Source organism: Mustela lutreola, chromosome 5 (genome assembly GCF_030435805.1).
Source record: "Mustela lutreola isolate mMusLut2 chromosome 5, mMusLut2.pri, whole genome shotgun sequence".
In the NCBI taxonomy this organism is placed as follows: Eukaryota; Metazoa; Chordata; class Mammalia; order Carnivora; family Mustelidae; genus Mustela; species Mustela lutreola.
This window is the reverse complement of record NC_081294.1, coordinates 88,177,281-88,659,705: the sequence shown is the minus strand read 5'-3', so window position 1 is coordinate 88,659,705 and position 482,425 is coordinate 88,177,281. Positions and strand designations below refer to the sequence as shown.

Genomic DNA, 482,425 nt, shown 5'->3' with positions numbered 1-482,425 from the left:
GGCCTTCTTCTGTTGAGAGATAAGTAGGGGGTTTCTTTGGCTTACCCAACATTTGACCATGCTGTATTTAAACCTTTGATTTAACCCTATCAATATGCATTTTATTTAACCCACTTTAAAAAAAATTCATGTATATATATTTATATGTTTGTATTTATAATAAATTTCGGTATAATTAACATACCCTGTTAGATTAATTTCAGGTGTACAACATAGTGATTCAACAGCTCTTCATTACTCAGTGCTCATCATAAGTGTAATTTTTTAAAATTTAAAATCACTTAGCATATAGTATATTATTAGTTTCAGATATAGAGTTTGGTGATTGATCATTTGAATATAATACCCAGTTCTCATTACTCAAATGCTTCCTTAATGCCCATCGGCCTGTTACTCTATCCCCTCACTCTCTTCCTCTCAATCAAACCTCACTTTGTTTCCTGTAGATAGGATTCTCCTATGGCTTGTCTCCCTCTCTTTTTCCATCTTATTTTTCCTTCCCTTCCCTATGTTCATCTGTTTTGTTTCTTAAATTCCCCACATGAGTGAAATCATGATATTTGTCTTTCTCTGGTTAGGTTTCTTCCTAATTTGTTTTTATAATTGTAAATGAGATGGATTCCTTGATTTCTCATGCTGCTGCTTCATTAGTGGTATATAGAAATGCAACATATTTCTGTACCTTGATTTTTGTATCCTCTGACTTTACTAGAATGCATTAATCAGTTCTAGCAGTTTTTTAGTGGGATTTTGGGTTATCTATATAGAATATCATGTCATGCGGAAATAGTGAAAGTTTTACTTCTTTGCCAATTTGAATGGCTTTTATTTCTTTTTGTTGTCTGACTGCTGTGGCTAAGACTTCCAGTTATTATGTAGAATAAAAATGGTCAGAGTGTATATCCCTATCTTGTTCCTGAACAGGAAAAGTTCTGTTTTTCCCCATTGAAGATGATAATACCTGAGGATTTTTCATAGATGGCCTTATTATGTTGAGGTATGTTCCCTGTAAATCTAGTTTGTTGAGAGCTTTTACCATGAATGATGTACTTTTTCAGATGGTATTTCTGCATCTATTGAAATGATGATATGGTTCTTATCTTTTATTAATGTGATATATCACATTTATTGATTTGCAAATATTGAACCACCCTTGCAACTGGGAATAAATCCCACTTGTTTGTAGGGAATAATTTTTTTAATGTCTTGTTGAATTTGGTTTGCTTGTATTTAGTTGAAAACTTCTACGTCTATATTCATCAGATATATTGGTCTGTAGTTCTTTTTTTTAGTGATGTCTTCACCTGGTTTTGGTATGAGGGTAATGTGGCCTCCTACAATGAATTTGGAAGTTTTCCTTTCTTTTTTTTTAATAGTTTGAGAAGAATGGGTATTAATTCTTTTTTATTACATATGTGTGTGTGTGTCTGTATTATATATATATATCTATATATATATATTTTTTAAAGATTTATTTATTTTAGAGAGAGAGTATGAGCAGGAGGGGCAGAGGGAGAAGGAGTGAGAATCCCTAGCAGACTCAGCGCTGAACATGGAGTCCAATGTGGGGCTTGATCTCATGACCTTAAGACCCTAACCTGAGCCAAAATCAAGCATTGGACACTCCACCATCTGCTCCACCCAGGTACCCCATTAACTCTGCTTTATATGTTTGGTAGAATTTAGCTGTGAAGCCATCTTGTCCTGGACTTTTGTTTGTTGGGTGTTTTTGATTACGGATTCAGTTTTCCTGCTAGTTATTGGTCTGTTCAAGTTTTCTACTACTTATTTTAGTTTTGGTAGTGTATATGTTTCTAGGAATTTATCCATTTCTTCTAGGTTGTCCGATTTGTTGGCATATAGTTTTTCATAATATTCTCATAATTTGTTTTTCGCCGGTGTTATTTCTCTGTCATTTGTGATTTTGCTTTCTCTTTTCTTGGTAACTCTGGCTATAGATAAATCAATTTTATTAATTTTTCAAAGAATCAGCTCCCAGTTTCATTGATCTGTTCTTTCATTTTCTTTTCTTTTTTATTTTATTATTATTATTTTTTTTTGTTTCTATATCATTTATTTTTGCTCTAGTCTTTATTCCTTTTTTCTGCTGGCTTTAGGCTTCATCTTTAGGTCTTCTTCCTAGCTCCTTTAGGGGTCCAGTTAGGTTTTAGAGATTTTCTTGAATTTTGAGATAGGCCTGTATTGCTATATATGTCAGTCTTATGACTGCTTTTGCTGTATCCCAAATGTTTTAGACTATTGTGTTTTCGTTTTCATTTGTTGCCACCATTTTTTTTCTTTTCTTTTCTTTTTCTTATTTCTTTGATTTTCTGGTTGACCCACACATTCCTTAGAGACATGTTTTAACCTCTATGTATTTGTTGTCTTACCAGAGTTTTTCTTATGGTTAACTTCTAGTTTTGTAGCATTGTGGTCTGAAAAGCATAGTATGACTACAGTCCTGTTGTATTTGTTGAGGCCTGTTTTGTGGTCTAATATGTGTCTTATTTGGGAGAATGTTTCATGTGCACTTGAAAAGAATATGTGTTCTGCTGTTTTAGCATGGAATGTTGGAAGTATATCTGTTAAAGTCCAAGCAGTCCAGTATGTCATTCAAACCCATTGTTTCTTTGTTCATTTTCTGTTTAGATGATCTTTCCATTGATGTAAGTGGAGTGTTAAGTGCCCTACTATTACTGTATTATTATCATTTAGTTCCTGTATGTTCATTGTTTTATATATTTGGGTACTTCGATGTTGGGTGCTAAATATTTATAATTGTTACATCTTCTTGTAAGATTGTCCTCTTTATTATTACAGAGTGCCTTTTATTTGTTGCTTTGTTTTAAAGTCTCGTCTGTCCAATACAAGTTTTGCTAGTCTAGCTTTCTGTTGACATCTATTTGCATGATAAATGTTTCTCCATCCCTTCACTTGTAACCTGTAGTTGTCTTTAGGTCTAAAATGGTCCCTTGTAGGCAGCATTTGGATGGGTCTTGTTTTTTAATCCATTTTGACACTTTGTCTTTTGATTGGACTGTTTAATTCATTTACATTCAGAGTAACTATTGATAGATATGTTTATTGCCGTTTCATTACTTGTTTTGTCAATGTTTCTGGAGATTTTTGCTGATCCTTTCTTTTTCACATTTTGCTGATTTTCTTTATTGATATGTATTCTTCCTCTTTATTCTTGGCACGTTTATTATTAATGGTTTTTGACATCTGGTCACTCTTAGGTCATTTCTTCTGCAAATAGTCTATGTTAAGTGTCTTTCAAGTTTCAACCCATTCTTCCCTCTTCTCTTCACATTTTTGGTAGGTATTTTTTGTGCATGAGCTTCTTGAGTGATTTTTATGGAACTCTTAATTTTTACTGCTTCTGTGTTTTCTACCCTCATATTGTCATTTTTGGTCTTTCCTTTGCACTCAAAGAGTCCCCTTTAATATTTTTTGCAATGCTGCTTTAGTGGTCACAAAGTTCTTTAGTTTTTGTTTGTCTGAGAAACTCTTGCTCTCTCCTTCTATTCTGAATGTTAACTTGCTGAATAGAGTATTCTTGGCTGCAGATTTTTTCCATTCAGCACTTAGAGTATATCATGGCACTCCCTTCTGGCTTGCCAAGTTTCTGTTGAAAAATCTCCAGCTAGTCTTATGGGTCTTCCCTTATAAATTCATGACTTATTTTTGTCTTGCTGCTTTTAGGGTTTTTTCTTTATCACTGCATTTTGCAAATTTGATTACAATATGTCTTGGTATTGACCTGTTTTTGTTCATTTTGATTAGAGTTCTCTATGCCTTCTGGATCTGGATGTCTATTTCCTTCCCCAGATTAGGGAAGTTTTCAGCTTTTTTTTCTTTAAATAAATTTTCTTCCCACTTTTCTCTCTCTTCTTTTTCTGGGACTCCTATGATATGAAAGTTACTACATTTTTTGGAGTCACTGAGTTCCCTGTCTATTCTCATGTTCCATAATTCCTCTTTTTCTCTTCTATTCAAATTCATTATCTTTGTCTTCTAGGCCACTAAGTCATTCTTCTGTTTCCTCTGTTTCTTTCAGCCTGTATATTGCATTAAGGCTATAAACTTCTTGTTTATTGTGTTCTTAATCTCTCATTCTTTAACTTGTTTATGTCTGTGACAGGGGTCTCCCTGATGTCTTCTTTTCTCAAGCCCGGTGAATATCCTTATGATTGTTGCATGAAATTCTCCACCAGGCCTATTACTTCTATCTGTTTGGCTTAGATTTCTGGCCATGGCCTTATTTTGTTCTTTCATTTGGGATAAATTCCTTTGCCTTGGTATTTTGTCTAAGTCTCTGCCTTCTCTGTGTTAGAAAAGCCAGTTATGTTTCCTGTTTCTGTTTTCCTGTTTCTCCATAATTGCATCATGAAGAAAAGGTCATGTAGTGCCCAGAGCCTGGCACTTCAGGGAGTGTTTCTGGTTTGTGCTGTGTGTACTCTGCTGTTATGTTTTGGTTGCTCTATCCCTCAGACCAGTCACCTGCAGAGGCTCTCCTTGCCAACTGTGGGCAGTGTTTGGTCCTTGGCCTGAATGTAGCTAATTTTAACTAGATGTGTTCTGATCTGCTTGTGAACTAAGGCCCTGCAGAACTCTCTGGTAGGCAGAGGTGGTGTGAGCAGTGGGTTTTGCTGTTTTTCTGGCGGGAGGGACCCAACCTGCTGAGACTGAGGCAAACTGAGAAGGACAGTCCTGCCGGAACACAGCAGGTGGGGCTTGGTGTAAGCAAGTTAGGCAGCCAGTGCCTGTTCTCTGCTGCTTCTTGCAGGTGGCTTTGTGTTTATGCGTAAAGGTGAGGGAGGGAAATGGACCTGCCAGCTCCTTTGTTCCCAAAGAGGTAACTCCATGAAGGCTGCCTCTCATGAAAGGGCTCCAAGAAGAGTGAATAACCTCCCCACTGTGTGCCCCAGGTCATCTTCAGAGAGTTGTTTCTGCTCTATCCCTCGGTTATTGGCCTACCTTCTGTTCAGGAACAGCACAGCACCCTCAAGGCTCTATCCCAGCCAAGCCCACTGACCTTTAAAACTCCAGGCTTTAAGCCCTGCTGGTTGCAAGAACTCACAAAATTCCACTGTTCTTATTTCCTAAGCTAGGAGATCTGGGCTATTCCATGCAAAGGGTGCCATTGCAAGTTGTCTGGACCTAGAATATGCCAGAGGGCTTTGTGTTGTGTCACCTTGGTGAGATGTCTGGAGCTATAGCAAGCACTAACATGTGGTGTTTCAATGGGCATTGCACTGAGATTGCCTTGATGGAACACTTGGGCTGGTGTGGCCTAGAGGTCCAGGCAGGGCTCACTGAGGTCACAAGTCATCTGGTCTCCAGACCCTGCTCTTGTGTGCATTGTCTAGGTGGAAGAGGAATATAAATAGTGGTGCTCACCAGGCCCCCCAATCCAGAATGTTCTAGTAGCTCTCCCACCATTTGGCAACTTTCTAGTTTGGGATCTTTGATATCCTAGTTGCTCTTGTAAACACAGGTTTTTTTTCCCATGTCTCAGGGCAGTTGGATCTGCTCACGTCCCTCAGTGCTATTTTTCCTCACTGCAGTTCACAGCATTGGGGGTGGGTGTTCCTTGGTTACTGTGTCTTGCTGTTCTATATGTGGTCTTTCTTTTGTTGGGAAGAAGCTATTAAGTAAGTCTTCAGTTTGCCTTCAGGAGGAATTGCTTTATATATAGATGTAGATTTGGTGTGTCCTTGGAGGGTATGATTTCATGTTCTTCCTCCATAGTCATCTTGAACTAGAAGTCCCTGTAGTATATTTTTAATTTCAGTTAATGTATTCTTCAGCTGACTCAATCATTTATATTTATATATATATATTTGTATATATAAATCTTATCTCTTTGTTGATGTTCTCCGTGAGTTCATGAGTTCATGGTCTCTTCTCTAGAATCTTGTAGGTATTTTATTATCATTACTTTAAACTCCTTATCAGGTAAATTGCTTATTTCCATTTCCTTCGGTTTTTCTTTTTCTGGGGTTTTGTCTTATTTCTTCATTTGGATCATATTCCTCCATCTAGTTTTATCTGATTCCTGTGTATGTTACTATGTATTAGGCTGGTCATCTGGCCTTGAAAGTAGTGGCTTCTGTAGAAGGTACCCAGTAGTGCAGTCCCTCCCCAACTCTATTGCCAGAAACAGCTGCTCCAGATGTGTTCCCTGTGTGGGCTGTGTATATCTTCCTGTTGTGGTGAGGCCTTAGTGTTACAGGTGCTCCTGTGGATGGTGCCAATCCTCAGCCTCGCTATATGCACTGACTGGCTTTGAGTGTTGTGGAGGGCACTAATGGACATACTGACTGAGGCCTGGCTGCAACCACTGCTAACAGGTAGGGCCAGCTTACCCTGTTCCCTAGGATGGAGTCACTCTGGAGAGGCACTTGTCACAGTCAGGATTGCTAGCTGGTATGGCAGGGCAGGAGTCAGTCTAGAGGGGTGCTGGTTCCTACTGAGGCTGCCTACAATGTGGGAGCTGCTCTGAGGGTACACTTTTTGAAGCTGGTGCGTTTGAGGGGTCAGGTCCCTCAGGAACACCTGGGTAGGGCAGGCAGTGCTACAAAGGTAGATGAAGAGTATCAGAAATGGTTCCACAAGTGTTGGGCTAGCGAAGCTGAAGGTATTTTAGAAAATGGTGCCTACTGGCACCTCTCTTCCCAGGGAGGGCTCCTGCAGATACCTGTCTCTCTGGCATGTGTCTTAAAATTAGTAAATATCCTTCTCGTATATGTCAGGGACTTCCCAAACTCCTGCTTCTGTGCTGGGTCTTCTGCAAAGTGCTCTAGCATGCTGGCCCTTTGAGAGCAGAGTCTTGGTTTCCTGAAGCCCTCCACCTCTCTCTGAGGGAAGCCCTGCCAGTTTCCCAAACTCCCAAAGTTAAATCCTGTGGATTTTCAAGGACAGACATTATGAAGGCTCATCTTTCCAGTATAAGTCTTCACGGTCAGGTATAGGTTTATCCCCTGGTCCTCAAGGCATGCCTCCATGTCTGTGATATTCTTCCCCTTTGTGGGTCACTACTGAACCAGTGGTTTTCCCTCTTACCTTTCTTTGTATAGACTTCTCTGTCTGCTTTTTTTATGGAAGGTCTGCCAGTCACGGGTTATTTTCACAGTGAGTTGTATTGCATATAGTTGTTGACTAGGTGTGTTCATGGGAGGAAGTGAGCCCAGGATCCTCCCAATCTACCATCTTCCTCTCTCTGGTAATCTAATGGATTTTTTGGTATCTCTAAAACCCATAAGGGGGAGCTGAGATGGCAAATTCAATAAGGTTTTCTGAAATGGCTTTTGGTTTTTGCTACAACGTTATATAAGGTGTCCATATGAAAGGGCCCCCCTTAACTACAGCATTTACCATGAATAACTAGTGGGCCTAGTGGGTGAATATCCTGATTATTGTAAAACGTGTCCCACATGGCTTGTATGTGAAACATGTCTGCTCTTTCCTCTAGGGTCTTCATTTTGGCATTTGTGGGTTGGAGGTGGACAATCCTGCTTCTCAGGGTAAACAGACCTTAACTGTAATTCTTATTCAGTGCACCAAGTGGGTTGTCCCCTCAGGGGTAACTTCCTCTGTGGGTAGATCACATCTGTGATTGTTCTGAAATGACCTGAGACTTGTTTAAACCCCAACATACTCTGCCATTCTGCAACATTCAAAGCCATAGACCTACCCCTTAAATTAGACAGGCTCATCATCCATTTCAGTAAAAGTTCTTCAGGAACTAATACCAGTGTGTAAGAGGAAATAATGCTTTTATACAATACCCTCTGGTTTCAGTGATTTCTTGGTTTTGTCCTTTCTATTGACTACATTCTTGATAACCAGAAGTCTTATAGGTTGTCCTTACACAATTTTTCGCTTGTGATCTGGCTTTGAGGCTATTGGCTGAAGGTCAGGCTGATTGAAATCTGAGTTTGACAGAGTATCAGTGTCCAAGTCAGCATTCTTTTTTACTTGCAAATTAGCTATTAGAATTCTGTTACTGTATTATTATACAATAATCAATGGGCTACACATTTTGTCTTTTTCTTATTTGCATTTCCTTATACATTGAGCGAACCAGTTCCCTGGAGTTGAATCCAATTCTGAATTCCACTGGTAACTTTTATCTTTAGTAACTTATTACATCCCAATTGCTGCTCTATACCATGGGTAATCATGTGACCACCCAGGAATCAAAAGTTCATCATTCTTCACTCTTTTAGAGATCCTTTTTTTTAAAAATTATTCTTTATTTTTTTATTTTTTCAGCATAACAGTATTCATTATTTTTGCACCACACCCAGTGCTCCATGCAATCGGTGCCCTCTCCAATACCCACCACCTGGATCCCCCAACCTCCCACCCTCCACCCCTTCAAAACCCTCAGATTGTTTTTCAGAGTCCATAGTTTCTCATGGTTCACCTCCCCTTCCAATTTCCCTCAACTCCCTTCTCCTCTCCATCTCCCCTTGTCCTCCATGCTATTTGTTATGCTCCACAAATAAGTGAAACCAGTCCCATCTATGTTGCTACAAAAGTTGGGTATTCATCCTTTCTGATGGAGGCATAATACTCCATAGTGCATATGGACCACATCTTCCTTATCCATTCGTCCGTTGAAGGGCATCTTGGTTCTTTCTACAGTTTGGCGACCGTGGCCATTGCTGCTATAAACATTGGGGTACAGATGGCCCTTCTTTTCACTACATCTGTATCTTTGGGGTAAATACCCAGTAGTGCAATGGCAGGGTCATAGGGAAACTCTATGTTTAATTTCTTAAGGAATCTCCACACTGTTCTCCAAAGTGGCTGCACCAACTTGCATTCCCACCAACAGTGTAAGAGGGTTCCCCTTTCTCCACATCCTCTCCAACACATGCTGTTTCCTATCTTGCTAATTTTGACCATTCTAACTGGTGTAAGGTGGTATCTCAATGTGGTTTTAATTTGAATCTCCCTGATGGCTAGTGATGATGAACATTTTTTCATGTGTCTGATAGCCATTTGTATGTCTTCATTGGAGAAGTGTCTGTTCATATCTTCTGCCCATTTTTTTATATGATTGTCTGTTTTGTAGAGATCCTTTCTTTACTTAAACCACGTTTACATGAGCAAGCTCTTTTTGCAAAGTTCCACTTCACTGACAATAGCAGTAATACAGGAAAAATTCAGCCTTTTCCTTTCTCTGTATGAAAAACCCAATTCTTGGGGCGCCTGGGTGGCTCAGTGGGTTAAGCCACTGCCTTCAGCTCAGGTCATGATCTCGGGGTCCTGGGATCAAGTCCCGCATGGGGCTCTCTGCTCAGCAGGGGGCCTGCTTCCCTTCCTCTCTCTCTGCCTGCCTCTCTGCCTGCTTGTGATCTCTCTCTGTCAAATAAATAAATAAAATCTTAAAAAAAAAAAAAGAAAAACCCAATTCTTCTCTATTATGACTTTATTCCCTGTCAGTCCCCTTAACATCTTTTTTTTTTCTTTTTAAGATTTTATTTATTCATTTGAGAGAGAGAGAACAAGCACGGGGGAGAGGCAGAGGGAGAACGAGAGGCAGACTCCCTCCTGAGCAGGAAGTCTGATGTGGAACTCTATGCCAGGACCTGAGACTGTGACCTTAGCTGAAGGCACATGCTTAACCATTTGAGCTACCCAGGCTCCCCTAAGTCTCCTTAATATCTTGGGCAAAACTCTTCACTCTGACATGTTTGATCACTAAATGTGTAGAGGTTTTTATGATGCCAGCTATGTATCCTATAATTGAACTTAATTCTAACACTGTCTTCCTGAATAGGATCAGATCCTACAGGTTACAGGCTCAATCCTACCTACTCTTGACTTCAGACACCTGTTTCAAGATCAGGTTTTCACATAGGCTTTTGACCAACCAGCTTTAGATGAGATATTCCAACAATCTCTTCCTCAGTTTTGATTAATTTGCTACAGCAGCTCACAGAACTCAGATAAATGTTTTATTTATTTTACTCATTTGTTGTAAAAGGGGTATAGTTTAGCGTCCAGATGGAAGAGATGGATAGAGTGATGCATGTGGGAAAAACACAGAGCTTCCATACCCTCCCAATTCAATATTCTGTATGATAAACCCAATTTCTCTATTATGACTTTATTCCCTGTCAGTCCCCTTAACATCTTTTCTTTTTTTTAAGATTTTAAGATTTTTTAAGAATTTTTTTTTAAGATTTTTTTTTAAAAGATTTTACACCTTTTACACCAGCACCTCTACAAGTTCACCAACTTGGAAGCTTTCTCAATCCCATACCTCTGGGATATTATGGAGCCTTCCCCATTTAGGAATGATCATATATTCACTCCATTTCCAGCCCTGATTCTCTCTCTCTTTCTGTAAGATGAAGTGTAAAACTGAAAATTCTAGCTCCTTATGATGTTTTGGTCTTTCTGATCACCAGCCTCCATCTAGGAGCCAACTCAGAGTTACGTTAAAAGAACAAAATATCCTCCTAATGCTTTTATCACTTAGGGAATTAAAAGCATTTTAGGAACTCTGTGTCAGGTACCAAGGTGAGATATATCTGTATCTAGATATACACAGTATATATTATATTACACAGTATATGTCCAAAAGTGGAATTGCTGGAGCATTTGGTAGTTCTTTTTTAGATTTAGTTTAATTTATTTATTGGAGAGAGCACGCAAGCACATGAATGAATAGGGGGGAGGGGCAGAGGGAGAGAGAGAAGCAGACTCCCTGCTGATCAGGGAGTCTGACATGGGACTCAGTCCCAGTACCCTGGTACCATGACCTGAGCCAAAGGCAGACAACTGAGTGACTTATCCACCCAGGCACTCCTTTTTAAAAAGTTTTGAAAAACCTCCATACTGTGTTCTTAGTAGTTAGATCAATTCACATTCTCATCAGCAGTGTGTGAAGGTTCCATTTTCACCATATCCTTGCCAGTATCTATTGTCTCTCTTCTTCTTGATAATAGACATTGTTACAGATGTAAGGTGTATCTCATTGTTTTGGTTTGCATTTCCCTGATGATCAGCATCTTTTCATGTGCTTGTTGGCTATTTTAAAGTGTTCTTTGGGAAAAGGTCTATTTAGTTCCTCCCCCTTTTTTTTCAGAGAGAGAGAGAGAGGGAAGCAGTCTCCCCGCTGAGCAGAGAGCCCGATGCAGGACTCAATCCCAGGACCCTGAGATCATGACCTGAACCGAAGGCAGTGGCTTAACCCACTGAGCCACCCAGGCGCCCCTAGTTCCTCCCATTTTTAAAGTGGATTTTTAGTTGTGATATTTAGTTGTATAATATTTTAGATATTACTCACTTATACAATATATGGTATGTCACAGTGTTCTCCCATTCTGTAGGTTCTCTGCATTTTCTTTCCTTTTTGGTGTGGATGCTTTTGCATTTGTAGCCCCATTTGTTGAATTTTGCTTTTGCAGTTAATATTTTTGGCATCGGGTCAAAAAAAGTAATTGCTAGGACCAGTATCAAGGAAGTTTTTCCCGGTTTTCTCTTGATGTTTTATACTACCTGATCTTATATTTAAGTCTTTGATCCATTTTGAGTTATTTTTTTGTGAGTGGTGGGAAATAGTGGTTCAATTTCATTGTTTTGCATATGTTTCTCCACTTTTCCCAGCCCCATTTTTAAACAGACCATCCTTTGTCCATTGGGTGGTGTTGGCTTCCTTGCACAACACTAATCATATATGCCAGAAAGCAGTTCTGGGTCTTCTATTCTGTTACATTTCTGTTTTTGTGACAGTACTGTTCTGTTGCTATTACTATGATTTTGTAGTATGATTTAAAATCAGAAAAGGTGATACTTAAAACTTTGCTTCCCCCCCTACCATCCACCCAGGAATGTTTTGCCTATTCAGCTCTTATGTGGTTCCACACAAATTTTAAGATCGTTTCTTCTCTTCCCTGTGAAGAATGCCTTTAGTATTTTAATGGGGACTGCATTGAATCTGTAAATGGTTTTGGGAAGTAGGGATATTTTAACAATATCAATTCTTCTGTTCTATGAACATGAGATGTGTTTTTGTTTGTGTCTTCATAGATTACTTTCAGGAAAGTCTTGCAGTTTTTTGATATAGATTTTTCACATTCTTGGTTAAATTTATTCTTCAGTATTTTGATGCTACCATAAGTTAGTTTTAATTCTTTTTCAAGTATTTCATCATTTTCAAGGGATGCAAGTGATTTTTGTATGTTAATTTTGCATCCTGGAATTTCACTGACATTGTTGATTAGTTCAACAGATTTGATTGACTCTGGGAGTTTCTGTATACCAAATCATATACTCAGCAAAAAGCAAGAATTATAGTTGTACCTTTTAAATTTTAATAGTCTTATCTAATTGCTCCTAGCTTGAAATTTCAGTACTCTCTTAAATAGGGGTAGTAATAGTGGGAATCCTTGTCTTGTTTTCAAGACAAGTCTTGTTTTCAATTTTTCTCCACTGAGTGTAACATTAGTTTTGGGTTTGTCACATATAGCCTTTATTATAGTTCCTGCTATACTCAGTTTGTTGAAAAAAAATTTTTTTTTAAATCTTGAATGGATGTTGAATTGTATTGAAGTATTGAATTTCATCAAATGCTTTTTCTGCATGTATTGAGATCATTGATTTTTAGCCTTCTTTTAGTTTATATGTGTATCATGTTGATTGTTTTGTGCATATTGCATTATCTTTGTATTTCTGAAATAAATCCCACTTGATCCTAGTGTATAATTTTTGTACTCTACTTTTTAATTTGGTTTGCTAATTTTTTTTTAAGATTTTATTTATTTATTTGACAGACAGAAATCACAAGTAGGCAGAGAGGCAGGCAGAAAGAGAGAGGAGGAAGCAGTCTCCCTGCCGAGCAGAGAGCCTGATGCCAGGGCCTGGGATCATGACCTGAGCCGGAGGTAGAGGCTTTAACCCACTGAGCCAGCCAGGCACTTCCTAATGTATTTTTTAAAACCAAAATTTTTTCATCAATTGTCTGTCTGAATGATCTAGCCATTGATACAATGGGTGGGGTGTTAAAGTCCTCTCTTACTACCACATTCTTCCTTTGTTTTTACTTGCTTTATGTATTTAGGTGCCCCTGTGTTGGGTGTTTATATATATTTACAAATGCTACATACTCTTGGTGGATTGGTTCCTTTACCATTATATGATGACCTACTTTGTTCCTTGTTATAGTTTTTGTTTTAAAGTCTATTTTAGATGATATAAATATTGCTATGCTAGTGTCTTTTTGTGTTTTGTTTTGTTTCATTTTGTTTTTGCCTCCATTTATAGGGAACAGTTTTTTGCATTCCTCATCTTTCAGTCTCTGTGTCTTTAGATCTGAAGTCAGTCTCGCATTTATGTTGGTCATTTTTATCCATGCAGCTACCCTATGTCTTTCGATTGGAGCACTTAGTCCACTTAGGTATAAAGTAATCATCAATATGTACTTAGTTCTAGTTTGCTGACTTCTTTCTTTCTAGTTCTTTTTCATTTGTTTCCTTTCCCCTTTTTCTTTCATTCTTTTTCCTTGTGACTAGGGAATCTCGTTTAGTATTAGGTTTATTTTTCTTTTTCCTTTATTTTTTTGGTATCTATTATAAGTTTTTGGTTTATGTTTACCTTAAGGATCATACATAACATTCTGTGTGTGTAACAGTCTATTTTAAGTTGATTGTTGCTTAAGTTCAAGCACATTTTGAAGGCACTACATATTTATCCTCCTGCCCTTTTATGTTTTTGATAATCCATTTTACATTCTATTTTGTGTATTATTGACTAATTATTGTAGGTTTATGTGATTTTACTACTTTTGTCTTATTAGCTACATAATGGTTTATCTAGTACTTTTATCATACCTTTACCAGTAAGATTTTCTTGTTTCCAATTATGGCCTTTTATTTTCTGTGAGAAGTTTCTTTAATATTTCTTGTAATGCCGGCTTCCTGGTGATGAACACTTTCTACATTTGCTTGTCTGGGAAACTCATTATTTCTCCTTCAGTGCTGAGTGATAATCTTGCAAGTGGAGCATTCCTGGTTGCACTTTTTTTCCATAGCACATTTTGAATATATCATGCCATTCTCCTCTGGCATAGGAAGTTTCTGCTGAAAAATTAGTTGACAGTCCTAACAGGGTTCTTCTGTACATAACTAGTTCTTTATCTTTTGATGCTTTTAAGATTTTCTTTTAATCTTTAACTGTTCACCCATTGATTATAATGTATCTTGGTGTGGGTTCCATTTTACTTGTGACTCTCCTTGATCCTTGGAATTAAGTGTATGTTTCCTTTACCAGATTAAGAAAGTTGTTGGCCATTATTTCCTTTAATGGGTTTTCTTTCTTTTTCTCTCTTTCCCTTTTCTTGAACCTGTATAATGTGACTGCTATTATGCTTAATGTTATCCCAAAGGTTTCTCACATCGTACTCATTTTTCTTGATTCTTACTGCTTTTGTTATTCTGGTTGGGTAACTCCACTATCCTGCATCCTGGTCACTGATCCATCCTTCAGCAGCATCTAATTTGCTCTTGTTTCCTTCTAGTGTATTTTTTATTTCAGTTATTATTCTCTTCAGCATTGTTTTTTTTTTTTTTTTCTTTTTTCTAGATCTTTGGAGTTCTCACTGTGTTCATCGCTTTTTCTACTGAGGTCTCCCAAAGAACATCTTTATGAACGTCATTTAAAGTTTTTATGTGATGGATTGCTTATTTCTATTTCATTTTCTTCTTTTTCTGAGGTTTTATCTTGTCTTCATTTGCAAGGTGTTCCACTGTCTCCTCACATTTTTGTAATTACCTGTTTTTTTTTTTTTTCTTCTTTCTGTGTATTGGGAATATTATGCACATCTCCTAGTCTTGAAGGGGTAACTTTATGCACATCTCCTAGTCTTGAAGGGGTAACTTTATGAGGTGTCCTCTTGGTCCCAAAAGTACAAAGCTCACTGATAAACCAGTGAATTTTGGTCAACCCGTGCCACAAGAGTAGGCTCTGTGTGGGCTCTTGGAGCATTTTGCAACCCATCTTCTGGATGGGTTGTCCATATGCAACTGGTACAGTGTGAGGGTTTATAGGGTCTACTCTGGCATGGCTGGCTGTGTGGCCTGGATGTGACTGTTGCAGACACTTTAGTGTGAAGCTGGTACTGGTACTGGCAGCACTGGTACTGGCAAAGGCCACCACCTTGGTGTGGCAAAGTGGAAGGTCACTTGGGAGGGGCACCAGCTGTGTTAATAGGTTTAGAGGGGAGAGTTGTCAGAGAAATGCCAAGGTGGGGGTGAGCAGTGCTAGCACAGTAGATGGGAGAGTGTCAGAAATAGCTTCTGCCAGCACCAGGCTAGCTTGGGAGAATGAAATTGATAAAAAGAAACTGTTCATCAGCACTTTTGCCACTGTAGAGTGTTCCCAAGAGATCCTTGCCCCTCAGCATATACCCTAAAACAAATCAGCGAGTCTTATTCATTTGTTAATCCAGGCACTTTTCAAATTGCTGTCACTGTGCTGGGACTTAGATGAGAGTGTTGGTTTCCTAATACTCTCTGGCTAAACTGGACATAAGTCCTGCTGATTTTCAAAGCCAGATATGGGTGTTCATCTTCCTGGTACCAGTCCTCTGGGCTGGGGAGCCTGGTACAAGTCCTCTGGGAGTGAGGAGCCTGTACTCCTTGTTCCTCAGGGAGGGGCTCTATGGGAATATCCCTCCTGCTTGAGGGTGTGGATCCTGACTAGACCGTGTGCCCGCTCCTCCTACCCCTCTTGATGTGGCTTTTTAAAAAAATCCTTTGTTGTAGTAAAATTTCTTCAGCTAATCTTCAGTTAGTTTTCAGCAGTAGTTGTTTTATATGTAGTTAGAGATTTGTTTTGTCCTTGGGTAGAAGTGAGCTCAGGGTTTTCCTACTCTGCAATCTTAATCCCCCCAAGAAGAATGTATATTATACTGTTTATGGAAGAAATGTTCTGTATATATCTGTTAAGCCCATTCATTCTAAAGTGTGGGTTTATTTCCAGTATGTCTTTGATAATTTTCTGTCTCAATGATCCATCTATTGCTAATAGTGGGACACTGAAATCTCCTACTCTTACCATATTGTTGTTTCTTTTTTCCTTAAATCTAGTAGTATTTGCTTAATACATTTTTGGTGCTTTGGTGTTGGGAGCATACATATTTATAATAGTTACATCTTCTTGATGTATTGACCACTGTTTTTTAACATAATAAGCTTTGTCTCTTGTTACCATTTTTGGCTTGAAGTCTATTTGGTTTAAGTTAAGCTATACCCACTTTATTTTGGTTTCTCTGTGCCTGGGTATCTTCCACCACTTCATTTTGAGTCTCTGAGTGTCTTTAGGGGCAAAATGAAATCTCCTTTATGCACCATATAGTTGGGTCTCATTCTTTACCACTCCATGCTTTTTGATTACTGAATTGAAACGACTTGGACTTAGGGAGATGGTGGATGTGAAAGGACTTGCTCTTGCCATTTTATCATTGGTTTTCTGCATATTTTGTGTTTCCGTTGTTTCTTCTGGTTCTGTCTACATTTGTAACTTGATGATTTTTCCATGGTAATTGGCTTAGTCTCCTCTTTTTCAAGTTTTAGGTCTCTTCTAAATTTTGCTTTGCGGTTACCTTGAGGTTTATGTACAACATCTCTTTACTCCTACACTTTTATATTTTTGGTGTCACATTTTACTTCTTTCTATGTTATGAATTGGTTACAGAATTGTTGTAGCTACAATTTTAGTGCTTTTTCCCTTAAATGTTTAATTATAGCATAATGATTAAATGCTCTCTTCTAAAATAGAGTTACAGTTTTTTTATTCTGGCTATTTTTCACCTTAAAGCTTTTTTGTGCCTTTTTTTTTTTTTTAAATATTGAAAAGCTGATTTTAGTTGGTTTTGTTTGTTTGTTTGTTTGTCAGCCAGCTCTAGAGTGGGTAAACTCCCTTAGCTTTTTGTGTTTGGGAAAAGCCTTTATCTCACCATCTTTTTTTTTTTTTTTTTTAAGATTTTATTCATTTATTTGACAGAGATCGCTAAGTAGGCAGAGAGAGGGGAGGAAGCAGGCTTCCTGCTGAGCAGAGAGCCAAATGTGGGGCTCGATCCCAGAACCCTGGGATCATGACCTAAGCCGAAGGCAGAGGCTTTAACCCACTGAGCCACCCAGGCGCCCCTTATTTCACCATCTTATCCAAAGGATAATTTTACTGTATGGAGTACGTTTGGTTAGCAGTTTTTCTTTCAACACTTTGGAAATGTCATGCCACTCTATCTGGCCTGAACAATTTCTTCTGAGAAAATGCTGACACCCTAATGGGGTTTCTTTTGTAGGTCACTGCCTCTTTTTACTTGTCTTTATAATTCTTTATTGTAGATTTTGACCATTTCATTATAATGTATCTTGGAAAAGGTCTTCTTGAGGTGATTAGGTATTCTATTAGCTTCTTAAGTCTATTTTCTCCCTCAAACTTGTGAAGTTTTTACACATTATTGATTTAAGTAAACTCTCTGTCCAATTTCCCCACTCTTCCCCTTCTGGTTTATCATTATTCTTGTTGTTTTTCAAATGGAATCTGTTAACTCTCATAGGGTTTCTTGACTTTCAAGAACAAAACCTTAGTTCTCTCTCCTCTGACCTGAGTAACTTCTAAGTTCTTATCTTCCAGATTTCATATTCTCTCTTCCCTCTGATCTTCTATATTTCTAGTGCTTTCTAAAGTATTCCTCATATTCTTCAACTCACTGATTTCTTCAGCTCTAGAATTTCTGTTAGGTACTTTCTTTAGAATTTTAATCTCTTTAGTAAAGAATTTGTTTTGTTCATTAACTTTATTCCTGAGTTCTTTAAGTAGCCTTCTTGAATTGTCTTGTAGCTTGTTAAATTTCTTCGTAACAGCTATACTGAAATCTGTATCAATTAGATTACAGTATTCCATATCTTTCAGTTCACTTGCTGGAGGATTGTTGTTTTCTTTTTGCAGTACCATTTTACCATAATTTTTCAGAGTACTTGTTGAATGTGTCTGTGCTGCCACACTGGAAGAAGGTAACACCTTTTTTAGATAAGATTTTGTTTACTTGGTTCTAAGAGTTGTCCAGCTTGACAATTAGACGTCTTTCTTCCATTTTCCAGAAGGTGGCGATATAACACAAGTTTTTGTTTCTCTTACTGGTACTGATTCATTGTTAAAGTTGAGAGCGTTAAAAAAAAAATTGGAAACAGAATTGGAGAAGTTGTGGGACTTTCAATGTGCCTATGGCCCAGTGGGGGGATTCTTGAATGGGGAAGTTCCAGTCTATGGACCTCTTGCTAAAACCCTGGGACCAGGGGTCCCTGGATGCCTCCGTTGGTTAGGTACCAGCTTAGGTCATGATCTCAGGGTCCCTAGGATTGAGCCTTGGGTTAGGCCTCCCCTAGGCCTCCCCCCTCCCCCAACTCATGCACAAATACTCTCTCTCTGTCAAATAAGTAAATAAAAACTTAAAAACAAAACAAAACAAAAAACCACCCTTGGGCCAGTTAAAAAAAAACTGTTTTCCCTGTTCTTGCCTGCCTTCTCCTTATTTTCCCTCCTCCATCTCATTAAGGTCTTTCCTGAGACATGTGAGTGTTCCTAAGGAGTAACAGGACTCTGGAGCTGCAGTCCGTGTCACCTTTAAGAATTTTGCTTCCTGGGGCGCCTGGGTGGCTCAGTGGGTTGGGCCGCTGCCTTCAGCTCAGGTCGTGATCTCAGGGTGCTGGGATCGAGTCCTGCATCGGGCTCTCTGCTCAGCAGGGGGCCTGCTTCCCTTCCTCTCTCTGTGATCTCTTCCCTTCCTCTCTCCTACTGTGATCTCTCTCTGTCAAATAAATAAATAAAATCTTAAAAAAAAAAAAAAGAATTTTGCTTCCTACTTTTTCACCTCCTCTGCTAAAGGCATAACTAGTACCACTGCCATCTGTGCCACAACCACCCAAGGTCAAGTCTCTTGCTATAACTTATTTTACTTAATGTAATGTCCTCAAGGTCTGTCCATGTTGTTGCAAATGGCAATGGCTGGGTTTGCTTTTTTTAAATGGCTGAATAATTTTCCTTCACACACATACCACATCTTTTTTTCCATCCATCCATTGGTGAGCACTTAAGAGTTTTTTGATTTCTTGGCTATTTTAAATAACGCTGCAGTAAATGTGAGTGTGCACATATCTTTTCAAATTAGTGTTTTGTTGTCTTTGGATAAATATCCAGAAGTGAAATTGCTGGATTATATGGTAGTAGTTCTAATTTTGGGGGGAGGCCCCATACTGTTTTCCACAGTACCTTCACCGATTTATATTCCCACCAACAGTGCACAAGGGTTCCCTTTTCTCCATATCCTCCCCAACATTTATTATTTTTTATCTTTTTAATAGTCTTTCTCACACTTGTGAGGTGATATCTCATTGTGGTTTGTGTTTACATTTTTTTTTTAAATTAGTAATGCTGAACATGTTTCTTCATACGCCCATTGGTTATCTGTATGTCTTCTTTGGCAAAAGTCTACTTGGATTCTCTGCCCATTATTTAATGAGAATTTTTTTAGGGTAGGATCCTGAGTTGAACGAGTTTTTTAATGTATTTTGCAGAGTAACCTCTTCTCAAATACATGATTTGCACATATTTTCTCCCATTCAGTAGGTTGCCTTTCTATTTTATTGGTTTCCTTTAGTGTTTAGAATTTTTTTATTTTAATGTAATCCTGTGTTTGTTTTTGCTTTTGGGGTCAGATTACAGAAATCCTCACCACACCAACGTCAAGAGGGCCTATTTTCTTCTAGGAATTTTATCGGTTCAGATCTTATGTTCATTTCTTTAATCAATTCTGAATTTTGGTGTAATTTTTTTTTTTGCTTTTTTTTTTTTTAAGATTTTATTTATTTGTCAGAGAGAGAGGGAAAGAGAGCGAGCACAGGCAGACAGAATGGCAGGCAGAGGCAGAGGGAGAAGCAGGCTTCCTGCTGAGCAAGGAGCCCGATGTGGGACTCGATCCCAGGATGCTGGGATCATGACCTGAGCCGAAGGCAGCTGCTTAACCAACTGAGCCACCCAGGCGTCCCTGGCTTGTTTTTAGTTTAAATTTTATCACTGGATTAAAGATCCCACCATAAAACGTGTTGCCAACAGCCACATCCCAAGTGTCTAAGTAGAGAATGTTTTGGCTGCTATTTCAACCCCACTCTTTGACTTCTGTCACCTCAAAATGTCATTGTTAGCAAAAGGTCTTTGTTTCCCACAATAAAAACAAATCTTAGGACCTTTAAGGTCCTATTTAACAAAATTTCAAATGTGCAAAATTCCACTGAAATAAATACATTTTTCTCATTTATCATTCCCACCTAGCATTTGTGTTTTTAGTTAATTTTTAGGGATATAATTCCTAAAATTAGGGCAATCAATAGTAAATTTCCTGTTTCTACTTTAATGCTTTAACTCTCCTCCAACCTAAATTATGTAATTGTGGAGGATAAAATAGTTTGACATGTGACTCAGAGCATGGGAGAAACAGTATCAGCACATACAGTTCCATTCTTTTAGTATGTGGCTGTCCTATTTTCCCAGCACTGTTTATTGGGGAGTCCTTTTGCATTGTATATTCTTGGTTCTTCTGTCATAAATTGAAAATTTGCATAGGGCTTATTTCAGAATTTTAAAATCTGTTCCTATGATCTGTATGTTTGTTTTTATGTCAATGCCATATTATTTTGATCACTATAGTGTTATATTATAGTTTGAAATAAGGAAGTGTTATCTTTTTTGAGATTCGTTGTTTTCTAGTTTTCAGGATACAGGTCTTTCACCTCCTTAGTCACACTTATTCTTAGGTATTCTTTTTTTATTAACATATAATGTGTTACTTGTTTGAGGGGTACAGGTTCATGATTCATCTGTCTTATACAATTCACAGCACTCACCATAGCACATACCCTCACCAATGTCCATCACTAAGCTGCCACATCCCTCGCATCCCCCCTTCCCTCCAGGCAACCCTCAGTTTGTTTCCTGAGATTAAAAGTCTGTTATGTTTGTCTCCCGCTCTGGTGTCCTCTTGTTTCATTTTGCCCTCCCTTCCCCTATGAAAACTATGGAAAAAACTTAGATGTCTACCAACAGATGAATGGATATCTCACCTCTTCTTTATCCATTCATCTGTTGGTGGACCTCTTGTTCCTTTCCATAGTTTGGCTATTGCGGACATTGCTGCTATAAACACTTGGGTGCACATGCCCCTTCGGATTACTACATTTGTATCTTTAGGGTAAATATCCAGTAGTACAATTGCTTGGTCAAAGGATAGCTCTGTTTTCAACTTTTTGAGGAACTTCCATGCTGTTTTCCAAGGTGGCTGCACCAGCTTGCATTCCTACCAACAGTGTAGGAGGGTCCCTTTTTCTCTGCATTCTTGTCAACACCTGTTGTTTCCTGACTGGTTAATTTTAGCCATTCTCACTGGTGTAAGGTGGTATCTCACTGTGGTTTTGATTTGTGCTTCCCTGATGCCCAGTGATGTGGAGCACTTTTTCATGTGTCTGTTGGCCATTTGGAGGTGGTCTTTGCTGAAATGTCTGCTCATGTCTTCTGTGCATTTCTTAATTGGATTATTTATTCTTTGGGTGTCGAGTTTAAGTTATTCATAGATTTGGGATACTAACCCTTTATCTGATATATCATTTACGGATATCTTCTCCCATTCTGTCAGCTGTGTTTGGTTTTGTTGACTATTTCCTTTGCTGTGCAAAAGCTTTTGATCTTGATGAAGTTCCAATAGCTCATTTTTGCCCTTGCTTCCCTTGCCTTTGGCGATGTGTCTAGGAAGAATTTGCTGCAGTTGAGGTCAAAGAGATTGCTGCCTGTGTTCTCCTCAAGTATTTTGATGGATTCCTATCTCACATTTAGTCTTTCATCCATTTTGAGTCTCCTTTTGTGTGTGGTATAAGGAAATAGTCCAGTTTCATTCTTCTGCATGTGGCTGTCCAATTTTCCCTACACCATTTGTTGAAGAAACTCTGTTTTTTCCATTGGATATTCTTTCTTGCTTTGTTGTTGATTAGTTGACCATAGAGTTGAGGGTCTATTTCTGGCCTCTCTATTCTGTTCCATTGATCTGTGTATCTGTTTTGTACCATACTGTCTTAATGATTACAGCTTTGTAATAGAGCTTGAAGTCTGGAATTGTGATGCTGCCAGCTTTGGTTTTCCTTGTCAACGTTCCTCTGGCTACTTGGGGTCTTTTCTGGTTCCATATGAATTTTAGGATTATTTGTTCCATTTCTTTGAAAAAAGTGGATGGTATTTTGATAGAGATCGCATTAAATGTGTACATTTTTTTAGGTAGCATAGACATTTTCACAATCTTTATTCTTCCAATCCATGAGCATGGAATGTTTTCCCATTTCTTTGTGTCTTCCTCAATTTCTTTCATGAGTACTTTTTAAAGTTTTTAGTTTTTTTCATGAGTACAGATTCTTTGCCTCCTTGGTTAGACTTATTCCTAGGTATCTTATGGTTTGGGGTGCAATTTTAAAGGGGACTGACTCCTTAATATCTCTTTCTTCTGTTTTATTGTTGGTGTATAGGAATGCAACTGATTTCTGTGCATTGATTTTATATCCTGACACTTTACTGAATTCTGTAAGAGTTTTAGCAGTATTGGAGTGGAATCTTTTGGGTTTTCTACATAAAGTATCACTATCTACAAAGAGTAAGAGTTTGTAAGAGAAGTAAGACTTCTTTGCTGATTCAGATGCCTTTAATTACTTTTTGTTGTCTGATTGCTGAGGCTAGGACTTCTAGTACTATGTTGAATAGCAGTGGTGACAGCCATGCTGTGTTCCTGACCTTAGGGGGAAAAGCTCTCAGTTTTTATTTGCTGTGGGTTTTTCATAGATGGCTTTGATGATATTGATGTATGTACCCTGTATCCCTACACTGTGAAGAGTTTTGATCAAGAGATGATGCTGGGGGTGCCTGGGTGGCTCAGTGGGTTAAGTCGCTGCCTTCGGCTCAGGTCATGATCTCAGGGTTTTGGGATCGAGTCCCGAATCGAGCTCTCTGCTCAGCAGGGAGCCTGCTTCCCTATCTCTCTCTCTGGCTGCCTCTCCATCTACTTGTGATTTCTTTCTGTCAAATTAATAAATAAAATCTTAAAAAAAAAGAGATGATGCTGTACTTTGTCAAATGCTTTTTCTGTGTCTATTGAGAGTATCATATGATTTTTGTTCTTTCTTTTATTCCTGTTTTGTATCACATGGATTGATTTGCTGATGTTGAAGCAGCCTTGCATCCCTGGAATAATTCCTACTTGGTCATAGTGAATAATTCTTTTAATGTACTTTGGGAGCCTATTGATAGTATTTTGGTGAAAATTTTTGCATCCATGTTCATCAGGGATATTGGTTTGTAATTCTCCTTTTTTTTTTTTTTTAAAGATTTTATTTACTTATTTGTCAGAGAGAGAGCAAGCGAGAGAGCGAGCACAGACAGAGTGGAAGGCAGAGTCAGAGGAAGAAGCAGGCTCCCTGTGGAGCAAGGAGCCCGATGTGGGACTCGATCCCAGGACGCCGGGATCATGACCTGAGCCGAAGGCAGCCGCCCAACCAACTGAGCCACCCAGGCATCCCTGTAATTCTCCTTTTTGATGGGGTCTTTGGTGTTGGGATTGAGGTAATGCTGGCCTCAAAAATGACTTTGGAAGTTTTCTTCCCATTACTATTTTTTGAAACAGTTTCAAGAGAATAGGTATTAATTCTTCTTTAAATGTTTGGTAGAATTCCCCTGGGAAGCCATCTGGCCCTGGGCTCTTGTTTGTTGGGAGATTTTTGACAACTGCTTCAATAGCCTTACTGGTTATGGGTCTGTTCAGGTTTTCTATTTCTTCCTGGTTCAGTTTTGGTAGTTTGTACATCTCTAAGAATGCATAAATTTGTTCCAGATTGTCTAATTTGCTGCTATATAGTTGCTCATAATATGTTCTTATAATTATTTGTATTTCTTTGATGTTGGTTATGATCTCTCCTCTTTCATTCATGATTTTATTAATTTGGGTCCTTCCTCTTTTCTTTTTGATAAGTCTGGGCAGGCATTTATCAATCTTATTATTTCTTTCAAAGAACCAGCTCCTGGTTTCTTTGATCTGTTCTACTCTTTTGGTTTCTATTTCATTGATTTCTGCTCCAATCTTTATGATTTCTCTTCTGCTGAGTTAGGGCTTTATTTGTTCTTATTTTCCCAGTTCTTTTAGGTATAAGTTTAGGTTGTGTTTTTGAGATCTTTCTTGTTTCTTGAGAAAGTCTTGTATCACTATATACTTTCCTCTCAGCACAGCCTTTGCTGTGTCCCGCAGATTTTGAGCAGTTGTGTTTTCATTTTCATTTGTTTCCATGCATTTTTCAATTCTTCTTTAATTTCCTGGTTGACCCATTCATTCTTTAGTAGGATGCTCTTTAGCCTCCACGTATTTGAGTTCTTTCCAATTTTCCTCTTGTGATTGAGTTTTAGCTTCAGAGCATTGTGATCTGAAAATATGCATGGAATGATCCCAGTCTTTTAGTACTGACCGAGACCTGATCTGTGACCCAGGATATGATCTGTTCTGGAGAATGTTCCATGTGCACTAGAGAAGAACGTATATTCTGTTTCTTTGGGATGGAATGTTCTGAATATATCTGTGATGTCCATCTGGTCCAATGTGTCCTTAAAGCCTTTATTTCCTTGTTGATCTTTTGCTTGGATGATCTGTCCATTTCAGTGAGGGGGTGTTAAAGTCCCCTACTATTATTGTATTATTGTTGATGTGGTTCTTTGATTTTGTTAACTGATTTATATAATTGGCTGCTCCCATGTTAGGGGCATAGATATTTAAATTGTTAGATCTACTTGTTGGACAGACCCTTTGAGTATGATATAGTGTCCTTCCTCATCTCTTATTATATTCTTTGGCTTAAAATCTGATTTATCTGATATAAGGATTGCCACCCCAGCTTTCATTTGATGTCCATTAGCATGTAAATCTGGAGATGTCTTTGGGTCTAAAATGAGTTTCTTGCAGACAGCATATCAATGGGTCTTGTTTTTTTAATCCATTCTGATACCCTGTGTCTTTTGATTGGGACATTTAGCCCATTTACATTCAGGTTAACTATTGAAAGATAAGAATTTAGTGCCATTGTATTGCCTATAAGGTTACTGTTACTATATATTATCTCTGTTCCTTTTTGGTCTTTGTTACTTTTAGGCTCTCTCTTTGCTTAGAGGACCCCTTTCAATAGTTCCTGTAGGTCTGGTTTGGTGTTTGCAAATTCTTTTAGTTTTTGTTTTTCCTGGAAGGTTTTTTTTTCTATTTTCAATGATAACCTAGCTGGATATAGTATTCTTGACTGTGTATTTTTCTCATTTAATGCTCTGAATATATCATGTGAGTCACTTTTGGCCTGCCAGGTCTCTGTGGATAGGTCTGCTGTCAATCTAATGTTTTTACCATTGTCTGTTACAGATTTCTTGTCCTGAGCTTCTTTCAGAATTTTCTTTTTGTCTCTAAGACTTATAAATTTTATTATTAGATGATGAGGTATTGAACTATTTTTATTGATTTTGAGGGGAGTTCTCTGTGCCTCCTGTATTTTGATGCTTGTTTCCTTCCCCAAATTAGGAAAGTTCTCCGCTATAATTTGTTCCAATATACCTTCTGCCCCTCTCTTTCTTCTTTCTCTGGGATCCCAATTATTCTAATATTGTTTTGTCTTATTCTATCACTTATCTCTATAATTCTCCCCTCATGATCCAGTAGTTGTTTATCTCTTTCTTCAGCATCTTCGTTCTCCATCATTTGGTCTTCTATATCACTAATTCTCTCTTGTGCTTCATTTATCCTAGCAGTAAGAACCTCGATTTTTTATTGTACCTCATTAATAACTTTTTTTTATTTAAATGTGGTTAGATTTTATTTATTTTATTTCTCCAGAAAGGAATTCTCTATTATCTTCCATGCTTTTTTCAAGCCCAACTAGTATCCTTATAGTCATCATTCTGAACTCCAATTCTGACATCTTACTAATATCTCTATTAGTTAGATCCCTAGCAGTCAGTACTGTTTCTTGTTCTTTTTTGGGGCATGAGTTTTTCTGCCTTTCATTTTTTTCAGAGAAGAATAGATGAATGAGAGAACAAAATGCTTAAAGAATAACAATGATCCCAGAAAAGTATACACTAAACCAACCAGTTGAGACCCAAAAGCAGGGCAGGGGGGTGCAGGAGGGGAGAAAGGAAAAAAAAAAAAGAATAAATATGATCAGGCTGGTTAATAGAACAGAGCCGCATACTTGATTTTGAGTGTATTTTGGTCTGTTAGAAGAAACTGCTTCCCAAAATTTTATAAAAAGAAAAACATATATATAGAAAGATAAGGATGGAATATGACTGGAAAGATGAAAATTAAAAAGGAATTGATAAGTTGGTTGAAAAAAAAGGAGAGTATGATCAGGTGGGTGACTAGAACAAAGCCATGCTCTAGATTTATGGTATAGTTTGGTCTGTTAGAAGAAACTGTATCCCAAAATTTTAAAGAAGGAAAAACTTATGTGTATACAAAAGGTATTGATAAAATAAATAGGTTAAACTAGGAAACTAGGATAGGTTAAACTAGGAAAGAGGAATAATGCAAAAAATAGAATAATAAAAAATAAAAATCTAAAAATAACTTTGATAGACTAAATCATGGGGGGAAAGCCATGAATTCTATGTGCTGTATTCCCCTAGCACTGGAGTTCTGCAGGTCTCACTGATCTATGAACTTGGTCTTGGCTGGATGTTCTTGATGATCTTCTAGGGGAGGGGCCTGTTGCAGTGATTCTCAAATGTCTTTGCCCAAGGCAGAATTGTACCACCCTTGCCAGGGGCCAAGCCAAGTTATCTGCTTCAGTTTGCTCTCACGAACTTTTGCTCTCTTTAAGCTTTCTATACAGCTTTGGAAGAGGGGAATGAAAATTGTGGCCTCCCAATCTCTGACCTAGAGTTGCTGAGAGCTCAGGGCCCCACTGCTCAGTGTGTCTTCAGAGGAGAGTAGTCAATCCCTCCTGTCTCCCTGGTCTCCAGCGTTGCTCCCTGCTCACCTAGCCTGTGACTGTGTTTTTCTGTCTTGGCACACGACCCTGTTTGTAGTATCCAAACCCAGCAGATTCCTGCAGCATGCTCCTGTGCCACACCCTCCAGGAGAGGAAGGAGAGCGTCTCTCTGGTTCTGCCTCTTGTGCTGTCCTTGGTCAAAGAGTAGTGGCCTTTCTGTGCCTCAGATCATGATTTAAGGTAACCCTGAGCTGAGAATCCCCTCCTCAGCTCCATTTCTGCAGCCAGCTTCTCACTCTGATACTTGGGAGCTCTGCCACATTCAGACACCCCTGGTCTCTTTGTGTCCCCTGAGGAACCTGACCCAGCAAGGATTCCACCCTCTGCTTAGCCTCTGGAGCGCTGTCTCTCCATGGAGCAGACTTCTAAAAGTTCTGATTTTGTGCTCCACTGCTCTACCGCTTGCCAGGATCTGCCCTCCACACCATGGTCTCTTCCTGTGTATCACCTCAGATTCACTTCTCAGCACGACTTACCTTGCAGAAAGTAATTTCTTTTTTGTTCCTAGAATTGCTGCTCTTCTCTTTGATCTCCTATTGAGTTTGTAGGTGTTCAGAATGGTTTGATAACTATCTTAGCTGAATTCCTGGGACCTGATGAAATTTAGGTCTCCTACTCTTCCGCCATCTTGCTCCTTCCCCCTTAGGTATTTTATTCTTTTTGATGCAGTGGTAAATGAGACCATTTTGGTAATCTCTTTTTGAAAGTTGTCACTGGTTAGGAACACAATGGATTTTTTGTATACTGATAGTTGTATCCTGCAACATAACTGAATTTGTTATCAGACCTAACAGGTTTCTTTTTTTTGTTTTGTTTTTGTTTTTTGAGAATCCTTATGGTGTCCTATATATAGTATCCTGTCACCTGCAAATTGTGACAGTTTTACTTCTTCCTTCCAATTAGGATATCTGGGGTTTTTTGTTTTGTTTTGTTTTTTGTTTTTTGTTTATTTTTTGTTTTGTTTTGTTTTTGCCTGAATGCTCTGGCTAGGACCTGCTCTGTGTCAGTTAGATGGTTCAGAGTAGTCATCATTCTCTTATTCCTGATGTTAGAGTAAACTTCTTTTGTATCTATGTTTATCAAGAATATTGGTCCATAACTTGTGTGTGTGGATGTGGTGTCTCTGGTTGTGGTATTAATGTTACACTGGCCACATAATATGAGTTTGGAAGGGTTTTTGAGTTTATTTTGGGGGCAAAGAGTTGGAGAAGAATTGGTATTAATTATTCTTTAAGTATTTGTAGAGTTCACCAGAGAGGCGATATGTTCATGAACTTTGGTTTGTTGGAGGTTTTTGATTAGTGATTCAATCTGCTTACTAGTAATCTGTCTGTTCATATTTTCTATTTCTTTATGAGTCACAGTTGATAGGTTGTATATTTTAAGGAATTTATCCATTTCTTGCAGCTTGTCCAATTTTAGGGCTTAGAGTTTTTCATATTAACCTTTTAGATCCCTTATATTTTTTTGTGATATCAGTTGTAATGTCTCCTCTTTCATTTCTGATTTTATTTGAGACCCCCCTTTTTTTATTGACAAGTTTACCTAAATGGTTGTCAGTTTTATATTTTCAAAGAACTAGTTCTTAATTTCATCAATCTTTTCTGTTGTCTCTACAGTCTGTATTTCATTTATTTCCTCTCAGAGCATTGTTGTTTCCTTCCTTTTACCTTTGGACCTCATTGGTCCTTCTTTGTCTAGTTTCTTGAGGAGTAAAGTTGTTTATTTGAGATTTTTTAACACTCTCATTGCAGGCATTTATTTATTTATTTATTTGACAGAGAGAGAGAGAGAGAGACAGACAGACAGAGAGGGAGGGAACACAAGCAGGGAGAGTGGGAGAGGAAGAAGCAGGCGCCTCACCGAGCAGGCAGCCCGATGCGGGCTGGATCCCTGCACCCTGGGATCTTGACCCGAGCCGAAGGCAGATGCTTAATGATTGAGCCACCCAGGCACCCTGAAGGCATTTTTGACTATAAACTTCCTCCTACACCTTCTTTAGCTGCTACCTGAAAGTTTTGGTTTGTTCTATTTCCATTAGACTCACTCTATTTTTTATAAAAGGTTTTATTTATTTATTTGAGAGAGAGAGAGTGTGTGTGTGTGTGAGAGAGAGAGAGAGAGTGCACAAGCCAGGAAGAGGCAGAGGGAGAGGGAGAAAAGCAGGCTCCCTGGGAGCCTGATGCTGGGCTCCATCCTAGGACCCTGGGATCATGAGCTGAGCCAAAGGCAGACACTGAATTGACTGAGCCATTCAGGTGCCCTAGACTCACTCTATTTTTAAATTTCTCTTTTGATGTCTCTTTTGACTCATTATTTGTTCAGTAGCATGTTGTTTAATTTCCACATATTTGTGATTTGCCAGTTTCCTTTTGGGATTAATTGCTAATTTCACCCCACTGTGGTTGGAAAAGATGGTTGGTATGATTTCTGTCTTCTTAAATTTATTAAGAGTTATTTGGTGGGGGCACCTGGGTGGCTCAGTGGGTTAAGCCTCTGCCTTCGGCTCGGGTCATGATCCCAGGGTCCTGGGATCGAGCCCTGCATCAGGTTCTCTGCTTGGCTGGGAGTCTGCTTCCTCCTCTCTCTCTGCCTGCCTCTCTGCCTACTTGTGATCTCTGTCAAATAAATAAATAAAATCTTAAAAAAAAGAAAGAGTTATTTTGTGGCCTAACATGATCTATCCTAGAGAATGTTCCATATGCATTTGAAAGGAACAAATAATCCTTTGTTCTGTGTATATGTATTTGGGTCACCTGGTCTAATGTGTCACTTATAGCTCATGTTTCTTAACTGATTTTCTAACTGGGATGATCTATCCGTTGGTGCAAGTGGGGTATTAGGGGGCACCTACCATTGCTTTGTGGTCTCTGTCTCCCTTTAGGTCTGTAAATGTTTGCGTTATGTGTTTAGATGCTTTTCTGTTATGTGATGAGTATTAACAAATGTTATATTCTCTTGTTGAATTGACCCCTTTATCCTTGTGTAATACATTTCTTTGTCTTTTATTTCAGCCTTTGTTTTAAAGTTTATTTTGCATGATAGGAATACAGCTAACTAACTTTCCTTTGGTTTCTATTTGAATGGAGTATATTTTTCCCTTCCTTCACTTTCAGTCTGTGGGTTTCTTTACATTTCAGGTGGGTCTCTTAAGGGCAGCATATAGATTGGTCTTGGATTTTTTTTTTTAAATTCCATGCAGCCTTTATATGTCTTTAAAATGTTTCCATTGAAGTATAGCTGATATATAATGTTAAATTAACCTCAGGTGTACAACATGGTGATTCATACCTCTATATGTTATGCTATGCTCTCATCACAAGTGTAGCTACCATCTCTCACCACAGAAACTATTACAGTATCATTGACAATATTTCCTATGCTGTAAATTTCATCCCGATAATTTAATCATTCCATAACTGGAAGCTTGTACCTCCCACTTACCTTTACCCATTTTTCCGCTTCCCCCCTACACTTTGGCAACCATGAATTCTATTTATTTATGTGTTTGTTTCTGCTTTTGTAGTTTTCCTTTTTAGATTCCAAATATAAGTGAAATCACACGGTATTTGTCTTTATCTGTTTCACTTCTTTTTCTTAGCATAAGAACATCTAAATCCATCCATATTGTTGAAAATGGCAAGATCTCATTTTTTATATGGTTGAATAGTGTGTGTGTGTGTGTGTGTGTGTGTGTGTGTGTGTGTGTGTATTTACATTTTCTTGACCCATTTATGTCTCTGTGGACATTTGGGTTGCTTCTATGTCTTGGCTATTGTAAATAATGCTGCAATGAACATAGAGTTGCATATATTATTTTTAATTACTCTTTTCATTTTCTTTGAGTAAATACTAAGTAGAATTAGGGGATTGTATAGCATTTCTATTTTCAATTTATTGAGGAATCTCCATATTGTTGTGCACAGGGCCTGTACCCATTAGTATCCCCACTAACAGTGCATGAGGGTTCCTTTTTCTCTGCATCCACACTAACACTTTTTATTTTTTTAAAAGATTTTATTTATTTATTTGACAGACAGAAATCACAAGTAGGCAAAGAGGCAGACCGAGAGAGGAGGAAGCAGGCTCCCCGCAGAGCAGAGAGCTCGATGCGGGGCTCCATCCTAGGACTCTGAGATCATGACCTGAGCTGAAGGCAGAGGCTTAACCCACTGAGCCACCCAGGTGCCCCCACCAAATAACTCTTAATAAATTTAAGAAGACAGAAATCATACCAACCATCTTTTCCAACCACAGTGGGGTGAAATTAACACTAGCTATTCTGGCTTGTGTTAGGTGATATCTCATTGTGGTTTTGATTTGCATTTCCCTCTTGATGAGTGAAGTTGAGCAGCTTTTTGTTGTATGACTTTTGGGGGAAAATGTCTATTCAGGTTTTCTGCCATTTAAAAAATCGGATTACTTGTATTTTTGTGTTGAGTTGTAGTCCTTTGTAGACTTTGATTATTCACCCTTTATCAGATATGTCATTGGCAAGTATCTTCTCTTATTCAGTAAACATACCCTTTTGTTCTCTTGGTGGTTTACAGCGAAGTACTGTGCAGAAGCTGTTTGTTTTGGTGTAGTCCCAATAATTTATTTTTTATTTTGCATCCCATGCCTGAGGAGACATATCCATAAATAAGTTGATAAGGTTGATAAAAGGTTATTGCCTATGTTCTCTTCTAGGAGGTAGTGTTTCAGGTCTAACATGTTGGGTTTAAATCAATTTAAATCAAATTTGAGTTTATGTTTGTATATGGTTTAAGATATTTGTCTAATTTCATTTCTTTGTATGTGGCTGTCCAATTTTCCTGGCACCATTTATTGAAGATACAGTCTTTTTCTCCCTCTTGTATATCCTTGCCTCATTTTTCATAGGAGAGCTGATCATAGGAGCTTGGGTTTATTTCTGGGCTGTCTGTTCTGTTCCACTGTATGTCTGTTTTTTGTACTAGTACCATACTGTTCTACTTATTATAGCTTTGTAATATAGTTTGAAACCTCCCATTTTGGCACATCCAGCTTCATTTTTTTTTTTCCCCCCTCAAGATAGTTTTGGCTATTCAGGATCTCTTGTGATTCCATACAAATTTTAAAGTTATCTGTTATGGTTCAAGGGAAAATCCTATTTGTGTTTTAATAGGAATACCTCTGAATCTGTGGGTTGCTTTGAGTAGTATGGGCAATCAAACAATACTGCTAGTTGTAATCTATGAGCATGATATGTCTTTCCATTTGTGTTGTCTTCTGTTTTCTCCAAGAGCATTTTGTTGTTGTTGTTCTGTTTAGTTTTAGTTTTTGGAGTATGGGTCTTTTACCTCTTTGGCATTAAGAGTTTTTTTAGGGATGGAAGTTGAAGTTTGTCAAATGTTTTTTAGATGTCTTTTGAGACAGTAGGATTTTTTAATCCTTTAGTTTCTTTCTTTCTTTCTTTCTTTCTTTCTTTCTTTCTTTCTTTCTTTCTTAAAAAGATTCTTATTTATTTGACAGATCACAAGTAGGCAGAAAGGCAGGCAGAGAGAGAGAGAGAGGAGGAGGAGGCAGGCTCCCGGATGAGCAGAGAACCCAATGCGGGGCTCGATCCCAGGACCCTGGGATCATGACCTGAGCCGAAGGCAGAGGCTTTAACCCACTGAGCCACCCAGGCACCCAATCCTTTAGTTTCTTAATGAGGTATTTCACAATGATTGGTTTGTGAACATTGAAATATAGTTGCATTACAGAATGAATCCCACTTGATCTTGGTTGGGGAATGATCTTTTAAATGTAATGCTGAATGCAGTTTGCTGATAATTTCTTAAGAATTTTGGCATCTGTGTTTGTTAGGTATTTTGGGCTGTAGGGTTTTTTGTTTTTTTGTTTTTTGTTTTTTTAATTGTAGAGTCTTTGGTTTTGGTATTAGGATAATTCAGGACATGTAGAATGTATGTGGTGCTTTCCTTCCTCTTATATTTTGGAATAGTTTGAGAAGGATGTTTTAAGTCGTCTTTACATGTTCGATAAAAATCGCATGTAAAGTCATCTGCTCCGGGGTTTTGGTATGTTGAGAGGTTTTTTTTTTTCTTGTTTTGTTTTGTTTTATTCAGTTTCTTTACTAGTATTTGGTCTGGTAAGATGTTTTATTTCTCCTGATTGAGTTTTGGAAGGTTGTATGTATCTAGGAATTTATCCATTTCTTTCTAGGTTGTCCTATTTGTTGGCATACATTTTTTCATTGCAGTCTCGTACAATCCTTTGTTTCCTGTGGTGGTAGTTATTTCTTTTCTGATAATATTTATTTGGGTTTTTCTTCCTTCCTTCCCTCCCCCCATCTTTTCTTCCCTTCCTTCCTTCGGTGAATATGGCTAAAGGTTTATCAATTTTTTCACAGAACCAGCTCTTGATTTCATTGATCTTATCTATTGATTTTTTTAGTCTCTAATCATTTATTTCAGAAATTTATTATTGCCTTCTTCCTGCTAGCTTTGGGCTTGGTTTGTTCTTAGTTCTTTTAGTTCTTTAGTGTAGAAGAATTTGATATTTTTCTTCTTTCTTGAGATAGCCCTGTAGTACTTTAAATTTCCCTCTTAGACCTGTTTTTGCTGCATCCCAAAGATTTTGGACTTGTTGGGTTTTCATTTTCATTTGACTCCATGTGTTTATTGCCTCTTTGACTTCTTTATTAACCTATTGGTTATTCAGTGCACATGGTTTAGTCATTTTTTCCCCCATTTTTTCCCCCTTACAGTTGATTTTATTTTCATACAGGTGTGGTCTAAAAACATGTTTGATAGGATTTTAACCTCCTTAAATTTATTGAGACTTGTTACATGGCATAACATAGGAGTTCTAGACAGTGTTCATATGCACTTGAAAATAATGTGTATTCTTTTGTTCTTGGTTAAAGTGTTTTGTAGTCATCTAAATCTGTCTGGTCTAATGTGTTATTCAAAGTCACTGTTGCCTTATTGGTTCTCTGCCTCAGTGACCTATCTATTGATATAGATTGGGTATTAAAGACCTGTACTAGCATTGTATACTGTCAGTCTCTTCCATTATTTCTGTTATCATTGCTTTAGGTATTTGGGTGCTTCAGTGTTGAGAGCATAGATAACATTATTTTATCCTTTTGTTGGATTGATGTCTTTATCATTTTTAAAAGCTTTTTTGTCTTTTGTTTTAAATCCATTTTTTCTGATATATTGTTAGCTTTTTCCCTCCCTTTCTTTTATTTGAAGGAAGTATCTTTTTCCATTCCTCCACTTTGTTTGTATGTGTCATTATGTCTGAAGTCAGTCTCTTGTAGGTAGTGTATACATGGTCTTATTTTTTTTCTTTTTAAATTCATTCTGTCAGTTTGACTTTTGATTGGAGCATTTAGATTATATACATTTAAAGTAATTGTGATAGGCATCTAGTTATTGCCATTTTGTTAATTTTCTTCTGGTGGTTTGGGTAGTTCTCTGTTCCTTACTCTTTCCTTGTGGCTAATGATTTTGCTTGGTTTCATGCTGGATTTTTTCATTTTTAATTTTTGTGTATCCCTTACAGGCTTTTCATTTACAGTTAACATGAGTTATATATAACATTCTGTCTTTATAGCTGTCTATGTTAGGTTGATAGTAGCTTAAGTTTGAACACATTCTTATAAAAACTTAATTTTTACTCCCCATAACTAATTTTTTAGATAAATTTTATTTTAGTAGTTTTAGGGTTTTTTTTTCTTAACCTTCATGTTAGTTCTATAAGTGATTCCTCTACTACATTTACTATGTGTTTGCTTTTACTCATGAATTTTTTTCCTTTCATTACTTTCTTATGTATAATTATGACCTTTGCTTTTCCACTTAAATAGATTGCTTTATTTCTTTTAGGTCAGTTTAGTGCTGATAATCACCTTTAATGGTTTCTGGGAAGCTTTATATCTCTTTAAATTCTGAATGATAATCTTGCCAGATAGAGTACTCTTGGTTGTAGGTTTCTTCCTTTCATCACTTTGAATATAACCAGTCACTCACTTCTAGCCTGCAAAGTTTCTGCTGAAAATCAGCAGATAGCTTTACAGATACCCCATTTTAAAAAAAATTGTTTAAATTCCAGTTAATTCATATAGACTCTGTAATATTATTTTCAGGTGTTCAATATAGTGATTCATCACTGGGTGATACATCACCCAGTTTTCATCGTAACAAGTGCACTCTTTTTTGTTTTCTTTTTCTTTTTTTTTTTTTTTTTTAAAGATTTTATTTATTTATTTGACAGAGAAATCACAAGTAGATGGAGAGGCAGGCAGAGAGAGAGAGAGAGGGAAGCAGGCTCCCTGCCGAGCAGAGAGCCTGATGTGGGACTCGATCCCAGGACCCTGAGATCATGACCTGAGCCGAAGGCAGTGGCTTAACCCACTGAGCCACCCAGGCACCCTGTCTTCTTTTTTTTAAAGGAAGAAAGAGGGTGAGGGAGGGACAGAGGGAGAGGAAAAAAAAATAGAATTTTAGGCAGGCTATATGCCCAGAGCAGAGCCCAGCTTGGTGCTCTATCCCACAACCCTGAGATCATGACCTCAGCTGAAAACCAGTCAGATCTTTAACCAAATGAGCCACAAGAAGTGCAGTCCTTTCTATCACCTATTTAATCTATCTCCCTATCCACCTACTTTCTGGTAACCACCAGTTTGTTTTCTACAGTAAAGATTGTGTTCCTTGGTTTTCCTTTCTACTTTTCTCCCCTTCACTCATTTGTTTTGTTTCTTAAATTCCACATATGATTGAAATCCTATTGTATTTGTCTTTCTCTGGCTGATTTATTTTACTTAGCAAAATACTCTCTAGCTCATTCAGGTCAGTGCAAATGGCAAAATTTCTCTCTCACTCTCTCTTGGTGTTTTTTTTTTTTTTTTGTCAAATAATAATCATATATATCACATCTTCCTTATCCATTCAGCAGGCAATGGACACTTTTACTATTTTGATAATTTGGCTATTGTCTATAGTGCTGCTATAAACATCGGGGTGCATGTATTTTTTTGAATTAGTATTTTTGTATTCGTTGGATAAATACCTAGTATTGTACTTGCTGGATCACAGGGTAGCTCTATTTTTAAATTTCTGAGGGATAGCCATATTGTTTTCCGTACTGTTTGCCTTCTCCATTTATTTTTAATCATTGACATTTTAATTATGTGCTCTGGTGTGGACATTCTTAGGTTCATCTTGATTGGAATTCTCTGTGCTTCCTATACATAAATATTTGTTTCCTTCCCCAGGTAACATTTTCAGCTATTCTATCTTCAGATAATGTTTCTATATTTTTCTGTCTTCTCCTTCCTGTCTTCTCCTTCTGTATTTTTCTGTCTTCTCCTTCCTATATTGTTTGCCTGTTTGATGTTGTCCAAGATCTCCCTTAACCTGTCCACATTTTTGCAGTTCTATTTTCTTTTTGCTGTTTCACTTGAATGCTTTCCATTACACTGTCTTCCAGATTGCTGATCTGTCCTTCTGCATCTGCTACTCTACTGTTGACTGCCTGCAGTATACTTTTCATTTTAGGTATCGTATTATTCAAGTCTGATTGGTTCTTTTTTATATTTTCTCTGTTAAAGTTCTCATCCTGAGTTCATTCATTTCTCTCTTCAGTCAGGTTAACTTCTTTATGACCATTACTTTGAACTCTTTATCAGGTAGATTGGTTATTTCCATTTCCTTTCATTTTTTTTCTGAGGTTTAGTCTTATTTTTTTTTTGTTGGGATATGTTCCTGCCTACTCATTTTACTCAACATTCTGTGTTTGTTTCTGTGGATAAGGGGAACAACTAGTTACTTTCCCAAACCTGAAGGAATGGCCTTGTGTATGATTCTCCATGGAGACTCTGTGTGTCTTATAATTTTGGCTTACTGTCTGGTGCTGTGGCGGGTGGAGAGGGGTTCGTGGCTGTTCATACGTGGGATGGCTGAAGATGGAGTGGGTGTGGGTCAGGGTGACCCTGGGACTCTGCAAGGAATGTGCCCTGGCAGGAATGCTGATGCTGAAGTGGGTGCCAGCTGGGGTGACTTGGGGCACACTGCATACAGTTGGTCTGGTAAATGACTGGAGCTGATGCAGGCACAGGCCAGGGATTTTCAGGTCACTGTGTTGGGGAGGGGGGGCATCCTGATGTGGTAGGTGGACCTGAAGCAATTGCCAGCCAGGCTTTCCCAGCTGTTTTGTGTGGGGAGGGGGGGCTGGGAAATTGAGGTGATGTGATCCTGGGGTATTCTGGGGTCATTTGCACTTGTGTCACCTTTCCCAGATGGCTGGAGTTATAGTGAGTCCTGACCAGTATTGTCTCACATACAGTGCACTAGGTCCACCTTGGTTGGATGGCATATCCTGGTGTGCACTAGGGTCCTGGGGCTTACATAAGTGGTAAGCTGGGTGGGGAACTCAGACTCTGCTCCTGTTCATGCTATCAAGTTGGAGTGGGGAATGTAATTGTGACATTCACCTGTCCCTCTGACCCAGAGAAAGTTTCAGTGGGTCCCTCACGGGATTTTTTGGAGTTTTGAGGCTGGATCCTTTTTATTCTTATTGCTCTTTTAAACTGCAGTTTTTCTTCCCTGTGCCCCACATCATCTGGAGCTGGTGTGTAATAGAGCTCAGGCCTTGCAGAGGTTGCAGGCCAGCTAGGATGCCTGTACCCTGTTCCTATTTCCATGAACAACGTAGAGGACAACATGAACCATGGTTACTCACCAGTCCCTCCCCTAAGGGGAGCTGCAGCAACTCCCCCATTGTTCAGCAGAGTTCTAAGCCTGGTTCCTGTGTACTTTGGTTGCCCTTCTTAACTGTGACTTTTTTTCCTTGCCCCAAAGCAGATGAATATCCTTATGGTCCCTCAGTGATATCTCTCCCCTCTATAATTGCAGCATCAGGGTTAGGGATTTTGTTCACTACCATGTGTTTGTCTCTCTTGCCATTCTCTGTCTGGTCTCTGTCTTTAGTTGTACAGAAGCTCTTTGGTCAGCCCTCAGTTCGTTAGGAGGAATTGCTTCACTTCCTGCACCAGATAGGTGCAGATTTGGTATATCCACGGAAGAGGTTAGTTCAGGTCTTCCTATGTCACCATCATGGACCAGAATTCTACCATAGGTCTTTTAATTGAGGAATTGAGTCCATTCATTTTAAAGTAATTACTACTGATTAGTATGTTCTTACTGCTATTTGACTAACTGCTGGTTATAGTTCATCTATTGTTATCTTCTTTCTAGCTCTCTATTGTAATTTGATGGTTTTCTGTAGTGATGTGCTTAGATTCCTTTATTTTTTTGTGTGGTTACTGTAGGTTTTCGCTTCATGATTACCATGAAGCTTTAATAAAGTGACCTATATTTATAATTGTCTATTTTAAGCCATAACTTAAGTTTGAATGCACAGAATGTTTGCCATTGTTAATCTTACCTTCCATATTTACTTTTTATGCCACATTTTACATTTTTTAAATGTTGTATATCTCTTACTTATTCTTATACAGTTACTTTTTGTTTTATAGTCTCCATGCTAACCTTATAAATGATTAATCTACCAACTTTATAAAATTTGAGTATTTTAATTTTACCACATACTTATATTTACCAGTAGGATTTACACTTTAATATGTTCTCCTGTTATTAATTAGCACTCTTTATTTTCAGCTTGAGGAAATGTCTTTAATGTTTCTTGTAGGTTTAGTGGTAGTCTACTTCAGATTTTGTTTGGAAAACTCTCTCCTTCCTTCCATTCTGAATGATAACTGCAGTGTAGAGTTTATATTGTTTGGCTTCAGCACATTGGATATATCATGCCTTGCTCTTGTGGTCCTAAGAGTTATTGCTAAAAAATCTGCTGCTTATACATAAGAATTGGCTTTTTCTCTTTGCGCTTTTTTTTTTTTTTTTAAGATTTTATTTTATTTATTTATCAGAGAGAGAGGGCGAGAGAGCAAGCACAGGCAGACAGAATGGCAGACAGAGGCAGAGGGAGAAGCAGGCTCCCCGTGGAGCAAGGAGCCCGATGCGGGATTCGATCCCAGGCCGCCGGGATCATGACCTGAGCCAAAGGCAGCTGCTCAACCAACTGAGCCACCCAGGCGTCCCAACTCTTTGCGCTTTTAAGATGCTCCTCTTGTCTTTAACTTTGGTTATTTTAATTATATGTCTTGCTGTGGTTCTCTTTGGGTTTGTTTTATTTGGAACTCTTGGGGATTTTGGATTTGGATGTCTGTTTTCTTCTTGAGGTTAGGTGAATTTTTACTTCTTATTTGTTCAAATACGCTTCCTGTCCCTTCCTTCTTCTAGGATCCCCATAATGGAAAAAAACCATATATATATGGTTACAGCCCTGTGGGACCCACAGGGTTCCATAAGGGTCCCACAGGGCAATATCAGGGAGATTGCAGTGAGGTAGAGTAGTAGAGGGGAGTGTGCCAAGATGGTGCCCACTGGCTTAAGTCCCCAGAGAAGACCCAGAAGGCCTCTTGATGTGTGCTAAATTAGATGCCTGCCCTTTTTTCAGAGGATGATGTTCCTATATAGTGTAGGTTTAGTGTATCTGTGAGATAAGGCGAGTTCCAGACCTTGCATTATCTCTTTCTTGCACAAGAGCCCATACTTTCTCTTTTAGTTAATGACACTAACACCTAATAAGCTGAGCCAGAAACCACAGCATCACCCTTGATTTCTAGTTGTCACCCCATTAGAACCTTACTGGTTACCGTTACCTACCTACCTTTTAAACAGAACAGTCATGTTTTCCCCACTCTTCCACCGTATGAAGCCATATTTAATTGAGGCATGTAAGTGTAGATAATTATAATGCCTTTCTAGAACTTGTTCTGTTTGCACTATTGTCTCCTAGTAGTCCATTTCGCATATTGCCATTTGAAGGATTCTTCACAACTCAAATCTGATGGAACTAATTTCTTGTTTCGAGACTTTTTCATAGCTGGAGGATGAAGTCCAGACTTGGAAAGCATTTCAGGCAGGTGTCAATGATCTCAGCCTTGGGCTCATTCTCCTTTTCTTCCACCCCGTGATCACCTCTGTGAATGGCTTTGGTGTATGTGTACACTATGCTTTGAGATACCTCCCTCATTTGCATTTGCTGCTCCCTCTGTTAGGGACAATCTTCCCCTCTGCCCCTACTAACTCCTGTATATTTTAGCTCAGGACTCATTTCATTGAGTAGGCCTTCTAAGAACATTCCAGTTTCCTTGCCTCCATTCTGGATTAAATGTCCCCCTTTTGTGCTTTCACTGCATACCTTCTATTGGCACTTAACAAATTGTTCTCTAATTGTTACCTAAGATATCATTTTGAAACATTAATTCAGATTTTTTTCCCAATACCTGCCTTCCGTTTGTTGTCTTCACCCTTTGAGGGGAAGAAAGGTAATCAGTAAAATTGTTTTAAGGGATAGACAAAACATGAAAAAATGGAGAATACAGTTTTTAGTTGAAACTGTCTGAAGCTTAGAATTCATAAGCAAGAAAGTCCAGTGTTAAAGGACTGTGGACATAAATAGATCAGGAAGAAAAGTTGGGAAGCTAAGTCTACCTCTCCACTAGACTAATGAGTCTTTGGATATCGTGGTTGTGGGGTGAAGTAAGATATCCAAAGAGTGACTGTTGTAAAGGAAGTATCCAACGACCAGAGCCTATTATGAGACCTTTTCTTTAGAATATGTTTTTTCTGAGTCCTATAGGAAGCCTATCACCTTCCAAGAGTAACAGGTATATTCTTCTCATGCCTACCTTGTTGATGCCATTGACAAAGAGTCACACAGAAGCTTCATTTTTTAAATTTATTCAAACTCAGCAGTTATTACTAAGGTAGTAAGGTGAAAGTAGAGGGAATTTCTGCTAAAACCTTTGGAACTGGTTTGTCCCCATTAACCTCATAATCACCAGGAAGCATGTATAATCCTCTTGAGATCTTACAGTGGCAAGAATTTTACCTCTTTATCTTGGGAGCAGAGGACTATTATCTAAAAAATGTATTTCAAACATTTTAAGGAAGATGGTTTTTGATGAGACCTCTTAAAATGATTTTTTTTAAAAAAGAGATTCTGTTTATTTTAGAGAATGTGCATCAGTAGGGGGTGGGGAGGAGCGGAGGGAGAAGGAGAGAATCTCAGGCAGACTCCACACTGACACAGAGCCCAACAGAGGCTCAGTCTTATGATGCTGAGATCACGAGCTGAGCCAAAACCAAGAGTCGGATGTTCAACTGACTGAGCCACACAGGGGCCCCCAAATGAAACAGATTCCTAATGTTCAGTTGTTAGATGCACATATTAGGGAATATTACATTAATTAATTGTTGGTAATTCATATTAACTTATAAATTTCCTTTTATTACAACTATATGAGTTCACGGAGGGTCAAAGAATACATCTTACATATGAATGTTGACAATAACTGGAAACCTTTGGATTTTGTTTTGTTTTATTTTGTTTTCCTTGATTTGTATGCTGTCAGTTTTGTGTACCCAGGTAGGTAAGATTCCTATCACTGAGTTTGGTTTAGGAAGGTATTTTGACCCATGTGGACCCATGTGAGTATTCCTGTGTCTTCACTTGGCTTCTACTTACCCAAGAGTCTGGAAATGGCCCCGGGAACACATTTAGAAGAAAATATCCAGAAAGAGAGTTAATAGCACAATTAGATCACTAAGAGATCTTGAATTACTAGATCTACTGTGCTGCAAATAGATTGATGGCAGGATGCTTCAGCATGCCCCAAGGTCCAAGACCAAGATGCTGTACAGCATCTGAAGCATTACTATACCATGCGCCACACATTAAACAGACCCACTATTTACACATCCCATACACATGGTGTTCCTAGACTGTGCTAGTAGGATACCCGTATGATCACTGGACCCTGAACTCCAGATGCAGGGTAAATAGTGACCATGTAGAAAAGGTGACTTGAATACGCTGATAGCTACTCTTGGTTCTACAACCAAGAGTTTTAGGACTCTGGAATGTAGTCATTCATGTACTAAACAGTACTTACCTTCAAAGATTACATATATTAGAATTAACTCCAATGCCTAAATCCAAATCCACATTAGAAAACCATAGGCTAAAATAAAAATGTGTTGGCATTCTTCAGTTCAAGCTCATCATTGTCCCTAGGATTACAGGAGAGGAAGGTAATGAGAAATGGAAACAGGCATCCTAGGACCATAACAACAATTGAAAGGAAATGGAAAAATTCATCAGACTAAGGCTGAGAAATTCATGAATATAGTCGTCTCTTAGATATTTATTGTAATCTCCAAAAAATAAAACCAGAGTAAAGCCAAAGAACAAAAACCACTTTCTATATAGAATTCACATATAAACTTAATACCTAATAGAGCACATACTGTTTTTACACAATTAATTTCAATAAAGAAAACTTCACAATGTGAATACTTCGTAGCTTTAAACCCAGACAAGAGCTCCTGTGGAAACATAAAGAGTCACAATATTTGCTGTGCAGCTGTTAGTTTTCAACTACATGTCACAATCACTATATGAAAACACTAAGCTGTTACTCAAGAGTTTCTAAAGAAGAGCTCCCCTGTATAGTCACTGAGGAGCCAGAAAGTGCCTGGTTACAAAGGCAGGTCTTCACCTGTGCATTTCCCAAGACCCTTGATGGGAAACATGGAACTCCAGGAAAATCTCTGGGCATACATCTTTCTGGTTGGCATTGGATTACGCAATGTTTCGTGGTTTGGTGCATGGGCAAGATGTCTAAATCAGCTGTTCTAATGTGACTTTAAAGCCAGTTGTGTTCTGTTGTGCAGTCTGGGGCTGCTCAACAGAGGACTGTGTCAGTGTTGCAGCTTGTCTTCTTCATGAGGACAAAAGCCCGAGAGAGGTGTTGATAGGGCCAGCTGGGCTCTCTACCGAAAAACAAGGATCTTGAGCTGCCCCCACCGTCACCTTTTCATTCACAGGGAACATAAGGTTACCTTTCCCATTTATTGTCTGGCAAAATCTCATTATCAAATTTTTGCTGGGATCACATTCTTGAATGTTCCAGTTGTTGGAGGTCCCTCATTTTCTATGCTCCTATGTCCGTGCGTAATTTAGCATTTACATAATATCGTGGTATTTCCTCCCCGCCCCCGCTCATTCTTCAGTTTATTAGGGGTAGGAACCACAGCTCTTCCCTGTTTGATTCCCACAGCACTGAGCTCTTGGTATTCAGTAATGGTGATGACTGACTAAACATTTAAACACACTCTTAAATTATTATTCTAATGTTGGCCACATGCTTACGTTTATCTTTTTTTTTTTTTAATTTGGCACAAAGTCATCCATAATCTCCCTGCTTCTCCCACATTCACATGACTTTTTCAGTCAGTTTGAGAACTGAGTACAAATTTCATGCTATCATCTTTAAAATAGGGCCACACATTACTGATGGTAGCCCAAAGCCATTTAATATGATTGGCACAGCCTCACCTGTCAGTTTCAGGCCACTGCTGTAGAAAGAGTGGAAGGCTTCTTATGATGTACAGATGGCCAAAGTTATCTAAAACCAAGTGAACAAGTCATAACCTTTCTTCCTAATGGTATCATGATTTACTCTGCTAACTAAATGAAAAGGCAAAGCACAGTATTAAAATGAGTGCTTTACTTTTAAAGTTAAAATGGCAGATAGGAATTTAAGGTAGGTGACCCACTTCAAATTTCATATAAATAAACACTTAAAGAGTTTTTAGTAATCCAGCACCCAGGCCTATTTTTTTTTTTTTTTAAATTTTGCATCTCACTTAAGTCCTAGGCCACCAATTACAAGATTAACCAAGGGGGTTTGAGGATGAGTTTAGGAGTTTCTGTCGAAATACCAAAGCAACTTAAGAATTTTGACTTTTGTTTCTCCTATATCACCAGTGTGGACAATTGAGAATTGAAAGTGAATATAATATTAACTACAACTTAAAAAGACATCAATATTTTAGAATCCCCAGGGTTGACAATGTTCACTTTGCAAACAAAATACAAGGCTGAACAACAAAATAAACACACAAATGCAAGAAGAAAAATTCTTAGAACACGTAATCAGCATTTCTGAGAAGAATAAATAAGACTTTACCTTATGTGCATATTTTTTCTTAGGTATCTAAATTAGCTTCTTTTAAGAGATTTCTGGATTTAAGAAAGGAATGCCTATATAAAATAAATGAACATCCATTCTGTCTTAAAAATAAAATCCACAATTCTAAAGCGCAAAATTGACATATATTTGCAGATACTAAGTGTTTGGTTTTATAGGAAAAAAATTACTTTGAAATAGGCACGGAGGAGTTTCACATGACACCAATAAGGTATATTTACTGTATAAATTGCACCACTAGACAAATACAGCTACAAGAAAAAATTTGAATAAGTTACACAGCCATCAAAGCATCTCACACATTCATTATAATTCACTCTTTCACGCTAGTTTATATACACTGAGTAAGTCATTAAATATTGCACTTATTGGCCCATGAACCCTCAATTATGAGGTGTTGAAAAATAGAAAACAAGTCTATTTTTATAACATATTTTCATGCAACATTTAAGACATTTCAGTTCCACAAACACCATTAAATAGTTGTACATTTGGACAGTCCAACGGTATCACATCACGTCTGACATCAACAATATATTAACAGGAATTACAGGAAGTTTTCATTTAGCATACATCCTAGGGCTGATGAAACAATGCAGGGAAAACCATCCTACTGACACAGCAAACAATTCCCAGTTTCACTTGTATGAGGAGCATGGAACCACTAGACAGGTGTATGTCACGCTCACATCCCTGAAAGGCTGGGTGCCTGTGTGGCTCATATTCCATTTGTGCCCTTAAGAACAGCATTCGTGAACCTAAGCAATCCCTACCCCAAACGTGAATATGGAAATATGGCCAATAATAATAATAATAATAATAATAACAACCCACAGCCAACTCTCAGTTGTCCACTACGAAGGAAAGTACGAGCACAAGTGAATGAAAATACACAGGTAAACCACCAACCTCACTTCAGCAGATACTGACTGGTGGAAACTCCACCAATAATGGTACTGATGGCAGGTAAATGGTGAAATTTTGAGTCTCATCTCCTGTTCTTAGTCCTGTCGTTCAGTGAGAGGAAACTGCTTTAAAAACTGTAATGAAAAATAGTATCAGGAAGTGGAAAAGAGAACCACAACTGGAAAGTTCAGTTTGTCTCCCAGCTAGGTGTTCTGAGAGAGGTTTTGAACTCTTTTTTTTTTGTCTAGAACATTAGCAAAATGCATTTTTCTCTATTTTTGACGAAAATTATATGTGCAAACATACAAATCAGTGTAAAGTATCTATTTTGTAGATCTTTTTAAACAAAATGTTTTAGTTACAGTTGGCACACAGCAAAAGCTCCTTTTTCCCTGGTGCTGAGAAAGCACCATATATGAAAATTTCCCTTTATAAAAAGATGTGTGTGTGTGTGTGTGTGTGTGTGTGTAGAGGGACAACACCATGTAGGTGGCCCAAGTGTAAATATTTAAATCTACCAAAAGGAATTATTTGTTTGCTGGAGTGTCAAGCATTTCTGTAAAGGTGTTCCAGACAAACTACATTTATTCATGAAATAGCAATAGCAATAGGTACATATATTTTAGATAAATTCCCTGGACCTTGTTGCTGCCCTCTTAGGGGATACTGTATTTCCTGTATTTCTATAATCTGGAGCCCTGTAGGTACATTATAGGGAGAACAGGTTTTGTTTTGTTTCTTGCATCATAAACTTTGTCTTTGATCCAATTTATTCCAATTCCTTCCCGAATAATAAACATGTTTATGTCTTTAAGGGGCTTTGGTCAAAAAATGACTTTTAATACAAAGCAATCCAGAAAGCTGATCCTACTGGTTCAGCTCAGTGGAAGGACTTCCCCAACTTACTAGGAAACCATGCAAGTGTAGGTAGTCGACACAAATGGGCAAAATGAAACTGTGTCGTGGAGGTGGCATCTTCTGGTGGGGGCTGGGGTGATGAAAAAGGCCACGAGGGTCAAGCGGCTCACATGCTACCCTGACCTGGCACACTGGGTGAGCATACACACAGAGTAACAGAAGGTTTGAGTTACCAGTCATGCAATGTCCCTAAGTTACAGAGAGAGGAACCTTCAGACAAAAGAAAGGCCACCTCCTAAGTATTCCTCACCAACACCACCTGGTTGAGCATTCCAACAGTAGATGCAAATGTTTAACACTTTTTGGTCTGGAAAGGGTTTTAGTCCTGACTACACGGTCAAATTTAGCTCACAGTTTTTCACCTGCAGCGGTTACCTCAGCCTTGAGAGAGCTTGGTAGAGTCTGGAGACATTTTAAATACAGTCTGACAAATGCTACCTGGTCAGCCTCAGGAGGCAGAGAACATCCTCCTTGTGCACTAAGATACACAGCAACCCGAGCCCATCATGATGAGCCTCTGGGAACACACTACCACACTTGGAAACTCAGGTCGCTTTATGGAAGTTCAGTTGATAATGGAATATTTTACTTTAAAAAATACATGAAAGTCTGCGTTCAGCATAGACATAGAATTAGTTTGAATTGGTCCCTGGAAAAGGAGTCATGTGCTCAACAAAAGGACTGGAACTCATCTGGATAAGAGTGAAGTAGGTGCAGTGTCCATACTCACTATGTATTTGGGTAGATGGGGGTTTTGGAGTAGTTTGGTTATAATTTTTAGAATTTATGCTTCACATTTATCATAACCATGCGGCAGTTTTCTGCTATGACTGAAGGCATCACTAAAGGCATCATCGCTCACCTGAGAGATAACAATCTTAGCACTCAGTTACCAGGCAGCAAAGGGATACTGACTTGAAGTGAACCTCAGCGGGAACTCTTAGAATCTACTGACAGGTTCACCAAGGCAGTAGAAGTTGTTCTGGAAGGGGAGAGGGAGGAGGAGAGGGAGGCAGCAATGAACTGAGCTACCGTTCAGAAGCAATTGTTCTTGGGTTCCTGAACCATGGGATGTGGCACTTAAACTGCCATCTTAGGACTTCAGAAAGGTCATGCACCTTTTACATCCATTCACATTCCCCAACACCAAATGCCCATCCACTCTGATGGTCGCTGAATACATGCAGAATTTTCCAGTCTAGGTTTTCAATTGCATGAAGAATGGAAAGGAAGGTACCAACACCAAAGCTCTTGGAAGTATTTGCTCAACAATCAGGCTTTGTCTCTAAAAAACTGCAGGGGTGAGGGTGGTGAGAAGGTGGGCAGCAGAGAAATTCATTCTTGAAAAATAATTGAATCATACAATAGAAGATGGGTGTTAAAGAGTGTACACATTTACACAAGCATGTACTTTAAGGTATCTTCATCTTTAAAATACAAATATAGTTGGCCGTTATTTAGGCTGTAGTGGGGGTTGGAGACAATGTAGGAGGTTAAGTGTGTATATGTGTGTGTGTTGGTGCAAAAAGGCTACAAAAACCTTGCAGTTACATAGCTACAAGTTTTAATAGTTTGATGACAAGAAAACCACACTGTGGCTTTACCTCTTACAACAAAAATTTAACTTTAAAACTAAAATCTCTTCATGAAATGAGGAATAGAGAGTTTTCTCTTCCCACAAGCTTTATAGCAGGACTGTAGGTGTGCATTTACCTGAGCTCTGTGACAATCCATTCTGGAAACTTCTCAGTGAAATTCACACCAGCATGGGAGCTTTGGAACAGAGAATGAACTAGGAAGTTTCATCCACTTCCAATGAGGGCTGGAAAACGGAAAGTATCCAAAGTTCTTTGGCTTTGACACTTGCCCTCATGCTTCCCTGACTGGAATTAAAGTAGTTCAGCATAGGCATGCCTGACACCTACATGTGACATAGGCTTCTGACTTCGTTTTTTGGTTGTAGAGCCAATTAATGTCATTAATGTCATTTGCAATGATGTCTTCAGGGAAGGGGTTTACACAAAAGTAAAACACACCTCTTGACCTTCCACTCTTCTCACCTTGATTTTGCTTGCCCCTATACAATACTCCATAGAGGAAGAGGCTTGTAAGAGCCCTCTGAACATCATACTTAAGTCCTTGACATCTGCATTATACATGGGAATGGGACTCAGAGGCCAGGAAACTTTTCTTGGCCTCACTGTTTCATACGAAATTAAACAAGTGAGTTTTAACAACTTTGACCTTGATCCTGCCCACATGTTGAGCTGGTTACAGAAATACTGTTTTTTCATGCAAATAGGCTTCTGTTGCAAACTGGTCTGCTTTGTTTGCCACCCTTGCTTTGTCCTGCCCTTCACTGAAAGTTCTGCGATTTTTGAAGTTCATTGGTCTATTAAAATGTAAAACATACTCAGGCCTGCCTTGCAGGATGCCAAAGTGGAGACTAATTACAAATGCATGGGTTTTAAGCTCAAGGTGAGAAATGACCTGGGTTTGTTGAAAACATCTCGCATGTACTCTTCTGTAAGTTTCATCTAACTTAGTAATAATGTATACAACCTAGTTCCTTGACTTGGAGATGGTTATTATCCCACAACACACTTACCTACCAGTAACCTTGCTCCAGAGACTTATACCCAAAACTTTCCCAGGAACTGTGTCTAGTTATGGAAAGAGGAAAAAAATTCTTGAACATAACCACCAATGCAGGGCAACAAGAAAAATCACCCTAATGAAACTGTCCTTCTAAATCCACCAGTCTGTGCCTGCTGCCTTCCTCAAGTCTAGTACACTGCACTGTTAAGGATGCCAGTTTCCTTCGGCAGCTCAATTAGAACAGCTGGTGAGATTTGGGGGCTTGTTATTCTCAGATGGTCTTAGAAAATCTGGGAGAAAAAAATGAGGGTATTTGAATGGTTTTCTCCCCCTGTCCCCACTCAATTGCTTCTGGTGTCCTAAAGTGTTGGTTCAACTTTTCTTAACTCTAAAGAGTGTTCTCTCAGTAAGGTAAGCACCTGTAAAACTTACAGAATGCAGATGGAGATGCTTTATAATTGGGAACAATGGGATTGAAAAAGACTACAGATAAAAATTCTTTTCTTCAACTTTAGAGCCATTGGGATTTTTAAAAATTAATCTATTGAGTAAAAGAAGTAAGGTGAGGGGTGAACAGAAGGCACTGGTTGTGGAAGCAAGCGTCTATCCCACAGGAAGAGGGGCTCTAACAAACTTCAAATTCATCTCTATTCCATGCTTGAGTGATGGTTCCAGAAAGCCGGTGGGGATGGTGTGTGTATAGTGGGAGGCAGTTACTAAGGAATGGGGAAAGTCAGTCCTTTGAGAAGTCTGCAGCCATTCCTACTCTTCTTGGCTTAAAGCCTTCTTACGTAATGCCTTGAGCTGATGCCTATCATTCTGTCTGTCTGTCCTCAAATATTCCAAACATTGGGCAGAAATAGTGGCACCAAGAGCCCTGCATTAGGGCCACTGTTTATGTACATAACTAAATTAAGAAGGTGGATTAAACTGGAACTAGATTTAATCTCTAAGAAAATTTGCAAGAGTTTCAAATACAGTATTCCTATTTCTTTATAGTCAGTGGTCTCCTTAGTTATTAGTAAGACTGAAAACCAGACACATTTCCTGAACAGTTAAACTGATGGGACCCATGATGGGCTCCTGAGATCTCCTCTTACCCGCACCCACCCACCCCCAGCCCCATATAAGCAATTCCTTGGTTATCATCCTTACAAGTGAATCACAAATTTGAACCCGAGGCACGAAATTCAGTGGTAGTGAAATTACAGTCTGAGGTCCCAGCAGTAGCTTAATTTTGAGAAGAAATCTGAAACAAAAAGAGCCTACAAAGACGAGTAACAAATTACATGCAAATATCAGATGTTTATAGATGGATAGTCCTTACAAATTTGAGATCACATATTTGCCACATATTAACACGGGAAATCTTCCACGAATTGAATGCGTATGAGCCATTGACATCAAAGATTTCCCTCAAGTAATTACTAGGCAGTAGAAATGAAGGTTAATCGACCATTTATAAACGCTGTTGGTTGGTGATGGGCCCCCTCCAGCTGCCTGTGTGTATGTTGTGGGGGGGGACATTAACAGCCACAGTTGGGCTGTGGCGGAGGAGGGCTTTCCTTGAGTCTTGTGTTCTGCTTGGCGGCAGTGATGGCCGGATCCGTCTCCAAACTCTCGGACATTTTGTCGCAGATGATATCCACAAGACGCTCAAATGTCTGCTTGACATTAATGTTATCCTTGGCACTTGTTTCAAAAAATTCAAACCCTAGAAGAAACAGGGAGAAAGACAGCTTGGTGATTTTACACTTCTGCTGAAAGTAAATGGGACTTGATGATGGTTTTTCCCTGGGGGCTGGTGCAGACAGAAGATGTGGACCCAAGATGCGATTTGAGCAAATGCTGTCTTCTTGCTACCAAGTCTTTTGTTCACAGATAGAGTGACATTTGATTTTTCCCTGTCAATTTATTTATGAATTGAATGAACCACCACCACTACATCTCTTCACAAAAACTTATTAGTAAAATCCTCCACCCTGAGTCTGTTTCTGCTCTCCTTTCCTCCAGCTCTGAGCCACCGGGAAGCTTCTTGCAATTTTTTTTAAGATATGTAATTGGGCATATTTTCCTTATCCCTTCTCAGATTCGTCATAATTGTCCATGGGCATGTTTTCATTAACTTGAGGCTTAGAAGAATTCATCTGTATGTTCTGCTGCAAAAGGGACTACGGACTGCCTCACCACACTCCCTGGTGACTCCTCCTGAGCCTGAGGCTCCACAGATCCATGGTGAGCTTTTGGGAATGTTTCCATACTGAACTGGACACAAGGTGGCACTAAAGAGTCTGTGGGTTAACCTTAAATGCGCTTCAACCTCTGGAAAATTGTGTGTCCTGTTAGGTGAACAGCTCTCTGTGGCTTTGGTGCATATTTTTCTGGGGCTTCTATTCTCTATTCTATGCTCTATCAGCAGCAGTGTTTTTACTGGCATCTGGAAAAAGACACCTGATATATATCAAAGGCTCTGCCAGAATTGTAAGAAGGTACCGAAGAGGTGGTCCCAGTTGCACACTTCTCCCCATCCCTGTACCTGGGCAGAAGCAGAACTCAAGCTGCTGTTCTGGATACAGTCTTATCACTATTGTTTGCCTTCACATTCCACGGGCTCAGCTTGCCAGTTAGTTGCCATGACAACCTCCCAGTCCATTCAGGGGACTTTGATTTAGGATCTGCTGGTCAGGACACAAAAACGCTTTCCTAATCCATTCTGAATTTTACGCCCTATAAATCCTTCTGGTTACATCTGGCCCTATCTCAGAGGAGCCACATGGATTCAGAATGATTAAATCATGTGATTTCATCTCAGCTCTTGGGACCCAAGGGGGGAAAAAAAATAGACTCATATTTTACATTCATGTCTAAACCCTCTGATAACCCAAAAATACTTTGTTGGTCATCCTCAGTATTATTTAAAATTAGTAGTTCTCTGGAGTTAAAATTTCTAATTTAGTTATGACAGATGAGTGGTTAGAGTGGTTAGCTAGTGTGTATTCTATTTTTCCCTTGTGTTTTAACAATTGTAGGGTTGGAGTTAAAGGAGCATGAGTGGGACTATAAAATTTCACTGGATAATTCAGAACCCCCTTTGGCTTGTAGTTTGCTTTCATTATAGCTCTGAAAAACTCTGGATTTCTTAGCAGAAAACACAAATATAATTCTCTTTCCTAATGTTTTTACAGTCTATAGAGCTCTGTCATTTGTCTTACAACAATTTGATCCAGATTTTGGAGAACTCAGCTGTGGATCTAAACAATATCCTTATTGCAAAAATGTTAAAACTACTTTTCCCAGTGCTAAGTGAAGGATTCTTTAAGTCCCAAGATACTAAAACCCTACTGCATTAGTTAAGACCCTGAATAAGACTTGAGAGAAAACATCTGCTAACTGGGCACAAAAGTTTCATGTCCAGATTCAATTCTCTCATCTCTTCTGCTACCACTTAGTTTTCTTCCTAGTGCTATTGGAGAAGGCACTGAACTTGAAGGTATCATAAAAGATTTGGCCATCGTGATGAAACGGTAACCCAGGTAAGCTTTTGTCAGATGGGATTCCTTAAACCTGGGCTTTCGGACACACTTTGCTGCTGGTGTACAGCTTCAGGTCAGTAAAATGATCTCTATCCCAAGGGCCAGAGTGCTCTCAGGGGCTTATAAGAGTTTCGAATAGAAGAGGGTGCCACGGTATGGAAGCAAGATGGATTATCAGTTGGAAGATAGGAAATCTAAGTCTACTACCAAGTCATGTTTTTAGTGTCCCGTTATTTATGACATGTGCCTTACTTCGTTTACAGAGAGAGCTATCACAAGGCTCAAATGAGAAAATGTGTGTACAGGTTCCCAGCCAACCAGATGCTCCTCTGATAATACTAGTAATAGTAAACACACACACAGTTGAATGGTTAGCATTTAACAGGTACTCTTCAAAGCCCTTAATATACTGTAACTCATTTTATCCAGGAGGTGGTGCTAGTACTGAAAAAATTCACTGGTTAGACAATGGAGGCACAAGATTGTCAAGTAGTTTAGTTCAAATATCTTTTTTGCTCAGCTGGCTTTGGGCTACTAAACTGGCTACTCCCTTGCTCCTCCATATACCTACAGAAGTAAGCAGTTATTGGATTCCAGCTGAATTTTAAGTTCTACGCTAATTAAAACTGCACTATATATCATAAACTTTTAACATTTAAGTAATTAGGAAACAATTAAATAGATTTAATAATGACTGAGAAAAATGCCTTTTCTTAATGATATCAAGGTGGCCATCAGGCCAGCTGCACTGGCAGATTGCCTCACCAAAGTGAATTTTTGGATTTCCCCAGTGTATCTAAGTCTTAAAAAAAAAAAAAAAAAAAAAAAAAAAAAGCACATAACTGAATTAAGAAACACTGTATTGCTTAAAATTGTTAACCACCTGAACTTACAGTGAGTATTAATCTTTTTGCGACGTTGATGGATGCTGAGAAGTGGGGTGGCTGACAGTTTCTTAAGACAACAGTGAGGTCTGCATTATCAGTGGACTCTTCCGTTCTAGAACAATTTCTCTACAGCATGAGATGCTGTTTGAAAGCATTTTACCTGTAGCACTTTTTTGCACAATTGGAGTCCATGCTCTCAAGCCCTTTCACAGCTTTGTAAACACAGTTGGTTGAAATGACAATGGGCTTACAATATAACAACCTTAACAGTATCCTCAGTAGGAACAAATTTCACTTCAAACCCTTTTTTTGCTCATCCCAAAGAAGCAACTCCTCTTCAAGTTTGACCATGAGATTGCAAAATTTAGTCATATCTTGAGGTTCCTCTTCTAATCGTTGTTCTTTTACTATTATACAAATCTCCATGGTTACTTCCTCCACTTTAGTCCTGAGCCCAGAGTCCTCCATGAGGAGTGTAATAAACTTCTTGCAAACTCCTCTTAAGGTTGATACTCTGTTCTGATCTCTTCCCCTGAATCACCAATGTTTTTAGTGGTATCTAAAATGCTGTATTCTTTTCAGAATGTTGTCAATTCTGTGCCCAGATCCATTGGATGAATCACTATCTATGGAAAGTGTAACCTTCCAATGTAGAAGGCTTGAAAGTATCAGTGACTCCTTGATGGTGAGGAGACATGAAAACAACATTCATTTTGTGGCACATCTTCAACATAGTTCTTGGATGATTAGGTACATTGTCATGAGCAAAACTATACATAAGCAATAATGTCCTGAAAGGAAATTTTTTTTCTGAGCAGTAGCTCTCAACAGGGGCTTAAAATACTCCCTACACCATTTTGTGAGCAGATCTGCCATCATCGAGGTGGTGCTGTTCCTGGAGCATAGGCAAACTATACATAGTATAAATTTTAAGGCCCCTTAGACTTTTGAAATGGTAAATAAGCACTTTTCCATTATGGAGATGGCTTCTTCCCTTAAAGCCAGAAGCTAGCTGAAGTTGGTTTTTGACTTTTGCTTCTGCAGCTTCATTCTCAATTGTGCTTTGGCCTAATGGAATGTTGTGGCTGGTTTGATCTTCCCTCCAGACCACTATAAGTTTTTCCCTATCAGCAATAAGCTGTTTGAATTTTCTTATCATCCGTGTATTCACTGGAGTAGCACTTTTAACTTCTGTCAAGATTTTGCATTCACAACTTGACTGTTTCATGCAAGAAGCCTATCTTTTGGCGTGTATCAACATAGGAAAGAAGACCTATTGCATGACTTCATTTGAGAGAAGGCCCCAAATGAGCTAGTTATTTACATAGAAGATCATGTTCACAGACAACTGTAACAAATACAATGAAAAAGTTTTAATGTTACACCAAGATCTGAGGAGATCAAATAGTTTTGGAAAAATGGTGCTCATAGACATGCTTGATACAGCATTGTAATAAAAGTAGCTTTGCCTCCATCTCTACACTGTATTATAGATATAAAAGTTTCTGGAAATGATTATTGTACCATCTAGTTGTTTGGATTCAGGGCAGATCTAGGTTTACAGTGCCGTAAGTGATCCACTATCCAGCTGACTCATAATCAAGTCTTCGTGAAGCCACTCACACCCTACACCTCATGGATGTATAAAGCCCATGGCCTAAATCATAACAACAGATTCTAACACCTCACCCTTTATTATTCTTTGTTGGATTTTCAGGGCCATCCCCTCTCAGTATTTTAATTTCAACTACAGCAAGGTGACCTTATTCTTAGAAATCTTGAACCAGTTTATTTTTACTAACATGTAAGACCATTTTTAATTCACTAGGTAGGATAGTGTGGTTCTGGAGTTTAAGTAAGTAGCCCAAGGTTACACAGCAAGCAGACCATGAAGGCTCACAGAAATCTGATAAATAGGTTACTGATTTAGCTTCCAGGCTTCGACACCTGTCCCTTAAACTTCATCAGCCAGTATTCATAATGAATTCACATCCTCTGTCATTTTTCTTTCTTCCCTCATCAAAACCTTTCTAATTCCCAACTTGGATGAGTCTTGTGCTATACTCCAGTACATATCTGGTTCATGTCTTTTCATGCCTGATTTCAAATGATTGTTCCTGCCCTTTCCAAAGGTTATTATAGGCACCACTGGACTTCACGTGTGACCTTATGCTTCAGTTCCACTTGACAATGAGGGACTCCACAGAAACAGGGAAATATTTTGTATGGAAAAATGGGCCGAAGAAGGGAAAAAAGCCAAAATCAAACCGTGTTCTCCCTACTGTATATATTGTTAACGGGGGCAGTAGAGCATGGTGATGCAAATCAGATTACACTCGAGTGCCCAAGAGTTGTAATCCTACAGCCTGACATTATGACATTGGACGGTTACTTGTATCTGCATTACCTGAATGGGTTATGTACTTCTATACTCCACCCCAGACATACTAAACTGGAATCACAAGCAGGGGCAGGGCCTAAATATGCATTTCAGAGCTCCTTGGAAGGTTCTTTATGCACATGAAGGGTTAAGGTTCAATATTCTCTGTACACCCATGTTTGTAGCCTCATCATTCATGAGATAGAATACAATGCAAATAGCCATTGACTGATGAGTAGATTAACAAAATGTGGTATAGAATTGGTAAAATGCATTACTCAGGTATAAAAGGAAACTGATACATCTGCCAAATGGACAAACCTCGATATTATCTCCTAGGATATAAGCCAGTCCCAAAAAGATAAATACTGTATGATTTCACTTGTGAAGTACATAGAATAGTCAGATACAGAAAGTGGAATGGTGGGAGCCAGAGGCTGTCAGGGAGGGAAAAAGAGATAACAGTTTCCATTTTGCAAAATTAAAGGAATTCTTGAGACCAGTTGCATAGCAAAGTGAATGTACTTGTTCACCTATATGCTTAAACATGGTAAACATCATGTGTATCTCTTTAACCCAAATTAAAAATTTTCCATATTGATAAATGCCTACATGAAGAAACAAAAACTCTCTACTTACTTACTCCTCAGGGAACAAGAAAAAGAAAAACTGAAGACCAGTGTGAGCAGCAATAAATGGAGTAGAGACTAAAAGCTGTTGATTTGAAGACAGAAAACAAAACTGACATGTAGCTAAACTCACCAAGACAAAAAGAAATAGAGCAAATACTGGAAACATAAAACCTACAAAACTAGAATGGTGAAGACGTAAGAACAAACCAATTAGTAGTACGGAGAATGTATCAGTAATCAAAACTTCCCCAAAAAAGAATGCCCCAAAGGCGAGGGCTTCACTGGTGGATTCTATCAAATTTTATTTTATTTTTTTAAAAGATTTTATTTATTTGACAGAGATCACAAGTAGGCAGAGAAAGAGAGGAGGAAGCAGGCTCCCTGTGGCGCAGAGAGAGAGCCCGATGTGCGGCTTGATCCCAGGACCCTGGAATCATGACCTGAGCTGAAGGCAGAGGCTTTAACCCACTGAGCCACCCAGGTGGCCATGGATTCTATCAAATTTTAAAGACAAATTCATGTCAGTCCTTCTTTAAACTCTTCCAAAAAATTCAAGAGGAGGAAATACTTCCAAGCTAACTTTGAGGCCAGCATTACTCTGCTATCACAATGAGGACACCAGAAGAAAAGAAAATTGCAGGCCCATATCCTCAACGAACATAAATCCCAAACCCCTCAAGACAATGTCAGCAAACCAAGTTACAATGCATAAAAAGAATTCTACTACAAAATCAAGTGCTTTATTCCAAGGAGGCAAGAATGGTTCACCATCCATTAATCAGTGTGCTACACCACACGAACAAAAAGCGTACAATTATTCTGTGAAGATGCAAATGCAGCACTGGACAAAATTCAGTATCCATTTATGATAAAACCTCTCGAGGTAGGTATTGAGGGAATGTACTTTAGCATCATAAAGGCCATATGTGACAAATCCACAAGTAAGTTCACACTCAGCAGTGAAAAGCTGAAAGCTTTGCCTCTAAAATCAGGAACAAAGATGTTTTCTCCCACCACTTTTATTCAACATAGTATTAGAAGTCTTTGCCAGACTAAAAAGGCAAGAAAAAGAAAAGGCATCCATAGATGAAAAGAAAAAACAAAACTATTTGCAGAAGACAATGTACAACATGTAGAAAATCCTAAAGACTCCATCAAAAACCTCTTAGGACTAATCAGTGAATTCAGTAAAGTTGCATGATAATCTGTTGAATTTTTATACACAAATAACAAAATAGAGCAATTCAGGAAACACGGACAACAGAATAAAATACCTAAGCATAACCAAGGAGGTGAAAACTATAAAACATTGTCTTCATCGATGTGTTTGAACAATAAATGAGAAGATACTTTTTGGTCACGTAATTGGAAAAATATTCTTAATATGTCCAACCTTCTCAAAGAAATATATAAATTCAATGCAATCTCTACTAAAATCCTAATGCCACTTTTAACAGAAAAGTAACCAAGAGTCCTCATATTTACATGGACCTACAAAAGACCCTGAATACACAAAGCAAAATCTTGGGAAGAACAAAGCTTGAGGCATCATGCTACTTGATTTCAAACCATATTACAAAGCTATGGTCATCAAAACAGTATGGTACCAGAATAAAAACAGGCAACTTGGTCAATGGAACAGGAGAGCTCAGAAATAAATCCACACATATATAATCAATTGTATATTCTTGGCTCATTTGTCATCAGTGGGAAGGGATTTCTCTGCAATAAATGGTGCGGGGAAAATTGGCCAACTTGCTATGAATGATTACAACTGGCTCACTAAATTGCATCATATACAAAAATAAACTCAAAATGGGTTAAAGACCTGACTGTAAGATCTGAAACCATAAAACTTCCAGAAGAAAACATAGGTGATCAATTCCTCGATGTCCGTCTTGGTGATTTTTTTTTTTTTAATCTGATGTCAAAAGCAAAGGCAACTAAAAATAAACCAGAGAGACTATTTCAAACTAAAACAACCTCTGCATAGTAAAAGAAATCACCAACAAAATTACACAATGCCCTACCAAATGGGAGAAAATATGCCCAAATCATAGATTTGACAAGGGGTTAATATATAAACTGTATCAAGAACTCCTACAATTCAATAGCAAAAAAGGAAACAATCGGAAGAGAATCTGAATAGACCATTTTCTGAAGAAAACAAATAAATGGTAAACATTAATATAAAGGGGATCAGCATCCGTAGTCATTAGAAAAATGCAAATAAAACCCACAATAATATCACTTCTCACTTCGCATAACAGCTAGTATCAAAAAAGTTTTGGTGAGGGAGTCCAGAAAAGGGAATGCTTATGCACCATTGGTGTAAACTGGTGCAGTCACTATGGAAAACAGTATGGATGTTCCTCAAAAATTTAAAGATACAGCAATTGTATTTCTACTTTCTAAGAAAAATGAAAACTCTAATGGACCCCCATGTTTAGTGCAACCTTATTTGTAATAGTTAAGTGCCTATGTATAAATAAATGGAAAAGGAAAATGTGTATTGTGGAAGGAAAAGGAAATGTGGAATGTTATTCAACAATATGAATCTTTGCCATTTGTGCCAACACCTGGATAGACTTCAAGGGCATTATGCTACATGAATTAAATCTGATGGAGAAAGACAAATACCATGATTTCACTTGTATGTAGAATCTAAAACAACCACCGAAAAACTCTCAAATACAAAGAACAGATTGATGGTTGCAAGACACACAGGGGACCAGTGGATTGGAGAGGAGTGAAGGGGGCTCAAAAGATCGCATTATAAAATTAAGAAGTGAAGGGATCACTATCTTCAAACACCACTGATGGGAATGGAAAATGACCCAGCTCTTTAGAAAACAATGTATTCTTATATAGCAGTGGCTACTCTATGTTCTGAAATGCCATTTGTTTTCAAAAGATGTTCTGGGAAATTGAGTCTCTCTCTCCACCCCTAGGAAAATCATAAATGGCACCTGGGACACTTGGACCATCTTCAACTTCACTTTGAAAAAAAAGTAAGAATTGCTATTGTTTCTATAAAGGGGAAGCAGTTCCTAAAATCATACTTTTCATTTAATTATTTAAGAAGTCTATAATTTGGGTTTAGGTTTCTTTTCTCAAAGTCCTAAATAAGACCTTTCACTTCCAGATTTTAATTGCAACTCTGTGGAACTGGATGAACCAGAGTGGCAAAAAAGGTCATTCTGCTGCCAGCTGGGTGAAATTTGGGCCCAGAGTCCAGATTGCTGTGTAACAGGATTAGCTGGTGGTTAGCTTTCCAGAAAGAGTTCAGGAAGAGCCATCAATAAGGATTTGGATATACTGCCTCAAGAAGGGCCCCAGAAAGCCTTCTAAAGCTGGACAAAAGAAGAACTCAGCCAAAGGTTCATGATGCTACAGTAAGTATTCAAATATTCTAGTCTTTGAGTCCTGTCATTAGCCAGGCCTGACCAGATGGTACCTTTCTTCTGCTTTATCAGGATTCTAAATCTATGCAAGGGTTTGTATGATCTTGACAAATCACAGTGGGTGTAGAGAAGGTTTTGTCTTTGGCCTTTCCCACTCCAGACATGAGTTTAACATTCTCCATAGGTGGGAGAAGTTTAGCTTCAGCAGTACAAAGGACAATAAATGCAAAGGACAGCAGTACAATGACAGTAGCCTGTGCTATGACTGATCCTTTTGTGTGAAGGAAGTCTACCTCATAGACTCCCTCTGGTGCCATCCCTTCCTAGATGTATACCACCGCCACACAGACATTCAAATCATCCCTGTGCACTCCCTCTCTACTGTAGAGACTTGATCCAAGGTCCTTGCAAATATCCTCTTGAGATTGCTATGTATTCTGTTTGGCCCCCAAACTGGTAAACATTTAACTTTTTTTTTTTTTGTTTAAAAAAATTTTTAAATTTTTATTTGAGAGAGAGACAGTAAGAGACAGTATGAGTAAGGAGAAGGTCAGAGAAAGAAACAGACTCCCCATGGAGCTGGGAGCCCGATGCGGGACTCAATCCTTGGACTCCGGGATCATGACCTGAGCCGAAGGCAGTCGTCCAATCAACTGAGCCACTCAGGCATCCCAACCTTTAACATTTTGACCTAACCTTTAAAATAGTGATGTCACTCTAGAAATAACAAAGATGACAACATAGATCATTCTGAACTTTGCTCCCCTTGCATAAGGAGAACAACTAACAAACAATTACAAATGGAACAGATGCCTTTGGAGAATTCTAAAAGAAAGGGAAGAGGTTGAACAACCTCCTGCACCACAGAGATGAAGAAAGTCTGCATTAGAGAGCTAAGAGGAGCGGCTTCACATTATGGTCACAGGACTGCACTGTCCCTCACTCAGGCTGATGCAGTACCATGCTCGAGGTCTCCTTGAACCTACAGTCTTTTGAGTGGAGAAAGAGAGGCCAGCATAAACATGGTAATTGCTTCTGGGAAGCCTCTGCTCCTGTCTTGCTCCACAGGAATTTTTGGAAAATAAGCATGGCTCAGTCACTGGGACTTTTACTGTGACAGAGAAGGGAAGAGGAACTTCAATAACCGACACCCACATCTTCTTAGACTGAGTTTCCACCTTAAGCATGCAAGTAGCAGTCCCCACCAGGAGCTTTGCTCATCTACATATGGTAGCATAGTCTGGCCAAGACACAAAGCAACCTGGGGGTCTGCCTGATCTAGGTTATCAAAGAGCTTTGAGGGTCTTGCAACTTGGCCTGCCCCATCTAAGCAGGGGAGCTTAGAAAGCTCAGAAGCTGCTTTGCCCCATTATGCTTAAGCAAAGAGTAAAATAGGCAGAGGTAATCCTGTGCTGAGTAAAGCTGGAGGCCCTCTCTGGCTTGGAAATAGGGGGCACAGGTCAGATTGAGTTAAGATCCCAATGTGAAGCCTAGGGGGCTTTAGAGCCAGTTCTCATAATGGGCCTTCTATTCCTATGCATTGTAACCTTCAGTTCACCTGACCGAGAAATGTAACCAGAGCACAAGAAAACTGCACAGACCATCCAACAGGTGTGCCTATGGTGGACCATGAATAGAGAGCACAGCCCATGGCTTTCCCTCTGAGCAGAGCAAATGAGTGGCAACCTCTGGCCAAAGAATTCAGTGCACAATCTTGCCTGATTCAGACTTCCAAACAATATACTGTGCAGCCAAGTAGGCCCACCCTGCCAAGGCAGAGAAACTAATTCATTGTGCTATCTACCCTGAATATATAGTACTCAGTCCTGTCTTGCAAGCCTGATCAAAGAACCCATGTCAATGTGTAGTTCATCATACAGCTTCACAGGAGCGGGGAACCAAGGCAGCAGTCCTATCTAACTTTACTTAGAAGCGCACATCCTGACCTCAGAGCTGGGGCAGTGAACTTGCCCCCAAAGAGACCCTAATAGCAAGCCCCATCAATCCAGGGTTATTATAAGCATACAAGTCCAAAACCACAACTGATTTGACTGGTGAAGAATGGTCTCTGTGAAAGTGAACCTGCACTCTCTGGAAAAAGAAACTGCTTACTCAGATTCACAGGTGAAAAGTTCCAATAATCAATCCTAAAGAAATGGAGATCTATGAACTGTCATACAAAGAATTCAGAATAGTTGTCTTAGAGAAGTTTTTGAACAGGAAAAAAAAAAAGCACACACATACATACAAGTAAAACTGAACAACCCAACAATGCATTAACAGAATACATTGAAAGATATAAAAACACTTACAAAATCCACAGAAATCTTAAAGTTGAAAAACACTGTGACCACATGTAAGGATTCAACAAAGAACTTCGAAAGCATAATCATGCTGAATTAAAATTCAAGAAGACAACACATTTGAAATTACCAAGTCAGAGGAATAAAAGGAAAAAAGAATACCTACAGGACTTAATTGACACAATCAAAAGAAATAGTATCTGCATTATAAGAATTCCAGGAGAAGAAAAAGAGAAAGGGACAGATAATATAAGAAATGGGCATCCAGATCCAGGAGGCCCAAAGAACCCCAAATAGATTAAGCCTGCTAGGGCTTCACTGAGACAACTCTTCATTACTACAACTGCAGGAGAAAAGAGAGAAGTTACAGACAAGGGAAGAAAAATTATTATTTCTCAACAGAAACTTTTCAGACTAAGAGGGAAGAGGATGATATATTTAAAATACTCAAGGGAAAAAAATTATCAACCAAGAATTCTATATCCAGCAAAGGTATCCCTCACTAATGGCTAAAGACATGGCTGAAGAAACAAAAACAAATTTAATCAACACTAAACCTGTCTTAAATTCCAAAAGGAGTTTTCTGAGTGGTAAAGGATGCTAATTAACATCATAAAAACATCATAAAGTAGCTTAAAACTCACTGGTAGTGGCAAATACACAGTTAGATTCTATAATATGATAATGGTGGTGCGTAATTTACTTACAACTCCCATTGCAAAGTTAAAAAATAAATGTAAAACTAAGTACAACCACAGTAATCTCCTGGTTAAACAATATTAAAATATGTAAATTGTAACATTAATAACCGAAGTTGTGAGGGGGAGGACAAGCAATATAAGTTTAGGAATGCTATTGACATTATTTCCAGATTATAGTATCTTAAAACTATAATACTTAATGTAAGCTTTATGTTAATCACAAGGAAAGAAACCTGTATTAATTATACAAAGGAATATAGTAAAGAAGCCCAGGTATACTAATACTGAAACATAGCAGGATAACAAAGAATACTGATCTATACCACAGCCAGAAACCACCAAAAAAAAAAAAAAAATGGCCATAGCAAGTCTATTTATCATTAACTAATTCAAATTTAAATGGCTTAGATTTTTTAAAAGACATAAAATGGCTAAATGGATAAAAATCCAAACTCAAGAACACACTGCTTCTAAGAGACTCACTTTAGTCTTTTTTTTTTTTAAAGATTTATTTATTTATTTGACAGACAGAGATCACAAGTAGGCAGAGAGGCAGACAGAGAGAGAGGAGGAAGCAGGCTCCCTGCTGAGCAGAGAGCCCGATGTGGGGCTCGATCCTAGGACCCTGGGATCATGACCTGAGCCGAAAGCAGAGGCTTTAACCCACTGAGCCACCCAGGCACCCCAACTCACTTTAGTCTTAAAGGCACACATAGAGAGTGAAGGGATGGAAAAAGTTATTTCAAGCAAATGGTAACCAAAAAAAGTAGGCTGGGGTATCTATACCTCATCAGAAATTAAACTTAAAAGGGTAAAAAAGACAAGGAAGATGTATAAACATTCTACTTACTATAAGAGCATCATTCCATCAAGAAGGGATAACTGTCTTAAATATTTATGCACCCACCATCAGAGCATCTAAATACATAGAGCAAAACAGAGCTACATGAAGAAATAAATAGCACTATAAGAGTAGTTGGGGGTGGGGCGCCTGGGTGGCTCAGTGGGTTAAGTCGCTGCCTTTGGCTCAGGTCATGATCTCAGGGTCCTGGGATCGAGTCCCGCATCGGGCTCTCTGCTCAGCAGGGAGCCTGCTTCCCTCTCTCTCTCTCTCTCTCTACCTGCCTCTCCATCTACTTGTGATCTCTCTCTGTCAAATAAATAAATAAAATCTTAAAAAAAAAAAAAAGAATTGTTGGGGGCTTTAATACTCTAGTCTCAACAATGGATAGTTCCTCCAGAAAATTTATGAGAATGCAGCAAACTGGAGTGATCCAGCACGGCTCAGTTGTGTAAGTATCTTACTCTTGATTTTGGCTCATAGTCATGAGATGGGGCCCTGCACTGGGCTCCTCACTCAAGAAGGAGTCTGCTTGAGACTCTCCCTCTCCCTCTGTCCTTTTCCCCTTAAAATAAATACATCTTAAAAAAAATAAATAAAGGGGCACCTGGGTGGCTCAGTGGGTTAAGCCGCTGCCTTTGGCTCGGGTCATGATCTCAGGGTCCTGGGATCGAGTCCCACATCAGGCTCTCTGCTCAGCCGGGAGCCTGCTTCCTTCTCTCTCTCTCTACCTGCCTCTCTGCCTGCTTGTGATCTCTCTCTGTCAAATAAATAAATAAAATCTTAAAAAAAAAAAAAAAAAAAAGAGCCCAGCAGACTGGAATACTACAGAGCATATAGACCTTAACAGCAGATCACTCTTCATAAACACACATGGTGTATTTTCTAATACAGACCAAATGTTAAGCCATAAAATGAATTTTAGCCAATTCAGTTAGGTTAAAATAATAATAAATATCTTCTATGACCTCAGTGATATGAAATTAGAAATCAGTGACAAAAACTAGAAAAATAGAAAAATTATAAATACATGGAAATTGCACAACCCTCTCCTAGAACACCAAAAGATCCAAGAAAAAATTAAAGGGGAATTAACAAGGAATACACTAGACCCAGTCATAAAAGGAAGTGGACTGCAATAAATGCATACATTAAGATACAAGGAAGCTCCCAAATGAAGCTAAGCCCAAGATGAGCAATAAAGATTAGAAGAGAACTAAATGAAATAGAGAACAGGAAAATAATAAAACAAATTAAGAAAATTAAAAGTCTCTTCTTTGACAAGAAGGTAACTGACAACTCTTTAGCTAAACTAATGAAGGAAAAGTAGAGGACCCAGACCCAAAACATTCTAAACTACATGAAGACATGACAGCTGCTACCATAGTAATACAAAGAATGTTAAGAGTCTACTGTGAACAACTCTATACCAAGAAACTAGATCACCTAGAAGAAAGAGAAAAATTGTTTGGAACATACAAACTACTGTGACTAAATCAGGACAAAACAAAAATCTGAACATGCCAGTTACTAGAAAGGAAATTGGATATTTTTGATTACTGATTCAGATGAAAAATTCAAGACTGGATGGCTTCATTGGTGAATTTTACCAAACATTTAAAGAAGAATTAAGAGCAGTCCTCCTCAAACTCCAAAAAATTGAGAAAGAGGTAACACCCACAAACTCATTTCATGAGGCCAGCGTTACCTTGATATCAAAGCCAAAGAAGGACCCTACAAGAAAAGGAAGCTACAGGTCAATATCCTTCTAGTATATACATGCAAAATACTCAATAAAATAGTAGCAAATGAATTTAACAGGACATTAAAAGAATCATTAACCATGATCAAGTGGGATTTCTCTCTGGAATGGGAGAATGGTTTAACTTATGCAAATAATTCAATATGATATGTCATAATAATAGAATGAAAGAAAAAGAATCCTCTCAATGGATGCAAAAAAAAAATCTGATGAAATTCAATACACTTTCATGGTAACAACTTAAATAAGGTACAGGAAGGAATGTATCTCAACATAATAAAGGCCACAAATGACAAAGCCCACAGCTACCATCATCCCCAGTGGTAAAAAGATTGGAAGTTTTTCCTTTAAGATCTGGAACAAGATGACAGGGCCCACTCTCATAATCTTACTCAACAGAGTCCTGCAAGTTCTAACCATAGCAATCACACAAGAAGAAAATCCTAAGCCTCTGTCAAAATCTGTTAGGTCTAAACAACAGACTCAGTAAAGTTAACATAGAAAAATTAGTAGTGTTTCCATATAAATAATCTGAATAAATAAAATTAATAATATCACCCCAAACAATAAAATACTTAAGAATAAATTTAATAGTTGAAAGAGCTCTAAGACACTGATGAAACAAACTGAAGAAAACACAAATGTATAAGTATCTACATTCATAATTGTAAAAAAACTGCTGAAATGTCAATAATACCAAAAGCCATCTATACTCTGAGAACAAAAGGGTTACAGATGGGAGGTGGGTGGTGGGATGGGGTAACAAGGTAATGGGTATTAAGGAGAGCATGTGTGATAATGAGCACTGGGTATTATATGCAACTGAATCACTGAACAGTACATCAAAACCTAATGCTGTACTATACGTTGGCTAATTGAACATAATAAAAAAATTAGGTAAGGACAATCACCTCTTTTTTATTGTACCAGTCAGGCTCAGTTTTCAAAAATGTAAATCCAAATGTGAAGATCTAAATACTTTCATATATATATATATGAAAGAATACACACACACACACACATATCTATATCTATCTATCTACCTATCTATCTATCTATAAAAGCCATCTATAGATTCAGTGCAATCCTCATGATCCCAATGGCCTTTTTTACAGAAGTAGAAAAAATGATCCTAAAGTTTATATGGAACCACACCATCCTGAATAGCCAAATGAAACCTGAGAATAAAGAACAAAGCAGGAAGTATCACTCTCACTGATTTCAAGCTATACTATAAACTATTGTCATCCAAATAGTATGATCTTGGCATAAAAACTGTCACAGAGACCCATGGAACAGAAAGAACTGAGAAGCTATCTAAAACCCAAGTATATAGTCAACTAATACCTTACAAGGGAGCCAATACTCTAAAGAGGAAAGACAGTCTCTCCAAAAGATGCAGCTAGCAAACTTTCATGTCTACATGAAAACCAGTGAAAGTAGACCTATATCCTACACCACTCACAAAAATTTGAAATGGATGAATGACTTAAATCTAAGATCTGAAATCATAAAGCTCCTTGATATGGGTCCTTGCAATAACTTTTTGGATAGGACATCTCCAGCAGAAGTAACCTATTCAAAAATAAACAAGACATCAAACTATAAAGTTTCTGCACAGCTCAGAATTAACAAAAAGAAAATACAACCTATGGAACAGGAAAAATGCTTACGAAGAAGACATTTGTCTGAGGAAGATAGATGAGTGGCCAATTGGTACAGGAAAAGATACTCAACATTATCAATCACGAGGGAAATGCAGGTGAATTCCACAATGAGATATCACCTTACACTTGTTAGAATAGGGATATAAAAAAGAAGAGAAGTAACAAATGCTGGTTAGAATGTGGAGAAAAGGGAACTCTTGTACATTGTTACTGGTGGTAAGAATGCAAATTAGTGCAGTCATATGGAAAACAGTATGGAAGTTCCTCCAAGAATTAAAAACAGAATTCCCATATGATCCAGCCATTTAAGTTCTGAATCTTTTATTTGAAGAAAACAAAAACACTAACTTGAAAAAAAAATGTGTAGTTCCATATTCATTGTAGCATTATTTACAATAGCCAACATGTTGAAACAACCCAATTATCTATCTGTGGATCATTGATAAAAATGTTGTGAGATATATGTGTGTGTGTGTGTGTGTGTGTGTGTATTAGAGCATGCATATATATATATATATGTATGTTTATATAGATGCACATAAACATAATGGAATTATCCAACCATAAAAAATGAAGAAATCCTGCCATTTGAGACAACATTGATGGACTTTGAGGACATGATGCTAAGTGAAAAAAAAAATCAGAGAAAAATTGTGTATGATCTCACTTACGGAATTTGAACAAAAATAAACTCATTGAAAAAGTGATCAGGTTTGTGTTTATTAGAAGTGGGTTGGGGGGCTTAAGGAAGAATTGGATCGAAGTGTTCAAAACACTTATAAACTATAAGATAAGTACTCGGGATGTAATGCTTAACATGATGACTACAGTTAACTATGATAACATATCCTACAACTCTTATGAGAGTATAGCCAAAGAGTTCTCATCACAAGGATGATGTATGACATAGTAGATGTTAACTAAACGTTTTGTGGTAGTCACTTCATATATGTAACTCAAATGCTGTACACTTTTTATTTTTTTAAAGATTTTATTTGTCAGAGAGAGGGAGAGAGCACAAGCAGAGGGAGGGACAGGCAGAGGGAGAAGCAGGCTCCTGGCTGAGCAAGAAGCCTGACGGGGGACTTGATTCCAGGACCCTGGGATCATGACCTGAGAAGAAGGCAGACACTTAACCAACTGAGCCACTCAGGAATCCCTAAATACTGTACACTTTAACATGGTTTTGCATATCAATTAATGTCTCAAAACTGGAAAATTATTTCTAATTTTTGGCTTATCTTTAACCATTGTAAGCATAAAGAGTGATAATGGCATTATAGTGGCGTAAGTCTTTCCTTTTTGCCCTGCCCCCCACCATGATTTACAACTAACTGGATGTCCATGACCAGAAAAAAGCTCACCAGGACCCTGGAAGATCCATCTGTCTGTACACATGAAAGTGGGTGGAGTACATCTCAAGGGAGCCTAGAGAGCTAGGGGAGGAGAAGTGCTCCCCTAGATACTTTTTTGGCTGAAGAGGTATAGGGAGAAGGCACCGAGTGGGAGTATGTCCAGCTGTGCCTGCTCTAACTAAGGAAACCTACTGTTCTCTCTCAGGAGGGCCTACAGTGACTGGTAGGCAGGCAAAGGAAAACAAAGACAGAATGGAAGGAAAGCTTTTCCTAGTGTTTTCCCTAGGATTCTGGCACGAGGTCTACCCACAGACCTCTAGGAATACCCATCCAATCTGCTAACAACCCTACCCTTTGTTTCATTTCTCTAACAGCTTTATTTATTTCATTTTTTGGGGCATGCAGTCCCAACCTTAGCAGCCAGTCAGTTCTGGCCAGAGAAATTCAACCTGTGTGATAGTGCCACTGGAAAACATAAAAAAACAAAGGTGATAGTTTGTGAAGTAAAGTGCTGCTGCTGTTTTCAAAGTGGTAAACGCCTTATGTAGTTAGGCAGAAATAAGGTATCACAAAATGACAATTTTCCAGCATCCCACACTGAAGATATGAACTATTGAGGTATAACTGATAAATACTTAAAATTAGCTATTATGAAATAATTCAACTACAAGAAAACTCAAAAAGAGCCACAGGATGATCTCATGAATAAGATTATGGAAAAGAAGGGGGTACTTTACCAAAGAAATTCAAAGTCTACAAGCAATCTAACAGAAAAGGTGGAGCTGAAGAACCGGATAAAGGAACTGAAGAAAGCATTAGAAAGGGTTGGAAAGAGAGTAGACCAGATGGAGAATAAGAGCTCAATAAATGAAACAAGATGGGATTGGGAGGGAGACAAACCATAAGTGACTCTTAATCTCACAAAACAAACTGAGGGTTGCCGGGGGGAGGGGGTTGGGGAGAAGGGGGTGGGATTATGGACATTGGGGAGGGTATGTGATTTGGTGAGTGCTGTGAAGTGTGTAAACCTGGTGATTCACAGACCTGGGGATAAAAATATATGTATATAAAAAATATATGTGTATAAAAAATAAAAAAAAATAAAAAAAAAAAAAAAAAAAAAGACTATACATCAAGAGTAATAGAATGAGACGTGTTAAAATAAAGGCTCTACATGTTTTATCTTTGAAAAAAAAAAAAAAAAAAGAGCTCAAAAACAGGAATTAGAAATGACTCAGGGGAAAGAGGAAAGAGACTTGAGATTTAAAAAAGGAATAAACACTGTGACAACTTTGAGACTCCATCAGAAATGCCAACTTAATGGCAAGGATATACAGAAAGAGGAACCTTCTTAGATTGTTGGTGGGAATATAACCTGGTGCAGCCACTCTGGAGCACTGTATGGAGGGTCCTCAAGAAGTTAAAAATAGAGCTACCCTATGACCCAGCAACTGCACTACTAGGTATTTACCCAAAGGATGCAAACATAGTGATTTGAAGGGGTACATGCTCCCCAATGGTTATAGCAGCAATGTCCACAATAGCCAAACTATGGAAAGGGCCCAGATGTCCATTAACAGATGAATGGATAAAGAAGATGTGGTGTGTATATATATATAATGGAATATTCCTCAGCCAGCCAAAAATGAAACCTTGCCATTTGCCATGACATTAATGGAACTAGAGTGTATTATGCTAAGCAAAATCAGTCAGAAAAAGTCAAATACCATACAATTTCACTCACATGTGGAACCAAAGAAACAAAACAGATGAACATAGGGGAAGAGAAGGAAAAATGAGATAAAAACACAGAGGAAAACCATAAGAGACTTAAGTATAGGGAACAAATGGAGGGCTGCTGGAGTAGAGGTGTGTTGGGGGTTGGGGTGACTGGATGATGGTCACTAAGAGCACTTGATGTAAGGAGCACTGGGTGTTCTATGTAACTGATGATCACTAAACTCTACCATGAAACTAATAATATACTGTAGGTTAACTAACTTGAATTTAAATTAAAGAAAAGGGCAATTTAATATTAATAGGTATACCAGAAGCAGAAGAGAGGGAGAAGAGGGCGGAGACTTTTATAAAGAAGTTCCCAAACTTGGGGAAGGAACTGGGTAAGAAGCCAATATAACACTTCAGTATCTCAAGACAAAAATATCTTCTCCATAACACAATATATTAAAACTATCAAGTCAGTTATAAAGAATTTTAAAGGCAGCCAGGGAAAGAAAGCAATCTACAAAGGGACCCTTATTAAGCTAACAACAGATTTCACAGCAGAAACTCTACAGGCCAGGACACAGTCGAATGACATATTCAAACCATTGAAAGATAAAAATTGCCAGCTAACAGTACTCTATCTAGCAAAGCTATCTTTCAGATTAAAGGAGAAATAAATGCTTCCACCTACAAATGGAAGCTGAGGGAGTTCAACACCATTAGAACTGTCTTATAAGAAATATTTAAAGAAGCTCTTCAAGCTGAAACACACACAAAAACTATGCAAAGCTCTGATTAAGTATAAGTGGTCAGAATTAGAAAACTTTTAGGAAAGTGTACTATGTAACTACAGGATAAATGTTAAAAGAATAGAACATTAATAATACCTATAGCTATTATAACTTGATAACAAACTAAGTATTAAAAGGGATAATTTGTGACATCAAATATATAGAGGGGAAGATTAAAAGGATTGAACCTTTATAGGTACAAGAATATAAGCTGTTCTCAGCAGAAAAGGAGTATTTAATCTATGATATGTTACATGTGAACCTCCATAACCACACATGAATATCTGCCCAATATGTCTGCTCTAGCAGACACACAAACATAATAAAAAGGGAAACTGAATAAATAACTATGGAAAACTGCCAAGTTACTCAAGGTATACAAGAACAAGAAGAAAAAATATGGAAAAATAACAAGGCAGAAGATATAATGTCAACAGTAACTCTTGACACATCAGTCATTACTCTGAATGTAAAGGGATTTAACTCACCAATCAAAAGGCACAAGGTGACAAGATGGAGAGAAAATAAGACCCAAATTATGCTGCAGGAGACTCATTTCAGCTCTAAAGAGACTCTTAGACTAAATGGAAATGATGGAAATTGATATTCTAAGTAAACAGAAACTAAAAAAAAAAAAAAAAAAAAAAAGGCAGACATAGGCACATTTCACATCAGACTAAATAAACTTGAACCCAAAATGAAACAAAGGAGGTCATTATATAATTATGGGGTCATTACATCAAGAAGATATAACAATCATAAATATGTATGCTCCCAACACCTGAGCACCAAAAATGTATTAACCAAATATTAACAGGTCTTAAGGGGAAACATATAGCAATACAATAATACTAGGGGATTTTAATACCCCACTATCAGCAATGGATAGATCACTTAGAAAATCAACATGAAAATATTGGAAGTGAACCACATATTACAACAAATAGACTTAATAGACACAAAATATCTCATCCAAAAAAAGAATACATAGATGATTCTTAGGCCACCAAACAATTCTGAGTAAATTTAAGACTGAAATCATAACTACTATCTTTTCTGATGACAATTAGCATGAAGAAATCAGCAGAGTGATAAGAGCTATATATGTATATGCAAACTAACACACTTTAAAAAAAGGGCATGGGTCAAAGAAGAAAACAAAAGGGAATTCTCTTCCAATGAAAATGAAAGTAACATCAAATCTTATGAGATGCCACCAAGGCAGATCTGAGGGGAAAGTTTATATCAATAAACACAGATTAAGAAATGGGGGTGGGGTGCCTGGGTGGCTCAGTGGGTTAAGCCTCTGCCTTCGGCTTAGGTCAAGATCTCAGAGTCCTGGGATAGAGCCCTGCATGGGGCTCTCTGCTCAGCAGGGAGCCTGCTTCCCCCTCTCTCTTTGCCTGCCTCTGCCTACTTATGATCTCTGTCAAATTAAAAAAAAAATTTTCCAATATACAAGGTAGCTTTACACCACAAGGAACTAGAAAAACTTACAAATTGATGCCAAATTTAGCAGAAGGAAGGAAATGATAAATATCATTATGGGAAAAAAAAATCAGAGACCAGGAAAACAATAGAAAGGATCAATAAAACTAAGAACAGTTTCTTCACAAAATGTAACTGACAAACTTTGAGCTAGGCTAAGAAAAAAGATGACTCAAAATCTGAAATAAAAGCCATTACAGCTAATACTAGAGAAATGTGAAGAGTTTCAAGAGACTATAAAAAAAAAATTATATGCCAACATATTACATAACCAAGAAAAAATAAATATATTTCTAAAAACACACAACCTATAAAGACTGAATCAGGAAGAAATAGAAAGTCTGAACTAATAGTAAGTACAAAATTATATCATTAATTAAAAACTTTTGAACACAGACAACTCCAGGACTAAATGGCTTCACTGGAGAATTCCACCAAATGTTTCAAGAAGAATTAACAGCAATCCTTCTCAAACTCTTCCAAAATAATTGTGGAGGGGTCACTTCCAAACTCTTTCATTAAGGCCAACACTGAAGCCAACCAAAACTAGATAAAGATACCTGAAGAAAACTATATCCTGATCAACACCACTAATGAATTCAGTTAATATTTTTTGAGAATTTTTGCAAGTATATTCAAGAGTAAGTTAGAAGAATTAGACCCCAGGACCAAGTGGGATTATCCCTGAGATGCAAAAATGATTCGACATATGCAAATCAATGAATGTAGTGCATCACAATTAAATGAAAGATAAAAATCCCCAAATAATCTAGTAGATGTGGAAAAAAGTTTGACAGAATACAACATCCTTTCATGACAGAAACAACAACAACAACAACAACAAACCCACATTGGGTTAAGAAGCCATCTACCTCAATAATAATAAAGGTCATATATGACAAACCCATAAGTAACATTATACTGCAAGGAGAAAAACCGGAGCATTTCCTCTAAAATAAGAAACAAGACAACGATGCCCACTTTGACCATTCCTACTAAATATAATACTGGAAGGAAGAAGGTGTCCAATATGAGAGCATAGGAACACCCAGAAGTCACCTCCTCTCACAGACTCAGAATCCATACCTACTTATAGAGCAATTCTGCCTAAAACTCTAAAAGGTGATTGAGTAGCTTCTGCAAAGTGAAGAATAGAGGAACCACATACAAAATGGCATGAGAGACAGAGACATGGTGATGACAGGAACTCTACTGCTGATGCTAGGAACAGCAGCAAGGAGGGATATCACTGAGAGGCCTGCATGTAGATTTGTAACTTGGGGCTCAGCCAAGAAAAAAACATGGTTTAAAGAGCAACTAACATTAAGCAAATTAAACCCTTTACTAACCTTAGAGCATCCACCAAATGGTGGACCAATTGCTGGAATGCTCTCTGGGTCAGAGGTGGTGTCTGTGTTCCCCCTTCAACTTGACAGCCGAAAAGGAGGCAGGGTCCAGTTACCCTAGGCAACCTGCCATCTCAGTGAGCTCTGGATCCCTCCCCACACTGTCTTGCTATCCCCCTCAAAACACTTTCCCACACCCACAACAATGGCTCTAGATCATAGCAAGGCAGAATCAGAAGCCCATAGATGCTTTAGCTCCAGTCATCCCACCAGGGTGGTCCCAGCATGCATCCACTCCATCTGTCTATCCAGGCCTTCCTGTTGGAAAGCACCTGGTGTATGTCCATTTCACCCCCTGCTGTCCCACAAGAGTGGCCCAGGTACATACCGCCGGAGGAACCCAACCCAATGCGGCCGGGCGCATAGTCTACACAGGGAACATTCCTACACAAGGGTACTCCTTCAAGATTGGGAAAGGTAGCAGTTTCCTCTAATATACAGAAAGTCACACAAAATGAGGAGAAAAGTAAATATATTCAATGAAAAAGCAAGGTAAAATTTTAGAAGAAGAACTAAATGAAACAAAGATGTGATAAAGTACAGCACAGGAAATATAGCCATTAATATTGTAATAATTTTGTCTGGTGACAAATGATTACTAGACTTAAGGTGGTGAGCATTGAGTCCTGTATGGAATTGTCTAATCAGTGTACTTTATGCCTAAAATTAATAATAGTGTATGTCAACTATACTCACAAAAACAACAATAAAATATATAGTACTGGAAGTTCTAGCTAGAGCACTTACTCAAGACAAAGAAATAAAAGGCATCCAAATGGGAAAGAAAGACAAAATTGCTGTTTCCTGATGATAGGATCTTCTATATTGAGAATGCCAGAATCCATCAAAAATATAAATTAAAATATGGCATGTTACAAAATCAACAAATTAGTTGCTGTTTTTTTTTTTAACACTAATTATAAAGTATCTGAAAAAGAAATAAAGCTATCCCATGCACAATAGCATCAAAACAAGTAAATTACTTAGGAATAAATTTAAGCAAGGAAGTGACATATCTATACATTAAAAATGACAAGTTTGCTGAAAGAAATTCAAGACATAAATGGAAAGGCACCTTGTGCTCATGGTTCAGAAGAATGAATACTGTTAAAATGGTCATAATTCTCAAAGTCACCTACAGATTCGATGTAATCCCCATAAGATAACAGATATACTTCATAGAAGTAAAAAAAAAAAAAAAAAAAGTTCTAAGACTTGTGTGGAATAACAAAAGACCTCAAATAGTTAAAGCAATCCTGAGGAAAAAGAACAAAGCTGGAGGGAGCATGCTTCCAGTATATATTTTGAAATATATTACAAAGACAGGATTAAAAGCAGTATGTAATAGGAACAAGAATAGACAAACAGACCAAAAGGACAGAACAGAGAGCCTAGAATTAAACTCCTATCCCATGTCACTCACTAAAATTAACTCAAAACAGATTAAGGGCATATAAACCTAACACCTAGAAGAATACGCCAAAACCACACACACATGCACACATAGACACACACCAAAAAAAAAACCACAAACAAAAAAACCCAAGAGCAAAAAATTAACAAATCAGATTACCTCAAACTGAAAAGTTTTTGCAGAGCAAAATGGTTACCAAAATGAAAAGACAACCTGAAGAATAGGAGAATACTTTTATAAAACATAAATCAAATAAAGGGTTAATTTCTATAATTTGTAAGGAACTAATGAGGCTTAATAACAAAAAGACAATCTGATTTTAAAATGGCTAGAAAAGGGTGCCTGGGTGGCTGTCAGTTGGGCGTCTGCCTTCAGGGTCTTGGGATCAAGTCCTCTATTGGGCTCACTGCTCATTGGGGACTCTGCTTCTCTCTCTGCTGCTCCCCCCGATTGTGTGCTTTCTCTCTCTCAAATAAATAAAATCTTTGGGGAAAAAAAGACCAGAAAAATTATTTTTCCAAAGAGGACAGCAAAATGGTCAAAAGGCATATGAAAACATGCTCATTACTAATCCCTGAGGAAATGCAAAAATCACAGTAAGATATCCTTTCTTACCGGGTACAATGGCAGCTTTATACAACGTAGATGGAAATATAAACTGGTCCATCCAGCTTGGAAAACAACACGGAAGTTCCTCAAAATATTAAAAATACAACTACCATACAATCCAGCACTTTCACTTCTGGGTATATACCCAAAGGAAATGGAAACAAGATTTTGACTAGATATGTACACTTGCATGGTTATTACAGTATTATTCACAGTAATCAAAATATGTAAACAAATGCCCATAAACAGATGAATGGATCTAAAGATGAGGTATATAAACCATGGAATATTGTATAGCTATGACAAAGATAATACTCTATTATAATTATGTAATGTGATGAATATTGCTACAACTGCAATCATATCAAAACACATAAACATATCAAAGTAACACATTGTACACCCTGAATTTATACAATGTTACATTTCAAATTTATTCAATTGAAATAAAATTTACATGAAAAAACTAAGAAACAATTATAATACTGAGGGGCTTTGTGGCAGCATATCTTGGGTAGCTGCAACGGCCCACCTCAGATAGGCATTCTCTCCAGCTCCACCTGCTCTGTAACTTCTCTCTCTCTGACACGAAATGCATGTTTTAGTCATTCTTTTCTTTAAAATCTGAGTATACTCAATCCTCAATGTTACATGACTTTCAGGTCTACAGCATAGTGATTCAACAATTAAGTTATGTTTACCACAGATGTAACTACCATCTGTCACTGTACAACACTATTCCAGCACCATTAACTATCTGTCCTATGCTGTGTCTTGTATTCCTGTGACTTATTTATTCCAAAAATGGAAGCATCTATCTCTGCCTCCCTTGCATCTGTTTTGCTCATTCCTCAACCTCCTCCCTTTTGGCAACTATCAGTTTGTTCTCTGTATTTATAAGTCTGATCATGCATTTTATTTATTCATCTATCTTTTATATTCCATATATAAATTAAATCATATGGTATCTGTTGTTCTAATTTCACTTAGCATAATACCCTCCAGGTCCATCCATGTTGTCACAAATGGCAAGATCTCATTCTTTTTGATGGCTAAGTAATACTCCATTGTGTGTTTATACATATGTATATATCCATAATATACCATTGGCTGTGTATGCATATACATACATACCAAAGCTTTTTTTAATCCATTCCTTTATCAATAGACACTTGGGTTACTTCAGGATCTTAGTTTTTGTAAATAAAGCTGCAATAAACATAGGGGCACATATATCTTTTCAAATTTGTGTTTTAGCTTTCTCGGGGTAAATATCCAGTAGTGGAATTATTATCATAGGGTATTTCCATTTTTAATTTTTTTGAGGAAACTCTATACTGTTTTCGATGTACCGTCACCAATTCACATTCCTATCAACAGTGTAGGAAGTTTCCTTCTTCTCCACTTGAACTCCTACTTCCTGATACCCACATCTCTGTTCACAGTGAAAAAGAGACATAGAGAAGGCCTTCTTGACCCAAGAAAAAGCAGAATGTAGGCCTTGACTTTTGTTAAACAATTGTGTTTGAATCTCTCACGTGGCAGCTTTACTCATTTAATTATTTATATCATATGCCTGTCCTTTATACATTTTTAAGTTTATGAACTTCAAGATTTGGCTGGGTTCTCACTCATCTCTAAGGTCTTGCTTGAATGACTGGCTGAACTGGACAATCACTGCTCCTTACCAATTCTAATTATACCAGGTATTTGGGACTTATTAGATACGGTTTTCTATAAGGTATAAAATTTGCCTCACATACCAGTCACCATTGTAGCCATTTTGAAGTGTACAATTTAGTGGCTTTTAGTACCTTCACAATGTTGTGCAACTAGCACCAATTATTCTGGAACACTCATTACCAAAAGAAACTGTATCCATTAAGTAGTCATTTCCCTTTCCCTGGCTCCCTCCACTTCATATTAGGGGCATTTTGCTCCCCAATTAGTTGTACATCCCATCAGGTCTGCTCTGTATCCCACATAGCATTTAACACAATGTCAGGCAGGAGCAGGTGTCCAGCAGATGTTGGCTAATTAAAGGATTGATTGCTGTTAATTGGCTGAGAGAAGGGGTAGAATGGGAATGGAAAAATGAAAGTGAATCAATTTTTTCTTTTTTTTTTTTTAATAGTTAGGAAGTGACTGAACATGTGAGCAATTTTCTCAGCCAAATTATTGCTGGGGAGTATGTGTGTTTTGGGGGGTGATTAGGAAGCACAGACTTCGACATTGTATCATTTTGTTTCTGTCCTGTAGAAATATTATGCCACAAAACAATTTAAAGCACCTCTATTTAACTGTGAGGAAAAACACATTTCTGGAGAAGAAATGCAGGGTTGTTCAACTCCAAAACCTCAGGCTGAGAAGTGAAGGTTTTAGTGAAGAGATAAGGATCACTTACAATCACGTGTACTGGGCAGACTGTTTAGATGCTAATAGGTGCTAGGTGCTTAAGAAGTTTGTTTGGGGGGCATCTGGGTGGCTCAGATGGTTAAGCCTCTGCCTTCAGCATTGGTCAGATCTTCAGGTCCTGGGATTGAGCCCCAGGGCAAACTCCCAGTTTAGCAGGAAGTCTGCTTCTCCCTCTCCCTTAGCCTCTTCCCCTGCTCATTCATGCTCTCGCTCTTTCTCTGTATCTTTGTTTCAGATGACTAAATAAAATCTTTAAAAAAACACTTTTGTTTTCTTTTTTTTTATTATGTTAGTCACCATACAATGCATCATTAATTTTTAATGTAGTGTTCCATGATTCATTGTTGTTGTTGTTGTTTTAAGATTTTATTTATTTATTTGACAGATAGAGATCACAAGTAGGCAGAGAGGCAGGCAGAGAGAGAGGGGAAGAAGCAGGCTCCCCGCTGAGCAGAGAGCCCCACGTGGGTAGGGCTCGATCCCAGGAGCCTGGGGCTATGACCTGAGCCAAAGGCAGAGGCTTTAACCCACTGAGCCACCCAGGTGCCCCAACTGTTTGTTTTCTTAAATAAGTTTAATATCCCCTTTCTACCTTAACATTTTAATAGGCTTTCAATGATAAAGGAGTCAAGTTCCAGATAATTTTATGAATTGTCAACAAAATTTTCACAAAAATTATTTTAAAAATTGTCATTAACTTCCTATATATAGGATTTCAATTTACAATAACATTTTTATGCATTGTCAATTAAGGGGTTATTTTCACTATGAGGGATGCATATGAAAGAGAGCAAATAATCATTTAGCAGGGCCCAAGCTAATTAGATTTCCTTGTGCTATCCAAGGTTGTAGAATCTTCATTATAACTTATTGTATACTACGTACAGCTACTGTACTAGGCATTTTGCACTTATTTCCTAATCCTGTGACAAGCCCCATGAGGTACTTTTACACTTTTGCAACTAAAAAACAAAGTTGACTTGGTCTTTCGTTGGTGAAACAGAACAGGAACTGAAGTCTGATTGTAAACAAACCTACATTCTTAACCTCTTTACAAGCCTAATGCTCACCTTCATACATTCTGGCATTTCCCCACCCCATTACAGAATGATAGTTGTCAACTTCATAAAAATGTTCTTGGGGATTCTTACCTGCTCTGAGTAATATGTTTTAATGTTTCCCAATTCTCAAAGTCAGGAAATACTCCTCAAATTTTAAATCTAGCTCTTTTGTATGGTAAAGCAGCCCAGGTGTCATGTCCAGAGAAGATACAAAAAGCTTTATACAAATTATTTTCCACATAGTGGAAAACCCAACCACATACTGATGGGTTCTGAAAGGTATAATTAAGTCACCTTTTAATAAATCTATCTGGAAAAGGATCCATGTCTCCAATAGCCAGCAGCTGGCTTGTTCATTGAGTCCTCAAAGTAAAGAGGAGATGATGAATCCTTGATCTTTAAACTATTTTCTTAGAAAGGCCATTTCTTTGTCAAATAAAGCCAATCCAGTTTAATGTCAGTTAATTAAAACTTAAAGCAAAAGAGACAGCATAAAAGTATTGTATCTAGACTTACTATGGAAAACTTCTATTTTGAGGACTCTCCTGGATAAAATATCATGGTTTATTCTGTACATGTATGGGAAAGAGGTTCCTACAGGCACCAATGCATCCTTGGAATCTGGCATGGATACAAGATAAAGTCACCCACTCAGAATGAAGTTATTAGGAAGGAACCACAAGGAGCATGAGATTAATCACCTGCTCAGATAGTTCATTTCAAGGTAGGACTCTGGTGAGAACATGTCATTTCCCAAAATTCTTTAAGGGACTAGGGTGTCTTTCCAAATTTTTAACATGGAGAGCTGGATCTCTTTCTTAGCTGTGGGCTAATGAATGATAAAATTTCCAAGATGCAACCATCAAAAGAGAATGGAATTGGTCTACATGGAGTCAGGAAAAAGACAAGTCTGGGATGGAGAGTACTTACTGTCCAAGGTGATCAAAGGAGATGGGAGACTGCCTCTATCAAACAGTGTGGGGATTCAGGTTTGCCTGCCTGCTCATCGCCACGGGGGTAAAGGAGCATTGTTTCTCACTGGTATCCCTTTAATGTCACAGGCCTGCCACATAATAAGCACTCAACAGAATAAGGAATAATGAATGAACATTGTGGACACCCTTTTCTTTGATCTAGGGCCACTGAGAAGATGTATGACACTGAATGCCTTTCCTAAGGGTATTTTTACTATTGGTAGAAGGATGCGCTGATTACCTGACAGGAATATTATCAACTACATGACATTTACATTTCTCAGTACAAATAATAAAAGGCATTTTTTAAAAAAGATTTTATTTATTTATTTGATAGAGATCACAAGTAGGCAAAGAGGCAGGCAGAGAGAGAGTAGGAAGCAGGCTCCCCGCTGAGCAGAGAGCCCAATGTGGGGCTCGATCCCAGGACCCTGGGATCATGACCTGAGCGGAAGGCAGAGGCTTACCCCACTGGGCCACCCACGTGCCCCATAAAAGGCATTTTTAATTAGAAATCAGTCCCTTATGAGTTTGGTTAGAGTGATGTGTTCCACTATTAATCCCAACTCTGATCATTTTGGCCTGAGAAAAAGGAAAGAACATTGGCAAGTGTGCAAGGCTGATGAATAGACCTGATCTTCTGCTAACCTTACCCCTGAACTGGGTGTTTCACAATTCAGCATGAAAAAACAATCCTTCTTAGTTTTAGCTCTTTTAACTCTCAAAACTTAAATTCTATCCAGATGCTGCAGTTTGTATTTCTTATACCTGACTTTAATTTTATTCTTAAATAACATGAATAATAGCAATTTCTGTTTTTTAAAAACAAAATAAAAAACAAAACCAGTTTACATAGATCTCTGTTACATGGAACTGTGTGTATTTTTAAACATTTCACATAATAGGTTTGCAAGTTCATGTGAATGGGTAGAGTCCGGCTTGAAGGATTCTAAGAAAAGGAGAAGAGTCCCGGTTCTGAGCTGAATTCAGGTAAGAAAAATGACAAATGGGCCATTTTGTTAGATGGGACCTGAGACATGCAAACTCAAGCCTGGTTAGAGGGAAAGTTTTGATCTGCAAATGGTAGAAAGCAGTGGGAGTTTGGAGGCTGTTAATCAAGAACATGTCTGGCATTCGGGCAACCCTTGAAGGATCTAGATTCATGGGTAATGGGAATATCCCAGAGATCAAATAAATGTTGGCAGAGATCTGTAGGAGTATGGAGTATAAGAAAGATCACCTAAGTGAATGGGGTTGACTAAAGAGAGCAATAAGTAAAAAGGGAATTGCCAAAGTCTAGAGGATTCATGAACTGAGGAATGTGAGAAGGTGAAGTAGAGAGGAAGTCTAGAAGAGAATCAGCATGCAGAACCCCAATGTCAGTGAGAAACAGGGTGTTTTACTCAAAGCTGTTTCATGGGTGGCCCATCATGAGTTGGAAGAAAATCAAATTGATTGTTCAACCTGAGTCATTTTGAAATTGAAAGTTATTAAGGTATTATTAATCCTTACACTGGGAAACAAACATGAATTGAGCTTCATTTATAAGGAACAAGTGTCTACTTGCTGGGGAGTATATTGCACCTGCCAGCAGAGAGAGTGGATGTCCACAGATAATTCAGTAACAGGAAGTCAAAAGTTACTAAGACTGGGAGAGCTCCAATGAGACAAGGACCAGTAGAGGCAGGTGTCCCTTCCTGTACCACCCCATGAGTAAGACCACACCTAAACCAATCCAAACCCATTAAAACATCCCTGTTGGTTTATTTTATACCTCTTGGGCACATTTAGCTAAAAAGAATGTGAGCCAGCAGAAATAAGAGTCAGATGGCAGAGCTCCTCTGCAGAGAGCTTTGAGCAGACCAGTACTTAGAGCCTTTAAATAGCATTGTTGGGGCTCCCTACTGAATCTAAAAGTTGGCAGTTCCTATTATTTCATAAACACTACACTTAAGATTTAAATTAATCTTTAAAGCTGCTGAAGAAAAGAATCAAAACTGTTTGGAACAGGCGGTCTGCGTTTTAAAAACAGACTTCAGGGCAAGGCTCTCCTCATTATAGTTTCTGTCTCCTTCAACCTGGCTTAATTACAGTATTATTTTCATAGTGACAAGGGGTGAGGATTATAAAATTGAAGGAAAAATGCATCATTATTTATTAAGGTGGGGTGGCTGGGGCAACATTGCAGGTCTGAACCAAAAAAGAAAGCTTTAAAATGTCCAAGGTGGGAGATCTACCAGCAGGACTGCTCATACTTCTCTGGCATGGGTGCCCCAGATAATAAGTGGCTCTAAGCAAGCTATGTAGACACTCTTAGGTCAGAATGAAACCCAGGAATTGAAATCAGCTATAATGGGGGTGCCTGGGTGGCTCAGTGGGTTAAGCCTCTGCCTTCGGTTCTGCTCACGATCTCAGGGTCCTGGGATGGAGCCCCACATCAGGCTTTCTGCTCAGCAGGGAGCCTACTTCCTGCCGCACCCCCCACCCCGCCAAATAAGTAAATAAAATCTTTAAAAAAGGAAAGAAAAGGAGAAATCAGCTATAGTGAACAATTCTGATATAGCCAGGATAGCCAAATCTTAGATTTGCTTTACTTTTTCATAGCAGTTTCTTATGTTATACAAAAATGCATTTAATGGAGAAAATTCTTAACCTCCTCCCCTGTTTAATTTCATAGAAAATGGTGGCCATTTGTACTTGACCAGTAATTTCTTGTTATCTTTAAAAGTATGCATTTCAGGATTCCAGTGCAAGACTTATTCTTTTGGATTGCTTACTAGACTTTTCCCATTCACCCTTTTGTTGGTTCTCCACCAAGTATCTCTATTCTCTCTGCCTCCTTCCAGGTTTCTCCCCTTCTGCAGGTTAACATGCTGATTGATTTTACTCCCACATTCTCCCTACATGAGGACTTCAACTCATTATTCAAGCCCAACAGTTAAGATCATCTTTGACTTTTCTATATCCTCAGACTCCAGGATCCAGACATTCTCTAAGTGCTATTATTTCTATTGCCTAAATATTAAAAAATCTCTCTTTGCTTTTGTATCCCCACTTTTACTGCTCAGTTTAGATCTGTCCTTCTTAACCTTCAACACGATCAGGTAATACATACAAAGGATCTAAATCAGGAATTCTCTGCTGTATATTAAAATCATCTTGAATATCTAAATATCTAAGATACATTTGCACTCCAGCTTCAGACATTTTGACTTAAGGGACCACTGTGTGCATGTGCATGTGCTTCCTGTTTTCCTTCAACAATCCACCCTCTAGCCAACAATCCATCCTCAATCCAAACATTTTATTTATTTATTTATTTATTTATTTATTTATTTTTTAGATTTGTTTATTTATTTGACAGAGAGAGCGATCACAAGTAGGCAGAGAGGCAGTCAGAGAGAGAGGAGGAAATAGGCTCCCTGCTGAGCAGAGAGCCCAATGTGGGCCTCGATCCCAGGACCCTGGGATCATGACCTAAGCTGAAGGCAGAGGCTTTAACCCACTGAGCCACCCAGGCGCCCCAAACATTTTAAATAGTACATTTCTTCCAGTTAAAAACATGTTCAGAAAGACTGATGTCAGCAACATGACATCAGCATTGTGAACCATTTTTTTCTCTCCCTTCTTATTTACTATGAATTTGACCATTCTCAACTAAATAAAAGTGTCTCTGACATTACACCAGGACACCCAGGATATTTCTACCCACTCATACATCAGAGAGTAGATGGATGGGACCTTGAAGGGGGCTGAGAATCCAAAGAATTTGGTGAATTTGGCCCACTCCCTCTTGCCACAATGGGGGTGGGGAAGGAGTGAAACTGCAGAGCATAAAGCAGGACACACATTCATTGGAGGTGAAGAATCTGTAGAAGGCCAGCTGGGATTCTTTAAGAAGATAAACGAAATCACAAGCCTTTAGCTCGACTAAGAAAAAAAGAAGACTCGTAACTTGAGAAATAAAAAATGAGACATTACAACTGATAACTACAGAACTACAAAACATTGTAAGAGACCATTATGAATAATTATATGACAACAAATTACATAACCCAGAAGAAATGGATCAATTTCTAGAAACAAAACCTACCAAGACTAAACTAGGAATAGAAAATCTGAACAGACTAGTAATGTAGTAAGGAGAGTAACTGATATCCCTAATGAATATAAATGTGGAATATCTCCAAAAAATAACAGCAAACTGAATTCAGAACACATAAAATTGATTATAAGCTGTGACCAAGTGGGATTTATCCTTGGGAAGCAAGATGGTTCAACTTATGCAAATTAACAAATTTAATAGATAACAATAAGATGAGAGAAAAATGATATGACCATTTCAATAGATGCAGAAAAAGCATTTGATAAAATACAGCATTCTTTCATATAAAAACATTGGCATCTTTGGTATACAAAGAACATAACATAATAAAGACCATATATGACAAATCCACAGCTTATACTCAGTGGAGGAAAAGTGAAAGCTTTCCTCTAAGATCAAATACAGACAAGGATGCCTACTCTCACCACTCTTAGTATAGTTCTTGAAGTGCTACCTAGAGCAATCAGGCAACACAGAAAATTTTAACTTGTAATTTTAACTTATAAAATTATAATTTATAAATTATAAGACCTATAAGACAAAACTATAAGACATAAAATATAAGAAGTAAAGGTGATGCCATTTGCAGAGAATAGGATTCTATTTATAAAAAAATCTCAAAGACTCACCCAAAAAACTGTTTGAAATAACAATTTCAGTAAAGTTGGAGGATACAAAAATCAACAAACAAGATCATTTGTAGTTTTTTTTTTTTTTAAAGATCTTACTTATCTATTTGACAGAGAGAGATCACAAGTAGATAGAGAGGCAGGCAGAGGGGGGGGGGGGAAGCAGGCTCCCCGCCGAGCAGAGAGCCCAACGCTGGACTCGATCCCAGGACCCCGAGACCATGACCTGAGCCAAAGGCAGCAGCTTTAATCCACTGAGCCACCCAGGTGCCCCCGATCATTTGTAGTTTTATACACTAATGATGAAACATCTGAAAAATATATAAAATCATCCTATTCACAATAGTGTGAAAAACAATAAAATTCTTAATAAAATTAACCCAGAAAGTGGAAGGTCTGTAGAATAAAAATGTAAAGAGGTTGCTAAAAGTAATAAAAACATATACAAACAAACAGAAAGACATCCTGTGTTGATAGATCAACAAAATTTATATTGTTAAAATGGCCATAATATCCAAAGCTATCTATAAACCCAATGCAATTCCCATCAAAATAACAGAAGCATTTTTCACAGAAAAAAAATCTAAAATTTGTATTAAACTACAAAAGACCATGAACAGCTATAGCTATTCTGAGGAAAAAAGAACAAAGCTTGGAGTTACCACACGTCTAGATTTCAAACTACACTATAAAGCTACAGTAATAAAAACAGTATGGTACTGACACAAAAAGAGACACACAGACCAGTAGGACAGAATAAAGAGTCAAGAATAAATTCCTGGTTACATGATCAGTTAATATTCAACAAGGTAGCTAAGAACACTCAGTGGAAAAGGGATAGTCTCTTCAACAGATTTGTACCTCTGTCTTAGATCACTCATAAAAATTAACTCAAAATAATCAAAAGCCTAAACACTATACTCCTACTCCTAAACTCTTAAAAGAAATCATAAGGAAGAAACGTTTCAACATTAGGTTAGGCAAGGATTTTTTGAATAGGACAAGCAAAGTACAATCAACAAAACCAAGATTCAATAAATGGGACTATATCAAACTTAAAAGCTTTTGCACAGCAGGAGAAACAGTTTGAAAAGGCACCCTACAGAAAGGGAGAAATATTTTGCAAACCATCTATCAGATAAAGAGCTAATATCTAAAATATATAAAGAACCCGAACACCTCACAATAAAAAAAATCTGCCTAAGAAATGGGCAAAAGGGGACACCTGGGTGGTTCAGTATGGTTAAGCAGCTGCCTTCGGCTCAGGTCATGATCCCAGCGTCCTGGGATCGAGTCCCACATCGGGCTCCTTGCTCGTCAGGGAGCCTGCTTCTCCCTCTGCCTCTGCCTGCCATTCTGTCTGCCTGTGCTCGCTCTCTCTCTCTGATAAATAAATTTAAAAAAAAAAAAAAGAAATGGGCAAAAGAACTATATGGACATTTATCCAAAGAAGTCATTCAAATGGCCAGAAGGTATATGAAAAGATCTCAACATCTGTTACAATGGCTATATTTAAGAAGACATGAGATAACAAGGGCTGGCAATGATGTGGGAAAAAGAAAATCCTTACATACTGTTGGTGGGAATGTAAACTGGTCCCACCACTATGAAAAATATAAAGTTTCCTCAAAAATAATAGATCTGCCATATGATCCAGCAATTCCACTTCTGGGTATATACTCAAAGGAAATGAAAATAGAATTTTGAAGAAATATATGCACTTCCATGTTTAGTACAGCCTGATAAACAACTGCCAAGATATGGAAACAAACTAAGTGCCCATCAATGGATGAAAGGATATGGAAATTGTGGTACATACACATAATGGATATTATTTAGCCATGAGAAAATAGGTTATCCTGCCTTTTACAACAACGTGGATGGCTGCTGTGCATATTAACCCAGGTCCGAGAATTCAGACAAATTTAAGTGCTGTATGCTAGTACTTAGATGTGGAAATCTAAAAGCTAAACTTGTAAAAACACAGTAAAATGGTGGTTACCAGGGGATGGGGGTCAGGGAACAGGAAAGATGTTGAAGGATACATTCTTAAAACAGGGAATAAATGAGCCCCAGAAATCTAATGCACAGCACAGTAAATATAGATAATACTGTACTACAATCATCAAACTTGATAAGATACTAGAATTTCATTATTCTGACTATTAAAAAGACTACGTAAGGTGATAGAGGTATTAATTATTGTTACAATGGCATTCATATTCTAATATATGAAATTAACTTTAAATTTACACAATGTTGTATGTCAAATATATTTCAATAAAAAACAAAAAAGCAGAACAAAAATAAGATTTGACACTACTCTAACATACAAATATTTGTAAATTATAATATACTATTGGAGTAACACATTATAAAATCCAACAACTAAAAAAATGTTTGAGTATTTCTATACAAATAAATGTAAGTGTTAACATTTTCTTTCTGCACCCCAGCTGAACTTAAATACCTTATATTTATGAATACTGCCAGGGTAAATGGTCTAAAATAAAATGTGATCTTGTCCCCCTACTGTTAAAAGCATAGCACTGGTTCTGCCGCACTTATGAGATAAAGCCCAGTTCTTCAGTGCTACAAACAAGACTCTTCGTGATGTGCCAGCTTTCCCAGCCTTAGATCTCTCCAGATCTCTTTCTTCTGCCTAGAAGGATAATCATCTGTTTGTCCACCTAATGAATCCTATTTATGCTTTAGAACTTGGTTCAAACACCATCTCCTCAATGTCAGCATTACCCAGAGTCTTCAGAGAGGGGATATTTATCTTATAAGCGCTTCTAACACTGAGTCCACATCTCTATTATGGCAGTATATATGGTCTTTAAAAAAGCCTTTAAGTGTCCCTCACTGGACTAGAATCTACTTGGGGGGTAGGTGGTGGCAGGAAGTTGGTCATACTGTTGCTTTGCTCACAGGGCGTGGCCAGCAGTTAGTGATCAATAATCCTGAATGACTGAGCGAATTAATAAAATACTGTAATAAATTCCTAAATTACTCAGAAAAGCATTTATCTCCAGGCCATCAAAGAAATAAATTCTTAAGGTGACCACGTTGCAGTTTGCGATGAGAATCTATGGCACATTTTTTTTTTTAATTTTTAATTTTTTATAAACATATATTTTTATCCTCAGGGGTAAAGGTCTGTGAATCACCAGGTTTACACACTTCACAGCACTCACCAAAGCACATATATGGCACATTTATTTTAACTCAGTGACTCGTTATACTTCAATTCCTAGCAGACTTTGCTCAATTCTCACTGGACCCACTAATTATATACTGTTCTATAACCTCATACTACTCTTATGACCACCAAAAGCCTTCTTAAAAATGCTTTAACTACCGGCCACAAGGGACAAGACAAGGGTAGTGCATAAGGTGGTCAGAAGGAAGTCAACTTTGGGGACCAGGTCCCTGAGGCAGAGCAGCATGGTTCCCAACTGTGAAAAGCATCACATTGCACAATTTCCTTCTGCTAGCTCTTTAGTAATCTGCCTCTTGGTTTTCTGTTTTTTTTGTTGTTGTTGTTTTATTTTGTTTTTTCCTGTACATCAGTGGTTCTCAGTCATGACTATGTGCTAGAATAACCCGAGACTTAAAAGAAATACAGCTGGGTTTTTGTTCAAGAAGATGACATAGAATATTGAACTCACTTCCCACAGACACAATTAATTTGCAGCTACATATGGAAGAATCTAAAATGGCTGAGCAACTCCTACCCATTGAGTGAACAAGAGAATGGTCATGTCAAAGTGGGTAGGAAAGGCTGGAACAGATCTTGCTATAAACTTCATTCTTGGCTTAACCATCTACAGTGAGTACGGAACTCAAAACCCAAAGCTTCTGGTTGAGGGTCAAAGGGTTTAAACCCACATAATGTATTCAGATTTTATGATTTGCACCTTAAAGTCAAGTCTCCCAAAATATCTATCTTTGCAAATGAATAGGGCTTGTATCTATGACACTCACAACATTGTAGTAAACTGAGAAAACGCTCTTAAAGGGCTTGTACACAGACTTAATCCCCAGGTCCTAATGCAGAGACAGCGAGTTGAAAGACACCCAGACTTTATATAGAAGTGGCTCATCTGTTACAATCGAAGGATCAGCCAGAGAGGTTCTCATCTAATTTAACACACATCTATGGGCTTTTTCCAAAGAAGACATGTGGATGGCCAACAGACACATGAAAAGATGCACATCCCTCATCATCAGGGAAATGCAAATCAAAACCACACTGAGATATCCTTTTACAGCCATCACAATAGCATCAACAAAGACAAGAAAGAGTAAGTATGGACTAGGATGGGGAGAAAAGGGTACTCTAGTGCACTGTTGGTAGAAATGTAAATTGGTGGGGCCCCTATAGAATTTCTGACTATTTATCCAAAGAAAACAAAAGCACTAATTTGTGAAGATATATGCACCCTCATGTTTACTGCTTTATTTATAGTAGCCAAGATATGAAAGCAGCCTAAACATTCACTGATAGATGAATGGATACGGAAGAAGTGGTATAAATACACCGTAAAATATTACCCAGCCATAAAAAAATGAAATCTTGCCATTTACGATAATATGGCTGGACTTAGAGGTTATTATGCTAAGTGAAGTAAATCAGAGAAAGACATGATTTAACTTTTATGTGGAACATAAAAAATAAGCAACAGCAACAACAGCAAAATAGAAACAGACTTGTAAGCAGAGTGAACAAACTGGTGGCTGTCAGAGAAGGGGGCATGGGGAGAGATGAAACAGGTTAAGGGGATTAAACAGTACAAAATTCCAGTTATAAAATAAATTAGTGATTGAATGAAAAGTACAGCATAAGGAATATAATAAATAATATTCTAATAACTTCATATGATGACAGACATCATCAGGAGGTTGGTCATACTGTTGCTTTGCTCACAAGGCCTGGCCAATAGGTGGTGTTCAGTAATAGTGAATGATTGGTAAAAAATGAAAATGGTCAGATTTTGGTGAGCATTTTGTAGTGTATGTAATAGCGGAATCACTATGTTGTATACCTGAAGGTTACTAAAGGCCAGGAATGATGGGTGGACAAAATGGTGAAGGGGGACAAAATACACAAATTTTCAGTAATACTATAAATCAATTATGGAAATATAACACATAGCATAATGACTTTAGTTACTGATACTGTATTTTTATTTAAAAGTTGTTTTTTTAGTTTTTTAAAAAACAGTTTATTTTTTAAAAGTTCTCATCACAAGAAACAATTTTGCTGTGTATGTTAACAGAGGTTAATGAAAATTTTTGTGGTGATTATGCTGCCATATATACAAATATTGAATCATTAAGTTATATTCCTGAAATTAATATATGTAAATTATTACTGCAATGTAATATATATATTTTTTTTAACGCTTTGGGTGCCATTTCTCAAGATTCCAATTAATTGACCTGGATATGGCTTGAGCATTCAGATTTTTTCAGAATATCTACTCTAGATCCAATCTTCCTTCTAGATTTATTTCCTTCTCCTTGCTTTGGTCTTGCTTTATTTGAATTTTCTGAGAAAAAGGAAGACCCCATCAGTGTTCTGAGGCCTATCTGTGACTTCTGAATTAATTCATCTGTTATTCCTGGTCTCAGAGCAGTTGTGGCTCTCTCAGTGCGACAATAACACACCCTATAATACAAATTTTTCATTATTTGGAAGAGAACCTATGTGGTTTTGATTACAGATTCTGTAATCTGTAATCTGTAATCGCTGTTTTATTAAAATTTATTTCAGAGAGAGAAAAGGAGAGGGTGGGGCAAAGGGAAACTGAAGCAATCCACACTGAGCATGGAACCCTGCAAGCTCTATCTCATGACCTTGAGACCATGACCTGAATTGGACCTTTCACTGACTGCACCACCCAGGAATCCCTATAAACTGGTGTTCTAAAGGTAAGAAATTGCTGTATGGCTTACTGCTGTCTCAGTGTCTGTTTTAGGGCTCAAAGAGTAAAGCATTAAGAATTTCCAGAGGTTATAAAGCACAAAATCGCCAAAGAATTTTCCAGTTTTAATAAATGAATAAACTAATGTTGGAAGAGACTCCAGAAAGATGGACATTTGTTGAAAGCAGAAATTATGTATTTGGGTGAGACTGTATTTAAGAAAATTTATCCTTAACAGGGTTGCAATCACTTTACGGCATCATCACTGGAAGACTGGCATTCAAGAAAAGAGTTTAAATAGACTTACTATTATACAGGACTCAATTCCCTCCCAAACTATAAAACAGAAAACCAAATTCATTTAAGACTTATTCTGCACCTCAAGGTACAAAAGTAAACCTCAAGGTACTAAGGATACAATGACTCGTGAGTGAGCTTAGAGGTCGGGAAAGGTATGATGCTACAATTATAATTATCTTCAATAAAAAACATATGAAGACAGTCTGGCTGCTTAGGGTCAGACCAGGTGGATCCAAAAGTTCATGGTTCCCATGACAACATGATTTCTTATTATAGTGACTGCCTTGCTTTCTCTTCCCTGGGTTGGCAGGGAAAGACAAGGGTGGTTGCCCTTAAAAGACTCATACGAGCAGAGCAGATTAGAGAATCCCAGATTCAGAATTCTCAATTTATGCAACACTGGGTTTGTGCAGACTTAGTAGGAATCCAAAGCATTGCCTCTACAATCCAAGGAGGTAGACTCCCCTGGATGAGACTCCCCTGATGGTCCATTCACCTCAGTTAACTCGTCTCTACCAGTGATAACAAGGCATCTGGGGCGGTATGGTCAATGTGCCTAGATTCTTATCCTTGACTCAACAGAAATGTTCACAGGTAGTCCAGACTCTTTCAGCCATGGTAGATCTACCTTCCTTGATTTATTTATATCTTTTAGGAAATAATTATATATCCTGCTTACATCCAGTCAGTTCCTTTAGTATAGTATCTGTGATGTGAATGAGTATCCTTTTCCATTTATTAGTCTTTAATTTACTTCTTTCTACTTCAACATATTATTCCCTTCAAGGGACTGGTTAAGCCAGTCTTTATCAATCAGTATGCCTCAGAGTATAGACAGAATGTGTTTTGTCAGTCTTCATATTCCTAAAAACAGAAGCACTGTCTACTCCTACAACTCCGTGCCCTTCTTCCACTCTTCAAATTGTACTTGTTTTGATGTTTTCCAGCTGTTTGATTTATATATTAATGATATTTGATTATGTTTTTGATATACAGACCACATGTTAAGCTTCACAACAGAGAAGATACATATTTTATGACTCCCAGATGTTACTGTAGGTGTTTAATAAGTATTTGTCAGATGGATAATCAAAACAAAATAAGTCATTACAATGGCAAAATGAGAGACAAATTTTACAGACTGGAAAACTGGGCAAGTGTTAACATATTTTAGAGTTGTCAGAAATCTTCATGGGGTCTCTGTGCTGGACAAGGGGGAAAGATGGGTCTGGAATTTAGTAATACATGCATATAATATGAGAGCTGTTTGAAGAGTAAAAGGGAATAAGTATTATTTGATTTAGGAAGAAATGTTAATACAAATTAGAAACATTTCAAAACTGAATCCTTACAGATTATTCATAAAAAATAATCCTTCCCAATTTTTTCTATCTGTAGTCTTTGTTTCTCTGACTACATTTTTGGCAAACCAGAAATTCTGTACTTTCTGCCCTTTCAGAACTTACAAAAATAGTTCAAATCTCCTTTCATCTATAATTCCAAGTGCTACATACCCCTTCCCCTCCATAAATTTACTTGTTCTTATTTCTACTTGAGTGACAACTATTTTAGGAAAACTTTAATTATTCCCATTTTTTTTCATTTAGTATTAAACAGTTTTACCTATAAAGCTTAAGTTATAATATTATACATATATTTAGATTATTACCATAGGATAAATTTGTTCCTTAGATAAAATACAAATCTAAAACATTCTTATATATTGTTACATGCATCAGGTACATGCATCTGTAATGAATGTTAAAAACTTGCATTGAAAGAATAATATCAGCTATAGGACAATCTTCAGCTCCAAGGGTAATTCTCTACCTTCTCCAAATACTTGCCACCATCTAAGCCAGCATACTAAAACTAGTGTTGTGTAAAAGTCAGAGAGTGTTTCTTAAAAATGGATATTCCTGGGCTTCAACTTCAGAAACTCGAAAGCAACAGGACTGTGTTGAGGTGATGAATGTGCACTTGAGCAAGAACCTCAGCTGATTTAGCTGCAGATGATTAAAGAACCACTTTACAACAGACACACGGACTAGGCACAGCTATTGGGGGGAGGGGGGCAGAGGAGCCTGCAGCTCCAGGGAGAGGGCGAGACTAGAACAAGATTTGCCGCCACTGTTAGTGGGAATGCAAACTGGTCCAGCCACTGTGGAAAAAGTGTGGAGGTCCCTCAAAAAGTTAAATTGGAACCACCTTACCAACCACTAATTGCACTACTGAGTGTTTACCCCCCAAAAATACAAAAACACCAAATCAAAGGGATATATGCACCCTTACATTTATAGTAGTATTTACAATAGCCGAATTATAGAGGTATCCAAGTGTCCACTGACAGATGAATGGGTAAAGATGATGTGGTGTGTTATTGGAATATTATTCCAATAATATTCCAGAGGAATATTACTCAGCCATAAAGAGAATGAAATCTTGTCATTAGCAATGACATGGATGGAGCTACACAGTATAAATGCTAAGTGAAATAAGTCTATCAGAGAATGATAAATACTGTATGACTTCGCTCATATGGGGAATTTAAGAATGAAACAAAGGAGCAAAGGAAAAGAGAGATAAGCCAAGAAACAGTTGTAACTATAGAAAACAGACTAATAGTTACCAGAGAGAAGGAGGGGAGTGGGTGGAGGAAGGATGATACAAGTTATGGGGATTAAAGAATGCACTTGCCATGGGGAGCCTGGGTGATGTATGGAAGTGTTGAATGACACCTAAAACTAATATAACACTGTAGGTTAATATACTGGAACTAGAACTGAAAAAATGATTTGGTTGTCATGGTCTGTGGCAGCACTTCTAAGCATGAAAGTGAATGGGAGAGAATGAAGAGTGGTGGGCTCACGAAAGAATGCCAAAGTGCAAGAAGCAGAAAGAGGAGGGATTTTCCAAGCAAAGAGAAGTTATGGCTGGAGAAGGAGGAGGAGAACAGAGGGCATCATAGGGTAGAAGCCAAAAGGCCAAATTTTACAGGCAGGGCCCTTACCACGGGCCAAATAGAACAGAAAATAAGGTAAGGGAAATTCTCACTGTCTGTCTATCTGTCTAGTCTATCTCAGCTGCTACATTTGTTCCTAGACAGTAGGGGATGGTATTACCAGCAGCTGACATATTGTGAACGCTTAGTAAATGCTTGGTGAACTAAAGAGGACCGACCAACAATGGCGACTGCCAAACAGGCATTTTTAAAGAGCTCACCTACAACTCAGTTCCTTCCAGTGCCCTCACTAGGATTTGCAATTGTAACCAGACTGACAGAAGAGTTATTTTCAGCCATTTACTAAAATGTGGAAATGATGTTTAGAAATAGTGCCCAATCTCTGTGTGTATGTAAGGGAATTCTGGACAATGGAGTTTTGTTAGTAATATAAAAAAAATAAAGCAAAGACCTTTAAAATATTTACATTGAGGTTGTAAGAGTGGGTTATTTCCATACGAATGATCTCTCATGATCATTTGTAGAAGTGTGTGCAGTCATGAGAAGAACAAACCACATTAAGTGAAGTAAATGACTCTCTAAGATTGCACAAGTGTTGGTTGCTATGACAACTGCTGGGTTATATTAAATAGAGAACAGAAAAAAAAAAATCAATTAGAAACCACTGGGAGAACTTGCACAGGAGCATCAGACAGTTCTGCTTCACAATTTCAAGAACTTTCTACAGCCGGCATTGCATGAACAGGGTTCCTGTTGATGTAGACACAGGCTTAGTTCTAAGAAAGCTCACCCTCTTGAAGCATTCCCATCATTCTAGTGTTTCCTTCCATAATCTACTCTTCTGAACATCTAAGTAATTTATCAAAGTAGTGAAGAATTTATGCGGTTATCTGGCTCTTCTCTACTGGTGACACTTAACAGTGTTTGCCTTCAATCCATTTTTGTTTAAAGCAAAGTTTTCAGGTTTATATAGAGAGAGACAATTTCGATCTGTGGAGCAGTTCCCCCACCATCCCCAGTGTGGCACATGTTTGACTAGTGAAGAAAATATAGGGAAACTAGAGATGGTTTCAGGAAGCCACCATGCCAACTCACTCCTAGGTTTCTTTTCTCTTTGGGGAGATCTACTATTTTCCAATCCTAACTTTCTGACGTGCTAAGAGAAATAAGGAGAGTTTGCCAAGTTTTTCAGAATTTTCAATGAAAATGTTGTTAAGGTAATAAAATGGGAAAACCCCTATGAACGAAATGCTGAAGGTTCAAGAGCAACCACAGAGAGACCAGACATGAGCTATGTGACTTTCTCATGGGAAGCTCCACAAACATTTGTGGAAGGGTTCTTGTGGTCATCAGGTGGCCCTTAGTCTAATGAGTGCACTGATCTCATGAAGAAGTGTTTAAGCTCTCAGAATGGACCGTGCATAGTTCCTTTAGGAGGTTACCACATGACAGAGTAACCGAAAGGGGACCCACTGAGAGGGTCTCTGCTCTCCCATATGCGCTGCCCAGTACCAGCAGATTGATCTCAAACAAGCCCTTCATAGCAGCACTTTTCAAAGTGTAGGTTGAGACCCATAACTAAGTCCTAAAATCAACAGTGGGTCAGACCATTATTAAAAGACAGAGGGAGAAAGAGAATCAAATAGAAAAATACAAGAATGAATCTCATCCAGTAAGGGTAAATATACTTTGTGAAACTTCTGTTTCTTTCTCTCTCTGTACATATGTATGCACTGGATTGCTGAACTGAACATATTTCTTACTGCAGGTACTAGCCAAAAAGGCTGAAGAGCCAGACTCTGCCCTGCTAAGAATACCTTGATGTTCTCTGTTGTGTAAGTTGGAGGGAAACGGGGAGGGGGAGGGAAGGAAGGGGAGCAGGAATAAAAAGAAAAGAATTCCACCTCTTTTGCTCCAGAGTTTCAATTATTCCTCAGATGTGCTCTCTACTTCAGTAATATTACACTCAGTTCCAACTTCTGTACCCACTCTCCTCTCACTGTCCTTGGTCCATTGTGCCCTTTATTCATCAAGCTTTCTCTCCTCTTTGTGGTTTTCAAATTCTCTTCTTCTTTAGGGTCCATTCAGGCCTTATCTTGGCGTTTAACCCATATGATCTCTATGTCCTCTCATCACTCACCTCTTCCCAGCTGTTCTGCTTAATTCCATACCATTTCTCTCCAGGTGTCCTGTCTTCTTTGAGCTTTACCTGCTTCCTGTCCCACTCTGCTCCCACACCTCCTGGTACCTCTCTTCCAGTCTGCCTCCTTCCCCCTGTTGCTTTTCTCTTGGCATCTACCTCCTAACTATCCTGTTTTTGTTGTCTGGCTGTTTCTGCCTTTTTCCGTGGATCTCTAGGTTTCCCACTTGACTAAAAGCAACTTGAGCCCAGGAACAGTGAATCATACATTTTTGTACACCCCATGATATCTGGCATAGTACAGGGCATATCAGAGGTGCTCAGTGTAAATGCCTTGAACTAATAAATCAATCATGATTCCCTCCTGTGCACGAAACTCTACCCTACTCACTCAAGTATTTTTCTCTCAAGATACAATGTTTTGTGTTTAAAAGGGCTTTGTGACTTCTGAAGCTCTCTAATACCTATTTCTAATCTCAGTTTTATCTACAAAAGCTTGGTAAAGAAGGAATGGGTCATGATACTTATTTTTGAGAGATGAGGAGAATGAGTCTCAAAAACATTTTTAACAGCAGCAAGCCTTGTCAGTGATGTCCCCAGAAGCAGAATCTATAATGTGACCTATTATTCTGTGCTACTAAACTCTTCTGGTAGAAACCTGACAACAACAATCACACAGGATAATAAAATGCTCAGTCAATGCAAAATGTATATGGAAAAAAACAATGCAATGACGAAATAGCAGGCAGGGCTTAGCCTGTGTTTCTCATGAAATGAAAATTTGAATACCTTGTACTAGATTAACATTTTGGTTATTATGCTTGAATTCTCATAGTGCCGCAAAAAGTGGGACGAAATCCACTTACTACTTACCGAGGATATGCTGGCTTCTACTATAAGGTTGAAAGTCCTTCTATTAAGCCCATCATAGCAATTAGCTGTGACTCTGTGCACTGTAACAAATAATGACCAAGCTCTGTTTTGTTAGCTTATCACTTACCAAGCTGTTCTCCTAAATGTTGGCCTCTCTCTGTTGAAATGACCCGCTCATCTTCCATGTCACATTTGTTCCCAACCAGGATAACCTGGGCATTATCCCAAGAGTATGTTTTGATTTGAGTTGACCTAAAAGACAAACAGGCAAGAAACCATCAGCAGAGAACAAACATAAAGCGAAGGAGGAGGACTATGTCCCACAGATGATGGCAATAGCAAAAAATGAAGCCCAAATGCCTGACATTTAGAATTAATTAGTTCAGTGCAATTTCACCCTTCAGATACTCAGGATATTTGTATTAAGAATTCTTTTTTATTGGGTGATATTAATATGACTACTGGTTTTTCCTTTCTCCCTTTTACCTACACCTTATGTAGTACCTTTATAGCTGGAGTGACCCAATGATCCTTGTTTATTCATGACATTTCCAGTTTTTGCAATAAAAATCCAATGTTCCTAGAAACTCCTCAGTTTTAGGAAACCCAGTTGTTCACCTTAGAGCCCACCACACACACACACACACACACAGAAAAGCATGATTTTCCCTTGTTATAATAACAACTTAAAGAGCTAGGACAATCGGGGCCTAGGAGAGATGGGGATAATGTTAATTTTCAAGAATGAATCATAAGGAGAAGAGGAGGAAGATGGTGGAGGAAAGGGAGACCTAAACTTTGCCTGATCTCAGAAATTCAGCTGGATAGTTATCAAACAATTCTAAATACCTACAAACTGAACAAGAGATCAAAGAAAAGAATAGCAGCAATAATATGAACAGAAAATCGACTGCTTTCTGGAAGTGAATCTGAGACGGTATACGGGAAGATGTACTGTGGGTGGGGGAGGGGACGGCTCCCAGCAAGTGGTAGAGCAGCAGAGCATGCAGTCAGAACTTTTAGAAGTCGTCTCCACTGAGACACATCACTCCAGTGGCTAAGCAGGGGGTGGAGAACTCACTGGGACAGTGTGGTCTTCTCAGGACACTCAGGGGTCACAGAACCAGGGATGCCTGAGTGTAGCAGAGCTCCCAGGTATCAGAGTGGGGAAGCCGGCTGCAGAGATGGAGCTGAGGAGGGGACTTTCAGATTGAGGTTACCTTAAACCATGATCTGAGGCACAGTCAGCCAATGCTCTTAAGCAGGGACCCCACAAGTTGCAGAAATGGGGAGACACTCTCCCTTCCTCCACTGGGAGGAGCAGCACGGAAGTGTGCTGCAGGCATCTGCTGGGTTTGGAGACTCCAAATGGGGCCGTGTGCCAGAGACAGAAACACTTGGTCACAGGCCAGGTGAGCATGGAGTGAGGCTGGAGACCAGGGAGATGGGAGTGATCGACTGCTTTTCTCTGAGGGTGTGCTGAGGAGTGAGGCCCCCGGCTCTCGCCTCCTCCAGGCAGAGATTGGGAGGCTGCCATTTTCATTCCAGTCCTCCAAAGCTCTATGGAAAGTGTTCAGGGAACAAAAGCTACCAAGAGTGAACCTGAGCAGATTACTTAGCTGGGCCCCTGGCAAGGGTGGTGCAATTCTGCCTTGGGCAAAAACATTTGAGAATCACTACAACAGGCCCCTCCCCAGAAGATAAGCAAGAACATCCAGGCAAGACCAAGTTCACCAATCAATAAGAACTGCAAAACTCCAGCACTGGGGGAATACAACACATGGAATTCATGGCTTTTTCCAAGATTCTTTAGTCTTTGAAAGTTAAATTTTTAAAATTTTCTTTTTTTCTTTTAATTTTTCCCCTTTCCTGTTTTATTTTTTTTGAAGTTTTTTTTTTTTTAATTTATTTATTTGACAAAAAGTGAGAGAGGAAACAAAAGCAGGGGGAGTGGTAGAGGGAAAAGCTGGCTCCCTATGGAGCAGGGAGCCCAGTACCAGGCTCAATCCCAAGACCCTGGGATCATGACCTGAGCCAAAGGCAGATGCTTAAATGACTGAGCCACCCAGGCAACGCAACCTCTTTCCTATTTTAACCAACATCTTATCCTATCAATACCTTTATAAAAATCTTTCTTAACTTTCATTTTTATAGTCATAATCTATCCCTTCATTGTATTTAATCTTATTTTTAGTATACATATAAGTTTTTCTTCCAACAAAATTTTGGTATACGGTTTCTTCTAATGACCAAAATATACTCTAAATTTAGTGTATGGCTTTCTTCTAGTCTCCTGCTGGCCTGATCACATTCTCACCTTTTTTTTTTTTTTTTAAATTTTTTAAATTTTTTCTTTCTTTTCTCAACCAACTTACTATCATTTTAAATTTTTTTTTAGATTTTCATCTTTACAGTCATATTTCATCCCTTCAGTTTACCATTTTATATATAGGTATACATGTAATAAATATATATATACATATATAAATAATATATGTTATTTACATATACAAATATTTAAAATTTAATATAAATATATAAAAATAAAAATAAATATATATATTTACCATTTTATATACATATATATACAGTTTTTTTTCCCCCGTCTTTAAATTTGGGGAGACAGTTTCTTCTAACAGACAAAAACACACCCCAAATCAAGTGTGCGGCTCTGTTCTTTTCACCATCCTGATCATATATTTATATATATTTTCCTTCCCCCCACCCAGTTTCAATTCTCTTCTGATTTATTTACTGTATATTTTTCTGGGGTTGTTGTTCTGTTTTTAGCATTGTGAGCTCTCATTCATCTGTTCTTCTCTGGACAAAATTATAAGGTGGAAAAACTCACCTCAAAAAAAAAAAAAAAAAAAAAAAAAACAAGAGGCAGTACTGATTGCTAGGGACCTGAGCAATACAGACATTAATTAGATATTGAAACTAGAGTCCAAAATAATGATTATGAAAATGTTATCTGGCCTTGAAAAAAGCATAGAAGATACTCAGGAATCCCTTCCTGGAGAAATAAAAGAACTAAAATCTAACCAAGTTAAAATAAAAAAAGCTATTAATGAGGTGCAATAAAAAGTGGAGGCTTTTAATGCTAGGATAAAGGAGGGAGAAAAGAGAATTAGTGATAAAGAAGACCAAATGATGGAGAATAAGAAAGCTGAGATAAAGAGAGATATAACAACTACTGGATCATGAGGGGAGAATTGGAGAGATAAGTGATACCATAAGACAAAACAATATTAGAATAATTGGGAATCCCAGAGGAAGAAGAAAGAGAGAAGCAGATGGTATATTGGAACAAATTATGGTGGAGAACTTCCCTAATTTGAGGAAGGAAACAGGCATCAAAATCCAGGAGGCACAGAGAACCCCCTCCCAGATCAATAAAAATAGATCAATACTTCATCACCTAATACTAAAAGTTACAAGTCTCAGAGATAAAGAGAATATCCTGAAAGCAGGTGGGGACAAGAAGTCTGTAACATACAATGGTAGAAATATTAGATTGGCAGCAGACCTATCCACAGCGACCTGGCAGGCCAGAAAGGACTCGTATGATATATTCAGAGAAATAAATGAGAAAAATATGCAGCCAAGAATACTATATCCAGCTAAGCAGTCATTGAAAATAGAAGGAGAGAGAAAAAGCTTCCAGGATAAACAAAAATTAAAAGAATTTCAAAACACCAAACCAGCCCTATAGGAAATACTGAAAGGGGTCCTCTAAGCAAAGAGAGAGCCTAAAAGTAGTAGACCAGAAAGGAACAGAGACCATATACAGTAACAGTCACCTTACAGGCAATACAATAGCACTAAATTCCTATCCTTCAATAGTTACCCTGGATGTAAATGGGTTAAATGGCCCAATCAAGAGACAAAGGGTATCAGAATGGATAAAAAAACAAGACCCATCGATATGCTGTCTGCAAGAAACTCATTTTAGACTCAAAGACACCTCTAGATTGAAAATGAGGGGGTGGAAAACAATTTACATGCTAAGGATGTCAAACAAAAGTTGAATAAATCCTTATATCAGAGAAATTAATTTTTAAGAAATTAATGGCATCCAAATAGGCAAAGAAGAAATTAAACTATCACTATTTGAAGATGATATGATACTTTCTGTGGAAAACCCAAAAGTTTCCACTCCAAACTGCTAGAACTTGTACAGGAATTCAGTAAAGTGTCAGGATATAAAATCAATGCACAGAAACCAGTTGCATTTCTATACACCAACAAGACAGAAGAAAGAGAAATTAAGGAGTCGATCCCATTTACAATTGCACCCAAAACCATATACCACCTAGAAATAAATCTAACCATAGAGGCAAAGAATCTGTACTCAGAAAACTATAAAGTACTCATGAAAGAAACTGATGAAGATACAAAGAAATGGAAAAATGTTCCATGCTCATGGATTGGAAGAACAAAGATTGTGAAAATGTCTATGCTGTCTAAAGTAATCTACACGTTTAATACAATCCTTGTCAAAATACCATCAATCTTTTTCAAAGAAGTGGAACAAATAATCCTAAAATTTATATGGAATCAGAAAAGACCTAGAATAGTCAGAGGAATGTTGAAAAAGAAAACCAAAGTTGGTGGCATCACAATTCCAGACTTCAAGTTCTATTATAAAGCTTTCATCATCAAGACAGTATGGTACCGGCACAAATACAGACACATAGTTCAACGGAACAGAAGAGGGAGCTCAGAAATAAACCCTCAACTCTACAGTCAACCAATCTTTGACATAGCAGGAAAGAATGTCCAATGGAGAAAAGACAGTCCCTTCAACAAATGGCGTTGGGAAAATTGGACAACCACATGCTGAAAAATGAAACTGGACCATTTCCTTACACTACACACAAAAATAAGACTCAAAATGGATGAAAGACCTCAATGTGAGAAAGGAATCTATCAAAATCCTTGAGGAGAACACAGGCAGCAACCTCTGGGACCTCAGCCACAGCAACTTTTTCCTAGAAACATTGCCAAAGGCAAGAGAAGCAAGGGCAAAAATGAACTACTGAGACTTCATCAAGATCAAAACCTTTTGCACAGTAAACAGTCAACAAAACCAAAAGACAACTAACAGAATGGGAGAAGATATTTGCAAATGACATATCAGATAAAGGGGTAGTATCCAAAATCTATAAAGAACTTACTAAAGCCAACACCCAAAGAACAAATAATCCAATCAAGAAATGCGCAGAAGACATGAACAGACATTTCTGCAAAGACCTCCAGATGGCCAACAGACACATGAAAAATTGCTCTACATCACTTGGCATCAGGGAAATACCTGAGATACCAGGTATTTCCTGGTATCTATTTACTGGAGATACCACCTCACACGAGTCAGAATGGCTAAAATTAACATGTCAGGAAATGACAGATGATGCAAAGATGTGGAGAAAGGGGAACCCTCCTACACTGTTGGTGGGAATGCAAGGTGGTGCAACTGCTCTGGAAAACAGCATGGAAGTTTCTCAAAAAGTTGAAAATAGAGCTACCGTACGACCCAGCAATTGCACTACTGGGTATTTACCCTAAAGATTCAAATGTAGTGATCTAAAGGGGCATGTGCACCTGAAGGTTTATAGCAGCAATGTCCACGATAGCCAAACTATGGAAAGAATCTAGAGGTCCATCAACAGATGAACAGATAAAGAAGAGGTGGCATATATATACAATGGAAAACTATGCAGCCATCAAAAGAAATGAAATCTTGTCATTTGCAATGAAGTGAATGGAACTAGAGGGTATTATGCTGAGCGAAATAAGTCAATCAGAGAAAGACAATTATTGTATGATTTCCCTGATATGAGGAATTTGAGAGGCAGAGTTGGGGGTTTGGAGGGTAGGGAAGGAAAAGATGAAACAAGATATGATCGGGAGGAAGACAAACCGTAAGAGACTCTCAATCTCACAAAACAAACTGAGGGTTGCTGGGGGGTGGGAGGGTATGGAGAGGGTGGCTAGGTTATGGACATTGGGGAGGGTATGTGCTAAGGTGAGTGCTGTGAAGTGTGTAAACCTGATGATTCACAGACCTGTACCCCTGGGTCAAATAATACATTATATGTTAATAAAAAAAAAAATAGCTGGAGAAATATACTCTATGACCTCTGTGAACATCTCAGATACATGGTATATTTTTTCAGAAAAATCCAGAGACACAACCTTTCTAATTCTGATACCAAAGTTGATAATATATTTCTCTAGCAACAGGCAAGTCAGCATGTATCATAAATTAGAAAATAAAAGCAAACACTGAAAACAGTATTTTTCTCTCACCTTATGTGTGTGATCTATGAGAAATGATACATTCATAGTGAATTAAGGTGTAAAATGCATGCTACACACGAATACACCTTAAATTTCAAGTGCTGGCATAGTTTTACAAAGAATTTCCAAAGGTTCTTTCAAAGGAACTCAAATCTAATTGGATTTCCTTAGGTAATTTTTAAATTATCTCCCTGCTCCTAAGAGGTCTTATTAACCAAGGCCTATTAACCAAGGACTATTCCTAAAAAGGCTCTAGGTATAGAGTCCTCATGTTAACAGACAAAGCTACCCTGGCACACAGCTAGAAATGAAATCACCAGAAAAATGTTGGGGGTAGTCATAGGAGAGTGTCATTGTGTAAGGAGGAGGTTGAGGCTACAGTATCAAGGACATGGTCTTCTGAGCTTACAGAGGACAACTATTTGCTTGAAGCAATTGAGCACTCCTTGGACCTAGGCAAACTCACCCTCTGCAACCCTATTTATATAAACTTAACTAGGATACACCTTTGTAGAGATGAAGAAGGAACAACTTGGTGAGCTTATTTGTATTCTTGAGCCAAGTTGATGGAATGCTTGCTTCTATTATTATTCAACATGTACAAGTATGTCATTTCTGATCTATTTTTTTTAAGATTTTATTTATTTATTTGACAGAGAGAAATCACAAGTAGATGGAGAGGCAGGCAGAGAGAGAGAGAGAGAGAGAGAGAGAGAGAAGCAGGCTCCCTGCCGAGCAGAGAGCCCGATGCAGGACTCGATCCCATGACCAGGAGATCACGACCTGAGCGAAGGTAGCGGCTTAACCCACTGAGCCACCCAGGAGCCCCCTGATCTATATTTTTAAAGAATTATTTATTTGCGGGGAGAGGGACAGAGAGAGAGAGAATTTCAAGCAGACTCCCTGGTGAGCGTGGAGTACGATTTAGGGCTTGATCCCATGACTCCAAACCAGGACCTGAGCAGAAGCTAAGAGTCAGACGCTCAAGCAACTGTGCCACCCAGGTGCCCTTAATTTCTGATTTAATAACCCATGGGGTTTTAGGCTACTGTGATGAGTTGCACGTTTATGCATATGCAGTATTCCTGATTCCCTAACAATTTGTAAAAATATATAAATATATAGCCATGATTATATCAAAGACATTCCCCTTCCATTTGTTTTAAAGAAATATTTTAATGTAACCTCCTCAATCTCTTAAATTGCCAAGGAAAAGTTTAATTTTTATAATTACTAGGGAATTATTAAAAACCCTTACCTTAAAAGATTAAATAGCTAATGGAGACCATTTTCTTTTTTCTGTTGATTAAAATTATGGTCTGGGGCATTTGTGATGAGGTGAACAGAAGATTAATTTGCCATCAAATTTGGTTAATCTCATTTTTGAAATCAGGGGTGCAATGGCTTGATTTGACTACTACAGACTTGCCAATGATGTCTACCACCAACAAAGTAGCTTTAGGCAAAGTCCAACCACCAGCCAGATCATGCTGGTGAATTTATGAATTACTACGTATCATAGAGTCCAAAATGCTATGAATTAGGAGATGAAAATTATTTTATGAATGGCCAAGAACAAAAATAAGCAGCAATGAAACTGACACAATACTTTCACATTAGTCCTACTAACAATCAGTCTTGTCAGCTTCTTATTGTTTTGAAATTTCTTTCATGTACTGTGAAGGGTTCAGGAATTTTTTCCTGAACATCATTCTATGACTATCTCAGTAATAAAAGTTAGCATACCCAACTGCTTGTGGGTATCTTTTCTTCTTAAGTCTTGTAGGCTGCAAGAAAATATGAAATGATGGTTATTAGTCCAAAAGAAGCATTCACGTTAAATTTATAATCCTTCCTGCTACTCAAATGGCCTAGAATTTTGCTTATATCATCTGGATATAATATGAATTAAGGTCAGAAAAAAGTTGGGTTGTTAATCCAATTCTCTTCTCCTCCAACTCAGAATCTTAGCAATTTATTCAACCAGTTAAAAAGAAAGCTCTAATACTAATCATGGGGAAGTCATTCTGCATTCTGTAGAGGTATCCTCATCTATAAAATGAGGCTACTACATTTTGTACAGACTCTCCAGGTTGTTGCAGGACAAAGGTGGTTTTACATGGGGTGGGGTCATACTCTATGTTCAAAGTTATAAACAAAATTTTACAAACACAATACATTATTAGTCTCAGATTAGGCAATCAGCTATTCCTCTTCCCAAGTCTGACTCAACTCATTCTTTTTAATTCCTATATTCTAAATAATAATTGGAAGTTTTTTCATTAAAGAATATCAAATTTTGTCTCCAGTTCCTCTATTGAGGTTGATGTCCTACACAGGCAAATTTCTAACTGGAATAGAACAGCCTACTCTGTTACGTCTGTCAGGAATAGGACACATGTTCATTAAAGTAATCCTTAATATGGAATTTTTACCTATTTAACTTTTTGGTCATTTGTTGTATTTTGTAAAATATTTTTTAAATTTGGGAAACGGGGACACCTCATTCGGGGCTGTCTTATCTCTTTGCTGGTTAGAGACATATTTAAAGAAAATGGCTGTCACCAAATAATATACATGTGAAAAGATTATTTCTCAATCACTGCTAGAGATCCTTTGGGATTTACAGTTAATCTCCACAGGATTAATGGAATCAGAAGCAATATGTTGGTCACCATGGTTACTCTACAAATGGCAATTAATTCAGATCTTACCAGTATCAAATCATGGTTATTAAAAAAATCTGTTATTAGCTAAAACCAAAACCAAAAAATACAACCCACATTTGTATTTTTATCTTCTCTATAAACACATAGAGAGAAGGTTTTTGTTTTCTGTTTTTGTTTTATATTATGATGAAGAAGATGAATTTTTCATGTTTTACGTGTATATGACTGAACTCTGCAGAGAATCATTTGATTGGAGAGCTATAAACAAAACAATCGAATTTCCGTACCATTGCTCCTTCTTCCCTGTTTTGGGTATATAAGTAATTTCCCATTATTTCAACCTTCTCTCACAAAGACTGGACTTTAGCTAGACACAGCATTCTGGAAAACAGTATATAAAACTGTATCAGTGACCTCAAAAAGCAATGATCTCCTAGAGTCTGATTTGGGCTGTATGTGGGGAGATTGGGGTGTCAGAGAGGATAAGACTTGCTATTTTTTCTCACTCAGTAAAGCTTGAACAGATCTTAACAGCTGTCCCATTCTTAATTCTGGAAGCTCCTATGCCTCCACTGGCATCCATTTCCCTTATTCTCGTCAAAGTTTAGGAGTCACATAGATCTACAGCTTCTCAGCCAACTTCCAATTTATAAGGAAATTTCCCGCCTGCTCCTGCTCATCACATAGGAATGCCTTTCTGTTACTTTCTCACTAATTTAATCATGTATTTATTCAATTTTTCCCAACCCTTAGAGGGTTTTAAAAATTATTCCAGAGCAGAACAATTAGATCGCAACCTCTAGGGACTTCATCAAAGGAATTAACAAAATCTCTCCAGGGGACTGGTATGTGGAACAGAGGCTCAATATTACTGGGATAACTCTCCCTAGACCTTTCCTTTTTAGGTTTTAAATAATCTATTTCAAAGAAAGAAAGAAAGAAAGAAAGAAAGAAAGTTAGTTAGTTCTCTTATTTTCTATCTAACACCCAAAGTATTTGCAAGTGTTTTACAAAGATACATAGGAAATACATTTTAAAACAAAAGAGTAATGGTAAGGAAAGAGAAACAGGGACATAATAAAATGTAATGATTTATATATGCTATAGAGGCTAATAGGTGGTCTCAAAGCTAGTAAAGTAAGAAACTACAATCCACCTACAGGGGGAAAAGGTGGTAACTTAGTTAGGTAATACAACAACCCACTATAGGATTTCTACCAAAATGTTACAAGTGATTATCTGGAGTAGTGATATTTCTGGTAATTTTTATTGTTACAGCTTTTTGTGTCATTAGTATCTTTAATGGGAAGCCAGTAATTTTAACAAAGAAGGTAAGTCTCTATCTTATAAAATAGATCACATAACGGGGAGCATTTATATGAGGCTACTTTTTCAAAGTCTCCCTTTTTTTAAAAAAAAATCCTTTATTAAATGAGTTATATACCTAGGAAAAAGCTTTTTCCTAGAAAGCTTTTTTCTAGGTACATAACTCATTACCCTACTAGCTTTGGATGGGCCAAGTGAGTCGCCTTAGCCAGTGGAATGTGAGAAGATGGGAGATGACTCACTGGTGAGCAAAAGCCAGCAGAGGCATTGTGAAGTTCTGTTAGTCTTCTCCTATTTTTTAAATAGTTTATTTATTTATTTATTTGAGAGAGAGACAGAGAAAGAGAGCATGAAGGGGTGAGGGTTGGAGGGAAGCAGACTCCTCACTGAGCAGAGAGCCCGATGCGGGACTCAATCCCGGGACCTCAGGATCATGACCTGAGCTGAAGGCAGTTACTTAACCAACTGAGCCCCTGAGGAGCCCCAGTCCTCTTGTATACTTGCCCTTCATCATGGACAGAGCCATCCCAGAATGGGGCTGCTCTCTCAGCTGGTCCTGGAAATGGCAAGCTGGGAGCCCAGCTGAGTTCTGCAGAGACCCACAAACCCCAACCAAACCTAGATGAGCTATGTTTGACCTAACACTCTTACTGTGGCGTGGCTTACCATTTTCATCTGGTTCCTTTCTATCTTGCTTTCTCCCAGTTCTTGCATGCCCTTATTAATTTCTTTAAATTTCCCATATATACTATTCTTTCCAATGAAAAGGAGCTATTACTATGGGGCTTGAGGTTTTTTAAGGCCTAAAACGAATAAAAATTTGAGATCCTAATTTCACACGTGCAAAATATAAATACAGAATTAAGTACAGGCCACATGTAGCAGATGGCGCTACATGGCCATGTAGCTATGGACTACATGCCCATAGTGCGCTACTTGTGTGCTTGCTAGCTGAATTCCCACAGCCAAAATCTACAGCTCTTTGCTTTAAAGTCTTCTCCAAAGCAATGCAAGGACACTGTGCCCATCATTGAAGATCAAAGGTAACAGGGCAATAGTACATCCCTGAAGTGGACCTCTGCCAGGAACTGGAATTAGTTGCCCTACTGATTCCCCAGGCTCCCTTCTTCCTAATGTTGTTGTCTCACCGATTCCCAGAACTCTCCGGCAGGATAAAGCTCTACTTGCCAGCTGTGGTAGAAACACACATTTTACTGGCTTCTTTCCCTTTTCTGGCTTGCTTCTCCACTCCCTGTGTCTGTTTCTTGCATTTCTGGGATAAACTACGTGCATATAAATTCTTGTCTCAGAGCCCAGTATTAGAAGAACCCCTACAAAGACACTGTGAAGAGGCTTGTCCAAGTAAAGGGCACCAAGCTTACTAGGCATTGTTTGGGGCTGGTACTACTCATTCAAAAGCTCTGTTGTTAAATATTAATGGCTCTTGGGGGTTGGTGGTTAAACCGTACCTTGACATCAACCATGGTGGCGTATTTACAGCATGGAAATTAGCAAATGCTTTAACTCGGGTTTTTCTTCCCCTGACCCCTTTTAAAATATCTCATTTACTGGTATACCAGGAAGCTTAAGCTTCACTAATTTTGCGAGAAACCCACATGTAGCATCACAGGTGCCCCCTGCCTAAATCACACTTATTGCCTCTGTGTCAATCTGTCATTTTCTTTCCTCCAGACTCAGTATACACATTTCTCTGGACTAGGTGTCCATTAAATGGGGCCACATACATCCTGTACTTCACTATGATCTTCACCGTGGTCTATATCCTGCCCCAGACTATAGGTCCTAGGAGGGCAGGGACCCCAACTGCTTTGTTCAATATTATATCTCCTGGCTTCAAGATAATGTCTGGTACTTAGAACATTCTCAAGCAACTTTGAATTGGTGACCAAATAAATGAACAAGTAACAGGTTGAAAATGGCAAAAATGCCTAAGGAGTTAACTCAGAATAGAAGCAAACATTTAAGAAGGCACAGGAGGAGAATCACCATTATATGTAGTACCTATGTCCTGCTGTACCCCTTTTGGGACTCAGGTGTGTTCCTGGTAGAGTTTAACAAGGTCTTTTATATCCTGACAGTGTCCATGGCAGGGGAAAGCAAGAGGTGGTCCCTCCACAGCCTGCAAAGGCCATCTGTGTGACGGGCTATTCATCCCAGCCTGGAGGGCTCACATTTGCCTTTTTGCCCCAACCTCAAGGAGTAACATGGTGGGAGAATTGCTTTAGAGAGCTGTACTCCAACTCCTTTATTTTGGAGATGAAAAAGAGGAGACTCAAGATATGGCCTGACTTGATGGAAATAATCAATTACCTAGTGGCTAATGTGGTTTTACACTTCCAGGTTCCCCAGGCGTGCTTTTCTTTGAACATGCTACTGCTTCCACAGGGAAGAGAAGTAACTACATTTTACTTAAGACATGATAAGAAATTCATATGTTAATGATCTTTTAAAAAAATATGTCTCCTGGGGAAAGCAAAAATGCCCCAAATCTTCATGTGTTAGGCTGCCAGTGGGAATGAGCAGAAATGGATGTTCTGAAGGATCTCTGCACGTCCCTCTCTGCAGTAAGTCTGTTTGTTGCAGAGAGCCAATACTGAGCATATATTTGAAAAGCTCAAGAAGCAGTTGTCTTGATCAAAATGGTCCTGGAACTACCTTGGATTCTGAGTCCTTCATCTAAATCTAACCTTGGGCCGATCCCCATCATTCCTCTATTATTTATGACCCCAGTTTTATTTTTCAAAATCGCAAATTCTAATTTTTTAACCTTTATGTGAGGTAGTAACCACTGGACAGCTCTTTTCTTCTATACAAGAAAGAAAAACACCTAAGTGGAGCAAGCATTTCCCTCTGCATAACAAAGAGACCGCCCCCTTCACTTGGTCCTCTGCTCACAAAACGCCTGGAGGTTATTCTTCCACAGGATGCAAGGCCAAAGTCCTGTTAACAGCAGTATCCTTTCCTTAGATTAGACAAGACTTAGTTCCCCTGGGGGAATTCAGGGTCTTTTACAAGGTGGCTTGCCTCTTAATGTTAAGCAATCCCACTTGCTGAAGGGAAAGCTGAACTGAGAATCCAGTATCTGCTCTGCTCTGCCCTCCCTCAGTTACCAGAACCCTCTACTTTCCCTTGGAGGACAAACTGGATACACATTCAGACAAAGAGTAATCGCTGAGGTTTGCAAGACATTGAGATAGAACCAGGATCGGGGAGCTGGGGAAGCCTTCCTTCTCCTCTAGGAAAAGTCGAGTTTCTAAAGAGGAGGAGTGGAACCTTACAAGTCTGTGGGACTTCTGAAGTGGGAGCTGCAAGAAAAGAGTAAGTGGGTATGAAGATGAGCTAAAAAAAGGAGACAGAGAGATGTCCATGTAGCCCCTTTGAGACAAACACTATGAAGCCTCCTTTTTAGGCAGGGAGAATGAGAAAACTGGATATAGTTATATGCTCTCTTCCTTCCTCTAACACTAGCCTACTCTTTTGAGATCCTGGTCACAGAAGAACTTAGACTTCAAAGTGTGCAGAAAAGATGACTGGAGGTCCTGCCTAGTACATCTTTCCCAGTCATCCCTGCTTTTCATGGTCTTGGGGCTGTTGTACAGCTCTGTAGATAAAAACAGGTAGTAATACAAATGAATTCTTGCTGGGAGGGAAAAGAAATGCAAATAAACTATGTCTGGATCATAACTGATTATTGTTCCATGGATATTAACCTATTCGGCAATGATTGGTACATTAGCTTCAGCATTCCTGATGGCCTCAACGTGTGTCCACTGAACACTCTCTCTTAAGCCCATGCCAACATCTTACGGGTTCCATTATTCATTGCAGAGTTAAATAAAATTTTGATGTGTGTTTATTTTATATTTGGTTAACAGCTGGGATTTTACCTCATTTTTTCAAAGAGCTTAGCCCTAACAACATAGCAAGTGAGGCAAGGGAGGCCCGTGTTTGGAATGAGTAGGCAGTATGAAATTGAGACAGAGAAGTGAGCACTATGACCACAGCAGATACCCCAGCTTCCTGATGGGTTATAAGATTTAATGAGCAAAGAATTAGCACGAGTAGAGACCCAGAGAAGGGCAACACTCAGAAGCACTCCCAGCCACGAGGATCAGATTGAATGCCATGGACGGCTCCTGGAGTTAGCCAGGAACACCCTCCCAGAGAGAGTTGACCCTGGCCTGTGCTGACCTACATATGGAGCACTGTCAATCAGGTGGTCAACAGCGTAGTGTCCTAACAAATGTGATAACGTCAGATGTAACCAAAAACTGTAATAATCAATGCTAATATAGCAGTAGCTTTATTTTTTAAACCCTAATTTTATGCTAGGCAATGTACTAAGTGCTTTACATTTATTATTATCTCATTTAATGAGATAACTTAATTTATATAAGATAGAGTATAATTATAGCTCATAATTGGATAATAATGTCTCATTCCTATGAGACTATAATGTAGATACTATCATTTCCCCCATTTCACAGATGAAGAAATTAAATCGGAGACTTACTGAGGTAAGTTACCAGAAACACTCAGACACTGTATTATGTCAGTAGAATGCAAACTGTTCCATGAGTGGGAACACAAAATCCTGGGTTCTCATTTTTTAAAAAAAATTTTATGCACATACAATGTATTATTAGCTCCAGAGGTACAGGTCTGAGAATCATCAGGCTTACATACTTCACAGCGCTCACCATAGCACATAGCCTTCCCAATCTGGGTTCTCATTGTACTAGAACTATTCTCTTGGCTTCCTTGAATCTCTGCTGCTACTTAAGAGAGGAAAACAAATTCTTTTTTTTTTTTTTTAAGATTTAAAAAATTTATTTACTTGACAGACAGAGATCGCAAGTAGGCAGAGAGGCAGGCAGAGAGAGAGGGGGAAGCAGACTCTCTGCTGAGCAGAGAGCCCGATGCGGGGCTCGATCCCAGAACCCTGGGATCATGACCTGACTCGAAGGCAGAGGCTTTAACCCATTGAGCCACCCAGGTGCCCTAAGAGGAAAACAAATTCTACCAGATTTTCATAAAGATCAATGAGAAAAATGCTCAGAGAATTTTGAAAGCCAGAGTGTTATAAGAATAGAATATGTTATTACTGGCAAATTGAGGTCATTAATTATCCACATAGCACTGGTGTTTTTTTAACCATTTTATTTTAATCAAGATAAGTGTACTCTTCAGTCCCCACCCCCTTCTTCCCCCATCCCTTCCACTGTCATGGCGTTGATGTATTATCTCAAAATTTTGAGATTATTCTTTAAACATCCTCATTGTGATTTTCTTTGCTGTTTTGTAGGCTCTAATTAGAAAAGGTTAAGGTGGGAGAGAAACCAAAACCAAAACAAGATACTATCCAGTTTTATTTTAAAGCAACAAATGTAGTGTCAGCCATCATGTGAGGAGCTGGGAACATAGCAGTAAAGGAGATGGGCTCTCTGCTCTCAGGGAGCTAGGGTTTGGCTCTATACTATGATCTAGCACATATGTTCAAATCAAGTGGTGTTTATTTAACAACTACTGTGCACAAGACACTGGTGTCTATACCTCAGAGTGATGCTTTTCACACTTTGGCAAGCACCAGCATCACCTGGAAGTTTTGCTCTAACAGATTCCTCCACTCTACCCCAGATATTCTGATTTGGGAGGTCTCCGATAAGGCCTGATATTCTGTATTTCCAGCAAGCACCTGCCTGAGGCTGATGCTGGGTTTAGACCATATTTTGAGTAGCACCATATACGAGGGGATAGAAATAAATGGGACTCAGACCCTGTCCTCAGGCTGCTACACTCACTAGAGAGAGTGGCTTGAAAAGAATGTTAAAATGGAAAGGTAAGTGAGGGCCTATGACGTTGGAAGCTACCGATCAGTGTCCTCGCAGCGCAGGGGATGGAATGGAGGGGACTGGGGAGCAAAGGCTGGACCTCTGAGAAGCACAGGAGGTGGGGGGTATGCTGGACATGGAGCAGTGCTTTGTGCCTTCCTAAGGGTGAAACACTGGGGTGGGGGTTCAGTTTGTACAACTCTTTCCTCTCATTTTATGATCTTGGGCTGTGTCCTGGGTCATCTCTCTAACCTCCCTCTTTTCTTTTTTTCTGAACATACAGTCATATCCAGGTTTTCCAATAAGTTCTTCTTTTTTTTTGCTCGTTGTCAGAAAGGATAAATGGAAAGAAGCTCTACAAAGCTTTCTCTCAATAATCCTTCTCATGACTACTTGGTGTTGGGCCCAGGCAGTAACTTAAAACATAATGATTCATCTTGAAGGTAGGACTTAAGCTCCACGTCAGAGAAACACAGACTGAAGGAGAGGATCATCAGTGCTAGAATGGGGTTGGGGTTTCCAGGCTGAAGAACTGAAGGTGATGGGCAGCAGGGGCCAAGGAGCTATGTGAGGGCCCCACACCTGGAAATGCTGGTGGTGGGACACTAGGGCAGGGGAGACAGGGTGGTCTCAGAATCTGCTCTTGAGGTTCCCATCAGCGGTTCCCCGTTGTGAGGTTAGCTCAGCCTGCCTTCCTATATGATCTGAAAAAAATGTTGGGGCTTTAGGAAAGCAGCCATTCCGAAGAGTTTTGTAGCTTGCTGGGGAGGAAAGTGGAAAGGAAAGAAAATGCTAAGCAGGGAGACAAGGAAAAATTATAATCAGGGTCAAGTCATGGACTTGACTAGGGGCTGCTGTCCCTTCCCTAGATCTTGGGTTCTGCACGACAGATCTGCAGAAACCAGGAACTGTCTGCTCTCTGTCAACATCTCTTCCCCTTCCAAACTCTCCTTCTCAATGTGTTTGAAGCATTGCTCTGTTAATTTCCATAAAAATCATCCAGCTTCAGTGCACGCACGTGCACATGCATGTACACCACACCCCTTTAAGACAACAGTTTTTCCAAATGAACGAGAGCAAAGAGGTTTCTTCACTGGAGAGAACTCTGGCCTCAGGAAACTAAAAAAGATGCGAAGGCTATGCTCCACAGCTGCTGCTCGCCCCTGTTGCAAAGGATAGTTGCTTGCCAGTCTTTCAGAACTCATGTCAAACACCAGGTCTAAGGGGTCCAGCTGCCCACTGTGCACGTGAACCAGAGCACTCGTGCAGACACACACTGTCAGGCAGTGGAGAGGTGGTTCACTGAACCCGCACTTAGCTCTGCTACATAGAGTTAGTCCTGGTCTCCTCATGCTTACGATCAGAATGAACCATATTTATCCTACATCCCTTGCAGGCAGATGAGCCCATAGTGCCAGCATTTTGGTGGAAGTAAATTCAAGAAGTCCACCACTCAAATAACTGAGCGAAACAAGCTACAAATGACTTGTACAGCAACACATCGTTGAAAAGAAGAGCCATCTCCTGTGTATATTAACACCCATTCTTCAAGTATACACTGCCCTTCTATTTCCTGCTGCTGCAAACTGCCTCCGATCATGGTGCTTGAGAAGATCTTACTAACCAGTAATCATCACATCTCAGACTGGAAGAACAAAACAACACCTTAGCTCTCAGGAGATACATAAGCACAAAGCACTCAGAGGATGACTGTACCAACAGAAATGCTTCTGTTTCGTGACCAGTACTTTCCAAACAGGTCAGTCATTTGCCCATTTGTTACCCTATATTTTTCTTGCAGTTTCCATACTGTTCTCTGTAGGGCAGGAGGCTGCCCCTTGCACTGCCTGTTTCCTAGACTGCCTTGCCAGCTGGTTTCCACTGGGGTCGGCATCGGGAGACTGGAGAGGGAAGAGGGGAGAAGCTAGGGGTTTCTCCTTCTCCTCTGCTTCTGGTGGCTTCTCTAAAAGGGGCAGCAGTTTTCTTGTTCCAGCTGTTGGTAGGTGGCTGCCCTAGCTCCCAGCCTTTAGTAAGGTCACCTGAAACCCGAGAGGATCATCTGTGGTTGTCTCATTGCCTCGGGTTATATAGGATTAGAGTGTCTCAGTGGAACAAGCTATCCCAGGTCTACTTTCTCGACTGGATCCTCACTGACACACGATGTCAATGCTTAAACAGTTATTCATTCAGGAAACAAAACCAGATGCTATTATGTAGCTCAAAAGTATAGGCTGTTTTAGCTACTCAGCTATGCAGAGGCTTCAACTGCCACATACAATTTGGAATGGATAAACAGTAAATAATAAACTCAATGCACGTAGAGGTTCTCCCATCCTAATCTGTCAACTCTATGAAGATAAAATTTGGTTAAATGGATGTATTTTGTCAGCTGTGCGAATGCTGAAGGCTATATACTAGGTTTAGTTACAAAGCAGTGGGCACTATTTAATAAATGAAAAGGAAGAGGGAAATACTATGATCTTTGAGTAAATGTAGAAAAATATAGGCTATGCTAGGCAAAAGCAATTTAGTCAAAATTCTAAAACCCTAGTGTTTACTGAGCTATTTGAAATAACCATAGGTAGCTTCAGGCAAAACAAATAATTGTAAAATGACAAAACATGATACATTTCTTGAGATTTTGACATCCTGGTGCAGAGAAGGAAGCTGAAGAATAAATGTTCTTGCTTGACTCAAAAGGAGAGAACCAAAATCCCAGAGATGAAATTAAAGACAGAAAAATTGGATCTTTGTCTCAAGAAATGAAGCAACACTTTGATCAGACTATTGAAGTATTTTTCCCTGCTCTCTTCATCATTTTAGGTTGATCTGGTAAGAAAACCCATAAGGCAAATCTTACGGTCACAGGCAGTTAAATTAGGTAGCCCAAAGTTCTTTTATATTCTTAATTGCTTTGACTTGTAACAATTTATAAGGTGAATGATGGAATTACTTTGAATTACTGCTATTTTATTTGTATTTGATTCACACTTAAACCTATTACAAAAAGCTTTTTCAAGGATTTGTTTTCTGATACATGGTGGACAGTCTATTTGTCCACTGAGGCATGCTTTTATTCCAACTATTAGATGTTTAAAAAAATGTCTAACCTTAGCCACAAAGGGGATTATCACTTTCGTTAGTCTTAGAAACATAATGAATTCTCCTGCTTTCTGGACTAGCATGTCAGCAATCCGGTTCTGAAAAATTCTTAATTGCAGAGCAAACATCTGCAACACCAAGTATTCTTATTTGGCGGTCATGGGTTTCCTCTATCCACCATGCATTTACTTCACTCTGACAAGATAATGTCACTCGTTTCTCCAGCAAAAGGCATTCTAGAGTAAAGAATGAGGGCAATAGTCCAGCCAAATTAAAGGATGTGATATGCCCAGGGGATGCTAATGCTCACGGTACCTGGCACACCGTGTACAGATGGAAGATAATATTAAATTCTGCAGAGTAGAATCAGTTCCTTTGGGTTTGCAATATTTAATTTTAACCAAAAATTGTTTCTTCTCAGATAAGATTAAAAGGACAGTCCTTGAGAACTATGGCTCTCCCGGAAAAGGCAGTTTTGACTTCCATACCATTGCGGAATTTGTCCCTGAAGTCTCCTTGGAGGCAAACTTTGGATGGAAGAAGAGTTTCTATTAAGAAAGCTCTTTTTCAATAATGAAACAAGATGGAATTGGGAGGGAGACAAACCATAAGTGACTCTTAATCTCACAAAACAAACTGAGGGTTGTTGGTGGGGAGGGAGGTTGGGAGAAGGGGGTGGGATTATGGACTTTGGGGAGGGTATGTGCTTTGGTGAGTGCTGTGAAGTGTGTAAACCTGGTGATTCACAGACCTGTACCCCGGGGATAAAAATATATGTTTATAAAAAAAAATCTTTTTCCTAGGGTGAAAAAAGATAGTAGAAAAACACATTTGGGGCGCCTGGGTGGCTCAGTTGGGTAAAGCCTCTGCCTTTGGCTTGGGTCATGATCCCAGGGTCCTGGGATCAAGCCTCACATTGGGCTCTCTGCTTAGCAGGGAGCCTGCTTCCTCCTCTCTCTCTGCCTGCCTCTCTGCCTACTTGTGCTGTCTGTCAAATAAATAAAATCTTAATAAAAAAAAAAGAAACACACATTTAAAAATGATAGGTTCTGGTCCCAGAGGGAGACATGGGAAGACCACGAACTCCCCTCTTCCATGGACACACCAGACCTACACCTTTTTATAGAGTAAATCCTCCTGAAGAAGAGCCAATTGCTGACTGAACAGCTTCTGAATCACAAAAGATAGAGCCCACGAAGAGAACACCATGAAACACAGAGGCACTACAAGGAAGGGAATTCTCATGCCTGAAGCTGCCAGCTGCAGTGGGAAGGGACAGTACTGAGAGACCTGGTGGGGATTCGTCTGTCCCAGGGCACAGAAAAATAGTCATGCTTTTAGAGAGGAACTAGAATATAGAGAAACCAGCCAAATGGCTCAGGAGCTGCTCATGCTGTCTGGGTTAGAGCTAGTCACTGCCATTGTTTATGCTCCTCCTTCACTATAATAATGCAACAGGAGCAGGATACAGAGGCTGTGTTGGGCCTATCTCCTCAGCAAGCACCAAGATCACTAGCCCAAACCAGCCCCAGCTGTCCTGGACCACAGAAAAAAGCTGAAGTTTAAAATTGCTGTTAGACCAAAAAAGAACCAAGGTCACTAGCCCAAACCAGCCCCAGATGTCCTGGACCACAGAAAAAAGCTGCAGTTTAAAAGAGCTGTTAGACCAAAAAAGAACCAGCCCTAGAACCCACCCAAAGTGAGGGAACAGCTGGGACTCTGCATCAGAGGGGCCGGTGAATAGCTGGGTTTTACATTGTTCCCTCCACCTTAATAGCATGGGTGGGAGCATGGGTGTGGGTGTTGTATCCCTCCTGCCACCTCAGCAAGGCCTGGGCCTTAGCCCACACCAACCCCAGGCACCCCACGAAGTGCCAAAGTGCTGCGCCCATCGGCAAAGCCCAGGTCAGTGTTCACTAAGCTCCAACCAATCTGCCAAGGTGCCACAGGTGGAAAGCACCTAGAACACTGCAGGGAGACAACACTTTAGCTTTAGATGGCTTGCTAACATACTCTGAATAAAGAACCTTCTGGTTCATGCTGGCTTTGGATCTCGGAACCCTGCCAAGGTACTTCCTATGTGGAGGGTCCCAAACCCTTGGCCTGTGCCTCAGTTTCAGCCAGTCCACCAGGGCATCCCTTGTCCGTGGTGGGACACATGATTTCCTAGCCCATACCCCATCTTACTTCTAGTCATCCCACCATGGTGTTCTCTGCACAGAGTGTTCGAGGACATACTGGCTTACACTGGCTTGCACCAGCCTCATCACCCTGCCAGAATACCCTCCGTGCTGAGGACCCCACAACAGCTTCAGCTGCTCTGCCAGGGAGCCCTCTGTGTGGAGAACCCAGAGACCATTCAAGACTGTACCCAGTTCAGCTCCAGGTGTCTTGCCAGAGCACTCTGTTTGTGGAGTACCCTGGGACACCCACGATCCATACCCCACTTCAGCAACAGGAGCCTTGCTAGGGTGCCCCCTGTGTGAAAGAGTGGCTCCAGCCACTCTTCCAAGGCAAATTCTATATGCAGAGCTCAATGACCTCTCAGTTTACACTCTCTTCAGCCTCTCTGCAGAAAGCCTAGGGACTGCCCTGGTCCATATACACTTCAGCTGTAGTTACCCAACTGGGGCACCTCTGTTTGAGAGCCCCAGGACCTTCTGGCTTGCACCCACTTTAATTTCAGCTGTCCTGCCATCTCTCCAAGTGGAGATTCCCAGGGCTACTCTGGCCCAGCTCATGCCCAATTCAACTCCAGCCATCCCATCATGGCACCCTCAGCATGGAGTGCTCCAAGGCCCCTAACTCACCCCAGACACAGCTCCAGCCATCTAGCCGATGTCACCCAGAGTCTACACAGGGCATGACCATACACAAAACCAGTCCTCCAAATTTAGGACAAGGAGCTATTCTATCTAACTCACAGAAACAAAGACAATCAAGCAAAATGAGGAGATAGGAAAATGCTCCAAAGAAAAGAATAAGACAAAAACTCAGAAAAAGGACTAAATGAAACAGATATAAGCATTACCTAACAGAGACTTTCAAGTAGTGATAATAAAGATGCTCATGAGACTGTTCCTTCAGAATTCAAGATTTCACCAAAGAGATATGAAATACAAGAAAGAACCAAACAGAGTTGAAGAATACAGTAACTGAAAAGGAAATATACCAGAAGGAATCAGTAGATTAGTGGATGCAGAAGAAAGGATCAGTGATCTGGAAGACAAGGCAATGGAAAGCACCCAGACTCGACACCAAAAAGAAAAAGGAGTTTTAAAAATGAGGACAGGTGAGGGGTGCCCTGGGTGGCTCAGAGGGTTAAGCCTCTGCCTTTGGCTCAGGTCATGATCTCAGCGTCCTGGGATCGAACCCCACATCAGGCTCTTCTCTCTCTTCCTGCCTCTCTGCCTACTTGTGATCTCTTCCACTCTGTCAAATAAATAAATAAAATCTTTAAAAAAAAATGAGGATAGGTGAAGGGATCTTGTGGAAGCAGCAAGCAAACACTCTCATTATAGGAGTCCCAGAAGAAGATAGCAGCAGAGAACTTTTTTGAACAAAAAATAGCTTATGACTTCCCAAACTGGGGGAAGCAGACATCCAGGTTCAGGAAGTACAGAAATCTCCAAAAAAGGAAAATCCAAGAAGGTCCACACCATGAAACATGAAAAAATATATTATATTTAAAAGGAGCCTGGCTGGCTGAGTTGGTGGACCATGTGACTCTTGATCTTCGAGTTGTGAGTTCCAGCCCCATGATGGGTATAGAAATTACTTAAAAATTTAAAACAAAACAAAACAAAGTAAAAGATTAAAGATATAGAAAAAACTTTAAAAGCAGCATAAGGGAAGCAAATAGTAACATAAAAGGAAATCCCTGTAATGCTATCAGCTGGTTGTTCAGCAGAAACACTACAGGCCAGAAAGGAGAGATAGGATATATACAAAATGCTGAGAGGAAACAAACAACAGTGTAGAGCCAAGAATACCCTGCAAGGTTATCATTCAGAACTGAAAGAGGGATAAAATGTTTTCTAAACAAACATTAAAGGAGTTCATTGCTGCTAAACTAGCTTTAGAAGAAACATTAAAAGGAATTCTTTAGTTGGAATAGAAAGGTACATAATTACAAGAAAAATATGAAAAAAAAAACATGTAAAAGATGACAACATACACACAAAATGTAGAGATAGGAGTTAAAACCATTGTTCTTTCAGAATGTGTTCAAACTTAAGTGACCAACAACTGAATAAGGACTGCCAAGTATTTATGATGCTATGTATAAACCTTTTAATAACCACAAACCAAAACCTCCAATAGACAAAAAACAAAGAGCAATAAAGCCAAGCATAATACTACAAAAAGTCTTTAATCACAAGAAGAGAAAAAGAACAGAGAACTACAAAAACAACCAGAAAACAATGAACAAAATGGCATGAAGTACATATATATCAGTAATTATTTCACATGTAAATGGTCTAAGTGCTCCACAAATGACAGACTAGATTAAAAAAACAACAACCATCTATATGCTACTTACAAGAGACTCACCTCAGATTAAAGACCTAAACTGAAAGTTAAAGAATGGAAAAAGATTTTCCATGCATATAGCAGTGGAAAAAAAGCTGGGCTACCAATACTTTCATCAGACAAAATAGACTTTAAAACAAAGACTGTTAACAAGAGACAAAAAGGGGCATCACATATGATAAAGGAGTCAATCCAACAAGAAGCTATAAAGTTGTAAATATCTATACCCAAGAGAGAACCACCTAAATACATAAAACAAATATTAAAAGACAAAAAAGGAAAAGTTGACAGTAATATAATAATAGTAGGGGACTTTAACATATCATGTACATCAATGGACAGATCAGATCACCCAGGCAGAAAACGAGTAAGAAAACAGTGTCTTGAATGACATATTAAACCCAAAATGACTGAATACACATTCTTTTCAAGTATACATGCGACATTCTCTTGAATACATCATATTTAGGCCCCAAGGTAAGTCTCAAATTTAAAAAGATTGATATCATATCACACAGTGATATTAAACTAGAAGTTAATCTCAAGGGAAAAAAACTAGAAAAAAAACTAATATATGGTACAACATGCTACTAACAGCTGATGGGTCAACGAAGAAAAATGAAAGTGAAAACACAACATTCCATAATCTTTGCTATGCAGTGAAAGCAGTTCTAAAAGGGAAATCTATAGCAACACAGGTCTCTGTGAAAAAATAAGAAAAAATCTCCAATAAGCAATCTAATTTTGTACCTAAAGAAATTTAAGAAAGAAGAAGACATCCAAAGGACAGAAGAGAAAAAATAGTAAAGATCAGAGCAGAAATAAAGGAAATGGAGGGAAAAAAAAAAGTCAAGGGTTTGTTTTTTGAAAAGGTAAGCAAAATTGATAAACTTTTAGTCAGATTCAAAATCAGAAACAAAGGAAGAGAAATAACAACTGGTACTAGAGAAATATAAAGAACTCTAAGAGAACATTATGAAAAAATTTATGTGAACAAAATAGACAATCTAGAAGAAATGGATAAATTCTTAGATAAACATAATCCTCTGAAACTGAATGGGGAAGAAATAGAAAATCTGAAGAGACCAATTACTAGTAATGAAATTGAATTGGTAATCAAAAAAATCCCAACAAACAAGAAGTTCAGGATCAGATGGATGTGCAGGCAAATTCTACCAAAGATTTAAAGAAGAGATAACCCCTTTTGTTACTCCAACTATTCCAAAAAGGAAAAGAGGATAGAGAACTTCCTAGCACATTCCATTAGGCCAGCATTACCCTGATACTAAAAGCAGACAAAAACACTATGAAAAAAGAAAACTATATACCGATATCCATGATGAAATACATGTGAAAATCCTCAAGAAATATTAGCAAACTACATTCAATGATACATTAAAAGAAATACCCATCATGCTTAAGTAGAATTTATTCTGGGTAAGGAAGCACGGTTCAATATTTGCAAGCCAATCTACATAATACACCCCATCAACAAAACAATAAAAATTGTTAATCTCAATAAATGCAGAAAACAATTGATAAATTTAACATCTGCTCATGATAAAAACTCACAACAAAGTGGACTTAGAGGGAACATGGTTCAAATTAATAAAGGCCATATATGAGAAACTCACACCCAACATTATATTCAATGGGGAAAAACTGAAAGGTTTTCTTCTAAGATAAAGAAGAAGACCATGATACCAGCCTCACCACTTTTATTCAAAACTATACTGGAAATTCTAACTACAATAATCAGATAAGAAGAAATAAGAGGTATCCAGATTGGTAAAGAAGAAGTACAACTATCACTATTTGCAGACGACATGATACTATGCATAGAAAACTGTAAAGACTTTGCCAAAAACTTATCAGAATAAGTTAGGTCAGTAAATTGCAGGATAGAAAATTAATATGCAGACATCAACCATGTTTCTATATACTAACAAAGAGTAGCAGAAAGAGAAACGAAGAAAACAATTCCATTTACAATTACACCAAAAATCAAATACCTAGGAGTAAATTTAACCACAGAGGTCAAAAACCTGTATTCTGAGAAGGTTAAAGTTGATAAAAGAAGTTGAAGATGACAGAAATGCAAAGCAATTCCATGCTTACGGATTTAAAGAATTTTTTAAATATGTCCACATTATCAAAGCAATCTACAAATTCACTGCAATCCCAACCATAATACCAACATTTTTCACAGACCTAGAGCAAATAATCCTAAAAATTGTATGCAACCACAAAGACCACAAATTGCAAAAGCAATCTTGAGAAAGACAAATAAAGCAGGAGGTATTATCACAATCCCAGATATCAGATTATGTTACCACACTGTATTTAATCAAAACAGTATGGTACTGGCAGAAAAAGAGACACATAGATCAACAGAACATAACAGAGAGCTCAGAAATAAACCTATACTTATATGGTCAATTCATCTATGATAAAGGAGGAAAGAATATACAATGAGGAAAAGACTGTCTTTAACAAATGGTGTTCAGAAAACTGGACAGCTACACACAAAAGAATAAAACTTGTCCACTTTCTTATGCTATACACCAGAAGAAACTTAAAATGGACTAAAGAAGTAAATGTGAGACATGAAATCATAGAAGTCCTAGAAGCAAACATAGGCAGCAATTTCTTTAACATTGGACTAGGCAATATTTTTTTCACTATCTATCCTCAGGCAAATGAAACAGAAGCAAAAAAAAAAAAAAAAAAGTATTGGCACTATACCATAATAAAAAGCTTGCACAATGAAGGAAATCATAAAAAAAACAAAAACAAAAACAAACAAACAAACAAAAACCCAAGCAACTTACTGAGTGGGAGAAGATATCCACAAATGATATAACTCATCAAGGTTTAATATCCCAAACAGGTAAAGAACTTAAGAAACTCAAATTTAAAAAGGGCAGAAGACCTGAAAAGACATTTCCCAAAGACATAGAGATGGCCAACAGATAGATGAAAAGATGCTCAATATCCATCATTATCAGAGAGATACAAATCAAAAGCACAATGGGGTATCCACTTTGTACCTCTCAGAATAGCTAGAATCAAAAAGATAAGAAATAAGGGTTGGCAAGGTTGTGGAGATAAAGGAATCCTTGTGCACTGTTGGTGGGAATGTAAATTGGTATAGCCATTGTGGAAAATAGTACATGTGTTCCCCCTAAAATTCAAAATAGAAATACCATATGATCCAGTAATTCCACTACTGGGTAACTACCCACGAAAACCAAAAATGCTTATTCAAAAAAATATATGCATCCCCATGTTTACTGCAACACTATTTACAATAGCTAAGATACGAAGTGACTCAAGTGGCCATCTGTAGATGAAGGAACAAGGAAGATGTGGCATATATATACAATTGAGTATTGCTCAGCCATGTAGAAAGATGAGATCTTCCCATTTGCAACAACATGGTTGGACCTAAAAGAGGTCTTTGATTTATAACAAATAAGTCAGACAGAGAAAGACAACTATATGACTTCACTTATAAATGGAATCTAAAAGCAAAACAATGAGTAAACAAATGAGCAAAAAGCACAGACCCATAAACACAAAGAACAAACTAACTGTTGCTGGAGAGGGGATGGGCAAAATGGGTGAACAGGAATGGGAAACAGTCTTCTAGTTAAGAAATTAGTAAGTCATGGGGGTAGAATGTACAGCATAGGGAATATGGTCAGTGGTATTGTAATAGCATTGTATGGTGACAGACGGTAACTACAGTTGGGGTGAGCATAGCCTAACAGAGACATCTTGAATCACTATATTGCAACCCAAAGCTAATGTACCACTATGCATCCACTATATGTAAAAAAAAAAAAAAAAAAAAAAAATATATATATATATATATATATATATATATATACACACACACACACACACACACACACACACCCCTATGATCCATGATCCTTGAATCTTATCATTTTCCAAGGTGGGTGATGGTTACAAATAAGCAATGTAAGAATTCCAGACAATTTAGTAAATTCCCAAAATTCACATTTGCCTCAAACTAAATGTGAAACTTGAAAATGAGTGCTAGTTTGTATCTATGAGCTCTCTTAACGGGAGACAGATCACCAGTACTTAGAAAGGTCCTGCGCTTCCCAACTGCGGTGACTATCCAAATGACACCATTTTGGCCTGACACGTGGCCTTAAAAAGCATGATTTTTCAGAGAAAGTCAAAAGTAGAAATTAACTAGTGGATTCATGTTCCTATTCGCCAGAAAAATTTGAGCCTACAAATCCAAACAGTAATGTCCAAAACAAACAAACAAACAAACAAAATACAACAAACCAAACTGGCTACTCTGACTGCCTAGCACTTACTCTGTTTTATCATCCTGAAGAGAAAGATAGAAGATGACATCACTAGGCTATTCTGGTTGGGTGGAAGATGCCACTACTCAAATCTTGCAAAGTCTTCATTGCATCTCCAATTCCTCCTCTCCATTGGTGACTTTTCACCCCACCCCCAACCTGCCATGGATACTGGCATGGCATGAGGTAGTTGATTTCCACCCATGAATCCACTGTGATGAATGCCTTGGTTTATTTGAGTGGTTATAGGACCAGTACCCATTGTGGCCATGCTCTCCTGTTTGAAAAGCAAAAGCAATTGGTTTCTTCCAATGGTTCTAATAGTGGTTGTTGACTGGAGGTGATTTGGTCTCCTAGGTGATTTGGCATTATCTGGAGACATTTTTGATTGTCATGGCTTTGGGAAGGAGGTGCTATCAGCATCTACTGAATAAGGACCAGAGGTGCTACTAAATAATCTTCAGTGTACATAATATCAGCCCCCCCTTCCCCAACAAAGAATTCCCTAGCCCAGACTGTCAATAGTACCATGGCTGAGGGGCTCTGTTTTAACATACCAAGGGATTTACTTTCTTAAATAATCATTTATCCAAGGAGCTTGAGCTTTACCTTGGTATAAAGCTTTACCTTGGTATAAAGCATCTAATTAGTTCAAATAAACTCAAAAAAACTACTTGGGTTGCTTTCAAGAAGCACAAAACAACAACAAACCCTAAATACTTTTAGCTATTGCTTTACTTACAAAGTGAAAAAACATTGAAAATGCCATAGACAACAGACATTTTTTGGTTTTTAAGTAGAATTCTTATTAAGGGAGTGGTATTTTTCAGATTCAGTAACAGCATGCGGCCATTTTCGTAGGGGGCCACAAGGTCTAGGACTAGGTGGAAAAGATTTAAACTTTCCAATTTCCTTTCTATGGTGTACCAGAAGTTTCAATATCCTTTCATCACTAATGATGATCCAATTTTTACTTAGTCCCTTTTTCCTCCTCATAACCTAAAACTGAAGAATTGGCTGCTTGAATTCTTCCTTCTTAGGGTAATTACGATAGTTAGCATTTACTGAGCACTTACTATGTGGTAAGAGCTTATTAAAGGATTTTTCACGTTTCATCTCATTTAATACTCAAAACAATGCTGTGACATAGGACTCATGTTATCCCCACTTCACAGCTGAGTAAAATGAGGCAGAGGAAGTTTAATAATCTCACCTAGAAATGCACAGCTAGTCAGGGGAGGGGTAGGAGTATAAGCCAAGGGGATTCAGCTCAAGAGCCAACATCTTTCATGTCTATGCTGTTTAGTCTAGAAGATCAGATATTCCCTCTCTTTCCTTTTTTTTTTTTTTAAAGATTTTATTTATTTGACAGACAGAGAGATCACAAGCAGGCAGAGAGTCAGGCAGAGAGAGGGGGAAGTAGGCTCCCCGCTGAGCAGAGAGCCAGATGGGCTTGATCCCAGGACCCTGAGATCATGACCTGAGCTGAAGGCAGAGGCTCAACCCACTGAGCCACCAGGTGCCCCTTCCCTCTCTTTCCTAATACATTTTCCCTCCTTCCCTTACAATAATTCTGCTGGATGGGAATCCATCTATGGTCACGTTTCTTAAAGTGACAGGAAAAAATAACAATGCAGTCCAACAACATTTTTAATAGAAATTCAAAGACTTGTATTGAAAAAACCAGGACCCTGGTCACGTTTGGACCTCATATTTATAAACACAGTCTCTTCATACCTTCTGGCCACCATCCTTTCCACACTCTGTCATGATGGTGGAGGTTGTCTTTGTTCAGGGTGGTGGACTCTGCACTGCTCCCCATCTGCCATCCTTGCCTTTGCCTACCCAGGCTGAGCACTGACATTACCTTTCCAGGATTATCTCTTGCTATTCCTCTGCTCTCGAGTTATTCACTTTCTTAAACAAGCCCAACCTTGCATTGGGGTAACCTTTCCTAGGTTCTGTGCCTAGAATACCATCTCTTTCTTTGCATATGCCAAATCTGTCTGTCTTTGAACTCCAAGATCAAGTTCCAACTTCAAGCAATATTTCCTTTTTTCTTGGTTCTTACAGCACTGGCTAGCTCCAGTGTTCATTTGGCTCCTAATTCTATGGGATATTATTTTGTAGTGTTATAAAAGCATTATACAGGAGGATTTCTGTTCTGAGTTACGGAGTTGCATTCTAGAAAAAATATAAGGAGTGTCTTAGACTTCCTTGTGTTCTCCCAAGTATTTAACAGTAGCCTGCAAGGATTTAGCAAATGACTGAATAGGGGAAGGGAGGGAGAGCTGAATGGGAAGTCATCAGAGAGGGAGACAAACCATTAGAGACTCTCCACTATAAGAAACAAACTGAGGGTTGCTGGAGGGAAGGGAGAGGGAAGGGTGGGGGCAATTGGGTGATGGACACTAAGGAAGGCACATGACGTGATGAACCCTGGGTGTTATATGCAACTGATAAATTACTGAACTCTACATCTGAAACTAATGATGTACTAAATGTTGGCTAGTTAAATTAAAAAAAAAAAAAAAGAATAAATGACAAAATAAATGAGTAGAGCTTGGTGAAAACATCCTCTACCACCGCAATCTCTACTTTCACAAGAGGCGGGGAATACCCCCTGTAGGGAATGGATGCTGTGGTGAAAAGCTGGGGAATGACCAATCAAACACATTCTCTTAAGGCCTCTGTCAGCACCCAAACAGGATACAAATATTTTAATTTCAACCCTTTTGCTAAAGAAGTCACAGTTTATCTATTGTAGGTGTCCTTCTCAGTACAAGGGAATGTTATTTTGAGAACTCGCTTAAGAATTCAGACTCTGAACAAACACTGTGAAGCAAACACATACTCACGCACACCCACCACTGTGTACAGCTCATTTTTTTTTCCTCCTGCTGCCATTTAGGCCAAACCAGCTTTAATTAACATTCTTCCCTAAATTACTCTTTATCACTAATAAGGTGCTAAAGATCTGTTAGCAACGGTGGCTGAGTAACACGAAAGTCTCTTTGCGGGTAAGAGGGTACCTGGGAAGTCAGGGGATTTCTGTGCAGCCTTGTGTCTCATTCCTAAACCTTCCCTAGTTGGGAATTTGCCTGAGAAGGAAAAAATGCAGATGGAGCATGAGCAGTTCCTGTGGATTCTAGAAGATCAGAAGCCCGGGGGAGGTAAGAGGAGAGTAAAGCACCCAAGAAAAAGGAAAATTCTAATTGAAAACCCTGATTAAAGTCGTCATGGCTCCTGGCACTTGAATCCAGAGGAAGACAAGAAAAATGACTGGCCAATTGCTTTTTGCCAGCTGTCCTGGAAACAAAAGGAAAAAAAAAGAAAACCACATTGGTCATATGAAGATATGTCACCAGTAATTTCTTTCAAAGAAATCTACTGTAAGATAACTGAGAAAGAACAATTAACTGAAGAGCCCCACAGTTGATAAGAATTTTGTATTTTTTTCCAAACCCAGAGAATAGGCTGAATTCCTTTAACGCTCACAGTTGTGGGCACTTTATTTTTCTGGTCCCTTAAGCTATTTTTTATTGAGCATTTATGCTTTCCAACCTCACTGGACAATGAGTCACCTCACCGGAGACCATGTAGCAGATAGGGCACTAATAAAGTTCCGGATCGTTTGTGGAAGGCAAACTGGTGCTGAGAAAACCGGCTGGCAGACATCATCAGAGTCTGCTCGGAGTTTTACAGACTGGGATTTGCTTTTTTTTCCTTAATTTTATTTATTTGACAGTGAGAGATAGAAAGAGGGAGAGTGAGAGCACAAGCAGGGGGAGCAGCAGGCAGAGGGAGAAGCAGGCTTCCCGCTGAGCCACCGAGGTGCTCCAGAGGTTTTTGTTTTTGTTTTTGTTTTTAAGATTTTATTTATTTATTTGACAGAGAGACACAGCAAGAGAGGGAACACAAGCAGGGGGAGTGGGAGAGAGTGAAGCAGGCCTCCCAAGGAGCAGGGAGCCCAATGTCGGGCTCAATCCCAGGACTCCAGGATTATGACCTGAGCCGAAGGCTGATGCTTAATGATTGAGCCACCCAGGCACCCCCTCCTCCCAGAGTTGGCTTTTAATAAAATTAATTTACTCCTGATAATGAACAGCAACAGTTTATCTGGTAAGTCTTGTACACCTCAGTGGCTGCTCGCTGATATGGATACCAAAAGCCACATTTTACTTTTGACAGTCTCTGATAGAAAAATGAAAAGGCAATTATAATCTCATCAGAAAACCCCCAAACATAAACCTTTTGCCTAATGCAGTGAACTTCTTTCACATTAACCGTATTTCCCCAAAATGGAGCTCTCCTGCCTAATGCTTCTAGCATAATCGAAGAGGTTGGAGAAGACAAAGGCGCTGCCACCTAGAAGTTGGCCCACTCTGACCAGAGTTAATACAAGAACACTTGATTACAGAGTTGACACTTCAGTGTTGTTTAGCCAACACGTTATTGTGACAGCCCTTTATTAAATGGACAGAAAAGTCTATTTGATTTTTTCTGGGAGAGCTCAATTGCGTATTATCATGATCCTCTTAAAACCAGACCTTGGTTATAGAGACTCCCTTAATTGTGAGAATGGCAAGTCTGGCAGTAGATGGCTACTGGCTGCTTCCCAATCAGTTTTCCTCTCCCCAAGACAGGGCCACGAGCTAGAGACACCATTTCCCAGCCTCCTCACAACCAGACATGGCTAACCACCCATGATGGTTCATTTTCTGTGGTAAATTGGGCCGAAGAAAGCCCAGATAGCAGTTAATTATTACTTCTGGGCATTTCCAAAAGAGATTCACATTTGAACTGGTACACTGAGTAAGGCAGATGGTCCTCCCCAGTTGAGGGCCTTCATAGAACCGAAGGATGGAGAAAGGTTGAGTTTCTTTGTCTGCCTTGGAGGGTGACTAGGAACACAGATTTTCTCCTGCCTTGGCACACCTGATTCTCAAGCCTGCAGACCAGGGTGAAGCCCTATATTACCGATTCTATAGGTTTCACCCTCTCTAACTCTACCACTGGCTATCCTTGGTCTCCCACTTGCAGAGAGCACAACATAGGACTTCTCAGTCTCCATCATCATCTCCATCATCTCCATCATCCATACAAGATTCCTTGTAATCAATCTCTCTAGATGTATCTGTATAGTATACATATCCTAGTTGTTCTGTTTCTCTGGAGAACATTATTACAGTGACTAAGCTCTGATCAATAGAATGAGAGAATGGGTAAGGACAGCTTCTGCTTGTTCCTTGGAAGACAAGTATTTGCCCTGGACCATCTCACATGTCCCATCTTGTAGTAATCTGGCTCAGGCTTAGACCTGGCTTCCACCATGCAGAGCAGGTTAATGACCCAGTGAAGACCTTGGCAAACATGGCTGTCCTTCCAGCTTAGTCTGGTCAGGTTATTAAAGGAGACTGAAAGTGGCATCTTACCTATTTTAGATTTGTATCTTAGGGTCTTTTTGTTATAGCAGCTTAGCCTTTAGATGACCTAACAGCCAATTTTTGTTTCAACTTGTGTAAATTCCATGCATCCACCTACGGTGGTATCCCTCTTTTAAAAAGACTCTGAGTCCTTTGTGCAGTTTCTAAGACCAGTGCAGAGAGCTGGAAAATACTTTTCAAGTCCTATTTTTCAGCAGCTGATGGAATCAAGTCATTCATTTTAAGAGCTGCAATTTCTGAGATGTACTAGTCCAGTTATATGCTTTCCTACATCAGCAGCCATGGGCATTAGGTATAAGCTAACATTTCTTTCTGTGAACTTGGCATGTGAAGTTTCTGCATGATTTTCTTATCCTTTGGGAGTGAGCACACAAAACTATTGTGCTATACATGAATTCTCTCTTATACACAAACACTAAAGAAACCCATCTGAGTGTTTTTTTGTTTTCCCTTTGAAATTGGAATTAATGTGTGCTAGTCCATTAGTAAGGAATATGGGTTCTGTTACAAATGGGGGGAAAAAACTATCATTCTAAATGTAGTTTCTAGATTTATGAAGATGACAATTAAAAATCGTAAACATTTAAGGTATATGATTTGAGGTTTGATATACACTTGACACTTGAACCACGAGTTTGAACTGCACAGGTCCGCTTAGACACAGGTTCTTTCTTTCTCCTTCCTTCCTAAACACACTGGAGTACTACAAATGTATTTTCTGTTCCTTAGGATTTTCTTACTAATATTTTCTCTTCTTTAGTTTACTTTATTCTAAGAATACAGTATATACTACAACATATAAAATGTGTTAATTGACTGTTTCTGGTATGGTTTCCAGCCAAAAGCAGGCTACTGATAAATTTGGGGGGGGGACTCAAAAGTTATATGTAGATTTTCACCTGTGTGGTAAATTTGGTGCCCTTAACTCTGGCATCATTCAAGGGTCAGCTATATATTTACCTTGTGTAATATTCATCACAAACAAGCTATTAAGTCCATCATCTCCTACACTTACCTTTTGCATTTTCTTTTTCTTACTAAGCACTTAGGATCTTCCCTCATAGCAAATTTCAGTTACACAATGTTAACTATAGTCACATTTTTGTACAGGCGTACCTCATTTTATTGTTTCAGTTTATTGTGCTTCAGAGGTACTGCATTTTCACAAACTGAAGGTCTATAGCAACTGTGCGTTGACCAAGTCTATCAGCGCCATTTTACTAACAACATTTGTTCACTTCAAGTCTGTTTCACGTGTTGGTAATTCTCATAATATTTCAAACTTTTTCATTATTATATTTTTATAGTGATCTGTGATCAGTGATCTTTGATGTTATTATTGTAATTGTTTTGAGACATCAGGAATCACACCCATATAAGACAGCTAATTTAATAGGAAAACGTTGTGTATGTTCTGAATGGTCCGTAGACCAGAGGTTCCCCCTGTCTCTCTTCTTCTCCTCAGGCCTCCCTATTCCCTGAGACACAACATTGAAATCTGGCCAATTAATAACCTTATAATGGCCTGTGAGTATTCAGGTGAAAGGAAGAGTCACATGTCTCTCACTTTAGGGGATAAGTTAGAAATGATTAGTTAGTAAGGAAACAATGTCAAAAGCTAAGAGAGGCCTAACATCATGCTGAACAGTTAGCCAAGTTATGACCATGAAGGAAAAGTTTCTGAGGGCAATTAAAAGTGCTACCCCAGTCAGCATTTGGTGTGAAGAAAGCATAAGTGTCTCACTGCTGAGATGAGGAAAGTTTTAGTGGCTTGGGTAGAAGATCAAACCAGCCATGACTTTCCCTTAAGCCAAAGCCTACTCCACATTGAAGCCCTAACTCTCCTCAACTCTGTGATGGCTGAAAGAGGTGAGGAAGCTGCAGAAGAAAAGTTGGATTGGATGGTTCAAGGAAGAAAGCGGTCTCCATGACAAAAGCACAAGGTGAAGCAGCAAGTGCCAATGAAATAGCTGTGACGAGTAAGCTGGAAGATACGGTTGAGATAATTCATGAAGGTAGCTATACGAAACAAGAGATTTTCAACATAGACAAAATAGCCTTATATTGGAAGGTGCCATCTAGGGCCTTCATAGCTATACAGAAATCAATGCTTGGTTTCAAAGGACAGGCTGACTCTCTTGTTAGGGACTACTGCAGCTGGTGACTTCCAGTTGAAGCCAACGCTCATTTACTATGGTGAAGTTTTTTTTTTTTTTTTTTTAAAGATTTATTTGACAGAGACACAGTGAAAGAGGGAACACAAGCAGGGGGAGTGGCAGCGGGAGAAGCAGGCCTTCTGCTGAGCAGGGAGCCCGATGCGGGGCTTGATCACAGAACCCTGGGATCATGACCTGAGCCAAAGGCAGACGCCCAACCACTGAGCCACCCAGATGCCCCACCATGCTGAAGATCTTAAGGTCCTTAAGAATCATGCTACATCTATTCTGCCTGTGCTTTACATGTGGAACAAAGCTTGGATGATGGCACGTATGTTTACAATATGGTTTACTGAATATTTTAAGCCCATTATTAAGGTTTACTCAGAAAGACAGATCTCTTTCAAAATAGTGTTGCTCATTGACAATGCATCCAGTCACCCAAGAGCTCTGATGGAGATGTACAACAAGATTAGTATTTTCACGGCTAACACAGCATCCATTCTGCAGCCTATGGGTCAAGGAGAAATTACGATTTCCAAATTCTTATTTAAGAAATATATTTTGTAAGGTTACAGTTGCCATAGATAGTGGTTTCTCTGATGAATTTGGGCAAAGTAAGTTAAAAACCTCGGGAAAGAATCCACCATTCTAGATATCACTAAGTATATTTGTGATACATAAGAAAAAGTCAAAATATCAACATTAACAGGAGTTTGAAAGAAGTTGCTCCTGGCACTCATGGAGGACTTTGAAGTGTTTAGGATGTCAGTGAAAGAAGTAAGTAGAGAAATGATACAAAATGTAAGAGAATTATAATTAGAAGTGGAGCCTGAATTTGTGCCTGGATTGCTGCAATTTCATGATAAAACTTGAAAGGATGAGTTCTTTGTTATGAATGAGCAAAGAAAGTGGTTTCTTGACATGGAATCTACTCCTGGTGAAGATGCTCTGAAGAATGTTGAATGACAACAAAGGATTCAGAATATTACATCAACTTAGTTGACAAAGCCATGGCAGGGTTTGAGAGGACTGACTTCAACTTCAAAAGCTCCACTGTGGGTAAAATGCTGTCAAACAGCAGCACATGCTACAATCAAGAGCCCATCAATGCAGCAAACTTTACTGTTGCCTTAAGAAATGGCAACAGTCACCCCAACCTTCAGCATCCACAACCCTGATGAGACAACAGCCATCAATATAACAAGGCGAGCTCCACAGGCAAGAAGACTTCGAACTTGCTGAAAGCTCAGATGATGGTCAACATTTTAAAGAAATATTTAATTAAGGTATGTACCTTGTTTGTTTGTTTTTAGACAATGCTACTGTATGCATCATGAACCACAGTGTGGCCAAAGCATAACTATTTTATGCACTGGGAAAATCGGACCCATTTAATTACAATTTTCTCCCTATTGAGATGATTTGGAATTGAAACCGCAATATCTCATTTTATTTCCAGAACCACATCTTGTTTATTTGAAACTTCTCCAACATCTTCCCATTTCCCCCCTACCCAGTAACCACTAGTCTACTTTATGTTTCTAGGAGTTTGACTATTTTAGATTCTACATATAGATGAGATCATGAAGTAATTGGCTTTCTGCATCTAGCTTAACTCCCTTAGCAGAATGTTCTTCAAGGTTCATCCATGTTATAGCAGGATTTCCTTCTTTTTTAAGGTCAAATAATATTTTAGGATGTGTGAGTGACATAGATCTCTATCACATTGTTTTTATACTTTCATCCATGGATGCATATTTAGGTTGTTTCCATGTATTTTGGCTATTCTGAGTAATGCTGTAATGAGCATGGGAGTGTAGATAGCTCTTTATGATACTGATTTCCTTTGGATATAGAACAAGGGGGGGTATTGCTGAAGCATAATACAGCTTTAAAAAAAAAATTAAAAGGAAGCCCACACTCTGCCACAATGGCCATACCAATTTATATTCCCCACCAACAGTACATAAATGTACATGTTTTCTTTCATCTTCCTGATAATTGACCTTCTAACAGGTGTGAGGACATATCCCACTGTTTTGATTGGCATTTCTATTATGATTAATGAATTTGAGTACCTTTGCATTTTATGATTAATGAATTTGAGTACCTTTGCATTTACCTTGAGGTTATTTGTGTATCTTTTGAGAAATGTTTATTCATATCTTCTGCCCATTTTTAATTTTTATTTTATTTATTTTTTTAAATATTTTATTTATTTATTTGACAGATAGAGATCACAGATAGGCAGAGAGAGAGAGAGGAGGAAGCAGGCTTCCTGCTGAGCAGAGAGCCTGATGTGGGGCTCGATCCCAGGACCCTGGGACCATGACCTGAGCCGAACGCAGAGGCTTTAGCCCACTGAGCCACCCAGGCGCCCCTCCTTTGCCCATTTTTTAAATGGGCATACTGTAAAGTGATTTTTGGGTGTGGATAAAAGTTAGATTGATTTATTATAATCAAGTGCAGGAGTTTTTTTTATTTGTTTTCTACTTTTAAATACAACATGTTTTTTCATGCCTTCAGTTTAAAAAAATCTCCTAAATTCCTATTTCTCTTAGTTATATAATTCCAAGGCTTCATAGAAAAAAAGTCTAATATACCTCTCAAAATGTAAATTTTCACCCATTACCTATTATGGTTTGAACGTTGGGTTTTGGAGAGTTAAGAGAATGTGGTTCTGTATTTTCTTTCCTGTAGGGTTGTATCAGTAGCATTTGCTAAGGGGAAGAAACTAAAAAAGCTGAGTGCTTGGACGCCATTCAGCTTTTCAGGACTGACTGTAGCAGATTCTCCCCAGCCACTATTTGGTAACTCCCAGCAAAGGCACCTTGGTTTTACAAGTTGTTACATTACCACATTGAAAGAGTCAACTTTGGGCACAGCAACCTAAGTCCCATGGTCATCTGGTCTTACTACATCTCCAAACAGTTGATCTCTGGCCAGAAAACTGAAGAGCCCATTTCTAAGACTGAGATATTAATCTCATTTATTTTTATTATTTTTAAAAAGAAAACTATGTCCAACATGGGCCTTGAACTCATGACCTTGAGATCAAGAGGTACATGCTCTACTGGCTAAGTAGAGGGTCTAGACAAGAACCCAAATATTTCTTCCAAATTCCATAATTTTCATAATTATCCGTGATCATAAGATGATGCCATGGTGTGGCCCAGTGGGAAAAACAAAAACCAAAATGAACAAACAAACAAAAAACTTCAGATGAAAAAGATCAGAATTTTAGAATTCTAGTATCCTTTCAGGAATCCAATCTTTAGTGATTAGCTGGATTTGAATTTTAACCTGGTCTCAAGGTTCTCAGACACTCACATGCTCCTGCTTCACACTCAAAGTACACCGGAACGGAATCCCTTGCTGTATCCTACACTATCCTGTAACATGTCACCAGTTTCACAGATGACACAGTGACCAAGTTCTGCATACTGCTCCAATTCCTCATCCCAAACAGTCATCATGTCATTTAATGATGGTCTTGTCCAGATTTGTGCAGCTAATCCTTGGAACTCTCAGCAAGACTTCTGGTTGTACCAAATCTTGTTTCAAGACCGGGCTTGTGTCTTACTTTGCTACAAACCCTCTATAGTCCAAGGGAGAGAGAAACCCTAAGAGTAGGGAAAGCGCTCCCTGCCTACTTGTGATCTCTCTGTCAAATAAATAAATAAAATCTTAAAAAAAAAAAAATAAGGAAGAGCCAACATCTTCCCTTCTTTAAAAGAAAAAGAGTAGGGAAGGCGCTGTTCGTAAGACATACAGACCAATTCCTAATGGGGGCGCCACAGACCCAGCCCTCTGCCAGAGTCTTTTGCAGCCTTGTCGATAATCCCTTGTCTGTCTAGACCCTCAGGGATGTACGCAGGGCAAATGCATTTATGCTGCTAAATACACTGACGGTGAGAAACAGAACAATCATTCCAGGTGGATAGGAAGTCACTCTGAATTCCTGTGGTAAAGCCATATTTTCACTAGGAATGACTGGACAGAGTGTGCATCATTATTTTCTATTTGGTTATAGAAGAGAATAAAAAGGATTTATCAATGCTCTCTCAGAACTAAACTAGGACTAAGAATTCGGTCTCCCACCTTTTCTACTTTCTCCTTTTCCTAAAACTTAGTAAAGAATTCCATTCAGAAAAAAATATGGCAAGTCCCCTGCAAAATGTGATTCCCCTGTCCTTACCCCTCCACGTGTGGCAGCTGGAGCAGGGCACAAAGCTGCACCCTGATGCATTCTCCATGGCAAGCATTCAAGGGCAGTTCTTTCATTAGACAAAGACGCAGCAGGGATTTACTTAAACATTAAAAAACACCCACCTTCGGGGTAGAGAAAATAAGCATTTCCTAGTAGGAGGGAAGGACCCGCCTATAGAATTAATAGCTTAAAACCTCCTATTATATTTTACCCCACTCTATAAAGAACAAAATTGCTAATGACACCACTAACCTACTGTGAACTTTTCTCTCCCATCCGCGCAGAGCACTTGCCAAAAAAAGATCTGGCTCCTGTCAGCAATTCACAAAATCCAAATACTGAATGTAAGGTTAAAAGCAGAGGATGTCTAGGTCAGGCAGACGTGGGGCCGCTGTCCACAAAGCACCACCAAGTGGCCTTTGTATCTCTGGTCACACTGACTGAAGACATCCAGGGAGGATTTGCTCAGAGGTCCTAAGAATGTGTTATAATACAGCGACTTAAGATGGTGAGAGAGAATTCAAGCTTCCATACACTGTTTACTGAGAGTCTGAACCTATTTATCTAAATTTAGGGACATGGAAGAGGCATTACCGAAGCCAGATACTTTCAAATTCAATTGAATACATTATTACATGATTAATCACTTCACACACACTGGGCAGATCACTGTTCTCATAAATAGTTGATAGACTCGAAGAAAGGGGGCCAAAGGGTTTGAATAAATACCCTTTCCTGTGCCCTTTTGTTCAGGTGTTAGCATTGCAAAATTCGACCATAGTATCTCTGATCATGTTGGCTTTTATTAAAGCTTTTTTTCAAAGTTGTCTCCTATTGTTAGCAAGGACTGTGTCATCAGTTGATGCAAAGTCAGGATTAATTTGGATCCTGGCATTCCATGAGATTTGTATTGGGCCTTAATAACTGATACAGAATGAATTCAAAGCCACTGTCTGTAATATTCAAAGGAGAAGGAAATGTGTTCCTCCGTAACAGGGGGCTGGGGGAAAAGGGCAGCCTATAGTAAAGGGAACCTAAGTCCTCATCTCTCAGGGAGGGACCCTTATCTGTTTTGGTCATAAGGACCTTAGGGAGATAAAGAACATTTTTTTTTCAAGACCAGTTCACAGCGACTGTGTCCATACTGCCTATACCAGGGTCAAAATATATTGAAGGGATTAGTAGAGTTAGAAAAGACCTAGCTTTGAATGTTAATTCTAGCACACACTAGCTGGGGGACCTTAACTTCTGTTTCCACTTTTGAAAACATGGGGTCAATAATATATTGGGTTTTTTCCCTCCCTTTAAAAAAATGCTATGAGCCTACAGACCATTAAAAAAATGCTAGGAGCCTACAGACAATTAGCAGTTGACAAACATCACCCAGTGTCCATCAGTAAATCAATGTATAAAGAAAATGGGTACATATATACAACGAAATATTATGCAGCCCCCCCCAAAAAAGAATAAAAGAAATCTTGCCATTTGCAACAACCTGGATGGATGAGAGAATGTAATGCTAAGTGAAGTCAGTCAGAGAAAGACAAATTCCATACATAAGTGGAATTTAAGAAATAAAACCAATCAACAAAGAAAAAAGAGACAAACCAAGAATCAGACCCTCAGGTATAGAGAACAAGCTGATGGTTACCAGAGGGGAGAGGAGAATGGGTGAAACAGGTGATGGAAAGAAGAGTGCACGTATCATAATAAGCACTGAGTAACATGTAGAATTGTTGAATCACTATTTGTACAACCGAAACTATGTTAGCTATATTGTAATTTAAAAAATAAAAAGTTGTAATGCATCTAATTTTCACCTAAGTTCATCAATTGCTGACATTTTGCCAGATTTGCTGTATCTATTTAACATTTTGTGGTTGTTGAGCTTTGTGAAAGTGAAGTTACAGACTTGGTGACATTTAAATATTTCACAGATTTCTAAGACGAGAAGACAGCCTCTTCCATATGCACAGATCCACTAAAACCACCAAGAAATTGGGCCCCAAACTATATAACTACCTAGTATATAGACCATTTCAAAATTCCCACATGGTCCCAGTAATATCTGCACCTGATTTTTTCCTCTTTTATCTAGGATCCAAATGATCACACAGTAAAATCAGTTGTCATCTTTACCATCTGTTTTAGTTTAGATTACTTTCCCTAATAGTTTTGTCTCTCCTACCTTGGACATTTTTCAAGAGACCAGGCCATTTGTGGCTAGTTGTAGAATGTCTCTAACTCTGACTTGGTGTGCTTCCTCATGACTAGATTCAGGTTAAACATTTCCATGAGACCACCACATGGACGGTGTTGTCTAATAGGCACCACATTCCCCCACAAGCATGTAAGGTCAGTTGCTTCTTTCCTGGTGATGTCAGCTTTGTTCACTTCACTGATGTATGGTCAGCCAGATTTTTCTATTGTGAAGCTAATTTTTATCCTTTTGTCATTAGTAACCAACCCGTGGCATGATGCTTTGAGACTATGTGGATATTCTGTCCTCTATGCACTTCACCCACTACATTTAAAGCACCCATTGACGATACTTGCTTGAATCAGTTACTACATTCATGGTCAAATAATTCTGAGTTTCCAATTCCATTTTTCCTTTCCCTTTATTAGTTGACATTCTTCCATAAAGAAGGTACTCTTTTGAGTATCATTAGAAATTATTGCTTTTTTAAATTCAGTGTGTCATCCATTAAGAGGTGTGAGGATTAGAACAAAGGTATCTAAACCTCTGGATACACAACTGGACCTTGGTGGGCATTTGACAAGTGATATGTATTATTTATAATTACTATATTCCTTGGTCAAAAGCTAATGCCAATTTAACATCCTAGTAGAGTACAGATTAGTCGCCAAATCTCATCTTGTCCATGGGAGAAAAATGACAGGGCTACCTGACCAAGACATTTCCATGAGTCCTCTAGGACTGTGGCTAAAAGATTTTCCTCTTCTTATCAATCTAGATGGTTCCTGCAGATGGGCTAAATGATTGACAGTTGCTCGTGGTCCAGTCACACCAATGCTTCCATCTAAAGACTCATCACATGGATACTTTTTTCTGTTCCTAACAGGCCAAGCAATCTCCATCAACCTGACTATGCTCTACCTCTATGAAGGGAGAGGGAGGCTCTCCACCTTTCAAATGAATGACAGCTCCAGGTTGCCATTATCTAAAGAAGCAGTGTTGGTGAAGAATGGGGCTGAGAATTAGAAGCAACAGCAGTTTAGTGAACTACTCTCTCCTTTTCTTATTCTAGACAGACCCAGACCCTCGGTGCCAAACTCACTCATTGGAAGTAAGTAAGGGTCTTTGACGGAAGCACATTAAGTCTCTCAGTGAGTTAAAGGATATTTATGTATCTTAGAGACAGGGTTTGGGTCCAAAAATTGTTACATCTTTCCAAGTGCATAACCACTAGTGCTCCTGAGTTTTGGGGAAATGAAGAGTCATGTTTAACTTTGTTCCTGAACTTGATATTCATTAATGGGATAATAAGCTAAATAAAAACTGCTTCTCTTAACCTTACATATGCAGTTTTATTTGGAAAGGTAAGGATGTGTGTGCCTATGTGATTGGTTAGGGTTGAGAGGTAGAAAGCACTTTATTGAAAAACTCCTGAGGATCTCCTCTTTGCCCATCCATCGCACAGGGAGGCCACCCCTTGCGACTCCTATCATCTGGGCTTCCTCTTCCTATGACTTCCAACTGGGTCTGGCAATGGGTGGGGAGGTTCAGGACGAGGAGCTCTGATGGCAGGAAGAGGAAGAGACCACTCCTACCCCACTTCTCTGGCAGTAGCTGGGTCCCTCCAAACTACAACATTCACAGGGTTCCCTTCCACGGCTCCTTCTCTCACAGGAGGGTGGCTCCTCATCTCTTGTGCCTTCAGGTCTATCCTGCAGGGACAGTCTCCACATGCCTTGCCCACACCCTTGGAAATGATCTCTTCACCAAAGTCTTTTTCTTTGAACCATGTGGATTAGATTCTGTTTCCTGGCAGGACTATGCTACAGTTGCTATCCCCCAGGTCCTGTACTAAATGACTATTCACTGTCCCCATTTAAGCAGCCCAGGCAGTAGGTTTACAACCACCATGTTTTAGCTGGACAAAGGGGGCACTCACAGAAATTCCATGACATGTGGAACCTCATACCTTTACCAGGATCCAAGCCTAAGGCAGCCTTTCTCCAATACTACAGTGTTTCTATACCCTGCTTTAGCTCCTCAAGGAACTTATGCTATGTGGAGCAAACACAGAAGACAGCTTTGGAGTTCCTGGAACAGGTTAGATTTGTATCTGTCTCCTTTCCAACACTTTACTTTAAATTCCCATTATAAATTGGTCACCTACTGAGCATACCCATTACAAAAGTGAACCTGACTGGTAGAGATGCTTAACCAAGAGGATTAATTTTACTGAAAGTAGTAATTTACAGTTCTTCTAAGGATTATAAAGAGAAGGCAGCCATACGTCTGGTAGATGGAAATGATGCACCTTTCAGCTGACCCACTGTTTGCGCTCGTTCTAAGATTCCTCGCACCATATCCATTGACTGACTCTTCCTTCCTGCTCTTGTTTCTGTCTCCTGCCCACACTTCCACCCCAACTCCATTCTTTCTACCACTACTGTGGAGCTTTTCTTCTTGTCCTAAAGCTGCCTCACTTTCAGATGGGCATACCGTCCCATCACAGTAGTCCCATCACAGTAACCGTCCCATCAGCAAGGGATGTAAGATCCAATCAGAGCAGAAAAGCCACACCTGTTGCCTCCTCCTGAGCCTTCTTTCTCAACACACCCTTCCTTCATTTCCACAAGGCTCTTTGGGGTCTTTATTCTAAATGATATTCAAAGCACATTTTCAGTTTTCTCTCTCCCTTTTCCCCCCCTTTTTAAAGATTTTATTCATTTATTTGACAGACAGATCACAAGCAGTCATAGAGGCAGCAAGAGAGGTCGGGGTGGGGAAGCAGGCTCCCCGCTGAGCAGAGAGCCCAACTCGGGGCTTGATCCCCGGACTCTGGGATCATAACCCAAGCTGAAGGCAGAGGCTTTAACCCACTGAGCCACCCAGGCGCCCCTCAGTACTCTAAGTTCAGAAATGATAGTTTAAAAAATTTCTGGGTGAAAAATACCCAGCAAACCAGGGTTGGGCGTAGCTTCCTCTCACCTCAGTTCTAAGGGGACAAAACCCAGGTAATATGAATAATACAGGATTGGGGAGTTCCTTTGTGTTCCTAATCTGAACCATCCCCCAGAGTAGGGCACCCACACTGCAAGCCTTTCCTGAGTGTGTTCAGGCTAACACAAATGCTTGTTAAAATACAGATTGCTGGGATACCTGGGTGGCTCAACTGGGTGAGTATCTGCCTTTGGCTCAGGTCATGATCCGGGGGTCGTGGGATCTAGTCACTGGGGAGCCTGCTCCTCTCCCTCTCTCTATGTGCTCTCTCTCTCTAGTTCTTACTCTCAAATACATAAATAAAATCTTAAAAAAAATAAAGATTCCTGGGCTCTCAAGACTACCAAAGGAGGAATCTCTAAAGAGAAATAAAAATTTTCAGCAGCTTCTTAGGGATTACATATGCCAAGTACACGAACTACCGGCATTAGGGATACAGACCTAGGCTTTTCAACCTGCACATCTGGATTTTAATTTCAGTTCTCCAGTTTATCACCTAAATAATTTTAGAAAATATTGAACTTTTTGGAACCTCCCTTCCCTCATCTGAGGAGAACACCACTTTCCTATGGATATTAAAAAGTTAAAGCATTATTTAGTCCTTTGTCTAGAAAACATTAACATTCAGAGGGTCATTTTAATCAGTAATTAAAACTGGTGTTCTTCTATGAAAAATTTGAATTGTTAATATTCACATTGTATCTTTACTAAATATCCAATGCCAGTTAGACAACACAACAATGATTTTTGAAAGCATAACCAATGAGACAAACTGAACTATAGGAAGTCGGTTTACTACTAGAGAAGCCAATAGCAGTGTACTATACTGCTTTTTTTCTGTCTCCAACAATCTTAGCAACTAGATAAACCAAATAGTAAGTTATCTATGCTTCCCAGAAGCTTCTATATTTATTTTGACTGCTTCTCTTTCTTTGCAATTGTAAATTTTGTCGGGGTGGGGGATGTAAAAAAAAAAGGGGGGGAGGGATTATTTAAATAGAAAGAACAATTTTATTCTTTTCTGAGGGAGATTCTTGTAATATATTGTCTATAAGGATATGAAAAGCACTGATTTTCACTGCATTTGATGGCACAGAACAAGCTTTAGTGATATGCTGGAACAACAGAAGGTCATACATTTTAAAATACACCCTGCTGAGAAACTTGCAGCTGATTTATGACCTTTCAAACCTACGACTTTGCATTCTGCTTGCACAATACTGAAAATCCGGGCTTTCTGGAAAAAGAAAAGAGAGAATTTTTTTTCCCTCCCTTTTAAGAATTATCTCCAATTCTATATTGGGATGATCTCCAAGATGAAATAAGAACATAAAAACGATGACAGAACAGAAATGTAAGACCAGGACCACAGTCATTCAATACCATGAGGATAGAATTAGAAAAATACAGATGGTCACCAGTAAATGATTCCTCTGGCTGAATGACCATTAGGAACACATAGGATGCTTTGTTAATTTTAGATTTCTGGGTCTCATCCCAGAGATTTTGGTTCAGATTATCTAGAGATTGGACTTTTAAGTGCTCCCCACATTGGAGAATAATTTAGGTCAGCTATAGCATTTGCTATGTATGCGTATGTATGTAGGGGAGACAGAGAAGACATATGCTCTCAAAACAAACATCACTAATAGTTTTTATTCAGCCTGAAGGATCACTCATTACTCCACAACTTTAAATTTTTATTTTCCTATTCAATAAAAAGTTCTTGAACAGCTAAAATAATTTGTCTGCCCCCACTAAATTCAAGTTAAAATTACATTTTGGTATTTGCCAAGTTCTGTAAAAGGTACATTACAGGCATTTAAAAAGTAATTTGAAAGCCAGATTTAAAAAAATACATTCCTGAAAAATGTCCCTTTCACGGTAAGAGAATTAACCATTTTTCAAAAATTAGAGAGAGAGAGAGAGAGAGAGAGAGAGAAAGAGACAGAAGAGACAGAGACAGGAGACACACTGGTGGTGAGGGAAGAGACAATGAAGGTGGGCTGTGTGAGGCTGCTGGGAGTTTGCGCATGTGCTTGGGAGTGATGTATGCATGGGCACATACATACCTATTCTCCTATTCTACATTCTGTTGGACCCAGCAAATGAGGACAAAGAGGCAGTCTATCTTTTTCATAGCAATTCCTACTGCAGGCAGCCCAAGAGAACCAAGACTTTCCTACAACTTAATTTGCAAATAAATCCTTTTTGGTATTGCACATGTAGGACTCAGATCAAAATACTACCAGTTGTGAATGCTCATTTTTATCTGACACCATAATTTAGGAAAGCCCTCAAGGTCCATGAACATGCTTGCCTTTCTGTGTCCTTCTCTCCACACTGATGCAAATGTTTTCCTTTTTAGGCCGTGGCTCTCCCGTAGTGGTGGAACAGATCTCTCTCCAATGCAAGCAATAAAACTGTGCATTTGGTAGAGCTCTTTGAAAAAAACGGAATGTTTTCTTTTTATTGTCACAAAACTACATCAATGATACAGTACTCTTTCCCCCAAACATGGTCTCAAATTCTCAGCAATGACTTTGAGTTTTCATACTAAGTATAGATGTGCTTTTTAGCTTCCAATAAGTCTTTTCTTGCTCGCCTTTAATACAAGTCTGTTCTCCACAGAGGCGAATCTGGAGAATTACTTCAACAGCTGGCCCCAGACACAGGTGGATTCCCTTATGTGTTTTCAGGTTCAGAATGTGAGTTTCTGCAGTCTGTCTTAATTGGCCCACAAAGGATAGAACTTATTTATATTTTTAACAGTGAAACAGTAACAAATCAAACACCTTGTAGTTGACAAGTGTCGATTTTAGTTTAGACAAATTTAGTTTAGACAAACTACTTTGCACAATTTCAAACCCATCTTTAAAAAAAGAGAAAAAAGGAAGGTTTTTTCCTCTTTAACACGAAATAAATTTTTAGAAATACAATTGATATTTCCTGTACAATTCAATAGCTATCACAATGATTTCACTTGGAGATATTTCACTTATTGATTTGCAACAGCTTTACAGTTTATGTTAAGTTCAGTAGAAGACATTATATTGAGTTTCTCTTTTTTTTTCCCCCTATTCGTTTCACAACCTCCTTATGAATGGATATGTGAGACAGGGATTGATAAGCCATAAATCTACTCTGGTATCAGATCCACTAGGTACATGGCTGCTTCCTTCCACTTCCTCTCCCCCCAAAATCAGGGTTTCTATGGTTCACAGTTTAGCTTCTGGGTCTGATTTCCACGCTCCTGCTACAGCCCCTCGACTTAGTGTTGCTTGCTCTTTGTACTTTGTTCCCATTGCCCTTTCCTAGAATTTCTTGCTTTCTTCTCTGCCAGATGCTCCGTTTTGACCACCACTGTAGAACTGAGACTATGCTTTGACCTCTGCTTGGAGCACCTGTCTCCCACATGAGGAAGAATCTTTGCCCCTTATGGTTAGAGGGCTGTTGTCAGCTATTTGGAAGCTGTTCCTTCTCATCCTTTCCTTAGGTCTTGGCCTTATTCCAGATATAGAAGTCACAAGGCTTAAAAGTTAACAGTTAACAGAATTCTGCTTATCATGTTAAATTCTAATAAGCTCTGGTGGCAAAGTGAATGAACATAAAGTGAAAGTGAGTCATATTAAGATGGATTTTTTTTTTTTTTTTTTTTTGAGGAATACCTCATTTCCTCATGGGTATTTCCTTTAAGAATGCACAATACCATTTCCTACTTTGATAGTCCTTGCTATTTACAAAGCTATTTCATTTATATTAGTCCATTTGATTTTTACAATCTCATTATCAGACATTGTTATACCATCCAGTATGTTCTCCATTTCAGAGGAGGTCCTACCTAAAATTCGTCGAACTCCTATGACAGGAAGAGAAAATTTCTCCCATAACAAACTGCTTCTAAGTATGACTGCAAGTCTTGTTTTCTATTATAGCAAGATAGGTCTGGCTCTTGGTGAAGAGAAATTGAGTGAATATTCATTTCATTCTGATTGGTTGGAAAAAGATACAAAGGAACTCACAGGACAGAGCAGAGTTATGGTGTCTCCATGCTGGTGAATTTTAAAGGGGTAGCTCCCAAAACGTGATGGTTTTCTGAGTCCCTGAATGAAAGGAGCCTTGGCTTCGGTGAAAAAAGGAAAATTTTTGGACATTTGGAGTTTGAGATGCCTGTGCAGTACAAGGTCATCCAAGAATTAGTTATATTAGTAGCTCTAGACTTTAGAAAAAGTCTAAAAGAAAATGTCTATTTGTTAAATATCAGAATCACTTATGAAGCTTTTAAAACCCGTGATGCCCAGGGTTCATCACAAATCAACTAAATTGGAATCTCCAGCAATGAAAACGAGGCATTAGCATTTTTAGACCTCCCCAAGTTAGTCCAACATTGAGAAACAATACTCCAGTGTGTCTGGCTAGTATTTCAATATATTTTCAACTATGGGGAAATTCAGGCAACAAAACACTTGGAGATTGAACTGTTGACTTAGGTATGGTTCCAGTTTCACCAAGAAAATCCTTGTATTTTGTCCCTTTATTATGGACTTCTCTAGATCAGTAGATCAGAGTTCAAATCCTGCCTGCTCCACTTGCTAGACCGTGGACCTAGGCTGTGGCACTTCCTTGTGCCTTTTCTTAGATGTGAAAATGAGGTTAGCACTAACTGGAAGAAAACTATAGGTAGTCAACAATGTCATTCAAGTAAGGCTCCAAAGAGAAGAGCAAATACTTCGTAGCAGTTCCATATAGAGGAAATAGTAACAGCTGAGATAAGCTATGTAGTTCGCGTAGAGGAACAGGAGCCAGTTTCTGTTGTTCTGCTGCTAGTGATCTTAAGCGCAACGGGTTTGAGGTCTGCAGCCATCCCAGTGGATATTCACACTGTATCTCAAGCTTCTGCAACTCACTGTCAAGGTTTTGTAATATGTTCACCTTGGTTAACGGTGTGAGGAGGACGGATTTTAAATGAGGCAGCCGGTAGGTATGGCCGGGCCACAGTGATAAGGCATACCCAAACACACAGCCGTTTTCTGTCTCCTCCACCAATCCCCAGGGGTCTGGCTTAGCATCTAAATTTCATTTTCCTTCTTGCCACTTGTCTCTTTTCAATGCATTTCCTTCTCTCATGCCTTCAGATACTCTTTTCCCTAGGCTGCTCTGGTTCATGCCTCACCCCCTTCGATGCATGAGTCCCTGGTCCTTAGTAAAGATTCCTCAAGCTACCCTCTAATTTTCATCTCCTTCCTCTTCCCTTCGCTATGGTGGTATCATCTGGTTTTTGAGATATTTCACAAAACCTTGACAGGCATTAAGCCATAGAAACCACTTAGGGAAATGGGAATTGGATTCATTTACATGCCATTACCCCAAATCCAAACGTTGCTCATTTGTGATAATACCAAAATGCAAACATCTATCTAATCTCCTGGCACATTTCAATACAAGTATGATTATACACAGATTGGTATCATTTATTGAGAACAGAATACAGGAGGAAGCATCCCTCCTTTGCCTACCACACCATTCATTCCTCTGAGCCTTATTAATGCCTTTGGAATGCAGATGTCATCGACAGAGTGCCTAAAGCTTTCATCCCATCTGCCTTCACATCTAGTACAGCAGAGTCCAGCAACATTCACAAACAAAATTACATATACAGCATGCATTTCTTCCGGAGATCATCCGACAGACAAGCAAAATTAGAACCGATTTTCTTTCCCCTCGTTCCCATCAGAAAGGTCAGAATACTTGAACTCAGCACGTTCTCACAGAGGGAGCACGGGGCGAGGGGAGCACGCAGGACTTACCTGGAGCGGGGGAGGGGGTGAGGTGAGGGCTGGGCTGCAGGGTTTCCGGCCTGCAACTCATGCATTACGCACAAAGCCATCTTTGGCTGATTTTCAAGACAGAGGCAGGGGTGATGCAGACAGACACTGTGAACGCCTTATATGGAAAGAAGCCAGCCTGGAGCAGCATGCGGAGCAGGCGGAATTAAACGTGCAGATTAAATGAACAGCTTGCTTTATGTACATCAGTTAAGTTCAAAGCTTTCTGGCCTACTGCTAACAGCAGGCTTGACAGTGAAATCAACAGGGATGGGAGCGCCAAGGGGGCTGCGAGAAGGCAGGCGGGAGCCACTCTCAGGGCGGAGTCTCTCCTCCCCTTCTTCATCTCCATTGCCTTACTCCCCCTCACGGGACAACTCGTCTATAGCACCTGTACTTGGGACCTTGAGGTTCCATCCCCATTGGGCCTCAAGTCTCCGATCCATGGCATTAGAGAGGAGGGCCAGCACCCTTTAAAAGGGGCGTGGATAACCAGAACTTACTAACACAGGTTCTAACACTCTAACCTGCAGAACAAGGGAGTAAGTCCTGCAGGCCCAGGCACAGAGCTCAGCACAGACCCTAGATGACAATGTCCTCACGTACGCCACATGACACACAATGGTCCTGTACCATCAGAATTACTAATATGGCAGTTACAATCCACAAGGTCTAACAGTGGTTCCAGTATCAGCCCAGTGAGGTTGGCAGGTATACCCCTGGAGGTCTAGATGGAGGGGCTACTAGGCTCTCCCCTAGCTGCCAGCCCCCGCTCTCCACCACACTTGGCTTCTTGAGAGAGCAGGGCTGCTCCTGGGATTGCCACATTATTGAAGGGTGCTGGCTCACTCAGTCACAGTACACAGTACCGACCGACTCCACTCTCCCTGCTCCCAAGTCACCCCTGTCCTCACAACAAAGGCTTTATTTATAGCATTTCTAAAGAGGCAGGCAGGAAGGCCTGGGAGTTGCTTCTTGGTAGAGAGGATGCAGGGGCACTAGTAGTACAAGAAACCAGTAGTACCTGTGAGTCTTTCTTTACGGTTGAGGCTGGAAGAATGGCCCCGGAAACTCCTCTCTAGGCTTTTCTCCACCCACCACCACATGAGAGTGTGAAAGGACAAAAGTAGTCGTCCACAAGGCCCCTTCTCTCTGTCCCAGAGTTTCAGAGGAATGGGGGAGCAACTCAAGTCAGGAACAGGACCCACATTCCTATCTGTCCTCACCTGCTAGAAACCATTCTTCCCTACCACAGAACTCTTCTCTCTCGAGGGACCCCATCAGCACCCTAAACTTGTCCTTGCTTAGTCAAATCCAAATCCCAAGCTTCAAGGAGGAAGGAAGCACTTTTCTGTCCCCTTCTTAGTTCAAAGGGACATATATCAAAATGAAACACTGGACTCTGCCTTCAGGCCTCTGTTTGCAGTTGGTATCAACTGGAAGATGGTGGCTTTTTTATTTTTTATTTTTTATTTTTTTTTGACTTTTTTATTTTTTAAAGATCTTATTTACTAGACAAAGAGAGACATCATGAACAGGAAGGAGGGGCAGAAAGAGAAGCAAACTTCCTGCTGAACAGGGAGCCCAATGTGAGGCTCAATCCTAGGCCCCTGGGATCATGACCTCAGCTGAAGGCAGAGGTTTAACCCACTGAGCCACCCAGGTGCCCCAAAGATGACGATTTCTAGACAGAGACAAGCCCAATGTCAGGACGACCACAACTAAGGGTTCTGAAGACACTACCTACTCTTTCTTCGGCGGGAGGGAGGGGTACATTCAAGAATGGAAGGCAAGAGGACCACGTGGTTTCAGGCTTTCACGGCAGAGCTCTCCTAAGACTGCTCCTGTCCATGCACAGACCCTGGCCCCAGAGCCAGAGGACAGAGCAAGAAACCCCATGTGTAACTGAAGATGAGTGGCTCTTTCGTTTTTAAACACTGAACAAGGCACTCAACAGCATTCTAAACAAGGAACCCCTTGGTCAGCTAAGGAACTTGAACTCTCTGCAACACTTCATTTAAAAAGAACCAACCAAACAAACAAAAACATAAAACATTCTTCTAGAAAATACAGATAAACATGAAGACAAAACCATTCCCTACAATTCTACTCCCCAATTAATCACCATTAACTTATTTATAAACTTCTCAAGGGACTTTTTCTGTACTGTGCCGGAGTCTGGGCTCCTTCTAATAAAACTGGATTTTATAACCTCAGTTGTCCACTACCAAGACCTGTAACTTTAATTTGTACATATTACAAATTACAATTCCCACAGAGGGTATTTCTTGGCTGTAGTAACTGGGGGGAATCCCGACTTGTAAGGCTCGGGAAGATGCCAGAGCCAGCCTTGCTGCCGGACAAGAGGGAAGTGTTTTTACCTCTGAGCTCCTAGGAGGTCCCAGAGGCAGGTAGGGGGTCCTTCACGGGCACACGGAGCTCAGGCCTACACACCATGCAGGCTGCACGAGCAGCTGGCAAGACTGGTCACTCGCTTCACCTTGGAGGGCCTAGAAGGAGTTGAGTATCAGGACCTTTCCGTCCTGAAAGGACTCAGCGAAATTTCCGGCCCTTGCTGCCTTAGCTTTTCCCCGGACCTCTTGCCGCTTGGGTTTCCTCATCTCCTTTCAGCTTTGCCTCTAAAATCCTCATAAAGTCTCCATACTTCTCCACCTCTTATCCGTGCCAGGCAGACGTGACAGCAGCAAGGATCCTTATTGGTTACGGAGGAAGGAGAGGGAAATAAAACAGAAGACTAACACTGAATGCTTCTCCCACACAAGGAAATGGTTCCTATTTTGAAAAACGGACTCCTGGGGGAGCCTGGGAGATGCAGCTCCTGTGTGGGACACACAGTCCCATGAAGCTTGTAGGTGCGCCTGCTGTCCTGCTAAGACTCTACCTACGAACAGGGGAAAGGCTGACTGGCCAGCTCACTTCTTCCTATGCATCTCTGACCGCTGAACTCCAGAAACGCAGAGTGCATGGTGTGGGGTGGGGTGGAGAGAGACGCTCAAAACCACAGGGAGAGCTGAGGTTCGGGCCTTGGAGAAAGAGGATTGAGAGTGATCTACTGACTTCCTGAAAAATGGAACGGTGTTAAATGCCCACCCAAGCTGCAGACTGCTATCATACTTGTATTATTTTCCTATCATTGCCTCCCCAAATTCCAGCAAGGCTTAAAGAACACAAGCTTATTTCCTTACTGTTCAGTAGGTCAGAAGTCTGTCTCAAGTCCCGTGCGCGTAAGATCAACATGCTGGGCCCAGTCCTGAGTTATCTTCTGGAGGCTTGGGGGAGAGTCTGTTTTTCTGCCATTTCCACCAGTGTTTAGAATCCAGTTTCTGGCTCATGGCTGCCCTCACGCTTTGAGGCCAGCAAGGGGTGGTTTCCTCTCTGACAGAGTCCCAATACTGACGTCTGCCTCCTTCTTCCACCTTTTAAGGGCTCTTGTGATTGATTATATGGGGTCCAGTTGGGTAATCAAGAGTCACCTTCCTGTTTTGAAGTCAGCTGATAAGGGATCTTAATTCCATCTCCAACCTTTGCCACGGAGCCTAACAGATTCACAGATTCCAGGGATTAGGATGTAGACAAGTTGAAACTGGGGACTGTATTCTGCCTATCACATCGTCAGTATGCATACCTGAGCTTCTACCCATGGTAGCCACCTTTACAGCCCTTCCTGTTTCCCATAATAACAAACCCTTCAATGACTTCCACTACTCTTCAAAAGAGAGAAGGTTATTTTCAGTGATCCTTCTCACCCTTTGATGTTCTATATCCTACTACTCAAAGTATGATCTGTGGACCAGAGGCATCAGCAACACCTGGGAGCTTGTTAAAATACAAATGCCCTAGCATCTTGCCAGCCCCACAGAACCCAAATCCACGCTTGGACAAGATCTCCAGGTGACTGCTATATACTGTTTTCGAACATTCCAAATTCCAGAAGCCTGAGTATTCTTGAAGAAGTAATATGCAAAATACCACCAACCAAGCCCCTTCCACCTCCCCCAAACAGGGCAAGTTTTTACCAAAAGAACAACTAAGGCTTAGAGAGGTTAAACAATTGGACAAAATCATTTAGTGTGGGGTTCCCAAACTTCCCTAATACAATTAGAATCCCCCTGGGGACCTGGAGGAGTTTTTAGAAATCCTCCAGGCCGGGCTGCATCCCAAACCAAGGAACTCAACTGCTTCTAAAACTCCCTAGATGTCTGGAGTGTGCAGCCAGGTTAGAAAACTGGGGTTTAGACGACTTTCAATGGTGAAGAGAGACTAAATTATGAGTTTTCAGAAAACCCATCTGTCCCAGTTTGGCCTGGACTCTTCTGGTTTTAAAAGTGAAAGTCTCACATTTCAAGAACTCCTTAGTCCTAGGCAAACTGGGGAAAGGTGGTCATCCCTGTTTTCAGATACAAAATCCAGACCTCTCCAGGTGCCACAGAAAAAGAGTCTAGTTTTTCACCACTACATTTTCTTTTGGTTTCTTATGGGATGCACGATGGACATGGATTAGCCATTGTTGGGGGTGGGGTACTCCCAGAATGTGTGAGTGAGAAGGGTAACCCCATGCTCTCCTTTAGACCTGAGATACATTCTTAGGTGTGTTCATCTGTATCCCCCAGAGCTTAGGAAAGCACACTAACTGTCCTTAAAACCCATTAGTTCTCTTCAAGCATGACAATGAATAGATGGGGAAGAAGGGCAAAAGTGGGTGATCTCTTTTTCCTCCCACTCACCCTTATATTTTTTTTAAATGTCCTCCCCCCATTTCTAACATTCCTTACCTGAGGAACATATTTAGAATCTCAGGTCGTAAGAGGAAGGCATGTATTAGTTGCTTGTAACATTTTTTTCTTTAATGGAAAGCAGCCATACAAGTAAAAGCAGCCATATAAGTAAATAAGTGAAAGTATAAACAATTACATATGGTATTCCTCACAATTGAGGTGGATGAGCCTTTCTATCCATTTATTTTTAAGAAATGTTTTCAAACAAGAGTGGAGAGGTTTGACCTTCACTCAGTCCAGCTGGCTGGACAAAAGTCCATCTCCAGACCCAGCATATCCCTCAGCTTGGGAATGGAAACCAGACACACCTCAGGTAGTGAATAAAAGTACCTTCTCTTACCTTCACCCACAGACTCCCCACAATTGTCAGGTCTCCTAGTGGACTTTTATTTAAAGTGACACACACAAAAAAACCCGCTCTGATTACCAAGAAGGGGTTGAACTCATTCAAAATTTAAGTCAGAAACAGTAACTTCTCAAGGTTCCTGCTTCGCTCTGGACACCTAAAGGAAACTCTTATTAGAGGATCAAGAGGAAGGAGAGAAGAGAGAATGTTGCTGTGTTTAATCCCCCCTTTGACTCCAGGCTGTGCCTGGCCACATGCCCAGACATACCTACAGGATCGCCATGGACTTAATAATGCATTTGCTTTAAAGGGATTTCATCTAAAGCAAATGCCATGTGGAAAACACTTTGCCCCTTTACTCCTTAGTGCTTTGGGAAAGAACTACTTGAAAAGTAATTTTTTCTTTTTCCTTTTTGGATTCTCACATCAGCTTCAGGAGAAACACAAATTACTTATCTGGAATATATCCTAATAAAAAGATTATGCTTCTTGCAAGAAACTACAGATTTATTTTTGTTGTACCAGGCACTGGAGAAAATCTTTTTGCTCTAAATGGTTTCTACATGTTGTGTTCATTCTTGCACTTCAGCTACTCATAATTCTTAATGATTGAAGCATCAATTTGAATTTTATCACCATCAAAATAATGTACTTTTTACTCTGTGGAGCTTAGGTGAAGATTTTTTTTTTTAATCCATTCATCTGAAAAAAGTTCTCTTGAGCATATCATATAACAATTTCTTAGAAATTGTATCTCTGTTATAGATAGGATTTGGGGGCTGTTTATGCTTTATAAACATATATGCATGTGTTAGGCACTTAATAAATTCATTTCCAACAAACACAAGATGGAATAATTGTAGGAATATATATTCTGACAATGCCATCACTATCTGGATGACAAAAAACACCTGATGCCAGAAGGAATCACTCTGAATATGTAGTGTTACAGAAATCAAGAGGGATTATGTGGTAGTCTACCAGGAAAGCACTGGAGCAATGGAAATAAATATGATAGGACATAACACAATTGAAGGCTATTACAAAGAAAAAACCTTCACCTTTTAAATTTGAACGGCAAACATGGTCCCAGAGCCTGGCTCTGGAGGAATCATTTTGATCCTTCTATCCTTTGTTCAGGTGCTGAAGGCTATGAGTGTTTTCTGGGTATAAAGCTGATATTCCTAGCAAAGTGCTCACTGATTCATACCACAGCGTGATTTATATTCTAGAGGTACTTTCAGCATGCTCAGATACAACGCACTTGACAAATGCAAAGTTTTAAAAATTGTTATTGTTGGGGCACCAGGGTGGTTCAGTTGGTTAAGCGTCTGTCTTGAGCTCAGGTCATGATCTGGAGGTCCTGGGATCAAGCCCCCCACGGGGCTCTCTGCTCAGTGGGGAGCCTGCTTCTTCTCCCTTTCCTTCTGTCTGCTGCTCCCCTTGCTTGTGCTCTCTCCCTCTGACAAATAAAAAATTAAATCTTTAAAAAACTGTTATTGTTGAGATGATTTAGGAGTGGAGGCAGTGGGGGGGGGCTGTTTGTTTTCCCCTGTGAGCTGATGTTTAACCCAGTAGTGCCCCAGGCCACACGTGGCACGGTACTGGTCTCCCATTCATTCATCCACTCTTTCATTGATTCTTTCACCAAAGTTTTGTTGACATTACCTTTCTTAATCATGGGGTTAGGGGGTGAAAGAAGACTCAGTCTTCCTCCCATAGGGTGCTTTCAGGTCAACAGGGTTTCACACAGAAAGTAGACATTCCTAAGTGCCACAAAATTGAAAAAGGAGAATCCAGGAGCAATTAGCCAGAAGTGAGAGTGACGGAGAGGATCCATGGAGAAGGTAACATCTGACCTTGGCTTTGAAAAAGGAGTAAACAGAGACACACAGAGGCCAGCCTCAGGGACTGAAGTGGTGGGTGGGAGGGTGCTTTCTGCTTTAGCTTATCTTGGAGACTACGCCCAGTGGCCAGGCTGGAGGCAGAGAAGAGATAAGGCTTCAGATTGCATGCAGATTATAGAAGGTTCCACAGGTAAATGATTTAAACCTAATTCTTAGATTCAGGGAGTCACTGAAAGATTATGAGAAGGGTGGTGACAAGGACAAAAGAGTGGCTGAAGCTTGATCTAGCGAACTGTTCCATTCCCTGCTTTGTCCGCTCAACATTAAGTTTCAACGTCTCAAAAGTGTATACATTCTGTAGTATGTTAACATCTCTCCCGCCCATGTAAAATAACGCTAGTTAAGAACCCTGCTTGGGAGAACTGAGAAAATAGTTTCTAAATCATATTCAGATGACAGACCCCGGCTGAGAAAGGAGGTGATAGGAAAGGACACTCTTTACAAGTCCAAGTGAAAGAAATAAACGAAGTTGATGCCAAAGGGGGAAAGAGGCCTTGATTTTAATCAGATAATATCTACCTAGTAGAGACCATTCTCCTGGCCAGAAGGACGTAGGTTAACAGGAAATTCTGGAGGGCCACACTGTGCCCCTGAATGTCATACTGATGAACACCTGTAGGTACTCTTGGCTGCGGGTTTGAAATTTCTTTGTTTGATATCTTTATTTTCAGAAGGTTTTCTCCTTCATAGGAGAAAAGGTGGTTTTAGTTACCACTCAAAGATAGGGCTGGAGTGTAAGTCAGAAAAAAGCCACATTTGGAATCCCAGAGAGAAATGAAGATCTGAATGGCGTTAATAGCCAGGACACAGGTAAAGACTATGAGGTTGGTCATTAATAACAAAATAGTAGATATATCACGTTAGTCACATTTCTTTGCAATGGCCTGCCCATTTTCAGCCCAGTCATGAAACAACAAGCAACTCTGTCTTTCAAAAGAGGTTTTTCAAAGCTCTACCTAAGGTCCCCAGAGATCCTAGAACACCGATTATACCAGGCAGCCTGGCCTCCAAAATAATCTGGAACAGATTCTGGCTCACTCTGGCTAGGAGGACTGGGAGTTGTGGCTTCCCACGGCCACTGTCTGCATGCTGCTGAATATATTAGAGGGACGCTAATTTCAGTAAAAATCAATGGACAAGCACTCAGTTCATAAAGGTAAGAGTCTGAGCGAGTACATTAGCAAAGAACAAAATCTACTTACTAAGGACCCTAGTTACTAGGGGCCCAGACTGAAATAGTTTGGAGACAGAGATTACATGTAAGTTATAAAAGAGGGACGCCTGGGTGGCTCAGTTGGTTAAGCAGCTGCCTTCGGCTCGGGTCATGATCCCAGTGTCCTGGGATCGAGTCCCACATCAGGCTCCTCTCCCTCTGTCTCTGCCTGCCATTCTGTCTGCCTGTGCTCGCTCTCTCCCCCCCTCTCTCTGATAAATAAATAAAAATCTTAAAAAAAAAAAAAAGTTACAAAAGAAAGATTCAGACCACACTGCATTATTTTCTTAGACAAGAGGACTTGGAAAGATATTGGTAACCAACCAAGGACTACTCTTAATGATGTGTTATACTTAAATACATAAGCTGTTAAGCCTCAGTCCCTCATATCAGTGAGTACAAATGTGTTATTTTTTCAGAACTCTTCCAAATGTCAATACTTTGATCCTGAGGAAACCATATTTGGAAGCCCCATCCAAATTAATCATTTCAGAAATCCATTCCCCCCCTCTAGGAGAGGGGCCTGTCTCTTACCTCCAGCTCTGCAGTCCCCTCTACGTGGAGTCCACAGACCTTACCATCATTTTGCTATGTGACCACTGTTGCTTTGCAGCCCCCATTTGCTGTCAATAGCATACCCATGACATTGACCTTCTCTGTTTCTCTGCCCTTGTATGCTCTCCAGAAAAGTCCAGTAGGAAATACCTTTCTGAGGTTCATGATCACTTATCCGATAGAAGGTTTTTACAGCAGGGTGTTGGAATCCCTGTGTTACAGCCCTTTCTTTTATCCTTCAGTATCTTCCCTCCTCTCAGCAAAGTGCCACCAGACAAGTCTCTCTATCTGATTCCAACTCGGGGTTAGGTTCAAGTTATATTCCACATGGCTAGTTGGTATTTATGACCTTAAGAGAAGTGGCTAAGCACCTGGTTAAGGTTTCCCCAACATTTCACACCCTTAAATTCTCCCAAACACCCTATGATAATCAGGAAGCTGGAAGGCATGGCATGAATCACCATCTACTAGTGATTCAGTTCTGGCTCCTCTAAGATACCCCTTTGTTCATCATATACCTATCTTTCCAACTATCATCCATGGATGTGTTTATAGTTGCTCACTTCAAAAAAATCCTGAGTTAAATAGCTCCTTCCAGGTTTTGTTATGTAAATACTTAGAGCTGATGGTCGAGACAGTCAAGGTCAAGAGTGATAACCTGGATAAGGTCAGCTTGTCTTTGTGACTCTGCTTTGCTAGCACTGGACTGCACTCTCCTTTATGAGACTGATATTGTGAATGTTCAGCCCTGCACTGACTGTAATGGAAAACAGAAAGAACAGAAAGAGGTTGTACCATAATGCTTTAGCAGGGGCCGGGCAAAGGTGGCTTAATAAAGGGCTGTTAATGGAATGCACGAGCCTTCAAACATGGCCCCAACTTCTCTATCCTGCCTGACACAGAAGATGATGGTCTAATTAACTTATTAGCAAGAGAAGATAGGAGTTGCAGTAGGTTTGGGAGTGAGGGTGATTCACTCAGTATTTGACATGCTGAGTTAGGGATTCTCGTGGGTGATCTGAGTGGAACTGCCCAGAGTTCATCAGACTTAGGGAACTTGGAAGAGAAGTCCAAACTCGGGACTTACGTTTGAGAGTTGTTCACACTGGCATGATAGATAGAGGCCATGGGTATAAATAATTTCAGTTTACTACTTTGATATTCAGGCTGGGTATGAGAAGCAGGCAAGTGGGCAGGCAAGTTAGTACTCTTGACATGTCTCACTTCATAATGACCTATTTGTAACTGTTCATGATAAGTAGGACAAGAAAAGCAAGTGAGTCTAGAATGACAGAGCAATGTCAAAGCCCATTCTAGCCTTTATTTGGACTTCAAACTCAGGTAGCAGTCGCTTAATTGAGATTCACAGCTTTGCCCTGCCTGTATTTCCTTTCTTTACTGGAAATGCATCTAAGTTAGTGGAAGTGGAAGTGATAACCAGCTCCTGGGTAACCGACAAATGCCTGTTCTTCTATAGTGACTCATTAGTGATTCTAAGATTCACAATTTGTAAAACTGATTAGACCAAGAGGGTAAAATCCTGGAAAGCCCTACATCTTGTTGAGCTGCAGCCAAGAACACATTGCAAGATTCTATACAATCTTCAGAAAAAATAATTTGCTAACTTGGCTAGTGAGGGATGCTGCTTTTAATATTTTTGCCTCCTAAATCCTATGTGATTCACATAGCTATTAGTTCCTAGAGCATATATAATAAAACTCTAAGGTGCAGAAAAATGATAGGCTGGGTTTTTCCAAATATATAGAGTAGTAGTTGGAATTACAGTATGATCACAAACATTCATTTCTTCATCAAGTATCAAGTAAGCACCGACAGTATGGCAGCTGTGAACAAGGTTCAGGGCTTACAGATCTGGTAAACAGAATTATATAAAGAACACAGTCCTTCTCCCTCAAAAATTCCCAGTATTATGGGAGATGGCAACACATAGAAACAGTTATAATTAAATGTGCCAAAATTCTACAGTGTTATACGAAGTGCTGCAGACAGACAAATTAATTTTGACTGGAGGATTTGGGAAGGCTTCTAAGTGTTATTTGAGATGGGTCTTGAGACTCCGAGCAAATGGTGAAGGCAGGGCTGGGCACTGTGGAACGAGAGAGTACTCCTCACATACACACAGAGCCTTGGCAGTTAATTTAAGAAAGTAAGGAATTTTGGTGCAGGGCATGGAGTGAGTTGCAGAAGGGATTGAAGAAGAGGGCTGAAAAGGTAGGTGAGAGCCAACTTGGGCAAGACGGGCCCTCACACTGAGGCAGGCAGTAGTAAGCCAGCGAAGAGCAGATGCATCAAAGAGATCAGTGAAATGTGATGAAGGTTAAAAGGTAGGAAAGAGAAGGAGATGTGAGACTTTTGAAATCGGAGAACAAATCAACATATGGAATGGAGGGTGTTCTCAGGTTTCTATCTTGTAAGAACGGTATGGCTGAGAATCCTGGCAAGGTACAGTATTCTTATTTTTCCTCCTCTTCTTGGGCACACAGCTAAGTTCCATTTCCCGGAACTTTCGTGGTGAGTTGCGGTCATGTATCTGAGGTTGGTCCAATGGCATGTACACAGAAGGGATATACAGAGCACTTCAACACCTATGCCTTCTCTCCCTTCTCTGTCCGCAGTAAACTTCCGGCTAAGCTGTTGAAGAAGCCATATATCATGGCATGGAACTTTGGCTGTAACAAGTCCCGGGAGCTGAATTTCCCCAGCACCCTGTCCTTGCAGGACTGCAGTGGACTGCGACCTCCAATAGACCGAGAACAAGCAGACAAGTTTTGTTGTGGTAAACCATTAGAATTTCATGGTTTCTCCCTTTTAGCAGTTTGTGTTACTACCTTTAGTAATATGAAGGACAGAAAGGAGTGGTGTGAACAAGATAGGAAATGGAAAGAAAGTAATGGGTTTAGTTTCAACAATGTTGAAGTTGAGCTAAGTGCCGAGGCACCCAAGTGTTCAAGAAGTCACTAGGAAAATGGGTTTGAAACTTAACAAAGAAGCTAAAGCTAGCTTTCCTACATTTGGAAGTCACTGGCATACTGCTGTTCTTGGAAGTCAGAAGTACAGAGGATCACTCTCCATGCATACAGGTTGAGATGAGAACACAAAGGCAGAACTCTGGGGGCAACACCAGAAGAAGGAGAGGACACGTCACCAAAAGAGTTTGAGAGAAGCATGGTGGGGAAAGAAAGCGAGAGAAATTTTTGAGTTGTTTTAGTTACTTGTGGTATGACCCATTAGTTATTTTTTTAAAAAGATTATTCATTTATTCATCAGAGAGAGCATAAGTGGGAGGATCGGCAGGCAGAAAGAAGAGGGTAGAAGCGGGCTCCCCACCGGGCAAGGAGTCTGAACAGGACTCAATCCCGGATCCTGGGATCAGGACCAGAGCCAAAAACAGAAGCTTAATGGAGTGAGCCGCCAGGCAACCTGGTTTGTTTTTGTTTTGTTCTTTAAATATAATGTAATAGGTGCATTTCCCAAACACGCAGTGAGATGGACACTTCTCAACCTGTGAATTACAAAATGGAGGTGGAGAAAAGTTACATGGCATCCTTAAGCTTCCGTAGCTCAAAAGCTAGTGAGTGGGGACTTGAATCTACACCCATCTATTCCCGAAAAGTACAACAGACCTACATGGTGGCTGAGGGAGGGAGTTGCTGCGGAAAGAACCAGGAGAGAATCTGCTACGTCTCATGGCAGGTGGGGTGAGCGGAACAGAAATGGGATGCAGCCATGGCCAGGGAGCAATGAGCAGAAGTGGGGTGGTGTGTGCCAGATGTGATGTTGTCGGGCAGGCAAGGGGGTGCCGGGGACTCAAAGAGAAAATGAGATTTGAATAAGGGAAGTGCCCCAAACCCTCACTGCACATCGGCGGTTTAGGCTGGTGACTGGGAAAACCATGACTAATACTCAGAGTTGGCACTTACTTAGCACCTACGGGGTGCAGGCCTGGGTGCTGTGTCACAACTCGGAACCATTCCCCTCAGATGTGAAAGCTGTGCCCTGCTGCTGCATAGGATGTACACACAGGTTTTGTTTGGCACCCTGAGGTGCTTTTAAATATTTAAGTTAGTAACCAACATTTAAAAATGGGAACACTTGACATAAAACTTTAGACTTCAAGATTCTTTTTAAAAATTAGAAGGTTTGGGGGTGTCTGGGTGCACAGTTGGTTAAGCATCTGACTCTTGGCTTCAGCTCAGGTCCTAATCTTGGGGCCGTGAGAAAGAGTCCTGCCTCAGGCTCCGAGCTCTATGTGGAGTCTCCTTGAGGTTCTATACCTCCCTCCTTCTCATCCTCCCACTTATAATCTGCCTCCCACCCCGATAAATATATAAATATTTTAAAAATGGGAAGGTCTGGCAGCTCTGAGCCACCTTTCCACACGGCACCCATTGCATGGAGTGATAAGTCTGCCACCTCAGAGGGGTCATTTCATTTCTGGCCACATTCACTTTTCCATAACCTGTCAGACCCTGTAGGATTTCAGTTTGCAAACAGTGCTCTAAGGAAACAGGAGAGGGAAACTGAGGCCTCAGTGGCTGTCATGATGCGGCTGAACAGGCCTCGTGGGAGCTTGTTCCTCAACATGGCTTTTAATAGGTCAAGACAAAGGTGGGCTTACTTCAGCCCTGAAGTTTCTTAAGGAGCCAGGCACTTAACAGAAGCTCTGGAGTTTGGCATTTGGTATTTAGGTCATGGGAGATGCTAGCCAAGAGTATTTTCAGAAGAGCGGTGGGGGCATTAAACAGATGGGACTGAATTAAGACCGAGAGAGCTGCAATCATGAGTGAAGCTTCCCTTTTGACAAATGTGGTGGCAAATGGAAGGCCACGGTGGTGGTCCTGCCTCTCCCCCCAGGGGCTGCAGTCACTGTCCAGCCATGCTTCCTGCTCCTTCCTCTGCCGCCTTAACTCACAACACAGTAGCTAGTGGGAGCCTCTGAATTCTGAAATATGTCAAATTGTGTTATTCCTCTGCTCAAAACCCTTCCATGACCTTCCCAATTCAGCAGGAGTCAAACCCAAAGTCCTGCTTTACAGTGTCCTGCAAGGCCCCCCAGGACCCAGTCCCCCTGGCTTCGTACCCCGCTGCAGCCCCCTCTGCACTCTGTTCCAGGCACGGTCTTCTCTGTGCCTCCTCAATTTGCACTAAGAACACTCCCGCCCTGCCACAGGACGGACCTTCACCCTGGCCATGCCCTTTGCTTCAGAGACACGTTTCCCTCCAGACGTTGGCTCAGGGTCACCCATTCCTGACTGCTCTTTTTTTTTTTTTTTTTTTTTTTAAAGATTTTATTTATTCATGTGACAGACAGAAATCACAAGTAGATAGAAAGGCAGATAGAGAGACAGGCAGGGAAGCAAGGCTCCCCGCTGAGCAGACAGCCCAATGGGGGCTCCATCCCAGGACCCTGAGATCATAACCTAAGCCAAAGGCAGAGGCTCAACCCATTGAGCCACCCAGGCACCCCCTGACTGCTCCTTTTAAAGAAGCACCTGCAGTCCCTCTCTAATACTCTGTCCCCTTTTCTGATTCTTTTGTCCTAAGGCATTAGGAGACATCTATCTTTAATTTAATTTTTCTTCTCATTGGAATATTATCTGTCTCCCCTCCACTACAGGGCAGAAGGTTTTGTTTTATTCCCACTATTATGTCTCCCACACTGAGGGTGGTACCTCACCTGTTACTATTGTCCCGCTGGTACTGGCTGGATTGGGCTGAGACAGAGAGCCAGAGACTTAAGAATGCATGTTGGTGGGGCACCTAGGTTGCTCAGTGGGTTAAAGCCTCTGCCTTCGGCATGGGTCATGATCCCAGGGTCCTGGGATGGAGCCCCGAATCGGGCTCTCTGCTCAGCAGGGAGCCTGCTTCCCCCTTTCTCTCTGCCTGCCTGTCTGCCTAATTGTGCTCTCTGTCTGTCAAATAAATAAATAAAATCTTTAAAAAAAAATGTAAAATAGCTTGTGGTCAGTTCAAAACTTAAAAAAAAAAAAAAAGAATGCATGTTGGCTGAAGTGCCCAGCATGGAAAAAGGCACATAAGGTAGGATGTAATTGGTAGAGCCTGACCCTGAGAGACAGGGGAGGTAGATCAAATCAAGAGCCTTGCTAGAGGGGCTGGCTTTGAAAAGGCGGAAAGAGAATTCTCCTTCAAAGGTCAGCGTGAAGGAAGCAAGGGTAGGTCCAGATACCATGTTAGGAAGGAAGAGAAACTGATTAAGAAGTCACTAATGAATTAGTTATTCATTTGCCGATTTACTGCTCCCCTACCTCGTTTGGGGAGTTATGCCAGGGACAGGGTGCAGCGGTAACTTCCTCTTGGGTAGAAGCAAGGTCAGCAGCTGAGAATGAAAAGAGGGGTGAGCTATGGGAAGCTTGTGGGAAGAGCAAAGGTTTGGGAACAGCTGTTTGGGGCGCCATAAGTGGAAGGTAGTTAGGACACGTGAAAGGACTGCCGAGTAGTACAGAGGGCCCAGCTGAGACTGTCCCAGAGCCAGTTGGCACAGGTATTTGATTTTTTCCAGTAACATTTGCAGCCTGGGAGCAGAATCCGAGAAAAGCAGATGGTTGGAATAAATTGTCCTGGGGATTGTTGGGGGTGAATGTTGGGGGAGGAGCAGGGAGTGAGAGCAAATCGAGGGATCGGCCGGTAAACCTCACCAGCCACCGCCTCTTTAGTTACCCTGGTGTGGCTCACCTGATTTGGAAGAATGATGCTGACTGACAGCTGCACCTCCTTCCCCCCAGGAATCAGTCCTGGCCTTAACCAAGTGTACCCAGTATGAACTGCTCCACAAACTTTGAATAATGGAAATGTTGAAATGTACTCTTTGGGGCCTCATGAATTATCCAGAAGGGGTACCCATCTGACTTCCACAGAATGATGCTTTCAGAGCTGATCCTCAGTACACAGCAAACATTTGTGGCCCATTCTGGGGTGAATCCTTGTTATGAGCTCTGGAACAGGCAGCTGCAGTCCTTTGAGGAAGGACGACCCTCATCCGATTTCAGTTTCATTTAGGAGAATCCCTTTAGTGGGTTCCCAAAGACATGCCTCTACTAATGGGGGAGTCTCTCTCACACATTTTCCTTTATACAAATCCCCATTTGCCATAACTTTTGGATACTAATTAGGAATGGTATGTACTCTCTTCCGAGCCAAACGTACAGCTGATTAGTCCCTTGGTCTTAGGCTCACCTTGCCTTCACCTCTCCACTTTGATTGCTTGACAATATGCTGTTAAACCTGAGCCAAGCTAGCTCATTCCACTCTTGGCCTGTCCTTCTTAGGACTTTATCAGAAATATTTACAACTACTCCCCCAAACACATAGTATGAGTCTGTTACTCTCTTGGGAGAATCTCTTATGTAAAATTCCAAGTCTGGATTGATCAAATGACGCATGCAATCATTAAATGCCTGCTTTTGTTGGCCACCTCTCATTTCTGCCTGGAACTTGACACTCTTACCCTTGGGTTCATGGTCCTGTGAAGGCATCATTACTTTTCTTTGTCAATGAAAAACATTTTACTTCTGCACTCTGTCTTTTTATAGCTTTCTATACAATTCAACTATGATCCTCTTATGTTATATGTAACATTTGAACAATTTCAGATTTTTTGTTCTGTGAATTTCGGAAATCAGAAGAATATGAAGATCACTGTATTGGAAATGAGCCATCTGGAATAGTTAGAAACCAATAGCTAGACACCAATGCAACGAGTCAACGATAAAACTAAAAGACAAAAAACACAAGCTTGCCCTCTTGTCTACTTTGTTCTCATGACAAGGAAAGGACTTATTGCTAGGGAAAGAAGGTTCTTCTGGGACTTGGCTAGAGCTGTCCACACCTGCCCCCAGTGGTTGGAGAGATCCACTGTATCACTGTCATATGTGAGCCCCTTCCTGTGATCCAATAAATGGACTATCTCCAGTGTTGATCCTTTGCTCTTCAGTTCTATTGGAGAAGTCGAGTTAGATAATGTTAACCTGTCAGATGTTTTACCTTGATCTCCAACCACTGTTCTCCATGTGACTCTATTTTACATTCTATAATCAAGTTCACATTCTTTTTTTTTTTTTTAAGATTAAAAAAAATTTATTTATTTGACAGAGATCACAAGTAGGCAGAGAGGCAGGCAGAGAGAGAGGGGGAAGCAGGCTTTCTGCTGAGCAGAGAGCCTGATGCGAGGCTCGGTCCCAGGACCCTGAGATCATGACCGGAGCTGAAGGCAGAGGCCCTAACCCATTGAGTCACCCAGGTGCCCCTCAAGTTCACATTCTTGAAGCACTACTTTGACCCTGTTAGTCCTTTGCTTAAAACCTTTCACTAGTTCCCTACTGTCAACCAAAGAGTGAATTCCCCTGATCCTGCCCCTCAAGGCTGCACTTAACAGGCCTCTGCTAGCATCCTGCTAATGTTCTATTACCTGGTGTGTTTGATGTGGCCACACCTCTGGGGAGGGAGGAGACCATATAAGGGTGTGATCCCCAGGGGGGCGCTGTGTATCCCGATACCACTGCAAGGATTGTGCTCTACTCCAGCACTATTCCATTATTGCTCGGTCCCATTTCCACATTAAAGTTTGAGTTTCAAACCTTGTCTTTCCTCCGAGTGTTAACAAATGCGACTGCAGTGCTTGGCCTTGAGATACTGACCCTTCCATGAACATCTTTCAGTAAGACGAATCTCAGGGAAAAAAACCAAAAAGATGTTTCCACTTCCCCTACAGTCACAGATAATCAGTTACTACTTTGGTTCATAAAAAAGAATCCTGAACTTGAGAACTTTCTCAAGAGTATTAATGTCAGTCACTGGTCCATTGTGAAGACTTGTGTAACCATCACCATCCTTTTCTGATCTTTGTTACTTGAAAACATGTCCTTGCAAGGGTTATTTGGTGGGGAAAAAGAGTTACTGAGGACAGCTGGCCCTCTAGAAATCCTCACTGTCTCTACAGAATTCTAATCTTGAGCTTCTAAAACTCTGAGTACCCAATTGTTTCCGCTGAAGATGAATTTGCAGTGAGATAATATTTAAAAGCATAAATACTTGTAAGCAACCAAGAGGAGCTTTTTGAGCTTTTTGCTTCTTCTTACATGGACTAAGGCATAACAAGCCCCTCTTTCTGATGGATTCTTTCATCAAATGGAGAGTTTGGAGATTTTTTTTGGTCTCACTTAAAGCATTAGTATTTAGTTAAATATTTATTTCTCCCTTGACAAGTTGGAATCTCTTTTAAAGAAGAACCGATTACATATGTATATCTATATTTATATAAATTATTAAATATATATGCATATTTCATCTTCATTACTCTTCCAACATCTAGCATCATCCTTTTTTTCCCAACAAGTAATTGCTGAGTAATTCTTTTTAGTAGCTTACTCATGATTTCAGTCCTTATGAAGACATATGCATGCTGCCTAATTGATCTCGTCAGGGCAGGAGCACTTGGCACCAAAGTTGGGAGTTTGGCCCCTGTAAGGTGAGATCATAGAACAGTGAAACATTTTCATGGTTCTGTGGGCCAGATTACATGTGCAGTGGAACATTTTTACTCTTCTATAAAATGCTTTGAGCACTCATTAAATAATTTTGCATCATTCTTCTTTAATTAAACAATGTAGATTTATTAATTATTCTGTGACATGTATACTTTGGTGTATCAATGTATTTGTTTCGACTGATTCCAATTTACTCTTAAACAATCTAGTTTTAGCTCTAACTGCTACTTATGAATTTTATATAAATACTAAGGAAGTATAAAATGAAAAAAAGGAGGTACAAAATGACAGATGTAAGGTAAAAAAGAATTATTATGATTAATGATGGTTAATATTAGTTATGGACCACATTTGAGCCAGACGGTGAGTAGGGTGAAATTTGTGGTATCTTTTAAAATGTTACTCCTTCTTGCTGAAGATCTGATGAGATCCGTGCTCTTTAAAGAAGGCAAACTATAGCAAAAATGCCAATTATTAAAGACGTTTCCTTATAATAGTTTCAAGGAATGTTACCTTTTAGAAACCCTCAAAAATAAGAAACATCTGAGGGAAAGAAGTAGGCCATTTCCAAGAAAACCTGAACTGGATTCAGCCTCGCCTCAAAGCCCTGAAGAACTGTATTTCCTCTTTGTGTTCTGCCAGTCGTGCAGAACGAACACTCTTCCAAGCTGTTCCACTGATTATGCAGCTTCCTTGCCAATATTATTTCTGGGTTATAGACAGTGACTTCTTTCCACTCTGGTTGTGAAAATGATTTGAATAGTCCATTAGCTGGAAAGAATACCTCACAGCCTGCTGTACTGCACACATCTTATCAATGAGTCATCCATAAGGTAAGAGAGGGGGTGGTTCATTAATTAAACATCCTACTCACCTCAGGGCAGAACATATTAATAATTACCATCTTTATGCTTCAATAATATTATTCTGTGTTGAAGTGAATAATTAAATTACATAGAAACAACTAGCAAAGATAATTATCATTATCATTATGAAATGGAGAGCAGCACCACTGTCCATACATTATGCTTTTCTAAATAGATGTGCCTAAATTTATTTTCACGGAATGCGATTTTAAGGTAGAAGACCATTTTGCATGGGTTCAGCTAGTTTTTCATTAACATCCTTCAGAGCTTCATATTTTATCAGAAATAATCTGATCAAAAGACTGCATATTGTTAATATTCCTTAGTGGAGAATATTAAATGTAAATTCATAACTTGAAGACTCTTGCAGATGGTTAGATTTCTTTTAAAGAAACACACATAAACCATCTCACTTCTTGGCAGAAGGTATATATGAGGATGCGGCCGAAGAGGTGCTTGGTAAAAGCGGAAAGAAATAAAAAGCCCAAATCTAATAAAATTATGCACTGAAAGATCAACTCAGAATTTCAGGAACTTCCTCAAATCAAGTCAAACTCTGAAAAAGCTGTTTTCCTTTTTTTGTTAAAGATCTGGTTGTCCAGACTCTCTTTAGATTTTCAAGCAGATGTAGTTCCCTTATATGGTCTAGTCTCCAGGGAAGAGAAGAGCAGGCATTCAGCACCCCTTCCCTAGTCTACTCCAGCCAGGAAGTACAGGGTGCATGTTCCTTAACACTTGAATGCTGATGACTCTGCTTTACCGCTGGATCCCCGACCTCCTTCCTGAATCAGGCACTGGTATCTAACAGCCAATCATGGTCTCTGCTCAGATGTCCAACAGAACTTGCAAATATGTGCTACCCAAGACGCACCTGCTGCATCCCCCCTCACCCCGATCCCCACTGCCCACCAACACCGACACTGTCTTCCCTACCAGTTCTTGCTGCCATTAGCTATGCGGGAGCACAGGACCCAAAGCGGGGTGGGGTGGGGCGTGGCATCTGTGGTTCTTCTGGTTCTCTCCTGTCATCATCAAGCCCTGCCTGGCTTCCTTTCTGAGCACTTTCCAAGCCACTCTCCAGGGCTGCTGCTCCGCTCACGTGAACATCACATCTGGCACAGACTGTGCTCTCAGCCTGTTCACGGGTCCCTGCATTTCCTATCCTGGGTTCCCTTGCCATCATCTCTACACAGCCGCAGAAGTGATCTTCCCCAAATGCAAGTTAAGACACTCCCTCGGCTTGCTATCACACACTGAGAAGCCATGGCCCAAGGTGCCCTCCGGGCCAGTTCTTGCAACCTCTGACCCTCCCACACTTGCTCTCTATGCTCCAGCCACACTGGCCTTGCCACATGCTCTGCAACTCAGCAGGCCCCCACCCCTTCACCCCCCCAACCCCCACCACAGTGCTGACACATGCTGGTCATTCACCGCCGCTCCACTGCCACTCCTCAGACATTGGATTTAAAAGTCCTCGGCCATGTCCCCTAACTCAGCTTTGTTTTTTCATAACACACATAACCCCCTAAAACTGTGTTATTTCTTTGCTTTTTTTTTTTTTTTTGTATTGTTATTTATTTGTCATCTACCTGCCCAGCTAGACCTGTCCGCAGCTGGCACACTGTAGGCACTCCACAGTTCTTAGTGAAATGAATGACTAGCTGATTGACCCTCCTGTATAGAAACATAGAGAATGCATTTATGCAATCAGGTCCAGACAAAGCAGCCTGGAAACTTTTCTCAGTGGTATCTTTGTAATTAGTGCAGAAAAAGTAGTGCTGGACTCAACAGCCTTCCTATTTTGTTCTGAGGACGTAGGTGACAGCAAGGGCCACCTGCTCTGACTGCAGTTCTGTACTGACTGTACTATGGACTTCAAAGTCAGCATATTCATGTCAGGGCTCTCCCTCCATGCTGCCCTCCCCCTCCTGCCCAATGCCTTGCCCCCTCCACTCCCACGACACCCTCTTCTTGCTGCTCGCTTGGAGGCCTTGCACTAACTCTGTGCTCAAGTCTTCTGTCCCAGAGGCTGGCTCCTTCTTACCACTCAGAGCTCACCTTCAATGTCAGCTCCTCAAAGAATCCAACCGTTATCACTGAATCTAAAGCAGCTTCTCAGTCACACTAACTGTCATGATAATGGACTTTTCATCAAACCCCTATCACTAGTTTATTTTCTCTCCTTACCAAGAGGCTCTTAAGTTTCAATGTCTCTCTTGTTCCCTACTGTATCCCCAGGCCTTGGAACAATGCCTGGCATACAGCAGGCGATTAATCAATATTTGGTGAGCATGAATATGACCTTTGTCTAGCTTGGTGCCTTGAATCCACTGAATACATAAGCAGCACTCGTTGAAATATTAGCAGAATTCTGATCTCCACACCTCTAAGTTTCCTATGGACTTGTAAAATGATGTTAGTCTTATTTTGCGAAAAGGAAAGTTTCTCTTTTAACCCAAGTGTCTCTAGAGACTTTTTTTTGCAGTCGTGCTGCAGAATAATTTCTCCTGTTTGAAATGAGCAAGAACTGTGTTTTATTTATCTGTTTGCAGCACATAGCTGAGTGTCTGACACGTAGCAGGTGCTCAGTAAATATTTATTGAAGAAATGAATGAATGAAACAAATGTCTAGAATAAAGCTAAGGATCTGCTGGCTGGGTGCCTGCCAAAAGTATATAATGGAGCGAAGCTAGACTGCCTGGCAGCATGTTAGCCCACCTTTCAGAGCTGAGAATTCCCCAGTGAATTATCTTGGCCCAGTCTCGGAGGTTTGGCTGGCTGTATGCCTCCAGTTCACTAGAGAGCCGCATACCCTCTTTACAAAAGATGGCCTATTCTGAGGTCTGTGAAGACTCCACAGATAACTCTGCTTTCTCCTCAGTGAGCAGCACCAGGAGACTCCAGCCTTCCCTGAGAGCCAGAGCACACGCACCGGCCCCTTGACCCCTTGGAGGGTGGTGATTTCTAGGGCAGAGCTAGGAGAGCCCATCCTAGGTTCCCCACTCCTGGGCTGTATGGATTTGGAGGGCCTGCATTCACGCTTCGGATTCAGAGACATGGTCCTCCTTGGTCTGAAGCCTATTCCCTACCTCTTCCTCAGACCCCGTAGTACCTAGACCCCTCACCTGGATGTTTGGAATCAGCTCCTGCCCATGTCTCCCATGACCTTTGGTCCATTGGCTTGTGCATCCTGACCTCTGTTGCTGTGTCTTCCCTAACAGCTACACCGTGCCCCATCTGCTTTGAGCCTCTGACGACACCTTTAGCTGAACTATGTCTACTTCCTGGATTCTGAACCCCACTAGAAACATCCGATTTACACTGCACATTCATGACAATATACTCCTTCTCCCAGAAATGTCGGAACTCCTGAACATTCCACCTTCTCAGCTGTCATTTGCTGCCCTGGATGGAGCGTTAATCACCTCATATTTCCATCTGGTGCTACATGGCAGCTTTGTCTCTGGGCTCTTGCCTTGGACCTACAGTTTTATTTCTAGACTTTATTTCAGTTTTATCTCTTGATAACATGTTCCTCAATAAATGGCTGAAGAGATTAAATGTTAGATAAGGTGCTCAAATAGTGAAAGAGCTTATGGCCCTTAAAAGGATGATGAAAGCCTATATTAGAACGGAAGCAACTTCACAATACATTTTTGAATAAAAAGATACGGCTGCAAAACAGTATGTCTAGTATCAAATTATGTATCTGGATGTAAAGAGAAGTATAAAGTTTGGTTAAGGAATATGGATGGTAGTGAGTTCACAAATACCTGGGCTTTTTTATTTGTATGTGATGCATTACTGACATTTTCTAAAATGAGTGAGTGCTATCTTTGCAAAGGGGCCACACATTTAAAAAGAGGAAAGAAAGATAAGCCTTAGGGTAGGGACCTCTTATTTGATCATTTCTTCTCAGGTCTGTAGGAAAGGAAGTCAGAAGAAAATGTTAGCTGAGGGAGAGTTTAATAGGTCTGGGCCTCCAAAGGCATGCGGGCCTCAGAGCCTGTCCCCAGCTCAGGAGCAGAAGGGGCTGGCTGTAAATCCAGCCCATTGCAGGTAAAAGTTAGAAGTATGTTTACTATTAATCCTATTTTTCCAAATAGTGCATGATTCTTACTCTTTAAATCAGATTCTCTCTTCTTCGTCCTTCTTCTCCTTCGTTTTCCAAAAACTTTCCTTCTTTTTAGTTGGTTTTGTTGGCAGTTTTAAAGAAAATTAATTGAATTTGAAAATACAATACATGAAAAATATTTTTTTCCGAAAAGTAAGTACTTGAAAATAATAATTATGATGTGAATGGCAAATGGAATTACTTTTTAATTTTATTTTTATGTTCAGTTAGAAAAATGGAATTATTAAGGCCAATATTCTAAACACTTCCTTGTGTTAGGTTAAATATCATAACACATAAAAGAAAGTAGTATTATTGGAAGGAGAACTGGTTGATACAACCATTCCATGGAAGTATTTTACCTTGAAAGCCTCCAAAATGATAGTCCCAGATGGAAGACATTTATTTACTCCAGAGATGGTGGAAAGATAGTACAGATGTACCAGAATATTGGTTGCAGGTTTTCTTAAAACCAGGGGAGTAGTCTGATAGGATGAAACCAGTACTAGCAGCAGGGACAAACTAAGTTGTATATTCATTTAAAGACTGGAAGTTTATGCCCCTTTAGCTTTGAGGATTCCTAATACAAGTGACTAACACGGAAATATAAAGAATTTTCTAGATATAATTTTAAAAATTGGTTTAACTGAAAATGGCTCTCTGCTAGGCCTGGGGAGATAGCAATGAACAATTAAGACTCTGGGAAGAGAAAAGGCCCCTGAGCTGGCAGTGATGTCTCTCAGTGAGTGAGAACTAGCACTCCAGAGAAAACAAGTCCTGGTGTAACCCCCGCAGGGTCATCTCCTACAGGGAAGGCCAGGGATTACACAGGGGACCCTGCCAGGCTCCTTCCTCCCAGCCCAAGGCTCCCCCCACACAGAGCAGCTGTTTTCTAAACACCATGGTCCAGCTGAGCAAATCATCCTGCATTACAACCTCCAGGCCTGGATACTGACCATGTGTGATGGAAGTTAGGGTCAGAATCATCTGAAGGGTGTGAGTCCTTTTAAACTCATATGGAGAGGAGATTCCTAGTCCTTGGGTTGAAAGAGTACTGAAAGACAATTGTCCTCCTCTCTAATGTTCGACACTTTTTTCTGTATCCTTAAAGAGAAGAACTATCGGTTGAGCTCTACAAAGGCATCCTGAAGTCTGATATAGGCCCCCCAAACCTGGTTTATTTTAAAGTTGCCCCATAGTTTCTTTTCTTACTTTTGAAGGAAATAATTAAGAATAAAACCTTATCCAATTAAAGGGACATGACCCCATTTGGGGCAACCATAGAGAGGCTTCTCAAGGATGATCTAGAATAAGAGCTGAACTGGGTGCTGACCCTGATGTTCCTAGCTCGCCATTCATTGCTCTTCCACTGTGCCACCCTGTCCCTACATGGGAATTCCTGTCACTCCCAGGCAGCCTATTAGGGTGCCATCAGCCATTTCCCCCTGCTTCTCCTCTGCTGGTTAAAGGAAAACCAAATGGCTTTCTTCCCTAAATCCCTTGTTCTCTTCTTTTCTAAGTTGTAGGGAAGGCACAATTTTATTAAATGTCTATCATGCAAACCAGGGAGGTGGCAAGTTCCTCTTTGGTGGGAGTGGAAACAGAGTGATGAGCTCCCAGAACGTGTGAGAAGCTTGGTCATCTGGGCCTTTGTGACAACCTGCAAATTCTTATAACATTGTTGGATGATATCACCAGCAGGGCAGAAAGACTGCTTGGACAGAACCTAATGTACTTATCTAGCATAGGAAGACAGGTTTCTGGGTGGAATGTGCTTAAGTTTTCCACCATTTCAGCTCCTATGGGGCAGGGGTAGAGGGAGGCGGGAGGTGTTCCAATGAAGATGTAACTTTTGGAGATCTTTCTTCCAAAGACTCATATTGCTGAAAAGAGGTTTAGCAAACATCTAGTGCCATTTCTTGGTTTATCAATGAGCAAAATGAAGTATAATCTCTCTGACTTGCTTAAGGTTACTCTAAAATTTGGGGGCAGAGCTGGGACTTGATGCTTAGATGGCTTTAAATGGATTAGCAGATCGAAAGACATGAATATAGGTACTTTATAGTTGCAATATTTTATAACATGGGTTACCTGGGTTTATAATTTTGTCTTTCTCCTTGTTACCCACTGCTCCCCTTTACTCAAGATGCTCCATAGATGAAGTTAATCCCAACTTACTTAAAATAGCAACCTTTTACCAGCTAAAATGATATGTTCTTTAGAAGCAATTACTAAATCTAAAGACAAAAAATGAGGTAATCAGTAAATTTAATTTTTAAATGTTATCCCAGTTTCCCATCGCAATGGAAAATCGGATGTAGATACTCATAATTTTAATGTACTTAGAACTTCAAATAAAAATAATTCAATAAAACACTAGTTTAATAGATGTATAAATCGACCTAAAATGTAATAAATGCTGACAGGTTCTAGTCATTAGAGATATATATTCTATATATTCATAATATGTTATATCCGTAGCTCAACAGTAGAGAAGCAATAAAAGTAAGATATCAACAGTAGAGAAGCAATAAAAGTAAGATTTATTACTTTGATATGTAAAAAACCTTTTGTGTTTCTATAGATAACTATGCATCATTTACAGCTTACCCTTTCGGGTTATCAGGTTCTAGCTGTACTCATTGTCTTTGAGCTACTTTATAACTCTTTATAAATTATAGGTAACTGATAAATATTTTGATTCTGTCCTACCTGGGAGTGAGTTAATTGACTTCTTCCTACTTTTGGAAAAAGCAGTTTTGTCCCATTTGCAACTCGTCTCAACATGGCTTTACTGCATATAAATATGTAGTTTTGACTTTGTCTTTGAAACCATTATAACATGTGCCTGGTTCTGTCATACCATATCAATAAAATAGATTTTTCAACATGTGTTCATTTTCTAGCTGTATAAGAGAAATGACATTTTTTCTGAAAATTATCTTTGAACAGATACTAGGGAAGAAATATTTATATTGTGATTTCCTCAGAATGTTAGTTATTAGTGGGGAAAATCCACCTATAGGGTAAATACTTATGAAAAGGGGAAATAAAATATTTACCATTAAATAAGGTAGGTGGGTATGTTGTTCCTGAACTAAATTTCAGGAAGGTAAGAAAATCCTATAAAATATGGATATAGGATATATAGAAATAGAACTGTAATAACAGTTTCAAGGAAGTAACAACCAGCATTTAGTTCTCTGCTATCAAATATGGTAAACTTCAGCCACATATGACTATTGAGAATTCACTTTGTGGCTACTCCAAATTGAGGGGTGCTATTCATATAAAATGGACACCAGATTGGAAAAGAGATAGTATAAAAACATGGAAAATACCCCATTAACAATATTTTATGTTGGTTACATGGTGAAATAGTAATTTTTTAAAAAAGATTTTATTTATTTATTTGACAGAGATCACAAGTAGGCAGAGACAGGCAGAGGGGTGGTGGGGGGGGGAGCAGGAGGAACCCTGCTGAGCAGAGAGCCCTATGCAGGGCTGATCCCAGGACTGAGATAATGACCTGAGCCAAAGGCAGAGGCTTAACCCACTGAGCCACCCAGGTGCTCCCGAAATAGTAATATTTTAGATGAATTTGGTTAAAAAGTATTTTCTAAAATTAATTTTACCCATTTCCTTTTGCAGCTTAAATGTGGATACAAGGGAATTACAAGTTACATCTGTGGCTAACATTATCTTTCTCTTAAATGATGTTGTTACAGAAAATTAAACAAAAAGATAGTATTAAACTAAATGTTATTGGCATATTCTTGGGTTTTGGTACCTATGCTGAAGAAAAACAAAGCAAGAAAGATCACAGACTGAAGGGCAGTTAACTGGGAATTCACACATAGTTAATATGCTTTCTCTATAAATGTTCCCATAATACTTGGCTGCCATCACATACAGATTACAGTATAAAGGCAAAAAAGATAAAGAAACAGCTGCATTAAACAACTTAAAGATCAATAAGCATGCATTGTTGCTGTCCCTTTTGCCCTTGGTGGAAAGTATTGTCAGCTCTGTGTGTGTGTGTGTGTGTGTGTGTGTAAGTTCAAGGTTTCCACAAGGCAATGAAAAGAGCCAAGCTTTCAAAAAGAAGAAAGAGGTAGAAGCGTGGCTAAGCTTTCTATAGATATGATTGGTTACCTTGGAAACAGTTTAAATTCTTATATCAAGAAGATCCTGGGGCGCCTGGGTGGCTCAGTGGGTTAAGCCGCTGCCTTCGGCTCAGGTCATGATCTCAGGGTCCTGGGATCGAGTCCCACATCGGGCTCTCTGCTCAGCAGGGAGCCTGCTTCCCTCTCTCTCTCTCTGCCTGCCTCTCAGTGTACTTGTGATTTCTCTCTGTCAAATAAATAAATAAAAATCTTTAAAAAAAAAAATAAAAAAAAAAAAAGAAGATCCTGAAGTTAGCTTATTTTTTTTTAGAGCAAGTAATATATGGATTTAATGTGTTTATCTCTCCAAAATGAAGTTTAAAATATACATAGGTATTGCAAATGCATACATTAATTAATGCATAATTTTCACTTATGCTGAAAAAGTAAATTATGTAACTATCAGGTTAAAAGTCACTAATGTGAGAGATAAATTGAATGTTTTCAGGAGTAAGGAATAACAAAAGTACTAAGTACCCTCCACTCCCAGCCCTAGTCCCTTTGTCACGTCCTAAGAAATAGATTCTTGCTCTGTGTGTATGTTTGTGTATGTGTGTATGTTTATGAAAAAGAGAGACAGAGGCAGAACGAGAGAGAGAGAGAGATAAAAGGGGGGTGGCTGTGGATTCTGAGAAACAAACTGAGGGTTTTGGAGGGGAGGGGGGTAAGGGTTGGGTGAGGCTGGTGGTGGTTATTAAGGAGGGCATGTATTGCATGGAGCACTAGGTGTGGTACATAAACAATTAATTTTGGAACATACACACACAAAATTAAATTTAATTAAAAAAAACCTAATGATGTATGGTGGCTAACATACCACAGTTAAATAAATAAATAAATGAATGAATGAATGAATGAATGAATAAATAAATAACACAACATAAAAAATTTGACATTGTCATCAGTTTTCTCAAAGAGTATTTTTTTTTAAAGATTTTATTTATTTATTTCACAGAGAGAGATCACAAGTAGATGGAGAGGCAGGCAGAGAGAGAGAGAGGGAAGCAGGCTCCCTGCTGAGTAGAGAACCCGATGCTTGACTCGATCCCAGGACCCTGAGTTCATGACCTGAGCCGAAGGCAGCGGCCTAACCCACTGAGCCACCCAGGCACGCGGGTCTTTCAGTTTTTTGACACTCAAACTGCTTTCTTTTGAAAGCTTATTTGGCTTTAACCCTTACTGATTTTCTGTGCCTCAGTTGCTAACCAGTTTAATTGCAAATGTGTTATGTAATATTTGAATGTTTCCCCAGTGTCATGCTCAATGGCTTCATTAAACTTGTCTTTTGACAAAAATAAAAAAGAAAGAAAGAAAGAAAGAAAGAAAAAGGGGGTGATAAGAGATGGGATCATATAATTTACATTGCTATATAAACTACATTTTTAAAAAAGATTTTATTTATTTGACAGAGAGAGAGCAAGCACAAGCAGGGTGAGCAGCAGGCAGAGGGAGATGGAGAAGCCGGCTCCTTGCTGAGCAGGGAGCCTGTAATGGGGCTCGATCCCGGAACCCAGGGATCATGACCTGAGATGAAGTTTGCTGCCTAACCGACTGAGCCACTCAGGCACCCCTATAAACTACATTTTTAATGCATGAATATTGTCTTTGGAAAGTTAAGATGTGTAAGCAATACTCATATCTATCTAACTGGGGGTCTTTTCACTGACAACCTCTACTGTCTATAGTGCCAATTATTTGAATTGCTGAACTGATGTTTTTGACATGTACCCATGGCCATGTCTCCATTAACTAGGCTGGGAGATCCCTGAGGGCAGAAATCGAATTTATTTAAGGGCGCCAAGCATCTAGCACACAGATATGTCCACAGTGGGCTCTCAAAAATACTTTCTCAAAAATAGATATTTCTTGTTTTTATCAGTGAATACTTGCTGATTATATAAGATATCCTACCTTAGTCCTAAACACTAGATAACGTAATAGACAAATTGCTTGGTTATTAATAACTGCTCACATCCTAGCAGGCAGGATATTCTGTTAAGTCTAGGTTTTGGGTGATCCCATTCTTGAGAACCATAATGCTCAAAGCAGTCTTAAAGAACATCCTTAGAGTGAATCACCACAATAAGTGCTTTACATACTTTGATTCATTGAATCCTCAGAACAACTCTGTACAATGAGGAATCAGGTGCACCCAAAGTATTAGGCAGCGACACTGGAAACTGAACCCAGGCTCTAACTTCAGAACTCACACTCTCAATCATTTTTGATTGAATTAAACCAGAAGTTTATATTCCAAAACTTCCATGACTTTTCCATATGGTCATGGTAGACAAAAAGGAACTGGTTAAACTTTTCAAACAAATAAGCACCAAAATCCTAGTGACAATAAATTCATTGCACATTTGTCTTTTCCATTATGCTCCCATTCACTGGCTCCCACTCATTCCACTTGAGAGAATGACCATGTGGCTAAGTGGAAGGGTCTCAGAGAAGGACCGAACAGGGCTGAGAGTTAAGCTAGGATAAAGTCTCTTATCTAGGTCAGAGAGACAGAAGAGTAAGGAAGGAGCACTTGAAGGATTCCCTTTCCTGCCTCTGCTAGTTCCCCACTGGTAGTGACATTTCTAATAACAAAGAGGAGACCAGCATGCATTGCTACTCTGGCCTAATTTTCATCTTCTAAATTTGCCATCGTGTACTTTATGCTCTTATGAGGTAAATGACTCATCACTAATTAATCAGTGCCATGATGCTAAATTTTGACCAGAAGACTGAACCAAAGCCAAGTCAACTTGGCCTTCAGTTAATTGGAAAAATTAAATGAGTGAGAGAAGCCAGTTCTTCCAGGTGTAAATAATCTGCTCTATTTAAAGGCATCAGCAAAAAATATTTTAATACCAACAGACTCTAATAAAACTGTCCAGCTCTCCTCTTTAGCATTTAATTAAGTTCTGTATGGACGTAAGATTGATAGTAAAGAAGGTAAGATCCTATACACTAAGTATGATGAAGAATTTGTGTTGAATTTTATCAAGGTTCTCTTGTCTTCTGAGGACAAAATATCCCTTATGGTTAGACCCACTTGCTTTTTGCAAAATTGCTCCTACTGGGTGTCAACTGTGTGCCACACACTGGGGGGGTCGTGGGGAACTGCCCACTTCCTTTGTGACTTTGCACATGCTGTTTCTGCCACCTGGATGCTGGGAACAGCTCAGAGTCTCTGGCTAACGAGTACCATTCTTGAAGTTTCTGCTTCACTTCCTCTTGAAAGCCTTTTCTATACACTTGCCTCACCTCCACCAAGTCTGGGTTAGAATCCCCTTGTCTGACCTCCCTCAGTGCCTTCGTACTTACTACTGGGCTTACCTTGTCACAGTGCCAGCCTATGTGGTTGTTTCCTTCATTTAAATCTATACCCCAATGAGAGGCGGCATAGTCTGTCTTGTCCACCATCGTTTTCCATGTCCTAACTTAGCCTGCTTTCTTTTTAAATATTGTTGATTGTTTGGGGGAGTTGGTATTTAGTGCAATCTGTTGTGGTGTGGCTGTTTTATCATTTGTGTCCTGATGTAGAAGTTACTGGCATGTATGTACTCATTAATTTATAAAGATCCAATCTAAAGGCTGGACCCATGTTATTGGCAACAGCAGGGGGTTGATCTGTTCCTACTTGGGAAGCTGTTGTAAACAAGCTGAAAGATCATAGAAAAGTACCCCGCCCCTCCCCCCCAATTTTTTTTTTTTTCACTGAACACCTGCCCAGAGAAGCACCACTTGAACATTCACGAGATATCATGATGAAACCGTCTTCCTAGATTTTTTTTAATAATGGCTGGCTGTTATGTTACCCTGGTAATCATCCTCTGGCTTAGCTCCTGTTTTATTCTTTCTCTTACAGCACTTTTTGAAACCCGAGATTCTTGTGACAACTTACTTATCTAAACCTTGTTTCTTGACTTCTTCCCCTGTGTGAATGTAAACTCCTTGAGGGCAGTGACCCAGGCTGTACCCTCAGTTCCTAGGAAAGTTCTCAATATATAGGTGTTCGACAAAAACGTTCTTCTACATTATAGCTGTCCTCAGACCTTTGATCATAAATGCAGAAATGATGGGTCTGCATCCTAGAGGGGAAAGGATAGGTTGTATTTCTATTTTGCTCAAAGTTGTATCTCCAGAATGGATTATGGTGCCTGGCATACTACAGGCACTTAATAAGTATTCACTGAATAAATGAATGAATAAACCATTCAATTAAAATTTTATTTCAAGTTATAAACCAACATTGACATTCACCAGCCCATGCTAATGATAATCAGGTAAGTAAATAATAAATGGAAGAGCTTTGCTTGAAGTGGAATGCCATGGGCTGCTGGCAGATGGGAAGGGAGAGGTGAAACTGGAAAATCATAATTTTGTAGGCATTTTATTAAAAATTGGATCAGGCAAGAGTCACCAATGGATGTGAAATCTAGAGGGAAATCTTGATGAGGAACTAGCTATTAGCAGGCTTTAAAGTGTCTCCCCACAGACCACATATTATATTATAGGGGAGAAAATTAAACAGTAATTACCTAGTAGAGAAATCCGAAAACACTTGACTGGATGATTAAAGTTAACATCATCAATGAAGGACAGATGGACCTTGTGTGCCTCCAGATACAATACCCCAAGGACACAGTATCACCTAGGCAATATTCCCATTGAGAAGGGATAACCTGATGGGGACTTCAAAGAACCCCAGTGAGAAAGTTTCTATCTTAAAAGATGCGGGGGGTGGGGGAAGATGATATTCTGTACTTACAAAATGTCAATGTTGGAAAAGACCAAAAAAAAGGCCATAAAATATTCCCCCATCAAAAGAGGCTAAAGAGACATGCCAATGCCTGACCCTAGGCTGGGTCCTGCCCAAGAGGGGAGCAATGCTATAAAGCACATTATCACATTGACTGATAAAACTGAAATACGAAAGGCAGATTAGAGGAGTCTATTATCATTAAACATACTGAAATTTTTAGCACCACCTGTGCTAGATAAGGGAATATCCACATTTCTAGGAATGTGCTCTAAAGTCTGGGGTAAAGAGGTGTGACGTATGTGACTTACCAATGATTCTTTCAGAAAAAAAAATTACATATATTTATATGTATATCTATAAGGAGAGAAAGAGCCAGAGAGAAATAGTGCCTGCAAATCACAAAGCCCACTGTGTAAAATCTTAACAAATGAGTAATTCTGGGTAAAGGATATATGGGTATTCTTTGTACTGTTTTTCTATTTGCAACTTATCTGTAAGACCGAATTATTTCCAAATATAAAGCAAAAAAAGAAAGGGGGGCTAGAAATATGTCAAAATGTATCAGTAATCAGGGTGCCTGGGTGGCTCAGTGGGTTAAGCCTCTGTCATTGGCTCAGGTCATGAGCTCAGGGTCCTGGAATCCAGCCCTGCATTGGGCTCTCTGCTCAGCAGGGAGTCTGCTTCCTCCTTTCTCTCTGCCTGCCTTTCTGCCTGCTTGTGATCTCTGTCTGTCAAATAAATAAATAAAATCTTTAAAAAATATATCAGTAATCACAATAAATAAAAAAATCACATCATTAAATACTACTTGCTTGAATATTAATACTTCGTCCATTTCGGGACGCCAGAGGCTTTTAGCTTATGCATTCTGCAAGCTAAAATCTGGTTTAAATTCAAAAGTGAAAGTCGAATACTGTCAGTGACTATGAGGAAGTGTGTAAATTATTGCCGAGGACTCAGGAGTCCCCACACTTAGTGGTTCTTTGAGCTCCAAAATGCTGCTCAGTGAGGATTTTTGGAATGAGAGACCTCTGCCTGGACAACAGCATCCCCAAGGAGCAGCAGGTTCCTTCCAGCAGCCAGACCCTGCTTAAGAATTCCCCTTGCCAGAGCTGCCATCATCCCCATGCCACCAATGACCCCTGCCCCATCCTGCCAGCTCCCCCTCCTGATGTCAGGTCCTGTCCACCTGAATTCTCTTAAACTTGCTCACAGAGATAGAGCCAACAATATTTAGACCCACAGTGATAAGCAGCAACTTACAGTTTCTAAAGGTACCCCAAACACAAACACCATTTCACAATTCACTACACACAGTATACAGAGTACCTTCTGCCCTGAGGAACAGCAATCTATGTCAGATGAAAACAAATAGTCAGATTAAAGGGAAATGTTAATTGGAAATAGCCAATTAAGCTTGTATTACGACAGATTAGTTCAGGCTTACAACCACATTAAATCAGGACATCAAAAGGCATTGCCCTAGAATGAGAAGTCAGAAAACAGCAGTTTCTTCTGGAAACGGTCTACCTGGGCCCTTCTGTTACTCTCCTCAGGAACACAGCCCTCTTTGTCATAGCCCTGTGTGGCTGCCATTCTTCGGGGGTTGGTGGGTAAGTGATCAGAGAATGATTTCCAGTTGATAATGTGTTAGCTGTCAGCTCCAACTGCATGTCTTAAATTCAGCATATTAAAGCCAGTCTGATTTTTTTTTTTTTTTCACCTTCTTTTGGTTTCCTTGTCTATGTTGCTCAGAATTTCACTTGGGCTGACATAAAAAGTTTTATTGATTTGTGCAGGAACCAGAAAAAAAAAAAAGGCCAAGAAAACTCGCAAGCTTTCTGGATGATGCTGGGTGACCCAGGAAGGAGAGGGTCACAGGCAGTACTCAGTGTAACAAATACTAGCTAGGACAACGCATTGGGACATTTCCTTTCTGGTTTTTGTACTTCAGTGTCCTGCCTTTCAGGAAGGAACACACAGTTAATATATTGAATGTGAAATGAACATTTCTGGTTCCTCTTTGCTACTATCACTCTTCATGGCTAGTCCAGCTGTATGAATGTTTGTTCTGTTTATTCTTGGCCTGTGGTAATTACCACTGTCAGGTGTGTTGGGGAGTGTACGTTGCCTCTCTCCCCCAAAGGCAAAGATTACCTCTCCTTACTGTCTTCCCTACCAAGCTGGCTCTGAGCTTTACACATATTCATGCTGAGGGTAATGTCGACCCTGACCTCTTTTCATCTGGTTAAGCATTTTTCTCACATCTAATACGGGTAATGTAACTGAGGTGTAAAAGTTTGAACTAGAAATCACAGTAAGGCCTAAACCTCAGCCCCATAATAAAGAGCTTGCCCTCTGACAATGTTATCTGGATCACAATGGTTAAACTGCTTTGCTTACATAAATTATTTGTGAGTTTCACACAGGACCTTTGTTAACAACACGGACCGTGTAATGACCGTGTTTGAAAGTGGGAGGTTCAACGAAGGAGAAATAGAGTATATTACACTAGTTCACTCCACGTAACACAGAGACGAGGAATAACCCTGTGAGTGCCAGAATTTAAAACTTTTGTGATAGAAAGCATTTGAAAAATATCTCGTATACTTTGCTCCTGTCTTGGAACTGAAGAATCTACCTGTCCCACCTCTACCTATTCCCACCCCACAACTTCCAGCCCTCTGTTACCCCTTCCCAAGTTGAAATCCATCATCTGACAAATCTTGCTCTACTGCCATTGATAAGATATTCTTCTTCCCCTGTCCTCAACAGAGAAAATAAAACCTTTCAATGCTGAAATATTTAAAGGGCTATGGTTTGGTCATGTAGACAGTTGAAGGTTCTGCCCTGGATCTGAGGGGTCTACCCCTCCCTCCCTGTCCGGTCACAGCTGTCCATCAGCCCCATGATGCCCATTTCACCAACACTACACAATTGCTTCTCTGCCTCTCCTTTTGTTCTAGTTCTTCAATTCTTGCTTCTTACCACATCTCCCATGTTTCTCGCTTTTGTGCCTTTTCTGGTCAGGGTCAATCAACAAGGGTGCTCCTTTCCCTGCAAGGCTTCCTTCCCCTTTTCTTTCTGGGCAGACGAGATACTGAACCAACTTCTCTTTGTTTGGCCTCAGCTCTCCTTAACGCTGACTTTTCCAGATGCCCAGGAGTCCCTTTTTGTCCTAAAATCCTTTTGGAGGGGTAGCTGTGGTACAAATTACTAGATCTGAACAATTTCAGGGAAACTGGAGGTTCTGGAAAACTGGATTCTGGCTATTTGAGAGTTTACTCTCTAAATCGATGGGAATTTACTAGGCATTTCTTCTTCTTCTTTGAAGATTTTATTTATTGATTTGACTGAGAGAGGCAGCAAGAGATGGAGCACAAGCAGAGGGAGCAGCAGGCAGAGGGAGAAGCAGGCTCTCCACTGAGTGGGGAACCCAATGTGGGGGTGGGGGGGGGGCTCTATCCCTGGACCCTGGAATTATGACCTCAGCTGAAGGCAGACACTTAATGACTGAGCCACCCAGGCACCCTTTAAATTTTTTTTTTTTTTTTTTTTTTTTTAAGAAATGACTGCTTCTTAAAAATCTATGGTTCAGGAATCAGAAAAAGGCAAGTGAGATCTTTTATTATTATTATTTTTTAATCCTTGTTTCTTTTAGGTAAGAAGTTAGTTCTGTAGTTCAGTTAAAAGATGCCTCCACATAGAGAAAGATCAAAATGATAATCTCTACTGGTTTCCTTCACACATTTCAAAATAAATGCAGGCTCCAGACAGGACACCCACCTTAGCAGATAATTATTTTCATTCTGCAGGAGAACATCAAGCTTCAAATAACTAATTGATTCAATGAATATTTATGAACCCTGGAGGATGTTTAAATAGGCTCAAAACATCCTATTAACTACTTTTTCAACAGGAATGTAATTTTTTTTTTTTTAATGATTCCTTTTCACTCTAAGGTCCAGGTGAACACTGACCCTACCTGGAATCCTAAAATGATGGCTTGCTGCCATAAAGCATGGAGGCTAATTCCTTACATGTGCTTAAATCATCAACAACTATTTTCAGATTGAGAGTGAATTTCCATAATATAATATTTTGGCAAGCTGGTATATGATTATATTATTCAAGTAACATGCTGTATTTTAAACTGATAAGTGAATATGCATTATAGGTAGTAGTTAGAGAGTAACAAAACTGAGAAAAGCAGAATAAAGAGCTTTCAGAGCTCTATAATTTCCCCTAAAGCTGTAATACCTCTGTCTTGTTTGCTCCTTCACATCACAGCTGGAGAAAGTCCATCAGGAATCAGTTCCCATTTGGAGTCAAGCAAAAGGGATGCCTATTGAGAATTCTCATTGACTAGGAATGCTGCTATATTACAAAACCTTAAAGATGAACAGTTTAAAATGAACATATGCTAATGTTCTACTCTGGATATATGTCATTCCCTTTGCAAACATCTTTTTTTGCCATAGAGTCAATGAGTTTTCTGCACTGTGATACTTGACCTATTCTATCTGAAGCAACCATAAAGATGTCACACACACACACACACACACACACACACTGAATGGTATGTAGCCATAAAATCAAAATCAAAAACAACAACACAATGAGATCTTGCCATTTGTGACAATATGGATGGACCTGGAGGGTATTATGCTAAGTGAAATAAGTCAGACTGGGAAAGATAAATACCATATGATTTCACTCATAGGTAGATTCTAATAAATAACCAACCAACCAACCAAACAAACAAAGAAAAAACAGAGTCAGACTTATAAGTACAGAGAACAAACTGATGATTGCCAGAACTTTTCTTTTCAAGGGTATTCCTTTGGGACACAGTCCTGTTGGGAGTTTCCATGGTTGGCTGAATTCCTAAATCCCTTAGAGCTTATTAGGGGCTGATATCTTGGTCTTTGTCCAGCACCGAGATACAGCCTCTTATTAAGTTATAGCAGTAGTAATTTGTGAACCAAGCTGTTACTTCTGGTATTTCTTCTGGAAGGGGTCTTGCTTAGCTGACAGATTTGTACCTTCATATTTAGAGTTCAGGTAATTAAAAGTTACTAAGTAAGTTCAAGAAGTGATTCCAGTATGAATTTCACTTACATGCCATAGTCTGAATTTCCTTTTTTTTAAATTTCTGGAATAATTTTATTACTAATTTGAGAAAAGTGTAGAGTTCTAAATACATTTAACATCTGCCTGAGTCAGATGGTAATCACAATAAGCACACCGAGTCTGAAAGCTGATTTCCATATATACTTTCACATTTTTTGCACTTGATCTTGCTACTTTATTCTGATATATAGCTGAAAAGACAATGTTTGAGAGGCTTCAGGTTAAGGAAAATCAGTAAGAACAATTCTGACCTGACTTACATTTAAATCGGCAATTCAGAGCCTTATTTAAACTTACTGAAATGGCATGTTTACTTCCATGTTCTGGAAAACAATTAAGGATTTCATAAACACAAGGTCATGTGAGTTCTGTAAACTTATCATTTACAAACAATCACTGATTCTAGGAGGTCTGTCTCCTTCTCCCCAGCATATCACCATGCACGGCTTCTGTCCAAACCTCTCACTTTAACATATCTGCGTTCTGCCTCCCGACCTAGTCTCCAAAGCCCTGACTTAGATCAATGATTATTGCTTCAATGAGCTGCTTTGTTGGCTGTGACTCATGCTTGAGACCACTTCAGTCAGTCAACAAATTTGACTGAGTGCCCACTACGGGTCTTCTGGCGCTACTCTACCACTGGAGATCGGGCCAGGAGCAAACAGGCCCTCCTCAGGTCTGCCTTGGGCTTGCCCTTTCAACTAGGATCTGGACCTTTTGGCAGAACTGCAAATACGGCAATGGTCAAGACCTATCTATGATGGCACAACTTTTTAGTTTTATAAAGACAGTACCTCTTTCAAAGCTCACCTAGTTTTAAATCTTGTTTCTAGATGAAGGTGTGGATTACAATGAGCTCCATAAAGTAAAATGGGAACGTTTGGCAATGTGATTAAAATGAATCCATTGGCTGAGGAAAAAATTTCCATATGTATTAATAGAAACCAGTTAATTGCTTCGGAGAGTCAGAGACCTAATTTCTTCTTCTTTCTCAAAGCCCTTTTAACCTAAGAGTTTCAATGTTCTCTAATAAATATTTCCTAGAATTTCTCTCTATGACAAACAGCTGCTGAATGCAAGTCTTTGTCAGCTGATCCTTGAATAGAGTTCCTGGCATACAAAGAAATGAGCCAAGGCCAGGTAGTGATTCATTTCAACACATAGAGCATGCCTCCATTTTCCAAGGCCTTAATCTGAGTTACAAACAATAACAAGATCTCTTTCCTTGAAACACTTATAATAGCAAGAAATAGAAAGCATCAACTATACAGCTTATTATTTCCTTTTTTTCTCCCTACACCTCTCAATTCCTTCTCTTTCATTTTATCAGTTTCTAAACTTCTGGGCTTTGGAAATTGGTCCCTGGCCAGAGGGAACACTGTATAAAGCTGAGAGCAGGGAGAGGGGAGACTGACATCAAGAAACTCACCTATCACATATAAGAATATATTATAAAGCACTAGGGGTTAAAATTGCATGGTACCGGTTAAAAATACAAGACTAGAATGATAATACAGAACAGAAGTCCTTGGAATGGAGCCACTCCTATGAGCTTAATAAATTACCATACTGTGTAAAAAAAATAATGGTCAAATAGGTAATGATTAACAGACATAAATTAATAAGGGATGAAATAATCTATTAGTTATCATAGAAACCATAAATTCCAGGTGGACAATAGAATTTGATGTAAAAAAAATTTTCAAGCTTAAAAGAATTATAAATGAGATCGTGGGGACTGAGGCAAAGGAAAAAATTATTAATGGTAAAATTAATAATTGAAAACTTTGTTCAGCAAAAGTTTCCAAATAAACAATACATTGTTACTCCTGATGAATATGACCAGCTTTAATATGACAAAGTAATATCATTTTATAAAAAGTAATATCCTCTCTTCATTGTATAAATGTTTAAAAGGTACAAACAGTGACTCATCCTTTGGCAGACCTCACCTTCAACCTCCAAGACCTAAATCAAGGTCACCTTCTCTGTGATACTTCTACTCCAAGTAGAGACAACATGTTCCACTGGCTCCTAGAGACTCCATAAGGCAGTAACACTTTTTATTCCATTTCATTGTAATTTACCCTTCTTATGTTTGTTTCTTTTGATAATTTCATCAGCTAATTATCTTTTTACTCTGAAGGCCTTGCAAGATGCACGCTCTACATAATGAGTGCTAATGTTTCCTAAGTGAAAAGAAAATTTACATAGAACCAATCACTTTGAAATTGTATAAGAATCATCATTTCTCTGTACTGGGATTTTTCTAAGCACTATGAAGGAAAGATGGGGAAGGACAAACTATAAGAAATAATAGTTTGAACAACTGCTTCTAGCGAGGATAGAAAAGGAAAAAAAATAGTGTGAATAGGTGCTAAACAAATTCTACCAGTAAATTGTATTAGTTAGGAGTGAAGCTATTTTCTGAAGCAAATAAGCCTATGGCTCAAACACAATATAAGTTTATGCCTTGTACACATCATGTCCAAAATGAATGTGGCTAAATGAGGGGTTGGGGACGATTTCTTTCTAGAACTGATTTCTAGAAACCCAGGCTCCTTCCATTTCCTGGTTGTACCATCTTTACCCTATGGCATCCAAGATTCTGCATCTAGCCCTTTAAAAGAGGAAAATAGGGGGTTGCCTGGGTGGCTCAATCAGTTAAGTGCCTTCAGCTCAGGTCATGATCCCAAGGTTCTGGGATCCAGCCTCCCATCTGGCTCCCTGCCTGCGCAGTGGGAAGTCTGCTTCTCCCTCTCCCATTTCCTCTGCTTCTGTTCCCACTCTCACTGTCTCTCTCTCCCTCTGTCAAGTGAATAAATAAAATCCTTAAAAGTTAAAAAAAAAAAAAGAGGAAAATAGGGATGAAGAAAACAAATTCACTTCTTCTTTTTTTTTTTTTTTTTCACTTCTTTTTTTTTTTTAAGAACAAAGGGAGCTGGAACTCTTTTTTTTTTTTTTTTTTAAAGATTTTATTTATTTGTTTGACAGAGAGAGATCACAAGTAGGCAGAAAGGCAGGCAGAGGGAAAGGCGGAAGCAGGCTCCCTGCTGAGCAGAGAGCCCGATTCGGGGCTCGATCCCAGGACCCTGGGATCATGACCTGACCTGAGCCTAAAGCAGAGGCTTTAACCCACTGAGCCACCCAGGCGCCCCTGGAATTCTTTGTAAATAGATATCTACACACACACACACACACACACACACACACACACACATACACAGGTCTTATAGATCTTTGAGAAATGCAAGGTTGGGGCTACAAGCAAGCCAACAGAGGTATGATTATTCCCCACATTAAAATGTTGAGTGGCTGTCCCTGTCTCAGTTCAATCAGATTCTACTTTAGAGTACCAGTTCCATACCTTTTGAAATAATTACCCTTCATACTATGAACCAGGCACTACCAAACAATGGCAACACTAATAAAATGTGGCAGGGTTCATATTACCTCAAGGGAATTACCAGTTTAGGAGAGAGGAAAGACACAAAAGCAGGTAATTATAATGTCAAGGATAAACTCAATGACAAAATATGCATAGATTAAAGTGCCTAAAAGGATTAATTATCCCTCTTATTCTTAGTGTTTTCCCAGTATTCTCTGGGAATGGACAGATAAATTCACCTGAGATTCCTTCCAGATCATGTGGACTAGCCTACATGCCTATTAAAGAATTTCCTAATCTCTGTTATATTAATAAGTGTGAGAGTGGGATGGGGTAAAGTTCTCTGCTTTTCTCACATGTGTTCTGTTGTTCTACCCTGTCATTCGCTGATACGGTGTCATATGACGGACACAGGCAGTCGCAGTAAAAGCTCTTTTTTGTTGTCGTCAAAGATGACTCGAACTGTAGTATTTAAATCTCTGAAAGAATGAGTTCATTTAACAGAAAGGAGGGTTGGACAGAGATAACATCAAATCTCATTTGGAGCCCTTTAAGCCCTAGGGATTTTTTTTTTAAGGTCTTGACAGTAATGCTTGCCATAATTTAAAATAAATATTTAGTGAGTATTTACAAAGTGAATTACTCGGAGCTGAATATTGTTAGATCTAAAGACATTTACTTTATGTAGTCCCAAACTAAAGATTTTCCTAATTCTATTGATAGCAAAAGGGAATTTACACACGATGACACACACATATATATTTATTATATATTAGATGTTATTCGTAATAACAACACAGAATTAGGATGGGTGGGTGCTGTAACATTCATACCAATGAGCCCACATTATGCTGTTTTCCTTATGAAAGTTTCCCACCCCAGCCTTCAGATGCTCACATGCTTTTGCCAGAAATAATAAATATTTTGACTAGATAATAGCATGCTTTTGGTTACCAGCTGTGACCTCCAGAAAAATGAGAGAGGCAGATGGCAGGAAGCAGTGAGGCATTAGAATGTGAGTATTTTAAAATATTTTTTACTGTACTCAGGTTGTCTATATGTTTCTAAAGAATAGGGTATCCAGTTAGATTTGTTCAGATAGACAGTAAATAATTTCTGAGCATAAATATGTCCCAAATACAGCATGGGAGGGAATACTTACACTAAAAATGTGATCATTATTTATCTGTAATTCAAATTTGCCTGGACGGTTTAGACTTTTCTTTGCTACCTTGGGCAACCCTACTGAAAGTTTCAGTCCAGATCTTTTAAATGTCAGCGTAATATGTGTCTATTGTTGCCTCACAATCTTGTTCAAAACAAATTTGATCAGAAACCATGTTAGAAAAAAATGGAGAGTTTCAATTGTAGGTGCTGGATCAAAGACAGCTGTACCTCCTCACAGTAGGGTTTAATTCCTGAGAGGAGGGAGAGCCCTTGATATTTCTGTCAGAATAATGGCGGATGTCAAGTCCACTGCTTTAGTTTTCCCTTCTGCCCTCCCCTTGCAAGCTTTTGTATGCATTGCCGAAAGGAGGAATTAACTGCCAAGCTCAAGGAGCCAGCCAAGCCGTTTTCTTTTTCCTTCCTTCCTTTTTTTTTTTTTTTTTTTAAGATTTTATTTATTTATTTGACAGACAGAGATCACAAGTAGGCAGAGAGGCAGGCAGAGGGGGAAGCAGGCTCCCTGCTGAGCAGATAGCCCAATGCCATGCGGGGCTAGATCCCAGGACCCTGGGATCTTAACCGGAGCCAAAGGCAGAGGCTTTAACCCACTGAGACACCCAGGCACCCCACCAAGCCATTTTCTAACCTAGAAACAAGAACCCGTGAAATAATTAACAAGGCTAATTATTTAAACATAAATATCTTTATATAGAGGCACCTGGGTGGCTCAGTTGGTTGAGCATCTGGTTCTTGGTTTTCAGCTCAGGTTGGGATCTCAAGTTCCTAGGACTGAACCCTGCTTCAGGCTTGGTGCTCATCAGGGAGTCTCCCTGCCCCTCTCCTTCCCCTTTTGTCCTTCCCCCAAATCGTGTGCTCCTGCTCTCTCAAATAAATAAATAAATAAATAAGTCTTCAAATAAATAAATAAATAATCTTTGTATATGCAGAGTGTTGCAGATTTGGATTCTTTTCAGAAATGCAAGCACACTGAATTTGCAAACCAACTTTGTGAAACCTTCTATTTGAGACTCCAGTGACAACAAAGACTCACAGGGAAGGTGATAAAGATGCTGATTTGGCAGATGAGTGCAGACTCTCACCAGCAAGCCCAGTAGAAGGGTCTGGAAACCTGAACTCTGGGCTGAGAGTGACAAAGATGTCTGACCTTCCTGCCAAGGGACCCAGGCAGATTTAAACCCTCAAATCTGTAAGTAGATTAGAAATTAAAGGTTAGGAAGGAAACATAATTTGTGGACTAAGTCAGCTGGACTCCCTATTAATGAAGCAGTATCTATTTCTGCTTTAACCTCCTAGGTATTATTCTGCAAAGCTTAAAAAATCAAAGCAAGCCCTCCTGCCCCCTAAAAAAGATATACTGAGATTTTTGACTTCAGAAAAATTGTGTGAATTCCCTCTGCAGCTGCAGAAGTGGCATGAAACAAATATTGCTTTCCATTCTTGCTATTAACCCCGTACTATATGGATGACTTAATTATTATGCAAGACGGTACTGAATCACAATGATGTGTAGTGGCTGCTAATGAGAAGTCATAAATCAAAGTCCTTAATGTTAAGCTCAGGCTACAAGATGTAGTTCTTTTGAAATATCATAAGGATGGCTACGTGTACGTGCATATATGTGCAATCACTAGCTCTCAGAGATTCGGCTGCTTCCTGATACCCAGTTAAAATATTCAGCATGTAACCCAGCCTTTCTGTCCTTTGTCATTTCTTTGTTTCCTGTCAGTGCCACATAGAGCAGAGCTCTTTGCAAAGGTGATGAGAAAGGGTGGGCAGGAAGTGCCTGAAAATGCCACAGAATGATTCTGGCTCCATGAGTTTCTTCCCTGACAGACCCATTACAGGAAGCATAGTGACTTGCCTAGAATGAGAGGCTGTTTTTTGTTGGTTTGTATCTCCAGCTTCAGACAGTAAGAAAAAGACCCTCATTGTTATATTTATCATAAATCCTTTAAAAACTGGAGGTCAACTTGGGAAGCTAAAGCTGTCCTTCTTAAGTACAATGTTCCCAGCTACCCTAGGAAATCAATGATGGACTTACATATTCTGTAAACTATTTTAATCTGATTAGACCCTGGAAAAAATCAAAGCAATCAGCTAACAAGATTTGTTTAGATAGGGAGCAAACCCTAGAGAAGGGGGAGTTATGCGGGCAAAGGCTGGGCATGGTCATGGGTATTTATTTTCCTATCCACTCATTCATTCATCATCAACTGTGTATTGATTGTCTACTAAGCATAAGGTTCTCTGAGAGATCCTCGGCTCATAGAAGGATAAATCTGGTTCATACTCAAAGGTCAAGAACTTTATAGCATAGTAGAGTATATGAACAGGTAAATAATGATAATACAAGGCAAGAGGAAGTGAGTTCTTTTTTTTTTTTTTTTTTTTTTTTAAGAGGAAGTGAGTTCTTACATGATCTAGAAAAGGCAGTGTAGGAAAAGCCCCTGGGAAGTAAGTGACACTGATGGGGAGGGCTGGAGGAAGGAATGATCACTAACATTTAATGCATACTTGCCTCCTGGCTGGCTTTAGTTAGGACATTCTCTGCATAATCGAGAAGGAGGATTAGGTGAGGTGAGTTTTGGAAGAAGAGGAGAACACTACAAATACAATGGGGATAGGAGCCCATCATTCTGATGGAACAGTAGAGGTAGCAAGGAGCACTGCATATCTGAGTAATGGCCTGTGGTTTGGAATGGCTGGAGTGGGAGTGAAGACAGGTGCATGAGGTCATCACACCCCATCTATTTTTCAAACAGTAGACCTGGTAGAACAGGGCCTTTGACTATCAGAGGGTAGCTAGCAGAAACGCCCTGGTCACATGGGAGGCACAGAGGGAGCAAGGGCTAAGAGACTGGCCAAAGAGGAAATTCCAGGAAAAAGGCTGCTTCCATTATAGTGGCCCGGTGACCAGGGAACTGCATGTCTTATTTCCCCTAAGAGACTCCAAAATTTGTGAGGGTGGGGTGTAATTCATTTAGAAGTTTTCGAAGTGACTGCCATGCAAAAACCCCCAAATGCAAACAAAAACCAAGCAAACAAAAAACAATCCTTCTTGGTTAGCTGGAATCTCATATACTATACTCAGCATACTGTGTGCTTCATATCCAACTTTATATATATATATATATATATATATATATATATATATATGGTTTGGATAACCACACGTGTGACCATACCCCCGTTCTGTCTAGTTAGAAGGCTCTAAAAGTTCAGAGTCTGGCCTCACCTCTTCTCTGTGTGAGCATCTCATCAAAGAGAATGAAGAAACCATGAAAAGGCACAATATGCACTTGTCACCTCCTCCCAAATCAGCACCCAGGTGGTGTTGCTGCTGCTCGTGAGAATCCTGATCCAGACTGAGTTCACCGGAAATGCCCCATAGGGCTGCTACATCGTGCAAGTCCTACATGTTTGAGGTGGTGTTTACCTCAGACCTGCAGAAGCCCTTTCCATACCAGTCCTTTGGCCATTAATAAAACAGTAGTGAATCCTGGGGACTTTCACAGCAATTGCACAGATGATAAATCTTTGATAGGAAGTACTTACTACTCGTCACTGCATCTCTTTACCCCTCCCTGGGGAAATTCCGTGCTTCAACACATGGGTTCAAGCTTACATTTCTCACACTGGGAGAGAGTGTAGAAGGAGCCCCCGCCTCAGAATGTGGCTATTGGTTGGCTGGAGGTCCTGAGCTTGCTGACGGGACCAGGACTTTTGATCTGAATCCCCCAGGTTTGAATGATTGATCCACAACTAGACTCAATGCTGTGTTTCTACCAGAACTACAGAATTTTTGAGAAAGAAAGAAAGAAAAAAAAGCTGGCAAGCAATGTAGCCTGAAGGTCCAGTCCAAAGTAGAGGGATGTGGGATACAGCCATCATTTTTCATGAATTGCTTGTAGAGGTAGGGGCATAAAAAATCATTCTAAAAATTCTAAAGATACAAATAAAAGGTTAAGAAGCTATGTAAGATATATTTATGTATTTCCCCAGAATGTTATTATTAATACAAGGGTGTCCAATTCCAATAATATGTGACAACAGTTGCCTTGGGTAAAGCCCTCTCTCATCTTTCAATGAAACTTCATGTTACAATCAATTGGGGAATTTTTAAAAAATCCTGATGCTGAGGTAACAATAGCAGAAATTCTGATTGAGTTATTGCATGGGACAATATGCCTTGAAAAGATGTCCAAGTGATTCTAGTGTGCAATCTGGATCAGGAACTACAATCTAATACAGACCGAGGGCAAGAGAAAGTTCTTCAGTGTCTACAACACACCAGTGTCCCCTCTACTCCTCACAGGCAATTTTAAAGCAAGGAATCCTTTACCTCCTTTAAATATAGCTAAGGGAGTTTGAGGAATGGTAAGCACTGTGAAAGTTCCCCAGTTACACAGTATTTTGGTTTGTTGGATTTGTCTAACTTGGAGGCAAGAGGCTTCCATGAAGGGTCTGCGAAGCCTTCCAGGCTCTCCTCACCAACCCGAGTCCTCAGCTTGGTGCCTCTGTGCCCTTCTCAAAACAGAGATTTAACCAATAATTCCATCCCCTTCTTTTGGGCTTTCTTATTTCCTCCCCAGATCCCTGTCTGTTAGTTTTAAATGGAAGGAATTTAAAAAAAAAAAAAAAAAAGGCAAATTTTCCTCCTGGCTTAAGGAAATTTCTACTAAAATAAGCTGTTTTATCAAGTCACATAAATTAAGTCCTTTTTGGTCTTATTCAAAATATATGATAAGGTCATAGGATATAAAATTCTGTGCTCCAGCAATTCAGAAAGGACTCATCTCCAGAATACAAACTCTGAAGGCAAAGATTTGCATAAATTACCATATTAATATACATATTCAAAGTTCACAGTTTATCAAAACCAGAAAGAAAATAACCTCATATAGCAGAGCATCCACTTCTTCCCATTCCTTAAGTGTTTGATATGTAATTAGGAAGTGCTAGGTTGGGGAGTGGGCACAGCTAGCTGTTACTGTACTTAACTCCTTGAATGTCAGGGTAACAAATCTATCAAAAATGTCATGTTTACAGAGGAACTCAGCAAAGGTGTGAGGCTGAGGGAAGGGATTTGATAAGAAATGGGGTTAGGGATGAGGTAGGAGGTAAAAATGATTGTTGTTCCACTATTTGCTCAGAAAAAGAATGTTCCGACATTCTGATACAGGCATTGTGAAGAGGGCTATTTCCACAGGACCCTGTCATGTTGGCCTTCTCACTAGGAATTGCTTCAGTTGAAATGAAACTGATGTGAATAGCAAAATTTGAAGAGCCAATGAGGGAACAGAAAAAAAGGATGCCAAAGGGAAAGTGAGATGCAAGTCAGAGTAGTGGAAGACCCGGGAAGGCCATGTGGTATTGGCATAGCTGGTGTGTCCATGTTAGTCAGCCTTGCATGCTCCTTGGCAGGCTTGCTCAGTGCAGTTTTCCACAAAGTGGTCTTCCACAGGAGTGCAGAAAATTTAAGTATAATTCTTTCCTGAACTGTCAGCCACTTTAGTGACTTCTCAAACCTAACAGTGGTCATGGGAAACCCTGAATGTGTATTCAGCTAGTCAGAAGAGCCCTGGGGACCCCCAAACTGAAGTGAGGCCAATGTTACAGGGCACTATGCCCTTAATCTTGAGTTTGTCCAACTCTAGGTAGGCAGAATCAGGCTGACTACTCAAAAACTTTAAATTGCTGTGAGTTTTGGTTTAAAAAAAAAAAAAAAGTCTGGAAGCCACTTAGACCTTATGACATTTCTCCTCTCATCTTCCTTCCACTGGTCATTGCCTTCAATATGCTATGAGAAGGAAGAAAAGAGAAAAAGCCAAATTCATCTGCTATTTATAAATTAAAATTAGGTTATAGGATATAATTGACCTTAAATGAGAACTGTCCAAAGGAATATCATATGAGCAAAGAACATGAGACTGATGGCATGGAGACTGTGATGTATGGTTGGGCTGCCTGTACGTCCTTTCAGTTACACTGTGATTCTTACCTTGCTTTGGAAATCAATGGTACAGAAAAGGAAAGGTACAGACAACAGTGAAGAAGGGCTCTGCCTAAATTTAATGGAATCAGACATTATATATGATAACCTATTTTCTGGTGATAAAATGGAATCCTCCCATGACTACTATTGTGCTGTTTTTCTAATTTTCTGAATAGTTAGCTTTGATGCTCTTTCCTTCCACTTCCTCCCTCTCCCACTCCTTCCCACCCCTTGCCTTCCCCTTTTCTTTTTTCCCTTCCCTCCTCTTCCTTTCTCTTCCCCTCCTTTCCCCTCCCCACCACTCCTCTCTCTCTCTCTCTCTCTCTCTTTCTTCTTTTCTATTTGTTTTTAAGGAGTGTGTGTGTAGGGGGCTGGATTACAACTGACAATTAAGGAAATTATATTAATGAACTGAACTGCAGAGATACACAACCAAACCCAGGCCAATTGTAATTGAACAAAAAGGGCTCCAGAATACTCCCCCTAGTCAGGAGGCCTACATTAGGCAAACAATGTCAACAATTTAGAAAAAAGTAGAGATTGGACTGGAGCCATACCAGTTCAGACCTAGAAGACTTAGCCTTTCTACTTATGTCATGATGCTGTAGCTGAGTATATATATTTTTCCTGATTGGACAACTAGAAAATGAGGACCAGTAGTAGGTATCAAGAAGTACCCAACATATTCACTATGGTCAGAAAGCAGACTTGGAGACCTCATTCACCGCAGACCTGAAAACACCGGTAAGGTTCAAAAAAGGCATAACTATTCCTTTTTAAAGCCTAGAAATTCGTTTTCTTAATACTATCACCAACAATCCTAAAGATTTGTTTTTATACAACAATCATCAACCATACCACCCAGAAACCAAGATGGACATCTCAGAAAATAAGCTCTTACCACAATCTTCTTTCCTGAGGAGTTATGTGACAAGTATAATTACTGTCCTTCAAGACAGATCTATTCCCCAAAGGCAGGCAACTAATTTCAAAGAAAAGAAGGTGTATTAAAATAGGTGGAAACCAAGGAAATCCTATGAGAAAATACTGGCATTTGCAATAAGCATAGTCATACAAAACCAACAAAAGGAGCTGCCAAGAAGTATATTTTCAGAGGGCAAGTGAAGCAGAACAAATAGCAATCATATTTATATAATATCTTTTGCCTAAGAGTCCAAGCTTTTTATTTAATCTTATATTCCCTATATAGCCTGACTGGGGTAAGGCTGCAGAAACTAGAATTTAGCTTCCAGCCTTTGGTTTAGTGTTAATATTTATAGAATAATTACCACATCTGAGTACAGTTAAGGTTAGTTAAGTAACAAAACACCAAGTCATACAGAACAAGTTTCAGTCTTCAAAATTTTGCTATTTCCAGGTTAAGGAAGGAAGGAAGGAAGGAAGGAAGGAAGGAAGGAAAGAAAGAAAGAAAGAAAGAAAGAGGAAATAAAATAAAATAAGAGAAAAGAAAAGAAAAAGATTCTCTCTGACCAAAATATGATCCAATGTTTGCCTTATAGGTCTGGGCAGATAGTGGGTAAAATGAAATGCTTAATTAAGATCTTTAATTCAAGGCTTTACATTTTGTACCATGCCTGTATTCTTCATGCAGCTAATCTTTTTTTTTTTTTTTTTTAGATTTTTTTTATTTATTTATTTGATAGACAGAGAGAGATCACAAGTAGGCAGAGAGGCAGGCAGAGAGAGAGGGAGAAGCAGGCTCCCCGCTGAGCAGGGAGCCTGACGTGGGGCTCGATCCCAGGACCTTGAGATCATGACCCGAGCTGAAGGCAGAGGCTTAAACCACTGAGCCACCCAGGCGCCCCTCATGCAGCTAATCTTTATCTCAATTTCCAGTTGGGGGAATACATTGAGACAAGCCAGAATCAACTACAGTAATGAAAGAGTAAGTGGAAAAAACAAAGAAACAAGAAAACCCAGAGACAGACAGTTGGTTAACTGGAAACAGAAACAGTAAGAAAAACTTTGAACTGAGGCCATGAGAGAGCAAATATTTCCCATTGGGTTAGATGATACTTCTAATTCTCTTTAGGTACTCTGAAATACGTGCTATGCATTTGTTGTACTAACCTAAACCCCAAATATACTCTCTTTTCCCAAAACAAATACAACTCCAAACCAAACCATTTTAGAGTCAGAACGTACGACAAAAGTAACCAGGTAACTTCAAGTCACTTTGCACTATATGTATGCTAAAACATTTTAATTTCTCTTTATCAATTCTACCCATAAATCCCCTCCATTCTACTGAGAAGCTGGGGGATTTTATAATACAGACAGAATTTTGATAAAATAGGCATGACCTCGTTACTACTATGTTTGAATTGAAAGTATTGATTATTTTCATCATATTGGCCTGATACTACCTGGCCCTCGCCGCCAATTTTTTGTTGGACATAACTGAATATGCCATGAACTGTGTGGACTATAAAGACAGAAAATGAAGAAAATCCAGTCCCGTATACTTCTGTCTCTGTTATTCATCTATTCATTTGCTCAGCAAATATGTGTTGAATACCTACTATGTGGTAGGGACTGTCCTAGATACATAAGACATAATACTGTATAAAAAGGACAGAAATTACTGTTCTGAAGGTAGCATTCTTATTGTAGAGACAGATGTGATAAATAAGTAAGTTATAAAATAGAAAATGGTTGCAATATAAAATAGGGTGGGCTATATAAAAGGTCTTGTTCAGAAGGTGACATTATAGTGAAGACCATTAGGTGAGGGGAGACCCATAAGGATATCGGGGAAAGAAACTTCTAAGCAGCGAGCAAAGGAGGTCCAATGCCCCGAGGAAGAAGAAGCATGTCTGGTATGTTCAAGGAATAGCAAAGAGGCTGTTGTGGCTAGGCAAGGGTGCAAGAGAGGAAGAATAGAAGGTGAGATCAGAGAGGTGGTGAGTCAGTTGCACAGGATCTCGTAGCCTCTTGTAAGGACTTTGGCTTTATTCCAGGAGGGGTGTAATGCTGTGAAAGTCTGGGTAAAAAAAAGTTTGACATGATCTGATTTACAGTTTGAAAAGCTCTCTCTCTGCGCTCGGAAGATTCTGGGGGCAGGGACAGTGGTAGAAGCAAGATGATCATTAAGGCCATAGCAACAATCCAGACAGGACAGGATGGTGGCACGATCAAGGTGATATCAGTACGTTATGGGTTGAATTGTATTCCTCCAGAAATACTGAAGCTCTAATCCTAAGTACCTGTGAATGTGGCCATATTAGAATTGGGCATTTACAGACGATCAAGTTAAGATAAGGTCTTTAAGGCGGGTCCAGATCTAATATTACTGTATCTTTATAGAAAGGATAATTTGGGGGGCATGGCTTTGTAGGTTAAGTGTCGGCCTTCAGCTCAGGTCATGATCCCAGGGTCCTGGGCTCGAGCCTGAGATGGGCTCCCTGTTCAATGGAAGCCTGCTTCTCCCTCTCCCTCTGTCACACTTCCTGCTTGTGCTCTCTTGCTCTCTCTCTTTCTCAAATAAATAAAAATCTTAGGGGGGATAAAAAGGATAAAGTTGGTCACAGAGGGAGACATATACAAAGGAAAGATGATATGAAAACACAGGAAGCAGACAGCCATCTATAAGCCATGGTATGCCTGAGGCTACTAGAAGCTAGAAGAAAAGTCTGAAACAGATCCATTCTTGTGTTCTCAGGAACCAGCCCCACCAATAATCTGATCTGGGACTTAGAGCCCCAGAACTGTGAGACAATAAATTTCTCTTATTTAGCTACCCAGTTGTGGACCTTGCTATGGCAGCCCGAGCAAACTAAAACACAATAGAAATGGTGGGCAGTGATGGGATTCTGGATATGAAATTGGTTCTCATTATTCATGGATTCTGTATTTGCAAATTTGCCTAATTGCTAAAATTTATTTGTAATCCCCAAATAAATACTCACGGCACTCTCACAGACATTTGCAGACATAAGCAAAGTGATGAAAAATCAGAGTGGTCTGATGCATATATTCCCAGCAGAGACTGAAAAAGACCATGCTCTGCCTTGTTTCAGTCTTCTTCTGTAAATAGTGCCATACTTTTCACCTTTTTTTTTTCGCAATATGCTTAGTGCCATACTTTTCACCTTTTGTGCTTTTTGTTGGTGATTGTGCTCTTTAAAATGACCTCCAAGCATAAAGCCCAGGTGCTGTCTGGGTTCCCAAAATGCAAAAAGACTGAAAGTATGGCCGTGCAGGAATACGTGTGTCAGACACACTTCATTTAGGCATGAGCTTCCTGCTGTTGGCCATGACTTCAATGTTCACGAATCAACAAAATATATTAAAGTGTCTTTAAGTAGAAACACACCTAAATCCAAGTATATATTGATCCGCTGGCAAAAACGTGACCAGAGGCCTACAGGAAACTGACTCTCTACTTTCACTATGGAACAACAATTCAGTATTCACCAACTGAACATTTTTGGTGACTCCATGGAGTATAACAACTTTGAACAACAAGAGCAGACTGTACTTTGAGATTAGAGCCAAGATACAATAGTATTTTTTGAAGTAGTGAATGTGGGGTATCAGAAAATAAGGAGTTAAGATTAACCCCAATGTTTTCGCCCTGGTAAATCAAAAAGGAGATGCAAAGAACAGTTGAGGGAACAGGGTGTTTGTTTATTTCAGGTTTGTTGGAAGGAGTTGTGCATTAGGAGCTATCTATCCTTTAAATAGAAGCTTGAGGGTAAGTTGGGTTATCCATAGAGGAAAAAGGTTTAAGGCTGGGTCACGACAACAATGAAAGAGTGAGAAGTGAGAAATGAGAGAGAGAGAGGAGAAGAAAGACCCTTGATGCCCAGGGTGGGGTGGGGGTGACCTTGGCATCACACATCTACATTCTAATCCTACCACTGCTCACTCTGAGCTGTGACAGAACCAACTTTGCAGTTGATGGGACCCTGGAACAAGGTTAGGAAGCCATGAACAAAGGCTTAGCAATTATTCATCTTATCTTAGTTGTTATTACCAGTTAAAAGTTCTTTCATATTGAACATGATGTCACCTTCATTTACTACCATTATACATTTTTTGGATAACAAAAGATTGCAGAGGAAAAGAATATTTGAAGGTGAAGTTTCTGTTCTAGCACATCTGCAATGGTACCCTGAACGTCATAGAAATGAATTATTTAAAACTGGTGGGAAGATGGTGTTAGACTTTCATCCTCCGTCTGGTGGTTTTTAAAAAATATCAATCTGCTCACCAGATTTCCTGCCTCAAAAAAAAATAAAACCCCACAAAAAACATAAAAACAAACTTATATTTAGAGTTCCTCATTGTGTCATAAAAAAGCCAAATGTAAATAAATAAGGTGGGGGAAGAGAAGTCAGTGACATTCTCCTATAGGAATACAGCAGCCTGTGGCCATGCCATACTTAGAACAGAAATGCATTTAAATTAAGGAAAGGGAAGATTTCAAGTCAAGTTGAAAGGCACTGCAGTAGGCATAGACAGTTGAGTCTTGGTGTTGGATGTTTAGGAAAAGCCTGGACAAGGGATCCACATTCCATATACCTGGAGTCATGCTCCGACTGAAATCTAGGGAACTCTCTGGCCACCACTCATCTGAGAAATATTTCAAAGGCAGTGACATTTTCAGTGGTGATTTTGTGTTTCTAGAACTATTTAAGTCTATTTGGGACTGTCTCTCTAACCATTAATTTAATTTGTTTCTTAAACCAAAGGCTATAGGAGAAGTCAAAGCCAGAACACTATTATTATTATTATTATTATTATTATTATTTTAAATAAGAGGTAAATTCTCTTTTCTCATCTAATGGAGCGACTAAATTCCTACCCTTGACTTTACAACTGCACACAGTTTTCTCACTAACAAACTGCAGGTTTAAGCAAATGGGGATCTGGCAAATTCTACTCACTGACCATGATTTACACATAATTTCACCATGTGGACAAATCTGAAGAATGTTGTAAGCCTCGCTGGAGTTCCTAATATGAATGTTTACAGCCACCTTACTTTCCCACATCTTTTTACAAAACATTCCAATCAATTCTGATAGCTTCAGGAGATGCACATTCTCCATGCAAGTTTCACTCACTCATTCAATAAATATTTCTTAAGTGGCCACTTGGTGCCATTCCCTAGAGTAGACACTGGGATACAAAGGTGAAGAAGACAAGCATAGTTCTTTTTTTTTTCAAGAAACTTGGAATTCAGCAGGAAAACAGAGCACTAAATGAAAACTTAAAATGTTATAAGATACATGGGTGATAGTGTTTGAGAATATACTACAGAAGCAACCAAAAGAATATGGCATTTGAAAAAATATCAGAGAAAATAATGAACAACCTGAGATTTGAAGGATGAGAAGAAACTGTCTTGATCTTGGGTTGGAGGAATGTGGTTTATTATAGAAAGCAGAGCATGGGCAAAGGTCCCGAGGAAAAGAAAGCCATAGGTATGAGAAGTTCAAGAGACTGAAAAAAGTTCAAAAACTAGATTTAACAATTCTAATACAAGATCAGTATTTGTATTACAAAATACTGGATGCAGTATTAGTGTCTGAGGCCTTCTTTAGGGTGCATAACCTCATACTTTCTTCCACCTAATGTATAGGATAAAAAAACAATATTTAGGGAAGATAGACTAGGTAGCATGGAATCCAAGCATTCCCTTGAGTGGTTACCATTCAATTCTTAGATAGCTAAAGACCGCAAAAAGTTAATGTATTCAGAATACAGTATTTGCCTAGCTTCTCATGCAAGCCTTCATTGAAGATGCTCTAATGTTTGCCTCCTGGGTTTTGAGGGCACCGTAAGAAAGGTGTCTCCTGAGGTCCTTTCAGTACTAGTTGTAAAAGCTATTGTTGACATAAACCAATGTGCCCCCAATAAAAGACATTTCCATCAGAATTTAATTCGAAGAAGACTATCTTCACCCTGGGGGACTGGTGTGGTATTTTCTCCTCTTCCTACAATAAAAGCTAGAGAATATACCGAGTATACTGTTTACTTTTCCCCCCAGCCTTGATTTTCACCTTGATTTCCAAGAATCTCAGAATTAAATTTCATTCCATTTTATCCTTTGGATTTCCATAAGCTTTTAAATTCTTTCTGACACCTTTTATGTGGCTCCTCAGATCTTCTTGCTTCATTCATCTGAGGTGGCTCTTGCACACTTGCTATATGGCTCCCACGACACACTCTGTAAGGGCTCTGCTCAACTACCACCTCTCTTATCCAGTATGACAAAGGCATCACCCAAAGTAGGTTACCTCAGGCCAATGCCACAGTTTCTTGTCTCCTACACAGAAGCTTCCCTATTGCTACTACAGTGAGTCATCCATGTACATGGAATGTGGACTCCTCACTATTGCTGCCCTGAGACCTTACACTTCACAATCAAGAATTAGCATGTGGGGCGCCTGGGTGGCTCAGTGGGTTAAAGCCTCTGCTTTTGGCTCAGGTCATGATCCCAGAGTCATGGGATCGAGCCCCACATTGGGCTCTCTGCTCCGCGGGGAGCCTGCTTCCTTCTCTCTCTCTGCCTGTCTCTCTGCCTACTTGTGATCTCTGTCAAATAAATAAATAAAGATCTTTAAAAAATAAATAAATAAATAAATAAAATTAAAAAAAGAATTAGCATGTAAGTTTTTTCCACCCCACTTCTAGGGCATGAGGGCTAAAACAATTATTTGCTCCTGATTCTTGGGAGTTACTCTCTAATCCTATTTTATTAAGCATATTGTATGTATCTTTGGTGTTTCTTTCCTCACATTCTTTTTGAATATTTGTAGACTCTGGATAAATTTATAAGTAAGCTTGCAGTGAGCTTCATTTTATATTAATTTTATAGAATTGTGGAATTTGGCCAAATGAAAGAGGAAATTTTTAATTCCCCAAATAAAATTTCACTGGAAAATTGAAATCACAGTCTCATGTGTTTTCAAAAAAAGGATAGCCATCATTTCCTCAACATGACCTGCTAGCTTGTTGCTATTCTCTCTAAATCTCTATATCTGGCTTCTTAACACATTAGAATTCATGTGTAATGAAATTTGAAGAAATTTAACACTTAATCTGAATGTCCCTATAGTTGGTTTAAGAATTTTACTGAAATCACAGCCAAAAATAATTTTCTTTCCTTTTGGTGAAATTGAAGTGCACTTCGTCAGAGTATTTGAAATGTTAGGTGTAAATCAGTCTCAATTAATTTCTTATTTTTTGCTATATATGTTTTCCTAGGCTTTTTTCTTTTTGGTCACCTAATGATCAGAACTTGGAGACTAGTAATTTAGAGAATATGTCCCTTTGTGCTTGTTTTTTTTTGAGAAGGCTTCATTTCCTACTATAGAAATTCACTACTGTATGAAGCTTCCTCCTTTCTCGAGTACTTACATTAGTAAGTAACTAATGTCATATATGTCATATATGTAAAACAAGTAGGAAATGCTGAACTGGAGGTTTTTTTTTTTTTTTTTTCCTAAACAGGTTTTTTTTTTTTTCTTACAATGCAATTCTGCTTTAATTTCTTTTTTTCCCCCCCAGATTTTATTTATTTGATAGAGAGATCACAAGTAGGCAGAGAGGCAAGCAGAGAGAGAGGGAAGCAGGTTCCCTGGTGAGCAGAGAGCCCAATGTGGGACTCGATCCCAGGACCCTGAGATCATGACCTGAGCCGAAGGCAGAGGCTTAACCACTGAGCCACCCAGGCACCCCTCTGTTTTTATTTCTTAAAATTTTCCAAGCTTTTTGACTCAGTTTTTTCAGGTGAAAATAATTTTTAAAATATCTGTTTTGTGATGTTACCTATGTTAAGTAGGGAACTCAAATAAGTGAGACATTTTTGCTCTGTAAATAATTTGCAATCTATTAAGAACTTAAGAAAATTATATACTTCAGAACAACACAAAGCTGAAAATAATTAGTGCCATAGCAGCAGTGGGCATAACAATATTAAATCTTCTGGTAGGAGGAGGAAGAATAGAACCCTTAAATCCCGACTATGTCAGTCTGAAGTAATTTTACATTTTCTGTTGGGCTATCAGCAACAGATGAGAACCTCTATAGCTCCTTAGATCATGCATCCAAAATAGACATTGTACAGTAAGAGATTACTTTATGATTCAACTTATATGAGGTAAGTACCTCATCTGACCACAGAATAGTCAAATTCATTGAGATAGAAAGCAGAATGGTATTTGCCAGAGGCTGAGGAGAGGAAAGAAGGGGAAGTATTTAAAAAATGTAGAATCTCTGGGGCGCCTGGGTGGCTCAGTGGTTTGGGCTGCTGCCTTCGGCTCGGGTCATGATCTCAGGGTCCTGGGGTCGAGCCTCGCATCGGGCTCTCTGCTCCGCGGGAAGACTGCTTCCCTCTCTCTCTCTCTCTCTGCCTGCCTCTCTGCCTACTTGTGATCTCTGTCTGTCAAATAAATAAATAAAATCGTTTTTAAAAAAGAAAAGAAAAGTAAAACATTAAAAAAAAATGTAGAATCTCAGTTCTACAAGATGAAGGGTTTTGAAGACGGATGGTAATGAAGGTTGTGACAACACTAAAAATGCATTTAATACCACTAACTGTATATTGAAAAAAATGATTAGGGTTGTAAATTTTGGTACATATATTTTACAATAAAAATTCAGAAAAAAGTATAGGATTGTATTGTATTCAGTACTAGAGAAACAAGATTAATAAACTCACAGTCTAATATAGAAGAAAAGATGTAATCAAATAACAGCAGGGTCTACTAGGTTCTGTATGCAGTCTGTAGAAAGTGCTAAGGTAGCATGAATGCAGACATAAGGGTCTGACTAGCACTGTCCACTAGGATTGGAAATTGGGATGGGTAGGAAAGGGGATAGTAGTATCTTTAAAAGTTGTAGACAAGAGTTGATATTTGAGCTGTCCTTAAAAAGTCGGTAAGAGGGGCGCCTGGGTGGCTCAGTGGGTTAAGCCGCGCCTTCGGCTCAGGTCATGATCTCAGAGCCCTGGGATCGAGCCCCGCATCGGGCTCTCTGCTCAGCAGAGAGCCTGCTTCCCTCTCTCTCTCTCTCTGGCTGCCTCTCCGTCTACTTGTGATTTCTCTCTGTCAAATTAATAAATAAAATCTTTAAAAAAAAATCGGTAAGAGTTGAAAAGATAACAGAGAAGGTATTCTAAGCAGAAACATGGAGGTATTAGAGGTATCAAATATCTGTAAATTGAACAAAGTTGTCTGGCTAACATATAGGACCAGTGGAGGACAGTGGTAGGAGATGATCTTAGTGACACACGTGGGTTTTAAAAATACATATAGCCAGAGTTATTACTGACGATTTATTTTTAAGACATGTTAACATTCGGGGCTTCCTGGGTGGCTCAGTCAGTTGAACATCTGATTCTTGGTTTTGGCTTAGGTCATGAGCTCAGGGTCATGGGATGGAGCCCCATGTAAGGCTCCATGTTCAACGGGGAGTGTGCTTGAGATTCTCTCCCCCTTTCTCTGTCCCTCCACTCCACTCGCATGTCCTCTGTCTCTCTTTCTGTTCCAAAATAAATAAATAAATCTCTTAAAAAAAAAAAAAAAGACATGTTAGAGTTTACTAGCTCTGATGGCAGTATGATATAGGATATGGAGTGGGTTGGACCTAAAAGTAAAAAGACAAGATAGCCAATGACAGTCCAGATGAAGACAGTGGCAATAAAGGATAAGAACAGATTTGAGAGGCATTCAGAAAGTCAGAATTACTGGGCTTGGGTAGTCAATGAGATATGATGTATAAAAGAGGGAAATCAAAAATGCTGCTCGGATTTCTATATCAGATAATGGGAAGAGGGTGGATCCCTAAACTGGGATAGTAAACGCTGGCATAAATACAATGTTTGGAAGATTGTCAAAGAGGGGGTGCTCAGTAGATGTTTGTGGAGTGAATAAACGCCCCCTGATGATAATGATCATACGACTGAGGATGGGGGGGGGGGGAAAGAGTGCATAAGGATTGATTCTGTTGGTTTTTGAGAGATCTAGATGTGCTGGGAAATGGAAGGGGTAAGCTCTGAAGAAGATAGGCAAAGCAGGGGGTGATATCAAAGCAAAACCCCACAAAGTTTAGGAGTTAAGGCTGGGCTCTAGAAACTGTGACTAGATCAGTTTGCCTCTATGATAGTGAGAAGAATAAAAGTATAGTGGTTCTATGATGTGGTATATCTGAAAGTCAGGCTAAAGAGGTTTTAACTAATTCAGTAGTGATGGTAAGTCATGGCTTTGGGGCAGGGGTTTAGGATTGTGCTCTTCTGGAAGACTTACAGCAGCAGTGGGATAGGGTGTCTTGACACAAGGGGGAAAGATCAGTTAGAAGGCTACTATGAGGGGAGAAGCAAACAATAAGAAGAAAAGGAGCAATGACGGTCATAGCAGGAATGGAGAGGCAGGAGCAGAATCAAAAGATATTCAGAAAAAATTAATACGCAAGATCAAGTTTCTGATTGGGATGGCGGGAGGTTAGAATTGGATTCAGGGTGGACCCAGGGTGATGGAGTGTTGCGGTGTCAATGAGAAGAAATAATGATGTCAGGAAGGCGAGCAATTTTATGCAGAGATAATTGATTCTGAGGCACCAGCAAGATATCCAGGTGAAGAAATATTTGGGGCACCTGGAAACGCAACACTGCAGTTTCAAACACAGACTGGAGCCAGGAATGTAAACTTGGGAGCTATCTGGTGTATGTGATCAATGATGTGTGAGAGAGGATAGGATAGCCAAGGAAAGGAAAAATGAGCCCAACAGAAAAAATCATGGGGGTATGCTTACCCTTGGCTGGGTGAGGGAAATCTTGGAAGTAGAAAAAGAAGCGGACCTAGGGAGAGACAAGAATAATCTGGAAAACGCACCTCTCAAAAAAAGGTTGGGGGACAGAGCCTCAAAAAAGGAAAGTGGTAAAGAGTCAAATAAGGAATCTGAGGCAGAGGAAGACTGGTAAGGGCAGGTCATCTGTGTACAGGGAGAAAGTGTTGATGGGGAGGAAGCTGTGCTGGCCAGGGTGAGCGAGGGAAGGTGTGGGATAGGGCATGCGGAAGCTGAACTTCTCCACGGCATTTATGATGCTAGAGCCAGAAGTATAGAGAGCTTGGTTCCTGGTCATGTTGCCATTTGGTTTAAATAAACTCAATTCTTGGTATTCTCAGTAGTCCTATAACTTTCACTGAAACAACAGGGCAAGAACTATGGGTGCACACAGCATCTGTGACCCTGAAGTTCGGAACGTGATTCACGAACACCTCCTGTCTGGGAGCACTGGGTGTCAACATTTCCTGAGAGGAAAGAATTGAGTTTAAAATGGCCATTTTGCAAAGCAGTATGTATGCCTCAGCTCTGTGTGATAATTTACCAGATATCACCACATGATTAATTGACAAAACTTTCTGTCAGTAATTTGAAATGGTACTTTCATCATAAACTAACCCCCCAGATGGATTTGCAGCTATGTTTGGACTCTCTGTTTCATTCCATTTTGTACCAGACCTGTCATTATTTAATTGGGGTTGCCTTGAATCTATGAATTAATTTGAGAAGAACTGGCATTTTTACAATAGTCAGTCTACTAAAAAGAAGAGGACTTAAGCCTTCTTTTATAATTACTTTTTCATACAGTCCCAAGCTCACCCTTTTCAGTTTATAGCTATATATTTCCTTTTTGAGTGGCTCCTGTAAATGCATTATTTCTTATACTGTAAGTGTGTGTGCATCTGTGTGTGTAAGTAGGAGAGAGGTAGGTGTTTTCTCAGATGAACAATTAAAATTAAAAAAAAATAATCTAAAGCAAATTAAAGTTTTTAAAAACATCTGACATTCATTGAGCTGATAACACGTGTAAAAAAATGACTTTGGATAATATTATGATGCAAAACAGAAAAAAAAAATGAAGGCAGTTTATTTCCCTTTTATCTGACTACTCTTCCCTTACATAAGCCGAGCTGTGATTGTTGGCAGCTAAACGTGATGGCTGTTCAGGCCTCGTACTAGCAGCAGGAGCGCCATTTTCCTCCTCCTACCACACAGAGCCCTAGCTAGACTCTCGCTCTTGCCACAGAAAAACAACTCTGCTCAGCCCTGCTGCTTGAATCCCCAACCATGCCCATCAGCACTTCCACTCGCCCTCCCAAAGTACTGGGAGGATAAGCTGAAGGAAGCCACACAAGCTCTCCACTGCCAGTCATATTCCCCACAGACAGAGGGGTTTTCGCACAGCTGATGCAGCCACGAGTCAGAACATGCTTGTATTTTTATCTCTGCCTTTATCTCAGTCCTTTGAAACATTTCAATATGAAGAAAAACGGAAAACTATTTAATGAATCTGGACAAGGGGTCAGCAGGCTTTTACTGTCAATAGCTAGGCAGAAAACGTATCAGGCTTTGTGGGCCATATGGTTTCTGTTAAAACAACTTACCTCTGCTGTTGTGTGTGAAAGCAGTCACAGACCATAAGGAAATGAGCCTGGCTACATTCTAAGAACTGGTTCAGTTTCCAAATCCTTATTTCAGACCAGTACATTTCCAAACCATTCATTATTTATATTAAAAAAAATTGAAAGTCTCGTGGAACCAAGCATGACAGGTTGCAAAGCACTAGAAGGTACAGTATGTAGAAAAATCACCAGGAGGATTTCTTACCAATCCTTAAACAATGACTCTGAGCATAGTTGGTATTTGTCCGCCTTCTGAAGCACAAGGGGGAATCACACACACCATAAACACACATATGACACTGCAGTGTGGTCATTGCTTTGAGGAAGAAGAGGAAGTTGAATGAAAACACTATTATTATTAGTGATGGGAGTATTTGTTCTTACTTACCAATCTTGTACTGCATTGAAGGATTCTTCATTTGTGATGTCATACATTAAAATAAAGCCCATGGCCCCACGGTAATAGGCTGTGGTGATAGTCCTGTATCTTTCCTGGCCAGCTGTGTCCTAAAAAATAACAATTAAAAAAATATTCTTATTATGTTATATAATTTTAATTATATATATATATTTATTATAAACTCTAAGGCAATACATATTTTGGGAGGTGATTAATTATTCTAGAAATAGTCATAATAGAGATTCTATATTTTACTTGCAACGTATCGCTATATATCTCTTTAGTCTTGTTTTCCCTCGTGATTTTCATAGGGCAGGTCTGCGAGATTATGAAAGATTCTTTTTTTGGTCAAGATCTAGCTCAAAATATGTTCTACATATGTTCATTCCTGTTAGGCAGCAGATAACTGTAGATAATAAAATAAAAAGATCATACATATGAAAATCCGTACCTTTTTGTTAAATATAAAACCAGAAGAGTTCATTAACTCCAGCATTATGTGTTTATAATCTAAGTACAAGCCACTATGGGGGGGAAAGAAGAATTTTATGAACAGCTTCCTGCTTTCAAAAGGATGCAGTTTAATCTTACTTTATTCAGCTGTAAAATGAGAATAAAAATACCTGCTTTGTGTGGCTATTTAGTCAACAGACCTGGAGTTCCTGCTCTGCTATTAGATAGTCGGGGAACATGGACAAGTCCCCAAACCTCTGTAAATAAACCTCTCTAAAGTCTAGCATGTTTGCTAGGACTACGTGAAACGGTGTATTTGCAGTGCTTCATGCAGAGCCTGGCATACAAACAGTGGTTGATAAATGCTGAGTACTGGCTGCTGTTCCTAAAGGCTGGGGAGGCAAGGTTAGCATATGATGGGAGATAGCAGCTTACAAACACAGAGGCTCAGAGCCCACCGAAGAGATGACACGCAATAGTGAAATCTGGGAATATGGCAGACATATTGTTAAAGTCACCTGCATACATGTCACATATACTGTTTAGTGTAGCTCAAGAAATTATTCCTCTGTTCACCTGACCCTTGCCCCTTTGTCTTCACTGGATCTGGGCTATGGTTTAGGACACAATGCTCCTTGGATTTCCCCTTCACCACTTACCCTAGAGATCCGGCTCTGATTTCTCTTTCCTAGTACTCTAGGTGCTAAGCCTTTGGACAGAAATATTATCTTATTTTAGACTTTATTCTGGATCCTCTTTCTGCTCTTTTCCCAGAGATACTTCCTTTGCACATGGAATACATCCTAGCTCCCCCTAAGATTTAATAGCCCTTGGAGGGGAAGCTAATGTGTTGGATGACACAAGAGTAGGTTCCTAACGGGGCACCTGGGTGGCTCAGTGGGTTAAAGCCTCTGCCGTCAGCTCAGGTCACGATCTCAGGGTCCTGGGATCGAGCCCTGCATTGGGCTCTCTGCTCAGCGGGGAGCCTGCTTCCCTTCCTCTCTCTCTGCCTGCCTCTCTACCCACTTGTGATCTCTGTCTGTCAAATAAAAAAATAAAATATTAAAAAAAAAGAAAGAAATATATTTAAAGAGTAGGTTCCTTACCATCAAAATGAAACTAGTATCTCCTGGGTCTCACTCTTGGGATGGGCTCGTGTTGGATATGCTAACGCTCACCCACAGGTGTTCTCCACCTTGGATGCTTACACTCCACCATAGACTAGCCCATGAGAAACTTGAGATTTCTCACAATTTTCTCCTAATCTGTGTGGTATATTTTATGCAGCCCCCTGGGTGATCAAAAAAGGCTGAGGAAACCAGCAAATGATTCTAGAAGAACAGGGGGGCATGAAGAGAAAGTTGAGAATTAGCTGACTTTTCATGAAACCAACAATAGGACCAGGGATGAGACTGGCCTGACTAGAAGAAGATATTTATGTGGTGATATTAGGGATATAAGGTTCTAAAGATAGGATGGAAATCAATGATGGTACCCAAAATAGCAAAAACAGAGCAAAATCTGTGGGAAAGATCTTTCAGAACATAAATATATCACCGTTGGCAGAAAACAAAAAGGAAAGTATAGATTTTACCACATGAAAATTTAACAATTCCTAGAATATATAAAAAAGATATAAATAAAATTAAAATGATACATAATTTTAAAAAGTCAGAAATATATTTGCATCTTACCAGAGAGACCAAAGGTTACTATCTTTAATATGTCAAGTGGTATAAGAAAATCATTAAGAAAAATGTTAAACAATCTAATTTAAAATTATTTATATAGAGGCACATAAATAACTAATTAATCTGTAAAAAGAGTTGAATCCCAAGGATAATAATTCTGCAAAGTTAAATGCCTACCTAAAAGAAGTTTCCTGGATATTATTTGAATGTTTTATTGTACTTTGCTTAGTATTTTATATATATGAAAATGTAGATGTTTGACATAAACATGAATATCACAGACTGCATGTAATTAGGAAAAATAATCAAGTTTATTAGGCAGAAAGAAACCAGTCTTGAGCTTATGTGGATATTCTTTGGATTTAATTCAATTAACAGCATATCCAATTGTGAAATAAAGAAGGAATTTAGAGAACCAAATTCCCAAAGACTATGTACACAAAGCATGGTATACTCAGAGACTGTGTAATGTATTTCAGCTTTCTGGGGAACAAAACATCTTAAAACTAGTCATTTTATTTTAAAACATCTATTTTTGTCTTAAATGCCTATTTTCCAGAATACATTATCCATAGAATTACCTTTTTTTTTTCTTATTGTGAAATAACTTTAAATGGCTATCTTGTCCACCATACAGTAATAGCGCTATGTGGTGATAGACAGTAGCTCCACTTGCAGTGAGCACAACATTGCACATAGACTTGTTCAATCACTATGTGGTACACCTGAAACTAACAGTGTGCATCAACTATGCACCAATAAAATTTTTTTTAAGTCATAAAAAATATTTAAAAGCTAAAAAAGATAAAAATCTGGAAAAGAAAAAGCTTTTTAACATTTAACTGAGTAGTCATCTCACAGGTTGAGGATCCCATTCTTGTTGCCTTCTCTATATAAGAGATAGCTTTCCCCTGAATTTTCTCCAGCAGAAAACAGCCAATACAGCTGAGGCACTGCTGAAATGTGACCTAGATCCTTCCTGTCAGGCATGTCCTTGACACAGACACTGAATAATGGTGTGTTGGAGAAGTGTGACATCTCTTTCTTCTTGACCTTTTTTGGCGATGGCTTTCCTTTTCATAAGATGTTAATTTTATTTTGACAGTGAAGAAACTAATTCTAGTATTATAAAACATTCATTCCAGTCTATGAGGGTATTTAATCTTTAAGAGAGCAGAAATCAAGGCCCCATTATATTATGACTGATATGTTACAGGAAACCGCACGGTTGGATAGCCATTATCAAAATTTAAAAGTAGACAGAGGGGGACAAAAACTGGCTTTTAAGGAAAAAAAAAATAGAAGCTTTCAGAAAGCACATAAGTCACAGCAAGGATCAGAATCTTCTATACCATTCTGATACGAACCCAGAAATACAATCTAATTGGAGGTAGTTGTCACCTAAAAGCTCTCAGGGAGAGTAAGAAATCATAACAAATAGGGGTAGTGTATTAGGAAAAACAGAGAGTAGTTTCCCTTCCCAAATGCAAAGACAATAAAAAAGAGTAAAACTAAGCTAATAAACCAGGCACCAAGTTGGTTTTGAGTACAGAAAACAATCTCAGAATTACAACCTCATTAGCATGTTCTCTCCTATGGTTCCAGGAAGAAAAAGAAGTCAGAAAAACACTTCATTACGTTTGACATTTACTAATGATGATAGAAGGTTCTATCTGAAAGAAAGGAACATTTTATAATGTCAAGTGCCACTAATGTAATTAAATGTGAACAGTCTCAGAAGGTAACTGGCTAAAATGGTACCTCTTCTCAATTTGCTCAGAAAAATGGCTCCAAAGCTTGGTTTTGCACGGTTCCTCTGTTCAGTTAATTCTGATAACTGGGAATACCTGCTGATTTTCTATAAATGTAGGCTTCCTAGAATTGAAAAACACAACTGGAAATCTCTTACAGAGAAAATGAGGGATGAAAATATGATTAAAGATGAAAACTTTCTTCCATGAAAGTTAGTTGTCATTTTCTTCTTAAAACAAAACAAAACAAAACAAAAAAACATTTTAGTTAGTTTATTTTGATTTCACAGTCATGTTTTGTTTTCTTTTGTTGTATTTTTGAGAGAGTATCTGCGTAAATGGTAGAGGTGTGAGGGAGAGGGAGAGAGAATCCTAAAGCAGACTCCTGGCTGAATGTGGAGCCCACATGGGGTTGAGACCCTGAGATCATGACCTGAGCTGAAATTAAGAGTGGGGCACTTAACCAACTGAGCCTCCCATGTGCCCCATTTCTATTCATGTTTTTAAGAGGAATTTTTGGCTTTAATGATAGGTTTGATGAGCAAATACTTGAGTATATGTCAAGAGCAGAACTGTAAAATGTAAAATATTAGCAGCATGATAAGTAGTCATGAGAAATGTTTTCAGTTTGAATTTTGAGATTTTTGTCTTTGTTTTTGCCTTAATTTTTTTCTGATAAAATACTCTATATTTTTTAACTGTATGTATGGCATTCCCAAAGTCTTCTGAAGTTATGCAGACATAACCTGCAGTTTTAAGATAGGGGGACTAACCTTGGTTTGAGTTACATTGTAATAGATTTTTGTTTTGGTGGTGACTTCCCTCTGTATAGATTGAAAGGAAGATGAAAGTAAACAGTAGTAAAGTGATATCATTCAAATAATATCACTACAATCAAAATACATTTATTGAATGTCTAGATAGAGAAAAATAGATTGAAGGATAGATAATCCTAATACATGATAAAGTAGGTAATTTTATATGTGAAGAAACTAAACCGAACACACTGATGTTAAGTCATCAACAAAAATAACTAAGGGAGATAATATGTGATAACCCAAAAATATTGTCAACAGAAATGCTAAGTGAGGATCCTGCAACATAAGACATAAAACACACGTTAATGAATTTCCAGATAGATCAAAGGTATGAAATGGAATATACGCTCAGTCATTTAGTATCTATACATACGTAGTAATCTTTAGTATTTTGCTACCAGTTAATTGTAGGAATTATTTTGAATCATCAAATGAAGGTTAAACTCTGCTTAATATTTTAATGACTGCTGATTGACTGATTCATTGATTCATTTGTTCATTCATTCGGTAAACATTTGGTATCTATTACCAGTTAGGGACTGCGATCAGTTTAGATTAAACTTATACTCTATCTCTTGGAGACATATTTTTGCATATTCTAAAATACTACACATTAAAAGCATTTCATTAACCAGAATATCATATTCTCTACATGATAAAAAATTAGGTAAAATCATAAAAATATCATTTCTAAAGAACTAGACAGCCTAGCAACTTAAAATTGTAATCGAGGCCACCTGCTCAGTGGTGAGGTTCTCTGATTTATAGCCACTGAATGGTCCATACTGAATTCCCTCCAAAAGATATGCTGAAGTCCCAATCCCAGAACTTGTGAATGTGACCTTATTTGGAAATGGGGGTCTTTGTCTGTGTAATCAAGTTAATATGAGTTCAAACCGAGTTAGGGTGGGCCTTAATCCTATGACTAGTATCTTTCAAAAAAAGAGAAAACAGAGATCCAGAACACACAGGGAAAGTCACACAAAGGCAGAGGCAGAGACGGGAGCGATACATCAATGAGTGAAGAAGCCAGGGATTGCTGGCAACCACCAGAAGCGAGGAGAGAGGGATGAAATGAATTCTCTGCTAGAACCCACGAGGGAACATGGCCCTGTCAACACCTTTATTTAGGACTTCTGGTCTCCAGGCCTGTGAGAAAATAAATTTCTATTGTTTCAAGTCACTCAGTTTGTGGTTCTTCATTACTGCAGCACTAGGAAACTAACAGTCACTGACCCCAGTCTGGAATCTTCATGATCAGGGCAAAAGCAATATAAATTTCACAGCTACCCACACACCCATTTACTACTTCACAGAAAAGAATATATCAAACAAAAGTTTAAGGTAGTCTTAGAAGTCTAACATAGTTTCGCTGTGTAAATTCATGAAGGATGTTATGCTAAAGTGCATTACTATATTCCATGTATGTAAAATTAATTGTTCACAAAAAGGTGAGTTGATATACCTTTGGCATTTTAAAAAGTAGATCTCCATATATTTACACACACATACATATATGGTAATCAGGAAGAAAGAACAGTGTCACTTGAAATGACAAAAATTATGTATTGCTTCATGTTGATATTTGACCCGTAAACGATTGACATGCTATTATAGAAAGATCCCAAGTCATGATGCACACTGGGACATAACCCTCCAAAAGAACAGAAACAACAAAATGGTGATAATTACACATCATTTCTTTTGTAGGATGGTACTTTCTCTCAAGTTGTATTTCTTTTTTTCACTCTCATAAATAGGCAGACAAAACAACATTGCATAGTCTTATGAATATAATAAGCAAAACAAGATGCTTAAATATTTTATGTTTCCTTGCTGTATATTTATTTTTGGAATGAAGCAAGAACTTTTTTCCTAACAGCAGTTAATCTTCTATTAAGATGAAATTTACAAACCACTTTTCTTTACTAATCTTGTACAAACAGTCCTTTTATTTCATTTACACACACTTACACAAGCATCTTTAAGTCAGACTCACATTTTTAGAAGTGAGTACTAAGAAATTGGGCTCTAAATAGTTCTTCGATCAATTTGGATGTCCTTCCTACCAAGTGTCCTTTAACCATCCTTCTTAACACCAGTTTATTGATCAGATTTTCTTGTCACAATGTTTAGCTTTGAAATACCCAAACCTTCATTTTATAATGGCATCCAGCTCTAAGTAAGACATAATAAAATAAGCCTGAGGCAGAGGAAAACTTGACCTATTATTTCTTGGCACTGTTACCATGGCAATTCATCTTCCCTGGAAGAGATGAATGGTCACATATAGCTCTCTTATAGGTGGCCTTTGACTCTACCATCAGTGAGACACTCATGTACCAACCCAGTTGTATGTTTCTGCTAACAAAAGTTGAGACACTCTTCAGTAAACACTAAAGGCTCTGGTGGCCTTGACATACTTCTTCCCAGTGGGATTTTTTTTTCTTTTTTAAAGATTTTTTCTTTATTTATCTGACAGAGATCACAAGTAGGCAGAGAGGCAGGCAGAGAGAGAGGAGGAAGCAGGCTACCTGCAGAGCAGAAAGCCCGATGTGGGGCTCGATCCCAGGACCCTGGGATCATGACCCAAGCCGAAGGCAGAGGCTTAACCCACTGAGCCACCCAGGTGCCCCCTTCCCAGTGGGATTTTGATTATGTTCAATTTTGTCAAAACCTGGGGCATAAATACTTAAATGTAGGCAAGCTCAGAGCTTTTAGTCAAGGATGCTGATTGTTTTTCTTCACAGGACACAATTCAAAATGCTTACAATGATCAAAGGATAACAGGCTTTTGAGTGGGAATCTTATCTCCCTAAAATTGGCATCTAAAACTCAAACTAGACTCCTTACAAAGGGATGGAACTTTCACTCACAAAAGCCACATGCTAATAGGATCGGGTTGGATGGGTGTTTGCATAGGCAGTAGGAATACTGATCTGCGCTTGCACGGGAAGTCTAAGACCTGGAGAGAGATGGCAGGGTGGACAGGCAGGCAGTAGAGAGGTCTGATTTCCCACTGGTTAGGGTGACTGGGTTATGTGAGCTCCCCATGGACAAATAAACACCACAACAGGTAGCTGTGCTTGAGCTATCTCGCCATTAACCCACTTGGTGAGAGGCCTGTCTCCTGGATGAGGTATGGGAGGCTTGTGGTACACTACCAGGGAAAGGAGGGGGTTGAAGTAATGCTAAAAGGGAAGGGAAATGAACAAACTATCCATATTATTGCACTGTGCAGCAGGATAGCCCTGCAGGGCTCCCTGAACTTCCTATTTAAGGGAACCAGCATTCGACTGTATCTCATAGAGTGTGTGCACAGCAGGAAAGGCCCATCCGGAAAAGCCAAGAGAGAACTCAAATTCATGTCCAATTAGGTAAAGTCACCTGCCCTCTCTTTATCTCCCAGCTCTCCTTCCACCTCTGACACAGTTAGAGCAAGACCTAGGAAAATAGGAGGGACAAAAGGGTGAAAGAGTGGATCAAACCCCTCTTCCAGTCCCTACGAATATAGCCACAATTAGGCTTAATGATATTGAGCTTTTTTTTTTCTTTTTTTTGAGCAGGCTTTATTTTCCAAGGTTGGTTTTTTTATTTATTAATTTTTTATTTATTTATTTTTAGAGAGGGAGCGTGCATGCTGGGGGAGAAGCACAGGAGGAGAGAGACGGACAAGCAGACACCTCGCTGAGCACGGGGCTCAATCTCATGACCCTGAGATCACGACCTGAGCTGAAATCAAGAGTCCCAAGCTCAACTGACTAAGCCACCCAGGTGACCCAGGCTTTATTTTTGTTAAAGCAATCTTAAGTTCAGAGTAACACTGAGTGGAAAATGTAGAGATTTCCCAGATCCCCTCTGAATAGCCTCATGCATAATCTCCCCCTTCATCAACAACCCCCACCAGAGGGGTACATGGGTTGCATCTGATGAACCTATACTGACACATCACTATCACCCAAAGCACAGAGCTTGCCCTTGGTATTGTACATTCTATGGGTTTGGACAAATGTATAGTGACATGTATCCCTTATTATAGTATGATACAGAGTAGGTTCACTGCCCTAAAAACTTGTGTGCTCTGAGTTTTGTTTTACTGGTGTTTTGTTTTTGTTTTTATTTTTTTAAATAAGAAACAAATGACTGGATATGGGATCTGTTCAAGTTGTGCCTTGAGAATGGACATAGGACACTGGGCAGAGTATGAATAAATGGGATTTAGATGGAAATAATACTAATGTGTGATATTTAGCACTGATAGAGTTAGGCTTCTCACCAGACTAATCACCAGTAAAGTATAACAGTGATAAGGTGAAGAGTACAGACTTCAGCAGGGCTTCATACACTTCACAGTATACTCACATCTATCATTTAATTATTCTGAGGGGGTAGGCTATTTTACAGGTGACCAAACGGAGAGAGAGGGAGGTTAGGCAGCAGTTCTGAGTCATAGCAGGGAGAACTGACAGGAGTCATACAAAGCCAAGTCAACTTTGCAAATACTGGGCTGAATACTGGATAATTTAGATTTTTTTTCAGTCTAGCTCAAGGTATGACCTTATCACTTGGCTATTCAATACCTATTCCCGGTATGGGCTTTTGATCTTTGTCAAACTCCACTCATTCTTCAACCAAGGGCAGCTGTATGGTCCCAGCGCTCTACTGAAATTGTTCATGCTCAAGTAATCAATGACATTCTGACTGCCGTATCCAGGGGTTTAATTTTTGGTTCTCATCCCAGTTGCCCCAATTATTACAGATGAAAAGATCTTATCTCCTTAAACCTGCTCTTCCAGGGCATGGCTCTCCAATTTAGGGTGTAAAAAGTCAAGACAGTATTAAATATGGAACAGTGCACAACACTGTGATGTAGAGTGGGAAGGGTAGCTGAAAAATTGTTCTAAGTATTGGAGCTTGGGGAAACACAGATATTAAATTTTTCTTTTAGATATAAGTTGTAGACTTTTAATAATTATGTATAACAGATAAATTTTCAAACTAATAAAGGAAAGAATGAAAAACGTAAAAAATAAAAGCCCTCAACCAATCCAAGAGAAAGCAGGAAATGAATAGAAAAAATCATAGGATGGTCAAGCCAAAATTATAAAATAAGAAGCAAATACAATGGTGATCAGGGTAAATATTAATGGGCCAATTTTCCCAGTTAAAATGGTTCTGATGTACTAGATCAGAAATCTTATAAGAGGGAAAAAGGTATTTACAAACATTCTGTGACTCTACAGCTGAAACAGTCCTAGAAAACTTAGTTTCTTGCTTACAAATGTGGAAATGAAAGCCCAGAGAAACCAGTGAGATAATCAAATTCATGTAGCTTAAAAGTACCAGATATGCATCCAGAACCCAGACTTTCTGACTTCTAATATGTTGCTCTGTTAAATTACACTCTCTTCTTTTCTTTTTTTTTTTTTTAAGATTTTATTTATTTGTTTGACAGACAGAGATCACAAGTAGGCAGAGAGAGAGAGAGGAAGGGAAGCAGACTCCCTGCAGAGCAGAGAGCCCAATGTGGGGCTTGATCCCAGGACCCTGGGATCATGACCTGAGCCAAAAGCAGAGGCTTTAACCCACTGAGACACCCAGAGAGCCACCTCTCTTCGCCTTTTCAGCAGAAATATATTTAATCTTTATAGATTAAGTTCTGTATGCACCTTCTTTCCCTCCTGAAAATACTAGAGGCCTGCATCCCAGACTGACGACATTTTCTCCTAGAGGGTAGATAGAGAAAAGACCCAATTAGTAATAACAATCAAAACACGGCAACTAAAAAAGTATCCCGGGTGATTTTTTTTTTCTTTTGCCCTGGCCTAGGCTTAGGGTAAAACAATTTCTTGTCTAATTATATTTCTTCAGAAGTATGGAAGAAAAGTAAAGAAGGGTGAGAGGGAACAGTCAGTAAGTGGGAGAGTTTGGTAAAATTTCTGAGTTTTGATATTATCATTAAAATATGAAAAAATGCTGGTGGCATATAAGAGAACTGCATTGACTTCAGTGTTTTGTACAAGTTCAATTTGAGTTACCTGTGTGACAAGACAGGAATGTAGTTCTTGGACCCAAGAATGTGGTCAAAGTCTCCTAGGAGAGTAGAGCTATTTATAGGATGGCTTTGAAACGATGAAGAGAGATGGCATGGGAAGATGAGAGAGGAGGGAGATCAGAAGCCTGTGCAAAGCCCTTAAGAGCTGAGCAGCAAAGGGGAGCTTACAAAGGCAAACTGAAGAAGAAAACTCAAAAGATTTCCAATTTTCTTTAGAAAAATTAAAGAGGATGGTTACAAATTCTGTCTGCATTGCTGGATAGCCCACAGAGGGATGGGGCACCTGTCCTTCCAGTCTTGTGTTTTCATGCTCAAAGGAACTTCAAAAAGAAATAAAAATAGCCTATCAAATGGCTATTCCTTTATTCTTCTTGACTCTCTTAACCAAGAATAAAACGAAATCTTAACTTAGCCCCAGCAATTCAGTGCCTGAGTAAAACTGATGTTTGGGCTCAAAATTTATATAAGGAAAAGCGTTGTTTTAACTAATCAATATTCTGTCTGGGTTACCTTCTTATTAAAAGTTAACTGAACAATGCAAATCTATATTCCTAATATTGTGCTCAGACAGAAAAAAAAATACAGAGAACACATCCATGAGGGGCAATCTCTAAATGAAATAATCTGTATTTCCCATAAACCACCAAAATGAAGCTCATCAAGCGATCTGAGAAGCTGGCTGTGTTTGAAGACTTTACTGTGTGATGTGTGTGGTGTGCTGGGGGAATCAAAGAAGGGGCAGACAGAAGTGAGCTGGAAAAAGCTCCAGGAAAAGCTAAGGCAGGTTCCCTAGTGAGGGGCTGAGAGGAGGTGGTGAGCAGACACAACCACAGTCAGGATGATGGGAAATAAATGGAAATAAGGGAGGGAACGAAGAGACTGACCTATCCTTTACAAAGGCTATCCTGTGTAAATTTCTCTTCCCTATCCCCTGCGGGGACTAAAACAATATTTATCTTTAAGTACTGCAGAAGGTTTTTCTTCTGCACCTGAAAATTCACCAGGTGCCGCAAATGGACAGAATTCCCTATTCCCATTTAAACTATACTATCTGGGAAGGAAAAAACAAAACAGAGAACAGATTCTGGTTTCTTTCAGAGCAGGGTGCAGTCCAAAATGGAAGGGAGAAAATGTAACCTCTGACCAGGTACTAGGTGAGTGGGGTAGTTTGACCCCTCTGAATTTTTACTTTCGATGCTAGAATAAAGACCATGTGATTTACCCTTTCCAGGTTGTTGTAAGGATTAGATAAATTAACATACTTAAAGGCTTCTCAAACATACAAGGTGCTCAGATGGGACCTCTTTTTTGCTCTTCTCCCAGAGCAAGAATATATGGAGGAGAGAACAAGGGTTTTGGTGTTAAAATACCTGGGACTGCTACTCTGGTTCTGAGATACATACTGTGTGTCTTTAGAGATATCACCTAACCTCTCTGAGCATCACTTTCAAGATTTCCAAAATGAAATCAATACCTAATGCTGAGTTGAATTGAAAGCTGCAAATGAGAAAAGTCCTATGTGAGCTATAAAATGCCATAGCTAGCATCATTATTGATTGTGTTAAGGATAGCAAAGACTCGAAGCTAGCATGTCAAATCCCAAGAGAAGGTGCCTGTTAAGACGCAAATGGCCTGCTCAGTGGAATATCATTCCCTACTTATCCCACCCTCAGGAAAGGAGCGGAAATAAAGATGTGTGTCCTTCAGAATCACCCAGAATCTACATGCCCTCTTCTTCTCTCTCCGTGCCCCCGCACGTAAAAAGGGAACAGATTTCAAAGATGAAATACACAATTAATTCTCTATCATGACTATAACTTGATTATGCTTATGAAATTCTTGAGAGTCCTCTCCACATTCTTATTTCTGTAATTGTTTTGACTGTCCTTGAGACAAAAGGCCTCATGAATCATGACAGAGTTTCAAGGTTAAAGCACTGAGTTCCACATTTCAAACTATTGCTCACTGTAGTTGATAAGAACCCTTTAATAATAAGTATTATGTCTGATGAATGAAGTCTCTAAAGGACACAGGAGACAAAGGGAAATGAAAATGTAGAACCCAGATGCTACGGGAATATACGTCACTGTAGCATCTCATTCTGGGCTCCACTAGGCAGGAGGCAAGCTCGCAGCAGGCTGCTGGCTGGGTAAGGGACAAGGGGGCCGAGAGAAGAAAATAATTATCTGTCCTCAGACAGACAGAAAGGGGAGCGCCAGAAAGCCAGGGAGAAGAGCCATCAGGGAAAGGGTGTTTACTGTGGAAAGCCTTCTTGGCCGGAGACAGACTATTGTTAATAATCCATACCTTTCTATTTTAGAAGTGGGGCTAATATATTTCTTTGTTTCTTTATGAATAACCTTCATCGCAAATAAGTTTTAAAAATATAATGAGATGCCTCTTTGGAGAACAGTGTGGAGATTCCTCAAGAAATTAAAAATAGGACTTCCCTATGACCCTGCCATTGCACTACTGGGTATTTACCCCAAAGATACAGATGTAGTGAAAAGAAGGGCCATCTGTACCCCAATGTTTATAGCAGCAATGGCCACGGTTGCTAAACTGTGGAAAGAACCAAGATGCCCTTCAACGGACGAATGGATAAGGAAGATGTGGTCCATATACACTATGGAGTATTATGCCTCCATCAGAAAGGATGAATACTCAACTTTTGTAGCAACATGGACGGGACTGGAAGAGATTATGCTGAATGAAATAAGTCAAGCAGAGAGAGTCAATTATCATATGGTTTCACTTATTTGTGGAGCATAACAAATAGCATGGAGGACATGGAGAGATAGAGAGGATAAGGGAGTTGGGGGAAATTGGAAGGGGAGGTGAATCATGAGAGACTATGGACTCTGAAAAAGAATCTGAGGGTTTTGAAGGGGCGGGGGGTGGGAGGTCGGGGTACCAGGTGGTGGGTATTATAGAGGGCACGGATGGCATGGAGCACTAGGTGTGGTGCAAAAATTATGAATACTGTTATGCTGAAAATAAAAAATAAATTAAAAAAAATATAATGAGATGATATGCCATCCAATGGAATATCTAAACTCAAAGGCAATTCTGAGTTGCTGACTGTCGTTTCACAAGTCATTGAGTTGGTGGAAAATATGAATCCCATTGTCTGCATTTGGGAAGCAGGGACATTCAAACGCCCCGCCTTGTATAGCACGGGGTAATTTCTCACATGACCCCACGGGACTGGCGTCATGATTCTGTATGAGATTAGATAGCATTAAATTTTATAAGGCACAAAGGATCCAGGATAAAATCAAGCAAGGGTAATTGAACAATTACAGCTTCAAGATCAGGATCATGGGGAAGATGACAACCCTGGGCTGTTTGCCTACATTTTTCCAGTTATGCTGAAACTGTCAAAAGATGGCTTTGATTGCTATTTAAGCAATTTTCTCTTTTCTGTTCAGTTGTGTTCAGACACCAACGTAGAGCTGAGGTTGACGTTCAGTTCAGCAACTGGAGGAATGGAAATTGGAGACAGAAGTCAGAGGCTAGCTACAAAGATGACGATAGGGTTAATAAGATATGTGCCTATGGAAAAAATTCAAGGAGGCTTTATTAAGTCTCACGAGTCTGAAGAGTGTCTTTCTACAAATATGAAGATATAAAAGTCTTTCTGATAGAGCATGGGAAGAGGCTCCTTCTTTTTCTTTCTTTCTTGTTTCAAATAAATCTTCATTCAAGACAGGAGTGGAGTTCCTAGGGGTGGGAGGGGGAGGAAATAGGGCCTGGACATTGGCTGAAAGGACGGGGGAAGCTAGGAAGACAGGCACCCACTGCTGAGGACCAACTGTGAGGTGTGGACTCTCCTTCAGGGAGGGGAGAGGGGCCCACAGGCACCCAGGACCCTCTTACTATAGTTACTGGGGCCCCTGATTTTGAAAGGGATAAAATCCAACCATAGAACTGTAAGCAAACAAATTCTAAGAGAGGCCAAACTCATACTAAAACTTGATGCAACCTAAATATAGAATAACATCTACAGAATTTATTCAAGCTGAATTCTATTTAGGAGTTACATCCTCTACTAAGTGAGAAAAAGCAAATTTCCAGAAGTCATTACAAATAAACCAACCACATTATATCTCCAGATCCAATTAAAAAGAACCTGTATCAAGTTGCAGCTCCATCACTCACTAGAAGAGTACTATGTTAACCACTCATACCTCTTAAATTTAAGAAGAAAGCTTAGCTAAGACAAAAAAAAACAAAAACAAAAACAAAAACAAACAAAAAAAAAACCCATTATTGTTCTGGGAAACAAAACCTGCGCATAAAGCAAATTTAGTTTTTATTTTTCATAGTAAAAAGATACCCAAATCACTGCATTACAAATAGACTAAATAGACCTAAATCATTTGCCAAACAATCTGGCAGCCCATAAAAGCATTTTTTCCCACATTTAAATTTCACTGACAACACGGCTGCTGGCATGAGAAGCCTGAAAGGGCATTAGCATTCTGACGATAATTCAAATTTTTACTTTCAACGTGAAAAGTTCTTTCAGGGCTCGTGTGCCAGACAAATGTATTTTTCTTACCATGTCAACAGATTCTACTGCATGAATAGCTTGATAGCGGAGTCAGAGAGCAGATGCACTGGCATCTACAGATCCCTCTCCTACAGGAAAGACAGAAATGTGTCCAGCTGGGCCCCACCCAGACTGGAGTATGCCAGGCTCGATGATCACGCTGTGCTAATAAGGTCAGGGTCTGATCCCTGCGTGTTCTTTGTTCTGCTCGACTATATGCTCAAGCTGGCCTCTCAAATGTGAGGCAAAGATGGATGAGCAGGGGAGTAAGGCTGGATTTGCACATACCCATCATCCTTCCCAGGACTAGACAAATGAATGATTCTTTATACCCAAAGACTACTTAGAGTTGCCGAAGAACAAGATGACTTGGGTCAAGTCTCTTTCCTTTGGAAGCCAATAGAGATAAATTCTGATGTAGCCCAGACTGGCTTGGGCTAACCTCATGTTCAGGAGACCTAGTCTTTCGAACTGGCTTATTTATAAATTATAGTTGGCAAATGAACATCGGGCCATACCCTCAGAAGCTCTCCTCTAGTAGATTTGGTGGTGGATGCTGGGAATTGGCACTCTCTCCAAGCATCCTTGGCCACTCTGATCCTGAGAGTCGAACTACTGCTAAAGAATTGGGAAGGGCAGGGATGCTGGGGCTAAGTGGCTAGTGTTTACACCTGGGCTCCATCACTTACTAGCTGTGTGATCTTAGAAAAATAAGTTCACCTTTCTACCCCTTAGTTTTCCCAACTGTAAAAAGGGGATCATTAATGATGACCTCCAAGGTTGTCATGAAGATCAAATCAATGAATGCAGACAATTGGTTAGCACAGACCCTCAAACATAGGAAGCCAACAATACATGTCAGTAATCACTCCCAGTGATGCTTTCATTATTTTAAAACTTTCTTTCTTACATGCAATGTTTTATATAACAATATGTTTCATGTTTATGGTTTGGATTTTTTAAGTTGCTATAGAAATTTATAGATAGATAGGTAGTATTTTATTAGTAGTATTTTTTAAGATCTAATTCTTATTGCCATATATTTTCAAAGATGTGACAAATCATTGTTAATTACTCTTATTTAAATAAGATGATGAATGACCAAGAGGTAAAGATGCCTTATAAGTTATTATTCCTCAGTAAAATAGGATTTTTTTTTTTTTTCTCAAATGGAAATGAGATTACTGCTACGGGCTTGCATTTTGCTTGAAATTGACAGGTAAAAATCTATGAGCTTCAAAATTTCTTTCTGCTAGAAGACTTACTTGAATATGAAGTGTCTAAGGCAATTAAAAAAGAGACAAGCAAATAAAAATGGAAAATTTCCATGGAAAGGAAAGCAAACAAATAATGACTGGAATGTTCTCTAGGCCTTTATCCAAACTGGTTTTTTGCAAAGGGATGAAGCCCTTTGCCTCAGTGGTAAATAGTGATTGGAACTGTATAGTTTTTGATCAAAATAGAGAAACTTACTAATAAAAAAATCAGTTGCCTCATGAATTCATGACTCCTTCATTGCTGGACATGTTTGAACATAGGCTGGGTGAGCAATGTCAAGGATGATTAGAAAAGTGATGCATCCTGTAAAGGGTTAGACTATACGATGACAAAATTCTAAGAGGAAAGCTGTAGATGGTGCCTAAACTGTAAAAACTGAGCACTGGAAGCTTAATGTTTCTGATAAAGACCAAAATTCAGAGGAGTTACTAAACAACTGTAAAAAGACAAAGGACTTAGATATGAGATATGTTTTACTTTCTTAGCTCTAGATGAGAATTCCAAAGCAGAGATGTTCTAAAACCAACACTCTATAGATAGGTATAGCTTCATTATATTACACATCTACTTTTTCTTCTTTTATTTTAAATTTTAAATTTTTTATTTTTTAAAAGATTTCATTTATTTATTTGACAGAGAGAAAGAGAGATCACAAGTAGGCAGAGAGGCAGGCTGAGAGAGAGGGAGAAGCAGGCTCCCCACTGAGCAGAGAGCCCGACACGGGGCTCTGTCCCAGGACCCTGAGATCATGACCTAAGCCGAAGGCAGAGGCTCAACCCACTGAGCCACCCAAGTGCCGCTCTACTTTTTCTTCTAATAATTCTTTTAGATTACTGATATTCTGCTTTTCCTATGGTATAAGTCTCAATGATTCCATAAGAGAGATTAGCCATTTGTCTGTAAATAAAGATACAAATTTGGGGCGGATGCCCAAGGCAACTGTTGACAGTATGCTCTTCCAGAGGGTGCTCAAACTCTCTTCCCCTAAGACTACTGTCCCACAATGTGTTGCTGGAACTGACCGATCTTTCTTCTTAGTTAGTAAGAGAGTAAAAGCTTAACATCCAAGGTGGACACACAAGCTACTCTTTAAGCAAAAAACTGTTCCTATCCTTGGTATCTTCTTTACACTTATTAGTAGATCACTTGGTCCTTGCTGGACTAAATTATGTTAATTTGTACTTAAAAAAAAATTGTCCCACATGTGCCCCAAACTATCAGGGAAACATTATGAGTCATAAAGAGATAATTTTATATGGGGGGCTCCGAAGATGTAATGTTTAGTATCTCCTATGTTGAAATAAACTGCAAAGCTGCTATGAGCAATGGGAAAGCAAGAGGAACTGGATGGGCCAGCGCTTGATCAAATGCAGCCTAATCGTCCCATCACAGGAAGATGGATGCTTCAGGCATGAACACATTAACATATAAAATTTAATTTGCTCCATTTCCAGAAACAAGTTAAATTAGACTAGGAACCAAACAGCCCCTCTCCAAAGAGAGAGGAAGAGAGAGAGGACCGGAGGGAGGAAGGTAGAGGAAGAGCAAGTGGAGAAAAGAGGACAGAGACATTTGGGAACAAATCATTGTATTCAAGAAGTCCTTCTAGCAGTAAGTTTGGGCATCATCTAATTCTGCTCCATGAACCCAGCTCCAGAAGACTTACAAAAGTCTTACAAAAGGAGACTCCTTCCAAAAGGAGACTCCTTCCAAAAGAAGACTTCTCTTTAGCTTTACTGATATTCATTGAAACACAAATTTATTTTATCTTAGATTATGAATTCCAGTACCTCTTACCTCCTTTCCTAATAAAATATACAAATGTCACAATATCATACGCATCATCAAAATTTTTTAAGAGTTCATAAAAGAAGGGAGTGGTGATCCTTTGCAGATTTATAGTGATCTACCTAAAAGTGATACTTCTAACCATAAAGACAGAAAAATCTAGTTCAAATTTGGACCAGATACTTCTCTCTAACTGCTGTAATGGAATTCACTTGTGAGAAGTTGTTTTCCTCCTAAAGGAGGAAAGTTATAAAATAAACACTAGAAAAATACCCCATGTGATGTATAGTTATTCCATTAGTCACTTGTTTATCTAAAAATACTTTGAGAGCAGAAATTCCCTGAATATCGATCTACCTAACATATAACCTAATGTCATAAATAAACAGATGATTAGAAAAATGTTATGAAACAGTAAGGAAAAAAGCAGAGAATCAAATTGATTATGAAAAATAATAAATTATGAGCTCCTTTTCTTTCGATAAAATTGTTTCTCAATATAATGTTTCACCATCACTCACTGCGAATGAAACAAAACTCACACCATCAGCTAACTGCTTGAAGTTCTCTATGACTTGGTAACACTGGTTTCTTAGAGTATCAATTAAGGATGAGCACGTCACCGGGTGACAAATCAGCCTTTCTGGTGTTGAGCAATGGAATCAGCGCTCCTAATTCAAGCTGAAGCCGACTGCCTCATTAGAGAATGAATGAATGTTGCAGCTCTGAATAAAAGCTAACACTTCTTTAGACTTCCAAAAATATGGCAACCAAAATCATTCAGATAAAATAAAAGTCAATTGATCTACTTATCACATCCCTTTTTTATGATTGCAGTTCTGGAATTGATGGGAGCTCCAGCACCAGATACAGTTAGCAAAGTTCATTTGCACAGCACTTTTTGTTTTCTTTTGTTTTTGTTTTTTATCCAGACTCTTAGCAAGTTTGATGTCTGCAATAAGTATATTACCTATAATGCTATGCACTAGATCTTCAGGACTTAATTACCTACTTTGAACTCTTAAAGATCTCTCCGATTTCCCCATCCCCAAATGCCATTCTAATTTCTGTTCTAACAAATTCAGCATATTCAGATTCCACATAGAAGCGATACTACACAGTATTTGTGTGGTATTGTTTTTGTGTATCCTTACTGCAAGATCCTCAGTGCTTTCAAGAATTCTGTTTGAGATTATAATATTCAGTCATTTAGATTACTTTTCACCTCACTAAATGAGTAGAACCTCCCCCCTATTCTGGAAATAGAGATATCTATGCAGTTTATTCTTTCAGGGTCCTTTAATATGGAGCTCTCATTGCTTCCTCTTATCTGAGCAGACCAGCAGGCAAACTTAAGAATTATGAACCACAAATTATATGCAAACCCAAGCCTTATGCAGTTAACAAAGATTTCATGGCTCTGCAGTTTCCATAATTACATTAAAACCAGGCATGTTTCTCTTTAAACATCAAAATGTGTTTTTGTAAAGAAAATGGATTCAGGATTTGTCATTAGAAAGCAAATAAGCAAGGATTAAAATGGCATTTACTATGATGAAACAGTGGCTCTAAGTGAGTAATCCAGCACCGAGAGTAAAGCCCACTCCCTCCTGGAAGGAAGGAAAAGGCTTTGCACTTGGAGTCAGAGGCTCTCTCTGGGTAAGGGGATCAGTTCTTTCATAAACTCCTGCTGAGACTTGGAGAAGGTCACTTCATCTTTTGAGTATCCTTATTTTTAGAGTTACATGACTGAATTATATAATTTTTAGGCCACTTTCAATTCTAAAGATGCCTAAATTTAAGCCTTTTTAAAGGAATTTATTTCTCAGGGGAATTTGCATTAATATACACATAGGGCCTCTGCAAAGCTGTTTAGTACACTGATTTTTTTTAATAAGAGTTTTATAAATTTCAGGGCAGTGATTCTCAAACTTTATTATGCATCAGAATTTAAACTAAAAATTCCTGGGGTCCATCCTTAAAGACTGATTCAATAGGACAGGGGTGAGCATGGGAACCTGCACTTTGTTTAATCCTCCAGGAAATTCTGATATTGGTGCTCTGTGGACTTGACTTTGAGACTGAATTAGTAGTTTTAAAGAAGTAAAGCAATTTATTCAAATCCTGGCTTAATCCCTGTAAAAACTACCACAATAGGATGTTAAGACACAGTCATTTCAAACAAAAGCTTCTCTGAAATATGATTATGAAAGAATACATTTGGTATTATTCATCAGGAGAGTTCAAATGTGGCTGCCACATATAATTTCTGACTTATCCTTTTCATCTTTCACTGAAAGTTCTTCACATTCCTCCTCCTTGTGGACATCACATTTCATTACCATATCCTGAGTATCTGTTAACCCAGCATATATGTTATCCTGGATTTTTCCGTCAAAAATTTCTGGCTCTAACAACACTCAGTGTCCAGGTCAATATCAGGTCTATTTCCAAAGGGTTAAAAATTCCTGGGTATGATCCTAGTTTTGTTTCTGAAAGTGTACAGACTCAGATATAAATAGAGATTAACTGAAAATGTATAAACATTACTAGTTATCTCTGGAGGGTTACTTTTAAAAAAATGGGTTTTACTTTCTCTTTATTCTCTATTTTCAAATTTTCTACAAAGGCTATTGTATCCTTTATCCTTTACGAGGAAAGGAAAGGAAAAAAAAAGTAAAGGAGGGCAGGTGAGAGGGAGAGAAGAAAAGGAGGGGGACAGGAGATAGCACAGGTGTGTGGGCGTGAGGGAGAGAGAAACAGACAGGGAAGAAGGAAGGGGGAAAGAGAGACACCAGCTGAAAGTGTTATGCGGGACACATGATGGGACACAGGTATAGAGTGGTGAGAGCTATGGCCATCTAAGTGCTTGAAGGAAGTAAAGGAAGTCTTCCTAAAAAAGAGGTAATGCTTTGAGCTGAGTCATCAGCAGACAACGATACAATGATATCGTTGCAAGAAGAGGTAAAGCCTAGGTTACCTGGGTGGCTCAGTTGGTTAAATGTCTGCTTTCGGCTCAGGTCGTGATCCCACGATCCTGGGATCAGCCCCGCACTGGGCTCCCTGCTTAGCCAGGAGTCTGCTTCTCCTTCTGCCTCTCCCTTTGCTTGTGCACGTGCACACGTGCACTCTCTCTCAAAATAAATATATAAAATCTTAAAATTTCTTTTTTTTAAAAAAGAGAAAGAAGAGGTATAGCCTAAAGTGCACTGGGGCCTGGGAGAAAACTGCCTATCTGGGATGTACAAGGAGTTTGTTTGCATGGACGGCCTGTGTGGCACTGACACTCAGATTGTGGCTTGCAACCTACCAGCGGGTCAGAAAGTCAGTGAAGTGGGTCATGTACAGCATTTTAAAAATTAACAAGGATATAACAGAAGTATCACCGGACATCACACATAAACAGTGTCATTTTAGAGAGATTTTAGTCTGCATCTCTGGGTGTGTGTGCAAACTGGATTGTGATGTAAAATATATTTTTTATTGTAGTTGTGGTCAGAGAAGTTTAGAAGCTGCTGCTGATGCCTGGGAAGTCATGAGTGTCTCATGTGGGACAGTATACTCCACGGAACATCATTATTCTCTTGTAAAGGTTTTCTTATGATAAATTTCTACATATATACATGAATACACATATACATATATGTATATATACATATATAATTGTGTATACATTATATAAATACAATATATAAATAATAATATATACACAATAAATATACATAAATATATATGGAGACATTCCTATCTGTTCCAATTAGGAAATTAACTCAATACAGTGACACATTTTATAATCATGCCACCAAGGACAGCTTGAGGGAACCTACATTGATTGGCCTGGCAAAGTATGAAGCACCCTGTGGCTAATTACATGTACTTACATATATCATCTTACTTGATCTTAGAGCAACTTTGGAAGAGATGTGCCATAAATATCATCCCTGTTTCGCAGATAAACAAGCTGGGGCTCAGAGAGTTGAAGGGAAAAATGTCAAGTTTACCCAAGAGATATTTAAGTGAATTCTGTTTCTGAAGTTCCCTGAATAAGTTACATTCCAGTCATGGAACTGATGTTACACAGACAGACAGACACACACACACACTTTTTTGTTTGTTTGTTTTTGCTTCTCCCATCCCTTACATCATGTAATGTGAAAGTGTGGGGAATCAGGATGTTTTGGCTTTTAATAGTTCCTGTAAGTTTCAGAAGACTGAATCACATGAAACATATGTAAAGATACTGCCTTTGTCTCCTAAAGTAATTCTCTTAATTTTTAAAATATATTCATAAGCCATTCCCATGTACCATACTGACTCCAGGGATTAAAAAAAAAAAAAAAAAAAAAAAAAAAAAGATGAATAGATGTGGCCCTTCTTTCAAGGAGGTTATGGTTTAGTCGGGAAGAAGGGGTGTTAATCTCACTCAGAGAAATCTCCAGACTTGGTTTCTCATCAGAGAACCCTGCTCTGTGCATCATCTACAATTGACACACCATCAGGCAAACATTTACTGAGCTTCTGTGTTCGGGTCACTGTGTTGGGCACTGCAGTCACAGGGATGAATATGATAATGTCCTGCACTCCAGGGCATGGAGTCTAACAGAGGAAAGCCTGTGTACTCTGTGGGGCTCTGTGAGAGTTTCCAGCATTCACCTCAATTTCTTAGCCCTACTGCTTAGTTGAGTTAATAGCTATTTAACAAAAACAGTGATTACAATATTACAGGTTTTTGATAACTTTGGATAGAAAAAAGAAAAAGTTGATGGTTTATAGTAAGCAAGATACATCCTCCCCTATCTCTCACAGCTTGAAACTAAAAATGTTCATTTCCAATGTATTTTAAAATTTGAACTGCTGATCCAGGTAGATTGCGTGGTTTTAAGAAGTTATATTTGGAGTTTAAAGGGGCTATAATATAATAGGTGTTTTAAAAAGTCACAACCACTGTCTGAGTACTTTATTTTCTGGAAAGTAGTTGAAAAAGGAATAGAAATGGAAAAGCAATGCCAGAACAGGTGATCCAAGGAGAGTCTCACCAAATACCTGGTGAGACTAAGGGGAGTGTTTATAGTGTCTGTTTATGCTTACTTATGGAATGGAATGCCTCTTCAATGTTTACTACAATAAAAATAATACATATAGGTCAAAACTTGGAAACAAATGTAACATGCTCTGTCATAGTTGCCCACTTCAATTTAATTTACTTGTGTGGTAGCTGGCTATACTTAATCTCAGTTATTAGCAAAAGCTATCATTACCTGAGTTTACTATGTATTCATAAGCATGACATCAACTGAATCTTTCTTCCATGAAGAACACTATTTTCTTACTAGCAAGTATAGATTCACATGTCTGGAAAATGGTAAATCAATTTATTGTCTTTTGACAAATGTGTTATCTAAACATTGAAAAACATTGAATATTGTACTAGCTAAACTTTGAGTTTATGATACACTGCAATAAAAAGGCAAATGTCTATATTTGGAGATACATTTAAATTATATATATATATATATATATATATATATATCCATATATATATATATATATATATATCCATATATATATATATATATATATATATATCCCTGTTCTCTCCCTACTGTATTACATATACTTTGGGTGTTTTAGTATTTAGTCACTTGGAACTATTTTCACACCAGCTGTAACACATGAATCTATTAAATGGATATTCTGCAGCAGGCCTAGTTGCCTTTGGGTGTTCTGACCTTGAAGAAAAATCACCACTTTATTGTTTTAGCTGAAGTCTAGATGATTCTCCTCGTCCAAAATATGCTTAGATCCATCAATCTTCAGGACACAATCTCATTTTGTGAAGAGAAGAGTAGAATGATTCATTTATGATTAAAGAACAAGAAGACCAGTTCCACACACTAATCAAATCATCGTATAAATTGGATTTATCTGATATATTCTTCCAGTCACATCATAAGTGAGCAGAAGACAGATAAAATACAGTATAAAACTACGTTACACTATATATATATATATATATATATATATAGAGAGAGAGAGAGAGAGAGAGAGAGAGAGAGAGAAAGAGAGAGAGAGAGAGAGGGAAAGAAATATCAAACACACACTTAGTGTTCACTGAGTGTTTATGTTCTTGGCACAATGCACAATAAATGAAGTGTAAGTCACACTCACCACCTATCAGAAGCTTTCAGTTCCCTGAAAAGACATTTTGAACCAAGATGGCTCCTCCTGAATGGCAGTCAAAGTCTCTCAAACAGTCCCTTGTGTCTGGTAATTATCCATATTTTCCCGTTCTAGCTAGACCTTTTAATCAGTGTGTTTAAAGACTGTAAAAGTGGTTTGGCTCATTTCCCTTCTATATCTATGTTAGTGCCGAGCTTTTGTAGAGAATACAGAGGAACATCTCTTCCCCTCTTCCTTGCTTCTTTCTTTGACTTTCCATTTCCTGTAAACTATACCAATATTCATCAAGCACCACCTCATCTATATATCTCCAATACTCTCTGCTTGTTAAAGCTTTTCTCTTTTTCTATATTAAAGCTCAGTCTATTTATGAAAACAAGCAAACAGCCACGTAGAAGCAACCCAACTATACATTTACAGCAGACAATCTTCTAAAACTTAAAGCCCTCCATTACCTTCCCAGTGAACTTAAAACACAATCCAAACTCTTTGACATGAGCTACATGTCATTAGCCTATATCATTTGCTTCTTAGCTATCCCTCCTATCTTCTCTTCTTTCCCTCTCTCCTTCATTCCTGTCACATCGACCCTCCTTCCTTCCTCAAACAACCATATCACAGCCTCTACTGGAGCTGTAGTTACCGTATAAAGACCCACTTAAAGTCAACAACGTAGGAAGAAGGGGTGTAATGGGAAAAGGAAGAGGAAATGCCTAAAGATATGTAACCACCCAGCTTCTAGGTTAGGGTGGGGTGAGGCTAAATTCCACTGTAAGAATTGAAATGTGATAAAACCGTGAAAAGTAAAAGATGTAGTCTTGTAACCATTAAAGCCTAATGTATGGTTCTATTGGCTTTGAACACAATAAAAATCACAAATACTTTATTAAGATAAAAAATGAAAATCTATCACTGGCTCATCCAGGTAACCTATGCCCCCGCCAGTTCATCAATTACTATGGTCACTTACCAAAGTCTCATCTGTCCACACTTTATTATCACAGCAATAAGGAATTTACCACTTCACTCTTTTTCCCTTCTATGTTTCCATAGCAGTTTGTTCATGATATTAATGAAGTGACTTGTGTAGGTCTATTATCACTCACTCAGTAGATTCACAATATTTCCTCCAAAGTACCCCTAGAAATGGCAAAGTAAGTGGTCATCTACAGCTGGCAAAGAGCTATAGCTATTTTCATGAAGCAAGTTATGCTATAGTCAGATGACTAATTCTAAAATTTGGGAACTGCATATAAAAGTTCCAGACTCTTTTTATGAAGCCAACATTACCCTGATCCCCAAACCAGGCAAAGACCCCACCAAAAAGGAGAATTTCAGACCAATATCCCTGATGAATATGGATGCCAAGCTTCTTAACAAGATCCTAGCCATCTTAACAAGATTATCCACCATGACCAGGTAGGATTTATCCATGGCATGCAAGGGTGGCTCAACATTCGCAAATCAATGAATGTGATAGAACAAATCAATAAGAGAAGAGAGAAGAACCACACAGTCCCCTCAATTGATGCAGAAAAGCATTTGACAAGATACAGCACTCATTCCTGATTAAAGTGATTCAAAGTATAGGGATAGAGGGAACATTCCTCAACTTCATAAAATCTATCTATGAAAAACCCACAGTAAATATCATCCTCAATGGGGAAAAGCTGACAGCCTTTCTTTGAGATCAGGAATACAACAAATGTCCATTCTTACCACTGTTGTTGAACATAGTACTAGAAGTCCTAGCAACAGCAATCAGAAAACACAAAGAAATAAAAGGTATTCAAATTGACAAAGAAGAAGTCAAACTCTCTATCTTCACAGATGACATGATACTTTATATGGAAAACCCAAAAAACACTACCTCCAAACTACTCGAACTCATACAGCAATTCAGTAATGTGGCAGGATACAAAATCAATGTAGAGAAATCAGTTGCTTTCTTTTTCTTTTAATTTTTATTATTTTTTAATTAATTTTTAAATTTTTAAATAAACATATAATGTATTTTTAGTCCCAGGGGTACAGGTCTGTGAATGGCCAGGTTTACACACTTCACAGCACTCACCACAGCACACAACCCCCCACAATGTCCATAACCTCACCACCCTCTCCCAACCCCCCTCCCCCCAGCAACCTTCAGAATCAGTTGCTTTCTTATACACTAACAATGAAAATACAGAAAGGGAAATTAGAGAATAGATCCCATTTACTATAGCACCAAGATAACTGGGAATAAACCTAACCAAAGAGGTAAACAATCTGTACTCGAAGAACTACAGAATGCTCATGAAAGAAATTGAAGACGACACAAAAAGATGGAAGAGCATTCCATGCTCATGGATTGGAAGAATAAACATTGTTAAAATGTCTATACTGCCCAGGGCAATCTACACTTTCAACGCCATCCTGATCAAAATTCCACCGGCATTTTTCAAAGAGCTGGAACAAACAATCCTAAAATTTGTATAAAACCAGAAGAGACCCTGAATTGTTAAGAAAATGTTGAAAAAGAAAAAAAAAAAAAAACTGGGGCATCACGTTGCCTGATTTCAAGCTTTACTACAAAGCTGTGATCACCAAGACAGCATGGTACTGGCACAAAAACAAACACATAGACCAGTGGAACAGAGCAGAGAGCCCAGATATAGACCCTCAACTCTATGGTCAAATAATCTTTGACAAAGCAGGAAAAAATATCCAGTGGAAAAAGACAGTCTCTTCAGTAAATGGTGCTGGGAAAATTGGACAGCTATGTGTAAAAGAATGAAACTTGATCACTCTCTTACACCATACACAAAGATAAATTCAAAATGGATAAAAGACTTCAACGTGAGGCAGGAATCTATCAAAATCCTAGAGGAGAACATAGGCAGTATCCTCTTCCACATCGGCCACCGTAACCTCTTTCAAGATATATTTCTAAAGGCAAAGGAAACAAAAGCAAAAATGAACTTTTGGGATTTCATCAAGATCAAAAGCTTCTGCACAGAAAAGGAAACAGTCAACAAAACAAAGAGGCAACCCACGGAATGGGAGAAGATATTTGCAAATGACACTACAGACAAAGGGCTGATATCCAAAATCTATAAAGAACTCCTCAAACTTAACACACACAAAACAGATAATCACATCAAAAAATGGGCAGAAGACATGAACAGACACTTCTTCAAAGACATACAAATGGCTAACAGACACATGAGAAAATGTTCATCATCATTAGCCAATGGGGAGATTCAAATCAAAACCATATTGAGATACCAACTTACACAAGTTAGAATGGCCAAAATTAACAAGACAGTAAACAAGTGTTGGAGAAGATGTGGAGAAAGGGGAACCTTCTTACTATTGATGGGAATGCAAGTTGTGCAGCCACTTTGGAAAACAGTGTGGAGATTACTTAAGAAATTAAAAATAGAGCTACCCTATAACCCTGCAATTGCACTACTGGGTATTTACCCCAAAGATACAGATGTAGTGAAAAGAAGGGCCATCTACACCCCAGTGTTCATAGCACCAATGGCCACAGTCGCCAAACTGTGGCAAGAACCAAGATGCCCTTCAACAGACAAATGGATAAAGAAGATATGATCCATATACACAATGGAGTATTATGTTTCCATCAGAAAGGATGAATACCCAACTTTTGTATCAACATGGACAGGACTGGGAAGAGATCATGCTGAGTAAAATAAGTCAAGCAGAGGGAGTCAATTATCATATGGCTGCATGTACTTGTGGAGCATTAGGAATAATAGGAAGGACATTGGGAATTGGAGAGGACACGTATGTTGGAGGAAATCAGAGGAGGAGGCAAACCATAAGAGACTGTGGACTCTGAGAAACAGACTGAGGGTTTTGGAGGGGAGGGAGATGGGGGGTTAGGTGAGCCTGGTGGTGGGTATTATGGAAGGCACGTATTGCATGGAACACTGGGTGTGGCGGATAAACAATGAATTTTCAAACACTGAAAAAAAAATTAATAAAAGTACTTTGTCTTCAATGATTCCTCTGCTTTTATTCATTCTTTCATATTGCCAAGGATTTTTTTTTTCCCCATCTAGACGACATTTTGGATTTCCGAAGCTCATAACTCCATGGTGCCATCAAAAGTTTTTCAGTAGGTTCATAACCACCCCACACACTATTTTGCCCTCACTTTGCTCTATTACTCTTTAAATACTACTACTACTGTTAAAGTCTATTACTTTACTTTACTTGTCAAAGTAATTATCAAACTTTACCTTAATCATATAGAATATAAAACTGCCATGCCTTAAACCAGATATTCTGGTTTTATCAAATCACACACAAAATGACATACAACAGTGCTTATTCCAAAAATTAAGCATACCACCATACAAAGCACCTTTTCTCTTTCTTTTTCTCAAACCAACGTACAGAACTTTCATGAGAATACCCATGCAGCTTTTCAAAGGTTTTTGGGTTATTTTTTTGAGTGGAAATGGTATGAATCATAATTTGTGGGTTCTTTGTGACTTAAATATAGAGCTATTATTAATAAGCCAGATCTAAAAATGGCTTAAGAGCAGCTTATTTATGGAAATCTTCTTCTATAAATTATCTTCAGTAATGGCCTCTTATCTCATGATCAATTGTTATCCTTTTTAAATGTGGCTACCAGGTTTCTTAGTGATTAGAAACTTATTAGTTACATCACTATTTTATAACCTAATGGAACTGTAGTAGTCAGTATCATTGGTGATCTACAATTAATTGTACTTCCTGGCACTTATGCCTTTCTATAGCCTATGACACAGAGCTGGGCCTGTAACATGCTTAAATTACAAATGCAGCAAAATACCATTACGCCATTTTAAAGCCGGAGCATTAAGCAGATCTGCCGGCTTCAACTTTTGTGCCTGGGGGAGCCTTAAGTTGCAGTATAAAGCTGTATGGGCTGCCCTGTTGTAGAGACCACATTGAGAGAGCAGGAAGAGGAGGAAAGACTCCTATAATGCGTGGAGGAAATCTAAGGCCAATAGAGAAAATTGTGTCCCCACAGTTGTGACTCCAGTTGAGTTATTCCAGTGAACACCAGCTGCTCTAACCTTCTGACTGAGGTGTCACGCATGTGAGTACAACAGCCATTTTGGACACCCCAAACCAGCAAGCATCATACAGAGAGAGATGAACCACCCTCATCATGCACTGTCCAAATTTCTGACCCATGAAATCACAAGAAAGAGTAAAATATTTTAAGCTACTTAGTTTGAGTATAGTAGGATACACAATAATAGATAGCTGAAACAGGAATGTACTCAACCACCATTTTTAAACAATAATTCTTTTAAAGTTAAAAAAAAAGTTCAGAATAACAGGGAGAACATTGGGAGATGGAGAGGAGAAGTGAGTTGGGGGAAATAGGAGGAGGAGACAACCATGAGAGACTGTGGACTCAGAAAAAAACTGAGGGTTTTGGTAGGGAGGGGGGTGGGGGGTTGGGTAAGCCTGGTGGTAGGTATTAAGGAGGGCATGTATTGCATGGAACACCGGGTGTGGTGCATAAACAACGAATTATGGATCACTGAAAAAAAATTAAATTATATTTTTAAAAAGTTCAGACCAACTCATATAAATACAGAATTACTTAAGGAGAAGTATTTATTTTCAATGCAGAGGAATGAGGCACATATAGAGCCATATAGCATTCCTTGTAGTTTCCCAATAATCTTCTTAATTCCTGTTCTAGAAAAAGTGGGGGAGGTGTTGTGCCTTAGTCAGTTAAGCATCTGCCTTCAGCTGGGGTCATGATCCCAGGACCCTAGGACTGAGCCCCACATTGGGCTCTCCACTCAGCGGGGAGTCTGCTTCTCTCTCTCAGTCTTCCTCTGTGCTCTCTCTCTTGCTATCTCTCCCTTAAATAAATAAATAAGTCCTTAAAAAAAAAAAAGAACAATGTGTGAATTTAGAAGTCATTCAAATAGGAGGACACAATTTGGATGGATGTACATACACCTCTTTTCCTAGTGTGAATAACTCAAGGAATAGATTGTAAAGCATTTTACAGGAATATAGAGACCATACAACCTTTAGGACTTCCTCCCTCAGTGTTGCTTCATACTCCTTAGCTTTTGATAAATACTGAATGCCAAGGGGGCAAATTATAGGAATTGATAGCCAAAAGCCCATCGAGTTTTAGATGTCTTTTGTAAAACATTAATTTGGCACTAGAGAATAGAATAAGAGTTTGTATCAAATTTGTATTAAGAAAACAACATTATGTTCCTATTAGAGGTAGTATATAATAATGGAATTCTTCTGGAGTCAAGACTTCCTGCCTTAACTTCTGGTCTCACCTCATGGAAGCCATGTTACCTTCAATTTCCCTGGGTTTCAGTTTTCTCATTTGTAAAAATGGGAATAAAAATTGCATCAAATTCATAGAGCTTCTGTGAGGATTAAGTGAGAGTAAACTACATATAATGTTGAGCATAATGTCTGGCACACAGAAAAAGGTCAATAAATGTCAAACTCTTTATTTCCTATTATAGAGGATATATATCTAACTCACCAAAGAGTTCTAACAAACTATTAATGTAAAACTTACAAAGACAGTGAAACTAAATTAAATGCATGTTGGACTTCACTGATTTATCAAGAGACCATGTCTACTGATTTTCTAAGTGGTATCAGGTTATCATCATTAATAGTTAAAGATACAAATATGTCTATACTTAATTTCTGTTCACAGAATCAAAGACAAAGAAATATCAATAAAATACCAAAATAAATTAAAGTAGATTGCAAAATGATAAGGAATATAAAGATTTCCTGATCTTTCTATTGAATCTTTGGCTTGAGAAGACAGTAGTGAGATATTCTTAGGAAAGATGGGGAGCAAAACCTATTGTGTAGAATGATATATTACATTAGTTAAAGTTTTCATAATTTAGTGATATAAAAAAGTTGTCTTTTTAAAGTGGAACAGAAGACATTCCCAATACAATAAAAGAAATATCAGGCTTACAGACCTGGTAAAGTCAAATACATTTCCAGATACTAAAGCCTACAATTTAGAATTGTCCTTCACCTATTCTGGATCCTGGAGATATTTCTATTTCCCCTAAAAGAGTAAGGAGGGGTGGTAAGGCTGTTTCATAGTATACATAGCTACTATAAAGAATATGCTTTTGGGGAAGAAACCTTTAGCCAGCCAGGCTCAGAGCTCTGAGGAACATGTAATGTTTAAAAGAAGGAGAAGTAAATGCGAAAAGTCAACAAAATTGTTAACATATTTATGGAATTTGTCCTTTATAGGGAGATCTGGAAAGACCATGAAATGCTCAGCTCCAAGGACATAGAAAACTCCAATCTCTAGTAGACAGTGAACAAATTATTAAAAATCTATGGGCTTTTAGCAAAGAAAAAGAATTCTAAGCATTTCTACAGAAATAAACATTCTGCCCTTTCTAAAGCATTTACAAAAATTAATTAAAATAGATATGTTGGAAACAGTTTGTTCAACCCAAGTGTCAAAGGTGGTTGATAGGTAAGAAAAGGTGAAATAGCAGAGATTATAAGCCAAATAGAACCTTAACAAATCTATTCAGGGTCCTGGATCAGAAATGTTTTCAGTGATCAAAGTCTAAAAAAACTAAATCAATGTATTATTTGGAGAATGCCAAATAATACATTAGTGACTACAAAGGATACCAGTACATCTAACTGCCCAGCCACATTTTTTTCTTAAGCATATATTAAACTTATTTTAAACACAGGATGAGCTATACTAACATTTGCATTAGGCTCATTATAGAAAATGTAATCTGGGCCTTATTCTCTTTTGCTGACTTGGGGCTTTTTATTTTTTGTCTTTTACCTCAATTTATGCCACATTCATATAGACCAGCATTTATTAGGTGCAGTTTCCTAACATTAATAAAATCAGTATTTTCTAACTGCACAAAAACATGTTAACAGCCACACCAAGCATATTATTACTGTAATGTTTACAGGGTTTTATTTACTTATAATTAATTTTCATTGTTGTTCTTGTTTTAGTTCAGCATTAGTTAAATCCACTTTAAGCATGATTCTAGCTAATTCATATATGAAAAGAAATAGTGTCAAGGAAGAAATCAACTTATATGAAACTCCAGCTGTCTGCCATGCACTAGCACTAGAAATAGCAAATAGAACTTCATTTTAAAATGAGTCCTGGCATGGCTCCCTCTCCTCTAAAGCTTGGCATAAAGTATGATTTGGGGAGTGAATGCACATTTTGCGAAGACAGCAGGTTATTTTGGTATTTAGTGGGTGGACAAAATGAGCTGCAATCATTTCTACAAGGGCTTCAACTCATGAAGGTGACAGGATGATCTTGTTTTTAATAAGCCACTAAAGGAAACAAAGAAGACTATAGTGTCATTATTGTTCACTGGAGAGCTGGTGGTTGGGGTTGTTACCGATGGAAAAAAGCTGTGAAGCTCTAGGTCAATAGCTGAAGTCTCCTAGAAATTGAAGACTAAAAGTTTTTTTCTTTTTTAACTATTTCATGGAGTTATTGGGGTTATGTCAAAATTGGTAGTATTGTTGGAGAGATCTTGCTGAAGAGGTAAAGGCTTCTCTTCTTCAGTTGAATATTTTAGTAATCATTGGGTTGGACAACTGCATGGGTCAAAAGATGACCCTGTTATTTATAAGTTTATTTCAAGATGAAAAGTATTGACAAGAGTCTTTCTTCTCTTCTCCCTTTGAATAGAAGAGCTGGTCCTAAGAATTAAATTTGTATTTGTGTGTGTACACGTGTATATGGGAAAGAGAGAATGAGAATCAGACAGAAGCATAACAAAGAAATAATAGATAAAAAGAGACACTCTTATATAGAGATACTCTTATAAGAGATAATAATAGAACTCATAGGTTGTGAGAGAATTGTTGATATTTTTGTTAATTGAATCTAAAAAGGAAGACAGGGGCAACTATGTTGTTGTTTGAGTGTTTGACTTTGACATCACGTACACAATTCCGTATGTGATTTACACAACATAAGATAGCTAAATTAGAGGATCTGGGCACCAACATTTTTATTTCATTTAACTTGTACAGATAATTTACTCAGTTTCCCCTGTAGCTTTCAGGGCTAGATAAAAGTCCTACTGAGAAATGGTTAGGATTAAGTCCTTAAGCAGAAACGATTCAGTGTCACATCTGACTTTAAAAGGGGAAAGAAAACTGAGAAGAAAAAAAAGCATTTACTTCTCTTCAAGCAACATTCATTGATAACCTACAACTCTCCAAGCACTTAATTAAATCCAGAGAATGCATGAGCTACATCCCTGCCCTATGGAATTCATAGAAGTGGGCTACACAGAGTTGAATGAATTCCCTGAATGAGAGACAGGAAGTCGAATTATTTGATGGTAAGCTGGGAGATCTTGATTCCTTCTTCCCTGTCCTTATCCTAAGAATTTTCTTAAACCTGTTTTAAAACAAAGTTTCACTTTGATCAGCCTTATATTTCATTAACAAATTTTCCATTCCCCTCTTCCTATCTGCTTAAAGAGTATTAGTGTCAAGAAATGAGTATATCCATTGGATATAAGCAAATCCGATTAGGATCTTATGTATTGTTTTATGAGAGAAGTTCCATTTTATTGATTATGTCAATAAAAGCAGATGCTATTCAAGCCATTTCCCCCTACCTTTTCTTTCCACTCACTCCCCTCCTTTCTCCATTGTTTATAAAACACCTCAGGTGTCTTGTCTTCTTTCTTCTTGATCTTTTTCTCTACAAATTGCCACTTCCAGTCATCAGCTCTCCTTGCCCTCATCTCAGTTGACAATTTTCCCAGCCTAGAAGGCACTGGGATATGGCAGAGTGAGAATATGAAAGCTAGGAAATCTGACTGATTGTCTCCACACCACCAGGAACTTCTGTGCAGCCCCAGGCCTGCCCTCACTGGTCCCTCCCTGTAGTGGGCTCCTCAGAGTGTTCTGCTCCTAAGGATGGGGACGCCATTGCTCCCTGGCGTTCAGCTGGCTCACTCACTTCGGTTCTGTGATGTGGCTTTTAGTATTGACTGTTGGCTCACTTATACACTGCCCCTAATGTACAAGACAATAAATAACCAAAATAGTTTTTGTCAACTAACTCTTCCTGAAGGGAAGCCTATGATGGGTAATGTTAATAACTGCGACAAGTGATCTCAATGGTGAGTCCATGCTTTCACCTACAACAGCAAATACAAGGTCAGCTCCTTTACTTTAGATATCTAACCCAGTCTCCCACCTTCCACTCTGAGACTTGTTTTTCATCTTAGTAAATGTTAATTTATATCATAGTCACATATACACCTTATTTTAAAAACTTACTATGAAAAACAATAGCCCAAGGCCTCACTACTTCATATGACTTTAATCTTAACACCCATATTTCTCATTAATATGTTTTCTTACTATTTCTGATGGTCAATTTTAAACATTATCTATGGGTGTCCGATTTGAAGAGAGAGGAGGGTTGAACTCAACAATACCCTCACCCCAATTTCTTTTCCCTCCAAATTAAAAAAAAAAAAAAAAAAAAACTGCAGTGAAAGAGCACAAGCTTTTTTTCAATCTAATGTTCTACTTCACTTATAACTCGTAACTATCTTTCACTGCTGAGAGAAGTAGTATCTTTTTCTTGTTCCTCTTTAAGGTTTTCCTGAAGTTAATAATTTCCTCATGTCTCATTTGTATCATCATCTATGGAATTATAGTTAATTCCTTCTCATTGCACCATCAGCCTCTTAATGCTATTGTTATTTGGTCAAACACATCAGATAATCTGTCAGATTGTCTCTTTCACTTCCACTTCTTGTGGTACTGGATGCTTCCAAGTTCTGAGATTTTACAAGGTTCAGTAGAATGAATCTACCCTCACCTTGCACCTGAGACACAGGTCCCGCCACGGGAGTCAGTTACCACTCTGCCATGTGCTCTCCCTGTTCCAGAACTGTGTAACACATTGGCAGCCATCCTGTTCTCTTTATCTCCCATTTTACCAGGCATTTAGAAGGCAGAGGAAAGGAGTATCTGTAGTCAAGCTTCTCTGTTTAACCAGGAGTCTCCTTCCTATACTCTTCTGTATTCTATACTGTTTGACACATTACTTTACAATCTCAACTTCATTGTATGTGTAGTAAGGCCCCTATCTGAGAAAACTGGACAAATAATCATTTTAATCAGACAGGGGAGGTCTGATTTTAAGATTTCAAAAGATATGCCCAGGATGCACCACAATGGTAGACAAAGGACCTGGAATAGAAGGCCTAAGTCACTGGTAATACAGAAGTCAAGGAAACAAGAGGCTAGCATGTTAGAAGAACCATCATTTCTTGAGGCAAGGAAAAGCACAGTTTGTGGAAATTTACTACAGCAGCAATAGGAAACTAATGCAGGGGATAACTCTAATATTTTCCTAATTGGTTTGCAGGGGTGTGTGTGTGTGTGTGTGTGTGTGTGCACATGCGCGCACGTGAAGAACACACAAACATCAGGTCATTGTCTTTTCACAATTTAATAATGCTGGATGCAAACAGTGTGTTCTTTTTTTTTTTTTTTAAGATTTTTATTTATTTTTTTGACAGACAGAGTTCACAAGTAGGCAGAGAGGCAGGCAGAGAGAGAGGGGGAAGCAGGTTCCCTGCTGAGCAGAGAGCCCGATGCAGGGCTCAATCCCAGGACCCTGAGATCATGACCTGAGCCGAAGGCAGAGGCTTCACCACTGAGCCACCCAGGTGCCCCATTTTGTACCCATTTTAAGCCTAAAGACAGAAGGTTCCAGTGAGCCTGACCTTGATATTCTCCTGCACTTGGCCTGTCTTCACAGGATGCTGCCACGATACCTGAAGGCCATTTTTACATTTTTTTTTTTTAAGATTTTTTTAATTTGACAGACAAGAGATCACAAGTAGGCAGAGAGTCAGGCAGAGAGAGAGGGGGAAGCAAGCTCTCTGCCGAGCAGAGACCCTGGGATCATGACCTGCGCCAAAGGCAGAGGCTTAACCCACTGAGCCACCCAGGCACCCTAAACAGTGTGTTCTTGATTACTCATTCCAGATCTGGTTTCTAGGCACTTTTTTTTCTTCTTGGTTAGATAGCCCGGCAAAATCACTTGTTTTTTTTAGGTTCTAGGATCTCAGAGAAAGGTTCAGTGGCTCACTTTACAAGGAGCTAAATTGCTGGTACTGTTTTAGGGTATCGCATTTTCTCCACATGGGAAATTTTTATACTACTTATTCACAAATTATGTAACTCCTTCCCTTTTTTTGATTCTTTTATTTGCTATAAATTAGTGCCACATTCTCTTGAGTACCACTTGTAAATATGGTGAATTTTCCTGTTTATTTCAGTTTATAAGGCTGTAGCCATCAGTTATCTAACATATTCAGAGGAATTTTAGATTCTGAAAGAAATAAGCAGAAATTTGAATTACACAAAAATCTGCTGATAAACGGAACCTCTAAAAGACTAAGCTCAGCACACATTTCTTGTCGAAAATCAAACATTCTGTTTCCTAAAGGATATGTTTGCCATTCATGGACTCAGAAGAAAACATTGCCTCTGCTTATTTCTCTGTGCAAAGAAAAGCCTGCATGAATTTGCTGACAAATTCACATTTGGAGTCTCTGGTTCTGATTCTGGTTTTTGAGCAAAGAAGCAACATTCAATAGCTTAATTTGAGGTTAACATATTTAAATACAATAAAGACCATCTGAAGGCAATCTTCAGGGAGATGTCTATGTGAACTGGAAAAACTGCCTTTGGTCAGAGAAACAAAGAGCTATGAGACTATCACAAAACAGAATGTGTTGTTGCATGTGGAAAAACTATCAGGTGAAAGGCTCTACTGGGAGAACTAAAGTGTTGTAGATGAGAATACAAGCTTAATACATAATAGAGTTGTCTGCCTCATAAACACTGAGGCTTGCATGCACCAAAGATTGTATCCTCATTCAGGACAAAGATTCCCCTTTTCAACAGAGAAACTGTTAAGGCTACAGAGAGATGAAAGGGCTAAAGAAAGCATCTAGTTCAAAGTGACAATGAGACTCAAAGCCATCAGGGAACCTAATGAAAGCCACATAGATATTCAAGCACCCTTAGTCCTATCCATCCCACACTGAGTATTCTCCTTCACTCACTCCTCAAGGTCCCTCCGTGCTTACAGTGCCTGACACCTTGCTTGAGCAAGGACAGTGAGGGGTGGGTGGGGGGATGGCAGGGGTTACAATATAGCTATTTCGGGGCCCAACAAGTTGGGAAGCACATATTGGCCAGAATCTAAAATAATAAAGGCTCACCAAACAGAAAAAAATGTTGTTTGGATACATAATAACCTCTCCCTGGTTATACAGTCTTTTTCCTATTGATATCCTCATTGAGCAAAGACAGCAAAAGATTTTTTTTTTTTTTAATCAGAATAACCCTTTTGAGTTGATGACCGAGCTCAACATTATTCATGTTTTTTCTAAGTTTTTTTTTTTTTTTTTAAAGTCATGATCATATTGGAATTGGAATGACTTTCAGTTAGGTTATTGTTAAAATAGAGTTAGGTTATTGTTAGGTTAGGTTATTTTTAGACTAGTAGGTTATTGTTAAAATAGAAAATGATTCCATTTAGATTTTTACTCACCTTAAAATAAATCTCTTAGAAAGAAAAAAATATTTGCTATTAATACAAGAAGTATTTGTTTCAAAAGTTAACACATTAATGTCTTTCTCTGAAACATTCAGGGAAGATTATGTTAAAATACCAAAAAAAAAAAAAAGGAAAAAAAAGAAGTATCTATCGTTTTGCTGAGAGATGAGTTCTTTTTTTTTTTTTTTTAATTTATTTATTTGACAGAGATCACAAGCCCGCAGACAGGTAGGCAGAGAAAGGAAGGAGGAGGCTCCCTGCTGAGCAGAGAGCCCGATTCGGGGCTTGATCCCAGAATCCTGAGACCACAACCCGAGCTGAAGGCAGAGGCTTTAACGCACTGAGCCACCCAGGCATCCCCAGAGATGAGTTCTTGACATAATTTTTTCCTAACTACTTTCCCAAAGTCTGAAACTTATCTTGTCACCTTGCACAGTGAAGCTTCTTCACTTAAAGAAGCTAATCAATTGGTTAACTCTAGGTACTACCTTTATTTATTTATTGTTATTTTTTTCCATGTACTCCCTTTAAAACACTAGTAATGATAATTACTTGGAGCATTTATGTACATTATACCATATGAATTGCAGCTATTTACAGTATAATGTGTCAAGTACATATCTTTTCTTTACCAAATATCAAATATGACCCACATAAGTTTCATAACTAGCCATCAAAATTGAGTTTTCAATAGTTTCCATAATATGAAAAAATATTTATGAAGTGAAGTACAGCAAATTAGGGTCCTGTAGGCTTTAAGATTTTAAATGGCTCAACAATGATTTTTATCATTGCTCTAAAATGTTGCTTATAAATATTTTCAAGAGCTTACATGGCTGCTTACTGCCCATGCCCAACATATATACACTGAATACACACACACACACACACACACATACACACACTCTCTAGCTACCAGATGGAAGAGTAGAAGACATCTGTCTTATGAATCAGTCCTCGATTCTAGCTCATTACCCTGTCCTCTAAGTTAGTGAAGAAGATGTGTCTTTTATTTCCTTCAATAAACAGAAAGTGTTAGTATTTCTTTAATCCAATATTCTCTAGACTACTATGGTGTTAGGCTTTGCTATTTCTCTAGCATTTCTTCACAACCTGGCATTCAATTTTTAGATAGCTCCTTATCAGTTCAAATATTTAGATAAACCATCATGTAGTCAGAAAGGTAACAATCCAGTTCACTGATAAGCGATTTGATTCTATCTAAAAGACATTTATGGAATATCTGGTTATGATTCAAGTACTTTGCTAAGTTCTGGAGAGGATAGCATAATGGATAAGATACTGAAATTAGCATTAACTAACTCTTTGGTAAAACATCAAGGTACATCCTTACCTCTACCTTACTCTTTATATCAAAATAAATTTCAGGTTATCCACAGATGGGGAAAACACCAAAAACAAAACAAAATAAAACAAAACTATCAATTTGGCTTGCTGATCATCTGGAAAGTTCTATAAGAAAGGACAGTTTTAACAAATATTGGAGCATGTTATGCCAATACATGGAGAGTGCCACCCTCCAAATGCATATGTTGAAGTTCTAACACCCAGTACCACAGACTGTGGCTTTATTTGGAAATAGGGTCATCACAGACATAATTAGTTAAGCTAGGCTGAGATCATACTAGAATAGGATCTGCCCCTAATCCAGTATGACTGGCAACCTTGTAAGAAGGGAAAATTTGGACAAAGAATACACATAGGAAGAATGCCATGTGAAGATTAGAGTTATGCTGTCATAAGCCAAGAAACTGTCAGAAGCTAGGAGAGAGGCCTGAAAGTGATCCTTCCCTAGTGCCTTCACGGAGAGTATGATTCTGATGACACCTTGATTTTAGATACCTGACCTCCAGAACTCTAAGACAACAAATATCTTCTGTTCAAGCCAATTTATTTCCAGTTTGTGAAAATTTGCTGCAGCAGCCCTAGTAACCTAAGAAGAGAGTGAGAAAAGCCACTCTAAGCAAACATAAAATCTAGAAGCCATATGGCACAAAACCAGACACACAGATCAATGGGACAGAAAAATAAACACACAATTATATGATCAATTAAACTTCAACAAAGGAGGAAAGAATATGTAATGGGAAAAAGACAGTCCCTTCAACAAATGGTGTTCAGAAAACTGGACAGCTACATGCAAAAGAATGAAACTGGACCACTTTCCTACATCATACACAGAAACAATCTCAAAAAGGTGAAGAACCTAAAAGGGAGATCTGAAAACCAAAAAAAAAAAAAAAAAAAAAAAGAAAGAGCACAAGTAGTAATTTTCCTGACATCAGCCATAGCAACATTTTTCTAGATATGTTTCCAGAGACGGGAAATAAAAACAAAAATAAACTACTGGGACTAAATCAAAATAAAAAGCTTCTGCACAGTGAAGGAAACAATCAACAAAACTAAAAGGCAACCTCCTGAATGGGAGAAGATATTTGCAAATGACATATCTGATACAGGGTTAGTATGCAAAATATATAAAAAACCATTATGACTCAACATCCAAAACCCAAATAATCCAATTAAAGATAGGCAGAAGACATAAATAGACATTTCTCCAAAGAAGTCATACAGATGTGCAACAGACACATGAATAGAGGCTCATCATGGGAAATGCAAATTAAAACTACAATGAGATATCACTTCACACAGTTCTGAAAGGTTAAAATCAAAAACACAATAAACAACAAATGTTGGTGAAAATATGGAGAAAAGGAACCCTTGTGCATTGTTGGTGGGAATGCAAACTGGGGCAGCCACTGTGGCAAACAGTATGGAGATTCTTCAAAAAAACTAAAAATCAAACTACCCTATGATCCATTAGTCACACAACAGGGTATTCACCCAAAAGATACACAAACACTAACTCAAAGGGATACATGCACCCCTATGTTTATAGTGGCATTACTTACAATAGCCAAATTATAGAAGCAGGCCAAGTGTCTATCAATAGATGAATGGAAAAAGATGTGAGATATATATATAATGAAATATTACTCAGCCATAAAAAAGAATGAAATCTTGCCATTTGCAATGACACAAAAGGAGCTACAGAGTATTATGCTAAGTGAAGTAAATCAAAGAAAGAGAAATACCATATAATTTTGCCCATGGGTGAATTTTACCCACTGGGTGGCTCAGTTGGTTGAGTGTCTGCCTTCGGCTCAGGTCGTGATCTCTGGGTCCTGGGATAGAACCCACATTGGGCTCTCTGCTCAGCAGCAAGTCTGCTTCTCCCTCTTCTTCAACCTCTATGATCTTTCTCACTCTTGTGCTCTCTTAAATAAATAAATTAAACCTTTAAAAAAATAAATTAAAAAAGAGAGAGAGAGACACAAACCAAGAAAGAGACTCTATTTAGCCAAAGAGACAAACTGATGGGTCCCTGGGGGTGGGGGGAGGTGCCTGAAATAGGTGATGGGATTAAGAAGGGCACTGGTGATGAGCACTGGGTGTTGCATGGAAATGATGAATCGCTGTATTGTAAACCTAAAACTAATAAAACACTGCATGTTAACTATACTGGAATTAAAATCAAAAACTTAATTAAAAAATTCTAGAAGCCATAAAAATCATTGATAATTTTTTTATTTAAATTCAATTAGCCAACAAAGAGTACACATTAATTTCTGATGTAGTGTTCAACGATTTAACAGTTGATAATTTTTTTTAAATATTTTACTTATTTATTTGATAGAGAGATCACGAGTAGGCAGAGAGGCAGGCAGAGAGAGAGGGAAGAAGCAGGCTCCCTGCTGAGCAGAGAGCCTGATGCGGGGCTCGATCCCAGGACCCTGAGATCATGACCTGAGCTGAAGGCAGAGGCTTTAATCCACTGAGCCACCCAGGCGCCCCTCAACAGTTGATAATTTAAAGTGCATAAAATTTTTTAAAAATGTGAATGGTGAAGGAAAACAAGACAAAAAAACTTACAGCTTGGGAATTTCATTTGTATGCCCAAAGTTAAGAAAAGGAGATAACAAGTGGCTCCACATCCTCATCAGGTGCTGGGTCATCAATCCAGGGCCTACAAAAGAGGTGATCAAAACCATCGCAGGAATAGCCTATTCCTCACCAACAGTCTATACAAGCAAGGACTGAAAATCCAGTGTGGAAATGGGTTCTTCAGAGGTAGAGAGAAGGCTGTCAGAGTGCTACAGAGTTTCCTTGGTTCTTGACAGAGATGGAATGAGTCAGGTGTCAGAGAACACTTCAGAAAAGCAACCTAGGTATCTTGGGGCCTGGGGACTCAAGTATATATTTCTTTGGACATTTTCTTTGACATGATCCTAAAAGCAAAAGGCTAATGGAAGCAAATTTCCTGGCAGAGGCAAGAGCCAAGCTATATCAGGACAGTAGTGAGGACACAGAGGGCAGTTTGTTGGGCCAGATGGAGACCTGTTACAAGAGTGGTGCTCGAGCAGAATGGAAAGGAGCCCAGCTCAAGAGACCTGCCTGGAGGAGAAAATTAATGCCAGCGGAGGGGTCACAAGAAGAGGAACCCAGCCGACTAGGAAATGATCACTAGAAGCTTAGAAGACACATTCATTTCAGATTCTCCATGAGAAATAATCTCCATAGGAATCCTAAACTTTAAATGATAGAATCCAGTAATTTGTGTAACAATGGTTGGAAGTGCTACTGACTTGGGTTCGGATTTTTTCTTTGGTAGTCATTTGCTTAAAAGGCGGAAAAAAAAACCCCGAAAAACAAGGCAGAAAAGACAAACGGTGGGAGATGCTGACAGGGTGCTGGGAAGCACATTTCCCTCTCATTTCAGGGTAACTGTGACTCCAATTCGCTATGCTTGAATGCCTGCCATGTGTGGAAATGAAGCAATGGCAAGGTTTTCTTTGGGGAAGAAAATTTAAGTAGCAGATGGGAGAAAGAAACAAAATTACGATATACAGAAAGTTTAAAATGTATCTTTACAAAGGAATCTTGAAAGTGTTATTACGAAAAGTGTTATTACAGAGATGGGACTTAAGAGTAGATAGAGCCAAGGAGGTATTGATAGAGATGAAGAGAATAAGGTTTGGAAGGGGAAAAAAAAAAAAAATGTTTCTTTCTTTAAGAGATATTTAATGTCATCTGAATTGAGTCTCAAAAACCTAAATTAATGAGATATGGGATGGACACAAAGCCGTTTTCATGGCAAGGTCTCACAGAAAGGTAACTGAACCTGAGATAGGTTTGCGACTAAAGCCAAGCTCGTGGGAGTAAGCATGAGAAAGCTACTCCACATGAGTGACATGCATGAACTGTGGTGATGGGGCTTTTAGTCTCAATTCAGAAACTTCAACATGATCCTGAAGGTGCTGGATTGCCACTAGGTCTGAGGAACGCACTCAGGAGAATCCTCTGCTTGAGCCCCAGGGAAACAAATGAAGCTTCATAAGGTCATCGTACTTTGGTTGTTCAACACATGATTCAGAGGTGAGCTGGACTTCAGATTTGTAAAGACTGACTTTTTTATGAAGATGTTTCATCTCAATCCCTCCCAAGTTCCAAAGAGAGTTCAAATCTCTCAAGAGCACCAAAAAGTTCTTATACTTTCCATCTTTACCTTCTTTGGTGTCTTTGGTCGGCAATGGACTTTCATATCTTCTGACACATTGCAACCCATAGGAAAGATCTCTACCCATTAAAAATACACTGCATTACTCAATGTAAAACACCTTAACATGAATGTTGAACTTCATACTACTGGAAACTAAGTTGTAGGATTAAATCTTGAATTAGAGCAGTGTATTGACTACATAGCCTACTGTATCATCTGAATGTGTAGTTCAGCAGATCTTTTTGACAGTCACCCATGAATTGTTCACCTGAAAGGAGCAGAAAAACATGACTTTTGGCATGAGGCACCATTCCCCCACCATTTTCTCTTGTGTAGGAGGAAGAAAAAGCTTTCTAAGCAGCATCCATTCGATACTGGTGATTTATATTTAACCATATTCTTTAAAGAGCTTTCAATTAGAAACCCAGGACTCACCAGATATACTGAAAAACACATTAATATAGATTTTAAAAAGACAAGGCAACAACTCAAATTCTAAAGTTGTTTACTGAAGAATGAGAGAAATGATGCCTTGAGGTCTGAATCTATGTATAATATACATGAAGATGATTCACAGAGAGAATGTATACACTCATTGTTCTCACTATATAATATGCATCACAGCACATGAAATAATCTCAATCCTGATCCCAAGATACTACTTTTAACTTCTCTGTTTAGATTCTCTCAAATGTTTGAGTAATTGCTCTGAAAAACACCAATGCCTTGCATCTTTGCAAAACTTATAATCTATTGTCTATTCTGCAACTAGTCTGTACTGTCCTGACCTGTTCTCAAATCCAAGAACGTCCTTTAATAATTCATTGATTTATGTCATCTATAAAATAATTTTAATATAAAGTATATATTTCTTTGATTCTATATTTCTGGTGTGTTTGTGCCAGTGCTGGAGAGAGTATCTGCATTTTATTGCAGGGGTCATGACCCCCTGTTGATTAATGCCAAATGCCTCTAAGTTACATCAGATGATCAGGTTGTGATACAACTAAACCTTGCCAAAGAGATGCAGATAAAAAAAACGTATCTGAACATAACTGAAATTTCTGATCCTCTTAAATGGGAACATTTCAGAGAATCAAATCCAAAGCCCCTTCTCCTCTACACACACTCCAACCATGTGTAACTGAAATTTTAAAGGCCACACAAGGCAGTGAGAAGAATGTGCTCTAAAATCAGACATCTTTGGGTCAAATCCTGTGAAATGGGTGGGGTTTTTTGAGTTTTAACTTCTATGACATGGGAATAGCCAGACCAACTTTGCGGTATGGTCAAGAGTATTAGAGATTATAGGTATGTAACTAGTTTGTTGAGGAGAAGGAAGGAATAGACTTACTTCCTCACTACAATTCTCCAAATTAGATCAGGCTTGATGAGGGGAGAAACTGTGAACTGGATACCAGATGAACATTTTGTTTTGGATCAGGTTAGACTTTCTAATATCTGAAAGTTCTGTTACTGTAATATCCAAAACTAATCAGAGAATTCACGGAAGCTGACAAAATATCACATAAACCCAGGGAAACATATGAACAGAGCATGTTTTAAGGGTTGTACATTCTATCATATCCAGTCTATCCACCAAATAGGTTTCTCAATGCAAAACACCTTGCCTAATGCAGAGAATAAAATAAACATTAGCTTTTGCACAGAGAAAGAAACAGTCAACAAAACCAAAAGACAGCTGACAGAATGGGAGAAGATATTTGCAAATGACATATTAAAGGGCCAAAATCTATAGTATCCAAAATCTAGAAAAAACTTATCAAACTCAACACCCAAAGAACAAATAAACCAATCAAGAAATGAGCAGAAAACAGGAACAGACATTTCTGCAAAGATGACCTCCAAATGGCCAAGAGACACACAAAAAAGTGCTCCACATCACTCGGCATCAGGGAAATACAAATCAAAACCACAATGAGATACCACTTCACACCAGTCAAAATGGTTAAAATTAACAAGTCAGGAAACGACAGGTGATGGCGAGGATGCAGAGAAAGGGGAACCCTCCTACATTGTTGGTGGGAATGCAAGCTAGGGCAGCCACTCTGGAAAACAGTATGGAGGTTCCTCAAAAAGTTGAAAATAGAGCTACCCTAATACCCAGAAATCACACTACTGGGTATTTACCCTAAAGATACAAACGTAGTGATCCGAAGGGGTACGTGCACCGGGAGGTTTATAGCAGCGATGTCCACAATAGTCAAACTATGGAAAGAACATAGATTTCCATCAACAGATGAATAAAGAAGACGTGTTTTATATACACACACACACACACACACACACACACATACATACATACAATGGAATATTATGCAGCCATCAAAAAAACGTAATCTTGTCATTTGCAATGATGTGGATAGAACTAGAGTTCTAGTATTGTGGTAAGTGAAATATGTCAGTCAGAGAAAGACAATTATTATATGATCTCTCTGATATGAGGAATTTGAGAGGAAGGGTGGGGGGACATGGGGGCAAGGGAGGGAAAAAATGAAACAGGGTAGGGCCAGGAAGGGAGACAAACCATAAGAGACTCTCAGTCTCAGGAAACAAACTGAGGGTTGCTGGGGGGTGGAGGTGGGGGAAGGATAGGGTGCCTAGGTGATGGGCATTGGGGAGGGTATGTGCTATGGTGAGTGCTGTGAATTGTGTAAGACTGATGATTCACAGACCTGTATACCTGAAGCAAATAATACATTATATGTTAATAAAAAATCTCTTCTTGTCCTTTTCAAAGAAACCAACTTCAAGAGCTTAATATGTTTATTAAAATTAAATACTAACATATCCTGGGAATATCCTTAGAGATTGCTTAAAGTAGTAGAGGCTAGAACAAGTGAATAATTGAATGATGAGGGAGCCCAACAAATTACAACTATTTTATATAGTTTAATTTGTTCCTAGCACATAAAAGTGGCCAATAAGGGAGAGAAGAACCTCAAGACTAAAGCAGGTTGAATTTTTGCAGATCACCCATTGACTTACAAGTTATAGGCCAAACAGAAGCTCTCCAAGAAGAAACAAGAATGATAATGCAACAAGGTCAAATTCGTCATAGTTTGATTCCTTACACATTTAAGTTTCAAGACTGAGGAATACTGGAGATGGTATGACCTTCAAAAACCATTTGGTCTAGTTTCCTGTACTACTGATGTGGAAACTGAGACTCAAGACACAACCTGGCAAATTGAAGGCAGAGCTGAGGGAACACAGGACTCCCAACAACTCATTCAGATACTGTTTCTCCTCAATCCCATTGTTCTGAAAATGCGGGAACACCATACCTTTAATACAGTTTGTTTTAATTAGCAGCCTCACTTGAAAGCTCCATAGTAGCACATTTTAAATCTTTACCATGAAGTTCTGGCATGATTGCACCTGGTTTATCATCCACCAAGCTGGGTAAAGAGCAAATGGTGAGTATGTAAATAATCCCTAATTAATATTAAAGTTATTTCTAGAAGCTTTCTTACATGTATCACGTCATTATTTTTTTTTTCATGTATTTTAATTCACTTAATAACTTCTCAGCTTCTGTTCTGGTAGAAGTAGTATATTCTCAGAATTTCTGAGTAACAGTTGTGTCACTACAAATTATTTCTTATGAAAATGAACTTGCAAAGATTTTGGATATCAGCACACACAAAAGCAGATGAAAAGTAAAGCCTCAATTATATTTGAGTCACATAAACTACAACCAAGACTCATTAGTATAAATCATACTTTATTTTTAAATTCTTTTTTGCAAAACTTAACATTCTTTTTTATTATGTTAGACAACATATAGTACATCATTAGTTTTTGATGTAGTGTTCAGTGATTCATTAGTTGTGTATAACGCTCAGTGCTTATCACAACATGTGCCCTCCTTAATACCCATCACCCAGCTACCCCATCTCCCCATGCCCCCTCCATTCTGAGTCTCTCATGGTTTGTCTCCCTCTCTGATTTCTTCCCATTCAGTTTTCCCTCCCTTCCCCTGTGGTCCTCTGTGCTATTCCTTATGTTCCATATGTGAGTGAAACCATATTATAGTTGTCTTTCTCTGCTTGACTTATTTCACTTAGCATAATCCCCTCCAGTTTCATCCGTATCGATGCAAATGGTAAGTATACATCCTTTCTGATGGCTGAGGAATATTCCATTGTATATGTGAACCACAACTTCTTTCCCCACTCATCTGTTGAAGGACATCTTGGCTCCTTCCACAGTTTTGCTATCATGGACATTGCTGCTATGAACATTGAGGTACATGTGGCCCTTATTTTCACTACATCTGTATCTTTGGGGTAAATATCTAGTAGTGCAATTGCTGGGTCATAGGGTAGTCCTATTTCTAATGTCTTGAGGAACTTTCACACTGTTTTCCAGAGTGGCTGTATCAGTTTGCATTCCCACCAATAGTGTAAGAGGGTTCCCCTTTCTCCACATCCTCGCCAACATTTGTTGTTAACTGTGTTGTTCATTTTTGCCATTCTAGCAAGTAAAAAGTGGTATCTCATTGTGGTTTTGATTTGTATTCTATCCCGTTAGTGACCTATATGTCCATAGCTGAGGGAGGGTGGATAATAAGAAGAGATGGGGAGGACTTAATTAAAAGCAAACGTGCTTGAGAGGAGATTAAAAATACCAACTATTTCAAGGGTGCAATTTTTTAATGGTTCTAATTTAAAAGTATGTAAATTTTGGTTAAAAGTCTCAACTGGAAGAAAATACACTGGAAATAAGCAACTTACTCAAGGAATAATAATAACTTGAAACACTCTATTGCTTTACTCTTACAATAGAGTCAGTATGTGTGCTCGGTCTGGAACTAGAGAGCTTCTGTGAGGTCTCACTCTGCTTCTGGCTAACTGTGTGATCTTTTTTTTTTTTTTTTTTTTTTTTTTTAAAGATTTATTTATTTATTTATTTGACAGAGAGAAATCACAAGTAGATGGAGAGGCAGGCAGAGAGAGAGAGAGAGGGAAGCAGGCTCCCTGCCGAGCAGAGAGCCCGATGCGGGACTCGATCCCAGGACCCTGAGATCATGACCTGAGCCGAAGGCAGCGGCTTAACCCACTGAGCCACCCAGGCGCCCTAACTGTGTGATCTTGACCAAGATATTTACCTTTTCTGATAAGCTGTTCATTCATTTTTCAAAAAGGGATAATAATAGCACCTACAACATTAGACTGATGTGAGAATTATCTTTATTATTATTGTTGTTCAGCATTGAGAACAGTATCTGGCATTAAGTGTCAGTTTTTTGGTAATTACTATTATCATCTTCAGAACAGGAAATAACACACCGTCAATCAAGAGCCCACTGTTGATCAACACGAGGAAGAGGAGAAGGAGCACTGAACAGGGCTTAGAGGTAAATGGCTTAACGAGTCACTTGGTGGAAGACTATCTGGGGTCCAGAGAGACTGTCCTTGCTGAAACAGAACAAAAGTCCCGCTTTCCTCTGCCCTTTCCACTTGAAAAAATATATGATGGCCAGAACTTTGCATGGATTTGATTTCACAGATTTCATTACATATTGAATAGATAGGGAAAATGGAGTGCACTTTGTGACTCATCAAGGTAAGGTTGGACAGAGTCAGCAGTGGAAGTAAGACCAGGATTTCTGACTTTGACCATGAAGTTGGCTGGGCTCTATAATGTAGTCAAAAAAATAAAGACGTCCCTGCTGTCATACAAAGCAGGCATGAGGCCTCTGATTAACTTACTTTCATATAGTTACACATCAGGGATATAGTTTAAAAAATAAGAACTGCAATTCTGTATTATCTAGATTTTAAGGTGATAAATACAAAATTTGTCTCTGATAACATTTCCACATTTCGACCATAACTTTTTTTCTGTTGCAAATGCATAATTACATAACTTTACTTTGAAATTTGGCAGATCCTTAAGAGATATTTGGCTAACTTAGAATTATTATCACATTTAGCATAGCCCAGGAAGTCCAAAATCACCAAAAAGGGAAAGATATTGAAAAGAAATGTGTCTTTGCCATAGATGTTGAGAACAAATCACTTCTGTTGTTTAGCATTTTTTTCTCAAGTTATATCTGAGCCAAGGCTTTAAAAAAAAATTTTTTTTTTAAGATTTATTTGAGAGAGACAGCAAGAAAATGCTTGTGTGTGAGTGGGGGGAGGGGCAGAGGGAGAGGGAGGGAGAGGATCTCAAGCATACTCTGTGCTGAGCACAGAGCCGCACAGGAGGCTCGATCAAATGACTCTGAGATCATGACCTGAGCCGAAACAAAAAATCAGGGGGGAGGGGGTTTGGGAGAAGGGAGTGGGATTATGGACATTGGGGAGGGTATGTGCTTTGGTGAGTGCTGTGAAGTGTGTAAACCTGGTGATTCACAGACCTGTACCCCTGGGGATAAAAATATATGTTTATAAAAAATTAAAAATTAAAAAACAAATCAGACACTTAAACACTGAGCCACCCAGGTGCCCTTAAAAATAACTTTAATCCGTCCTTTGGAAATGTGCTTATTTAAAAAAGGGTACACAGGCTTGGAATAGAGGGCTTTATCACTCCCAAAGAACCCTGAAGAGGCATCAAGGGCTGTCTGGGTAACTAAAATCATATATTAATTGTTTGGATATGCGTGTGGTGGTAGTGCTGGTGGGGGAGGGGATGCTGATAGGTACCATCAGATTCTCAAAAGGTTTCATGACTCCCTACCAGAAAGATAACCCAGTCCTGAGAATAGAGGAGAAAGATGATCCATAGACATGTGCGTTAAGGGAAAATACACATGCAGATGGTATAAATGGCTGTGTGTTGCCTCACCTCAAGATTTTCATAACAAAAGAGGATGAGAACAAAATAAGATTATAATTGCCAGCAATCTCCAAATCATCCTGTATAAGAAGTGTTGGTTGGATGGAAAGAAATATGAAGAGTTCACCTTTGATGAGAAGAGAAGAATGAGTTTTTGGTTGACTCAAAATTGGTCTTGCTCGTATGAATGCATCAAGCAGGGATCACACAGGATTCATTCATTTGAACCTCTTAACTCTATGGAGTTGATATTACTAGAGCCATTCTATAGATGAGAAAACCAAAGCACAGAGAGGACTAGAAACTTTCTCAAGATCAATTTTAAAACTAGTTATCAGTTGAACTAGCAGATGACTGCAGGCATTCTGACTCCCAAGGCAACACACCTAGACATCTAGGTCTTCCTGCCTTCAGTGACACCCTGCTGACCTTGGAAACTGGATTTATACAATCACTGTATCAATGGCTGAGGGAGCTGGCTGAGATGCAGGTTGAGTGTAAATTAAGCCCACCACTTTGTCCTGACTCCCCTCCATGTTCTTGCAGCCTCTGAGTGTGGTTCACTGTGACTTGAGATCTTTGAACATAGGGATTTACTCTATTTCTGTCGAGGGGAACTGATACCATATGTGACCACCTGTGGGATGAGAATTTAATTTTAACAAGAAAGACACATTTGAATGCCATCAGTTTCTGGAGCCTATAGCTTAAAAAAATCCTACACATCTACTGAGACGTAGAATGTAAAAAAAAATTCTAGGGGAAGATTTCATGGGAGACTATGGGAGACTAGAAAGAATCTTAAATAAAGAATTAGAAGCCTCTGATTCTGGTCTTGGTTTTGATATTAGCACAGATGACTTCCACCTCTCAGTCACAGTGTTCACATTTATAAAGCCAGTTAAATACCCTGGGGTCTTTAAAATTGAATGATCCTATGATTTGATCCTGATTATGCCTCGTGACTATATACTTCATGCTGACTGAGAAGATATGATTTTGTAGACTTGGATGATCTTCTCCATACAGGGTACTAGGCTGTGGGATTCATTAAAACTATTACCTGAAGTTTAATAATAATTTTGTGGAACACTCAAGTACCAAATACATTTACAATCATTCTGAGGTTAACTAGAATTTCAGACTGATATTAAAGTCTAATTTAAAACTAGATTCTTAATTTGTCTTCCAGGATGCTAACCTCCCACCCCCATATACAAGCTGCAAATAAATTCTAGAAAGTGTGGACCGTTTCTTTGCAAGCTAATTTCTCCCTTTATCTCTGAGGTTCAGGTCAATTTGCTCCACTTAATGTTCTAATCACTTTTCTCTAAAAAGGAAAGGAAAGAACATGACTTAGCACAGACAGGCTCTTAAGGTAGGCAATTGCAATAAAAAAATTAATGAAACTGTCTGTGCCACTGGGATAGAATACTCATTTCAGGATGTGCATAGGTGAGCTCTGTTATGTACTGGCAGCATCGACAGGGGGCTAGTTCAACTCAAGCCAGTGTTGCTCCAGTCTACATCTATGTTACAAGAATCAAAATTGTTTCCTATGGACTCCGAAAAACAATCTGAGGGGTTTGAAGTGGCGGGGGGGGGGGGGAGGTTGGGGTACCAGTTGGTGGGTATTATAGAGGGCACGGATTGCATGGAGCACTGGGTGTGGATACTGTTATGCTGAAAATAAATAAATTTAATAAAAAAAATAGTTTCTGGTAGAAGTTTCAGATGATTTGAGCCCGATGGGAGGTGAAGACTGATAATTAGAAATCAATATAATATATTTAGGACAATATCACTATAAAGCTGGTGTCAAAAGACTATCTTAGGAGTTAAAGCAAGTTAATATAAATAAATGTCAAATTTGCCACCAATAAGTTGCTACTGGCATTATTTAAGGTGGATATTCTTTTTTATGCTATTTATTCTTCTTAGAAACTTTTGGTAAAATGGAACAATATACCTCTAGGCGGGGGGGCTCTACGGAGGTTAAATTATACAATACATATAAAATTCTTAGTTACTTTTAAATTCTCAATATACAATACCCATTTCATCTGTTAGAAATTTTGTTTGGTTCCATGAAAGAGGCACACAAAAGCAACTACTTAACCAAACGAGTACATCTTCCTTATGTAACAGAAAGCTGGGGTTGGCAGCCAAGGGCTGTTGTAAAAACTCCAGGATGCCAGGGTCCCAGATTTTTCCATCTTTTCATTTGGCTTTTGTCCCAGTGCTTCCAAAGATGGCTCTGACACCTCCACGCCTCACAACTACATTCCAGAAACAGAGTAAGAAGAAATGCCGAAGAGCATTACACAGCTGAGTCTGTCCTTTTATTTCTTTAAATCAGGAAAACCTCAGGACAACAGAAGCCTGCCTGGAAGACTCCAGGTCATGCCCTTCTTGCTAGAACACAGTCACATGGATCCACATGGCTATAAAGGAAGCTGTGAAATCAAATTTTATAACTGGGCATACTGCTACACTCAATAAAATCTGCCACCACTGTTCGGGCCATCAACAGTATATAAAAACCAATCCAGTTGTCCTCGGTTAATATTATACCATGACTCTGTAGGCAGCGAGGAGGGGTGAACAGATACTGGGAAGGCAACCAGGAGCATCTGACATAGCTATTTCCACCTTGTGTTTATACACGATTGATACATTACATCTCAAAAAGCACCAAATAATTTTGTTTTCCAAGATGCATGGCAACTGGTTGTCTCCTTAGGACAAAATGCCCATAGATTCAGAAGTAACAAAAGAATTCTTTGGCTCTGGTCTGATGTCCCACACACATCACTACTTCAGTGATACTTACACGTCTCCATTCCATTCTGCTGTACCACTTTCCCTGAATCATCTCCATTATCCTATGAGTCATCTCCCACATAAGCAGCTTCACATTCATCATCTGTCTTCTGAGAAGTCATAGTTTCTTCCTGCTCCTACCTCAGCTGAGTTCTTCAGTTGATTACCTCCCAAATGGCAGCCAAGTGGATTACTAGTAGCCCCTAACTCTAGTTCTAGGTCTATTGCCAGCTCTGGTCAATGCAGTAGGGTACTCTAAAGTCTTGGCTGTGCAGACCAGCATCATCTGGGGGCTTGTTAGAAATGCAGTTTCTTGTGTCTCCCCTGGATCTGTGGAATCAGAATCTCTGGGAAAAGGGCCCAGGAATCACTTTTTCCCCCCTCCAGCTTAATTGTGATATAATTAGTTTCAATATAAGAATCTTGGGCTTTAACAACTCTTTATGACGCTGATTCATGCTTAAGTTTGAGAAACATAGTCTTTGTCTGCCAGGGGTTTTCAGCATATCTCTGGCTTAAACATGGAGCAGAAGTAGAGACACTCACACTGGGGCTACCCACGCATACAGAGTAATAGCTTATTCACCCTCTCTGTCAACTACCACTTATGAGCAGAAAATGCTTTAAATATTTTTGATTTCACTGTAATCGGATAGTGCATCGCTGGCTTGGGGAAATATGAACATTCCAAATGTAATAAAATACAATCAACTATACTGGACTGTGCTGATTTCCTGAGGGACAGTGAATGTCATCTTATACAATCCCTAACCAAGTAAACAGAGCTGCCTACTTTTTGTTTCACACTCTCACACCGGTCTGTTGGAACCTGCCAGAAGCAATGAATTAAAATATAATACAGTCTATCATCTATTCATAAAAATCTATTGCTGCAAACCCAGAGCAGTTTGCAATGCAAGGCAATAAAAAAGATTCTTTGTATCCTTCAGAAATTTAGTGCAGGGATAGCCCTCAGTGGAACATGCACATTTCTCATGAACTCCTTTAAGAATTTCTAGAAGTGTAGTTTTCCATGACTTCATAGGGTTTCAGAGGACATAAACTTATCAAAGGTTCTTATTCCCAAATATGTGAAATAGAAACAAACAACCTTTGTTTATTCATTCACTGATTTTAAGATCCATTAATGGAAAGCCTATAGTATGCGGGGAACTATGTTGATAGCACGAAGATAGAAAATGAATAATATGGAGTTTGAATAACCTCACGGAAAAGCAATCCCAGGGCTCACATTGAGAAGATGATTTTTTTCAGAATGAGAGTCCACAGAAGGAATGAATCAAGTAACAGCAATGAAATGAGTGCACATAGATTCAAGACATTTAATTGATCTGTTATTACACTGTTTGAACCACTGGTACTATTTGAACCACTGGTACTATTCTTTGCAGTTCATAAGCATGTTTTGTTGCCTGGTAGGGCCCAGGGGTTTAGTGTAATCTAATACAGACAAGCTCATAGCTGCTAATTCCTCAATAGCACAGCTTAAAAGAAATAACCAGAAAAGAACTATTGCAACTGAAAGGAGTTACTAACAAATTTGTATGCATAATTTTCCTTAGATCATACTCCCATGTCTTCTGCAAAACAATAATGGCCACCAGGTATCATTTACCTCTTTTCTAACTCTTGATGTAGTATTCCCCCCTCGCCCCACCAACAGGAATATCCATTACCTGCCTTGCAGGACTAAATAGTATATAATGTTTTTTGTGTTAAATTTTACATGAAAATTCTCTCATAGAAATATATGTACTTCCCTAACTTGCTTTTGGTTCACTCACTCATTCATTTGTTAATTTAATAACTATTTATTTTAAAATATTTGCTCAGGTCCAGGGGATTCAATGGTGAATAGGGAAGATGTGGCCTCTACCCTAATGGAACTTAATTACCAATTACTGAAGTAAATAAACAAATGAAAATAATACTATAATGGTAAATTTTATGTGATGTGTATTTTATCACAAGAAAACAAGTGGACAAAATGATACTATAGTAAGAATAAATACCCAAAAGGGAATTAAGCAAAATTAGAGAATAGAGAACAACACGGGAAAGGGAAGTGGATTATTTTAGATACAGTGGTAAAACCAGTCGTCTTGGAAGACGTGATATTTGTGATATTTTAGCTAATGACATTATGGGAACAAATGAGATTAGGGAGGTGACATGAGCAACTGTATAAAGGGAGGGTATAATCTATGCTAAAATCAAGGAAAAAGAGTATTCCAAAGACTGCAGGCATCACATTCAAAAGTCCTGAGGTAGGAATGGTCTTGGAATAAATGAGAGATAGAAAGACTTCAAGTGTGGATAGATACAAAGTCAGAGAAGAATAAGAAATGAGCTGGGAGGGGATGCAAGAGGCCAGCTCCTGCAAGGACTCCAAGGCAAGAGCGAGGGGCCCTTGAGTGTGATGGAAAGCTAAGGAACATTTTGTAAGAGGAGAGGAATGTGATTTGATATTTTGTTTTTTTTTTTAATTAAATTTCTTATTTTGAAACAATTATAGATTCACAAGCAGTTGTGAGAAATAATACAGGGGTGCCTGGAAGGCGTAGTTGGTTAAGTGGCTGACTCTAGGTTTCAGTTCAGGTCATGATCTCAGGATGGTGAAATGGAGCTCCATGTCAGAGTCTGCTTAAGACTCTCTCTACCTCAGGTCGCCTGGGTGGGTCAGTGTGTTAAAGTCTCTGCCTTCAGCTCAGGTCCTGATCCCAGGGTCCTGGGATCGAGCTCCACATCTGGCTCTCTGCTCAGCAGGGAGCCTGCTTCCCTTCCTCTCTCTCTGCCTGCCTCTCTGCCTACCTGTGATCTCTGTCTGTCAAATGAATAAATAAAATCTTAAAAAAAAAAAAAAAAACTTTCTCCCCCTCTTCACCCTTAATCAATCTTTAAAAAGAAAAGAAAATATAGAAAGAGCTTGTGTACCCTTTCTCAGCATCTCCCATCTTACAAAACTGTAGTATAATTTCATAACCATTGATACATTCAAGTTAAAGAACATTTGTATCACCTTAAGGATGCTTCATGTTGCCCTTTTATAGCCGCATCTGCTTCCGACCCCCTCCTCTGTCCCTAACCCTTAGCAACCACTAATTTGTTCTCCATTTCCATAACTTTGTTATCTCAAGATTATATAAATGGAATTGTGTACTATATGACTTTTAAAAATGGACTTTTTCACTCAGTATAAATCCCTGGAGAGTCATCTAAATTGTTGAATGTATCAATAGTACATTCCTTTTTATTGCTGAGTAGTATTCCATGGGATAGATGAACCACAGTTTAACTATTACCCCTGAAGGACATCAGGGTGGTTTCCAATTTGGGGCAATCAAGAATCATGGCACTGTGAACATTTCTGTACAGTTTTCTGTGTAAACGTAAGTTTTCATTCTTTTGGGATAAACTCTCAGGAATAGTATTGCTGGGTGATATGTTTAAATCTTTTTTTAAAGATTTTATTTATTTATTTGACAGAAAGGGAGAGAGAGAAAGAGAGCGAGCCTCAACCAGGAGGAGCGACAGGCAAAGGAAGGAGAAGCATGCTCCCCCCCAGGCAGGGAGCCTAACTCAGGGCTTGATCCTAGGACCCTGGGATTGTGACCTGAGCCAAAGGCAGAAGCTTAACAGACTGAGCCATGCAGACACTGCTTGTTTAATTATATAAGAAACTAGCAAACAGTTTTCCAGAATGGCTGTACCATTTCACATTTACATCATCACAGAATGAGAGGTGTAGCTGCTCTGCAACCTTGTCAGCACTTGGCATTGTCAACTTTTTATTGTTGTTCCTGTTCATTTTTTAAATTCTTTTTGAATTTTAGCTTTCTAATAGATGTGTAGGGGTATCCCTAATGACTGATGATGTTAAGCATCTATTCATATATTTATCAGTCATCTGAATATCTTCTCAGATAAAGAAAGAGATTTTATCCAAACCTCTCTGTAAAATGTGCTTACAAGGCAGAATACCTGCCAAAGATTGGTCTGCTAATACTATTCCTTTGATCTAAACTAATACTAATTTTATAACCCACATTCCCAACTGAGTTCGAGCTAGGCACTAGTCAATAATACCTTATCTTCACATATACACTGTCTACAAATGTAAAATAAATTAAAAAAATTAAAGCAATCATCTGAATATCCTAATTTAATAAAATGTGCTTTCTTTTTAACTTGAAGAAGAAAATTCAGCCAAAGAATGTCTGGATTCTGAACCCTGCATACTTTGCATGTTTAGACATAACTTTAATAAGTGTCTATTAAGTAAATACAGTAAAACACTCCAGTGTTAACTAGAAAAATACAGAAGTACTAGTTGGATAATTCAGCAAGAACAAACAGAAATAGCTCTTCCTTTAATGTCGAGCAATTCTGTGCTTATTTGCTCTATCCCGTTTTCCATTATGTAGACATATACAGATTCTTTCTTTGTGGCAGTGTTTCCTCAAGGAAAGATTGTGCCATAGTGGTTGCATCATTTTTAAATCAACCCTATTGGATTAAAATTTACATCCATTAAAATATATCCATTTTTTGCATGTAGTCCACTGAGTTTTGACAAACACACACTTGCGTAACCACTGCCACAATCAAGAAATAAAGCATATTTATCCATATTTACCTTCTCCAAAAAGTTGCCTTGAGCTCCTGTGAAGTCAGTTTCCTCCTGCCCCTCACCCAGGCAACAATCCGATTTCTACCACTATCAGCTTAGTTTTTGCTTGCTCTAGGATTTTGGATGAATGGATTCATGCAGTATGCTCCCTTCTGTATCTGGCATTCATTCTTTGCTATGCATAAGGTTTCTGAGATTCATCCACATATTGGATTTGAATCTCAGCTCCTCTTTATGAGCTCTATGACATTTAGACGAATTACTCAGACTCTGTTTTCCTGGCTGAGAAATGATCCTATGTGTACCTCTCCACTGGGCTTTTTCTAAGAACTAACCACAAGGTGCTGGCTTGGTGCTCAGTAATTGCATCAATATGGATATAACTAATATTTATATCACTGTATATTTTTCCTTTACCCCCTACTCCTGCTAAAGGAATAAGAGAATAATTCTGAAGATGCTACAAGACTTATGAAATCAACACCAAGAAAATGTTACAGTTCTACGTTTTGTTATCGAACAAAAATGCTCCCTTAAATTTCTGCCTTCTTTTTCCCTGTCTCCTCCTGAATAAACTGGCAGCAGACAGTACTGCTATCTCTGTCCTCGGCTCCATTCTGCCCCTGTCAGAGTCCAGACACTTCCAGGAAAAAGGACTTAATGTTCTTTTTCTCTGATCCAGACAACAAGAATATGAGAACAGGACCAAAGGCCTCAAGAGGCCTTTCTCATAAAGGGTCAATGTAGAAGACTGAATGTGAAAGGCCTTTCCTTCTTCTAAAAAGGATCTCCTCATTCCTTATCTGTGTCCATCAAATGGGGGACTGGGATGTAGGAGAGGAAGAGCAACAGGACCAGGTAAATATTTCCTCCCTCATCGTTGACCTCTATAAAATCTCTACCTGTGAATACTGGAAAATGACTGACAGTGTAGCTTCTGTTTGCTTTCACCACTGTTCATCCCATTTTGCATGTGTTCTCTTACTCTTCTGTCCATCCATTCCTCTGCTGTGCATCTATGATATTAGAATATGAAGACTCATTCAGAGGAAGGAGTGACAGGAAGTATGGTTTGGGGCCTATATTTCCAACAATTAGGAACTCTTAACAATAGGGTTAGTGATGTAGTTAATTACCATTGCTTCAACTTTCTAAAAGACTTACCAGGGAACCCTGCCTGCTCAAGCATGGCCACCTATGAGGACACTCAGTTCACCAAATGAAAGATGGATCTCACGTGTTTGATCAAAGTTGGATCTGTCTCATCTAGGGCTTTTCCAGTCAATCAACTATAGTTTCTATAGATTTTTAGCACTTGAATTAATTGAGTGGCTTATTCAGGGATATGACAAATATAAAAAAAAAAGTGTGCATAAAGAATGATTTTGAGGAGCCAGTGTTTGGCCCTAGGAAATTATAATTCTGTTGGGGTTTTTTGTTTGTTTGTTTCGGTGGTTTTTTTTTTTTTTTTTTTTTTTTTTGCTATGGATGAAAAAATACATGTCTAATTAAGATGGATATGTGTACTAGAAATAACATGGTTGGGGAAAAAAGTAAGATACATATACATAATTTCAGATGAGATTTTGATGCATTAATTTATAATTCTTGAACTCATTTATTGCACTGGGTATAATGATACTTGCTGTAGGTAGCAAAATTCTAATGAAAAACCCTTAAGACAGGACTACAAGAATAGTTTCTATTCTTTCACATGCTAATAAATATCCTATTGTTTATTTTATGAGACAAATGAAATATTCACAATTAAGACTTCAGTAGGACCTTGATTGGAGATGAATTGCAAAAGGATATGAACATTATCATGTTTTAATTTTGATAGTCCATATTAATCGAGTTTTTCTGAACACTTCTTTGTGTCAGAGGTCACTTGTGTTCCTCTACATTCCCCAATTCCATGGATCCATTCTAGATGGGTGCTAGGTCTCACCCTTACCAATGGAAAGTGAGGGAAATAAGTCCTATCCATGGTAGGTAAGATTGTGTGTGCCTCCTCCATGCTCTCTTTTCCTTATGGTTAAAAACAAAAAAATCCACGATAATGGACACAGTAAGATAAATGAAGCCTGGGTCTTGCGCTTCAAGGCCACACAGAAGAGCTACCCAACCTGCTTCAGACCATGATGTGAGAAAGAAATAATACAAGAAAAATGTTTTGTGTTGTCACTAAGGTTTTAGGGTTTGTGTATAATAATATAATTAATTATTCTGACTAATGTAGTCTTCCTCCCATGTCAGATTCATGCAACAATATGAAGTTCATATTCACATATCCAACTCCAGGAAACCATAGACAGATATCTTTGTAAACCCATTTATATACTCATTTTATTGTTGCTTCTGCATGGGATAGGGTGAGTGTGGGTAGGAGAAGGGATAAATGTAGTCTCAGGGAGGATATAATCTCTTACTTTTCAAATCCCAGGCAAGGCATAATGATTAGAATTTCCATGATGGACTGCCAAGATTTCACGGGTTTAGAAAACCTTCTAATGTTTCACGTTTATCAACCCTGCATAAATAGGGACAGAATATTAAATTTTTTGTTTGTTTCCTTTTTCGGTTTTGTTTTTGCACCCCAACTCATATTAAGAAATTAAGGCAAGAGGTAACAGTCATGAGGCCAGTGGCCAGTGAATTGGAACCAATTTTCAGCTACTTGAGAAATAATTAATTTTATTATTTCTTTCAAAGTCTAATATTGGCACATTTTAAAAGGATTTTTTTGTCTTTAAAAAAGCCAGCTGGAGAAATAAAGCTTGATTCTGCCAGACGAAATAGTAGACTAATTATTCTCCACTATGAACACCCATGGTGTAACAAAATGTTCCTGCCTACTATAGACTCTGGAGGGATAAACTATCTGTTATCTAGAAAAAAAAATCATGTCATCCCCCTCATTGGCAAACATAAGTGTTACAAGAATAGATAATTGCTTCTTTTTCTCTGGGACTAAAGGAAGAAAAAGATTACATAAAGCCTGCAAGGGATTATTCACCCAAAGTTTCCAGGGAGTTTACTATGGGACAGGCATAAACTTTTACATGGGACCAAAGAAAATGCAGTGAAGACATTATCTCTTCCAAAGGAAAAGATTAATTTCAATTTAGCATATTTATTCATTTGAAATAAAAGTATGTCATGTGGAAAGATAACTTAGATAACATATATATGTATAGACATACATACACATTTTTTTTAAAGATTTTATTTATTTATTTGACAGGCAGAGATCACAAGTAGGCAGAGAGGCAGGCAGAGAGAGAGGAGGAAGCAGGCTCCCTGCTGAGCAGAGAGCCCGATGCGGGGCTCGATCCCAGGACCCTGGGATCATGACCTGAGCCGAAGGCAGAGGCTTTAACCCGCTGAGCCACCCAGGCGCCCCCATACATACGCATTTAGATGTACACAGACATACATGTGCATGTCAAATAGCAATACTGAGAATTATTTTCCTATGTGATTAACTCACTCTAGAGGAAAAGGTCTTTGCCTAATGTGGTAGACTGCAGAAACAGCCACTAGTTCTCAGACCTACCTGTCTGCCTGTCCCTTTTATGATGTGACTTTGCAGCTTATCCCATCAAAAGGTGACAGCTATTTCTCTACCTCTTTGAATGGAAATCGGCCCTTTGACTTGCTTTGGCCAAGAGATATGACTGACGTAACAATACGCCAGTTCTGGATCTAGGTCTCATGATACCTTGCTTCCTTCCTCTCTCAAAACTTTGCAGGTAACACGTAAACAAACTCAGGCTAGTCTGTGGATGATGACATGCGTATGACCCAGTAGCCTCACTGTCCCACTGCCCAGCCAATAGTTACATAACTCTCAGAAATAGAGCCACACTGCATGAGAAAATCTGATCAAGACAGGAAGGGCTGCCCAGCTAAGTGCATTTCAAACTGTTGACCTACATAATAACAGGTTAAATAATCTGCTATTTTAAGGCACTAACTTTAGCATGGTTTGTTAGGCAGCATAAATGATGCAACCAATAAGGGACATTTTATTTATTTATTTATTTAGATTTTATTTATTTATTTGACACAGAGAGAGAGAGATCACAAGTAGGCAGAGAGACTGGCAGAGGGGCAGGCAGAGGGAGAGGGGTAAGCAGGCTTCCTGCTGAACAGACAGCCTGATGCAGGGCTCAATCCCAGGAACCTGAGATCATGACCTGAGCCAAAGGCAGAGGCTTAACCCACTGAGCCACCCAGGCGCCCCAATAAGGGACATTTTAACCTTTTCATTAACCATGGCAGAATTTTTAGTAAATAATATTCTACATATTTTTAAAAGTAAAGTTCTTATTCTGAAGCCATAATTCTCCTATTCTCCAATAATCACCTAAGTGAATATAGAAGCAGGCTGGAGTCAAAATCTCAAATTTGTACTTACTTACTAGATAGACTTTGGGGAAGTCACTTGGTCTCTCTGGGTTTTAGTTTGTCTTACCATATAAGGAGGATAATGACATTTTATAGAGTTTTGTTGGAAGGATTAAATGAATTGATATAGGTAAAATTTCCATTCCATTACTATCCCAACAACGTAATAGGCACATCTAAAACAGTTCTTATTCTCTCCCAAACTTATCTATCCTTAAGTGCACAATGATATCCAGCAACCCTCTGTCACCAGTAAGTTATAAAACTCCAAGATAGACTTTTATTGTAGTTGATTCTTCCTTACATTTAAAAAATACTTATTTTTCATGGGTATTTTCATAAATTAGATTTATTAAACATATAACACCAATCTCAAAGAAATTATATAGATTATATATAGATGTTACCTATATTATAATTATATATAAGTTATATATTACATAGTATGTGTGCATGTATATATATAATCAGTTTATCACTACCTGAAATTATATGAATATATTTCTATATTTGATTACATACTATTTATCTCACTCACATGAATATAAACCCTCCGTGGTATTTTTGTTTCATATCTTCACCACCTGGGACACAGTAGGCACTCAATAAATATTTGTTGAACGAGAGAGTAAATGAACAAATGCTTCTGAATCATTTCTGTGAAATGAGTTGAATCGTTCTTGAAAAGATACTCATAAATTCAAAGGTTTTTCAAATGCAATTTGAGACACTGGAGAGAGAGAAATACATGATCTGAAGAGATTTCATTATTGGTTTATCATTGCACTAAGAATTTCCTGAAATATTTTTTCATCTAAATTTGAAGATTCAATTGAAAGTTTGGAAAATTAAATATAAATCATTATGGGAGTACCTTCTCTGTAGTATAAATTGTTCCTAAGACTTAGGACATTTAAGTTATAACTATAAACAGCATAATCAGATATATAGTCTGTCATATAACCTATTTGAAAAGTGGATTTGAATCTTGTAGAGTAAAATAAAACTCTAAGTAATTTCTTCTTTTCAGTTTAAAGTATGTTCCAACTTACTGAGCTTTCCGGAAAGAATCCATAAATCCTTGACCATGAAAAGCCCTTTTATTATCTTCTGCTAAAAATGATTTCCTTCAGGTAAATTGCACTCTCTAAGCAATACTTCATTACCTATGTGACATATTATAGTTCAGTAGTGAATCTAAGAATGCTTTGGAAAACCCTTAAATTGCTCTAAGCTTTAAATTCAAACGCTTAAACTAAGCCAGCTCATGCAACAAAAAGAGCAAGCAGAAGAAAATCAGGTCAGAAAAAGAGGGAGAAGCAAATGCAGAAAACATTAGCCAGAAAGTCAGAAAATATGAATTTTTATAGCTTCAGATTTCATTTCTGGGTCATTTAATCTAAAATGCTTCATTTATTCTTCAGTCTGCTGGCCTAATATGAATAATGGGCATCCAAAATAGATTATATATAAATGGAGGATCATGGGACTTATTGAATATGTACAAAACTTTATTATAATTTTTTTCAATTAGGATAAAATTTTTCTTTCCATAGCTTCAAATATCATCTAAAGGCAAATGATGAGAAGTCTTTGTCACCAGCTTCCAACTCTCTCAATTGCTCCAATGGGCATCACCAACTATGTGTCCTATCACCACCTTATCACCTACCACCAAGCTAACATGACCCAAACAAAACTCAACAATCTCCTGTATTATTCATCTCATCCAACGACACGGTCATCCATCAGGGTTCCCAAACACATGTATTAACACTTTTCCTTTCTCTCTTTTAATAAGTCACCAGAGCCTCCTCTTCCTACCTTCAGATTCCAACTTCTGATCATCTTTCACAGACTGGTCTCAAATCACCTCCCCAAATCATGTCCCATCACTTTCCCTTCATTCCCTCAGGCTACAGAAGATCACACTTCTTGGGAGGATGTTGATTTTTTATGGAGAAATATTTCCTGAACTCAGTACTCCCCTTACCTCATTAAAATGTAAATAAATATTAGTCTTCTATATTGCTATTTTATAATTTTATATATTATAAAACTAATTTAATTTTTAGACCAATTGCTTTTAGTTCTATACATTTGTTAGTTGAGTACATTTATTTCATGAATATATTAGAAACACTTATAATGTATAAGTAATGTCTGAAATTTTCCTTCCAGATTTACAATAAAAGCTCACCTTATCAATTTTAAACAACAACAAAAAAAGAGGACCCTTTGAAAAACCAATAAAAATAACAGCTTTTCTAAAGAAACAGAAATTTAGAGAAGAAAAGTCAAGTTCCAACTCCCTCTAACAACAAAAATCTTGATTTGGTGAGGAATGTGACGATCCTATAGAAGGGATTATTATGTAACTCTATTGAATAATGCAATGTAAAAGAACAGAATAAATGAAGAGTTAACATTTTTACTTTACTATAAGAACTCAACATTGTGAAACTATCGATTTTCTACTAAGTCAGTTTATAAATCCAATGTGATCAAAGTAAAACCCCCCCAAAATGATATTTTATGTTATATTTAGAATTTTTCTGAAGTTTGTCTGGAAAAGAGTTAAGGGATAATTTTAAAAATAAACAATAAAGATAGAAATTATCCTTTCAAATATTAAAACATATTATCAAGCTTGAATAACTGAAATTAAGGTACTGGCACAGGATTAGATAGAGATCAATGGAAATAGTGTGTAGAAATCCAGCCAAATATACAATGGGTAAACTTGGCATTCCAAAACAATAGGGAAGAAATAATTATCCAATCAATAGAACTGGACAAGACACTAGTAATTTTGAAAGAAATAAATCTGAATTCCCATATTCTTTCCCAGAAGAGTTTCTATATAAACCAAAGATTTCAAATGTAAAAAGCAAAAATAAAATCACTAGAAGGAAACACAAATAAATTTTAAATCATAGAAGTGTAGTACTTTCTAAACATTTTGCATGTTTGTAGAAAATGGAGTAATAAAGGAGATCTAGGAAAATCTGCAATCCATGTAAATAACACATGACAAAGAATTAAAATTCTTATATATGAAACAGATTTAATATATGTAAAACACTGAGTAAAATGGCAAATTCAAGAGTAATGTATAACATGATGCCATTTATACAATTGTGCATTGATGTTCATGAAGTCTAAATGTATAGAAAGGTCTAGAAGGATATGCTACAAAATAATAATAATAATTATATTCTCATGGGGGTATGATTTTCAAATATTTTTTATATTCTTCTTTGACTATATTTGTACTGTTTTGATTTTTTATAACAACCATTTAAAATAATTATAAAATAGTAAAACTATTTTGAGCAAAATAAATTTATACAGAAGAATAAATATAGAAAATAGCCAAGAGAGCACTGCAAAATAAAAATAAACAAAAGCTACTATTCCATATTTTTTTAAAAGAACATATATATAAAGAGAGTAACACTGTAGATTGGTGTTAAGGGAAAAGTTAACTATTCATTGTTTGTTATATTTCATTCTCAATTCATCCTCTGGTTTGCCATGTAAATAGAAAAATCCTTGAAGATACTATGGACTGGGGTGCCTGGGTGGTTAAGTCATTAAGTGTCTGCTTAGCTCAGGTCACAATCCCAGGGTCCTGGGATCAAGCCCCGCATCGGGTTCCCAGCTTGGCAGAAAGCCTGCTTCTCCCTCTCCCACCGCCCCCCACCTTGTGTTTCTCTCTTGCTTTCTCTCTCTGTCAAATAAATAAAATCTTAAAAAAAAAAAAGATACTATAGATTGAATTTATCTATTTATGATTGATATGATGAAATGTAAGGAACTATATTTTAGGCACAGTATAATAATTAATAACACTTTTACTCTAGTAATTTAAAACTAAAATATCACCTTTTTGAAGGCCATGTACTTTATTAAAATTCATTTTCATTTAAAATTTTAATTATATTTATCTAACAAAGATGTTTAACATTCAAAAGTTCAAATATATTTCTATCAGTAAATTTATCTCATCTTTTTTCTCTGTTTTTCTTATCAAGAAAAAAAACTTAACCATTCTATATAGATAGGTCTGTGCACGCAGGCGCGCGTGCATGTGTGCGTGTGTGTGCAACAGTAGCAGAGGTTTGGGAATGCTAATCACAATATATCATTAACATCATCTCTTCTGTGATTTCTCAGTAGAATGATGGAAACCTTGGCCATGCTCTAACCTTAGATATAATACTACTTCTGACTAAGTGTTCATGTAATAACTATTTCACCTCTATAGTAGACAGTGTAGAAAAGAAAATAAATAACACTAAATTTTATGAGGAAAAAAATTGCATTCCCTTTCTTAAGGGATATGATCGTAAAAATTGTCTTTGGGACAATTCATTAGAGAATGCTATAAAATATATTCCAATTTCAAAGAAAAACCACAAAAGAATAATGTTAAAGCCTTTCTTGACAACTCCTACTCCCAAACTAAGCCAGGTCCCTCTCTTACAAGCTTACAGCATTCATTACCCTAGAAAGTAGTATTCCAAGTAGACTGTAATCTTCGAATGGAGGACTTGTGTTTATCTTAGCTGCTATTGTATTCTCAGGGTCTACCACAGTGTTGGACAAAATATAGGTGCTAAAATTATTTATGGAATGCATGAATAGTTAAATAAATGCTTTGGGATTGAAATTAAAATTCTTCATCAAGCATGGTTTTGTTGTTTTACACACACAAATATATAGTAGCTATGTATGTGTACTATTGTACCAGTATATTATGTGTATAACAACACAAACATAGATTTTAAAAGTGTAAACTCATTTCCTAATATTTCATGCTAATGTGTTATCTTGTGCCCCTCCTGGAGTAAAAACCACCTCTACCATCTCCATTGCCTTTGCCCCTTTGAAAACAACTGATCTAAAGAATTACTTGTAGTCTCGTGTATTGACTCATTTAATAGTGACAGAAAACATGCAAAATAGACAGGAAGCTAGAAAAATGCAGTCATGATGAAGAAGTGTTCAGCTCTATTGAGACTGGAGAGAGTGGAGACCAACATCTGGATCTCAAAACTCTGTGATGTTACATAGTTAATGTCAGGGCACTGGGGTCACTTCTACTGCTGCTGATCCTGCAGGTTACACAGCAGCAGGAAACAAGCTGGTTTTAAGTAAGATCTGATTTGCCTACCTTCAACATCCCCAGGTCAGTGACATTTTATATAGACTAAGTTTTGATGCAAGCTACAAAGCAAACACATTACTCAGCTCCCATGGAACCAAAATGCCCAAATCAATTTAGACTCAGATAAAAGTGATCCCCCTAGATTGTGAATGATCCTGCTTAATCCAAACACTTCAGAGCTGTTCTGTATTCAGGTCTGAGTTTTCTCTTCTGTGCTTTGGAGATTAGACTTTTTGGGACTGCAGTGTACAAGGATATTTTCAAAAAGAGTCTCAGAGATTTCCTAGCCAACTCTTAATAATTCATTGGCAAAACTGATTGTTAATGCCTGCACTCAAACCATTTGTAGATACACAGCTACAAGAAATTCAGAGATGATAATAAACAGAAGCTTAACAAATATGACCACAATTATTTTTCCAGGAGTAGTATCCTTAGTTATCATTTGTGACTATAATTATGAAAGCTGATAAACTAAGGTATAAAAAGATTTCAATATATGTGAAGGCAGAGTTGAGAACATTTAGCGGACAGACACCAATTATTACGTGTGTCCGATAGTCTCATGGTTTCTTCTTACTTAACTAGGGTTACTCAGTTACTTGCTAAATTCACTTTTCATGATGCCTCATTCTTCATCCAAAAAACCAGGACTTTACATTAGGTTCTCTTAATCTTTCTTGACTTCAACTACTCTCTTGCCTCACCATCCCAGCCCCTCATGCCATTCTTGCTTCTTCACTTAATTTCTCTCCTTGCCACTCCTATTTCATGGACTCTGATTTCTGTTTTCTTACCTGGTGTAACTAAGAATTAGCATGAAACATCCTTTCTCTAACCCACTGGCACAAGATATACCTTGCAACTTAGACCCAAATAGAGACCAGAGTTAGAAATCTTCATGATGCATTTAAGAAAACATGAATGGATATGAAGGCAGCATTTAATGTTTGCTCATTTAAAATGTTCTTGGTTATGTAGTTGAGGTTTTAAATCTGAGTAATTAGGGTTCCAAGAACTAGGGTTCCAGGCTAGTGTCTGGAAGAACAGCAGAGACAGCTGTTTCCTAATCTAAGGCTGTACCTTCAGCAGTCTCCAGCCCTCAGGCCAATGTGTTGCCCAGGAATAGGTGGACAACTAGAACATTTTAGCCCAGATGTGTTTATTGCTTTAGCTAATTGTGTTCAGAGTTCCCAGGAAAAATAATATTGACCCGGCAGATTTTGAGAAGGTGGAGATGGGAAATACCTCTTTGTGGGAGGGAGCTGAAGGGGACAGAATAGGGAAGAAAGGCCAGGCTGTGTCAGGCCTGGTGGGGACTGACAGTGAGGAACTCAGAAAGCCAAGGGAGATCGTGAAGTACCTTGGAATCATGTGTGCCTTGGAATGTCAGAAGCACCCCTCCACCCAACCTGCATGGTTAGTATGCTCAGGAGGGGAATGGTGTGGATTAAGGGAGGGATGGACCACGGCTGTTAAGCTGGCAGTTGAGAGAAGATGGGGAATCCCAGGATGGTACCAGTCATCAAATGGAGAGGAGATGCCAAAGAGAAAAAAAACTCTGAAACTGGAGGTCAGTGACTATAACAAACAAGTTAGAGCCATGAGTTTAGAAAATGGTCCCTGGAAAGACCCTTGGATTGCAGGTATGATCTGTAAAATATTTAACAACTAGCACCAAATGGGCACCAACCAATTAGAAGAGATGCCTGGGAGAATTAGTGGAATAGTGTCCTGGGACCCACTTCCATGATGAATATGAGCAACTTCTAAGTTCACTTGCCTACTTGACAGGGCATAGAACATTCTACAAAGAGTTTTAAGTAACTAAGGAAATAAGTTTCTGGATCTCGTGCTAAAAATCTTTCCAAGGAATAAGAGAGATTTTATTTTTGTTTTCTGTTTGTTTGCTTTTACATTTGGAGTGTGATTTCCATTCATGTTAAAAAATTGGGAGGGTTTTCATTTATGTTGAAAATACCCTCTCTTAACTCCAGAAACTACAAAGTCACACAGTGAACTCTGATCTAAGGGGAGATACTAAGAGGAGAGTCTTGTTTATCTTCGTACTCACAGCATGGAATCTACAGGACTCATCAAATAAGAATTTTTTTTTTTTAATGGATGAATGAGTGAAATTATTGCTACCAGAGAAGGAAAAGTAAGTTAGAAGGGAATTATAGAGATGGACTTGAGATCTTCTGATAATTAATGTTATAATGTGGAATTCTCCATGAACCAGTAGTCTTTGTTTCTTTGAATGACTTTGATGATTTTCCAATTTTAGCTTCTCATTTTCAAGCGAATCCTAGGAAGTAGCGATCTACTCATACCTGTGGCACTACTTTGGCTCAAAAGTTAGATGAGAACTCTGATTTTCATAATCCAAGAATAGTAGTATTTTCCCTATCTTCATCACCTATTACTTCTGATTCTCAGGATTTTTTCACCTGCAAAACGTGGATAATATTCATTTAACCTCACACAGTTGCTGTAAAGAGAGCATGAGACAGTATGAAAGCACTATTGTGTACTCAATATCAAAGGAATGGGGGATGCCTGGGTGGCTCAGTGGGTTAAACCTCTGCCTTCAGCTCAGGCCATGATCTCTGGGTCCTGGGATTGAGCCCCACATTGGGCTCACTGCTCAGCGGGGAGCCTGCTCTCTCCTCTCTCTCTCTCTGCCTCCTTCTTGGCCTGCATGTGATCTCTGTCTGTCAAATAAATAAATAAAATCTTAAAAAAAAAAAAAAGTAATGAGGCGACCTTCCATCACTAGGCCTTCTGAATCAATTCAGGTACATGTGAGGCTATGTGCATTATTAAATCTGAGGACTAACATTATCTTTAAAAAGTGTGTCATTTAAAAAAATCCTTTGGTACTTATTTATCCTAGACTCAATACAATACCATAGGTTCTCAGTTATCCTTGTGAGGTTGCTTGAAGGCATAAATTGTCAGCCCAAGAAAACTCAAAATTTGAGGGTGAGGAAGCTATCATTCTACCTTATTAGCTAAAAAGCTAGGGTTTTTATCATCCTGAATACTCACTTTTCTTTTAATTGGCTTCAGTGCCTTATTCAACAGGGGTTCAACAGAAAGGGTCTAGATTGGATTTGAAACACACCTTCTAAGGAACAATATTGAATCAACTAACACAATGCTCCTTTGATTCTGGATACTTAAGAGTTAAATAACCACAGCCCGCAATACCAGATGAGGAATACAGAGAGGGATCATTATGCTCCTTAGCTGATTCTGCACTTTAAAATGATCCAGCAGAAGGTGCCAAGGGGCAGCTTGAGGATAATTATTTGTGCAACTCCTAATTGAATGTGTCGGTCATGAGTGATCACTGGTCTCGCTATTCAATGAATGCGCTAACACCCAAGATTGTGATGCCCAGGACCAGCCTTCCCTGCCCCCACAAATGGTTAAGAGTCCCATCAGAGAGGGCTGGAGGAGAAATGAGAAGCAGACAAAATTGGTTTTCCTGCCTTTCTATTTCCATTGCATGACCTGATCTTCCCTCAGAGCCCTCCTGGCTCACCTGAATGAGCTTGGTCCCCACCAAGAAATATATGCCCTTTCTTCTTACTATAATCCTGCAACAGGCCCGGAAGTCTGTCAATCACCTGCAAGAGAATGTCACCTCTGCTTTGGTGGATGTGGTACTGGTAGGAAAGCTTGCCCTTGCTGACACAGTTCTCCTATGATACCTCATGCATAATAGGTTTTGTTAAAACTCATCAGGAGAGCTAAGTCAGGTATTCATAGGTTTATTCTTTACATGAATCTTTACCAAGTGCTAATAGTCAGGCAGTGTGCTGGCTCTTAAGGATGCAGAGGTAATGAATAAATACATTGCTTTATGTCCTTTGAAAAAAGGAGATGCAAGCTATTTTTAAGTATCAGTTACAACATATTATGCTACCTGCAGTGAGAGAACGTGCTATGAGAAGAGAGACGGGTCCCTGCCCCATCCTTGGGATACACATGGATAGTGCCCCAGAGGATTCCTATAGCTCAAAGAAAACAGTCCAAATAGAAATTAAGGATATCACCATGGGGAAAAAGTCTTTAGTCTTCCTCTTTCTTATAAAACATGTAATGAAGGATTGTTCATGAGATTCCTAACAGTGTGGCTAGAAAAGTCCCTCAGACTCCAGAGACCAGCTCCCATCATGCCTAAATCACCACAAAGTTAAGGTGCATGAAGTTTGTTTCCAGAATCACTCTCTTGTCTTCTGGAGTAGAGTACAAAGGTCTCACGTCCTCAGCCTCAGGCCCTGCCTGACCATTGCTGTCAACAGCATCTGCTACCTGGAGCCCCAGGCCCACCTTGATCACATTCTGCTCCCTCCACCTGGAATGCCCTCCTCCCCAAACCTTTCACTCCCCAATTAATTCCTCCTTGACTTCAGGCCTCATAGAAGTTACTACTTCTCCCAAAAAAACATCTCTGCACTTCCCTCATAGAAGTGAAATTCTCATTTTCTCTGCTCCCATGATACCCCCTGCTTGGCTATTTCCTGTCATTTGAAACCTATCTTATATTTTTTACTCTCGTCTGCTTTAAGAAGATGGATCTGTGTCTTTACTTTGTGTGTAGTGTCTGGCAAATACCAGGTGCTTGCTCATAACACATTTGTAGGCTAGATGGATGGTGGGTGGGTGGGTGGATGAATGGGAAAGTGGTGTGCTCCTATTTTCCATTGCCTTTGAAGAACCCCTAGAACTCTCCCAAGTTATGTTTCTTCTCTTATCTCCAGCAAGTTATATTTCATGTATCTATAAATTGGAAGCATATTTTTTCTATTAGAAGTGAGACACATGATTGGTCATGGAGATATGCACTATGCACATTCATTTAGGAGAGCTGTAAGAGAAAATCAGAACCCAGTGATCTCTCAGTTTCTGTTCTGTGGTGTTAATCAGCCTGTTGCACTTGCTAAAGCACTGCAGCCTAATAAACCTTGCAGAGGGAGACCTGCTCCATCTCACTTGGGCCTGAGTGACTCTAATATGTCTATTGACTGCCCGGTAGCCACACTCTGGGTTCATCAAGAGGCTTCATCTGAATCCCACCGTCTCCACTGCCTTTGACACCGATTAGAAATCACGTCCCAAAACTACAGCTATTTTTGATCATAAATCACTTTTTTTTAAAGATTTTATTTACTTATTTGACAGACAGAGATTACAAGTAGGCAGAGAGGCAGGCAGAGAGAGAGAGGAGGAAGCAGACTCCCTGCTGAGTGGAGAGCCTGACATGGGGCTCAATCCCAGGACCCCGGGATCATGACCTGAGCCAAAGGCAGAGGCTTTAACCCACTGAGCCACCCAGGTGCTCCTCTCAAATCACTTTTTAAAAAATTTACACGACTTGGTTCTCGAACCACTCACTTTGGTTACTAACCAACATGAAGCACCTCAGTCCTTCATTTGCATTGTGTGGGTGGGATGCTGAAGTAACAGACTCTCTCACCTGCAGTCCTGTTCAGCTTTCCCAGTCCTGCTGCTGTGGCCTAGTTGCAAATATGAAAAGACAGAGGGAAAGAGCCAGCCAAAAGACCTCAGCAAGTGCTGATTATAATAATTTTTTTCTTTCCGCATTGGTCAAAATATTTTAAATAATTTTAATGCCAGAAATATGTGGCATGAAAATGAGGAACTAAATTATAAATGAAAAGACAGAGAAATGGTTAAGATGGGAGCATTTCTTCTCAATTTGTCATCTTTCCTTCCAACTGAGGGGGACTTCAGTGAGTGGAGGACTCCTGACCTCTCTCCCCGACTCAGCTCTGCCCAGAGTCTTATCTGATTAGCGAGTTTGGGAGGAAAATAAAAAACAAATAAACAAAAAACTTTCTTATAGAAAGCTCACTTTCTGTTCTTCAGGGAGAAGCCTAGGTGGACCATTACCTTCACTGATGGGGGGATTAGTCTGTATAACCCTGAGGCTTTCACAAAAATGCATCAGTCTCCAATATTTTGCCTTACAATTAACAAAGGTTTGGGTTTTTTTAACCTCCCTCTGTTAACTGTTTTGTCTTTTTTCTTATTTTTTTCAAAGCTCAGATGGAAAAGAGAATTAGTACGTTATTCGTGTCATAAAATTTCTGGACTATCCCTGACCAACGGCTGGCTGGCAGGAAGTGTGGTAAATCAAAAGCACAGGTTTCCTAGGTTCACATTTTGTCTTGCCATTGATCATCTGTGGGCTGTAAGTCCTCAGGAAATAATATCATTCCTCAGTATCTCAGTTTCCCCTCAACAAAATAGGGACAATATTACTAATGCCTATTGCTAGGGCTTTTGTGAGTCTACTACACCAGGTCTAACCTAACACTCATTTCTGTGAGCTATTTCTGTTATCATGAAGCTATGCCATTTGCTTGATGGGATGCCTTTGGTTGTCAGATTAATAACTTAGATTCTAAACATGATAAATTGCATAGCTTGAGCCATTATTAAGTCACAGACTACTAGAACCCAAAGGAATCTGAGAAATCTTAGCTTTAGAAGCTAGTTCAGCAGAGGAAGAGAAAGAACTCGCCCAAACTTACACTTGGCCATTCACAGGCTGGATACTCCATCTGTCTGGACTCCTACCCCATTGATTTTCCTTCTATCTCAGCTGCCTCACCTATAACTATGATTTCTTTTGACTGAACTCCTCAGACTCACTCCACTTGCCCACATAATGTGTTAGTAAGTCTGGCTGCCAAAGACATCATGTCTATGAGAGCTCAATCCCAGGCCTCAATAAAATTTGCTCCTGAGCTCCCCAGTATATTTTTCCTGTTGGAGAAAACTGAATTCTGACTTACCTGGGATACTTCATGTGAAAGAAAGCTCATTAGAAAAGCAGTGCTGTTTATTTATCAGCATCCTTACATTGCTTTGTTCTTTACAACCCAGAACATTTTAAAAGCCAGATATTTACTTTTTGATTGTTCTTCTAATTCTTCTGCTTCTCCCAGTAGGGAGCTCACACTTCTGTTCACAACATCCCAGGGAGTGCTAACTAAATATAGTATTGAAGTTAAATCCCTGCAAAGCTAATGAACTACTTTATGGAGACTGAGAGGCAGGAAACCTTTTTAGGAGTGGTGGTGTAATTAATTGGTTATGGTCACACAAAGGCATGACTGCAGAAACAGGCAATTTACAACATGGAATTTAGAAAGTCACATGTGATATGTTGAAAGGTAGAAAATCATTACTTTCAATCACCCATCAACCTGGAAGCCAAATCAGACATTTTGATATATGTTTTCAACTGAGTTCAATTTGCATACATTTCCAAAATAAGAATGCGGCACATTTGTCAGTAGTCTGAATAGCTAATTACCAGTTACATACCATTGAGAATCAGATACCTGTCATGTTGGAACCTTAATTTCCCGAGTATGGGGCATGTGGTCAAGTACACTAGCAGATAAAGTTGTAATCCTTTAAACACCCCCCCCCCCCAATATTACTTTAATGGGGAATAATTCCATAATTTGGTAAATTTAGGAAATGTGAAGCAAGTATCAGGTATGTTTAGCTATTCTGCTACCAGTGACACCTGTGGCCATTTTTATTTATTAATTTATTTTTAAGATTTCATTTATTCGAAAGAGAGAGCCAGAGCATGAGCATGGGGAGGAGCAGAGGGAGAGGGAGAAATAGGCTCCTGCTGAGCATGGAGTCTGATAAGGGACTCGATCCCAGGATCCCAGGACCATGGGATCCCAAAATCAGACCCAGGTGCCCACCACACCCCTGCTTCTTTTTAAAGATTTTATTTCAATACCCTGTGGCTACTTTTAACACCCAAGTTAAAGAATACCCTTTTTCCTTTCTACATGTCTTCAGGAATTGTTCTTCTATTTAATTATTTGTAGAAACTGGAATCGAAGTTAAATGATCAGCAACGTTACCAAGTCATAGAGCTAACTAGATGCAGATTATAAAACTAAGAGGATACGCATCAATTTTCATCTATGCCAAAATGTGTTTAAGTTAAAAAAATGCTATTTTTATTTTCCACAAATTATTGACCTTCTATGAAGTACTATGTATGTATAGAATATTTAGACAACAAAAGATCCCATTAATCATTTTGTGAAAAATTGATTCAGACAGTAGCATGTGATCAATGAACAGGATTTGAATCCTAGCTCTGTCACTTACTAGCTGGGTGACTGTAAGGGAATGAATGAACTTCTCTGAGCTTCAGTCGCCCATTATGAAGATAGTGAAATGACTTCACATGGTGCCACAGAAATTTAATAATGTAATGTCTGTAGGATGCCTCACCCACGGCTTGTATGGTAGTTGGAAGGTATCCATTAAAGTTAGTCATCTCTATGACATCTGAGGACACCAAGGAACAGGGAGATAGCAGTTTTTAAGAAAACTTAGTTCTGTTTTAGATTAATCAGCTTGCGGAACAGAGTCATCCAGGAGGTCTCATGCATAGTTTAAAGGTCAAGAGCAGACGTTCACACTTTGGAGATATAAACAGGTCTAATGGATCACGTAGGATCCATGTAAAAGATCAGAGGAGATGAGAGGAGCAACCCAGGGTATCCCAATACATATGGGATGAGCAGAGAGGAACAACTAATGAAAGAGAACTAGAAGAGATGGTCAGAGCTGAACGAAGAACCAGAGAAGGCTGATGCCATTGAACCCAAGGAAGACAGAGGAACATGTGGCTGAGTATCTGAGGATGAAGTCTGGAAATAGGTCTGTATTTGATATACTGAAGAGATAATTCCCAGCCTTAGTGTGAACACATTCATTGACCTGCGGGATAGAAGCGGAACCAAACAGAAGTGAAGAGTGACAGCAAGCCCAGGGAGAAGGGCCAGTAGGCACACCTAGGAGGATTCATAAGAAGGAAGGTGCTCAGCTTGGGAGGGGAATGGGCCTCGAAGAAGGTAAAGGGGGGGAATAGTGCAGTCTACTAGCTGTTCTTTCTTCTAGCAGCTCCATGGCCTCATTTGATGCTGGCTTTGGGAGGGATGCCCTTGTTGGGAAATGCACAGTTTGGGCAGCTCGCTTTCAATTAGAATCAATGGTTATTTTTTTAAAATCACAGGGCTTTTTTTTGGGGGGGGGGGGAGGCAAGGGTCCTGGTTTCTAGGGCAATACAATTTCCTTGAAACCTAAATAGGCTTTTGATCTTTTTGTATCCAGTCAAGTCCAAAGTTCTTATCCCAAAATGGTTCTCAAGACTGTTTTATTACTATTAATTTTGTTGCTACTTTATGAATTATATAAGCTTTGTAGCTCTACCAGGAAACCAATCTGGTTTATAGCATTTTAAAAATAAAAAAGTATATTCGAAATTGCCAATGATATAAAAATTAACATCTGAAAGTCTGCACATCTTTAAGATAGAGACTTAATATAAGTGTATGGAACTTGTTTTGAAATTCTGATATGATGAGGACATCGATTTCATCTCTCTATGATTCCCAGAATAACATATGCAGACACAGAGGTGGTGATCAGTTAGGACACAATCACATAATCTCTCCTTTGGTTGTGCCCAGATGGATCCCTGTTTCTCTTAATGATTTTTTTCTTGGGCTTACCTGCACTACAGTTGGCAGGACTCATTCTTATTATTCTCAGATAAGAGAATGAGGAAGTGGGAAGGTTTGATAGCTATGAAAGAGTTCAAGTAGCCCTCCAAATGCCCACTCTATGGCTCCTGAGCACAGGTCTGCCCACAGAACATTCTGCCTTTCTATTTGCTTAAAAGTAAACTTATTTTCCACGCACACAGTAACCTTGCTCTGATAAAAATTTGACAAAGCATGCTGGATTCAATTATCTGAAGTGGATTACAAGTGATGACAGACAGCCTTCAGGGAAGATCAAAAGCAGCCAAGGTGGTTTGTTCACGAACATGACTCCAGGATGCTTGGTCTGATGGCATAAACCAATCCAAGGAAAGATTTGATGAGAATATTTATTTCCCTGACCTTGAAACAGTACAAAATATGAACAATGTAGCTTAACTAAAATTATTTTTCTGAAGCTCCCCTATTAAATTAGAGTATAATTGTAATACTGAACCAGATTCCTAGTTTAGAGCAGAAGAATTGCTATTCTCATTCTATAATAAGTGAAGCCAGCATCCTACAGAAGAAGGCACCTTCTGGGACTCCTGGGTGGCTCAGTCAGTTAAGTGTCTGACTCTTGATTTCCGCTCAGGTCATAATCTTAGTGTCATCAGATTGAGCCCCACGTCCGACTCTGTGCTGGGCATGGAAACTGTTTGAAATTCTCTTCCTCCCTCTCCACTGCCCCGACCAACCCCTCCCTTTCTTTAAAAAAAAAAAAAAAAAAAGCGGGGGGTGGGGAGTGGGGGGGTAGGCATCTTCTCTGACAGCACTGTCCCTGAAAGACATCTCATATTTTATTCTGTTCTTTCATTTCAGGAATTCTTAGACCAGGCTTATGAGACTATTTTTAGAGTCACGTATTTCAGCTGCATCTTAAAAAACCACCTCAAGTGGAGCAGCCCTAAATCACAATAGCACCGAGCATCAGAGTAATTATTATTTATAATTACTTCCTCACAGTATGTTGGCTCATAAATTTTAATGAAGCTCTTCCTGCAATGGTGATTGTCAGTCTTCCTGGCATTTGTGGGATAAATGTTTACCCAAATAGAAATAATGTAGTCAAGTAGTTTCATAGCCTGACTCTTCCCTTCCTCACTCTGCCCTAGAGGTGATTTCAAATGCATAGCCTTTGAGGGGAAAGAGAGAGGTGCTAGCTATCCTACTTTGGAAGTTCTGACATTCAGGCCACGCATGGCCTCCTGATACTCAGCTGCCTGGCAGGGACTTGGATTGGTGCAAAATAGCTCCTGGGCAGGCAGACAAATTTACTGCCAGCAGCTGGAAACAGTCTTTCCAAGAGCCAAGAATGAGCTTGACTCCAGCAAAGGCATCAGGAGAAGTTGCTTTCTTTTTCCTCCTCTGTTTTCACTGTTAGCTGGAAAGGACGAGAGTGAGAGAGAAACTGAGTACACTTTACAAAGACACTCCGAATAGAGTGTCTCTGCAAAAAGAAGATGCAGCATGAGTGAATTTTTTTACATTATACATATATGTGTAGTAAATTCCCTTTATGGAGCAAACTTCTCTAAGTGTCTTTAAAAATCATTGATTATTTGATAGAATCTGGGGACACAGAGATTGGAAAGGCCAGGAATCTTTGACAATCAAACATCACTGGGGAATGAAGAGGAAACATCTCTATAATTACAAAGTAGATCTTTGAGAAAATGTGAATTGAATCTGATACAAGGGCAATTAACATCTATGTTTTTGAGAAGATAGGGTTTGAATCTGAGTTCCTCCAAAAGCAAAGCCTGAGAGGACTTGGGGGCAGGTGGTTTATTTGGGACCTAATCCTGAAAAATAGGAGGGAAGTCTTAGGGAGAACGAGACTGCAGAGAAAGAGACAGCATAAAGTTATATTCTCAAGGTCACTGAGGTTGAGTAAGGGGGTCCCAATGAAAGCACACAGAAAGCTTTCCAAAATTGTTTATCTGAAAGACAAGAAGCTGGAGGACTCATCTGGCTCTGGTCTTCTATTAACTGAGGGTTGTTGAAGGTTGGGGTCATTCGTGGCCCTGTACTTCCTTCCTGGCTGTGCTTGCAAACATGGACCTAGTGAGCTGCACTGTGACAGAAAGGCCAGGGGGAGAAGGCAGAGAGGCAAGTGCAATATGCTTGAGATGGAAGAGCGAGCATGCACAGATCTGCCCACAACCGGAAGCTCACAGTTGGAAGTGGGCCAAGGTGATGGGCAGGGACCTAACACGCATCTATCTCTACATACATCCACTGAAGAAGGAAGCACCATTTCAGAGGAATGTCAATGGCATGGAGCACTTCTAAATGTTTCATATTCTTCCTTTTTAAGGTGCACAGACATTTGATGCTCCAGGTGACATACAGTATCTGTTTGCCTATTTTTATTTTTTTAATTAAAAAAAATTTAAAGGTTTTATTTACTTGTTCAAGAGAGAGAGAGAGAGAGAGAGACAGTGAGAGAGGGAACCCAAGCAGGGTGAGCGGGAGAGAGAGAGAAGCAGGCTCCCCTCTGAGCAGGGAGCCCGAAGCAGGGCTCGATCCCAGGACCATGGGATCATGACCTGAGCCAAAGGCAGATACTCAATTGACTAAGCCACCCAGGTGCTCCTCTCCTGTTACTTTTAATTCTAAATTTTGTATATGTTCTTTGCTGTGCAGTTTCCTTAGTCTTTAAAGACCTCATTATACTTAACAACTAACACATCCACTTATGTCATAACATGGGTTATAATTTCAAAATACATATTTTGTATTTTCAAATGGCTTTGATATTAGGATGGCTTGTCCTTTGATATAGTTATTTTCAAGGAGATAACTGAAACATGTAACTCCATAAAAATAAAATTTAAAAAAAATATGCAAACCATGCCAGAAACAGAATGAAAGGCAGTTAGGAGAACAACTTATTTGTGGAGGAAATGGCTTATTAAAAAAAAAAAAAAATAAGTGTCACAAATCAATAAGAATAAAGATACACAGCACAAAGATCAGTAACTTATGTAGGCAAAAGTGAATATGGCAAGTAAACATTGGAAAAACACTCCAGCAAATGAAGGTGAAAATATAAGAAATTTAAAATTGCTAATTAAGAGAATGATCATGTGGAATACTTCAGGGTTCAATGAAATAGCCATCTCCTTCCTTTTTGCTGGAAGTATAAAATCATATTACTTAGGATGGCAACTTGGCAACATAATTTAAAAACCCCAAAATCCTATTTCCTAGGACTTATCAACCCACAGGAAGAGATAAATGAGGAGTCAGTGCAAAGTCCCATTATTTAAGATGGCAAAAAGAAAAAATCAGGCAAAAAAGAAAACCAGTAGTAAGGGATTGGGTAAATGAATTATTTCTATATTGCTACTTAAAATCAGGCTTTCAAAGTGTATTTAAATATTTTAGAAAAGGTTCATAACATACAAGTGAAAACACAGTTGGTAATACAGTGTGTATTTTGTTTTTAAAGTATGGGATATACATACAGAGAAAACTTGGAAACTTACACATCAAACTATTAATAGCTATCTTTGGGTAGTAACATTTCTGGTGATTTCCTTTCTACTTTTCTTTATTTGCATATTTTCTACATTGCACATATGTACTTTTAAAATATTAATCAAAACGCTTTTCCTTTTCACAAAATCTATGTCAGTGTTAAAATTAATTATGACTAAGCCTTGAGCAGGTGGCTCCAACGAATTTTTCTGTCTTCCTCCTTTTCTTTTAGGAATTTCTATCTTCTAAAAGAATATATTAATGATATAGCCAAAGCTTAAAGAGTTAGTCTAAATTCTATGTTTGTTCTTCAGTTAAACCCTTTTATAGGAAAATTAGAGAAAGAATTGGAAGGTCTCAGGGATAGAAATCGCAGCTCTTTAATAGTCTAGCACAAGAACATACAAGGATAGTGAACATTTAGTCATCTAGAAAGAGAATGACAGCAGGAGAGGATAAGGGAAAGCAGAAGATAGAATATAGATGAAGACAAAGAAAAGCAGTATAGAATTACAGGACAGACCGCAGATTTTGACACTGTTTTTTTTTGTCCTAAAAATAGGAAGACTATTGAAAGAGTATTGGTCCTTTTAGTCTTCCAAATATGAACTTCTATATATAAGAAAATATCAAAAGTGGGCAACTGAAAGAGAAATTTCAAAATCCACTCAAACTAGAAAGTAAAAATGGAAAAGTCATTCTTTAAACAGAAGCAACTTAATGATAAAACTTTCCCCACATGCCCACATCCTTTCCATGGGTTCGACCTTTAATTGGAAATGTGACCAAAAAAGTAACTTAACTTGTTACTGGAAGTTTCTTTCCTAATTGTACTTCTGATTTCCATATGCTCTTGTCAGTTTTTCCAACATATCAAAGAGATGTACTGATTATACAAAAATTATACAAAGGCATAAAGCTAAAAAGAACATATATCAAAGGTTCTGACATATTAAAAAATGAGCAGAAGTTTGAAATTCACATAAGCCCTTTCTTTTTGGTGGTCTATCACTGCCAACTCTGTCAACTCAAATTCACTGCAACAGTGTTCCTGTGGGAATGGAAAAGGAGACAACTCCAAGGATTATGATTCACCATATTGTAAGTGATTCATTTGTCACCATGGTCTGGCACTTTTTTCTTGTGCGATATTTCTCAATAGAGGAGCTGACACAATGATCTTAAGATAATTGAAAATAGAAGCAGAGGATAAATTTGCTGAATGTGGAGTCCAAATAACAGATTGAAACATGGAGAGTCAAATCAGGAAGCTCAGGAGCATGAATGCAGGAAGATCAATCAAGTGAGGCAAAATAAAGGAATGAGAGTTCAAAATGCAAAGTGATGACCAATTAAGAGACATACATACAACGACGTATGTCCAAAAATAGGACTTAAAGTTTGGGGTGTGATGGACACTTACCCTGAACCTAAATTATATATAGACATTAGCATTTAGGGCCAGGCATGCAAGGGATGGAAACACTGAAGTAAGAAATCTGGCAGGAAGCCACCTACTAAAGAACTGGGGAGGTGGATAAAGGAACCTAGAAATTTCCAGTTTCCAGCAAATTGGGATCCCAGGGAGACCAGGTCCAAGATCCATTTGAGACTGAACAAGTGAACAAGTATGCTTGCATTTCCTATAGTCCCTTTAACCAGGGAAGCCTGGTCTCAAAGGAGGGGTGGAGTCAAAATAATAAGTAATTATTTCAGCTGTTCCCAATTCGCAGGTTTGAGAGCTATAGGAGCAATGACACAGATCATTAACATGGGCTGCATTCTCTGTGGACCTCTCTCAAACTTTCCTGGTTAGATATTTTCTTTTCCACATACTTAGAGACTTCCGGTGTCTTCTAATCCACTCCCAAAATGCAACAATAAATTAGACAAGCAAAATTAAAGAACGTTAACATAATGCGCCATGTGTTTCTTACTATTATTTCCTGTCGTTCCCATTGCTGAATACTATGTATTGCCCCCACCCCCCAATCTAGTGAACTGTACTCTCCTGAGTTCCCTGTTAGTTATGCTGTGATCATGGACTGGTTTCTTGAACTTTAGTGGAAGGTTTAACTCCTTCTCTGTTCTGTGTCAAGAAAGGAAGCAGAAGCAAAGGGACAATCATTCAAGAGGTAAAGTATGCTTTAGAGAGCAGCCTCAGAGTTTAGGAGAAGTCAGGGATGATCTGGGGATGCACAAATGCTGGTCCTGACAGATGCTTGTGCCTGCCAAGATATGAAGAGTTTCAAGGTCCAGTCTGATCAGCAATTAGTCTGATTTTGATTCCTAGGATGACAATTGTGTGTCTGGCTAAAAAATACCCAATTCTGTAGAAATCGTCCTGTAAATGCAGAGATCTGTTCTGCATGCCAGATGACACAAGTTTACAAAAAAGCTTTTCTCGGGGGCAGGAGCAGGCTTCATAAGTCATCAATTCACCATTCTTTCTTTAAACTACTGCACCCAGATTAAGATGCATTCATTTACAAAGCTTCTGTTAAGGATGGAAAGCAAACCCCCAAACAACAGATGCCATGTTTGACAAAACAAGACATTTTTTTCCTTATGCATACGACTATAGCTTTTCATTTGGCCATTTTAGTTTCATTCTTCCTATTTTGTCCTCAGGGAAAATTGAGAAGAGTTGATCAACTTCACATACACATTAGTATCCCAGCATTGTTTCCAGGACAGATGGCTCAGAGGGCTTGTCTATTCAACTCATAATGGACATAATCACCTCTTGGAGTATTCTTTCATCAACTATTCCTCTTTCTTTGGGCACCCAATTTGAATTAAATTCCATTAATTCAATTAATTTGAATTAATTTCAGTAAAATTAAATTCAAAAAGTGTTGCTCTTTTGCAAAGGTCCACCCTTCCTATCTCTATCAATAATATTTTAGTCCAGCTCTAAGCCTTGATCTTAAATGACTATGCTATCTGCAATGAGAATCAGCAACCTCCAATGTACTTTCACTACACTGCTTGGAGTTTCTTCCCACTGCCTGTGAAATCAAGCCTTAACAGGGGTGAATCCAGGTTTTTCAAGGCCTGGGGTTTATACAATTTTGTGGTCCCCCAGCATCTTGTAGAACTTCCAACATTTCTCACATGGGAGGTTAGAGAGGTATGTTCCTACGTGGTAATAGTGGTAAATTCTGACTTGGCAATTTTAAATTGACAGGGAAAAAAAAATCTTTAAATTATGGTGCACAACGTTCTGAAATTGATTGTTGAGCTTTTAACTTGGTTCAAGACACAAACATTAACAAGAACGAACCTTTCTATCTACAAGTTACTCTGTTAAACAATGTACATTTATTATTATTCATACCCATATTGTGAGGTAAACATCCTAACTGTGCTCATTTTACAAATGGAGAAACTTGGACTGGGGTAAGTTAAGAAGCCCTAATGCAGGATGTGAATTTAAGCAGTCTGACATCAAGGTCTGTGCTCCCAACCAGAAGTTCCACACTGGGTCTTGAAAAGCAGAGCTCTTCAGGCGGTCTTTTCTCCTTATATATTATTTCCTCAAATATCCCTCAACCTGGACAACTGAAATAATAGGAATGAAGAATGGTGATTATCATGAGAACAGCAAATATGTGAACAAAATTTGGGAGTGCAACCCAAAAAACTTCACCACCAAATACCCATAAAGTAAATGAACATGCTCATAACTCCATTAGACATGAATATACTCACTCATGTAGGCAACATGTACCCACATCTCCCATGGGCCAGCCACTCTACTTGCAGAGACTCCTGAGTTAAATAATGGACAGTCCATGACCCATAGGCACTCATAATTTGATGGAAGAAGAAAGTCAAAAACTAAATGATAGATTGTTCATGTAAACATCAATTAACCCGATGACTTTTAATAGTGCATTTCTCACTGCCCTAACGAGTCTTCACCACACAAATACCTGAGTTAGAAGATTAGGGTCTGGTAGATTGCCCTGTGGGTGAGATGTCCTCAGTCTATGTTTCCCCCTCCACTTCCCTTTCTATTGATTAGTTTGAAGAAACCCTGGGCTCTTTCTCTAAGATCTTCCATCTCCTAGGAGGCACACCTCAAGGACAGTCAGCTAGAGACATATCCATGTGCTCTGCAGCCCCTGTTCTAAAAGATACCATGGAACAGTGGTTTTCTAAGCTGAGCTCTCCCTCCCTTCATCCCACTGAGTGGGTGGGAAGTTGAAGGAATGAGACTCTGAGCTTCCTACCTTTCTTAAAACACATGCATTTCCTCTAGTTATTGGAATTTTGTATAGCCTTCTCTTGAAGAAATGACTCTGTAACCTAAAAAAAAAAAAAAAAAAAATTTGAACATCCCTGTGGCAAACACTAATGAGTTTGAGGAAATGAACCTCTCTTTGAGACAAAGAGAGCACTGGAAATTTCCACCATTTTAGTTCATGAATATTCAGAGACATAGAAAACTGAGCTGCTGGGGAATGGAGAGAGAATACTTCTAAAGACCTTAATAGCTAAGAATGGATTGAATAGAAGAAAAAAGAAGGATTTGAGAGCAAAGTCTGCAACCAGGGAAATGTCAAATTATAGTTAGGATGATAAGCAGATAGGGAAAGGGGAGAAGAGAATGAAGGAACAAGTAGAATCATGGTCAGATGATTCAAGGTCCTGAAGGTTCAGTGCTATTCTTTTGAGCACACATATGCTCTGTAACTGGCTGCTTTAAAGGTATAGGCCTCCAGTTGGAAGCCAACTTTGGGTCAACCTAAGGCTGTTCTATGGCTTCATAAATCAAGAGGAAGTCTGAGAAGAGTATATAAGCCCACCCCTCTCCAGATGCATTCTCAATCTTAATGGACTAACGTAGACTTACTCTCAGCTCTGCATTAACAGACACAATGTGACAAGAAGTACTTTAGGGGCAATTGGGACATACTCTGTAGAAAAGCAGTTAGCAAACCTTATTGCCTCAGATTCATCTGAGAAGGTTTTTAGAAATCCAGATTCCCCAGTTCTGTTCAAGAAAAACTCTGATTCAGCAGGCACGGGATGAGGCTCAAAATCTCAGTTTTTAATAAGTGCTCCAAATGATTCTGACAAGGATCTGCCTCTGGGACCAGACTTTGGGGACTCTCTCCCTGGAGAGGCCATGGTTTCTGTGCTAAAATCATTAACCACACCCTCTTCTGGGAAAGAGTGGTATTAGTAAACCCTGGTGGATCAAAACCATTCACCCAAGGCTCCCGCTTCATCTACAGACTTCTGTTGTTATTTTCATACATGAATTTCTCTCATATTCTGAGATTGGCCCATCTGCAAACTCCAGCACCCCCCGACTATACAATCACCTCTATACTGTTGGAATAGGTATGACAAGGCCAGGCTATAAGTCTCAGCACGTGCAGCTTTTCATCAGCCCTGGACTAAGCAGCCTGTCCTTTCATCTCTGCCTTTAGCCCTTGGTAGCTATGTTATTACAAAACTCAATTTAGAATTTCACTCTCCAAACCAGACTTATAGACCTTGTTAAAGCATTCACAGAAGCTAGCCATAGAGCAAAGTAAGAAAAACACTTTCAATTCTCACTCTCTTGTTTCCAATAGACAGTAAATTTGTGAAGAAGTAAGCGGTAGAGATGAAATGTTATGAGCTTTGTGTTGACCCAGGGGGTAAATGCTTTGCAAAATATGAAGGAAAACAAAAACACTACTATATTTTTTTAAAAGAGAAGAATAGATCTACTGGCTAAAATAAAATGAAATTATTCCTTTAAGTCCATTTCCCCCCTCAATTATCATACAGGGTCAACAATGTGCCTTAAGTGTCTTGGTCAGCCCTTCACACAGCTAGTCTAAGTTGACGAGTCCAGGGAAGGTGGCCCCACTATGATACTTGCTGCTAAAAGATCCTTCACTTCTTCAGTTAACAAGGTACTGTTTTAAAATTCGAATACCCTTAAGATATTTGATAGTCTATCAGTCACGTGTATCGGTCATGCATAACTTAGTGTAAATTAATATTTCAGATAAACTTCAAAAGAGTATGATTTCTGAATCAAGGAGACTGATTTTACTAGCAAGGCTCTCTCTGAGAAGATGGCCAAGAAATCAAATGGTTTCTCCAGTTTCCCAGTCTGTAAATTAAGTGAGGGCTGGAGGAAGGTCCACCATATTTTTTATGTGCCTCTCTTCCCAAAATTAGAGGAGATTCTTGCTCCAGTGAGCCAGATCTGAGCAGGACCTAATTTCCAGTCATGCTACTTACTATTGTCATATAAAAGGCATAGCTATGAGCTTTCATTCACTCATTCTCTCATTCAGAAACTGCTGAAAAATAAACACTTCCTTCCAGGTTGTCCTCCATTTGCAAAGATTTGTACCCTTTGCTCTGATCCTCAAACCTGGTTTTCAGGAAAGGCATCTATTATCAGAGGATCTCCTTTCTTTTAATGCCAGCATGTGGGAGTATAAAGCAGTACCTACCTCTCTATAAAGATTTATCTTTCAAATATGGGTCAATAGTGCTGTAATCTTCTGCTAATATTATTAATAATTTTTTGAGGCCTAGAGCAGTGGTACTCAAAATGTATTCTGGGAGTTCCCAAACTTTTTCAGAAGGTCTCTGAGGTCAAAATTAATACAAAAAATAACACTCAGTTGTTATTTGCATTTTTCAATCCCATTCTTTCACAGGTGTACAATGGTATTTTTCAGATGTGACATGATATGAGCTATAGCAACAGAGGAATGAGCAAGCAGATACAAAAATCCAGAAGTCCTCAATTAAACCAAACATTAAAATAATTTACAAACATTACAAAAATCACTCTTCTCACTATTTATTTTTCAAAATATTATTTTTCATTAAAAGTATATAATATAGGTTTACATATAATATGCTTACTGTTATTTTTTAAATAACCAATAAATATTTAAATTTTTCCATTTTAATTTCTAATATAGGAAATATCAATAGATGTAACCCACAAACATACAGGCTCTTTGGGATTCTCAATAATTTTTAAGGGTTTAAATAGGTCCAAAAATTATGAGAACCATACGAGGCACATTATATAATACTATGTTATTCCTCAGAACAACCCTACAGGCAAAGATTATTATCTTTATTTTACAGAAAATAAAACCAAGACATAACAGAGTTAAATAATTTGCCCAGAATCAAACCATCAGAGACCAAAACCCATTATCTCTCCTTGTGCTTTCTTGTTGCCCTTACTAAAGTTGGCCTTGTCTTTGGCTTACTTATACAACTGAACATACAAATAGACCACAGGAAAACCATATATAGAAAGAGAACTTAGACCCACAACCTGCAATCTGTCCAGGAAACCAACCTCTTTACATCCAATAAGCAAACAAGGATGCCAGTCTGCTGTAAGTCAGACTTGTAGGACCAGATTGCTATCTTTAGTGACAATCCACAAAACGAAATAATTTCTGTAACAACTGCCCAAAAGGGTCAAGACTTGATTAATAACTGACAGCTTGTCCCTACTGCCAACTTAGGACTTGCAAAAAAAGCCAAACATGGATAACCAATCATAAAGGATGCCCCATTTCTAGTTAGCCCCACTACCATGCCCTCAGCTAATAGCCTTCAATCAGGACATGAAAACGTCCCTTTCCACCACCAGAAAGCTTTTCCACTTCTCTGCTAGCCTTTCACTTTCTCCCAAAATACAAGTGACTGTGGCTGACTCCTTGGCTGTATCAAGCTCAATATAAATGGATTTAGCCTTTCTCATTGGGTTGTTCTTTTTGTATCACCATACTTGCCGTGATACCATCATCCTGTAAGTTGCCAGAAGATAGGAAGCATAGAAACCTTTGGATCCCTCTCCCCAGAGGTTAGCACTCTGCACAACACATAGCGACCATGATGCCTGCTCCTTTAAGACAAAGTCATGTTGATGACTGTGTCACCAAAATACTGCCTCGTTAAGTGGCTTTTCTCTCCACATGGCTCAGCTCAGAAGGGCTGTACCCACACAAACCCCCACCTCTCAGATTCCCAGACATCTGGGCTTCTGAGACCAAAATAATATAAATAATAAATAAATACAAATGGGCACTTTATCTATGAGAATTGCCATATTTTTCCCTAGAAAGGTTTAAGAAGAAACCTACCATCTATCAGATTACCAAAAGAATTGGTAAGGAAAGGAATTAAAATAAATAATATTACTTTAAGGTTGCAGGTCTCATAAAATTGAATAATTTAGCTTTATGAAAAAAATACACTGCCTTGTTCTTCCTTTGGAGACATGGGTGGTAGAGGTCAGGATGGGTCACGGTTGGCAGGTGGAAGGGAACATGCTTATGCAGCTTCACACAGTGGAGAGCCAACTCTGAATTCTTCAACCTGTGTAGCATACAGGGTTTCCTGGCCTCTCTGTAACTAAACCATATGCCCCAATGGCTTTTGTGGCCCAAGTTCTCAGACCTTTTCAGAGGTTACTGAAGCAACTCCAAGAGGGTAAGACAAAGGCTCTGGGCTCACTGGTATTTTTTTCCCACATAGACACTCAGTTTTGAATGAATATTAATGTATTTCCTTCTGAAGCAGATATTAATGGCCACATATGTGTTCTAAGTGCCAACTCATTAGCAATATCTTGTGCTCAGTAGAATTATCCAGGAAATGCCTCCCTGGAACAGTCAAGGAGGACCATGTGGATAGTGAAAGCAAACAAAATATAAATTTGAAATATACCACGTTACTCAAATTATCAGGAGTATGATCATATGAAGACTATGCCATATAATGTTTATGATACAAATTCTTTAAAATGTACATTTGGGCTCTATACCTTGTTATTTAATAAATGAATTGTTTTATACAGAAAATACTAATCCAAAACTATCTTCTTGGAATGCCTGGGTGGATCAGTCAGTTAAGCGTCTGCCTTCGGCTTGGATCATGATCCCAGGGTCCTGGGATTGAGCCCCACATCGCGTTCTCTGCTCAGTGGCGAGTCTGCTTCTCATTCTACCTCTCCCACCTTGTGATCTCTCTAGCTTTCACTTTCTCTCAAATAAACAAAACAACAACAAAAAAACCTACTTCTTCATTGTGCTAAATACCCACTTTACCCAGTTCCGTTTTACTCTGTGCTGTAGGGGCCTAACCTCAGTGAATTGCTAAAACAAAGCTCCTTTGCTGGCTGCCCAGAAAGCGGGGAGGGGCTCAGCCAATGAGAGGTACAGTTAAGAAGTCAGAGGGCAAGAGGGATGAGAGGTTTGGGTGTTCCTTCCCGTGGCCACTTTTCTGTTGAGCAGCTGACTGGCAGAAGCTGTGTTATTTAGATAGACCAAGGCTCCAATCCACAGGGCCTCTTCAGCCTCTTCTAAGTCGACAGCTGTGGCTCTTTCTGGTTCCTCTTCCCATCAGTCCAAGAGGTGGTAATAGCCCTCAGGTCTGCACCCTCCCTTATTGCTTCCCAAAATCCAACAGATAGCTTTGTAAAATCAATAAACTTTCCAAAATTGTCCAGAGTGTTTCTCTCCCAAATACTGTTGACACACGCATCTACTTCAACTCTTTTTAATTTTAGGTCTTCTTTGTATTTTTTAGTTTATACTCTGTAATCTTGCATATGATGCTTTATAGACATTCTAAGATTGACTAAGTTGTTTTCAAAGATTGTAAGCTTTTTGAAGGTGGAGACTTTGTCTTCCATTACTTCATGTCCATTAGTAGTCTGAGCAAAATGGTATGGATCCCCTGGTGCTTAGGTTGCTATTTCTTTTAACTTGCTCGTTGCCTTTAACACAGTGATAATGCTCAGGATGAGCAAAGTTAGTGTTAGGAGAGCAAAAGTTGAAGGCAAATCAGAGCATTCCTAACTGAAAATAAGTGTCATCCAGCTTGTGAAATATTCTTTTTCCTTAAATCTGACTTGAGTAATTAAATGCTTCACTGATCCCTAGATTTAAGCTGTGTTTATGTAATGCCAGAAAAACCGGTCAACTCAGTACCACTTAATTTTTTTTTAAGATTTTATTTATTTATTTGATAGAGAGAGAGAGTGCAAACAGGGGGAGCATCAGGCAGAGTGAGGTGGGAGGAAACAGACTCCTCATGGAGCAGGAAGCCCAACGTGGGGCTCGATCCCAGGACCCTGGGATCATAACCTGAGCCAAAGGCAGGCTCATAACTGACTGAGCCACCCAGGCACCCCAGTTCAGTATCACTTTAAATAAATCATCAGAAAATAATGACACTTGGTGACACAGACATGTAACTGACAGCTTAAATCAGAAGCTGCCAGTATCAGTAGGCAATATCCTGAGGAAATGATAACCCAGTGTTTTAATAACAGCTCTCTATGATTTCAATGATTTATAGTTGTTTTTGTTATAGGGAAGGATATCAATTTCATGAGCACTTAAATAAGCTGTATGGGTTTGCCTTCCCCACATAGTTGATGACTTTATCTCAATGTAGAGATGGCTCTAGATACCACAAAACACCTCACTTGGGCATATCAAAATTTCTTCCGGGCTGGTGAGAGAAACCCAGGTGTCCTAAAGACACTTCACCTTGTCCATCTGCTTGGATATTTCATTACCATGTTAGAACACCAGGATTAAGTTCGTCATATAAATGTCTACCTACACTGGAACTAGAAATTTGTGGCTCAAAAAGTCCATTTGTAGTATGGCATTAGCGGAGGTCAATATTGGTAAAAAGCAGGGTGAGAAAAATAAAAATGACTTCTTTATTGAGCATATACAATGTGTCAGGTAGTACTATGCTAAAACTTTACAAACATTTTACTTGCTCTTTACAGAAAGACTATAAGAAAGTATTTTTATTTTCCCCCAATTTACAGATAGAAACTCTAAGTCACCGAGAAGTTAATTAACTTGCCCAAGGTCACAACACCCACAGTCTTGGACTAAAATATGAACTCAGAAACACCTGGGTGGCTCAGTCGGTTAAGCTACTGCCTTCAGCTCAGGTCATGATCCCAGCATTCTGGGATGGAGTCCCGCATCAGGCTCTTTGCTCAGCACGGAATCTGCTTCTCTCTCCGCCTCTGCCGACTGCTCTGCCTGGCTTGTGCATACTCTCTCTCTCTGACAAATAAATAAAATCTTTAAAAAAAAATATATGAACTCAGACAACTTAGCTTCAGAATCCATTTTTAATGACAAAACCACTATATGATATTATCATCTTCGGGGATTTTAGATAGAAGTAAGTCTAGACTAGGCCAAAGGTTAAAATAACACCAAAGTGATCAGGAAGATTTAACATTATGGTTGGTAAACATGGAAGTAATCATACAGCAGATAATAATAATAATAATAATAATTCAGTAGCAAATGGAGGCTTCTGAGAGGTCAGTAGACTTTCCAGCATCCTTACCTCAAAGCTAATGCATTTCAATAAAAAGGTCCTCTTATTCACACTCTGACCCACGGCAATATCTCAAGTGACCTAATGACAGGGAACGTAATTTATAAAATGATATTATGGAAGTAAAGAAAAAAAAAATGGGAAAGCAACTGGAAACATGAAAAGGGAGAAGGTGATATTGAAGAAAGAAAAACTAAGTGTAAATGACCTAAGACCAGAGAAAATATCACATGGTGACCGCCAAGTAGAGGAGTCACCCCTGAAGGACTCATATTGATAATCCTGAGAAGCCACGAAAAATTGGTTTATCTTTCTTGTCCCTTTAAGTTACGTAAATGTGCAATGCAAAAAGATTTTCATTATAATGTTTAATTTGTTCCAAAGTTTTGGCAGTCCAAATATTCAATTATCTGGAACGGTGCTTATGCCAAATCCCCATTCTCTGCTACTAAAGCTGGTATTCCCATTTTTAGAAAGTTGGAGAGCAGCAGTCTTGGCTATTAGTCCCTGTGGGAACTGGGATGACAGGAGAATCACAAAAGATAACAATCTGGATGGGATATGTGGTCACAATATATTTCTGGAAAAAATTTACTCCATTGATTTTGGCTACTTCCTGATTTTTTTTTTTTTTAATCTGAGAGTTAATATGTTGAAAGTTACTCTAAAAGCAGTGGGGTAAGTTATGTGTCCAGCAGAGAATTATTTAATCTGTCTGAGTCCTGGTTTCCTCATATGTTTAAAAAGATCTATGCTAATGTCAACAGTCTGAGGTTGTCATAAGCATTAAAAATAAAATGTGCTCAAGTGCCAGGGTGGCTCAGTCAGTTAATCACCTCCCTTGAGCTCAGATGATCATCTCAAGCTCCTGGGATGGAGTACCACGTCCAGCTCCTTGCTGAGCAGAAAGTCTGCTTCCCTCCTCTTCCCCTTGTTTGTGCTCTCTCTCTCTCACTCACTCGCTCTCTCTCTCTCTCTCTCAAATAAATTAAATCTTAAAAAAATAATAAAATAAAAAATAAATGTGCTCAGTGGCTCACCCAGAGAATGACTCAAAAGCAGCACTTACAGAGAAAAGGTGTAGCAGAATGGGTTAAGAGAAAAGCCTCCAAAGCTAGGGGGCTCACATTGCTATCTGCTAACTATTTGTTAGCCATGAGACCTTGGGTGAGTTATTCACATTCTTTGTGCCTCAGTTTCCTCATCTGTAAACTGAAGATAAAAATGGCACCTGTCTCATAGGTTTCTGTGAGAACAAGACTTAGCACTCATAAAAATGTTCAACTATACCTGGCATATTAGGGATCACTGAGTGTCGTTTGCCTCAGAAATCTGGTGTCCTGCCCCAGTGTCCATTTTCTACCCCACTGCACTGACACATGTGCCTACACAATCCCCCCATACACTTCTTTCTTGCTGACACAACAGCTTCTTAGCAGAGTCTGTGTCTTTTAGTCCCTGCAGATATGCAGGTAAAATTTCTGCAAAAATAGTGGTGAACTGCCATGAAGACGACTGAAGATTAGGTTCCTTCCAAGAAGCACCAGCAATGGGTTCACACAGTCATCTGCTCTTTGACAGTTTTGCAAAAGTAATGCGTTTTTATATCTTGTTCCTTAAAGAAGACCGCCAAACTGTAAATGCTATAGGTTCCAATAATCTAAACTCTCCTGCTCAGAATCCGAGCAGTCAAGATCTGATAAACAAAGAGTAAGCAAGAAACACTACATGAAGCTATGGTGCAGAAAAAAACTCAGAAAACAAAAACTCTTACTTTTGAAATAGGGGCGGGGGAGGGGAAGGAAGGAGAAATGGGGAGGGGGGGGGAGGAGGAAAATAAGAATATTCATCCCTCTTCTTCAACATCTAGCTCCTTCTCACCCTTTGGGTCTTAGCTCAGTTAGCAAATATAAACCCTCCTTGAACATCTGACAAAAACAAGCTTCCCCTCCCCTGTTGCTATCTTTCATTTATCAGAGGTTTCTGATTATATATCCATAGCACCATCACAATCTAGAGTTTCTGAGTATTTACTTTCAATCTCAAATTCCTTCCCAGTGTCTGGGCCATAGTAAAAACTCAAGACATGTTGATTGAGTTTGATTAAATTATTTGATGGAGCATAAAAGTCTACAGGTTGGTACGCTGTTTTTAGGAAAGAAGAAAACTCACATTTCTTGTTAATTTTGTGCCTAATGTTAAATAATCGTAAGTATTTGTTACGGCCAATACTTAGTAGGTAAAAGGTGTAGGTGTTTTCTCTCATTTCACAAAGGAGTCAAATGAGGCTCAGAGAAGTCAGGGCTTGAGGTCACAGCTAGTGAGATCATAGTCAGTATAGGAACCCCAGACCAGCAGGGTCTGAAGTCCCTGCTCATGTTGCTGGACCACTCTGCTCCTTGGGGACACCCATTACATGACCCTGGGGTGCTCCTTTCTTTTGTTTGTTGTCCGGTCTTCCCACATAGCTGGCCATCTCCACTGGGCCAGGAACAAAGTCTTTACCATTCCTCCCATTTTGTCAATGTTAAGAAGGTGGCTTAAACGCAGTGGCTTAAACGCAGCAAGAGTTGCTGAATTCAGCTTCCTGAGAGGGTGAATGTTATGCATCTTGACACTTTGCACACAAGCATCAACTTCCTCTCGGGAGTGAAACCAAACAGTGTCTTTCTCAATCTCTCAGGGAAAGCAGATGCTAGGTTAAAAGACATGTGAAGTGGGAAAGAACATACAAATGACAGTACCAGGAATGGTTTTGGCAGCAGCTGCTGGCTTCAGGGGTTCTCTTAAGGAATTTACCTGAATGTTAGCTCCTTATAAATGGATGAAAGGATCGGAACACCATCCTGAAATCAGTGGGCAGGGGGATTAGGCTAAATGAGCTCCAGATGCAAAGATTACAGGTAGAAATATTTTCCCATTCCACTTTACTCAGACTCTTCCTTCCACATACTTTTCTTTATATGTGTGTTCCCCAACAGTGGAAACAGGCATTCCAGAAATATACAAGGAAGAAGCTAGTTGAATGTGTTCCAATCCCTCCTGCTGTGTATATCTGTGTATTTTAAACATAGATAATGCACAATCCACTTGTGCCGATGGATAGTAAATAAAAAGCAAAACAACAACAACAACAACAACAAAAACCTGATTTCTTTTTGTAACCATAAATAATTTCTTGGAACAGGTAATGAAGAAACAAGGGAAAACATGGAGCAATTACATAGTGTGGGAAAAGTACTTGCTAAGGATTACCAGATGTAGGATTTCAGACTGGAGAATCTAAAAATCTCAAAGAAATCACTTGGCTTTCCTGGACTTCATTTACACCACGTAGTCAAGTACATATGGGCTTTGGATAGAGTGCCCTGGTTGGAATCCTGCCTCTAACACAACCTAGCTATGACTTTGGGCAAATTACCTTATCTTTCTGATTCCCCATTCCTTCATCTCTAATACTGGGCTATTAATACCACCTTCCTTCATGGGGAAAAATAAATTCTAAAATGCATATAAACATAAAGTATTCACTCTGTGGGTCAAAACTGGGTTCAAGAAATGATGCTCTGTCAGTCATATCATCAAATGAGGGGTTAAGCCAGAAAAGGTGTAAGAGCATTTCCTGACCCAACTTTCTAGGTCTCCGAATACTCAGACCCAGAAATGCACGGTGCCTGTGCCAAGAATATCTGGAATCACAAGCATTTGTCAGAGTATCAGTGACAGAGAGTCAATGACAGAAGCCAACCTAGGGCTCCAAGAACTCACCTTCTGTGTTAGCCATGTCTTTCATTTTCTGTATTCTGATGTTGTGACACCTGGGGCCTTGTGGGCTCAGGAGGGACAGGCCCTCTCAGAGTTAGCCAATTCCTGGAGACATTAAACAACTTACTGGCAGCTCACTTTCAAATGCAAATGAATGAATACAGAGCTCCAAAGCCCCAACCCCCTCCCTTACTGGGCTCCCCACTTTGGCTCACTCTCCACCTGCCCTAATCACCCTGAGGCCAGGTACCAGACAACCAGGGACAGCCTCTATGCCCCCCAGGGTCTGCTGAAATTCTTCCAACTAGGAATCATAAATCTGCTGACCCTGCTGTGCCATTCCCACCACAGAACCACAACAGAGACTCTTGTCACACATCTGTACCCTTTCCTGACCCACCCTGGTGGTTCCCCTCATTCCTCTTACGTCCCCAGCCCCAGCCCATGCCTCCTTCTCTTAAGTATGCTCCTGCATCCATGAGTATAAAAAACTATCTTTTCAATGACAGTTGTCTCCTGATCTGTTGGCACTGCCATACTTAAATAACAATAAAACCTATATTTTAAAACACCTTCTTCCTCCATGCCTCCCCTAGGGAAGCAGGGCTTGTAGCCTTCTCTGGGTTTCCAAGTCCATTTCTTGTACTAGATTCGAACTAGTTATGCCCAGCATACATGGTTACTATAGGGGAATCAGAATCCTCTTTACTTGCCTGCGGTCCAGCTGCACCTATTTGACAAACAGATGGGACCTTTGTGAAAAGGAAAAGGTGCCTGTCAGGGAAAGCATCAGGCTCAAGTGGCACAGCAGCTGGAGAATGACCCCACTTGACCCTGTGGCCGGTGCCCTTGACCACTGTATAACTGTGTGTATCTTTATGTGGCAGCTCTGGATCCTGAACATGCTGAAAGTCAGTTTCTGAGTAACTAAGCCTGGTCAGAACTTCAGAAATGAAGTAGAGAGGAGGAGGGGGGAAAGGGAGAGAAAGGAAGCCGAAAGACAAGAAGCCATAAAGGGCAGTGCAAACAGCAATGCTCTCTGTCTGCTGCCTACCTGCCCCTCTACCCATTTAAACCTATGTTACCTAAGCTATGGCTTTTTCAAGTTCAGTCTTCATTCGTTAGAGTCAACACTGATTTTTGGTCTTAAATAATGTAGACGCAACTGAAAAAGGATACCCAGGTGCTTTCTTTAAGCAAGGGAAGATGCCATTTATTCAGCAGAGCCACACTGTGAAGTCTGGCTACCTACACAGTCTAATTTCAATAACTGCCAGTACTTCTTGCTTTGCAATTTGCTATAAACCTCAGTGCTCTCATACTAGTAATCTAAATACTAAAAATAAATACAGGTAATATTCATCTTAGTAATTGAATCCCTAGCATTTCTCAATCTTCTCATTGGGAAGACATCCACTCTACATAGGCCTTCTCAAAGCTAAACTATTTTAAAAATTAGAAGCAAAATTACACAGACCCCAGCTGCAAAATACTTTTCTCCAATTAAAGTGAAGACCCACACTAAATTTCTCTCTAATATACTCATAATAGCATTAAGCAGACACTAAAAAAAAAAAAAAAAAAAAAGAATCAGACCAAGTACTTTGAATCTTTATAATTTTCATAATTTTTGATTTGAGAATCATAAAAATGATAATAAAATGAAAATGCAATGAGAAATGTTAATTTGGTGAATGATAAAGGGATTCATAAATATATTAATGGAATATAAAGTTTGTAACTAAGTACAAATGATCGATGATATTTATTCCAAGGCAGTAATGAACTTCCACAGAGAGAAGGTGTAACATGACCAGGAAGAAATGTCAATGTTTTCTAGTAGCTGTTAAAATGCTTTCTTTGAATATGGACTGTCCAAAATCCAATAAGCAATCCAGTTTGTGGACTCAGAAACCCCCTATGCTGCACATGCAAAAGTAAACCACTGAGAGGAAAACAGGAGAGTCTTCCTACCTAGGTTCTTCTACCTGACATATTAGAAATACTACTTGAAATCTTGAACTTTCAAATATTTCAAATACTTGAAATCTGGGCTCAAGTTTGATGTTCCTGTGCCTGGTGGATTCCACAGGCAACCAAGCATATTCATCACAGTTGTCATAACATAGCACTTACCTTGAGTTAAGAGTGGACTTGGTATTATAGTAATCAGACTGGCTCAACTAGTGGGAGACCTGCTGTGGCACTGATTATAAGTTAAAGCCAAATATTTATCTTCCCTATGTCTTGGTTTCTTTACCTAGAAGTAGTCCTATTCATGGACAGTTTAAAACTCATGAAATAATCAGAATCATATCAACAACCTCAGCCTGTCTGGGTAAAAATATGAAACTTTCAGCCCCTGCCCCAAATCCCATCCTCTGGGAGGGGAGAGTTAATCGCCAAGTGCTAATGGATTTAATCAACAGTGCCTATGTAATGGAAGCTCCATAAATATCCTAAAAAATGAAGTTCATTTGGTGAACACAACAAGATGCTGGGAGTATGGCATGCTCAGAGAGGGCATGGAAGCTGTGTCTATCCTCCTTCCTTGAAATTGCCTTATTTATCTCTTCTGTTTGACTGTTACTGGGTTCTAGCCTTTATAATAAACAGGTAATATTAAGTGAACTGCTTTCCTGAGTTCTGTGAGTAATTCTAACAAATTGACTCTGGAGGCTGAAGTAATGGGACCCCCAATTTAGAGCCTGTAGTCAGAAGCATAGGTAGCCCAGACTGGTGACTGGAGTCTGAAGTGAAAGAGGCAGAATGAGGCCCTTTATCTCTGGTCTGTGTTAGCTCCATATAGTTAGTATCAAAACTGAACTAAATTATAGGACAGCTAGTTGATGGCTGGAGAGCTGAAGCATTAATTGATCTTCTGACACCACACATTTGGTGTCAGAAGTGTGAGGAGGAACAACTGTGTAGCATAGGCTAAGATGATTGTGGATATACAAAAGAATCAGTTACAAGTTAATATAAGTACATAAAAATACCATAAGGTGGGAAAAATGGTTAATTGGTTATTAAAATACAATGAGATGAAAAATCATCAATGCCAAATATATTCCCAAATAAATGAGTTGAAGATGTTAAATGATATAAACTGTACAAAATTAAATATTTTTCAATATATTTATATGACTGCATAAAGCAAGGATCCATAGAATTACTGTAGGTATATCTATACTTAGGCATACCACCCTATTATCCTTTATCCTATCATCCTCGGCATGCCTCCAATTCATTAAACAGGACAAAATTTTTCAAATTTTTCTTCATTTAGGATTGCCATAATTTAAGATTGCTATCATCACGAAAACACCACCGCATTCCATAAGACTTCTTAATTATGGCATCTTGGTAAAGGGGAACAAACCCAAGTATTAGTATATAACAGACCCATCTTGGAATCAGCCACACATCACACTTGATCTTGGGCAAGCTACTAATCTTGTCCCACCTTCAGATTTCTCAAATAAAATAAGAATAATAATGATAAATGCATAGTTATTATTAATAATGCAAAAGCTATGTGTTTAAGTTAGAGAGACCTTCCCAACAAAAATGGCTCTGGGATCTAGAAGAGCAGTGAAGGTGCCTGGGACTAATTTCCAAGCTCTTAACACCAGTTCTAATTAGACTTGGAAAACTACAGAGTTAAAATAAGTAGAAGAGTAAGAGTCTATTATAAACTGCCTAAAGAATACTTGTCTGTGTACATACCCACATCTTTAAATTTACAAACCATCAATAAATGCTAGTTACCTATAATAGTTATATAATTGGTATTTCTTTATGTAAGTATATAATTACTCTGTGAATGTTAGTTTATTTTTCCAATCAACTCTAAGTTCAATGAACATCAAATCTTTTTGTAGTACTTCTTTTGAATGTTTCACAGTCTACGAAACCAGTTGGTATACAGTAATTTACACCTTTAGAATCATAGGTTCATTAAGAGTTCCTAATAACCCTAAAGAAGAAGAAATGAGACTGCCTTAATTGCAAAGGTAACAGTGGCCATCATACTACTGTTGTGAGTAAGGAGAAGGCAAGGTGAAAAATTCCTGAGTGGCTGACCCCTAAAGGAGAGTGGATATCCACCAAATGGGAAAATGGAACCCCCAGAATGATGTCCTGCACTGAACTGGCTGTGAGGAGAGTTGGAAGTTTTGGAAAAATGGTGGACTATGGAAGAAAAATTTTAAAAGAGTTATGTCAGGGCTTCTTGAGTAAAGTGATGGGAGGTGAGAAGCTTGAGGACGCAGCTTATGGACTGATTCAAGCTTAGGGTGGCTCAAAGGAGAGCAATTTTCATCCAAGAGTAAGACCTACAGAGAGATAACTTCATTTTAACCCCCCAGAGAGCTCAATGAATCAGCTCTGGTCTGGTACTAGCTGAATGCTTTTGAAGAAAATATTTTTTGTAAATAGGAAATACTTTATAATTCTCAAAAATCTCTTATATTATTTCAAATGTATCTGTTTGGCATTAAGAACAGATAATTCTATATTACTACATTTCTGTCAAAAACCTAGATTGAGAAGTTGCTAGAGATTATTAGATAGATTTAACACACCATCCATCACAACATCCATCGTTAGGCATCTGTAAGGTATGAAGCAGTGAGGAGAAACAAGGAGCTGTCAACCAAAGGAATGACTGATATTTTAGTGGTAGAAACAACATGGTCAGAGAATTGAGAGATGTGTGGTTACAAAATTAATTTTCAATTTTCAAAGTTCGTCAGAGTTAAGGGGCCTTTCTTAAACCTGAATATGAAAGTTATCCCAATATGACAGTGGATTGCCTAGAGCCCAAAAGGAAGAGAATAAATCAGGGCCCAAACACGAAGCAATGAACACAGCTCTTTTTGTCTCCATAGATGGGCTGTGTGTTTAAGTTCCAAAGAGGAACCCTCCCAACAAAAATGGCTTTAGGGGTTGGAAGAGTAGTGAAGGAGCTGGGACTACTTCTCCAAGTTCTTACACCAGTTCTCATTAGACCTGGAAAACTCCAGAGTTAAAATAAGTAAGAGTATGAGTCCATTATAAGCTGCCTAAAAGGATACCTCTCTGTGTACATCCCTACATCTTTGAATTTACTCCTAGGAGCTTTAAGATAAAAGTCACTCAGTTTATACTGACATTTTAATAAAGTGTTTTTATTTTTTAGAAAAGTTTAAATGTTGTACTCTGGGATTTATCTTTCTTTCAACTCTCCATATTTGAGGAAGGAGATTAATCATCAGTGTTACAGACCTACCCTGGGGCTAGCACAAAATGATAGTAGATATCAGAAATGTCTCAGAAGAAGATAGAAAACACCTCTTGAAAGGAAATGCCTGTTTGTAGCGCCAGTCAATTGGAGTGGCAGAGGCACAAATAAACAGGAAAAAAGAACCAAAACTTACTATGGAAAAATTCCACACCATTGTACTCATATATTACATGATACACACAAAAAAATGCATACTACATAATTCTCTCTTGGTATGGTATGACTAAGTTTCACTCATTCTTATATTACCTTGAACCTGTTATCCACATACAGGTTTTTTCTGTTTTTTACTTGCTATTCTCCCAAATGTTTCCAAACAATTTAGTTAAAGAAATTTTGATCTTCTGCATCAGTAGAAAGAGGTAGAAAGTTAGCCAAATGTTCTCAAAACTTATTGGGAAACCTTCTGCTTAGAGGAAAACGCTGTTATCAAGTAAATATTTTATTTCATTTGTTTTGTTTTGTTTTTTTGTCTGCATAAATGTAACTCAAAGAGCTGAGAAAACAATCTGTGAAGTATGAGTAGACCATGTTCAAAGTTTTCTCTGGGGCTTTATAAAGGAATCAAACCTAAGTTTTCTTTATACATGGTCATTTACCTTCTTCTTTATAATGCCCAGGACAGCATGCTTCCTATGACCTAAAAGGCTAGACTGACTTTGCCTATTTTGGAGATTACAAAAGTGGCAATGAGGGCTGCACGGACTTGTCCAAAGTCATACAGATGATAAAAGGGATAGCCTGGCTTCTCACTGATTGTTCCTTCTACCACCAACACAACACATATTTGGACTCTAAGAAGGATCACTTGACAACAAGGCATAATTCAGTCTCCATACTTTAGAGAGGCATCACTCTACTATCTTTGAAATAGAATAGAATTTTTCAAGCAAAGAACCTGGAAATGGGGCCTGTGCACACCATGGGGACAGAACAAGGCAGAAAGCATTTCCCTTAAATACACCTATGTTCAATGCCCTCAACTGAAGAACATTGTTATTTCAAAGTCACTTACCCAAATCTGAAGCTTGATTCTCTTTTCATTTTTGAATACAGTTTTTACTTTGAAATCGATCCCCACTGTGCTGACAAATGCGGATGTAAAGGAGTCATCTGCATAACGGAACAGGAAAGATGTTTTCCCCACACTGCTATTGCCGATGATGAGCAATTTGAACATGTAGTCAAAGTTCTGATCAGAGGAGTCTTTCTGGCCATACCGGGCATCTTGGGAAGAGGCCATCTGTGGTTTAAAAAAAAAAGAGAGAGCAAGAAACATGGATCAGTCTTCCATTCGATATGAAGCTTGCAGCACACTCGTTATTGGCCTTGCCTAGAAACAGATGTCAGACCACTCAGGAGACCAGTTGAGAATCCTCCCCAGTTTCCCTCTGATGCTGGTATCCATGGCAATAATTCCCTGCTGGAAGACAGAACAGCAAATCTTACAGCTCTTTCCAGCTGTGTTGGTGTTTGTCACAGCTCAGCATTCAGAACCAATCAAAGACACCAAAGGAGACATCTATAAAGGTTACATGAAAAGCAAAGATATGAGGAACTGGCCAGAGCATGTGGGCTCTGAAACTTTATAATCCCAGTGATGGACACACCAAAGTGGCTGAACAGCAGGGTGTTTCTTACTGAATCATCTGAATATTAGAATCTCTCTTATTTCCTAGGGAAGTGTACCCAAAGCATGTATCTATTTCATCTGTTAACATCACATTAAAGCAACATCCTAAAATAAATGGCAATCCCTTCAAATTAAAAGTGATGATGGCAAGTATTTATGGTTCAAACACTGTATGAGAAACTTACCTAACCTAACAACAACCCAATGAAGTAGATTCATATTTAAATGAGAAAATTGAGGCTCAGAGTTATTGAGTAATGTGCTCAAGTTCACACAGGTGATGAGTAATAGAAGACAGAATTCAAATCAGGTAATGTCACGATAGGAGTCATGTTCTTAACCTCTATCCTGGTTCTCAATCATGACTAGGGAGATATGCATATCTGCTCTAAAAGACAATGTAGGAAATGTGCATTATGAATTATCACTGAAGAATCCTACCTAGGTTCAAACCTTGGCTCTACCATTTCCTGGCTGTGGGACTTTGGGCTGGTTTATTATTTTAAAATGGTGTGCATCAGTTTTTTCTCTTACATGAAATAGAAAAAAAATATGATCTAACTTGGAACATTTATAAAAGAATAGATGGCATATCTGTAAAGCAGATATGTAAAGTACCTAGGATGGCATAGAAAATGATCTTCATTATTAATTATAAATGCTTTAGATGGATGTTAATTTTTTTCCTCACTTGATCACCTTAATATCTCCAAAGCTGATGCTGCATTATTTCTAAAGGATTTTATTCATTTATTTTAGGGAGAGAGAGCAAGCAGAGGGAGGAGCAAAGGGGGAGGGAGAGGGAGAGAATCTTGAGCAGACTCTGGGCTGAGCACAGGGCTAAAGTGGGGCTCGATCCCACAACACTGAGATCATGACCTGACCCGATACCAAGAGTCGGATGCTCAACCAACTGAGCCACTATGGCACCCAGTGATGCTGCATTTAAGTGCCATTTGGCTCAAAAGAAATGTTCAGATGGTGAATCCCACTGGTTAGTGCACTTACTTACATTTTAGTATGTTATGAATTCTTTGGCAATTGCTGTTATCCAACATAATCCAATATAGAAGCCACTAGACCTTTTATTTAATTAAAGTTAATTAAAGGGGCACCTGGGTGGCTCAGTGAGTTAAGCCTCTGCCTTTGGCTCAGGTCGTGGTCTCAGGGTCCTGAGATCAAGCACCACATTAGGCTCTCTGCTTGGCAGGGAGCCTGCTTCCCCCTATCTCTCTGCCTGCCTCTCTGCCTACTTGTGATCTCTCTCTCTGTCAAATAAATAAATAAAATCTAAAAAAAAGTTAATTAAAATTACATAGAATTTAAAATTTAGTTCCTTAGTCACATTGGTCATGTTTCTAATGCACAATAACTGCATGTGGCCAGGAGCAAAAGTATTGTACAGGTACAGAGCATTGGCATAACTGCAGAAAGTTCTATTGGGCAGTGCTAGGCTAGGCAGATAGTCTTTTTTGCACTTCCAATAAAATCTGATTAATAATTATCTTTCTTCTGGGGAAGGTGGTCAAGAGGGAAGCCTCAGAAGTTAGTAGATAGTAGAATGCTTGAAACAGTAAGTAGTACTCAACCTCATCTAAGACATCAGTTGTTGAAGTCACATGCATTGTGTTTATACACAATTAAGGGAAAGGAGAAAAAGGAGATGGTGAGATAACGTATTCTCTTTCTACAAATACTTAGTGCCGGTAAGAGAACACAATTATATGTATAGGAACATAAGAATAAGGATAAACAGAAAATCTGTATATATTATTAAATTTAAGGTTAATACAAATTTTGAATGCATTTCACACTTATTAAATATCAGCTTACGCATTTGTTTTTTTAAGTCCATGTAACCACACCGATGTCTTCAATAATTACAACTTGGAATGAGTGTTGACGAGTGAAACTGGGCCACTACAACAGGCAGATATTGTGATTTTCCTTTCTGGCTCAGGCATCTACTGGCTAAAGTAAACCTCGCCCAACACAAGCAGCCAGCCAAGGACAAAAACAGGATTATAACTCTGGACTGTAAGTTTGAACAACGATGTCTTCCTCTGATGACTTCTGAAGCCCCAGAACAGTCAGGAAACTGTTTCATGTGACCACCCCATTCCTGCAGACATAGTCCTTTCACCAATTACAACAACCCTGCTCCCTTCTGAAAGTACTAAGTTCAGCCAGACCTGCAAATAAGATCTTTTACATGAACCAGCCCAGATCCTAGGTCCTGGGTTAAGAATGTTCAGCTAAGCCACAGTCAGAAAATAGACACTACAACTTTTCTAGAGCTACCCATACTCAGCCCGATAACATACCATATACTGCATCCCATCACTATAAGGTGGTATCCAGCTGAGTCCTGTGGCTCTCCAGGACGCATCAACAAGAAAACATGACCTACAGCTGCTATCAATTTCAAGTCCTATTCCAAAAGTAGATTCTAAAACCTGTAGCAATGTCAACTTCATCAATATATAGACTTTTTGACTATAATTACAGAGATTTAGATGGAGAAAACCATATTGGGGTTTTCTCTGGTATGAGAAATTGAAAACATTTAATTTCAAGGGCTGATACATCTTGCAATGTTGGCAGCAAAGAAGGTGCTATTTTTTTTTTTTTTTTTTACTATTTCTTGATTTATATACCCAGTAAGATTCACAAAGAGCCAATAAAATGTGCATTGGGAATGCAGACGTCTTTCATTAAAATTCAGAATAATGAAATACAACCTGGCCCAGAGGATTGAGAAAAAAACATCCCTAATCTTACTGAAAACAGAAATGAAGTGGTCTGACAGCATATGAATGTCAAAGACACTTGTCTTCACTATGTCAATTTACTGACACTTCTAAATACTAAGTCATCTGAACATTCTCATAGTTTTCATGGAAAAATACAGCTGATATTTGAAATGTGAGTACACATGAAGTAACCTCCCAGAAAGTAAATCAGATATCATAAAATATATATAAAAGATAACTCTTTAAAAAAAGATGACTCTTTAAATTGCATTAATCTTGAATTAATTAAAAAAAATCAAGGAATTGGAAAGCATTTACAAGGTAGTCCAACTTTCTACTCATTCCAAGAGTCCCTTCTGCTGGCATCTCAGGATCTCAGGTTAGTATTATAGCCAAGCCCGTCACACAGAGTGACAAAAAGTTTACGAGATTGTGAAGCACCATAATCCACTGCTGAACTGCAATTGTTATCAATTTCTTTCTTAGAGTAAAGTTAAAATCTCCTCCCTATAGCTTCTGCCCACGTGTTCTAGATTCTGCCTTATAAATCAAGACAGTTGATTCCTCTCCCATCTGAGAGAGCTCCAGGTGACTAAAGGAACAAATCACAGCCCCATACACTTTCTCTCTCTTGGATGATCCCAACTGCCTTCCCCTTTTCCCCAAGAAGTCATGTTGGAAAAATCCCCCACATCCTGCTAGATTAGCTGACATCTCTCCAGATGTTAAAGTCCCATGTGTGGCTCCCAAAATTTGTCACAATATTCCAGATACAACAGTGCAGAATAAAATGAGACTATTATATTTTATCATAGCTCACTTAAGTCTTTTAAATGCTCAGGACATTTTTCACATTAACTGTAATAAACATAGATCTTCCTTATTCCCATTCCATACTTGGGTAATTGATTTTCTTTAATGGAAATGCCAACCTTTATACGTACCCTGTTACATTTCCTCTTGTTTGTTTTGATTTATAATTCAATTTTGATCTGATAACTTTATGTCCTTTCATCAAAACACTGGCTATCCCTTCCAGATTTATGCCACTCCAAATTTGATCAGGATGCATTTTGCATATTCATTTAGGCTCTGATCAAAATGCTAATCAGTTTTACCCCACTGAATATATATATAAATCTATAGATGAGACCTCTACAACTTGTCATCAAAGAATTTGGTGAACTTAAAGCAGACCTTAACCTCTGGGACTTGGTGCACTGAGAATCCATTGTGCTGTCCCATGAGGTGTGCTTTGGTTCAACAGCAGGTGAACAAATCCTGGATTTAACCGATATGCCAGTTTTAATTTTAATCCTAGTTTCCCCAGAAGCCCTACTAACTAGGACCATCTGACTAACACATGCAATCACAGATTATTTCAGAATTTTTGACATTTGTTTTTCAGAATAAACAGGAAAAGCAAATTACTTCTAGGGATGCCTCTGGGCACTTAAGAATCTAAATGACATTAAGCTATTTTGTGGATCTCATGAGAAAAACAAAAAGAAGTCATTCTAAATGTACTACATTCTCAGCACTACTAGTGATAACAGCCTGAGGGTTAATGAGAAGATGAACAAAGATGGATAAATCATCCAGAAAAGGACATGCAGTTCTTTGAAACTGGAAGGATGAAAGTGAGGATGGGACATATGTATTGGAAGTAGGGAAATGCATCAAGTGATTTCAAATCTTAATCATTGTTGCCTGGGGAAAAAAATATCATAATAAAAATAATTATTCCTGAGAGCTCTAAAGTCAAAACTAAAATTTTAAAATCAATAAGGAAGGGCCCCTGGTGGCTCAGTGGTTTAAAACTCCTGCCTTCAGCTCAGGTTATGATCCCAGGGTCCTGGGATATAAATAAATAAATAAATAAATAAATAATCTTAAAAAAATAAAAATAAAATCAACAAGGAAAATATGAAACGTTAGGATTCCCAAATGTCTGTCATCTGGTCCCCAGGTGATTTCTCCTGGAGAAATCCTGGTCTGCACAGTTTGTTGCCTCCCTGTTTGTCTCTCAGAATGGATCAAAATTGTGATGCTCTCGGGGCACCTGGGTGGCTCAGTGGGTTAAATCCTCTGCCTTTGGATCAGGTCATGATCCCAAGGTCCTGGGATAGAGCCCTGCATGGGGCTCTCTGCTCAGCAGGGAGCCTGCTTCCTCCTCTCTCTCTCTGCCTGCTTCTCTGTGATCTCTCTGTCTGTCAAATAAATAAATAAAATCTTAAAAAAAAAATTGTGATGCTCTTTGCAGTCTCTGGCCAGCAATTTCTGTGTGTGTGTGTGTGTGTGTGTGTGTCTGCTGCTCTTGGCTTTGGAATGAGCCAGTGGAGAAGCAATAAAACACTGCTCATGCCACTGTGGACACATCACCGCTGAGCTGAGAAGATGCTGTCCAGGAAATTGGAAGTAGCCAAGACATGAGATAATTCAAATTCTAAACCTGGCTCTGAAGCAAAGGGCCTGGAAAAGTAGGGCAGACTTCAGCAATCGCCCTTATCCCTCTTCTTCATGTCAGCAGGGAGTGAATTACTCTTTCATGGGACTCACGGGAGAATGTATATGATGGTATGCCAAATGATAGCAATGCTTCCAAGATGGAAATCACTGCATATTTTAAAGGTGTTGTTAGGCTATGACCTTTTAAGGTACTTTTTCCAGCCCATCTCTGGATCCCCATCTCCTGCACAGCTTCTCTCATAGATGAGTAGAACTTTCAGCTTCTGCACAGAAAGATGGTAAAATCACTGCAGTAACAATCCTACGGACACTGTACTGTGTGTTTTCCACACATCATCATACCGCATCCTTTCACTGCCCCAGAATATCAATATCTATTAGTAACCCCATATGAGCGAAACAGTATGCTCTGGGTGTATTTGAAAAGGGCTCCTTCTCCCTTTGCCTGCCAAAAGCATGAGGGGATTTTCTCTAACCCTCACTGTGAGAACTTGACAGGGGTCCTGAGGGTAAAACTCACAAAGTGTGTCCTCCCTGAAACTGCACCCCCTAGAGCTTTAACTCTTGGACTTGTCTACCCTGAGCCACCAGCAACTCATCAATTACAGTTTAGGTTTTCTTACCCCAGTACTGGTTCCCATGAGAGTTTCTGTTCCAGGAATTTGTGATTTTCTTTATCAGGTTATTGGTCTCTCCCATCTAAGGGGCAGCATTTTTCTCTGTGACCTCAATTCTCTGATGAATCTAAGAGTTGGTAACTTTTATTTTGTTTCATTTTTTTCTTGTGTGAGGATGAGAGTAACAACTTCCAAGCTCTGTATGCACTGGAGTGGAAACCCAAAGTCTTTATTGGCATTTTGAAAAAGAAATTAAGGCCAGAGTATTTGAGAGGAAATTTAGGTAGAGGGTTCTTTGTTTTTCAGTAGGGTCTCTTGATTTCTCTCAGCTCATGTGCTGAGCCTTCATCATTTAGACAAAATATGTTCTTCAAGAGTTACAGCTCTATGGGTTCAGCTTGCTCACTCTTCTCTTTGCCAAACTAACAGCCTCAGGTTTCAACCACAGAGGAGACTACTGGAAGAGGTAAGACTACCTCTTCTTTTACTTCTAGAAAAAAAAAATCTATTCCTTTACTGAAGGCAGGCATGATCTAATCTTAATATATTTTAAAATTCATTATAATGGTTTTTGAATCTTCTGGGAAATCTAGATGTATACAGAAAAATAAAGAGTATCAAACCATGTAAAAATCATTCCTACTAGTGTCAAAGACCACGGTTCTCCAGCCCACACTGAAGTTCACTCTTGGTATAGTTACAGAGGGTTTCCAGAGGGAGAGAGCACTTGTACGGGGGCTGTGCTGCAGCACAGTACAGGGGATGCCTAGGCCACAGAGAGAAGAGTGTAAACAAGGTTTTCTGGGAAGGGAACCACATGGCTGGCTGGGAGAGCTCTCCAGACGGGTAGGATGTAATCCTGACAGCGGCAAAGTAGCAGAGCCCTGGTCCCAGTAGTGCCTGCACATCTTCATGAATGCTGAAGCCAGAGGGTCATTAGTGTAGTCCTGTGATGCTGATGAGCACCCTAACTACTAGTAATCTATGCCTTATAAATCACAGCATAAAGAAAGATTAGAAAACAAGATTCCACTTCTTTTCCAGCAGTTCTGAAATTATGTACAGGCAGATGCATCTGTGAGAAAGAAAATTCTATATTCTTGGTGTGATGTGAATAAGGGTAAAGAGCACATACTCTATGGTCAGGTTGTCTGAGAAGGAATCCCAGATCTGCTACTTGCAAGTGTTTTGATATTTTGTTATTTTTTCAACTTTGCTAAGCTATAATTTCCTTGCCTGTAAAACAGGAATTGTAGTAAGATCATGAAAAGTAAAAATTTTGGCATGTGCTAGATCCTTGATTAAAGCCATTCACTTGATTTTCCAACTAACATTGCCGCTACCCTCTGAAAATAGAAATGGTCAATTTTATAGAATATGCTTCCTCTCATTTCCTAACCTTAGAGGCAAGAGGTTTGAAGCCCAACACTTCCACTCTGTAGAGTTTCATAATTATTGAGATAAACTCCTTATTCTTTCATTACAAATATTATGACATGGAACAAAGAGCACTTATCAAAATACCACAAAATACCTTTGCCTCCCTGTGTGTAGATCAAAGTGTTCTGTGGTCTAGAGAGGCTGTGGGGAAGGGAATGTGGTCAATGGCCATATGCTCTGTGACAGGACCCATCCTGTGATATTGGGGCCACCCAATAACTTCTAGGGAGTTACTAAACTCATGAAACTTGGGCGTGAATGGGCTTTTGTAGAAACAGGGTGAGAGCCCAGTTTCAGGTATGAACTAATAAAGGAGCAAAATTCAAGTAATACAATGGTAAGATAAGCATGAGAAAGGAAGCACCAGGAATGCAAAGGAATTGTGGGAAACTCCCTTGTGTTGCCTTAGCATTGGCTTTAGGTGAAGTTCAACCTAATTTCTGATAGTAAATCTGGTAAATCATCAAAGTCAACAATACTATCATAACACCGATACTGTATTATACACTTCTAGGTTGCCAAGACACTAGATCTTAATTGTTACCACCACATAAAAGAAATGACAATTTTATTACCTGATAGAGGTGTTAGCTAACTCCACAGAGGTAATTATATTACCATACATGAATGTATCAAATCAATATGTTATATACTTTAAACTTTTGCAATATTATATATCAATTGTACTTCAATAATAATATATATCTTTAAAGATTTTATTTATTTATTTGACAGAGAGATATCACAAGTAGGCAGAAAGGCAGGTAGAGAGAGGGGTGTGGGGGGAAGCAGGCTCCCTGCCAAGCAGAGAGCCTGATACAGGGCTCGATCCCAGGACCCTTGAGATCATGACATGAGCTGAAGGCAGAGGCTTTAACCCACTGAGCCACCCAGGTGCCCCCAATAATAACAGACTTTTAAAAGTCCACAATATCATTATTTCAAAGTGAGAACTCACTAAGAGGCTTTCATATGTATATATAAACATAGATAAATACACATACATAAAAATAATATGCATACATTCTGGTTATCGCCATCCTTTCTCCAAAACCTTCTAAAACAACGGCAAGGGTTTTTCACTAAAGGGAAATTCCATATTAAAAAAGAGAAGCAAAAAAGAAAAAGCAAGAAAAGTTTGGGATTTGGAAGTGAATGACCGGAAAAAAAGGAATCTCATGTCCGTATAGTAACTCTTAACCTACAAAACCTGAAATGGCCTTGGGATTAGAGATGCCAGATGTCTTTTTTTTTTTTTTTTTAATGGTTGATTTTTTTTTCATTTTATTTTATTTCTTTTCAGTGTTCCAGCATTCATTGTTTATGCACCATACCCAGTGCTCCATGCAATACGTACCCTCCATAATACCCACCACCAGGCTCACACAACCCCCCACGCCCATCCCCTCCAAAACCCTCAGTTTGTTTCTCAGAGTCCATAGTCTCTCATGGTTCATCTTCCCCTCTAATTCCCCCCAACTCACTTCTCCTCTCCATCTCCCAATGTCCTCCATGTTATTCTATGCTCCACAAGTAGGTAAAACCATAAGATAACTGACTCTCTCTGCTTGACCAAACTCACTTAGCATAATCTCTTCCAGTCCCGTGCCAGGTGTCTTGATTACGTGGTGTACCCCCGTTTTCCTGAGACTGAGGGATTTCATGTGACACTACAGGACTTTCAGTGCTAGAATCAGAAAGCTAAGATTGTTGGTCACACTGACCAGGGCGTGCAAACCGGGGGAATGGCTGAAAACCCATTTTTATTCAGGAATACAAAACTAAATTCTCATAGGATACATTAGATCTGAGAGTCCCAAAACTAGGGAACTGTACCTGAATTCTGCAGAATTAAAATATCCAATGCGGGCCCAGGCATCTACAATTTTTCAGCATCCCATGTGATTCTTTTGACCATTTAGGTTTAGAATTCACTGAATTAGCAAATGTCCACATGGAAGCCAGGGCAGGTGTACATTGTCAAGGTATCAGGGATACATGTAAGGGGAGACTGAGTAATCTGACATTTCAGCTAAGAACCCCAGGGTGTGGAAAATGGGATCCTAGCACTCTTCACCAGACATCCCTTCTGCCAAGAGTGACAAGAGATCTCATCACCATAATATTGACTCTGCAAAGAAGTCTATACTCTAGAATGCCCAGCCTGCTCAGATAAGCTGATTTCTGGAAAATGTGTTAATTATTTTAGCTATGGTAAGATCTAGAACTTTCTAAGGGCCAGTGATATAACTCACTGTGAATTTCCATCAGAGTATGAGCAAGCACGGCATTGTAAGAAGCAATAATCATGTTTTCAGAGCACATGTGGCTCTATTCTGCTCAGCTCTGTGAGAGTTGGCCTTGATTGTCTCAATCAGTCATTTTTAAAAATAACATACATTTGGATTTTACTTCCCCTCATTCCACAAGAAAGCACCTGACACATACAGGAGGCCAGTGTCCAAGCTAAAACTACAAAATAAAGAATATTTCTTGTAAGAATATCTCTTCATGAGAAGAAAATAAAAACTAAACAGAATAGATAAACCCAGTACTCTGTGGTATAGTGAAAAGCCTCTCTTAAAAATACTTAGTAAAATACTCTAAACATTCCCACTGGGGGGAAAAAAGCCTAGATCTTAATATTAATATATGTATTACCTAAGGAATTTTTATCACTAAAAATTTTTAAAACATTAAACATTTAAAAAATATTAAACATTGAAAAACAGTAAAAGTTATTTTAAAGGCTTAAGCCCTTGAAAAATACCTGCAGAGATCTGCTATAAAGATTTCTTCCAAATCCTTTATTATCACTCATCAAGGTAGGTCACATATAGGGGCATATATAGCCTATTGTCCATGCACTTATGACACAAAGGGACTATTTGAACCATTCTTTTTTTTTCCCCCATCCGAACCATTCTTGAGAAACTAGGTGAGTTATTAGTTTATGCACTTGTGTTTCTATACTGTGCAGGTCCACCAATTAAAATGACTTACAGAGCAGTTTTGGTAGTCACAATCATTCCAGCTTTTCTTTCAAAAGCTATTGCTACTATTCCTGTTGTCTCTTTTCATCAGTTCTACCACTCAAACAAGTGCTTGGTGAATTACAACATTCAAAAGAAAACCCATCTTTCATTGCAACCACCACAACACCATTGTGTTAATTGGTACATAAATTCTTTCTCCAAGCCCTATAAGGCTCCTAAAGCTATGGCCATTGAAACAGAAATTATCAACATTGGCTTGCAAGTTTCTCAAGTAGATGAGACTCAGAGATGCATCTGAGCCACTGAAAGACTAACAACACCCTTGATGGGTAAAGTAAACTGAAAGCAGGCAGACTAACAATGAGAGGCTCAATGCCTTACATCTTAAAATTACATTATGATTTGGGTTCCCACACCATAAAAGCTGACCATGTAGAAGCAAAGTGATAATGGTGCCAGGTTTTTCTCAGTCAGGGGGTCAAGTAGGCACAAAATAAGACTCTTAAAGGCTTGTTGGATCAAAATTCCTAATACTGGATCCAATTCAATCAGCTTATTGGAGAGTATTTCAGGGAACCATAACCATATCTTCTACCATTCCCTGAACAACTGAAGATCCAGAGCATTCACCCTTATGGTTTCATCATTTAGTAGACAGAAAAATATTTCATGACTCCAATAAAACTGACATAATGCTTCAAACCAATCAGAAACATGTTGGTGTTTGAAAAGGCATTTTGTTTCTACAGAGTTGAAGATGATAGGAATATATTGGTTGGCAAAATAAAGCAACTCTTAAAATGATTTTATTTTTACAATTTTACACTTTGTTCAAATTTTTGAAAGTGTCATAAAGCCCACAATTTTATTTTCAAACACAAAGAAAAAAAATGTAGCATGGCAAAGGCAATAAAGAATAAAAATACAATGATAGAAATTAAAATGTAAACATAATTTATTTCCCAGAAATCTACATGGAATAATCAAATCACTAACACTATTATTTACATTTCTAACTCACTGTTTCTATGAGAAGCTCACAGTGTTTTCTTGGTTTCTGCACAATACCAGAAATAAATCCTATTAAACCCTTCCAGTACTCAAACACCTCATCCCAAGGGCTTATGTGCATTCTTTCTTGACAACATGTTTGTATTGTAAAAGAAGCCAACATTAAACCTAGGAAAAGTAAGTTAACTGAAATGAAGAGTACTTCAGTGGGCTTAACAAAAGTCACAGGTGGCAGAAGAGTCCATGACCTTGAGATAAATCAACAGGAACTACACTATTTAAGAGAAAGAAAAAAAATTAATAGAACCTCACTGATTTTTGAACAGTATCTGAAAACTAACAGAGATGCAATTAGAGCCTCTGATAGAAAAAGGAGTCAATAATGGGATGGGAAAATATTTGAAGATATAATACATAAATATTTTTCAAATTTGGTGAAAAACATGAACCTACATCTATTAGAACCTCACTCAACCACTACGCTAACTAAATATAAAGAAAAATACATCTAGGCACCTTACAGACAAACTGTTCAAATTCAAAGTTGAATAGAAAACAGAAAAAGGGACAAATACCAAAGAAGGGTCCAACAATATAAAGAACAGCTGATTTCACATCATGATGGAGATCAGCAGACAATGAAATAACCTAAAATGCTGAAAGGGGGGGGGGGGAAGCAACTAAATGTTTAATATGCAGCAAAACTATCATTCAAAAATGTAGGCAAAACAGGAGGAGGAAGCAAGATGGCAGAGAAGTAGCAGACTGAAATCTCATTAGGTCCTAGGAATTCAGCTAGATAGTTATCAAACTGTTCCAAACTCAACAGGAGATAGAAGAGAAGAACAGCAATTCTAGAAACAGAAAATCAGCCATTTTCTGGAAGGTGGGACTTGCAGAGAAATGAATGGGAAGCAATGGGAAGATAGACCGTGGGGGAGGGGCCGGCTCTTGGCAAGTGGTGGAGCAGTAGAGCACAAAATCAGAAGGTTCAGAAGTCTGCTCCACTGAGGGACATTGCTCCAGAGGCTAAGTGGGGGTGGAGCCGTCACATAGACAGTAAGGTCTTCGGTCCCATGGGTCAAAGAAAGACTGGGGGTGTCTGAATGTGGCAGAGCTGCCAGGTACCAGAATGGAGAAGCCGGCTATAGAGACAGAGCTGAAGAGGGTCTCTCAGCTCAGAGTTACCTTAAACCATGATCTGAGGCACAATCATGCCACTATTCTTCCAGCTTGGACCCCCACAAGGGTCAGATCCAGAGAGCCCCTCTTTCCTTCTCTGGGAGGAGCAGCAGGAATCTGCTAGGTTTCGAGACTCCAAACGAGGCCAGTGCCAGAGATAGAGATGCTTGACCACCGACCAGGGAAGCACAGAGTGTAGCTGGAGACCAGGGAGATAGGAGGGATTGACTGCTTTTCTCTAAGTGTGCGCTGAAGAGTAGGGTCCCGAGCTCTCAGCTCCTCTGGGCCTGAGACTGGAAGGCCACCATTTTCATTCCCAACCTCCAAAGCCACAGAAAGCATTCAAGGTACAATAGCTCCTGAAAGTGAACCCAAGCAGCTTACTTAGCCTGGCCCATGGCAAGGGCAGTGCAATTCCGCCTTGGGCAAAGACATTTGAAAATCACTGGAACAGGTCCCACCCAGAGAGGATCAGCAAGAACATCCAGCCAAGACCAACTTCAGCAATCAACAAGAACTGCAGAACACCAGAACTAGGAGAAAGCAATGCATAGAATTCATGGCTTTTTCCCATGATCCTGTAGTATTGCAAAGTTAATTTTTAAAAATTTTTTTCTATTTTTTTAACTTTTCTTATTTCCTCTTTTAACATTTTTAACTATCTTATCTTAACAATGTCTTTTTTAAAAAAATCTTTTAATATTTTCATTGTTATACCCATATTTTATTGTTTTATTGTATTTAACCTTTTTCTTTTTTTAATACATATAGAGTTTTCTTTTTTTTTTTAACTTTGGATAAAATTTCTTCTAATAGGACAAAACATAACCGAAATCTAACACATAGCTTTGTTCTAGTCTCCGCCTGATCACATTCTCTCCTCTTTCTTTCTTTTTTTTTTTCCAAACCAACTTATGTTATCAATTCCTTTTTTTGAATCTTTTAAAAATTTTCCTCTTTAGTCATATTCCATCCCTTCATCATGTTTACCCATATTTTTGTATATATATAAATTGTTCTTTCATTAAAATTTTGCTTTTTTTTAAAAGATTTTATTTATTTATTTGACAGAGAGAAATCACAAGTAGATGGAGAGGTAGGCAGAGAGAGAGAGAGAGGGAAGCAGGCTCCCTGCCGAGCAGAGAGCCCAATACGGGACTCGATCCCAGGACCCTGAGATCATGGCCTGAGCCGAAGGCAGCGGCTTAACCCACTGAGCCACCCAGGCACCCCTTTCATTAAAATTTTGGAAAATAGTTTCTTCTAAGAGACCACACTATACCCAAAATCAAGTGGGTGGCCCCGTTCTATTCACTGGTATAATAAATATATATAGAGAGACAGATAAATATATAAATAGATAGTTTTTTTTACCCCCTTTATTCTCCCCCTGGTTTTGGATCTCTTCTGATTTGGTTAGAGTATACTTTTCTGAGGTCTTTGTCACTCTTTCAGTATTTTATTCTCTCTATCATATATTGTTATCTGGATAAAATAACAAGGTGGAAAAACTCAGCACACACACACAAAAAAACCAAAAACAAACAAAAAAGCAAAACAAAACACAAGAGGCAGTATTGATGGCTAGGGACACAATCAATATGGACATTGGTAATATGTCAGAATTAGAGTTCAGAATGATGATTATCAAGATGCTAGCTGGGCTCAAAAAATGCATGGAAGATTATTAGAGAAACCCTGTCTGGAGAAATAAAGGCCCTTTCTGGAGGAATGAAGGAACAAAAATCTAACCAAATTTAAATCAATAAATCTATTATTGAGGTGCAATCAAAAATGGAGGCTCTTACTGCTAGGAAAAATGAGGCAGAAGAGAGAATTAGTGATATAGAAGACCAAATGACAGAAAATAAAGAAGTTGAGCAAAAGAGAGTCAAACAACTACTGGACCATGTGGGAAGAATTTGAGATATAAGTGATACCATAAGACAAAAAAAAAAAAAAACAAAAAAAAAAAAAACAATAACTGGTATCCCAGAAAAAGGAGAATGATGTAGAAGGTACACTGGAGCAAATTATAGTTGAGAATTTCCCTAATATGACAAAGGGAACAAGCATCAAAATCCAGGAGGCACAGAGAATCTCCCTCAAAAAATCACAATGGAATACTATGCAGCCATCAAAAGAAATGAAATCTTGCCATTTGCAACAACATGGATGGAACTAGAGCGTATCATGCTTAGTGAAATAAGTCAAGCAGAGAAAGACAACTATCATATGATCTCCCTGATATGAGGAAGTGGTGATGCAACATGGGGGCTTAAGTGGGTAGGAGAAGAATCAATGAAACAAGATGGGATTGGGAGGGAGACAAACCATAAGTGGCTCTTAATCTCACAAAACAAACTGAGGGTTGCTGGGGGGGAGGGGGGTTGGGAGAAGGGGAGTGGGTTTATGGACACTGGGGAGGGTATGTGCTTTGGTGAGTGCTGTGAAGTGTGTAAACCTGGTGATTCACAGAACTGTACCCCTGGGGATAAAAATATATGTTTATAAAAAATTAAAAAATTTTAAAAAAATCAATAAAAATAGGTCCACTAAAATTTACAAGTATTAGCAACAAAGAGAAATCCTGAAAGCAGCTCAGGACAAGAAATCTGTAACATATAATGGCAGAAATATTAGATTGGCCCAGACTTATCCATAGAGACCTGGCTGGCCAGAAAGAACTAGCATGATATATTCAGAGCACTAAATGAGAACATTATGCAGCCAAGAATACTATATCCAGCTAGGTTATCATTGAAAATAGAAGGAGAGATTAAAAGCTTCCAGCACAAACAAAAACTAAAAGAATCTGCAAACACCAAACCAAACCTACAGGAAATATTGAAAGGGGTCCTCTAAGCAAAGAGAGAGCCTAAAAGTAACATAGACCAAAAAGGAACAGAGACAATATATAGTAACAGTCACCTTACAGGCAATACAATGGCACTAAACTCCTATCTTTCAATAGTTACCCTGAATGTAAATGGGCTAAATCCCCCAATCAAAAGACACAGGCATATGTCTACAGGAAACTCCTTTTAGACCCGAAGACACTTCCTGATTTAAAGTGAGGGGGTGGAAAACAATTTACTATGATAATGGACATCAAAAGAAAGCTGGGGTAGCAATCTTACATCAGATAAATTAGATTTTAAGCCAAAGACTATAAGAAGAGATGAGGAAGGACACTATATCATACTGAAAGGGTCTGTCCAACAAGAAGATCTAACGATTTTAAATATCTATGCCCCTAACATGGGAGCAGCTAACTATATAAGCCAAATAATAACAAAATCAAAGAAACACATTGACAATAATACAATAATAGTAGGGGACTCTTAACATATCCCCCTCACTGCAGTGGTCAGATCACCCAAGTAAAAGATCAACAAGGAAATAAAGGCCTTAAATGACACACTGGGCTAGATAGACATCACAAACATATTCAGAACATTCCATCCCAAAGCAACAGAATTCACATTCTTCTCTAGTGCACATGGAACATGGAATATTGTCCAAAATAGATCACATCCTGAGTCGACTCCTTAATTTCTCTTCTCTCTTAAGAATTAAGTAATTAAGGGGCGCCTGGGTGGCTCAGTGGGTTGAGCCGCTGCCTTCGGCTCAGGTCATGATCTCAGGGTCCTGAGATCGAGTCCCACATCGGGCTCTCTGCTCAGCGAGGAGCCTGCTTCCTCCTCTCTCTCTGCCTGCCTCTCTGTCTACTTGTGATCTCTCTCTGTCAAATAAATAAATAAAATCTTTAAAAAAAAAAAAAGAATTAAGTAATTAAGCAAAATAAGACAAAAAAAGAAGAAACAGAGAAACAAAAATCCACATTTAATAAATAAAAAACAAATAGCAAAAAGGTAACTTTAAAACCAACCATACCAATAACTATAAAACATGAAGACAGACAAAAATTCAATTAAAAGGCAGAGATCTTCCAGACTGGCTAAAAATGTAAGGCTCAACTCTATTCTGACCACAAGATTCATACTTTAAATATAAAGACACATAGAAATTAAAATTGAAAGTATGAATATATATATATATATATATATATATACATATATATATGTATATAAATATGTATCTCACACTGGTAAGGAAGCAAGAGTATATTAATATCAGGTTAAATGCACATTAAGACAAGGAACCATTACCAGAGATATAAAGGAATATTTCACAATAAAAAAAAGGAAAAATTTTTTGAAGACACAGTTACAAAGTGTGTATATCTCATAAGAGGAAGTTCAAAAATATGAAGTAAAAACTGAAATAACTAAAAGGAGAAATATATAAATTAAAAATCATAATTGGAGGTTTCTTCCTCAGTAATTGATAGAGTAATTAGACCAATTAGACCAAAAATCAGTAGGACTATGTATGATTTTAGCAACACTATACAATACCATGATTTAATTGACTTCATCAATGATTGTGTCTCACATGCCACATGCAGAATGTACATAGAGTGTTCATAAAGTTAGACCACATTCTGGCATAAAAACAAGTCCAAAATTTTCAAAAGATTGAAATCTTAAACAGTATATTCTCTGGTTGCAAAAGACATTACTTAGACATCAGTATCAATAAAATATCTGGAAAATAAGCAGATATTTGGAAAATAACAACATACCTAAACCCATGGATTAAGGTAAACATCACAAAGAAAGGAGCAAAGAATTGGAAATAAAATACAATGCAAATACTACACTCAGAAATTTATGAGTGTCAGCTAAAGTAGTACTTAGATGGAGCTTTATTATTTTACATGGTTATGTTTATTAGAAAAAAGAAATATTTAAACTCAGGGATCTAAATTTCTACTCTAAGGATACTGATAAAGAAAAGATCCTACTACAGTATAAGTAACACAGTTATTTTTAAAAAGCCTAAATCTGGGACACCTGATTTAGTCATTAAGTGCCTGCTTTTAGCTCAGGTCGTGATCCCAGGGTCCTGGAATTGAGTCCTGCATCAGGGTCCCTGCTCAGCAGGGAGCCTGCTTCATCCTTTCTCTCTGCCTCTCCCCCTGCTCGTGGTCTCTCTCTCTCTCTCTGTATCTCTCTGTCTCAAATGAATAAATTTTTTTAAAAATCTTTTTAAAAATTTATATAAACAAATAAACAGCCCAAATCAGTAAAATACAAAATAAGCAACAAAAATGTTTACAAAGGCAAAGGTTAAAAAAGGTTATTTGAGGATAATAATGGCATTGATAAACATCTAGTAACATACGAAGAAAGAGAAAGGGGGAGAACTCAAATTGTCAAAAATACAAATTAAAGAGGAGATATCCTTATAGATCTTGGAAAAATTAAAAAATAATAAAATATTTTGAATAACTTTGTCAGTAAATTTGAAAAATTAGGCAACAAATAAAATTTAACAAAACTGACCCAAGATGAAATAGAAAACATATATGTGCATAATTACTTTTTCTACTGCTGCTAAAACAGATATTTACAGCACCAAATAACTATTTGAGTCAGAAGTCTGGACACAGTGTGACTCAGCTGGGTACACTGCTCACTGTGCTAGGCCTTACAATGCCAAAATCAATGTATTGGCTGGATTGGTTCTTACCTGGAGGCTCTGAGGAAAATTCTACCTCTAAGCTCATTCAGTTTGTTGGTAGAACTCACTTGCTTGTGGTTGTAGGACTAAGATGTCTATTTTCTTGATGTATTGACTTCTTTAGGCCAACAAGTCTCATGCTTCAAAATCTTTGACTTTCCCTTCTTCCACATCTCTCTGACTGCAGCCAGAGAAACTTCTCTGCTCTTAACAACTCATGTGATTAGATTGAACCAACTGAATAATCCAAATTAACTTCCCTATTTTAAAGTATGTAACATTCACTACATCCACAAAGTCCCTTTTGTTATGTAATATAATTTATTCCAGGGATTGTTTCAAGGATTAAGCCATAGATATCCTTGGAGGAGGGAGGGAGCTATTCTGCATACCACAGTATAATAAAGGAAGATAAATTATAGATGACAGATCGATCAACAAATGCATAGATAGATAGATAGATAGATAGAAAGAATAAATAGTTGAATGATAGAGATATTGTATATATTTTGATAACTGAAGTTGTTTAAAATTTTTTTTCCACAAAGTAAACTCCAGGTTCCAATGGTTCCATTTATGAAGTCTATCAAATACTTTATGAACCCAAATATACCAATCTCAGACACCAAAATCATTTAGAAAACTGTAGTGAAAAGAACAATTTTCAGTTTGTTTTAAAAGGCCTGCATAACTCCAATATTGTAATATCATAAAAAAATTACAAGAAAATCATATACCAATATCCATCATGAATTTAAATGCAAAAATCCTCAAAGAAATATGATCAAACTGAATCCAATGATACGCAGAAAAAACAATACATCATAGCTAATTGAGGTTTATCTAAGGAATGCCAGATTAACTAAAAAATAAATCAATATAATGGGATCGGGAGTGAGACAAACCATAAGAGACTCTTAATCTCACAAAACAAACTGAGGGTTGCCAGGGAAAGGAGGGTATGGAGAAGGTGGTGGGGTTATGGAAATTGGGAAGGGTATGTACTATGGTGAGTGCTGTGAAGTGTGTAAGCCTGATGATTCACAGACCTGTGCCCCTGGGGCAAATAATACATTATATATTAATTTAAAAAAAAATTTTTTAAGCTAAAAAAAATAATAATAAAAAAACAGGACCCTCTAAAATGTATTTCCAACTCCAAGGGTTTAGGCAGTAGTGGAAGGAGGTGCACAAAGAGGAAGGGTGGAAGGTCAGGGGGATAGCTGGGGATGTTAATAAACAAGACAGCCATTAAATAAATAAATAAATAAATAAATAAATAAAAGCAACAAAATACAGGAAACTCATTATGCAATTACCACAACAGATGCAGGAAAAATATTTGACAAAATTCAACATGCATTGAATGCTAAAAACAAATACTCTCAGCAAATTAGCAATCAAAAGAAACTTTCTCAGTATAAAAAGGGTATCATACCCATAACAACAACAGCAAAAACAACAAAACTACTACAGCTAAGTTCCTACTAAATGGTGAAAGATGTAAGGCTTTCCCCCTAAGAGTGAGAACAAGATAATGATGTCTACTCCTCTTTTTACTCAACATTGTACTGGACATCCTACTCTGTGGAATAAGATGGGGGGGGGGGGGGAGAAAGGAAGTTACTGGAAAGGAAGAAGTAAACTGCTTTTATTTGCAAATGATACTACTGTTTCTGTAGAAATTCTTAAGCAATCTAAAAAATCCACTAGAAATAAATAAATGTAGCAAGGTCTTAGAACATAGTCATAACAAACAAATCAAAGGAAGTGTATAGTCCAGATATATATAGAGAGTCCATCTATAATGAATAACCTAGATTTCATCCAAACTTTAAAAAATTCATCAAGACACTATTAAGAATATGAGTATTCAAGCTATAGAATAACAAAATATTTTTAAATATATACATTTATATTAATACATTAACACATTAGATATATGCATATGTATATATATATGTATAGACATATAGATAGATAGGACAAAGAACTAGCTTCAAATTTATATAAAGGACTACAAGTAAACAATAAAACAACCTTCCATAAGAACAAATCGTTAAAGAAAACTTTAATAAAAGTAGTTATATAAATGACCAGTAAACACATGGAAATGTGCCAAAATTACTGGACATCAGGAAAATGCAAATTCAAATCACAGTGAGATACCACAAAATACCCATTAAAGTGACCAAAATTAAAAAGACAACTGACACCATATGCTGAGGATTGTAAAGCTACTGGAACACTCATTCATACATTGCTAGTAAGAAGTACTACCATTTGACTTTTTTACAGTTAAACATACACTTGCCCTTTACCCCAACAATTTTACTTCTAGGTATTTATCCAGGAGAAATGAAAGCATATTACAAAAGACCAATATGATACTGCTTATAGCCTTAACAATAACAGGACCAAATTGGAAATTACCTTTTAAAATCCACCAACTGGGGAATGGATTTTACAAGTATGGAAGTATGGTAGATTAATACAAAAGTATAGTATGCATCAATAAAAAGGAATGATTATTGATACATGCGACAACATAGATTAATCCCATATCCTAAGCAAAATAAGAAAGACTCAAGAGTAGATAGTGCATATTCTACTAATGTTTTATTGTACGTTTCACAGAACTACATAAAGCTCTAGAATAAATCAAGCTGCTTTATGATTAAAAAAGAGTCAAGACTTTAAGTCAAGGAATTAATTAGAAAAAAAATATGAATGAAAGAACTTCTGGGGTTGGTTGGAAATGTTTTATATCTTTATAATAGTGTGTGTTACACAGGTATATCTATGTATCAAAAATCACAAAATTGTTCACTTAAAATTTGCGTACTTCAATGTACATTAATATCTAAAAACTGTAAATAAATGAAAAAATTCTGAAATCTACCTAATTCCAAGTAAATCTAAAAGATTTCATCTTCACATGTCATGGTTACCTACTAAGATTGTTCTTGTAGATCCTCTGAAACCAATTAATGAATTAAAAAAAGAAGAAGAAAATGTTTGGATAATCCTTTACCTATACACTTTTGAGGTAACACAACTGTTAGGTTGGGTCTCTTTTGTGTATCACCAGTCCTAGGAAAACCCATTCCTACACATAAAAATATATATATATTTTGGAATACGATGGCCAGGAAAGGGATTTTTCAGTTCCACTATGAGCTTAGAGTGGCAAAGCAAAACTGTGATTACACCATGCAATAAATCTACAACTTCTTAGACTGAAAAAGTGGAAAAGGAAAATGATTTTTAGATCATGAAGTTTTATTTTTACTTTTCAGTTAATGCCCCTTTCTATACTCCACTTTCTTTTATAGAAGAAAGACAAACACTTCCAGAATTTGTTTAAATAGAGTCAGAAAGTCTTTATGTCAACTAGGAGTTTTCTCTGTTTCTGTAAGGGGTGAAGACTAAATTTTCATTTCTTATAAAGATAAAAGGTTTATCCCAAGGTTAGATTTGGTCAGAATGCCATGTCATTTCATAGCCAAATGAAACAGTGATATTTAGATTATAATCCTTTGTGAGTTGCTTTTGTATAAAGCATGACTATATTTAATATCTATTATAGCTTTTACCTCAACTTCATCTTTAGCATACATCTATATTCTTTCTTCAATCCCCCTCATTTTTAGTCAAGCAACCTTTTTTTTTTTCCCCACTCTGCTTCATGCTTAGGGTAAATGTTTTTTTGTTTGTTTTAATTTCCTAAATAGTTCGAAGGCTATACATTTATGAGATGACCCAAAAGCTTTATAGATAACAACACTAAAGACCAGCATTTAATGAGAGACAATGGATCCCACTTTGGTCCTGCAAGAAAATAAGTATATCTGCAAGAAATTGAAATTCCAGAGACAGAAAGCGAACTCTATCAATAGGGCCCTTGTTCTTTACATCACCTCTGTGTGTCTTCTTGAGGAACACAATAACAGAAGAAAGAACCCGGACTTTCTAGACAGAAATCTGGCAGATTTTGATTCTGTCATGTCAGAAAAGTTATTTAATCTTAATAAGCTCCAGTACCTTACTGTAATTAGAGTAATGGTGACCTCTAGGATTATTTTGTGTTTTACACACACACTCTCTCTCTCTCTCTCTCTCTCTCTGTGTGTGTGTGTGTGTGTGTGTCTCTCTAGCTATCTTTCTCTCACAAACGCACACACACAATGAGATCTGAATGTAAGGAATGGTGCTTGGCACAGACAAAGCACTAGATAAACTAGAATTTGTTCATTTCTGGCTCTTGAGTCAAATGACAATTTGTTCATCAGAGTTTTGCCCTCAAGTCATGAGCACTGCTAGTCCCCATTTCATTTGGCCTTCAGGATTTATGGACTCAATGAATGAGAAAACACAAAATGACCATCTCCTACATTAAAATTCTAACCCATTATTTGGAACACTTACCAAATGCTATTCCTAGTTATTTAGTCACAAAGGAAATATAGACATCAAAGAGTATTATTATGTATTATTTTAATAGTTACTATAAAAAAACAATTATTATCCCTCATTTTGCTTCAATTCAGAGAAATATTCTTCAGAAAATATTCATATATCAAAGACATATACCTTGAACAGACCACTAAGCTATATATATAAGCACATCAAATGCTTTTTTTAAAAATTACATAATTTTTAAACATTCCTTTGAAATAAGAAAATAAATAAAGAAGCCAGCAATTAAAGAGCTTGTTTTGTTTCACATCAACAAATGGACTAAATATTTTTAAATGGGGAAAAGAATTTCTTAGGATAAATGAACTATAAAATGAGGATTTGCTTGTGACTCATTTTTCAGAAACTACATAAAAAATTTGGAGGCATATATCTCAAATGATAATGTGGTTCAGTCTTTAAAAAAAAAGGAAAATAAAAAAGAAATGTCAACTACTTATCTTCCTGCATTTTCATGTATCAAAGTCACCTGGAATAAATGATTATATTCCAGAAGTATAGGTACTGAGACATTACTTGCCACTTAAAGAAAATAAAAGCATGGTTATAGTTTTTATTCTTCCTATCATTGTATATATTTGAAGCCCTGAATAATAATATATCTGAAAACCTGATAGAGAGTCATCATAGCAAAAATTTACTTGTTAAATGGAATCAGTGAATGTGTTTTAATTAAATATACCACAGAAAAAAGTCTTTGATTCTTAAATTATACATAGAATTCATTATATTATTTGGACATTTAATTTTTAAGTTTCAAAAATCTAGCCCAATGAATAAAATATAATACAAATATAAAAATAGCTTTATCCACAAATAAACTAAATTTATTACCTATTTTTACAATAATTCATTGAAGTTCTGAATAAAATAGAGAATTATAGTACCTACTACCTAGTTAATATGAAATGATTTAAATTCTTCCTAAGGCATTAATTTCATACAGTCTATTACATTTTAATGGCCTTGTGAACATTCTAAGCAACTCTTCTAAGAAAATAAAAATTCAGATGCAGCATAGTTTTTTTAGTAATCTATTTTGATAGACTTCAGTGCATATATGAGGTTGACTTTAAATACTAACAATCTACTTGTAAAGTCTACTGTCAATGTTTACTTATAATCAAATATGATTAATTTAGCCAGTTGGTTCCTGGCAGTACCCCCAGTAATGGAAAATTATCATAAGCCAATATATCTTGATTACAACAGCCTGTACCTTTATTGTCTGTCCAGGTTCCTTTCACATCAGGTCTGTAATGAAAAGCTAAGTCACAAACAGAGATATTAGAAGATACACAATGGGACCACTGTTTTTTAGAACAAATCATATTTTCAATAACTCACAATGTAATTTGAGGGCTTCCATTATATAATCCCTCAACAAACAATTAAACTCTACAGATTTTTTTCCACTGAATATCACTGTTAAATCACATAACCTATAAAATAAATTAAAAGTAAACCAGCATATGTTTAAAGTCTTTGATTTGTGAAAAAAACAACTGGGAAGCGTTTAAGCAAGTATTAAAAACAAATATTTATATTGTTAGATTTGGCAGCAGAGGTGGGTTCTCAAGAGAGACATGTTCCAAATGGTGTATTCCATTCTCTTCTCAGCCCCATTCATAAAGTGCCTCTGTTAGGCAACAGGATCACTCTGCTAGATTAATGAACACAGGTTGATGTTAGCACTAACTGTGCATACAAAGAAGAAAGCACCACTCATTTTTACTTAAAAACAAAATCTGCCTAAGCAACATGCTTAGGCAGAGGCATCTTTCCACCAACGTCGAAGTAACCAAACCTAACTGAATGGGGAATCGGAACGTACAACAAATGGGCACACCATTCAGGATACCTCAGAGGGGGGTCTCCAAAACGCAGAGTAAACTACTTTTGTGGATAGAGATTAAAGGCTGCCGTGCCTTTGGCATGTGTTTATTATTCTCCCCCATACTACAACTAGGACCCTAATTGAAGACAAGAGACTTTGGGGACCCTAACATTGTCTTAGCCTTTCTTAAGGCGCCCTTAACCAAGTGGAATTCGCTCCATCCCGACTCCTATAGAGAGCTCGCAATCCCAAACCTGAAATCATTGCATTTGCACCGGGATCACAAACCAGGCCAGCCAGGAGGGAAGATCAATGGCAATACCAGACCGCCTGTTCCCCTGACTTTTGTTTGCTCAGGTTTACATTTTAGACGGACATTCACATCCTCCCTGCGGAGCCTGGGAAGATATTAAATACTTCTATTCCTCAAGACAACCCAATCACAGTCCCGCAGAGCACAGAGGAACCCAACGGTGTCCCCAAGACCGAGTCAGAACCTAGACCTTCCTTGCGGTCGAGCACAATTTGTGCTTGGAGAGAGAAGAAAGCATCTGTCTCAATTCCTCCTGAAGCCATACTTTCTGTATAGACCCACCTGCATGGGAGCTTCGTGTCTCATTGTTCTCAAAATGTCCTTTCTCTCTGGTTAAGACAGCGCTGGCGAGGGCGCTGGGTCAAGCATGCACAGCCCGCGCGCTCCACGTTCCACACTCTGCACTCTTGGGGTTCACTAGCCGGCTCCAACATCAGCACCGGAGCTGTCCCCTCCTTGGCGCCGCACACGCGTACTGGCCGGGAGTCCCCGCGCGCTCCTGGGACTTGTAGTCTTAACGCGCGGAGCTTTTCTCGCAAATCCGCGAGCTTTGAACTACAACTCCCGGCAAGCAAGCATTTAAAGAGGCTGCTCCTCCAGTCAGACTTGGCCGCGGAGCCTCCCTTCGCCTCCCTTGGAATAGCTCCTGGTTGTGACCGCTCGGAGCTTCCCAGCCAATTTCTTTGCGAGGCTCAGGAGAAAGTGACTCCAGCTCGTATCAGCGGGGAATTTTCCCTTTCTACTCACAGACTTCGTGGCTAGACTGTGATTTTCTGGTTAGGAAACGCACTACCTTGTGCTAATTCCCGATACAAGAAAAACCGGAGCTGCGTTCTGGGACTCTCCGCCCTACACCTCCTTATCCCGAAACGGGAAAGTTTACATATATCTATAAGCAGAGTGGGGCGGTTTTACAATCCCACTCAACAAACACGGGTAAGAAAGATGATGAATAGCACACACATAAAGAAAGTAGTTCACTTGCACAATTGCATTGACAAGGCACGCGCGCGCGCTCACACACACACACACACCCCAAAGTCCGTCAAAGCGACATTTCGCGCAGAGCATGCAGGAGGAACTCCTTTCGGCTCACCTTTCCGTACAGCTCCATTGCAACTCGAGGATCCGAAATTCTCAGTAACGCCCTCTCCTACAAATGAGGTTAGGGTCTTACACAGGAAGCAGAGCTAAACGCACAACACAATGGAAAGGGTGGGGGTGGCGGCTGGCGGAGAGAGAAACGAGGGACGTGGAGAGAACAGCTGATTTAGATAGATGGCTTCTTTCCTCTGGAGGGAAAGCGTGGAGTCTTCAAGTGCCAGCTGCGGAGAAAAGGCTGAGAATCTCTTAGCAAGTGCCAGGGGCGCGATTGCGCTGGGCGGCCCCTCCCCGAGGCCCTCCCCCAAGCACCTTCTACCGTCATTAGAGCGCACACACAAGCGCTGCTGGCCGAGGGTTGGAGAGCTGATAGGGCACTGGGTTATTTACCCAAAGCAAGTCACATAAAATGAACACATTCATCACCAGAGCCTAGAAGCACCGTCACAGAATGAGATAGGAGACCTCTATTAAGTTATCCTGTTCTTTCTTTAATGCAGTTATTCCTTGCGTTATAGAGGTACTCATTCCGGATGAGTTCAAAAATGGTTTTGAAATCTAACCTTACTTTTGTCATACTTATTTTCGCCCTAATTTGACTCAGATGTATGCCATCCATGTTCTCTGTACCTATCTAGGGACACCCCTCTCCCTTTAAGAGTTAATCAGTCCAGTAATGATTCCTGCCTTTTGCATGAGGTCCAGAGTTGAGGGAAATTGGAAGGGGAGGTGAACCATGAGAGACTATGGACTCTGAAAAACAATCTGAGGGTTTTGAAGGGGCGGGGGAGGGGGTGGGAGGTTGGGGGAGCCAGGTGGAGGGTATTAAGGAGGGCACGTATTGCATGGGGCACTGGGTGTGGTGCAAAAACAATGAATTTTGTTATGCTGAAAAGAAATTTAAAAAAATAAAAAAGATATATAAAAATATATATCTATAAAAAGATATATAAAAGATATAAAAATATACTATAAAAAAGATATATTAAAAAAGATATATAAAATAAAGGAAAAAAGAAAAACAAACGATTATTATTGGAGGCAGAATGGAAAAAGAATCAACCTGATATTGGCTCAGAGGCATGCGAATAATAATCTGAATCAGCTTGAAACTTCTTTGCATTACACAAAACAGTGGAACAGAGGTTCTGAAACTCAAATGTGCTTTAAAATCTCTTGGGGTTAGGTATTTAAAATTCATATTCTCAAGATATGCATAGGGACTCTGATTCACTATTTGTGATGAGAAGTCCAGGAATTAGCATTTTAAACAAATACTCCAGCAATTTCCATTCGAGAAAGACTACCTTAAAAGAATTTGTATGTAAGAAATGTTCAAAAATTTCACAGACTGACTCATAATGCAACAATGATATACTGGGAGCCTCCTGGGTTCAAAATACCTCATTAACTTTAGTTTTATTTGGTTTTGTTTTTGTATTCTGTTTTTCTTAATAAATCTAAGATCTGTTTGCTAATTTTGTGGTCACTGAGAAAGGAATATGATATGGCCTAGGTAAATAGTTTTTACAACTTCTCAGAAAATAAAATTTAAAATGTTCCTTGCATAGTTGAAGTTATGTGATGGTTAGAGCAATTTCACTTAAATTAATAACAAAAGGTAAAGGGAACCTAGTATCACTATGTTTCATTGAAGCACTAATTAGAAGTTAAGACTTCTTTACTTTTTTTAAAAGATTAAGGGTACAGCTCTGTATATTTTTGCCAAAGAGAGGGCCAAAAAAATAATGACACTTATATACTTATTTGGAATTTAATAATAAAAATATGTACAGCTACATTCTTCAGAAGAATTTCCTGTAATATTTATACTATTACTACTTTCTAAAATTCTCAGAATTCAGAGTCTGTTATCATAGAACATATTTAAATGTTCCAAATGATGTGTTAGATTTACTATTCTTTGAGAAGTTCATGCCTTCTTAACATTTTCTAAAAATGAAATCTTTCTCAGTTTCCTAGTATGTCTTTTATTTGTGAGAGAATCCATGAAAATCGAGTTGTGAAAAAAACAAGAGTTGCAAAAGTTTTGGGGAACTTAATTCCATACTGTTTTTCATATTTTAGTTGGGTATATTTAAGTGGGTAGGGGGAATTTAAAAAAAGAAAGGAAGGAAGGAAGAACAAACGAACTATCAAGGGATTAACTAAACAAACAAAAGTGGACTAGAGCTGATTATCTCCCTAAAGTCGAAGCAAGAGCGCTTCAGCTTTGTTTAAAATCAAACCACCATCTATGAGTTTCATTCTCAAGGTCACCAGATGACTGCTGAAGCTCCAGTTCTCACATCCACATTGTACCCAGCAAGAAGGAGGATGACAGGCATTCCCCCATTCCATTAAATACACCAGGGCTCTTAGATCATCATGCCTAGAACTTAATCTTGTGATCATACCTAATTGCAAGGAAAAGGCTGAGAAATGTGACCCCCATTCTGGGTGAACATTTGCCTAGTTGAAAATCAGGTATTTCATCACAAAAGAAAGGAAGAACAGGTATTGGGAGATGGCTGGTAGTCTTAACCACAAAGTATCAGGGGACTATAAAGTAAAGTTTGCTGCTTTTTAACTTGCTATTTTACTGAAATATGAATGTCTAATTATTTAAAATTTGCCAATTTCCAGGGATGCGTGTAATTTAACAACAATCAAACCCTTAAAATCAATCGATTACCTAAAAGTTATTAGTTAGTTGTTTTTTTTTTTTTTTTAAAGCACTTTATTTGAGAGAGAGAGAGAGCAGAAGCAGGGGTAAAGGGCAGATGGAAAGGGAGAAGCAGATGTGAGGCTCATTACCAAAACCCTAAAATCATGACCTGAGCCCAAGGCAGAGGTTTAACTGACTGAGCCACCCAGAACCCCCCAAAATATTCTGGCCCTTATTGGGGAAACAGTGAAAGAGGGAAACCTTCTTCATTTACATGTGAATCTGGGATTAAGAGTTGATATTAAAAAGACTTTAAAAGGCAGAATATAGTTCATAGAAGCCAAAAGGGCCACCAGTGAATGTCAAGGAATATGTAACATAATCACCTCCCCATACTGAAATATAGAGGAGTCTCAAAGGCCCTGAGGCCCCAAGAAGAAATAACTAGGATTAGACATCCCTACAAGACATCCTACAAGGATGTCTAATCCTAGTTATTTCTAGGACCATTCCCAGTCAAGCAGGAGGTTTTTCTGGCCTGAGCCATATTACCTTTGTCTAACTGACTATGTTAGGATTGGCTTTGATTTCAATTTCGTGCAGCATCTGTATCAAGAAATGCTATTGATTGTCTTGTGTTCACTTAGGAAGAAATTATACATCACCATGATGTTATTGATTCCTTTTTAATTAAAAGGGAAAATCATTTTTAACTCATTCTTGCTCACGATGTTTTAAACCTCACAAATAATCAATGTAAGTAAGATGCTTTAAAAAGTAAATAAATGAATAGAGGAGCCAAGATAGCAGAGGAATAGGAGACTGAGATGACATCAGGTTGCAGGAGTTCAGTTAGATAGTTACCTAACCATTCGGAACACCTATAAGCCCAATAGGAGATCAAAGAGAAGAAGAGGAGCAATTCTAGAAACAGAAAATGACCACTTTCTGAAAGGTAGGACGTGTGGAGAAATGAATCCAAAGAGACAGAAAGACTGCAGGGGCTGTGGGGGGAGGTGCCGGCTCCTGGCAAGTAGTGGAGCTGCAGAGAACAAAATTCGAACTTTTAGAAGTCTGCTCCACTGAGGGATATCACTCCAGAGGCTAAAAGCGGGGGTGGAGCCCTCACCGGGACAGTGTGGTCTCAGGTCCCAAGGGGTGGCAGAGGATTAAGGGTATCTGAGTGTAGCAGAGCTCCCAAGTATCAGAGTGGGGAAACAGACTACAGAGACGTAGCCGAGGAGTGAGCTCTCAGCTTGGGGTTAACTTAAACCATGATCCGCAGCATAGTTAGACCACTGCTATTTGAGCAGGGACTCCACAAGTGGCAGATGCAGGAAGACTCACCTTCCTTCTCTGGAGGCAGGAAGCTGCTAGGTTTGGAGACTCCAAATGGGGCTGTGTCCAGGGACAGAAATGATCAGTCACAGGCCGGGTGTGCCCAAGTGCAGCCGGAGACCAGGGAGACAGGAGGGATTGAGCGCCTTTCTCTGAGCGCACTCAGGAGTGGGGACCGAGATTGGGAGGCCGCCATTTTCATTCCCATCCTTCAAGCAATATGGAAAGCGGACAGGGAACAAAAGCTCCCTAGAAGGAACCCAAGCAGATTACTTAGCCCGGCCCTGGCAAGGGCAGCGCAATTCTGCCTCGGGCAAGGACATTTGAGAATCACTACAACAGGCCCCTCCCACAGAAGATCAGCAAGAACATCCAGCCAAGACCAAGCTCACTGATCAAGGAGAACAGCAGAATTGCAGAGGAGGAGAAAGCAAACCATGGAATTCATGGCTTTCTCCCCATGATTCATTAGTCTGGAAAAATTAATTCATTTTTTTAAATTTTTGATTTTTTATAAACATATATTTTTCCCCATTAATTAATTTTTTTAATTTTATTTTTTTCTTATTCTAACTTTTTTTAACTTTTCCTCTTTCCTCTTTTAATAATTTTAAACTAGTTTATCTTAACAATAGCTTTCTACAAAAAATCTTTTAAAGCCTCCATTATAGTCACATTTTATTCTTCTTTGTATCTGTCTAACTTTATTTTTTATATACATATAGGGTGTTTTCTTCTAAAAAATTTTTGGGATACAATTTCTTCTAATAGATCAAAATATACCCTAAATCTAGCACAGAGCTTTGTTCTAGTCTCCAGCCTGAGTAAATTCTGTCCACTTTGTTTTTTCTCTTTTTCCACTGACTTATCAATTCCTTTTTTAGGATTTTTAAAAAATTTTCATCTTCCATCGTATTCCATCCCTTCATTGTGTTTACCTTTATTTTTTTATAGATAAAAGTTTTTCTTTCTTTAAAATTTTGGGAGGTAGTTTCTTCTAAGGGACCAAAATACACCCAAAACCAGGAGGGTGGCTCTATTCTATTCAACAGTCTAATATAAATATATTTTTTAAAATTAAAAAAAAAATTTTTAAACTTCTTTTAACCACCTTTCTTCTCCCACCAATTTGGGGTCTCATCTGATTTGGTTGGCATACATTTCTCTGGAGTCTTTGCCATCCCTTTAGTATTTTATTCTCTAGTTCATGTATTCTTATCTGGTTAAAATGACAAGGTGGAAGAACTCAACACACACACACAAAAAGAACAAGAGGCAGTACTGAAGGCTAGGGACCTAGTCAATATGGACATTGGTAATATGTCAGATCTAGAGTTCAGAATGATGATTCACAAGGTGCTATCTGGGCTTAAAAAAGGCATGGAAGATATTAGAGAAAACTGTCTGGAGAAATAAAAGAACTAAAATCTAACCAAGCAGAAATAAAAAATGCTATTAATGAGGTGCAATTAAAAAATGGAGGCTCTTACTGCTAGGATAAATGAGGCAGAAGAATTAGTGATATAGAAGACCAAATGATGGAGAATAAAGAAGCTGAGCAAAAGAGAGAAAAACAACTACTGGACCACAAGGGAAGAAATCGAGGAATAAGTGATACCATAAGAAGAAACAATATTAGAATAACTGGGATTCCAGAAGAAGAAGAAGGAGGGGGCAAAAGGTATACTGGAGCAAATTATTGTAGAGAGTTTCCCTAATATGGGTAAGGGATCAAGCATCAAAATCCAGCAGGCGCAGAGAACCCCCCTCAAAAATCAATAAAAATATGTAAAAAATATGTAAAAAAAAAAAAAAAGTAAAACTTACAAGTCTTAGAGACAAAGAGAAAATCCTGAAAGCAGCTTGGGACAAGAAGTCTGTAACATACAATGGTAAAAATATTCGATTGCCAGCAGACTTGTCCACAGAAACCTGGTAGGCCAGGAAGAACTGGCATGATATATTCAGTGCACTAAATGAGAAAAACATGCAGCCAAGATAACTATATCCAGCTAGGCCATCATTGAAAATGGAAGGAGAGATAAAAAGCTTCCAGGACAAACAAAAACTAAAAGAATTTTAAACACCAAACAAGCCCTACAGGACATATTGAAAGGGGTCCTCTAAACAAAGAGAGAACCTAAAAGTAGTAATCAAAAAGGAACAGGGACAATATACAGTAACAGACATCTTACAGGCAATACAATGGCATTAAATTCATATCTCTCAATAGTTACCATGAATGTAAATGGGCTAAATACCCCAATCAAAACACACAAGGCATCAGAATGGATAAAAAAACAAAACCCATCAATATGCTGTGCACAAGAAACTCATTTTAGACCCAAAGATATCTCCAGATTTAAAGTGAATGGGTGGAAAACAATTTATCATGGTAATGGACATCAAAAGAAAGCTGGGATGACAATCCTTTTATCAGATCAATTAGATTATAAGCCAAAGACGATAAAAGGAGATGAGGAAGGACACTATATCATACTCAAAGTGTCTGTCTAACAAGAAGATCTAACAATTTTAAATATCTATGCCCCTAACATGGGAGCGGCCAATTATATAAACCAATTAATAAAAAAATCAAAGAAACACAGGACAATAATACAATAATAGTAGAGGACTTTAACACCCCCCCTCACTGAAATGGACAGATCATCCAAGCAAAAGGTCAACACGGAAATAAAGACCTTAAATGACACACTGGACCAGATGGACATAACAGATATATTCAGAACATTCCATCCCAAAGCAACAAAATTCACGTTCTTCTCAAGTGCACATGGAACATTCTCCAGAATAGATCCCATCCTGGGTCACAAATCAGGTCTCAGCTGGTACCAAAAGACTAGGATCATTCCTTGCATATTTTCAGACCACAATGCTCTGAAGCTAGAACTCAATCACAAGAGGAAAGTTGGAAAGAACGCAAATACATGGAAGGTAAAAAGCATCCTACTAAGGAATGAATGGGTCAGCCAAGAAATTAAAGAAGAATTGAAAAATTTCATGGAAACAATGATAATGAAAACACAATGGTTCAAAACCTGTGGGACCCAGCAAAGGCAGTCCTGAGAGGAATATATGTAGCAATACAAGCCTTTCTCAAGAAACAAGAAAGGTCTCAGGTACATAACCTAACCCTACACCTAATGGAGCTGGAGAAAGAACAGCAAAAGAAAGCCTAAACCCAGCAGGAGGAGAGAAATAATAAAGATCAGAGCAGAAATCAATGAAATAGAAACAAAAAAACAAAAAACCCAAAACAACAGCAACAACAAAAAAAACCCAGTAGAACAAATCAATGAAACTAGGAGATGGTGCTTTGAAAGAATTAATAAAATTGTTAAGTCCCTGGCCAGACTTCTCAAAATGAAAAGAAAAAGGACCCAAATAAATAAAATCAGGAATGAAAGAGGAGAGATCATAACCAACATCAAAGAAATATAAACAATTATAAGAACATATTAAGAGCAACTATAAGCCAGCAAATTTGACAATCTGGAAGAAATGGATTTCTAGAGACATATAAACTACCAAAATGAACCAGGAAGAAATGGGAAACCTGAAGAAACCTATAACCAGTAAGGAGACTGAAGCAGTCATCAAAAATCTCCCAAAAGACAAGAGCCCAGGGCCAGACGGCTTCCCGTGAGAATTATACTAAACATTTAAAGAAGAATTAATACCTATTCTCCTGAAACTGTTCCAAAATATAGAAATGGAAGGAAAACTTCCAAACCCATTTTATGAGGCCAGCATTACATTGATCCTAAAACCAGACAAAGACCCCATCAAAAAAGAAAATTAGAGACCAATATCCTTGATGAACACAGATGCAAAAATTCTCACCAAAATACTAGCCAATAGGATCCAAAAGTATATTAAAAGAATTATTCACCACGACCAAATGGGATTTATTCCTGGCCTGCAAGGTTGGTACAACATCCACAAATCAATCCATGTGATACAAAACATGAATGAAAGAAAGAACAAAAATCATATGATTCTCTCAATAGATGCAGAAAAAGCATTTGACAAAGTATAGCAACATCTCTTGATCAAAACTCTTCACAGTGTAGGGATACAGGGTACATACCTCAATATCATCAAAGCCATCTATGAAAAAACCCACAGTGAATATCATTCTCAATGGGGGAACATCTGAGAGCTTTTCCGCTAAGGTCAGGAGCATGGCAGGAATGTCCATTATCACCAATGCTATTCAACATAGTAATAGAAGTCCTAGCCTCAGCAATCGGACAACTAAAAGAAATTAAAGGCATCCAAATTGGCAAAGAAGAAGTCAAACTATCACTCTTTGCAGATGATATGATACTTTGTGTGGAAAACCCAAAAGATTCCACTCCAAATCTGCTAGAGCTTGTACAGGAATTCAGTAAAGTGTCAGGATAACAAATCGATGCACTGAAATCAGTTGCATTTCTCTACACCAACAGCAAGACAGAAGAAAGAGAAATTAAGGAGTCAGCCCCATTTACAACTGCACCCAAAGCCATAAGATACCTAGGAATAAACCTAACCAAAGAGGCAAAGAATCTGTACTCAGAAACTGTAAAGTACTCATGAAGAAATTGAGGGAGACACAACGAAATGGAAAAATGTTCCATGCTTATGGATTGGAAGAACAAATATTGTGAAAATGTCTATGATACCCAAAGCAATCTACACATTTAATGCAATCCCTGTCAAAATACCATCAATTTTTTTCAAAGAAATAGAACAAGTAATCCTAAAGTTTATATGGAACCAGAAGAGACCTCGAATAGCCAGAGGAATGTTGAAAAGGAAAACCAAAATTGGTGGCATCAAAATTCCAGACATCAAGCTCTATTACAAAGCTTTCATCATCAAGACAGTATGGTACTGGCACAAAAACAGACCCACAGATCAACGGAACAGAATAGAGAGCCCAGAAATAGACCCTCAACTCTGTGGTCAACTAATCTTTGACAAAGCAGGAAAGACTGTCCAATGGAAAAGACAGTCACTTCAACCAATGGTGTTGGGAAAATTGGACAGCCACATGCAGAAAAATGAGACTGGACCATTTCCTTACACCACACACAAAAAAAGACTCAAAATGTATGAAAGACCTCAATGTGAGAAAGGAATCCATCAAAATCCTTGAGAAGATCACAGGCAGCAACCTCTTCAACCTCAGCCACAGAAACTTCTTCCTAGAGACATTGCCAAAGGCAAGGGAAGCAAGGGCAAAGATCAACTACTGGGACTTCATCAAGATCAAAAGCTTTTGCACAGCAAAGGAAACTGTCAACAAAACCAAAAGACAACTGACAGAATGGGAGAAGCTTTTGGAAACGACTTATCAGATAAAGGATTAGTATCCAAAATCTAGAAAGAACTTATCAAACTCAACACCCAAAGAACAAATAATCCAATCAAGAAATGGGCAGAAGACATGAACAGACACTTCTGGAAAGAGGACCTCCAGATGGCCAACAGAAACATGAAAATGTGCTCCATATCACTCGGCATCAGAGAAATACAAATCAAAACCACAATGAGATACCACCTCACACCAGTCAAAATGGCTAAAATTAACAAGTCACAAAACGACAGATGCTGGCAAGGATGCAGAGAAAGGGGGAACCCTCCTACATTGTTGGTGGGAATGCAAGCTGAGGAAGCCACTCTGGAAAACAAGATGGAGGTTCCTCAAAAAGTTGAAAATAGAGCTACCCTTTGACCCAGCAATCGCACTATTGGGTATTTACCCTAAAGATACAAATGTAATGATCCGAAGGGGCAGGTGTACCCAAATGTTTATAGCAGCAATGTCCACAATAGTCAAACTATGGAATGAACCTAGATGTCCATCAACAACAGATGAATGGATAAAGAAGAGTTGGTAGATATATACAATGGATTACTAAGCAGCCATCAAAAAAATGAAACCTTGCCATTTGCAGTGATGTAGATGGAACTAGAGGGTATTATGCTGAGCGAAATAAGTCAATCAGAAAAAGACAATTATTATATGATCTCCCTGATATGAGGGATTTGAGAGGTAAAGTGGGGGGTTTGGGGAGTAGGGAAGGAAAAAATGAAACAAGATGGGATCAGGAGGGAGACAAACCATAAGAGACTCTTAATCTCACAAAACAAATGGAGTTGCTGCAGGGAGAAGGGTAGGGAGATGGTGGTTGGGTTATGGATATTGGGGAGGGTATGTTCTATGGTGAGTGCTGTGAAGTATGTAAACCTGACGATTCACAGACCTGTACCCCTGGGGCTAATAATACATTACATGTTAATAAAAAATTTTTAAAAAGTAAATAAATGCATTCCAACTCAGTAAGAAGGAAATGAAGCTTTTTTTTTTCTAACATGAATATGATATTATTGATAGCTAACCTTTCTTCAAGACCCATACTATGGTAGGCATTTTGTCTATATCATTCTATCTAACCCACAATAATATTTCAAGGTAGTATTATTAATCCTATTTTACAAAGAAAATTAATAGACAGGTTAAGTATTTTGCTTAGGGACACCTAGCTAGTAAGATATTGGGCCTGGATTTAGAGCTCAGAGTTATCTAAGTCCAAAGCTGAGACTCCTGCCCAGTTTTTCCTCATAAAAACTAATGTTACTTTAAAAATAATTTATTTCATGATATCTTACAAAGAAATTTTACTAGGCTTTGCTGTTGTTGACTTCATCTGGGAATGAGGATACTACTTCTAGTCCACTTGTGGAATTACTGGATTACATTGATATTTTCATACTACACTCTAATTTGAAAACTCTTAACATATTCAGATAAATAATGATTCATTTGGTTCACTAGAAATATTATTAAGGAAGTGCACATCTTTTGGTAAGTTGTATATATTATATTTCTAGTTTATGGCAGTTTTAGAATAAATAGATTATAATTATGCAAATTATAAGAAAAATAGTAGAGTACAAAATAATGATCCTGACATTTCATAGAAAGTACTTAGTAGGCTACAGGTTTTAGACTGGTATCTGAGGAAAAGTTATGTGACCTACATCATTATTAAGCCTGGTGTACTTCAAAAGAGACAGCATTATCTACTTAGAAAGATCATTACTCTTGTAAAGCTATTATAAATTTTGAAAATAATTTTATAAGCAAGACTCAGCTTAATGATGAGGGGTTTAGATTAAGCTTTCTACTTCTAGGCCTCTGATCTATCAAAGGAGAGGCAATTCATCATACTGACTCTGAGAAGAGAGAGTGGCCCCTCAGTATCACCTCTTAGAAGACTTGAAATAGTGTGGGATAGTGTGTGTGTTGGGGGTGAGGGTGGGAAATTAGAGGGGCAAGATGGAAGAGTTTGCTGTTGACACCCAGCCAGACTACGTGTGACTATCAGCTTGCTTTCAGGAGTTGGTGCCTAGAGCTACCTCTTCATAACTCTAAGCTGAGCTTACATCTCATAGCCAAGTATAGCTAACAAGAAGAATGAGCTTCATGACAACCATCTATGTCCTGAAATTCCATAGCATGTAAAAACTGAGAGACTGTACACAAAGGGATCTTATTCATCACTATTATTAATCTAGTTCAATTTGCCCATTTTATACTTAAGAAATTAGGTCTCAGGGGGCGCCTGGGTGGCTCAGTGGGTTAAGCCGCTGCCTTCGGCTCAGGTCATGATCTCAGGGTCCTGGGATCGAGTCCCGCATCGGGCTCTCTGCTCGGCAGGGAGCCTGCTTCCTTCTCTCTCTCTCTGCCTTCCTCTCAGTGTACTTGTAATTTCTCTCTGTCAAATAAATAAATAAAATTCTTAAAAAAAAAAAAAAAAGAAATTAGGTCTCAGAAAGGTGAAATGAGCTACCTAAAGCCCTAAAGGTCATACGGTGCTATTGAAGGGCTCTGACTAATATTGGAAAAAAGACTATTCTGAAAGTATGTTACAATTTATTAATATAGTCAATTTTTATGTGTATCAATCATTTCCACTGAGTTATTTTTTAAAAATATTTAATTTATTTATTTGAAAGAGAGAGAGACAGTGTGAGACAGCAGTTCAGAGAGAAAAGCATACTTCCCATGGAGCTGGGACCCCAATGTGGGACTCTATCCCAGGACTGCAGGATCATGAGACCTGAGCCGAGGGCACGCTGAACCCCCCAGGTGCCCTTCACTGAGTTATTTTTAGGTTTACATACTATAATTGAAAAAGGAGAGTCAAAAAAGGATAACACACCATCCTTATCCTCAGGGAGGCTCCAAACTAGTTCAGAAGACCAAATATATAAACAGGTAACAGATAACCAGACAAGTCATGTCAGTGATAACATAAAACAGTGCCTGATTAGCTGCCTGTGGCAATCTTATCATTAGTAACTGTTTTAAAGATTTACAGGAGAGAGTAATCAGTTCAGGGATCTTTTATGGAGAAGTAAATTATGCTTCCAAATAAAAAGATTGTCTAAATGTAAACATAAAATGAGAGATACAGACTGGGAGACCTTCAATGGAACTTAAAGATTGCCCAGTTCTTTCTGAATTGGCAGATAAAGAAATCAAGGATCAAAGACAGGTAATGACTCACCCTCATTAAGAACAGAGCCAGGACTAATATACAATTCACATGACATCAAGACTGGAGTTCTCTGTAAATATAAATATTTTAACAATCATTACTTTAGACCTGAACTTGTTAGACCTTACTTGTCTCATAACTTGACTGAACTTTTGCTCAAACATCGTGATATTACCAACATTAATTCAGAAGTCAAAACCTTCTCCAGAAAGAAATCTGATAGTTCTCTCCTCTATGCTGGTTGAGAAACAGGGTATAAAATCTAAGGAAAGTTGAAGTATAATATGGTCTTCCTCAAACAGGGGCTTGTACAACATTTTAAATTTCAGTATTTTTAAAATGTGACATAAGAATGAAGGTTCAGAACAAAAGTTTTACTACTTTTTTTAATTTTTAATTTTTATAAACATATATTTTTATCCCCAGGGGTACAGGTCTGTGAATCACCAGGTTTACACACTGCACAGCACTCACCAAAGCACATACCCTCCCCAATGTCCATAATCCCACCCCCTTCTCCCAAACCCCCTCCCCCCAGCAACCCTCAGTTTGTTTTGTGAGATTATGAGTCACTTATGGTTTGTCTCCCTTCCAATTCCATCTTGTTTCATTGATTCTTCTCCTACCCACTTAAGCCCCCATGTAGCATCACCACTTCCTCATATCAGGGAGATCATATGATAGTTGTCTTTCTCTGCTTGACTTATTTCACTAAGCATGATATGCTCTAGTTCCATCCATGTTGTCGCAAATGGCAAGATTTCATTTCTTTTGATGGCTGCATAGTATTCCATTGTGTATATATACCACATCTTCTTGATCCATTCATCTGTTGATGGACATCTAGGTTCTGTCCATAGTTTGGCTATTGTGGACATTGCTGCTATAAACATTCGGGTGCATGTGCCCCTTTGGATCACTACGTTTGTATTTTTAGGGTAAATACCCAATAGTGCAATTGCTGGGTCATAGGCAGTTCTATTTTCAACATTTTGAGGAACCTCCATGCTGTTTTCCAGAGTGGCTGCACCAGCTTGCATTCCCACCAACAGTGTAGGAGGGTTCCCCTTTCTCCGCATCCTCGCCAGCATCTGTCACTTCCTGACTTGTTTATTTTAGCCATTCTAACTGGTGTGAGGTGATATCTCATTGTGGTTTTGATTTGTATTTCCCTGATGCCGAGTGATATGGAGCACTTTTTCATGTGTCTGTTGGCCATCTGGATGTCTTCTTTGCAGAAATGTCTGTTCATGTCCTCTGCCCATTTCTTGATTGGATTATTTGTTCTTTGGGTGTTGAGTTTGCTAAGTTCTTTATAGATTCTGGACACTAGTCCTTTATCTGATATGTCGTTTGCAAATATCTTCTCCCATTTTGTCAGTTGTCTTTTGATTTTGTTAACTGTCTCCTTTGCTGTGCAAAAGCTTTTGATCTTGATGAAATCCCAATAGTTTATTTTTGCCCTTGCTTCCCTTGCCTTTGGCGTTGTTCCTAGGAAGATGTTGCTGCGGCTGAGGTCGAAGAGGTTGCTGCCTGTGTTCTCCTCAAGGATTTTGATGGATTCCTTTCGCACATTGAGGTCCTTCATCCATTTTGAGTCTATTTTTGTGTGTGGTATAAGGAAATGGTCCAGTTTCATTTTTCTGCATGTGGCTGTCCAATTTTCCCAGCACCATTTATTGAAGAGGCTGTCTTTTTTCCATTGGACATTCTTTCCTGCTTTGTCGAAGATTAGTTGACCATAGAGTTGAGGGTCTATTTCTGGGCTCTCTATTCTGTTCCATTGATCTATGTGTCTGTTTTTGTGCCAGTACCATGCTGTCTTGATGATGACAGCTTTGTAATAGAGCTTGAAGTCCGGAATTGTGATGCCACCAACGTTGGCTTTCTTTTTCAATATCCCTTTGGCTATTCGAGGTCTTTTCTGGTTCCATATAAATTTTAGAATTATTTGTTCCATTTCTTTGAAAAAGATGGATGGTACTTTGATAGGAATTGCATTAAATGTGTAGATTGCTTTAGGTAGCATAGACATTTTCACAATATTTATTCTTCCAATCCAGGAGCATGGAACATTTTTCCATTTCTTTGTGCCTTCCTCAATTTCTTTCATGAGTACTTTATAGTTTTCTGAGTATAGATTATGTGCCTCTTTGGTTAGTTTTATTCCTAGGTATCTTATGGTTTTGGGTGCAATTGTAAATGGGACTGACTCCTTAATTTCTCTTTCTTCTGTCTTGCTGTTGGTGTAGAGAAATGCAACTGATTTCTGTGGATTGATTTTATATCCTGACACTTTACTGAATTCCTGTACAAGTTCTAGCAGTTTTGGAGTGGAGTCTTTTGGGTTTTCCACATATAGTATCATATCAGCTGTGAAGAGTGATAATTTGACTTCTTCTTTGCCAATTTGGATGCCTTTAATTTCCTTTTGTTGTCTGATTGCTGAGGCTAGGACCTCTAGTACTATGTTGAATAGCAGTGGTGATAATGGACATCCTGCCGTGTTCCTGACCTTAGCGGAAAAGCTTTCAGTTTTTCTCCATTGAGAATGATATTTGCAGTGGGTTTTTCATAGATGGCTTTGATGATATTGAGGTATGTGCCCTCTATCCCTACACTTTGAAGAGTTTTGATCAGGAAGGGATGCTGTAAAGTTTTACTATTTTTCTAACTAAAATTAAATCTGATCCAAGTCCCCACATATTAAGATGGTTACAAGTCCAGTATAGAAAGATTTGACAAGAATGGGGGTTGAGGGTTTTTCTTTCCTTCTTCCTGGGATTGCACAAGAACTCTGGTGGATAGACAGGACGATAAAATGCTACATGCCAGACGTTTTTTACAGTCACTAATGTTGCTCTTTTTCAGCTTAACATGGCCCTCATGCAGGCAAGTCACAGCATGCCAACCTCCTCATGCCAACCTAAGCCACCTGATCAAAGTCCCAAGGTCATACGCACATAGTGTGTCAGTTTGCTTTGCTGTGCAAGAGCCAACTTCTCAACTTAGGGATTTGAACAATAATCATTGTCAGTTCATGATTCTGTGGGTTGACAACTGGGATTGGTTTTGGTTGAACAGCTCTCTCTGTCTCAGTTTGGGTTTGTTCATGCTTCTGCAGGCAGCTACCAGTCAGCAAAAGCCTTTGTTTCTTGGCATTATTTGGATATGGCATGAGGAATGGGGTAAAGACTAGGCCATGTGTCGTTTGTCATCTAGTAGGCTATATTGAATCTGTATGCATGGTAGCTTTTCAAGGTACTAAGAGAAAGAACAGAAACATACAAGGTCTCTTGAGGCCTAGATTTGGAACCAGCCTAGCATTCATAGTGGCCAGAAGTACAATCTAGCTGAGGTTCAAGAAATAGAGAAATAAACTCCACTTCTTGGTGAGAGATGCTGCAAAGTCACATTTCAAAAAGACTCAGGTACACGAGGACATCACCACAACCTACAAAACACAGGTCAGCACTGCATCGGGCTCTACCTCTACAAAGGCTCCACATTCCAGTAAACTCCTACCTCTGCTGCTCTTGACGCAGAACTCACACAACCTTCCCAACTTGAGGGATCTATCAACCTCATAGGACCTCTCTTCAACACTCATTCACAGTACTCCTGCTGATTAGTTTTATCTTTAGGAAATCCACTTTTATTTACACAGATCTAAGCCTTTAATATCACTGATGTGTCTAGAAAATTTCTCCTGGTGCAACCAAAACAGATGATTACTTCTCAGTTAACTAACTCCAGAGGGTAAGGACACTAGGAACATCTTTACCTACCTAACTTGTGGGTAGGAGAACTCACAGGCCTTCTCACTCCTAGAGCTAGGAAAGAACACCTTTCATTCTTCTATGATCATGTTATGGACAAAAAAAGAATTCAGTCAATAGCTATTCTGTCACATTTAGTTTTCAGTTAGTCTCCCTGACACAAAATTTATAGGAAACTTGAACGGGAAAAATTATCAATCATCTTCAAAACAAATATTTGTGAGCAATAGTTTGGCCATGAAGGTGTTACTGTGTCAAATAAGTCTTTTTCTTCATCTGATCCTTTAGTTCTTCCATAGTCTGAGTATATGTGTTCCTGAAAGGAGGAATATTATATCATGATTAAGCACATAACTAACTCATTGAAGCAATTATAGTTGAAGTACAATTTTCTTTATACTTTTCTTAATAATTTCTTAAATGATTTTATTTATTATTTATTTGATAGACAGAGATCACAAGTACAGAGAGGCAGGCAGAGAGAGAGAAGGGAAGCAGGCTCCCTGCTGAGCAGAGAGCCTGACTCAGGGGCTGGATCCCAGAACCCTGGGATCATGACCTGAGTTGAAGGCAGAGGCTTTAACCCACTGAGCCACCCAGGTGCCCCAATTTTCTTTATATTTCTATGACTTTTTGGAAGATGCATTTTCTTGATTTTATTTGCTAGTAAATCTGACGTAAACAATAGTTTTCCTGCATTGTAGCAAAGATCTCTTCCAGGAGAAGTGTGTTAAGCTATTAAAAATCACATTAAGCACAGATTGCATACCAGCATAAACTAGTGGCATGTCTTTAAGAAGGCTAGTGTGTACTACAGGAAGGAGGAGGAGGGTGAGGGGTTGCTTACCTAAGACTTACTTTATACTAGAGGCTCTGCTAGTATAAAGACATTTCACAAGGTTTAATTTAATGTTTACATTAACGAGATACTGTTGTCTATATCAACAGGAAACGATGGCACAAACTGAGTCATTTGTGGAAAATTTAAAAAAGGAGTCCTCTGCAGAACTGTGGGCAAAGTTAGCAGAAAGCACTAAAGGAAAGTAGAGTACCCTGGGGCTAGAATCAACAGGGAACCAGAGAGAAGTTATAGCCCGGCGGCCATGGCCAGTGAAGAGGGTATTCACTGGAACTAGGAGAAACTGCTTTTACAGAGGGGGACTGCAGTGGAAGAAAATAACCAAGCCTCCTACCCTCTGCGTCCTGCTTGCTGAACCCAATCAGAAGCCATTGAATTGGCTGAACCCAATCAGAAGCCAGAGCTACAGAGCCTATAAACGCAGTTCATGTACTCAGCCTCCTAAGACACAGCAGGGGGGAGAAGGAGGAGTAGGGCGGAGAAGGAGGGCAAATAAGAGGTATCCACACATCCTATTTTAAAGATGAACAAATTGAGAATCAAAGGAAATAATAACTTCTGCAGTCACACAGGCAAAACAGAATTTATACCCGTATTTTTCTAGTTCTCTTTGCGTTTTACATGCTAACTACCCTACTGAACTTGGTAGAGGGTAAAAACTACTTATATTTTTCATCATAAGGAGCATTTTCCAAAATTCCAATTCTATTTCCTTCTTTTGACTTGCATATTCTGACATCCCCAGGATAACACAGTGAGAGATGGTTAGTTACAGCATCACGTTTCAACTGGACCCTTGAGGAAACTCTATATACCATCTCTCTTTTATCTCCTTTTTTTAAATTTTTTTATTTTTTATAAACATATATTTTTATCCCCAGGGGTACAGGTCTGTGAATCGCCAGGTTTACACACTTCATAGCACTCACCATAGCACATACCCTTCCCAATGTCCATAACCCCACCCCCCTTCTCCCAACCCCCCTTCCCCAAGCAACCCTCAGTTTGTTTTGTGAGATTAAGAGTCACTTATGGTTTGTCTCCCTCCCAATCCCATCTTGTTTCATTGATTCTTCTCCTACCCACTTCCTAATAAGGACAATTCCTCTACAGAGTGTTTTAATTACTCAAATCAACAAATCTTTATTAATTGCTTAATATGCACCACAGTTGTTTTCAACACTATAGAGGACACAAGCATATATGACATGGCCTGTACCTTTCAGTCCTTGTAATCTTGTTGAGTTTTTTGTTTTGTTTGTTCATTTGTATTTTAAAAAATATTTTATTTATTTATTTGACAGAGAGAGAGAGCATATGCAGGGGGAACAACAGAGGGAGAGGGAGAACCAGAATCCCTGCTGAACAGGGAGCCCAATGTGGGGGCTCGATCCCAGGACTCTGGGATCATGAACCCAGTTGAAAGCAAATGCTCAACTGACTGAGCCACCCAGGTGCCCCTGTCCATTTGTTTTTAAAGGCATTCTAAAAGCTCCAGAAGACCAGGAATTCCATTTGGCCTAGATAAATGTCTGGCATATAGTAGGTGCTTAACAAAATTTAATTAATTAGTGAAGAATAAAAATAAATAAAATAGTGGAAACCAAATATAAGGAAGCTCATAAAGGTGTACCATGAATAGTAAGGGGTTAGGAGACTTGGGAAGGATGAAGATCAGGAACATTACAAAGACTGAGGAAGCTTGTTGAAAATGGAGATGTTCAGGGGAATTTGGAAAGTGAATGGGGTTTCACACATAAGAATGGAAAAGACATTTTGGTATTTTACTGAGGGGTTTTGGACAGCTGAAAGCGGAAATGGTTCAGGGGACTAGATCTTTCCTACAGAAATCCAGGGCAAACAAGGTCAAAGGGAGATGTTTGCCTTGATGGATCTCCCCTTTCTCCCTTTTCTCAACAATGTCTACTGTTTTAGGTTGGATGATAATCAGGAAAACCTGCCTGTCTAGCCTTCTTTCTTAGCATAAAACTTTGTTTAGTGACTTCTAGCAGTAAACTAAGAATTTGTTTGTTTTAAGATCTCAGCTTAGCTATCCCTGCCTCTGGGAAGTTTTCCTCAAAACTTTGAGGTTCCAGATATACTCCGCCCTGAGCTCCTACCATGTTCAGAGTTTCTGTCATGATCCAGTGATGTATAGTCTAGCTGGAGTGTATTAAGGTGGCTTGTAGTAAGGTTCCTTCTGCACAGTTAGTGGCAAGAGGCCTGGGACTGTCTCCCTGCTGCCATACAATGTGTGAATGTCTATGTTACCAATAAGCCATAGGGATGATTTTAAGCTATTTTAGGAGTATTATTCTATTTAATATTTTCTCAAATACTGTCTTTCAAGCTGAAAAAGGTGCTTTCTTTGGTGAAAGGATTTTTTTTTTTTTTAATCCCAGAAAATTATATTGTAGATGTATCTAGGACTAGGACTAATGTGGTTCGGGACACAGGGTGTTCAAATCTTGGTTTTCCCAGGACTAAGGCCTTCTTGGGGTGTGGGATTCTTAGCGCTGAATCCCCCAAAATCCCAGGCAAACTGTGGTGAGGTGGCCCCACCCTACTGGGAAATGAAAAATAATACTATGCTTCCACTCTGCATTATGCTGCATTTGCCTGTAAATCCAAGTTAAGTTTTCGTTAGTCCTGCAAAATGTAATTTCTGACCTCACTTTTTCATCCCTGAACTAATGGAACATTAGGTCTCAGTAGAAAAGCACTCACCCTATGTATAGTAGCCAGTCAAAGCTGAGAATTCTTAGGCTCTGTCAATTCATGTTGCTTTTAGCATACCACAATAATTGTTTCTCTCAAAGACACCTGTTAGGCCTTGCGATATAAGAACTTTCAAGCAGGGAGTTTGCCCTTCAGGTGTTTCGTTACGGATGGTTTCTTTTCTTTTCTTTTTTTTTTTTTTTAAAGATTTTATTTATTTATTTGACAGACAGAGATCACAAGCAGGCAGAGAGGCAGGCAGAGAGAGAGGAGGAAGCAGGCTCCCTGCTGAGCAGAGAGCCCGATGTGGAGCTCGATCCCAGGACTCTGAGATCATGACCTGAGCCGAAGGCAGCGGCTTAACCCACTGAGCCACCCAGGCACCCCCGGATGGATTCTTAATAAGTGTTTTCATGGTGATTGTTCTTAATTTCCAGAAGTTACTTGAGGGAGAATTACCTCTATCCCTTGGAGGAGATACTTGGTTGGAACATAGCATTCATAACCGAGCACTTGAGCACTATCTGAATTGATCCCAAGGGAACTGAATTTCGGTTCAATTTACCCCATTATTACTTTACTGGGTTCCTTGGTTTTCCTATAGGAGAAAAAGGCAGGGGTGGTAGGTGATACAACAAAGAACAAAATCATGTAAGATTTTGAAAAATTGATTTTCTTATTCAAGAAATGAGTTGGATGGAATATAAAATGTTGGAAGGACCCTCCATTCTAATACTCAGAGCTAGAAGAGAGGCAGCTACTGAGCTTTTTCATTAGCTTGGAATCTACCAAATGATTATTAAGCTTAACTCAGGCAGCTCGAATGATTTTCTGGAACAGCAGGGATATTGATACAGCCACACAAAACTCCCCCTATGTTTGATATGCTTGTGAGTGATTGCAGCCTAGCCCATGTGTTATCTCATCTTTATGGATCACAGGCACAAATCAGAAAAAGGCAATACTAAGTCATTCTTTTGAGGCAGAAGTCTACTAGTGCATACAATTATTGGCTTTTAAGGAGTGTATTAAGCTTTTTACATGGGCTATTTTATCATTTTCTCCTCTATTTTATCATTTTCTTTCTTTGTAGATGAAAAAAGAAAACCAATCACGTCATGAGTTTAGGAAGCTTGCTTCTTTTGAAAGCAAAAATGTAAGGGTTAAAATTCAGGTGTATGCCCGTAGAGTTCCATGCTTATTTACCACCCCACAGGTCTGACATATGAGTGAATAAATAGCCCCAAAGATGGTCTGCAGGAGAGTTTTTCAAATTCTTGGGTAATTCCTTGTAACATTGAAGAGGTAACTTTGGTATTGGTTTTGTAACGACAACATTTCTGAGTTCCTTACTTAAAAAAAAAAAAATTACTCCCAAACTAGTACAAAAATTGCAATTGTCCTCATTAGGTGCATACTGTGAAACCAAATCCTGGGGCACTTGGGTGGTTTGGCTGGTTGAGCATATGACTCTTGGTTTCGGCTCAGGTCCTGATCTCAGAGTCATGAGATCAGGCCGCATATCAGGCTCCACACTCAGCACAGAATCTGCTTCAGATCCCCTTCCCTCTTCCTGTGCCCCACCTGCTCCTCTCTCTCTCTTAAATAAATTGAAAAATCTAAAAATGAGAGAGAGAGAGAGGTAGAAATTTCCTATCCAAGAATCTCCATCCTAACTTTTACAAAATGAATTTTGATTTAAGAAAAAAATATCAATCGGGGAAAAAATGAAAAGAGAACATAACATGCGATATGAATTTTAAAGGATGAAACTATTTATTTATTTTCCTTCCAAAGTTGCTCTTTTCTGAGATTCACTAGGTTTACAGTTTCGCTTTTTTCACTCTTGAGTGACTCTGTAGTTTTTGTTGTTGTTGTTTTGCTTTTTATTAAGTTTTTTATCTTAATTCCAGTTTAGTTAACAGTGTTGTATTAGTTGCAGGTATATTAAGATAACAGTTTTTCATAGAACACGTTTCTTTTTTACATTATGTTTCTTCTGTCCAAATAAAATGCTTATCCTTTCATAATCCTATAATATTGATTCAGTTCCTTTCAAAGTGAAATGTATTGTGCCAAAAAATCTTTGAAGAAAAAGTAAAGTATAAAGTGATAATTCCTTACATCTTTGCAGCAATTGGGATACAATTATTATTGTTATAATCCTTACATTATAGATGAGGAAACAAAACCAAAGGTAAAGTGAATTGCCTAAAGTACCTATCAAGCAAGTGGAAAATCCTACACTGGAAGCCAGTTTTGAAAGAAGCAATGATTTCTGTTGGGCCTAATAGCCATCCCAGGAAATACAGGGTCATTCTCTGGGTCATTCCTCCAGCACTTGAGTTTCTATGGGAACCAAGCAGTTAGAACCTTATAGAAATAAATATCACCATTAAAAAGGAGCAAGCTCTGGGGCACCTGGGTTGTTCAGTTCCTTAAGCATCCAACTCTTGATTTCAGCTCAGGTCACAGTTTCAGAGTTGTAATATGGAGCCCAGTGTCAGGTTCCCTCAGGCAATGAGGTGCTGAGTGTGGAGCCTGCTTAGGATTCTCTCTTTCTCTCTTCCTCTGCCCTCTCCCAGCTGTCTTTTGCATGAGCACTCTCTCAGTCTCTCTCTCTCACTGATCACCAGGGTTGATTCAGCTGATCTGGCTGGTGAGGCGGGAGCCCCCTTTCTCCCTCGAAATTCCATGTGTGTCTCTCCTGAAACTGTATGCTCCCATGAAGAAGAAGACCTTCCTCGATAGAGGAGGACCGATCTTCAGTCAAAGGTATACAAGTAGCTGTGCTCCCCTGCCCCTGCTAGAACCTCCAATATAAATAAATAAATAAATAAATAAATAATGAACAAACAAACAAATAAATAAAAAGGAGTCATTCTTAACTATAAGCATTCACCAAGGTCCTGAGGCTCTTTCCCTCACAGTATTTGCTTTCTATATCCAATCCTAAATCTGTACACTGTTTTCATTGCTGCTAAAACTAGTCTGGATTGATTAAATTCATCTGGATGAAAAAATATATATATTGCTCATCAAGGATTTTTTTTTTCTTTAAATTTATTTATTTGTCAGAGAGAGGGAGAGAGAGCAAGCACAGGCAGACAGAATGGCAGGCAGAGGCAGAGGGAGAAGCAGGCTCCCTGCCAAGCAAGGAGCCCGATGTGGGACTCGATCCCAGGATGCTGGGATCATGACCTGAGCCGAAGGTAGCCGCCCAACCAACTGAGCCACCCAGGCGCCCCTGCTCATCAAGGATTTTTAAGCTGGATGATTTACTATGTGGCTAGATGCCCTACCCATCTGAATAAACCTCTGATTATCATTAATAAAAGGAGAAGGATACGAGCTTTTCACGAGATTATTTGCCATTGACAAGTCACTTCCATATTGATAAAGTTGCTGATTCTCAAGAAAACCTTTTAGGTAGAAGGATATGCTATTTTTAATAATGTTGTGTACTTCTATGGTTGAGGGTAGTCTAAGGAAAAACAGATGAACTCTTCCTATGATTAATACATTTATATAGAAGAAATTTCAAGGGTCTTTCAATGTTGTTGCATTAAGCACAGACCTACACTGATGTTTCTTATTAATTCCTTTATAACTGATTATTGTAATCCTGGTGATAAAATTTAGTATTTATAGGAACTTAAAGTTTACAAAATAGTATCCCCATATTTTAATTTTACTTTTTTGGTACCAAGAGAGTCTGAAACTAAAGCAGAAAAGTAATCACTAGGATTCATATTTTTTTATTACCCTGTTTTTTTAATAAAGAACTATATACCTCTGGCAAAAAGTTAGTTCCTAGAAAAATCATGAAACTTGCTATGGATGGTCAGAGGCTCAATTTCATACACAGACAAACCGATACACAAAAACAAAGATATATCTAAAGTCATGGACCATCAAGATTTACTAAGTCACAATTTACTAAGAGGCAGCAGATACAGAAAGCTAATTCTACAGCAACCAAAGATCTGAATGCAAGGTCAGCTACTCTGTTTTCAGAGTAAGAAAAGTTGATGAGCCTCTTGGCTTCTGTGAGCCTTTATTTTCCTGTCTGTAATATAGGGCCAGCCACAGCCCCTCAGCTGTTTTTGATGTTATGTTGACTTATGTAAAGGGCTATACTGAAGGGACCGATGGCCAGAGGCCCTACATGAGAACACTCTAACAGTGAGCAAATTGGCAAAATAGTCCAGGTTTACAGGGAGAAATACATCATCTACATTGAATGATTACAGCAATACAGAACCAATGGTACAGCTGTCCATGTGGGCATTGACTCTAGCAAGGTGGTTATCACTCGACTAGACGGGACAAGACTGGACAAAGACTAAGAAAAGATCCTTGAATTTAAAGCTAAATCTCATCAAATAGGGAAAAAAAATGGGAGGGGTGGTAGGGTAAATGTAAGGAAGAAACAATTGAGAAGATACAGGAATAAAGTAATCTTATATGTGGCTTTCAAAAAAGCCTGTTAAAATAAAAAAGAAAATTTTAATGTTACACAAGTTACTGAATCCAGGCTCAATGTCCTTGTTGGTAAAACAGGAAGAATGTTAACAGCTACCTTGTAGGACTTTTTTTCCCCCCTCAGATTAAATGAAAAGATACAGGCCTGTGAAAATGCTGTTCAAACTATAAAGCACATGCTAGCCAGACCACACTGGTAGAGAAAAGGAGCACATCTACAGCTGAAAGATACTTTGATATCTTTGGTCCTGCTTCACATCACATATGAACTAAAGAGAAAATTAATCCTACAGAAGGTTATTATGTAAGTCATGTTTTTAACCTGATTAGAAAACCAGTGTCTGCTATTCTGAAGGCTCTCCTCTTTTCCCACATTGGGAATGTGAGGGTTGCTCCAGGTTATATCCTGATCTCTTTCCTACCCCCTCTACTATCCTAGGCCATCTCACCCACACCCATAACTTTAGTATCCATTGATCTAACCGTGCCTCTTATATTCTATTTTTAGCCCAGTTCTTTTCGGGCCCTTTAGACTGGTATAGCCAACTGCCTACTGGATATCTCCATCTTTATGTCCAAAGATACCTCAAACATAGCTGGACCAAACAGCCCTTCCCTCTCCCACCCTTGCTCCTTCCTTTGTGTTCTCCATCCTTTTGAATGGTTTCACCATCCACTGAGTTTCTCAGAGCAGAAATTTTGGTTTGACATTGACTTTTCAATCTCCATGGTTCCTCAAATCCAATCAATCACCAAATATCACCCTTTCTGCTATCTAATTAAATCCTATGCATTTATATTGTCTTCTACCCAGACTATGTCACCATCAACAGTTCTTCTGAATTGTTTTTAGTCCTCAACCTCCATTTTCTCCCAATCCATTCTCCATATTGTGTCCTGAATGATCTTCCTGAAATCCAAAGTTAATCAAGTATTCCCTATGCTTTAAAACCTCTGATGGCTTCCCCATACCCAACAACTTAACATGGCTCACAAGGGTTTCATGATCTAGTTTCTGCTTATTCTCAAAGCCCTCCTCTATTACCTTCAAGAGAGGAGTGCATACACATCAGCTTTACTGAGTCTCTTCCATTATGCCATATTTCCTTTTGCCTCTATACTTTAGTATACGCTAGATCTTCTGCTTAAAACACTCTCTCATTCTTCCTGCAAAACATACACACACATATAAACATACTCACTGTACTCTCTTAATTCATAGTTAATATTTTAACTCTTACATTAAACTTTCCATCGTCTCGGACACTTTCTTTATCCATCCCATTTTGAAGTCTGGGCAAGGTATTTCCCAATACATTCCTGGTACTTCCACCATCATAAAATTATATTGTAATCACCAGATTACTCCCGTGTCATCTCCATGAAACCATACAAGTGGTAAGGATCAGATCTCTGTCTTTTATATCCCTCTCTCCTTGGGTAGTAGCTGGGATTCAACCAGAATCTCAGAACCACAGGGGATACATATCATGATTTTTCGCAAGGAATTGGCCTGTGCGGTTGTGGGGGCTGGTTAGATGAATATGAAATCTGTAGGGCTGGTATGAAGAAGGAGGCAGGAACTAATGGACATGAGTTGAAGCAGTTGTCCATGGGCCAGATTTCCCCTTTAGAGAAGCCTACCTCTGATCTTAAGACCTTTCAACCGACGGACTCAGACCCAACTCACCTGGATTATCTAAGATAATATCATTTACTTACAGTTAATTATGGATTTAATCACATCTTCAAAATACCTTTATGGCAACACCTAAATAAGTGTTTGGGAATGAATAACTGGGGACTACAACCTAGCCAAGATGACAAATAAGGCTAAAGACCACACCTTAGCACTTACTATATGGTGGGCCCTCAATAAATATTTGTGAAATGAATGGCTGCATAAACTGTTTTATTCAGTAAGGGCACCTCTGGGATACATGTGAAGCACTCCACTTTGTACTATTCACATAGGCACTATCATATTATTTACACTTCATACCTATTAAAATCTGTGAGTCTTGGGAGGGCACACTTGAAAGGAAAAAGTTACATCTTTTGTGCCACTCATGGTCCTTCTGGTTTCTTCAGAGGGAATCAAATCACATCATTAAATGGAGCAGGCTTGGAGCTTCCTGAGGATAGCAGCATTTGTGTTATTCGTGTTCTTGTTGTTCTGGTGCTCTCTCAGCCCTCCCACCCTGTACGTGTACAGTAACTGCTCAGTGGAGATCTGTTAAAAAGGGCAAAAGTAACCTGCAAAGACCCTTTTTTTAAACTATAGATTTTGAAGTGGTGCTGGCTGCTGTGGGTCCTGTATCTTTTAAAAATATATAATTTAGATATGGTAAAATTCGCCCTTCTGAGTGTATCCTTCCGAGAGTTCTGACAAAGGCATACAGGATTTCGTTACTCAGAAACCCTCCCATGCTCCTTAGAGTCAACCCTGTCCCCCCCATTCCTGGCAATCAGTGTGACCTGTCTCAAGGTACTGACTTTTCCAGAATGTGAATCATACAGCATGTCATATCAATTGAAAAGATTCTAGAATCATTTGGGTGTGGCACAATGCACTTTAGATTCCTCCATGTTACCCTATTTCAGGTTCAATAATTTGTTCCTTTTTCTTGCTGAATACTAGTCCATCACACAGATGTATTGTGGTTTGCTTATCCACTATGGGCCTTGCTGTTAATTACTCAAGATCTGTCTCTCTTCATTCTTCCTCAATCCTTTTCTCTATCTCTTCTCTCAAAGAGGTGAAGCACTGTTCTATTTGGTTAGGTTGAAGAACACTTCTTAGATTCTATTTTGGGGTTGGATCCTTGTGAGTTGCATTGAGCAACTAGGTCATTTGTTTTTTCTCTCAAAATACAGTTGCATGGCTAAAAGAGAAGGTTTTGTTTGTACTTCACCTCTGTGGCACACTAACTGTGCAATTGATCAAGTTACCTAATCTCTGTGTGCCTGTGTTTCTTTATATGGGCAATGCAGAGGATAACAGTCCTTACTGACTGAGGTTATGAACATCAAACCAGTTAATAATTACAAATGGTATACAGCAGTGCCTGGTGTATCCTAAACTCTTAGTGGGTGTTTATTATTTAGAGCCATTTTGATACATGAAAGGGGCTTTACTGTGAATAAAGATAGGATGTATAAAACTTAAAGAAAAATCTGCTCTTGCTCCATTGTCTTGGGAAGGTGATTTTGGCAGAGAGACAGGAACTGGAGGCTCTGTGTGGCCATAAGTTATGACGTCACCCTGTAGGTGGTAGTGTGGAGTTGTGTATTTCTTTACGTTTTGACAGTGGAAATCTGCCTAATATGTCTTCGTGCACTCTTCCCATTGCCCCTACTCTGAGATAATTGGATTGACCTAGCTGGTGGAAAAGCTGTGTCTGGGTGAATTACGAGTTTGGCATTTATCTGATTCACACAGTTCCCTTAGCAATAGAAGCACAGACTTGCTGGAAAATATTGTTGCCTCAATCCTTATGTGGGCTCTCAGGTCATGTCACTCCTGTGGATGGCTTGCCACCACCCTCAGCATTATTCTGTACACATTTTCAATCTTTGCTGGGTTGTCCCTGGAAAAGGGCAACAGGAGAACTACAGGCAAAAAATAAATTTATTTTCCCTTTAGTCTGACCACTTTGAACTTGAAATATTGATAAAATGAGTTCCTCCAACCGAGCTTATAGTTCCCATGCCTCAATAAAATTGTTGTAACTTTCACCCACTGTATCCACTTTGCTGGAAGACAATTCCTTTGTTCCTTTTATTCTCTAAGCCCAGTATTTACTTCATTTATACAAACATACACTGAGATTTTATAGACCCATTTTTTTTTTTCAGATGTGACTCTATATCTCTATATTCCTTGAGCTTCTATTTTTTACAAGTGGTCTAAGCTCCTGAAAATCCTGAGTCATTATAAAATGGTATCAAAATAAATGATCTCTGGCTCATAAGCTTTCTGATATTAAAAAAAAAAAACCTTTTCAGTTTTTGCCTTTTTTAAATGATAAAGTGTTCTTGTACAAGTTACAGGAGTATAGCTTAGATTTTAAAAAATTTAGATAAACAAAAAGGGAAAATTTAAATTAGCTAAAGTACTACCACACAGAGATAACCTCTTGTTTTACTGGGTTTTCCCAGAATTATCAATCTGATCTATGCATAAAACAGGAGCTTTAACTTTGTATGCAAATAATGCATTTCTAGCTTACTTTATTTAATGTACACTATTATTTTGATGGCTTTGTGATTTTATGCTATATTTATATCACTAAATAATATTTATATACACACATACACATATATATACACATATGTGTGTATGCCTATTTACTGACCTTCTCTCCATTCATATATGTATTCCAATGTTATTCTCATGACACATAGTTTTTGTAACTTTATAGCACTTTTTCATATTTAATTGGACAAGTTCTCCCGCATTGCTCAGTTTCAAAATTTGAACTAAGAGATTGCTGCTATGAAAATGACAACTGTCTAATCTTAGAAAAATGTTGTAATTTTAAATATTCCCCACTCTATTACGCATATTTCATAAGTGTGCAAACACACACACACACACACACACACACCTTAAAGTAGAACTATTAAGGGAAAATGGTAAAGTAACATCCTTCCCTTTCATGGGCTTCTCCTCTGGTGGTTCGTGGAGAGGCCCAGTGTTCTCAAGATCTCTCTATCAATTCCCCATCAAATTTCCCTTGGGCTTAATGGTACAGTTAGAAAGGAAAAGCAATCCCATATCAGATTTTACTCTTGTGGATATGTGCATTTTAGTATGATTCCTCTTCGTTGTCCTCCCCCCCGCCAATAAAATCTTGATTCCGGAATTTCAGTTTTCTAGACATGATCCACCAAGCAAGAAATTTTTCATCCCTATGGGTAACCATATATTTTACAAACTACAGACCTGGTTCTGACCCTGAAAATTCAGACAAATATATCATGCTCCGTGTCAGTATTTTCAAGTTTAAAATAGTTCTCTGGCATTAAAATTAATACTAACTGCTAACTGTTATGTATAATGAAGCCTCTCCCATTTATAGAAATTACAGTAATGGGGAACAAGGAGAAACTGAAACAGAGGAACGATGTGATAAAACAGTGTCTGAGGCATTGAGAGGAATTAGTATGCAGGATGACCTGCCTGAAAAAGGAGCTGGAGAAAAAGGAATCATCTGGGTCAAGGTCTGGTAACCTGGAGGCAAATTGGAATCAGCTGTAGAGTGTTGATAGCTACCTATGCCTTGCTTGCAGGAGCAGTTACACCCCAACATCTTGGGTGGAGCTGGGGCATTGGTTTACCCTCGGTTTGCTTTAAAACTCTGAAGGTAATTTTAAAAATTATTTACTTATTATTATCTTAAAATACGGATAACTCAAAATTACGATTTTAACCGTTTTTAACTGTATGATTTCTGGTGATTTTAATCTTGACTCTAAATGCATTCTGGTTAAGGGGATGGAGAAAGGTATATGTATGGGGCAGGTAGAAAGCTTTTAAAACCATGCAGCTTGGAGCACCTGGATGGCTCAGCCAGTTAAGTGGCTGCCATCAGCTCAGGTCAGAATCCCAGGGTCCTAGGATCGAGGCCAGCCGGGAGCCTGCTTCTCCCTCTCCCTGCCTCTCTCCCTGTTTGTACTTCCTCTTTCTGACAAATAAATAAATCAAATCTTGAAAAGAAATAATGTTTAAAAAAATGTAGCTTATCCTTATGTGTAAATTGATCTATGACATCTATGATTTTCAGCCAATCACTTGGTAAATTCATGGTAATGCTCACTAAATACTAACAAATTTGAGTTACCAAGACTAAAGAAGTAGTGAATTAGAGCAATCACTTATGTAGTCAAAAACAAAATTTTTATATAAATTATTGTCCACCTCAGGGCTTCTTTTGATTTATAAGTGCATCCCAGATTTAATAATGAGGCCTTTTCATGCTGGATAGCCAATGTTTGAAACTCCCATTTTACTGATTTATAGCCCTGCTTTCTGGCAAAAGATACACATTTTAGCTATTGCACTCGCACTCTGTGTGTGTGTGTGTGTGTGTGCTTTCCCAGTACAGATCTTTAAATAATTCCTCAGATTATCAGCTCCAAATATAAATCATCACCTAAAACATCACTAAATGTTTATTAGTAATAATTAGCTACATTTATTAAACGTGCAGATACCTTGTCTCACAATCAATTAAATTAAATCAAGCTACAGAGAATCAAACCCCAGAAACAACTCTTACCTCCACACAGGCTAAGTCTGCAAAAGTAAAAGCTTTGCTTTTCTCTAGTTTTCTTCCACTAAGTTTCCCAGCAACCACATCTACCACTCCACAGAAGCAGCAGCCAGTGTTAATCATTATCAATTTCATCCTCAGGTTCTTTTCAGTGGTTGTTAAATGTTGCACAGGAGGAGAAAGAATTTTCCCTTTACCCTACTAAGTTCTTGGCTGAGACCCCCTATGATAAAGGACAGATTAAGGAGAGAAAAACAAAGAGAAGTTTATTAACATGTATACCTCATGTATATATGAAATGGTCCAAGTCACCAACTTAAATACCAGTTCAGGTAAAGACAAACATACGTATTGGGAGGTGCTGGGGTAGCAATTCACAGGATGAAAAGAGAAGGCAATGTTTAATCAACAGAGATGATCCTGCAGAAGCAGATGAGTCTCTCAAGTGAAAAAGATCTCTTGGAATAGCTCTCTGGCCGGCCTGGGCTCCTTTCTAATGCAAATTTCCATTATAAATACAGATTTCTCTTAGAAAAGCGTACTCACTACTTTGTTTTCAGAGCTTCTGCTGTGTGTGCAGTTCAGGGGGGGAAATAGTGCTAATACCAAGGAAGCATATTTTGGGGGCTTTTAGCCTGTGGCTCTTCAAAGTGCAGCAGGAAGGGTTGTGACAACAGAAATAACCAGGCCCTATGGAAATCAGCATGTCTGAATGTGGCAGAGAATAGCTCATTTCAACCCTTGACTTCTAGAATAAAAATAGAGACATCCTCAGAAAGTAAGTAATCAATGGTCCACTGTATCAAGGTCAAGGAATCAATTACAGGGAGCAGTGTGTCAAAGTTAATGTACAAGATCTTTTTCTTTAAGTTTTGGAAGTTGACTCTATACAAATCCAGGTTAAAATCCTGAAAAACAATTGCTTCCCTTTGAACTTAACATCAGACTTGAAGTAGACGTTTTAAGAAAAGAAGCCGATCCAAGTACTTCCAAAATTTTTCCTTTGGATAAGTAAAAGGATCATTTGGTTAAGATCAGAAACTTGATATTTGGCTATTTTGTTATGAACCAACCAAAAAATAATTTTTTTGAAAATCTACAACCCTCTTTTCTTGAAGAGCTCTGAATGGATTATTCTTTCAAGCGACTTCGACAGTTGGGCAAATCCAAACCACAAAATGAACAATGTGTTAAACCAGAGAATCAATATTTCTAATTAATGGCAAAGGAGCAGTTATCTATCATAGTCTCCTTTCTTGGGATACAACTGTGTTCCATTTTAGGGAATCTAAAGGAAACGGCTAATAATGGAACTTCTTAATGTTAACATTTGTGTGCTATACTGTTCAGTCCCATCCTGGTAAGACAAGGTGAAATGTGGGACGCCTGGGTGGCTCAGTGGGTTAAAGCCTCTGTCTTTGGCTCGGGTCATGATCCCGGGGTCCTGGGATGGAGCCCTGCATCAGGCTTTCTGCTCAGCAGGGAGCCTACTACCCACTCTCTCTGCCTGCTGCTCTGCCTACTTGTGATTTCTGCCTGTCAAATAAATAAATAAAATCTTTAAAAAAAAAAAAAAAAAGACAAGGTGACGTGTTTCCGGACTCACTGAAACTCTAGGCTATCTCTCAAAGGACAAAGAAACTTAACTAAATGTGTCAGCTCAAGCCACTAGAAGGCAAGTGTGTTTGCCATATTGTGTGACTCTTACAACCACACTAGGGAAATAGGTTAAGAATGGAATCCCTCTCAACCACCAGGGGGCTCAGGTTCACTCCCACTCTAAGAGAATTTGATTAACACTGAACTTCCTGAAACTGACTTGAGCCCTTATTGCAGAAAACTATTAAGAGAATGTCAAGCAGGTAAGTCATCAGCAAAGATTAACTTCTGGATGAAAGGTCTTGAAAAGAAAGTGGAAAAGTGTACTAGAAAAAATTTTGATTAACAATAGGATTACACTGGGGGAATAATGGGGAATTTGAATAAGGTGATTAAGAAGACTGGATTTATCCAAATGAAAATGGCAAGTCACCCAAGTAAACAATAGTGAGGTCTGTAACCCTCCTTATTACTGGCATGGAATATTTGGGTTGAAGATGTTCTAGTTCAGTTATGGCGGCACTGGTCTGTTTAGTAGGTTGCTTGGCTCCCACCCACAGAAGGATCAAGCACATGCAAAAATGTCTCTTTCTCTTATTACAGCCTGTGTGGAGAACAAGACAGACCATTAAGTTCTGTTCTAGACTGTCATAACTATACCTAAGAGGACCCAGACAGCAGCAAGATAGAATGCGGAGGTTTCTCAATCCATCATGCATCTGATTCAGAGAATCAAATGCTGGGCATTACTGTTCATGGGTTAGAAGGAAGCATCTTCTGTGGAGCCTCTGCTGAATATGAAAATAGGCTTGTCTTTGACAGTTTGTGAACTCCCTCACAAAAGATGCTAGGCAAGGAGAGTCTGTTTTGAAGCCCCATGATACTAAGAGAAAAGTTCTGGAAAGGAGTAAAAAGGGAACAGAAGAACCCAGAAACAACCACTGGTTTTGCATGGTACTTTGCAGAAGAGAAACCTACACAGGCTGTGGAAGAGACTGCAGGTGTTCGATATGTCAGCTGCGGACATGACTGGCAGCTCTGTGCTTTCAGAATGATTAATCACCCCACAGTTACCTCTGGGCTGGTGATGCTGCTGAGAGCTGTTTAACATTCTAGTTCCATTGTTGAGTTCTGGACTTGGAAGGCCTCTAGTGGCTGTCAGTCTCATTAAGAGGGAAAAAAAAAAAAAAAAAGAAACTGCTATGTCATCTAAAGAGTTTTATGACCAGAATCTAAAATGTGACAGTTCTAAGGCTGCCCTCTTTTAATAGGGAGTTTTGCACTGACTAAAAGGCAAGTGAGATCTGTAACAGAGGAACAATAATAGTGGTACTTCTTGACTTTATTTGTGTTATTCGGTTAGTAACAGAAGTGGTTCTCTGATGAAAATAAGAGAGGGGTTTAATGTATAGTGTTCCAAGTAATGTAATTCTACTTTCTTCTCATGTCCAACTTAAAATGATGAATAGGTGTAAAAAACAAAACAAAACAAAAAAACCTTTTAAATACATTTGGTTACACAGTATTCTTACCTTTTGTCAACCTGCCTTCCCCTCTCATAGGCACAAACCCAGAGAGTCCCTAGGAAAACAGAAGAGAGAGAGTAACGCAGTCTTTGTGGGGAACAGCAAAGTATATCCAAGCTTTCTCCTGTGTGGCTCTTATTGACTCCTATTTCCCTTCAGAATATTAAGTAGGATTGGAAGTACACTCTGCAGATAGATGCTCAAGTCAGAAAAGCTGATAAGAACTAGACTGGTTTAGGCTAATGAGAATCGTACAGAACTAAGGTATAAGATGAAAGGACACACATCAATCATATTCTCCACTCTATCTCCTAGGCATCACACATAAAGAATATCCAAAGCACTTTTTCCCAATAGGAGAATTATAAAAATCATATTTCTTAGAGCTAGCTCTGTGCTTGTGTGGAATGTGCTACTAGAAAGTTCCTTGTTAGCTAGTCCATGTCACCAGGGTAAGAACTAGATAGAGTAAGGGAGAGGAGGAATAATGTCAACCAACAGTAAAAATGTGCATATTTTCAATACTCCTCACATTATATCTTTGTTGGGAATACTATGATAATCAAAAAGAGACTAAATAAGGTACACATCCAACAAGGGCGAGCCTCCTGACACACCAAAGTCATGAGCTATAGGTATCAAGAGGCAGAGAGGGGCCACTATATATCTCAGTATTTATAAACTCAGGACAAATGCCTTCATATTTAAATAGCCCTCTTCATATATCACCCTTTATATCTGACAATGATGTGGGACTAAGTCAGTAAAAACAAAATGTGTCAAAATGAGACAGAGGCATCTCCAACAGTAGTTGGAGACAAAAAGACAGAGGCATCTCCAACAGTAGTCATTCAAGATGGCTGACTGAGCATCTGTATTTAGCTCTTCTCCCTCACAGACCCATATTAAATCAGTAGGGAGGAATAAAAAATGCATTTGCCTATAACAACAAACAGAATGGGAGAGAGGGACTATCAGTAGAAAAAAAAAAATCCACTAAGCTTCTGGAAGGCAGAAGGATAAAGAGGATGTTTACTATTCAGGCTAAGTGGGAGGAGGAGGCCATAGCACAGAATTCATGCTGTGTGTGCGGTTGCCAAAGAGGCGGACAACCTGCTCAGTGGAGTCCTGGCAAGCCTTCACACTCAAAGCCAAATGGAGGGGTGAAAAAAGGGAAATTGATAGAAAGTCTTAAGACAAAAGAGCTGAAGTCCCTACCCCATTAGACATGATGTCAAGAAGACAGGCATTTATCCCTGAGGGTTTATCCCTGACACATAAGGGTTCTTCCCTAAAGAAAAACTTCCTGGGACAACCAGGGAAACCAGTGTGAATACTGTCACACCAAAGCAAAGCTCACTGATTCCTTGAATGTAGAAGCCATCCAACCTAATGATCAACTTCTTACCTACCCACTCTAAAGCAATAGGAACCATTAACTGTACCACTCCAGTTCATAAATGCCTGAGTTAGACTTTATATGACCTTGTTCTGAAATACAAAATACAGTTGAATCTTGAACCACAAAAGGGTCAGGACACTGATGCCCCATAAAGTCAGAAATATACATATGATCTCACTGATACATAGAACTTGAGAAATAAGTGAAAGGATCATGGGGGAAGAGAGGGACAAATAAAACAAGACGAAATCAAAGAGACTCTTAATCTCAGAAAACAAACTGAGGGTCGAGGGTCGCTGGAATGGAGGTAGGTGGGAGGGATGGCGTGGCTGGGGCATGGACACTGGGCAGGGTACGTGCTATGGTGAGTGCTGTGAATTGTGTAAGCCTGATAAATCACAGACCTGTAACCCTGAAACAAATAATACATCACATGTTAATTAATTTAAAAAGAAATACATATATACCTTTTGACTCCCCCAAACTGTTGACTGGAAGCCATATTAACAACATAAACCATCAAATAACACATTTTGCACATTATGCATAACATACACAATATTTTTACAATACAATAATCTAGAGAAAAGAAAATGTTACTTGGAAAATCCTAAGGAAGAGAAGATACATTTACAGCACTATATCATATTTATTGAAAAGTACTCGTGTATGAATAGACCCCTGTAGTTCAAACCATTGTTGTTCAAGGGCCAACTGTAGCTGACTGGCCTTTTAGGAAAGGCTTCTAAAAGAAAATAAAAGAAAAACATAAATACATTTTGAAGATCAAATGGAAAAAAATTAAGATTATTCTGAGAACCAAATATACAATTAGCAACTTCAAAATTTGAGATGATAGTGTATCCACAAACCATAAACAGAATGCTATAAAAAAAGAAACTATTGGAGAACAAGAAAGTGGTCTTGGAAATTAAAAACACGGTTGATAAAATAAAAGTTATTCTCACTTTGAAAGATGGAGTCAAAAAACTTTCCCAAATAGCCAGGAACTATCCTTAGCATTTTAATTAATACAAGCCTATGATGTACGTAATGGTACAATGCATTTTTCTATAGTTGAAAGATACAGAGATTAGGCAACTTGTCCAAGGTCCATTAGCTAACGAGTCAGGATTAAACCCATTCAGTCTAGCTCTAGCGTCTAATGAATTTAACTGCCTTGCTATTTCCAAAAAGACTACCTAACATTTTACAAGTACTTACTCTGTTAATGGCTACTGTGCTAATGAACTAAGTCATTTAGTCCTCAAAACAAACTTAGAAGTAGACACCACTATTATCCAGCCTACAGGTGAGGAGATGTAAGCAAGAAAGGTTCAGAAATTCTGATGCAATCACACAGACAATGAGTTGGGAAGGTGAGATTTGAATCCATGCTGTCTTGTGGCTATAACCTATTACAGTATCTAAAATAAGAAGCTAGAAATAGGAAGGTAAAGATAAAATAAGATCTGTAAACAAACAATATTTAATATAATATCTGCCTTAGTTTCACAAAGAAAGAGCAGAGAAAATGGAGGTGAAAAAATCAGCAAATATATTTTAAAAGCAAAAACTTACTAGAATATCATAAAAGCTGATTTTGAGAGAACAATACCTGGGCAACCATTATGAAATGTTAGAGCAATAAGGAGAAAGAGAACAAGTTAAAATCTCTACTGGTGGTAGAGTATGATGACAAGCAAGGCAGGGGAAAAAAAAACAAAAACAAAACCAGACAAGATCCGACTGAGAATCAGCATCTCACCTACTGGATGCTAGAAGACAGTGGGATCATGACTCAAAATTCTGAGAGGAATAGTATTCAGTCTAGAATTCTGTTCTCAGCCAAATTATCGATGAAATTTGAAGGCAGAGAGAAGATAATTTAGATTTTCAAGAAATGTGACACTCTCTCTCCTGTAGGCAGTTACATGAGGCTGTGGTCCAACCTGGTAAAACAAGACAGGAAACTAAAAGAAAAAAAGAAAGAAAAAAAAGACATAGTCTCCAGAAAATGATGGCTTCAACCCAAGAAAATAATTACAAAACCCCTACATGCAGAAGATGCCAAGATTAAATAGTCTTACTTTAAGTAAGGGAAAGAATTTTCCAAATAAGGGGGAGGAAGAAACAGAGAGAGAGAGAGAGAGAAGAGAATAAAAAGGAAAACGGCAATTTCAGAAAAAGAAAAAGCAGAATCCTTGGGTGGCTCAGTCAGTTAAGCATCCAACTCTTTAAAAAAAAGAATTTATTTATATATTTGACAGAGAGAAAGAGATCACAGGTAGGCAGAAAGGCAGGCAGAGAGAGAGGGGGAAGCAGGCTTCCCGCTGAGCAGGGGGCTGAAAGCTCCCTGCGGGGCTCAACCCTGGGACCCTAAGATCATGTCCTGAGCCAAAGGCAAAGGCTTAACCAACTGAGCCACTCAGGTTCCCCTAAGCATCAAACTCTTGATTTCAGCTCAGTTCATGATCTCAGGATAGTGAAATTGAGCCTGGCATTAGACTCTGTACTTAGTGTAGGGTCTGCTTGAGATTCTCTCCCTCCCTCTCCCTCCCTCTCCCTCTGCTCTTCCCCGTACTTGCACTCTCTCTAAACAATAAATTTTTTTAAAAAGCAGTACAAAAAGAGAAGTATAATCATAACTTCTTTTTCTATAAAGAATAATATATGGACATAGTATTCAACCTACATACAAAATACATATATTTATGTCACAAAATAGAATGTAAAGGTTGAAAGTGAAGTACATTTAATAGTAGTGAGAAATGAAAACAGGAGGAAAAGAGGGACAAAGTCAGAGCTCAGTGTACGTCTGTACAGGTTGTGCACTGGACAAATGTGCCCAAATGATGGTGCAGTGGGGGCTATTTTAGGCCACCTGGGCTATATAACAGAATACCATGGACTAAGTAGTTTATAAACAACAGAAATGTTTTTCTCACAATTCTGGAAGCCGGTAAATCTAAGATCAAGACGTGGGCAGATTTTGTGTCTGGTGAGGACCTGCTTTCTGATTCAGAGACAGCCATCTCTTGCCATGTCCTCACCTGGCAGTAAGAGTGAAGGAACTCTCTGGGGCATCTTTTATAAAACACTTACCCATTTACGAGGGCCCTACCTTTATGCCTAATCTCCCCCCAAACTCCCCATCAACCACCACATTGAGGATTAGGTTTCAACATAAGAATTTGGGTGTGGGATAGGGGGCTACAAAAAATCAGTCCATAGTAGGCAATTAATATTAAAAATGTTAAGAGAAATCATTTATACATGACAAAATAAAAGCTTAAGGCATGTTACTTCATGTTCCAGTGGTAATCAATGGAAAATACATCTATGTGTGAAAAGCAGAGAGAAGATGATATGAGTGTGAGCCAAGTGGGTTAACACCTAACCAATCATATGAAGACCAATGAATTGTGGTGTAAATCTCCTATGTAGAAATATAGTAGTTATTTATAAAAAGATCTAAATATCATCACAAGTGATTGCAAGAAGAGAGGGAGGTAATGGGGCTGGTAACATCTGGGGCCAATTATTTCTGTCTTTATACTATATGGTCTTCTACAGTATTTGATTAAAAATTGCATATATTCTTTTTGATAAACCAAGTGTTTTAAAAAATACAAAAAGGATTTTAATTCAGTCTATTTTCTCTGCCCAATGTTATCATCTTTTGGTGGGTATATTTTAAGCCTAGAAAATCTGGAGATGGGGGAATATAGAAATAGATGGAAGAGAATCACATATGACTCAATAAAGAGTATATCAGAAAAGAATATGCAAAGGCAGAGGACCTTTGGTCACAGAAAGATGTGTGTAGGAAAGAATAATAGCAAGAGGAAGCACATCAAACAATCTGGAATGTTTAAAAAAAAAAAAAGCAGGGAATTCTATTTGTTTTTTGCCATGTGATTATTTGTGCATTTGGAAAACATTTATTGAACACTTATTATTTACCAGGCACTGTGATAACAAGGAAGTGATGTAGCTATAACCCCAGCTCTTTAGGAACTTACATTTCTGCAGGGCTGGCAAGAACAGTACCCAGTAGGTGCAAGACAGGCTATGGAATAAATATCACAAAAGAGATATAAATATAGGTCTATAAGAGTTTTTTAGAAAGGCAATATATCTTGATGTGACAATAGTGGATATTTAAAGCCTATGCGATATCACAAGACAAAACAGTCATAAAATGGTCAAGCATGTCTGTGAAAAAAAAAGTGTAGTCCTCAATTCTTAACCCTACTTGCTGAATCTTTGGGGGAGCATTTAACCCTACTTGCTGAATCTTTGGGGGAGCATTCTGTATGCCAGAAATATCATTGTTGCAGCATATATTTTCAAATAGATTGAAAATTTTGATAATTTGCTTCTGTATGCCAGAAATATCTTCTGGAATTTTAAATTCTCTCTCAAGAACCACAATCAATGTAAAAGAATAATCTTCCTCTGAAGCATCAAATGAATCTGCCTGAACAAATAAGTAAATCCAGCTTCTAACCAGGCCCAAGAAAAAAGGTACTTCTGGGGACACCTTCTAATTTTAGGCCATACTTTTTCCATATTCTATCTTCATCATGTTAAGCAAAAGTTCAAGACTCAAGCTACCTTTGATGGGGTCAACAGAAGTCTTCAGAGAGAGGCATAATAAAGCAAAGAATCTAATCTATAACCAAAACAGATGGGTAGAACTGCAAAAAGTGTATTAGTCAATAGTGACTGACTTCCCAAATAAAAGCTTTCACTGGTCATTTAAGGAGGCACCCTTATACCCCACTCTAACTACTCCCTTTCATGTAGGACCTTCCTTAGCTCTTCTCTGCCACCCTCTTGCTCACTTTTCCAGGGATGCTGGTGAGCCTAGAAGGAAGAACTGGGCATGGATGTCCATGGTCCTTTCCCTCCCTTTCTTCTTTTGGGATATAGTTACCCATAGAGACCCACACACTTTACTTTGCTCCAAGTGCAAAGTTATACAAGGACAACTCCAACAAGGAAAGGATGTGGATATACAGGTGTGCTGTGGCTAGAAGTAAATCCTCCAATTTACAGAGGCAGCATTAGCAAGTACATTTGCCTCATATACCCAAAGCCACATTTCTAAACTGACCAATATTGGTAATAAATAATATAAATTAAATAATAAATAATAAATAAAAATTTTATTAAAATAATAAATAGTAAATAAATATAAATAAATTATTTATAAATAAATAATAAATAAATTTTAATAATTAAAACCAAATGACTTTGTTTTCCATATTTCTTGCACTTCTGACTTCCTTAATCAATGCAGTACTTGGGCAAGGAAAAAAATTAATGTTTATTAATGTTCATCACCTGATTTTTTCTATTTCTCCCCTGCCTTTGTTGACAGGTAAGCACAGTCCATTTCTATCTTTCCTGTACATATACACACAGACACACATATGTATATGTATGTGTATCCATACACATGCATTATATATATTACATATAATGGAAAGTTTCAAATCTATACAAAAGAAGGTAACAGATTATAATAAACTCTATGAACCCATCGCCTAGCTTCCACACATTTTTAAAAATAATTTAAGCAAATGGTCAATCCTATTAATTTTTTTCTTTAAAACAATTTTTTATTATGTTCAATTAGCCAACATAGAGTGCATCATTAGTTTTCGATGTAGTGTTCAATGATTCATTAGCTGTGTACAACACCCTGCATTCATCACCATATGTGCCTTCCTTAATACCCATAACCCAATTACCCCATCCCCTCACTCCCCTCCCTTCTGTAATCTCAGTTTGGTTACCGGAGTCCAGTGTCTCTCATGGTTTGTCTCCCTCTCTGATTTCTTCCCATTCAGTCCTCCTACCCTTACCCTGCGGTCTTCTGTGCTATTCCTTATGTTCCACATATGAGTGAAACCATCTTGTTTAAACTGACTTTTCACCCCAATCTCCTTGCCTGTCATACCTCTCACTCCCCATCTCTGCTCCTTGCCTCTCTGTGACCTCCAGAATCACTGACAGAAAATAGAGAACTCAGAAAGACAAGAACGAGTCTGGTGGTTTGGATGCAACTAGAAACCGGCTGAACCAGACTCCCCACTTTGTAATAAGTTTATAGAATTGGGGCGCCTGGGTCTCAGTTGGTTACCAACTTTTGGTTTCTGCTCAAGTCATAATCTCAGGGTCCTGGGATGGAGGTGGGATCCCTCTCAGCTTGGATTCTCTTTCTCCCTCCCCCACTGCCACTTCCACCCACACCCATGCTCTTGCTCTCATATAAATAAATAAATCTTTAAAAATAATAATAAAGTTTATACCATAGTGTTAAAATAATGAAGAAAGATTTGAAGAAAACTGTAAAGAACCCAGGTTGTATTTTATCACCAAAAACATTCTGTCCAGCAAACTCCAGGTTTTTAGGTAGATTTAGAGATTTCCCCAATGATTTGGAAGTGTCTTTATACTGTTAGGGAACCATTACAGCACCATTGACAATGGTTTGAGAAGATATTATTAACTCTGCTTTATATAGATGAGAAAGCCGAGGCTTAGCAAGGTTAAATATGTAAGAAGGAGCAGGACCAGCACTTAAATTCAGGTGTGTTTGGCTTCAAAGCTCATGCCCTTAATTAACCAGTAAAGTTGTGTTCACTCACTATTTAAAAAGAGTTTGTGTGAGATTTCTTTTCTTTCTCTCCTGCCTTCCTTCCTTCCTCCCTCCTCCCCTCTCTCTCTCCCTCTTTCTTTCTTTCTTTCTTTCTTTCTTTCTTTCTTTCTTTCTTTCTTTCTTTCTTTCTTTCTTTCCTTCTTTCCTTCCTTCCTTCCTTCCTTCCCTCCCTCCCTCCCTCCCTCCCCTCCTCCTCCTTCTTTCTTTCTTTCTTTCTTGTGGATGATCACCTGAAAAACCAGAGCAGGCATCTGGGAGAAGACATATGTGATTCCCTCCTAATGGAACCTTGTAGAAAATGTGGAAGAGAGAATAAGTTGCATGCAGGTGGGGGAGAGAGAACCACTGAGTTATAGTTTATTTTGAAAAGTGAAACAAATGTACAGAAACTCATCAGAATAATGGCACAGCCTCATCAACTTTAAGCAAGGATTTTTTTTTGCATTGTATCAATTGTGGGATTTCACATAAAATATTTAAATAGTGTGTTCCAGTCTCATTTTCATTATAGTGATGACCTCAATCCATTTTCAATGAGTCTAGCAAAGTTTAGGCTCAGCCAAATGCACTGACACTGTAGCTAATCATCTGTACATTTCAAATGGGGCAAGAAGAAATCCCTTTACCTTTCACCTCCCCTTTACTTCTTCCTTCCCCAATATGCTCCCTATCAAGTTGCCAGGGATATTCGAATCCCACAACTGGTTGTTGGAGGTCCTCTCAAATGTAGATTTTCTCTCCTGGGAAACAAACACATTAATTTATACAGAGAATCTGGCACTGGTCTAGAAGGGAGAGATAGAAAAGATACCAAGAAAAAGGTGCCAAGACAGGGAGAGAAGGAGGAAAAAGACGAGCCATGCTTAAAGGGAATATAAAATTGCTTCCATCATTTTACAATTTTGCCCAAGATATTTGGGCATTGCAGTAAAATAGCACACTTTCACTCTTCTTTTGAGTCTGAAAGCTACTGAAGGTCACTTTTTAGGTAGGAAATAAATATTAATCAGAATAAGGTTGGCCAGGAGGAAGAGTAGCCAGCAAGGAGGAGGAAGACACAACAAACATGGGGCTACAAAATTACTAAGTATATGGTGGATAAGTGAAGACTCCTAGAGGAAGAACAGACAGATTTTTTTTTTTTTTTGAGAGAGAGAGAGAATGAGAGAGCATGAGCAGGGGGAGGGGCAGAGGGAGGAAAGGGAGAGGAAGAGAGAGTATCTCCAGCCCACTGGGCAGAGTGCAAACTCTGACACGGGACTCAAGTCTCAAGATGCTAACACTTGACCCTGAGATCACAACCCGAGTGGAAATCAAGAGCCAGATGCTTAACTGACTGAGCCACCCAGGTGCCCAGAACAGACAACTTTCATAATTACGTGATACCATTAGCTCAATAATGCAGAGAATTTTAAGAATCTGTCTGAAAGGAACTCTGAAAACATCTCTAGTTTCTGCAGAAGGCATAGAAAGCAAACGGATAAAAGCATACTTCACATATGACTTAACAATATTATTCTGAGAAGATGCTAATGGAGATTCTCTACTATGTGACAATTTAAAAAAATTCCTGTTATAAAATTGCCTCCCGGGCTTTGCACTATCATTTCTTGCTTGGTGTCTGAGGGGTAAAAGAGAATATTCTGAGATGTGGTAGGTAAAAATCCATAGTCAGTTAACATGTGAGTTCACTTTGTGATAGTCAAGTAAATGTGGAAATCTAAAACTAGTGCTGAGAATTTCTAAAATATGAATTCTATAGAAACTGTTAAGATTATAGGTGTTAAAATTAGTGTAATTAAAAAAATACTATTAGCAAGTTACAGCATCTGTTATGAAAAAAGCATGCTTTGAATCTGCGAACACTCTGTTTCCTACTGAACACATTAAGTAATAAGTTTTTCAAGTTTAAAAGACTGAGTTGTGTGTTAAAATGTCATTCAATGATACTTTGGCTCTGGAGGAAGTATTTGACTTTTAAACAGTATTTTGTAGCAAATTCAGATTTTTGAAACTTCAACTTTACAGCAAAGACAGCTTGTGAACATTACTGCTCACTTTTGAGTTCCTATTCCCCTAGAGAAGTAAGTAAGTAATACTCAGAAGTGAATAAAGGTGCTATAGACATTTGCCTCCAGGTCTCCTTATGGGTATATGTTTTCATGTACCTTCAGCAAACGTCTAAGAGAGAGAGTGTTGAGTCTCAGAGTAAACAGACATCTAACTTTCTAGGAAACTGCCAACTATTTTCAAATGTAGCTGTACCATTGTGCATTTCTGCAAGGTGTGAGAGTTCTAGCTGTTCCTCAGCTTCCTCAACATTTGGGATGGAGTCCTTTGATTGTATCCATTCTGGCAGGTGACCCATGCTAATTTGCATTTCTTGAGTGACTATCAGTATTGAGAAATTTTTCATATGCTTATTAGTCATCCATATTATTTTCTCTAGTAAAGTGCTTCTTTATACTTTTTGCTATTCCTTAGTCTTTTTATCTTCTTCTTGAATTGTAAGAGTATTTAATATCATCTGGATATATGCCCTACATCAGGTTTACTCCAATTATTTTCTCCAATTCCGTGGCTTATCTTCAAAGGCTCAGCTTTTCTTTCTCTATCAAAAAACTACACACTGTGTTCCCCAGAGCATCATAATTCTGCAGAACCATCTGGAACTACTGAGGAGGGTAAGGGACTGACAAATTCTGCTATGTATCTATTTGACGTTTTTAATATTGAGGTACGGCATTATACTTTGCTTTAGCAAAACATTTTAAATTATCACTACAACATAGCAGGTTGGGGTAATGTTTACTAATAGTTTCAACTATAATCTGACTTTCAAAAAAAAAAAACTTGTATTAAAGCAGGGATGTGAGCCTGTAGGCAGTGTACATAATGGGGTCATCTTAAGACCTTAGGGGTCTTTTGGCAATCTTAGGTTTCATGGTGTCCCCACAGCATTCTTTTTTTTTTCTTTCTTTTTTTTTTTTAAGGTTTTAAGGTTTTATTTATTTGACACAGAGATAGAGAGTACAAGTAGACAGAGCAGCAGGCAGAGGGAGAGGGAGAAGCAGGCTCTCTGCAGAGCAGGGAGCCTGATGTGGGCCTCAATCCTAAGACCCCGGGATCATGACCTGAGCCGAAGGCAGCTGCTTAACCGACTGAGCCACCCAGGTGCTCCTCCCTACAGTATTTAAACACATAAAAACTATCCAGATCTCACATGAAATAAATTTTTATATTCACAAACTTATTTATGTCAGACTCACAGCTATTAATTTTATACTTTAGGTTGTAATCTAATGTTATTTATTTTATTGCTCAAATTGTCTCAGTTTGGGTTACTTGGAGTGCTTTAAGTTGACTTTTGTGTCCCTAAACATATTTTTCTCATTAAAAAATTGAAATGGATCTTATAATTTTGTTTCTGAAATTATTTGCATACAGGTAATGCATTTAATTAACATTTGATTATAATTCTCAGCAATAATTAGGTATATTCAGGGATTCTTGCAAAATGAAGAATTCTTACAAATTATTTTCGAATATAATGAATTTATATGATGATTAATAGGAATAATTAAGTAAATGTAAAATATATTTAGTTAGCACTTACTAATTCTGTATTTGCAGTTTTATTTTGTGCCTTTAGAGTTAATTCTTCCTTTTTCGGTTGTTTGTCTAAGGTCCTGGTTCCTTGAGGATCTCACAAGCCCTAGACTCTGTACCTCAGGAAAAGAGTGCAGTAGGAAAAAATCCATTCCTTGTCAATGATTATGCCATGTAAGTGTCAGGATAGCACCAAGAACTTGCCAGGTGGCTACATTAAAATGGTACTTCTGCTTCTGCTTCGCTCCTGTCTTCTGTTCTCTTTTCCCCACAAAAGCAGCAAGGCCAAGCAGAAGAAAGTAACAGTTGTGATTAACATCAGATTCAGGAAGGAGAAAGGGGAATAAGTTATAATGGAAAAGCCCACATAGTTACCACAGGAAATAGACATCTGGGGTCAGGGGAAAAAACAACTAGACACGAAAAGGACTCACTCCGCCAATGTTTTGCTGGCAGTGTTAGCTGAGCATGATTAGGAGAACTAAGAGGTCTCACACCCACAGTGGATGAGAGTAGTAATTGCTGGCTCCCTCCACAGAGGTACCCTGCTGTAGCACAGAAACAGACAGAAATCATATCAGATAAATACCCAATAGGAACTGACTTTGGTAACACAAGCAGCTCATGTCACAGATTTCGACAGCCTAATGTAACGGAGCCTCGTGTTCCATACCACTCACGGGCATAAAACAAAACAAAACAAAGCCAAGAGATTTGTAAAAGTACAGATTACTCTCTTCCATTCCAAAAGGTTTGGATTCATTTTGGGAGGTTCCAGAAATCTGTACTTTTAAGTCTCCCAGGGACTTTAAGTAACCAGTCAAATATTCATGCTGATTTTCCTGTCGGTGATACAGCATTTGAATCGCATATGGGAATTGGGGAGTCTCCGGGATTTAATATGATTTGTTATTCATTGGAAGGACACATGCTAAGAACTTGCTGCTTACTTTGGATGAATAAAAGGGTAAAGGAACCAGGACCTTAAATTCTAATCTACTAGCTCATGCATTATGGGCAGGACTGGGTTATATAATTTGCAGGGTTCTGTGGCAAAGGAAAATGCAAAGACTTGTTCAAAAATGATGGTGAATCATAAGGGAGTGGTTGCAGAGCCTTAAAGCTGGTGTGGGGGCCCTTCACAGCTCGCAGCCCTGCATGACTGCCTGGTGGCACTCCCATGCATCCCCTGGCCGTGGGATCACGACTCTAGTAAAATGCATTCTATAAAGCAAGTCCTCCGCTTCAAAAATAGAACTGCTGGCAGGATTAAGGTGAGACTTCATCATTTAGCAGAAATAGGGTGAAATACTGAGCATGATCATTAGCTAAGCATTTTCTTCTGTAGTAATGTAGTATCTGTCAGGGTGGGAACATCAAACTGTTGTCTCTGGGGTGCCTGGGTGGCTCAGTAGGTTAAGTGTCTGCCTTTGGCATGGGTCATGATTCCAGAGGCCTAGGATCCAGCTCCAAGTCAGGGGAGCCTGCTTCTCCCTCTCCTTCGGCCACTCGCTCTACTTGTGCTCTCTCTCTGTCACTCCTTCTCTCAAATCAATAAACACAGTCTTTAAAAAAAAAAAGTCATATCTGTTCACGTAGAGGAAATCTTAGTTGCTGATGAAACATTGTATTTTTAAATTAGAAAAATCAGTGTGAATTCACTCCTTAAAAAGAAATGTGTGGGACACCTGGGTGGCTCAGTTAGTTAAGCAGCTGCCTTCGGCTCAGGTCATGATCCCAGCATCCTGGGATCGAGTCCCACATCGGGCTTCTTGCTCAGCAGGGAGCCTGCTTCTCCCTCTGCCTCTGCCTGCCATTCTGTCTGCCTGTGCTCGCTCTCTTCCCCCCCCTCTGATAAATAAATTAAAAAAAAAAATCTTAAAAAAAAAAAAAGAAATGTGTGAGGTGGGTTCGGAGAAGGGGGGTGGGGTTATGGACATTGGGGAGGGTATGTGCTTTGGTGAGTGCTGTGAAGTGTGTAAACCTGGCGATTCACAGACCTGTACCCCTGGGGATAAAAATATATTATATGTTTATAAAAAATTTTTAAAAATTCATAAAAAAAAGAAATTTGTGTGTGTATATACATGTGTGTACCTATGTATAGACACACATAGACACACACATGTATTTTACCTTTGCTACTAATGAAAATAGATCAAATGCAGAAGGAACATTTTTGCTCACCCCTGACACTCTTGTGCTATCCTAGCACCGAGATTTTTTATTCTCATACTCTGCTCAACTAAGAGGCAAGGGATACTGCAGAAAAGCAATGAATTCCATGTCTTAGGAGAGAGAAATACGAGAATATGTCCAATTTTTACCAAGAAGAAGGCAGTGTTGAAAGGATAAACCCACACAAAATGGTTTCATCAGTCAAGCTGTGATCATTTGAACTTTAAACAACAACAGATGTAATAATTGCTATGTTAAGTTGAAAAAGGTTTGCTGTAAAAATCAGGGAGTTCCTAATATCAGTCTACAGAGAACAGTTTGTATAAATATTTTTAAAAGATACTAGCACTGCAAAAAAGTGTGAATATAATAGGGTATATTTAAATTTACAATGACTTTAACACAAACAAAAAAGTTACTACTGTTTAAAAAAAAAAAAAAAGAAACAAAATAAATTGTGCCCAAAAGGGAGCCACTGAGGCCAAGTAACCAAACAGGGGCTTAATACCTAACCTACCGGCAATTTCAATCTCTCTCCAGAAGTGTAGTCTTAGCTGGTTAGCACCAACGAAATAATCTGTCACATAGGCCCTAAACATTCTAAAAAAGGAAGATGAGGTGATCTTTCTAATGAGACTCTCTGTTAAGGAAAGGTGACCTTATCTGAAACAACCCTGTCTTTTCCATTGTTGATAATAACTTCCTTGCCCCAACCTCCTTCCTATAAAAACCTTCTATTTGGTGCAATTCCTTGGAGCTCTGCTCTACTCCACTAGCTGGGATGGTGTCCAATTCATGAATTGCTTAATAAAGCTAATGAGATCTTCAAATTTACTCAGTTGAATTTTTGTTCTTTAACATTACTACATATAAAGGTGTTCCGTTTCCTGTAATTTTATATAGCTGCTCTACGTCTGTTTATAAAAAATAGAGCTCTTGCTTCCATCTGTGCATAGGGAAAAGAATAAAGAAAAGAAGCCTGGAGAAAACCAAGAAGTTCTGGGGGAAAAAAATGGAATCTATACCAAAACTACAAAGGAATGAGCGTTCCAGGTGTTCCAATATAAAAATCAGGTGAAAATGGAGTTTAAGAGGGTGTTGGTATCAGTAGCCACACAAGGCCAAGTGGAGAAGGAAATCAACACTATTCCAGGATAATAAATAATAAATCAATGCTCTTTATGAGGAGAGCTAACTACCTACAGTTAACCCTTGTGGCCAGAAGGCAAAGCTCCTATATAGTACGACTGATAATAAAATTCTAATAAGGAATACATCTGTTTATAATAATGCTAACAGACTAGGTCATAGCATAATAACATAATATAATGACAAGACAGTGAAGTGTGAAATGCTAGCAAAGTGATGACCTAAAAATACATTATGTCTGGGGGAAGACACCAGAAGATAAAATAATGCCAATAATAATATCCACACAAGAAATGAGGACTTAAGTGAAAGTAAGTGAAATAATAAATAAAATGTGTCCACTTGGGGTACCTGGGTGGCTCAGTGGGTTGAGCCTCTGCCTTCAGTTCAGACCATGGTCTTGGGGTCCTGGGATTGAGCCCCGCATGGGGCTCTCTGCTCGGCAGGGAGCCTGCTTCCCCCTCTATCTGCCTGCCTCTGCCTAGTTGTGATCTTTCTCTCTTTGTCAGATAAATAAATAAAGTCTTGAAAAAAATAAAATAAAATGTGTCCACTAAAAGAGACTCACTTAGGGGAAAGCAGTCAAATTCTTTGTCCCATCTGTTGCTAATGAAAAATCCTTGGCTGGTCTGAGAAGGTATTTTATGACTTGTGCGTCTGCTAAAATTACTCTTACTGCATTACTACAGCTCTAGTTATATATCAAAATGAGCATAGATATATCCCTGGAAAGCATTAACATCAAGTGGGAAGCAATAAAGGAATTAATTAAGCTCATGTTACCGAAACTATAGACTAGTTCTAAGTGTTAGTAGAATAATAAATCTGCTAAATTTATGTGTAAGTTTTGCCTTTTTAGAGGGTTTGAATTATTCACAAAGATGAGTCACACAGTAACTTCCTCTTTCTTGTTTACATTGAGAGGAAATTTAATTATTTGTGTGTTATGTTTCATTTATGAAATATGTTGTTTAAAAACTGACCATTGTGATGGTTAATTTTATGTCAACTTGACCAGACCAGAGGATGCCCATTATTCTATGTGTGTCTGTGAGGTTGTTTTCCAAAAATATTAGCCTTTGAGTCAGTGAACTGAATAAAACAAACGGCCCTCCCCAATGCACATGGGTTTCACCAGATCACTGGAGGGGCTGAAGAGAACAAAAGAGTAAAGGAAGGGTGGGTTCCTGTTGTCTCTGCCTCAGTGTTTGAACTGAATAAATATCTCCTACCCTTGGCACTTCTGGTCTCAGTTTTCAGATCTAGGCAAGAATCTACACCATCAGCTGTCCGACTCTCACCACCTGCCTTCCTGGGTCTCCAGCTTGCAGAAGGCAGATCATGTGACTTCCCAGTCTTCATAATCAGGTGAGCTGATTTCTTACAATAAATCTGTTTACATATGTGTGTGCTTATGTATACACATATATTTTGTTTCTCTGTATAATCTTGACTAGTACAACCATTAAACAAAATACAAATAGTCATGAATGTTCTTCTCTATGAGGTGATCCCCGCAGGCATTAAAGAATTGATCACTGCTCTCCAAAGAAATAACACTCACTCTACATCACAACGTAATGTTTTGGTGCTCCAGGGATTTCTTTAAAGTAATTATCCATATGAGATAGAAAATGAAATATCGCGGTCCATTAAACTATGTAACATGTCTCAGGGGCATGTGTCCTGTAATAGTGTAAACTCTCCATATTTTTATTAACAGAGGAACTGGCCGTGGCTCCATCCTGTGGAGTGATCCACTACTAATGTGTAGGTTATGTCCCCGATCACAGTGCCTTTGCTGGCATCAAGAAGCGAGAGTGGGGGCGCCTGGGTGGCTCAGTGGGTTGGGCCGCTGCCTTCGGCTCGGGTCATGATCTCAGGGTCCTGGGATCGAGTCCCGCATCGGGCTCTCTGCTCAGCAGGGAGCCTGCTTCCTCCTCTCTCTCTCTCTCTGCCTGCCTCTCTGCCTACTTGTGATCTCTCTCTGTCAAATAAATAAAATCTTTAAAAAAAAAAAAAGAAGAAGAAGAAGAAGTGAGAGTGGGAAGTATGGGAAGGGACAAAAAGGTAAACTTCAGCGTAAACTCTCTTCCTCTTTTGAGTATTGAAATATGTAAATACATTACTGTTACATTTTTAAAAATTTGTCTATTAGAGTTGCTCTTTTTGGCTAATTGACATCTTAAGACATTTTGCTGCCTTCGGAAAGTGTCAGCTGCTATTATAAAGTGAGTGAGGCACGTTCAGTGGTCATGCTTGAACAGAGTGAGGAAATCAGCTAAGTGGAAATCTTGGGGAAAGCATTCTAGCAAGAGGAAACAACTAGAGGACTCCCTTATTCAATGGAATTACCTGAGAGATGAGATTATGGTAAAATCCTTCCAACCTCTTAAATATATCTATTAGGACCCCACGCCATAAAAACTGCCTCCAGATATCTAGTAGTTATAGGATGCTTTCATAACTTTGCAAATGAATTGAAGGGTATGAATTTTGCTTTATATTCTTAAGTCCTGGCATTGCTTGACGTCTTCTTCCAAATTTCCAATCGAGTGACACTAATTACCATTTAACATGTACCCAAAAGAATATTGTATGATTGTGGACCACTGACATGTGGTACCTTTAAAAATTCAAGGTTACACAAAGGAAAAAGAAATATAAAAGCAAAAGCATAAAATTTTTCCCGACTGTGTTTACTTTAACTCCTTTTTCATTTTTATATTAATCTCTTAAAGATCAACAAATGTTAATTATTTTTCTTATTAAAAACAGAACTCTTCCATAAATTAAACTGAAAACAGAAACTTCTTTCTTTGGCTATGTATCTATTTTTGTTTCTTCTATTGAGTTTTCTACTTGTCATTGTTCTCTAATCTTTAGCCATTTAATCTCCTTTTGAAGCAGATACATCTTATTTTTCTACCCAAATATGTACAATAGAGCATATTTGAACAACATGAATAGTAGCTTATTGGAGTTAGCTTTGTCACATTTCATTATCAGAAACTGTTGGCTGTAAAAATACAACTTAATTTCTACTTACATCTGTAACAGTGAGAGTGAACAAGATATGCTGACCTAAAAATATCAAAGGAAAGCATAAATGTATAAACTAAGTGGATACATTCTATTCTTTGTGTTGGTAAAGAACGGATTGAGAGTGGAGGAAACTTATTTTTCTGAGATAATTACTACTAGCCTCCTCTGCTTAGTTTTTAAAGGCTCACTCCTAAACCTGCATCTCCCCTGTTCGTTCATACTTTCTCTCATTTGCTCTAGGACATACTTAGATTTCCCATTTCCTGAGAGTGGACATGACATGACTATGTATGTGGATAATGAGGAAGAAAATGGAAACACTTACGTATGTGTCCTCTATACTGCTTTTTGTGGGTGAAGACCTGGTGGCGGAGAAAGAAGGAAGAAGGCAAGAGATTTCCCAGGGACGTGTGATCACCAGAGAGTGTCAACTATCTCTTGACCCCACAGTCATTCTTCCACATTTTCCTCTATACTCCTGGAGATAGGAAGCTGTACACATATTTTGCAAACTTCCAGACCTGCTTGTCAATTGGCTTTTTGTTAGATGGGAAGGTGGGATAAAGTGAGAAGCTTTTGGTTCCACCCTCTGGTGGGACTCCTGCAGTAAGTGGTTGAGGAGCATCCATTCCTGGGTTCCTACTCACACAGTATGATTTCCCAGGCAGCGGCCTCAGGTGCAAGGTAACTGTGGCCTCTAGGCTGCCCCATTTCACTTTGGTTCTCCCTACAGTAGGGGAGGGAACTGATTCCTGCAGTTACTGAGTAAAACTATCTGTGTAAAATTATCTCTTTGCAACAACCGCCTTATTAAATATCCCGCAACACTTTTGTAACCGATCCCCTTATTAAGTTTCCTCTGTTTGAAATGTCTATTTATACTCGCATATATATTTTCTACAAAATACTAAGAAAAAGTGTGCATGTATGTTTATGTTAACAGCTTTCCACATCTCTTTCTTGAGGCTTTCTCTCACTTTTAATATTTTCCAAGCATCAAAACTCCCTCTGACATCTGGTTGCCCCAGAATTTATCACGATGCTTCTTGTTTTCTCATGATGCCCTATAGGGTCCCCAGAGCGATTAGGCCCAGATTGTCTCTCATATCAAGACAGGTGTATAATATTTCCAGGAACTTCGACAGCCATGAAAACTTGTGTCATTCCTCAATCTTAGCTCAACATGACTTTCGTCCAGATGACACACTTCACCCCCTTGAGCAGAGGTAGACTTCCTCATCTCTGTTCACATAGCTATGAACGTGCACTTCTACTACAGATAGCACTTATCGTGGTATACTAAAGCTGTTGGTTAATTTTTGTGGCTTTCACAATAGTCTCTGAGTTCTTTGAGATCATCTTTCTGTCACTACAGTCTGGAATGGTCCCTGGCATAGGAAAGCTCTTCTTTTTTTTTTTTTTTTTTTTTTTTTAAATAAAGGAATGCATGTTATACCTAGAATCATGCTGGGTTTCAAGGGTTTGCAGGCATAATAATGCAAATTAACAAGTGAGTGGCAATATTAGTCCACGATTTGAAAGTGAAAAAAGTGGTTAAAAGGTTAAGCAGAACATAAACTCCTCTGAGGCAGAGAATTGCCTTTCACATATCTGTACCCTCAGTTTAATATTGTGCTGAGCTAGTGCATGCATTTATGCCTGTAGGGCCATGAGAGACACTGTGAATTAAGTAGACATAGTGATGAAAGTCAGAGATTAGAAAGGATAATAAAGGACCAGGAGGGGAGAGCATAGAAGCAAAATGAAGACAATTTGGCATTATTTTCTCAAGTTATCTTTTTACCCAAAGCTGTCTAAACTTACATGGTATCCTTCCCCCAGACCTAGCCGGTAACCCACAACCTCTGCACTCAGCTACCATTTGTCTTAGAAGAAAGCAGTTCATTAGTCAGTCAAATGTGTAGTGATTCTTTTCCAAATTCCTGTCACTTATGTGAAACATCAACTCATGAAAGTATTAAGAAGCGGTAATCGTTGAAGATCACATCACATACTGACCTTATACATTTTTTTGTATATCTTTATACATCTAAGCAAAGTAATTCTAGAAACTGTGGATAAAGGGAAAACTTAGTACTAGTGGGAGTTTTAAACTCTGTGACAGACAGTAGGGATGTAAGAGTAGGACTTTTGACTCCCTTAAATCACCTCGACCTGGGCAAAAACAGCTCTCTACCATCCTTACTCCTAGGCAAGTACACACACTCAACTCACAGCTTAAAGTGAGGAAAGTAACCCCAGACCATACTGACAACCTTGGTAATTGAAAAGAGGTAACTGATATCAACATGCCATGGCCAGAAGGGAGTGCATATAATTTTTATGGACTTTTTTCCCCCCAAGATATTACTTCTGAACCTATCATGAGAATTTCTCAAGGCACTCTATAATGCTCTATGGAGGGCGGCTTGCAAAATGTGGCAGCCAAGGACAGGAAGCAAGGTGTACAAAAAGCCAACTTTAGGGCAGAAATACAGACTTGACCGTGCTATTTTAATACCCTTTGTTTTAGAGTTCATCAAAAAATAAGTCTGCAAGTTTCAGAAGATGAGACCTCACTGTGACAACAGAATCATACCACACATGTGAGTCAATGACTTAATGGGAGAATCAATGGAAAGCTGAGAAACAACGAAGTGTTTGGTTTTGAGTCTAAATACAGGTATAGATACATATTTTTTTCATCAACACATGTTGAAATTAGGGAGTTAGTTCTTCTTAGTGCATTGGGACCCTCCGGACTATTGGGGTGGGGTGGGACACATACTTCATCTACCTCCAGTCCCACCTCCTTCAACCTTGCTCTTGGCTTGGCCTTCTTGAGTTTTCCTGGAAAGGAATTTGGACCAAAGCTGCTTTGCTATTCACATGAGAGGTAGCTATTTTGAATTACAAAAATGATGATGAAATGGTGTAGGCAACTCTGGTTTCTTTCGTTTGAAAAATATATAAATTCAGTTGTAACCATGCCAATCAGAATTTCTGACTTGTAGTTAAAAGTTCATGATCCTTGAAAATCACAAATGGAATTATTATAGAATCAATCAAGCTGATTTCATTGAGAAAAATATTTTAATGCACAAAGTCTTCGGAGAAAAAAATGTGAAAGTAGTCTTTAAGAGTCCAGCAAGGATAGGTAGGTAAGGTAACTGAGATGAGTTATTCAGCAGATGAATGCTTTACACACATCTCAGGGCATTAAATAACCTTAATGCTGGAGGTATTTTCACTTATATTTTTAAAAGATTTTATTTATTTGAGAGAGAGAGAGCGAGCACAAGTGAGGGAGGGACAAAGGGAGAAGGAGAAACAGGCTTTCCACTGAGCAGGAGCCCAATGTGGGGCTCCATCCCAGGACCCTGGGATCCTGACCTAATCTGAAGGCAAACACTTAACTGACTAAGCTATCCAGGCACCCACATTCAGTATTCACAGTAAGCTTTCAGAGTTATTATTACCACTTCTTATTACCACTTCTCAGCTGTGGATTTTCTGGCTCGGAGAGGATAACTTTTGCTGTAGTCCTCTTGGTTCCTGGCCATGGAATGCTTTCTAAGCACCCAGCACTATAATAATGCTTTGTGTGAATTATTTTCCCTAGAACTGTGATATAGCTACAGGTTTGCGGTAAGTTTTAACATTTATTTCCTCCACTTTGTGACACTGCAAAGAAATATTTAATGCCAGACCTGTGTAAAGAATGCTAATCTCTGTAGAATTTTCCCAACCAACATTTTCATGTTTCCTTCTAATTACTTTAAATAGTAATTACAAACCCTTCAAAGCAATTTGAGATTTTGCCCTTTCTTTTAAACAAACAAGCCAACACAAATGATAATGTTCTATAATAATGGGCCTCTTTTGCAGATAGGCAGTCATTAATTCTTGTTTTCTTTCTAGGTAAATTCTGCTTATGTAATTAGTACATTGGTAAACTAGTGTGTAAGTTGGCTGCCCTGACTGCCTGAAGATGTCAAGTTCAAGATCTTTTATTAGATTTAATATCACCACATTTCTTTTTCCCCTCAGAACATTTATTTATATTTCTATTTTTGCATTTGTTTGTGTGATTTTTTATTTTGGGCTTTCATCTAGACTACAGGCATTGCATGTTTTTATCCAGTCTTGAGTCCTCTGTCCCTACTATTACAATGCCTAATAACTAATAGGCTCTCACTAAATATTTGTTGGATGAATGGAAGGCTGAGTGAATAAATGGATGGGTAGATGGGTAAAGGAAGGAAGTGGAAAAATGGACAGGTCATTTTGGATTTCTGGTATTCATAAATGACCTGGGATTTAACCTGGCCTTTGAAAAGGGGGTGAGAGGGGCGCCTGGGTGGCTCAGTGGGTTAAGCCACTGCCTTCGGCTCAGGTCATGATCTCAGAGTCCTGGGATCGAGTCCCGCATCGGGCTGTCTGCTCAGCAGAGAGCCTGCTTCCCTCTCTCTCTCTGCCTGCCTCTCCATCTACTTGTGATTTCTCTCTGTCAAATAAATAAATAAAATCTTTAAAAAAAAAAAAAAAAAGAAAAGAAAAGGGGGTGAGAGTAAGATCTCTTATTTTTTTCCCAGTAAGTGCAATGGGAGAGATTCTTCCACAATGAAGCCTCAAAGTTTTCTTGTTCAACACAGGTGGGTGAAGAAGGTATTGTTATATTAAGTAACACAGCTAATTAAAAGAGGAAATGAAAATTGTTCTTAGATGAAGAGAGTTCCTCTTCCCCTCTGGTTTCCTTTAGTACTATACTATCCTTGAATTAGAAACAGTTTCATTGGTAAAATAAAGATCTGCATGAGGCATTAGAAGTGACAGAAACAACCACTGCATCATGATGTAGAGTTAAGGGAGACATTTTGTTGGATTACTGATTGGGAAGCACAGTGTCCTAAAAGGTAGGACAATTCGGGCAGCTGTTCTACTTACCCCACATTCAAGACTCAGCACCCAGCTGCCCTTTAGCAGGTCTAATTCACAACTACATGTCCCTGCCTAGCCTCTACAGAAGTGTGCGATTTCAACTTTCACCAGAACTTTTTCTCTTGAGGCCTCCACGAGGCCCCTATAACTCCATGGAGGCTTCCCTTTCTTGTGCAGCTCCTCAGTCCCCCTTGGTTAAATTTTCCCTCTCTTCTTTTCCAGTCCTCTCCCAGATTCTTGCTCGAAGTCTTCCTTAGTTGATCTAGCAAATTAAAAAGTAACCATTGCTTTGCTTTTGCTTGTTCATCTCTTGCTTTTAAAATGGGATTCTCCCTTAAAATGGAATGTCAGGTTTTTCCCTTGCTGGTAAGGCACAATGTTCTCCTTGAAGTCTCTTGGAACAAACAGACTGAAAATAGCTTGCAGGCCCTGGCCATACCGGCCCAGAGAGGATATTTACTTTGTCATTAGCTGTTCCTTGGAACTCACTCTCCAGCCATTCTGCTGCAATGCAGTTGCCACAGACATTTCCCCACTTCCTCCCCCTGCCCCTCTGCCCTGCCCCCCAGTGCTCCTCTTCCACGGCTCATGTTTTTCTCTTACTAGATAATTGACCTAAAAGTGTATATAGTCTAGACGAATTCTCCCAGATGAGACAAGGTAACAAAAGAGGACGTTTTAGGAAAGAATGGCTAAGAGAACCTGTGGTGCATCCCTCCACTTCTGACTGATTGCCCTCCTTGCAGAGTTCCAGCCGCACAAGAGCCACATGCACTACAAAATCTGTATACTCTGCTCTTTTAGGCCTGCCTATGCTTCATGTTGAATAAATCAGCACCACTTCTAGACACAGAGAAGAGAATGCTCAGCTAAAACAGAACAGAGAAAAGGCAAGGTCTTAAAGAAGACTCAAGAGGTAGCTATGCGAAAGACTTGGGAAAAAAAGACAAATACAAAGTTCATATTTCCAGTTGATAAGAAAGGCAGCAAGGTATGTTGAAAAGCCCAGAGTTCTGGTCTCTGTTAGTCGTTAATTCCCTGGGGGAATTAATTCACTTGTGGAAGTGACAGAAACTTCCTGGGTCTCACTGTTCTTTTCAAAATGAGGAAGTCAGTTTAGATGACTTCCAAGTTATTCCCTAGATTTGAAATTCCATAATAGTAAGACAGAAGATATTATAATCTACCCAAAATGCTATAATAAAAAAAAATGAGGCAGTGTCTGGCGGCCAAATGATGGAGTTCAAATACTGCCTGCATGTTTTTTTAATATGTAGCACTGTGGCCAAATTTTAACTTCCCTAAATCTCAATCTTCTCCTATAAAATGGGGATAATAACACACTATCCTTGTAATAGGGCTGTGGGTGAACAAAGAAAGATAATTCACACAAAGCATTATTATGGTGCTTGGTGCTTAGAAGGCACTCCATTGCCAGGAACCTAAAAAGGACTACAGTCTCCTCACACACACCTTAGAAGAAAAAGAGAAAGTACATTTGTATGTATTTGCTTCATGGGTTTCAGATCTCCTCATTTGATTATTTAAAAATCATACGTTACTTTGTAAAAACCCAGTTAATGATATCCCTCCTCCCAAATTATCACAATTAATATGTCCGTCTAGTATAGTGGAGCTGGGGCTATGGCTCTGAGGCAACAGCTAAACTCTGTCCTTCGCTGATTAACCCCTGATAGCTTCTGGGCTTCTAGGGAGCCTGCCTCGGACCCAATGTCTCTGTCACAAAAAAGAGTGTGGAATACGTGTGGCCATGGATGATCCAACTTCGGTAATTTGCAGTCTTAACTATTCTCTAAGACTGATCTGTCCTTAAAAAGGGAAAGCACTCCAGGACCACAGAGCTTTGGTTTCCATGGCAACAGCATAGGTCAATAGCTGCAGTCACACCTTCGTCAGCCTTGATTGTGCCTGGCAATTTACCATCTTCTGGGCTTCCTTTTGTTTGAGTCTCTGTCGTTTGCTTAATTCCCTTCTCTATTGGGAGAATCACAAAATGCAAAGCTACAGGAGCTGAATTTAAATTAAAAGCTATGGGAGCCTTAATAAAGCACTGGAGAGTGCTGCTAATTCTGTAACTCACAGACATGTGCTTCTTGAAATCAGTTCCTCCTATATCCTGAATCTCAGCATCATGCTTCCCATATTCTGGGCAGCTGGGAGATTCTTGCACTACACTATGGTTTGGGGAAAAATCAGTGTCATCTCTGCCTTCCAAGATGGTATTCTGATATTGTGGGTATCTGCTTTGTTAAGATAAGGTCCAAACTCCTCTTATTGTCATACAAAGCCCTGTGTCATCTGTTTGCTCATAGGTACTAATTTCCTCTTGCCCCTCCCCATTTACACTTAGACTTAAACAGCATTTCTCTTCTTTCGGGTTCTTGAACATACCCTATTCTCTGGGTCCTCACACATGCCGTCCCTTCTTTGCAACATTATTCCCTCAGCCTCTTTGCCTGGTTCTCTCTCTCTCTCTCTCTTTTTAAGATTTATTTATTTATTTGAGAGAGAGAGAAAGAAGAGAAAGAGCAGGGGTAGTGTTAGAGGGAGAGGGGAGAGAGAATCCCAAGCAGAATCCATGCTGAACGCAGAACCTGGTGCAGGGCTCAATCCCATGACCTGAGATCAGGGTCCTGAGATCACGACCTGAGCTCAAACCAAGAGTCAGACAATTAACCAACTGTGCCACCCAGGCACCTCTGCCTGGCTGTCTCCTGACTGTCTATTAGGTCTTAATTTAGGTGTTACCTTCTGCACGGAACCTTCCTTAACCCCAAGCCTAGGTAGTCTTTCATTATTCTTGACGGGTTTCCCTCTCGTAACATTCTCACCACACATACTGTGCAAGCCCACTGAATGCACAGTCTGCCTCTACCTCTTCCTTCCACCAATACCACTGCTGAATTTCTAGGTTCAGTATTTGATACATCCTAGACACTTACTAAGTATTTGTTACTTATACTAAATATTTACAAATACTTACAAATACTAAGTTACAAATACTAAGTATTTGTTACGTGTCTGAAATCACTTTATTCTACTAAGATCATTAAAGTCACTTGTTATCAATTTCATGATCTTGATGTTCTGTAACTTCCTTTCTATACAATTGTAAGCATCTAACGGAAGGTGCTTTTATTCAAGATATACTGGCAATCTTCCTATCTTTCATATGAACATCAGTAGATAGTCATTCACTTAAAATGGAAAAATTCCAAAATTCCTGGTCTGTGAGGCATTTTTTAAATCTAGTCCATTAAACACTGATTTTTAGGTCCAGCTCAATGTAGTTATCCTTAGAAGACCTAAAAATAAATAACAAGACAAAAATGCGGAAGTAAATTAAATAAGTAGCACCACTGAGCCATGAAACCTGGAGTAATCAGACCAGTCCATTAGCATAAGGCCTAGTAGGTCTGGACCCCTTCTTGCTGCTACACAGACATTGTTATGTTTCAGAGATGATCACTTAGAAGTCAGGAAAAGAGAAGGAAAGACACATGGTTTTCCAAATGTTACACCACTCAGACTTCAATAATGGGACTGTCTGAGCCATGCATTGAAGAAACAGCTATTTCAGTACATGGTACACTGATACTATGATAGTTTGAGGTTAGTGTTTTTGACATTGGGACATTTTGAACTACCAGCTTTTGAAATTATTAGCAAGCAATGGTGCAATGGACATCCTCCCTGCACATCTGTACCTTCTTTTATCCCATCATTAACGATGTCTCTATTTCTGAGTGAAGTCCAAACTCTGACCTTATCCATCAGTTTTGCCCATTCCAAATTTCAGATGTCTAAACGACATGACACAGACAAGTATTAAATGGTGAGCTATGTGGGTGAAATGCTTCCAAAAGACATCAGGGCAGGAGAGTTCATATATAAAACATCTACATCACCTAGAGAAAGAGTGTTAGGAAAAGGAGCTGGGAGCCAAGGAAAGAAACATGGAGAACAAGAATGAGTATACAAGAGAAAAGGAACCTGTAAAGAAGCATTAGAAAATAAGAGTGAGCAAGAACACCATGCTGCAAAAGGGACCACACAGGGGGAGCACTGAAAAGTGGATATTGGACTTAGCATCCTCTGAATTTTACAAACCACCTACTTACTGTGGCTTAGAATAGTGATTAAAAATGTGGAAATAGGCATAATCTCCCCTCATTTCTTTTCCTTCTGCTGCATGAGGCCCAATGTTCTGATCTCCCCCGGGGCCAAAGCACCTGGTCTACTCTGTTCTCATTCTACCTGATGAGGCACCACCTCGCTCCACTGATTTGGGATCACAGAGACAAACCTTGCCTGTATTAAATGCCAAAGAAGTCTTATGACATTTAATTTGATATAACCTTGCGTGTTGGTAATGCTCAAAATACTATATGTAATTCTTTCCATTATGTCATTTTTCAAAGTACTTCAGTAATTCCACTACAAGTGTTAAAAAAAAAACCCACCTTATGAATTTGATTAGCAAACATAATTAAGCATATCTTATAAGCAAAGTACTGGTGATCAAGCAGGAAGTAAGACAAGAATGTTTCTTTCATGGAGTTCCATTCTAGGTATAGAGAAGAGATTAAAATCACGCACTAACATTTACCAGGTAGTGGTAAGTGCTATGACGGAAACTAAGCAGGGTTAAAAAGAGTCAGAGTAAAAGTGCAGGTTGTTTCAGACGGGTTTGTCCGCTCTGCATCGCCACTTCATCAGGGAACTAAATGAGATGAGAAGTTCACAAAGTCAGTATCTGGGGAAGGGGAACCAAGGATGAGAGAATGTAATGTCCCCAAACTGAGCGGATTTGAGGACTGGCAAAGAGGCTAATGTTTGCATAAATAACTTCTATGACGAGGTTATGTGTGATTGCTGACCTTGTTACTAGTAGCCAATCATCCGCATAAGACCAGGATATAGGGGCAGACCACTTCTACTTTTTATATCATTATCATTCAGAGTAATCAAAAACCCCTAGAGCTTCAAGTACCACCTCTGTTCAGATATATCCCAAATGCCTATTTCATCCGTGATCTCTCTTCTCAGCTGTAATCCTTACTTTCTAACAATCTGCTGAACCCTCTAACCTGAATATTCTGCTCTCATTTCATTCTCAGCCTACCAAAAAGGCCCAATATACACATATGGGACTTTCTAATGGAGAGAAAGGGGGTAGGGATAGAAAAACAACTGAAATCACTGACAAATTTATAAATTTGATGGAAACTATAAAATCACAAATCTAAGAAAGCTTTGAAAAATGCCAAACATAAAAATATGGAAAAAGACCATACCAAAGTACATTGTTATAAATTTCTGAGAAATGCTGATGAAGAGAAAAAAATCTTGGAATCTGTCAGAGGACAAAAAATATATACAGAAAATCAGTGATAAGAATAACACTGGGGGGGCGCCTGGGTGGCTCAGTGGGTTAAAGCCTCTGCCTTTGGCTCAGGTCATGGTCTTAGGGTCCTGGGATTGAGCCCCGCATCAGGCTTTCTGCTCAGAGTGGAGCCTGCTTCCTCCTCTCTCTGCCTGCTTCTCTGCCTACTTGTGATCTCTGTCTGTAAAATGAATAAATAAAATCTTAAAAAAAAGAAAAAAGAATAACACTGGGGGCACCTGGGTGGCTCAGTGGGTTAAAGCCTCTGCCTTCAGCTCAGGTTGTGATCCCAAGATCCTGGGATCAAGCCCCGAATTGGGCTCTCTGCTCAGTGGGAAGTCTGCTTCTCTTCCTCTCTCTCTCTCTGCCTGCCTACTTGTGATCTCTGTCTGTCAAATAAATAAATAAAATCTTAAAAAAAAAGAATAATTGAACTTATTATTAGACAAAAATACAGTCTAGAAGACAGTGGAACAGTATGTTTACTACTGATCTAGAATTCTATACCCAGTAAAAACACATTCCAAAAATGAAATGGAATCAAAATTTTTTCAGATATGTAAATGGTGAAAGAACTCAGCTATAGCAGCCTTTCACTGTAGGAATTGTTTAAAATCCTTCCAGCGGAAGGAATATGATATCATGTGGAAAGATTGATCTAGAAGAATGAACATTAGCAATGGTAACTACAATGATAAGTAAGTGGGTAAACAGAAAAGACTCTTACCATTTAAACTTCTTTAAAAGATAACTGACTATTTAAACAAAAATAAGACCAAAGTATTGTGAATTCATAACATATGCAAAGGTAAAATGTATGAGAAATATAGCACAAAGGCTTAGAGGAGAACAATGGGAGATGACTTTTGTAAGGTTCTTATACTATACATGAAGTGATACATAATCTGAATGTGAACTAGCACAGTTAAAGATGTATAATATAAATTCAAATGCAACCACTAAAACCCCCATAGGGTTAGAGCTAATAAGCCAACAAGGGAATAAAATTAAATTATTTTTAAAACCCCATTATTCCAATAGAAGGAAGAATGAGAAGAAAAGGGAAAACAAGGAACATATGGGACAAATAGAAAGTAAATGTTAAGATGTCATATTTAAAGCCATATTAGGGAAGGAGTTAAGATGGCAGAGGAGTAGCAGGCTTAGACAACGTCAGGTAGCAGGAGATCAACTAAGTAGTTTATCAAACCATTCCTAATACCTACAAATCCAACAGGAGATCAAAGAGAAGAAATGCAGCAATTCTAGAAACAGAAAATCGACCACTTTCTGAAAGGTAGGACCAGGGGAGAAGTGAATCCAAAGCGACCAGGAAGATAGACCACAGGGGGAGGGGCCGGCTCCCAGCAAGAAGTAGAGCAACAGAGCACAAAATCAGAACTTTTAAAAGTCTGCTGCACTGTGGGACATAACTCCAGAGGCTAGCTGGAGTGAAGCCCCTGTGGGGACAGAGTGGTGTCAGGTCCCGCAGGGTCACAGAAGGATCAGGGATATCTGAGTGTCACAGAGCTCACAGGTATTAGAGCAGGGAAACTGGCTACAGAGATGGAGCCGAGGGTTTATCTTAAACTTGGGGTTATCTTAAACTGTGATCTATGACACATTCAGGCCACTGTTCTTTGAACAGGGACCCCACAATATCCAGGGAGACCCCCCCTGGAAGAGTGCAGGGATCTGCAGGGTTTGGAGACTCCAGGCAAGGCTGTGTGCCAGAGACAGAGACGCTTGGTCAGAGGTTGGGCGAACTTGGAGCGCGGCTGGAGGCCAGTGATAGAGCGCTTTTTTCCGAGGGCACAGTGAGGAGTGAGGCCCCGAGCTCTCAGCTCCTCCGGGCCAGAGACTGGGAGCCCGCCATTTTCATTCCCATGCTACATAACTTGACAGAAAGCATTCAGGGAACAAAAGCTCCCAAAAGCGAACAGATTACTTAGCCCAGATCCCTAGCGAGGGTGTTGCAATTCCTTCTTGGGCAAAGACACTTGAGAATCACTACAGCAGGCCCCTCCGCCAGAAGATCAGCAAGAAATCCAGCCAAGACCAAGTTCACTTACCAAGGAGGACAGCAAATTCCAGCGGAGGAGAAAGAAAAGCATGGAATTCATGGCTTTCTCCCTATGATTCTTTAGTCTTGCAAAGTTAATTAAATTTTTTAAATTTTATTCTTTTCTTATGCTAAAATTTTATTAACTTTTTCATCTTTTAGGTTTTTTTTAACTTTTTCATCTTTTAATGTTTTTTAACTAGTTTATCTTAACAATACCTTTCATTAAAAAAATCTTTTTGAAACTCCATTATTATAGTCATATTTTATCCTTCATTGTATCTAACTTTATCTTGTGTATACTTTATCTTTATAAAGTATGTATTGTGTATACTTCATAGTATGTATACTTTATGTAAACTTTAAAGTATACTTTAAAGTATGTATTTGTGTATACTTTAACTTTATATATGTGTATACACATAGGGTTTTTTCTTCTAAAAAAATTGGGATACAACTTCTTCTAATAGATCAAAATATACCATAAATCTAGCACAGGGCTTTGTTCTAGTCTCCAGCTTGAGCAAATTCTCTCTACTTTTTTTCTTTATTCTCCCAACCAATTTATCGTATCAACTGCTTTTTTTAGAAATTAAAAAAATTTCTTTTCATCTTTATAGTCATATACCATCCCTTCATTTTGTTTACCCTTATTTTGTGCGTGTATGTATGTATGTGTATATATATATATTTTTTTTCTTTCTTTAAAATTTTGGGGGGTAATTTCTTCTAAGAAACCAAAATAGTCCCAAAATTAAGTGGGTGACTCTGTTCTATTCACCAGTCTAATATATATTTTTCTTTTTTATATTTTTCTTTTTTAAAATTTTTTTTTCTGAACTTTTTACCTCCCTTCTTCCCCCACAATTTGGGGTCTCTTCTGATTTGGTTAAAGCACATTTTCCTGGGGTCCTTGCCACCCTTTTAGTATTTTATTCTCTCCTTCATATATTCTTATCTGGATAAAATGACAAGACAGAAAAGCTCACCACAAAAAAAAAATAATAAATAAAAAAAAGGCAGTACAGAAGGCTAGGGACCTAATCAGTATGGACATTAGTAATATGTCAAATCTAGAGCTCAGAATGACAAATCTCAAGGTGCTAGCCGGGCTTGAAAAAGGCATGGAAGATATTAGAGAAACCCTGTCTGGAGAAATCAAAGCCCCTTCTGGATAAATAAAAGAACTAAAATCTAACCAAGCTGAAATCAAAAAAGTTATTAGTGAGCTGCAATAAAAATATGGAGGCTCTTACTGCTAGGATAAAAGAGGCAGAAGAGAGAATTAATGATATACAAGACAAAATGATGGAGAATAAAGAAGCTGAGAAAAAGAGAGACAAACAACTACTGGACCATGTGGGGAGAATTCGAGAGATAAGTGATAACATAAGATGAAACAACATTAGAATAACTGGGATAACAGAAGAAGAAGAAAGAGAGAGGGGAACAGACGATATATTGTAGAGAATTATTGTAGAGAATTTCCCTAATATGGCAAAGGGAACGAGCATCAAAATCCAGCAGGTGCAGAGAACTAGGTCCACACCCCATCATCTAATAAGACTAGGTCCACACCCCATCATCTAATAGTAAAATTTACAAGTCTTAGTGACAAAAAATCCTGAAAGCTGCCAGGGACAAGAAGTCTGTAACATACAATGGTAAAAATATTCAATTGGCAGCGGACTTATTACAGAGACCTGGCAGCCAGAAAGAACTGGCTTGACAAATTCAGAGCACTAAATGAGAAAAACATGGAGCCAAGAATACTATATCCAGCTAGGCTATCAGTGAAAATAGAAGGAGAGATAAAAAGCTTCCAGAACAAACAAAAACTAAAAGAATTTGTAAATACAAAACCAGCTCTACAGGACATATTGAAAGGGGTCCTCTAAGCAAAGAGAGAGCCTAAAAGTAGTAGACCAGAAAGGAGCAGAGACAATATACAGTAATAGTCACCTTACAGGCAACACAGTGGCACTAAATTCCTTTCTCTCAATAGTTATCCTGAATATAAATGGGGGAAATGCCCCAATCAAAAGACACAGGGCATCAGAATGGATAAAAAAAACCAAAACCCATCAAATGCTGTCTACAAGAAACTCATTTTAGACCCAAAGACATCTCCAGATTTAAAGTGAGGGGGTGGAAAACAATTTACCATGGTAATGGACATCAAAATAAAGCTGGGTGACAATTCTTATATCAGAGAAATTAGATTTTAAGCCAAAGACTATAATAAGAGATGAGGAAGGACATTATATTATATTGAAAGGGTCTGTCCAACAAGAAGATCTAGCAATTTTAAATATCTATGCCCCTAACATGGGAGCAACCAGCTGTATAAACAAATTAATAACAAAGTCAAAGAAACACATCAACAAGAATACAGTAATAGTAGGGGGCTTTAACACTCCCCTCACTGAAATGGACATATTACCCAAGCAAAAGATCAATAAGGAAATAAAGGCCTTAAATGACACACTGGACCAGATGGACATAACAGATATATTCAGAACATTCCATCCTAAAGCAACAGAATTCACATTCTTCTCTAGTGCACGTGGAACATTCTCCAGAATAGATCACATCCTGGGTTATAAATCAGGTCTCAACTGGTATCAAAAGATTGGGATCATTCCCTGCATGTTTTCAGAACACAATGCTCTGAAGCTAGAACTCAATCACAAGAGGAAAGTTGGAAAGAACCCAAATATATGAAGGCTAAAGAGCATCCTATAAAGAATGAGTGGGTCAACCAGGAAATTAAAGAATTGAAAAAAATTCATGGAAACAACTGATAATGAAAACACAATGGTTCAAAATTTGTGGGACACAACAAAGGCAGTCCTGGGAGGAAAATATGTAGCAATACAAGCCTTTCTCAAGAAACAAGAAAGTTCTCAAATACACAACCTAATCCTTACACCTCAAGGAGCTGGAGAAAGAACAGCAAAGAAAGCCTAAACCCAGCAGGAGAAGAGAAATAATAAAGGTCAGAGCAGAACTCAATGAAATAGAAACAAACAAACAAAAAACCAACAGTAGAACAAATCAATGAAACTAGGAGCTGGTGCTTTGAAAGAATTAATGAGAATGATATAACCCTGGCTAAACTGATCAAAAAGAAAAGAGAAAGAACCCAAATGAATAAAATAATGAATGAAAAAGGCAAGATCACAACCAATACCCAAGAAATACAATTATAAGAACACATTATGAAAAACTATATGCTAGCAAATTTGACAATCTGGAAGAAATGGATGCATTCCTAGAGACATAAAAACTACCAAATCTGGCCCAGGAAGAAACAGAAAATCTGAGAGACCCATAACCAGTAAGGAAATTGAAGCAGTCATCAAAAATATCCCAATAAAACACAGCACAGGACCAGATGGCTTTCCAGGGGAATTCTAACAAACATTTAAAGAAGAATTAATTCCTATTCTCCTAAAACTGTTCCAAAAAATAAAAATGAAGGAAAACTTCCAAACTCATTTTATGAGGCCAGCATTACCTTGATCCCAAAACCAGACAAAGATCCCATCAAAAAAGAGAATTACAGGGGCACCTGGGTGGCTCAGTGGGTTAAAGCCTCTGTCTTTGGCTCAGGTCATGATCCCAGGGTCCTGGGATCGAGCCCCGCTTTGGGCTCTCTGCTCTGTGGGGAGCCTGCTTCTTCCCCTCTCTCTCTGTCTGCCTCTCTGCCTACTTGTGATCTCTGTCTGTCAAATAAATAAATAAATAAATAGGAATCTTTAAAAAAAAAAAAAAAGAGAGAGAGAGAATTACAGACCAATATCCTTGATGAACATGGATGTGAAAATTCTCACCAAAATACTAACCAATGGGATCCAACAGTATATTAAAAGGATTGTTCACCATGACAAGTGGGATTTATTCCAGGGCTACAAGGTTGGTTCAACATCTGCAAATAAATTAATGTGATACAGTACATTAATAAAAGAAAGAATAAGAACTATACGATACTCTCAAAAGCTGCTGAAAAAGCATTTGACAAAGTACAGCATCCTTTCTTGGTTAAAACTCTTCAAAGTATAGGAATAGAAGGTACATACCTCAATATCATCAAAGCCATATATGAAAAACCCACAGTGAATATCATTCTCAATGGGGAACACCTGAGAGCTTTTCCGCTAAGGTCAGGAACATGGCAGGGATATCCATTATCACCACTGCTATTCAACATAGTACCAGAAGTCCTAGCCTCAGCAATCGGACAACTAAAAGAAATTAAAGGCATCCAAATCAGCAAAGAATAAGTCAAACTATCACTCTTTGCAGATGATATGATACTTTGTGTGGAAAACCCAAAAGACTCCACTCCAAATCTGCTAGAGCTTGTACAGGAATTCAGTAAAGTGTCAGGATAACAAATCGATGCACTGAAATCAGTTGCATTTCTATACACCAACAGCAAGACAGAAAAAAGAGAAATTAAGGAGTCAGCCCCATTTACAACTGCACCCAAAGCCATAAGATACCTAGGAATAAACCTAACCAAAGAGGCAAAGAATCTGTACTCAGAAACTATAAAGTACTCATGAAGAAATTGAGGGAGACACAACGAAATGGAAAAATGTTCCATGCTCATGGATTGGAAGAACAAATATTGTGAAAATGTCTATGATACCCAAAGCAATCTACACATTTAATGCAATCCCTGTCAAAATACCATCAATTTTTTCCAAAGAAATGAAACAAGTAATCCTAAAGTTTATATGGAACCAGAAAAGACCTCGAATAGCCAGAGGAATGTTGAAAAGGAAAACCAAAATTGGTGGCATCAAAATTCCAGACATCAAGCTCTATTACAAAGCTTTCATCATCAAGACAGTATGGTACTGGCACAAAAACAGACCCACAGATCAATGGAACAGAATAGAGAGCCCAGAAATAGACCCTCAACTCTGTGGTCAACTAATCTTTGACAAAGCAGGAAAGACTGTCCAATGGAAAAAAGACAGCCTCTTCAACCAATGGTGTTGGGAAAATTGGACAGCCACGTGCAGAAAAATGAAATTGGACCATTTCCTTATACCACACACAAAAATAGACTCAAAATGGATGAAAAACCTCAGTGTGAGATAGGAATCCATCAAAATGCTTGAGGAGAACACAGGCAGCAACCTCTTCGACCTCAGCCACAAAAACTTCTTCCTAGAGACACTGTCAAAGGCAAGGGAAGCAAGGGCAAAAATGAACTATTGGGACTTCATCAGGATCGAAAGCTTTTGCACAGCAAAGGAAACAGTCGACAAAATCAAAAGACAACTGACAGAATGGGAGAAGATATTTGCAAATGACATATCAGATAAAGGGCTAGTGTCCAAAATCTATAAAGAACTTAGCAAACTCAATACCCAAAGAACAAATAATCCAATCAAGAAATGGGCAGAGGACATGAACAGACATTTCTGCAAAGAAGACATCCAGATGGCCAACAGACACATGAAAATGTGCTCCACATCACTCAGCATCAGAGAAATACAAATCAAAACCACAATGAGATACTACCTCACACCAGTCAGAATGGCTAAAATTAACAAGTCAGGCAATGACAGATACTGGCGAGGATGCGGAGAAAGGGGAACCCTCCTACAATGTTGTTGGGAATGCAAGCTGGGGCAGCCACTCTGGAAAACAGCATGGAGGTTTTTCAAAAAGTAGAGCTACCCTATGATCCAGCAATTGCACTTATTTACCCTAAAGATACAAATGTTGTGATCTGAAGGGGCATGTGCACCCAGATGTTTATAGCAGCAATGTCCACAATAGCCAAATTATGGAAAGAACCTAGATGTCCATCAACAGATGAATGGATAAAGAAGAGGTGGTATACAATGGAATACTATGCAGCCATCAAAAGAGATCTAATCTTGCCATTTGCAACAACGTGGATAGAACTAGAGTGTATTATGCTTAGCAAAATAAGTCAGTCAGAGAAAGACAATTAACATATGATCTCCCTGATATGGGGAAGCTGAGAGGCAATGTGGGGGGTTTGGGGAATGAAACAAGATGGGATCAGGAGGAAGAAAAACCATAAGAGACTCTTATCTCATAAAACAAAATGAGGGTTGCCAGGGGGAGGGGTTAGGGATAGGGTGGTAGGGACATTGAGGAAAGTATATGCTATGGTGAGTGCTGTGAAGTGTGTAAACCTGGCGATTCAAAGACATATACCCCTGGGGCTAATGGTACAGTATATGTTAATAAAAATAAGAATTATAATAAAAAGCCATATTAATAATCACATTAAATGTAAGTGGTATAACTACTTCAAATAAAAGCAGAGATTGTCAGACTGGATAAGAAAGCAAGATCTAACTACATGCTGCATACAAGAAATGCCCTATCAATGTAAAACCAAGAAATGCCCTATCAATGTAAAAGCAAATGGATGGAAAAGATATCCCATGCTACCACTAATTAAAAGAAAGTTGAAATGGCTATACTAATAGCAGACAAAGGATATTTCAGAGTAAAGACTATTGCCAAGAATAAAGACTGTGATTTGATAAAGATAAAGGGATCAAGTAGTCAAGAGGACACAAAGATACTTAATGTTTCTTCATGTAATAACAGAACTTTAAGATACATAAGAAAACCTTTTTTTAAAAAAGGCAAAATTGTAAGGAGAAATAGGCAAAATCCATTAGTCAGAATATTCAACCATCTTCTCTTAGTAATAGGGCAAGTTGACAGAAAAAAATCAGCAAGAACACAGAGGAATTGACTCAAATACCCATCAGTTGAAGACTGGATACACAGAATGTAATATAGTCATACAATGTAGGATTACTCAACCACAAAAAGGGATGAAATAATGACATGTGTTAAAATGCTATGCTAAGTGAAAGAAGTCAGTCATAAAGGACACTTATTATATGATTCTATTTATACGAAATATCCAGAATAGTCAAATGTATAGAAACAGAAAGTAGAGTAGTGGTTGCCAGCTGTTCGGACAGAATATTTGTGTCCTGGCAGTTCATACGTCAAAACCTAATGCCTAATGTGATGGTATTTGGAAGTGGGACTTGGGGAGGTGATTAGGTCATAAGCACAGTTAGTGCCCTTATAAAAGAGATCTCAGACAGAGAGCTCCCTCCACCTGCTACCATGTGAGAACACAATGAGAACATGGTGATCTAAGAACCAGAAAGTTCTCTCACCAGACTTTCACCAGACACTGAATCTATTGACACCCTGATCTTGGGACTTCCCAGACTCTAGACCTGGTAGAAATAAATGTGTGTTTAATCTATACTTTTTGTTAATAGCAGACTGAATGAAGACATCAGGGAATGAAAGAAAGGAAAACAGGGAGTGACTAACCACGGAACTTCTTTTAGGGATGATGAAAATGTTCTGGAATTAGTGATGATATTTGTACAACTTTGATAATATACTAAAAACCACTAAATTATATGCTTTAAAAAGGTAAAATCTGTGGTATGTAAATGGCATTTCAATTTAAAAAAATATAAAGGACTTGAAACATACTGTCAACCACCTTGAAATAATTGGAACTAAATGCCATTTATAGCATGATAAATACTTTTCAAGTTCACATGAAACAGAACTTGTGTTAATACACAGAATAAATTTTAAATCTAAAAGAATTCAAACAGGCGCCTGGGTGGCTCAGTGGATTAAGCCGCTGCCTTCGGCTCAGGTCATGATCTCAGGGTCCTGGGATCGAGTCCCACATCGGGCTCTCTGCTCAGCAGGGGGCCTGCTTCCCTTCCTCTCTCTGTGATCTCTTCCCTTCCTCTCTCCTACTGTGATCTCTCTCTGTCAAATAAATAAAATCTTAAAAAAAAAAAGAAAAGAAAAGAATTCAAACATATAAGATATGTTCTCTGACTACTATGAATTTAAATTAAAAGTCAATAAGAAAAATACTTGGAAAATAAACATTTGTAAGTTAAATAACAAGCTCCTAAAAACCCAAAGTTCACAATAATAAAAAGGGAAGTTAAAAATATTTTGTACTAAATAGAAATAAAAACAGGTCAAAATGTGTAAGACATAGTTAAAGCAGTACTTACAGAAAAATGTATAGCCCTAAACATCTATACAAACAAAGAAGGACTCAAACCAATGACATCAGCTTCCACTTTAAGAAACTAGAAAGAGGGGACGCCTGGGTGGCTCAGTTGGTTAAGCAGCTGCCTTCGGCTCAGATCATGATCTCAGCGTCCTGGGATCGAGTCCCACATCGGGCTCCTTGCTCCACGGGGAGCCTGCTTCTCCCTCTGACTCTGCCTTCCACTCTGTCTGCCTGTGCTTGCTTTCACTCGCTCTCTCTCTGACAAACAAATAAATAAATAAAATCTTTAAAAAAAAAAAAAAAAGAAACTAGAAAGAGAAGAGCTAATTAAAGCTAATCAAACATAAAAAATATAATTAAGGGCAGCAGTCGAGGAAATAGAAAACTTATGAACAATAAAGAAAATCAGTAAAACCACTTAAAAATAGAAAACACAAACTACCAATATCAAGAATGAGGAGATGATACCATTGCATGCAGATAGTAGGAAGATAATATGGGGATGTTATAAATAGTTTAATAAATTCAAAAACTTAGAAAAAATGGACACATTTCTTGAAATATCAACTACCTGAGTTCATTTAAGAATAGACAACTTAATATTCCTATCTCAATCAAAGAAACTGAATTTGTATTTTTGAATCTTCTCACAAAGTTTCAGGCTCATAGAGCCTCACCAAAGAAAACTCTTAGGGAAGAAATACCCAATTCTGTACAAACTCTTTGTTTTTTTTTTTTTTTTTTAAGATTTTATTTATTTATTTGACAGACAGATCACAAGTAGGCAGAGAGGCAGGCAGGAAGAGAGAAGAGGAAGCAGGCCCTCCGCGGAGCAGAGAGCCCGATGTAGGGCTCGATCCCAGGACCCTGGGATCATGACCTGATCCGAAGGCAGAGGCTGTAACCCACTGAGCCACCCAGGCACCCCTCTGTACAAACTCTTCCAGAGAATTCTATGAGGTGAGCATCACTCTGATGCCAACACTCGATTAGATGACCATATTTCACTCACTTCTTTAGATAGTGGGGCTTAGCCTCCTCCTTCAAATCCAAACAGCAGACTTCTGATGTCTTTAAGGAGCCTCCTTCTACCTGGAAGCTTCTTATTCTTGACTCCAGGGCAGAGAAAGCAGGTGATGATTATAATCTAGTACATAATACCTTAACTATGGTCAATGACTCTTAACCTCCAGATATAAAAGCAGTTATCCTCATGTCTTAACAGTAACAAAAGTAGCCAAGTTGATTCTCTGACATATTTTATTATTCACCAAACAGCAAAAACAAAACAAAAGTCAAAATATCATTTTAATGTTGTTCAATAGCTTGCCCGTCATTAATGAAAACTCATCAACTATGTGAAGCGAAATGTTTCAAGCTGAAGGCTGCAGCAAGCTGAAGAAGCCAGGTGCTCGATGTAGGCCATGCAGTCTTACAGAGATTAGTTGTAAGTCATAGGATATGAAGATGCTTACATCTCCAGAGTACGCAGCAAAGCTACACTCATATTTGATGTTCCTGTCTCCTTTCCTGCATCCCTGACCTCCTTCCTCTTTTAATTGTGGTACAAGTGGTCACTTTTGCTAATAATATAACACAAGCTGCTACTCTCAGTAGATGCAGACAGATTTTATTATCTTTACCTCTCAAGGACATTTTTGCTTTGGGGATTTTAAGAAGGCAGAGAAATATTGGAATAAAGGATGCAAGGAGCTGATAAAAATTTGAAGGAGACAGAGAGGAGGAGAGAGAAGAAGGAGGGAATGTTGGGGTGGGTGATGTGAAGAAGCGAGGGAGGAATGGGACATGAGAGAAAGAAGAGAAGAGGGAATCAAAACCGGAGGGATGACGAAGAATGGAGAGTATGCACAGTAAAAAGAGAAGGTGAATGACATCCTCTTGTATTCCCCTTTGCCCACCGCCACCAAAAACTGCTAGTAAGGAGGGACACCTGCATGGCTCAATGGGTTAAGCCTCTGCCTTTGGCTCAGGTCACGGTCTCAGGGTTCTGGGAGGGAGCCCCACGTCGAACCCCACATCGAACCCTGCATTGGGCTCTCTGCTCAGCAGGGAGCCTGCTTTCCCCTCTCTCTGTCGGCCTCTCTGCCCACTTGTTATCTCTCTCCTCTCTGTCAAATAAATAAATAAAATCTTTAAAAAAAAAAAAAAAAGAACTGCTAGGGAAAGTAGGAAGAGATTTCAACTGATAAAAAACTTACAATTCATTCAAAAAAGAAGTCAGGATAGAAACTGGATAAAAGATCATAGACTAAATACTTCCTCTACATAGACTTTTACTAGCTTTTCTGGCCAAAGAGAATAAACAAGTATCAAATATTCATCCTACCTCTAGAAAGTGAACTATAATGTATGTGTCAATATATCATTTGTTTCACAATATCAACCACCATTCTCAGAGATCATAAGAATTCATGGCACTCCCCACTGGCCATTCTTTCTCAGGCTCCTTTGCTAGATTCTCCTCACTGATCTACCACTGAAATATTGCAATCTGAGGGGGAACTCCTGGATTCCTCTCCTCTTCTCTTGGTTCTCTACTCTTTGTTCCATGAGATCCCATAAATTCTATTCCTGTAGACACAACGTATATGCTTACGATCTCAATAGTACATATCCAGCTAGGAGCTCTCCTCCAGAATCCAAATGTGTATCTACCACTGCACACTGGATATTTCCACTTGAGTCTCAGGGCATGTCAGAATAAACATGTCCAAAATTGATTTTGCCCCTTTGGTAGTAGGTTGACTGACCTAACTTCTATTTACAACTTCCTTTTCCCTTGTCTCCTTTCCTATGAGGCCATCAAAGGTCACAATTCAATTTCCCATCCACTCACATACCTGGTGGTTTCCATGGATCCGTGTAACTCAATTCTGGCCAATGACACATAAATAGATTATCTCCTGATACTGTCTTTTCCTTTCATCCTTCTTGAGGATCAGAACACATATACAAGGCTTGCAGCTTCCACAATTACTTGGTGATCATGAGGTAATACAAATGAGGCTAAAAGTTACAGCACTAAGGATGGCAGAGAGGAAACACAGAAAGAACATGCATCTCTGATGGTACCATTAGCCTAGTTCACTAGCCCTTAAATGCCTCACTTCAGTGTCCATGTTATTTGAAATAAATGAAGGTGTACTTGTCTAAAACAATGTAGTCTCATTTTCTGTTACTGGCAGCCCAAGTCATTCCTGACACAGCCTCCAAAACTGTTTCGTCTCTGTCTTTCTCATCTCATTGAAATGCTTTATAATTGCCCCTGATGCTCCAGCTAGAAATAAGATGGGTCTTCTAGATTTCTCTGTTTCCCACAACTCCTCAATCCTAACCCTACCCTATCGAACACACAGAGTGAGTCCATCATTAAGTCCTGTGGCCGTTCCTCCAAAGACTAGGGCCGCACTGTCAATGGCTTTCCTAGCACTCAGCTTCCCCAGGCCAGATCAAATGGGGAAGCTTTTCACATGCTGGTACCGTCCCTGCTCATCTCAAATTTGCATGGTTAACTCCTTTTAGCCTCAAGACCCAGCTAAGTGTGTCCTCACTATTGACCATCCTATTAAAATTCTTTAGAATTTAATACAGAGAATTAACAAAAAGGTCTTATTTGACTGAGAAGATGAAAGAGGACTACAGAGACAGTGAGAGCAGGAGATGGCCCCTGCACCTGGGCCTGGGATCTGGAGCTCTGACGTTCCCATTTGTCTCCATCTCTACCTCAGGCGCTTGGAGGAGGCTCTGTGGAGCTTGCTTCTCAGATTCCAAGGAGAGGGGAGATTCCAGTACCTGGGTGGTACTGGCACCTCTGACAGGGTGCAATCAAGCCCTTTCTGGGAATGCTGGAAAAAACTAGGAACTGCAAACAACTCACAATGCCAGGGTAAAATGCATGGCAATGGTACCCACTGGAGCAACAAGGAGAGTGAGGAAGAGCAAGTCCTTTTGGGTTCCTCTCATCTACCCATCTTCCACATTGCTTCTTATGAATAGAGCTTAATATGGACCCACTTTGCAAAGGACAAATGTGGTGTTTGCAGAGCCTCAGCCTGAAGGATTCAGAGCAGCATATAAAAGGCTGAGTTCAGGGGTAAGATATGATACCTAGCTTAATAAGTAGCACAGTATTTGTTTATTTATTTTCCTTTCTCCCTTGCTAGACAATACGTGTTCAGGACCTATGCCTTTCTTTTTACTGTTACTTACTTTTTACTGTTTTACTCCCAGACTAAAAGTAGATAGAAGGTACTCCGAAAATAGTTCTTTAGTGGATGAATTTATTGGATTTTTCTCAAAACTAGTGAGCAAAGTGTACAATTTAATTCTTTGTCAATTGAATAGTACCAAATGCCTCATATGATGGTCTAGGCAGTTGAGTTAAATATGAAGATGAGGCCCTTCCTTGTTATTTAGCAAGGAATTTAAGACTTTCTCATACGACATTAAATCATAAAATGCCACAGAAAGCATTCACATGTTTAAATGCCCAGAGAATTAAACAGGCAGCAAAGTCCACAGGAGATGAGAAAAGGAAAATATAAAGGTAGGTTTGGAATAACTCAGAAGACTTGTGGAAGAAACTGCCACCTGAGGCAGGCTTGAAAGGGGGCAGACAAGCAAAGTTAAGGAAGATGGATGAGTCTGGCAGATTTTCAGATGTTTCTGATGAAAGCAGAGAAGTGAGAAATTACTAGAAGTCACTGAAAAAGTGAACTCGAATCAAGTGTGGAAAATAGCAGGTTCTGGAGTTAGAATTATAAGCAGTATGTTTTTTGCAAAGAGGAGCCATTGAGAAGTTTTAAGCGAAGGAGTGGTGTGGCACTGGGAATATTTTCTGAATGTAAATTTGGCAGTGTCACGGGAACTGACTGAATAGGTAGCATCTGGAGCCAGAAAGACGAGTTAGAAGACTGACATAATCTTGAGCCAGAAAGAGATGGTGGAGATAGAAATAAGAGAGAAAGGGAACATGTAACATTTAGAAGGAAGAATCAATATCACATAACACAGAATTAATCTAGGAAAAGTTAGTGAAGAGAATTTAACCTGCAGCAATTCACCAAAGGATCAGAGGATGGAGATAGATCACTGAGTTTCATCCAAAGAACATGATTAACAATGATATCCGTGAAATAAAAGTCCCAGTGAATATCCTCTGATAATAAACCCAGTATTTTCAAAAGTTATTATGAATCTGGAAGAATATATATGTCTTCATCTTGAGGGTCTTCAAAAGTACTAAGTTTCTGGAAGTTATGATATTGAGGTGACATCTCATTTCCATAGATATGCTCCTCAAAATTGGTCTGCCAAGTGTTCTCATACAGTTCTTTATCAGTTACCTCTTTATGTTTGGGAGCACCACTTTCCACATTTTCATAGTTGCCATGCGTGTTAGTCCCTCTTCCAGAAGATCTGCAGTGCTTGTTCTGAACTGAGATTTTAGGCCTTGAGCTGATAGTGAGGAAACTTGAGAGTGTTTTAGTATTGTCTTTTCTCCTGCTGCTTCTCCTTTGCAAGACCCTTGGTAAGGGAAAATGCACCGGGTTACCATGTTTCCAGCACCAAACACACCCAATTCCACAGATTAACAAGAGGAAAAGAAGGGAAATTCCTATAGAAGTGGCCACTGGTGTATTTCCACAGCTTTTTAACATTTCTGCACAAGCAGTGTTGTTTCGTGGTATGGGGGAGCCCTTAATGAATTCACAGGTGCAGACAAATGTAATTCCTCTTAGGGTGGAGTTTAAAAATAATCCTGGAAGCTCTTTTTGACATTTCTTTTTCAGATGTGGAAGAACATCATTTGGCAAAGTCCTGATACAATGAGAGGAGAGATTGAATAAACGTAGCCTTGGACGATCCTTCTCGTTGTATGTAATGCTTTTTGCATTACAGTCCTCAATGTATAATTGCACTGTGTCGGGGGGGATTTTAATTGACTTCACCTCACTTTCTATCAGTGAATCACAAGACAAAGCAAAAATGAGTGGAAGATAATGGCAGAGCAGACAACTCAAGAAAGAGAAGGTTGGACGATCTGCCATCCACACACCTCCTATAAATTAAAAAACAAATTAATTGCATATTTATTACATAGCATAATAAAACATCTGTCAATATCTGCCAATATATTAAGCACTGTCATTTAGTGAGTTCCTGACTCAAAAGAGAATATAGTACTAGCTGTTGTGAGAAAAGAAAAAGAGAAGAACTTCTACCTGCTCAAACCTGAGTAGTTTTATTTTATTAACAATAATGTTAATAATTTTCAAGTGAAAGACAATGATTTGAATGCAATAAGAGAAAGGGAGAGGATTATACCTGCGAAATAATTTCCATTATTTATCACCTTCTCTGTGAGGCCTTTTCCTTAATCACTCCTTCCTCTGTATTCCCCTATAAATGAGGCCATTCTCTATTATAGCATTACAGCTTAAGTTACAGCAAATTGTGTGTCTTCCCACCTGGTTAAATGGTGGGCAGGGATCAGGTCTTTTCACTGTATATTCCCAGAGAATAGCACAGTACCTAGTGCAGGAAAGAAATTCAGTTGACATTTAATTAAATAAGGGAGTAAGAAACAAATGACTCCAAATCTTAGCATTTAATTGCTTAAGTCATTTAAAACTTAAGATACATCTTCTAAAGGGTATAGGTGTTTTGTTTTGTTTTAAGATTTTATTTATTTATTTGAGAGAGAGAGATAGTGAGAGAGACAAGTGGGAGTGAGGGGAAGAGGGAGAAGCAGACTCCCCACTGAGCAGGGAGCCTGATGCAAAGCTCATTCCTAGGACCCTGGGATCATGACCTGAGCTGAAGGCAGATGCTTAAGCAACTGAGCCACTCATGCACCCCTAAAGGATATAGTTCATACTTAAAAGAAGAAAAGAGCTCTTTGACCTACCACAAAATATCTAAAACAAATTTTGAATGGCTTTCTATAACTAGTGTTCTCACAATTTGCAGAAAACAACTTTTCAATTAAGATATTTTCAGAATGTTTTCTGCCAAGGCTTTAAAATGGCAAAGAGATAAAGAATGAAAAGTATTCAACCAGACTGAGTGTTGTATTATGATTTTATCAACAAAACGTTATTACTGTATATTTTCAGCCTAGACACAGAAACAGCTACATCTAATACCATTTTCACTGTTGTTGTTTCTAGTTTTATTGAGATATATAATTGATACATAATTGATATATAATTGATACATAATATTGTAATCAGTTCAAATTAGAGCATAATTTGACATATGAATACATATGTGAAATACAACATGATACATATTGTGAAATGATGGCCACACTAAATTTAGCTGATGACCATCACCTCACATAGTGTAACTTTTTTCTTCTCATAATAATTTTTAAGATCTACTCTCTTAGCATCCTTCAAATACACAATACAGTGTTGTTAACTATAGTCATCCAAAATTGTTAACAGTGCTTGTGGGATGATTATCACCATCTATTGAATTTCACCATTGATAATATTTAGTTAAGAGCTTATTTTGGATCACCTTCTAAACACTTCTACATGGATTATCTCATTTATCCTACATATGCCGTATGAATTAGATACTACTGTAATGCCTATTTTAGAGAAGAGTAAGAAGAGGATTAAAGAATTTAACTTCTTGAATAACTAAGAAGTGAATGAATCAAGAGTTAAGTAAAATTTGCCTCAAAATACTATTCTTAACCAAAACTCCATAAATGGCTATGAAGAGCATCTATTGCTAAACTTTTATAGCTTGATTTGCTCTGAGCTTCTTGAGCGACGGAGCTCTTACTTATTTTTATATTACCAAAACCAGTACTAGACAAAGAAGAGCTACTTTCTTAAATATTTGTTAGTAAATGGAGCAAACAGCATTAGGATAACAGTGGCAACAATAAGCAGGGAAAAAGTAACCCTACAAAGCTGAGTCCTGATTTTAGTGAGTGTTCACACCTGAAAGTGAACTTTTCTAAATTTTTTCAAGGTTGGACTACATCAATGTGAAAATTTTCAGTTTGGCATTTCACACAAAACAATTACATATGAAATGCAGTTAACTTTTATAAAATTTATTTGATAAAACTGTATGGACAGACATCCTAGATCTAGACGTCTTTGGAACCTTTCTAGGTTCCCTCCTTTATAAAGACCAGATACAATGCTGGGTCCAAAGGCAAATATTTGGTAAATGACTTTAACCTTTAAGACCTCGTTTCCTTTCCAAAAGATAAGAACTGATTGTAGGGATATAAATTATGGTATAAGTGATTACTCATTTAAGTAAAAATTTGGTAGCACATTTGAACTGACTTTCAAATATAGATTAAAATTAATCACCTTTTTAAAATTCTAAGCTTTCAACAAAATGGGGAATGCTGACTATTACTGAAGATTAGGTAATAAATTGCCCTCACCATTTCCAAGATGAGAATTTATTTTTAGGGCGCCTGGGTGGCTCAGTGGTTAAGCCGCTGCCTTCGGCTCAGGTCATGATCTCAGGGTCCTGGGATCGAGTCCCGCATCGGGCTCTCTGCTCAGCAGGGAGCCTGCTTCCTCCTCTCTCTCTCTCTGCCTGCCTCTCTGCCTACTTGTGATTTCTCTCTGTCAAATAAATAAATAAAAATCTTAAAAAAAAAAAAAAAAAAAAGAATTTATTTTTACCATCTATGTTGTGCTATGTGGAAAATCCAGAACATTCCAAATAGGAAAACTGTCAAAGAAGTATTTACTGAGATAAATACAAGAAGACTTTTTAAAAGAGAAGAAATACATCCTTTTTATGCTCTAAAACAACTTAATAGGAAAAAAATCCGAGAGGCAAAATGGAAAGACCTACTAGAATGGAACTCATATGTTAAACAAGAGCCCTTCAAAGCTGGCTTAACACCCCAATTAGTCTCATTTTGCCCAATCTGCAAGTAGGCTGTTTCTGTTTTGGAAAACAGTTCCAACACGCTATCTAACAATTATTCACTTGTCTTTAAATCACAAATGATTGATAGACTTCTGGAATCTTCAAAGGCAGAATACTGCCCATTTGGAAACAAGACAATAGCAAAGCCTAATCTTAACGGTAAGCATATACACTGGTAGAGACAGATTAACATCACCCTCAGTTTGTAAACTGATTATTGCCACCGAAGGCCACCTAAAAACTATGGTAACATAAAGTCATTATTTAAAATGAACTTGTTCCTTATAGTTTATTATCAGCCATTAAAATGCCTTAAATCAGGTTCTCACCTACCTTGAGACTGCTGAGCCAAACTCTCCTCTACTCTTTTGGTTAAATCTGCTTTAGTGTTCCTCTTTTTAGTGTTCCTCTTCTTTACCCCCTCCTTCAGATTATTTCATACTTGCAAAGTTTCCTGGTTGCAGAGGAAGTTCTTATCAGATGTACCGGAATTAAGATAAATGGCATGAGTTTTTGAAAAAGGAAGTCCAGCCCTTTATCCTTGTCAGTAATTCTCCAGCTACATCAGAGAATGATACCTGGAGCCCAGATGCTTCTTTATTTGCATAATATTTGCAGTCCTCACTTCAGAATCAATAAAAGTCATTTCATTTGCACTTAAAATCTTTTAAGAAGAAAGATTTTGAAATGTAATTACATGGAGGTCTTGTTTGTTTGTTTGCTTATAAGATTGTTAAAACAGTCTTCATTTAAAATACTGTGTCTTAGTGCCACAGGTTATGTTTCCACTTAAAAAGCTAGTGTCCAAATTTTGGTTCAGAAAATGTTAATATTCCTTTACGCTGGTAAAACAGTAATCTCCCAAAGTAGATTCAACTTGATGTGTGACATTTCTGTGATCTTCTAGTAGGTAGAAAGGAAAATGGTTTCACTTTGTTTAATAACAGAGGCCAGCATATTCTGGGCATTCGCTAGGTCTTCTAAACACTTTGTGTACTACTTGGTAAATACCGACAACAACCAGTGGGAGAGGGTTGCGATTCATCCGATTTTATAGGGGAGTAAATGGAAGCAGAGGGGTAACATAATCCCTGCCCAGTGTGGTCTGGCAGTGTGCCTCCAGCACCTGTGTGCTAAACCACTTCACTTGCTTGTCTCACTTGGGTGATTGAGAGGTTTCCAGCATAGAACCCTTATTTAACAGCATTGCTCAGAGACCAACTCCACAGAGTTAAAAAAAGAACAGAAAAGGATGAATTTAAAAAGATGAGATCATAAAGCAATGGAAAGTTTGCCTTTTAAACTGTATTGGAACTTTTCAACCCCAGGGGATTTTTCAACCCCCAGGGGATTTTCTTTAAATCAATGAATTAAAAGATAATATTTCATTACTGAAACACCAACCAGACTTTAGAAGAACAAGACTGTCAATATGGGTTGGGCGTGGATATTCTGCCAGGCATTGTGCTGAGTAATGGGATGCAATAATGAACAAACTCCTTTGCAGCACCTAAAGCCTACTGGAAGGCTGCTGTACGCACAGATCGTTTCAGATCAAGGAGGTAAGGGCTAAGAAAGGCATAGTTATACACAGAGGACAGTCGGAATAAGGAACAGAGGCATCCAGTTGACAATGGTCAGGGAACACAAGACCTGAGCTAATAAGCCTCATGGAATAAAAAGGAGTTAATCAAGGCAGAATAGAAGGGTTCCAGGCTAAACCCTGGAATGAAGGAGGTTATGAAGTGCTGTGAGGAATAAACCATAAAATATAGTACCCTACTGCTATTCCATTCTAAGATGTAAAATCTGCCCCCTTGGAAAACGTGTCATGCCTACAGAGAAAAGCGCTGTTTACGGTTCACTGGGCAACTTCGAAATGTTAGACTATGGTCCAGGGCTTAAAAACAAACAAACAAACAAACAAACAGAAAACAAAACAAAAAACTGATAATGAAAGAGAAACAAAAAGGCTCAAGAGTTTTACTCCTAGGTATATGAAGGCTACTTCTGTTTATAACTGCTTTAATTCAGAATTTCTCAAAACTCTAGAAACATTTGGAAGTTCCCTCAACAATTCAACGGTGAATAGAACATGATAAATCCATGTAGTTGGACACCACATACAGCAATAAGAAATCCGAAATACTGATACATTTCAACAGCATAGATGGGTCTCACAGACATAATATAGACTTTAAAAAGCTATGGACAAAAGAGTACCAACTGTAAGGTTCCATTCTCAAATCACGGAAAGGTTGTTTATGAACACGTGATGGTAGAGTTCAGAAATACAGGGATTACTACAGACTGGAAGGTGCATGAGGGAGTCCTCCTGGATGCCAGAAATGTTCTGTATCTTGATCTTTGTGGTGGTTATGTGTAACCATTCATCAAGCTCTCCCTTTAAGAATTGTGCTCTATATGTAGATTGTCTTAATTAAAATAAATTGGGAATGAATAAAAAGACAATTTTTTTTAAAAGTCAGCAAAGTGAGGGCACCTGCACGGCTCAGTTGGTTAAGCATCCAACTCTTGATTTCAGCTTGGGTCATGATTTCAGAGTCATGAGATTGAGCCTCACATTAGGCTCTGTGCTTAGCGCAGAGTTTGCTTGAGATTCTCTCTCCCTTTCCCTCTAGCCCCTTTCTACCCCTACACATTGGAGGACCTCTCTCTAAAAAATAAATAAATAGATCTTTAAAGAAATGAAATGAAAATTATAAAAAGTAGAGATAGAATTTTTTTTATTTTTTAATATTTTATTTATTTGACAGAGAAAGAGAGAGAGAGAGAGAGATCACAAGTAGGCAGAGAGGCAGGCAGGGTCGGGGGTGGGGAAGCAGGCTCCCTGCTGAGCAGAGAGCCCGATGCGGAGCTTGATCCCAGGACCCTGAGAACATGACCTGAGCCAAAGGCAGAGATTTAACCCACTGAGTCACCCAGGCACCCCAAGATTTTTTTTTAACTGTTTCAGATGACCACCTTCTTTGGTAAACTGGTCTCCTAATTTGAATGGAGAAACAATAGGCAGACTTTGAGCTGCATGAATTCTAAGTTTATCTAGAGTTTCTTAAGTCTGGACATTGGCAAGGCTGGTGGTAAGAAAGAGGGGAGTTATTAATGAATCTTGAGCTTCAGCACAAAATAGGGAATTTCTATTTTCTGAGCTTATGAATATGGTCTTTCATTGGTACACCTTGTCTTAAAGATGTGGCACTGGAAAATCATGTTCAACCTAAAATTATATAGGTGTAAAGCAATTTTATCTAAAAGAAATAATTCTAGCATCTTGGGCAAATAATACAACTTCTTGGTCTTGCTTTCTTCATTCACAGGACAACAATGGATTGGGTGATCCCTGACCTCTCTTCAAATCCTACCAAGTACATATGAACAATATAAATAGTTGTCGCATTCAGAAGAGGGTTTTTGAAACTGCTTTTTATATGCAGTATACACTTCTCTTTTTAGTGTCACTCCCTCTTTTCATCATAAGTCTTTCCTAATTGCTACACAGATCAGATAGCATCACTTGAAGTTTGCTTCAACTTCAGTTGAATAACACTCCTTCCTCCCCCAGTGTTTTCCCCTTTTATTCCTTCAGATGAAGACAAATGGACACTAGGGAACTTGAGCAATCATTCAACATGAAAAAATTTAAAAATCTTTTTGCATCTTCATGAATAAAATGGAAAGTCTTGCCATTTGCAAGAGCATGGATGGAACTGGAGGGTATTATGCTAAGTGAAATAAGTCCATCAGAGAAAGACAATTATCATATGATCTCACTCATACGTGGAATTTAAGAAACAAAACAGAGGATCATGGGGAAGGGAGGGAAAAATAAAACAAGATGAAATTAGAGATAAAGACAAACCATAAGAGACTTGTAATCATAGGAAACCAACTGAGGGCTGCTGGAGTTAAGGGGTTGGGGGATGTGGTAACTGGGCGATGGACATTAAGGAAGGAAGGTATGATGTAATGAATAATATGTGCTGTATAAGACTGATGAATCACTGAACCCTACCTCTAAAACTAAGAATATACTATATGTTTATTAACTGAATTTAAATAAAAATTAAAAATAAATTACACAAGGCAATTGAAAAAAAATCCTTTGCATTAAGACCCCGAATGATCTCCGTTCTACACTGATGCTGAGTGAGAAATTAGAGGAAGCAGAGAACAGTAAATACTTTAGGTTCACTCCCCCTACTTGCCCCTACTTGCCACCCCAACTGGGATGCTGTCTTATATAACTCCATTCCTACGAGGAGTACTAGGAGGTGAATAAAACAATAAAACAAATACTATGGGAGTGGGTGGAGTTAGCCACCAGTCTAAAAGGGCCCTGATAAGCAGGTCTCCTTTTTTCCCTCTGCAAGAAATAGACCTCAGATGCCAATTCAGCTTCAGATGACCACTGAACATTCACCCAGAAAGTAACAGCTGAAGGGTGTGGGGCAAAAGGGGTTGATGGCCTCAAATAAACCCAGTAATGCTCCAGCCACACCCATTTCTCTACAAAAAATTTCCTGTGCTTACTTATACACATGTTCACAAGAGAACAGGCTAAAGTCATGCTGTTCTTTTTTCTCTTAGGAAACATATCTCCCGTCACAATATATTCCTTTTATTGGTTAATTTACCAAAATTTTAAGACTATCTTCTTTTTGTCTTCCCAGTCTACCCCATTGCTGACATTATGAACTAGCTTGGGCCAGTCATTCTACCACAGAGAGTCTCAATTTCCTCATTTGAAAAATGGATTTGAATGGATCATCAGTTCTTATCTCTAGCCATTCGCTAAAATCCTCAGGAGCTTTTCAAAATACTGATGCTGGGGTTCCAGTCCACAGGAGTTAAAGCAAAATATCTGAGGGTGTAACTAACTAAAACCTTAGTAGTTTTTGAGAGTTCCTCAGGTATTTAAAAGTCCCCAGCAAGCCAGTATGGAGGGCAGGCCTTTCCTGAGCTAATATACTAGGGCTCTGCTGAATAACCTTGAGGCACCTGGGGAGGGGGAATGGGGATTGGTAAGCCTGGTGGTGGATACTAAGGAGGGCACATGCTGCATGGAGCATTGGATGTGGTGCATAAACAATGAATTCTGGAACACTGAAAATTTAAAAAAAAAAATGGAACTCAAGAGATAGTGTTGCAAGAAAAGGTAAAAAAGTCTCCAAAGTGTTCAAAGTTCATCAGAGAAATACATGTTATTAAAAGCTCCTGAGGAATCTGGCTAAGATAGTTCATGCTAACTGCACACTCAAGCATACACCCCACTGCCCCCCAGACCCCTTCTGCAGGTTTTCTTTTTGAATTCTCATAAAAAGCATAAAGATGGGTTTTACACACTAATTTGAAGGTGAGGAAACAGGCATTGAGGCACGAACGACCTGCCTGCCATCATATGAACTGTGTCAGAGTCTGTATTCAAACTCAGACTGTGTACCTGGAATCTAGAGCTGGTGCTTTTCACTTCTGCAGGACTATGAAGTGCTCTCTGACTCTTTCTTTCTTTTCTTTTTTTTCTTTCTTTCTTCCTTCCTTTCTTTCTTTCTTTCTTTCATTCTTTCTTTCTTAAGATTTTATTTATTTGACAGAGAGAGAGAGAAAGAGCACAAGTAGGCAAAGTGACAGGCAGAGGGAGAAGCAGACTTCCCACTGAAAAGAGAGTCCAATGTGGGGCTTGATCTCGGGACCCTGGGACCATGACCCAAGCCCAAGGCAGACGCTTAGCCAACTGAGCCACCCAGGCGCCCCTCTATTACTTTTTAACTATGTAACCAAATTCCTGAGAAGTTCCAGATTAAAATCTGCCTTATTCCAAGTGGTATACTTGAATCCCTATCTATTTCTGAATATTTGACCTGGGCTTCATAGAGGTGTGGCCCTGCTGGTGGCAGTAAGTCTGATGGCTGGGGGGAGTTTTGCTTTGGTTCTAGTGAAGTACAGAGGTTCTTAGAAAGTACTGGAGAAGGTATAAGAATGAGACTGAGGTGTAAGATCAGGAAGCCCATGACTAAAAATCCTTTTTCTATATATTTCATAGGAAAGTGACATGCTCATGAAAGGGCCTGGGCATGGTAAACCTTGTTACTATTACAGAGAATGATAAAAATGATCTGATCTTTAGCTCTGATGGGACTTAGGGTTATTCTAAATAAAGTTTACCCACTGTTCTTTATATGCAAGGACATGCCTTTATTCCAGGGCTCATCATCTCTTGCCTGACCAACTTACTGTCCTTCTTCCTCATAACCTGGTCATTCAACGGTACTACTATATCTTGAAGGCTGACAGAGTGATATTTTCCAAACATAAATCACACACATCAGCCTCCTGAGTGAGATCCTTAAGTGGTTCACTATAGTCTGGGAGTTAAGCGCCAACCCTTATGGTAAGACGGTTAAGAAGGCTTTTCATGGTCTACCCCATGTGCCTTGTTGTGCCCTCCAGCCTCTTCCCTCCCTCCCTCAAGCCCAAACACAACTGCCTTCTTTCTAATCCTCCAACACTTCTAGTTCCTCCCTGCCTGTAGGCCCTGCATTAGTCCCTCCTAGTAACTCAGTTGTATTCTCCCAGATGCCCTGCACATCCCTCCTTCAAGGTTCCTCTTAAATATCTCCTCCTCAGGGATGCCTTCTTTGACCATCCCACTCTAAAATCTTTGACCCCTACACTGCCTCCCACCCCCTTTCACACCTCCATTCGCTCTCAATGCCTCTCCGACTACCCCATTTATTTTCATCAGAGCCTGAAGTACTGACACTTACATACATACATTAGTTTATTCTTATATCCCCCTACCTTTTAGCGTTAATTTCATAATGACATAAGAACAGAGACCATGTCTTTCTTATTCACTGGTCTATCTCTAGCAGTGCCTGTTGTGTCAGATGAAGTAGTTCAATAAATGTTTTCTGAGAAAATAAATGAAAGCAGTAGGGATCATTCTGAGAGAATAATCTTTGAGCTAAAACAGAGTTTTTTGGTGTTAAATAAAACATATATCAGGTTTAATAAAACATGTAAATATGCCATATTTACATGTAAAGGTATGAATGTTTACATATATATTTATACCCACAAACATATATATATATATTATATTTAGAGAATAATAATTAAAAAAACACCAACGTATTAGAGAAACTAAAAATCACTACTTTGGAAGCCCCAATTCGCCCTACTCTGTGACACTGTTCTCTCGTCTCCAGAATAACAAAGATCCATGTTTTTCTGTTAATCAGTCCTTGAGCTTTTTTTTTTTTTTTTTTAATAGTTTTGCCACTCATGTATGTATCTCTAGTTTTGGAAACTGGAGAGCAAGCACACACTCAGCGACTGGAGACATGGCAGGACCACCACTATTAAATGAGGTTTTCAGAAGAAGAAGCGCTGCACTGAGCCAAGGGACCAAAGGCTGCCACAGCATCCCTGACTGCAGACAAAACCCCTCCTGGTGGGTGGGAGTGTCAGTGAGATGGGTCTAAAAAATGCCATGAGAGCATAGAGACCATTGTTAGGCAGCTGGTAGGGCTCCAGCATGGACAGACATGGATGTCCAGGGGAGAGAAGGTCAAAGCTGAGGGTGCTTTGTTTCTTTGTTCTTCATGTTTTCTGTTTCTAAGTATGGCCTTTAGGGGTAGGTCAAACAGGAACACTTCTATGAGAGTAAAATGTGCCTTCAGAGGCACCTGGGTGGATGAGTGGATTAAGCCTCTGCCTTTGGCTCAGGTCATGATCTTGGGGTCCTGGGATCGAGCCCCGCATCGGGCTCTCTGCTCAGCAGGCAGCCTGCTTCCTCCTCTCTCTCTGCCTGCCTCTCTGCCTACTTGTGATCTCTGTCTGTCAAATCAATAAATAAAATCTTAAAAAAAAAAGAGCACAAAATCTCTTGAGTTTCTTATAAAACTAAATATACTCTTATCATATGATCCAGCAATCATGTTCCTTGGTATTTACCCAAAACAACTAAAAACTTCTGTCCACACAAAACCTGCACGAGCAGCTTTATTCATAATTTCCAAAACTTGGAAGCAACAAGATGTCCTGCAGTAGCTGAAAGGATAAACTGTGATAGCCCCAGGCGACAAAATCTTACTCGGTGCTAATAAGAAATAAGCTATCAAGCCCTAGTACTAGATGAAGGAACCTAAAATGCATGCTCATTAGTGAGAAGAAGCCAGCTGAAAAGGCTACATACTATGGGATTCCAAGTATATGACATTCTGGAAAAGGCAAAACTATGAAGACAGTAAAATGATCCAGGGTTGTGGAAAGGGGGAAGCTAGGAATGAGCAGAGCACAGAGGACTTCTAGGGAAGTAAAAAATACTCTGCACGATACCAAAAGGATAGATAGAGGATGTTATACATTTGTCTAAAGTCACAGAATGTACAACACCAAGAAGGAGCTGCAGTGTAGACTATAGACTTTGGGGGGACTATGATGTGTCGGTGTAGGCTCATCGAGGTGACAAGTGTCCCACTCTGGTGGGATAATGGGGGAGGACCTGCATATGTAGAGTCTATGGGAAATCTCAGAACCTTCCCCTCAATTTTGCTCTGAATCTAAAACTTCTCTAAAAAAACACAATTTTAGTTAAGAAAAAAAGAGAGAAAGAATGATTCAATAGGATCCATTACTTGCAACTAAGACTGTGACTGATCTAATGTGTATGTATTTATTTAATTTATTATTTTTATTTTTGCACTATGCTTTTAGCCGATCTTGGGACAGGCTTTATTGTATGTGTACTGGGACTCCTCTGTGGCCAGGACACAGCCATAACTCAAACTGGCTTACACAAAACAGATTTGTTGACTTATGTGACCGAGAAGCCCAGGAGCTTAATTTTATTAATAATCTTTTTTTATCACAAACTGCCCAATGAGTACATGGATACTCATTATATATTTTTCACAGTTTCTTTAATATCTGCAGTACTTCAAGGCAAACTCAAACAAAGCAAAAGAAAACAGATGCAAAGTGGCGGGATGTTGTAGCTTAAGAAATATCATTGGTGTTTTGGCCTCTCCTTGTCCTGGATGGTTTGCTCTCCTCTGTAGGCCCCGTGCCAGTGGAAGTACCCTCAGCTCTAGCCTTACTGTACTTACAGCTGGCAGGAGACTGGCAAGAGTGAATCTGTCTCAACATTCCCACAAGTCTCAGAATTAACCACTGGCCTAAGTCAGGTTTCAAGCCAACTCTTGGAAGAACTATTTGGCCCGAGGTGTGTGCTATTCTGATGGGCTGGGCCGGGCTTTCATGCTTCCCTTCTCCTAGGGCTAGGCTAACCATTTCTCTCTGCAGACTAATATATGGTTTACCAGATGCTATCATGGTGTTCTGACTAGGAGAAATGAGATGGATGCTAGGCAGAAGAAACACAACTGACCATTTATGTTCTTGAAGATTATTTAGAGGAAAAAGGACAGAAATAAGACCAACAGTTCCTTCAGGATAAGAGAGATATTTCTCCAGTTGTCTCCCAAATTCTGTGGAGATCCTGAGGCAGCTCTAAAGTCAACTTATTGTCAGTAAGCTATCAAGAAGTACCAACGTTGTCCTATTGGTAGAAGGAGGTAGTGGAATTACCTTTTCTGTTAGTAACGCTAGTATTAACGTGACAAAGATTCTATTCGTGTTCAAACTACAGCCAGGCTCCTCTGAGTCTTTCCCAACTAAGCCTCAAACTTGGTCTATAAATACTTGAACAAATACTAACATAGTTTCAAGGAACTCAAGTCTGCCCCTCCAGCAGTTCAAGTCTGCTCAAGTCAGCCCCTCACACTCCCCTCCCCAACAAAGTACCTGCCTGAGAAAACTCACTGCTGGCCCCCCAAATTAGTATCTATTCCAGCCAATGCCTGAAGACAGAGCCTGTCTCCTAGTGTCTGTAAGAAGGTAAGAACCTTACTTCAATGAAGGCCGGTTAACAAAAGCAGATGGGTTTCACATAGACCAACCACCTCAAATCTCCCTGCTTTTTCTAAGTTCTCACTTTTCTGATGCTACAAGCCTGCACTTACCACTCCCTGCCCTGCACTCCCCTTAAAACACCTAGCCACCTTGTATAAATCCGAGTTGAATTCATTTCACACTGAACTCCTTTTCTTACTCAACAGTATATGACCGACTAGAGTCTGTACTTATCACTTGACCTAGTGCCTGGCTTTGCTTCTCTTTCACATCTGTGTCACAAGTAGAAAAATAGAAACAGAGGCAAAGGGCTGATAGGCTCTAGGAGCAAAGGCTGAGGAACAAAAACCCTAGAGACGATTGACATATACTTGGTTTGGCAATGTGTGTGTGTGTGTGTGTGTGTGTGTTTTGCTTTCTTGTACCCATTCTTGTACACATGTCAAGAGATTACTTTGTTTTAACAAGACTTTTCTGCAACAGATCACAAGAAACCATCACACTCAGGGACAGCAAAACCTGAGCAGGTGAGATGAGTGACCATTCTAGCTGGTCTGCTCAGCTTTGGGCAGACAGCCTGAAGCATTTGTCTCCTGTGTAAGATGTCTCTATAAGCCAATCTGGACTGATACAACAAACTCAGAAACCACTGAGCTACACCCCACATAAATACGATAAACCCATCCTTGCATTACGGTATCATATCAGCAAGAGCATTTGCTGATGACATTGTTTTCTACATTTTTTTAAGCTTTACTGAGATATAACTGACAAATTAAAACATATTTAAAATTGAGGAACAAATCCATCACCTCAGATATTCACTCTCTTTTGGAAACAACTCTTAAGATTTACTCTCCTAGCAAATTTCAGTCATACACTATTGTCAGCTATAGTCACCATACTACACGTTAGGACTTTGGACCTTATTTGTCTTGTAACTGAAAGTTAGTACTATTTCACAACTTATCTCCAATTCCCCCACCCCACCCCTGTCCCTGAAAACAGTGATTTTACTGTTTCTATGAGTTAGACTTGTTGCTAGACTCCACCTGAGTGACACCATGCAGTACTGGCCTTCTTTTCTCTAATTTCATTAGCATCATACCCTCTTTATCACTGTAGTCTCAAACGGGAGGACTTCCTTCCTTCTTAAGGCTGAGGAATATTCTATTGTATACACAAACCATGATTTCTTTATTCATCTGTTGAGGGGCAGAGGCTGTTTTCATACCTTGCCTCCCATGAATAATACTGTAGGAAGTTGTGTTAAAAGTGCTCCTGGCACTAATTATGGTTTACAGTTGAAGTCATCTCTCACTTCTCATTTGGAAGGGGTTAACATGATGCGTCCTTTAAAGGCTCAGGAAGTCACCTGGCTGCCCTGGTGCTGGGGGAGGGAATGCAAGGCCTCCTTCCCTGCAGGGGCATTGGTAGCATGAAGGAGGAACAGAGGCCAATGAGCTACAACATGGCTCATCTTGGCTGACCCAGGAATACCTTTTCATCCTGCTCTAGTGCCAACAATGTAACGTTTCTTGAGCGCTAAGGTGCAAGGCACCATGTATAGGTTTCTGAAATGCCTCTGTCATCCTGCAACAATTGTGACTGGGAAATACTGCTGTTCCCACTTTACAGACGAGGAAACTGGGGTTTACTGAACTGTTCCATGGATAGGTTAGGAGCCCATCCAAGGTATGTTACTGAGCAGTAGACACATGTTTTTGCCACAGTTAACAAGATGTGCTGAACTATTTTTTGATACTAAATGCCAATGTTAGTGACATTACTGGGTTAGATGAACCCCTGGAAGGTACTTACAGAAAGGGTCTCCTCCAGCCCACTACCAAGTTGAGGTATCCAGGGCATGGATGAAACAAGCATTTTCAGAGACATTTTGTGTCACACACTTCCAGCCTAAGGGAGGAAGGAGGCTTCCCTGGCATTACTGAGTAGAAAGGGAAAGGCTTTTTGATTCTTTGAACAGCTGAGGGCAAGCACAGGCATGTTTCTCCTAAGTGAAAGTAGACTTCACTCCCAAGATGATCAGGGCTGATAGCAGGGGGTGGGGGTGGGGGTAGAAATGAAGATTTACATAATCCTCCCCTTTAATAACCCTGGGGGTGACCTTTGCTCCCCAGATGGATGCAGACCTGTTCACTACCCTGCCTCAGGCTTGCTGGTTAGAGAAGACCACCTGAACTTCCAAGCACATTTTACACCACACTTTTCCTTTATTGGTGGATAGTGAACTTCTTCATTTGTTTATGGCCTTCTAAGAGAAAAGGACTGTGAAGCACAGATGGTCAGGGTAGTTTTCATTACTATTTCACGTGTTTAGTTACCATATACTCTTGTCTGTATTTTTGCCAAATGTACTTCAGCACTCGATGGACTGTGGAATATTCCATATGAAATTCAGATCTACCCTCCAAAACGTTCTGGTATTGACTAAATAAGGTGAACAGTGAAATGTGTGTTCTGAGAGCCTCTGGCCCACTGCGAAAGTCAGATTTTTTGGTTTGTGGTGCCACTACGTGGACAGAACCAGGATTGCAGCCCATGCCATCCGTGGATCCGAAAAGGAAGCACTTTCCCTTGGAGATCATTCTTTAATTACAAAATATGATTACTCTGTAGTTCTTTGGCTTTAATGCAGGTACAGTTAAAATCCCCGTGTGATTTCCAGTGACACCTGGCATGCTGATTCTAAACTTCACAGGAAAGTGTAAGTGGTCCAAAATAGCAAAGTCCCTTTAAAGAAGAAGGTGGGAGGCCTTTCCCTACCAGCTGTCAGGACTTACAGTGAAGCTGTAGCAAGGAAGAAAACGCAGCTCTCTCACAGGGATAGGCTGATCAGTGGGAGATATAGAAGAAAGTGTCTACAGATTGGCCCATATGATATGGCACTTTGATATAGGACCAAAGAGTCATGACAGATCAGCGAGGAAAGGAAGGACTGTTCAGTAAATAGAATTGGAACCAATGATTTTTCCATGTCAAAACAAAATAAAATCCCCATCTCCCACTGGATGAGTTTTCCAGGGCTGCTATAGCACACTACCATGGACCGGGTGGTTTAAAGGACAGAAATTTTTCTCACAGTTCTGGAGTCTGGAAGTCCAAGGCCAAGGTGTGGGCAGGCCTGGATTCTCTTGAGACCTCCCTCATGGGTTGCAGATGGCTGCCTTCTGGCTGCGTCTTCACATGGTCCCCTGTGCACTCCTCAGGCATCCCTGGGGTCCCCTCGTATGCCCAGGTTTTCTGTAATAAGGATGGAAATTAGACCGATTAGGGTTTCACCCAGATGCCCCCTTTAACCTTAGTTAACCTCTTTCATGACCGTGTCTCCAAGTATAGTCACAGTCTGAGAGACTGAGGGTTAGAGCTTCAATATATGAATTTTGAGAGGACATAGCTCAGCCCACAACACACACTGTATACAAAGTCTACTCCACTGGAGTAAACTTAAATTCAAGAACAAAACATAATCGCAGCAAGTATAAGCAATCAACTTTCTGCGTACAGGGAAGGGAAAGATTTTTTATTGAGATATTAGTTAGAAATTTAAATTTAATATCTAGTTTTGAAAGCTAACTTAAAGCATATAAAAATTAATTTTAGGATTTAAAATTAAACATTAAATATGTTAAGTATCTTTTATCTATTCTTATATCCAATAAACAAAATTTTAAAAATCATTGATAATCAGGAGAATGCAAATCAAAACTTTATGTTATGTTCATTTTGACATACTGGTATTTTAAAAATGAGTAAAACTAGGAAACCCTGCCAGTAATCTTTGATGAAGGTTGAATTGTTTCTCAAAATATTTGATCAAGACCTTTATTCACTCATCAATCTATTTCTCTACCTACCTACCTCTCCATCTACCTATTTCCTGGATATGGTAATAACAATGTTTGAGAGCAACCTTCCCCACCCCACTCATTGTTGCATTAAGGGCAAGTGTTATTTTACTGCAGTGGACTTAGAGCTCCCTCTCCTGGTACAACAGGATAATGCCAATCAAGGCTATAAAGCTTTTCCGGTTGTTTCAAATGCAGAGGTCCCTCTATGTCCTATCTACCATGTCAGCAGGTGCAGCTAAAACCTGAGGAGTAATCTCACATTTGAATCTATCTTCAAGGGTGCAATTATTTTCTAAAGTCAATTACTTAAAAATGTAAAGATAGCAAAATTATTAAGTAAAGGCAACACACAAAAAAAACAAGCTCCTTGGAAGTGGAAAAACCTGTGTCAGTGACATTTCCAAAAAAATTTTTTTGAAGAACATTTTCCTCTCTTTCCCTTTGAATCCTTGCAGTTGGCTTATCCTCCATACATATGCCTCTGAATTTCCTTTTAGGACCATTTCTTCAAATGCATGCGTGAAAAAGATAATAGTGAGGACGTTTTTCCTTGATGCTATACAGACCTTTTGAGTTGATGAAGCTGCTGTCTCTACACTCCTCTGGCCAGCTTAGTAGTCCTCTAAGTTTTAGCAAGCACCTTTAACCTGTGGAATGGATGAACTAAGCCTTTCTTTGTATATCTATAGGTCATGCATTGTTTCCTCGATGACCCTCTTGTACAACCTCGCACTGGGGAACCAGTCTACAACCTGTGAGGACCAGGATGTAAGAGAGTCTGCAGCTGGCCCCATGGAGTCTGCATGCGATCAGGAAGTGTTACATGGAGTTCCTCTTTCACCGATTAACTTCCCTAAACTTCCATTAAAAATCTCGGGGCCAGGGGCACCTGGGTGGCTCAGTGGGTTAAGCCTCTGCCTTCAGCTCAGATCATGATCGCAGGGTCCTGGGATCAAACCCTGCATCTGGCTCTCTGCTCAGCAGGGAGCTTGCTTCTCTCTCTCTCTCTCTCTCTCTCTCTCTCTCTCTGCCTACTTGTGATCTCTCCCTCTCTGTCAAATAAGTAAATAAATCTTAAAAAAAAAAAAAAAAATCTCTGGGCCAGGCAGAACCCTCAGAGTTGGTTTTTGGAGAAGAGTCCTCCTTCTCCCTAGGTGGCCAGCCTCCTGAATAAAGCTCATATTCCTTCCCAATCACAACTTGTGCTCTTGAATATTGGCTTTTCCAGAGTGTGGCAGCTGAATTTGGGTTTTTCAATAACACTGAGACGCTTTAAAGTTTTCATCACGGACTCCATGATGAAATCCCATTCGGGATGCCTGGGTGGCTCAGTTGGTAAAGCGTCTGTCCCTCTTCTCCCTCTCCCTCTGCCTGCTGCTCCTTAGGCACATGCGCTCCCTCTCCCTCTCTCTGTCAAATAAATAAAGTCTAAAAAAAATCTCATTCGATTGGAATGTTATCTGTGAATCAACATAAGCCCCTTTAAGACATTTAAAAACGTAAATCTTTTTTAAAACATTCTCTTGTGAGTAAAGAACCCTCTTCTGTCAGCCTGTGTTAATACTGACATTGTAGGAGATCCCATTTCACCATTTTAAAAGACCATTTGAAAAAACTGATTACTTAAAGCTCATAAATCTTGAAAAATTACTTTATTGGGAAATTTATGGGTATTGCAAGTAGGAAATTAAAAGCCAGGAAAAAAAAAATAATAAAAGCCAGCTAAAAGAAATCTGGCTAGATTTTGTTTTAGCTTCCCACCAAAGCCATTAATGCAACACAAAGATACAAGTGAAGTATTAGAGCTATTCCAAAACATGGCTTTTAAAACACAAGAAACAGTTAAAGTTATTAAGCTTCTAAAGTTATTAAGCCTGTTTATCAAACTCAAGCTGCACAAACAAAGGGTATTTGGCACACCAAGACAGAATGCACTGGATCTCTTTCCATGCAAGGGTATTAACTAGCTTCTTCCTAGGGACTTTGGCTGTTGCTGTAACCCCAGGCAGATCTTCTCCTGGGATGTTCCAGGGCCCTCACAAAGGTAGGCACACAAACAGGAGTGGAAAGCTGCTTTCCATTTCAAATATGCTACTCTTGGGTACTTTTCTGTCCCACCCAGGAAAACCTTTTCCATAGGAGGCAGGAAGAGTTACAATTTAAATTTGTTTCCATGCTTCAAACACAAGCCACTCTGGAACAACCAATTAGCAGGGGGTTTCACCTAATGCTTCCCTTGCCCACCTTATACTCCACCTGCCCCCACAAAACAGAGCTGTTTCCAAGAACTAAAGGCCTTCCAAAGACATATTTATACTCCACTAATTTGCTAAGAAATTTTTGGCAAGTTATTTTGAGACTTCTCCCATCTAGAATCTGGAGATATTATGGACCAGGCAGGATTATTGCAATAATTAAATGAAATAGTCCACATAAGATGCTTTGAAAGTCTTAGAATATATTGTGTTGAGTAAATATTAACTTCCTATAGCAATGACTCTATCAGTTTAGCTCTTCTCCTTTGTAATCTAGCAAATCATCTGAAAGGAAAATGGATCATAAAACCACAAATTTGGACTTCACTTTCAGTAAATTAGGGAGAAGGACTTCAAATTATTTGTAAGATCCACCAGAAACAACCAGAGTCACTCAGAATTTCTGTTTTAAAATTTATCTTAAATAACAATTGGCTCACATAAAAATACAAATCTAAATTTTTTAATATAGTGAACAAACTTAGGGTGTACACACCTAATGTGGTTTTAGAATGTGACAAATTTGCCCCCAACAAGGGGACCTTGGCAATATCCAAGGACATTTATGATGCATTGCTGGGGATGGGGATGCAAATGGCCTCCAGTAGACAGAGATCAGGGATGCTGCTAAACAAGATGTGTGAGAAAGCCCTCCTACCACAAATAAGTACCTGGCCCCAAATGTCCATAGCTCTGGGGTGGAAAACTGAACTAAAATACCCAGAGGCAAATTCATATTCTTAAATATGTCAATAAATGAAGAAGGAAAATCTATTTAAAAACGAATAGAACAGAGTAACTGTTAACTAGCCCACACTCTCACCCCTCCCTCAAAAAGAGCCTAAAAGATAGAAAATCTGCTTACACAAAATAACCACAGAGAAAATTCAAAGAATAAGTAGAGACTTCTTTATTCCACATAAATAAGATGAGATGGATACTCTTCTAAGGTTGACCCCCCAAAACTCAGAAGTTTAAGTAGATCAATTTCTATACAAGTAGTGTAGGAAATTGTCAAAGAACTGCCCCCCCTAAAAAGACATCAGTCCTCGATGGTTTCACAGGGCAAGTTTGTGAAGCTATCTAAATTAAAATAATTCCAGTGCTATTAGGCTGATTCAGATCATAGAATACAAATGGAGAATTTATTTTTATAAAGCAACCATAACATTGCCCTCAAGACCTGACTAAGACTATGCAAACAAACAAATAAAAAAGTGCAGATAGTCTCATGAATATTTATGGAAAGTTTAAAATAAGATAGGAAACAAAACCTAGCAGCATAGTAACAGAATATTACATCACAATGAAGTAAAATTTATCCCATGAATGCAAGAATGTTGCCATATTGAGAAATCAATATCACTGAGCAAGACATATAATGCAATATTAAAGATATAAACCCATAGACATCAAGAGAAAATCATCATTTTCACAATTACATAAAAGGCATTTCACAAAGTCAGCACCTATTTTTAATGAAAACAATTAAAAATCAATAGGTATTTACCTACAATGATAAAATACAACTCGTACTTCAAAAGCTAGCATTGCTTTTTATGGGGAAACACTAGAAGCTCTAGAACTCCAGATAGGAAACAGCAGGGATGCTCACCTTTACCACTATTACCACTCTACCAGAAGGACTAAACTTTGTTAATTAAAGAAGAAAGATTACAGGTATTAAAGTGGAAAAGAACTAAAAAGATCATAATCTCCAAATGATGTGAGTGTATTTCTGGAAAATCCTAGAAAATAAATTAAAAAAGAATCACGAAGAATAGAATTCAGTAGCAGGGTAAAGAAATTGATTAACAAAAATCAACAGCAGTGAGAAAATGAGATGGAAGAAAAGATCTTACAAAGCAACAAACAAAAAGTTAACCCACTTGAGAACAAATAAGAAATGTACAAGACTTGTATGAAGAAAACTCTTGAACAAATGGAAATTTGTACCAATTTCATGGAGAGGAGGATACAATATATCTTAAATCTGTCAATTCTCCTTAGATTAAACTATAAATTAATCCAAATAAAGTTACAAAAAAATCTAGGCAAGAAGATTCTAAAGATTATATAAGAAATTAGCAGGATTATCAAAGAAAACCTTAAAAGTAAAGACAAACTGCAGGACTGGGGTGGTGGTGGTGGGGCAATTAGCCTTACCAGATACCAAACCATACCATAAAGCTTTAGTAACTAAAACAACATGATCCTGGTATATGAATGTTAAGGTAAATCAGTGGAACATAAAGTTCCAGAAAAAGACACAACGTATATAGCATTTTAATATATCATGAAGGTGTCAAATGAAATCACTAGAATATTTCAAATACTAGAGTATTTCAAATGAAATACTCTATCAAAATCACTATTTGGGTAAAGTATTAACTAAATGCCACAGAGTCAACTTGCTAATATTTGGAAAGAAAGAAAATGGATCCTTAATTTATACCTGGCTTAATTCCAAATGGATTCAAGTTTGAAATACAAAATATGAAATCCAACAACAATATGGGAGAATTCATTATAGCCTTGGAGTGTGGTAGATCTTTTCACTATTATACAAAATGCAAGATCCACAAAATAATAGATCCACTAATGCAACTCTATACAAACAAAACCTTTTTGTTAAAAAAAGTTAGGTCAAGTCTAAAGATAAATAACAAACTGGAAAAATTATCTCCAACATACCACACAAAAAGGTTTATCTTCCCATTAAATTAAGGGCTTATAGAAGTTGATGTTAAAAAGGTCCATGGGGGGGTGCGCCTGGGTGGCTCGGTCATTGAGCATCTGCCTTCACCTCAGGTCGCAGTCCCAGGGTCCTAGGATCGAGCCCCGCATCAGACTCCCTGCTTGATGGGGGTTCTGCTTCTCCTTCTCTCTCTCTGCCTGCCACTCCTCCTGCTTGTGTGCTTTCTATCTCTGTCAAATAAATAAATAAAATCTTAAAAAAAAAAAAGAAAAAAGACCAATTAGGGGGTGCCAGGGTGGCCCAGTTGTTGAGCTTCTGCCTTGATCCTGAGATCAAGCCCCATGATGGGCTCCCTGCTCAGCAGGACACCTGCTTCTCCTTCTCCGGCTTCCTCCCTGCTTGTGTTCCCTCTTTCGCGCTCTCTATCATAAATAAATAAAATCTTTAAAAAAAAAAAAAAAAAGATCCGTTAGGCAATAGAAAGCAAATGGTTCCTTTATTGGCTCATCTGCATTCCTAAGAAGAGAGACTGAAATCAAAACTATACTGACATTTCCTACCTATGGAATTGGCAAAATCCTCAAGGTTTGTGTGAACATACTAAATTGGTCAAGTGTTGAAGAAACAGGTACTCTGGTATATTGCTGGTGGGAAAGCAAATGGGTTCAATCTCAGTGAAAGGTAATTTGGTAGAATCTATCACAATTAGAAATTCATGGACATTCTTACTTCTAGCAATTTATCCTGTGGAGACAATCCAACATATAAAATGATGAATAACAGGCATTAACAAATAAAGCAGCCCAATGGCCACATTTAGTCCAATGTCTGCTTTTGCAAATAAGGTTTTATTGTCAAACAGCCACACCTGTTTGCTTATACATTGTCTCGGGTCCCCTTTATGCTGTAACAGCAGAGTTGAATAGCTGTGACGGAGTCCATATGGCCTACACAGCCTAAAATATTTACTATCTGGCCCTTTGTAGAAACGGTTTGCCAACTCCTGGTGCATAGGGTTATTTACTGCAGTATTGTTTCTAACAACTAGAGACTAGAACAAACCTAAGCACCTCCAGCAAGGGGACTGATTAAATAAACAATGGTACATTCATATTGACGAGAACATAGGCAACTGTAAAAATAAAGTGAGGCTTTTGAAGTATGGATGTGGTAAGGTCTCCAAAATAAATATTATGAAAAGCAAGTAGGACAGCATATGGTAGAGTAAAGTATGTTGCCTTGGAGACAAAAGGGAAGGAAAAAAAAATTATTTTGCAGCCTTAAATATGCATAAAGCATCACATTTCTAGGAGGAAAAATTGATAGCTTTTTTTATAGGTTTTAATGTTTAAAGTAAGAAAACAGATTACCTATTGAAAAATACAGATAAAAATACATTTTTTTAGTGACAAGGTGCAGCTCCTCAAAGAGGCCTTCCTGTCCACCCTCCTGTTACTACCATCTGGTCAACATTTCTGATGCATACCTTGCTTTATATATTCTAACTATTTGGTTATTATTTTTCTTTGACAGAGGTATGAAAGCTCTGTGAAGATAGGTACCCTGCTTTCTTCAGTGCTCTATTCCAGTGTCTACAATAATACATGGCACAGTGTAGGAACTCAATTATTTTCCAGATAAACCAATGCATAAATATAAAACTACTGAGAAGAGTAGCTAGATCTTAGATTTGATATTGCATAAATTACCGAGCCTCTCTATGCCTCAGTTTCCTCTTCCATAACATGTAGATTATTTTATTAGGTTATGATTCAATCAGCCAAGGCACAGAATGTGCTAGAAGCATGTTTTTGACACACAGTAAGAGATCAATAGGGTTAATTACTACTTAAGATTCAGAAGAAAGGAAGAGGTAAGACAAAGCATTAGCAAAGGTGAGAGGAATGGACAGAAATTTAAACCAAGGCTCTCCAGCATCTGGTTTACTGAAAGGAGTTGAACAAAAATGAATGAAACTACTAAGGAGGAAGAGTGAACACGAAAGCACTGTTTTTGTGTGCCTTTTTGGTTTGTTTTTGACTTGGGAAAGCAGGAAGAGACAAGAGTGGCATCTAGGAGGTTATAACCACCAATCAGTGGAGAAAATGCTCAGGACTTGGAACATGAGGGAAGAGAGCAGCAGCTTAGCGGCTGAGGGCAGAGGCAGGGTGCTTCCCTCAGCACCTGGCCAGGGATCTTCACACAGGAACAAGCTTTCTATGCTCTGCTCCAGGTGTCCTGCCCTGGAAAACTGTCTGTGAGTGTCTCTGTGGGTGGGAAGTGATGTGCTACCTTTGAGAAGTCCTGAACCCACTTTGCCAGACTGATCTCCCCATACTTTTCCATCCAATCCCTGCTTCCATACTCATACCTAACTCAGTATGTGGGAGGTCAGGGATGCAAAGAGCATACCTGGCTTGGAAGGCTCAATGGGGTGCCTACAACCCAGGATCTCCAGCCACCAGGGAAGCAGCAAAGCCCTGGAGAAGATATAAGCATAGGGCTTCCGGGTCCTCAATGTGGAACAGCAATGAAAAGCTGGAAGCTTGGAGGTGATTTCTGTTTAACATAATTGTGAAAAAAATTCAAGTGTACAGAATTGTGGCAAGAAGGGTACAGTACCCATACATCCACCACCAAATCCAGCAACTGTTTACACATATGCCCTTCCTTTGTCATTTAAAATTTGTTAGAAACATTGTAACAAGCTATCCTTGAATATTAGTGCAGCATGTATCTCTTACAATGAGGGGATTCTCATATACAGCTAAAATACTTAGTATTGCCATGTTTTTAAAAATAAACAATAATTCCTTAATACCTAGTTCACATTCATATTTTCCGACATTATAAAGCTCATTTGTTCAAACTAATGTCTTCAATCAGAGACAACAGAAGGCATTCTGTTAGGACTCTTAACTCAATTAAGCTGCAAGAATCACTACTTACTCTCCTTGACTTTTTGAAGAAACCAGGCTAGATGTATTATAAAATGTTCATTTTATGAATTTATTTTACTTTTTCCTGGTGGTTTCATTTAATTTGTTCCTTTGTCCTCTGCACTTCCCTTGAACTTCAAGTTAGAAATCCAGACTAAGGTTTCCCTTGAACATTTCTTAGTTAAGAATCCATCACAGAGGGGCACCTGGGTGGTTCAGTGGGCTAAATTTTCTACCTTTGCCTCAGGTCATGATCCCAAGGTCCTGGGATGAAGCTCTGCATTGGAATCTCTGCTCAGCGGGGAGCATGTTTCCCCCTCTTTTTCTCTGCCTGTCCCTCTGCCTACTTGTGATCTCTATCTGTCAAATAAATAAATAAATAAATAATCTTATTAAAAAAAAAAAAAAAAAGAATCCATCACAGAGAAGACTGAATTCCCTTGACATCCCACCAGGTGCCCCATTATTCCAGATAGTTTTTCTCTGTGTTATGGTGATGTCAGCCAGATCTCCCCATTATAAAGGTGCACCTCCCCTACCTCTACCTCGCACGTTACTGGCAGGTCATTTGTGCGGTAACCCATGGGAAAATCTGTCCAGCAGCCATTTGCCTAATGATTTCATCCACCCTGATGATTCTTAATACAGACTGTTACTTCATATGTAGTTGCAGAATGGTGATTTCCTCGTCCTATCCATTCTTTTCTGTATTTATTAGTTGGCCTTCTCCTGTAAAAATATTTCCTCAGCATCAGAGGCAGTGGGTAGGGGATGGGAGGGAGGAGAAATTCGATGAGGATAGTCAAAGGTACAGACTTCTGGTTGTAAGATAAGTACTAGGAATGTAAGGTACACCATGATCACTACAGCTGACATTGCTGTGTGATATACCGTTGGTGCACACAGTGGAGTTTAGAGGCCATGGCCCCTTTCCCACACAGCTAAAAAATTGTGTAAAAAATTTTTTTTTAATTTTTTATTTTTTATAAACATATATTTTTATCCCCAGGGGTACAGGTCTGTGAATCACCAGGTTTACACACTTCACAGCACTCACCAAAGCACATACCATCCCCAATGTCCATATCCTCCCCCTTCTCCCAAACCCCCTCCCCCCAGCAACCCTCAGTTTGTTTTGTGAGATTAAGAGTCACTTATGGTTTGTCTCCCTCCCAATCCCATCTTGTTTCATTGATTCTTCTCCTACCCACTTAAGCCCCCATGTTGCATCACCACTTCCTCATATCAGGGAGATCATATGATAGTTGTCTTTCTCTGCTTGACTTATTTCACTAAGCATGATACGCTCTAGTTCCATCCATGTTGTCGCAAATGGCAAGATTTCATTTCTTTTAATGGCTGCATAGTATTCCATTGTGTATATATACCACATCTTCTTGATCCATTCATCTGTTGATGGACATCTAGGTTCTGTCCATAGTTTGGCTATTGTGGACATTGCTGCTATAAACATTCGGGTGCATGTGCCCCTTTGGATCACTACGTTTGTATCTTTAGGGTAAATACTCAATAGTGCAATTGCTGGGTCATAGGGCAGTTCTATTTTCAACATTTTGAGGAACCTCCATGCTGTTTTCCAGAGTGGCTGCACCAGCTTGCATTCCCACCAACAGTGTAGGAGGGTTCCCCTTTCTCTGCATCCTCGCCAGCATCTGTCATTTCCTGACTTGTTTATTTTAGCCATTCTAACTGGTGTGAGGTGATATCTCATTGTGGTTTTGATTTGTATTTCCCTGATGCCGAGTGATATGGAGCACTTTTTCATGTGTCTAACCAAAGAGGCACAGAATCTATACTCAGAAAACTATAAAGTACTCATGAAAGAAATTGAGGAAGACACAAAGAAATGGAAAAATGTTCCATGCTCCTGGATTGGAAGAATAAATATTGTGAAAATGTCTATGCTACCTAAAGCAATCTATACATTTAATGCAATTCCTATCAAAGTACCATCCATCTTTTTCAAAGAAATGGAACAAATAATTCTAAAATTTATATGGAACCAGAAAAGACCTCGAATAGCCAAAGGGATATTGAAAAAGAAAGCCAACGTTGGTGGCATCACAATTCCGAACTTCAAGCTCTATTACAAAGCTGTCATCATCAAGACAGCATGGTACTGGCACAAAAACAGACACATAGATCAATGGAACAGAATAGAGAGCCCAGAAATAGACCCTCAACTCTACAGTCAACTAATCTTTGACAAAGCAGGAAAGAATGTCCAATGGAAAAAAGACAGCCTCTTCAATAAATGGTGCTGGGAAAATTGGACAGCCACATGCAGAAAAATGAAACTGGACCATTTCCTTATACCACACACAAAAATAGACTCAAAATGGATGAAGGACCTCAATGTGCGAAAGGAATCCATCAAAATCCTTGAGGAGAACACAGGCAACAACCTCTTCGACCTCAGCCGCAGCAACATCTTCCTAGGAACAACGCCAAAGGCAAGGGAAGCAAGGGCAAAAATGAACTATTGGGATTTCATCAAGATCAAAAGCTTTTGCACAGCAAAGGAAACAGTTAACAAAATCAAAAGACAACTGACAGAATGGGAGAAGATATTTGCAAACAACATATCAGATAAAGGACTAGTGTCCAGAATCTATAAAGAACTTAGCAAACTCAACACCCAAAGAACAAATAATCCAATCAAGAAATGGGCAGAGGACATGAACAGACATTTCTGCAAAGAAGACATCCAGATGGCCAACAGACACATGAAAAACTTTTGACTTCCCCCAAACTTAACTGCTAACAGACTGCTGTTGACCAGAAGCTTTACTGATAACACAATCAGCACATATCTTGTGGGTTATATGTATTGCAAACTATACTCTTACATAAAATCAATTAGAAATAAGACAATGTTATTAAGAAAATCATATGGAAGATAAAACACATTTATAGTACTGTATTATATTTGCCTCCCCCAAATCCCCTGCATATAATTGGATTTACGCATTTCAAAGTCATGTTATTCAAGGGTCACCTATTATGAAACTCAACAGAATTGACAAATTCTGAGAGTTCTCATCAGAAAAGAAAAGTGTTCTTTTCTTTCTTTTATTTTGTATCTAAGTGAGATGATGGATGTTAAACTTATTGTGGTAATCATTTTATGAAATTTGTATGTCAAATCATTATACTGTGCACCTTAAACCTATGCACTGCTGTGTATCAACTATACCTCAATAAAACTGGAAAAAATATCCTCATTAGCTGGGGTTATTCTGTTACCTTGAAGTACAAGAGTAAGTTAAGATTCTCCCTATAATTACCGATTTTCAGAATTAGGATTTGTTGGAATAGTCATCTCCAATGTGGGCAAAGAAATTTTTATTTACATATTTAATTTTTTGAAAATATCATTTTGGCCTCATGAATTTTTATGTGTCAAGTGTACTCATCAGTTATAGTCATTATTTTTTTTTAAATGCAGGTTCATTCAGACAATAGAGGTAGGAGATTTTTTTCCCCCCAAATCAAGAGTTTAGTGCTCACTTTGTCAGCACATACTCTAAAATCAAGAGTTTAAATAGACATTTGTCAATTACAAGTTGGCTTACAGGGTTTTCTATACTTCTTTTGATTTTATACTCATTTCTTAAAATGAGAATTTTTTTTAATAGTAACATAATCATTTATTTGCTTTAGCTCTGTACTATACAGAAAGTGATTTCCAAATAACAATATCAATATTACTATTAACAATAACACCACTGACTTTGAAGTTCTTTTTCTCCCAAGAATATAGTCTTTCTAGGGTTTTCAGCAAGAATACCATATTCCAGCCATTTAAAGTAGTTCTTTCTTCTGTAGGGGTCTGTTAAATTTTGATATACACTTAATATGTTTCATTTTAAAGTATTTTCAATTTTGGGGAATGCTTCTTTTGAATGTGTAAAACATTTACATGACTCATGATTTATATAAAAGCATACTCCGAGAAGTCTTGCTTCTACTTCTGCTCATTTAACACTGTTTATGCTTCTATCCCCATCCCTAACCAATATTTTCACTAGTGTCTGGTTTGCCTTGAAGTTTCTTACTGAAGGTATCAGCAGATATGTCTGTCTATATCCAATTACCAATCTACTTATCTATCTATATACACATATATTTGTATCCACATACTTTTATTTCTTTTCTTTTCTCACAAAAAGATAATAATTGCTTGGAATCTGCACGAGGCTCACTGAATCACCCGGAGGTTGGGCAGAAACAGAAGGCCCTGAAGAAGACTGGGGTTTCACCTTCACCCACTGCAAGCTCAGGTCAGGGACAACCAGGTTGTTGGTGACAGAGCTGAATTTTATCTTAGGCTGGGGGTACTTCAAGAAAGAAACAACTTTACAGTATGTTTCACCGTCATGCTGACTAGGAAGTGATATCCTGTTGAATGTGGGATCTTCAAATAGAAACATCTGGTTGGTGCTTGTAAAGGAGAGAAGAGATTAATAGGTTTCTGAGCCATCCACCTAGAGGTGATCATTGGATTTATGAGAATGAATAAAGTCTGCAGGAGTAAAAAGAGAGAGAGTATAACAAGTAATTATTATTATTTTTTTTTTAGAATAGCCAATTCAAATGAAGACATACATACACCTGAAGATGTTTCAAGGTGTAACGGAGCAGACTGACAATTTCAAGGCAACGAACTTCTAAATTCCCAGCTATTATACAAACTCTTTCCTAAAACTGATCTGCCTGACAATTCCCTGTCTGCAGGTTCTCCTTTCCCAAATTTCCTTTCACAACTGCCCGTCTCCCATTTTACAATAAGAGAGCGTATCTCTCATCTGCCCATCGTCCATCCATGCATCCCAATACTCAGAATTTTACTCTTGTTCATTTCCTCTAGGTGTAAACACCTCTGGAGTATCCTCCACTCCACCATGAAAAGGGAAATATTGAGACTGCAGAGCTTCTGTAAGAAGCTTCTTCTAAGTGGCAAAGCTAAGGCAAGACCTCATGTCACATCTTTTCTTTTTCTTTTTTTTTTTTCTCTCTTTTCCCCTCTTTAAGACTTGGAATTTAGAAGGAATATGGTTATCACAAAGACAGGTATTGACATATTTATTTGAGTTAGAACACAAAGTTATCTGACTGCTCAGTTTGAAAGTGAAAACACTATTTGCCAATTAAACTACACAGTGCACATCTCCCACAAAATGAAAATGCAACTCTCTAGTTTTTGCAAAAATGATCTTAAGGCATATGTATAACAACCACTGTTTCAGACATCATATTATTTATGACCCCAATCTTAATAAAAATTTACCTATCAACTTAAAAACATGTGGGGGGGTACATAATTTTCAGAATTATTTTATTAGTATGTTGACCAAAAATCTGAAGTCCTGTGAATGAGAGGGCCTGAAGAAAGAGAAAAGGATCAGAAAGAGTGAGGCCTTGAGGAGAAAACCAGAAGAGAAGGCAGACGGGACTAGGAGTCAAGTATGATGGCAAAGAAGAGGGACAATGAAAGTGCCAAATGTTGCAGAAAGGTCAAGGAAAATAATAATTAGATAGTAAGCTTTGCGAATAAAGTTTCCGCATATAGAGTTAAGAGTCTGTTTAGAACATTCAAAAAGTTGGGCAGTAGTGATGAAAAAAAAAAAAATAGAATACCAAGTACAACAGCATCTAGCCAGATCACTGGGGTTGAAACGACAGCCAAAAGAGCAATTCAAGATATGAGACACTGAAGACTATTGAGAGCAGCCATCTGTGTGGGGAGCAGAGGGATGATATCACTACTTGGATGATATGCCAAGAAAGCCATAATAGAGGAGTAGGGGAGAAGACCACTTCAGGATGGTTGCTCATTGTATCTTTTGAGTTTTTAAAGTATAATCTTACCAATACTGCCTCCTTTAAGGTTTCTATGTTTTTCAAATTTTTAACAATGAACAAGGAATAGAGAAATTTTGTTTCAAAAATAGCAGTTAAAAAAAATCAAAGAAGATACAGATAAACAATGTTATCAGCCTACAGCAAACTAAAAAGTTTCTGCATGGCAAAGAAAACTATCAGTAAGGTGAATAGGCAACCTACGAAATGGGAAAAAATACTTGCCAACCACTTACCTGATAAGGAGTTAATATCCAAAATATGGAAGGAACTCATAAAACAAATCACAATAAAAAAAAAAAAAACCCAAAACATGCAATTACAAACGGGCAAAGATCTTAACATTTTCCCAAAGATGTACAAATGGTCAACAAGTACATAAAAAAGGGGCTCAACATCATAACTTATAAGGAAATGCAAAACAAAACCAGAATGAGATATCACATCATACCTCTTAGGATGTCTACTTTCAGAAAGACAAAAGATGCCAAATGCAGGCCAGCACATGGGGAAAAGGGAGCCTTGTACACTCTTGAGGGAAATGTAAACCAGTACAACTTATGTAAAAAACAATATGAAGATTCCTCAAGAAATTGCAAATAGGAGTATAACATAACCCAGAAATCCCACTTCTTGGTATATATTCAAAGGAAACAAAATCACAATCACAGACATGTTGGTACTCCCATGCTCACTGCAGTATTATTCATGATAGCCAAGGTACAGAAACAACTTTAGCATCCATCAGTGGAGATGAATGGATAAACACAATGTCACTGGCAAATATGTACAATGGAATATTATTCAGTGATAAAAAAAAAAAGGAAAAGGATATCCTGTCATTTGTGACAACATGGATGCATCCTGAGGACATTATACTATGTAAACTAAGTTAGAAAGAGAAAGACAAATATTGTATGATCTGGAAACTAAAAAAACCAAAACTCATAGCAGAGAACAGATTGGTGGTTGGCAAATGTAGGGGTCAGGAGCACAAAATGGGTGAAGGGGATCAAAAGATACAAACTTTCTGTTACAAGATAAATAGGTCCTGGGGACGTAATGTACAGCATGGTGACTACAGTTAATAATACTGTTCATAAATTTGAAATTTGCTAAGAAGGTTGATATTAAACTTTTTCATCAAAAGAAAAAAAAATCAAATGATTTATAGTGATGGAAACTTACTGTGTTCACCATTTCATAATATTTACATACATCAAATCAACATATTATATACCTAAAATGAATACAGTGTTACATGTCAATTACATATTGATTTTTTTTTTAAAGATTTTATTTATTTTTTTGACAGACAGAGATCACAAGTAGGCAGAGAAGCAGAGAGAGAGAGAGGGGGAAGCAGGCTCCCTGCCGAGCAGAGAGCCCGATGTGGGGCTCAATCCCAGGACCCCGGGATCATGACCTGAGCTGAAGGCAGAGGCTTTAACCCACTGAGCCACCCAGGCGCCCATATTTTGATTTTCTTAAAAAAAAATAAAAAAATCTTGGAGCCTGCTTCCCCCTCTCTCTCTGCCTCTCTGCCTACTGTGATCTCTCTCTTTGTCAAATAAATAAATAAAATCTTTAAAAACAAAACAAAACAAAAAATTTCCCTACCCTATACTCAGAAAGTTGATTGCTTATACTTGCTGCGATTATGTTTTGTTCTTGAATTTAAGTTTACTCCAGTGGAGTAGACTTTGTATACAGTGTGTGTTGTGGGCTGAGCTATGTCCTCTCAAAATTCATATATTGAAGCTCTAACCCTCAGTCTCTCAGACTGTGACTATACTTGGAGACACGGTCATGAAAGAGGTTAACTAAGGTTAAAGGGGGCATCTGGGTGAAACCCTAATCGGTCTAATTTCCATCCTTATTACAGAAAACCTGGGCATACGAGGGGACCCCAGGGATGCCTGAGGAGTGCACAGGGGACCATGTGAAGACGCAGCCAGAAGGCAGCCATCTGCAACCCATGAGGGAGGTCTCAAGAGAATCCAGGCCTGCCCACACCTTGGCCTTGGACTTCCAGACTCCAGAACTGTGAGAAAAATTTCTGTCCTTTAAACCACCCGGTCCATGGTAGTGTGCTATAGCAGCCCTGGAAAACTCATCCAGTGGGAGATGGGGATTTTATTTTGTTTTGACATGGAAAAATCATTGGTTCCAATTCTATTTACTGAACAGTCCTTCCTTTCCTCGCTGATCTGTCATGACTCTTTGGTCCTATATCAAAGTGCCATATCATATGGGCCAATCTGTAGACACTTTCTTCTATATCTCCCACTGATCAGCCTATCCCTGTGAGAGAGCTGCGTTTTCTTCCTTGCTACAGCTTCACTGTAAGTCCTGACAGCTGGTAGGGAAAGGCCTCCCACCTTCTTCTTTAAAGGGACTTTGCTATTTTGGACCACTTACACTTTCCTGTGAAGTTTAGAATCAGCATGCCAGGTGTCACTGGAAATCACACGGGGATTTTAACTGTACCTGCATTAAAGCCAAAGAACTACAGAGTAATCATATTTTGTAATTAAAGAATGATCTCCAAGGGAAAGTGCTTCCTTTTCGGATCCACGGATGGCATGGGCTGCAATCCTGGTTCTGTCCACGTAGTGGCACCACAAACCAAAAAATCTGACTTTCGCAGTGGGCCAGAGGCTCTCAGAACACACATTTCACTGTTCACCTTATTTAGTCAATACCAGAACGTTTTGGAGGGTAGATCTGAATTTCATATGGAATATTCCACAGTCCATCGAGTGCTGAAGTACATTTGGCAAAAATACAGACAAGAGTATATGGTAACTAAACACGTGAAATAGTAATGAAAACTACCCTGACCATCTGTGCTTCACAGTCCTTTTCTCTTAGAAGGCCATAAACAAATGAAGAAGTTCACTATCCACCAATAAAGGAAAAGTGTGGTGTAAAATGTGCTTGGAAGTTCAGGTGGTCTTCTCTAACCAGCAAGCCTGAGGCAGGGTAGTGAACAGGTCTGCATCCATCTGGGGAGCAAAGGTCACCCCCAGGGTTATTAAAGGGGAGGATTATGTAAATCTTCATTTCTACCCCCACCCCCACCCCCTGCTATCAGCCCTGATCATCTTGGGAGTGAAGTCTACTTTCACTTAGGAGAAACATGCCTGTGCTTGCCCTCAGCTGTTCAAAGAATCAAAAAGCCTTTCCCTTTCTACTCAGTAATGCCAGGGAAGCCTCCTTCCTCCCTTAGGCTGGAAGTGTGTGACACAAAATGTCTCTGAAAATGCTTGTTTCATCCATGCCCTGGATACCTCAACTTGGTAGTGGGCTGGAGGAGACCCTTTCTGTAAGTACCTTCCAGGGGTTCATCTAACCCAGTAATGTCACTAACATTGGCATTTAGTATCAAAAAATAGTTCAGCACATCTTGTTAACTGTGGCAAAAACATGTGTCTACTGCTCAGTAACATACCTTGGATGGGCTCCTAACCTATCCATGGAACAGTTCAGTAAACCCCAGTTTCCTCGTCTGTAAAGTGGGAACAGCAGTATTTCCCAGTCACAATTGTTGCAGGATGACAGAGGCATTTCAGAAACCTATACATGGTGCCTTGCACCTTAGCGCTCAAGAAACGTTACATTGTTGGCACTAGAGCAGGATGAAAAGGTATTCCTGGGTCAGCCAAGATGAGCCATGTTGTAGCTCATTGGCCTCTGTTCCTCCTTCATGCTACCAATGCCCCTGCAGGGAAGGAGGCCTTGCATTCCCTCCCCCAGCACCAGGGCAGCCAGGTGACTTCCTGAGCCTTTAAAGGACGCATCATGTTAACCCCTTCCAAATGAGAAGTGAGAGATGACTTCCAACTGTAAACCATAATTAGCGCCAGAAGCGCTTTTAACACAACTTACTGTCAAAGAAGGCTGGTGTCTTTATTAACCACTGCCCACTCAGACCAGTGCCTGCACTTCTGGAATAGCCCAGGAGATGACGGCCTTGCTCCCCAGTCCTAGAGCAACCTGAAGAGGGAGGATTTCGCCAGGGCGCGGGCTCCTTATCCAAGATTAAGGGCCTGACCTCTTATAAAGACCCGCTCTAGAGTGATGGGCAGAGGTGAAACAGGCCTAAGCGGGAGTCGGCAACAGTCACACCAGGGTCTGGGACCACCTCATTTAGAAGCGGCGGGGAGCCCAAAACGCTTAGCTTTGCAGGGCTACCTCGCAGCCCCAACCAGAAGCGAGCTGGTGGGGTAAGAACGCCGGGAAGCAGTGCTGGACGGCGGCGGGGCCGGCGGGAGCGAGCCGAGGCCTCCAGACGGCAGGGTGAGGCCTCACGTGCCTGGGCAGGGGACTCCGGACACAGTCACACCTGACTGGAGGCGTGAGGTTGCGGGGCGGTCAGGAAGGACCGTGCGGGGGAGGGGACCCGCGTTAGCAGAGCGCCGGGCTGGTCTCCCACAGCTCACCGCGGGGACACCCGGCGAGAGGGGCGGGGCGAGGGCGGACTTAAGGGAGGGGCTAGGGCCCGGCGCCTGCCTTCGGGTTTCCATTTCAAACCCAGAACCTCGGAGCATTCGAGGAGTGAATGGGGTGGCGGTCCCGGGACCGCCGCACTCCTTTGCCGGCCTGCCCGCAGCGGCGAGCTCTCCCCGAGGTCGGCCCGTCCCCGTCGCCACGCCGGTCGCCAGCGGGACGCGGCCGGCCAGCTCCAACCTGCAGACGGGAGTCGCGCGCTCCGGCGGCCGGCGGGCGGGGCGTCGCCCTGTGACGTCGCATCCCGTTTGTATTCTCCGCCCCTCTCTTCGCCGTATATAAGACTTGGCCGAGCGTTTGCACTCTCACAAGTGTAAGCGGACGTCGGGCGCGGGTCGTTGTTGGAGGTGGGGGCTCGAGATTAAGGCCAACTCGGACGGGTGTCCGCACCTCGGAGGTGCTTGGCCGTGAGGCGACGATGGAGCTCTTGCGGACTATCACCTACCAGCCGGCCGCCAGCACCAAGATGTGCGAGCAGGCGCTGGGCAAAGCTTGTGGCGGGGACTCGAAGAAGAAGCGGCCGCAGCAGCCCCCCGAGGAGCCGCAGCCGCCGCAGCCGCAGGCGCAGGGGCAGCCGGCGGCCCCGCACCACCATCACCACCACTCGCACTCGGGGGCCGAGATCTCGCGGATTATCGTGGACCCCACGACGGGGAAGCGCTACTGCCGGGGCAAAGTGCTGGGAAAGGTGATGAGCGGCGGGCGCCCGGCTTCCTGACGGGAGGGAGGTCTGCCGGGTAGCCCCCGAGCCGGCTGGACCCCGAGTCCCAGCGTCTTGGCTTCTCCGGGTCCTCCGATCTCGGCGGGACGTGGGTGTTCACCTGCCCTGCTCTGGCTTTTGTACGCTGACAGCGCCGGATCGGCTTTACATCCTTAGCCAGGGTTCCAAGTGCCTCCCGCGGCCCAAAGAAATAGATGGTGAGGCCAGAAGCGAGGGCTGTCTGCTCCAGCCCCCAGCTTCCTCCACCTGCTCCGCAGGGAATTTTCCTGACCGGTCTCTTCAGACATCATTTTTCATCTCCCTGCTCCCAGCCCCCTCCATAAAGCTCCTCTTTGTAAAGGAAGAAGGGGAACTGTTTCACTGTTTTCAGGAATGCTTTTCCTTTCTTAAAGGAGCTTTTAAAAAGTACAGAGCACATGTCTGTCCACCCTACCCCGTAATTTTGCTTCCCTAATTTTTAAAATATTTTAAAAAATATCTGCTGTCCATTTTTCTGCCACACTCAATACTGTCTCGGCTTTGTTTCAGGGTGGCTTTGCCAAATGTTACGAGATGACAGATTTGACAAACAACAAAGTCTATGCTGCAAAAATTATTCCTCATAGCAGAGTAGCTAAACCTCATCAAAGGGAAAAGGTGTGTATGACTGTTGACTAAAGTATTTTCTTTGTGTGCAGGGATGGCCCTTCCCTGTTAAGAAAATGTCTTCTGCATGTGTAAGCAACTGGCTTACAGAAGGTGACAGGAGGCTCATCAGCCTTATCTTGCTTTTTCTTTCAGATTGACAAAGAAATAGAGCTTCACAGAATCCTTCATCATAAGCATGTAGTGCAGTTTTACCACTACTTTGAGGACAAAGAAAACATTTACATTCTCTTGGAATACTGCAGTAGAAGGGTAAGCTTTAACTCCTGTTTGAGTCCATTTGCTTCCCCCAAACTGAAATGGGATTCAGATTGTGTTTTATCTGGGATTTTAGCTGTGGTGGGAATTCTTATATTGCAGTGTTAATTTTCATCACTCAACCTGCAAAAGGAAAACTACTGATTTTGATAACTTTGTTTGACAGATTCTCTTTTTCCCTTCTCCTCTTCCTAGTCCATGGCTCATATCTTGAAAGCAAGGAAGGTGTTGACAGAGCCAGAAGTCCGATACTACCTCAGGCAGATTGTGTCCGGACTAAAGTACCTTCATGAACAAGAAATCTTACACAGAGATCTCAAACTAGGTAAGCCCTTTATTCCAAACACTGACTTTTGCCTTAAAGAGAGGTGTTTTCTTCTCTGTCTTCCTTGTTATGTATTAATGTTCTTAATTGGGATCTAGCCTATGCAATCTCCTTTTTGAATCGGTGACTTTCATAGTGAACACCCGATTGCCTGCCTCCAAAGAATGTGTGTGTATTTGGTTAGAACATATTTTCAAGGGGATTCAGGTTTTGTTTTGTTTATCGTCCAGGGAACTTTTTTATTAATGAAGCCATGGAATTAAAAGTCGGGGACTTCGGTTTGGCAGCCAGGCTGGAACCCTTGGAACACAGAAGGAGGTAAGAGTCAGAAAGATACATCCTGACAGGATTTTACAAAGATGCCCTTATTTTTTTTCCAAATGTTTTGGAGAAGGTCCATTGATACTAACATCCACAAACCATGATAATGTTAATCCATAGAAAGAGTAAGTGCCCACTATGAACTAGGCAGAGTACCTTACGCCTATGAGTTGATTATGAAAGAAATTTGTCTCATGTTTGCCTGACATGTTACACAAATGCTATGCTGTATTTGGTCTCAGTTGGTTAAAAACACTTTGTCATGTAGCTGAAGAAAACCGGGCACATATTAAAAAAATTATTCAGTTGGTCAAATATTAATTATTGAGATGCCAAAAATTAAAAAGTCAAATTTTTCTAAATAGGAATTAAATAGGAATACAATATTTCAGAGGTTTTTATCCAGAGAACTAAGTGTAGACAGTAGGACCATTCTTAATGAGATCTTCCTGTTTTGTTTTTCCAGAACAATATGTGGTACTCCAAATTACCTCTCTCCTGAAGTCCTCAACAAGCAAGGACATGGCTGTGAATCAGACATTTGGGCCTTAGGTTGTGTAATGTAAGTAAAGGTACCAAAATTATAAAAAAGCAAATTCGTATTTAGAATTTAATAGTCAAAGAGAGTTGCTTTGTTACCATTCCTGAAGAAGTGTTTCTTTGCACACAGGTATACAATGTTACTAGGAAGACCCCCTTTTGAAACAACGAATTTGAAAGAAACTTACAGGTGCATAAGAGAAGCAAGGTATACAATGCCATCTTCATTGCTGGCTCCTGCTAAGCACCTAATAGCTAGCATGTTGTCCAAGAATCCAGAGGATCGTCCCAGTTTGGATGACATCATTCGACATGAATTTTTTTTGCAGGTTGGCATGTTTCTTGTATCTTTTTAGTCTGTTCAATTGATCACAGTTATTCAACCAACTGGTTACTAAAAATCTTTTCTGGTACTCCACAGGGCTTCACTCCAGACAGACTCTCTTCTAGCTGTTGTCATACAGTTCCAGATTTCCACTTGTCAAGCCCAGCTAAGAATTTCTTTAAGAAAGCAGCTGCTGCTCTTTTTGGTGGCAAAAAAGACAAAGCAAGATATATTGACACACATAGTAAGTTATAAGACTTCTGCTTTTCTGTATCCAGTATTTTATTTAAATTTGATAATTTAGTTAAAAGAATGTTTTTATGTTAGCATAACAGTTGGTATGTTTGAATACTGTTAAACTTTTTATAGCATGATAAATCTGCACTGCAAAATGTGATGGATAGGTTTTTTTTTTTTCATACACAAAGTGTGCTTCTTGCATAATTGCAGCTGATGGTAATGATAAAATGCCGGATTTGCCGTGAATGCTCATAAGCTGGTTATTAATGCAAAAGGAGGAAATGTGGCTAGCTCTGTTCCTACCTTGTTAGCATAGACTAATGCTCATAATTCTTGTCTTTGATTTACAGATAGAGTGTCTAAAGAGGATGAAGAAATTTACAAGCTTAGGCATGATTTGAAAAAGACTTCAATAACTCAGCAACCCAGCAAACACAGGACAGATGAGGTATGCTGGAAAATAATAAAATAGATATAAACACTTTGTGTCATTTCTGCTCTTTGCTAATCATCACATGGGTTATGATTATTACGATTCAAACATGTTTAAAACTTAAAGCTTTTCTTCCATCCATTTAAAAGGAAATATTTTGTTTTTCATTTTAATAATGCATACACTTGAATCCCTGAAACACCTTTTGTGCCCATTGCTTTTTGATCAGCTTTCCCAGCAATTGCCACAATCTCACCTTAACCTAGAATTCTCAATCTTAAATGAATTGTAGATGCTTGACTCATTGTGTTTTTTAGGAGCTCCAGCCACCTACCACTACAGTCGCCAGATCTGGAACACCTGCAGTAGAAAATAAGCAGCAGATTGGAGATGCTATTCGCATGATAGTCCGAGGGACTCTTGGCAGCTGCAGCAGTAGCAGTGAATGTAAGTAGCTGTCAATGGCATTTTACATGAAACTATAAATGCCAGTGCTTAATACTAAGTAAGTGGAGTCCATTTGTTTTGTGGCCCAATTTAACATAGAAGCAGCAAAATCAAAGGATTTGGGAAAAGGCAAGGAACAGTTTCGAGACTTCTGTCCTTTGAAGTCGTGGAGGGAAAGTTAGCAGCCACCAACGCCTAAGGTCTTATTGTTAATTATTTTATATTTTTCCCCTGACTTTTCAGGCCTTGAGGACAGTACCATGGGCAGTGTTGCAGACACAGTAGCAAGAGTTCTTCGAGGATGTCTAGAAAACATGCCAGAAGCTGACTGCATTCCCAAAGAGCAGCTGAGCACTTCTTTTCAGTGGGTCACCAAATGGGTCGATTACTCTAACAAATATGGCTTTGGGTACCAGCTCTCAGACCACACTGTAGGTGTCCTTTTCAACAATGGTGCTCACATGAGCTTGCTTCCAGATAAAAAGTAAGTATATCCAGTTAATGAAGTCCTGTCACTTCTTTAGTCTTGCACTAAAGAAACCTAAAAACAGTGACTAACTGCTTCTGTTTTGTTTCTCTTGTCTCCCTATGGTTCCTGTTCTTCAGAACAGTTCACTATTATGCAGAGCTTGGCCAGTGCTCTGTTTTCCCTGCAACAGATGCCCCTGAACAATTCATTAGTCAAGTGACGGTGCTCAAATACTTCTCTCATTACATGGAGGAGAACCTCATGGATGTAAGTACCTCCTGGCTTTTGGGCAGTGATATCTGAAGTATAGTCCACAGATGAGTAGCATATGCACAGCTCCAAAGCTAGTTAGAAGTGCAGATGTTCATGTCCTGCCCTAGCTCTACTGAGAATCTCTGGGAGGCGGGACCAGGAACCACAAGGCCATTCTGATGCCTACCCAAGTTGGACAGGCATATGGCTAGAAGAACTGGAAATTGCAAAATTTTTATGGCACTTATCCTCCCAATTTCTTCTAGGGTGGAGATCTGCCTAGTGTTACTGATATTCGAAGACCTCGGCTCTACCTCCTTCAGTGGCTAAAATCTGATAAGGCCTTAATGATGCTCTTCAATGATGGTACCTTTCAGGTAAGTGAACATTTCAGCAATGTGTGTATTTAGGTCACAAAAAGTGATTTTTATCCAGCCATTTAATTGTTGGGCACAGTTGTCTAATTCTTGAATGTTTAGAGATGTCTAATGTCTATGTCTCCTTTTGAAAGGTGAATTTCTACCATGATCATACGAAAATAATCATCTGTAGCCAAAATGAAGAATATCTTCTCACTTACATCAATGAGGACAGGATATCTACAACGTTCAGACTGACAACTCTGCTGATGTCTGGCTGTTCGTTAGAATTAAAACATCGAATGGAATATGCTCTGAACATGCTCTTACAGAGATGTAATTGAAAGACTTCTTGAATGGACCCTATGGGACGCCTCTTTTCCACTGTGAGATCTACAGGGAAGCCAGTCAGATGGTCTACAGCATGTTGAAAAAGATGGACAGGTGGTGGTACGAAAACAATTCCTCTAGGGCCTGAGGACTAGATGGAACCAGACCAGGCTGAGGCATACAGTTCTGAACTTTGGACAATCTGAGAGTGAACCAGAATGCAGTTTTCCTTGACGTACCTGTTTTAAAAGGTGTTTCAGACAATTTTGCAGAAAGGTGCATTGACTCTTCTCTCTGTTGAGAGCATTTCAGACAGAGGACTTGGAACTGTGAATATACTTCCCAAAGGGGAGGGAAAGGGAGGAAGCTCCCATGTTGTTTAAAGGCTGTAATTGGAGCAGCTTTTGGCTACTCAACTGTGAACTATGGCCATATATAATTTTTTTTGTTAATTTTTGAAGACATTTGTGGCTGGAAAAGTGCATTCCTTGTTAATAAACTTTTTATTTATTACAGCCAAAAGAGCAGTATTTATTATCAAAATGTCTTTTTTTTTTTATGTTGACCATTTTAAACTGTTGGCAATAAAGAGTATGAAAAAGCAAAAACAGCAGTCTCCTGTCTTTGGTATGGTGCATCACTGCATTGCAACACTCTTTGATCACGGATTCTTGGTACTCCGGCATGACATCAAATATATAAGCATGCTGGAAAGTTAGATTTTTTAGTTGTTGTTTTGTTTCTTTTTTTTAAAATTTTTAATTTAGGAAGTAAATCCTTAACACCTGAAGTACAATCTAACATTTTTGGGTAGATCTAGCTTGAGAAGAGAAGATTATAACAAAAATACTACTCTTGTTAACAACCCAAATCTAGCACTCCTACTAAATCCACAGCCAATTCCCCTGAAGTATTTCCTTAAAGCTCATTTAGCTTGGAGCTGAAAGCCAGAGTCATCCTGTGTAAACAGACCTCTGTTATGTGTCAGTAGGTACAGGAAGCTTATCTTAATATGGGCAAAACTCTATGCTTTATAGTACTTGCACCACCTAAATGTATTACTCAGCTTAAACCTGCCTAAACACTTCCGGTGCCGCTGGCAGTACTAAGAACACCATTCAGTAGTGGGAAGTACTTTGTAAATAAGTCATTTTATTTTCCTTCTGGTGGGTGCATGGTGGATGAGGAATGGTCAAGGAATCAACCTATGGTTTAAGCCCATCATTTATACTGTCAAACTCTCCAAGAGGCCAATCTGAGAATGTTTTTCAGTGGGAGCTAGTCTTGGGCAGGTGTGAAAAGCTGCTCCTTCTATTACTCTGAACTTCCAGTGACCTGTATGAGATGCAAATACGTATTTGTTCAACTGTAATCCCAGTAAGGAAAATACTGTCCTGCAAAAAGCAGCACTCTAATGTATTAGGCTCTGTGGACACTGGAATCCTGTACTAGTATAGAAATGTGGGTGGTACTTTCACATTTTTCTAAAATTCTTACAAACACTGTACCTCTTCTACCTTGTTAATAAATCAGTCACATCTGGGGAATTTGTGGGAGATAGTTAACAGGTCCCAGAACAACTTGACTGGCTGGAGTTCTCAGTGGAGTTGGAGTCCCAACTTCACTGTAGTTAAAGGGCTTATACTAATAGTGAAAGAAGACTAGATAACTACACTGATAGGCAGGAGTGCAAAAACAGGATCTGTTTCTATTCTTACAAGCAGAGAAAAAAATAGGAGTTTGTAAAGAGGAAGAAATGGTCTTTCCTTGTGAGTTTGACAGTGTACATTACTTCACATTTTCATAAAGTATTTACCTATTCACTCTTGAACATCTACCATGTGCAGATCCGGGGCTGGCACTGGAGATGCAGGATGAATCCGAGCCTCTCCCTGCCCTCAAGGAAGTCCCAACACAGTGGAGGAGACAGTGCATTTACCTACTAATCTGATAAGTGTGCCATGATATTATGATAAAGGTATGTATGCACTGAGTGTTGTGGGAACCAAGAACAGGTATCCTAAGGAAGGAGCCCCAGGCATAGGGTGGACTTGGAGAATAGATTCCAGAGAAGACGACTGTCTCTTACTGGGTTTAGAAAAATGGGTGAGGGTTAAACAGAAATGTGAGACAGGGAAGGGCATTCTAAGCAGTGGAAGTAACAGACGCAGATGTCAGAGAGTTTGCGGGAGTGCGTGTGGGGCTTTGAAGCATCACAGGTAAAGGCTGGAAGAAACAGATGTGATGTGTCCCACTGTGTCATGCCAAGGCATTCAGGCTGCACTGAAGGCTATGTGTAGTTACTGAAAGAACTTAAGGAAGAAAGTGACCTTCTATTTTAGTTTTACAAAATGCGTTCTAGGGGCATAGGCAAAATGGGTTGGGAAGAAGATAGAGAAAGACAACCCGAACAGTAGAGAGATTAATGGTGGGACCCAGGTGAGAAAGGGCAAACTGAAAAAGAGCATACAGAATTAGGCAGGAAGTATCTCCTTTAGCCTATCTGGTTTATTTCAGTATTCCCACACCTGAATCCCAGGCCTGCCATATAGTAGTGAGATAATGAATTAATGAATGAAGACAGATTTGGGAGTGACTTAGCTGATCTTAACAGGATTTGGCACCTGACTGAATGTGCAGTCTGAGGGAGTGGGTGAGGGTTGGGATGACTGGCTGAGCAGTCAAGGGGAGGTATCATGTTGTTCTATGGGGCCAGTAACTGAAATAAATTAGGAACATAAAAGGGAGAACCACGTATTCAGGAAAATACAGTGAGTATAGGACATGTTCAATCAGACTTGTGTGAGGACATCAGAGGTCCAGAAAACAGGGGACAGAAGCAAGATTTGTAAGTAACCAGGTTTGAAGTAATATCATAGGAGTAGATGTGAGCACATAGGATGGTGAGTCTCTTTCATCCCCTCTACTTAGATATTTCTTTCTTTCTCTTTCTTTCTTTCTTTCTTCCTTTTTTTTTTTTTTTTTTTACTAAGTCCAGCTATATAAAATGTAACAGTGTTGATGAACCTTTGCAGTGAGGGAAGGAGAAGAAATTCCCAAATAAATTATACTTTCCTATACAAAAGGCCCCTGAATTCCATAAAAACAATTCCAAAATAGCAAATATGCTTAATGAACAGCTTTGAACCTCAAGAATGCTTCTCAGTTAGCCAGCCCAAATCCTGGCAGAGTATATGCTGAGACAAAAGGCAATTTTTAAAGATTAACTTGTTCTGATGCATAGTAACAACTATCTTCAGCTAACTTCAGTGTGGCCATGGCAGGAGCCCAGATCCCACGTTATCTGACATTTACTGCTTTTATATCTTTGTCCCCTCAGCCCTTCAAGAGCAATTTTTGAAAGTAACCCTACGTTTGCTAGGGAAGAAGCACACTACAGTGGAAAAGCTTCAGAATCAGTTCTGAGTTCAAATTCCTGTTCAGCCATGTATTAACAATGTGATCCCATAAATACCTGACGTCTCAGCTTCTGCTTCCTCATCTGTGGAGATGATCATAAAGCACTTGCACACCAAGGGTGCTCAGCAAATATTTGCTCCCTTTCTTCTTCTATTTCCCCTGCCTCCTTCCACACCCATAACAGCAGTAACCCTGGTTACCCAGGGAAGAAACACCTGACTCATTCTCCCCCTTCCGGTCTCTCTGTGTCAGTCGTGTCCAGTCAGGAATACAAAAATCATTTTAGTGCTTCCAAAGAGAAGGAATTTAATGACAGTCATTGGTTATAAAGAGGAAGGAAGAGCCTAGTGGGGGTGGGGGAGGGTGAGGCAGTCCAGGAAACCACTACTATTCCTGCGGCTGGGAGAACCCCAGAGGGAAAGTGGTAATAATGCACTTCAGAACTGGGGCTCTATGGCAGAAAGCAGAGTTCCAGTTACTGCCTACCAGGGATCTGAAATCATGAAACAGAGGTAGTCACGACTTAAGATGACTCCCACACAAATCTGGCTGAGAAAGAATGGGGACAAAATATCCTGGATTCTTCCTTCTTTTTGCTCTTCAGTCTCCTACTGACCGAATGAACCGGAAGCCAAGGGAAAAGGAGCCCAAAAAATGTAGTTGCAGGGGTCATTCTTATATTGTAAAACAAAGCAGGGAAAGGAAAGGGATGCATCTGAGCTTTAACAGCCCAAGAATGACCTACCTTTCTTCTTCCTTTTGCCTTCCATTAATTTCATGCCCATCTCTACCTTCTCTTTTCATCAGTCAGTCCCAAAGAGACCAAAGTGCTAAGAGCTGTGGTTCTCTAAGCAGGAGGTTGACAGGCAGTAGAAGCTTGGAGGAGGAAAAGAACAGGGTGAGGGGCGGGAATCATTTTGCTTTAGGTCTCTGTGATTTGAATCATCATCAGACCTTTTTTACATTACAGGGATTTTAATTTAATGAAGATTGGGTGAATAAAAATGAGTAAGATATATTTTTTCATAAGGTACACAAATCAGTGTTGGTATTTTATAGCAATTTCATGTATGACAGAGTCAGTATATTTCTAAGTTTTGAAATAAATTCTTCTATAAACAGAAACTTGTAGATTTGATTTTCTTTCTTTTTGACTTGCAAGGGATTCTAGGCTGTATAAGCTTAGATTCATGGTTTGTTCTAGCACTTCTTTATGCCCTATTAACTTTAGTAATGGAAAGCATCTCTGTTTGAATTACCACAATTTAGTTATATTAGAGAATTCAAATTAAAAAGTTTAATTCCCATATGCAGTGTTGGAATCTAATATCATGGTTCATCAATGTTTGGAATTCAACTGAAAAGGATATATGGATTTTGCCCCTGGGATTAGCTTTATAATACAGTTATATATAAAATGAAATTGATTTTAATGATTGAGGTACAATAACTTCACTTCCAAATTAAGATAAAAATAACAAATTAACTGAGATATCTCTGCTACAAAATACTGAATTATTAGATATTTTAACCTGACCATGTGGGTTACAACAAATTTTATCTTTTAGGCCTGTAACAAATTAGTACTAGAGGAAAGCAGGCAGCAGGCCTAAATGAAATAAAGTCAACAATGCCTGTCTTTTGTACTGCTTTAGAATCAATGGTAACAAAATAACCTTTAAAACCATTATCATACCAAACATGCCAAAATAATTTAACTGGAATATCGATTTATTACCCGATTTGTGTAGTCCTATAAACGAAAGAATGTTAAACATTCAGGATTATGTGAATTTCAAAGGACCTTAGAATGACATGGAAGATGTTTAAATATTTCAAGTGTTAAGGAAATGTAAAATCATAACATGGGATACAGCTGTCTGGGAGAGCCAGGGCAGACAAGAGAATTAGATAATGACTTAACTAGCAGTTACTGAGAACTGGTTAACAACCAGCATTTTGGGAGGTTGGGAGAGCCTTGATGTGTTGTGGCTGCCAGTTTCTGTGCTATAGGTATTTTCACCTTGGCTGATTTCAAGCTACCAGTGTGATGTCACTGAATGTGGAGTTAGGAGATGTGCAGTAGCACCTCATTAGAAAGTATTTCCACCATACAGAGAGAGTAGATGTAAGTAACTTCAAGAAATAGATAATATTTTTAAGTAATATAGTAAAATAATTAGTGATGCATTCTGAGTATTCATTGCTTTTGTTTTTAATATAATTTAGAAGTGAGTTTATGTAATTTAATTTGAATAATGGCTGTGTTTAAAAACTGGTTGGCTTGGACAATTCCTAATTCCTAATTCCTGAAATTTTAACCATCAGTTCTCATGAGCCGGCATAGGCTAGCTCCAGCACAGCAGTGATAATGACTCAAATATAGGGATATAGACTATATGGGCTCTGAGCGATGATCTGAGTAATTTATAGGATTTGAAAAGTTCCCTCAACATCTCCAGTAGTAGTGCAGTATCTTGCTCTATATGTATAGCTGTATGTTGTAAATAATAGTTTAGCTAGCTTAGCTTACAAACATTGTTTAGATGACATAATAGTTTCTTTAGTTGTGAAATATCTCTTAATTATAACATTTACTATTAGCCCCATAGGTACTTAAGATAATAAGAATGGAATTAATATTTTTTGTTAAAGAATCTCTACATAGGAACTGTATGTTAGTACTACAAATATGTTAGTGTTATAATCCAAATTAAAAAGTGAAATTTTAGTAACATATGGATTTAGAATTTTAAGATGAAATCTTAGGACATTTATATTTACTAGCATAACATATGAGAACTTAAGTATCTCAAACCTGTAAGTTTACTGTGTTCAATTTATTTTTATTTTATTTTTTTTACTAATTTGACAGAGAGAGATAACAAGTAGGCGAGGCAGGCAAAGAGAGACTGGGAAGCAGGCTCCTCGCCAAGCAGAGAGCCTGTTGCAGGGCTTGATTGCATGACACTGGGATCATGACCTGAACCGAAGGCAGAGGCTTTAATCCACTGAGCCATGCAGTGGATTTGTTCAATTTATAAAAATGTTTACATACTTGGGAATTCTTTTTTTTTTTTTTTTTTTTTTTTTTTTCTAAATTTATTTGACAGACAAAGATCACAAGTAGGCAGAGAGGCAGGCAGAGAGAGAGGAAGGAAAGCAGGCTCCTCTGTGGAGCAGGGAGCCCGATGCGGGGCTCGATCCCAGGACCCTGGGATCATGACCTGAGCCGAAAGCAGAGGCTTTAACCCACTGAGCCACCCAGGCGCCCCCATACTTGGGAATTCTTGATGATACATCAGACAACTGCAATATAATATTTTAAAAGGAATCATATATAATTGTAACATGAAAGACAAGGGAATTTAATTTTTAAATTGATCATTTATTAATGTCTCTTTAAAATATTTTATTGAAGCATAAAAATAGAATCAATTTTTAAAAATTTTTTAGTTACTTGACAGAGAGAGAGAGATCACAAGTAGAGAGGCAGGCAGAGAGGGGTGGGGGAAGCAGGCTCCCTGCTGAGCAGAGAGCCCGATGTGGGTTTCGATCCCAGGACCCTGAGATCATGACCCGAGATGAAGGCAGAGGCTTAACCCGCTGAGCCATCCAGGCACCCCTAGAATCAATTTTTAAAGTTAAACTTAAAAATGCAAAGAAACAGAAGTTTAAATACATACGATTTCAGTGTTTTTAAAACAACATACACTTCTGAATATAAAAGTCAACCTCAAGAAAAAATCTCATTAGCAAACTGTTTTCCTGGGAATTTGTATTTGAGGATGAAGATCAATACTTCTAATACAAATATAGAATTCCATTCTAGAATTATGCTTTTGAGGATATGATTTGAGCCAAGAGCTAGTACAAATGAAAAGAGAAGATACAATCTATATAAAGACTAAGGAAAACTTAAGAGCCCAGACTGGAAAATGATAGAGAGGAGACCTTCGTTTGGAGTATAGAGGGTTTCAAAACATTTTCAAGGAGTTACCACATAATCATTGGGAGCTATAAAAACCAAGTTTTCCACCGTCTTTTGAAAAACTTCAAGATTAGGAAATACAGGATTTGCATTTCTGCATATCAACAAATAGCTGGAGTTGACTGGAGGCAACTGGTGGAGGCCTATGGTCCTCACCTGCCTCCTCCACCTCTTTGTTCCTGTAGACATTTGAATATGAGCCCTATTCATTGTCAGGTGAAAGTTAAAGGGGACTTACCTATTTTCAAATTCTGATTACAAAAGTTGGCTTCATTTCTATAAAGTATATTTTGGATGATGTGGGCAAAAGTATGTGTTTCACCAAAACCTGCCTTCTAAGATATTTAAGTGTTACTGGTTTGGGTGGCTGTTAAGGGTTCAAAAGAGCTAAAGCAAAGTAAAGGACTAAGTTCTGACACAGAAAAAGGAAGACCTACCACAGTCTTTATAAGCTAAGGGCTTTACCATAATATGGGACTTCTTTCCCTCATGGATTCTTCCTTGATCAACATAAGGAGATTAAAGTCATCTCACACATAATTCATGAAGAAATTTGAGATTAAGGGGAATTTGGAAAGTTTAGTAGACTAGGAATAAGAGATCATGCCTCACTTAATTGGACTGTTGGTTCAAATGCAAATTTTAGTTGCAGTGACCATATTCTAGTCCCACTGTCCTTCTGTAAGTTTACTGATAGACATTACTAATTCTGAAATATCTGAACTTTGTGGGTCAGTAGGGGTAATCTGTCCATTCCTTTTAGCATATTGTTAGTGGAACAGTCGTTAGAGGTGAAGCAACATATATGGTGAAGCTGCAGCAAGTTCTCCCTGCCACACATGGACTTGAACTCATGTATTCTCTGATGACCTATCTCCATGTTTCCACTCATTATCCTGCGGGTATGCCTGACAATTTTGCTGCAGAGAAACTAAGGACTAAACTTCAAAGGATGTTCTCAATACAGATTAGTCACAGGGAAGGGCAAGTGATGAAAGAGACCCAAGAAAAGCACCAGGCTTCTTGGTTTTATCTAAATAATATACTTTGAGTTGCAGCAGTTACATTTTCTTCAAATTTCACTTTCCTGCCCAGACTATTAAAGAAACAGAATAACTTGTGAATTTTGTGGAATCTGATATGTTCCTCTCAGGCTTTCCCTTCCCTAGCACTACACACACACACACACACACACACACACACACACACACACACCACACACGCCTTATAACTGCTCAAGTTAAAGCAATGTAGTCAACAGTAATCTTTTTTACTTTAATACAGTAATTCAAAAACACATGCATTCCTAAAAACAGTGAAAACCAAGATGACCTGAACATAAATATGTGAATTAATATATTTTCAAAGTCTTCATATATGAAAATTATTTAACACCAAAGAAAACATACAAGTTACACTTTCTGTTTAAAATATAAAACTTATGGAGCACCTGGGTGGTTCAGTTGGTTGAGAGTCTGCCTTCGGCTTAGGTCATCAACCTAGGGTCTTGGGATCAAGCCCCACATCTGGCTCCCTGCTTAGTGGGGAGTCTGCTTCTCCCTCTGCCCCTCCCCTGATCTCATGCTCTAACATGGTATGACATGACATGACATGATATAAAATAAAATAAAATAAAATAAAATAAAATAAAATAAAATAAAACAAAACAAAACTTAGGACAAAAATCAGTCCTCCAAATAAGAAACATTTGTGGCTAAAATGAAAACAAAAATAAACAAATTATAAAAATATATGATAAAGCAGGCACCACTTAGGATTTTAATGAGATATACCAAGCTTGACACAACTGGGCCAAATGCTTGCTGAATAATCATGAATAATAACATGGTGCTTATTTTTATCTGCCATACAATAAAAAAAATTATATTAGAATTAATTATGTTGAAAAATATGATATTAAAAATATTTGACCATTTTTGATCTACAAAAGGCAGTTCTTTTACTTTTTCTTTTTTTTTTTAAGATTTTATTTATTTGACAGAGAGAGACAGAGAGAGGGAACACAAGCAGGGCGAGTGGAAGAGGAAGAAGTAGGCCTACTGCCAACCAGGAAGCCCAATATGGGGGTTGATCCCAGGATCCAAGGATCATGACCTGAGCTGAAGGCAGACAATAAGCAATGACTGAACCACCCAGGTACCCTACAAAAGCTATTTCTTAACACTCAGAGAAAATAACAGAGGAAAAATGAAAATATAAGTTTTCTCCCATATTTTAGTATTATCTTTATTAATATTTCCCTGTGCATATTATTTCTCTGGTTATCTGATTTCAAGGATAATACCCAAATGTGAGAGCAATTTATTTTCTTATGACTGACAAAGGTGAAGGCAAGTCACATAATGTTTCCCAAATTTCAAGTCCTCTGTTGATTTTTTTTTGTTACAGTCCCTTCTCAACTATATTCAAAAAAATTTCCCAATTAAAAAAAATTATTTATTTATTTGACAGAGATAGACACAGCAAGAGAGGGAACAGAAGCAGGGGGAGTGGGAGAAGGAGAAGCAGGCTTTCCGCCCAGCAGGGAGCCCAATGCAGGGCTGGATCTTAGAACCCTGGGATCATGACCCACAGGCAGATGCTTAACAACTGAACCACCCAGGAGTCCCCAAATTCCCCAGTTTTGTTCTAGGGAATGCCACTTCTTCGCTATCACATAGTTCTTTTGGTATCATAAAATATTCCCTGAAAAAAATCTTGGCTGGCAAATTGTTTTGGGAAATACTAGGTTAAATAAAGTAAATAGATTTTTTAAAAGTCAAGACTTCTCTGGAACTAATATGCTACATCAACATTGTCAATCTCCAAAAGAGTAATAGCATATAAAAATTTTTCCAGGAGCACCTGGGTGACTCAGTCTGTTAAAATTTGCCTGCAGCTCAGGTCATGGTCCCAGGATCCTGTGACAGATTACTGCACTATGCTCTCTGCTTAGTGGGGAGTCTGTTTCTCCTTCTTACCCTCTCCCCGCTCTTGCATGCAGGCACTCTGTTGTACTTTCTCTCTCAAATAAATAAATAAAATATTAAAAAAATAAAAAAAATACAAGTATTTAAAATTTTCCCCCAAACTTACTTGCCCTGGTACACTGTTTTTTGAATTAACTTTAAGATCATAAGGAATATCCTTTGGAACATAGTTTGTCAACATATGTAGTAATTGTCCTTGATCACCTAAATTTACTTTTAAAAGATCTTGAGTCTGTTGGGACAATCTTTAAGGAAACAAGGAATTTAACACCACTCTGACATCCTAGTTCCAGAGCCCTTAGCTACCTTTTTTATGTGTTTATTCAGTAAGAAATTCTTCCTTTTTTTTTTTTTTTAAAGATTATTTATTTATTTATTTGTCAGAGAGAGAGAGATGACAAGCAGGCAGAAAGGCAGGCAGAGAGAGGAGGAAGCAGGCTCCCTGCTGAGCAGAGAGCCCTATGCGGGGCTCGATCCCAGGACCCCGGGATCATGACCAGAGCCGAAGGCAGTGGCCCAACCCACTGGGGCCCAACCCAGGTGCCCCAGAAATTCTTCCTTTTAAAAAGAAAAATTTATGGCCCTGGAATCAAGTGGATAGCCAGATAGCTAGTTTAACCTTGCAAGGCAGATAGTCCATCCCCAGATAATAAAGAGGGGCATAGGGTTGGCTTTTACATATTTCTATCTTTATGATGATAGAATTGAAATGCTTTGAAATAAATTTTAGTCCACTTCCACTGTGGTTTGCAGAAGACATTCTAGATTTGGACGAGAGCACGCTGGTGGTTGCTGATACTGAAGAGCAGAGCTGGAGGAGCTGTAAGACCTCCCGTTCCCTCTGCCGCCTCCTGTGGAGAACCTTCCCAACAAAGCATGTCAGTGGTTCACACAGAATATACTGGAGCAAGGTTTTTAATTAAACTTTACATTTTGACACCATTATATAAAGGCAAGCTTTAGTGGATTTACCTTAAAGGCATCATCAGGAAAAAGGTTATATATTCACAAGTGACACATAAACAATTCAGCCAAAAAAAAAAAAAAAATCAGGAAACCTGAATTGAATAACTCTTACACTTCTCCTGAAATATAATTATGTAGTTCCAACTTAACTGAAGAGGGCCCTTCGGTGTTCACTATATTGTTTGGAACATGTTGTGTGAGCTATTGATGAAACAGTCCAATTTGTTTCTTTTTTTTTTTTTTTATTAAAGATTTTATTTATTTATTTGACAGAGAGAGACCACAAGTAGGCAGAGAGGCAGGCAGAGAGAGAGAGAGAGGAGGAAGCAGGCTCCCTGCCGAGCAGAGAGCCCGACACGGGACTCAATCCCAGGACCCTGGGATCATGACCTGAGCCGAAGGCAGTGGCTTGACCTACTGAGCCACCCATGCACCCCCCAATTTGTTTCTTAATTACTGAACAGTAGCGCACTGCCAAAGATATGGTGTGTGTGTGTGTGTGGAGGGTGATCGCACAAGGCCGTTTACTTGGCCATGCCTTATCCAAGTCAAAAGCATCTGGATTTGGAAGATGAAATATATGGTTACCCTATAAAATATCCTTTGGGATCCCATAAGAATGTAGCTAAGACACATCCAGCATGACCCACTTCCATGTCACTACACCTTTGGTTTCCATTCTTTCTTCTATGAAAGGTTAGGATTTTCCAATATTGTCACCTTATTGTTATGCCTCACTAAACAGAGCAGCAGAAAAATGAATTCAAGCTACAAAAGTTTATTCGGCCCCTTTTACACATTATTTATTTTCTTTATCTGCTCATTAAGATCTCTCTAACAATGGTGGTAAAAAACATTAATGACACAGGTACCATCTGGTAAATGAGAATGAAATAAACTTATTTGGGCAGGATATGGTTTCTCTAATCACCAATCTTATACAGACTCTGAGTCATAATCGATGACTTGTCATTTCAACTTGGAGGCTTATGGTTCTATTAAACACTGACATGATTTCATCCTGGCTTCAAAGAGGCAAGGCCAAAAGAGAAATACAGAGTAGTCATTTCAAATAAAAGTGATTTCCCTCAATTCAGTTGGATAAAACTGGAAAATAATTTGACAGAAAAAAAAATTTTGAATTGTGCTCTGAGAAGAACAGATCTCAGTCATTTAAAAATACCTAAAATATTCTGTGGAGTGTGATGAAACTCTTCTGAAGATAAAGAGTTTAAATATAGCCACACTAGCTTCTTCAGTCAATATTAGCTGAAGTGCCAAGAGTAACTAAACATACCAAGATGTTATAATAATCTAGGAAAGGAAGTTATAAAATAATGTTATTCTGAGTTCTTAAATGCAGTAAAAGAATGTCACCTTGAACTTAGTAACACTGTCAATATATTGATGCATTTAGAACTGCAGTTTTATTGGTACATTTTATGGGCTCACCTATGAATTACAAGTGAGAATGCACTTTCTATCTGGTATGTGACAGGTATGTAACAGCTGGTTTGCTTTAGTGACGTGGACATTACACTGAAATGTACTGCACAGCAATTTAAAATTATTATTAAGGCTTCCCAGATCCTAAGTGGCTTTTCTCTTTAGCGTTCATGGTGCGAAGAGTGACAGGTCATGGTTTCCTGAAGCTATCTTATTTTAATGGAGAGAAGAACAAAAACAGAGAAACTGGGAGTCATAATAACAAATCATAATAATAAAAATAATATTTAAAGATTTCAAAGAATTAATAGTCAAAAGAAACATTTTTTTAAAAATATTTGAGTTTATCAATCTTCAAAAAGAAGTTTGGTGGGGGGCAGCTGGGTGGCTCAGTTTGTTAATCTTCTGACTCTTAGCTTCAGCTCTGGCTCAGGTCATGATCTCAGGGTCTTGAGATCAAGCCCCAGGTCCAGCTCTACATGCCTCAGCAGGGAGTCTGCTTGGGATTCTCTATCTCTCTCTGCCCCCCTGGTGCACTCTCTCTCTCTTAAATAAAATAAAATCTTAAAAAAATAATGGAGCTGTATCAACATCTACTGAAAACTTAAAAGTGTGTGATTTTTTTATACAGATATTGCCCGTCACATCACACTACTCCAAATTCTTACAAAAACGGTGTAGACTCTGGTTCTCGATCTTTTGCTCTCTTAGTTTAGTATCCAAACGACCAAAGTAACTTATTTAAAAAATATGTATAATTTATTGCAGTTACACAGAGACAGCCTTAATTTCTCTGTGGGTTCCAGTGACTTTTTTTTCAGGGAAGCATTACAAGCTTTTCAGAAATGGTATTAGGTGTATTTATGGGATTTCTCTAGCACTGTAGCCACAGAACCAGTCTGATGGTAAAACATACCCACTGTCCATAGGGGAAAGTTTCTGGTCAACATGAAAGCATTTTAGGCCAATAAAGTAGGCAGATTCTCAATCTTTGGTTATATTCCAATCTCCTGGCCCTCAGGAAGTTATTGTGGGTTGTTTTCTAAAGGAAGAAAGAATATTTTTGAGTACTTTGAGTTCGGATTCCTTATCTTTAAGAAAATAAATAAATAGAAGCTTTTGAGAAATGAACTGTTTCATTGACTTGTTTCTGTTTGTTCTCTTGGAGGTGAACCCTATTTATTAGGACTAAGTGAAGCACTTAGGTCTTTAAAAGATAAGTTTTTATTCCTTAGAGGACTTTTAGCAGTATATTAATTCATTGTCTTTCTGAAAACAAGAGAAAGATAGGAAAGCTAAGTGACACTACCTAATTTAGAAAAAAAAAATACTTCCTGTGAAATAGTTAATAACGTATATTATCAATCATGAAAATCCTAACTTGCGAATTTCAGGTTCTTGGAGAAAAATGCTTTTGTGTCATTTCAAGGTCGACACTGACAGACAATAGCACCTTTGTGGAAAACATTCTGTTGGTGCAGGTTCTTTCTCAGACAATCCAATCCAGTGTGAAGGTCAGCCCTTCTTATGGAAAAATGGCTTCAGAGGAATAAGCACACAATATCCAATGTGCAAGCCAGAGATGTGTCCCTGCCTTAATAGTTTCATCCCTTGTAACTGTGGCCTGTTGAAGTAGAGTCATTAATTAAGAAGACTTCAGCTGTCTGGTTGCTATACCTCAGGCTCTCTTTGGAGAGATTACACATCCTCTAGTTCCCCTGAGTGGGAGGCAAGTCAACCTGACTAATGAGGACTGTCACTGTGGGGCACCAGGCACTGGGGCCGGCCACACTGCTGTGTCGTTGCTGGGTTGTGGAGCAAAGTGGCACCTTCAGGGTTGAGGCAAAGCCTGCTTCATCATCTTAGGCTCTTTTTCCTATGGACAGCAAAGTAGGCAAAGTTTACATCCTCAGCTGTACAAACCAACTGGCATGAAGTCTCAGGTGTAGAGTACAAGATAATGGCATTGTAGGCAGCAACGGCCAGCTGGGAAATGGCAGAATCTGTAACACGGGAAATTCCATTTATTACCTAGGCACGTCGAGGGGAAAAGAAATCATCATCATCATCATCATCTTCATCATCATCATCATCTTGAACAATGAAGAGTTCAGTGTGGTAAGAATCAGCGGTGAAATCGTCATTTCAGTTCGAAAATAACATTTCAGTGTATTCAGTATACATCACACGTTTCTATTTCCAGAACTACTTATTTTTTTTTTAACAATTTTTTTTTGAAAGATTTTATTTATTTGACAGGCAGAGATCACAAGTAGGCAGAGAGGCAGGCAGAGAGAGAGAGAGAGGAGGAAGCAGGCCCCCTGCTGAGCAGAGAGCCTGATGTGGGGCTCGATCCCAGGACCCTGGGATCATGACTTGAGCTGAAGGCAGAGGCTTTATTTAACCCACTGAGCCACCCAGGTGCCCCCAGAACTTCTTTTTGAAATCATCTTTTTCACAGTAGTTTAGGGGGTATTAATTCTTTAATTCTAGCTATGTCAGTGGGTGGCAAATATTACCTCTGTGGTTTTAACGATAGAGAAACTGATTGCCAGGGAAGCTAACAATGTGTTCGTCACTGCACAGTCAGTGGTAAACAGAACCTTAAGATGAAGGATGCAAATAAAATTAAGTTCATCTCTGTTCACTTCACCGCACATTTTAAAGAGGCCAGGCTGCCCCAGGGTCCCCTATGATAAGAAAAACTGAAAGATGCATCTTCCCAGCAGTTTGAGGGTTCATTTTGTTTTAGAAGCGTGGCCACAGCTCGAGGAACAGCATGGGGGTGTGGCAGAAGTTACCTGAAGTCAGCAGGGCTGGCTCTGCCACTCACCAGTTGCTGGACAGAAACCAGGCCTTTCCCTGAGTCTGTCCTAACCTGCAAATCAAGGCTAATATCACCCTAACTCTACCTCGCGGGTATTGTGAGGATAAGGATATAGGTTTGAAATGTTTTTGGAGAATGCAAAGTGCTCCAAACCTGGATACAGGTTTGAAATGTTTTTGGAGAATGCAAAGTGCTCTACCCAAATGAAGTATTCTTACTAAACATATGGGTATTGTAAACAAAGCCATGATAGGCAGAAGCTTCCCTTATTGAGGCACCCCAGGAGGATACACTGAGAATATCTATATGAAGCCATGAGGAACTCAGAGTTCATGCCTCCATTAGGGAAAAAAAGGCCAGGGTCTTCATTGCCTAATCCTCATTCAAGGGAAACACATGGGTGAGCTCTGTGTTTCCAGGGTGAATCCCAGGTCCTGACTGCTGTACCTGTGGGAGGCCTCCTGACCTTGGCAGGATTCCTGGAAACTCAGAAGACTCTCTCCTTTTTGATTCTTGTGTTTCAGCTTCCAGCCATGGCCAGCTTGTCACTCTGATAATTGCTGAAATTGAGCAAAGAAAGTTGCCTCTCCCTCTTCCAAGAGACACAACCAAGCACCCGTGTGTGTGTGTGTGTGTGTGTGTGTGTGTGCAACTGTAACCATTCTCCTTGATAACCCCTGTCACAATTTGCCTGCTTTTTGGCCTTAAATATAAAATCCTTCAAAACATACTCATATTTTCTTCTATTACAAATCAGTGGCAATAGTCCTAGCTGTGAAAAAGAAATAATAAAGATTTCTCATGCCAGCCCCTAAAAATGTCAGAAGTATAGAACAAAACAAACAAAAAAACAGTGATGAAGTTTGGGTAACAATGTCTGTTCAGTTCTATCCTGGCACCTATGTGGCTGCTATTGTGTTGATATGTTTCCTTTAGATTACTTCCTAAACCTATGTATTAACTTTGAATATAATTACAATGTCAATTTACTCTTTTGGACAATTATATACTGTATTAAAGAGATAAACTCAGGTCTTGATAATCACAGTGTGACATACCACTGATAATGCACTGTGAACCCACTCAGAGTAAAATCGTGAAAATCAAAAACATCAACAGGGGAGTAAGAAAGTTTTGAAAACTATTTGTCAGAGGGCTTGGGTACAAAGGATACCATCAGGGGACTAAATTCATACTTTGTGCTTTCTTGGACTTCCCCAGCCTTGGATGGGAGGCGGGTGAAAATGGAGTGAGATGAACAGTGATGTGGGTGTTCTGGGCTCTTGTGCTTACTTCTTATTGTAGAACATTCAATTTCCATGGATATTATTCCCTCCCACCTGATTATGGAGTCTTGGGTGAATCTCACTGGTATTCTCCTAGTTTCTTCCAGTTGCTTTAGTTGCTCTAAGGTGGCCGTGCTCTTCTTTCTCTAGGGGTGGAAAGTCTTGCACCAGGCCCACCTAACATGGGCTCCTTGGTCCCATCAGAAGCAACATCCCACTCTTGGCCTGAAACCCTCTAGAGTTGTCAGCTTGGAGCTTGAATGTTCAGTGGTGGAAGACACTTTTATAAAGCATATGGTATACTGCGTGCAGAAGGAGGAAGAAGGCCCACCCACCCCCATTTTGTGAGTATCAAATTACTGCTGTCTTGTGAGTTTTCAGTGAAAACAACTATTTTAGGTTTTACTCACAGTGCCTTCTCTACCTGGGACCAAGTTGTGTGTCTATGGGTCAAGAGTGAGGACAAATCTGAGTGACAAATATCATGCTGGGACTTTTCTTTCCCATCTGATAATATGGTAAAGAATGCAGGTTCTAAAGTCAGATCACTGAGCTCTATGAAACCTAGTGAGAATTTAGGCAAGTTTCTTGACTTCTCTCTGTAAGCCTTTATTTTTTAATTGTATTTTTTAAAAATATTTTATTTATTTATTTTTGAGAAAGAATGAATGAGAGCAGGAGCAATGGGGAGGGGCAGAGGGAGAAGCAGAATCCCCACTGAGCAGGGAGCCACATTTAAGACTCAATCCCAGGACTCTGGGATCATGACCTAAGCGGAAGGCAGATGCCCAACGACTGAGCCATCCAGGTGCCCCTCTCTGAGCCTTTATCACAGTCCCTCTAAAGTAGGCATAAAATCTGAGTCACAGGCCCATTAACCTTCTGAAGATCAAGCAAAAATAATCCATGATAGTGACTGGCATACAGCCACGACTTGGTAAATATCAGCTATCATTTTTTTTTCAAAATATTCACACTGTGGGGCAATCTAATTCTTAATGTGAAAAAGAAAAATGAGATAAACTAATTTCAAGTGAACACAGGAACACCTCTTTTATGGAAGTGTTCTGGTATTCACGTGATGGAAATTGTTTATATCTTCAGGGGGTGGGACTGGGGGGTAGCCTTCCCATCCTCTCATCTCCATGACTTAATTCACAGATGTTGGGCAGGTGCTGGGTCTAAGTTTTGTAACAAATTTCTATCTATGATGACCACAGTCAATTTATTTAAGATATCTTTATAAAAGTATGTATTTATTTTTATTTTCTTAATTGTCCCAATAGTGCCAAATGTCATGATCGAGCTGCTATATTTTCCTCCATGACTTGATTAGCTGCACTAGTGGAATGAAATGGCTATTTTTGGCACAATGTTAACCATAACCTTAGTATCTATCTCTGTTCATTATTTTTTTTATCAAACAATAGTAATTATACAGCTGCAAGGGGGAACAATGAGAAATGACTACTAAAACTCACTGAAATACTCTGAAATTCAAAGGGCTCAATAAGTAATAATGAGGCAAAGTCAGTACAACACAGAGGACCCTATTTTATTTCTAAAAACAAACATTCCTGATAAACTAATTTGCATCACAGGAGATGAGAGACTACCTCATGCTCAAGTCAGGTTTGATAACTGATTCTTTTCCATACAGAGGAGGAACTATGAATTGTGGTCAGAATGAGAATCTAGACACTTCCATCATCATAAAACAGGGAGCTATTTTTTATACTCTGAATTGTATCTGCTGCATCTTCTCAAGGGGAAATCTATGAAATAAAAAAAACCCAACCTTCAAAAATTAAATTTCATCCTTTTTTCACATAGGCACTTTGAAGCATTAAGTTCAATTTCCAAAAAGTGCCTTAGTCGTGGAAGGTTTTGGTTGAAAAAATAAACCCTTGTGTTATGAAAATTGCCTCAGAGGATTTCATGGCCCTGACGTTCTTTTATTCATGAGTAATGAGTGCCAAAACTTATTTCAAAGTATAATGATGAATATGCTAATATAAATTTTGTTCTATCCACAAGCAATTGAATATCTTACAGCCGAGGACTAGTTCATTATCACAATATGAATGCTGGACTGAGTGGGTTGTTAGGGCTCTTCTTGACCTCCTTTGCACAAACAAGACCACATGGAATCAAGCTGTTACAAATACATTTGTACAATGCCTATTTTCCCTCCATTTGGGTCAGCTGAAACCACTGAATGGTTTTTGCAAATACCAAAACTCAGTGTATTTTATATTTTCTCCAACTTTTGCTACAGTGAGGGGTTAGCTGCAAAACAGCTACTGATATTCACTGGTTGGCAATTACAGTTCCATGAAAAAGGAATGAAATCAAATTTTATTTATACTTAATCTTGTTAAGATTGAAACTATGTTTCTGAAAATAATTAAGAAGATAGCATAATGGACATAATACTACCAAATCAAGAACTGTACAATAAATCTAAAAATAGGTAACATTTATTAGAATAAATAACAATGAAAATATTGTTTATATGCTACTGACAAAAATTGTCAAAATAACACCACACTATTAATAGAACAACAAAGGTTTACACTATTTCATTTTTTACTGTGGATTTTAGGTGCAATCCATGCTTTTAAACTACGAAGGCTTAATTTTGGGGGGCACATGGGTGGCTCAGTCGGTAAGCGTCTACCTTTGGCTCAGGGTTATGATCCCAGGGTCCTGGGATCAAGCCCCACATTGAGCCCTGCATTGAGCCCCACATTGAGCTTCTTGCTCAGCAGGAAGCCTGCTTCTCCCTCTCCCACTCCCCCTGCTTGTGTTCCCTCTCTCTGTGTCTCTCTCTGTCAAATAAATAAATAAAATCTTAAAAAAAAAAAGACTTAATTTTTCAAATTGGCTTTTAAACACTGAGATTCAGAAATCAGCATCAATTAAATAATCAAATTCAGTATTTAAATATCAAGCCATGGGAAATTATGCTGATTGTATTTTATTAGAGTCAACTGGCAGTTTTACACATTTAAGGAGATCTGGGAAGTTATTATGATGTGAGCAAAGAAGATCTGTCTCTTATTTGTGGGTGGTTTTAACTAGTGATAAGGAAATATATTTAGATTAGCTGAATCAGGCTGTGTCTTTTGTTCTAAAACAGGTAATTATCATCTCTAAGATTAAAGACTGAAAATACCTTTCTTACACATCAATCATTTTGTTCAGATTTTATTACCACACTATTATATATCCTAATGCACGGCCTATGAGGTTCATTGTGAAGAAGTGGTCATCCTGTTTTCCACTGATTTAAAAAACAATGCCACTATTTTCAGAAGGGAATTTTAAAGTATTAAACATAAGACAGGGATTCACGTTTATAGCATTCATATTAGCATTTTAAAATAATTTCTTTACAATCACTAATCTTATCCACAGATGGGCTTATTTTTAGACATGATCCTCTTTGGAAGACTTAATGCTCAGTTACCTTTCTCTTTGCTGGTTGGTTTCTTGGTTAAAATACACCAGGATAACTGTCTTTGTTAGGGGGGAAAAACAAAATCTGACTGTGAATTAGCTCTTCTAATTGAGACAGCATTTTTTGTGAAGGAGACATTTTATTTAAAAAATATACTTTATATTTAGACTTCTTTTTATAAAACCTATGTTGGGGAAATTGACAGTCACCTTTGTTCTGAATTATTTTTTAAATAACTTTCATTTTACAAAATGGACTATGCTTTTAAAATTAGTGAGCACTTTCAAAGCCATGTGCTCCAGTCATGCATATAGAACAGGTATAGTACATGCTCCAGTATGTACTGTATAGTACATGTATAGTACATGCTCCAGTACTTATGCATATAGAAAAGATTTTATTCGGAAGTTATGATCTGGTCTAGAAAGAAATCAGATCTGTGTAATAATGCACAATTTAAGGTGCTACTTGATATATTTGACATGAAGAAAACTTTATTAAAAATTTTGTCTAAATGTAGAGTTGGATTTACTATGAAATTAATAAAGCCTCACTTGCAAGGGCCCCTTCCATGACCTTGGAAGAAGCGCCATATCTTTACAAGAACATACACTGATCAAGTTTGCAAAATATTTTAGCCACAAGCAATGAAGACCACTGTCCCTTTTCACTTCTACCTCCTACACTTTCCCTCTTCTCAAGAAGCCACACTTTGGGGATGGGGCACAAAGTGATGTTGAGTTGGGAATACATTTATTATAAAATGGTTTTAGGGAGTGATATTCCCCTAGCTAATATAAGCTTCAGATCAGACTTTTTTTCTTTTCTCTATACTGTTTGTAAATCAGTACATTAGATTTTAGTACATAATGTATCAAAATATTTGAAAGGTATTTAACAAAGTGCTTTACCTTATTCTCTGGTAATAGATAAAATGGATGGGTTAGGTTAGAACATAGAAAGGAGAATTTGAAGCTGGCCATGAAAATTGATAAACTGATAAATGTTAACCATCTGTGGATTTTGTCTTTATATATAATTTTGGTATTTGTTTACCCTGGAATTTTGCATTATTTTGATTTTTTAAAAAACTGCATCAAAATATTGTTCATCTTGATTACTGAGTTTTGGGGCACAACTTTATATTTTGTGCCTGAGGTGGGTGTCTCACGTGCCCCGGCCTTGTCTCTCTGTAGCTACTGATCTCAAGACTCAGTCCTGCCTTATCCAAAATATTTAATAGTAACTTGAATATAGGTATATAAAACTTTTTTTAATTTCTATATTACACAAGGCTAGGTAGACGAGAGGTTTATAGCATCTAAATGCCTGACCAAATGTCAAAAGACAAAATGAAGCAAGATGAAAGCAAAGACATTATTAAGTAATTACATTCAGAAAGCCATTTGCCAAATTAAAGCTAGGCAAAACAAAACAAACTAGTCTATTACATTCATGTAAAAAATGACCTGGGACTGCCCTGTCCATGCACTCAATGTGAATGAAAAGGGTGATGTGTGCCTCCCATAGCTAGGCTGCTCTCAGAACCATTCCTCACTCTTCCCCACCTCAGCTCTGGAATTCAGGAACAGCATTTCCATGGCTGCCCTGGACCCTGGCTTCTGGTTATGTTCACCCAATGCCAAGCTCTAAGAACTGGAAGCAGGAAAAGAAGAGGATCAGGAGTATTTTTCTCCCTCCTTCCCCCTTTCCTGTATCTTGTGACTCTTCTTCCCACAGACAGCCGATGCTGGGTCTCAATTCCCAGCTTCTGCTGTGTGGACATGGCTCCTGGGAGACATTTCGGTGTCTGAGGAGTGGTAACAGCTTCCTTTTCTGCTATCCCCTTGGTGGTCTCTGTACCCCCTGACTTCTCAGCTTTTCTTTCACATGCATAACTGATTCCTTCTATTATAGTTCCCTGTGGTTGGAAGTTGTAGACTTTCAAACTCAAGTTACAGTAATAAAAGGATGCAGATGAAGATACTGGAGAGTCCTTCAGTGTGCAACTGCAGTGTTGCACTTAAATATGGTGTTTTAAAATGGGCACGGTATGGAGGAAAGGAGCTCGGACATCTGGGTTTGAGAGGCAGCCTGTGTATCATTCCCAGTCCTAGTACTGACTAGCTGTGATCATGCACGAGCCAATGATTTCTCCAAACCTGAACTGACTGACCCTTAAAATGATAATGGGGGTCATATTATGCTGTGTACTGAGAGACTCACATAAGGTATGTGATAGAGCTTTATAAAGTGCAAGGCACATAGAGCTGCCCTTGTTATGTCATCTGAGGAACCATCTACCAAACAGAAGAGAAGCTTGAGAGAAGGAATGGCAGCAATCTGCATACATGGAGGGACTCTGGGTAGAAGAGAAGGCATCATTTTCTATAGTGCTCTAATATAAAGAAGAGTGTCCAATGGATGGAAATTCCAGAGAAGCATATTTTGGCTCACCATGGAGCAGAGCTTTTCAGTAAGTAGAGCTGTTCAATAATCTAAGAGGCCGTCTTAGGAAGCAATGGGCTCCTGATCTCTGATCGTATTCCAGCAGAGTCTAGTGACTCACAAATGGGGAAAAGATAATAATTCCTTATATAATAACAGTAACAACAGTAATTGCTAACATTTATTGAGGGCTTGCTGAGTGCCAAGTTCTGTTCTAAGCATTTAACATGCATTATTCATTTAATTATCACAAAAACCAAATGGATGCAAATGAACTCCTTTACAGAATACATTGAGGGACAGACATCTATAATTTGTCCAACATTACACAACTAACAAGTGGAAGATCTATAGGCTGTGGTTCTAGGAATTTTAGTATAAACATAAGAGATGCTTAATAAATGTATTTTGGCTCAATGTATTTTCCAAAATTACATTATATGAATGCTTTCCATTATTACTGTAGAGGCTGCCTTAGTTTGTTTCTAATAATATTTTTATTACAAAAGTAATAGCAGTTTATTATATAGACAATTTGGAAAATGCACACAAATGCAAAGACAAAATAGAAATCACCAGCAATCACAAAATCCAAATATCAAAACTTTGTTTCAGCATGCATTTCCAGCTATTTTTCTATTCACAGTTTTTACTCTTGAACAAATATATGTTTACATGCACATTTTAAAAAGGTTTTATGTTTTATAAAATTATTTTATTTAGCCAATTGATGGAAAAGAACTTTCATTGTTTCAGCTGCTATTTCCAAAGGATGAAACTAATAGTGATGTAATTTTCTGCATAGCTTCAAACGACCCTCACTGAGAGTGAAATCTTTATTTAAGTGCCATTAAGTGTCAGCCTTTCCTAATCCCTGGCTCCTCAACTCTGGCTATTAGGTTAGTTCTACTCTCTTTCTTCAGATCACTGTATTCCTACTGTAGTACTCATCTGCTTGATGTTGATACTCTTAATATGGGTCTTTCTCTAAATAGTGGAACTATTACTCTTGTTTTTCCCTGTATCCCAAGAGCCTAGTACAGGACCTTGCACAATAACATTTGTCAAAGGAACAAATAATATGTAAATAATGTATATTTACTCATTTATTTTTAAAGGTTTATTTATTCATTCTAGAAAGAGAGAGAGCTTGAGCCGGCAGAGGGGCAGAGGGAAAGAGAGAGGAACCCTCAAGCAGACTCACCATGGGGCTCTTTCCGAGGACCCTGAGACTGTGACCTGAGCAGAGATCAAGAGTCAGACACCTAACTAACTGAGCCACCCAGGTGCTCTGATACATAAATACATATGTATTTATAAATGTATATATACATATATATGTGATATACATATATATGTGTGTACACACACACACACATGCAGCACATGCATTACCATTAATAGAGTTCTGAAAAATGGGAGGAGGAAGAGAACAGACCTCTGCTTCAATGGGGTCTCAGGCTATGCCAAATACCCTAAGGGAGATTTTTCTGGTAATTTGTTTAGGTATGTTCCACAGACCTTCCAAATCAGTCTCTATGAGTACTTGTTAAAAACTTAGATTTCCCAGCTTCACTTCAGATACACTAAATCAGAATTTTTGAAGAGAGACCCAGGTACATTTAAATATGTTCCCAAATACACAGAGGGTTGAGAGTCTCAACCAGGTGATTCTCAAATACACAATATTGCTGAGAGCTATATCCTTGCCCCGTTAGGCAGTAAAAAAAAGTCCAGGAGTTCCCTCAGGAAACTTGGAATCATACTCAGAATCACCTATCCTGGGTACCTGATCCTCACTGCTCATTAGTCAGTGGATTCAGGGGAGATATGGAAGGCACAAGAATTTTCTCTTGAACAAATCTCAGAAGCACTCTGATGTCCCTAAAGTAATTTTTTAATAGCTGGGTCCATGTTTATTTAATGCATATTTCTTGATTATGTGATACTTCCTTGACAATAACTGATGTCTTCTGATGGAAGAATTTAGCTCCGATATTTTTCCTGGGTTGAAAGGGTCCAATCCGTACTCTCCACCCAGAGCTTTGATATGGAAGCCAGATAACAGAGATGCATGGTAAAGATATATTAGCTTTCTTTTAGCCATGGCCTTAGCTCAGCTATTCAGCAGAGGGTATGTGCTGATGCCGAGTCTATGTGGTAGGATACCA

General features: G+C 38.9%; 3 protein-coding genes and 1 long non-coding RNA gene across 6 annotated transcripts; 2 read left to right on the top strand and 2 right to left on the bottom strand.

The window, feature by feature from the left end:
• Nucleotides 1–42,365: 42,365 nt before the first annotated feature.
• Nucleotides 42,366–338,673, bottom strand: RAB3C (RAB3C, member RAS oncogene family). Of its 2 annotated transcripts, none has more exons than XM_059175041.1 (5): nucleotides 338,335–338,673; nucleotides 311,935–312,162; nucleotides 209,697–209,815; nucleotides 97,078–97,202; nucleotides 42,366–50,377 (listed from the first exon to the last, which is right to left on the bottom strand). In XM_059175041.1, the coding sequence occupies exons 1-5, from the start codon at nucleotides 338,350–338,352 to the stop codon at nucleotides 50,190–50,192; spliced, it is 678 nt and encodes a 225-aa protein (XP_059031024.1). In that variant the 5' UTR covers nucleotides 338,353–338,673; the 3' UTR covers nucleotides 42,366–50,189. The 2 variants fall into 2 exon arrangements, with proteins under 2 accessions (XP_059031024.1, XP_059031023.1); XM_059175040.1 differs by lacking the exon at nucleotides 338,335–338,673 and adding an exon at nucleotides 337,521–337,719.
• A 49,693-nt stretch (nucleotides 338,674–388,366) lies between these two features.
• On the top strand, nucleotides 388,367–434,885 carry LOC131832258 (uncharacterized). 2 transcript variants are annotated; one of them, XR_009353966.1, is made up of 3 exons: nucleotides 388,367–388,544; nucleotides 392,755–392,904; nucleotides 394,817–395,386. It is a non-coding gene; the product is annotated as an uncharacterized LOC131832258 (long non-coding RNA). The 2 variants fall into 2 exon arrangements; XR_009353967.1 differs by lacking the exon at nucleotides 394,817–395,386 and adding an exon at nucleotides 434,155–434,885 and having other exon boundaries at nucleotides 388,370–388,544; nucleotides 392,755–392,827.
• GAPT (GRB2 binding adaptor protein, transmembrane) lies at nucleotides 411,957–420,687 on the bottom strand. The gene is made up of 2 exons (XM_059175039.1): nucleotides 419,991–420,687; nucleotides 411,957–416,796 (listed from the first exon to the last, which is right to left on the bottom strand). The coding sequence occupies exon 2, from the start codon at nucleotides 416,783–416,785 to the stop codon at nucleotides 415,925–415,927; it is 861 nt and encodes a 286-aa protein (XP_059031022.1). The 5' UTR covers nucleotides 416,786–416,796; nucleotides 419,991–420,687; the 3' UTR covers nucleotides 411,957–415,924.
• Nucleotides 434,886–452,046: 17,161 nt separating the features above from the next.
• Nucleotides 452,047–458,025, top strand: PLK2 (polo like kinase 2). Its single transcript, XM_059175037.1, has 14 exons — nucleotides 452,047–452,440; nucleotides 453,002–453,109; nucleotides 453,254–453,370; nucleotides 453,572–453,701; nucleotides 453,932–454,019; nucleotides 454,489–454,584; nucleotides 454,693–454,891; nucleotides 454,984–455,131; nucleotides 455,478–455,575; nucleotides 455,878–456,007; nucleotides 456,251–456,491; nucleotides 456,614–456,743; nucleotides 456,995–457,105; nucleotides 457,240–458,025. Exons 1-14 carry the CDS (start codon nucleotides 452,171–452,173, stop codon nucleotides 457,429–457,431), a joined length of 2,058 nt encoding a protein of 685 aa, XP_059031020.1. The 5' UTR covers nucleotides 452,047–452,170; the 3' UTR covers nucleotides 457,432–458,025.
• The last annotated feature ends 24,400 nt before the right edge of the window (nucleotides 458,026–482,425 follow it).

What these genes read in the sequence shown, in the direction of transcription:
- RAB3C (XM_059175040.1), bottom strand. Translation starts at nt 337,544, where the DNA reads ATGAGACACGAAGCTCCCATGCAG. An exon ending in GAATCAAGCTTCAGATTTGG is followed by an intron (nt 209,816 to 311,934) that starts GTAAGTGACTTT and finishes GTTATTTTTTAG; the next exon opens with GACACAGCTGGCCAGGAAAG. An exon ending in ACATTTAGGAGAACAGCTTG is followed by an intron (nt 50,378 to 97,077) that starts GTAAGTGATAAG and finishes TGTTTCTTCTAG; the next exon opens with GGTTTGAATTTTTTGAAACA.
- PLK2 (XM_059175037.1), top strand. Translation starts at nt 452,171, where the DNA reads ATGGAGCTCTTGCGGACTATCACCTACCAGCCGGCCGCCAGCACCAAG. An exon ending in TGGGCCTTAGGTTGTGTAAT is followed by an intron (nt 454,585 to 454,692) that starts GTAAGTAAAGGT and finishes CTTTGCACACAG; the next exon opens with GTATACAATGTTACTAGGAA. An exon ending in TGGAGGAGAACCTCATGGAT is followed by an intron (nt 456,744 to 456,994) that starts GTAAGTACCTCC and finishes AATTTCTTCTAG; the next exon opens with GGTGGAGATCTGCCTAGTGT.
- GAPT (XM_059175039.1), bottom strand. Translation starts at nt 416,785, where the DNA reads ATGGCAGATCGTCCAACCTTCTCTTTCTTGAGTTGTCTGCTCTGCCAT.